The following is a 576,716-nucleotide window of genomic DNA, read 5'->3' on the forward strand; positions in this document are numbered from 1 at the left end:
AAGTTAATACACACAACGCCTTACAGGCACTTTCAGGCATAATGTGCAAATAGGTGTCACTCAAGCTTGCGCGCGTTAGGCTCAGAACTGCGATTCACGCTTGCACATAGCGGCTAAGACGAATCGCAACACTTTAATACACACAACGCCTTACAGGCACTTTTAGGCATGATGTGCTAATCGGGGTCACTCAAGCTCGCGCGGGTTAGGCCCAGAACTGCGATTCAAGTTTGCACATAGCGGCTAAAACGAATCGCAACAAGTTAATACACACAATGCCTTACAGGCACTTTTAGGCATGATGTGCAAATAGGGGTCACTCAAGCTTGCGCGGATTAGGCTCACAACAATACACACGAAGCCTTACAGGCACTTTTAGGCATGATGAGCAAATAGGTGTCACTCAAGCTCGCGCGGGTTAGGCTCAGAACTGCGATTCAAGTTTGCACATAGCGGCTAAAACGAATTAGGCTCAGAAATGCGATTCAAGTTTGCACATAGCGGCTAAAACGAATCGCAACAAGTTAATACACACAACGACTTACAGGCACTTTTAGGCATTTTGTGCAGACAGGGGTCAATCAAGCTTGCGCGCGTTAGACTCAGAAATGCGATTCAAGTTTGCACATAGCGGCTAAAGAATCGCAACAAGTTAATACACACAACGCCTTACAGGCACTTTTAGGCATGATGTGCTAATCGGGGTCACTCAAGCTTGCGCGGGTTAGGCTCACAACAATACACACAAAGCCTTACAGGCACTTTTAGGCATGATGTGTGCAAATAGGCGTCACTCAAGCTTGCGTGGGTTAGGCTCAGAACTGCGATTCAAGTTTGCACATAGCGGCTAAAACGAATCGCAACAAGTTAATACACACAACGCCTTACAGGCACTTTTAGGCATGATGTGCAAATAGGGGTCACTCAAGCTTGCGCGCGTTAGGCTCGGAAATGCGATTCAAGTTTGCACATAGCGGCTAAAACGAATCGCAACAAGTTAATACACACAACGCCTTACAGGCACTTTTAGGCATGATGTGCAAATAGGGGTCACTCAAGCTTGCGCGCGTTAGGCTCGGAAATGCGATTCAAGTTTGCACATAGCGGCTAAAGAATGGCAACAAGTTAATACACACAACGCCTTACAGGCACTTTTAGGCATGATGTGCAAATAGGTGTCACTCAAGCTTGCGCGGGTTAGGCTCAGAACTGCGGTTCAGGTTTGCACATAGCGGCTAAAAGGAATCGCAACAAGTTAATACACACAACGCCTTACAGGCACTTTTAGGCATGATGTGCAAATAGGGGTCACTCAAGCTTGCGCGGGTTAGGCTCAGAACTGCGATTCAAGTTTGCACATAGCGGCTAAAACGAATCGCAACAAGTTAATACACACAACGACTTACAGGCACTTTTAGGCATGATGCGCAAATAGGTGTCACTCAAGCTTGCGCGCGTTAGGCTCAGAACGAAAAAATATTCACAAAGCGGCTAAAACGAATCGCAACAAGTTAATACACACAACGCCTTACAGGCACTTTTAGGCATGATGTGCAAATAGGTGTCACTCAAGCTTGCGCGCGTTAGGCTCAGAACTGCAATTCAAGTTTGCACATAGCGGCTAAAACGAATCGCAACAAGTTAATACACAAAACGCCTTACAGGCACTTTTAGGCATGATGTGCAAATCGGTGTCACTCAAGCTTGCGCACGTTAGGCTCAGAAATGCGATTCAAGTTTGCACGTAGCGGCTAAAACGAATCGCAACAAGTTAATACACACAACGCCTTACAGGGACTTTCAGGCATAATGTGCAAATAGGTGTCACTCAAGCTTGCGCGCGTTAGGCTCAGAACTGCGATTCACGCTTGCACATAGCGGCTAAGACGAATCGCAACACTTTAATACACACAACGCCTTACAGGCACTTTTAGGCATGATGTGCTAATCGGGGTCACTCAAGCTTGCGCGGGTTAGGCTCACAACAACACACACAAAGCCTTACAGGCACTTTTAGGCATGATGTGCAAATAGGCGTCACTCAAGCTTGCGTGGGTTAGGCTCAGAACTGCGATTCAAGTTTGCACATAGCGGCTAAAACGAATCGCAACAAGTTAATACACACAACGCCTTAAAGGCACTTTTAGGCATGATGTGCAAATAGGGGTCACTCAAGCTTGCGCGCGTTAGGCTCGGAAATGCGATTCAAGTTTGCACATAGCGGCTAAAGAATGGCAACAAGTCAATACACACAACGCCTTACAGGCACTTTTAGGCATGACGTGCAAATAGGTGTCACTCAAGCTTGCGCGGGTTAGGCTCAGAACTGCGATTCAAGCTTGCACATAGCGGCTAAAAGTAATCGCAACAAGTTAATAAACACAACACCTTACAGGCACTTTTAGGCATGATGTATAAATAGGGGTCACTCAAGCTTGCGCGGGTTAGGCTCAGAACTGCAATTTAAGTTTGCACATAGCGGCTAATACGAATCGCAACAAGTTAATACACACAACGCCTTACAGGCACTTTTAGGCATGATGTGCAAATAGGTGTCACTCAAGCTCGCGCGGGTTAGGCCCAGAACTGCGATTCAAGTTTGCACATAGCGGCTAAAGAATGGCAACAAGTTAATACACACAACGCCTTACAGGCACTTTTAGGCATGATGTGCAAATAGGTGTCACTCAAGCTTGCGCGGGTTAGGCTCAGAACTGCGGTTCAGGTTTGCACATAGCGGCTAAAAGGAATCGCAACAAGTTAATACACACAACGCCTTACAGGCACTTTTAGGCATGATGTGCAAATAGGGGTCACTCAAGCTTGCGCGGGTTAGGCTCAGAACTGCGATTCAAGTTTGCACATAGCGGCTAAAACGAATCGCAACAAGTTAATACACACAACGACTTACAGGCACTTTTAGGCATGATGTGCAAATAGGTGTCACTCAAGCTTGCGCGCGTTAGGCTCAGAACGAAAAAATATTCACAAAGCGGCTAAAACGAATCGCAACAAGTTAATACACACAACGCCTTACAGGCACTTTTAGGCATGATGTGCAAATAGGTGTCACTCAAGCTTGCGCGCGTTAGGCTCAGAACTGCAATTCAAGTTTGCTCATAGTGGCTAAAACGAATCGCAACAAGTTAATACACAAAACGCCTTACAGGCACTTTTAGGCATGATGTGCAAATCGGTGTCACTCAAGCTTGCGCACGTTAGGCTCAGAAATGCGATTCAAGTTTGCACGTAGCGGCTAAAACGAATCGCAACAAGTTAATACACACAACGTCTTACAGGCACTTTCAGGCATAATGTGCAAATAGGTGTCACTCAAGCTTGCGCGCGTTAGGCTCAGAACTGCGATTCACGCTTGCACATAGCGGCTAAGACGAATCGCAACACTTTAATACACACAACGCCTTACAGGAACTTTTAGGCATGATGTGCTAATCGGGGTCACTCAAGCTTGCGCGTTTTAGGCTCACAACAATACACACAAAGCCTTACAGGCACTTTTAGGCATGATGTGCAAATAGGCGTCACTCAAGCTTGTGTGGGTTAGGCTCAGAACTGCGATTCAAGTTTGCACATAGCGGCTAAAACGAATCGCAACAAGTTAATACACACAACGCCTTACAGGCACTTTTAGGCATGATGTGCAAATAGGGGTCACTCAAGCTTGCGCGCGTTAGGCTCGGAAATGCGATTCAAGTTTGCACATAGCGGCTAAAGAATGGCAACAAGTCAATACACACAACGCCTTACAGGCACTTTTAGGCACGATGTGCAAATAGGTGTCACTCAAGCTTGCGCGCATTAGGCTCAGAACGAAAAAATATTCACGTAGCGGCTAAAACGAATCGCAACAAGTTAATACACACAACGCCTTACAGGCACTTTTAGGCATGATGTGCAAATAGGTGTCACTCAAGCTCGCGCGGGTTAGGCCCAGAACTGCGATTCAAGTTTGCACATAGCGGCTAAAACGAATCGCAACAAGTTAATACACACAACGCCTTACAGGCACTTTTAGGCATGATGTGCAAATCGGTGTCACTCAAGCTTGCGCGCGTTAGGCTCAGAAATGCGTTCAAGTTTGCACATAGCGGCTAAAACGAATCGCAACAAGTTAATACACAAAACGCCTTACAGGCACTTTTAGGCATGATGTGCAAATCGGTGTCACTCAAGCTTGCGCACGTTAGGCTCAGAAATGCGATTCAAGTTTGCACGTAGCGGCTAAAACGAATCGCAGCAAGTTAATACACACAACGCCTTACAGGCACTTTCAGGCATAATGTGCAAATAGGTGTCACTCAAGCTTGCGCGCGTTAGGCTCAGAACTGCGATTCACGCTTGCACATAGCGGCTAAGACGAATCGCAACACTTTAATACACACAACGCCTTACAGGAACTTTTAGGCATGATGTGCTAATCGGGGTCACTCAAGCTTGCGCGGGTTAGGCTCACAACAATACACACAAAGCCTTACAGGCACTTTTAGGCATGATGTGCAAATAGGCATCACTCAAGCTTGCGTGGGTTAGGCTCAGAACTGCGATTCAAGTTTGCACATAGCGGCTAAAACTAATCGCAACAAGTTAATACACACAACGCCTTACAGGCACTTTTAGGCATGATGTGCAAATAGGGGTCACTCAAGCTTGTGCGCGTTAGGCTCGGAAATGCGATTCAAGTTTGCACATAGCGGCTAAAGAATGGCAACAAGTCAATACACACAACGCCTTACAGGCACTTTTAGGCACGATGTGCAAATAGGTGTCACTCAAGCTTGCGCGCATTAGGCTCAGAACGAAAAAATATTCACGTAGCGGCTAAAACGAATCGCAACAAGTTAATACACACAACGCCTTACAGGCACTTTTAGGCATGATGTGCAAATAGGTGTCACTCAAGCTCGCGCGGGTTAGGCCCAGAACTGCGATTCAAGTTTGCACATAGCGGCTAAAACGAATTGCAACAAGTTAATACACACAACGCCTTACAGGCACTTTTAGGCATGATGTGCAAATCGGTGTCACTCAAGCTTGCGCGCGTTAGGCTCAGAAATGCGTTCAAGTTTGCACATAGCGGCTAAAACGAATCGCAACAAGTTAATACACAAAACGCCTTACAGGCACTTTTAGGCATGATGTGCAAATCGGTGTCACTCAAGCTTGCGCACGTTAGGCTCAGAAATGCGATTCAAGTTTGCACGTAGCGGCTAAAACGAATCGCAGCAAGTTAATACACACAACGCCTTACAGGCACTTTCAGGCATAATGTGCAAATAGGTGTCACTCAAGCTTGCGCGCGTTAGGCTCAGAACTGCGATTCACGCTTGCACATAGCGGCTAAGACGAATCGCAACACTTTAATACACACAACGCCTTACAGGAACTTTTAGGCATGATGTGCTAATCGGGGTCACTCAAGCTTGCGCGGGTTAGGCTCACAACAATACACACAAAGCCTTACAGGCACTTTTAGGCATGATGTGCAAATAGGCGTCACTCAAGCTTGCGTGGGTTAGGCTCAGAACTGCGATTCAAGTTTGCACATAGCGGCTAAAACGAATCGCAACAAGTTAATACACACAACGCCTTACAGGCACTTTTAGGCATGATGTGCAAATAGGGGTCACTCAAGCTTGCACGCGTTAGGCTCGGAAATGCGATTCAAGTTTGCACATAGCGGCTAAAGAATGGCAACAAGTCAATACACACAACGCCTTACAGGCACTTTTAGGCATGACGTGCAAATAGGTGTCACTCAAGCTTGCGCGGGTTAGGCTCAGAACTGCGATTCAAGCTTGCACATAGCGGCTAAAAGGAATCGCAACAAGTTAATACACACAAGGCCTTACAGGCACTTTTAGGCATGATGTGCAAATAGGGGTCACTCAAGCTTGCGCGGGTTAGGCTCAGAACTGCGATCTAAGTTTGCACATAGCGGCTAAAACGAATCGCAACAAGTTAATACACACAACGACTTACAGGCACTTTTAGGCACGATGTGCAAATAGGTGTCACTCAAGCTTGCGCGCGTTAGGCTCAGAACGAAAAAATATTCACGTAGCGGCTAAAACGAATCGCAACAAGTTAATACACACAACGCCTTACAGGCACTTTTAGGCATGATGTGCAAATAGGTGGAACTCAAGCTTGCGCGGGTTAGGCTCAGAACTGCGATTCAAGGTTGCACATAGCGGCTAAAACGAATCGCAACAAGTTAATACACACAACGCCTTACAGGCACTTTTAGGCATGATGTGCAAATAGGGGTCACTCAAGCTTGCGCGCGTTAGGCTCAGAACTGCAATTCAAGTTTGCACATAGCGGCTAAAACGAATCGCAACAAGATAATACACACAACGCCTTACAGGCACTTTTAGGCATGATGTGCAAATAGGGGTCACTCAAGCTTGCGCGCGTTAGGCTCGGAAATGCGATTCAAGTTTGCACTTAGCGGCTAAAGAATGGCAACAAGTTAATACACACAACGCCTTACAGGCACTTTTAGGCATGATGTGCAAATAGGTGTCACTCAAGCTTGCGCGGGTTAGGCTCAGAATTGCGATTCAAGCTTGCACATAGCGGCTAAAAGGAATCGCAACAAGTTAATACACACAACGCCTTACAGGCACTTTTAGGCATGATGTGCAAATAGGGGTCACTCAAGCTTGCGCGGGTTAGGCTCAGAACTGCGATTCAAGTTTGCACATAGCGGCTAAAACGAATCGCAACAAGTAAATACACACAACGACTTACAGGCACTTTTAGGCATGATGTGCAAATAGGTGTCACTCAAGCTTGCGCGCGTTAGGCTCAGAACGAAAAAATTTTCCCGTAGCGGCTAAAACGAATCGCAACAAGTTAATACACACAACGCCTTACAGGCACTTTTAGGCATGATGTGCAAATAGGTGTCACTCAAGCTCGCGCGGGTTAGGCCCAGAACTGCGTTTCAAGTTTGCACATAGCGGCTAAAACGAATCGCAACAAGTTAATACACACAATGCCTTACAGGCACTTTTAGGCATGATGTGCAAATAGGGGTCACTCAAGCTTGCGCGGATTAGGCTCACAACAATACACACGAAGCCTTACAGGCACTTTTAGGCATGATGAGCAAATAGGTGTCACTCAAGCTCGCGCGGGTTAGGCTGAGAACTGCGATTCAAGTTTGCACATAGCGGCTAAAACGAATTAGGCTCAGAAATGCGATTCAAGTTTGCACATAGCGGCTAAAACGAATCGCAACAAGTTAATACACACAACGACTTACAGGCACTTTTAGGCATTTTGTGCAGACAGGGGTCAATCAAGCTTGCGCGCGTTAGACTCAGAAATGCGATTCAAGTTTGCACATAGCGGCTAAAGAATCGCAACAAGTTAATACACACAACGCCTTACAGGCACTTTTAGGCATGATGTGCAAATAGGTGTCACTCAAGCTCGCGCGGGTTAGGCTCAGAACTGCGATTCAAGTTTGCACATAGCGGCTAAAACGAATCGCAACAAGTTAATACACAAAACGCCTTACAGGCACTTTTAGGCATGATGTGCAAATCGGTGTCACTCAAGCTTGCGCACGTTAGGCTCAGAAATGCGATTCAAGTTTGCACGTAGCGGCTAAAACGAATCGCAACAAGTTAATACACACAACGCCTTACAGGCACTTTCAGGCATAATGTGCAAATAGGTGTCACTCAAGCTTGCGCGCGTTAGGCTCAGAACTGCGATTCACGCTTGCACATAGCGGCTAAGACGAATCGCAACACTTTAATACACACAACGCCTTACAGGCACTTTTAGGCATGATGTGCTAATCGGGGTCACTCAAGCTTGCGCGGGTTAGGCTCACAACAATACACACAAAGCCTTACAGGCACTTTTAGGCATGATGTGCAAATAGGCGTCACTCAAGCTTGCGTGGGTTAGGCTCAGAACTGCAATTCAAGTTTGCACGTAGCGGCTAAAACGAATCGCAACAAGTTAATACACAAAACGCCTTACAGGCACTTTTAGGCATGATGTGCAAATCGGTGTCACTCAAGCTTGCGCACGTTAGGCTCAGAAATGCGATTCAAGTTTGCACGTAGCGGCTAAAACGAATCGCAACAAGTTAATACACACAACGCCTTACAGGCACTTTCAGGCATAATGTGCAAATAGGTGTCACTCAAGCTTGCGCGCGTTAGGCTCAGAACTGCGATTCACGCTTGCACATAGCGGCTAAGACGAATCGCAACACTTTAATACACACAACGCCTTACAGGCACTTTTAGGCATGATGTGCTAATCGGGGTCACTCAAGCTTGCGCGGGTTAGGCTCACAACAATACACACAAAGCCTTACAGGCACTTTTAGGCATGATGTGCAAATAGGCGTCACTCAAGCTTGCGTGGGTTAGGCTCAGAACTGCAATTCAAGTTTGCACGTAGCGGCTAAAACGAATCGCAACAAGTTAATACACACAACGCCTTACAGGCACTTTCAGGCATAATGTGCAAATAGGTGTCACTCAAGCTTGCGCGCGTTAGGCTCAGAACTGCGATTCACGCTTGCACATAGCGGCTAAGACGAATCGCAACACTTTAATACACACAACGCCTTACAGGAACTTTTAGGCATGATGTGCTAATCGGGGTCACTCAAGCTTGCGCGGGTTAGGCTCACAACAATACACACAAAGCCTTACAGGCACTTTTAGGCATGATGTGCAAATAGGGGTCACTCAAGCTTGCGTGGGTTAGGCTCAGAACTGCGATTCAAGTTTGCACATAGCGGCTAAAACGAATCGCAACAAGTAAATACACACAACGACTTACAGGCACTTTTAGGCATGATGTGCAAATAGGTGTCACTCAAGCTTGCGCGCGTTAGGCTCAGAACGAAAAAATATTCACGTAGCGGCTAAAACGAATCGCAACAAGTTAATACACACAACGCCTTACAGGCACTTTTAGGCATGATGTGCAAATAGGTGTCACTCAAGCTCGCGCGGGTTAGGACCAGAACTGCGTTTCAAGTTTGCACATAGCGGCTAAAACGAATCGCAACAAGTTAATACACACAATGCCTTACAGGCACTTTTAGGCATGATGTGCAAATAGGTGTCACTCAAGCTTGCGCGGGTTAGGCTCAGAACTGCGATTCAAGATTCCACATAGCGGCTAAAACGAATCGCAGAAGTTAATACACACAACGCCTTATAGGCACTATTAGGCATGATGTGCAAATAGGGGTCACTCAAGCTTGCACGGATTAGGCTCACAACAATACACACGAAGCCTTACAGGCACTCTTAGGCATGATGAGCAAATAGGTGTCACTCAAGCTCGCGCGGGTTAGGCTCAGAACTGCGATTCAAGTTTGCACATAGTGGCTAAAACGAATTAGGCTCAGAAATGCGATTCAAGTTTGCACATAGCGGCTAAAACGAATCGCAACAAGTTAATACACACAACGACTTACAGGCACTTTTAGGCATTTTGTGCAGACAGGGGTCAATCAAGCTTGCGCGCGTTAGACTCAGAAATGCGATTCAAGTTTGCAAATAGCGGCTAAAGAATCGCAACAAGTTAATACACACAACGCCTTACAGGCACTTTTAGGCATGATGTGCAAATAGGTGTCACTCAAGCTCGCGCGGGTTAGGCTCAGAACTGCGATTCAAGTTTGCACATAGCGGCTAAAACGAATCGCAACAAGTTAATACACAAAACGCCTTACAGGCACTTTTAGGCATGATGTGCAAATCGGTGTCACTCAAGCTTGCGCACGTTAGGCTCAGAAATGCGATTCAAGTTTGCACGTAGCGGCTAAAACGAATCGCAACAAGTTAATACACACAACGCCTTACAGGCACTTTCAGGCATAATGTGCAAATAGGTGTCACTCAAGCTTGCGCGCGTTAGGCTCAGAACTGCGATTCACGCTTGCACATAGCGGCTAAGACGAATCGCAACACTTTAATACACACAACGCCTTACAGGCACTTTTAGGCATGATGTGCTAATCGGGGTCACTCAAGCTTGCGCGGGTTAGGCTCACAACAATACACACAAAGCCTTACAGGCACTTTTAGGCATGATGTGCAAATAGGCGTCACTCAAGCTTGCGTGGGTTAGGCTCAGAACTGCAATTCAAGTTTGCTCATAGTGGCTAAAACGAATCGCAACAAGTTAATACACAAAACGCCTTACAGGCACTTTTAGGCATGATGTGCAAATCGGTGTTACTCAAGCTTGCGCACGTTAGGCTCAGAAATGCGATTCAAGTTTGCACGTAGCGGCTAAAACGAATCGCAACAAGTTAATACACACAACGCCTTACAGGCACTTTCAGGCATAATGTGCAAATAGGTGTCACTCAAGCTTGCGCGCGTTAGGCTCAGAACTGCGATTCACGCTTGCACATAGCGGCTAAGACGAATCGCAACACTTTAATACACACAACGCCTTACAGGAACTTTTAGGCATGATGTGCTAATCGGGGTCACTCAAGCTTGCGCGGGTTAGGCTCACAACAATACACACAAAGCCTTACAGGCACTTTTAGGCATGATGTGCAAATAGGCGTCACTCAAGCTTGCGTGGGTTAGGCTCAGAACTGCGATTCAAGTTTGCACATAGCGGCTAAAACGAATCGCAACAAGTTAATACACACAACGCCTTACAGGCACTTTTAGGCATGATGTGCAAATAGGGGTCACTCAAGCTTGCGCGCGTTAGGCTCGGAAATGCGATTCAAGTTTGCACATAGCGGCTAAAGAATGGCAACAAGTCAATACACACAACGCCTTACAGGCACTTTTAGGCATGACGTGCAAATAGGTGTCACTCAAGCTTGCGCGGGTTAGGCTCAGAACTGCGATTCAAGCTTGCACATAGCGGCTAAAAGGAATCGCAACAAGTTAATACACACAAGGCCTTACAGGCACTTTTAGGCATGATGTGCAAATAGGGGTCACTCAAGCTTGCGCGGGTTAGGCTCAGAACTGCGATTTAAGTTTGCACATAGCGGCTAAAACGAATCGCAACAAGTTAATACACACAACGACTTACAGGCACTTTTAGGCACGATGTGCAAATAGGTGTCACTCAAGCTTGCGCGCATTAGGCTCAGAACGAAAAAATATTCACGTAGCGGCTAAAACGAATCGCAACAAGTTAATACACACAACGCCTTACAGGCACTTTTAGGCATGATGTGCAAATAGGTGTCACTCAAGCTCGCGCGGGTTAGGCCCAGAATTGCGATTCAAGTTTGCACATAGCGGCTAAAACGAATCGCAACAAGTTAATACACACAACGACTTGCAGGCACTTTTAGGCACGATGTGCAAATAGGTGTCACTCAAGCTTGCGCGCGTTAGGCTCAGAACGAAAAAATATTCACGTAGCGGCTAAAACGAATCGCAACAAGTTAATACACACAACGCCTTACAGGCACTTTTAGGCATGATGTGCAAATAGGTGTAACTCAAGCTTGCGCGGGTTAGGCTCAGAACTGCGATTCAAGGTTGCACATAGCGGCTAAAACGAATCGCAACAAGTTAATACACACAACGCCTTACAGGCACTTTTAGGCATGATGTGCAAATAGGGGTCACTCAAGCTTGCGCGCGTTAGGCCCGGAAATGCTATTCAAGTTTGCACTTAGCGGCTAAAGAATGGCAACAAGTTAATACACACAACGCCTTACAGGCACTTTTAGGCATGATGTGCAAATAGGTGTCACTCAAGCTTGCGCGGGTTAGGCTCAGAACTGCGATTCAAGCTTGCACATAGCGGCTAAAAGGAATCGCAACAAGTTAATACACACAACGCCTTACAGGCACTTTTAGGCATGATGTGCAAATAGGGGTCACTCAAGCTTGCGCGGGTTAGGCTCAGAACTGCGATTCAAGTTTGCACATAGCGGCTAAAACGAATCGCAACAAGTAAATACACACAACGACTTACAGGCACTTTTAGGCATGATGTGCAAATAGGTGTAACTCAAGCTTGCGCGGGTTAGGCTCAGAACTGCGATTCAAGGTTGCACATAGCGGCTAAAACGAATCGCAACAAGTTAATACACACAACGCCTTACAGGCACTTTTAGGCATGATGTGCAAATAGGGGTCACTCAAGCTTGCGCGCGTTAGGCCCGGAAATGCTATTCAAGTTTGCACTTAGCGGCTAAAGAATGGCAACAAGTTAATACACACAACGCCTTACAGGCACTTTTAGGCATGATGTGCAAATAGGTGTCACTCAAGCTTGCGCGGGTTAGGCTCAGAACTGCGATTCAAGCTTGCACATAGCGGCTAAAAGGAATCGCAACAAGTTAATACACACAACGCCTTACAGGCACTTTTAGGCATGATGTGCAAATAGGGGTCACTCAAGCTTGCGCGGGTTAGGCTCAGAACTGCGATTCAAGTTTGCACATAGCGGCTAAAACGAATCGCAACAAGTAAATACACACAACGACTTACAGGCACTTTTAGGCATGATGTGCAAATAGGTGTCACTCAAGCTTGCGCGCGTTAGGCTCAGAACGAAAAAATATTCACGTAGCGGCTAAAACGAATCGCAACAAGTTAATACACACAACGCCTTACAGGCACTTTTAGGCATGATGTGCAAATAGGTGTCACTCAAGCTCGCACGGGTTAGGCCCAGAACTGCGATTCAAGTTTGCACATAGCGGCTAAAACGAATCGCAACAAGTTAATACACACAATGCCTTACAGGCACTTTTAGGCATGATGTGCAAATAGGGGTCACTCAAGCTTGCGCGGATTAGGCTCACAACAATACACACGAAGCCTTACAGGCACTTTTAGGCATGATGAGCAAATAGGTGTCACTCAAGCTCGCGCGGGTTAGGCTCAGAACTGCGATTCAAGTTTGCACATAGCGGCTAAAACGAATTAGGCTCAGAAATGCGATTCAAGTTTGCACATAGCGGCTAAAACGAATCGCAACAAGTTAATACACACAACGACTTACAGGCACTTTTAGGCATTTTGTGCAGACAGGGGTCAATCAAGCTTGCGCGCGTTAGACTCAGAAATGCGATTCAAGTTTGCACATAGCGGCTAAAGAATCGCAACAAGTTAATACACACAACGCCTTACAGGCACTTTTAGGCATGATGTGCAAATAGGTGTCACTCAAGCTCGCGCGGGTTAGGCTCAGAACTGCGATTCAAGTTTGCACATAGCGGCTAAAACGAATCGCAACAAGTTAATACACAAAACGCCTTACAGGCACTTTTAGGCATGATGTGCAAATCGGTGTCACTCAAGCTTGCGCACGTTAGGCTCAGAAATGCGATTCAAGTTTGCACGTAGCGGCTAAAACGAATCGCAACAAGTTAATACACACAACGCCTTACAGGCACTTTCAGGCATAATGTGCAAATAGGTGTCACTCAAGCTTGCGCGCGTTAGGCTCAGAACTGCGATTCACGCTTGCACATAGCGGCTAAGACGAATCGCAACACTTTAATACACACAACGCCTTACAGGCACTTTTAGGCATGATGTGCTAATCGGGGTCACTCAAGCTCGCGCGGGTTAGGCCCAGAACTGCGATTCAAGTTTGCACATAGCGGCTAAAACGAATCGCAACAAGTTAATACACACAATGCCTTACAGGCACTTTTAGGCATGATGTGCAAATAGGGGTCACTCAAGCTTGCGCGGATTAGGCTCACAACAATACACACGAAGCCTTGCAGGCACTTTTAGGCATGATGAGCAAATAGGTGTCACTCAAGCTCGCGCGGGTTAGGCTCAGAACTGCGATTCAAGTTTGCACATAGCGGCTAAAACGAATTAGGCTCAGAAATGCGATTCAAGTTTGCACATAGCGGCTAAAACGAATCGCAACAAGTTAATACACACAACGACTTACAGGCACTTTTAGGCATTTTGTGCAGACAGGGGTCAATCAAGCTTGCGCGCGTTAGACTCAGAAATGCGATTCAAGTTTGCACATAGCGGCTAAAGAATCGCAACAAGTTAATACACACAACGCCTTACAGGCACTTTTAGGCATGATGTGCTAATCGGGGTCACTCAAGCTTGCGCGGGTTAGGCTCACAACAATACACACAAAGCCTTACAGGCACTTTTAGGCATGATGTGTGCAAATAGGCGTCACTCAAGCTTGCGTGGGTTAGGCTCAGAACTGCGATTCAAGTTTGCACATAGCGGCTAAAACGAATCGCAACAAGTTAATACACACAACGCCTTACAGGCACTTTTAGGCATGATGTGCAAATAGGGGTCACTCAAGCTTGCGCGCGTTAGGCTCGGAAATGCGATTCAAGTTTGCACATAGCGGCTAAAACGAATCGCAACAAGTTAATACACACAACGCCTTACAGGCACTTTTAGGCATGATGTGCAAATAGGGGTCACTCAAGCTTGCGCGCGTTAGGCTCGGAAATGCGATTCAAGTTTGCACATAGCGGCTAAAGAATGGCAACAAGTTAATACACACAACGCCTTACAGGCACTTTTAGGCATGATGTGCAAATAGGTGTCACTCAAGCTTGCGCGGGTTAGGCTCAGAACTGCGGTTCAGGTTTGCACATAGCGGCTAAAAGGAATCGCAACAAGTTAATACACACAACGCCTTACAGGCACTTTTAGGCATGATGTGCAAATAGGGGTCACTCAAGCTTGCGCGGGTTAGGCTCAGAACTGCGATTCAAGTTTGCACATAGCGGCTAAAACGAATCGCAACAAGTTAATACACACAACGACTTACAGGCACTTTTAGGCATGATGTGCAAATAGGTGTCACTCAAGCTTGCGCGCGTTAGGCTCAGAACGAAAAAATATTCACAAAGCGGCTAAAACGAATCGCAACAAGTTAATACACACAACGCCTTACAGGCACTTTTAGGCATGATGTGCAAATAGGTGTCACTCAAGCTTGCGCGCGTTAGGCTCAGAACTGCAATTCAAGTTTGCACATAGCGGCTAAAACGAATCGCAACAAGTTAATACACAAAACGCCTTACAGGCACTTTTAGGCATGATGTGCAAATCGGTGTCACTCAAGCTTGCGCACGTTAGGCTCAGAAATGCGATTCAAGTTTGCACGTAGCGGCTAAAACGAATCGCAACAAGTTAATACACACAACGCCTTACAGGGACTTTCAGGCATAATGTGCAAATAGGTGTCACTCAAGCTTGCGCGCGTTAGGCTCAGAACTGCGATTCACGCTTGCACATAGCGGCTAAGACGAATCGCAACACTTTAATACACACAACGCCTTACAGGCACTTTTAGGCATGATGTGCTAATCGGGGTCACTCAAGCTTGCGCGGGTTAGGCTCACAACAACACACACAAAGCCTTACAGGCACTTTTAGGCATGATGTGCAAATAGGCGTCACTCAAGCTTGCGTGGGTTAGGCTCAGAACTGCGATTCAAGTTTGCACATAGCGGCTAAAACGAATCGCAACAAGTTAATACACACAACGCCTTAAAGGCACTTTTAGGCATGATGTGCAAATAGGGGTCACTCAAGCTTGCGCGCGTTAGGCTCGGAAATGCGATTCAAGTTTGCACATAGCGGCTAAAGAATGGCAACAAGTCAATACACACAACGCCTTACAGGCACTTTTAGGCATGACGTGCAAATAGGTGTCACTCAAGCTTGCGCGGGTTAGGCTCAGAACTGCGATTCAAGCTTGCACATAGCGGCTAAAAGTAATCGCAACAAGTTAATAAACACAACACCTTACAGGCACTTTTAGGCATGATGTATAAATAGGGGTCACTCAAGCTTGCGCGGGTTAGGCTCAGAACTGCAATTTAAGTTTGCACATAGCGGCTAATACGAATCGCAACAAGTTAATACACACAACGCCTTACAGGCACTTTTAGGCATGATGTGCAAATAGGTGTCACTCAAGCTCGCGCGGGTTAGGCCCAGAACTGCGATTCAAGTTTGCACATAGCGGCTAAAGAATGGCAACAAGTTAATACACACAACGCCTTACAGGCACTTTTAGGCATGATGTGCAAATAGGTGTCACTCAAGCTTGCGCGGGTTAGGCTCAGAACTGCGGTTCAGGTTTGCACATAGCGGCTAAAAGGAATCGCAACAAGTTAATACACACAACGCCTTACAGGCACTTTTAGGCATGATGTGCAAATAGGGGTCACTCAAGCTTGCGCGGGTTAGGCTCAGAACTGCGATTCAAGTTTGCACATAGCGGCTAAAACGAATCGCAACAAGTTAATACACACAACGACTTACAGGCACTTTTAGGCATGATGTGCAAATAGGTGTCACTCAAGCTTGCGCGCGTTAGGCTCAGAACGAAAAAATATTCACAAAGCGGCTAAAACGAATCGCAACAAGTTAATACACACAACGCCTTACAGGCACTTTTAGGCATGATGTGCAAATAGGTGTCACTCAAGCTTGCGCGCGTTAGGCTCAGAACTGCAATTCAAGTTTGCTCATAGTGGCTAAAACGAATCGCAACAAGTTAATACACAAAACGCCTTACAGGCACTTTTAGGCATGATGTGCAAATCGGTGTCACTCAAGCTTGCGCACGTTAGGCTCAGAAATGCGATTCAAGTTTGCACGTAGCGGCTAAAACGAATCGCAACAAGTTAATACACACAACGTCTTACAGGCACTTTCAGGCATAATGTGCAAATAGGTGTCACTCAAGCTTGCGCGCGTTAGGCTCAGAACTGCGATTCACGCTTGCACATAGCGGCTAAGACGAATCGCAACACTTTAATACACACAACGCCTTACAGGAACTTTTAGGCATGATGTGCTAATCGGGGTCACTCAAGCTTGCGCGTTTTAGGCTCACAACAATACACACAAAGCCTTACAGGCACTTTTAGGCATGATGTGCAAATAGGCGTCACTCAAGCTTGTGTGGGTTAGGCTCAGAACTGCGATTCAAGTTTGCACATAGCGGCTAAAACGAATCGCAACAAGTTAATACACACAACGCCTTACAGGCACTTTTAGGCATGATGTGCAAATAGGGGTCACTCAAGCTTGCGCGCGTTAGGCTCGGAAATGCGATTCAAGTTTGCACATAGCGGCTAAAGAATGGCAACAAGTCAATACACACAACGCCTTACAGGCACTTTTAGGCACGATGTGCAAATAGGTGTCACTCAAGCTTGCGCGCATTAGGCTCAGAACGAAAAAATATTCACGTAGCGGCTAAAACGAATCGCAACAAGTTAATACACACAACGCCTTACAGGCACTTTTAGGCATGATGTGCAAATAGGTGTCACTCAAGCTCGCGCGGGTTAGGCCCAGAATTGCGATTCAAGTTTGCACATAGCGGCTAAAACGAATCGCAACAAGTTAATACACACAACGCCTTACAGGCACTTTTAGGCATGATGTGCAAATCGGTGTCACTCAAGCTTGCGCGCGTTAGGCTCAGAAATGCGTTCAAGTTTGCACATAGCGGCTAAAACGAATCGCAACAAGTTAATACACAAAACGCCTTACAGGCACTTTTAGGCATAATGTGCAAATCGGTGTCACTCAAGCTTGCGCACGTTAGGCTCAGAAATGCGATTCAAGTTTGCACGTAGCGGCTAAAACGAATCGCAGCAAGTTAATACACACAACGCCTTACAGGCACTTTCAGGCATAATGTGCAAATAGGTGTCACTCAAGCTTGCGCGCGTTAGGCTCAGAACTGCGATTCACGCTTGCACATAGCGGCTAAGACGAATCGCAACACTTTAATACACACAACGCCTTACAGGAACTTTTAGGCATGATGTGCTAATCGGGGTCACTCAAGCTTGCGCGGGTTAGGCTCACAACAATACACACAAAGCCTTACAGGCACTTTTAGGCATGATGTGCAAATAGGCGTCACTCAAGCTTGCGTGGGTTAGGCTCAGAACTGCGATTCAAGTTTGCACATAGCGGCTAAAACGAATCGCAACAAGTTAATACACACAACGCCTTACAGGCACTTTTAGGCATGATGTGCAAATAGGGGTCACTCAAGCTTGCGCGCGTTAGGCTCGGAAATGCGATTCAAGTTTGCACATAGCGGCTAAAGAATGGCAACAAGTCAATACACACAACGCCTTACAGGCACTTTTAGGCACGATGTGCAAATAGGTGTCACTCAAGCTTGCGCGCATTAGGCTCAGAACGAAAAAATATTCACGTAGCGGCTAAAACGAATCGCAACAAGTTAATACACACAACGCCTTACAGGCACTTTTAGGCATGATGTGCAAATAGGTGTCACTCAAGCTCGCGCGGGTTAGGCCCAGAACTGCGATTCAAGTTTGCACATAGCGGCTAAAACGAATCGCAACAAGTTAATACACACAACGCCTTACAGGCACTTTTAGGCATGATGTGCAAATCGGTGTCACTCAAGCTTGCGCGCGTTAGGCTCAGAAATGCGTTCAAGTTTGCACATAGCGGCTAAAACGAATCGCAACAAGTTAATACACAAAACGCCTTACAGGCACTTTTAGGCATGATGTGCAAATCGGTGTCACTCAAGCTTGCGCACGTTAGGCTCAGAAATGCGATTCAAGTTTGCACGTAGCGGCTAAAACGAATCGCAGCAAGTTAATACACACAACGCCTTACAGGCACTTTCAGGCATAATGTGCAAATAGGTGTCACTCAAGCTTGCGCGCGTTAGGCTCAGAACTGCGATTCACGCTTGCACATAGCGGCTAAGACGAATCGCAACACTTTAATACACACAACGCCTTACAGGAACTTTTAGGCATGATGTGCTAATCGGGGTCACTCAAGCTTGCGCGGGTTAGGCTCACAACAATACACACAAAGCCTTACAGGCACTTTTAGGCATGATGTGCAAATAGGCGTCACTCAAGCTTGCGTGGGTTAGGCTCAGAACTGCGATTCAAGTTTGCACATAGCGGCTAAAACGAATCGCAACAAGTTAATACACACAACGCCTTACAGGCACTTTTAGGCATGATGTGCAAATAGGGGTCACTCAAGCTTGCGCGCGTTAGGCTCGGAAATGCGATTCAAGTTTGCACATAGCGGCTAAAGAATGGCAACAAGTCAATACACACAACGCCTTACAGGCACTTTTAGGCACGATGTGCAAATAGGTGTCACTCAAGCTTGCGCGCATTAGGCTCAGAACGAAAAAATATTCACGTAGCGGCTAAAACGAATCGCAACAAGTTAATACACACAACGCCTTACAGGCACTTTTAGGCATGATGTGCAAATAGGTGTCACTCAAGCTCGCGCGGGTTAGGCCCAGAACTGCGATTCAAGTTTGCACATAGCGGCTAAAACGAATCGCAACAAGTTAATACACACAACGCCTTACAGGCACTTTTAGGCATGATGTGCAAATAGGGGTCACTCAAGCTTGCGCGGGTTAGGCTCAGAACTGCGATTCAAGTTTGCACATAGCGGCTAAAACGAATCGCAACAAGTAAATACACACAACGACTTACAGGCACTTTTAGGCATGATGTGCAAATAGGTGTCACTCAAGCTTGCGCGCGTTAGGCTCAGAACGAAAAAATATTCACGTAGCGGCTAAAACGAATCGCAACAAGTTAATACACACAACGCCTTACAATCACTTTTAGGCATGATGTGCAAATAGGTGTCACTCAAGCTCGCACGGGTTAGGCCCAGAACTGCGATTCAAGTTTGCACATAGCGGCTAAAACGAATCGCAACAAGTTAATACACACAATGCCTTACAGGCACTTTTAGGCATGATGTGCAAATAGGGGTCACTCAAGCTTGCGCGGATTAGGCTCACAACAATACACACGAAGCCTTACAGGCACTTTTAGGCATGATGAGCAAATAGGTGTCACTCAAGCTCGCGCGGGTTAGGCTCAGAACTGCGATTCAAGTTTGCACATAGCGGCTAAAACGAATTAGGCTCAGAAATGCGATTCAAGTTTGCACATAGCGGCTAAAACGAATCGCAACAAGTTAATACACACAACGACTTACAGGCACTTTTAGGCATTTTGTGCAGACAGGGGTCAATCAAGCTTGCGCGCGTTAGACTCAGAAATGCGATTCAAGTTTGCACATAGCGGCTAAAGAATCGCAACAAGTTAATACACACAACGCCTTACAGGCACTTTTAGGCATGATGTGCAAATAGGTGTCACTCAAGCTCGCGCGGGTTAGGCTCAGAACTGCGATTCAAGTTTGCACATAGCGGCTAAAACGAATCGCAACAAGTTAATACACAAAACGCCTTACAGGCACTTTTAGGCATGATGTGCAAATCGGTGTCACTCAAGCTTGCGCACGTTAGGCTCAGAAATGCGATTCAAGTTTGCACGTAGCGGCTAAAACGAATCGCAACAAGTTAATACACACAACGCCTTACAGGCACTTTCAGGCATAATGTGCAAATAGGTGTCACTCAAGCTTGCGCGCGTTAGGCTCAGAACTGCGATTCACGCTTGCACATAGCGGCTAAGACGAATCGCAACACTTTAATACACACAACGCCTTACAGGCACTTTTAGGCATGATGTGCTAATCGGGGTCACTCAAGCTCGCGCGGGTTAGGCCCAGAACTGCGATTCAAGTTTGCACATAGCGGCTAAAACGAATCGCAACAAGTTAATACACACAATGCCTTACAGGCACTTTTAGGCATGATGTGCAAATAGGGGTCACTCAAGCTTGCGCGGATTAGGCTCACAACAATACACACGAAGCCTTGCAGGCACTTTTAGGCATGATGAGCAAATAGGTGTCACTCAAGCTCGCGCGGGTTAGGCTCAGAACTGCGATTCAAGTTTGCACATAGCGGCTAAAACGAATTAGGCTCAGAAATGCGATTCAAGTTTGCACATAGCGGCTAAAACGAATCGCAACAAGTTAATACACACAACGACTTACAGGCACTTTTAGGCATTTTGTGCAGACAGGGGTCAATCAAGCTTGCGCGCGTTAGACTCAGAAATGCGATTCAAGTTTGCACATAGCGGCTAAAGAATCGCAACAAGTTAATACACACAACGCCTTACAGGCACTTTTAGGCATGATGTGCTAATCGGGGTCACTCAAGCTTGCGCGGGTTAGGCTCACAACAATACACACAAAGCCTTACAGGCACTTTTAGGCATGATGTGTGCAAATAGGCGTCACTCAAGCTTGCGTGGGTTAGGCTCAGAACTGCGATTCAAGTTTGCACATAGCGGCTAAAACGAATCGCAACAAGTTAATACACACAACGCCTTACAGGCACTTTTAGGCATGATGTGCAAATAGGGGTCACTCAAGCTTGCGCGCGTTAGGCTCGGAAATGCGATTCAAGTTTGCACATAGCGGCTAAAACGAATCGCAACAAGTTAATACACACAACGCCTTACAGGCACTTTTAGGCATGATGTGCAAATAGGGGTCACTCAAGCTTGCGCGCGTTAGGCTCGGAAATGCGATTCAAGTTTGCACATAGCGGCTAAAGAATGGCAACAAGTTAATACACACAACGCCTTACAGGCACTTTTAGGCATGATGTGCAAATAGGTGTCACTCAAGCTTGCGCGGGTTAGGCTCAGAACTGCGGTTCAGGTTTGCACATAGCGGCTAAAAGGAATCGCAACAAGTTAATACACACAACGCCTTACAGGCACTTTTAGGCATGATGTGCAAATAGGGGTCACTCAAGCTTGCGCGGGTTAGGCTCAGAACTGCGATTCAAGTTTGCACATAGCGGCTAAAACGAATCGCAACAAGTTAATACACACAACGACTTACAGGCACTTTTAGGCATGATGTGCAAATAGGTGTCACTCAAGCTTGCGCGCGTTAGGCTCAGAACGAAAAAATATTCACAAAGCGGCTAAAACGAATCGCAACAAGTTAATACACACAACGCCTTACAGGCACTTTTAGGCATGATGTGCAAATAGGTGTCACTCAAGCTTGCGCGCGTTAGGCTCAGAACTGCAATTCAAGTTTGCACATAGCGGCTAAAACGAATCGCAACAAGTTAATACACAAAACGCCTTACAGGCACTTTTAGGCATGATGTGCAAATCGGTGTCACTCAAGCTTGCGCACGTTAGGCTCAGAAATGCGATTCAAGTTTGCACGTAGCGGCTAAAACGAATCGCAACAAGTTAATACACACAACGCCTTACAGGGACTTTCAGGCATAATGTGCAAATAGGTGTCACTCAAGCTTGCGCGCGTTAGGCTCAGAACTGCGATTCACGCTTGCACATAGCGGCTAAGACGAATCGCAACACTTTAATACACACAACGCCTTACAGGCACTTTTAGGCATGATGTGCTAATCGGGGTCACTCAAGCTTGCGCGGGTTAGGCTCACAACAACACACACAAAGCCTTACAGGCACTTTTAGGCATGATGTGCAAATAGGCGTCACTCAAGCTTGCGTGGGTTAGGCTCAGAACTGCGATTCAAGTTTGCACATAGCGGCTAAAACGAATCGCAACAAGTTAATACACACAACGCCTTAAAGGCACTTTTAGGCATGATGTGCAAATAGGGGTCACTCAAGCTTGCGCGCGTTAGGCTCGGAAATGCGATTCAAGTTTGCACATAGCGGCTAAAGAATGGCAACAAGTCAATACACACAACGCCTTACAGGCACTTTTAGGCATGACGTGCAAATAGGTGTCACTCAAGCTTGCGCGGGTTAGGCTCAGAACTGCGATTCAAGCTTGCACATAGCGGCTAAAAGTAATCGCAACAAGTTAATAAACACAACACCTTACAGGCACTTTTAGGCATGATGTATAAATAGGGGTCACTCAAGCTTGCGCGGGTTAGGCTCAGAACTGCAATTTAAGTTTGCACATAGCGGCTAATACGAATCGCAACAAGTTAATACACACAACGCCTTACAGGCACTTTTAGGCATGATGTGCAAATAGGTGTCACTCAAGCTCGCGCGGGTTAGGCCCAGAACTGCGATTCAAGTTTGCACATAGCGGCTAAAGAATGGCAACAAGTTAATACACACAACGCCTTACAGGCACTTTTAGGCATGATGTGCAAATAGGTGTCACTCAAGCTTGCGCGGGTTAGGCTCAGAACTGCGGTTCAGGTTTGCACATAGCGGCTAAAAGGAATCGCAACAAGTTAATACACACAACGCCTTACAGGCACTTTTAGGCATGATGTGCAAATAGGGGTCACTCAAGCTTGCGCGGGTTAGGCTCAGAACTGCGATTCAAGTTTGCACATAGCGGCTAAAACGAATCGCAACAAGTTAATACACACAACGACTTACAGGCACTTTTAGGCATGATGTGCAAATAGGTGTCACTCAAGCTTGCGCGCGTTAGGCTCAGAACGAAAAAATATTCACAAAGCGGCTAAAACGAATCGCAACAAGTTAATACACACAACGCCTTACAGGCACTTTTAGGCATGATGTGCAAATAGGTGTCACTCAAGCTTGCGCGCGTTAGGCTCAGAACTGCAATTCAAGTTGGCTCATAGTGGCTAAAACGAATCGCAACAAGTTAATACACAAAACGCCTTACAGGCACTTTTAGGCATGATGTGCAAATCGGTGTCACTCAAGCTTGCGCACGTTAGGCTCAGAAATGCGATTCAAGTTTGCACGTAGCGGCTAAAACGAATCGCAACAAGTTAATACACACAACGTCTTACAGGCACTTTCAGGCATAATGTGCAAATAGGTGTCACTCAAGCTTGCGCGCGTTAGGCTCAGAACTGCGATTCACGCTTGCACATAGCGGCTAAGACGAATCGCAACACTTTAATACACACAACGCCTTACAGGAACTTTTAGGCATGATGTGCTAATCGGGGTCACTCAAGCTTGCGCGTTTTAGGCTCACAACAATACACACAAAGCCTTACAGGCACTTTTAGGCATGATGTGCAAATAGGCGTCACTCAAGCTTGTGTGGGTTAGGCTCAGAACTGCGATTCAAGTTTGCACATAGCGGCTAAAACGAATCGCAACAAGTTAATACACACAACGCCTTACAGGCACTTTTAGGCATGATGTGCAAATAGGGGTCACTCAAGCTTGCGCGCGTTAGGCTCGGAAATGCGATTCAAGTTTGCACATAGCGGCTAAAGAATGGCAACAAGTCAATACACACAACGCCTTACAGGCACTTTTAGGCACGATGTGCAAATAGGTGTCACTCAAGCTTGCGCGCATTAGGCTCAGAACGAAAAAATATTCACGTAGCGGCTAAAACGAATCGCAACAAGTTAATACACACAACGCCTTACAGGCACTTTTAGGCATGATGTGCAAATAGGTGTCACTCAAGCTCGCGCGGGTTAGGCCCAGAATTGCGATTCAAGTTTGCACATAGCGGCTAAAACGAATCGCAACAAGTTAATACACACAACGCCTTACAGGCACTTTTAGGCATGATGTGCAAATCGGTGTCACTCAAGCTTGCGCGCGTTAGGCTCAGAAATGCGTTCAAGTTTGCACATAGCGGCTAAAACGAATCGCAACAAGTTAATACACAAAACGCCTTACAGGCACTTTTAGGCATGATGTGCAAATCGGTGTCACTCAAGCTTGCGCACGTTAGGCTCAGAAATGCGATTCAAGTTTGCACGTAGCGGCTAAAACGAATCGCAGCAAGTTAATACACACAACGCCTTACAGGCACTTTCAGGCATAATGTGCAAATAGGTGTCACTCAAGCTTGCGCGCGTTAGGCTCAGAACTGCGATTCACGCTTGCACATAGCGGCTAAGACGAATCGCAACACTTTAATACACACAACGCCTTACAGGAACTTTTAGGCATGATGTGCTAATCGGGGTCACTCAAGCTTGCGCGGGTTAGGCTCACAACAATACACACAAAGCCTTACAGGCACTTTTAGGCATGATGTGCAAATAGGCGTCACTCAAGCTTGCGTGGGTTAGGCTCAGAACTGCGATTCAAGTTTGCACATAGCGGCTAAAACGAATCGCAACAAGTTAATACACACAACGCCTTACAGGCACTTTTAGGCATGATGTGCAAATAGGGGTCACTCAAGCTTGCGCGCGTTAGGCTCGGAAATGCGATTCAAGTTTGCACATAGCGGCTAAAGAATGGCAACAAGTCAATACACACAACGCCTTACAGGCACTTTTAGGCATGATGTGCAAATAGGTGTCACTCAAGCTCGCGCGGGTTAGGCCCAGAACTGCGATTCAAGTTTGCACATAGCGGCTAAAACGAATCGCAACAAGTTAATACACACAACGCCTTACAGGCACTTTTAGGCATGATGTGCAAATCGGTGTCACTCAAGCTTGCGCGCGTTAGGCTCAGAAATGCGTTCAAGTTTGCACATAGCGGCTAAAACGAATCGCAACAAGTTAATACACAAAACGCCTTACAGGCACTTTTAGGCATGATGTGCAAATCGGTGTCACTCAAGCTTGCGCACGTTAGGCTCAGAAATGCGATTCAAGTTTGCACGTAGCGGCTAAAACGAATCGCAGCAAGTTAATACACACAACGCCTTACAGGCACTTTCAGGCATAATGTGCAAATAGGTGTCACTCAAGCTTGCGCGCGTTAGGCTCAGAACTGCGATTCACGCTTGCACATAGCGGCTAAGACGAATCGCAACACTTTAATACACACAACGCCTTACAGGAACTTTTAGGCATGATGTGCTAATCGGGGTCACTCAAGCTTGCGCGGGTTAGGCTCACAACAATACACACAAAGCCTTACAGGCACTTTTAGGCATGATGTGCAAATAGGCGTCACTCAAGCTTGCGTGGGTTAGGCTCAGAACTGCGATTCAAGTTTGCACATAGCGGCTAAAACGAATCGCAACAAGTTAATACACACAACGCCTTACAGGCACTTTTAGGCATGATGTGCAAATAGGGGTCACTCAAGCTTGCGCGCGTTAGGCTCGGAAATGCGATTCAAGTTTGCACATAGCGGCTAAAGAATGGCAACAAGTCAATACACACAACGCCTTACAGGCACTTTTAGGCACGATGTGCAAATAGGTGTCACTCAAGCTTGCGCGCATTAGGCTCAGAACGAAAAAATATTCACGTAGTGGCTAAAACGAATCGCAACAAGTTAATACACACAACGCCTTACAGGCACTTTTAGGCATGATGTGCAAATAGGTGTCACTCAAGCTCGCGCGGGTTAGGCCCAGAACTGCGATTCAAGTTTGCACATAGCGGCTAAAACGAATCGCAACAAGTTAATACACACAACGCCTTACAGGCACTTTTAGGCATGATGTGCAAATCGGTGTCACTCAAGCTTGCGCGCGTTAGGCTCAGAAATGCGTTCAAGTTTGCACATAGCGGCTAAAACGAATCGCAACAAGTTAATACACAAAACGCCTTACAGGCACTTTTAGGCATGATGTGCAAATCGAGGTCACTCAAGCTTGCGCACGTTAGGCTCAGAAATGCGATTCAAGTTTGCACGTAGCGGCTAAAACGAATCGCAGCAAGTTAATACACACAACGCCTTACAGGCACTTTCAGGCATAATGTGCAAATAGGTGTCACTCAAGCTTGCGCGCGTTAGGCTCAGAACTGCGATTCACGCTTGCACATAGCGGCTAAGACGAATCGCAACACTTTAATACACACAACGCCTTACAGGAACTTTTAGGCATGATGTGCTAATCGGGGTCACTCAAGCTTGCGCGGGTTAGGCTCACAACAATACACACAAAGCCTTACAGGCACTTTTAGGCATGATGTGCAAATAGGCGTCACTCAAGCTTGCGTGGGTTAGGCTCAGAACTGCGATTCAAGTTTGCACATAGCGGCTAAAACGAATCGCAACAAGTTAATACACACAACGCCTTACAGGCACTTTTAGGCATGATGTGCAAATAGGGGTCACTCAAGCTTGCACGCGTTAGGCTCGGAAATGCGATTCAAGTTTGCACATAGCGGCTAAAGAATGGCAACAAGTCAATACACACAACGCCTTACAGGCACTTTTAGGCATGACGTGCAAATAGGTGTCACTCAAGCTTGCGCGGGTTAGGCTCAGAACTGCGATTCAAGCTTGCACATAGCGGCTAAAAGGAATCGCAACAAGTTAATACACACAAGGCCTTACAGGCACTTTTAGGCATGATGTGCAAATAGGGGTCACTCAAGCTTGCGCGGGTTAGGCTCAGAACTGCGATCTAAGTTTGCACATAGCGGCTAAAACGAATCGCAACAAGTTAATACACACAACGACTTACAGGCACTTTTAGGCACGATGTGCAAATAGGTGTCACTCAAGCTTGCGCGCATTAGGCTCAGAACGAAAAAATATTCACGTAGCGGCTAAAACGAATTGCAACAAGTTAATACACACAACGCCTTACAGGCACTTTTAGGCATGATGTGCAAATAGGTGTCACTCAAGCTGCGCGGGTTAGGCCCAGAACTGCGATTCAAGTTTGCACATAGCGGCTAAAACGAATCGCAACAAGTTAATACACACGACTTGCAGGCACTTTTAGGCACGATGTGCAAATAGGTGTCACTCAAGCTTGCGCGCGTTAGGCTCAGAACGAAAAAATATTCACGTAGCGGCTAAAACGAATCGCAACAAGTTAATACACACAACGCCTTACAGGCACTTTTAGGCATGATGTGCAAATAGGTGGAACTCAAGCTTGCGCGGGTTAGGCTCAGAACTGCGATTCAAGGTTGCACATAGCGGCTAAAACGAATCGCAACAAGTTAATACACACAACGCCTTACAGGCACTTTTAGGCATGATGTGCAAATAGGGGTCACTCAAGCTTGCGCGCGTTAGGCTCAGAACTGCAATTCAAGTTTGCACATAGCGGCTAAAACGAATCGCAACAAGATAATACACACAACGCCTTACAGGCACTTTTAGGCATGATGTGCAAATAGGGGTCACTCAAGCTTGCGCGCGTTAGGCTCGGAAATGCGATTCAAGTTTGCACTTAGCGGCTAAAGAATGGCAACAAGTTAATACACACAACGCCTTACAGGCACTTTTAGGCATGATGTGCAAATAGGTGTCACTCAAGCTTGCGCGGGTTAGGCTCAGAACTGCGATTCAAGCTTGCACATAGCGGCTAAAAGGAATCGCAACAAGTTAATACACACAACGCCTTACAGGCACTTTTAGGCATGATGTGCAAATAGGGGTCACTCAAGCTTGCGCGGGTTAGGCTCAGAACTGCGATTCAAGTTTGCACATAGCGGCTAAAACGAATCGCAACAAGTAAATACACACAACGACTTACAGGCACTTTTAGGCATGATGTGCAAATAGGTGTCACTCAAGCTTGCGCGCGTTAGGCTCAGAACGAAAAAATTTTCCCGTAGCGGCTAAAACGAATCGCAACAAGTTAATACACACAACGCCTTACAGGCACTTTTAGGCATGATGTGCAAATAGGTGTCACTCAAGCTCGCGCGGGTTAGGCCCAGAACTGCGTTTCAAGTTTGCACATAGCGGCTAAAACGAATCGCAACAAGTTAATACACACAATGCCTTACAGGCACTTTTAGGCATGATGTGCAAATAGGGGTCACTCAAGCTTGCGCGGATTAGGCTCACAACAATACACACGAAGCCTTACAGGCACTTTTAGGCATGATGAGCAAATAGGTGTCACTCAAGCTCGCGCGGGTTAGGCTGAGAACTGCGATTCAAGTTTGCACATAGCGGCTAAAATGAATTAGGCTCAGAAATGCGATTCAAGTTTGCACATAGCGGCTAAAACGAATCGCAACAAGTTAATACACACAACGACTTACAGGCACTTTTAGGCATTTTGTGCAGACAGGGGTCAATCAAGCTTGCGCGCGTTAGACTCAGAAATGCGATTCAAGTTTGCACATAGCGGCTAAAGAATCGCAACAAGTTAATACACACAACGCCTTACAGGCACTTTTAGGCATGATGTGCAAATAGGTGTCACTCAAGCTTGCGCGGGTTAGGCTCAGAACTGCGATTCAAGTTTGCACATAGCGGCTAAAACGAATCGCAACAAGTTAATACACAAAACGCCTTACAGGCACTTTTAGGCATGATGTGCAAATAGGCGTCACTCAAGCTTGCGTGGGTTAGGCTCAGAACTGCAATTCAAGTTTGCACGTAGCGGCTAAAACGAATCGCAACAAGTTAATACACAAAACGCCTTACAGGCACTTTTAGGCATGATGTGCAAATCGGTGTCACTTAAGCTTGCGCACGTTAGGCTCAGAAATGCGATTCAAGTTTGCACGTAGCGGCTAAAACGAATCGCAACAAGTTAATACACACAACGCCTTACAGGCACTTTCAGGCATAATGTGCAAATAGGTGTCACTCAAGCTTGCGCGCGTTAGGCTCAGAACTGCGATTCACGCTTGCACATAGCGGCTAAGACGAATCACAACACTTTAATACACACAACGCCTTACAGGCACTTTTAGGCATGATGTGCTAATCGGGGTCACTCAAGCTTGCGCGGGTTAGGCTCACAACAATACACACAAAGCCTTACAGGCACTTTTAGGCATGATGTGCAAATAGGCGTCACTCAAGCTTGCGTGGGTTAGGCTCAGAACTGCAATTCAAGTTTGCACGTAGCGGCTAAAACGAATCGCAACAAGTTAATACACAAAACGCCTTACAGGCACTTTTAGGCATGATGTGCAAATCGGTGTCACTTAAGCTTGCGCACGTTAGGCTCAGAAATGCGATTCAAGTTTGCACGTAGCGGCTAAAACGAATCGCAACAAGTTAATACACACAACGCCTTACAGGCACTTTCAGGCATAATGTGCAAATAGGTGTCACTCAAGCTTGCGCGCGTTAGGCTCAGAACTGCGATTCACGCTTGCACATAGCGGCTAAGACGAATCGCAACACTTTAATACACACAACGCCTTACAGGCACTTTTAGGCATGATGTGCTAATCGGGGTCACTCAAGCTCTCGCGGGTTAGGCTCACAACAATACACACAAAGCCTTACAGGCACTTTTAGGCATGATGTGCAAATAGGCGTCACTCAAGCTTGCGTGGGTTAGGCTCAGAACTGCAATTCAAGTTTGCACGTAGCGGCTAAAACGAATCGCAACAAGTTAATACACACAACGCCTTACAGGCACTTTCAGGCATAATGTGCAAATAGGTGTCACTCAAGCTTGCGCGCGTTAGGCTCAGAACTGCGATTCACGCTTGCACATAGCGGCTAAGACGAATCGCAACACTTTAATACACACAACGCCTTACAGGAACTTTTAGGCATGATGTGCTAATCGGGGTCACTCAAGCTTGCGCGGGTTAGGCTCACAACAATACACACAAAGCCTTACAGGCACTTTTAGGCATGATGTGCAAATAGGCGTCACTCAAGCTTGCGTGGGTTAGGCTCAGAACTGCGATTCAAGTTTGCACATAGCGGCTAAAACGAATCGCAACAAGTTAATACACACAACGCCTTACAGGCACTTTTAGGCATGATGTGCAAATAGGGGTCACTCAAGCTTGCGCGCGTTAGGCTCGGAAATGCGATTCAAGTTTGCACATAGCGGCTAAAGAATGGCAACAAGTCAATACACACAACGCCTTACAGGCACTTTTAGGCATGACGTGCAAATAGGTGTCACTCAAGCTTGCGCGGGTTAGGCTCAGAACTGCGATTCAAGCTTGCACATAGCGGCTAAAAGGAATCGCAACAAGTTAATACACACAAGGCCTTACAGGCACTTTTAGGCATGATGTGCAAATAGGGGTCACTCAAGCTTGCGCGGGTTAGGCTTAGAACTGCGATTTAAGTTTGCACATAGCGGCTAAAACGAATCACAACAAGTTAATACACACAACGACTTACAGGCACTTTTAGGCACGATGTGCAAATAGGTGTCACTCAAGCTTGCGCGCATTAGGCTCAGAACGAAAAAATATTCACGTAGCGGCTAAAACGAATCGCAACAAGTTAATACACACAACGCCTTACAGGCACTTTTAGGCATGATGTGCAAATAGGTGTCACTCAAGCTCGCGCGGGTTAGGCCCAGAACTGCGATTCAAGTTTGCACATAGCGGCTAAAACGAATCGCAACAAGTTAATACACACAACGACTTGCAGGCACTTTTAGGCACGATGTGCAAATAGGTGTCACTCAAGCTTGCGCGCGTTAGGCTCAGAACGAAAAAATATTCACGTAGCGGCTAAAACGAATCGCAACAAGTTAATACACACAACGCCTTACAGGCACTTTTAGGCATGATGTGCAAATAGGTGTAACTCAAGCTTGCGCGGGTTAGGCTCAGAACTGCGATTCAAGGTTGCACATAGCGGCTAAAACGAATCGCAACAAGTTAATACACACAACGCCTTACAGGCACTTTTAGGCATGATGTGCAAATAGGGGTCACTCAAGCTTGCGCGCGTTAGGCTCAGAACTGCGATTCAAGTTTGCACATAGCGGCTAAAACGAATCGCAACAAGTTAATACACACAACGCCTTACAGGCACTTTTAGGCATGATGTGCAAATAGGGGTCACTCAAGCTTGCGCGCATTAGGCTCGGAAATGCGATTCAAGTTTGCACTTAGCGGCTAAAGAATGGCAACAAGTTAATACACACAACGCCTTACAGGCACTTTTAGGCATGATGTGCAAATAGGTGTCACTCAAGCTTGCGCGGGTTAGGCTCAGAACTGCGATTCAAGCTTGCACATAGCGGCTAAAAGGAATCGCAACAAGTTAATACACACAACGCCTTACAGGCACTTTTAGGCATGATGTGCAAATAGGGGTCACTCAAGCTTGCGCGGGTTAGGCTCAGAACTGCGATTCAAGTTTGCACATAGCGGCTAAAACGAATCGCAACAAGTAAATACACACAACGACTTACAGGCACTTTTAGGCATGATGTGCAAATAGGTGTCACTCAAGCTTGCGCGCGTTAGGCTCAGAACGAAAAAATATTCACGTAGCGGCTAAAACGAATCGCAACAAGTTAATACACACAACGCCTTACAGGCACTTTTAGGCATGATGTGCAAATAGGTGTCACTCAAGCTCGCGCGGGTTAGGCCCAGAACTGCGATTCAAGTTTGCACATAGCGGCTAAAACGAATCGCAACAAGTTAATACACACAATGCCTTACAGGCACTTTTAGGCATGATGTGCAAATAGGGGTCACTCAAGCTTGCGCGGATTAGGCTCACAACAATACACACGAAGCCTTACAGGCACTTTTAGGCATGATGAGCAAATAGGTGTCTCTCAAGCTCGCGCGGGTTAGGCTCAGAACTGCGATTCAAGTTTGCACATAGCGGCTAAAACGAATTAGGCTCAGAAATGCGATTCAAGTTTGCACATAGCGGCTAAAACGAATCGCAACAAGTTAATACACACAACGACTTACAGGCACTTTTAGGCATTTTGTGCAGACAGGGGTCAATCAAGCTTGCGCGCGTTAGACTCAGAAATGCGATTCAAGTTTGCACATAGCGGCTAAAGAATCGCAACAAGTTAATACACACAACGCCTTACAGGCACTTTTAGGCATGATGTGCAAATAGGTGTCACTCAAGCTCGCGCGGGTTAGGCTCAGAACTGCGATTCAAGTTTGCACATAGCGGCTAAAACGAATCGCAACAAGTTAATACACAAAACGCCTTACAGGCACTTTTAGGCATGATGTGCAAATCGGTGTCACTCAAGCTTGCGCACGTTAGGCTCAGAAATGCGATTCAAGTTTGCACGTAGCGGCTAAAACGAATTGCAACAAGTTAATACACACAACGCCTTACAGGCACTTTCAGGCATAATGTGCAAATAGGTGTCACTCAAGCTTGCGCGCGTTAGGCTCAGAACTGCGATTCACGCTTGCACATAGCGGCTAAGACGAATCGCAACACTTTAATACACACAACGCCTTACAGGCACTTTTAGGCATGATGTGCTAATCGGGGTCACTCAAGCTTGCGCGGGTTAGGCTCACAACAATACACACAAAGCCTTACAGGCACTTTTAGGCATGATGTGTGCAAATAGGCGTCACTCAAGCTTGCGTGGGTTAGGCTCAGAACTGCGATTCAAGTTTGCACATAGCGGCTAAAACGAATCGCAACAAGTTAATACACACAACGCCTTACAGGCACTTTTAGGCATGATGTGCAAATAGGGGTCACTCAAGCTTGCGCGCGTTAGGCTCGGAAATGCGATTCAAGTTTGCACATAGCGGCTAAAACGAATCGCAACAAGTTAATACACACAACGCCTTACAGGCACTTTTAGGCATGATGTGCAAATAGGGGTCACTCAAGCTTGCGCGCGTTTGGCTCGGAAATGCGATTCAAGTTTGCACATAGCGGCTAAAGAATGGCAACAAGTTAATACACACAACGCCTTACAGGCACTTTTAGGCATGATGTGCAAATAGGTGTCACTCAAGCTTGCGCGGGTTAGGCTCAGAACTGCGGTTCAGGTTTGCACATAGCGGCTAAAAGGAATCGCAACAAGTTAATACACACAACGCCTTACAGGCACTTTTAGGCATGATGTGCAAATAGGGGTCACTCAAGCTTGCGCGGGTTAGGCTCAGAACTGCGATTCAAGTTTGCACATAGCGGCTAAAACGAATCGCAACAAGTTAATACACACAACGACTTACAGGCACTTTTAGGCATGATGTGCAAATAGGGGTCACTCAAGCTTGCGCGGGTTAGGCTCAGAACTGCGATTCAAGTTTGCACATAGCGGCTAAAACGAATCGCAACAAGTAAATACACACAACGACTTACAGGCACTTTTAGGCATGATGTGCAAATAGGTGTCACTCAAGCTTGCGCGCGTTAGGCTCAGAACGAAAAAATATTCACGTAGCGGCTAAAACGAATCGCAACAAGTTAATACACACAACGCCTTACAGGCACTTTTAGGCATGATGTGCAAATAGGTGTCACTCAAGCTCGCGCGGGTTAGGCCCAGAACTGCGATTCAAGTTTGCACATAGCGGCTAAAACGAATCGCAACAAGTTAATACACACAGTGCCTTACAGGCACTTTTAGGCATGATGTGCAAATAGGGGTCACTCAAGCTTGCGCGGATTAGGCTCACAACAATACACACGAAGCCTTACAGGCACTTTTAGGCATGATGAGCAAATAGGTGTCTCTCAAGCTCGCGCGGGTTAGGCTCAGAACTGCGATTCAAGTTTGCACATAGCGGCTAAAACGAATTAGGCTCAGAAATGCGATTCAAGTTTGCACATAGCGGCTAAAACGAATCGCAACAAGTTAATACACACAACGACTTACAGGCACTTTTAGGCATTTTGTGCAGACAGGGGTCAATCAAGCTTGCGCGCGTTAGACTCAGAAATGCGATTCAAGTTTGCACATAGCGGCTAAAGAATCGCAACAAGTTAATACACACAACGCCTTACAGGCACTTTTAGGCATGATGTGCAAATAGGTGTCACTCAAGCTCGCGCGGGTTAGGCTCAGAACTGCGATTCAAGTTTGCACATAGCGGCTAAAACGAATCGCAACAAGTTAATACACAAAACGCCTTACAGGCACTTTTAGGCATGATGTGCAAATCGGTGTCACTCAAGCTTGCGCACGTTAGGCTCAGAAATGCGATTCAAGTTTGCACGTAGCGGCTAAAACGAATTGCAACAAGTTAATACACACAACGCCTTACAGGCACTTTCAGGCATAATGTGCAAATAGGTGTCACTCAAGCTTGCGCGCGTTAGGCTCAGAACTGCGATTCACGCTTGCACATAGCGGCTAAGACGAATCGCAACACTTTAATACACACAACGCCTTACAGGCACTTTTAGGCATGATGTGCTAATCGGGGTCACTCAAGCTTGCGCGGGTTAGGCTCACAACAATACACACAAAGCCTTACAGGCACTTTTAGGCATGATGTGTGCAAATAGGCGTCACTCAAGCTTGCGTGGGTTAGGCTCAGAACTGCGATTCAAGTTTGCACATAGCGGCTAAAACGAATCGCAACAAGTTAATACACACAACGCCTTACAGGCACTTTTAGGCATGATGTGCAAATAGGGGTCACTCAAGCTTGCGCGCGTTAGGCTCGGAAATGCGATTCAAGTTTGCACATAGCGGCTAAAACGAATCGCAACAAGTTAATACACACAACGCCTTACAGGCACTTTTAGGCATGATGTGCAAATAGGGGTCACTCAAGCTTGCGCGCGTTAGGCTCGGAAATGCGATTCAAGTTTGCACATAGCGGCTAAAGAATGGCAACAAGTTAATACACACAACGCCTTACAGGCACTTTTAGGCATGATGTGCAAATAGGTGTCACTCAAGCTTGCGCGGGTTGGGCTCAGAACTGCGGTTCAGGTTTGCACATAGCGGCTAAAAGGAATCGCAACAAGTTAATACACACAACGCCTTACAGGCACTTTTAGGCATGATGTGCAAATAGGGGTCACTCAAGCTTGCGCGGGTTAGGCTCAGAACTGCGATTCAAGTTTGCACATAGCGGCTAAAACGAATCGCAACAAGTTAATACACACAACGACTTACAGGCACTTTTAGGCATGATGTGCAAATAGGTGTCACTCAAGCTTGCGCGCGTTAGGCTCAGAACGAAAAAATATTCACAAAGCGGCTAAAACGAATCGCAACAAGTTAATACACACAACGCCTTACAGGCACTTTTAGGCATGATGTGCAAATAGGTGTCACTCAAGCTTGCGCGCGTTAGGCTCAGAACTGCAATTCAAGTTTGCACATAGCGGCTAAAACGAATCGCAACAAGTTAATACACACAACGCCTTACAGGGACTTTCAGGCATAATGTGCAAATAGGTGTCACTCAAGCTTGCGCGCGTTAGGCTCAGAACTGCGATTCACGCTTGCACATAGCGGCTAAGACGAATCGCAACACTTTAATACACACAACGCCTTACAGGCACTTTTAGGCATGATGTGCTAATCGGGGTCACTCAAGCTTGCGCGGGTTAGGCTCACAACAACACACACAAAGCCTTACAGGCACTTTTAGGCATGATGTGCAAATAGGCGTCACTCAAGCTTGCGTGGGTTAGGCTCAGAACTGCGATTCAAGTTTGCACATAGCGGCTAAAACGAATCGCAACAAGTTAATACACACAACGCCTTAAAGGCACTTTTAGGCATGATGTGCAAATAGGGGTCACTCAAGCTTGCGCGCGTTAGGCTCGGAAATGCGATTCAATTTGCACATAGCGGCTAAAGAATGGCAACAAGTCAATACACACAACGCCTTACAGGCACTTTTAGGCATGACGTGCAAATAGGTGTCACTCAAGCTTGCGCGGGTTAGGCTCAGAACTGCGATTCAAGCTTGCACATAGCGGCCAAAAAGGAATCGCAACAAGTTAATACACACAACGCCTTACAGGCACTTTTAGGCATGATGTATAAATAGGGGTCACTCAAGCTTGCGCGGGTTAGGCTCAGAACTGCAATTTAAGTTTGCACATAGCGGCTAAAACGAATCGCAACAAGTTAATACACACAACGACTTACAGGCACTTTTAGGCACGATGTGCAAATAGGTGTCACTCAAGCTTGCGCGCATTAGGCTCAGAACGAAAAAATATTCTCGTAGCGGCTAAAATGAATCGCAACAAGTTAATACACACAACGCCTTACAGGCACTTTTAGGCATGATGTGCAAATAGGTGTCACTCAAGCTCGCGCGGGTTAGGCCCAGAACTGCGATTCAAGTTTGCACATAGCGGCTAAAGAATGGCAACAAGTTAATACACACAACGCCTTACAGGCACTTTTAGGCATGATGTGCAAATAGGTGTCACTCAAGCTTGCGCGGGTTAGGCTCAGAACTGCGGTTCAGGTTCGCACATAGCGGCTAAAAGGAATCGCAACAAGTTAATACACACAACGCCTTACAGGCACTTTTAGGCATGATGTGCAAATAGGGGTCACTCAAGCTTGCGCGGGTTAGGCTCAGAACTGCGATTCAAGTTTGCACATAGCGGCTAAAACGAATCGCAACAAGTTAATACACACAACGACTTACAGGCACTTTTAGGCATGATGTGCAAATAGGTGTCACTCAAGCTTGCGCGCGTTAGGCTCAGAACGAAAAAATATTCACAAAGCGGCTAAAACGAATCGCAACAAGTTAATACACACAACGCCTTACAGGCACTTTTAGGCATGATGTGCAAATAGGTGTCACTCAAGCTTGCGCGCGTTAGGCTCAGAACTGCCATTCAAGTTTGCTCATAGTGGCTAAAACGAATCGCAACAAGTTAATACACAAAACGCCTTACAGGCACTTTTAGGCATGATGTGCAAATCGGTGTCACTCAAGCTTGCGCACGTTAGGCTCAGAAATGCGATTCAAGTTTGCACGTAGCGGCTAAAACGAATCGCAACACTTTAATACACACAACGCCTTACAGGAACTTTTAGGCATGATGTGCTAATCGGGGTCACTCAAGCTTGCGCGTTTTAGGCTCACAACAATACACACAAAGCCTTACAGGCACTTTTAGGCATGATGTGCAAATAGGCGTCACTCAAGCTTGTGTGGGTTAGGCTCAGAACTGCGATTCAAGTTTGCACATAGCGGCTAAAACGAATCGCAACAAGTTAATACACACAACGCCTTACAGGCACTTTTAGGCATGATGTGCAAATAGGGGTCACTCAAGCTTGCGCGCGTTAGGCTCGGAAATGCGATTCAAGTTTGCACATAGCGGCTAAAGAATGGCAACAAGTCAATACACACAACGCCTTACAGGCACTTTTAGGCACGATGTGCAAATAGGTGTCACTCAAGCTTGCGCGCATTAGGCTCAGAACGAAAAAATATTCACGTAGCGGCTAAAACGAATCGCAACAAGTTAATACACACAACGCCTTACAGGCACTTTTAGGCATGATGTGCAAATAGGTGTCACTCAAGCTCGCGCGGGTTAGGCCCAGAACTGCGATTCAAGTTTGCACATAGCGGCTAAAACGAATCGCAACAAGTTAATACACACAACGCCTTACAGGCACTTTTAGGCATGATGTGCAAATAGGGGTCACTCAAGCTTGCGCGCGTTAGGCTCGGAAATGCGATTCAAGTTTGCACATAGCGGCTAAAGAATGGCAACAAGTCAATACACACAACGCCTTACAGGCACTTTTAGGCACGATGTGCAAATAGGTGTCACTCAAGCTTGCGCGCATTAGGCTCAGAACGAAAAAATATTCACGTAGCGGCTAAAACGAATCGCAACAAGTTAATACACACAACGCCTTACAGGCACTTTTAGGCATGATGTGCAAATAGGTGTCACTCAAGCTCGCGCGGGTTAGGCCCAGAACTGCGATTCAAGTTTGCACATAGCGGCTAAAACGAATCGCAACAAGTTAATACACACAACGCCTTACAGGCACTTTTAGGCATGATGTGCAAATAGGTGTCACTCAAGCTTGCGCGGGTTAGGCTCACAACAATACACACAAAGCCTTACAGGCACTTTTAGGCATGATGTGCAAATAGGTGTCACTCAAGCTTGCCCGGGTTAGGCTCAGAACGAAAAAATTTGCACATAGCGGCTAAAACGAATCGCAACAAGTTAATACACACAACGCCTTACAGGCACTTTTAGGCATGATGTGCAAATAGGTGTCACTCAAGCTTGCGCGGGTTAGGCTCAGAACTGCAATTCAAGTTTGCACATAGCGGCTAAAACGAATCACAACAAGTTAATACACAAAACGCCTTACAGGCACTTTCAGGCATAATGTGCAAATAGGTGTCACTCAAGCTTGCCCGCGTTAGGCTCAGAACTGCGATTCACGCTTGCACATAGCGGCTAAGACGAATCGCAACACGTTAATACACACAACGCCTTAAGGCACTTTTAGGCATGATGTGCTAATCGGGGTCACTCAAGCTTGCGCGGGTTAGGCTCACAAAAATACACACAAAGTCTTACAGGCACTTTTAGGCATGATATGCAAATAGGGGTCACTCAAGCTTGCGCGGGTTAGGCTCAGAACTGCGATTCAAGGTTGCACATAGCGGCTAAAACGAATCGCAACAAGTTAATACACACAACGCCTTACAGGCACTTTTAGGCATGATGTGCAAATAGGGGTCACTCAAGCTTGCGCGCGTTAGGCTCAGAACTGCGATTCAAGTTTGCACATAGTGGCTAAAACGAATCGCAACAAGTTAATACACACAACGACTTACAGGCACTTTTAGGCATGATGTGCAAATAGGTGTCACTCAAGCTTGCGCGCGTTAGGCTCAGAACGAAAAAATATTCACGTAGCGGCTAAAACGAATCGCAACAAGTTAATACACACAACGCCTTACAGGCACTTTTAGGCATGATGTGCAAATAGGTGTAACTCAAGCTTGCGCGGGTTAGGCTCAGAACTGCGATTCAAGGTTGCACATAGCGGCTAAAACGAATCGCAACAAGTTAATACACACAACGCCTTACAGGCACTTTTAGGCATGATGTGCAAATAGGGGTCACTCAAGCTTGCGCGCGTTAGGCTCGGTAATGCAATTCAAGTTTGCACATAGCGGCTAAAGAATCACAACAAGTTAATACACACAATGCCTTACAGGCACTTTTGGCATGATGTGCAAATAGGTGTCACTCAAGCTTGCGCGGGTTAGGCTCAGAACTGCAATTCAAGTTTGCACATAGCGGCTAAAATGAATCGCAACAAGTTAATACACACAACGCCTTACAGGCACTTTTAGGCATGATGTGCAAATCGGTGTCACTCAAGCTTGCGCGCGTTAGGCTCAGAAATGCGTTCAAGTTTGCACGTAGCGGCTAAAACGAATCGCAACAAGTTAATACACACAACGCCTTACAGGCACTGTCAGGCACAATGTGGAAATAGGTGTCACTCAAGCTTGCGCGCGTTAGGCTCAGAACTGCGATTCACGCTTGCACATAGCGGCTAAGACGAATCGCAACACGTTAATACACACAACGCCTTACAGGCACTTTTAGGCATGATGTGCTAATCGGGGTCACTCAAGCTTGCGCGGGTTAGGCTCACAAAAATACACACAAAGCCTTACAGGCACTTTTAGGCATGATGTGAAAATAGGGGTCACTCAAGCCTGCGCGGGTTAGGCTCACAACAATACACACAAAGCCTTACAGGCACTTTTAGGCATGATGTGCAAATAGGCGTCACTCAAGCTTGCGTGGGTTAGGCTCAGAACTGCGATTCACGCTTGCACATAGCGGCTAAGACGAATCGCAACAAGTTAATACACACAACGCCTTACAGGCACTTTTAGGCATGATGTGCAAATAGGGGTCACTCAAGCTTGCGCGCGTTAGGCTCGGAAATGCGATTCAAGTTTGCACGTAGCGGCTAAAACGAATCGCAACAAGTTAATACACACAACGCCTTACAGGGACTTTCAGGCATAATGTGCAAATAGGTGTCACTCAAGCTTGCGCGCGTTAGGCTCAGAACTGCGATTCACGCTTGCACATAGCGGCTAAGACGAATCGCAACACTTTAATACACACAACGCCTTACAGGCACTTTTAGGCATGATGTGCTAATCGGGGTCACTCAAGCTTGCGCGGGTTAGGCTCACAACAACACACACAAAGCCTTACAGGCACTTTTAGGCATGATGTGCAAATAGGCGTCACTCAAGCTTGCGTGGGTTAGGCTCAGAACTGCGATTCAAGTTTGCACATAGCGGCTAAAACGAATCGCAACAAGTTAATACACACAACGCCTTAAAGGCACTTTTAGGCATGATGTGCAAATAGGGGTCACTCAAGCTTGCGCGCGTTAGGCTCGGAAATGCGATTCAAGTTTGCACATAGCGGCTAAAGAATGGCAACAAGTCAATACACACAACGCCTTACAGGCACTTTTAGGCATGATGTGCAAATAGGTGTCACTCAAGCTTGCGCGGGTTAGGCTCAGAACTGCGATTCAAGCTTGCACATAGCGGCTAAAAGGAATCGCAACAAGTTAATACACACAACGCCTTACAGGCACTTTTAGGCATGATGTATAAATAGGGGTCACTCAAGCTTGCGCGGGTTAGGCTCAGAACTGCAATTTAAGTTTGCACATAGCGGCTAAAACGAATCGCAACAAGTTAATACACACAACGACTTACAGGCACTTTTAGGCACGATGTGCAAATAGGTGTCACTCAAGCTTGCGCGCATTAGGCTCAGAACGAAAAAATATTCACGTAGCGGCTAAAACGAATCGCAACAAGTTAATACACACAACGCCTTACAGGCACTTTTAGGCATGATGTGCAAATAGGTGTCACTCAAGCTCGCGCGGGTTAGGCCCAGAACTGCGATTCAAGTTTGCACATAGCGGCTAAAGAATGGCAACAAGTTAATACACACAACGCCTTACAGGCACTTTTAGGCATGATGTGCAAATAGGTGTCACTCAAGCTTGCGCGGGTTAGGCTCAGAACTGCGGTTCAGGTTTGCACATAGCGGCTAAAAGGAATCGCAACAAGTTAATACACACAACGCCTTACAGGCACTTTTAGGCATGATGTGCAAATAGGGGTCACTCAAGCTTGCGCGGGTTAGGCTCAGAACTGCGATTCAAGTTTGCACATAGCGGCTAAAACGAATCGCAACAAGTTAATACACACAACGACTTACAGGCACTTTTAGGCATGATGTGCAAATAGGTGTCACTCAAGCTTGCGCGCGTTAGGCTCAGAACGAAAAAATATTCACAAAGCGGCTAAAACGAATCGCAACAAGTTAATACACACAACGCCTTACAGGCACTTTTAGGCATGATGTGCAAATAGGTGTCACTCAAGCTTGCGCGCGTTAGGCTCAGAACTGCAATTCAAGTTTGCTCATAGTGGCTAAAACGAATCGCAACAAGTTAATACACAAAACGCCTTACAGGCACTTTTAGGCATGATGTGCAAATCGGTGTCACTCAAGCTTGCGCACGTTAGGCTCAGAAATGCGATTCAAGTTTGCACGTAGCGGCTAAAACGAATCGCAACAAGTTAATACACACAACGCCTTACAGGCACTTTCAGGCATAATGTGCAAATAGGTGTCACTCAAGCTTGCGCGCGTTAGGCTCAGAACTGCGATTCACGCTTGCACATAGCGGCTAAGACGAATCGCAACACTTTAATACACACAACGCCTTACAGGAACTTTTAGGCATGATGTGCTAATCGGGGTCACTCAAGCTTGCGCGTTTTAGGCTCACAACAATACACACAAAGCCTTACAGGCACTTTTAGGCATGATGTGCAAATAGGCGTCACTCAAGCTTGTGTGGGTTAGGCTCAGAACTGCGATTCAAGTTTGCGCATAGCGGCTAAAACGAATCGCAACAAGTTAATACACACAACGCCTTACAGGCACTTTTAGGCATGATGTGCAAATAGGGGTCACTCAAGCTTGCGCGCGTTAGGCTCGGAAATGCGATTCAAGTTTGCACATAGCGGCTAAAGAATGGCAACAAGTCAATACACACAACGCCTTACAGGCACTTTTAGGCACGATGTGCAAATAGGTGTCACTCAAGCTTGCGCGCATTAGGCTCAGAACGAAAAAATATTCACGTAGCGGCTAAAACGAATCGCAACAAGTTAATACACACAACGCCTTACAGGCACTTTTAGGCATGATGTGCAAATAGGTGTCACTCAAGCTCGCGCGGGTTAGGCCCAGAACTGCGATTCAAGTTTGCACATAGCGGCTAAAACGAATCGCAACAAGTTAATACACACAACGCCTTACAGGCACTTTTAGGCATGATGTGCAAATCGGTGTCACTCAAGCTTGCGCGCGTTAGGCTCAGAAATGCGTTCAAGTTTGCACATAGCGGCTAAAACGAATCGCAACAAGTTAATACACACAACGCCTTACAGGCACTTTTAGGCATGATGTGCAAATAGGTGTCACTCAAGCTTGCGCGGGTTAGGCTCACAACAATACACACAAAGCCTTACAGGCACTTTTAGGCATGATGTGCAAATAGGTGTCACTCAAGCTTGCCCGGGTTAGGCTCAGAACGAAAAAATTTGCACATAGCGGCTAAAACGAATCGCAACAAGTTAATACACACAACGCCTTACAGGCACTTTTAGGCATGATGTGCAAATAGGTGTCACTCAAGCTTGCGCGGGTTAGGCTCAGAACTGCAATTCAAGTTTGCACATAGCGGCTAAAACGAATCACAACAAGTTAATACACAAAACGCCTTACAGGCACTTTCAGGCATAATGTGCAAATAGGTGTCACTCAAGCTTGCCCGCGTTTGGCTCAGAACTGCGATTCACGCTTGCACATAGCGGCTAAGACGAATCGCAACACGTTAATACACACAACGCCTTAAGGCACTTTTAGGCATGATGTGCTAATCGGGGTCACTCAAGCTTGCGCGGGTTAGGCTCACAAAAATACACACAAAGTCTTACAGGCACTTTTAGGCATGATGTGCAAATAGGGGTCACTCAAGCTTGCGCGGGTTAGGCTCAGAACTGCGATTCAAGGTTGCACATAGCGGCTAAAACGAATCGCAACAAGTTAATACACACAACGCCTTACAGGCACTTTTAGGCATGATGTGCAAATAGGGGTCACTCAAGCTTGCGCGCGTTAGGCTCAGAACTGCGATTCAAGTTTGCACATAGTGGCTAAAACGAATCGCAACAAGTTAATACACACAACGACTTACAGGCACTTTTAGGCATGATGTGCAAATAGGTGTCACTCAAGCTTGCGCGCGTTAGGCTCAGAACGAAAAAATATTCACGTAGCGGCTAAAACGAATCGCAACAAGTTAATACACACAACGCCTTACAGGCACTTTTAGGCATGATGTGCAAATAGGTGTAACTCAAGCTTGCGCGGGTTAGGCTCAGAACTGCGATTCAAGGTTGCACATAGCGGCTAAAACGAATCGCAACAAGTTAATACACACAACGCCTTACAGGCACTTTTAGGCATGATGTGCAAATAGGGGTCACTCAAGCTTGCGCGCGTTAGGCTCGGTAATGCGATTCAAGTTTGCACATAGCGGCTAAAGAATCACAACAAGTTAATACACACAATGCCTTACAGGCACTTTTGGCATGATGTGCAAATAGGTGTCACTCAAGCTTGCGCGGGTTAGGCTCAGAACTGCAGTTCAAGTTTGCACATAGCGGCTAAAATGAATCGCAACAAGTTAATACACACAACGCCTTACAGGCACTTTTAGGCATGATGTGCAAATCGGTGTCACTCAAGCTTGCGCGCGTTAGGCTCAGAAATGCGTTCAAGTTTGCACGTAGCGGCTAAAACGAATCGCAACAAGTTAATACACACAACGCCTTACAGGCACTGTCAGGCACAATGTGGAAATAGGTGTCACTCAAGCTTGCGCGCGTTAGGCTCAGAACTGCGATTCACGCTTGCACATAGCGGCTAAGACGAATCGCAACACGTTAATACACACAACGCCTTACAGGCACTTTTAGGCATGATGTGCTAATCGGGGTCACTCAAGCTTGCGCGGGTTAGGCTCACAAAAATACACACAAAGCCTTACAGGCACTTTTAGGCATGATGTGAAAATAGGGGTCACTCAAGCCTGCGCGGGTTAGGCTCACAACAATACACACAAAGCCTTACAGGCACTTTTAGGCATGATGTGCAAATAGGCGTCACTCAAGCTTGCGTGGGTTAGGCTCAGAACTGCGATTCACGCTTGCACATAGCGGCTAAGACGAATCGCAACAAGTTAATACACACAACGCCTTACAGGCACTTTTAGGCATGATGTGCAAATAGGGGTCACTCAAGCTTGCGCGCGTTAGGCTCGGAAATGCGATTCAAGTTTGCACATAGCGGCTAAAGAATGGCAACAAGTTAATACACACAACGCCTTACAGGCACTTTTAGGCATGATGTGCAAATAGGTGTCACTCAAGCTTGCGCGGGTTAGGCTCAGAACTGCGGTTCTGGTTTGCACATAGCGGCTAAAAGGAATCGCAACAAGTTAATACACACAACGCCTTACAGGCACTTTTAGGCATGATGTGCAAATAGGGGTCACTCAAGCTTGCGCGGGTTAGGCTCAGAACTGCGATTCAAGTTTGCACATAGCGGCTAAAAGGAATCGCAACAAGTTAATACACACAACGACTTACAGGCACTTTTAGGCATGATGTGCAAATAGGTGTCACTCAAGCTTGCGCGCGTTAGGCTCAGAACGAAAAAATATTCACAAAGCGGCTAAAACGAATCGCAACAAGTTAATACACACAACGCCTTACAGGCACTTTTAGGCATGATGTGCAAATAGGTGTCACTCAAGCTTGCGCGCGTTAGGCTCAGAACTGCAATTCAAGTTTGCACATAGCGGCTAAAACGAATCGCAACAAGTTAATACACAAAACGCCTTACAGGCACTTTTAGGCATGATGTGCAAATCGGTGTCACTCAAGCTTGCGCACGTTAGGCTCAGAAATGCGATTCAAGTTTGCACGTAGCGGCTAAAACGAATCGCAACAAGTTAATACACACAACGCCTTACAGGGACTTTCAGGCATAATGTGCAAATAGGTGTCACTCAAGCTTGCGCGCGTTAGGCTCAGAACTGCGATTCACGCTTGCACATAGCGGCTAAGACGAATCGCAACACTTTAATACACACAACGCCTTACAGGCACTTTTAGGCATGATGTGCTAATCGGGGTCACTCAAGCTTGCACGGGTTAGGCTCACAACAACACACACAAAGCCTTACAGGCACTTTTAGGCATGATGTGCAAATAGGCGTCACTCAAGCTTGCGTGGGTTAGGCTCAGAACTGCGATTCAAGTTTGCACATAGCGGCTAAAACGAATCGCAACAAGTTAATACACACAACGCCTTACAGGCACTTTTAGGCATGATGTGCAAATAGGGGTCACTCAAGCTTGCGCGCGTTAGGCTCGGAAATGCGATTCAAGTTTGCACATAGCGGCTAAAGAATGGCAACAAGTCAATACACACAACGCCTTACAGGCACTTTTAGGCATGACGTGCAAATAGGTGTCACTCAAGCTTGCGCGGGTTAGGCTCAGAACTGCGATTCAAGCTTGCACATAGCGGCTAAAAGGAATCGCAACAAGTTAATACACACAACGCCTTACAGGCACTTTTAGGCATGATGTGCAAATAGGGGTCACTCAAGCTTGCGCGCGTTAGGCTCGGAAATGCGATTCAAGTTTGCACGTAGCGGCTAAAACGAATCGCAACAAGTTAATACACACAACGCCTTACAGGGACTTTCAGGCATAATGTGCAAATAGGTGTCACTCAAGCTTGCGCGCGTTAGGCTCAGAACTGCGATTCACGCTTGCACATAGCGGCTAAGACGAATCGCAACACTTTAATACACACAACGCCTTACAGGCACTTTTAGGCATGATGTGCTAATCGGGGTCACTCAAGCTTGCGCGGGTTAGGCTCACAACAACACACACAAAGCCTTACAGGCACTTTTAGGCATGATGTGCAAATAGGCGTCACTCAAGCTTGCGTGGGTTAGGCTCAGAACTGCGATTCAAGTTTGCACATAGCGGCTAAAACGAATCGCAACAAGTTAATACACACAACGCCTTAAAGGCACTTTTAGGCATGATGTGCAAATAGGGGTCACTCAAGCTTGCGCGCGTTAGGCTCGGAAATGCGATTCAAGTTTGCACATAGCGGCTAAAGAATGGCAACAAGTCAATACACACAACGCCTTACAGGCACTTTTAGGCATGACGTGCAAATAGGTGTCACTCAAGCTTGCGCGGGTTAGGCTCAGAACTGCGATTCAAGCTTGCACATAGCGGCTAAAAGGAATCGCAACAAGTTAATACACACAACGCCTTACAGGCACTTTTAGGCATGATGTATAAATAGGGGTCACTCAAGCTTGCGCGGGTTAGGCTCAGAACTGCAATTTAAGTTTGCACATAGCGGCTAAAACGAATCGCAACAAGTTAATACACACAACGACTTACAGGCACTTTTAGGCACGATGTGCAAATAGGTGTCACTCAAGCTTGCGCGCATTAGGCTCAGAACGAAAAAATATTCACGTAGCGGCTAAAACGAATCGCAACAAGTTAATACACACAACGCCTTACAGGCACTTTTAGGCATGATGTGCAAATAGGTGTCACTCAAGCTCGCGCGGGTTAGGCCCAGAACTGCGATTCAAGTTTGCACATAGCGGCTAAAGAATGGCAACAAGTTAATACACACAACGCCTTACAGGCACTTTTAGGCATGATGTGCAAATAGGTGTCACTCAAGCTTGCGCGGGTTAGGCTCAGAACTGCGGTTCAGGTTTGCACATAGCGGCTAAAAGGAATCGCAACAAGTTAATACACACAATGCCTTACAGGCACTTTTAGGCATGATGTGCAAATAGGGGTCACTCAAGCTTGCGCGGGTTAGGCTCAGAACTGCGATTCAAGTTTGCACATAGCGGCTAAAACGAATCGCAACAAGTTAATACACACAACGACTTACAGGCACTTTTAGGCATGATGTGCAAATAGGTGTCACTCAAGCTTGCGCGCGTTAGGCTCAGAACGAAAAAATATTCACAAAGCGGCTAAAACGAATCGCAACAAGTTAATACACACAACGCCTTACAGGCACTTTTAGGCATGATGTGCAAATAGGTGTCACTCAAGCTTGCGCGCGTTAGGCTCAGAACTGCAATTCAAGTTTGCTCATAGTGGCTAAAACGAATCGCAACAAGTTAATACACAAAACGCCTTACAGGCACTTTTAGGCATGATGTGCAAATCGGTGTCACTCAAGCTTGCGCACGTTAGGCTCAGAAATGCGATTCAAGTTTGCACGTAGCGGCTAAAACGAATCGCAACAAGTTAATACACACAACGCCTTACAGGCACTTTCAGGCATAATGTGCAAATAGGTGTCACTCAAGCTTGCGCGCGTTAGGCTCAGAACTGCGATTCACGCTTGCACATAGCGGCTAAGACGAATCGCAACACTTTAATACACACAACGCCTTACAGGAACTTTTAGGCATGATGTGCTAATCGGGGTCACTCAAGCTTGCGCGTTTTAGGCTCACAACAATACACACAAAGCCTTACAGGCACTTTTAGGCATGATGTGCAAATAGGCGTCACTCAAGCTTGTGTGGGTTAGGCTCAGAACTGCGATTCAAGTTTGCGCATAGCGGCTAAAACGAATCGCAACAAGTTAATACACACAACGCCTTACAGGCACTTTTAGGCATGATGTGCAAATAGGGGTCACTCAAGCTTGCGCGCGTTAGGCTCGGAAATGCGATTCAAGTTTGCACATAGCGGCTAAAGAATGGCAACAAGTCAATACACACAACGCCTTACAGGCACTTTTAGGCACGATGTGCAAATAGGTGTCACTCAAGCTTGCGCGCATTAGGCTCAGAACGAAAAAATATTCACGTAGCGGCTAAAACGAATCGCAACAAGTTAATACACACAACGCCTTACAGGCACTTTTAGGCATGATGTGCAAATAGGTGTCACTCAAGCTCGCGCGGGTTAGGCCCAGAACTGCGATTCAAGTTTGCACATAGCGGCTAAAACGAATCGCAACAAGTTAATACACACAACGCCTTACAGGCACTTTTAGGCATGATGTGCAAATCGGTGTCACTCAAGCTTGCGCGCGTTAGGCTCAGAAATGCGTTCAAGTTTGCACATAGCGGCTAAAACGAATCGCAACAAGTTAATACACACAACGCCTTACAGGCACTTTTAGGCATGATGTGCAAATAGGTGTCACTCAAGCTTGCGCGGGTTAGGCTCACAACAATACACACAAAGCCTTACAGGCACTTTTAGGCATGATGTGCAAATAGGTGTCACTCAAGCTTGCCCGGGTTAGGCTCAGAACGAAAAAATTTGCACATAGCGGCTAAAACGAATCGCAACAAGTTAATACACACAACGCCTTACAGGCACTTTTAGGCATGATGTGCAAATAGGTGTCACTCAAGCTTGCGCGGGTTAGGCTCAGAACTGCAATTCAAGTTTGCACATAGCGGCTAAAACGAATCACAACAAGTTAATACACAAAACGCCTTACAGGCACTTTCAGGCATAATGTGCAAATAGGTGTCACTCAAGCTTGCCCGCGTTTGGCTCAGAACTGCGATTCACGCTTGCACATAGCGGCTAAGACGAATCGCAACACGTTAATACACACAACGCCTTAAGGCACTTTTAGGCATGATGTGCTAATCGGGGTCACTCAAGCTTGCGCGGGTTAGGCTCACAAAAATACACACAAAGTCTTACAGGCACTTTTAGGCATGATGTGCAAATAGGGGTCACTCAAGCTTGCGCGGGTTAGGCTCAGAACTGCGATTCAAGGTTGCACATAGCGGCTAAAACGAATCGCAACAAGTTAATACACACAACGCCTTACAGGCACTTTTAGGCATGATGTGCAAATAGGGGTCACTCAAGCTTGCGCGCGTTAGGCTCAGAACTGCGATTCAAGTTTGCACATAGTGGCTAAATCGAATCGCAACAAGTTAATACACACAACGACTTACAGGCACTTTTAGGCATGATGTGCAAATAGGTGTCACTCAAGCTTGCGCGCGTTATGCTCAGAACGAAAAAATATTCACGTAGCGGCTAAAACGAATCGCAACAAGTTAATACACACAACGCCTTACAGGCACTTTTAGGCATGATGTGCAAATAGGTGTAACTCAAGCTTGCGCGGGTTAGGCTCAGAACTGCGATTCAAGGTTGCACATAGCGGCTAAAACAAATCGCAACAAGTTAATACACACAACGCCTTACAGGCACTTTTAGGCATGATGTGCAAATAGGGGTCACTGAAGCTTGCGCGCGTTAGGCTCGGTAATGCGATTCAAGTTTGCACATAGCGGCTAAAGAATCACAACAAGTTAATACACACAATGCCTTACAGGCACTTTTGGCATGATGTGCAAATAGGTGTCACTCAAGCTTGCGCGGGTTAGGCTCAGAACTGCAATTCAAGTTTGCACATAGCGGCTAAAATGAATCGCAACAAGTTAATACACACAACGCCTTACAGGCACTTTTAGGCATGATGTGCAAATCGGTGTCACTCAAGCTTGCGCGCGTTAGGCTCAGAAATGCGTTCAAGTTTGCACGTAGCGGCTAAAACGAATCGCAACAAGTTAATACACACAACGCCTTACAGGCACTGTCAGGCACAATGTGGAAATAGGTGTCACTCAAGCTTGCGCGCGTTAGGCTCAGAACTGCGATTCACGCTTGCACATAGCGGCTAAGACGAATCGCAACACGTTAATACACACAACGCCTTACAGGCACTTTTAGGCATGATGTGCTAATCGGGGTCACTCAAGCTTGCGCGGGTTAGGCTCACAAAAATACACACAAAGCCTTACAGGCACTTTTAGGCATGATGTGAAAATAGGGGTCACTCAAGCCTGCGCGGGTTAGGCTCACAACAATACACACAAAGCCTTACAGGCACTTTTAGGCATGATGTGCAAATAGGCGTCACTCAAGCTTGCGTGGGTTAGGCTCAGAACTGCGATTCACGCTTGCACATAGCGGCTAAGACGAATCGCAACAAGTTAATACACACAACGCCTTACAGGCACTTTTAGGCATGATGTGCAAATAGGGGTCACTCAAGCTTGCGCGCGTTAGGCTCGGAAATGCGATTCAAGTTTGCACATAGCGGCTAAAGAATGGCAACAAGTTAATACACACAACGCCTTACAGGCACTTTTAGGCATGATGTGCAAATAGGTGTCACTCAAGCTTGCGCGGGTTAGGCTCAGAACTGCGGTTCAGGTTTGCACATAGCGGCTAAAAGGAATCGCAACAAGTTAATACACACAACGCCTTACAGGCACTTTTAGGCATGATGTGCAAATAGGGGTCACTCAAGCTTGCGCGGGTTAGGCTCAGAACTGCGATTCAAGTTTGCACATAGCGGCTAAAACGAATCGCAACAAGTTAATACACACAACGACTTACAGGCACTTTTAGGCATGATGTGCAAATAGGTGTCACTCAAGCTTGCGCGCGTTAGGCTCAGAACGAAAAAATATTCACAAAGCGGCTAAAACGAATCGCAACAAGTTAATACACACAACGCCTTACAGGCACTTTTAGGCATGATGTGCAAATAGGTGTCACTCAAGCTTGCGCGCGTTAGGCTCAGAACTGCAATTCAAGTTTGCACATAGCGGCTAAAACGAATCGCAACAAGTTAATACACAAAACGCCTTACAGGCACTTTTAGGCATGATGTGCAAATCGGTGTCACTCAAGCTTGCGCACGTTAGGCTCAGAAATGCGATTCAAGTTTGCACGTAGCGGCTAAAACGAATCGCAACAAGTTAATACACACAACGCCTTACAGGGACTTTCAGGCATAATGTGCAAATAGGTGTCACTCAAGCTTGCGCGCGTTAGGCTCAGAACTGCGATTCACGCTTGCACATAGCGGCTAAGACGAATCGCAACACTTTAATACACACAACGCCTTACAGGCACTTTTAGGCATGATGTGCTAATCGGGGTCACTCAAGCTTGCACGGGTTAGGCTCACAACAACACACACAAAGCCTTACAGGCACTTTTAGGCATGATGTGCAAATAGGCGTCACTCAAGCTTGCGTGGGTTAGGCTCAGAACTGCGATTCAAGTTTGCACATAGCGGCTAAAACGAATCGCAACAAGTTAATACACACAACGCCTTACAGGCACTTTTAGGCATGATGTGCAAATAGGGGTCACTCAAGCTTGCGCGCGTTAGGCTCGGAAATGCGATTCAAGTTTGCACATAGCGGCTAAAGAATGGCAACAAGTCAATACACACAACGCCTTACAGGCACTTTTAGGCATGACGTGCAAATAGGTGTCACTCAAGCTTGCGCGGGTTAGGCTCAGAACTGCGATTCAAGCTTGCACATAGCGGCTAAAAGGAATCGCAACAAGTTAATACACACAACGCCTTACAGGCACTTTTAGGCATGATGTGCAAATAGGGGTCACTCAAGCTTGCGCGCGTTAGGCTCGGAAATGCGATTCAAGTTTGCACGTAGCGGCTAAAACGAATCGCAACAAGTTAATACACACAACGCCTTACAGGGACTTTCAGGCATAATGTGCAAATAGGTGTCACTCAAGCTTGCGCGCGTTAGGCTCAGAACTGCGATTCACGCTTGCACATAGCGGCTAAGACGAATCGCAACACTTTAATACACACAACGCCTTACAGGCACTTTTAGGCATGATGTGCTAATCGGGGTCACTCAAGCTTGCGCGGGTTAGGCTCACAACAACACACACAAAGCCTTACAGGCACTTTTAGGCATGATGTGCAAATAGGCGTCACTCAAGCTTGCGTGGGTTAGGCTTAGAACTGCGATTCAAGTTTGCACATAGCGGCTAAAACGAATCGCAACAAGTTAATACACACAACGCCTTAAAGGCACTTTTAGGCATGATGTGCAAATAGGGGTCACTCAAGCTTGCGCGCGTTAGGCTCGGAAATGCGATTCAAGTTTGCACATAGCGGCTAAAGAATGGCAACAAGTCAATACACACAACGCCTTACAGGCACTTTTAGGCATGACGTGCAAATAGGTGTCACTCAAGCTTGCGCGGGTTAGGCTCAGAACTGCGATTCAAGCTTGCACATAGCGGCTAAAAGGAATCGCAACAAGTTAATACACACAACGCCTTACAGGCACTTTTAGGCATGATGTATAAATAGGGGTCACTCAAGCTTGCGCGGGTTAGGCTCAGAACTGCAATTTAAGTTTGCACATAGCGGCTAAAACGATTCGCAACAAGTTAATACACACAACGACTTACAGGCACTTTTAGGCACGATGTGCAAATAGGTGTCACTCAAGCTTGCGCGCATTAGGCTCAGAACGAAAAAATATTCACGTAGCGGCTAAAACGAATCGCAACAAGTTAATACACACAACGCCTTACAGGCACTTTTAGGCATGATGTGCAAATAGGTGTCACTCAAGCTCGCGCGGGTTAGGCCCAGAACTGCGATTCAAGTTTGCACATAGCGGCTAAAGAATGGCAACAAGTTAATACACACAACGCCTTACAGGCACTTTTAGGCATGATGTGCAAATAGGTGTCACTCAAGCTTGCGCGGGTTAGGCTCAGAACTGCGGTTCAGGTTTGCACATAGCGGCTAAAAGGAATCGCAACAAGTTAATACACACAACGCCTTACAGGCACTTTTAGGCATGATGTGCAAATAGGGGTCACTCAAGCTTGCGCGGGTTAGGCTCAGAACTGCGATTCAAGTTTGCACATAGCGGCTAAAACGAATCGCAACAAGTTAATACACACAACGACTTACAGGCACTTTTAGGCATGATGTGCAAATAGGTGTCACTCAAGCTTGCGCGCGTTAGGCTCAGAACGAAAAAATATTCACAAAGCGGCTAAAACGAATCGCAACAAGTTAATACACACAACGCCTTACAGGCACTTTTAGGCATGATGTGCAAATAGGTGTCACTCAAGCTTGCGCGCGTTAGGCTCAGAACTGCAATTCAAGTTTGCTCATAGTGGCTAAAACGAATCGCAACAAGTTAATACACAAAACGCCTTACAGGCACTTTTAGGCATGATGTGCAAATCGGTGTCACTCAAGCTTGCGCACGTTAGGCTCAGAAATGCGATTCAAGTTTGCACGTAGCGGCTAAAACGAATCGCAACAAGTTAATACACACAACGCCTTACAGGCACTTTCAGGCATAATGTGCAAATAGGTGTCACTCAAGCTTGCGCGCGTTAGGCTCAGAACTGCGATTCACGCTTGCACATAGCGGCTAAGACGAATCGCAACACTTTAATACACACAACGCCTTACAGGAACTTTTAGGCATGATGTGCTAATCGGGGTCACTCAAGCTTGCGCGTTTTAGGCTCTCAACAATACACACAAAGCCTTACAGGCACTTTTAGGCATGATGTGCAAATAGGCATCACTCAAGCTTGTGTGGGTTAGGCTCAGAACTGCGATTCAAGTTTGCGCATAGCGGCTAAAACGAATCGCAACAAGTTAATACACACAACGCCTTACAGGCACTTTTAGGCATGATGTGCAAATAGGGGTCACTCAAGCTTGCGCGCGTTAGGCTCGGAAATGCGATTCAAGTTTGCACATAGCGGCTAAAGAATGGCAACAAGTCAATACACACAACGCCTTACAGGCACTTTTAGGCACGATGTGCAAATAGGTGTCACTCAAGCTTGCGCGCATTAGGCTCAGAACGAAAAAATATTCACGTAGCGGCTAAAACGAATCGCAACAAGTTAATACACACAACGCCTTACAGGCACTTTTAGGCATGATGTGCAAATAGGTGTCACTCAAGCTCGCGCGGGTTAGGCCCAGAACTGCGATTCAAGTTTGCACATAGCGGCTAAAACGAATCGCAACAAGTTAATACACACAACGCCTTACAGGCACTTTTAGGCATGATGTGCAAATAGGTGTCACTCAAGCTTGCGCGGGTTAGGCTCACAACAATACACACAAAGCCTTACAGGCACTTTTAGGCATGATGTGCAAATAGGTGTCACTCAAGCTTGCCCGGGTTAGGCTCAGAACGAAAAAATTTGCACATAGCGGCTAAAACGAATCGCAACAAGTTAATACACACAACGCCTTACAGGCACTTTTAGGCATGATGTGCAAATAGGTGTCACTCAAGCTTGCGCGGGTTAGGCTCAGAACTGCAATTCAAGTTTGCACATAGCGGCTAAAACGAATCACAACAAGTTAATACACAAAACGCCTTACAGGCACTTTCAGGCATAATGTGCAAATAGGTGTCACTCAAGCTTGCCCGCGTTTGGCTCAGAACTGCGATTCACGCTTGCACATAGCGGCTAAGACGAATCGCAACACGTTAATACACACAACGCCTTAAGGCACTTTTAGGCATGATGTGCTAATCGGGGTCACTCAAGCTTGCGCGGGTTAGGCTCACAAAAATACACACAAAGTCTTACAGGCACTTTTAGGCATGATGTGCAAATAGGGGTCACTCAAGCTTGCGCGGGTTAGGCTCAGAACTGCGATTCAAGGTTGCACATAGCGGCTAAAACGAATCGCAACAAGTTAATACACACAACGCCTTACAGGCACTTTTAGGCATGATGTGCAAATAGGGGTCACTCAAGCTTGCGCGCGTTAGGCTCAGAACTGCGATTCAAGTTTGCACATAGTGGCTAAAACGAATCGCAACAAGTTAATACACACAACGACTTACAGGCACTTTTAGGCATGATGTGCAAATAGGTGTCACTCAAGCTTGCGCGCGTTAGGCTCAGAACGAAAAAATATTCACGTAGCGGCTAAAACGAATCGCAACAAGTTAATACACACAACGCCTTACAGGCACTTTTAGGCATGATGTGCAAATAGGTGTAACTCAAGCTTGCGCGGGTTAGGCTCAGAACTGCGATTCAAGGTTGCACATAGCGGCTAAAACAAATCGCAACAAGTTAATACACACAACGCCTTACAGGCACTTTTAGGCATGATGTGCAAATAGGGGTCACTGAAGCTTGCGCGCGTTAGGCTCGGTAATGCGATTCAAGTTTGCACATAGCGGCTAAAGAATCACAACAAGTTAATACACACAATGCCTTACAGGCACTTTTGGCATGATGTGCAAATAGGTGTCACTCAAGCTTGCGCGGGTTAGGCTCAGAACTGCAATTCAAGTTTGCACATAGCGGCTAAAATGAATCGCAACAAGTTAATACACACAACGCCTTACAGGCACTTTTAGGCATGATGTGCAAATCGGTGTCACTCAAGCTTGCGCGCGTTAGGCTCAGAAATGCGTTCAAGTTTGCACGTAGCGGCTAAAACGAATCGCAACAAGTTAATACACACAACGCCTTACAGGCACTGTCAGGCACAATGTGGAAATAGGTGTCACTCAAGCTTGCGCGCGTTAGGCTCAGAACTGCGATTCACGCTTGCACATAGCGGCTAAGACGAATCGCAACACGTTAATACACACAACGCCTTACAGGCACTTTTAGGCATGATGTGCTAATCGGGGTCACTCAAGCTTGCGCGGGTTAGGCTCACAAAAATACACACAAAGCCTTACAGGCACTTTTAGGCATGATGTGAAAATAGGGGTCACTCAAGCCTGCGCGGGTTAGGCTCACAACAATACACACAAAGCCTTACAGGCACTTTTAGGCATGATGTGCAAATAGGCGTCACTCAAGCTTGCGTGGGTTAGGCTCAGAACTGCGATTCACGCTTGCACATAGCGGCTAAGACGAATCGCAACAAGTTAATACACACAACGCCTTACAGGCACTTTTAGGCATGATGTGCAAATAGGGGTCACTCAAGCTTGCGCGCGTTAGGCTCGGAAATGCGATTCAAGTTTGCACATAGCGGCTAAAGAATGGCAACAAGTTAATACACACAACGCCTTACAGGCACTTTTAGGCATGATGTGCAAATAGGTGTCACTCAAGCTTGCGCGGGTTAGGCTCAGAACTGCGGTTCAGGTTTGCACATAGCGGCTAAAAGGAATCGCAACAAGTTAATACACACAACGCCTTACAGGCACTTTTAGGCATGATGTGCAAATAGGGGTCACTCAAGCTTGCGCGGGTTAGGCTCAGAACTGCGATTCAAGTTTGCACATAGCGGCTAAAACGAATCGCAACAAGTTAATACACACAACGACTTACAGGCACTTTTAGGCATGATGTGCAAATAGGTGTCACTCAAGCTTGCGCGCGTTAGGCTCAGAACGAAAAGATATTCACAAAGCGGCTAAAACGAATCGCAACAAGTTAATACACACAACGCCTTACAGGCACTTTTAGGCATGATGTGCAAATAGGTGTCACTCAAGCTTGCGCGCGTTAGGCTCAGAACTGCAATTCAAGTTTGCACATAGCGGCTAAAACGAATCGCAACAAGTTAATACACAAAACGCCTTACAGGCACTTTTAGGCATGATGTGCAAATCGGTGTCACTCAAGCTTGCGCACGTTAGGCTCAGAAATGCGATTCAAGTTTGCACGTAGCGGCTAAAACGAATCGCAACAAGTTAATACACACAACGCCTTACAGGGACTTTCAGGCATAATGTGCAAATAGGTGTCACTCAAGCTTGCGCGCGTTAGGCTCAGAACTGCGATTCACGCTTGCACATAGCGGCTAAGACGAATCGCAACACTTTAATACACACAACGCCTTACAGGCACTTTTAGGCATGATGTGCTAATCGGGGTCACTCAAGCTTGCACGGGTTAGGCTCACAACAACACACACAAAGCCTTACAGGCACTTTTAGGCATGATGTGCAAATAGGCGTCACTCAAGCTTGCGTGGGTTAGGCTCAGAACTGCGATTCAAGTTTGCACATAGCGGCTAAAACGAATCGCAACAAGTTAATACACACAACGCCTTACAGGCACTTTTAGTCATGATGTGCAAATAGGGGTCACTCAAGCTTGCGCGCGTTAGGCTCGGAAATGCGATTCAAGTTTGCACATAGCGGCTAAAGAATGGCAACAAGTCAATACACACAACGCCTTACAGGCACTTTTAGGCATGACGTGCAAATAGGTGTCACTCAAGCTTGCGCGGGTTAGGCTCAGAACTGCGATTCAAGCTTGCACATAGCGGCTAAAAGGAATCGCAACAAGTTAATACACACAACGCCTTACAGGCACTTTTAGGCATGATGTGCAAATAGGGGTCACTCAAGCTTGCGTGGGTTAGGCTCAGAACTGCAATTTAAGTTTGCACATAGCGGCTAAACTGAATCGCAACAAGTTAATACACACAACGACTTACAGGCACTTTTAGGCACGATGTGCAAATAGGTGTCACTCAAGCTTGCGCGCATTAGGCTCAGAACGAAAAAATATTCACGTAGCGGCTAAAACGAATCGCAACAAGTTAATACACACAACGCCTTACAGGCACTTTTAGGCATGATGTGCAAATAGGTGTCACTCAAGCTCGCGCGGGTTAGGCCCAGAACTGCGATTCAAGTTTGCACATAGCGGCTAAAACGAATCGCAACAAGTTAATACACACAACGCCTTACAGGCACTTTTAGGCATGATGTGCAAATAGGTGTCACTCAAGCTTGCGCGGGTTAGGCTCAGAACTGCGGTTCAGGTTTGCACATAGCGGCTAAAAGGAATCGCAACAAGTTAATACACACAACGCCTTACAGGCACTTTTAGGCATGATGTGCAAATAGGGGTCACTCAAGCTTGCGCGGGTTAGTCTCAGAACTGCGATTCAAGTTTGCACATAGCGGCTAAAACGAATCGCAACAAGTTAATACACACAACGACTTACAGGCACTTTTAGGCATGATGTGCAAATAGGTGTCACTCAAGCTTGCGCGCGTTAGGCTCAGAACGAAAAAATATTCACAAAGCGGCTAAAACGAATCGCAACAAGTTAATACACACAACGCCTTACAGGCACTTTTAGGCATGATGTGCAAATAGGTGTCACTCAAGCTTGCGCGCGTTAGGCTCAGAACTGCAATTCAAGTTTGCTCATAGTGGCTAAAACGAATCGCAACAAGTTAATACACAAAACGCCTTACAGGCACTTTTAGGCATGATGTGCAAATCGGTGTCACTCAAGCTTGCGCACGTTAGGCTCAGAAATGCGATTCAAGTTTGCACGTAGCGGCTAAAACGAATCGCAACAAGTTAATACACACAACGCCTTACAGGCACTTTCAGGCATAATGTGCAAATAGGTGTCACTCAAGCTTGCGCGCGTTAGGCTCAGAACTGCGATTCACGCTTGCACATAGCGGCTAAGACGAATCGCAACACTTTAATACACACAACGCCTTACAGGAACTTTTAGGCATGATGTGCTAATCGGGGTCACTCAAGCTTGCGCGGGTTAGGCTCACAACAATACACACAAAGCCTTACAGGCACTTTTAGGCATGATGTGCAAATAGGCGTCACTCAAGCTTGCGTGGGTTAGGCTCAGAACTGCGATTCAAGTTTGCACATAGCGGCTAAAACGAATCGCAACAAGTTAATACACACAACGCCTTACAGGCACTTTTAGGCATGATGTGCAAATAGGGGTCACTCAAGCTTGCGCGCGTTAGGCTCGGAAATGCGATTCAAGTTTGCACATAGCGGCTAAAGAATGGCAACAAGTCAATACACACAACGCCTTACAGGCACTTTTAGGCATGACGTGCAAATAGGTGTCACTCAAGCTTGCGCGGGTTAGGCTCAGAACTGCGATTCAAGCTTGCACATAGCGGCTAAAAGGAATCGCAACAAGTTAATACACACAAAGCCTTACAGGCACTTTTAGGCATGATGTGCAAATAGGGGTCACTCAAGCTTGCGCGGGTTAGGCTCAGAACTGCAATTTAAGTTTGCACATAGCGGCTAAAACGAATCGCAACAAGTTAATACACACAACGACTTACAGGCACTTTTAGGCACGATGTGCAAATAGGTGTCACTCAAGCTTGCGCGCATTAGGCTCAGAACGAAAAAATATTCACGTAGCGGCTAAAACGAATCGCAACAAGTTAATACACACAACGCCTTACAGGCACTTTTAGGCATGATGTGCAAATAGGTGTCACTCAAGCTCGCGCGGGTTAGGCCCAGAACTGCGATTCAAGTTTGCACATAGCGGCTAAAGAATGGCAACAAGTTAATACACACAACGCCTTACAGGCACTTTTAGGCATGATGTGCAAATAGGTGTCACTCAAGCTTGCGCGGGTTAGGCTCAGAACTGCGGTTCAGGTTTGCACATAGCGGCTAAAAGGAATCGCAACAAGTTAATACACACAACGCCTTACAGGCACTTTTAGGCATGATGTGCAAATAGGGGTCACTCAAGCTTGCGCGGGTTAGGCTCAGAACTGCGATTCAAGTTTGCACATAGCGGCTAAAACGAATCGCAACAAGTTAATACACACAACGACTTACAGGCACTTTTAGGCATGATGTGCAAATAGGTGTCACTCAAGCTTGCGCGCGTTAGGCTCAGAACGAAAAAATATTCACAAAGCGGCTAAAACGAATCGCAACAAGTTAATACACACAACGCCTTACAGGCACTTTTAGGCATGATGTGCAAATAGGTGTCACTCAAGCTTGCGCGCGTTAGGCTCAGAACTGCAATTCAAGTTTGCTCATAGTGGCTAAAACGAATCGCAACAAGTTAATACACAAAACGCCTTACAGGCATTTTTAGGCATGATGTGCAAATTGGTGTCACTCAAGCTTGCGCACGTTAGGCTCAGAAAAGCGATTCAAGTTTGCACGTAGCGGCTAAAACGAATCGCAACAAGTTAATACACACAACGCCTTACAGGCACTTTCAGGCATAATGTGCAAATAGGTGTCACTCAAGCTTGCGCGCGTTAGGCTCAGAACTGCGATTCACGCTTGCACATAGCGGCTAAGACGAATCGCAACACTTTAATACACACAACGCCTTACAGGAACTTTTAGGCATGATGTGCTAATCGGGGTCACTCAAGCTTGCGCGGGTTAGGCTCACAACAATACACACAAAGCCTTACAGGCACTTTTAGGCATGATGTGCAAATAGGCGTCACTCAAGCTTGCGTGGGTTAGGCTCAGAACTGCGATTCAAGTTTGCACATAGCGGCTAAAACGAATCGCAACAAGTTAATACACACAACGCCTTACAGGCACTTTTAGGCATGATGTGCAAATAGGGGTCACTCAAGCTTGCGCGCGTTAGGCTCGGAAATGCGATTCAAGTTTGCACATAGCGGCTAAAGAATGGCAACAAGTCAATACACACAACGCCTTACAGGCACTTTTAGGCATGACGTGCAAATAGGTGTCACTCAAGCTTGCGCGGGTTAGGCTCAGAACTGCGATTCAAGCTTGCACATAGCGGCTAAAAGGAATCGCAACAAGTTAATACACACAAGGCCTTACAGGCACTTTTAGGCATGATGTGCAAATAGGGGTCACTCAAGCTTGCGCGGGTTAGGCTCAGAACTGCGATTTAAGTTTGCACATAGCGGCTAAAACGAATCGCAACAAGTTAATACACACAACGACTTACAGGCACTTTTAGGCACGATGTGCAAATAGGTGTCACTCAAGCTTGCGCGCATTAGGCTCAGAACGAAAAAATATTCACGTAGCGGCTAAAACGAATCGCAACAAGTTAATACACACAACGCCTTACAGGCACTTTTAGGCATGATGTGCAAATAGGTGTCACTCAAGCTCGCGCGGGTTAGGCCCAGAACTGCGATTCAAGTTTGCACATAGCGGCTAAAACGAATCGCAACAAGTTAATACACACAACGACTTGCAGGCACTTTTAGGCACGATGTGCAAATAGGTGTCACTCAAGCTTGCGCGCGTTAGGCTCAGAACAAAAAAATATTCACGTAGTGGCTAAAACGAATCGCAACAAGTTAATACACACAACGCCTTACAGGCACTTTTAGGCATGATGTGCAAATAGGGGTCACTCAAGCTTGCGCGCGTTAGGCTCAGAACTGCAATTCAAGTTTGCACATAGCGGCTAAAACGAATCGCAACAAGTTAATACACACAACGCCTTACAGGCACTTTTAGGCATGATGTGCAAATAGGGGTCACTCAAGCTTGCGCGCGTTAGGCTCGGAAATGCGATTCAAGTTTGCACTTAGCGGCTAAAGAATGGCAACAAGTTAATACACACAACGCCTTAAAGGCACTTTTAGGCATGATGTGCAAATAGGTGTCACTCAAGCTTGCGCGGGTTAGGCTCAGAACTGCGATTCAAGCTTGCACATAGCGGCTAAAAGGAATCGCAACAAGTTAATACACACAACGCCTTACAGGCACTTTTAGGCATGATGTGCAAATAGGGGTCACTCAAGCTTGCGCGGGTTAGGCTCAGAACTGCGATTCAAGTTTGCACATAGCGGCTAAAACGAATCGCAACAAGTAAATACACACAACGACTTACAGGCACTTTTAGGCATGATGTGCAAATAGGTGTCACTCAAGCTTGCGCGCGTTAGGCTCAGAACGAAAAAATATTCACGTAGCGGCTAAAACGAATCGCAACAAGTTAATACACACAACGCCTTACAGGCACTTTTAGGCATGATGTGCAAATAGGTGTCACTCAAGCTCGCGCGGGTTAGGCCCAGAACTGCGATTCAAGTTTGCACATAGCGGCTAAAACGAATCACAACAAGTTAATACACACAATGCCTTACAGGCACTTTTAGGCATGATGTGCAAATAGGTGTCACTCAAGCTTGCGCGGGTTAGGCTCAGAACTGCGATTCAAGATTCCACATAGCGACTAAAACGAATCGCACAAGTTAATACACACAACGCCTTATAGGCACTTTTAGGCATGATGTGCAAATAGGGGTCACTCAAGCTTGCGCGGATTAGGCTCACAACAATACACACGAAGCCTTACAGGCACTTTTAGGCATGATGAGCAAATAGGTGTCACTCAAGCTCGCGCGGGTTAGGCTCAGAACTGCGATTCAAGTTTGCACATAGCGGCTAAAACGAATTAGGCTCAGAAATGCGATTCAAGTTTGCACATAGCGGCTAAAACGAATCGCAACAAGTTAATACACACAACGACTTACAGGCACTTTTAGGCATTTTGTGCAGACAGGGGTCAATCAAGCTTGCGCGCGTTAGACTCAGAAATACGATTCAAGTTTGCACATAGCGGCTAAAGAATCGCAACAAGTTAATACACACAACGCCTTACAGGCACTTTTAGGCATGATGTGCAAATAGGTGTCACTCAAGCTCGCGCGGGTTAGGCCCAGAACTGCGATTCAAGTTTGCACATAGCGGCTAAAACGAATCGCAACAAGTTAATACACACAACGACTTGCAGGCACTTTTAGGCACGATGTGCAAATAGGTGTCACTCAAGCTTGCGCGCGTTAGGCTCAGAACGAAAAAATATTCACGTAGTGGCTAAAACGAATCGCAACAAGTTAATACACACAACGCCTTACAGGCACTTTTAGGCATGATGTGCAAATAGGGGTCACTCAAGCTTGCGCGCGTTAGGCTCAGAACTGCAATTCAAGTTTGCACATAGCGGCTAAAACGAATCGCAACAAGTTAATACACACAACGCCTTACAGGCACTTTTAGGCATGATGTGCAAATAGGGGTCACTCAAGCTTGCGCGCGTTAGGCTCGGAAATGCGATTCAAGTTTGCACTTAGCGGCTAAAGAATGGCAACAAGTTAATACACACAACGCCTTAAAGGCACTTTTAGGCATGATGTGCAAATAGGTGTCACTCAAGCTTGCGCGGGTTAGGCTCAGAACTGCGATTCAAGCTTGCACATAGCGGCTAAAAGGAATCGCAACAAGTTAATACACACAACGCCTTACAGGCACTTTTAGGCATGATGTGCAAATAGGGGTCACTCAAGCTTGCGCGGGTTAGGCTCAGAACTGCGATTCAAGTTTGCACATAGCGGCTAAAACGAATCGCAACAAGTAAATACACACAACGACTTACAGGCACTTTTAGGCATGATGTGCAAATAGGTGTCACTCAAGCTTGCGCGCGTTAGGCTCAGAACGAAAAAATATTCACGTAGCGGCTAAAACGAATCGCAACAAGTTAATACACACAACGCCTTACAGGCACTTTTAGGCATGATGTGCAAATAGGTGTCACTCAAGCTCGCGCGGGTTAGGCCCAGAACTGCGATTCAAGTTTGCACATAGCGGCTAAAACGAATCACAACAAGTTAATACACACAATGCCTTACAGGCACTTTTAGGCATGATGTGCAAATAGGTGTCACTCAAGCTTGCGCGGGTTAGGCTCAGAACTGCGATTCAAGATTCCACATAGCGACTAAAACGAATCGCACAAGTTAATACACACAACGCCTTATAGGCACTTTTAGGCATGATGTGCAAATAGGGGTCACTCAAGCTTGCGCGGATTAGGCTCACAACAATACACACGAAGCCTTACAGGCACTTTTAGGCATGATGAGCAAATAGGTGTCACTCAAGCTCGCGCGGGTTAGGCTCAGAACTGCGATTCAAGTTTGCACATAGCGGCTAAAACGAATCGCAACAAGTTAATACACACAACGACTTACAGGCACTTTTAGGCATTTTGTGCAGACAGGGGTCAATCAAGCTTGCGCGCGTTAGACTCAGAAATACGATTCAAGTTTGCACATAGCGGCTAAAGAATCGCAACAAGTTAATACACACAACGCCTTACAGGCACTTTTAGGCATGATGTGCAAATAGGTGTCACTCAAGCTCGCGCGGGTTAGGCTCAGAACTGCGATTCAAGTTTGCACATAGCGGCTAAAACGAATCGCAACAAGTTAATACACAAAACGCCTTACAGGCACTTTTAGGCATGATGTGCAAATCGGTGTCACTCAAGCTTGCACACGTTAGGCTCAGAAATGCGATTCAAGTTTGCACGTAGCGGCTAAAACGAATCGCAACAAGTTAATACACACAACGCCTTACAGGCACTTTCAGGCATAATGTGCAAATAGGTGTCACTCAAGCTTGCGCGCGTTAGGCTCAGAACTGCGATTAAAGTTTGCACATAGCGGCTAAGACGAATCGCAACAAGTTAATACACACAACGCCTTACAGGCACTTTTAGGCATGATGTGCAAATAGGGGTCACTCAAGCTTGCGCGCGTTAGGCTGGGAAATGCGATTCAAGTTTGCACATAGCGGCTAAAGAATGGCAACAAGTTAATACACACAACGCCTTACAGGCACTTTTAGGCATGATGTGCAAATAGGTGTCACTCAAGCTTGCGCGGGTTAGGCTCAGAACTGCGGTTCAGGTTTGCACATAGCGGCTAAAAGGAATCGCAACAAGTTAATACACACAACGCCTTACAGGCACTTTTAGGCATGATGTGCAAATAGGGGTCACTCAAGCTTGCGCGGGTTAGGCTCAGAACTGCGATTCAAGTTTGCACATAGCGGCTAAAACGAATCGCAACAAGTTAATACACACAACGACTTACAGGCACTTTTAGGCATGATGTGCAAATAGGTGTCACTCAAGCTTGCGCGCGTTAGGCTCAGAACGAAAAAATATTCACAAAGCGGCTAAAACGATTCGCAACAAGTTAATACACACAACGCCTTACAGGCACTTTTAGGCATGATGTGCAAATAGGTGTCACTCAAGCTTGCGCACGTTAGGCTCAGAAATGCGATTCAAGTTTGCACGTAGCGGCTAAAACGAATCGCAACAAGTTAATACACACAACGCCTTACAGGGACTTTCAGGCATAATGTGCAAATAGGTGTCACTCAAGCTTGCGCGCGTTAGGCTCAGAACTGCGATTCACGCTTGCACATAGCGGCTAAAACGAATCGCAACAAGTTAATACACAAAACGCCTTACAGGCACTTTTAGGCATGATGTGCAAATCGGTGTCACTCAAGCTTGCGCACGTTAGGCTCAGAAATGCGATTCAAGTTTGCACGTAGCGGCTAAAACGAATCGCAACAAGTTAATACACACAACGCCTTACAGGGACTTTCAGGCATAATGTGCAAATAGGTGTCACTCAAGCTTGCGCGCGTTAGGCTCAGAACTGCGATTCACGCTTGCACATAGCGGCTAAGACGAATCGCAACACTTTAATACACACAACGCCTTACAGGCACTTTTAGGCATGATGTGCTAATTGGGGTCACTCAAGCTTGCGCGGGTTAGGCTCACAACACACACAAAGCCTTACAGGCACTTTTAGGCATGATGTGCAAATAGGCGTCACTCAAGCTTGCGTGGGTTAGGCTCGGAAATGCGATTCAAGTTTGCACATAGCGGCTAAAACGAATCGCAACAAGTTAATACACACAATGCCTTAAAGGCACTTTTAGGCATGATGTGCAAATAGGGGTCACTCAAGCTTGCGCGCGTTAGGCTCGGAAATGCGATTCAAGTTTGCACATAGCGGCTAAAGAATGGCAACAAGTCAATACACACAACGCCTTACAGGCACTTTTAGGCATGACGTGCAAATAGGTGTCACTCAAGCTTGCGCGGGTTAGGCTCAGAACTGCGATTCAAGCTTGCACATAGCGGCTAAAAGGAATCGCAACAAGTTAATACACACAACGCCTTACAGGCACTTTTAGGCATGATATGCAAATAGGGGTCACTCAAGCTTGCGTGGGTTAGGCTCAGAACTGCAATTTAAGTTTGCACATAGCGGCTAAACCGAATCGCAACAAGTTAATACACACAACGACTTACAGGCGCTTTTAGGCACGATGTGCAAATAGGTGTCACTCAAGCTTGCGCGCATTAGGCTCAGAACGAAAAAATATTCACGTAGCGGCTAAAATGAATCGCAACAAGTTAATACACACAACGCCTTACAGGCACTTTTAGGCATGATGTGCAAATAGGTGTCACTCAAGCTCGCGCGGGTTAGGTCCAGAACTGCGATTCAAGTTTGCACATAGCGGCTAAAGAATGGCAACAAGTTAATACACACAACGCCTTACAGGCACTTTTAGGCATGATGTGCAAATAGGTGTCACTCAAGCTTGCGCGGGTTAGGCTCAGAACTGCGGTTCAGGTTTGCACATAGCGGCTAAAAGGAATCGCAACAAGTTAATACACACAACGCCTTACAGGCACTTTTAGGCATGATGTGCAAATAGGGGTCACTCAAGCTTGCGCGGGTTAGGCTCAGAACTGCGATTCAAGTTTGCACATAGCGGCTAAAACGAATCGCAACAAGTTAATACACACAACGACTTACAGGCACTTTTAGGCATGATGTGCAAATAGGTGTCACTCAAGCTTGCGCGCGTTAGGCTCAGAACGAAAAAATATTCACAAAGCGGCTAAAACGAATCGCAACAAGTTAATACACACAATGCCTTACAGGCACTTTTAGGCATGATGTGCAAATAGGTGTCACTCAAGCTTGCGCGCGTTAGGCTCAGAACTGCAATTCAAGTTTGTTCATAGTGGCTAAAACGAATCGCAACAAGTTAATACACAAAACGCCTTACAGGCACTTTTAGGCATGATGTGCAAATCGGTGTCACTCAAGCTTGCGCACGTTAGGCTCAGAAATGCGATTCAAGTTTGCACGTAGCGGCTAAAACGAATCGCAACAAGTTAATACACACAACGCCTTACAGGCACTTTCAGGCATAATGTGCAAATAGGTGTCACTCAAGCTTGCGCGCGTTAGGCTCAGAACTGCGATTCACGCTTGCACATAGCGGCTAAGACGAATCGCAACACTTTAATACACACAACGCCTTACAGGAACTTTTAGGCATGATGTGCTAATCGGGGTCACTCAAGCTTGCGCGGGTTAGGCTCACAACAATACACACAAAGCCTTACAGGCACTTTTAGGCATGATGTGCAAATAGGCGTCACTCAAGCTTGCGTGGGTTAGGCTCAGAACTGCGATTCAAGTTTGCACATAGCGGCTAAAACGAATCGCAACAAGTTAATACACACAACGCCTTACAGGCACTTTTAGGCATGATGTGCAAATAGGGGTCACTCAAGCTTGCGCGCGTTAGGCTCGGAAATGCGATTCAAGTTTGCACATAGCGGCTAAAGAATGGCAACAAGTCAATACACACAACGCCTTACAGGCACTTTTAGGCATGACGTGCAAATAGGTGTCACTCAAGCTTGCGCGGGTTAGGCTCAGAACTGCGATTCAAGCTTGCACATAGCGGCTAAAAGGAATCGCAACAAGTTAATACACACAACGCCTTACAGGCACTTTTAGGCATGATGTGCAAATAGGGGTCACTCAAGCTTGCGCGGGTTAGGCTCAGAACTGCAATTTAAGTTTGCACATAGCGGCTAAAACGAATCGCAACAAGTTAATACACACAACGACTTACAGGCACTTTTAGGCACGATGTGCAAATAGGTGTCACTCAAGCTTGCGCGCATTAGGCTCAGAACGAAAAAATATTCACGTAGCGGCTAAAACGAATCGCAACAAGTTAATACACACAACGCCTTACAGGCACTTTTAGGCATGATGTGCAAATAGGTGTCACTCAAGCTCGCGCGGGTTAGGCCCAGAACTGCGATTCAAGTTTGCACATAGCGGCTAAAGAATGGCAACAAGTTAATACACACAACGCCTTACAGGCACTTTTAGGCATGATGTGCAAATAGGTGTCACTCAAGCTTGCGCGGGTTAGGCTCAGAACTGCGGTTCAGGTTTGCACATAGCGGCTAAAAGGAATCGCAACAAGTTAATACACACAACGCCTTACAGGCACTTTTAGGCATGATGTGCAAATAGGGGTCACTCAAGCTTGCGCGGGTTAGGCTCAGAACTGCGATTCAAGTTTGCACATAGCGGCTAAAACGAATTGCAACAAGTTAATACACACAACGACTTACAGGCACTTTTAGGCATGATGTGCAAATAGGTGTCACTCAAGCTTGCGCGCGTTAGGCTCAGAACGAAAAAATATTCACAAAGCGGCTAAAACGAATTGCAACAAGTTAATACACACAACGCCTTACAGGCACTTTTAGGCATGATGTGCAAATAGGTGTCACTCAAGCTTGCGCGCGTTAGGCTCAGAACTGCAATTCAAGTTTGCTCATAGTGGCTAAAACGAATCGCAACAAGTTAATACACAAAACGCCTTACAGGCATTTTTAGGCATGATGTGCAAATCGGTGTCACTCAAGCTTGCGCACGTTAGGCTCAGAAATGCGATTCAAGTTTGCACGTAGCGGCTAAAACGAATCGCAACAAGTTAATACACACAACGCCTTACAGGCACTTTCAGGCATAATGTGCAAATAGGTGTCACTCAACCTTGCGCGCGTTAGGCTCAGAACTGCGATTCACGCTTGCACATAGTGGCTAAGACGAATCGCAACACTTTAATACACACAACGCCTTACAGGAACTTTTAGGCATGATGTGCTAATCGGGGTCACTCAAGCTTGCGCGGGTTAGGCTCACAACAATACACACAAAGCCTTACAGGCACTTTTAGGCATGATGTGCAAATAGGCGTCACTCAAGCTTGCGTGGGTTAGGCTCAGAACTGCGATTCAAGTTTGCACATAGCGGCTAAAACGAATCGCAACAAGTTAATACACACAACGCCTTACAGGCACTTTTAGGCATGATGTGCAAATAGGGGTCACTCAAGCTTGCGCGCGTTAGGCTCGGAAATGCGATTCAAGTTTGCACATAGCGGCTAAAGAATGGCAACAAGTCAATACACACAACGCCTTACAGGCACTTTTAGGCATGACGTGCAAATAGGTGTCACTCAAGCTTGCGCGGGTTAGGCTCAGAACTGCGATTCAAGCTTGCACATAGCGGCTAAAACGAATCGCAACAAGTTAATACACACAACGACTTACAGGCACTTTTAGGCACGATGTGCAAATAGGTGTCACACAAGCTTGCGCGCATTAGGCTCAGAACGAAAAAATATTCACGTAGCGGCTAAAACGAATCGCAACAAGTTAATACACACAACGCCTTACAGGCACTTTTAGGCATGATGTGCAAATAGGTGTCACTCAAGCTCGCGCGGGTTAGGCCCAGAACTGCGATTCAAGTTTGCACATAGCGGCTAAAACGAATCGCAACAAGTTAATACACACAACGACTTGCAGGCACTTTTAGGCACGATGTGCAAATAGGTGTCACTCAAGCTTGCGCGCGTTAGGCTCAGAACGAAAAAATATTCACGTAGCGGCTAAAACGAATCGCAACAAGTTAATACACACAACGCCTTACAGGCACTTTTAGGCATGATGTGCAAATAGGGGTCACTCAAGCTTGCGCGCGTTAGGCTCAGAACTGCAATTCAAGTTTGCACATAGCGGCTAAAACGAATCGCAACAAGTTAATACACACAACGCCTTACAGGCACTTTTAGGCATGATGTGCAAATAGGGGTCACTCAAGCTTGCGCGCGTTAGGCTGGGAAATGCGATTCAAGTTTGCACATAGCGGCTAAAGAATGGCAACAAGTTAATACACACAACGCCTTACAGGCACTTTTAGGCATGATGTGCAAATAGGTGTCACTCAAGCTTGCGCGGGTTAGGCTCAGAACTGCGGTTCAGGTTTGCACATAGCGGCTAAAAGGAATCGCAACAAGTTAATACACACAACGCCTTACAGGCACTTTTAGGCATGATGTGCAAATAGGGGTCACTCAAGCTTGCGCGGGTTAGGCTCAGAACTGCGATTCAAGTTTGCACATAGCGGCTAAAACGAATCGCAACAAGTTAATACACACAACGACTTACAGGCACTTTTAGGCATGATGTGCAAATAGGTGTCACTCAAGCTTGCGCGCGTTAGGCTCAGAACGAAAAAATATTCACAAAGCGGCTAAAACGATTCGCAACAAGTTAATACACACAACGCCTTACAGGCACTTTTAGGCATGATGTGCAAATAGGTGTCACTCAAGCTTGCGCACGTTAGGCTCAGAAATGCGATTCAAGTTTGCACGTAGCGGCTAAAACGAATCGCAACAAGTTAATACACACAACGCCTTACAGGGACTTTCAGGCATAATGTGCAAATAGGTGTCACTCAAGCTTGCGCGCGTTAGGCTCAGAACTGCGATTCACGCTTGCACATAGCGGCTAAAACGAATCGCAACAAGTTAATACACAAAACGCCTTACAGGCACTTTTAGGCATGATGTGCAAATCGGTGTCACTCAAGCTTGCGCACGTTAGGCTCAGAAATGCGATTCAAGTTTGCACGTAGCGGCTAAAACGAATCGCAACAAGTTAATACACACAACGCCTTACAGGGACTTTCAGGCATAATGTGCAAATAGGTGTCACTCAAGCTTGCGCGCGTTAGGCTCAGAACTGCGATTCACGCTTGCACATAGCGGCTAAGACGAATCGCAACACTTTAATACACACAACGCCTTACAGGCACTTTTAGGCATGATGTGCTAATTGGGGTCACTCAAGCTTGCGCGGGTTAGGCTCACAACACACACAAAGCCTTACAGGCACTTTTAGGCATGATGTGCAAATAGGCGTCACTCAAGCTTGCGTGGGTTAGGCTCGGAAATGCGATTCAAGTTTGCACATAGCGGCTAAAACGAATCGCAACAAGTTAATACACACAATGCCTTAAAGGCACTTTTAGGCATGATGTGCAAATAGGGGTCACTCAAGCTTGCGCGCGTTAGGCTCGGAAATGCGATTCAAGTTTGCACATAGCGGCTAAAGAATGGCAACAAGTCAATACACACAACGCCTTACAGGCACTTTTAGGCATGACGTGCAAATAGGTGTCACTCAAGCTTGCGCGGGTTAGGCTCAGAACTGCGATTCAAGCTTGCACATAGCGGCTAAAAGGAATCGCAACAAGTTAATACACACAACGCCTTACAGGCACTTTTAGGCATGATGTGCAAATAGGGGTCACTCAAGCTTGCGTGGGTTAGGCTCAGAACTGCAATTTAAGTTTGCACATAGCGGCTAAACCGAATCGCAACAAGTTAATACACACAACGACTTACAGGCGCTTTTAGGCACGATGTGCAAATAGGTGTCACTCAAGCTTGCGCGCATTAGGCTCAGAACGAAAAAATATTCACGTAGCGGCTAAAATGAATCGCAACAAGTTAATACACACAACGCCTTACAGGCACTTTTAGGCATGATGTGCAAATAGGTGTCACTCAAGCTCGCGCGGGTTAGGTCCAGAACTGCGATTCAAGTTTGCACATAGCGGCTAAAGAATGGCAACAAGTTAATACACACAACGCCTTACAGGCACTTTTAGGCATGATGTGCAAATAGGTGTCACTCAAGCTTGCGCGGGTTAGGCTCAGAACTGCGGTTCAGGTTTGCACATAGCGGCTAAAAGGAATCGCAACAAGTTAATACACACAACGCCTTACAGGCACTTTTAGGCATGATGTGCAAATAGGGGTCACTCAAGCTTGCGCGGGTTAGGCTCAGAACTGCGATTCAAGTTTGCACATAGCGGCTAAAACGAATCGCAACAAGTTAATACACACAACGACTTACAGGCACTTTTAGGCATGATGTGCAAATAGGTGTCACTCAAGCTTGCGCGCGTTAGGCTCAGAACGAAAAAATATTCACAAAGCGGCTAAAACGAATCGCAACAAGTTAATACACACAATGCCTTACAGGCACTTTTAGGCATGATGTGCAAATAGGTGTCACTCAAGCTTGCGCGCGTTAGGCTCAGAACTGCAATTCAAGTTTGTTCATAGTGGCTAAAACGAATCGCAACAAGTTAATACACAAAACGCCTTACAGGCACTTTTAGGCATGATGTGCAAATCGGTGTCACTCAAGCTTGCGCACGTTAGGCTCAGAAATGCGATTCAAGTTTGCACGTAGCGGCTAAAACGAATCGCAACAAGTTAATACACACAACGCCTTACAGGCACTTTCAGGCATAATGTGCAAATAGGTGTCACTCAAGCTTGCGCGCGTTAGGCTCAGAACTGCGATTCACGCTTGCACATAGCGGCTAAGACGAATCGCAACACTTTAATACACACAACGCCTTACAGGAACTTTTAGGCATGATGTGCTAATCGGGGTCACTCAAGCTTGCGCGGGTTAGGCTCACAACAATACACACAAAGCCTTACAGGCACTTTTAGGCATGATGTGCAAATAGGCGTCACTCAAGCTTGCGTGGGTTAGGCTCAGAACTGCGATTCAAGTTTGCACATAGCGGCTAAAACGAATCGCAACAAGTTAATACACACAACGCCTTACAGGCACTTTTAGGCATGATGTGCAAATAGGGGTCACTCAAGCTTGCGCGCGTTAGGCTCGGAAATGCGATTCAAGTTTGCACATAGCGGCTAAAGAATGGCAACAAGTCAATACACACAACGCCTTACAGGCACTTTTAGGCATGACGTGCAAATAGGTGTCACTCAAGCTTGCGCGGGTTAGGCTCAGAACTGCGATTCAAGCTTGCACATAGCGGCTAAAAGGAATCGCAACAAGTTAATACACACAACGCCTTACAGGCACTTTTAGGCATGATGTGCAAATAGGGGTCACTCAAGCTTGCGCGGGTTAGGCTCAGAACTGCAATTTAAGTTTGCACATAGCGGCTAAAACGAATCGCAACAAGTTAATACACACAACGACTTACAGGCACTTTTAGGCACGATGTGCAAATAGGTGTCACTCAAGCTTGCGCGCATTAGGCTCAGAACGAAAAAATATTCACGTAGCGGCTAAAACGAATCGCAACAAGTTAATACACACAACGCCTTACAGGCACTTTTAGGCATGATGTGCAAATAGGTGTCACTCAAGCTCGCGCGGGTTAGGCCCAGAACTGCGATTCAAGTTTGCACATAGCGGCTAAAGAATGGCAACAAGTTAATACACACAACGCCTTACAGGCACTTTTAGGCATGATGTGCAAATAGGTGTCACTCAAGCTTGCGCGGGTTAGGCTCAGAACTGCGGTTCAGGTTTGCACATAGCGGCTAAAAGGAATCGCAACAAGTTAATACACACAACGCCTTACAGGCACTTTTAGGCATGATGTGCAAATAGGGGTCACTCAAGCTTGCGCGGGTTAGGCTCAGAACTGCGATTCAAGTTTGCACATAGCGGCTAAAACGAATTGCAACAAGTTAATACACACAACGACTTACAGGCACTTTTAGGCATGATGTGCAAATAGGTGTCACTCAAGCTTGCGCGCGTTAGGCTCAGAACGAAAAAATATTCACAAAGCGGCTAAAACGAATTGCAACAAGTTAATACACACAACGCCTTACAGGCACTTTTAGGCATGATGTGCAAATAGGTGTCACTCAAGCTTGCGCGCGTTAGGCTCAGAACTGCAATTCAAGTTTGCTCATAGTGGCTAAAACGAATCGCAACAAGTTAATACACAAAACGCCTTACAGGCATTTTTAGGCATGATGTGCAAATCGGTGTCACTCAAGCTTGCGCACGTTAGGCTCAGAAATGCGATTCAAGTTTGCACGTAGCGGCTAAAACGAATCGCAACAAGTTAATACACACAACGCCTTACAGGCACTTTCAGGCATAATGTGCAAATAGGTGTCACTCAACCTTGCGCGCGTTAGGCTCAGAACTGCGATTCACGCTTGCACATAGTGGCTAAGACGAATCGCAACACTTTAATACACACAACGCCTTACAGGAACTTTTAGGCATGATGTGCTAATCGGGGTCACTCAAGCTTGCGCGGGTTAGGCTCACAACAATACACACAAAGCCTTACAGGCACTTTTAGGCATGATGTGCAAATAGGCGTCACTCAAGCTTGCGTGGGTTAGGCTCAGAACTGCGATTCAAGTTTGCACATAGCGGCTAAAACGAATCGCAACAAGTTAATACACACAACGCCTTACAGGCACTTTTAGGCATGATGTGCAAATAGGGGTCACTCAAGCTTGCGCGCGTTAGGCTCGGAAATGCGATTCAAGTTTGCACATAGCGGCTAAAGAATGGCAACAAGTCAATACACACAACGCCTTACAGGCACTTTTAGGCATGACGTGCAAATAGGTGTCACTCAAGCTTGCGCGGGTTAGGCTCAGAACTGCGATTCAAGCTTGCACATAGCGGCTAAAACGAATCGCAACAAGTTAATACACACAACGACTTACAGGCACTTTTAGGCACGATGTGCAAATAGGTGTCACACAAGCTTGCGCGCATTAGGCTCAGAACGAAAAAATATTCACGTAGCGGCTAAAACGAATCGCAACAAGTTAATACACACAACGCCTTACAGGCACTTTTAGGCATGATGTGCAAATAGGTGTCACTCAAGCTCGCGCGGGTTAGGCCCAGAACTGCGATTCAAGTTTGCACATAGCGGCTAAAACGAATCGCAACAAGTTAATACACACAACGACTTGCAGGCACTTTTAGGCACGATGTGCAAATAGGTGTCACTCAAGCTTGCGCGCGTTAGGCTCAGAACGAAAAAATATTCACGTAGCGGCTAAAACGAATCGCAACAAGTTAATACACACAACGCCTTACAGGCACTTTTAGGCATGATGTGCAAATAGGGGTCACTCAAGCTTGCGCGCGTTAGGCTCAGAACTGCAATTCAAGTTTGCACATAGCGGCTAAAACGAATCGCAACAAGTTAATACACACAACGCCTTACAGGCACTTTTAGGCATGATGTGCAAATAGGGGTCACTCAAGCTTGCGCGCGTTAGGCTCGGAAATGCGATTCAAGTTTGCACATAGCGGCTAAGACGAATCGCAACAAGTTAATACACACAACGCCTTACAGGCACTTTTAGGCATGATGTGCAAATAGGGGTCACTCAAGCTTGCGCGCGTTAGGCTCGGAAATGCGATTCAAGTTTGCACATAGCGGCTAAAGAATGGCAACAAGTTAATACACACAACGCCTTACAGGCACTTTTAGGCATGATGTGCAAATAGGTGTCACTCAAGCTTGCGCGGGTTAGGCTCAGAACTGCGGTTCAGGTTTGCACATAGCGGCTAAAAGGAATCGCAACAAGTTAATACACACAACGCCTTACAGGCACTTTTAGGCATGATGTGCAAATAGGGGTCACTCAAGCTTGCGCGGGTTAGGCTCAGAACTGCGATTCAAGTTTGCACATAGCGGCTAAAACGAATCGCAACAAGTTAATACACACAACGACTTACAGGCACTTTTAGGCATGATGTGCAAATAGGTGTCACTCAAGCTTGCGTGCGTTAGGCTCAGATCGAAAAAATATTCACAAAGCGGCTAAAACGAATCGCAACAAGTTAATACACACAACGCCTTACAGGCACTTTTAGGCATGATGTGCAAATAGGTGTCACTCAAGCTTGCGCGCGTTAGGCTCAGAACTGCAATTCAAGTTTGCACATAGCGGCTAAAACGAATCGCAACAAGTTAATACACAAAACGCCTTACAGGCACTTTTAGGCATGATGTGCAAATCGGTGTCACTCAAGCTTGCACACGTTAGGCTCAGAAATGCGATTCAAGTTTGCACGTAGCGGCTAAAACGAATCGCAACAAGTTAATACACACAACGCCTTACAGGGACTTTCAGGCATAATGTGCAAATAGGTGTCACTCAAGCTTGCGCGCGTTAGGCTCAGAACTGCGATTCACGCTTGCACATAGCGGCTAAGACGAATCGCAACACTTTAATACACACAACGCCTTACAGGCACTTTTAGGCATGATGTGCTAATTGGGGTCACTCAAGCTTGCGCGGGTTAGGCTCACAACACACACAAAGCCTTACAGGCACTTTTAGGCATGATGTGCAAATAGGCGTCACTCAAGCTTGCGTGGGTTAGGCTCAGAACTGCGATTCAAGTTTGCACATAGCGGCTAAAACGAATCGCAACAAGTTAATACACACAACGCCTTACAGGCACTTTTAGGCATGATGTGCAAATAGGGGTCACTCAAGCTTGCGCGCGTTAGGCTCGGAAATGCGATTCAAGTTTGCACATAGCGGCTAAAGAATGGCAACAAGTCAATACACACAACGCCTTACAGGCACTTTTAGGCATGACGTGCAAATAGGTGTCACTCAAGCTTGCGCGGGTTAGGCTCAGAACTGCGATTCAAACTTGCACATAGCGGCTAAAAGGAATCGCAACAAGTTAATACACACAACGCCTTACAGGCACTTTTAGGCACGATGTGCAAATAGGTGTCACTCAAGCTTGCGCGCATTAGGCTCAGAACGAAAAAATATTCACGTAGCGGCTAAAACGAATCGCAACAAGTTAATACACACAACGACTTACAGGCACTTTTAGGCATGATGTGCAAATAGGGGTCACTCAAGCTTGCGCGCGTTAGGCTCGGAAATGCGATTCAAGTTTGCACATAGCGGCTAAGACGAATCGCAACAAGTTAATACACACAACGCCTTACAGGCACTTTTAGGCATGATGTGCAAATAGGGGTCACTCAAGCTTGCGCGCGTTAGGCTCGGAAATGCGATTCAAGTTTGCACATAGCGGCTAAAGAATGGCAACAAGTTAATACACACAACGCCTTACAGGCACTTTTAGGCATGATGTGCAAATAGGTGTCACTCAAGCTTGCGCGGGTTAGGCTCAGAACTGCGGTTCAGGTTTGCACATAGCGGCTAAAAGGAATCGCAACAAGTTAATACACACAACGCCTTACAGGCACTTTTAGGCATGATGTGCAAATAGGGGTCACTCAAGCTTGCGCGGGTTAGGCTCAGAACTGCGATTCAAGTTTGCACATAGCGGCTAAAACGAATCGCAACAAGTTAATACACACAACGACTTACAGGCACTTTTAGGCATGATGTGCAAATAGGTGTCACTCAAGCTTGCGCGCGTTAGGCTCAGAACGAAAAAATATTCACAAAGCGGCTAAAACGAATTGCAACAAGTTAATACACACAACGCCTTACAGGCACTTTTAGGCATGATGTGCAAATAGGTGTCACTCAAGCTTGCGCGCGTTAGGCTCAGAACTGCAATTCAAGTTTGCTCATAGTGGCTAAAACGAATCGCAACAAGTTAATACACAAAACGCCTTACAGGCATTTTTAGGCATGATGTGCAAATCGGTGTCACTCAAGCTTGCGCACGTTAGGCTCAGAAATGCGATTCAAGTTTGCACGTAGCGGCTAAAACGAATCGCAACAAGTTAATACACAAAACGCCTTACAGGCACTTTCAGGCATAATGTGCAAATAGGTGTCACTCAAGCTTGCGCGCGTTAGGCTCAGAACTGCGATTCACGCTTGCACATAGCGGCTAAGACGAATCGCAACACTTTAATACACACAACGCCTTACAGGAACTTTTAGGCATGATGTGCTAATCGGGGTCACTCAAGCTTGCGCGGGTTAGGCTCACAACAATACACACAAAGCCTTACAGGCACTTTTAGGCATGATGTGCAAATAGGCGTCACTCAAGCTTGCGTGGGTTAGGCTCAGAACTGCGATTCAAGTTTGCACATAGCGGCTAAAACGAATCGCAACAAGTTAATACACACAACGCCTTACAGGCACTTTTAGGCATGATGTGCAAATAGGGGTCACTCAAGCTTGCGCGCGTTAGGCTCGGAAATGCGATTCAAGTTTGCACATAGCGGCTAAAGAATGGCAACAAGTCAATACACACAACGCCTTACAGGCACTTTTAGGCATGACGTGCAAATAGGTGTCACTCAAGCTTGCGCGGGTTAGGCTCAGAACTGCGATTCAAGCTTGCACATAGCGGCTAAAAGGAATCGCAACAAGTTAATACACACAAGGCCTTACAGGCACTTTTAGGCATGATGTGCAAATAGGGGTCACTCAAGCTTGCGCGGGTTAGGCTCAGAACTGCGATTTAAGTTTGCACATAGCGGCTAAAACGAATCGCAACAAGTTAATACACACAACGACTTACAGGCACTTTTAGGCACGATGTGCAAATAGGTGTCACTCAAGCTTGCGCGCATTAGGCTCAGAACGAAAAAATATTCACGTAGCGGCTAAAACGAATCGCAACAAAGAATACACACAACGCCTTACAGGCACTTTTAGGCATGATGTGCAAATAGGTGTCACTCAAGCTCGCGCGGGTTAGGCCCAGAACTGCGATTCAAGTTTGCACATAGCGGCTAAAACGAATCGCAACAAGTTAATACACACAACGACTTGCAGGCACTTTTAGGCACGATGTGCAAATAGGTGTCACTCAAGCTTGCGCGCGTTAGGCTCAGAACGAAAAAATATTCACGTAGCGGCTAAAACGAATCGCAACAAGTTAATACACACAACGCCTTACAGGCACTTTTAGGCATGATGTGCAAATAGGGGTCACTCAAGCTTGCGCGCGTTAGGCTCAGAACTGCAATTCAAGTTTGCACATAGCGGCTAAAACGAATCGCAACAAGTTAATACACACAACGCCTTACAGGCACTTTTAGGCATGATGTGCAAATAGGGGTCACTCAAGCATGCGCGCGTTAGGCTCGGAAATGCGATTCAAGTTTGCACTTAGCGGCTAAAGAATGGCAACAAGTTAATACACACAACGCCTTAAAGGCACTTTTAGGCATGATGTGCAAATAGGTGTCACTCAAGCTTGCGCGGGTTAGGCTCAGAACTGCGATTCAAACTTGCACATAGCGGCTAAAAGGAATCGCAACAAGTTAATACACACAACGCCTTACAGGCACTTTTAGGCATGATGTGCAAATAGGTGTCACTCAAGCTTGCGCGCGTTAGGCTCAGAACGAAAAAATATTCACGTAGCGGCTAAAACGAATCGCAACAAGTTAATACACACAACGCCTTACAGGCACTTTTAGGCATGATGTGCAAATAGGTGTCACTCAAGCTCGCGCGGGTTAGGCCCAGAACTGCGATTCAAGTTTGCACATAGCGGCTAAAACGAATCGCAACAAGTTAATACACACAACGCCTTACAGGCACTTTTAGGCATGATGTGCAAATAGGGGTCACTCAAGCTTGCGCGCGTTAGGCTCGGAAATGCGATTCAAGTTTGCAATTAGCGGCTAAAGAATGGCAACAAGTTAATACACACAACGCCTTAAAGGCACTTTTAGGCATGATGTGCAAATAGGTGTCACTCAAGCTTGCGCGGGTTAGGCTCAGAACTGCGATTCAAGCTTGCACATAGCGGCTAAAAGGAATCGCAACAAGTTAATACACACAACGCCTTACAGGCACTTTTAGGCATGATGTGCAAATAGGGGTCACTCAAGCTTGCGCGGGTTAGGCTCAGAACTGCGATTCAAGTTTGCACATAAAGGCTAAAACGAATCGCAACAAGTAAATACACACAACGACTTACAGGCACTTTTAGGCATGATGTGCAAATAGGTGTCACTCAAGCTTGCGCGCGTTAGGCTCAGAACGAAAAAATATTCACGTAGCGGCTAAAACGAATCGCAACAAGTTAATACACACAACGCCTTACAGGCACTTTTAGGCATGATGTGCAAATAGGTGTCACTCAAGCTCGCGCGGGTTAGGCCCAGAACTGCGATTCAAGTTTGCACATAGCGGCTAAAACGAATCGCAACAAGTTAATACACACAATGCCTTACAGGCACTTTTAGGCATGATGTGCAAATAGGTGTCACTCAAGCTTGCGCGGGTTAGGCTCAGAACTGCGATTCAAGATTCCACATAGCGGCTAAAACGAATCGCACAAGTTAATACACACAACGCCTTATAGGCACTTTTAGGCATGATGTGCAAATAGGGGTCACTCAAGCTTGCGCGGATTAGGCTCACAACAATACACACGAAGCTTTACAGGCACTTTTAGGCATGATGAGCAAATAGGTGTCACTCAAGCTCGCGCGGGTTAGGCTCAGAACTGCGATTCATGTTTGCACATAGCGGCTAAAACGAATTAGGCTCAGAAATGCGATTCAAGTTTGCACATAGCGGCTAAAACGAATCGCAACAAGTTAATACACACAACGACTTACAGGCACTTTTAGGCATTTTGTGCAGACAGGGGTCAATCAAGCTTGCGCGCGTTAGACTCAGAAATACGATTCAAGTTTGCACATAGCGGCTAAAGAATCGCAACAAGTTAATACACACAACGCCTTACAGGCACTTTTAGGCATGATGTGCAAATAGGTGTCACTCAAGCTCGCGCGGGTTAGGCTCAGAACTGCGATTCAAGTTTGCACATAGCGGCTAAAACGAATCGCAACAAGTTAATACACAAAACGCCTTACAGGCACTTTTAGGCATGATGTGCAAATCGGTGTCACTCAAGCTTGCGCACGTTAGGCTCAGAAATGCGATTCAAGTTTGCACGTAGCGGCTAAAACGAATCGCAACAAGTTAATACACACAACGCCTTACAGGCACTTTCAGGCATAATGTGCAAATAGGTGTCACTCAAGCTTGCGCGCGTTAGGCTCAGAACTGCGATTCACGCTTGCACATAGCGGCTAAGACGAATCGCAACAAGTTAATACACACAACGCCTTACAGGCACTTTTAGGCATGATGTGCAAATAGGGGTCACTCAAGCTTGCGCGCGTTAGGCTCGGAAATGCGATTCAAGTTTGCACATAGCGGCTAAAGAATGGCAACAAGTTAATACACACAACGCCTTACAGGCACTTTTAGGCATGATGTGCAAATAGGTGTCACTCAAGCTTGCGCGGGTTAGGCTCAGAACTGCGGTTCAGGTTTGCACATAGCGGCTAAAAGGAATCGCAACAAGTTAATACACACAACGCCTTACAGGTACTTTTAGGCATGATGTGCAAGTAGGGGTCACTCAAGCTTGCGCGGGTTAGGCTCAGAACTGCGATTCAAGTTTGCACATAGCGGCTAAAACGAATCGCAACAAGTTAATACACACAACGACTTACAGGCACTTTTAGGCATGATGTGCAAATAGGTGTCACTCAAGCTTGCGCGCGTTAGGCTCAGAACGAAAAAATATTCACAAAGCGGCTAAAACGAATCGCAACAAGTTAATACACACAACGCCTTACAGGCACTTTTAGGCATGATGTGCAAATAGGTGTCACTCAAGCTTGCGCGCGTTAGGCTCAGAACTGCAATTCAAGTTTGCACATAGTGGTTAAAACGAATCGCAACAAGTTAATACACAAAACGCCTTACAGGCACTTTTAGGCATGATGTGCAAATCGGTGTCACTCAAGCTTGCGCACGTTAGGCTCAGAAATGCGATTCAAGTTTGCACGTAGCGGCTAAAACGAATCGCAACAAGTTAATACACACAACGCCTTACAGGGACTTTCAGGCATAATGTGCAAATAGGTGTCACTCAAGCTTGCGCGCGTTAGGCTCAGAACTGCGATTCACGCTTGCACATAGCGGCTACGACGAATCGCAACACTTTAATACACACAACGCCTTACAGGCACTTTTAGGCATGATGTGCTAATCGGGGTCACTCAAGCTTGCGCGGGTTAGGCTCACAACAACACACACAAAGCCTTACAGGCACTTTTAGGCATGATGTGCAAATAGGCATCACTCAAGCTTGCGTGGGTTAGGCTCAGAACTGCGATTCAAGTTTGCACATAGCGGCTAAAACGAATCGCAACAAGTTAATACACACAACGCCTTACAGGCACTTTCAGGCATGATGTGCAAATAGGGGTCACTCAAGCTTGCGCGCGTTAGGCTCGGAAATGCGATTCAAGTGTTCACATAGCGGCTAAAGAATGGCAACAAGTCAATACACACAACGCCTTACAGGCACTTTTAGGCATGACGTGCAAATAGGTGTCACTCAAGCTTGCGCGGGTTAGGCTCAGAACTGCGATTCAAGCTTGCACATAGCGGCTAAAAGGAATCGCAACAAGTTAATACACACAACGCCTTACAGGCACTTTTAGGCATGATGTGCAAATAGGGGTCACTCAAGCTTGCGCGGGTTAGGCTCAGAACTGCAATTTAAGTTTGCACATAGCGGCTAAAACGAATCGCAACAAGTTAATACACACAACGACTTACAGGCACTTTTAGGCACGATGTGCAAATAGGTGTCACTCAAGCTTGCGCGCATTAGGCTCAGAACGAAAAAATATTCACGTAGCGGCTAAAACGAATCGCAACAAGTTAATACACACAACGCCTTACAGGCACTTTTAGGCATGATGTGCAAATAGGTGTCACTCAAGCTCGCGCGGGTTAGGCCCAGAACTGCGATTCAAGTTTGCACATAGCGGCTAAAGAATGGCAACAAGTTAATACACACAACGCCTTACAGGCACTTTTAGGCATGATGTGCAAATAGGTGTCACTCAAGCTTGCGCGGGTTAGGCTCAGAACTGCGGTTCAGGTTTGCACATAGCGGCTAAAAGGAATCGCAACAAGTTAATACACACAACGCCTTACAGGCACTTTTAGGCATGATGTGCAAATAGGGGTCACTCAAGCTTGCGCGGGTTAGGCTCAGAACTGCGATTCAAGTTTGCACATAGCGGCTAAAACGAATCGCAACAAGTTAATACACACAACGCCTTACAGGCACTTTTAGGCATGATGTGCAAATAGGTGTCACTCAAGCTTGCGCGCGTTAGGCTCAGAACTGCAATTCAAGTTTGCTCATAGTGGCTAAAACGAATCGCAACAAGTTAATACACAAAACGCCTTACAGGCACTTTTAGGCATGATGTGCAAATCGGTGTCACTCAAGCTTGCGCACGTTAGGCTCAGAAATGCGATTCAAGTTTGCACGTAGCGGCTAAAACGAATCGCAACAAGTTAATACACACAACGCCTTACAGGCACTTTCAGGCATAATGTGCAAATAGGTGTCACTCAAGCTTGCGCGCGTTAGGCTCAGAACTGCGATTCACGCTTGCACATAGCGGCTAAGACGAATCGCAACACTTTAATACACACAACACCTTACAGGAACTTTTAGGCATGATGTGCTAATCGGGGTCACTCAAGCTTGCGCGGGTTAGGCTCACAACAATACACACAAAGCCTTACAGGCACTTTTAGGCATGATGTGCAAATAGGCGTCACTCAAGCTTGCGTGGGTTAGGCTCAGAACTGCGATTCAAGTTTGCACATAGCGGCTAAAACGAATCGCAACAAGTTAATACACACAACGCCTTACAGGCACTTTTAGGCATGATGTGCAAATAGGGGTCACTCAAGCTTGCGCGCGTTAGGCTCGGAAATGCGATTCAAGTTTGCACATAGCGGCTAAAGAATGGCAACAAGTCAATACACACAACGCCTTACAGGCACTTTTAGGCATGACGTGCAAATAGGTGTCACTCAAGCTTGCGCGGGTTAGGCTCAGAACTGCGATTCAAGCTTGCACATAGCGGCAAAAAGGAATCGAAACAAGTTAATACACACAACGCCTTACAGGCACTTTTAGGCATGATGTGCAAATAGGGGTCACTCAAGCTTGCGCGGGTTAGGCTCAGAACTGCAATTTAAGTTTGCACATAGCGGCTAAAACGAATCGCAACAAGTTAATACACACAACGACTTACAGGCACTTTTAGGCATGATGTGCAAATAGGCGTCACTCAAGCTTGCGCGCATTAGGCTCAGAACGAAAAAATATTCACATAGCGGCTAAAACGAATCGCAACAAGTTAATACACACAACGCCTTACAGGCACTTTTAGGCATGATGTGCAAATAGGTGTCACTCAAGCTCGCGCGGGTTAGGCCCAGAACTGCGATTCAAGTTTGCACATAGCAGCTAAAGAATGGCAACAAGTTAATACACACAACGCCTTACAGGCACTTTTAGGCATGATGTGCAAATAGGTGTCACTCAAGCTTGCGAGGGTTAGGCTCAGAACTGCGGTTCAGGTTTGCACATAGCGGCTAAAAGGAATCGCAACAAGTTAATACACACAACGCCTTACAGGCACTTTTAGGCATGATGTGCAAATAGGGGTCACTCAAGCTTGCGCGGGTTAGGCTCAGAACTGCGATTCAAGTTTGCACATAGCGGCTAAAACGAATCGCAACAAGTTAATACACACAACGACTTACAGGCACTTTTAGGCATGATGTGCAAATAGGTGTCACTCAAGCTTGCGCGCGTTAGGCTCAGAACGAAAAAATATTCACAAAGCGGCTAAAACGAATTGCAACAAGTTAATACACACAACGCCTTACAGGCACTTTTAGGCATGATGTGCAAATAGGTGTCACTCAAGCTTGCGCGCGTTAGGCTCAGAACTGCAATTCAAGTTTGCTCATAGTGGCTAAAACGAATCGCAACAAGTTAATACACAAAATGCCTTACAGGCACTTTTAGGCATGATGTGCAAATCGGTGTCACTCAAGCTTGCGCACGTTAGGCTCAGAAATGTGATTCAAGTTTGCACGTAGCGGCTAAAACGAATCGCAACAAGTTAATACACACAACGCCTTACAGGCACTTTCAGGCATAATGTGCAAATAGGTGTCACTCAAGCTTGCGCGCGTTAGGCTCAGAACTGCGATTCACGCTTGCACATAGCGGCTAAGACGAATCGCAACACTTTAATACACACAACGCCTTACAGGAACTTTTAGGCATGATGTGGTAATCGGGGTCACTCAAGCTTGCGCGGGTTAGGGTCACAACAATACACACAACGCCTTACAGGCACTTTTAGGCATGATGTGCAAATAGGGGTCACTCAAGCTTGCGCGGGTTAGGCTCAGAACTGCGATTCAAGTTTGCACATAGCGGCTAAAACGAATCGCAACAAGTTAATACACACAACGACTTACAGGCACTTTTAGGCATGATGTGCAAATAGGTGTCACTCAAGCTTGCGCGCGTTAGGCTCAGAACGAAAAAATATTCACAAAGCGGCTAAAACGAATTGCAACAAGTTAATACACACAACGCCTTACAGGCACTTTTAGGCATGATGTGCAAATAGGTGTCACTCAAGCTTGCGCGCGTTAGGCTCAGAACTGCAATTCAAGTTTGCTCATAGTGGCTAAAACGAATCGCAACAAGTTAATACACAAAATGCCTTACAGGCACTTTTAGGCATGATGTGCAAATCGGTGTCACTCAAGCTTGCGCACGTTAGGCTCAGAACTGCGATTCAAGTTTGCACATAGCGGCTAAAACGAATCGCAACAAGTTAATACACACAACGCCTTACAGGCACTTTTAGGCATGATGTGCAAATAGGGGTCACTCAAGCTTGCGCGCGTTAGGCTCGGAAATGTGATTCAAGTTTGCACATAGCGGCTAAAGAATGGCAACAAGTCAATACACACAACGCCTTACAGGCACTTTTAGGCATGACGTGCAAATAGGTGTCACTCAAGCTTGCGCGGGTTAGGCTCAGAACTGCGATTCAAGCTTGCACATAGCGGCTAAAAGGAATCGCAACAAGTTAATACACACAAGGCCTTACAGGCACTTTTAGGCATGATGTGCAAATAGGGGTCACTCAAGCTTGCGCGGGTTAGGCTCAGAACTGCGATTTAAGTTTGCACATAGCGGCTAAAACGAATCGCAACAAGTTAATACACACAACGACTTACAGGCACTTTTAGGCACGATGTGCAAATAGGTGTCACTCAAGCTTGCGCGCATTATGCTCAGAACGAAAAAATATTCACGTAGCGGCTAAAACGAATCGCAACAAGTTAATACACACAACGCCTTACAGGCACTTTTAGGCATGATGTGCAAATAGGTGTCACTCAAGCTCGCGCGGGTTAGGCCCAGAACTGCGATTCAAGTTTGCACATAGCGGCTAAAACGAATCACAACAAGTTAATACACACAACGACTTGCAGGCACTTTTAGGCACGATGCGCAAATAGGTGTCACTCAAGCTTGCGCGCGTTAGGCTCAGAACGAAAAAATATTCACGTAGCGGCTAAAACGAATCGCAACAAGTTAATACACACAACGCCTTACAGGCACTTTTAGGCATGATGTGCAAATAGGTGTAACTCAGGCTTGCGCGGGTTAGGCTCAGAACTGCGATTCAAGGTTGCACATAGCGGCTAAAACGAATCGCAACAAGTTAATACACACAACGCCTTACAGGCACTTTTAGGCATGATGTGCAAATAGGGGTCACTCAAGCTTGCGCGCGTTAGGCTCAGAACTGCAATTCAAGTTTGCACATAGCGGCTAAAACGAATCGCAACAAGTTAATACACACAACGCCTTACAGGCACTTTTAGGCATGATGTGCAAATAGGGGTCACTCAAGCTTGCGCGCGTTAGGCTCGGAAATGCGATTCAAGTTTGCACTTAGCGGCTAAAGAATGGCAACAAGTTAATACACACAACGCCTTACAGGCACTTTTAGGCATGATGTGCAAATAGGTGTCACTCAAGCTTGCGCGGGTTAGGCTCAGAACTGCGATTCAAGCTTGCACATAGCGGCTAAAAGGAATCGCAACAAGTTAATACACACAATGCCTTACAGGCACTTTTAGGCATGATGTGCAAATAGGGGTCACTCAAGCTTGCGCGGGTTAGGCTCAGAACTGCGATTCAAGTTTGCACATAGCGGCTAAAACGAATCGCAACAAGTTAATACACACAACGCCTTACAGGCACTTTTAGGCATGATGTGCAAATAGGGGTCACTCAAGCTTGCGCGCGTTAGGCTCGGAAATGCGATTCAAGTTTGCACATAGCGGCTAAAGAATGGCAACAAGTCAATACACACAACGCCTTACAGGCACTTTTAGGCATGACGTGCAAATAGGTGTCACTCAAGCTTGCGCGGGTTAGGCTCAGAACTGCGATTCAAGCTTGCACATAGCGGCAAAAAGGAATCGCAACAAGTTAATACACACAACGCCTTACAGGCACTTTTAGGCATGATGTGCAAATAGGGGTCACTCAAGCTTGCGCGGGTTAGGCTCAGAACTGCAATTTAAGTTTGCACATAGCGGCTAAAACGAATCGCAACAAGTTAATACACACAACGACTTACAGGCACTTTTAGGCATGATGTGCAAATAGGTGTCACTCAAGCTTGCGCGCATTAGGCTCAGAACGAAAAAATATTCACGTAGCGGCTAAAACGAATCGCAACAAGTTAATACACACAACGCCTTACAGGCACTTTTAGGCATGATGTGCAAATAGGTGTCACTCAAGCTCGCGCGGGTTAGGCCCAGAACTGCGATTCAAGTTTGCACATAGCGGCTAAAGAATGGCAACAAGTTAATACACACAACGCCTTACAGGCACTTTTAGGCATGATGTGCAAATAGGTGTCACTCAAGCTTGCGCGGGTTAGGCTCAGAACTGCGGTTCAGGTTTGCACATAGCGGCTAAAAGGAATCGCAACAAGTTAATACACACAACGCCTTACAGGCACTTTTAGGCATGATGTGCAAATAGGGGTCACTCAAGCTTGCGCGGGTTAGGCTCAGAACTGCGATTCAAGTTTGCACATAGCGGCTAAAACGAATCGCAACAAGTTAATACACACAACGCCTTACAGGCACTTTTAGGCATGATGTGCAAATAGGTGTCACTCAAGCTTGCGCGGGTTAGGCTCAGAACTGCGGTTCAGGTTTGCACATAGCGTCTAAAAGGAATCGCAACAAGTTAATACACACAACGCCTTACAGGCACTTTTAGGCATGATGTGCAAATAGGGGTCACTCAAGCTTGCGCGGGTTAGGCTCAGAACTGCGATTCAAGTTTGCACATAGCGGCTAAAACGAATCGCAACAAGTTAATACACACAACGCCTTACAGGCACTTTTAGGCATGATGTGCAAATAGGTGTCACTCAAGCTTGCGCGCGTTAGGCTCAGAACTGCAATTCAAGTTTGCTCATAGTGGCTAAAACGAATCGCAACAAGTTAATACACAAAACGCCTTACAGGCACTTTTAGGCATGATGTGCAAATCGGTGTCACTCAAGCTTGCGCACGTTAGGCTCAGAAATGCGATTCAAGTTTGCACGTAGCGGCTAAAACGAATCGCAACAAGTTAATACACACAACGCCTTACAGGCACTTTCAGGCATAATGTGCAAATAGGTGTCACTCAAGCTTGCGCGCGTTAGGCTCAGAACTGCGATTCACGCTTGCACATAGCGGCTAAGACGAATCGCAACACTTTAATACACACAACGCCTTACAGGAACTTTTAGGCATGATGTGCTAATCGGGGTCACTCAAGCTTGCGCGGGTTAGGCTCACAACAATACACACAAAGCCTTACAGGCACTTTTAGGCATGATGTGCAAATAGGCGTCACTCAAGCTTGCGTGGGTTAGGCTCAGAACTGCGATTCAAGTTTGCACATAGCGGCTAAAACGAATCGCAACAAGTTAATACACACAACGCCTTACAGGCACTTTTAGGCATGATGTGCAAATAGGGGTCACTCAAGCTTGCGCGCGTTAGGCTCGGAAATGCGATTCAAGTTTGCACATAGCGGCTAAAGAATGGCAACAAGTCAATACACACAACGCCTTACAGGCACTTTTAGGCATGACGTGCAAATAGGTGTCACTCAAGCTTGCGCGGGTTAGGCTCAGAACTGCGATTCAAGCTTGCACATAGCGGCTAAAAGGAATCGCAACAAGTTAATACACACAAGGCCTTACAGGCACTTTTAGGCATGATGTGCAAATAGGGGTCACTCAAGCTTGTGCGGGTTAGGCTCAGAACTGCGATTTAAGTTTGCACATAGCGGCTAAAACGAATCGCAACAAGTTAATACACACAACGACTTACAGGCACTTTTAGGCACGATGTGCAAATAGGTGTCACTCAAGCTTGCGCGCATTAGGCTCAGAACGAAAAAATATTCACGTAGCGGCTAAAACGAATCGCAACAAGTTAATACACACAACGCCTTACAGGCACTTTTAGGCATGATGTGCAAATAGGTGTCACTCAAGCTCGCGCGGGTTAGGCCCAGAACTGCGATTCAAGTTTGCACATAGCGGCTAAAACGAATCGCAACAAGTTAATACACACAACGACTTGCAGGCACTTTTAGGCACGATGTGCAAATAGGTGTCACTCAAGCTTGCGCGCGTTAGGCTCAGAACGAAAAAATATTCACGTAGCGGCTAAAACGAATCGCAACAAGTTAATACACACAACGCCTTACAGGCACTTTTAGGCATGATGTGCAAATAGGTGTAACTCAAGCTTGCGCGGGTTAGGCTCAGAACTGCGATTCAAGGTTGCACATAGCGGCTAAAACGAATCGCAACAAGTTAATACACACAACGCCTTACAGGCACTTTTAGGCATGATGTGCAAATAGGGGTCACTCAAGCTTGCGCGCGTTAGGCTCAGAACTGCAATTCAAGTTTGCACATAGCGGCTAAAACGAATCGCAACAAGTTAATACACACAACGCCTTACAGGCACTTTTAGGCATGATGTGCAAATAGGGGTCACTCAAGCTTGCGCGCGTTAGGCTCGGAAATGCGATTCAAGTTTGCACTTAGCGGCTAAAGAATGGCAACAAGTTAATACACACAACGCCTTACAGGCACTTTTAGGCATGATGTGCAAATAGGTGTCACTCAAGCTTGCGCGGGTTAGGCTCAGAACTGCGATTCAAGCTTGCACATAGCGGCTAAAAGGAATTGCAACAAGTTAATACACACAACGCCTTACAGGCACTTTTAGGCATGATGTGCAAATAGGGGTCACTCAAGCTTGCGCGGGTTAGGCTCAGAACTGCGATTCAAGTTTGCACATAGCGGCTAAAACGAATCGCAACAAGTAAATACACACAACGACTTACAGGCACTTTTAGGCATGATGTGCAAATAGGTGTCACTCAAGCTTGCGCGCGTTAGGCTCAGAACGAAAAAATATTCACGTAGCGGCTAAAACGAATCGCAACAAGTTAATACACACAACGCCTTACAGGCACTTTTAGGCATGATGTGCAAATAGGGGTCACTCAAGCTTGCGCGCGTTAGGCTCAGAACTGCAATTCAAGTTTGCACATAGCGGCTAAAACGAATCGCAACAAGTTAATACACACAACGCCTTACAGGCACTTTTAGGCATGATGTGCAAATAGGGGTCACTCAAGCTTGCGCGCGTTAGGCTCGGAAATGCGATTCAAGTTTGCACTTAGCGGCTAAAGAATGGCAACAAGTTAATACACACAACGCCTTACAGGCACTTTTAGGCATGATGTGCAAATAGGTGTCACTCAAGCTTGCGCGGGTTAGGCTCAGAACTGCGATTCAAGCTTGCACATAGCGGCTAAAAGGAATTGCAACAAGTTAATACACACAACGCCTTACAGGCACTTTTAGGCATGATGTGCAAATAGGGGTCACTCAAGCTTGCGCGGGTTAGGCTCAGAACTGCGATTCAAGTTTGCACATAGCGGCTAAAACGAATCGCAACAAGTAAATACACACAACGACTTACAGGCACTTTTAGGCATGATGTGCAAATAGGTGTCACTCAAGCTTGCGCGCGTTAGGCTCAGAACGAAAAAATATTCACGTAGCGGCTAAAACGAATCGCAACAAGTTAATACACACAACGCCTTACAGGCACTTTTAGGCATGATGTGCAAATAGGTGTCACTCAAGCTCGCGCGGGTTAGGCCCAGAACTGCGATTCAAGTTTGCACATAGCGGCTAAAACGAATCGCAACAAGTTAATACACACAATGCCTTACAGGCACTTTTATGCATGATGTGCAAATAGGTGTCACTCAAGCTTGCGCGGGTTAGGCTCAGAACTGCGATTCAAGATTCCACATAGCAGCTAAAACGAATCGCACAAGTTAATACACACAACGCCTTATAGGCACTTTTAGGCATGATGTGCAAATAGGGGTCACTCAAGCTTGCGCGGATTAGGCTCACAACAATACACACGAAGCCTTACAGGCACTTTTAGGCATGATGAGCAAATAGGTGTCACTCAAGCTCGCGCGGGTTAGGCTCAGAACTGCGATTCAAGTTTGCACATAGCGGCTAAAACGAATTAGGCTCAGAAATGCGATTCAAGTTTGCACATAGCGGCTAAAACGAATCGCAACAAGTTAATACACACAACGACTTACAGGCACTTTTAGGCATTTTGTGCAGACAGGGGTCAATCAAGCTTGCGCGCGTTAGACTCAGAAATGCGATTCAAGTTTGCACATAGCGGCTAAAGAATCGCAACAAGTTAATACACAAAACGCCTTACAGGCACTTTTAGGCATGATGTGCAAATCGGTGTCACTCAAGCTTGCGCACGTTAGGCTCAGAAATGCGATTCAAGTTTGCACGTAGCGGCTAAAACGAATCGCAACAAGTTAATACACACAACGCCTTACAGGCACTTTCAGGCATAATGTGCAAATAGGTGTCACTCAAGCTTGCGCGCGTTAGGCTCAGAACTGCGATTCACGCTTGCACATAGCGGCTAAGACGAATCGCAACACTTTAATACACACAACGCCTTACAGGCACTTTTAGGCATGATGTGCTAATCGGAGTCACTCAAGCTTGCGCGGGTTAGGCTCACAACAATACACACAAAGCCTTACAAGCACTTTTAGGCATGATGTGCAAATAGGCGTCACTCAAGCTTGCGTGGGTTAGGCTCAGAACTGCGATTCAAGTTTGCACATAGCGGCTAAAACGAATCGCAACAAGTTAATACACACAACGCCTTACAGGCACTTTTAGGCATGATGTGCAAATAGGGGTCACTCAAGCTTGCGTGCTTAGGCTCGGAAATGCGATTCAAGTTTGCACATAGCGGCTAAAACGAATCACAACAAGTTAATACACACAACGCCTTACAGGCACTTTTAGGCATGATGTGCAAATAGGGGTCACTCAAGCTTGCGCGCGTTAGGCTCGGAAATGCGATTCAAGTTTGCACATAGCGGCTAAAGAATGGCAACAAGTTAATACACACAACGCCTTACAGGCACTTTTAGGCATGATGTGCAAATAGGTGTCACTCAAGCTTGCGCGGGTTAGGCTCAGAACTGCGGTTCAGGTTTGCACATAGCGGCTAAAAGGAATCGCAACAAGTTAATACACACAACGCCTTACAGGCACTTTTAGGCATGATGTGCAAATAGGGGTCACTCAAGCTTGCGCGGGTTAGGCTCAGAACTGCGATTCAAGTTTGCACATAGCGGCTAAAACGAATCGCAACAAGTTAATACACACGACTTACAGGCACTTTTAGGCATGATGTGCAAATAGGGGTCACTCAAGCTTGCGCGCGTTAGGCTCGGAAATGCGATTCAAGTTTGCACTTAGCGGCTAAAGAATGGCAACAAGTTAATACACACAACGCCTTACAGGCACTTTTAGGCATGATGTGCAAATAGGTGTCACTCAAGCTTGCGCGGGTTAGGCTCAGAACTGCGATTCAAGCTTGCACATAGCGGCTAAAAGGAATCGCAACAAGTTAATACACACAACGCCTTACAGGCACTTTTAGGCATGATGTGCAAATAGGGGTCACTCAAGCTTGCGCGGGTTAGGCTCAGAACTGCGATTCAAGTTTGCACATAGCGGCTAAAACGAATCGCTACAAGTAAATACACACAACGACTTACAGGCACTTTTAGGCATCATGTGCAAATAGGTGTCACTCAAGCTTGCGCGCGTTAGGCTCAGAACGAAAAAATATTCACGTAGCGGCTAAAACGAATCGCAACAAGTTAATACACACAACGCCTTACAGGCACTTTTAGGCATGATGTGCAAATAGGTGTCACTCAAGCTCGCGCGGGTTAGGCCCAGAACTGCGATTCAAGTTTGCACATAGCGGCTAAAACGAATCGCAACAAGTTAATACACACAATGCCTTACAGGCACTTTTAGGCATGATGTGCAAATAGGTGTCACTCAAGCTTGCGCGGGTTAGGCTCAGAACTGCGATTCAAGATTCCACATAGCGGCTAAAACGAATCGCACAAGTTAATACACACAACGCCTTATAGGCACTTTTAGGCATGATGTGCAAATAGGGGTCACTCAAGCTTGCGCGGATTAGGCTCACAACAATACACACGAAGCCTTACAGGCACTTTTAGGCATGATGAGCAAATAGGTGTCACTCAAGCTCGCGCGGGTTAGGCTCAGAACTGCGATTGAAGTTTGCACATAGCGGCTAAAACGAATTAGGCTCAGAAATGCGATTCAAGTTTGCACATAGCGGCTAAAACGAATCGCAACAAGTTAATACACACAACGACTTACAGGCACTTTTAGGCATTTTGTGCAGACAGGGGTCAATCAAGCTTGCGCGCGTTAGACTCAGAAATGCGATTCAAGTTTGCACATAGCGGCTAAAGAATCGCAACAAGTTAATACACACAACGCCTTACAGGCCCTTTTAGGCATGATGTGCAAATAGGTGTCACTCAAGCTCGCGCGGGTTAGGCTCAGAACTGCGATTCAAGTTTGCACATAGCGGCTAAAACGAATCGCAACAAGTTAATACACAAAACGCCTTACAGGCACTTTTAGGCATGATGTGCAAATCGGTGTCACTCAAGCTTGCGCACGTTAGGCTCAGAAATGCGATTCAAGTTTGCACGTAGCGGCTAAAACGAATCGCAACAAGTTAATACACACAACGCCTTACAGGCACTTTCAGGCATAATGTGCAAATAGGTGTCACTCAAGCTTGCGCGCGTTAGGCTCAGAACTGCGATTCACGCTTGCACATAGCGGCTAAGACGAATCGCAACACTTTAATACACACAACGCCTTAGAGGCACTTTTAGGCATGATGTGCTAATCGGGGTCACTCAAGCTTGCGCGGGTTAGGCTCACAACAATACACACAAAGCCTTACAGGCACTTTTAGGCATGATGTGCAAATAGGCGTCACTCAAGCTTGCGTGGGTTAGGCTCAGAACTGCGATTCAAGTTTGCACATAGCGGCTAAAACGAATCGCAACAAGTTAATACACACAACGCCTTACAGGCACTTTTAGGCATGATGTGCAAATAGGGGTCACTCAAGCTTGCGTGCGTTAGGCTCGGAAATGCGATTCAAGTTTGCACATAGCGGCTAAAACGAATCGCAACAAGTTAATACACACAACGCCTTACAGGCACTTTTAGGCATGATGTGCAAATAGGGGTCACTCAAGCTTGCGCGCGTTAGGCTCGGAAATGCGATTCAAGTTTGCACATAGCGGCTAAAGAATGGCAACAAGTTAATACACACAACGCCTTACAGGCACTTTTAGGCATGATGTGCAAATAGGTGTCACTCAAGCTTGCGCGGGTTAGGCTCAGAACTGCGGTTCAGGTTTGCACATAGCGGCTAAAAGGAATCGCAACAAGTTAATACACACAACGCCTTACAGGCACTTTTAGGCATGATGTGCAAACAGGGGTCACTCAAGCTTGCACGGCTTAGGCTCAGAACTGCGATTCAAGTTTGCACATAGCGGCTAAAACGAATCGCAACAAGTTAATACACACAACGACTTACAGGCACTTTTAGGCATGATGTGCAAATAGGTGTCACTCAAGCTTGCGCGCGTTAGGCTCAGAACGAAAAAATATTCACAAAGCGGCTAAAACGAATCGCAACAAGTTAATACACACAACGCCTTACAGGCACTTTTAGGCATGATGTGCAAATAGGTGTCACTCAAGCTTGCGCGCGTTAGGCTCAGAACTGCAATTCAAGTTTGCACATAGCGGCTAAAACGAATCGCAACAAGTTAATACACAAAACGCCTTACAGGCACTTTTAGGCATGATGTGCAAATCGGTGTCACTCAAGCTTGCGCACGTTAGGCTCAGAAATGCGATTCAAGTTTGCACGTAGCGGCTAAAACGAATCGCAACAAGTTAATACACACAACGCCTTACAGGGACTTTCAGGCATAATGTGCAAATAGGTGTCACTCAAGCTTGCGCGCGTTAGGCTCAGAACTGCGATTCACGCTTGCACATAGTGGCTAAGACGAATCGCAACACTTTAATACACACGCCTTACAGGCACTTTTAGGCATGATGTGCTAATCGGGGTCACTCAAGCTTGCGCGGGTTAGGCTCACAACAACACACACAAAGCCTTACAGGCACTTTTAGGCATGATGTGCAAATAGGCGTCACTCAAGCTTGCGTGGGTTAGGCTCAGAACTGCGATTCAAGTTTGCACATAACGGCTAAAACGAATGGCAACAAGTCAATACACACTACGCCTTACAGGCACTTTTAGGCATGACGTGCAAATAGGTGTCACTCAAGCTTGCGCGGGTTAGGCTCAGAACTGCGATTCAAGCTTGCACATAGCGGCTAAAAGGAATCGCAACAAGTTAATACACACAACGCCTTACAGGCACTTTTAGGCATGATGTGCAAATAGGGGTCACTCAAGCTTGCGCGGGTTAGGCTCAGAACTGCAATTTAAGTTTGCACATAGCGGCTAAAACGAATCGCAACAAGTTAATACACACAACGACTTACAGGCACTTTTAGGCATGATGTGCAAATAGGTGTCACTCAAGCTTGCGCGCGTTAGGCTCAGAACGAAAAAATATTCACAAAGCGGCTAAAACGAATTGCAACAAGTTAATACACACAACGCCTTACAGGCACTTTTAGGCATGATGTGCAAATAGGTGTCACTCAAGCTTGCGCGCGTTAGGCTCAGAACTGCAATTCAAGTTTGCTCATAGTGGCTAAAACGAATCGCAACAAGTTAATACACAAAATGCCTTACAGGCACTTTTAGGCATGATGTGCAAATCGGTGTCACTCAAGCTTGCGCACGTTAGGCTCAGAAATGTGATTCAAGTTTGCACGTAGCGGCTAAAACGAATCGCAACAAGTTAATACACACAACGCCTTACAGGCACTTTCAGGCATAATGTGCAAATAGGTGTCACTCAAGCTTGCGCGCGTTAGGCTCAGAACTGCGATTCACGCTTGCACATAGCGGCTAAGACGAATCGCAACACTTTAATACACACAACGCCTTACAGGAACTTTTAGGCATGATGTGGTAATCGGGGTCACTCAAGCTTGCGCGGGTTAGGGTCACAACAATACACACAACGCCTTACAGGCACTTTTAGGCATGATGTGCAAATAGGGGTCACTCAAGCTTGCGCGGGTTAGGCTCAGAACTGCGATTCAAGTTTGCACATAGCGGCTAAAACGAATCGCAACAAGTTAATACACACAACGACTTACAGGCACTTTTAGGCATGATGTGCAAATAGGTGTCACTCAAGCTTGCGCGCGTTAGGCTCAGAACGAAAAAATATTCACAAAGCGGCTAAAACGAATTGCAACAAGTTAATACACACAACGCCTTACAGGCACTTTTAGGCATGATGTGCAAATAGGTGTCACTCAAGCTTGCGCGCGTTAGGCTCAGAACTGCAATTCAAGTTTGCTCATAGTGGCTGAAACGAATCGCAACAAGTTAATACACAAAATGCCTTACAGGCACTTTTAGGCATGATGTGCAAATCGGTGTCACTCAAGCTTGCGCACGTTAGGCTCAGAACTGCGATTCAAGTTTGCACATAGCGGCTAAAACGAATCGCAACAAGTTAATACACACAACGCCTTACAGGCACTTTTAGGCATGATGTGCAAATAGGGGTCACTCAAGCTTGCGCGCGTTAGGCTCGGAAATGTGATTCAAGTTTGCACATAGCGGCTAAAGAATGGCAACAAGTCAATACACACAACGCCTTACAGGCACTTTTAGGCATGACGTGCAAATAGGTGTCACTCAAGCTTGCGCGGGTTAGGCTCAGAACTGCGATTCAAGCTTGCACATAGCGGCTAAAAGGAATCGCAACAAGTTAATACACACAAGGCCTTACAGGCACTTTTAGGCATGATGTGCAAATAGGGGTCACTCAAGCTTGCGCGGGTTAGGCTCAGAACTGCGATTTAAGTTTGCACATAGCGGCTAAAACGAATCGCAACAAGTTAATACACACAACGACTTACAGGCACTTTTAGGCACGATGTGCAAATAGGTGTCACTCAAGCTTGCGCGCATTATGCTCAGAACGAAAAAATATTCACGTAGCGGCTAAAACGAATCGCAACAAGTTAATACACACAACGCCTTACAGGCACTTTTAGGCATGATGTGCAAATAGGTGTCACTCAAGCTCGCGCGGGTTAGGCCCAGAACTGCGATTCAAGTTTGCACATAGCGGCTAAAACGAATCACAACAAGTTAATACACACAACGACTTGCAGGCACTTTTAGGCACGATGCGCAAATAGGTGTCACTCAAGCTTGCGCGCGTTAGGCTCAGAACGAAAAAATATTCACGTAGCGGCTAAAACGAATCGCAACAAGTTAATACACACAACGCCTTACAGGCACTTTTAGGCATGATGTGCAAATAGGTGTAACTCAGGCTTGCGCGGGTTAGGCTCAGAACTGCGATTCAAGGTTGCACATAGCGGCTAAAACGAATCGCAACAAGTTAATACACACAACGCCTTACAGGCACTTTTAGGCATGATGTGCAAATAGGGGTCACTCAAGCTTGCGCGCGTTAGGCTCAGAACTGCAATTCAAGTTTGCACATAGCGGCTAAAACGAATCGCAACAAGTTAATACACACAACGCCTTACAGGCACTTTTAGGCATGATGTGCAAATAGGGGTCACTCAAGCTTGCGCGCGTTAGGCTCGGAAATGCGATTCAAGTTTGCACTTAGCGGCTAAAGAATGGCAACAAGTTAATACACACAACGCCTTACAGGCACTTTTAGGCATGATGTGCAAATAGGTGTCACTCAAGCTTGCGCGGGTTAGGCTCAGAACTGCGATTCAAGCTTGCACATAGCGGCTAAAAGGAATCGCAACAAGTTAATACACACAATGCCTTACAGGCACTTTTAGGCATGATGTGCAAATAGGGGTCACTCAAGCTTGCGCGGGTTAGGCTCAGAACTGCGATTCAAGTTTGCACATAGCGGCTAAAACGAATCGCAACAAGTTAATACACACAACGCCTTACAGGCACTTTTAGGCATGATGTGCAAATAGGGGTCACTCAAGCTTGCGCGCGTTAGGCTCGGAAATGCGATTCAAGTTTGCACATAGCGGCTAAAGAATGGCAACAAGTCAATACACACAACGCCTTACAGGCACTTTTAGGCATGACGTGCAAATAGGTGTCACTCAAGCTTGCGCGGGTTAGGCTCAGAACTGCGATTCAAGCTTGCACATAGCGGCAAAAAGGAATCGCAACAAGTTAATACACACAACGCCTTACAGGCACTTTTAGGCATGATGTGCAAATAGGGGTCACTCAAGCTTGCGCGGGTTAGGCTCAGAACTGCAATTTAAGTTTGCACATAGCGGCTAAAACGAATCGCAACAAGTTAATACACACAACGACTTACAGGCACTTTTAGGCATGATGTGCAAATAGGTGTCACTCAAGCTTGCGCGCATTAGGCTCAGAACGAAAAAATATTCACGTAGCGGCTAAAACGAATCGCAACAAGTTAATACACACAACGCCTTACAGGCACTTTTAGGCATGATGTGCAAATAGGTGTCACTCAAGCTCGCGCGGGTTAGGCCCAGAACTGCGATTCAAGTTTGCACATAGCGGCTAAAGAATGGCAACAAGTTAATACACACAACGCCTTACAGGCACTTTTAGGCATGATGTGCAAATAGGTGTCACTCAAGCTTGCGCGGGTTAGGCTCAGAACTGCGGTTCAGGTTTGCACATAGCGGCTAAAAGGAATCGCAACAAGTTAATACACACAACGCCTTACAGGCACTTTTAGGCATGATGTGCAAATAGGGGTCACTCAAGCTTGCGCGGGTTAGGCTCAGAACTGCGATTCAAGTTTGCACATAGCGGCTAAAACGAATCGCAACAAGTTAATACACACAACGCCTTACAGGCACTTTTAGGCATGATGTGCAAATAGGTGTCACTCAAGCTTGCGCGGGTTAGGCTCAGAACTGCGGTTCAGGTTTGCACATAGCGTCTAAAAGGAATCGCAACAAGTTAATACACACAACGCCTTACAGGCACTTTTAGGCATGATGTGCAAATAGGGGTCACTCAAGCTTGCGCGGGTTAGGCTCAGAACTGCGATTCAAGTTTGCACATAGCGGCTAAAACGAATCGCAACAAGTTAATACACACAACGCCTTACAGGCACTTTTAGGCATGATGTGCAAATAGGTGTCACTCAAGCTTGCGCGCGTTAGGCTCAGAACTGCAATTCAAGTTTGCTCATAGTGGCTAAAACGAATCGCAACAAGTTAATACACAAAACGCCTTACAGGCACTTTTAGGCATGATGTGCAAATCGGTGTCACTCAAGCTTGCGCACGTTAGGCTCAGAAATGCGATTCAAGTTTGCACGTAGCGGCTAAAACGAATCGCAACAAGTTAATACACACAACGCCTTACAGGCACTTTCAGGCATAATGTGCAAATAGGTGTCACTCAAGCTTGCGCGCGTTAGGCTCAGAACTGCGATTCACGCTTGCACATAGCGGCTAAGACGAATCGCAACACTTTAATACACACAACGCCTTACAGGAACTTTTAGGCATGATGTGCTAATCGGGGTCACTCAAGCTTGCGCGGGTTAGGCTCACAACAATACACACAAAGCCTTACAGGCACTTTTAGGCATGATGTGCAAATAGGCGTCACTCAAGCTTGCGTGGGTTAGGCTCAGAACTGCGATTCAAGTTTGCACATAGCGGCTAAAACGAATCGCAACAAGTTAATACACACAACGCCTTACAGGCACTTTTAGGCATGATGTGCAAATAGGGGTCACTCAAGCTTGCGCGCGTTAGGCTCGGAAATGCGATTCAAGTTTGCACATAGCGGCTAAAGAATGGCAACAAGTCAATACACACAACGCCTTACAGGCACTTTTAGGCATGACGTGCAAATAGGTGTCACTCAAGCTTGCGCGGGTTAGGCTCAGAACTGCGATTCAAGCTTGCACATAGCGGCTAAAAGGAATCGCAACAAGTTAATACACACAAGGCCTTACAGGCACTTTTAGGCATGATGTGCAAATAGGGGTCACTCAAGCTTGTGCGGGTTAGGCTCAGAACTGCGATTTAAGTTTGCACATAGCGGCTAAAACGAATCGCAACAAGTTAATACACACAACGACTTACAGGCACTTTTAGGCACGATGTGCAAATAGGTGTCACTCAAGCTTGCGCGCATTAGGCTCAGAACGAAAAAATATTCACGTAGCGGCTAAAACGAATCGCAACAAGTTAATACACACAACGCCTTACAGGCACTTTTAGGCATGATGTGCAAATAGGTGTCACTCAAGCTCGCGCGGGTTAGGCCCAGAACTGCGATTCAAGTTTGCACATAGCGGCTAAAACGAATCGCAACAAGTTAATACACACAACGACTTGCAGGCACTTTTAGGCACGATGTGCAAATAGGTGTCACTCAAGCTTGCGCGCGTTAGGCTCAGAACGAAAAAATATTCACGTAGCGGCTAAAACGAATCGCAACAAGTTAATACACACAACGCCTTACAGGCACTTTTAGGCATGATGTGCAAATAGGTGTAACTCAAGCTTGCGCGGGTTAGGCTCAGAACTGCGATTCAAGGTTGCACATAGCGGCTAAAACGAATCGCAACAAGTTAATACACACAACGCCTTACAGGCACTTTTAGGCATGATGTGCAAATAGGGGTCACTCAAGCTTGCGCGCGTTAGGCTCAGAACTGCAATTCAAGTTTGCACATAGCGGCTAAAACGAATCGCAACAAGTTAATACACACAACGCCTTACAGGCACTTTTAGGCATGATGTGCAAATAGGGGTCACTCAAGCTTGCGCGCGTTAGGCTCGGAAATGCGATTCAAGTTTGCACTTAGCGGCTAAAGAATGGCAACAAGTTAATACACACAACGCCTTACAGGCACTTTTAGGCATGATGTGCAAATAGGTGTCACTCAAGCTTGCGCGGGTTAGGCTCAGAACTGCGATTCAAGCTTGCACATAGCGGCTAAAAGGAATTGCAACAAGTTAATACACACAACGCCTTACAGGCACTTTTAGGCATGATGTGCAAATAGGGGTCACTCAAGCTTGCGCGGGTTAGGCTCAGAACTGCGATTCAAGTTTGCACATAGCGGCTAAAACGAATCGCAACAAGTAAATACACACAACGACTTACAGGCACTTTTAGGCATGATGTGCAAATAGGTGTCACTCAAGCTTGCGCGCGTTAGGCTCAGAACGAAAAAATATTCACGTAGCGGCTAAAACGAATCGCAACAAGTTAATACACACAACGCCTTACAGGCACTTTTAGGCATGATGTGCAAATAGGGGTCACTCAAGCTTGCGCGCGTTAGGCTCAGAACTGCAATTCAAGTTTGCACATAGCGGCTAAAACGAATCGCAACAAGTTAATACACACAACGCCTTACAGGCACTTTTAGGCATGATGTGCAAATAGGGGTCACTCAAGCTTGCGCGCGTTAGGCTCGGAAATGCGATTCAAGTTTGCACTTAGCGGCTAAAGAATGGCAACAAGTTAATACACACAACGCCTTACAGGCACTTTTAGGCATGATGTGCAAATAGGTGTCACTCAAGCTTGCGCGGGTTAGGCTCAGAACTGCGATTCAAGCTTGCACATAGCGGCTAAAAGGAATTGCAACAAGTTAATACACACAACGCCTTACAGGCACTTTTAGGCATGATGTGCAAATAGGGGTCACTCAAGCTTGCGCGGGTTAGGCTCAGAACTGCGATTCAAGTTTGCACATAGCGGCTAAAACGAATCGCAACAAGTAAATACACACAACGACTTACAGGCACTTTTAGGCATGATGTGCAAATAGGTGTCACTCAAGCTTGCGCGCGTTAGGCTCAGAACGAAAAAATATTCACGTAGCGGCTAAAACGAATCGCAACAAGTTAATACACACAACGCCTTACAGGCACTTTTAGGCATGATGTGCAAATAGGTGTCACTCAAGCTCGCGCGGGTTAGGCCCAGAACTGCGATTCAAGTTTGCACATAGCGGCTAAAACGAATCGCAACAAGTTAATACACACAATGCCTTACAGGCACTTTTATGCATGATGTGCAAATAGGTGTCACTCAAGCTTGCGCGGGTTAGGCTCAGAACTGCGATTCAAGATTCCACATAGCGGCTAAAACGAATCGCACAAGTTAATACACACAACGCCTTATAGGCACTTTTAGGCATGATGTGCAAATAGGGGTCACTCAAGCTTGCGCGGATTAGGCTCACAACAATACACACGAAGCCTTACAGGCACTTTTAGGCATGATGAGCAAATAGGTGTCACTCAAGCTCGCGCGGGTTAGGCTCAGAACTGCGATTCAAGTTTGCACATAGCGGCTAAAACGAATTAGGCTCAGAAATGCGATTCAAGTTTGCACATAGCGGCTAAAACGAATCGCAACAAGTTAATACACACAACGACTTACAGGCACTTTTAGGCATTTTGTGCAGACAGGGGTCAATCAAGCTTGCGCGCGTTAGACTCAGAAATGCGATTCAAGTTTGCACATAGCGGCTAAAGAATCGCAACAAGTTAATACACAAAACGCCTTACAGGCACTTTTAGGCATGATGTGCAAATCGGTGTCACTCAAGCTTGCGCACGTTAGGCTCAGAAATGCGATTCAAGTTTGCACGTAGCGGCTAAAACGAATCGCAACAAGTTAATACACACAACGCCTTACAGGCACTTTCAGGCATAATGTGCAAATAGGTGTCACTCAAGCTTGCGCGCGTTAGGCTCAGAACTGCGATTCACGCTTGCACATAGCGGCTAAGACGAATCGCAACACTTTAATACACACAACGCCTTACAGGCACTTTTAGGCATGATGTGCTAATCGGAGTCACTCAAGCTTGCGCGGGTTAGGCTCACAACAATACACACAAAGCCTTACAAGCACTTTTAGGCATGATGTGCAAATAGGCGTCACTCAAGCTTGCGTGGGTTAGGCTCAGAACTGCGATTCAAGTTTGCACATAGCGGCTAAAACGAATCGCAACAAGTTAATACACACAACGCCTTACAGGCACTTTTAGGCATGATGTGCAAATAGGGGTCACTCAAGCTTGCGTGCTTAGGCTCGGAAATGCGATTCAAGTTTGCACATAGCGGCTAAAACGAATCACAACAAGTTAATACACACAACGCCTTACAGGCACTTTTAGGCATGATGTGCAAATAGGGGTCACTCAAGCTTGCGCGCGTTAGGCTCGGAAATGCGATTCAAGTTTGCACATAGCGGCTAAAGAATGGCAACAAGTTAATACACACAACGCCTTACAGGCACTTTTAGGCATGATGTGCAAATAGGTGTCACTCAAGCTTGCGCGGGTTAGGCTCAGAACTGCGGTTCAGGTTTGCACATAGCGGCTAAAAGGAATCGCAACAAGTTAATACACACAACGCCTTACAGGCACTTTTAGGCATGATGTGCAAATAGGGGTCACTCAAGCTTGCGCGGGTTAGGCTCAGAACTGCGATTCAAGTTTGCACATAGCGGCTAAAACGAATCGCAACAAGTTAATACACACGACTTACAGGCACTTTTAGGCATGATGTGCAAATAGGGGTCACTCAAGCTTGCGCGCGTTAGGCTCGGAAATGCGATTCAAGTTTGCACTTAGCGGCTAAAGAATGGCAACAAGTTAATACACACAACGCCTTACAGGCACTTTTAGGCATGATGTGCAAATAGGTGTCACTCAAGCTTGCGCGGGTTAGGCTCAGAACTGCGATTCAAGCTTGCACATAGCGGCTAAAAGGAATCGCAACAAGTTAATACACACAACGCCTTACAGGCACTTTTAGGCATGATGTGCAAATAGGGGTCACTCAAGCTTGCGCGGGTTAGGCTCAGAACTGCGATTCAAGTTTGCACATAGCGGCTAAAACGAATCGCTACAAGTAAATACACACAACGACTTACAGGCACTTTTAGGCATCATGTGCAAATAGGTGTCACTCAAGCTTGCGCGCGTTAGGCTCAGAACGAAAAAATATTCACGTAGCGGCTAAAACGAATCGCAACAAGTTAATACACACAACGCCTTACAGGCACTTTTAGGCATGATGTGCAAATAGGTGTCACTCAAGCTCGCGCGGGTTAGGCCCAGAACTGCGATTCAAGTTTGCACATAGCGGCTAAAACGAATCGCAACAAGTTAATACACACAATGCCTTACAGGCACTTTTAGGCATGATGTGCAAATAGGTGTCACTCAAGCTTGCGCGGGTTAGGCTCAGAACTGCGATTCAAGATTCCACATAGCGGCTAAAACGAATCGCACAAGTTAATACACACAACGCCTTATAGGCACTTTTAGGCATGATGTGCAAATAGGGGTCACTCAAGCTTGCGCGGATTAGGCTCACAACAATACACACGAAGCCTTACAGGCACTTTTAGGCATGATGAGCAAATAGGTGTCACTCAAGCTCGCGCGGGTTAGGCTCAGAACTGCGATTGAAGTTTGCACATAGCGGCTAAAACGAATTAGGCTCAGAAATGCGATTCAAGTTTGCACATAGCGGCTAAAACGAATCGCAACAAGTTAATACACACAACGACTTACAGGCACTTTTAGGCATTTTGTGCAGACAGGGGTCAATCAAGCTTGCGCGCGTTAGACTCAGAAATGCGATTCAAGTTTGCACATAGCGGCTAAAGAATCGCAACAAGTTAATACACACAACGCCTTACAGGCCCTTTTAGGCATGATGTGCAAATAGGTGTCACTCAAGCTCGCGCGGGTTAGGCTCAGAACTGCGATTCAAGTTTGCACATAGCGGCTAAAACGAATCGCAACAAGTTAATACACAAAACGCCTTACAGGCACTTTTAGGCATGATGTGCAAATCGGTGTCACTCAAGCTTGCGCACGTTAGGCTCAGAAATGCGATTCAAGTTTGCACGTAGCGGCTAAAACGAATCGCAACAAGTTAATACACACAACGCCTTACAGGCACTTTCAGGCATAATGTGCAAATAGGTGTCACTCAAGCTTGCGCGCGTTAGGCTCAGAACTGCGATTCACGCTTGCACATAGCGGCTAAGACGAATCGCAACACTTTAATACACACAACGCCTTAGAGGCACTTTTAGGCATGATGTGCTAATCGGGGTCACTCAAGCTTGCGCGGGTTAGGCTCACATCAATACACACAAAGCCTTACAGGCACTTTTAGGCATGATGTGCAAATAGGCGTCACTCAAGCTTGCGTGGGTTAGGCTCAGAACTGCGATTCAAGTTTGCACATAGCGGCTAAAACGAATCGCAACAAGTTAATACACACAACGCCTTACAGGCACTTTTAGGCATGATGTGCAAATAGGGGTCACTCAAGCTTGCGTGCGTTAGGCTCGGAAATGCGATTCAAGTTTGCACATAGCGGCTAAAACGAATCGCAACAAGTTAATACACACAACGCCTTACAGGCACTTTTAGGCATGATGTGCAAATAGGGGTCACTCAAGCTTGCGCGCGTTAGGCTCAGAACTGCGATTCAAGTTTGCACATAGCGGCTAAAACGAATCGCAACAAGTTAATACACACAACGCCTTACAGGCACTTTTAGGCATGATGTGCAAATAGGGGTCACTCAAGCTTGCGTGCGTTAGGCTCGGAAATGCGATTCAAGTTTGCACATAGCGGCTAAAACGAATCGCAACAAGTTAATACACACAACGCCTTACAGGCACTTTTAGGCATGATGTGCAAATAGGGGTCACTCAAGCTTGCGCGCGTTAGGCTCGGAAATGCGATTCAAGTTTGCACATAGCGGCTAAAGAATGGCAACAAGTTAATACACACAACGCCTTACAGGCACTTTTAGGCATGATGTGCAAACAGGGGTCACTCAAGCTTGCACGGCTTAGGCTCAGAACTGCGATTCAAGTTTGCACATAGCGGCTAAAACGAATCGCAACAAGTTAATACACACAACGACTTACAGGCACTTTTAGGCATGATGTGCAAATAGGTGTCACTCAAGCTTGCGCGCGTTAGGCTCAGAACGAAAAAATATTCACAAAGCGGCTAAAACGAATCGCAACAAGTTAATACACACAACGCCTTACAGGCACTTTTAGGCATGATGTGCAAATAGGTGTCACTCAAGCTTGCGCGCGTTAGGCTCAGAACTGCAATTCAAGTTTGCACATAGCGGCTAAAACGAATCGCAACAAGTTAATACACAAAACGCCTTACAGGCACTTTTAGGCATGATGTGCAAATCGGTGTCACTCAAGCTTGCGCACGTTAGGCTCAGAAATGCGATTCAAGTTTGCACGTAGCGGCTAAAACGAATCGCAACAAGTTAATACACACAACGCCTTACAGGGACTTTCAGGCATAATGTGCAAATAGGTGTCACTCAAGCTTGCGCGCGTTAGGCTCAGAACTGCGATTCACGCTTGCACATAGTGGCTAAGACGAATCGCAACACTTTAATACACACGCCTTACAGGCACTTTTAGGCATGATGTGCTAATCGGGGTCACTCAAGCTTGCGCGGGTTAGGCTCACAACAACACACACAAAGCCTTACAGGCACTTTTAGGCATGATGTGCAAATAGGCGTCACTCAAGCTTGCGTGGGTTAGGCTCAGAACTGCGATTCAAGTTTGCACATAACGGCTAAAACGAATGGCAACAAGTCAATACACACAACGCCTTACAGGCACTTTTAGGCATGACGTGCAAATAGGTGTCACTCAAGCTTGCGCGGGTTAGGCTCAGAACTGCGATTCAAGCTTGCACATAGCGGCTAAAAGGAATCGCAACAAGTTAATACACACAACGCCTTACAGGCACTTTTAGGCATGATGTGCAAATAGGGGTCACTCAAGCTTGCGCGGGTTAGGCTCAGAACTGCAATTTAAGTTTGCACATAGCGGCTAAAACGAATCGCAACAAGTTAATACACACAACGACTTACAGGCACTTTTAGGCATGATGTGCAAATAGGTGTCACTCAAGCTTGCGCGCATTAGGCTCAGAACGAAAAAATATTCACGTAGCGGCTAAAACGAATCGCAACAAGTTAATACACACAACGCCTTACAGGCACTTTTAGGCATGATGTGCAAATAGGTGTCACTCAAGCTCGCGCGGGTTAGGCCCAGAACTGCGATTCAAGTTTGCACATAGTGGCTAAAGAATGGCAACAAGTTAATACACACAACGCCTTACAGGCACTTTTAGGCATGATGTGCAAATAGGTGTCACTCAAGCTTGCGCGGGTTAGGCTCAGAACTGCGGTTCAGGTTTGCACATAGCGGCTAAAAGGAATCGCAACAAGTTAATACACACAACGCCTTACAGGCACTTTTAGGCATGATGTGCAAATAGGTGTCACTCAAGCTTGCGCGGGTTAGGCTCAGAACTGCGATTTAAGTTTGCACATAGCGGCTAAAACGAATCGCAACAAGTTAATACACACAACGACTTACAGGCACTTTTAGGCACGATGTGCAAATAGGTGTCACTCAAGCTTGCGCGCATTAGGCTCAGAACGAAAAAATATTCACGTAGCGGCTAAAACGAATCGCAACAAGTTATTACACACAACGCCTTACAGGCACTTTTAGGCATGATGTGCAAATAGGTGTCACTCAAGCTCGCGCGGGTTAGGCCCAGAACTGCGATTCAAGTTTGCACATAGCGGCTAAAACGAATCGCAACAAGTTAATACACACAACGACTTGCAGGCACTTTTAGGCACGATGTGCAAATAGGTGTCACTCAAGCTTGCGCGCGTTAGGCTCAGAACGAAAAAATATTCACGTAGCGGCTAAAACGAATCGCAACAAGTTAATACACACAACGCCTTACAGGCACTTTTAGGCATGATGTGCAAATAGGGGTCACTCAAGCTTGCGCGCGTTAGGCTCAGAACTGCAATTCAAGTTTGCACATAGCGGCTAAAACGAATCGCAACAAGTTAATACACACAACGCCTTACAGGCACTTTTAGGCATGATGTGCAAATAGGGGTCACTCAAGCTTGCGCGCGTTAGGCTCGGAAATGCGATTCAAGTTTGCACATAGCGGCTAAAGAATGGCAACAAGTCAATACACACAACGCCTTACAGGCACTTTTAGGCATGACGTGCAAATAGGTGTCACTCAAGCTTGCGCGGGTTAGGCTCAATACTGCGATTCAAGCTTGCACATAGCGGCTAAAAGGAATCGCAACAAGTTAATACACACAACGCCTTACAGGCACTTTTAGGCATGATGTGCAAATAGGGGTCACTCAAGCTTGCGCGGGTTAGGCTCAGAACTGCGATTTAAGTTTGCACATAGCGGCTAAAACGAATCGCAACAAGTTAATACACACAACGACTTACAGGCACTTTTAGGCACGATGTGCAAATAGGTGTCACTCAAGCTTGCGCGCATTAGGCTCAGAACGAAAAAATATTCACGTAGCGGCTAAAACGAATCGCAACAAGTTATTACACACAACGCCTTACAGGCACTTTTAGGCATGATGTGCAAATAGGTGTCACTCAAGCTCGCGCGGGTTAGGCCCAGAACTGCGATTCAAGTTTGCACATAGCGGCTAAAACGAATCGCAACAAGTTAATACACACAAAGACTTGCAGGGACTTTTAGGCACGATGTGCAAATAGGTGTCACTCAAGCTTGCGCGCGTTAGGCTCAGAACGAAAAAATATTCACGTAGCGGCTAAAACGAATCGCAACAAGTTAATACACACAACGCCTTACAGGCACTTTTAGGCATGATGTGCAAATAGGGGTCACTCAAGCTTGCGCGCGTTAGGCTCAGAACTGCAATTCAAGTTTGCACATAGCGGCTAAAACGAATCGCAACAAGTTAATACACACAACGCCTTACAGGCACTTTTAGGCATGATGTGCAAATAGGGGTCACTCAAGCTTGCGCGCGTTAGGCTCGGAAATGCGATTCAAGTTTGCACTTAGCGGCTAAAGAATGGCAACAAGTTAATACACACAACGCCTTACAGGCACTTTTAGGCATGATGTGCAAATAGGTGTCACTCAAGCTTGCGCGGGTTAGGCTCAGAACTGCGATTCAAGCTTGCACATAGCGGCTAAAAGGAATCGCAACAAGTTAATACACACAACGCCTTACAGGCACTTTTAGGCATGATGTGCAAATAGGGGTCACTCAAGCTTGCGCGGGTTAGGCTCAGAACTGCGATTCAAGTTTGCACATAGCGGCTAAAACGAATCGCAACAAGTAAATACACACAACGACTTACAGGCACTTTTAGGCATGATGTGCAAATAGGTGTCACTCAAGCTTGCGCGCGTTAGGCTCAGAACGAAAAAATATTCACGTAGCGGCTAAAACGAATCGCAACAAGTTAATACACACAACGCCTTACAGGCACTTTTAGGCATGATGTGCAAATAGGTGTCACTCAAGCTCGCGCGGGTTAGGCTCAGAACTGCGATTCAAGATTCCACATAGCGGCTAAAACGAATCGCACAAGTTAATACACACAACGCCTTATAGGCACTTTTAGGCATGATGTGCAAATAGGGGTCACTCAAGCTTGCGCGGATTAGGCTCACAACAATACACACGAAGCCTTACAGGCACTTTTAGGCATGATGAGCAAATAGGTGTCACTCAAGCTCGCGCGGGTTAGGCTCAGAACTGCGATTCAAGTTTGCACATAGCGGCTAAAACGAATTAGGCTCAGAAATGCGATTCAAGTTTGCACATAGCGGCTAAAACGAATCGCAACAAGTTAATACACACAACGACTTACAGGCACTTTTAGGCATTTTGTGCAGACAGGGGTCAATCAAGCTTGCGCGCGTTAGACTCAGAAATGCGATTCAAGTTTGCACATAGCGGCTAAAGAATCGCAACAAGTTAATACACACAACGCCTTACAGGCACTTTTAGGCATGATGTGCAAATAGGTGTCACTCAAGCTCGCGCGGGTTAGGCCCAGAACTGCGATTCAAGTTTGCACATAGCGGCTAAAACGAATCGCAACAAGTTAATACACACAACGACTTGCAGGCACTTTTAGGCACGATGTGCAAATAGGTGTCACTCAAGCTTGCGCGCGTTAGGCTCAGAACGAAAAAATATTCACGTAGCGGCTAAAACGAATCGCAACAAGTTAATACACACAACGCCTTACAGGCACTTTTAGGCATGATGTGCAAATAGGTGTAACTCAAGCTTGCGCGGGTTAGGCTCAGAACTGCGATTCAAGGTTGCACATAGCGGCTAAAACGAATCGCAACAAGTTAATACACACAACGCCTTACAGGCACTTTTAGGCATGATGTGCAAATAGGGGTCACTCAAGCTTGCGCGCGTTAGGCTCAGAACTGCAATTCAAGTTTGCACATAGCGGCTAAAACGAATCGCAACAAGTTAATACACACAACGCCTTACAGGCACTTTTAGGCATGATGTGCAAATAGGGGTCACTCAAGCTTGCGCGCGTTAGGCTCGGAAATGCGATTTAAGTTTGCACTTAGCGGCTAAAGAATGGCAACAAGTTAATACACACAACGCCTTACAGGCACTTTTAGGCATGATGTGCAAATAGGTGTCACTCAAGCTTGCGCGGGTTAGGCTCAGAACTGCGATTCAAGCTTGCACATAGCGGCTAAAAGGAATTGCAACAAGTTAATACACACAACGCCTTACAGGCACTTTTAGGCATGATGTGCAAATAGGGGTCACTCAAGCTTGCGCGGGTTAGGCTCAGAACTGCGATTCAAGTTTGCACATAGCGGCTAAAACGAATCGCAACAAGTAAATACACACAACGACTTACAGGCTCTTTTAGGCATGATGTGCAAATAGGTGTCACTCAAGCTTGCGCGCGTTAGGCTCAGAACGAAAAAATATTCACGTAGCGGCTAAAACGAATCGCAACAAGTTAATACACACAACGCCTTACAGGCACTTTTAGGCATGATGTGCAAATAGGTGTCACTCAAGCTCGCGCGGGTTAGGCCCAGAACTGCGATTCAAGTTTGCACATAGCGGCTAAAACGAATCGCAACAAGTTAATACACACAATGCCTTACAGGCACTTTTAGGCATGATGTGCAAATAGGTGTCACTCAAGCTTGCGCGGGTTAGGCTCAGAACTGCGATTCAAGATTCCACATAGCGGCTAAAACGAATCGCACAAGTTAATACACACAACGCCTTATAGGCACTTTTAGGCATGATGTGCAAATAGGGGTCACTCAAGCTTGCGCGGATTAGGCTCACAACAATACACACGAAGCCTTACAGGCACTTTTAGGCATGATGAGCAAATAGGTGTCACTCAAGCTCGCGCGGGTTAGGCTCAGAACTGCGATTCAAGTTTGCACATAGCGGCTAAAACGAATTAGGCTCAGAAATGCGATTCAAGTTTGCACATAGCGGCTAAAACGAATCGCAACAAGTTAATACACACAACGACTTACAGGCACTTTTAGGCATTTTGTGCAGACAGGGGTCAATCAAGCTTGCGCGCGTTAGACTCAGAAATGCGATTCAAGTTTGCACATAGCGGCTAAAGAATCGCAACAAGTTAATACACACAACGCCTTACAGGCACTTTTAGGCATGATGTGCAAATAGGTGTCACTCAAGCTCGCGCGGGTTAGGCTCAGAACTGCGATTCAAGTTTGCACATAGCGGCTAAAACGAATCGCAACAAGTTAATACACAAAACGCCTTACAGGCACTTTTAGGCATGATGTGCAAATCGGTGTCACTCAAGCTTGCGCACGTTAGGCTCAGAAATGCGATTCAAGTTTGCACGTAGCGGCTAAAACGAATCGCAACAAGTTAATACACACAACGCCTTACAGGCACTTTCAGGCATAATGTGCAAATAGGTGTCACTCAAGCTTGCGCGCGTTAGGCTCAGAACTGCGATTCACGCTTGCACATAGCGGCTAAGACGAATCGCAACACTTTAATACACACAACGCCTTACAGGCACTTTTAGGCATGATGTGCTAATCGGGGTCACTCAAGCTTGCGCGGGTTAGGCTCACAACAATACACACAAAGCCTTACAAGCACTTTTAGGCATGATGTGCAAATAGGCGTCACTCAAGCTTGCGTGGGTTAGGCTCAGAACTGCGATTCAAGTTTGCACATAGCGGCTAAAACGAATCGCAACAAGTTAATACACACAACGCCTTACAGGCACTTTTAGGCATGATGTGCAAATAGGGGTCACTCAAGCTTGCGTGCGTTAGGCTCGGAAATGCGATTCAAGTTTGCACATAGCGGCTAAAACGAATCGCAACAAGTTAATACACACAACGCCTTACAGGCACTTTTAGGCATGATGTGCAAATAGGGGTCACTCAAGCTTGCGCGCGTTAGGCTCGGAAATGCGATTCAAGTTTGCACATAGCGGCTAAAGAATGGCAACAAGTTAATACACACAACGCCTTACAGGCACTTTTAGGCATGATGTGCAAATAGGTGTCACTCAAGCTTGCGCGGGTTAGGCTCAGAACTGCGGTTCAGGTTTGCACATAGCGGCTAAAAGGAATCGCAACAAGTTAATACACACAACGCCTTACAGGCACTTTTAGGCATGATGTGCAAATAGGGGTCACTCAAGCTTGCGCGGGTTAGGCTCAGAACTGCGATTCAAGTTTGCACATAGCGGCTAAAACGAATCGCAACAAGTTAATACACACGACTTACAGGCACTTTTAGGCATGATGTGCAAATAGGGGTCACTCAAGCTTGCGCGCGTTAGGCTCGGAAATGCGATTCAAGTTTGCACTTAGCGGCTAAAGAATGGCAACAAGTTAATACACACAACGCCTTACAGGCACTTTTAGGCATGATGTGCAAATAGGTGTCACTCAAGCTTGCGCGGGTTAGGCTCAGAACTGCGATTCAAGCTTGCACATAGCGGCTAAAAGGAATCGCAACAAGTTAATACACACAACGCCTTACAGGCACTTTTAGGCATGATGTGCAAATAGGGGTCACTCAAGCTTGCGCGGGTTAGGCTCAGAACTGCGATTCAAGTTTGCACATAGCGGCTAAAACGAATCGCTACAAGTAAATACACACAACGACTTACAGGCACTTTTAGGCATCATGTGCAAATAGGTGTCACTCAAGCTTGCGCGCGTTAGGCTCAGAACGAAAAAATATTCACGTAGCGGCTAAAACGAATCGCAACAAGTTAATACACACAACGCCTTACAGGCACTTTTAGGCATGATGTGCAAATAGGTGTCACTCAAGCTCGCGCGGGTTAGGCCCAGAACTGCGATTCAAGTTTGCACATAGCGGCTAAAACGAATCGCAACAAGTTAATACACACAATGCCTTACAGGCACTTTTAGGCATGATGTGCAAATAGGTGTCACTCAAGCTTGCGCGGGTTAGGCTCAGAACTGCGATTCAAGATTCCACATAGCGGCTAAAACGAATCGCACAAGTTAATACACACAACGCCTTATAGGCACTTTTAGGCATGATGTGCAAATAGGGGTCACTCAAGCTTGCGCGGATTAGGCTCACAACAATACACACGAAGCCTTACAGGCACTTTTAGGCATGATGAGCAAATAGGTGTCACTCAAGCTCGCGCGGGTTAGGCTCAGAACTGCGATTGAAGTTTGCACATAGCGGCTAAAACGAATTAGGCTCAGAAATGCGATTCAAGTTTGCACATAGCGGCTAAAACGAATCACAACAAGTTAATACACACAACGACTTACAGGCACTTTTAGGCATTTTGTGCAGACAGGGGTCAATCAAGCTTGCGCGCGTTAGACTCAGAAATGCGATTCAAGTTTGCACATAGCGGCTAAAGAATCGCAACAAGTTAATACACACAACGCCTTACAGGCCCTTTTAGGCATGATGTGCAAATAGGTGTCACTCAAGCTCGCGCGGGTTAGGCTCAGAACTGCGATTCAAGTTTGCACATAGCGGCTAAAACGAATCGCAACAAGTTAATACACAAAACGCCTTACAGGCACTTTTAGGCATGATGTGCAAATCGGTGTCACTCAAGCTTGCGCACGTTAGGCTCAGAAATGCGATTCAAGTTTGCACGTAGCGGCTAAAACGAATCGCAACAAGTTAATACACACAACGCCTTACAGGCACTTTCAGGCATAATGTGCAAATAGGTGTCACTCAAGCTTGCGCGCGTTAGGCTCAGAACTGCGATTCACGCTTGCACATAGCGGCTAAGACGAATCGCAACACTTTAATACACACAACGCCTTAGAGGCACTTTTAGGCATGATGTGCTAATCGGGGTCACTCAAGCTTGCGCGGGTTAGGCTCACAACAATACACACAAAGCCTTACAGGCACTTTTAGGCATGATGTGCAAATAGGCGTCACTCAAGCTTGCGTGGGTTAGGCTCAGAACTGCGATTCAAGTTTGCACATAGCGGCTAAAACGAATCGCAACAAGTTAATACACACAACGCCTTACAGGCACTTTTAGGCATGATGTGCAAATAGGGGTCACTCAAGCTTGCGTGCGTTAGGCTCGGAAATGCGATTCAAGTTTGCACATAGCGGCTAAAACGAATCGCAACAAGTTAATACACACAACGCCTTACAGGCACTTTTAGGCATGATGTGCAAATAGGGGTCACTCAAGCTTGCGCGCGTTAGGCTCGGAAATGCGATTCAAGTTTGCACATAGCGGCTAAAGAATGGCAACAAGTTAATACACACAACGCCTTACAGGCACTTTTAGGCATGATGTGCAAATAGGTGTCACTCAAGCTTGCGCGGGTTAGGCTCAGAACTGCGGTTCAGGTTTGCACATAGCGGCTAAAAGGAATCGCAACAAGTTAATACACACAACGCCTTACAGGCACTTTTAGGCATGATGTGCAAATAGGGGTCACTCAAGCTTGCACGGCTTAGGCTCAGAACTGCGATTCAAGTTTGCACATAGCGGCTAAAACGAATCGCAACAAGTTAATACACACAACGACTTACAGGCACTTTTAGGCATGATGTGCAAATAGGTGTCACTCAAGCTTGCGCGCGTTAGGCTCAGAACGAAAAAATATTCACAAAGCGGCTAAAACGAATCGCAACAAGTTAATACACACAACGCCTTACAGGCACTTTTAGGCATGATGTGCAAATAGGTGTCACTCAAGCTTGCGCGCGTTAGGCTCAGAACTGCAATTCAAGTTTGCACATAGCGGCTAAAACGAATCGCAACAAGTTAATACACAAAACGCCTTACAGGCACTTTTAGGCATGATGTGCAAATCGGTGTCACTCAAGCTTGCGCACGTTAGGCTCAGAAATGCGATTCAAGTTTGCACGTAGCGGCTAAAACGAATCGCAACAAGTTAATACACACAACGCCTTACAGGGACTTTCAGGCATAATGTGCAAATAGGTGTCACTCAAGCTTGCGCGCGTTAGGCTCAGAACTGCGATTCACGCTTGCACATAGCGGCTAAGACGAATCGCAACACTTTAATACACACGCCTTACAGGCACTTTTAGGCATGATGTGCTAATCGGGGTCACTCAAGCTTGCGCGGGTTAGGCTCACAACAACACACACAAAGCCTTACAGGCACTTTTAGGCATGATGTGCAAATAGGCGTCACTCAAGCTTGCGTGGGTTAGGCTCAGAACTGCGATTCAAGTTTGCACATAACGGCTAAAACGAATGGCAACAAGTCAATACACACAACGCCTTACAGGCACTTTTAGGCATGACGTGCAAATAGGTGTCACTCAAGCTTGCGCGGGTTAGGCTCAGAACTGCGATTCAAGCTTGCACATAGCGGCTAAAAGGAATCGCAACAAGTTAATACACACAACGCCTTACAGGCACTTTTAGGCATGATGTGCAAATAGGGGTCACTCAAGCTTGCGCGGGTTAGGCTCAGAACTGCAATTTAAGTTTGCACATAGCGGCTAAAACGAATCGCAACAAGTTAATACACACAACGACTTACAGGCACTTTTAGGCATGATGTGCAAATAGGTGTCACTCAAGCTTGCGCGCATTAGGCTCAGAACGAAAAAATATTCACGTAGCGGCTAAAACGAATCGCAACAAGTTAATACACACAACGCCTTACAGGCACTTTTAGGCATGATGTGCAAATAGGTGTCACTCAAGCTCGCGCGGGTTAGGCCCAGAACTGCGATTCAAGTTTGCACATAGTGGCTAAAGAATGGCAACAAGTTAATACACACAACGCCTTACAGGCACTTTTAGGCATGATGTGCAAATAGGTGTCACTCAAGCTTGCGCGGGTTAGGCTCAGAACTGCGGTTCAGGTTTGCACATAGCGGCTAAAAGGAATCGCAACAAGTTAATACACACAACGCCTTACAGGCACTTTTAGGCATGATGTGCAAATAGGTGTCACTCAAGCTTGCGCGGGTTAGGCTCAGAACTGCGATTTAAGTTTGCACATAGCGGCTAAAACGAATCGCAACAAGTTAATACACACAACGACTTACAGGCACTTTTAGGCACGATGTGCATATAGGTGTCACTCAAGCTTGCGCGCATTAGGCTCAGAACGAAAAAATATTCACGTAGCGGCTAAAACGAATCGCAACAAGTTATTACACACAACGCCTTACAGGCACTTTTAGGCATGATGTGCAAATAGGTGTCACTCAAGCTCGCGCGGGTTAGGCCCAGAACTGCGATTCAAGTTTGCACATAGCGGCTAAAACGAATCGCAACAAGTTAATACACACAACGACTTGCAGGCACTTTTAGGCACGATGTGCAAATAGGTGTCACTCAAGCTTGCGCGCGTTAGGCTCAGAACGAAAAAATATTCACGTAGCGGCTAAAACGAATCGCAACAAGTTAATACACACAACGCCTTACAGGCACTTTTAGGCATGATGTGCAAATAGGGGTCACTCAAGCTTGCGCGCGTTAGGCTCAGAACTGCAATTCAAGTTTGCACATAGCGGCTAAAACGAATCGCAACAAGTTAATACACACAACGCCTTACAGGCACTTTTAGGCATGATGTGCAAATAGGGGTCACTCAAGCTTGCGCGCGTTAGGCTCGGAAATGCGATTCAAGTTTGCACATAGCGGCTAAAGAATGGCAACAAGTCAATACACACAACGCCTTACAGGCACTTTTAGGCATGACGTGCAAATAGGTGTCACTCAAGCTTGCGCGGGTTAGGCTCAATACTGCGATTCAAGCTTGCACATAGCGGCTAAAAGGAATCGCAACAAGTTAATACACACAACGCCTTACAGGCACTTTTAGGCATGATGTGCAAATAGGGGTCACTCAAGCTTGCGCGGGTTAGGCTCAGAACTGCGATTTAAGTTTGCACATAGCGGCTAAAACGAATCGCAACAAGTTAATACACACGACTTACAGGCACTTTTAGGCACGATGTGCAAATAGGTGTCACTCAAGCTTGCGCGCATTAGGCTCAGAACGAAAAAATATTCACGTAGCGGCTAAAACGAATCGCAACAAGTTATTACACACAACGCCTTACAGGCACTTTTAGGCATGATGTGCAAATAGGTGTCACTCAAGCTCGCGCGGGTTAGGCCCAGAACTGCGATTCAAGTTTGCACATAGCGGCTAAAACGAATCGCAACAAGTTAATACACACAAAGACTTGCAGGCACTTTTAGGCACGATGTGCAAATAGGTGTCACTCAAGCTTGCGCGCGTTAGGCTCAGAACGAAAAAATATTCACGTAGCGGCTAAAACGAATCGCAACAAGTTAATACACACAACGCCTTACAGGCACTTTTAGGCATGATGTGCAAATAGGGGTCACTCAAGCTTGCGCGCATTAGGCTCAGAACTGCAATTCAAGTTTGCACATAGCGGCTAAAACGAATCGCAACAAGTTAATACACACAACGCCTTACAGGCACTTTTAGGCATGATGTGCAAATAGGGGTCACTCAAGCTTGCGCGCGTTAGGCTCGGAAATGCGATTCAAGTTTGCACTTAGCGGCTAAAGAATGGCAACAAGTTAATACACACAACGCCTTACAGGCACTTTTAGGCATGATGTGCAAATAGGTGTCACTCAAGCTTGCGCGGGTTAGGCTCAGAACTGCGATTCAAGCTTGCACATAGCGGCTAAAAGGAATCGCAACAAGTTAATACACACAACGCCTTACAGGCACTTTTAGGCATGATGTGCAAATAGGGGTCACTCAAGCTTGCGCGGGTTAGGCTCAGAACTGCGATTCAAGTTTGCACATAGCGGCTAAAACGAATCGCAACAAGTAAATACACACAACGACTTACAGGCACTTTTAGGCATGATGTGCAAATAGGTGTCACTCAAGCTTGCGCGCGTTAGGCTCAGAACGAAAAAATATTCACGTAGCGGCTAAAACGAATCGCAACAAGTTAATACACACAACGCCTTACAGGCACTTTTAGGCATGATGTGCAAATAGGTGTCACTCAAGCTCGCGCGGGTTAGGCTCAGAACTGCGATTCAAGATTCCACATAGCGGCTAAAACGAATCGCACAAGTTAATACACACAACGCCTTATAGGCACTTTTAGGCATGATGTGCAAATAGGGGTCACTCAAGCTTGCGCGGATTAGGCTCACAACAATACACACGAAGCCTTACAGGCACTTTTAGGCATGATGAGCAAATAGGTGTCACTCAAGCTCGCGCGGGTTAGGCTCAGAACTGCGATTCAAGTTTGCACGTAGCGGCTAAAACGAATCGCAACAAGTTAATACACACAACGACTTACAGGCACTTTTAGGCATTTTGTGCAGACAGGGGTCAATCAAGCTTGCGCGCGTTAGACTCAGAAATGCGATTCAAGTTTGCACATAGCGGCTAAAGAATCGCAACAAGTTAATACACACAACGCCTTACAGGCACTTTTAGGCATGATGTGCAAATAGGTGTCACTCAAGCTCGCGCGGGTTAGGCTCAGAACTGCGATTCAAGTTTGCACATAGCGGCTAAAACGAATCGCAACAAGTTAATACACAAAACGCCTTACAGGCACTTTTAGGCATGATGTGCAAATCGGTGTCACTCAAGCTTGCGCACGTTAGGCTCAGAAATGCGATTCAAGTTTGCACGTAGCGGCTAAAACGAATCGCAACAAGTTAATACACACAACGCCTTACAGGCACTTTCAGGCATAATGTGCAAATAGGTGTCACTCAAGCTTGCGCGCATTAGGCTCAGAACTGCGATTCACGCTTGCACATAGCGGCTAAAACGAATCGCAACAAGTTAATACACACAACGCCTTACAGGCACTTTTAGGCATGATGTGCAAATAGGGGTCACTCAAGCTTGCGCGCGTTAGGCTCGGAAATGCGATTCAAGTTTGCACATAGCGGCTAAAACGAATCGCAACAAGTTAATACACACAACGACTTACAGGCACTTTTAGGCACGATGTGCAAATAGGTGTCACTCAAGCTTGCGCGCATTAGGCTCAGAACGAAAAAATATTCACGTAGCGGCTAAAACGAATCGCAACAAGTTAATACACACAACGCCTTACAGGCACTTTTAGGCATGATGTGCAAATAGGTGTCACTCAAGCTCGCGCGGATTAGGCCCAGAACTGCGATTCAAGTTTGCACATAGCGGCTAAAACGAATCGCAACAAGTTAATACACACAATGACTTGCAGGCACTTTTAGGCACGATGTGCAAATAGGTGTCACTCAAGCTTGCGCGGGTTAGGCTCAAAACTGCGATTCAAGCTTGCACATAGCGGCTAAAAGGAATCGCAACAAGTTAATACACACAACGCCTTACAGGCACTTTTAGGCATGATGTGCAAATAGGGGTCACTCAAGCTTGCGCGGGTTAGGCTCAGAACTGCGATTTAAGTTTGCACATAGCGGCTAAAACGAATCGCAACAAGTTAATACACACAACGCCTTACAGGCACTTTTAGGCATGATGTGCAAATAGGGGTCACTCAAGCTTGCGTGGGTTAGGCTCAGAACTGCGATTCAAGTTTGCACATAGCGGCTAAAACGAATCGCAACAAGTTAATACACACAACGCCTTACAGGCACTTTTAGGCATGATGTGCAAATAGGGGTCACTCAAGCTTGTGCGCGTTAGGCTCGGAAATGCGATTCAAGTTTGCACATAGCGGCTAAAACGAATCGCAACAAGTTAATACACACAACGCCTTACAGGCACTTTTAGGCATGACGTGCAAATAGGTGTCACTCAAGCTTGCGCGGGTTAGGCTCAGAACTGCGATTCAAGCTTGCACATAGCGGCTAAAAGGAATCGCAACAAGTTAATACACACAACGCCTTACAGGCACTTTTAGGCATGATGTGCAAATAGGGGTCACTCAAGCTTGCGCGGGTTAGGCTCAGAACTGCGATTTAAGTTTGCACATAGCGGCTAAAACGAATCGCAACAAGTTAATACACACAACGACTTACAGGCACTTTTAGGCACGATGTGCAAATAGGTGTCACTCAAGCTTGCGCGCATTAGGCTCAGAACGAAAAAATATTCACGTAGCGGCTAAAACGAATCGCAACAAGTTAATACACACAACGCCTTACAGGCACTTTTAGGCATGATGTGCAAATAGGTGTCACTCAAGCTCGCGCGGGTTAGGCCCAGAACTGCGATTCAAGTTTGCACATAGCGGCTCAAGAATGGCAACAAGTCAATACACACAACGCCTTACAGGCACTTTTAGGCATGACGTGCAAATAGGTGTCACTCAAGCTTGCACGCGTTAGGCTCGGAAATGCTATTCAAGTTTGCACATAGCGGCTCAAGAATGGCAACAAGTCAATACACACAACGCCTTACAGGCACTTTTAGGCATGACGTGCAAATAGGTGTCACTCAAGCTTGCGCGCATTAGGCTCAGAACTGCAATTCAAGTTTGCACATAGCGGCTAAAACGAATCGCAACAAGTTAATACACACAACGGCTTACAGGCACTTTTAGGCATGATGTGCAAATAGGGGTCACTCAAGCTTGCGCGCGTTAGGCTCGGAAATGCGATTCAAGTTTGCACTTAGCGGCTAAAGAATGGCAACAAGTTAATACACACAACGCCTTACAGGCACTTTTAGGCATGATGTGCAAATAGGTGTCACTCAAGCTTGCACGGGTTAGGCTCAGAACTGCGATTCAAGCTTGCACATAGCGGCTAAAAGGAATCGCAACAAGTTAATACACACAACGACTTACAGGCACTTTTAGGCATGATGTGCAAATAGGGGTCACTCAAGCTTGCGCGGATTAGGCTCACAACAATACACACGAAGCCTTACAGGCACTTTTAGGCATGATGAGCAAATAGGGGTCACTCAAGCTTGCGCGGGTTAGGCTCAGAACTGCAATTTAAGTTTGCACATAGCGGCTAAAACGAATCGCAACAAGTTAATACACACAACGACTTACAGGCACTTTTAGGCACGATGTGCAAATAGGTGTCACTCAAGCTTGCGCGCATTAGGCTCAGAATGAAAAAATATTCACGTAGCGGCTAAAACGAATCGCAACAAGTTAATACACACAACGCCTTACAGGCACTTTTAGGCATGATGTGCAAATAGGTGTCACTCAAGCTCGCGCGGGTTAGGCCCAGAACTGCGATTCAAGTTTGCACATAGCGGCTAAAGAATGGCAACAAGTTAATACACACAACGCCTTACAGGCACTTTTAGGCATGATGTGCAAATAGGTGTCACTCAAGCTTGCGCGGGTTAGGCTCAGAACTGCGGTTCAGGTTTGCACATAGCGGCTAAAAGGAATCGCAACAAGTTAATACACACAACGCCTTACAGGCACTTTTAGGCACGATGTGCAAATAGGTGTCACTCAAGCTTGCGCGCATTAGGCTCAGAATGAAAAAATATTCACGTAGTGGCTAAAACGAATCGCAACAAGTTAATACACACAACGCCTTACAGGCACTTTTAGGCATGATGTGCAAATAGGTGTCACTCAAGCTTGCGCGCGTTAGGCTCAGAAATGCGATTCAAGTTTGCACGTAGCGGCTAAAACGAATCGCAACAAGTTAATACACACAACGCTTTACAGGCACTTTCAGGCATAATGTGCAAATAGGTGTCACTCAAGCTCGCGCGTTAGGCTCAGAACTGCGATTCACGCTTGCCTATAGCGGCTAAGACGAATCGCAACACTTTAATACACACAACGCCTTACAGGAACTTTTAGGCATGATGTGCTAATCGGGGTCACTCAAGCTTGCGCGGGTTAGGCTCACAACAATACACACAAAGCCTTACAGGCACTTTTAGGCATGATGTGCAAATAGGCGCCACTCAAGCTTGCGTGGGTTAGGCTCAGAACTGCGATTCAAGTTTGCACATAGCGGCTAAAACGAATCGCAACAAGTTAATACACACAACGCCTTACAGGCACTTTTAGGCATGATGTGCAAATAGGGGTCACTCAAGCTTGCGCGCGTTAGGCTCGGAAATGCGATTCAAGTTTGCACATAGCGGCTCAAGAATGGCAACAAGTCAATACACACAACGCCTTACAGGCACTTTTAGGCATGACGTGCAAATAGGTGTCACTCAAGCTTGCGCGGGTTAGGCTCAGAACTGCGATTCAAGCTTGCACATAGCGGCTAAAAGGAATCGCAACAAGTTAATACACACAACGCCTTACAGGCACTTTTAGGCATGATGTGCAAATAGGGGTCACTCAAGCTTGCGCGCATTAGGCTCAGAACGAAAAAATATTCACGTAGCGGCTAAAACGAATCGCAACAAGTTAATACACACAACGCCTTACAGGCACTTTTAGGCATGATGTGCAAATAGGTGTCACTCAAGCTCGCGCGGGTTAGGCCCAGAACTGCGATTCAAGTTTGCACATAGCGGCTAAAACGAATCGCAACAAGTTAATACACACAACGACTTGCAGGCACTTTTAGGCACGATGTGCAAATAGGTGTCACTCAAGCTTGCGCGCGTTAGGCTCAGAACGAAAAAATATTCACGTAGCGGCTAAAACGAATCGCAACAAGTTAATACACACAACGCCTTACAGGCACTTTTAGGCATGATGTGCAAATAGGGGTCACTCAAGCTTGCGCGCGTTAGGCTCAGAACTGCAATTCAAGTTTGCACATAGCGGCTAAAACGAATCGCAACAAGTTAATACACACAACGCCTTACAGGCACTTTTAGGCATGATGTGCAAATAGGGGTCACTCAAGCTTGCGCGCGTTAGGCTCGGAAATGCGATTCAAGTTTGCACTTAGCGGCTAAAGAATGGCAACAAGTTAATACACACAACGCCTTACAGGCACTTTTAGGCATGATGTGCAAATAGGTGTCACTCAAGCTTGCGCGGGTTAGGCTCAGAACTGCGATTCAAGCTTGCACATAGCGGCTAAAAGGAATCGCAACAAGTTAATACACACAACGCCTTACAGGCACTTTTAGGCATGATGTGCAAATAGGGGTCACTCAAGCTTGCGCGGGTTAGGCTCAGAACTGCGATTCAAGTTTGCACATAGCGGCTAAAACGAATCGCAACAAGTAAATACACACGACTTACAGGCACTTTTAGGCATGATGTGCAAATAGGTGTCACTCAAGCTTGCGCGCGTTAGGCTCAGAACGAAAAAATATTCACGTAGCGGCTAAAACGAATCGCAACAAGTTAATATACACAACGCCTTACAGGCACTTAGGCATGATGTGCAAATAGGTGTCACTCAAGCTCGCGCGGGTTAGGCCCAGAACTGCGATTCAAGTTTGCACATAGCGGCTAAAACGAATCGCAACAAGTTAATACACACAATGCCTTACAGGCACTTTTAGGCATGATGTGCAAATAGGTGTCACTCAAGCTTGCGCGGGTTAGGCTCAGAACTGCGATTCAAGATTCCACATAGCGGCTAAAACGAATCGCACAAGTTAATACACACAACGCCTTATAGGCACTTTTAGGCATGATGTGCAAATAGGGGTCACTCAAGCTTGCGCGGATTAGGCTCACAACAATACACACGAAGCCTTACAGGCACTTTTAGGCATGATGAGCAAATAGGTGTCACTCAAGCTCGCGCGGGTTAGGCTCAGAACTGCGATTCAAGTTTGCACATAGCGGTTAAAACGAATTAGGCTCAGAAATGCGATTCAAGTTTGCACATAGCGGCTAAAACGAATCGCAACAAGTTAATACACACAACGACTTACAGGCACTTTTAGGCATTTTGTGCAGACAGGGGTCAATCAAGCTTGCGCGCGTTAGACTCAGAAATGCGATTCAAGTTTGCACATAGCGGCTAAAGAATCGCAACAAGTTAATACACACAACGCCTTACAGGCACTTTTAGGCATGATGTGCAAATAGGTGTCACTCAAGCTCGCGTGGGTTAGGCTCAGAACTGCGATTCAAGTTTGCACATAGCGGCTAAAACGAATCGCAACAAGTTAATACACAAAACGCCTTACAGGCACTTTTAGGCATGATGTGCAAATCGGTGTCACTCAAGCTTGCGCACGTTAGGCTCAGAAATGCGATTCAAGTTTGCACGTAGCGGCTAAAACGAATCGCAACAAGTTAATACACACAACGCCTTACAGGCACTTTCAGGCATAATGTGCAAATAGGTGTCACTCAAGCTTGCGCGCATTAGGCTCAGAACTGCGATTCACGCTTGCACATAGCGGCTAAAACGAATCGCAACAAGTTAATACACACAACGCCTTACAGGCACTTTTAGGCATGATGTGCAAATAGGGGTCACTCAAGCTTGCGCGCGTTAGGCTCGGAAATGCGATTCAAGTTTGCACATAGCGGCTAAAATGATTCGCAACAAGTTAATACACACAACGACTTGCAGGCACTTTTAGGCACGATGTGCAAATAGGTGTCACTCAAGCTTGCGCGCGTTAGGCTCAGAACGAAAAAATATTCACGTAGCGGCTAAAACGAATCGCAACAAGTTAATACACACAACGCCTTACAGGCACTTTTAGGCATGATGTGCAAATAGGGGTCACTCAAGCTTGCGCGCGTTAGGCTCAGAACTGCAATTCAAGTTTGCACATAGCGGCTAAAACGAATCGCAACAAGTTAATACACACAACGCCTTACAGGCACTTTTAGGCATGATGTGCAAATAGGGGTCACTCAAGCTTGCGCGCGTTAGGCTCGGAAATGCGATTCAAGTTTGCACATAGCGGCTAAAGAATGGCAACAAGTCAATACACACAACGCCTTACAGGCACTTTTAGGCATGACGTGCAAATAGGTGTAACTCAAGCTTGCGCGGGTTAGGCTCAGAACTGCGATTCAAGCTTGCACATAGCGGCTAAAAGGAATCGCAACAAGTTAATACACACAACGCCTTACAGGCACTTTTAGGCATGATGTGCAAATAGGGGTCACTCAAGCTTGCGCGGGTTAGGCTCAGAACTGCGATTTAAGTTTGCACATAGCGGCTAAAACGAATCGCAACAAGTTAATACACACAACGAATTACAGGCACTTTTAGGCACGATGTGCAAATAGGTGTCACTCAAGCTTGCGCGCATTAGGCTCAGAAGGAAAAAATATTCACGTAGCGGCTAAAACGAATCGCAACAAGTTATTACACACAACGCCTTACAGGCACTTTTAGGCATGATGTGCAAATAGGTGTCACTCAAGCTCGCGCGGGTTAGGCCCAGAACTGCGATTCAAGTTTGCACATAGCGGCTAAAACGAATCGCAACAAGTTAATACACACAACGACTTGCAGGCACTTTTAGGCACGATGTGCAAATAGGTGTCACTCAAGCTTGCGCGCGTTAGGCTCAGAACGAAAAAATATTCACGTAGCGGCTAAAACGAATCGCAACAAGTTAATACACACAACGCCTTACAGGCACTTTTAGGCATGATGTGCAAATAGGGGTCACTCAAGCTTGCGCGCGTTAGGCTCAGAACTGCAATTCAAGTTTGCACATAGCGGCTAAAACGAATCGCAACAAGTTAATACACACAACGCCTTACAGGCACTTTTAGGCATGATGTGCAAATAGGGGTCACTCAAGCTTGCGCGCGTTAGGCTCGGAAATGCGATTCAAGTTTGCACTTAGCGGCTAAAGAATGGCAACAAGTTAATACACACAACGCCTTACAGGCACTTTTAGGCATGATGTGCAAATAGGTGTCACTCAAGCTTGCGCGGGTTAGGCTCAGAACTGCGATTCAAGCTTGCACATAGCGGCTAAAAGGAATCGCAACAAGTTAATACACACAATGCCTTACAGGCACTTTTAGGCATGATGTGCAAATAGGGGTCACTCAAGCTTGCGCGGGTTAGGCTCAGAACTGCGATTCAAGTTTGCACATAGCGGCTAAAACGAATCGCAACAAGTAAATACACACAACGACTTACAGGCACTTTTAGGCATGATGTGCAAATAGGTGTCACTCAAGCTTGCGCGCGTTAGGCTCAGAACGAAAAAATATTCACGTAGCGGCTAAAACGAATCGCAACAAGTTAATACACGCAACGCCTTACAGGCACCACTTTTAGGCATGATGTGCAAATAGGTGTCACTCAAGCTCGCGCGGGTTAGGCCCAGAACTGCGATTCAAGTTTGCACATAGCGGCTAAAACGAATCGCAACAAGTTAATACACACAATGCCTTACAGGCACTTTTAGGCATGATGTGCAAATAGGTGTCACTCAAGCTTGCGAGGGTTAGGCTCAGAACTGCGATTCAAGATTCCACATAGCGGCTAAAACGAATCGCACAATTTAATACACACAACGCCTTATAGGCACTTTTAGGCATGATGTGCAAATAGAGGTCACTCAAGCTTGCGCGGATTAGGCTCACAACAATACACACGAAGCCTTACAGGCACTTTTAGGCATGATGAGCAAATAGGTGTCACTCAAGCTCGCGCGGGTTAGGCTCAGAACTGCGATTCAAGTTTGCACATAGCGGCTAAAACGAATTAGGCTCAGAAATGCGATTCAAGTTTGCACATAGCGGCTAAAACGAATCGCAACAAGTTAATACACACAACGACTTACAGGCACTTTTAGGCATTTTGTGCAGACAGGGGTCAATCAAGCTTGCGCGCGTTAGACTCAGAAATGCGATTCAAGTTTGCACATAGCGGCTAAAGAATCGCAACAAGTTAATACACACAACGCCTTACAGGCACTTTTAGGCATGATGTGCAAATAGGTGTCACTCAAGCTCGCGCGGGTTAGGCTCAGAACTGCGATTCAAGTTTGCACATAGCGGCTAAAACGAATCGCAACAAGTTAATACACAAAACGCCTTACAGGCACTTTTAGGCATGATGTGCAAATCGGTGTCACTCAAGCTTGCGCACGTTAGGCTCAGAAATGCGATTCAAGTTTGCACGTAGCGGCTAAAACGAATCGCAACAAGTTAATACACACAACGCCTTACAGGCACTTTCAGGCATAATGTGCAAATAGGTGTCACTCAAGCTTGCGCGCATTAGGCTCAGAACTGCGATTCACGCTTGCACATAGCGGCTAAAACGAATGGCAACAAGTTAATACACACAACGCCTTACAGGCACTTTTAGGCATGATGTGCAAATAGGTGTCACTCAAGCTTGCGCGGGTTAGGCTCAGAACTGCGATTCAAGCTTGCACATAGCGGCTAAAAGGAATCGCAACAAGTTAATACACACAATGCCTTACAGGCACTTTTAGGCATGATGTGCAAATAGGGGTCACTCAAGCTTGCGCGGGTTAGGCTCAGAACTGCGATTCAAGTTTGCACATAGCGGCTAAAACGAATCGCAACAAGTAAATACACACAACGACTTACAGGCACTTTTAGGCATGATGTGCAAATAGGTGTCACTCAAGCTTGCGCGCGTTAGGCTCAGAACGAAAAAATATTCACATAGCGGCTAAAACGAATCGCAACAAGTTAATACACACAACGCCTTACAGGCACCACTTTTAGGCATGATGTGCAAATAGGTGTCACTCAAGCTCGCGCGGGTTAGGCCCAGAACTGCGATTCAAGTTTGCACATAGCGGCTAAAACGAATCGCAACAAGTTAATACACACAATGCCTTACAGGCACTTTTAGGCATGATGTGCAAATAGGTGTCACTCAAGCTTGCGAGGGTTAGGCTCAGAACTGCGATTCAAGATTCCACATAGCGGCTAAAACGAATCGCACAATTTAATACACACAACGCCTTATAGGCACTTTTAGGCATGATGTGCAAATAGAGGTCACTCAAGCTTGCGCGGATTAGGCTCACAACAATACACACGAAGCCTTACAGGCACTTTTAGGCATGATGAGCAAATAGGTGTCACTCAAGCTCGCGCGGGTTAGGCTCAGAACTGCGATTCAAGTTTGCACATAGCGGCTAAAACGAATTAGGCTCAGAAATGCGATTCAAGTTTGCACATAGCGGCTAAAACGAATCGCAACAAGTTAATACACACAACGACTTACAGGCACTTTTAGGCATTTTGTGCAGACAGGGGTCAATCAAGCTTGCGCGCGTTAGACTCAGAAATGCGATTCAAGTTTGCACATAGCGGCTAAAGAATCGCAACAAGTTAATACACACAACGCCTTACAGGCACTTTTAGGCATGATGTGCAAATAGGTGTCACTCAAGCTCGCGCGGGTTAGGCTCAGAAATGCGATTCAAGTTTGCACATAGCGGCTAAAACGAATCGCAACAAGTTAATACACAAAACACCTTACAGGCACTTTTAGGCATGATGTGCAAATCGGTGTCACTCAAGCTTGCGCACGTTAGGCTCAGAAATGCGATTCAAGTTTGCACGTAGCGGCTAAAACGAATCGCAACAAGTTAATACACACAATGCCTTACAGGCACTTTCAGGCATAATGTGCAAATAGGTGTCACTCAAGCTTGCGCGCATTAGGCTCAGAACTGCGATTCACGCTTGCACATAGCGGCTAAAACGAATCGCAACAAGTTAATACACACAACGCCTTACAGGCACTTTTAGGCATGATGTGCAAATAGGGGTCACTCAAGCTTGCGCGCGTTAGGCTCGGAAATGTGATTCAAGTTTGCACATAGCGGCTAAAACGAATCGCAACAAGTTAATACACACGACTTACAGGCACTTTTAGGCACGATGTGCAAATAGGTGTCACTCAAGCTTGCGCGCATTAGGCTCAGAACGAAAAAATATTCACGTAGCGGCTAAAACGAATCGCAACAAGTTAATACACACAACGCCTTACAGGCACTTTTAGGCATGATGTGCAAATAGGTGTCACTCAAGCTCGCGCGGGTTAGGCCCAGAACTGCGATTCAAGTTTGCACATAGCGGCTAAAACGAATCGCAACAAGTTAATACACACAACGCCTTACAGGCACTTTTAGGCATGATGTGCAAATAGGGGTCACTCAAGCTTGCGTGGGTTAGGCTCAGAACTGCGATTCAAGTTTGCACATAGCGGCTAAAACGAATCGCAAAAAGGTAATACACACAACGCCTTACAGGCACTTTTAGGCATGATGTGCAAATAGGGGTCACTCAAGCTTGCGCGCGTTAGGCTCGGAAATGCGATTCAAGTTTGCACATAGCGGCTAAAGAATGGCAACAAGTCAATACACACAACGCCTTACAGGCACTTTTAGGCATGACGTGCAAATAGGTGTCACTCAAGCTTGCGCGGGTTAGGCTCAGAACTGCGATTCAAGCTTGCACATAGCGGCTAAAAGGAATCGCAACAAGTTAATACACACAACGCCTTACAGGCACTTTTAGGCATGATGTGCAAATAGGGGTCACTCAAGCTTGCGCGGGTTAGGCTCAGAACTGCGATTTAAGTTTGCACATAGCGGCTAAAACGAATCGCAACAAGTTAATACACACAACGCCTTACAGGCACTTTTAGGCATGATGTGCAAATAGGTGTCACTCAAGCTCGCGCGGGTTAGGCCCAGAACTGCGATTCAAGTTTGCACATAGCGGCTAAAACGAATCGCAACAAGTTAATACACACAATGACTTGCAGGCACTTTTAGGCACGATGTGCAAATAGGTGTCACTCAAGCTTGCGCGCGTTAGGCTCAGAACGAAAAAATATTCACGTAGCGGCTAAAACGAATCGCAACAAGTTAATACACACAACGCCTTACAGGCACTTTTAGGCATGATGTGCAAATAGGTGTAACTCAAGCTTGCGCGGGTTAGGCTCAGAACTGCGATTCAAGGTTGCACATAGCGGCTAAAACGAATTGCAACAAGTTAATACACACAACGCCTTACAGGCACTTTTAGGCATGATGTGCAAATAGGGGTCACTCAAGCTTGCGCGCGTTAGGCTCAGAACTGCAATTCAAGTTTGCACTTAGCGGCTAAAACGAATCGCAACAAGTTAATACACACAACGGCTTACAGGCACTTTTAGGCATGATGTGCAAATAGGTGTCACTCAAGCTCGCGCGGGTTAGGCCCAGAACTGCGATTCAAGTTTGCACATAGCGGCTAAAGAATGGCAACAAGTTAATACACACAACGCCTTACAGGCACTTTTAGGCATGATGTGCAAATAGGTGTCACTCAAGCTTGCGCGGGTTAGGCTCAGAACTGCGGTTCAGGTTTGCACATAGCGGCTAAAAGGAATCGCAACAAGTTAATACACACAACGCCTTACAGGCACTTTTAGGCATGATGTGCAAATAGGGGTCACTCAAGCTTGCGCGGGTTAGGCTCAGAACTGCGATTCAAGTTTGCACATAGCGGCTAAAACGAATCGCAACAAGTAAATACACACAACGACTTACAGGCACTTTTAGGCATGATGTGCAAATAGGTGTCACTCAAGCTTGCGCGCGTTAGGCTCAGAACGAAAAAATATTCACGTAGCGGCTAAAACGAATCGCAACAAGTTAATACACACAACGCCTTACAGGCACTTTTAGGCATGATGTGCAAATAGGGGTCACTCAAGCTTGCGCGGATTAGGCTCACAACAATACACACGAAGCCTTACAGGCACTTTTAGGCATGATGAGCAAATAGGGGTCACTCAAGCTTGCGCGGGTTAGGCTCAGAACTGCAATTTAAGTTTGCACATAGCGGCTAAAACGAATCGCACAAGTTAATACACACAACGCCTTATAGGCACTTTTAGGCATGATGTGCAAATAGGGGTCACTCAAGCTTGCGCGGATTAGGCTCACAACAATACACACGAAGCCTTACAGGCACTTTTAGGCATGATGAGCAAATAGGGGTCACTCAAGCTTGCGCGGGTTAGGCTCAGAACTGCAATTTAAGTTTGCACATAGTGGCTAAAACGAATCGCAACAAGTTAATACACACAATGACTTACAGGCACTTTTAGGCACGATGTGCAAATAGGTGTCACTCAAGCTTGCGCGCATTAGGCTCAGAACGAAAAAATATTCACGTAGCGGCTAAAACGAATCGCAACAAGTTAATACACACAACGCCTTACAGGCACTTTTAGGCATGATGTGCAAATAGGTGTCACTCAAGCTCGCGCGGGTTAGGCCCAGAACTGCGATTCAAGTTTGCACATAGCGGCTAAAGAATGGCAACAAGTTAATACACACAACGCCTTACAGGCACTTTTAGGCATGATGTGCAAATAGGTGTCACTCAAGCTTGCGCGGGTTAGGCTCAGAACTGCGGTTCAGGTTTGCACATAGCGGCTAAAAGGAATCGCAACAAGTTAATACACACAACGCCTTACAGGCACTTTTAGGCATGATGTGCAAATAGGGGTCACTCAAGCTTGCGCGGGTTAGGCTCAGAACTGCGATTCAAGTTTGCACATAGCGGCTAAAACGAATCGCAACAAGTAAATACACACAACGACTTACAGGCACTTTTAGGCATGATGTGCAAATAGGTGTCACTCAAGCTTGCGCGCGTTAGGCTCAGAACGAAAAAATATTCACGTAGCGGCTAAAACGAATCGCAACAAGTTAATACACACAACGCCTTACAGGCACTTTTAGGCATGATGTGCAAATAGGGGTCACTCAAGCTTGCGCGGATTAGGCTCACAACAATACACACGAAGCCTTACAGGCACTTTTAGGCATGATGAGCAAATAGGGGTCACTCAAGCTTGCGCGGGTTAGGCTCAGAACTGCAATTTAAGTTTGCACATAGCGGCTAAAACGAATCGCACAAGTTAATACACACAACGCCTTATAGGCACTTTTAGGCATGATGTGCAAATAGGGGTCACTCAAGCTTGCGCGGATTAGGCTCACAACAATACACACGAAGCCTTACAGGCACTTTTAGGCATGATGAGCAAATAGGGGTCACTCAAGCTTGCGCGGGTTAGGCTCAGAACTGCAATTTAAGTTTGCACATAGCGGCTAAAACGAATCGCAACAAGTTAATACACACAACGACTTACAGGCACTTTTAGGCACGATGTGCAAATAGGTGTCACTCAAGCTTGCGCGCATTAGGCTCAGAACGAAAAAATATTCACGTAGCGGCTAAAACGAATCGCAACAAGTTAATACACACAACGCCTTACAGGCACTTTTAGGCATGATGTGCAAATAGGTGTCACTCAAGCTCGCGCGGGTTAGGCCCAGAACTGCGATTCAAGTTTGCACATAGCGGCTAAAGAATGGCAACAAGTTAATACACACAACGCCTTACAGGCACTTTTAGGCATGATGTGCAAATAGGTGTCACTCAAGCTTGCGCGGGTTAGGCTCAGAACTGCGGTTCAGGTTTGCACATAGCGGCTAAAAGGAATCGCAACAAGTTAATACACACAACGCCTTACAGGCACTTTTAGGCATGATGTGCAAATAGGGGTCACTCAAGCTTGCGCGGATTAGGCTCACAACAATACACACGAAGCCTTACAGGCACTTTTAGGCATGATGAGCAAATAGGGGTCACTCAAGCTTGCGCGGGTTAGGCTCAGAACTGCAATTTAAGTTTGCACATAGCGGCTAAAACGAATCGCACAAGTTAATACACACAACGCCTTATAGGCACTTTTAGGCATGATGTGCAAATAGGGGTCACTCAAGCTTGCGCGGATTAGGCTCACAACAATACACACGAAGCCTTACAGGCACTTTTAGGCATGATGAGCAAATAGGGGTCACTCAAGCTTGCGCGGGTTAGGCTCAGAACTGCAATTTAAGTTTGCACATAGCGGCTAAAACGAATCGCAACAAGTTAATACACACAACGACTTACAGGCACTTTTAGGCACGATGTGCAAATAGGTGTCACTCAAGCTTGCGCGCATTAGGCTCAGAACGAAAAAATATTCACGTAGCGGCTAAAACGAATCGCAACAAGTTAATACACACAACGCCTTACAGGCACTTTTAGGCATGATGTGCAAATAGGTGTCACTCAAGCTCGCGCGGGTTAGGCCCAGAACTGCGATTCAAGTTTGCACATAGCGGCTAAAGAATGGCAACAAGTTAATACACACAACGCCTTACAGGCACTTTTAGGCATGATGTGCAAATAGGTGTCACTCAAGCTTGCGCGGGTTAGGCTCAGAACTGCGGTTCAGGTTTGCACATAGCGGCTAAAAGGAATCGCACAAGTTAATACACACAACGCCTTATAGGCACTTTTAGGCATGATGTGCAAATAGGGGTCACTCAAGCTTGCGCGGATTAGGCTCACAACAATACACACGAAGCCTTACAGGCACTTTTAGGCATGATGAGCAAATAGGGGTCACTCAAGCTTGCGCGGGTTAGGCTCAGAACTGCAATTTAAGTTTGCACATAGCGGCTAAAACGAATCGCAACAAGTTAATACACACAACGACTTACAGGCACTTTTAGGCACGATGTGCAAATAGGTGTCACTCAAGCTTGCGCGCATTAGGCTCAGAACGAAAAAATATTCACGTAGCGGCTAAAACGAATCGCAACAAGTTAATACACACAACGCCTTACAGGCACTTTTAGGCATGATGTGCAAATAGGTGTCACTCAAGCTCGCGCGGGTTAGGCCCAGAACTGCGATTCAAGTTTGCACATAGCGGCTAAAGAATGGCAACAAGTTAATACACACAACGCCTTACAGGCACTTTTAGGCATGATGTGCAAATAGGTGTCACTCAAGCTTGCGCGGGTTAGGCTCAGAACTGCGGTTCAGGTTTGCACATAGCGGCTAAAAGGAATCGCAACAAGTTAATACACACAACGCCTTACAGGCACTTTTAGGCATGATGTGCAAATAGGGGTCACTCAAGCTTGCGCGGGTTAGGCTCAGAACTGCGATTCAAGTTTGCACATAGCGGCTAAAACGAATCGCAACAAGTAAATACACACAACGACTTACAGGCACTTTTAGGCATGATGTGCAAATAGGTGTCACTCAAGCTTGCGCGCGTTAGGCTCAGAACGAAAAAATATTCACGTAGCGGCTAAAACGAATCGCAACAAGTTAATACACACAACGCCTTACAGGCACTTTTAGGCATGATGTGCAAATAGGGGTCACTCAAGCTTGCGCGGATTAGGCTCACAACAATACACACGAAGCCTTACAGGCACTTTTAGGAATGATGAGCAAATAGGGGTCACTCAAGCTTGCGCGGGTTAGGCTCAGAACTGCAATTTAAGTTTGCACATAGCGGCTAAAACGAATCGCACAAGTTAATACACACAACGCCTTATAGGCACTTTTAGGCATGATGTGCAAATAGGGGTCACTCAAGCTTGCGCGGATTAGGCTCACAACAATACACACGAAGCCTTACAGGCACTTTTAGGCATGATGAGCAAATAGGGGTCACTCAAGCTTGCGCGGGTTAGGCTCAGAACTGCAATTTAAGTTTGCACATAGCGGCTAAAACGAATCGCAACAAGTTAATACACACAACGACTTACAGGCACTTTTAGGCACGATGTGCAAATAGGTGTCACTCAAGCTTGCGCGCATAGGCTCAGAACGAAAAAATATTCACGTAGCGGCTAAAACGAATCGCAACAAGTTAATACACACAACGCCTTACAGGCACTTTTAGGCATGATGTGCAAATAGGTGTCACTCAAGCTCGCGCGGGTTAGGCCCAGAACTGCGATTCAAGTTTGCACATAGCGGCTAAAGAATGGCAACAAGTTAATACACACAACGCCTTACAGGCACTTTTAGGCATGATGTGCAAATAGGTGTCACTCAAGCTTGCGCGGGTTAGGCTCAGAACTGCGGTTCAGGTTTGCACATAGTGGCTAAAAGGAATCGCAACAAGTTAATACACACAACGCCTTACAGGCACTTTTAGGCATGGTGTGCAAATAGGGGTCACTCAAGCTTGCGCGGGTTAGGCTCAGAACTGCGATTCAAGTTTGCACATAGCGGCTAAAACGAATCGCAACAAGTTAATACACACAACGACTTACAGGCACTTTTAGGCATGATGTGCAAATAGGTGTCACTCAAGCTTGCGCGCGTTAGGCTCAGAACGAAAAAATATTCACAAAGCGGCTAAAACGAATCGCAACAAGTTAATACACACAACGCCTTACAGGCACTTTTAGGCATGATGTGCAAATCGGTGTCACTCAAGCTTGCGCACGTTAGGCTCAGAAATGCGATTCAAGTTTGCACGTAGCGGCTAAAACGAATCGCAACAAGTTAATACACACAACGCCTTACAGGCACTTTCAGGCATAATGTGCAAATAGGTGTCACTCAAGCTCGCGCGTTAGGCTCAGAACTGCGATTCACGCTTGCCTATAGCGGCTAAGACGAATCGCAACACTTTAATACACACAACGCCTTACAGGAACTTTTAGGCATGATGTGCTAATCGGGGTCACTCAAGCTTGCGCGGGTTAGGCTCACAACAATACACACAAAGCCTTACAGGCACTTTTAGGCATGATGTGCAAATAGGCGTCACTCAAGCTTGCGTGGGTTAGGCTCAGAACTGCGATTCAAGTTTGCACATAGCGGCTAAAACGAATCGCAACAAGTTAATACACACAACGCCTTACAGGCACTTTTAGGCATGATGTGCAAATAGAGGTCACTCAAGCTTGCGCACGTTAGGCTCGGAAATGCGATTCAAGTTTGCACATAGCGGCTAAAGAATGGCAACAAGTCAATACACACAACGCCTTACAGGCACTTTTAGGCATGACGTGCAAATAGGTGTCACTCAAGCTTGCGCGGGTTAGGCTCAGAACTGCGATTCAAGCTTGCACATAGCGGCTAAAAGGAATCGCAACAAGTTAATACACACAACGCCTTACAGGCACTTTTAGGCATGATGTGCAAATAGGGGTCACTCAAGCTTGCGCGGGTTAGGCTCAGAACTGCGATTTAAGTTTGCACATAGCAGCTAAAACGAATCGCAACAAGTTAATACACACAACGACTTACAGGCACTTTTAGGCACAATGTGCAAATAGGTGTCACTCAAGCTTGCGCGCATTAGGCTCAGAACGAAAAAATATTCACGTAGCGGCTAAAACGAATCGCAACAAGTTAATACACACAACGCCTTACAGGCACTTTTAGGCATGATGTGCAAATAGGGGTCACTCAAGCTTGCGCGCGTTAGGCTCAGAACTGCAATTCAAGTTTGCACATAGCGGCTAAAACGAATCGCAACAAGTTAATACACACAACGCCTTACAGGCACTTTTAGGCATGATGTGCAAATAGGGGTCACTCAAGCTTGCGCGCGTTAGGCTCGGAAATGCGATTCAAGTTTGCACTTAGCGGCTAAAGAATGGCAACAAGTTAATACACACAACGCCTTACAGGCACTTTTAGGCATGATGTGCAAATAGGTGTCACTCAAGCTTGCGCGGGTTAGGCTCAGAACTGCGATTCAAGCTTGCACATAGCGGCTAAAAGGAATCGCAACAAGTTAATACACACAACGCCTTACAGGCACTTTTAGGCATGATGTGCAAATAGGGGTCACTCAAGCTTGCGCGGGTTAGGCTCAGAACTGCGATTTAAGTTTGCACATAGCAGCTAAAACGAATCGCAACAAGTTAATACACACAACGACTTACAGGCACTTTTAGGCACAATGTGCAAATAGGTGTCACTCAAGCTTGCGCGCATTAGGCTCAGAACGAAAAAATATTCACGTAGCGGCTAAAACGAATCGCAACAAGTTAATACACACAACGCCTTACAGGCACTTTTAGGCATGATGTGCAAATAGGGGTCACTCAAGCTTGCGCGCGTTAGGCTCAGAACTGCAATTCAAGTTTGCACATAGCGGCTAAAACGAATCGCAACAAGTTAATACACACAACGCCTTACAGGCACTTTTAGGCATGATGTGCAAATAGGGGTCACTCAAGCTTGCGCGCGTTAGGCTCGGAAATGCGATTCAAGTTTGCACTTAGCGGCTAAAGAATGGCAACAAGTTAATACACACAACGCCTTACAGGCACTTTTAGGCATGATGTGCAAATAGGTGTCACTCAAGCTTGCGCGGGTTAGGCTCAGAACTGCGATTCAAGCTTGCACATAGCGGCTAAAAGGAATCGCAACAAGTTAATACACACAACGCCTTACAGGCACTTTTAGGCATGATGTGCAAATAGGGGTCACTCAAGCTTGCGCGGGTTAGGCTCAGAACTGCGATTCAAGTTTGCACATAGCGGCTAAAACGAATCGCAACAAGTAAATACACACAACGACTTACAGGCACTTTTAGGCATGATGTGCAAATAGGTGTCACTCAAGCTTGCGCGCGTTAGGCTCAGAACGAAAAAATATTCACGTAGCGGCTAAAACGAATCGCAACAAGTTAATACACACAACGCCTTACAGGCACTTTTAGGCATGATGTGCAAATAGGTGTCACTCAAGCTCGCGCGGGTTAGGCCCAGAACTGCGATTCAAGTTTGCACATAGCGGCTAAAACGAATCGCAACAAGTTAATACACACAATGCCTTACAGGCACTTTTAGGCATGATGTGCAAATAGGTGTCACTCAAGCTTGCGCGGGTTAGGCTCAGAACTGCGATTCAAGATTCCACATAGCGGCTAAAACGAATCGCACAAGTTAATACACACAACGCCTTATAGGCACTTTTAGGCATGATGTGCAAATAGGGGTCACTCAAGCTTGCGCGGATTAGGCTCACAACAATACACACGAAGCCTTACAGGCACTTTTAGGCATGATGAGCAAATAGGTGTCACTCAAGCTCGCGCGGGTTAGGCTCAGAACTGCGATTCAAGTTTGCACATAGCGGTTAAAACGAATTAGGCTCAGAAATGCGATTCAAGTTTGCACATAGCGGCTAAAACGAATCGCAACAAGTTAATACACACAACGACTTACAGGCACTTTTAGGCATTTTGTGCAGACAGGGGTCAATCAAGCTTGCGCGCGTTAGACTCAGAAATGCGATTCAAGTTTGCACATAGTGGCTAAAGAATCGCAACAAGTTAATACACACAACGCCTTACAGGCACTTTTAGGCATGATGTGCAAATAGGTGTCACTCAAGCTCGCGCGGGTTAGGCTCAGAACTGCGATTCAAGTTTGCACATAGCGGCTAAAACGAATCGCAACAAGTTAATACACAAAACGCCTTACAGGCACTTTTAGGCAAGATGTGCAAATCGGTGTCACTCAAGCTTGCGCACGTTAGGCTAAGAAATGCGATTCAAGTTTGCACGTAGCGGCTAAAACGAATCGCAACAAGTTAATACACACAACACCTTACAGGCACTTTCAGGCATAATGTGCAAATAGGTGTCACTCAAGCTTGCGCGCATTAGGCTCAGAACTGCGATTCACGCTTGCACATAGCGGCTAAAACGAATCGCAACAAGTTAATACACACAACGCCTTACAGGCACTTTTAGGCATGATGTGCAAATAGGGGTCACTCAAGCTTGCGCGCGTTAGGCTCGGAAATGCGATTCAAGTTTGCACATAGCGGCTAAAACGAATCGCAACAAGTTAATACACACAACGACTTACAGGCACTTTTAGGCACGATGTGCAAATAGGTGTCACTCAAGCTTGCGCGCATTAGGCTCAGAACGAAAAAATATTCACGTAGCGGCTAAAACGAATCGCAACAAGTTAATACACACAACGCCTTACAGGCACTTTTAGGCATGATGTGCAAATAGGTGTCACTCAAGCTCGCGCGGGTTAGGCCCAGAACTGCGATTCAAGTTTGCACATAGCGGCTAAAACGAATCGCAACAAGTTAATACACACAATGACTTGCAGGCACTTTTAGGCACGATGTGCAAATAGGTGTCACTCAAGCTTGCGCGGGTTAGGCTCAGAACTGCGATTCAAGCTTGCACATAGCGGCTAAAAGGAATCGCAACAAGTTAATACACACAACGCCTTACAGGCACTTTTAGGCATGATGTGCAAATAGGGGTCACTCAAGCTTGCGCGGGTTAGGCTCAGAACTGCGATTTAAGTTTGCACATAGCGGCTAAAACGAATCGCAACAAGTTAATACACACAACGCCTTACAGGCACTTTTAGGCATGATGTGCAAATAGGGGTCACTCAAGCTTGCGTGGGTTAGGCTCAGAACTGCGATTCAAGTTTGCACATAGCGGCTAAAACGAATCGCAACAAGTTAATACACACAACGCCTTACAGGCACTTTTAGGCATGATGTGCAAATAGGGGTCACTCAAGCTTGCGCGCGTTAGGCTCGGAAATGCGATTCAAGTTTGCACATAGCGGCTAAAGAATGGCAACAAGTCAATACACACAACGCCTTACAGGCACTTTTAGGCATGACGTGCAAATAGGTGTCACTCAAGCTTGCGCGGGTTAGGCTCAGAACTGCGATTCAAGCTTGCACATAGCGGCTAAAAGGAATCGCAACAAGTTAATACACACAACGCCTTACAGGCACTTTTAGGCATGATGTGCAAATAGGGGTCACTCAAGCTTGCGCGGGTTAGGCTCAGAACTGCGATTTAAGTTTGCACATAGCGGCTAAAACGAATCGCAACAAGTTAATACACACAACGACTTACAGGCACTTTTAGGCATGATGTGCAAATAGGTGTCACTCAAGCTTGCGCGCATTAGGCTCAGAACGAAAAAATATTCACGTAGCGGCTAAAACGAATCGCAACAAGTTAATACACACAACGCCTTACAGGCACTTTTAGGCATGATGTGCAAATAGGTGTCACTCAAGCTCGCGCGGGTTAGGCCCAGAACTGCGATTCAAGTTTGCACATAGCGGCTAAAACGAATCGCAACAAGTTAATACACACAATGACTTGCAGGCACTTTTAGGCACGATGTGCAAATAGGTGTCACTCAAGCTTGCGCGCGTTAGGCTCAGAACGAAAAAATATTCACGTAGCGGCTAAAACGAATCGCAACAAGTTAATACACACAACGCCTTACAGGCACTTTTAGGCATGATGTGCAAATAGGTGTAACTCAAGCTTGCGCGGGTTAGGCTCAGAACTGCGATTCAAGGTTGCACATAGCGGCTAAAACGAATCGCAACAAGTTAATACACACAACGCCTTACAGGCACTTTTAGGCATGATGTGCAAATAGGGGTCACTCAAGCTTGCGCGCGTTAGGCTCAGAACTGCAATTCAAGTTTGCACATAGCGGCTAAAACGAATCGCAACAAGTTAATACACACAACGCCTTACAGGCACTTTTAGGCATGATGTGCAAATAGGGGTCACTCAAGCTTGCGCGCGTTAGGCTCGGAAATGCGATTCAAGTTTGCACATAGCGGCTAAAGAATGGCAACAAGTCAATACACACAACGCCTTACAGGCACTTTTAGGCATGATGTGCAAATAGGTGTCACTCAAGCTTGCACGGGTTAGGCTCAGAACTGCGATTCAAGCTTGCACATAGCGGCTAAAAGGAATCGCAACAAGTTAATACACACAACGCCTTACAGGCACTTTTAGGCATGATGTGCAAATAGGGGTCACTCAAGCTTGCGCGGGTTAGGCTCAGAACTGCGATTCAAGTTTGCACATAGCAGCTAAAACGAATCGCAACAAGTAAATACACACAACGACTTACAGGCACTTTTAGGCATGATGTGCAAATAGGTGTCACTCAAGCTTGCGCGCGTTAGGCTCAGAACGAAAAAATATTCACGTAGCGGCTAAAACGAATCGCAACAAGTTAATACACACAACGCCTTACAGGCACTTTTAGGCATGATGTGCAAATAGGTGTCACTCAAGCTCGCGCGGGTTAGGCCCAGAACTGCGATTGAAGTTTGCACATAGCGGCTAAAACGAATCGCAACAAGTTAATACACACAATGCCTTACAGGCACTTTTAGGCATGATGTGCAAATAGGTGTCACTCAAGCTTGCACGGGTTAGGCTCAGAACTGCGATTCAAGATTCCACATAGCGGCTAAAACGAATCGCACAAGTTAATACACACAACGCCTTATAGGCACTTTTAGGCATGATGTGCAAATAGGGGTCACTCAAGCTTGCGCGGATTAGGCTCACAACAATACACACGAAGCCTTACAGGCACTTTTAGGCATGATGAGCAAATAGGTGTCACTCAAGCTCGCGCGGGTTAGGCTCAGAACAGCGATTCAAGTTTGCACATAGCGGCTAAAACGAATTAGGCTCAGAAATGCGATTCAAGTTTGCACATAGCGGCTAAAACGAAACGCAACAAGTTAATACACACAACGCCTTATAGGCACTTTTAGGCATGATGTGCAGACAGGGGTCAATCAAGCTTGCACGCGTTAGACTCAGAAATGCGATTCAAGTTTGCACATAGCGGCTAAAGAATCGCAACAAGTTAATACACACAACGCCTTACAGGCACTTTTAGGCATGATGTGCAAATAGGTGTCACTCAAGCTCGCGCGGGTTAGGCTCAGAACTGCGATTCAAGTTTGCACATAGCGGCTAAAACGAATCGCAACAAGTTAATACACAAAACGCCTTACAGGCACTTTTAGGCATGATGTGCAAATCGGTGTCACTCAAGCTTGCGCACGTTAGGCTCAGAAATGCGATTCAAGTTTGCACGTAGCGGCTAAAACGAATCGCAACAAGTTAATACACACAACGCCTTACAGGCACTTTCAGGCATAATGTGCAAATAGGTGTCACTCAAGCTTGCGCGCATTAGGCTCAGAACTGCGATTCACGCTTGCACATAGCGGCTAAAACGAATCGCAACAAGTTAATACACACAACGCCTTACAGGCACTTCTAGGCATGATGTGCAAATAGGGGTCACTCAAGCTTGCGCGCGTTAGGCTCGGAAATGCGATTCAAGTTTGCACATAGCGGCTAAAACGAATCGCAACAAGTTAATACACACAACGACTTACAGGCACTTTTAGGCACGATGTGCAAATAGGTGTCACTCAAGCTTGCGCGCATTAGGCTCAGAACGAAAAAATATTCACGTAGCGGCTAAAACGAATCGCAACAAGTTAATACACACAACGCCTTACAGGCACTTTTAGGCATGATGTGCAAATAGGTGTCACTCAAGCTCGCGCGGGTTAGGCCCAGAACTGCGATTCAAGTTTGCACATAGCGGCTAAAACGAATCGCAACAAGTTAATACACACAATGACTTGCAGGCACTTTTAGGCACGATGTGCAAATAGGTGTCACTCAAGCTTGCGCGGGTTAGGCTCAGAACTGTGATTCAAGCTTGCACATAGCGGCTAAAAGGAATCGCAACAAGTTAATACACACAACGCCTTACAGGCACTTTTAGGCATGATGTGCAAATAGGGGTCACTCAAGCTTGCGCGGGTTAGGCTCAGAACTGCGATTTAAGTTTGCACATAGCGGCTAAAACGAATCGCAACAAGTTAATACACACAACGCCTTACAGGCACTTTTAGGCATGATGTGCAAATAGGGGTCACTCAAGCTTGCGTGGGTTAGGCTCAGAACTGCGATTCAAGTTTGCACATAGCGGCTAAAACGAATCGCAACAAGTTAATACACACAACGCCTTACAGGCACTTTTAGGCATGATGTGCAAATAGGGGTCACTCAAGCTTGCGCGCGTTAGGCTCGGAAATGCGATTCAAGTTTGCACATAGCGGCTAAAGAATGGCAACAAGTCAATACACACAACGCCTTACAGGCACTTTTAGGCATGACGTGCAAATAGGTGTCACTCAAGCTTGCGCGGGTTAGGCTCAGAACTGCGATTCAAGCTTGCACATAGCGGCTAAAAGGAATCGCAACAAGTTAATACACACAACGCCTTACAGGCACTTTTAGGCATGATGTGCAAATAGGGGTCACTCAAGCTTGCGCGGGTTAGGCTCAGAACTGCGATTTAAGTTTGCACATAGCGGCTAAAACGAATCGCAACAAGTTAATACACACAACGACTTACAGGCACTTTTAGGCATGATGTGCAAATAGGTGTCACTCAAGCTTGCGCGCATTAGGCTCAGAACGAAAAAATATTCACGTAGCGGCTAAAACGAATCGCAACAAGTTAATACACACAACGCCTTACAGGCACTTTTAGGCATGATGTGCAAATAGGTGTCACTCAAGCTCGCGCGGGTTAGGCCCAGAACTGCGATTCAAGTTTGCACATAGCGGCTAAAACGAATCGCAACAATTTAATACACACAATGACTTGCAGGCACTTTTAGGCACGATGTGCAAATAGGTGTCACTCAAGCTTGCGCGCGTTAGGCTCAGAACGAAAAAATATTCACGTAGCGGCTAAAACGAATCGCAACAAGTTAATACACACAACGCCTTACAGGCACTTTTAGGCATGATGTGCAAATAGGTGTAACTCAAGCTTGCGCGGGTTAGGCTCAGAACTGCGATTCAAGGTTGCACATAGCGGCTAAAACGAATCGCAACAAGTTAATACACACAACGCCTTACAGGCACTTTTAGGCATGATGTGCAAATAGGGGTCACTCAAGCTTGCGCGCGTTAGGCTCAGAACTGCAATTCAAGTTTGCACATAGCGGCTAAAACGAATCGCAACAAGTTAATACACACAACGCCTTACAGGCACTTTTAGGCATGATGTGCAAATAGGGGTCACTCAAGCTTGCGCGCGTTAGGCTCGGAAATGCGATTCAAGTTTGCACTTAGCGGCTAAAGAATGGCAACAAGTTAATACACACAACGCCTTACAGGCACTTTTAGGCATGATGTGCAAATAGGTGTCACTCAAGCTTGCACGGGTTAGGCTCAGAACTGCGATTCAAGCTTGCACATAGCGGCTAAAAGGAATCGCAACAAGTTAATACACACAACGCCTTACAGGCACTTTTAGGCATGATGTGCAAATAGGGGTCACTCAAGCTTGCGCGGGTTAGGCTCAGAACTGCGATTCAAGTTTGCACATAGCGGCTAAAACGAATCGCAACAAGTAAATACACACAACGACTTACAGGCACTTTTAGGCATGATGTGCAAATAGGTGTCACTCAAGCTTGCGCGCGTTAGGCTCAGAACGAAAAAATATTCACGTAGCGGCTAAAACGAATCGCAACAAGTTAATACACACAACGCCTTACAGGCACTTTTAGGCATGATGTGCAAATAGGTGTCACTCAAGCTCGCGCGGGTTAGGCCCAGAACTGCGATTCAAGTTTGCACATAGCGGCTAAAACGAATCGCAACAAGTTAATACACACAATGCCTTACAGGCACTTTTAGGCATGATGTGCAAATAGGTGTCACTCAAGCTTGCGCGGGTTAGGCTCAGAACTGCGATTCAAGATTCCACATAGCGGCTAAAACGAATCGCACAAGTTAATACACACAACGCCTTACAGGCACTTTTAGGCATGATGTGCAAATAGGTGTCACTCAAGCTCGCGCGGGTTAGGCCCAGAACTGCGATTCAAGTTTGCACATAGCGGCTAAAACGAATCGCAACAAGTTAATACACACAATGCCTTACAGGCACTTTTAGGCATGATGTGCAAATAGGTGTCACTCAAGCTTGCGCGGGTTAGGCTCAGAACTGCGATTCAAGTTTGCACATAGCGGCTAAAACGAATCGCAACAAGTTAATACACAAAACGCCTTACAGGCACTTTTAGGCATGATGTGCAAATCGGTGTCACTCAAGCTTGCGCACGTTAGGCTCAGAAATGCGATTCAAGTTTGCACGTAGCGGCTAAAACGAATCGCAACAAGTTAGTACACACAACGCCTTACAGGCACTTTCAGGCATAATGTGCAAATAGGTGTCACTCAAGCTTGCGCGCATTAGGCTCAGAACTGCGATTCACGCTTGCACATAGCGGCTAAAACGAATCGCAACAAGTTAATACACACAACGCCTTACAGGCACTTCTAGGCATGATGTGCAAATAGGGGTCACTCAAGCTTGCGCGCGTTAGGCCCAGAACTGCGATTCAAGTTTGCACATAGCGGCTAAAACGAATCGCAACAAGTTAATACACACAATGACTTGCAGGCACTTTTAGGCACGATGTGCAAATAGGTGTCACTCAAGCTTGCGCGGGTTAGGCTCAGAACTGTGATTCAAGCTTGCACATAGCGGCTAAAAGGAATCGCAACAAGTTAATACACACAACGCCTTACAGGCACTTTTAGGCATGATGTGCAAATAGGGGTCACTCAAGCTTGCGCGGGTTAGGCTCAGAACTGCGATTTAAGTTTGCACATAGCGGCTAAAACGAATCGCAACAAGTTAATACACACAACGCCTTACAGGCACTTTTAGGCATGATGTGCAAATAGGGGTCACTCAAGCTTGCGTGGGTTAGGCTCAGAACTGCAATTCAAGTTTGCACATAGCGGCTAAAACGAATCGCAACAAGTTAATACACACAACGCCTTACAGGCACTTTTAGGCATGATGTGCAAATAGGTGTCACTCAAGCTCGCGCGGGTTAGGCCCAGAACTGCGATTCAAGTTTGCACATAGCGGCTAAAACGAATCGCAACAAGTTAATACACACAATGACTTGCAGGCACTTTTAGGCACGATGTGCAAATAGGTGTCACTCAAGCTTGCGCGCGTTAGGCTCAGAACGAAAAAATATTCACGTAGCGGCTAAAACGAATCGCAACAAGTTAATACACACAACGCCTTACAGGCACTTTTAGGCATGATGTGCAAATAGGTGTAACTCAAGCTTGCGCGGGTTAGGCTCAGAACTGCGATTCAAGGTTGCACATAGCGGCTAAAACGAATTGCAACAAGTTAATACACACAACGCCTTACAGGCACTTTTAGGCATGATGTGCAAATAGGGGTCACTCAAGCTTGCGCGCGTTAGGCTCAGAACTGCAATTCAAGTTTGCACTTAGCGGCTAAAACGAATCGCAACAAGTTAATACACACAACGGCTTACAGGCACTTTTAGGCATGATGTGCAAATAGGTGTCACTCAAGCTCGCGCGGGTTAGGCCCAGAACTGCGATTCAAGTTTGCACATAGCGGCTAAAGAATGGCAACAAGTTAATACACACAACGCCTTACAGGCACTTTTAGGCATGATGTGCAAATAGGTGTCACTCAAGCTTGCGCGGGTTAGGCTCAGAACTGCGGTTCAGGTTTGCACATAGCGGCTAAAAGGAATCGCAACAAGTTAATACACACAACGCCTTACAGGCACTTTTAGGCATGATGTGCAAATAGGGGTCACTCAAGCTTGCGCGGGTTAGGCTCAGAACTGCGATTCAAGTTTGCACATAGCGGCTAAAACGAATCGCAACAAGTAAATACACACAACGACTTACAGGCACTTTTAGGCATGATGTGCAAATAGGTGTCACTCAAGCTTGCGCGCGTTAGGCTCAGAACGAAAAAATATTCACGTAGCGGCTAAAACGAATCGCAACAAGTTAATACACACAACGCCTTACAGGCACTTTTAGGCATGATGTGCAAATAGGGGTCACTCAAGCTTGCGCGGATTAGGCTCACAACAATACACACGAAGCCTTACAGGCACTTTTAGGCATGATGAGCAAATAGGGGTCACTCAAGCTTGCGCGGGTTAGGCTCAGAACTGCAATTTAAGTTTGCACATAGCGGCTAAAACGAATCGCACAAGTTAATACACACAACGCCTTATAGGCACTTTTAGGCATGATGTGCAAATAGGGGTCACTCAAGCTTGCGCGGATTAGGCTCACAACAATACACACGAAGCCTTACAGGCACTTTTAGGCATGATGAGCAAATAGGGGTCACTCAAGCTTGCGCGGGTTAGGCTCAGAACTGCAATTTAAGTTTGCACATAGTGGCTAAAACGAATCGCAACAAGTTAATACACACAATGACTTACAGGCACTTTTAGGCACGATGTGCAAATAGGTGTCACTCAAGCTTGCGCGCATTAGGCTCAGAACGAAAAAATATTCACGTAGCGGCTAAAACGAATCGCAACAAGTTAATACACACAACGCCTTACAGGCACTTTTAGGCATGATGTGCAAATAGGTGTCACTCAAGCTCGCGCGGGTTAGGCCCAGAACTGCGATTCAAGTTTGCACATAGCGGCTAAAGAATGGCAACAAGTTAATACACACAACGCCTTACAGGCACTTTTAGGCATGATGTGCAAATAGGTGTCACTCAAGCTTGCGCGGGTTAGGCTCAGAACTGCGGTTCAGGTTTGCACATAGCGGCTAAAAGGAATCGCAACAAGTTAATACACACAACGCCTTACAGGCACTTTTAGGCATGATGTGCAAATAGGGGTCACTCAAGCTTGCGCGGGTTAGGCTCAGAACTGCGATTCAAGTTTGCACATAGCGGCTAAAACGAATCGCAACAAGTAAATACACACAACGACTTACAGGCACTTTTAGGCATGATGTGCAAATAGGTGTCACTCAAGCTTGCGCGCGTTAGGCTCAGAACGAAAAAATATTCACGTAGCGGCTAAAACGAATCGCAACAAGTTAATACACACAACGCCTTACAGGCACTTTTAGGCATGATGTGCAAATAGGGGTCACTCAAGCTTGCGCGGATTAGGCTCACAACAATACACACGAAGCCTTACAGGCACTTTTAGGCATGATGAGCAAATAGGGGTCACTCAAGCTTGCGCGGGTTAGGCTCAGAACTGCAATTTAAGTTTGCACATAGCGGCTAAAACGAATCGCACAAGTTAATACACACAACGCCTTATAGGCACTTTTAGGCATGATGTGCAAATAGGGGTCACTCAAGCTTGCGCGGATTAGGCTCACAACAATACACACGAAGCCTTACAGGCACTTTTAGGCATGATGAGCAAATAGGGGTCACTCAAGCTTGCGCGGGTTAGGCTCAGAACTGCAATTTAAGTTTGCACATAGCGGCTAAAACGAATCGCAACAAGTTAATACACACAACGACTTACAGGCACTTTTAGGCACGATGTGCAAATAGGTGTCACTCAAGCTTGCGCGCATTAGGCTCAGAACGAAAAAATATTCACGTAGCGGCTAAAACGAATCGCAACAAGTTAATACACACAACGCCTTACAGGCACTTTTAGGCATGATGTGCAAATAGGTGTCACTCAAGCTCGCGCGGGTTAGGCCCAGAACTGCGATTCAAGTTTGCACATAGCGGCTAAAGAATGGCAACAAGTTAATACACACAACGCCTTACAGGCACTTTTAGGCATGATGTGCAAATAGGTGTCACTCAAGCTTGCGCGGGTTAGGCTCAGAACTGCGGTTCAGGTTTGCACATAGCGGCTAAAAGGAATCGCAACAAGTTAATACACACAACGCCTTACAGGCACTTTTAGGCATGATGTGCAAATAGGGGTCACTCAAGCTTGCGCGGATTAGGCTCACAACAATACACACGAAGCCTTACAGGCACTTTTAGGCATGATGAGCAAATAGGGGTCACTCAAGCTTGCGCGGGTTAGGCTCAGAACTGCAATTTAAGTTTGCACATAGCGGCTAAAACGAATCGCACAAGTTAATACACACAACGCCTTATAGGCACTTTTAGGCATGATGTGCAAATAGGGGTCACTCAAGCTTGCGCGGATTAGGCTCACAACAATACACACGAAGCCTTACAGGCACTTTTAGGCATGATGAGCAAATAGGGGTCACTCAAGCTTGCGCGGGTTAGGCTCAGAACTGCAATTTAAGTTTGCACATAGCGGCTAAAACGAATCGCAACAAGTTAATACACACAACGACTTACAGGCACTTTTAGGCACGATGTGCAAATAGGTGTCACTCAAGCTTGCGCGCATTAGGCTCAGAACGAAAAAATATTCACGTAGCGGCTAAAACGAATCGCAACAAGTTAATACACACAACGCCTTACAGGCACTTTTAGGCATGATGTGCAAATAGGTGTCACTCAAGCTCGCGCGGGTTAGGCCCAGAACTGCGATTCAAGTTTGCACATAGCGGCTAAAGAATGGCAACAAGTTAATACACACAACGCCTTACAGGCACTTTTAGGCATGATGTGCAAATAGGTGTCACTCAAGCTTGCGCGGGTTAGGCTCAGAACTGCGGTTCAGGTTTGCACATAGCGGCTAAAAGGAATCGCACAAGTTAATACACACAACGCCTTATAGGCACTTTTAGGCATGATGTGCAAATAGGGGTCACTCAAGCTTGCGCGGATTAGGCTCACAACAATACACACGAAGCCTTACAGGCACTTTTAGGCATGATGAGCAAATAGGGGTCACTCAAGCTTGCGCGGGTTAGGCTCAGAACTGCAATTTAAGTTTGCACATAGCGGCTAAAACGAATCGCAACAAGTTAATACACACAACGACTTACAGGCACTTTTAGGCACGATGTGCAAATAGGTGTCACTCAAGCTTGCGCGCATTAGGCTCAGAACGAAAAAATATTCACGTAGCGGCTAAAACGAATCGCAACAAGTTAATACACACAACGCCTTACAGGCACTTTTAGGCATGATGTGCAAATAGGTGTCACTCAAGCTCGCGCGGGTTAGGCCCAGAACTGCGATTCAAGTTTGCACATAGCGGCTAAAGAATGGCAACAAGTTAATACACACAACGCCTTACAGGCACTTTTAGGCATGATGTGCAAATAGGTGTCACTCAAGCTTGCGCGGGTTAGGCTCAGAACTGCGGTTCAGGTTTGCACATAGCGGCTAAAAGGAATCGCAACAAGTTAATACACACAACGCCTTACAGGCACTTTTAGGCATGATGTGCAAATAGGGGTCACTCAAGCTTGCGCGGGTTAGGCTCAGAACTGCGATTCAAGTTTGCACATAGCGGCTAAAACGAATCGCAACAAGTAAATACACACAACGACTTACAGGCACTTTTAGGCATGATGTGCAAATAGGTGTCACTCAAGCTTGCGCGCGTTAGGCTCAGAACGAAAAAATATTCACGTAGCGGCTAAAACGAATCGCAACAAGTTAATACACACAACGCCTTACAGGCACTTTTAGGCATGATGTGCAAATAGGGGTCACTCAAGCTTGCGCGGATTAGGCTCACAACAATACACACGAAGCCTTACAGGCACTTTTAGGAATGATGAGCAAATAGGGGTCACTCAAGCTTGCGCGGGTTAGGCTCAGAACTGCAATTTAAGTTTGCACATAGCGGCTAAAACGAATCGCACAAGTTAATACACACAACGCCTTATAGGCACTTTTAGGCATGATGTGCAAATAGGGGTCACTCAAGCTTGCGCGGATTAGGCTCACAACAATACACACGAAGCCTTACAGGCACTTTTAGGCATGATGAGCAAATAGGGGTCACTCAAGCTTGCGCGGGTTAGGCTCAGAACTGCAATTTAAGTTTGCACATAGCGGCTAAAACGAATCGCAACAAGTTAATACACACAACGACTTACAGGCACTTTTAGGCACGATGTGCAAATAGGTGTCACTCAAGCTTGCGCGCATAGGCTCAGAACGAAAAAATATTCACGTAGCGGCTAAAACGAATCGCAACAAGTTAATACACACAACGCCTTACAGGCACTTTTAGGCATGATGTGCAAATAGGTGTCACTCAAGCTCGCGCGGGTTAGGCCCAGAACTGCGATTCAAGTTTGCACATAGCGGCTAAAGAATGGCAACAAGTTAATACACACAACGCCTTACAGGCACTTTTAGGCATGATGTGCAAATAGGTGTCACTCAAGCTTGCGCGGGTTAGGCTCAGAACTGCGGTTCAGGTTTGCACATAGTGGCTAAAAGGAATCGCAACAAGTTAATACACACAACGCCTTACAGGCACTTTTAGGCATGGTGTGCAAATAGGGGTCACTCAAGCTTGCGCGGGTTAGGCTCAGAACTGCGATTCAAGTTTGCACATAGCGGCTAAAACGAATCGCAACAAGTTAATACACACAACGACTTACAGGCACTTTTAGGCATGATGTGCAAATAGGTGTCACTCAAGCTTGCGCGCGTTAGGCTCAGAACGAAAAAATATTCACAAAGCGGCTAAAACGAATCGCAACAAGTTAATACACACAACGCCTTACAGGCACTTTTAGGCATGATGTGCAAATCGGTGTCACTCAAGCTTGCGCACGTTAGGCTCAGAAATGCGATTCAAGTTTGCACGTAGCGGCTAAAACGAATCGCAACAAGTTAATACACACAACGCCTTACAGGCACTTTCAGGCATAATGTGCAAATAGGTGTCACTCAAGCTCGCGCGTTAGGCTCAGAACTGCGATTCACGCTTGCCTATAGCGGCTAAGACGAATCGCAACACTTTAATACACACAACGCCTTACAGGAACTTTTAGGCATGATGTGCTAATCGGGGTCACTCAAGCTTGCGCGGGTTAGGCTCACAACAATACACACAAAGCCTTACAGGCACTTTTAGGCATGATGTGCAAATAGGCGTCACTCAAGCTTGCGTGGGTTAGGCTCAGAACTGCGATTCAAGTTTGCACATAGCGGCTAAAACGAATCGCAACAAGTTAATACACACAACGCCTTACAGGCACTTTTAGGCATGATGTGCAAATAGAGGTCACTCAAGCTTGCGCACGTTAGGCTCGGAAATGCGATTCAAGTTTGCACATAGCGGCTAAAGAATGGCAACAAGTCAATACACACAACGCCTTACAGGCACTTTTAGGCATGACGTGCAAATAGGTGTCACTCAAGCTTGCGCGGGTTAGGCTCAGAACTGCGATTCAAGCTTGCACATAGCGGCTAAAAGGAATCGCAACAAGTTAATACACACAACGCCTTACAGGCACTTTTAGGCATGATGTGCAAATAGGGGTCACTCAAGCTTGCGCGGGTTAGGCTCAGAACTGCGATTTAAGTTTGCACATAGCAGCTAAAACGAATCGCAACAAGTTAATACACACAACGACTTACAGGCACTTTTAGGCACAATGTGCAAATAGGTGTCACTCAAGCTTGCGCGCATTAGGCTCAGAACGAAAAAATATTCACGTAGCGGCTAAAACGAATCGCAACAAGTTAATACACACAACGCCTTACAGGCACTTTTAGGCATGATGTGCAAATAGGGGTCACTCAAGCTTGCGCGCGTTAGGCTCAGAACTGCAATTCAAGTTTGCACATAGCGGCTAAAACGAATCGCAACAAGTTAATACACACAACGCCTTACAGGCACTTTTAGGCATGATGTGCAAATAGGGGTCACTCAAGCTTGCGCGCGTTAGGCTCGGAAATGCGATTCAAGTTTGCACTTAGCGGCTAAAGAATGGCAACAAGTTAATACACACAACGCCTTACAGGCACTTTTAGGCATGATGTGCAAATAGGTGTCACTCAAGCTTGCGCGGGTTAGGCTCAGAACTGCGATTCAAGCTTGCACATAGCGGCTAAAAGGAATCGCAACAAGTTAATACACACAACGCCTTACAGGCACTTTTAGGCATGATGTGCAAATAGGGGTCACTCAAGCTTGCGCGGGTTAGGCTCAGAACTGCGATTTAAGTTTGCACATAGCAGCTAAAACGAATCGCAACAAGTTAATACACACAACGACTTACAGGCACTTTTAGGCACAATGTGCAAATAGGTGTCACTCAAGCTTGCGCGCATTAGGCTCAGAACGAAAAAATATTCACGTAGCGGCTAAAACGAATCGCAACAAGTTAATACACACAACGCCTTACAGGCACTTTTAGGCATGATGTGCAAATAGGGGTCACTCAAGCTTGCGCGCGTTAGGCTCAGAACTGCAATTCAAGTTTGCACATAGCGGCTAAAACGAATCGCAACAAGTTAATACACACAACGCCTTACAGGCACTTTTAGGCATGATGTGCAAATAGGGGTCACTCAAGCTTGCGCGCGTTAGGCTCGGAAATGCGATTCAAGTTTGCACTTAGCGGCTAAAGAATGGCAACAAGTTAATACACACAACGCCTTACAGGCACTTTTAGGCATGATGTGCAAATAGGTGTCACTCAAGCTTGCGCGGGTTAGGCTCAGAACTGCGATTCAAGCTTGCACATAGCGGCTAAAAGGAATCGCAACAAGTTAATACACACAACGCCTTACAGGCACTTTTAGGCATGATGTGCAAATAGGGGTCACTCAAGCTTGCGCGGGTTAGGCTCAGAACTGCGATTCAAGTTTGCACATAGCGGCTAAAACGAATCGCAACAAGTAAATACACACAACGACTTACAGGCACTTTTAGGCATGATGTGCAAATAGGTGTCACTCAAGCTTGCGCGCGTTAGGCTCAGAACGAAAAAATATTCACGTAGCGGCTAAAACGAATCGCAACAAGTTAATACACACAACGCCTTACAGGCACTTTTAGGCATGATGTGCAAATAGGTGTCACTCAAGCTCGCGCGGGTTAGGCCCAGAACTGCGATTCAAGTTTGCACATAGCGGCTAAAACGAATCGCAACAAGTTAATACACACAATGCCTTACAGGCACTTTTAGGCATGATGTGCAAATAGGTGTCACTCAAGCTTGCGCGGGTTAGGCTCAGAACTGCGATTCAAGATTCCACATAGCGGCTAAAACGAATCGCACAAGTTAATACACACAACGCCTTATAGGCACTTTTAGGCATGATGTGCAAATAGGGGTCACTCAAGCTTGCGCGGATTAGGCTCACAACAATACACACGAAGCCTTACAGGCACTTTTAGGCATGATGAGCAAATAGGTGTCACTCAAGCTCGCGCGGGTTAGGCTCAGAACTGCGATTCAAGTTTGCACATAGCGGTTAAAACGAATTAGGCTCAGAAATGCGATTCAAGTTTGCACATAGCGGCTAAAACGAATCGCAACAAGTTAATACACACAACGACTTACAGGCACTTTTAGGCATTTTGTGCAGACAGGGGTCAATCAAGCTTGCGCGCGTTAGACTCAGAAATGCGATTCAAGTTTGCACATAGTGGCTAAAGAATCGCAACAAGTTAATACACACAACGCCTTACAGGCACTTTTAGGCATGATGTGCAAATAGGTGTCACTCAAGCTCGCGCGGGTTAGGCTCAGAACTGCGATTCAAGTTTGCACATAGCGGCTAAAACGAATCGCAACAAGTTAATACACAAAACGCCTTACAGGCACTTTTAGGCAAGATGTGCAAATCGGTGTCACTCAAGCTTGCGCACGTTAGGCTAAGAAATGCGATTCAAGTTTGCACGTAGCGGCTAAAACGAATCGCAACAAGTTAATACACACAACACCTTACAGGCACTTTCAGGCATAATGTGCAAATAGGTGTCACTCAAGCTTGCGCGCATTAGGCTCAGAACTGCGATTCACGCTTGCACATAGCGGCTAAAACGAATCGCAACAAGTTAATACACACAACGCCTTACAGGCACTTTTAGGCATGATGTGCAAATAGGGGTCACTCAAGCTTGCGCGCGTTAGGCTCGGAAATGCGATTCAAGTTTGCACATAGCGGCTAAAACGAATCGCAACAAGTTAATACACACAACGACTTACAGGCACTTTTAGGCACGATGTGCAAATAGGTGTCACTCAAGCTTGCGCGCATTAGGCTCAGAACGAAAAAATATTCACGTAGCGGCTAAAACGAATCGCAACAAGTTAATACACACAACGCCTTACAGGCACTTTTAGGCATGATGTGCAAATAGGTGTCACTCAAGCTCGCGCGGGTTAGGCCCAGAACTGCGATTCAAGTTTGCACATAGCGGCTAAAACGAATCGCAACAAGTTAATACACACAATGACTTGCAGGCACTTTTAGGCACGATGTGCAAATAGGTGTCACTCAAGCTTGCGCGGGTTAGGCTCAGAACTGCGATTCAAGCTTGCACATAGCGGCTAAAAGGAATCGCAACAAGTTAATACACACAACGCCTTACAGGCACTTTTAGGCATGATGTGCAAATAGGGGTCACTCAAGCTTGCGCGGGTTAGGCTCAGAACTGCGATTTAAGTTTGCACATAGCGGCTAAAACGAATCGCAACAAGTTAATACACACAACGCCTTACAGGCACTTTTAGGCATGATGTGCAAATAGGGGTCACTCAAGCTTGCGTGGGTTAGGCTCAGAACTGCGATTCAAGTTTGCACATAGCGGCTAAAACGAATCGCAACAAGTTAATACACACAACGCCTTACAGGCACTTTTAGGCATGATGTGCAAATAGGGGTCACTCAAGCTTGCGCGCGTTAGGCTCGGAAATGCGATTCAAGTTTGCACATAGCGGCTAAAGAATGGCAACAAGTCAATACACACAACGCCTTACAGGCACTTTTAGGCATGACGTGCAAATAGGTGTCACTCAAGCTTGCGCGGGTTAGGCTCAGAACTGCGATTCAAGCTTGCACATAGCGGCTAAAAGGAATCGCAACAAGTTAATACACACAACGCCTTACAGGCACTTTTAGGCATGATGTGCAAATAGGGGTCACTCAAGCTTGCGCGGGTTAGGCTCAGAACTGCGATTTAAGTTTGCACATAGCGGCTAAAACGAATCGCAACAAGTTAATACACACAACGACTTACAGGCACTTTTAGGCATGATGTGCAAATAGGTGTCACTCAAGCTTGCGCGCATTAGGCTCAGAACGAAAAAATATTCACGTAGCGGCTAAAACGAATCGCAACAAGTTAATACACACAACGCCTTACAGGCACTTTTAGGCATGATGTGCAAATAGGTGTCACTCAAGCTCGCGCGGGTTAGGCCCAGAACTGCGATTCAAGTTTGCACATAGCGGCTAAAACGAATCGCAACAAGTTAATACACACAATGACTTGCAGGCACTTTTAGGCACGATGTGCAAATAGGTGTCACTCAAGCTTGCGCGCGTTAGGCTCAGAACGAAAAAATATTCACGTAGCGGCTAAAACGAATCGCAACAAGTTAATACACACAACGCCTTACAGGCACTTTTAGGCATGATGTGCAAATAGGTGTAACTCAAGCTTGCGCGGGTTAGGCTCAGAACTGCGATTCAAGGTTGCACATAGCGGCTAAAACGAATCGCAACAAGTTAATACACACAACGCCTTACAGGCACTTTTAGGCATGATGTGCAAATAGGGGTCACTCAAGCTTGCGCGCGTTAGGCTCAGAACTGCAATTCAAGTTTGCACATAGCGGCTAAAACGAATCGCAACAAGTTAATACACACAACGCCTTACAGGCACTTTTAGGCATGATGTGCAAATAGGGGTCACTCAAGCTTGCGCGCGTTAGGCTCGGAAATGCGATTCAAGTTTGCACATAGCGGCTAAAGAATGGCAACAAGTCAATACACACAACGCCTTACAGGCACTTTTAGGCATGATGTGCAAATAGGTGTCACTCAAGCTTGCACGGGTTAGGCTCAGAACTGCGATTCAAGCTTGCACATAGCGGCTAAAAGGAATCGCAACAAGTTAATACACACAACGCCTTACAGGCACTTTTAGGCATGATGTGCAAATAGGGGTCACTCAAGCTTGCGCGGGTTAGGCTCAGAACTGCGATTCAAGTTTGCACATAGCAGCTAAAACGAATCGCAACAAGTAAATACACACAACGACTTACAGGCACTTTTAGGCATGATGTGCAAATAGGTGTCACTCAAGCTTGCGCGCGTTAGGCTCAGAACGAAAAAATATTCACGTAGCGGCTAAAACGAATCGCAACAAGTTAATACACACAACGCCTTACAGGCACTTTTAGGCATGATGTGCAAATAGGTGTCACTCAAGCTCGCGCGGGTTAGGCCCAGAACTGCGATTGAAGTTTGCACATAGCGGCTAAAACGAATCGCAACAAGTTAATACACACAATGCCTTACAGGCACTTTTAGGCATGATGTGCAAATAGGTGTCACTCAAGCTTGCACGGGTTAGGCTCAGAACTGCGATTCAAGATTCCACATAGCGGCTAAAACGAATCGCACAAGTTAATACACACAACGCCTTATAGGCACTTTTAGGCATGATGTGCAAATAGGGGTCACTCAAGCTTGCGCGGATTAGGCTCACAACAATACACACGAAGCCTTACAGGCACTTTTAGGCATGATGAGCAAATAGGTGTCACTCAAGCTCGCGCGGGTTAGGCTCAGAACAGCGATTCAAGTTTGCACATAGCGGCTAAAACGAATTAGGCTCAGAAATGCGATTCAAGTTTGCACATAGCGGCTAAAACGAAACGCAACAAGTTAATACACACAACGCCTTATAGGCACTTTTAGGCATGATGTGCAGACAGGGGTCAATCAAGCTTGCACGCGTTAGACTCAGAAATGCGATTCAAGTTTGCACATAGCGGCTAAAGAATCGCAACAAGTTAATACACACAACGCCTTACAGGCACTTTTAGGCATGATGTGCAAATAGGTGTCACTCAAGCTCGCGCGGGTTAGGCTCAGAACTGCGATTCAAGTTTGCACATAGCGGCTAAAACGAATCGCAACAAGTTAATACACAAAACGCCTTACAGGCACTTTTAGGCATGATGTGCAAATCGGTGTCACTCAAGCTTGCGCACGTTAGGCTCAGAAATGCGATTCAAGTTTGCACGTAGCGGCTAAAACGAATCGCAACAAGTTAATACACACAACGCCTTACAGGCACTTTCAGGCATAATGTGCAAATAGGTGTCACTCAAGCTTGCGCGCATTAGGCTCAGAACTGCGATTCACGCTTGCACATAGCGGCTAAAACGAATCGCAACAAGTTAATACACACAACGCCTTACAGGCACTTCTAGGCATGATGTGCAAATAGGGGTCACTCAAGCTTGCGCGCGTTAGGCTCGGAAATGCGATTCAAGTTTGCACATAGCGGCTAAAACGAATCGCAACAAGTTAATACACACAACGACTTACAGGCACTTTTAGGCACGATGTGCAAATAGGTGTCACTCAAGCTTGCGCGCATTAGGCTCAGAACGAAAAAATATTCACGTAGCGGCTAAAACGAATCGCAACAAGTTAATACACACAACGCCTTACAGGCACTTTTAGGCATGATGTGCAAATAGGTGTCACTCAAGCTCGCGCGGGTTAGGCCCAGAACTGCGATTCAAGTTTGCACATAGCGGCTAAAACGAATCGCAACAAGTTAATACACACAATGACTTGCAGGCACTTTTAGGCACGATGTGCAAATAGGTGTCACTCAAGCTTGCGCGGGTTAGGCTCAGAACTGTGATTCAAGCTTGCACATAGCGGCTAAAAGGAATCGCAACAAGTTAATACACACAACGCCTTACAGGCACTTTTAGGCATGATGTGCAAATAGGGGTCACTCAAGCTTGCGCGGGTTAGGCTCAGAACTGCGATTTAAGTTTGCACATAGCGGCTAAAACGAATCGCAACAAGTTAATACACACAACGCCTTACAGGCACTTTTAGGCATGATGTGCAAATAGGGGTCACTCAAGCTTGCGTGGGTTAGGCTCAGAACTGCGATTCAAGTTTGCACATAGCGGCTAAAACGAATCGCAACAAGTTAATACACACAACGCCTTACAGGCACTTTTAGGCATGATGTGCAAATAGGGGTCACTCAAGCTTGCGCGCGTTAGGCTCGGAAATGCGATTCAAGTTTGCACATAGCGGCTAAAGAATGGCAACAAGTCAATACACACAACGCCTTACAGGCACTTTTAGGCATGACGTGCAAATAGGTGTCACTCAAGCTTGCGCGGGTTAGGCTCAGAACTGCGATTCAAGCTTGCACATAGCGGCTAAAAGGAATCGCAACAAGTTAATACACACAACGCCTTACAGGCACTTTTAGGCATGATGTGCAAATAGGGGTCACTCAAGCTTGCGCGGGTTAGGCTCAGAACTGCGATTTAAGTTTGCACATAGCGGCTAAAACGAATCGCAACAAGTTAATACACACAACGACTTACAGGCACTTTTAGGCATGATGTGCAAATAGGTGTCACTCAAGCTTGCGCGCATTAGGCTCAGAACGAAAAAATATTCACGTAGCGGCTAAAACGAATCGCAACAAGTTAATACACACAACGCCTTACAGGCACTTTTAGGCATGATGTGCAAATAGGTGTCACTCAAGCTCGCGCGGGTTAGGCCCAGAACTGCGATTCAAGTTTGCACATAGCGGCTAAAACGAATCGCAACAATTTAATACACACAATGACTTGCAGGCACTTTTAGGCACGATGTGCAAATAGGTGTCACTCAAGCTTGCGCGCGTTAGGCTCAGAACGAAAAAATATTCACGTAGCGGCTAAAACGAATCGCAACAAGTTAATACACACAACGCCTTACAGGCACTTTTAGGCATGATGTGCAAATAGGTGTAACTCAAGCTTGCGCGGGTTAGGCTCAGAACTGCGATTCAAGGTTGCACATAGCGGCTAAAACGAATCGCAACAAGTTAATACACACAACGCCTTACAGGCACTTTTAGGCATGATGTGCAAATAGGGGTCACTCAAGCTTGCGCGCGTTAGGCTCAGAACTGCAATTCAAGTTTGCACATAGCGGCTAAAACGAATCGCAACAAGTTAATACACACAACGCCTTACAGGCACTTTTAGGCATGATGTGCAAATAGGGGTCACTCAAGCTTGCGCGCGTTAGGCTCGGAAATGCGATTCAAGTTTGCACTTAGCGGCTAAAGAATGGCAACAAGTTAATACACACAACGCCTTACAGGCACTTTTAGGCATGATGTGCAAATAGGTGTCACTCAAGCTTGCACGGGTTAGGCTCAGAACTGCGATTCAAGCTTGCACATAGCGGCTAAAAGGAATCGCAACAAGTTAATACACACAACGCCTTACAGGCACTTTTAGGCATGATGTGCAAATAGGGGTCACTCAAGCTTGCGCGGGTTAGGCTCAGAACTGCGATTCAAGTTTGCACATAGCGGCTAAAACGAATCGCAACAAGTAAATACACACAACGACTTACAGGCACTTTTAGGCATGATGTGCAAATAGGTGTCACTCAAGCTTGCGCGCGTTAGGCTCAGAACGAAAAAATATTCACGTAGCGGCTAAAACGAATCGCAACAAGTTAATACACACAACGCCTTACAGGCACTTTTAGGCATGATGTGCAAATAGGTGTCACTCAAGCTCGCGCGGGTTAGGCCCAGAACTGCGATTCAAGTTTGCACATAGCGGCTAAAACGAATCGCAACAAGTTAATACACACAATGCCTTACAGGCACTTTTAGGCATGATGTGCAAATAGGTGTCACTCAAGCTTGCGCGGGTTAGGCTCAGAACTGCGATTCAAGATTCCACATAGCGGCTAAAACGAATCGCACAAGTTAATACACACAACGCCTTACAGGCACTTTTAGGCATGATGTGCAAATAGGTGTCACTCAAGCTCGCGCGGGTTAGGCCCAGAACTGCGATTCAAGTTTGCACATAGCGGCTAAAACGAATCGCAACAAGTTAATACACACAATGCCTTACAGGCACTTTTAGGCATGATGTGCAAATAGGTGTCACTCAAGCTTGCGCGGGTTAGGCTCAGAACTGCGATTCAAGTTTGCACATAGCGGCTAAAACGAATCGCAACAAGTTAATACACAAAACGCCTTACAGGCACTTTTAGGCATGATGTGCAAATCGGTGTCACTCAAGCTTGCGCACATTAGGCTCAGAAATGCGATTCAAGTTTGCACGTAGCGGCTAAAACGAATCGCAACAAGTTAATACACACAACGCCTTACAGGCACTTTCAGGCATAATGTGCAAATAGGTGTCACTCAAGCTTGCGCGCATTAGGCTCAGAACTGCGATTCACGCTTGCACATAGCGGCTAAAACGAATCGCAACAAGTTAATACACACAACGCCTTACAGGCACTTCTAGGCATGATGTGCAAATAGGGGTCACTCAAGCTTGCGCGCGTTAGGCTCGGAAATGCGATTCAAGTTTGCACATAGCGGCTAAAACGAATCGCAACAAGTTAATACACACAACGACTTACAGGCACTTTTAGGCACGATGTGCAAATAGGTGTCACTCAAGCTTGCGCGCATTAGGCTCAGAACGAAAAAATATTCACGTAGCGGCTAAAACGAATCGCAACAAGTTAATACACACAACGCCTTACAGGCACGTTTAGGCATGATGTGCAAATAGGTGTCACTCAAGCTCGCGCGGGTTAGGCCCAGAACTGCGATTCAAGTTTGCACATAGCGGCTAAAACGAATCGCAACAAGTTAATACACACAATGACTTGCAGGCACTTTTAGGCACGATGTGCAAATAGGTGTCACTCAAGCTTGCGCGGGTTAGGCTCAGAACTGTGATTCAAGCTTGCACATAGCGGCTAAAAGGAATCGCAACAAGTTAATACACACAACGCCTTACAGGCACTTTTAGGCATGATGTGCAAATAGGGGTCACTCAAGCTTGCGCGGGTTAGGCTCAGAACTGCGATTTAAGTTTGCACATAGCGGCTAAAACGAATCGCAACAAGTTAATACACACAACGCCTTACAGGCACTTTTAGGCATGATGTGCAAATAGGGGTCACTCAAGCTTGCGTGGGTTAGGCTCAGAACTGCGATTCAAGTTTGCACATAGCGGCTAAAACGAATCGCAACAAGTTAATACACACAACGCCTTACAGGCACTTTTAGGCATGATGTGCAAATAGGGGTCACTCAAGCTTGCGCGCGTTAGGCTCGGAAATGCGATTCAAGTTTGCACATAGCGGCTAAAGAATGGCAACAAGTCAATACACACAACGCCTTACAGGCACTTTTAGGCATGACGTGCAAATAGGTGTCACTCAAGCTTGCGCGGGTTAGGCTCAGAACTGCGATTCAAGCTTGCACATAGCGGCTAAAAGGAATCGCAACAAGTTAATACACACAACGCCTTACAGGCACTTTTAGGCATGATGTGCAAATAGGGGTCACTCAAGCTTGCGCGGGTTAGGCTCAGAACTGCGATTTAAGTTTGCACATAGCGGCTAAAACGAATCGCAACAAGTTAATACACACAACGACTTACAGGCACTTTTAGGCATGATGTGCAAATAGGTGTCACTCAAGCTTGCGCGCATTAGGCTCAGAACGAAAAAATATTCACGTAGCGGCTAAAACGAATCGCAACAAGTTAATACACACAACGCCTTACAGGCACTTTTAGGCATGATGTGCAAATAGGTGTCACTCAAGCTCGCGCGGGTTAGGCCCAGAACTGCGATTCAAGTTTGCACATAGCGGCTAAAACGAATCGCAACAATTTAATACACACAATGACTTGCAGGCACTTTTAGGCACGATGTGCAAATAGGTGTCACTCAAGCTTGCGCGCGTTAGGCTCAGAACGAAAAAATATTCACGTAGCGGCTAAAACGAATCGCAACAAGTTAATACACACAACGCCTTACAGGCACTTTTAGGCATGATGTGCAAATAGGTGTAACTCAAGCTTGCGCGGGTTAGGCTCAGAACTGCGATTCAAGGTTGCACATAGCGGCTAAAACGAATCGCAACAAGTTAATACACACAACGCCTTACAGGCACTTTTAGGCATGATGTGCAAATAGGGGTCACTCAAGCTTGCGCGCGTTAGGCTCAGAACTGCAATTCAAGTTTGCACATAGCGGCTAAAACGAATCGCAACAAGTTAATACACACAACGCCTTACAGGCACTTTTAGGCATGATGTGCAAATAGGGGTCACTCAAGCTTGCGCGCGTTAGGCTCGGAAATGCGATTCAAGTTTGCACTTAGCGGCTAAAGAATGGCAACAAGTTAATACACACAACGCCTTACAGGCACTTTTAGGCATGATGTGCAAATAGGTGTCACTCAAGCTTGCACGGGTTAGGCTCAGAACTGCGATTCAAGCTTGCACATAGCGGCTAAAAGGAATCGCAACAAGTTAATACACACAACGCCTTACAGGCACTTTTAGGCATGATGTGCAAATAGGGGTCACTCAAGCTTGCGCGGGTTAGGCTCAGAACTGCGATTCAAGTTTGCACATAGCGGCTAAAACGAATCGCAACAAGTAAATACACACAACGACTTACAGGCACTTTTAGGCATGATGTGCAAATAGGTGTCACTCAAGCTTGCGCGCGTTAGGCTCAGAACGAAAAAATATTCACGTAGCGGCTAAAACGAATCGCAACAAGTTAATACACACAACGCCTTACAGGCACTTTTAGGCATGATGTGCAAATAGGTGTCACTCAAGCTCGCGCGGGTTAGGCCCAGAACTGCGATTCAAGTTTGCACATAGCGGCTAAAACGAATCGCAACAAGTTAATACACACAATGCCTTACAGGCACTTTTAGGCATGATGTGCAAATAGGTGTCACTCAAGCTTGCGCGGGTTAGGCTCAGAACTGCGATTCAAGATTCCACATAGCGGCTAAAACGAATCGCACAAGTTAATACACACAACACCTTATAGGCACTTTTAGGCATGATGTGCAAATAGGGGTCACTCAAGCTTGCGCGGATTAGGCTCACAACAATACACACGAAGCCTTACAGGCACTTTTAGGCATGATGAGCAAATAGGTGTCACTCAAGCTCGCGCGGGTTAGGCTCAGAACTGCGATTCAAGTTTGCACATAGCGGCTAAAACGAATTAGGCTCAGAAATGCGATTCAAGTTTGCACATAGCGGCTAAAACGAATCGCAACAAGTTAATACACACAACGACTTACAGGCACTTTTAGGCATTTTGTGCAGACAGGGGTCAATCAAGCTTGCGCGCGTTAGACTCAGAAATGCGATTCAAGTTTGCACATAGCGGCTAAAGAATCGCAACAAGTTAATACACACAACGCCTTACAGGCACTTTTAGGCATGATGTGCAAATAGGTGTCACTCAAGCTCGCGCGGGTTAGGCTCAGAACTGCGATTCAAGTTTGCACATAGCGGCTAAAACGAATCGCAACAAGTTAATACACAAAACGCCTTACAGGCACTTTTAGGCATGATGTGCAAATCGGTGTCACTCAAGCTTGCGCACGTTAGGCTCAGAAATGCGATTCAAGTTTGCACGTAGCGGCTAAAACGAATCGCAACAAGTAATACACACAACACCTTACAGGCACTTTCAGGCATAATGTGCAAATAGGTGTCACTCAAGCTTGCGCGCATTAGGCTCAGAACTGCGATTCACGCTTGCACATAGCGGCTAAAACGAATCGCAACAAGGTAATACACACAACGCCTTACAGGCACTTTTAGGCATGATGTGCAAATAGGGGTCACTCAAGCTTGCGCGCGTTAGGCTCGGAAATGCGATTCAAGTTTGCACATAGCGGCTAAAACGAATCGCAACAAGTTAATACACACAACGACTCACAGGCACTTTTAGGCACGATGTGCAAATAGGTGTCACTCAAGCTTGCGCGCATTAGGCTCAGAACGAAAAAATATTCACGTAGCGGCTAAAACGAATCGCAACAAGTTAATACACACAACGCCTTACAGGCACTTTTAGGCATGATGTGCAAATAGGTGTCACTCAAGCTCGCGCGGGTTAGGCCCAGAACTGCGATTCAAGTTTGCACATAGCGGCTAAAACGAATCGCAACAAGTTAATACACACAATGACTTGCAGGCACTTTTAGGCACGATGTGCAAATAGGTGTCACTCAAGCTTGCGCGGGTTAGGCTCAGAACTGCGATTCAAGCTTGCACATAGCGGCTAAAAGGAATCGCAACAAGTTAATACACACAACGCCTTACAGGCACTTTTAGGCATGATGTGCAAATAGGGGTCACTCAAGCTTGCGCGGGTTAGGCTCAGAACTGCGATTTAAGTTTGCACATAGCGGCTAAAACGAATCGCAACAAGTTAATACACACAACGCCTTACAGGCACTTTTAGGCATGATGTGCAAATAGGGGTCACTCAAGCTTGCATGGGTTAGGCTCAGAACTGCGATTCAAGTTTGCACATAGCGGCTAAAACGAATCGCAACAAGTTAATACACACAACGCCTTACAGGCACTTTTAGGCATGATGTGCAAATAGGGGTCACTCAAGCTTGCGCGCGTTAGGCTCGGAAATGCGATTCAAGTTTGCACATAGCGGCTAAAGAATGGCAACAAGTCAATACACACAACGCCTTACAGGCACTTTTAGGCATGACGTGCAAATAGGTGTCACTCAAGCTTGCGCGGGTTAGGCTCAGAACTGCGATTCAAGCTTGCACATAGCGGCTAAAAGGAATCGCAACAAGTTAATACACACAACGCCTTACAGGCACTTTTAGGCATGATGTGCAAATAGGGGTCACTCAAGCTTGCGCGGGTTAGGCTCAGAACTGCGATTTAAGTTTGCACATAGCGGCTAAAACGAATCGCAACAAGTTAATACGCACAACGACTTACAGGCACTTTTAGGCACGATGTGCAAATAGGTGTCACTCAAGCTTGCGCGCATTAGGCTCAGAACGAAAAAATATTCACGTAGCGGCTAAAACGAATCGCAACAAGTTAATACACACAACGCCTTACAGGCACTTTTAGGCATGATGTGCAAATAGGTGTCACTCAAGCTCGCGCGGGTTAGGCCCAGAACTGCGATTCAAGTTTGCACATAGCGGCTAAAACGAATCGCAACAAGTTAATACACACAATGACTTGCAGGCACTTTTAGGCACGATGTGCAAATAGGTGTCACTCAAGCTTGCGCGCGTTAGGCTCAGAACGAAAAAATATTCACGTAGCGGCTAAAACGAATCGCAACAAGTTAATACACACAACGCCTTACAGGCACTTTTAGGCATGATGTGCAAATAGGTGTAACTCAAGCTTGCGCGGGTTCGGCTCAGAACTGCGATTCAAGGTTGCACATAGCGGCTAAAACGAATCGCAACAAGTTAATACACACAACGCCTTACAGGCACTTTTAGGCATGATGTGCAAATAGGGGTCACTCAAGCTTGCGCGCGTTAGGCTCAGAACTGCAATTCAAGTTTGCACATAGCGGCTAAAACGAATCGCAACAGGTTAATACACACAACGCCTTACAGGCACTTTTAGGCATGATGTGCAAATAGGGGTCACTCAAGCTTGCGCGCATTAGGCTCGGAAATGCGATTCAAGTTTGCACTTAGCGGCTAAAGAATGGCAACAAGTTAATACACACAATGCCTTACAGGCACTTTTAGGCATGATGTGCAAATAGGTGTCACTCAAGCTTGCACGGGTTAGGCTCAGAACTGCGATTCAAGCTTGCACATAGCGGCTAAAAGGAATCGCAACAAGTTAATACACACAACGCCTTACAGGCACTTTTAGGCATGATGTGCAAATAGGGGTCACTCAAGCTTGCGCGGGTTAGGCTCAGAACTGCGATTCAAGTTTGCACATAGCAGCTAAAACGAATCGCAACAAGTAAATACACACAACGACTTACAGGCACTTTTAGGCATGATGTGCAAATAGGTGTCACTCAAGCTTGCGTGCGTTAGGCTCAGAACGAAAAAATATTCACGTAGCGGCTAAAACGAATCCCAACAAGTTAATACACACAACGCCTTACAGGCACTTTTAGGCATGATGTGCAAATAGGTGTCACTCAAGCTCGCGCGGGTTAGGCCCAGAACTGCGATTCAAGTTTGCACATAGCGGCTAAAACGAATCGCAACAAGTTAATACACACAATGCCTTACAGGCACTTTTAGGCATGATGTGCAAATAGGTGTCACTCAAGCTTGCGCGGGTTAGGCTCAGAACTGCGATTCAAGATTCCACATAGCGGCTAAAACGAATCGCACAAGTTAATACACACAACGCCTTATAGGCACTTTTAGGCATGATGTGCAAATAGGGGTCACTCAAGCTTGCGCGGATTAGGCTCACAACAATACACACGAAGCCTTACAGGCACTTTTAGGCATGATGAGCAAATAGGTGTCACTCAAGCTCGCGCGGGTTAGGCTCAGAACTGCGATTCAAGTTTGCACATAGCGGCTAAAACGAATTAGGCTCAGAAATGCGATTCAAGTTTGCACATAGCGGCTAAAACGAAACGCAACAAGTTAATACACACAACGACTTACAGGCACTTTTAGGCATTTTGTGCAGACAGGGGTCAATCAAGCTTGCGCGCGTTAGACTCAGAAATGCGATTCAAGTTTGCACATAGCGGCTAAAGAATCGCAAGAAGTTAATACACACAACGCCTTACAGGCACTTTTAGGCATGATGTGCAAATAGGTGTCACTCAAGCTCGCGCGGGTTAGGCTCAGAACTGCGATTCAAGTTTGCACATAGCGGCTAAAATGAATCGCAACAAGTTAATACACACAACGACTTACAGGCACTTTTAGGCATTTTGTGCAGACAGGGGTCAATCAAGCTTGCGCGCGTTAGACTCAGAAATGCGATTCAAGTTTGCACATAGCGGCTAAAGAATCGCAACAAGTTAATACACACAACGCCTTACAGGCACTTTTAGGCATGATGTGCAAATAGGTGTCACTCAAGCTTGCGCGCGTTAGGCTCAGAGCTGCGATTCAAGATTGCACATAGCGGCTAAAACGAATCGCAACAAGTTAATACACACAACGCCTTACCGGCACTTTTAGGCATGATATGCAAGTAGGTGTCACTGAAGCTTGCCCGGGTTAGGCTCAGAACGAAAAAATATTCACATAGCGGCTAAAACGAATCGCAACAAGTTAATACACACAATGCCTTACAGGCACTTTTAGGCATGATGTGCAAATAGGTGTCACTCAAGCTTGCGCGGGTTAGGCTCAGAAATGCAAATCAAGTTTGAACATAGCGGCTAAAACGAATCGCAACAAGTTAATACACACAACGCCTTACAGGCACTTTTAGGCATGATGTGCAAATAGGTGTCACTCAAGCTTGCACGGGTTAGGCTCAGAACTGCGATTCAAGATTGCACATAGCGGCTAAAACGAATCGCAACAAGTTAATACACACAACGCCTTACAGGCACTCTTAGACATGATGTGCAAATAGGGGTCACTCAAGCTTGCGCGGGTTAGGCTCAAAACTGCGATTCAAGGTTGCACATTGCGGCTAAAACGAATTGCAACAAGTTAATACACACAACGCCTTACAGGCACTTTTAGGCATGATGTGCAAATAGGGGTCACTCAAGCTTGCGCGCGTTAGGCTCAGAACTGCGATTCAAGTTTGCACATAGCGGCTAAAACGAATCGCAACAAGTTAATACACACGACTTACAGGCACTTTTAGGCATGATGTGCAAATAGGTGTCACTCAAGCTTGCGCGCGTTAGGCTCAGAACGAAAAAATATTCACGTAGCGGCTAAAACGAATCGCAACAAGTTAATACACACAACGCCTTACAGGCACTTTTAGGCATGATGTGCAAATAGGTGTCACTCAAGCTCGCGCGGGTTAGGCCCAGAACTGCGATTCAAGTTTGCACATAGTGGCTAAAACGAATCGCAACAAGTTAATACACACAACGACTTACAGGCACTTTTAGGCATGATGTGCAAATAGGTGTCACTCAAGCTTGCGCGCGTTAGGCTCAGAACGAAAAAATATTCACGTAGCGGCTAAAACAAATCGCAACAAGTTAATACACACAACGCCTTACAGGCACTTTTAGGCATGATGTGCAAATAGGTGTAACTCAAGCTTGCGCGGGTTAGGCTCAGAACTGCGATTCAAGGTTGCACATAGCGGCTAAAACGAATCGCAACAAGTTAATACACACAACGCCTTACAGGCACTTTTAGGCATGATGTGCAAATAGGGGTCACTCAAGCTTGCTAGTGTTAAGCTCAGAAAAGCGATTCAAATTTGCACATAGCGGCTAAAACGAATCGCAACAAGTTAATACACACAACGCCTTACAGGCACTTTTAGGCATGATGTGCAAATAGGGGTCACTCAAGCTTGCGCGCGTTAGGCTCGGAAATGCGATTCAAGTTTGCACATAGCGGCTAAAGAATCACAACAAGTTAATACACACAATGCCTTACAGGCACTTTTGGCATGATGTGCAAATAGGTGTCACTCAAGCTTGCGCGGGTTAGGCTCAGAACTGCAATTCAAGTTTGCACATAGCGGCTAAAACGAATCGCAACAAGTTCATACACACAACGCCTTACAGGCACTTTTAGGCATGATGTGCAAATCGGTGTCACTCAAGCTTGCGCGCGTTAGGCTCAGAAATGTGTTCAAGTTTGCACGTAGCGGCTAAAACGAATCGCAACAAGTTAATACACACAACGCCTTACAGGCACTTTCAGGCATAATGTGCAAATAGGTGTCACTCAAGCTTGCGCGCATTAGGCTCAGAACTGCGATTCACGCTTGCACATAGCGGCTAAAACGAATCGCAACAAGTTAATACACACAACGCCTTACAGGCACTTCTAGGCATGATGTGCAAATAGGGGTCACTCAAGCTTGCGCGCGTTAGGCTCGGAAATGCGATTCAAGTTTGCACATAGCGGCTAAAACGAATCGCAACAAGTTAATACACACAACGACTTACAGGCACTTTTAGGCACGATGTGCAAATAGGTGTCACTCAAGCTTGCGCGCATTAGGCTCAGAACGAAAAAATATTCACGTAGCGGCTAAAACGAATCGCAACAAGTTAATACACACAACGCCTTACAGGCACTTTTAGGCATGATGTGCAAATAGGTGTCACTCAAGCTCGCGCGGGTTAGGCCCAGAACTGCGATTCAAGTTTGCACATAGCGGCTAAAACGAATCGCAACAAGTTAATACACACAATGACTTGCAGGCACTTTTAGGCACGATGTGCAAATAGGTGTCACTCAAGCTTGCGCGGGTTAGGCTCAGAACTGTGATTCAAGCTTGCACATAGCGGCTAAAAGGAATCGCAACAAGTTAATACACACAACGCCTTACAGGCACTTTTAGGCATGATGTGCAAATAGGGGTCACTCAAGCTTGCGCGGGTTAGGCTCAGAACTGCGATTTAAGTTTGCACATAGCGGCTAAAACGAATCGCAACAAGTTAATACACACAACGCCTTACAGGCACTTTTAGGCATGATGTGCAAATAGGGGTCACTCAAGCTTGCGTGGGTTAGGCTCAGAACTGCGATTCAAGTTTGCACATAGCGGCTAAAACGAATCGCAACAAGTTAATACACACAACGCCTTACAGGCACTTTTAGGCATGATGTGCAAATAGGGGTCACTCAAGCTTGCGCGCGTTAGGCTCGGAAATGCGATTCAAGTTTGCACATAGCGGCTAAAGAATGGCAACAAGTCAATACACACAACGCCTTACAGGCACTTTTAGGCATGACGTGCAAATAGGTGTCACTCAAGCTTGCGCGGGTTAGGCTCAGAACTGCGATTCAAGCTTGCACATAGCGGCTAAAAGGAATCGCAACAAGTTAATACACACAACGCCTTACAGGCACTTTTAGGCATGATGTGCAAATAGGGGTCACTCAAGCTTGCGCGGGTTAGGCTCAGAACTGCGATTTAAGTTTGCACATAGCGGCTAAAACGAATCGCAACAAGTTAATACACACAACGACTTACAGGCACTTTTAGGCATGATGTGCAAATAGGTGTCACTCAAGCTTGCGCGCATTAGGCTCAGAACGAAAAAATATTCACGTAGCGGCTAAAACGAATCGCAACAAGTTAATACACACAACGCCTTACAGGCACTTTTAGGCATGATGTGCAAATAGGTGTCACTCAAGCTCGCGCGGGTTAGGCCCAGAACTGCGATTCAAGTTTGCACATAGCGGCTAAAACGAATCGCAACAATTTAATACACACAATGACTTGCAGGCACTTTTAGGCACGATGTGCAAATAGGTGTCACTCAAGCTTGCGCGCGTTAGGCTCAGAACGAAAAAATATTCACGTAGCGGCTAAAACGAATCGCAACAAGTTAATACACACAACGCCTTACAGGCACTTTTAGGCATGATGTGCAAATAGGTGTAACTCAAGCTTGCGCGGGTTAGGCTCAGAACTGCGATTCAAGGTTGCACATAGCGGCTAAAACGAATCGCAACAAGTTAATACACACAACGCCTTACAGGCACTTTTAGGCATGATGTGCAAATAGGGGTCACTCAAGCTTGCGCGCGTTAGGCTCAGAACTGCAATTCAAGTTTGCACATAGCGGCTAAAACGAATCGCAACAAGTTAATACACACAACGCCTTACAGGCACTTTTAGGCATGATGTGCAAATAGGGGTCACTCAAGCTTGCGCGCGTTAGGCTCGGAAATGCGATTCAAGTTTGCACTTAGCGGCTAAAGAATGGCAACAAGTTAATACACACAACGCCTTACAGGCACTTTTAGGCATGATGTGCAAATAGGTGTCACTCAAGCTTGCACGGGTTAGGCTCAGAACTGCGATTCAAGCTTGCACATAGCGGCTAAAAGGAATCGCAACAAGTTAATACACACAACGCCTTACAGGCACTTTTAGGCATGATGTGCAAATAGGGGTCACTCAAGCTTGCGCGGGTTAGGCTCAGAACTGCGATTCAAGTTTGCACATAGCGGCTAAAACGAATCGCAACAAGTAAATACACACAACGACTTACAGGCACTTTTAGGCATGATGTGCAAATAGGTGTCACTCAAGCTTGCGCGCGTTAGGCTCAGAACGAAAAAATATTCACGTAGCGGCTAAAACGAATCGCAACAAGTTAATACACACAACGCCTTACAGGCACTTTTAGGCATGATGTGCAAATAGGTGTCACTCAAGCTCGCGCGGGTTAGGCCCAGAACTGCGATTCAAGTTTGCACATAGCGGCTAAAACGAATCGCAACAAGTTAATACACACAATGCCTTACAGGCACTTTTAGGCATGATGTGCAAATAGGTGTCACTCAAGCTTGCGCGGGTTAGGCTCAGAACTGCGATTCAAGATTCCACATAGCGGCTAAAACGAATCGCACAAGTTAATACACACAACACCTTATAGGCACTTTTAGGCATGATGTGCAAATAGGGGTCACTCAAGCTTGCGCGGATTAGGCTCACAACAATACACACGAAGCCTTACAGGCACTTTTAGGCATGATGAGCAAATAGGTGTCACTCAAGCTCGCGCGGGTTAGGCTCAGAACTGCGATTCAAGTTTGCACATAGCGGCTAAAACGAATTAGGCTCAGAAATGCGATTCAAGTTTGCACATAGCGGCTAAAACGAATCGCAACAAGTTAATACACACAACGACTTACAGGCACTTTTAGGCATTTTGTGCAGACAGGGGTCAATCAAGCTTGCGCGCGTTAGACTCAGAAATGCGATTCAAGTTTGCACATAGCGGCTAAAGAATCGCAACAAGTTAATACACACAACGCCTTACAGGCACTTTTAGGCATGATGTGCAAATAGGTGTCACTCAAGCTCGCGCGGGTTAGGCTCAGAACTGCGATTCAAGTTTGCACATAGCGGCTAAAACGAATCGCAACAAGTTAATACACAAAACGCCTTACAGGCACTTTTAGGCATGATGTGCAAATCGGTGTCACTCAAGCTTGCGCACGTTAGGCTCAGAAATGCGATTCAAGTTTGCACGTAGCGGCTAAAACGAATCGCAACAAGTAATACACACAACACCTTACAGGCACTTTCAGGCATAATGTGCAAATAGGTGTCACTCAAGCTTGCGCGCATTAGGCTCAGAACTGCGATTCACGCTTGCACATAGCGGCTAAAACGAATCGCAACAAGGTAATACACACAACGCCTTACAGGCACTTTTAGGCATGATGTGCAAATAGGGGTCACTCAAGCTTGCGCGCGTTAGGCTCGGAAATGCGATTCAAGTTTGCACATAGCGGCTAAAACGAATCGCAACAAGTTAATACACACAACGACTCACAGGCACTTTTAGGCACGATGTGCAAATAGGTGTCACTCAAGCTTGCGCGCATTAGGCTCAGAACGAAAAAATATTCACGTAGCGGCTAAAACGAATCGCAACAAGTTAATACACACAACGCCTTACAGGCACTTTTAGGCATGATGTGCAAATAGGTGTCACTCAAGCTCGCGCGGGTTAGGCCCAGAACTGCGATTCAAGTTTGCACATAGCGGCTAAAACGAATCGCAACAAGTTAATACACACAATGACTTGCAGGCACTTTTAGGCACGATGTGCAAATAGGTGTCACTCAAGCTTGCGCGGGTTAGGCTCAGAACTGCGATTCAAGCTTGCACATAGCGGCTAAAAGGAATCGCAACAAGTTAATACACACAACGCCTTACAGGCACTTTTAGGCATGATGTGCAAATAGGGGTCACTCAAGCTTGCGCGGGTTAGGCTCAGAACTGCGATTTAAGTTTGCACATAGCGGCTAAAACGAATCGCAACAAGTTAATACACACAACGCCTTACAGGCACTTTTAGGCATGATGTGCAAATAGGGGTCACTCAAGCTTGCATGGGTTAGGCTCAGAACTGCGATTCAAGTTTGCACATAGCGGCTAAAACGAATCGCAACAAGTTAATACACACAACGCCTTACAGGCACTTTTAGGCATGATGTGCAAATAGGGGTCACTCAAGCTTGCGCGCGTTAGGCTCGGAAATGCGATTCAAGTTTGCACATAGCGGCTAAAGAATGGCAACAAGTCAATACACACAACGCCTTACAGGCACTTTTAGGCATGACGTGCAAATAGGTGTCACTCAAGCTTGCGCGGGTTAGGCTCAGAACTGCGATTCAAGCTTGCACATAGCGGCTAAAAGGAATCGCAACAAGTTAATACACACAACGCCTTACAGGCACTTTTAGGCATGATGTGCAAATAGGGGTCACTCAAGCTTGCGCGGGTTAGGCTCAGAACTGCGATTTAAGTTTGCACATAGCGGCTAAAACGAATCGCAACAAGTTAATACGCACAACGACTTACAGGCACTTTTAGGCACGATGTGCAAATAGGTGTCACTCAAGCTTGCGCGCATTAGGCTCAGAACGAAAAAATATTCACGTAGCGGCTAAAACGAATCGCAACAAGTTAATACACACAACGCCTTACAGGCACTTTTAGGCATGATGTGCAAATAGGTGTCACTCAAGCTCGCGCGGGTTAGGCCCAGAACTGCGATTCAAGTTTGCACATAGCGGCTAAAACGAATCGCAACAAGTTAATACACACAATGACTTGCAGGCACTTTTAGGCACGATGTGCAAATAGGTGTCACTCAAGCTTGCGCGCGTTAGGCTCAGAACGAAAAAATATTCACGTAGCGGCTAAAACGAATCGCAACAAGTTAATACACACAACGCCTTACAGGCACTTTTAGGCATGATGTGCAAATAGGTGTAACTCAAGCTTGCGCGGGTTCGGCTCAGAACTGCGATTCAAGGTTGCACATAGCGGCTAAAACGAATCGCAACAAGTTAATACACACAACGCCTTACAGGCACTTTTAGGCATGATGTGCAAATAGGGGTCACTCAAGCTTGCGCGCGTTAGGCTCAGAACTGCAATTCAAGTTTGCACATAGCGGCTAAAACGAATCGCAACAGGTTAATACACACAACGCCTTACAGGCACTTTTAGGCATGATGTGCAAATAGGGGTCACTCAAGCTTGCGCGCATTAGGCTCGGAAATGCGATTCAAGTTTGCACTTAGCGGCTAAAGAATGGCAACAAGTTAATACACACAATGCCTTACAGGCACTTTTAGGCATGATGTGCAAATAGGTGTCACTCAAGCTTGCACGGGTTAGGCTCAGAACTGCGATTCAAGCTTGCACATAGCGGCTAAAAGGAATCGCAACAAGTTAATACACACAACGCCTTACAGGCACTTTTAGGCATGATGTGCAAATAGGGGTCACTCAAGCTTGCGCGGGTTAGGCTCAGAACTGCGATTCAAGTTTGCACATAGCAGCTAAAACGAATCGCAACAAGTAAATACACACAACGACTTACAGGCACTTTTAGGCATGATGTGCAAATAGGTGTCACTCAAGCTTGCGTGCGTTAGGCTCAGAACGAAAAAATATTCACGTAGCGGCTAAAACGAATCCCAACAAGTTAATACACACAACGCCTTACAGGCACTTTTAGGCATGATGTGCAAATAGGTGTCACTCAAGCTCGCGCGGGTTAGGCCCAGAACTGCGATTCAAGTTTGCACATAGCGGCTAAAACGAATCGCAACAAGTTAATACACACAATGCCTTACAGGCACTTTTAGGCATGATGTGCAAATAGGTGTCACTCAAGCTTGCGCGGGTTAGGCTCAGAACTGCGATTCAAGATTCCACATAGCGGCTAAAACGAATCGCACAAGTTAATACACACAACGCCTTATAGGCACTTTTAGGCATGATGTGCAAATAGGGGTCACTCAAGCTTGCGCGGATTAGGCTCACAACAATACACACGAAGCCTTACAGGCACTTTTAGGCATGATGAGCAAATAGGTGTCACTCAAGCTCGCGCGGGTTAGGCTCAGAACTGCGATTCAAGTTTGCACATAGCGGCTAAAACGAATTAGGCTCAGAAATGCGATTCAAGTTTGCACATAGCGGCTAAAACGAAACGCAACAAGTTAATACACACAACGACTTACAGGCACTTTTAGGCATTTTGTGCAGACAGGGGTCAATCAAGCTTGCGCGCGTTAGACTCAGAAATGCGATTCAAGTTTGCACATAGCGGCTAAAGAATCGCAAGAAGTTAATACACACAACGCCTTACAGGCACTTTTAGGCATGATGTGCAAATAGGTGTCACTCAAGCTCGCGCGGGTTAGGCTCAGAACTGCGATTCAAGTTTGCACATAGCGGCTAAAATGAATCGCAACAAGTTAATACACACAACGACTTACAGGCACTTTTAGGCATTTTGTGCAGACAGGGGTCAATCAAGCTTGCGCGCGTTAGACTCAGAAATGCGATTCAGGTTTGCACATAGCGGCTAAAGAATCGCAACAAGTTAATACACACAACGCCTTACAGGCACTTTTAGGCATGATGTGCAAATAGGTGTCACTCAAGCTTGCGCGCGTTAGGCTCAGAGCTGCGATTCAAGATTGCACATAGCGGCTAAAACGAATCGCAACAAGTTAATACACACAACGCCTTACCGGCACTTTTAGGCATGATATGCAAGTAGGTGTCACTGAAGCTTGCCCGGGTTAGGCTCAGAACGAAAAAATATTCACATAGCGGCTAAAACGAATCGCAACAAGTTAATACACACAATGCCTTACAGGCACTTTTAGGCATGATGTGCAAATAGATGTCACTCAAGCTTGCGCGGGTTAGGCTCAGAAATGCAAATCAAGTTTGAACATAGCGGCTAAAACGAATCGCAACAAGTTAATACACACAACGCCTTACAGGCACTTTTAGGCATGATGTGCAAATAGGTGTCACTCAAGCTTGCACGGGTTAGGCTCAGAACTGCGATTCAAGATTGCACATAGCGGCTAAAACGAATCGCAACAAGTTAATACACACAACGCCTTACAGGCACTCTTAGACATGATGTGCAAATAGGGGTCACTCAAGCTTGCGCGGGTTAGGCTCAAAACTGCGATTCAAGGTTGCACATTGCGGCTAAAACGAATTGCAACAAGTTAATACACACAACGCCTTACAGGCACTTTTAGGCATGATGTGCAAATAGGGGTCACTCAAGCTTGCGCGCGTTAGGCTCAGAACTGCGATTCAAGTTTGCACATAGCGGCTAAAACGAATCGCAACAAGTTAATACACACGACTTACAGGCACTTTTAGGCATGATGTGCAAATAGGTGTCACTCAAGCTTGCGCGCGTTAGGCTCAGAACGAAAAAATATTCACGTAGCGGCTAAAACGAATCGCAACAAGTTAATACACACAACGCCTTACAGGCACTTTTAGGCATGATGTGCAAATAGGTGTCACTCAAGCTCGCGCGGGTTAGGCCCAGAACTGCGATTCAAGTTTGCACATAGTGGCTAAAACGAATCGCAACAAGTTAATACACACAACGACTTACAGGCACTTTTAGGCATGATGTGCAAATAGGTGTCACTCAAGCTTGCGCGCGTTAGGCTCAGAACGAAAAAATATTCACGTAGCGGCTAAAACAAATCGCAACAAGTTAATACACACAACGCCTTACAGGCACTTTTAGGCATGATGTGCAAATAGGTGTAACTCAAGCTTGCGCGGGTTAGGCTCAGAACTGCGATTCAAGGTTGCACATAGCGGCTAAAACGAATCGCAACAAGTTAATACACACAACGCCTTACAGGCACTTTTAGGCATGATGTGCAAATAGGGGTCACTCAAGCTTGCTAGTGTTAAGCTCAGAAAAGCGATTCAAATTTGCACATAGCGGCTAAAACGAATCGCAACAAGTTAATACACACAACGCCTTACAGGCACTTTTAGGCATGATGTGCAAATAGGGGTCACTCAAGCTTGCGCGCGTTAGGCTCGGAAATGCGATTCAAGTTTGCACATAGCGGCTAAAGAATCACAACAAGTTAATACACACAATGCCTTACAGGCACTTTTGGCATGATGTGCAAATAGGTGTCACTCAAGCTTGCGCGGGTTAGGCTCAGAACTGCAATTCAAGTTTGCACATAGCGGCTAAAACGAATCGCAACAAGTTCATACACACAACGCCTTACAGGCACTTTTAGGCATGATGTGCAAATCGGTGTCACTCAAGCTTGCGCGCGTTAGGCTCAGAAATGTGTTCAAGTTTGCACGTAGCGGCTAAAACGAATCGCAACAAGTTAATACACACAACGCCTTACAGGCACTGTCAGGCACAATGTGGAAATAGGTGTCACTCAAGCTTGCGCGCGTTAGGCTCAGAACTGCGATTCACGCTTGCACATAGCGGCTAAGACGAATCGCAACACGTTAATACACACAACGCCTTACAGGCACTTTTAGGCATGATGTGCTAATCGGGGTCACTCAAGCTTGCGCGGGTTAGGCTCACAAAAATACACACAAAGCCTTACAGGCACTTTTAGGCATGATGTGAAAATAGGGGTCACTCAAGCCTGCGCGGGTTAGGCTCACAACAATACACACAAAGCCTTACAGGCACTTTTAGGCATGATGTGCAAATAGGCGTCACTCAAGCTTGCGTGGGTTAGGCTCAGAACTGCGATTAAAGTTTGCACATAGCGGCTAAAACGAATCGCAACAAGTTAATACACACAACGCCTTACAGGCACTTTTAGGCATGATGTGCAAATAGGGGTCACTCAAGCTTGCGCGCGTTAGGCTCGGAAATGCGATTCAAGTTTGCACATAGCGGCTAAAGAATGGCAACAAGTTAATACACACAACGCCTTACAGGCACTTTTAGGCATGATGTGCAAATAGGTGTCACTCAAGCTTGCGCGGGTTAGGCTCAGAACTGCGGTTCAGGTTTGCACATAGCGGCTAAAAGGAATCGCAACAAGTTAATACACACAACGCCTTACAGGCACTTTTAGGCATGATGTGCAAATAGGGGTCACTCAAGCTTGCGCGGGTTAGGCTCAGAACTGCGATTCAAGTTTGCACATAGCAGCTAAAACGAATCGCAACAAGTTAATACACACAACGACTTACAGGCACTTTTAGGCATGATGTGCAAATAGGTGTCACTCAAGCTTGCGCGCGTTAGGCTCAGAACGAAAAAATATTCACAAAGCGGCTAAAACGAATCGCAACAAGTTAATACACAAAACGCCTTACAGGCACTTTTAGGCATGATGTGCAAATTGGTGTCACTCAAGCTTGCGCACGTTAGGCTCAGAAATGCGATTCAAGTTTGCACGTAGCGGCTAAAACGAATCGCAACAAGTTAATACACACAACGCCTTACAGGGACTTTCAGGCATAATGTGCAAATAGGTGTCACTCAAGCTTGCGCGCGTTAGACTCAGAACTGCGATTCACGCTTGCACATAGCGGCTAAGACGAATCGCAACACTTTAATACACACAACGCCTTACAGGCACTTTTAGGCATGATGTGCTAATCGGGGTCACTCAAGCTTGCGCGGGTTAGGCTCCCAACAACACACACAAAGCCTTACAGGCACTTTTAGGCATGATGTGCAAATAGGCGTCACTCAAGCTTGCGTGGGTTAGGCTCAGAACTGCGATTCAAGTTTGCACATAGCGGCTAAAACGAATCGCAACAAGTTAATACACACAACGCCTTACAGGCACTTTTAGGCATTATGTGCAGACAGGGGTCAATCAAGCTTGCGCGCGTTAGACTCAGAAATGCGATTCAAGTTTGCACATAGCGGCTAAAGAATCGCAACATGTTAATACACACAACGCCTTACAGGCACTTTTAGGCATGATGTGCAAATAGGTGTCACTCAAGCTTGCGCGCGTTAGGCTCAGAGCTGCGATTCAAGATTGCACATAGCGGCTAAAACGAATCGCAACAAGGTAATACACACAACGCCTTACCGGCACTTTTAGGCATGATATGCAAGTAGGTGTCACTGAAGCTTGCCCGGGTTAGGCTCAGAACGAAAAAATATTCACATAGCGGCTAAAACGAATCGCAACAAGTTAATACACGCAATGCCTTACAGGCACTTTTAGGCATGATGTGCAAATAGGTGTCACTCAAGCTTGCGCGGGTTAGGCTCAGAACTGCGATTCAAGGTTGCACATAGCGGCTAAAACGAATCGCAACATGTTAATACACACACCTTACAGGCACTTTTCGGCATGATGTGCAAATAGGGGTCACTCAAGCTTGTGCGCGTTAGGCTCAGAAATGCGATTCAAGTTTGAACATAGCGGCTAAAACGAATCGCAACAAGTTAATACACACAACGCCTTACAGGCACTTTTAGGCATGATGTGCAAATAGGTGTCACTCAAGCTTGCACGGGTTAGGCTCAGAACTGCGATTCAAGATTGCACATAGCGGCTAAAACGAATCGCAACAAGTTAATACACACAACGCCTTACAGGCACTCTTAGACATGATGTGCAAATAGGGGTCACTCAAGCTTGCGCGGGTTAGGCTCAAAACTGCGATTCAAGGTTGCACATTGCGGCTAAAACGAATCGCAACAAGTTAATACACACAACGCCTTACAGGCACTTTTAGGCATGATGTGCAAATAGGGGTCACTCAAGCTTGCGCGCGTTAGGCTCAGAACTGCGATTCAAGTTTGCACATAGCGGCTAAAACGAATCGCAACAAGTTAATACACACGACTTACAGGCACTTTTAGGCATGATGTGCAAATAGGTGTCACTCAAGCTTGCGCGCGTTAGGCTCAGAACGAAAAAATATTCACGTAGCGGCTAAAACGAATCGCAACAAGTTAATACACACAACGCCTTACAGGCACTTTTAGGCATGATGTGCAAATAGGTGTCACTCAAGCTCGCGCGGGTTAGGCCCAGAACTGCGATTCAAGTTTGCACATAGTGGCTAAAACGAATCGCAACAAGTTAATACACACAACAACTTACAGGCACTTTTAGGCATGATGTGCAAATAGGGGTCACTCAAGCTTGCTAGCGTTAGGCTCAGAAATGCGATTCAAATTTGCACATAGCGGCTAAAACGAATCGCAACAAGTTAATACACACAACGCCTTACAGGCACTTTTAGGCATGATGTGCAAATAGGGGTCACTCAAGCTTGCGCGCGTTAGGCTCGGAAATGCGATTCAAGTTTGCACATAGCGGCTAAAGAATCACAACAAGTTAATACACACAATGCCTTACAGGCACTTTTGGCATGATGTGCAAATAGGTGTCACTCAAGCTTGCGCGGGTTAGGCTCAGAACTGCAATTCAAGTTTGCACATAGCAGCTAAAACGAATCGCAACAAGTTAATACACACAACGCCTTACAGGCACTTTTAGGCATGATGTGCAAATCGGTGTCACTCAAGCTTGCGCGCGTCAGGCTCAGAAATGCGTTCAAGTTTGCACGTAGCGGCTAAAACGAATCGCAACAAGTTAATACACACAACGCCTTACAGGCACTGTCAGGCACAATGTGGAAATAGGTGTCACTCAAGCTTGCGCGCGTTAGGCTCAGAACTGCGATTCACGCTTGCACATAGCGGCTAAGACGAATCGCAACACGTTAATACACACAACGCCTTACAGGCACTTTTAGGCATGATGTGCTAATCGGGGTCACTCAAGCTTGCGCGGGTTAGGCTCACAAAAATACACACAAAGCCTTACAGGCACTTTTAGGCATGATGTGAAAATAGGGGTCACTCAAGCCTGCGCGGGTTAGGCTCACAACAATACACACAAAGCCTTACAGGCACTTTTAGGCATGATGTGCAAATAGGCGTCACTCAAGCTTGCGTGGGTTAGGCTCAGAACTGCGATTAAAGTTTGCACATAGCGGCTAAAACGAATCGCAACAAGTTAATACACACAACGCCTTACAGGCACTTTTAGGCATGATGTGCAAATAGGAGTCACTCAAGCTTGCGCGCGTTAGGCTCGGAAATGCGATTCAAGTTTGCACATAGCGGCTAAAGAATGGCAACAAGTTAATACACACAACGCCTTACAGGCACTTTTAGGCATGATGTGCAAATAGGTGTCACTCAAGCTTGCGCGGGTTAGGCTCAGAACTGCGGTTCAGGTTTGCACATAGCGGCTAAAAGGAATCGCAACAAGTTAATACACACAACGCCTTACAGGCACTTTTAGGCATGATGTGCAAATAGGGGTCACTCAAGCTTGCGCGGGTTAGGCTCAGAACTGCGATTCAAGTTTGCACATAGCGGCTAAAACGAATCGCAACAAGTTAATACACACAACGACTTACAGGCACTTTTAGGCATGATGTGCAAATAGGTGTCACTCAAGCTTGCGCGCGTTAGGCTCAGAACGAAAAAATATTCACAAAGCGGCTAAAACGAATCGCAACAAGTTAATACACAAAACGCCTTACAGGCACTTTTAGGCATGATGTGCAAATCGGTGTCACTCAAGCTTGCGCACGTTAGGCTCAGAAATGCGATTCAAGTTTGCACGTAGCGGCTAAAACGAATCGCAACAAGTTAATACACACAACGCCTTACAGGGACTTTCAGGCATAATGTGCAAATAGGTGTCACTCAAGCTTGCGCGCGTTAGGCTCAGAACTGCGATTCACGCTTGCACATAGCGGCTAAGACGAATCGCAACACTTTAATACACACAACGCCTTACAGGCACTTTTAGGCATGATGTGCTAATCGGGGTCACTCAAGCTTGCGCGGGTTAGGCTCCCAACAACACACACAAAGCCTTACAGGCACTTTTAGGCATGATGTGCAAATAGGCGTCACTCAAGCTTGCGTGGGCTAGGCTCAGAACTGCGATTCAAGTTTGCACATAGCGGCTAAAACGAATCGCAACAAGTTAATACACACAACGCCTTACAGGCACTTTTAGGCATGATGTGCAAATAGGGGTCACTCAAGCTTGCGCGCGTTAGGCTCGGAAATGCGATTCAAGTTTGCACATAGCGGCTAAAGAATGGCAACAAGTCAATACACACAACTCCTTACAGGCACTTTTAGGCATGACGTGCAAATAGGTGTCAATCAAGCTTGCGCGGGTTAGGCTCAGAACTGCGATTCAAGCTTGCACATAGCGGCTAAAAGGAATCGCAACAAGTTAATACACACAACGCCTTACAGGCACTTTTAGGCATGATGTGCAAATAGGGGTCACTCAAGCTTGCGCGGGTTAGGCTCAGAACTGCAATTTAAGTTTGCACATAGCGGCTAAAACGAATCGCAACAAGTTAATACACACAACGACTTACAGGCACTTTTAGGCACGATGTGCAAATAGGTGTCACTCAAGCTTGCGCGCATTAGGCTCAGAACGAAAAAATATTCACGTAGCGGCTAAAACGAATCGCAACAAGTTAATACACACAACGCCTTACAGGCACTTTTAGGCATGATGTGCAAATAGGTGTCACTCAAGCTCGCGCGGGTTAGGCCCAGAACTGCGATTCAAGTTTGCACATAGCGGCTAAAGAATGGCAACAAGTTAATACACACAACGCCTTACAGGCACTTTTAGGCATGATGTGCAAATAGGTGTCACTCAAGCTTGCGCGGGTTAGGCTCAGAACTGCGGTTCAGGTTTGCACATAGCGGCTAAAAGGAATCGCAACAAGTTAATACACACAATGCCTTACAGGCACTTTTAGGCATGATGTGCAAATAGGGGTCACTCAAGCTTGCGCGGGTTAGGCTCAGAACTGCGATTCAAGTTTGCACATAGCGGCTAAAACAAATCGCAACAAGTTAATACACACAACGACTTACAGGCACTTTTAGGCATGATGTGCAAATAGGTGTCACTCAAGCTTGCGCGCGTTAGGCTCAGAACGAAAAAATATTCACAAAGCGGCTAAAACGAATCGCAACAAGTTAATACACACAACACCTTACAGGCACTTTTAGGCATGATGTGCAAATAGGTGTCACTCAAGCTTGCGCGCGTTAGGCTCAGAACTGCAATTCAAGTTTGCTCATAGTGGCTAAAACGAATCGCAACAAGTTAATACACAAAACGCCTTACAGGCACTTTTAGGCATGATGTGCAAATCGGTGTCACTTAAGCTTGCGCACGTTAGGCTCAGAAATGCGATTCAAGTTTGCACGTAGCGGCTAAAACGAATCGCAATAAGTTAATACACACAACGCCTTACAGGCACTTTCAGGCATAATGTGCAAATAGGTGTCACTCAAGCTTGCGCGCGTTAGGCTCAGAACTGCGATTCACGCTTGCACATAGCGGCTAAGACGAATCGCAACACTTTAATACACACAACGCCTTACAGGAACTTTTAGGCATGATGTGCTAATCGGGGTCACTCAAGCTTGCGCGGGTTAGGCTCACAACAATACACACAAAGCCTTACAGGCACTTTTAGGCATGATGTGCAAATAGGCGTCACTCAAGCTTGCGTGGGTTAGGCTCAGAACTGCGATTCAAGTTTGCACATAGCGGCTAAAACGAATCGCAACAAGTTAATACACACAACGCCTTACAGGCACTTTTAGGCATGATGTGCAAATAGGGGTCACTCAAGCTTGCGCGCGTTAGGCTCGGAAATGCGATTCAAGTTTGCACATAGCGGCTAAAGAATGGCAACAAGTCAATACACACAACGCCTTACAGGCACTTTTAGGCATGACGTGCAAATAGGTGTCACTCAAGCTTGCGCGGGTTAGGCTCAGAACTGCGATTCAAGCTTGCACATAGCGGATAAAAGGAATCGCAACAAGTTAATACACACAACGCCTTACAGGCACTTTTCGGCATGATGTGCAAATAGGGGTCACTCAAGCTTGCGCGGGTTAGGCTCAGAACTGCGATTTAAGTTTGCACATAGCGGCTAAAACGAATCGCAACAAGTTAATACACACAACGACTTACAGGCACTTTTAGGCACGATGTGCAAATAGGTGTCACTCAAGCTTGCGCGCATTAGGCTCAGAACGAAAAAATATTCACGTAGCGGCTAAAACGAATCGCAACAAGTTAATACACACAACGCCTTACAGGCACTTTTAGGCATGATGTGCAAATAGGGGTCACTCAAGCTTGCGCGGGTTAGGCTCAGAACTGCGATTTAAGTTTGCACATAGCGGCTAAAACGAATCGCAACAAGTTAATACACACAACGACTTGCAGGCACTTTTAGGCACGATGTGCAAATAGGTGTCACTCAAGCTTGCGCGCGTTAGGCTCAGAACGAAAAAATATTCACGTAGCGGCTAAAACGAATCGCAACAAGTTAATACACACAACGCCTTACAGGCACTTTTAGGCATGATGTGCAAATAGGTGTAACTCAAGCTTGCGCGGGTTAGGCTCAGAACTGCGATTCAAGGTTGCACATAGCGGCTAAAACGAATCGCAACAAGTTAATACACACAACGACTTGCAGGCACTTTTAGGCACGATGTGCAAATAGGTGTCACTCAAGCTTGCGCGCGTTAGGCTCAGAACGAAAAAATATTCACGTAGCGGCTAAAACGAATCGCAACAAGTTAATACACACAACGCCTTACAGGCACTTTTAGGCATGATGTGCAAATAGGGGTCACTCAAGCTTGCGCGCGTTAGGCTCGGAAATGCGATTCAAGTTTGCACTTAGCGGCTAAAGAATGGCAACAAGTTAATACACACAACGCCTTACAGGCATTTTTAGGCATGATGTGCAAATAGGTGTCACTCAAGCTTGCGCGGGTTAGGCTCAGAACTGCGATTCAAGCTTGCACATAGCGGCTAAAAGGAATCGCAACAAGTTAATACACACAACGCCTTACAGGCACTTTTAGGCATGATGTGCAAATAGGGGTCACTCAAGCTTGCGCGGGTTAGGCTCAGAACGAAAAAATATTCACGTAGCGGCTAAAACGAATCGCAACAAGTTAATACACACAACGCCTTACAGGCACTTTTAGGCATGATGTGCAAATAGGTGTCACTCAAGCTCGCGCGGGTTAGGCCCAGAACTGCGATTCAAGTTTGCACATAGCGGCTAAAACGAATCGCAACAAGTTAATACACACAATGCCTTACAGGCACTTTTAGGCATGATGTGCAAATAGGTGTCACTCAAGCTTGCGCGGGTTAGGCTCAGAACTGCGATTCAAGATTCCACATAGCGGCTAAAACGAATCGCACAAGTTAATACACACAACGCCTTATAGGCACTTTTAGGCATGATGTGCAAATAGGGGTCACTCAAGCTTGCGCGGATTAGGCTCACAACAATACACACGAAGCCTTACAGGCACTTTTAGGCATGATGAGCAAATAGGTGTCACTCAAGCTCGCGCGGGTTAGGCTCAGAACTGCGATTCAAGTTTGCACATAGCGGCTAAAACGAATTAGGCTCAGAAATGCGATTCAAGTTTGCACATAGCGGCTAAAACGAATCGCAACAAGTTAATACACACAACAACTTACAGGCACTTTTAGGCATTTTGTGCAGACAGGGGTCAATCAAGCTTGCGCGCGTTAGACTCAGAAATGCGATTCAAGTTTGCACATAGCGGCTAAAGAATCGCAACAAGTTAATACACACAACGCCTTACAGGCACTTTTAGGCATGATGTGCAAATAGGTGTCACTCAAGCTCGCGCGGGTTAGGCTCAGAACTGCGATTCAAGTTTGCACATAGCGGCTAAAACGAATCACAACAAGTTAATACACAAAACGCCTTACAGGCACTTTTAGGCATGATGTGCAAATCGGTGTAACTCAAGCTTGCGCACGTTAGGCTCAGAAATGCGATTCAAGTTTGCACATAGCGGCTAAAACGAATCGCAACAAGTTAATACACACAATGCCTTACAGGCACTTTCAGGCATAATGTGCAAATAGGTGTCACTCAAGCTTGCGCGCGTTAGGCTCAGAACTGCGATTCACGCTTGCACATAGCGGCTAAGACGAATCGCAACACTTTAATACACACAACGCCTTACAGGCACTTTTAGGCATGATGTGCTAATCGGGGTCACTCAAGCTTGCGCGGGTTAGGCTCACAACAATACACACAAAGCCTTACAGGCACTTTTAGGCATGATGTGCAAATAGGCGTCACTCAAGCTTGCGTGGGTTAGGCTCAGAACTGCGATTCAAGTTTGCACATAGCGGCTAAAACGAATCGCAACAAGTTAATACACACAACGCCTTACAGGCACTTTTAGGCATGATGTGCAAATAGGGGTCACTCAAGCTTTTGCGCGTTAGGCTCGGAAATGCGATTCAAGTTTGCAATAGCGGCTAAAGAATGGCAACAAGTCAATCCACACAATGCCTTACAGGCACTTTTAGGCATGACGTGCAAATAGGTGTCACTCAAGCTTGCGCGGGTTAGGCTCAGAACTGCGATTCAAGCTTGCACATAGCGGCTAAAAGGAATCGCAACAAGTTAATACACACAACGCCTTACAGGCACTTTTAGGCATGATGTGCAAATAGGGGTCACTCAAGCTTGCGCGGGTTAGGCTCAGAACTGCGATTTAAGTTTGCACATAGCGGCTAAAACGAATCGCAACAAGTTAATACACACAACGACTTACAGGCACTTTTAGGCACGATGTGCAAATAGGTGTCACTCAAGCTTGCGCGCATTAGGCTCAGAACGAAAAAATATTCACGTAGCGGCTAAAACGAATCGCAACAAGTTAATACACACAACGCCTTACAGGCACTTTTAGGCATGATGTGCAAATAGGTGTCACTCAAGCTCGCGCGGGTTAGGCCCAGAACTGCGATTCAAGTTTGCACATAGCGGCTAAAACGAATCGCAACAAGTTAATACACACAACGACTTGCAGGCACTTTTAGGCACGATGTGCAAATAGGTGTCACTCAAGCTTGCGCGCGTTAGGCTCAGAACGAAAAAATATTCACGTAGCGGCTAAAACGAATCGCAACAAGTTAATACACACAACGCCTTACAGGCACTTTTAGGCATGAAGTGCAAATAGGTGTAACTCAAGCTTGCGCGGGTTAGGCTCAGAACTGCGATTCAAGGTTGCACATAGCGGCTAAAACGAATCGCAACAAGTTAATACACACAACGCCTTACAGGCACTTTTAGGCATGATGTGCAAATAGGGGTCACTCAAGCTTGCGCGCGTTAGGCTCAGAACTGCAATTCAAGTTTGCACATAGCGGCTAAAACGAATCGCAACAAGTTAATACACACAACGCCTTACAGGCACTTTTAGGCATGATGTGCAAATAGGGGTCACTCAAGCTTGCGCGCGTTAGGCTCGGAAATGCGATTCAAGTTTGCACTTAGCGGCTAAAGAATGGCAACAAGTTAATACACACAACGCCTTACAGGCACTTTTAGGCATGATGTGCAAATAGGTGTCACTCAAGCTTGCGCGGGTTAGGCTCAGAACTGCGATTCAAGCTTGCACATAGCGGCTAAAAGGAATCGCAACAAGTTAATACACACAACGCCTTACAGGCACTTTTAGGCATGATGTGCAAATAGGGGTCACTCAAGCTTGCGCGGGTTAGGCTCAGAACTGCGATTCAAGTTTGCACATAGCGGCTAAAACGAATCGCAACAAGTAAATACACACAACGACTTACAGGCACTTTTAGGCATGATGTGCAAATAGGTGTCACTCAAGCTTGCGCGCGTTAGGCTCAGAAATGCGATTCAAGTTTGAACACAGCGGCTAAAACGAATCGCAACAAGTTAATACACACAACGCCTTACAGGCACTTTTAGGCATGATGTGCAAATAGGTGTCACTCAAGCTTGCACGGGTTAGGCTCAGAACTGCGATTCAAGATTGCACATAGCGGCTAAAACGAATCGCAACAAGTTAATACACACAACGCCTTACAGGCACTCTTAGACATGATGTGCAAATAGGGGTCACTCAAGCTTGCGCGGGTTAGGCTCAAAACTGCGATTCAAGGTTGCACATTGCGGCTAAAACGAATCGCAACAAGTTAATACACACAACGCCTTACAGGCACTTTTAGGCATGATGTGCAAATAGGGGTCACTCAAGCTTGCGCGCGTTAGGCTCAGAACTGCGATTCAAGTTTGCACATAGCGGCTAAAACGAATCGCAACAAGTTAATACACACGACTTACAGGCACTTTTAGGCATGATGTGCAAATAGGTGTCACTCAAGCTTGCGCGCGTTAGGCTCAGAACGAAAAAATATTCACGTAGCGGCTAAAACGAATCGCAACAAGTTAATACACACAACGCCTTACAGGCACTTTTAGGCATGATGTGCAAATAGGTGTCACTGAAGCTCGCGCGGGTTAGGCCCAGAACTGTGATTCAAGTTTGCACATAGTGGCTAAAACGAATCGCAACAAGTTAATACACACAACGACTTACAGGCACTTTTAGGCATGATGTGCAAATAGGTGTCACTCAAGCTTGCGCGCGTTAGGCTCAGAACGAAAAAATATTCACGTAGCGGCTAAAACGAATCGCAACAAGTTAATACACACAACGCCTTACAGGCACTTTTAGGCATGATGTGCAAATAGGTGTAACTCAAGCTTGCGCGGGTTAGGCTCAGAACTGCGATTCAAGGTTGCACATAGCGGCTAAAACGAATCGCAACAAGTTAATACACACAACGCCTTACAGGCACTTTTAGGCATGATGTGCAAATAGGGGTCACTCAAGCTTGCTAGCGTTAGGCTCAGAAATGCGATTCAAATTTGCACATAGCGGCTAAAATGAATCGCAACAAGTTAATACACACAACGCTTTACAGGCACTATTAGGCATGATGTGCAAATAGGGGTCACTCAAGCTTGCGCGCGTTAGGCTCGGAAATGCGATTCAAGTTTGCACATAGCGGCTAAAGAATCACAACAAGTTAATACACACAATGCCTTACAGGCACTTTTGGCATGATGTGCAAATAGGTGTCACTCAAGCTTGCGCTGGTTAGGCTCAGAACTGCAATTCAAGTTTGCACATAGTGGCTAAGACGAATCGCAACACGTTAATACACACAACGCCTTACAGGCACTTTTAGGCATGATGTGCTAATCGGGGTCACTCAAGCTTGCGCGGGTTAGGCTCACAAAAATACACACAAAGCCTTACAGGCACTTTTAGGCATGATGTGAAAATAGGGGTCACTCAAGCCTGCGCGGGTTAGGCTCACAACAATACACACAAAGCCTTACAGGCACTTTTAGGCATGATGTGCAAATAGGCGTCACTCAAGCTTGCGTGGGTTAGGCTCAGAACTGCGATTAAAGTTTGCACATAGCGGCTAAAACGAATCGCAACAAGTTAATACACACAACGCCTTACAGGCACTTTTAGGCATGATGTGCAAATAGGTGTCACTCAAGCTTGCGCGGGTTAGGCTCAGAACTGCGGTTCAGGTTTGCACATAGCGGCTAAAAGGAATCGCAACAAGTTAATACACACAACGCCTTACAGGCACTTTTAGGCATGATGTGCAAATAGGGGTCACTCAAGCTTGCGCGGGTTAGGCTCAGAACTGCGATTCAAGTTTGCACATAGCGGCTAAAACGAATCGCAACAAGTTAATACACACGACTTACAGGCACTTTTAGGCATGATGTGCAAATAGGTGTCACTCAAGCTTGCGCGCGTTAGGCTCAGAACGAAAAAATATTCACAAAGCGGCTAAAACGAATCGCAACAAGTTAATACACAAAACGCCTTACAGGCACTTTTAGGCATGATGTGCAAATCGGTGTCACTCAAGCTTGCGCACGTTAGGCTCAGAAATGCGATTCAAGTTTGCACGTAGCGGCTAAAACGAATCGCAACAAGTTAATACACACAACGCCTTACAGGGACTTTCAGGCATAATGTGCAAATAGGTGTCACTCAAGCTTGCGCGCGTTAGGCTCAGAACTGCGATTCACGCTTGCACATAGCGGCTAAGACGAATCGCAACACTTTAATACACACAACGCCTTACAGGCACTTTTAGGCATGATGTGCTAATCGGGGTCACTCAAGCTTGCGCGGGTTAGGCTCCCAACAACACACACAAAGCCTTACAGGCACTTTTAGGCATGATGTGCAAATAGGCGTCACTCAAGCTTGCGTGGGCTAGGCTCAGAACTGCGATTCAAGTTTGCACATAGCGGCTAAAACGAATCGCAACAAGTTAATACACACAACGCCTTACAGGCACTTTTAGGCATGATGTGCAAATAGGGGTCACTCAAGCTTGCGCGCGTTAGGCTCGGAAATGCGATTCAAGTTTGCACATAGCGGCTAAAGAATGGCAACAAGTCAATACACACAACTCCTTACAGGCACTTTTAGGCATGACGTGCAAATAGGTGTCAATCAAGCTTGCGCGGGTTAGGCTCAGAACTGCGATTCAAGCTTGCACATAGCGGCTAAAAGGAATCGCAACAAGTTAATACACACAACGCCTTACAGGCACTTTTAGGCATGATGTGCAAATAGGGGTCACTCAAGCTTGCGCGGGTTAGGCTCAGAACTGCAATTTAAGTTTGCACATAGCGGCTAAAACGAATCGCAACAAGTTAATACACACAACGACTTACAGGCACTTTTAGGCACGATGTGCAAATAGGTGTCACTCAAGCTTGCGCGCATTAGGCTCAGAACGAAAAAATATTCACGTAGCGGCTAAAACGAATCGCAACAAGTTAATACACACAACGCCTTACAGGCACTTTTAGGCATGATGTGCAAATAGGTGTCACTCAAGCTCGCGCGGGTTAGGCCCAGAACTGCGATTCAAGTTTGCACATAGCGGCTAAAGAATGGCAACAAGTTAATACACACAACGCCTTACAGGCACTTTTAGGCATGATGTGCAAATAGGTGTCACTCAAGCTTGCGCGGGTTAGGCTCAGAACTGCGGTTCAGGTTTGCACATAGCGGCTAAAAGGAATCGCAACAAGTTAATACACACAATGCCTTACAGGCACTTTTAGGCATGATGTGCAAATAGGGGTCACTCAAGCTTGCGCGGGTTAGGCTCAGAACTGCGATTCAAGTTTGCACATAGCGGCTAAAACAAATCGCAACAAGTTAATACACACAACGACTTACAGGCACTTTTAGGCATGATGTGCAAATAGGTGTCACTCAAGCTTGCGCGCGTTAGGCTCAGAACGAAAAAATATTCACAAAGCGGCTAAAACGAATCGCAACAAGTTAATACACACAACACCTTACAGGCACTTTTAGGCATGATGTGCAAATAGGCGTCACTCAAGCTTGCGCGCGTTAGGCTCAGAACTGCAATTCAAGTTTGCTCATAGTGGCTAAAACGAATCGCAACAAGTTAATACACAAAACGCCTTACAGGCACTTTTAGGCATGATGTGCAAATCGGTGTCACTTAAGCTTGCGCACGTTAGGCTCAGAAATGCGATTCAAGTTTGCACGTAGCGGCTAAAACGAATCGCAATAAGTTAATACACACAACGCCTTACAGGCACTTTCAGGCATAATGTGCAAATAGGTGTCACTCAAGCTTGCGCGCGTTAGGCTCAGAACTGCGATTCACGCTTGCACATAGCGGCTAAGACGAATCGCAACACTTTAATACACACAACGCCTTACAGGAACTTTTAGGCATGATGTGCTAATCGGGGTCACTCAAGCTTGCGCGGGTTAGGCTCACAACAATACACACAAAGCCTTACAGGCACTTTTAGGCATGATGTGCAAATAGGCGTCACTCAAGCTTGCGTGGGTTAGGCTCAGAACTGCGATTCAAGTTTGCACATAGCGGCTAAAACGAATCGCAACAAGTTAATACACACAACGCCTTACAGGCACTTTTAGGCATGATGTGCAAACAGGGGTCACTCAAGCTTGCGCGCGTTAGGCTCGGAAATGCGATTCAAGTTTGCACATAGCGGCTAAAGAATGGCAACAAGTCAATACACACAACGCCTTACAGGCACTTTTAGGCATGACGTGCAAATAGGTGTCACTCAAGCTTGCGCGGGTTAGGCTCAGAACTGCGATTCAAGCTTGCACATAGCGGATAAAAGGAATCGCAACAAGTTAATACACACAACGCCTTACAGGCACTTTTCGGCATGATGTGCAAATAGGGGTCACTCAAGCTTGCGCGGGTTAGGCTCAGAACTGCGATTTAAGTTTGCACATAGCGGCTAAAACGAATCGCAACAAGTTAATACACACAACGACTTACAGGCACTTTTAGGCACGATGTGCAAATAGGTGTCACTCAAGCTTGCGCGCATTAGGCTCAGAACGAAAAAATATTCACGTAGCGGCTAAAACGAATCGCAACAAGTTAATACACACAACGCCTTACAGGCACTTTTAGGCATGATGTGCAAATAGGGGTCACTCAAGCTTGCGCGGGTTAGGCTCAGAACTGCGATTTAAGTTTGCACATAGCGGCTAAAACGAATCGCAACAAGTTAATACACACAACGACTTGCAGGCACTTTTAGGCACGATGTGCAAATAGGTGTCACTCAAGCTTGCGCGCGTTAGGCTCAGAACGAAAAAATATTCACGTAGCGGCTAAAACGAATCGCAACAAGTTAATACACACAACGCCTTACAGGCACTTTTAGGCATGATGTGCAAATAGGTGTAACTCAAGCTTGCGCGGGTTAGGCTCAGAACTGCGATTCAAGGTTGCACATAGCGGCTAAAACGAATCGCAACAAGTTAATACACACAACGACTTGCAGGCACTTTTAGGCACGATGTGCAAATAGGTGTCACTCAAGCTTGCGCGCGTTAGGCTCAGAACGAAAAAATATTCACGTAGCGGCTAAAACGAATCGCAACAAGTTAATACACACAACGCCTTACAGGCACTTTTAGGCATGATGTGCAAATAGGGGTCACTCAAGCTTGCGCGCGTTAGGCTCGGAAATGCGATTCAAGTTTGCACTTAGCGGCTAAAGAATGGCAACAAGTTAATACACACAACGCCTTACAGGCATTTTTAGGCATGATGTGCAAATAGGTGTCACTCAAGCTTGCGCGGGTTAGGCTCAGAACTGCGATTCAAGCTTGCACATAGCGGCTAAAAGGAATCGCAACAAGTTAATACACACAACGCCTTACAGGCACTTTTAGGCATGATGTGCAAATAGGGGTCACTCAAGCTTGCGCGGGTTAGGCTCAGAACGAAAAAATATTCACGTAGCGGCTAAAACGAATCGCAACAAGTTAATACACACAACGCCTTACAGGCACTTTTAGGCATGATGTGCAAATAGGTGTCACTCAAGCTCGCGCGGGTTAGGCCCAGAACTGCGATTCAAGTTTGCACATAGCGGCTAAAACGAATCGCAACAAGTTAATACACACAATGCCTTACAGGCACTTTTAGGCATGATGTGCAAATAGGTGTCACTCAAGCTTGCGCGGGTTAGGCTCAGAACTGCGATTCAAGATTCCACATAGCGGCTAAAACGAATCGCACAAGTTAATACACACAACGCCTTATAGGCACTTTTAGGCATGATGTGCAAATAGGGGTCACTCAAGCTTGCGCGGATTAGGCTCACAACAATACACACGAAGCCTTACAGGCACTTTTAGGCATGATGAGCAAATAGGTGTCACTCAAGCTCGCGCGGGTTAGGCTCAGAACTGCGATTCAAGTTTGCACATAGCGGCTAAAACGAATTAGGCTCAGAAATGCGATTCAAGTTTGCACATAGCGGCTAAAACGAATCGCAACAAGTTAATACACACAACAACTTACAGGCACTTTTAGGCATTTTGTGCAGACAGGGGTCAATCAAGCTTGCGCGCGTTAGACTCAGAAATGCGATTCAAGTTTGCACATAGCGGCTAAAGAATCGCAACAAGTTAATACACACAACGCCTTACAGGCACTTTTAGGCATGATGTGCAAATAGGTGTCACTCAAGCTCGCGCGGGTTAGGCTCAGAACTGCGATTCAAGTTTGCACATAGCGGCTAAAACGAATCACAACAAGTTAATACACAAAACGCCTTACAGGCACTTTTAGGCATGATGTGCAAATCGGTGTAACTCAAGCTTGCGCACGTTAGGCTCAGAAATGCGATTCAAGTTTGCACATAGCGGCTAAAACGAATCGCAACAAGTTAATACACACAATGCCTTACAGGCACTTTCAGGCATAATGTGCAAATAGGTGTCACTCAAGCTTGCGCGCGTTAGGCTCAGAACTGCGATTCACGCTTGCACATAGCGGCTAAGACGAATCGCAACACTTTAATACACACAACGCCTTACAGGCACTTTTAGGCATGATGTGCTAATCGGGGTCACTCAAGCTTGCGCGGGTTAGGCTCACAACAATACACACAAAGCCTTACAGGCACTTTTAGGCATGATGTGCAAATAGGCGTCACTCAAGCTTGCGTGGGTTAGGCTCAGAACTGCGATTCAAGTTTGCACATAGCGGCTAAAACGAATCGCAACAAGTTAATACACACAACGCCTTACAGGCACTTTTAGGCATGATGTGCAAATAGGGGTCACTCAAGCTTTTGCGCGTTAGGCTCGGAAATGCGATTCAAGTTTGCAATAGCGGCTAAAGAATGGCAACAAGTCAATCCACACAATGCCTTACAGGCACTTTTAGGCATGACGTGCAAATAGGTGTCACTCAAGCTTGCGCGGGTTAGGCTCAGAACTGCGATTCAAGCTTGCACATAGCGGCTAAAAGGAATCGCAACAAGTTAATACACACAACGCCTTACAGGCACTTTTAGGCATGATGTGCAAATAGGGGTCACTCAAGCTTGCGCGGGTTAGGCTCAGAACTGCGATTTAAGTTTGCACATAGCGGCTAAAACGAATCGCAACAAGTTAATACACACAACGACTTACAGGCACTTTTAGGCACGATGTGCAAATAGGTGTCACTCAAGCTTGCGCGCATTAGGCTCAGAACGAAAAAATATTCACGTAGCGGCTAAAACGAATCGCAACAAGTTAATACACACAACGCCTTACAGGCACTTTTAGGCATGATGTGCAAATAGGTGTCACTCAAGCTCGCGCGGGTTAGGCCCAGAACTGCGATTCAAGTTTGCACATAGCGGCTAAAACGAATCGCAACAAGTTAATACACACAACGACTTGCAGGCACTTTTAGGCACGATGTGCAAATAGGTGTCACTCAAGCTTGCGCGCGTTAGGCTCAGAACGAAAAAATATTCACGTAGCGGCTAAAACGAATCGCAACAAGTTAATACACACAACGCCTTACAGGCACTTTTAGGCATGAAGTGCAAATAGGTGTAACTCAAGCTTGCGCGGGTTAGGCTCAGAACTGCGATTCAAGGTTGCACATAGCGGCTAAAACGAATCGCAACAAGTTAATACACACAACGCCTTACAGGCACTTTTAGGCATGATGTGCAAATAGGGGTCACTCAAGCTTGCGCGCGTTAGGCTCAGAACTGCAATTCAAGTTTGCACATAGCGGCTAAAACGAATCGCAACAAGTTAATACACACAACGCCTTACAGGCACTTTTAGGCATGATGTGCAAATAGGGGTCACTCAAGCTTGCGCGCGTTAGGCTCGGAAATGCGATTCAAGTTTGCACTTAGCGGCTAAAGAATGGCAACAAGTTAATACACACAACGCCTTACAGGCACTTTTAGGCATGATGTGCAAATAGGTGTCACTCAAGCTTGCGCGGGTTAGGCTCAGAACTGCGATTCAAGCTTGCACATAGCGGCTAAAAGGAATCGCAACAAGTTAATACACACAACGCCTTACAGGCACTTTTAGGCATGATGTGCAAATAGGGGTCACTCAAGCTTGCGCGGGTTAGGCTCAGAACTGCGATTCAAGTTTGCACATAGCGGCTAAAACGAATCGCAACAAGTAAATACACACAACGACTTACAGGCACTTTTAGGCATGATGTGCAAATAGGTGTCACTCAAGCTTGCGCGCGTTAGGCTCAGAAATGCGATTCAAGTTTGAACACAGCGGCTAAAACGAATCGCAACAAGTTAATACACACAATGCCTTACAGGCACTTTTAGGCATGATGTGCAAATAGGTGTCACTCAAGCTTGCACGGGTTAGGCTCAGAACTGCGATTCAAGATTGCACATAGCGGCTAAAACGAATCGCAACAAGTTAATACACACAACGCCTTACAGGCACTCTTAGACATGATGTGCAAATAGGGGTCACTCAAGCTTGCGCGGGTTAGGCTCAAAACTGCGATTCAAGGTTGCACATTGCGGCTAAAACGAATCGCAACAAGTTAATACACACAACGCCTTACAGGCACTTTTAGGCATGATGTGCAAATAGGGGTCACTCAAGCTTGCGCGCGTTAGGCTCAGAACTGCGATTCAAGTTTGCACATAGCGGCTAAAACGAATCGCAACAAGTTAATACACACGACTTACAGGCACTTTTAGGCATGATGTGCAAATAGGTGTCACTCAAGCTTGCGCGCGTTAGGCTCAGAACGAAAAAATATTCACGTAGCGGCTAAAACGAATCGCAACAAGTTAATACACACAACGCCTTACAGGCACTTTTAGGCATGATGTGCAAATAGGTGTCACTGAAGCTCGCGCGGGTTAGGCCCAGAACTGTGATTCAAGTTTGCACATAGTGGCTAAAACGAATCGCAACAAGTTAATACACACAACGACTTACAGGCACTTTTAGGCATGATGTGCAAATAGGTGTCACTCAAGCTTGCGCGCGTTAGGCTCAGAACGAAAAAATATTCACGTAGCGGCTAAAACGAGTCGCAACAAGTTAATACACACAATGCCTTACAGGCACTTTTAGGCATGATGTGCAAATAGGTGTAACTCAAGCTTGCGCGGGTTAGGCTCAGAACTGCGATTCAAGGTTGCACATAGCGGCTAAAACGAATCGCAACAAGTTAATACACACAACGCCTTACAGGCACTTTTAGGCATGATGTGCAAATAGGGGTCACTCAAGCTTGCTAGCGTTAGGCTCAGAAATGCGATTCAAATTTGCACATAGCGGCTAAAATGAATCGCAACAAGTTAATACACACAACGCTTTACAGGCACTATTAGGCATGATGTGCAAATAGGGGTCACTCAAGCTTGCGCGCGTTAGGCTCGGAAATGCGATTCAAGTTTGCACATAGCGGCTAAAGAATCACAACAAGTTAATACACACAATGCCTTACAGGCACTTTTGGCATGATGTGCAAATAGGTGTCACTCAAGCTTGCGCTGGTTAGGCTCAGAACTGCAATTCAAGTTTGCACATAGTGGCTAAGACGAATCGCAACACGTTAATACACACAACGCCTTACAGGCACTTTTAGGCATGATGTGCTAATCGGGGTCACTCAAGCTTGCGCGGGTTAGGCTCACAAAAATACACACAAAGCCTTACAGGCACTTTTAGGCATGATGTGAAAATAGGGGTCACTCAAGCCTGCGCGGGTTAGGCTCACAACAATACACACAAAGCCTTACAGGCACTTTTAGGCATGATGTGCAAATAGGCGTCACTCAAGCTTGCGTGGGTTAGGCTCAGAACTGCGATTAAAGTTTGCACATAGCGGCTAAAACGAATCGCAACAAGTTAATACACACAACGCCTTACAGGCACTTTTAGGCATGATGTGCAAATAGGTGTCACTCAAGCTTGCGCGGGTTAGGCTCAGAACTGCGGTTCAGGTTTGCACATAGCGGCTAAAAGGAATCGCAACAAGTTAATACACACAACGCCTTACAGGCACTTTTAGGCATGATGTGCAAATAGGGGTCACTCAAGCTTGCGCGGGTTAGGCTCAGAACTGCGATTCAAGTTTGCACATAGCGGCTAAAACGAATCGCAACAAGTTAATACACACGACTTACAGGCACTTTTAGGCATGATGTGCAAATAGGTGTCACTCAAGCTTGCGCGCGTTAGGCTCAGAACGAAAAAATATTCACAAAGCGGCTAAAACGAATCGCAACAAGTTAATACACAAAACGCCTTACAGGCACTTTTAGGCATGATGTGCAAATCGGTGTCACTCAAGCTTGCGCACGTTAGGCTCAGAAATGCGATTCAAGTTTGCACGTAGCGGCTAAAACGAATCGCAACAAGTTAATACACACAACGCCTTACAGGGACTTTCAGGCATAATGTGCAAATAGGTGTCACTCAAGCTTGCGCGCGTTAGGCTCAGAACTGCGATTCACGCTTGCACATAGCGGCTAAGACGAATCGCAACACTTTAATACACACAACGCCTTACAGGCACTTTTAGGCATGATGTGCTAATCGGGGTCACTCAAGCTTGCGCGGGTTAGGCTCCCAACAACACACACAAAGCCTTACAGGCACTTTTAGGCATGATGTGCAAATAGGCGTCACTCAAGCTTGCGTGGGTTAGGCTCAGAACTGCGATTCAAGTTTGCACATAGCGGCTAAAACGAATCGCAACAAGTTAATACACACAACGCCTTACAGGCACTTTTAGGCATGATGTGCAAATAGGGGTCACTCAAGCTTGCGCGCGTTAGGCTCGGAAATGCGATTCAAGTTTGCACATAGCGGCTAAAGAATGGCAACAAGTCAATACACACAACTCCTTACAGGCACTTTTAGGCATGACGTGCAAATAGGTGTCAATCAAGCTTGCGCGGGTTAGGCTCAGAACTGTGATTCAAGCTTGCACATAGCAGCTAAAAGGAATCGCAACAAGTTAATACACACAACGCCTTACAGGCACTTTTAGGCATGATGTGCAAATAGGGGTCACTCAAGCTTGCGCGGGTTAGGCTCAGAACTGCAATTTAAGTTTGCACATAGCGGCTAAAACGAATCGCAACAAGTTAATACACACAACGACTTACAGGCACTTTTAGGCACGATGTGCAAATAGGTGTCACTCAAGCTTGCGCGCATTAGGCTCAGAAGGAAAAAATATTCACGTAGCGGCTAAAACGAATCGCAACAAGTTAATACACACAACGCCTTACAGGCACTTTTAGGCATGATGTGCAAATAGGTGTCACTCAAGCTCGCGCGGGTTAGGCCCAGAACTGCGATTCAAGTTTGCACATAGCGGCTAAAGAATGGCAACAAGTTAATACACACAACGCCTTACAGGCACTTTTAGGCATGATGTGCAAATAGGTGTCACTCAAGCTTGCGCGGGTTAGGCTCAGAACTGCGGTTCAGGTTTGCACATAGCGGCTAAAAGGAATCGCAACAAGTTAATACACACAATGCCTTACAGGCACTTTTAGGCATGATGTGCAAATAGGGGTCACTCAAGCTTGCGCGGGTTAGGCTCAGAACTGCGATTCAAGTTTGCACATAGCGGCTAAAACGAATCGCAACAAGTTAATACACACAACGACTTACAGGCACTTTTAGGCATGATGTGCAAATAGGTGTCACTCAAGCTTGCGCGCGTTAGGCTCAGAACGAAAAAATATTCACAAAGCGGCTAAAACGAATCGCAACAAGTTAATACACACAACGCCTTACAGGCACTTTTAGGCATGATGTGCAAATAGGTGTCACTCAAGCTTGCGCGCGTTAGGCTCAGAACTGCAATTCAAGTTTGCTCATAGTGGCTAAAACGAATCGCAACAAGTTAATACACAAAACGCCTTACAGGCACTTTTAGGCATGATGTGCAAATCGGTGTCACTTAAGCTTGCGCACGTTAGGCTCAGAAATGCGATTCAAGTTTGCACGTAGCGGCTAAAACGAATCGCAATAAGTTAATACACACAACGCCTTACAGGCACTTTCAGGCATAATGTGCAAATAGGTGTCACTCAAGCTTGCGCGCGTTAGGCTCAGAACTGCGATTCACGCTTGCACATAGCGGCTAAGACGAATCGCAACACTTTAATACACACAACGCCTTACAGGAACTTTTAGGCATGATGTGCTAATCGGGGTCACTCAAGCTTGCGCGGGTTAGGCTCACAACAATACACACAAAGCCTTACAGGCACTTTTAGGCATGATGTGCAAATAGGCGTCACTCAAGCTTGCGTGGGTTAGGCTCAGAACTGCGATTCAAGTTTGCACATAGCGGCTAAAACGAATCGCAACAAGTTAATACACACAACGCCTTACAGGCACTTTTAGGCATGATGTGCAAATAGGGGTCACTCAAGCTTGCGTGCGTTAGGCTCGGAAATGCGATTCAAGTTTGCACATAGCGGCTAAAGAATGGCAACAAGTCAATACACACAACGCCTTACAGGCACTTTTAGGCATGACGTGCAAATAGGTGTCACTCAAGCTTGCGCGGGTTAGGCTCAGAACTGCGATTTAAGTTTGCACATAGCGGCTAAAACGAATCGCAAGAAGTTAATACACACAACGACTTACAGGCACTTTTAGGCACGATGTGCAAATAGGTGTCACTCAAGCTTGCGCGCATTAGGCTCAGAACGAAAAAATATTCACGTAGCGGCTAAAACGAATCGCAACAAGTTAATACACACAACGCCTTACAGGCACTTTTAGGCATGATGTGCAAATAGGTGTCACTCAAGCTCGCGCGGGTTAGGCCCAGAACTGCGATTCAAGTTTGCACATAGCGGCTAAAACGAATCGCAACAAGTTAATACACACAACGACTTGCAGGCACTTTTAGGCACGATGTGCAAATAGGTGTCACTCAAGCTTGCGCGCGTTAGGCTCAGAACGAAAAAATATTCACGTAGCGGCTAAAAAGAATCGCAACAAGTTAATACACACAACGCCTTACAGGCACTTTTAGGCATGATGTGCAAATAGGTGTAACTCAAGCTTGCGCGGGTTAGGCTCAGAACTGCGATTCAAGGTTGCACATAGCGGCTAAAACGAATCGCAACAAGTTAATACACACAACGCCTTACAGGCACTTTTAGGCATGATGTGCAAATAGGGGTCACTCAAGCTTGCGCGCGTTAGGCTCAGAACTGCAATTCAAGTTTGCACATAGCGGCTAAAACGAATCGCAACAAGTTAATACACACAACGCCTTACAGGCACTTTTAGGCATGATGTGCAAATAGGGGTCACTCAAGCTTGCGCGCGTTAGGCTCGGAAATGCGATTCAAGTTTGCACTTAGCGGCTAAAGAATGGCAACAAGTTAATACACACAACGCCTTACAGGCATTTTTAGGCATGATGTGCAAATAGGTGTCACTCAAGCTTGCGCGGGTTAGGCTCAGAACTGCGATTCAAGCTTGCACATAGCGGCTAAAAGGAATCGCAACAAGTTAATACACACAACGCCTTACAGGCACTTTTAGGCATGATGTGCAAATAGGGGTCACTCAAGCTTGCGCGGGTTAGGCTCAGAACTGCGATTCAAGTTTGCACATAGCGGCTAAAACGAATCGCAACAAGTAAATACACACAACGACTTACGGGCACTTTTAGGCATGATGTGCAAATAGGTGTCACTCAAGCTTGCGCGCGTTAGGCTCAGAACGAAAAAATATTCACGTAGCGGCTAAAACGAATCGCAACAAGTTAATACACACAACGCCTTACAGGCACTTTTAGGCATGATGTGCAAATAGGTGTCACTCAAGCTCGCGCGGGTTAGGCCCAGAACTGCGATTCAAGTTTGCACATAGCGGCTAAAACGAATCGCAACAAGTTAATACACACAATGCCTTACAGGCACTTTTAGGCATGATGTGCAAATAGGTGTCACTCAAGCTTGCGCGGGTTAGGCTCAGAACTGCGATTCAAGATTCCACATAGCGGCTAAAACGAATCGCACAAGTTAATACACACAACGCCTTATAGGCACTTTTAGGCATGATGTGCAAATAGGGGTCACTCAAGCTTGCGCGGATTAGGCTCACAACAATACACACGAAGCCTTACAGGCACTTTTAGGCATGATGAGCAAATAGGTGTCACTCAAGCTCGCGCGGGTTAGGCTCAGAACTGCGATTCAAGTTTGCACATAGCGGCTAAAACGAATTAGGCTCAGAAATGCGATTCAAGTTTGCACATAGCGGCTAAAACGAATCGCAACAAGTTAATACACACAACAACTTACAGGCACTTTTAGGCATTTTGTGCAGACAGGGGTCAATCAAGCTTGCGCGCGTTAGACTCAGAAATGCGATTCAAGTTTGCACATAGCGGCTAAAGAATCGCAACAAGTTAATACACACAACGCCTTACAGGCACTTTTAGGCATGATGTGCAAATAGGTGTCACTCAAGCTCGCGCGGGTTAGGCTCAGAACTGCGATTCAAGTTTGCACATAGCGGCTAAAACGAATCACAACAAGTTAATACACAAAACGCCTTACAGGCACTTTTAGGCATGATGTGCAAATCGGTGTCACTCAAGCTTGCGCACGTTAGGCTCAGAAATGCGATTCAAGTTTGCACATAGCGGCTAAAACGAATCGCAACAAGTTAATACACACAACGCCTTACAGGCACTTTCAGTCATAATGTGCAAATAGGTGTCACTCAAGCTTTTGCGCGTTAGGCTCGGAAATGCGATTCAAGTTTGCAATAGCGGCTAAAGAATGGCAACAAGTCAATCCACACAACGCCTTACAGGCACTTTTAGGCATGACGTGCAAATAGGTGTCACTCAAGCTTGCGCGGGTTAGGCTCAGAACTGCGATTCAAGCTTGCACATAGCGGCTAAAAGGAATCGCAACAAGTTAATACACACAACGCCTTACAGGCACTTTTAGGCATGATGTGCAAGTAGGGGTCACTCAAGCTTGCGCGGGTTAGGCTCAGAACTGCGATTTAAGTTTGCACATAGCGGCTAAAACGAATCGCAACAAGTTAATACACACAACGACTTACAGGCACTTTTAGGCACGATGTGCAAATAGGTGTCACTCAAGCTTGCGCGCATTAGGCTCAGAACGAAAAAATATTCACGTAGCGGCTAAAACGAATCGCAACAAGTTAATACACACAACGCCTTACAGGCACTTTTAGGCATGATGTGCAAATAGGTGTCACTCAAGCTCGCGCGGGTTAGGCCCAGAACTGCGATTCAAGTTTGCACATAGCGGCTAAAACGAATCGCAACAAGTTAATACACACAACGACTTGCAGGCACTTTTAGGCACGATGTGCAAATAGGTGTCACTCAAGCTTGCGCGCGTTAGGCTCAGAACGAAAAAATATTCACGTAGCGGCTAAAACGAATCGCAACAAGTTAATACACACAACGCCTTACAGGCACTTTTAGGCATGATGTGCAAATAGGTGTAACTCAAGCTAGCGCGGGTTAGGCTCAGAACTGCGATTCAAGGTTGCACATAGCGGCTAAAACGAATCGCAACAAGTTAATACACACAACGCCTTACAGGCACTTTTAGGCATGATGTGCAAATAGGGGTCACTCAAGCTTGCGCGCGTTAGGCTCAGAACTGCAATTCAAGTTTGCACATAGCGGCTAAAACGAATCGCAACAAGTTAATACACACAACGCCTTACAGGCACTTTTAGGCATGATGTGCAAATAGGGGTCACTCAAGCTTGCGCGCGTTAGGCTCGGAAATGCGATTCAAGTTTGCACTTAGCGGCTAAAGAATGGCAACAAGTTAATACACACAACGCCTTACAGGCACTTTTAGGCATGATGTGCAAATAGGTGTCACTCAAGCTTGCGCGGGTTAGGCTCAGAACTGCGATTCAAGCTTGCACATAGCGGCTAAAAGGAATCGCAACAAGTTAATACACACAACGCCTTACAGGCACTTTTAGGCATGATGTGCAAATAGGGGTCACTCAAGCTTGCGCGGGTTAGGCTCAGAACTGCGATTCAAGTTTGCACATAGCGGCTAAAACGAATCGCAACAAGTAAATACACACAACGACTTACAGGCACTTTTAGGCATGATGTGCAAATAGGTGTCACTCAAGCTTGCGCGCGTTAGGCTCAGAACGAAAAAATATTCACGTAGCGGCTAAAACGAATCGCAACAAGTTAATACACACAACGCCTTACAGGCACTTTTAGGCATGATGTGCAAATAGGTGTCACTCAAGCTCGCGCGGGTTAGGCCCAGAACTGCGATTCAAGTTTGCACATAGCGGCTAAAACGAATCGCAACAAGTTAATACACACAATGCCTTACAGGCACTTTTAGGCATGATGTGCAAATAGGTGTCACTCAAGCTTGCGCGGGTTAGGCTCAGAACTGCGATTCAAGATTCCACATAGCGGCTAAAACGAATCGCACAAGTTAATACACACAACGCCTTATAGGCACTTTTAGGCATTATGTGCAAATAGGGGTCACTCAAGCTTGCGCGGATTAGGCTCACAACAATACACACGAAGCCTTACAGGCACTTTTAGGCATGATGAGCAAATAGGTGTCACTCAAGCTCGCGCGGGTTAGGCTCAGAACTGCTATTCAAGTTTGCACATAGCGGCTAAAACGAATTAGGCTCAGAAATGCGATTCAAGTTTGCACATAGCGGCTAAAACGAATCGCAACAAGTTAATACACACAAAGACTTACAGGCACTTTTAGGCATTTTGTGCAGACAGGGGTCAATCAAGCTTGCGCGCGTTAGACTCAGAAATGCGATTCAAGTTTGCACATAGCGGCTAAAGAATCGCAACAAGTTAATACACACAACGCTTTACAGGCACTTTTAGGCATGATGTGCAAATAGGTGTCACTCAAGCTCGCGCGGGTTAGGCTCAGAACTGCGATTCACGTTTGCACATAGCGGCTAAAACGAATCGCAACAAGTTAATACACAAAACGCCTTACAGGCACTTTTAGGCATGATGTGCAAATCGGTGTCACTCAAGCTTGCGCACGTTAGGCTCAGAAATGCGATTCAAGTTTGCACGTAGCGGCTAAAACGAATCGCAACAAGTTAATACACACAACGCCTTACAGGCACTTTCAGGCATAATGTGCAAATAGGTGTCACTCAAGCTTGCGCGCGTTAGGCTCAGAACTGCGATTCACGCTTGCACATAGCGGCTAAGACGAATCGCAACACTTTAATACACACAACGCCTTACAGGCACTTTTAGGCATGATGTGCTAATCGGGGTCACTCAAGCTTGCGCGGGTTAGGCTCACAACAATACACACAAAGCCTTACAGGCACTTTTAGGCATGATGTGCAAATAGGCGTCACTCAAGCTTGCGTGGGTTAGGCTCAGAACTGCGATTCAAGTTTGCACATAGCGGCTAAAACGAATCGCAACAAGTTAATACACACAACGCCTTACAGGCACTTTTAGGCATGATGTGCAAATAGGGGTCACTCAAGCTTGCGCGCGTTAGGCTCGGAAATGCGATTCAAGTTTGCACATAGCGGCTAAAGAATGGCAACAAGTCAATACACACAACGCCTTACAGGCACTTTTAGGCATGACGTGCAAATAGGTGTCACTCAAGCTTGCGCGGGTTAGGCTCAGAACTGCGATTCAAGCTTGCACATAGCGGCTAAAAGGAATCGCAACAAGTTAATACACACAACGCCTTACAGGCACTTTTAGGCATGATGTGCAAATAGGGGTCACTCAAGCTTGCGCGGGTTAGGCTCAGAACTGCGATTCAAGTTTGCACATAGCGGCTAAAACGAATCGCAACAAGTAAATACACACAACGACTTACAGGCACTTTTAGGCATGATGTGCAAATAGGTGTCACTCAAGCTTGCGCGCGTTAGGCTCAGAACGAAAAAATATTCACGTAGCGGCTAAAACGAATCGCAACAAGTTAATACACACAACGCCTTACAGGCACTTTTAGGCATGATGTGCAAATAGGTGTCACTCAAGCTCGCGCGGGTTAGGCCCAGAACTGCGATTCAAGTTTGCACATAGCGGCTAAAACGAATCGCAACAAGTTAATACACACAATGCCTTACATGCACTTTTAGGCATGATGTGCAAATAGGTGTCACTCAAGCTTGCGCGGGTTAGGCTCAGAACTGCGATTCAAGATTCCACATAGCGGCTAAAACGAATCGCACAAGTTAATACACACAACGCCTTATAGGCACTTTTAGGCATTATGTGCAAATAGGGGTCACTCAAGTTTGCGCGGATTAGGCTCACAACAATACACACAAAGCCTTACAGGCACTTTTAGGCATGATGAGCAAATAGGTGTCACTCAAGCTCGCGCGGGTTAGGCTCAGAACTGCTATTCAAGTTTGCACATAGTGGCTAAAACGAATTAGGCTCAGAAATGCGATTCAAGTTTGCACATAGCGGCTAAAACGAATCGCAACAAGTTAATACACACAAAGACTTACAGGCACTTTTAGGCATTTTGTGCAGACAGGGGTCAATCAAGCTTGCGCGCGTTAGACTCAGAAATGCGATTCAAGTTTGCACATAGCGGCTAAAGAATCGCAACAAGTTAATACACACAACGCTTTACAGGCACTTTTAGGCATGATGTGCAAATAGGTGTCACTCAAGCTCGCGCGGGTTAGGCTCAGAACTGCGATTCACGTTTGCACATAGCGGCTAAAACGAATCGCAACAAGTTAATACACAAAACGCCTTACAGGCACTTTTAGGCATGATGTGCAAATCGGTGTCACTCAAGCTTGCGCACGTTAGGCTCAGAAATGCGATTCAAGTTTGCACGTAGCGGCTAAAACGAATCGCAACAAGTTAATACACACAACGCCTTACAGGCACTTTCAGGCATAATGTGCAAATAGGTGTCACTCAAGCTTGCGCGCGTTAGGCTCAGAACTGCGATTCACGCTTGCACATAGCGGCTAAGACGAATCGCAACACTTTAATACACACAACGCCTTACAGGCACTTTTAGGCATGATGTGCTAATCGGGGTCACTCAAGCTTGCGCGGGTTAGGCTCACAATACACACAAAGCCTTACAGGCACTTTTAGGCATGATGTGCAAATAGGCGTCACTCAAGCTTGCGTGGGTTAGGCTCAGAACTGCGATTCAAGTTTGCACATAGCGGCTAAAACGAATCGCAACAAGTTAATACACACAACGCCTTACAGGCACTTTTAGGCATGATGTGCAAATAGGGGTCACTCAAGCTTGCGCGCGTTAGGCTCGGAAATGCGATTCAAGTTTGCACATAGCGGCTAAAGAATGGCAACAAGTCAATACACACAACGCCTTACAGGCACTTTTAGGCATGACGCGCAAATAGGTGTCACTCAAGCTTGCGCGGGTTAGGCTCAGAACTGCGATTCAAGCTTGCACATAGCGGCTAAAAGGAATCGCAACAAGTTAATACACACAACGCCTTACAGGCACTTTTAGGCATGATGTGCAAATAGGGGTCACTCAAGCTTGCGCGGGTTAGGCTCAGAACTGCGATTTAAGTTTGCACATAGCGGCTAAAACGAATCGCAACAAGTTAATACACACAACGACTTACAGGCACTTTTAGGCACGATGTGCAAATAGGTGTCACTCAAGCTTGCGCGCATTAGGCTCAGAACGAAAAAATATTCACGTAGCGGCTAAAACGAATCGCAACAAGTTAATACACACAACGCCTTACAGGCACTTTTAGGCATTTTGTGCAAATAGGTGTCACTCAAGCTCGCGCGGGTTAGGCCCAGAACTGCGATTCAAGTTTGCACATAGCGGCTAAAACGAATCGCAACAAGTTAATACACACAACAACTTGCAGGCACTTTTAGGCACGATGTGCAAATAGGTGTCACTCAAGCTTGCGCGCGTTAGGCTCAGAACGAAAAAATATTCACGTAGCGGCTAAAACGAATCGCAACAAGTTAATACACACAACGCCTTACAGGCACTTTTAGGCATGATGTGCAAATAGGTGTAACTCAAGCTTGCGCGGGTTAGGCTCAGAACTGCGATTCAAGGTTGCACATAGCGGCTAAAACTAATCGCAACAAGTTAATACACACAACGACTTACAGGCACTTTTAGGCACGATGTGCAAATAGGTGTCACTCAAGCTTGCGCGCATTAGGCTCAGAACGAAAAAATATTCACGTAGCGGCTAAAACGAATCGCAACAAGTTAATACACACAACGCCTTACAGGCACTTTTAGGCATTTTGTGCAAATAGGTGTCACTCAAGCTCGCGCGGGTTAGGCCCAGAACTGCGATTCAAGTTTGCACATAGCGGCTAAAACGAATCGCAACAAGTTAATACACACAACAACTTGCAGGCACTTTTAGGCACGATGTGCAAATAGGTGTCACTCAAGCTTGCGCGCGTTAGGCTCAGAACGAAAAAATATTCACGTAGCGGCTAAAACGAATCGCAACAAGTTAATACACACAATGCCTTACAGGCACTTTTAGGCATGATGTGCAAATAGGGGTCACTCAAGCTTGCGCGCGTTAGGCTCGGAAATGCGATTCAAGTTTGCACTTAGCGGCTAAAGAATGGCAACAAGTTAATACACACAACGCCTTACAGGCACTTTTAGGCATGATGTGCAAATAGGTGTCACTCAAGCTTGCACAGGTTAGGCTCAGAACTGCGATTCAAGCTTGCACATAGCGGCTAAAAGGAATCGCAACAAGTTAATACACACAACGCCTTACAGGCACTTTTAGGCATGATGTGCAAATAGGGGTCACTCAAGCTTGCGCGGGTTAGGCTCAGAACTGCGATTCAAGTTTGCACATAGCGGCTAAAACGAATCGCAACAAGTAAATACACACAACGACTTACAGGCACTTTTAGGCATGATGTGCAAATAGGTGTCACTCAAGCTTGCGCGCGTTAGGCTCAGAACGAAAAAATATTCACGTAGCGGCTAAAACGAATCGCAACAAGTTAATACACACAACGCCTTACAGGCACTTTTAGGCATGATGTGCAAATAGGTGTCACTCAAGCTCGCGCGGGTTAGGCCCAGAACTGCGATTCAAGTTTGCACATAGCGGCTAAAACGAATCGCAACAAGTTAATACAAACAATGCCTTACAGGCACTTTTAGGCATGATGTGCAAATAGGTGTCACTCAAGCTTGCGCGGGTTAGGCTCAGAACTGCGATTCAAGATTCCACATAGCGGCTAAAACGAATCGCACAAGTTAATACACACAACGCCTTATAGGCACTTTTAGGCATGATGTGCAAATAGGTGTCACTCAAGCTCGCGCGGGTTAGGCTCAGAACTGCGATTCAAGTTTGCACATAGCGGCTAAAACGAATTAGGCTCAGAAATGCGATTCAAGTTTGCACATAGCGGCTAAAACGAAACGCAACAAGTTAATACACACAACGACTTACAGGCACTTTTAGGCATTTTGTGCAGACAGGGGTCAATCAAGCTTGCGCGCGTTAGACTCAGAAATGCGATTCAAGTTTGCACATAGCGGCTAAAGAATCGCAACAAGTTAATACACACAACGCCTTACAGGCACTTTTAGGCATGATGTGCAAATAGGTGTCACTCAAGCTCGCGCGGGTTAGGCTCAGAACTGCGATTCAAGTTTGCACATAGCGGCTAAAATGAATCGCAACAAGTTAATACACACAACGACTTACAGGCACTTTTAGGCATTTTGTGCAGACAGGGGTCAATCAAGCTTGCGCGCGTTGGACTCAGAAATGCGATTCAAGTTTGCACATAGCGGCTAAAGAATCGCAACAAGTTAATACACACAACGCCTTACAGGCACTTTTAGGCATGATGTGCAAATAGGTGTCACTCAAGCTTGCGCGCGTTAGGCTCAGAGCTGCGATTCAAGATTGCACATAGCGGCTAAAACGAATCGCAACAAGTTAATACACACAACGCCTTACCGGCACTTTTAGGCATGATATGCAAGTAGGTGTCACTGAAGCTTGCCCGGGTTAGGCTCAGAACGAAAAAATATTCACATAGCGGCTAAAACGAATCGCAACAAGTTAATACACACAACGCCTTACAGGCACTTTTAGGCATGATGTGCAAATAGGTGTCACTCAAGCTTGCGCGGGTTAGGCTCAGAACTGCGATTCAAGGTTGCACATAGCGGCTAAAACGAATCGCAACAGGTTAATACACACACCTTACAGGCACTTTTAGGCATGATGTGCAAATAGGGGTCACTCAAGCTTGTGCGCGTTAGGCTCAGAAATGCGATTCAAGTTTGCACATAGCGGCTAAAACGAATCGCAACAAGTTAATACACACAACGCCTTACAGGCACTTTTAGGCATGATGTGCAAATAGGTGTCACTCAAGCTTGCACGGGTTAGGCTCAGAACTGCGATTCAAGATTGCACATAGCGGCTAAAACGAATCGCAACAAGTTAATACACACAACGCCTTACAGGCACTCTTAGACATGATGTGCAAATAGGGGTCACTCAAGCTTGCGCGGGTTAGGCTCAAAACTGCGATTCAAGGTTGCACATTGTGGCTAAAACGAATCGCAACAAGTTAATACACACAACGCCTTACAGGCACTTTTAGGCATGATGTGCAAATAGGGGTCACTCAAGCTTGCGCGCGTTAGGCTCAGAAATGCGATTCAAGTTTGCACATAGCGGCTAAAACGAATCGCAACAAGTTAATACACACAACGACTTGCAGGCACTTTTAGGCATGATGTGCAAATAGGGGTCACTCAAGCTTGCGCGCGTTAGGCTCAGAAATGCGATTCAAGTTTGCACATAGCAGCTAAAGAATCGCAACAAATTAATACTCACAACGCCTTACAGGCACTTTTAGGCATGATGTGCAAATTGGTGTCACTCAAGTTTGCGCGGGTTAGGCTCAGAACTGCGATTCAAGATTGCACATAGCGGCTAAAACGAATTGCAACAAGTTAATACACACAACGCCTTACAGGCACTTTTATGCATGATGTGCAAATAGGGTTCACTCAAGCTTGCGCGGGTTAGGCTCACAACAATACACACAAAGCCTTACAGGCACTTTTAGGCATGATGTGCAAATAGGTGTCACTCAAGCTTGCCCGGGTTAGGCTCAGAACGAAAAAATTTGCACATAGCGGCTAAAACGAATCGCAACAAGTTAATACACACAACGCCTTACAGGCACTTTTAGGCATGATGTGCAAATAGGTGTCGCTAAAGCTTGCGCGGGTTAGGCTCAGAACTGCGATTCAAGGTTGCACATAGCGGCTAAAACGAATCGCAACAAGTTAATACACACAACGACTTGCAGGCACTTTTAGGCATGATGTGCAAATAGGGGTCACTCAAGCTTGCGCGCGTTAGGCTCAGAAATGCGATTCAAGTTTGCACATAGCGGCTAAAGAATCGCAACAAATTAATACTCACAACGCCTTACAGGCACTTTTAGGCATGATGTGCAAATTGGTGTCACTCAAGTTTGCGCGGGTTAGGCTCAGAACTGCGATTCAAGATTGCACTTAGCGGCTAAAACGAATTGCAACAAGTTAATACACACAACGCCTTACAGGCACTTTTATGCATGATGTGCAAATAGGGTTCACTCAAGCTTGCGCGGGTTAGGCTCACAACAATACACACAAAGCCTTACAGGCACTTTTAGGCATGATGTGCAAATAGGTGTCACTCAAGCTTGCCCGGGTTAGGCTCAGAACGAAAAAATTTGCACATAGCGGCTAAAACGAATCGCAACAAGTTAATACACACAACGCCTTACAGGCACTTTTAGGCATGATGTGCAAATAGGTGTCACTAAAGCTTGCGCGGGTTAGGCTCAGAAATGCGATTCAAGTTTGCACATAGCGGCTAAAACGAATCGCAACAAGTTAATACACACAACGACTTGCAGGCACTTTTAGGCATGATGTGCAAATAGGGGTCACTCAAGCTTGCGCGCGTTAGGCTCAGAAATGCGATTCAAGTTTGCACATAGCGGCTAAAGAATCGCAACAAATTAATACTCACAACACCTTACAGGCACTTTTAGGCATGATGTGCAAATAGGGGTCACTCAAGCTTGCGCGCGTTAGGCTCAGAAATGCGATTCAAGTTTGCACATAGCGGCTAAAATGAATCGCAACAAGTTAATACACACAACGCCTTACAGGCACTTTTAGGCATGATGTGCAAATAGGTGTCACTCAAGCTTGCGCGGGTTAGGCTCAGAACTGCGATTCAAGATTGCACATAGCGGCTAAAACGAATCGCAACAAGTTAATACACGCAACGCCTTACAGGCACTCTTAGACATGATGTGCAAATAGGGGTCACTCAAGCTTGCGCGGGTTAGGCTCAAAACTGCGATTCAAGGTTGCACATAGCGGCTAAAATGAATCGCAACAAGTTAATACACACAACGCCTTACAGGCACTTTTAGGCATGATGTGCAAATAGGGGTCACTCAAGCTTGCGCACATTAGGCTCAGAAATGCGATTCAAGTTTGCACATAGCGCCTAAAGAATCGCAACAAGTTAATACACACAACGCCTTACAGGCACTTTTAGGCATGATGTGCAAATAGGTGTCACTCAAGCTTGCGCGGGTTAGGCTCAGAACTGCGATTCAAGTTTGCACATAGTGGCTAAAACGAATCGCAACAAGTTAATACACACAACGACTTGCAGGCACTTTTAGGCATGGTGTGCAAATAGGGGTCACTCAAGCTTGCGCGGGTTAGGCTCACAACAATACACACAAAGCCTTACAGGCACTTTTAGGCATGATGTGCAAATAGGTGTCACTCAAGCTTGCCCGGGTTAGGCTCAGAACGAAAAAATTTGCACATAGCGGCTAAAACGAATCGCAACAAGTTAATACACACAACGCCTTACAGGCACTTTTAGGCATGATGTGCAAATAGGTGTCACTCAAGCTTGCGCGGGTTAGGCTCAGAACTGGAATTCAAGTTTGCACATAGCGGCTAAAACGAATCACAACAAGTTAATACACAAAACGCCTTACAGGCACTTTCAGGCATAATGTGCAAATAGGTGTCACTCAAGCTTGCGCGCGTTAGGCTCAGAACTGCGATTCACGCTTGCACATAGCGGCTAAGACGAATCGCAACACGTTAATACACACAACGCCTTAAGGCACTTTTAGGCATGATGTGCTAATCGGGGTCACTCAAGCTTGCGCGGGTTAGGCTCACAAAAATACACACAAAGTCTTACAGGCACTTTTAGGCATGATGTGCAAATAGGGGTCACTCAAGCTTGCGCGGGTTAGGCTCAGAACTGCGATTCAAGGTTGCACATAGCGGCTAAAACGAATCGCAACAAGTTAATACACACAACACCTTACAGGCACTTTTACGCATGATGTGCAAATAGGGGTCACTCAAGCTTGCGCGCGTTAGGCTCGGAAATGCGATTCAAGTTTGCACATAGCGGCTAAAGAATGGCAACAAGTTAATACACACAACGCCTTACAGGCACTTTTAGGCATGATGTGCAAATAGGTGTCACTCAAGCTTGCGCGGGTTAGACTCAGAACTGCGATTCAAGTTTGCACATAGCGGCTAAAACGAATCGCAACAAGTTAATACACACGACTTACAGGCACTTTTAGGCATGATGTGCAAATAGGTGTCACTCAAGCTTGCGCGCGTTAGGCTCAGAACGAAAAAATGTTCACGTAGCGGCTAAAACGAATTGCAACAAGTTAATACACACAATGCCTTACAGGCACTTTTAGGCATGATGTGCAAATAGGTGTCACTCAAGCTCGCGCGGGTTAGGCCCAGAACTGCGATTCAAGTTTGCACATAGCGGCTAAAACGAATCGCAACAAGTTAATACACACAACGACTTACAGGCACTTTTAGGCATGATGTGCAAATAGGTGTCACTCAAGCTTGCGCGCGTTAGGCTCAGAACGAAAAAATATTCACGTAGCGGCTAAAACGAATCGCAACAAGTTAATACACACAACGCCTTACAGGCACTTTTAGTCATGATGTGCAAATAGGTGTCACTCAAGCTCGCGCGGGTTAGGCCCAGAACTGCGATTCAAGTTTGCACATAGCGGCTAAAACGAATCGCAACAAGTTAATACACACAATGCCTTACAGGCACTTTTAGGCATGATGTGCAAATAGGTGTCACTCAAGCTTGCGCGGGTTAGGCTCAGAACTGCGATTCAAGATTCCACATAGCGGCTAAAACGAATCGCACAAGTTAATACACACAACGCCTTATAGGCACTTTTAGGCATGATGTGCAAATAGGTGTCACTCAAGCTCGCGCGGGTTAGGCTCAGAACTGCGATTCAAGTTTGCACATAGCGGCTAAAACGAATTAGGCTCAGAAATGCGATTCAGTTTGCACATAGCGGCTAAAGAATCGCAACAAGTAATACACACAACGCCTTACAGGCACTTTTAGGCATGATGTGCAAATAGGTGTCACTCAAGCTCGCGCGGGTTAGGCTCAGAACTGCGATTCAAGTTTGCACATAGCGGCTAAAATGAATCGCAACAAGTTAATACACACAACGACTTACAGGCACTTTTAGGCATTTTGTGCAGACAGGGGTCAATCAAGCTTGCGCGCGTTAGACTCAGAAATGCGATTCAAGTTTGCACATAGCGGCTAAAGAATCGCAACAAGTTAATACACACAACGCCTTACAGGCACTTTTAGGCATGATGTGCAAATAGGTGTCACTCAAGCTTGCGCGCGTTAGGCTCAGAGCTGCGATTCAAGATTGCACATAGCGGCTAAAACGAATCGCAACAAGTTAATACACACAACGCCTTACCGGCACTTTTAGGCATGATATGCAAGTAGGTGTCACTGAAGCTTGCCCGGGTTAGGCTCAGAACGAAAAAATATTCACATAGCGGCTAAAACGAATCGCAACAAGTTAATACACACAACGCCTTACAGGCACTTTTAGGCATGATGTGCAAATAGGTGTCACTCAAGCTTGCGCGGGTTAGGCTCAGAACTGCGATTCAAGGTTGCACATAGCGGCTAAAACGAATCGCAACATGTTAATACACACACCTTACAGGCACTTTTAGGCATGATGTGCAAATAGGGGTCACTCAAGCTTGTGCGCGTTAGGCTCAGAAATGCGATTCAAGTTTGCACATAGCGGCTAAAACGAATCGCAACAAGTTAATACACACAACGCCTTACAGGCACTTTTAGGCATGATGTGCAAATAGGTGTCACTCAAGCTTGCACGGGTTAGGCTCAGTACTGCGATTCAAGATTGCACATAGCGGCTAAAACGAATTGCAACAAGTTAATACACACAACGCCTTACAGGCACTTTTAGGCATGATGTGCAAATAGGGGTCACTCAAGCTTGCGCGCGTTAGGCTCAGAAATGCGATTCAAGTTTGCACATAGCGGCTAAAACGAATCGCAACAAGTTAATACACACAACGACTTGCAGGCACTTTTAGGCATGATGTGCAAATAGGGGTCACTCAAGCTTGCGCGCGTTAGGCTCAGAAATGCGATTCAAGTTCGCACATAGCGGCTAAAGAATCGCAACAAATTAATACTCACAACGCCTTACAGGCACTTTTAGGCATGATGTGCAAATTGGTGTCACTCAAGTTTGCGCGGGTTAGGCTCAGAACTGCGATTCAAGATTGCACATAGCGGCTAAAACGAATTGCAACAAGTTAATACACACAACGCCTTACAGGCACTTTTATGCATGATGTGCAAATAGGGTTCACTCAAGCTTGCGCAGGTTAGGCTCACAACAATACACACAAAGCCTTACAGGCACTTTTAGGCATGATGTGCAAATAGGTGTCACTCAAGCTTGCCCGGGTTAGGCTCAGAACGAAAAAATTTGCACATAGCGGCTAAAACGAATCGCAACAAGTTAATACACACAACGCCTTACAGGCACTTTTAGGCATGATGTGCAAATAGGTATCACTAAAGCTTGCGCGGGTTAGGCTCAGAACTGCGATTCAAGGTTGCACATAGCGGCTAAAACGAATCGCAACAAGTTAATACACACAACGACTTGCAGGCACTTTTAGGCATGATGTGCAAATAGGGGTCACTCAAGCTTGCGCGCGTTAGGCTCAGAAATGCGATTCAAGTTTGCACATAGCGGCTAAAGAATCGCAACAAATTAATACTCAAAACGCCTTACAGGCACTTTTAGGCATGATGTGCAAATTGGTGTCAAGTTTGCGCGGGTTAGGCTCAGAACTGCGATTCAAGATTGCACATAGCGGCTAAAACGAATTGCAACAAGTTAATACACACAACGCCTTACAGGCACTTTTATGCATGATGTGCAAATAGGGTTCACTCAAGCTTGCACGGGTTAGGCTCACAACAATACACACAAAGCCTTACAGGCACTTTTAGGCATGATGTGCAAATAGGTGTCACTCAAGCTTGCCCGGGTTAGGCTCAGAACGAAAAAATTTGCACATAGCGGCTAAAACGAATCGCAACAAGTTAATACACACAACGCCTTACAGGCACTTTTAGGCATGATGTGCAAATAGGTGTCACTAAAGCTTGCGCGGGTTAGGCTCAGAAATGCGATTCAAGTTTGCACATAGCGGCTAAAACGAATCGCAACAAGTTAATACACACAACGACTTGCAGGCACTTTTAGGCATGATGTGCAAATAGGGGTCACTCAAGCTTGCGCGCGTTAGGCTCAGAAATGCGATTCAAGTTTGCACATAGCGGCTAAAGAATCGCAACAAATTAATACTCACAACACCTTACAGGCACTTTTAGGCATGATGTGCAAATAGGGGTCACTCAAGCTTGCGTGCGTTAGGCTCAGAAATGCGATTCAAGTTTGCACATAGCGGCTAAAACGAATCGCAACAAGTTAATACACACAACGCCTTACAGGCACTTTTAGGCATGATGTGCAAATAGGTGTCACTCAAGCTTGCGCGGGTTAGGCTCAGAACCGCGATTCAAGATTGCACATAGCAGCTAAAACGAATCGCAACAAGTTGATACACGCAACGCCTTACAGGCACTCTTAGACATGATGTGCAAATAGGGGTCACTCAAGCTTGCGCGGGTTAGGCTCAAAACTGCGATTCAAGGTTGCACATAGCGGCTAAAACGAATCGCAACAAGTTAATACACACAACGCCTTACAGGCACTTTTAGGCATGATGTGCAAATAGGGGTCACTCAAGCTTGCGCACATTAGGCTCAGAAATGCGATTCAAGTTTGCACATAGCGCCTAAAGAATCGCAACAAGTTAATACACACAATGCCTTACAGGCACTTTTAGGCATGATGTGCAAATAGGTGTCACTCAAGCTTGCGCGGGTTAGGCTCAGAACTGCGATTCAAGTTTGCACATAGTGGCTAAAACGAATCGCAACAAGTTAATACACACAACGACTTGCAGGCACTTTTAGGCATGGTGTGCAAATAGGGGTCACTCAAGCTTGCGCGGGTTAGGCTCACAACAATACACACAAAGCCTTACAGGCACTTTTAGGCATGATGTGCAAATAGGTGTCACTCAAGCTTGCCCGGGTTAGGCTCAGAACGAAAAAATTTGCACATAGCGGCTAAAACGAATCGCAACAAGTTAATACACACAACGCCTTACAGGCACTTTTAGGCATGATGTGCAAATAGGTGTCACTCAAGCTTACGCGGGTTAGGCTCAGAACTGGAATTCAAGTTTGCACATAGCGGCTAAAACGAATCACAACAAGTTAATACACAAAACGCCTTACAGGCACTTTCAGGCATAATGTGCAAATAGGTGTCACTCAAGCTTGCGCGCGTTAGGCTCAGAACTGCGATTCACGCTTGCACATAGCGGCTAAGACGAATCGCAACACGTTAATACACACAACGCCTTAAGGCACTTTTAGGCATGATGTGCTAATCGGGGTCACTCAAGCTTGCGCGGGTTAGGCTCACAAAAATACACACAAAGTCTTACAGGCACTCTTAGGCATGATGTGCAAATAGGGGTCACTCAAGCTTGCGCGGGTTAGGCTCAGAACTGCGATTCAAGGTTGCACATAGCGGCTAAAACGAATCGCAACAAGTTAATACACACAACGCCTTACAGGCACTTTTACGCATGATGTGCAAATAGGGGTCACTCAAGCTTGCGCGCGTTAGGCTCGGAAATGCGATTCAAGTTTGCACATAGCGGCTAAAGAATGGCAACAAGTTAATACACACAACGCCTTACAGGCACTTTTAGGCATGATGTGCAAATAGGTGTCACTCAAGCTTGCGCGGGTTAGACTCAGAACTGCGATTCAAGTTTGCACATAGCGGCTAAAACGAATCGCAACAAGTTAATACACACGACTTACAGGCACTTTTAGGCATGATGTGCAAATAGGTGTCACTCAAGCTTGCGCGCGTTAGGCTCAGAACGAAAAAATGTTCACGTAGCGGCTAAAACGAATCGCAACAAGTTAATACACACAATGCCTTACAGGCACTTTTAGGCATGATGTGCAAATAGGTGTCACTCAAGCTCGCGCGGGTTAGGCCCAGAACTGCGATTCAAGTTTGCACATAGCGGCTAAAACGAATCGCAACAAGTTAATACACACAACGACTTACAGGCACTTTTAAGCATGATGTGCAAATAGGTGTCACTCAAGCTTGCGCGCGTTAGGCTCAGAACGAAAAAATATTCACGTAGCGGCTAAAACGAATCGCAACAAGTTAATACACACAACGCCTTACAGGCACTTTTAGGCATGATGTGCAAATAGGTGTAACTCAAGCTTGTGCGGGTTAGGCTCAGAACTGCGATTCAAGGTTGCACATAGCGGCTAAAACGAATCGCAACAAGTTAATACACACAACGCCTTACAGGCACTTTTAGGCATGATGTGCAAATAGGGGTCACTCAAGCTTGCGCGCGTTAGGCTCAGAAATGCGATTCAAATTTGCACATAGCGGCTAAAACGAATCGCAACAAGTTAATACACACAACGCCTTACAGGCACTTTTAGGCATGATGTGCAAATAGGGGTCACTCAAGCTTGCGCGCGTTAGGCTCGGAAATGCGATTCAAGTTTGCACATAGCGGCTAAAGAATCACAACAAGTTAATACACACAATGCCTTACAGGCACTTTTGGCATGATGTGCAAATAGGTGTAACTCAAGCTTGCGCGGGTTAGGCTCAGAACTGCAATTCAAGTTTGCACATAGCGGCTAAAACGAATCGCAACAAGTTAATACACACAACGCCTTACAGGCACTTTTAGGCATGATGTGCAAATCGGTGTCACTCATGCTTGCGCGCGTTAGGCTCAGAAATGCGATTCAAGTTTGCACGTAGCGGCTAAAACGAATCGCAACAAGTTAATACACACAACGCCTTACAGGCACTGTCAGGCACAATGTGGAAATAGGTGTCACTCAAGCTTGCGCGCGTTAGGCTCAGAACTGCGATTCACGCTTGCACATAGCGGCTAAGACGAATCGCAACACGTTAATACACACAACGCCTTACAGGCACTTTTAGGCATGATGTGCAAATAGGGGTCACTCAAGCTTGCGCGGGTTAGGCTCACAACAATACACACAAAGCCTTACAGGCACTTTTAGGCATGATGTGCAAATAGGCGTCACTCAAGCTTGCGTGGGTTAGGCTCAGAACTGCGATTCAAGTTTGCACATAGCGGCTAAAACGAATCGCAACAAGTTAATACACACAACGCCTTACAGGCACTTTTAGGCATGATGTGCAAATAGGGGTCACTCAAGCTTGCGCGCGTTAGGCTCGGAAATGCGATTCAAGTTTGCACATAGCGGCTAAAGAATGGCAACAAGTTAATACACACAACGCCTTACAGGCACTTTTAGGCATGATGTGCAAATAGGTGTCACTAAAGTTTGCGCGGGTTAGGCTCAGAACTGCGGTTCAGGTTTGCACATAGCGGCTAAAAGGAGTCACAACAAGTTAATACACACAACGCCTTACAGGCACTTTTAGGCATGATGTGCAAATAGGGGTCACTCAAGCTTGCGCGGGTTAGGCTCAGAACTGCGATTCAAGTTTGCACATAGCGGCTAAAACGAATCGCAACAAGTTAATACACACAACGCCTTACAGGCACTTCTAGGCATGATGTGCAAATAGGGGTCACTCAAGCTTGCGCGCGTTAGGCTCGGAAATGCGATTCAAGTTTGCACATAGCGGCTAAAGAATGGCAACAAGTCAATACACACAACGCCTTACAGGCACTTTTAGGCATGACGTGCAAATAGGTGTCACTCAAGCTTGCGCGGGTTAGGCTCAGAACTGCGATTCAAGCTTGCACATAGCGGCTAAAAGGAATCGCAACAAGTTAATACACACAACGCCTTACAGGCACTTTTAGGCATGATGTGCAAATAGGGGTCACTCAAGCTTGCGCGGGTTAGGCTCAGAACTGCGATTTAAGTTTGCCCATAGCGGCTAAAACGAATCGCAACAAGTTAATACACACAACAACTTACAGGCACTTTTAGGCACGATGTGCAAATAGGTGTCACTCAAGCTTGCGCGCGTTAGGCTCAGAACGAAAAAATATTCACGTAGCGGCTAAAACGAATCGCAACAAGTTAATACACACAACGACTTACAGGCACTTTTAGGCACGATGTGCAAATAGGTGTCACTCAAGCTTGCGCGCATTAGGCTCAGAACGAAAAAATATTCACGTAGCGGCTAAAACGAATCGCAACAAGTTAATACACACAACGCCTTACAGGCACTTTTAGGCATGATGTGCAAATAGGTGTCACTCAAGCTCGCGCGGGTTAGGCCCAGAACTGCGATTCAAGTTTGCACATAGCGGCTAAAACGAATCGCAACAAGTTAATACACACAACGACTTACAGGCACTTTTAGGCACGATGTGCAAATAGGTGTCACTCAAGCTTGCGCGCGTTAGGCTCAGAACGAAAAAATATTCACGTAGCGGCTAAAACGAATCGCAACAAGTTAATACACACAACGCCTTACAGGCACTTTTAGGCATGATGTGCAAATAGGTGTAACTCAAGCTTGCGCGGGTTAGGCTCAGAACTGCGATTCAAGGTTGCACATAGCGGCTAAAACGAATCGCAACAAGTTAATACACACAACGCCTTACAGGCACTTTTAGGCATGATGTGCAAATAGGGGTCACTCAAGCTTGCGCGCGTTAGGCTCAGAACTGCAATTCAAGTTTGCACATAGCGGCTAAAACGAATCGCAACAAGTTAATACACACAACGCCTTACAGGCACTTTTAGGCATGATGTGCAAATAGGGGTCACTCAAGCTTGCGCGGGTTAGGCTCAGAACTGCGATTCAAGTTTGCACATAGTGGCTAAAACGAATCGCAACAAGTTAATACACACAACGACTTGCGGGCACTTTTAGGCATGGTGTGCAAATAGGGGTCACTCAAGCTTGCGCGGGTTAGGCTCACAACAATACACACAAAGCCTTACAGGCACTTTTAGGCATGATGTGCAAATAGGTGTCACTCAAGCTTGCCCGGGTTAGGCTCAGAACGAAAAAATTTGCACATAGCGGCTGAAACGAATCGCAACAAGTTAATACACACAACGCCTTACAGGCACTTTTAGGCATGATGTGCAAATAGGTGTCACTCAAGCTTGCGCGGGTTAGGCTCAGAACTGCGATTCAAGGTTGCACATAGCGGCTAAAACGAATCGCAACAAGTTAATACACACAACGCCTTACAGGCACTTTTACGCATGATGTGCAAATAGGGGTCACTCAAGCTTGCGCGCGTTAGGCTCGGAAATGCGATTCAAGTTTGCACATAGCGGCTAAAGAATGGCAACAAGTTAATACACACAACGCCTTACAGGCACTTTTAGGCATGATGTGCAAATAGGTGTCACTCAAGCTTGCGCGGGTTAGACTCAGAACTGCGATTCAAGTTTGCACATAGCGGCTAAAACAAATCGCAACAAGTTAATACACACGACTTACAGGCACTTTTAGGCATGATGTGCAAATAGGTGTCACTCAAGCTTGCGCGCGTTAGGCTCAGAACGAAAAAATGTTCACGTAGCGGCTAAAACGAATCGCAACAAGTTAATACACACAATGCCTTACAGGCACTTTTAGGCATGATGTGCAAATAGGTGTCACTCAAGCTCGCGCGGGTTAGGCCCAGAACTGCGATTCAAGTTTGCACATAGCGGCTAAAACGAATCGCAACAAGTTAATACACACAACGACTTACAGGCACTTTTAGGCATGATGTGCAAATAGGTGTCACTCAAGCTTGCGCGCGTTAGGCTCAGAACGAAAAAATATTCACGTAGCGGCTAAAACGAATCGCAACAAGTTAATACACACAACGCCTTACAGGCACTTTTAGGCATGATGTGCAAATAGGGGTCACTCAAGCTTGCGCGCGTTAGGCTCAGAAATGCGATTCAAATTTGCACATAGCAGCTAAAACGAATCGCAACAAGTTAATACACACAACGCCTTACAGGCACTTTTAGGCATGATGTGCAAATAGGGGTCACTCAAGCTTGCGCGCGTTAGGCTCGGAAATGCGATTCAAGTTTGCACATAGCGGCTAAAGAATCACAACAAGTTAATACACACAATGCCTTACAGGCACTTTTGGCATGATGTGCAAATAGGTGTCACTCAAGCTTGCGTGGGTTAGGCTCAGAACTGCAATTCAAGTTTGCACATAGCGGCTAAAACGAATCGCAACAAGTTAATACACACAACGCCTTACAGGCACTGTCAGGCACAATGTGGAAATAGGTGTCACTCAAGCTTGCGCGCGTTAGGCTCAGAACTGCGATTCACGCTTGCACATAGCGGCTAAGACAAATCGCAACACGTTAATACACACAACGCCTTACAGGCACTTTTAGGCATGATGTGAAAATAGGGGTCACTAGAGCTTGCGCGGGTTAGGCTCACAACAATACACACAAAGCCTTACAGGCACTTTTAGGCATGATGTGCAAATAGGCGTCACTCAAGCTTGCGTGGGTTAGGCTCAGAACTGCGATTCAAGTTTGCACATAGCGGCTAAAACGAATCGCAACAAGTTAATACACACAACGCCTTACAGGCACTTTTAGGCATGATGTGCAAATAGGGGTCACTCAAGCTTGCGCGCGTTAGGCTCGGAAATGCGATTCAAGTTTGCACATAGCGGCTAAAGAATGGCAACAAGTTAATACACACAACGCCTTACAGGCACTTTTAGGCATGATGTGCAAATAGGTGTCACTCAAGCTTGCGCGGGTTAGGCTCAGAACTGCGGTTCAGGTTTGCACATAGCGGCTAAAAGGAATCGCAACAAGTTAATACACACAACGCCTTACAGGCACTTTTAGGCATGATGTGCAAATAGGGGTCACTCAAGCTTGCGCGGGTTAGGCTCAGAACTGCGATTCAAGTTTGCACATAGTGGCTAAAACGAATCGCAACAAGTTAATACACACAACGCCTTACAGGCACTTTTAGGCATGATGTGCAAATAGGGGTCACTCAAGCTTGCGCGCGTTAGGCTCGGAAATGCGATTCAAGTTTGCACATAGCGGCTAAAGAATGGCAACAAGTCAATACACACAACGCCTTACAGGCACTTTTAGGCATGACGTGCAAATAGGTGTCACTCAAGCTTGCGCGGGTTAGGCTCAGAACTGCGATTCAAGCTTGCACATAGCGGCTAAAAGGAATCGCAACAAGTTAATACACACAACGCCTTACAGGCACTTTTAGGCATGATGTGCAAATAGGGGTCACTCAAGCTTGCGCGGGTTAGGCTCAGAACTGCGATTTAAGTTTGCACATAGCGGCTAAAACGAATCGCAACAAGTTAATACACACAACGCCATACAGGCACTTTTAGGCATGATGTGCAAATAGGGGTCACTCAAGCTTGCGCGCGTTAGGCTCGGAAATGCGATTCAAGTTTGCACATAGCGGCTAAAGAATGGCAACAAGTTAATACACACAACGCCTTACAGGCACTTTTAGGCATGATGTGCAAATAGGTGTCACTCAAGCTTGCGCGGGTTAGACTCAGAACTGCGATTCAAGTTTGCACATAGCGGCTAAAACGAATCGCAACAAGTTAATACACACGACTTACAGGCACTTTTAGGCATGATGTGCAAATAGGTGTCACTCAAGCTTGCGCGCGTTAGGCTCAGAACGAAAAAATATTCACGTAGCGGCTAAAACGAATCGCAACAAGTTAATACACACAATGCCTTACAGGCACTTTTAGGCATGATGTGCAAATAGGTGTCACTCAAGCTCGCGCGGGTTAGGCCCAGAACTGCGATTCAAGTTTGCACATAGCGGCTAAAACGAATCGCAACAAGTTAATACACACAACGACTTACAGGCACTTTTAGGCATGATGTGCAAATAGGTGTCACTCAAGCTTGCGCGCGTTAGGCTCAGAACGAAAAAATATTCACGTAGCGGCTAAAACGAATCGCAACAAGTTAATACACACAACGCCTTACAGGCACTTTTAGGCATGATGTGCAAATAGGGGTCACTCAAGCTTGCGCGCGTTAGGCTCGGAAATGCGATTCAAGTTTGCACATAGCGGCTAAAGAATGGCAACAAGTCAATACACACAACGCCTTACAGGCACTTTTAGGCATGACGTGCAAATAGGTGTCACTCAAGCTTGCGCGGGTTAGGCTCAGAACTGCGATTCAAGCTTGCACATAGCGGCTAAAAGGAATCGCAACAAGTTAATACACACAACGTCTTACAGGCACTTTTAGGCATGATGTGCAAATAGGGGTCACTCAAGCTTGCGCGGGTTAGGCTCAGAACTGCGATTTAAGTTTGCACATAGCGGCTAAAACGAATCGCAACAAGTTAATACACACAACGACTTACAGGCACTTTTAGGCACGATGTGCAAATAGGTGTCACTCAAGCTTGCGCGCGTTAGGCTCAGAACGAAAAAATATTCACGTAGCGGCTAAAACGAATCGCAACAAGTTAATACACACAACGACTTACAGGCACTTTTAGGCACGATGTGCAAATAGGTGTCACTCAAGCTTGCGCGCATTAGGCTCAGAACGAAAAAATATTCACGTAGCGGCTAAAACGAATCGCAACAAGTTAATACACACAACGCCTTACAGGCACTTTTAGGCACGATGTGCAAATAGGTGTCACTCAAGCTCGCGCGGGTTAGGCCCAGAACTGCGATTCAAGTTTGCACATAGCGGCTAAAACGAATCGCAACAAGTTAATACACACAACGACTTACAGGCACTTTTAGGCACGATGTGCAAATAGGTGTCACTCAAGCTTGCGCGCGTTAGGCTCAGAACGAAAAAATATTCACGTAGCGGCTAAAACGAATCGCAACAAGTTAATACACACAACGCCTTACAGGCACTTTTAGGCATGATGTGCAAATAGGTGTAACTCAAGCTTGCGCGGGTTAGGCTCAGAACTGCGATTGAAGGTTGCACATAGCGGCTAAAACGAATCGCAACAAGTTAATACACACAACGCCTTACAGGCACTTTTAGGCATGATGTGCAAATAGGGGTCACTCAAGCTTGCGCGCGTTAGGCTCAGAACTGCAATTCAAGTTTGCACATAGCGGCTAAAACGAATCGCAACAAGTTAATACACACAACGCCTTACAGGCACTTTTAGGCATGATGTGCAAATAGGTGTCACTCAAGCTTGCCCGGGTTAGGCTCAGAACGAAAAAATTTGCACATAGCGGCTAAAACGAATCGCAACAAGTTAATACACACAACGCCTTACAGGCACTTTTAGGCATGATGTGCAAATAGGTGTCACTCAAGCTTGCGCGGGTTAGGCTCAGAACTGCAATTCAAGTTTGCACATAGCGGCTAAAACGAATCACAACAAGTTAATACACAAAACGCCTTACAGGCACTTTCAGGCATAATGTGCAAATAGGTGTCACTCAAGCTTGCGCGCGTTAGGCTCAGAACTGCGATTCACGCTTGCACATAGCGGCTAAGACGAATCGCAACACGTTAATACACATAACGCCTTAAGGCACTTTTAGGCATGATGCGCAAATAGGGGTCACTCAAGCTTGCGCGGGTTAGGCTCAGAACTGCGATTCAAGGTTGCACATAGCGGCTAAAACGAATCGCAACAAGTTAATACACACAACGCCTTACAGGCACTTTTAGGCATGATGTGCAAATAGGCGTCACTCAAGCTTGCGTGGGTTAGGCTCAGAACTGCGATTCAAGTTTGCACATAGCGGCTAAAACGAATCGCAACAAGTTAATACACACAACGCCTTACAGGCACTTTTAGGCATGATGTGCAAATAGGGGTCACTCAAGCTTGCGCGCGTTAGGCTCGGAAATGCGATTCAAGTTTGCACATAGCGGCTAAAGAATGGCAACAAGTTAATACACACAACGCCTTACAGGCACTTTTAGGCATGATGTGCAAATAGGTGTCACTCAAGCTTGCGCGGGTTAGACTCAGAACTGCGATTCAAGTTTGCACATAGCGGCTAAAACGAATCGCAACAAGTTAATACACACGACTTACAGGCACTTTTAGGCATGATGTGCAAATAGGTGTCACTCAAGCTTGCGCGCGTTAGGCTCAGAACGAAAAAATATTCACGTAGCGGCTAAAACGAATCGCAACAAGTTAATACACACAATGCCTTACAGGCACTTTTAGGCATGATGTGCAAATAGGTGTCACTCAAGCTCGCGCGGGTTAGGCCCAGAACTGCGATTCAAGTTTGTACATAGCGGCTAAAACGAATCGCAACAAGTTAATACACACAACGCCTTACAGGCACTTTTAGGCATGATGTGCAAATCGGTGTCACTCAAGCTTGCGCGCGTTAGGCTCAGAAATGCGATTCAAGTTTGCACGTAGCGGCTAAAACGAATCGCAACAAGTTAATACACACAACGCCTTACAGGCACTGTCAGGCACAATGTGGAAATAGGTGTCACTCAAGCTTGCGCGCGTTAGGCTCAGAACTGCGATTCACGCTTGCACATAGCGGCTAAGACGAATCGCAACACGTTAATACACACAACGCCTTACAGGCACTTTTAGGCATGATGTTCAAATAGGGGTCACTCAAGCTTGCGCGGGTTAGGCTCACAACAATACACACAAAGCCTTACAGGCACTTTTAGGCATGATGTGCAAATAGGCGTCACTCAAGCTTGCGTGGGTTAGGCTCAGAACTGCGATTCAAGTTTGCACATAGCGGCTAAAATGAATCGCAACAAGTTAATACACACAACGCCTTACAGGCACTTTTAGGCATGATGTGCAAATAGGGGTCACTCAAGCTTGCACGCGTTAGGCTCGGAAATGCGATTCAAGTTTGCACATAGCGGCTAAAGAATGGCAACAAGTCAATACACACAACGCCTTACAGGCACTTTTAGGCATGACGTGCAAATAGGTGTCACTCAAGCTTGCGCGGGTTAGGCTCAGAAATGCGATTCAAGCTTGCACATAGCGGCTAAAAGGAATCGCAACAAGTTAATACACACAACGCCTTACAGGCACTTTTAGGCATGATGTGCAAATAGGGGTCACTCAAGCTTGCGCGGGTTAGGCTCAGAACTGCGATTTAAGTTTGCCCATAGCGGCTAAAACGAATCGCAACAAGTTAATACACACAACGACTTACAGGCACTTTTAGGCACGATGTGCAAATAGGTGTCACTCAAGCTTGCGCGCGTTAGGCTCAGAACGAAAAAATATTCACGTAGCGGCTAAAACGAATCACAACAAGTTAATACACACAACGACTTACAGGCACTTTTAGGCACAATGTGCAAATAGGTGTCACTCAAGCTTGCGCGCATTAGGCTCAGAACGAAAAAATATTCACGTAGCGGCTAAAACGAATCGCAACAAGTTAATACACACAACGCCTTACAGGCACTTTTAGGCATGATGTGCAAATAGGTGTCACTCAAGCTCGCGCGGGTTAGGCCCAGAACTGCGATTCAAGTTTGCACATAGCGGCTAAAACGAATCGCAACAAGTTAATACACACAACGACTTACAGGCACTTTTAGGCACGATGTGCAAATAGGTGTCACTCAAGCTTGCGCGCGTTAGGCTCAGAACGAAAAAATATTCACGTAGCGGCTAAAACGAATCGCAACAAGTTAATACACACAACGCCTTACAGGCACTTTTAGGCATGATGTGCAAATAGGTGTAACTCAAGCTTGCGCGGGTTAGGCTCAGAACTGCGATTCAAGGTTGCACATAGCGGCTAAAACGAATCGCAACAAGTTAATACACACAACGCCTTACAGGCACTTTTAGGCATGATGTGCAAATAGGGGTCACTCAAGCTTGCGCGCGTTAGGCTCAGAACTGCAATTCAAGTTTGCACATAGCGGCTAAAACGAATCGCAACAAGTTAATACACACAACGCCTTACAGGCACTTTTAGGCATGATGTGCAAATAGGGGTCACTCAAGCTTGCGTGCGTTAGGCTCGGAAATGCGATTCAAGTTTGCACTTAGCGGCTAAAGAATGGCAACAAGTTAATACACACAACGCCTTACAGGCACTTTTAGGCATGATGTGCAAATAGGTGTCACTCAAGCTTGCGCGGGTTAGGCTCAGAACTGCGATTCAAGCTTGCACATAGCGGCTAAAAGGAATCGCAACAAGTTAATACACACAACGCCTTACAGGCACTTTTAGGCATGATGTGCAAATAGGGGTCACTCAAGCTTGCGCGGGTTAGGCTCAGAACTGCGATTCAAGTTTGCACATAGCGGCTAAAACGAATCGCAACAAGAAAATACACACAACGACTTACAGGCACTTTTAGGCATGATGTGCAAATAGGTGTCACTCAAGCTTGCGCGCGTTTGGCTCAGAACGAAAAAATATTCACGTAGCGGCTAAAACGAATCGCAACAAGTTAATACACAAAACGCCTTACAGGCACTTTTAGGCATGATGTGCAAATAGGTGTCACTCAAGCTCGCGCGGGTTAGGCCCAGAACTGCGATTCAAGTTTGCACATAGCGGCTAAAACGAATCGCAACAAGTTAATACACACAACGACTTACAGGCACTTTTAGGCATGATGTGCAAATAGGTGTCACTCAAGCTTGCGCGTGTTAGGCTCAGAACGAAAAAATATTCACGTAGCGGCTAAAACGAATCGCAACAAGTTAATACACACAACGCCTTACAGGCGCTTTTAGGCATGATGTGCAAATAGGTGTAACTCAAGCTTGCGCGGGTTAGGCTCAGAACTGTGATTCAAGGTTGCACATAGCGGCTAAAACGAATCGCAACAAGTTAATACACACAACGCCTTACAGGCACTTTTAGACATGGTGTGCAAATAGGGGTCACTCAAGCTTGCGTGGGTTAGGCTCACAACAATACACACAGTCTTACAGGCACTTTTAGGCATGATGTGCAAATAGGTGTCACTCAAGCTTGCGCGCATTAGGCTCAGAACTGCGATTCAAGATTGCACATAGCGGCTAAAACGAATCGCAACAAGTTAATACACGCAATGTCTTACCGGCACTTTAAGGCATGATATGCATGTAGGTGTCACTGAAGCTTGCCCGGGTTAGGCTCAGAACGAAAAAATATTCACATAGCGGCTAAAACGAATCGCAACAAGTTAATACACACAACGCCTTACAGGCACTTTTAGGCATGATGTGCAAATAGGTGTCACTCAAGCTTGCGCGGGTTAGGCTCAGAACTGCGATTCAAGGTTGCACATAGCGGCTAAAACGCATCGCAACAAGTCAATACACACAACGCCTTACAGGCACTTTTAGGCATGATGTGAAAATAGGGGTCACTCAAGCTTGCACCCGTTAGGCTCAGAAATGCGATTCAAGTTTCCACATACCGGCTAAAGAATCACAACAAGTTAATACACACAACGCCTTACAGGCACTTTTAGGCATGATGTGCAAATAGGTGTCACTCAAGCTTGCGCGGCTTAGGCTCAGAACTGCGATTCAAGTTTGCACATAGCGGCTAAAAGGAATCGCAACAAGCTAATACACACAACGCCTTACAGGCACTTTTAGGCATGATGTGCAAATAGGTGTCACTCAAGCTTGCGCGGTTTAGGCTCAGAACTGCAATTCAAGTTTGCACATAGCGGCTAAAACGAATCGCAACAAGTTAATACACAAAACGCCTTACAGGCACTTTTAGGCATGATGTGCAAATCGGTGTCACTCAAGCTTGCGCGCGTTAGCCTTAGAAATGCGATTCAAGTTTGCACGTAGCGGCTAAAACGAATCGCAACAAGTTAATACACACAACGCCTTACCGGCACTTTAAGGCATGATATGCATGTAGGTGTCACTGAAGCTTGCCCAAGGTTAGGCTCAGAACGAAAAAATATTCACATAGCGGCTAAAACGAATCGCAACAAGTTAATACACACAACGCCTTACAGGCACTTTTAGGCATGATGTGCAAATAGGTGTCACTCAAGCTTGCGCGGGTTAGGCTCAGAACTGCGATTCAAGGTTGCACATAGCGGCTAAAACGCATCGCAACAAGTTAATACACACAACGCCTCACCGGCACTTTAAGGCATGATATGCATGTAGGTGTCACTGAAGCTTGCCCAAGGTTAGGCTCAGAACGAAAAAATATTCACATAGCGGCTAAAACAAACCGCAACAAGTTAATACACACAACGCCTTACAGGCACTTTTAGGCATGATGTGCAAATAGGTGTCACTCAAGCTTGCGCGGGTTAGGCTCAGAACTGCGATTCAAGGTTGCACATAGCGGCTAAAACGCATCGCGACAAGTTAATACACACAACGCCTTACAGGCACTTTTAGGCATGATGTGAAAATAGGGGTCACTCAAGCTTCCGCGCGTTAGGCTCAGAAATGCGATTCAAGTTTGCACAGAGCGGCTAAAACGAATCGCAACAAGTTATTACACACAACGCCTTACAGGCACTTTTAGGCATGATGTGCAAATAGGTGTCACTCAAGCTTGCGCGGGTTAGGCTCAGAACTGCGATTCAAGATTGCACATAGCGGCTAAAACAAATCGCAACAAGTTAATATGCACAACGCCTTACAGGCACTCTTAGACATGATGTGCAGTTAGGGGTCACTCAAGCTTGCGCGGGTTAGGCTCACCACAATACACACAAAGCCTTACAGGCACTTTTAGGCATGATGTGCAAATAGGTGTCACTCAAGCTTGCGCGGGTTTGGCTCAGAACTGCGATTCAAGGTTGCACATAGCGGCTAAAACGAATCGCAACAAGTTAATACACACAACGCCTTACAGGCACTTTTAGGCATGATGTGAAAATAGGGGTCACTCAAGCTTGCGCCCATTAGGCTCAGAAATGCGATTCAAGTTTCCACATAGCGGCTAAAGAATCACAACAAGTTAATACACACAACGCCTTACAGGCACTTTTAGGCAGGATGTGCAAATAGGGGTCACTCAAGCTTGCGCGCGTTAGGCTCAGAAATGCGATTCAAGTTTGCACATAGCGGCTAAAACGAATCGCAACAAGTTAATACACACAACGACTTACAGGCACTTTTAGGCATTTTGTGCAGACAGGGGTCAATCAAGCATGCGCGCGTTAGACTCATAAATGCGATTCAAGTTTGCACATAGCGCCTAAAGAATCGCAACAAGTTTATACACACAACGCCTTACAGGCACTTTTAGGCATGATGTGCAAATAGGTGTCACTCAAGCTTGTGCGCGTTAGGCTCAGAGCTGCGATTCAAGATTGCACATAGCGGCTAAAACGAATCGCAACATGTTAATACACACAACGCCGTACCGGCACTTTTAGGCATGATATGCAAGTAGGTGTCACTGAAGCTTGCCCGGGTTAGGCTCAGAACGAAAAAATATTCACATAGCGGCTAAAACGAATCGCAACAAGTTAATACACACAACGCCTTACAGGCACTTTTAGGCATGATGTGCAAATAGGTGTCACTCAAGCTTGCGCGGGTTAGGCTCAGAACTGCGATTCAAGGTTGCACATAGCGGCTAAAACGAATCGCAACAAGTTAATACACACAACGCCTTACAGGCACTTTTAGGCATGATGTGCAAATAGGGGTCACTCAAGCTTGCGCGCGTTAGGCTCAGAAATGCGATTCAAGTTTGCACATAGCAGCTAAAACGAATCGCAACAAGTTAATACACACAACGCCTTACAGGCACTTTTAGGTATGATGTGCAAATAGGTGTCACTCAAGCTTGCGCGCATTAGGCTCAGAACTGCGATTCAAGATTGCACATAGCGGCTAAAACGAATCGCAACAAGTTAATACACACAATGCCTTACCGGCACTTTAAGGCATGATATGCATGTAGGTGTCACTGAAGCTTGCCCGGGTTAGGCTCAGAACGAAAAAATATTCACATAGCGGCTAAAACGAATCGCAACAAGTTAATACACACAATGCCTTACAGGCACTTTTAGGCATGATGTGAAAATAGGGGTCACTCAAGCTTGCACCCGTTAGGCTCAGAAATGCGATTCAAGTTTCCACATAGCGGCTAAAGAATCGCAACAAGTTAATACACACAACGCCTTACAGGCACTTTTAGGCATGATGTGCAAATAGGTGTCACTCAAGCTTGCGCGGCTTAGGCTCAGAACTGCGATTCAAGTTTGCACATAGCGGCTAAAAGGAATCGCAACAAGTTAATACACACAACGCCTTTCAGGCACTTTTAGGCATGATGTGCAAATAGGTGTCACTCAAGCTTGCGCGGTTTAGGCTCAGAACTGCAATTCAAGTTTGCACATAGCGGCTAAAACGAATCGCAACAAGTTAATACACAAAACGCCTTACAGGCACTTTTAGGCATGATGTGCAAATCGGTGTCACTCAAGCTTGCGCGCGTTAGCCTAAGAAATGCGATTCAAGTTTGCACGTAGCGGCTAAAACGAATCGCAACAAGTTAATACACACAACGCCTTACCGGCACTTTAAGGCATGATATGCATGTAGGTGTCACTGAAGCTTGCCCAAGGTTAGGCTCAGAACGAAAAAATATTCACATAGCGGCTAAAACGAATCGCAACAAGTTAATACACACAACGCCTTACAGGCACTTTTAGGCATGATGTGCAAATAGGTGTCACTCAAGCTTGCGCGGGTTAGGCTCAGAACTGCGATTCAAGGTTGCACATAGCGGCTAAAACGCATCGCAACAAGTTAATACACACAACGCCTTACCGGCACTTTAAGGCATGATATGCATGTAGGTGTCACTGAAGCTTGCCCAAGGTTAGGCTCAGAACGAAAAAATATTCACATAGCGGCTAAAACAAACCGCAACAAGTTAATACACACAACGCCTTACAGGCACTTTTAGGCATGATGTGCAAATAGGTGTCACTCAAGCTTGCGCGGGTTAGGCTCAGAACTGCGATTCAAGGTTGCACAGAGCGGCTAAAACGCATCGCAACAAGTTAATACACACAACGCCTTACAGGCACTTTTAGGCATGATGTGAAAATAGGGGTCACTCAAGCTTCCGCGCGTTAGGCTCAGAAATGCGATTCAAGTTTGCACAGAGCGGCTAAAACGAATCGCAACAAGTTATTACACACAACGCCTTACAGGCACTTTTAGGCATGATGTGCAAATAGGTGTCACTCAAGCTTGCGCGGGTTAGGCTCAGAACTGCGATTCAAGATTGCACATAGCGGCTAAAACAAATCGCAACAAGTTAATATGCACAACGCCTTACAGGCACTCTTAGACATGATGTGCAGTTAGGGGTCACTAAAGCTTGCGCGGGTTAGGCTCACCACAATACACACAAAGCCTTACAGGCACTTTTAGGCATGATGTGCAAATAGGTGTCACTCAAGCTTGCGCGGGTTTGGCTCAGAACTGCGATTCAAGGTTGCACATAGCGGCTAAAACGAATCGCAACAAGTTAATACACACAACGCCTTACAGGCACTTTTAGGCATGATGTGAAAATAGGGGTCACTCAAGCTTGCGCCCGTTAGGCTCAGAAATGCGATTCAAGTTTCCACATAGTGGCTAAAGAATCACAACAAGTTAATACACACAACGCCTTACAGGCACTTTTAGGCATGATGTGCAAATAGGGGTCACTCAAGCTTGCGCGCGTTAGGCTCAGAAATGCGATTCAAGTTTGCACATAGCGGCTAAAACGAATCGCAACAAGTTAATACACACAACGACTTACAGGCACTTTTAGGCATTTTGTGCAGACAGGGGTCAATCAAGCTTGCGCGCGTTAGACTCAGAAATGCGATTCAAGTTTGCACATAGCGCCTAAAGAATCGCAACAAGTTTATACACACAACGCCTTACAGGCACTTTTAGGCATGATGTGCAAATAGGTGTCACTCAAGCTTGTGCGCGTTAGGCTCAGAGCTGCGATTCAAGATTGCACATAGCGGCTAAAACGAATCGCAACAAGTTAATACACACAACGCCGTACCGGCACTTTTAGGCATGATATGCAAGTAGGTGTCACTGAAGCTTGCCCGGGTTAGGCTCAGAACGAAAAAATATTCACATAGCGGCTAAAACGAATCGCAACAAGTTAATACACACAACGCCTTACAGGCACTTTTAGGCATGATGTGCAAATAGGTGTCACTCAAGCTTGCGCGGGTTAGGCTCAGAACTGCGATAAAAGGTTGCACATAGCGGCTAAAACGAATCGCAACAAGTTAATACACAAAACGCCTTACAGGCACTTTTAGGCATGATGTGCAAATAGGGGTCACTCAAGCTTGCGCGCGATAGGCTCAGAAATGCGATTCAAGTTTGCACATAGCAGCTAAAACGAATCGCAACAAGTTAATACACACAACGCCTTACAGGCACTTTTAGGCATGATGTGCAAATAGGTGTCACTCAAGCTTGCGCGGGTTAGGCTCAGAACTGCAATTCAAGATTGCACATAGCGGCTAAAACGAATCGCAACAAGTTAATACACACAACGCCTTACAGGCACTCTTAGACATGATGTGCAAATAGGGGTCACTCAAGCTTGCTCGGGTTAGGCTCAGAACTGCGATTCAAGGCTGCACATAGCGGCTAAAACGAATTGCAACAAGTTAATACACACAACGCCTTACAGGCACTTTTAGGCATGATGTGCAAATAGGGGTCACTCAAGCTTGCGCGCGTTAGGCTCAGAAATGCGATTCAAGTTTGCACATAGCGCCTAAAGAATCGCAACAAGTTAATACACACAACGCCTTAGAGGCACTTTTAGGCATGATGTGCAAATAGGTGTCACTCAAGCTTGCGCGGGTTAGGCTCAGAACTGCGATTCAAGTTTGCACATAGCAGCTAAAACGAATCGCAACAAGTTAATACACACAACGACTTGCAGGCACTTTTAGGCATGATGTGCAAATAGGGGTCACTCAAGCTTGCCCGGGTTAGGCTCAGAACGAAAAAATTTGCACATAGCGGCTAAAACGAATCGCAACAAGTTAATACACACAACGCCTTACAGGCACTTTTAGGCATGATGTGCAAATAGGTGTCACTCAAGCTTGCGCGGGTTAGGCTCAGAACTGCGATTCAAGGTTGCACATAGCGGCTAAAACGCATCGCAACAAGTTAATACACACAACGCCTTACAGGCACTTTTAGGCATGATGTGAAAATAGGGGTCACTCAAGCTTCCGCGCGTTAGGCTCAGAAATGCGATTCAAGTTTGCACAGAGCGGCTAAAACGAATCGCAACAAGTTATTACACACAACGCCTTACAGGCACTTTTAGGCATGATGTGCAAATAGGTGTCACTCAAGCTTGCGCGGGTTAGGCTCAGAACTGCGATTCAAGATTGCACATAGCGGCTAAAACAAATCGCAACAAGTTAATACACACAACGCCGTACCGGCACTTTTAGGCATGATATGCGAGTAGGTGTCACTGAAGCTTGCCCGGGTTAGGCTCAGAACGAAAAAATATTCACATAGCGGCTAAAACGAATCGCAACAAGTTAATACACACAACGCCTTACAGGCACTTTTAGGCATGATGTGCAAATAGGTGTCACTCAAGCTTGCGCGGGTTAGGCTCAGAACTGCGATTCAAGATTGCACATAGCGGCTAAAACAAATCGCAACAAGTTAATACACACAACGCCGTACCGGCACTTTTAGGCATGATATGCAAGTAGGTGTCACTGAAGCTTGCCCGGGTTAGGCTCAGAACGAAAAAATATTCACATAGCGGCTAAAACGAATCGCAACAAGTTAATACACACAACGCCTTACAGGCACTTTTAGGCATGATGTGCAAATAGGTGTCACTCAAGCTTGCGCGGGTTAGGCTCAGAACTGCGATTCAAGGTTGCACATAGCGGCTAAAACGAATCGCAACAAGTTAATACACACAACGCCTTACAGGCACTTTTAGGCATGATGTGCAAATAGGGGTCACTCAAGCTTGCGCGCGTTAGGCTCAGAAATGCGATTCAAGTTTGCACATAGCAGCTAAAATGAATCGCAACAAGTTAATACACACAACGCCTTACAGGCACTTTTAGGTATGATGTGCAAATAGGTGTCACTCAAGCTTGCGCGCATTAGGCTCAGAACTGCGATTCAAGATTGCACATAGCGGCTAAAACGAATCGCAACAAGTTAATACACACAATGCCTTACCGGCACTTTAAGGCATGATATGCATGTAGGTGTCACTGAAGCTTGCCCGGGTTAGGCTCAGAACGAAAAAATATTCACATAGCGGCTAAAACGAATCGCAACAAGTTAATACACACAACGCCTTACAGGCACTTTTAGGCATGATGTGCAAATAGGTGTCACTCAAGCTTGCGCGGGTTAGGCTCAGAACTGCGATTCAAGGTTGCACATAGCGGCTAAAACGCATCGCAACAAGTCAATACACACAACGCCTTACAGGCACTTTTAGGCATGATGTGAAAATAGGGGTCACTCAAGCTTGCACCCGTTAGGCTCAGAAATGCGATTCAAGTTTCCACATAGCGGCTAAAGAATCGCAACAAGTTAATACACACAACGCCTTACAGGCACTTTTAGGCATGATGTGCAAATAGGTGTCACTCAAGCTTGCGCGGCTTAGGCTCAGAACTGCGATTCAAGTTTGCACATAGCGGCTAAAAGGAATCGCAACAAGTTAATACACACAACGCCTTTCAGGCACTTTTAGGCATGATGTGCAAATAGGTGTCACTCAAGCTTGCGCGGTTTAGGCTCAGAACTGCAATTCAAGTTTGCACATAGCGGCTAAAACGAATCGCAACAAGTTAATACACAAAACGCCTTACAGGCACTTTTAGGCATGATGTGCAAATCGGTGTCACTCAAGCTTGCGCGCGTTAGCCTTAGAAATGCGATTCAAGTTTGCACGTAGCGGCTAAAACGAATCGCAACAAGTTAATACACACAACGCCTTACCGGCACTTTAAGGCATGATATGCATGTAGGTGTCACTGAAGCTTGCCCAAGGTTAGGCTCAGAACGAAAAAATATTCACATAGCGGCTAAAACGAATCGCAACAAGTTAATACACACAACGCCTTACAGGCACTTTTAGGCATGATGTGCAAATAGGTGTCACTCAAGCTTGCGCGGGTTAGGCTCAGAACTGCGATTCAAGGTTGCACATAGCGGCTAAAACGCATCGCAACAAGTTAATACACACAACGCCTTACCGGCACTTTAAGGCATGATATGCATGTAGGTGTCACTGAAGCTTGCCCAAGGTTAGGCTCAGAACGAAAAAATATTCACATAGCGGCTAAAACAAACCGCAACAAGTTAATACACACAACGCCTTACAGGCACTTTTAGGCATGATGTGCAAATAGGTGTCACTCAAGCTTGCGCGGGTTAGGCTCAGAACTGCGATTCAAGGTTGCACAGAGCGGCTAAAACGCATCGCAACAAGTTAATACACACAACGCCTTACAGGCACTTTTAGGCATGATGTGAAAATAGGGGTCACTCAAGCTTCCGCGCGTTAGGCTCAGAAATGCGATTCAAGTTTGCACAGAGCGGCTAAAACGAATCGCAACAAGTTATTACACACAACGCCTTACAGGCACTTTTAGGCATGATGTGCAAATAGGTGTCACTCAAGCTTGCGCGGGTTAGGCTCAGAACTGCGATTCAAGATTGCACATAGCGGCTAAAACAAATCGCAACAAGTTAATATGCACAACGCCTTACAGGCACTCTTAGACATGATGTGCAGTTAGGGGTCACTCAAGCTTGCGCGGGTTAGGCTCACCACAATACACACAAAGCCTTACAGGCACTTTTAGGCATGATGTGCAAATAGGTGTCACTCAAGCTTGCGCGGGTTTGGCTCAGAACTGCGATTCAAGGTTGCACATAGCGGCTAAAACGAATCGCAACAAGTTAATACACACAACGCCTTACAGGCACTTTTAGGCATGATGTGAAAATAGGGGTCACTCAAGCTTGCGCCCGTTAGGCTCAGAAATGCGATTCAAGTTTCCACATAGTGGCTAAAGAATCACAACAAGTTAATACACACAACGCCTTACAGGCACTTTTAGGCATGATGTGCAAATAGGGGTCACTCAAGCTTGCGCGCGTTAGGCTCAGAAATGCGATTCAAGTTTGCACATAGCGGCTAAAACGAATCGCAACAAGTTAATACACACAACGCCTTACAGGCACTTTTAGGCATGATGTGCAAATAGGGGTCACTCAAGCTTGCGCGCGTTAGGCTCAGAAATGCGATTCAAGTTTGCACATAGCGCCTAAAGAATCGCAACAAGTTAATACACACAACGCCTTAGAGGCACTTTTAGGCATGATGTGCAAATAGGTGTCACTCAAGCTTGCGCGGGTTAGGCTCAGAACTGCGATTCAAGTTTGCACATAGCAGCTAAAACGAATCGCAACAAGTTAATACACACAACGACTTGCAGGCACTTTTAGGCATGATGTGCAAATAGGGGTCACTCAAGCTTGCCCGGGTTAGGCTCAGAACGAAAAAATTTGCACATAGCGGCTAAAACGAATCGCAACAAGTTAATACACACAACGCCTTACAGGCACTTTTAGGCATGATGTGCAAATAGGTGTCACTCAAGCTTGCGCGGGTTAGGCTCAGAACTGCGATTCAAGGTTGCACATAGCGGCTAAAACGCATCGCAACAAGTTAATACACACAACGCCTTACAGGCACTTTTAGGCATGATGTGAAAATAGGGGTCACGCAAACTTCCGCGCGTTAGGCTCAGAAATGCGATTCAAGTTTGCACAGAGCGGCTAAAACGAATCGCAACAAGTTATTACACACAACGCCTTACAGGCACTTTTAGGCATGATGTGCAAATAGGTGTCACTCAAGCTTGCGCGGGTTAGGCTCAGAACTGCCATTCAAGATTGCACATAGCGGGTAAAACAAATCGCAACAAGTTAATATGCACAACGCCTTACAGGCACTCTTAGACATGATGTGCAGTTAGGGGTCACTCAAGCTTGCGCGGGTTAGGCTCACCACAATACACACAAAGCCTTACAGGCACTTTTAGGCATGATGTGCAAATAGGTGTCACTCAAGCTTGCGCGGGTTTGGCTCAGAACTGCGATTCAAGGTTGCACATAGCGGCTAAAACCAATCACAACAAGTTAATACACACAACGCCTTACAGGCACTTTTAGGCATGATGTGAAAATAGGGGTCACTCAAGCTTGCGCCCGTTAGGCTCAGAAATGCGATTCAAGTTTCCACATAGTGGCTAAAGAATCACAACAAGTTAATACACACAACGCCTTACAGGCACTTTTAGGCATGATGTGCAAATAGGGGTCACTCAAGCTTGCGCGCGTTAGGCTCAGAAATGCGATTCAAGTTTGCACATAGCGGCTAAAACGAATCGCAACAAGTTAATACACACAACGACTTACAGGCACTTTTAGGCATTTTGTGCAGACAGGGGTCAATCAAGCTTGCGCGCGTTAGACTCAGAAATGCGATTCAAGTTTGCACATAGCGCCTAAAGAATCGCAACAAGTTTATACACACAACGCCTTACAGGCACTTTTAGGCATGATGTGCAAATAGGTGTCACTCAAGCTTGTGCGCGTTAGGCTCAGAGCTGCGATTCAAGATTGCACATAGCGGCTAAAACGAATCGCAACAAGTTAATACACACAACGCCGTACCGGCACTTTTAGGCATGATATGCAAGTAGGTGTCACTGAAGCTTGCCCGGGTGAGGCTCAGAACGAAAAAATATTCACATAGCGGCTAAAACGAATCGCAACAAGTTAATACACACGCCTTACAGGCACTTTTAGGCATGATGTGCAAATAGGTGTCACTCAAGCTTGCGCGGGTTAGGCTCAGAACTGCGATTCAAGGTTGCACATAGCGGCTAAAACGAATCGCAACAAGTTAATACACACAACGCCTTACAGGCACTTTTAGGCATGATGTGCAAATAGGGGTCACTCAAGCTTGCGCGCGTTAGGCTCAGAAATGCGATTCAAGTTTGCACATAGCAGCTAAAACGAATCGCAACAAGTTAATACACACAACGCCTTACAGGCACTTTTAGGCATGATGTGCAAATAGGTGTCACTCAAGCTTGCGCGGGTTAGGCTCAGAACTGCAATTCAAGATTGCACATTGCGGCTAAAACGAATCGCAACAAGTTAATACACACAACGCCTTACAGGCACTCTTAGACATGATGTGCAAATAGGGGTCACTCAAGCTTGCTCGGGTTAGGCTCAGAACTGCGATTCAAGGCTGCACATAGCGGCTAAAACGAATTGCAACAAGTTAATACACACAACGCCTTACAGGCACTTTTAGGCATGATGTGCAAATAGGGGTCACTCAAGCTTGCGCGCGTTAGGCTCAGAAATGCGATTCAAGTTTGCACATAGCGCCTAAAGAATCGCAACAAGTTAATACACACAACGCCTTAGAGGCACTTTTAGGCATGATGTGCAAATAGGTGTCACTCAAGCTTGCGCGGGTTAGGCTCAGAACTGCGATTCAAGTTTGCACATAGCAGCTAAAACGAATCGCAACAAGTTAATACACACAACGACTTGCAGGCACTTTTAGGCATGATGTGCAAATAGGGGTCACTCAAGCTTGCCCGGGTTAGGCTCAGAACGAAAAAATTTGCACATAGCGGCTAAAACGAATCGCAACAAGTTAATACACACAACGCCTTACAGGCACTTTCAGGCATGATGTGCAAATTGGTGTCACTCAAGCTTGCGCGGGTTAGGCTCAGAACTGCAATTCAAGTTTGCACCTAGCGGCTAAAACGAATCGCAACAAGTTAATACACAAAACGCCTTACAGGCACTTTTAGGCATGATGTGCAAATAGGGGTCACTCAAGCTTGCGCGGGTTAGGCTCACAACAATACACACAAAGCCTTACAGGCACTTTTAGGCATGATGTGCAAATAGGTGTCACTCAAGCTTGCCCGGGTTAGGCTCAGAACGAAAAAATTTGCACATAGCGGCTAAAACGAATCGCAACAAGTTAATACACACAACGCCTTACAGGCACTTTTAGGCATGATGTGCAAATAGGTGTCACTCAAGCTTGCGCGGGTTAGGCTCAGAACTGCAATTCAAGTTTGCACATAGCGGCTAAAACGAATCGCAACAAGTTCATACACAAAACGCCTTACAGGCACTTTTAGGCATGATGTGCTAATCGGGATCACTCAAGCTTGCGCGGGTTAGGCTCACAAAAATACACACAAAGCCTTACAGGCACTTTTAGGCATGATGTGCAAATAGGGGTCACTCAAGCTTGCGCGGGTTAGGCTCACAACAATACACACAAAGCCTTACAGGCACTTTTAGGCATGATGTGCAAATAGGCGTCACTCAAGCTTGCGTGGGTTAGGCTCAGAACTGCGATTCAAGTTTGCACATAGCGGCTAAAACGAATCGCAACAAGTTAATACACACAACGCCTTACAGGTACTTTTAGGCATGATGTGCAAATAGGGGTCACTCAAGCTTGCGCGCGTTAGGCTCGGAAATGCGATTCAAGTTTGCACATAGCGGCTAAAGAATAGTAACAAGTTAATACACACAACGCCTTACAGGCACTTTTAGGCATGTTGTGCAAATAGGTGTCACTCAAGCTTGCGCGGGTTAGGCTCAGAACTGCGATTCAAGTTTGCACATAGCGGCTAAAACGAATCGCAATAAGTTAATACACACAACGACTTACAGGTACTTTTAGGCACGATGTGCAAATAGGTGTCACTCAAGCTTGCGCGCGTTAGGCTCAGAACGAAAAAATATTCACGTAGCGGCTAAAACGAATCGCAACAAGTTAATACACACAACGCCTTAAAGGCACTTTTAGGCATGATGTGCAAATAGGTGTCACTCAAGCTCGCGCGGGTTAGGCCCAGAACTGCGATTCAAGGTTGCACATAGCGGCTAAAACGAATCGCAACAAGTTAATACACACAACGCCTTACAGGCACTTTTAGGCATGATGTGCAAATAGGGGTCACTCAAGCTTGCGCGGGTTAGGCTCACAATAATAAACACAAAGCCTTACAGGCACTTTTAGGCATGATGTGCAAATAGGTGTCACTCAAGCTTGCCCGGGTTAGGCTCAGAACGAAAAAATTTGCACATAGCGGCTAAAACGAATCGCAACAAGTTAATACACACAATGCCTTACAGGCACTTTTAGGCATTATGTGCAAATAGGTGTCACTCAAGCTTGCGCGGGTTAGGCTCAGAACTGCAATTCAAGTTTGCACATAGCGGCTAAAACGAATCGCAACAAGTTAATACACAAAACGCCTTACAGGCACTTTTAGGCATGATGTGCAAATCGGTGTCACTCAAGCTTGCGCGCGTTAGGCTCAGAAATGCGATTCAAGTTTGCACGTAGCGCCTAAAACGAATCGCAACAAGTTAATACACACAACGCCTTACAGGCACTTTCAGGCATAATGTGCAAATAGGTGTCACTCAAGCTTGCGCGCGTTAGGCTCAGAACTGCGATTCACGCTTGCACATAGCGGCTAAGACGAATCGCAACACGTTAATACACACAACGCCACAGGCACTTTTAGACATGATGTGCTAATCGGGGTCACTCAAGCTTGCGCGGGTTAGGCTCACAAAAATACACACAAAGCCTTACAGGCACTTTTAGGCATGATGTGCAAATAGGGGTCACTCAAGCTTGCGCGGGTTAGGCTCACAACAATACACACAAAGCCTTACAGGCACTTTTAGGCATGATGTGCAAATAGGCGTCACTCAAGCTTGCGTGGGTTAGGCTCAGAACTGCGATTCAAGTTTGCACATAGCGGCTAAAACGAATCGCAACAAGTTAATACACACAACGCCTTACAGGCACTTTTAGGCATGATGTGCAAATAGGGGTCACTCAAGCTTGCGCGCGTTAGGCTCGGAAATGCGATTCAAGTTTGCACATAGCGGCTAAAGAATGGCAACAAGTTAATACACACAACGCCTTACAGGCACTTTTAGGCATGATGTGCAAATAGGTGTCACTCAAGCTTGCGCGGGTTAGGCTCAGAACTGCGATTCAAGCTTGCACATAGCGGCTAAAAGGAATCGCAACAAGTAATACACACAATGCCTTACAGGCACTTTTAGGCATGATGTGCAAATAGGCGTCACTCAAGCTTGCGCGGGTTAGGCTCAGAACTGCGATTCAAGTTTGCACATAGCAGCTAAAACGAATCGCAACAAGTTAATACACACAACGACTTACAGGCACTTTTAGGCATGATGTGCAAATAGGGGTCACTCAAGCTTGCGCGGGTTAGGCTCACAACAATACACACAAAGCCTTACAGGCACTTTTAGGCATGATGTGCAAATAGGCGTCACTCAAGCTTGCGTGGGTTAGGCTCAGAACTGCGATTCAAGTTTGCACATAGCGGCTAAAACGAATCGCAACAAGTTAATACACACAACGCCTTACAGGTACTTTTAGGCATGATGTGCAAATAGGGGTCACTCAAGCTTGCGCGCGTTAGGCTCGGAAATGCGATTCAAGTTTGCACATAGCGGCTAAAGAATAGTAACAAGTTAATACACACAACGCCTTACAGGCACTTTTAGGCATGTTGTGCAAATAGGTGTCACTCAAGCTTGCGCGGGTTAGGCTCAGAACTGCGATTCAAGTTTGCACATAGCGGCTAAAACGAATCGCAATAAGTTAATACACACAACGACTTACAGGTACTTTTAGGCACGATGTGCAAATAGGTGTCACTCAAGCTTGCGCGCGTTAGGCTCAGAACGAAAAAATATTCACGTAGCGGCTAAAACGAATCGCAACAAGTTAATACACACAACGCCTTAAAGGCACTTTTAGGCATGATGTGCAAATAGGTGTCACTCAAGCTCGCGCGGGTTAGGCCCAGAACTGCGATTCAAGGTTGCACATAACGGCTAAAACGAATCGCAACAAGTTAATACACACAACGCCTTACAGGCACTTTTAGGCATGATGTGCAAATAGGGGTCACTCAAGCTTGCGCGGGTTAGGCTCACAATAATAAACACAAAGCCTTACAGGCACTTTTAGGCATGATGTGCAAATAGGTGTCACTCAAGCTTGCCCGGGTTAGGCTCAGAACGAAAAAATTTGCACATAGCGGCTAAAACGAATCGCAACAAGTTAATACACACAATGCCTTACAGGCACTTTTAGGCATGATGTGCAAATAGGTGTCACTCAAGCTTGCGCGGGTTAGGCTCAGAACTGCAATTCAAGTTTGCACATAGCTGCTAAAACGAATCGCAACAAGTTAATACACAAAACGCCTTACAGGCACTTTTAGGCATGATGTGCAAATCGGTGTCACTCAAGCTTGCGCGCGTTAGGCTCAGAAATGCGATTCAAGTTTGCACGTAGCGCCTAAAACGAATCGCAACAAGTTAATACACACAACGCCTTACAGGCACTTTCAGGCATAATGTGCAAATAGGTGTCACTCAAGCTTGCGCGCGTTAGGCTCAGAACTGCGATTCACGCTTGCACATAGCGGCTAAGACGAATCGCAACACGTTAATACACACAACGCCTTACAGGCACTTTTAGACATGATGTGCTAATCGGGGTCACTCAAGCTTGCGCGGGTTAGGCTCACAAAAATACACACAAAGCCTTACAGGCACTTTTAGGCATGATGTGCAAATAGGGGTCACTCAAGCTTGCGCGGGTTAGGCTCACAACAATACACACAAAGCCTTACAGGCACTTTTAGGCATGATGTGCAAATAGGCGTCACTCAAGCTTGCGTGGGTTAGGCTCAGAACTGCGATTCAAGTTTGCACATAGCGGCTAAAACGAATCGCAACAAGTTAATACACACAACGCCTTACAGGCACTTTTAGGCATGATGTGCAAATAGGGGTCACTCAAGCTTGCGCGCGTTAGGCTCGGAAATGCGATTCAAGTTTGCACATAGCGGCTAAAGAATGGCAACAAGTTAATACACACAACGCCTTACAGGCACTTTTAGGCATGATGTGCAAATAGGTGTCACTCAAGCTTGCGCGGGTTAGGCTCAGAACTGCGATTCAAGCTTGCACATAGCGGCTAAAAGGAATCGCAACAAGTAATACACACAATGCCTTACAGGCACTTTTAGGCATGATGTGCAAATAGGCGTCACTCAAGCTTGCGCGCGTTAGGCTCAGAACGAAAAAATATTCACGTAGCGGCTAAAACGAATCGCAACAAGTTAATACACACAACGCCTTACAGGCACTTTTAGGCATGATGTGCAAATAAGTGTCACTCAAGCTCGCGCGGGTTAGGCCCAGAACTGCGATTCAAGGTTGTACATAGCGGCTAAAACGAATCGCAACAAGTTAATACACACAACGCCTTACAGGCACTTTTAGGCATGATGTGCAAATAGGGGTCACTCAAGCTTGCGCGCGTTAGGCTCGGAAATGCGATTCAAGTTTGCACATAGCGGCTAAAGAATCGCAACAAGTTAATACACACAACGCCTTACAGGCACTTTTAGGCATGATGTGCAAATAGGTGTCACTCAAGCTTGCGCGGGTTAGGTTCAGAACTGCAATTCAAGTTTGCACATAGCGGCTAAAACGAATCGCAACAAGTTAATACACACAGCGCCTTACAGGCACTTTTAGGCATGATGTGCAAATCGGTGTCACTCAAGCTTGCGCGCGTTAGGCTCAGAAATGCGATTCAAGTTTGCACGTAGCGGCTAAAACGAATCGCAACAAGTTAATACACACAATGCCTTACAGGCACTTTCAGGCATAATGTGTAAATAGGTGTCACTCAAGCTTGCGCGCGTTAGGCTCAGAACTGCGATTCACGCTTGCACATAGCGGCTAAGACGAATCGCAACACGTTAATACACACAACGCCTTACAGGCACTTTTAGGCATGATGTGCTAATCGGGGTCACTCAAGCTTGCGCGGGTTAGGCTCACAAAAATACACACAAAGCCTTACAGGCACTTTTAGGCATGATGTGCAAATAGGGGTCACTCAAGCTTGCGCGGGTTAGGCTCACAACAATACACACAAAGCCTTACAGGCACTTTTAGGCATGATGTGCAAATAGGTGTCACTCAAGCTTGCGCGGGTTAGGCTCAGAAATGCGATTCAAGTTTGCATGTAGCGGCTAAAACGAATCGCAACAAGTTAATACACACAATGCCTTACAGGCACTTTTAGGCATGATGTGCAAATAGGTGTCAATCAAGCTTGCGCGGGTTAGGCTCAGAACTGCAATTCAAGTTTGCACATAGCGGCTAAAACGAATCGCAACAAGTTAATACACAAAACGCCTTACAGGCACTTTTAGGCATGATGTGCAAATCGGTGTCACTCAAGCTTGCGCGCGTTAGGCTCAGAAATGCGATTCAAGTTTGCACGTAGCGGCTAAAACGAATCGCAACAAGTTAATACACACAACGCCTTACAGGCACTTTCAGGCATAATGTGCAAATAGGTGTCACTCAAGCTTGCGCGCGTTAGGCTCAGAACTGCGATTCCCGCTTGCACATAGCGGCTAAGACGAATCGCAACACGTTAATACACACAACGCCTTACAGGCACTTTTAGGCATGATGTGCTAATCGGGGTCACTCAAGCTTGCGCGGGTTAGGCTCACAAAAATACACACAAAGCCTTACAGGCACTTTTAGGCATGATGTGCAAATAGGGGTCACTCAAGCTTGTGCGGGTTAGGCTCACAACAATACACACAAAGCCTTACAGGCACTTTTAGGCATGATGTGCAAATAGGCGTCACTCAAGCTTGCGTGGGTTAGGCTCAGAACTGCGATTCAAGTTTGCACATAGCGGCTAAAACGAATCGCAACAAGTTAATACACACAACGCCTTACAGGCACTTTTAGGCATGATGTGCAAATAGGGGTCACTCAAGCTTGCGCGCGTTAGGCTCGGAAATGCGATTCAAGTTTGCACATAGCGGCTAAAGAATGGCAACAAGTTAATACACACAACGCCTTACAGGCACTTTTAGGCATGATGTGCAAATAGGTGTCACTCAAGCTTGCGCGGGTTAGGCTCAGAACTGCGATTCAAGCTTGCACATAGCGGCTAAAAGGAATCGCAACAAGTTAATACACACAATGCCTTACAGGCACTTTTAGGCATGATGTGCAAATAGGCGTCACTCAAGCTTGCGCGGGTTAGGCTCAGAACTGCGATTCAAGTTTGCACATAGCAGCTAAAACGAATCGCAACAAGTTAATACACACAACGACTTACAGGCACTTTTAGGCATGATGTGCAAATAGGTGTCACTCAAGCTTGCGCGCGTTAGGCTCAGAACGAAAAAATATTCACGTAGCGGCTAAAACGAATCGCAACAAGTTAATACACACAACGCCTTACAGGCACTTTTAGGCATGATGTGCAAATAGGTGTCACTCAAGCTCGCGCGGGTTAGGCCCAGAACTGCGATTCAAGGTTGTACATAGCGGCTAAAACGAATCGCAACAAGTTAATACACACAACGCCTTACAGGCACTTTTAGGCATGATGTGCAAATAGGGGTCACTCAAGCTTGCGCGCGTTAGGCTCGGAAATGCGATTCAAGTTTGCACATAGCGGCTAAAGAATCGCAACAAGTTAATACACACAACGCCTTACAGGCACTTTTAGGCATGATGTGCAAATAGGTGTCACTCAAGCTTGCGCGGGTTAGGCTCAGAACTGCAATTCAAGTTTGCACATAGCGGCTAAAACGAATCGCAACAAGTTAATACACACAACGCCTTACAGGCACTTTTAGGCATGATGTGCAAATCGGTGTCACTCAAGCTTGCGCGCGTTAGGCTCAGAAATGCGATTCAAGTTTGCACGTAGCGGCTAAAACGAATCGCAACAAGTTAATACACACAACGCCTTACAGGCACTTTCAGGCATAATGTGCAAATAGGTGTCACTCAAGCTTGCGCGCGTTAGGCTCAGAACTGCGATTCACGCTTGCACATAGCGGCTAAGACGAATCGCAACACGTTAATACACACAACGCCTTACAGGCACTTTTAGGCATGATGTGCTAATCGGGGTCACTCAAGCTTGCGCGGGTTAGGCTCACAAAAATACACACAAAGCCTTACAGGCACTTTTAGGCATGATGTGCAAATAGGGGTCACTCAAGCTTGCACGGGTTAGGCTCACAACAATACACACAAAGCCTTACAGGCACTTTTAGGCATGATGTGCAAATAGGTGTCACTCAAGCTTGCGCGGGTTAGGCTCAGAAATGCGATTCAAGTTTGCATGTAGCGGCTAAAACGAATCGCAACAAGTTAATACACACAATGCCTTACAGGCACTTTTAGGCATGATGTGCAAATAGGTGTCAATCAAGCTTGCGCGGGTTAGGCTCAGAACTGCAATTCAAGTTTGCACATAGCGGCTAAAACGAATCGCAACAAGTTAATACACAAAACGCCTTACAGGCACTTTTAGGCATGATGTGCAAATCGGTGTCACTCAAGCTTGCGCGCGTTAGGCTCAGAAATGCGATTCAAGTTTGCACGTAGCGGCTAAAACGAATCGCAACAAGTTAATACACACAACGCCTTACAGGCACTTTCAGGCATAATGTGCAAATAGGTGTCACTCAAGCTTGCGCACGTTAGGCTCAGAACTGCGATTCCCGCTTGCACATAGCGGCTAAGACGAATCGCAACACGTTAATACACACAACGCCTTACAGGCACTTTTAGGCATGATGTGCTAATCGGGGTCACTCAAGCTTGCGCGGGTTAGGCTCACAAAAATACACACAAAGCCTTACAGGCACTTTTAGGCATGATGTGCAAATAGGGGTCACTCAAGCTTGTGCGGGTTAGGCTCACAACAATACACACAAAGCCTTACAGGCACTTTTAGGCATGATGTGCAAATAGGCGTCACTCAAGCTTGCGTGGGTTAGGCTCAGAACTGCGATTCAAGTTTGCACATAGCGGCTAAAACGAATCGCAACAAGTTAATACACACAACGCCTTACAGGCACTTTTAGGCATGATGTGCAAATAGGGGTCACTCAAGCTTGCGCGCGTTAGGCTCGGAAATGCGATTCAAGTTTGCACATAGCGGCTAAAGAATGGCAACAAGTTAATACACACAACGCCTTACAGGCACTTTTAGGCATGATGTGCAAATAGGTGTCACTCAAGCTTGCGCGGGTTAGGCTCAGAACTGCGATTCAAGCTTGCACATAGCGGCTAAAAGGAATCGCAACAAGTTAATACACACAATGCCTTACAGGCACTTTTAGGCATGATGTGCAAATAGGCGTCACTCAAGCTTGCGCGGGTTAGGCTCAGAACTGCGATTCAAGTTTGCACATAGCAGCTAAAACGAATCGCAACAAGTTAATACACACAACGACTTACAGGCACTTTTAGGCATGATGTGCAAATAGGTGTCACTCAAGCTTGCGCGCATTAGGCTCAGAACGAAAAAATATTCACGTAGCGGCTAAAACGAATCGCAACAAGTTAATACACACAACGCCTTACAGGCACTTTTAGGCATGATGTGCAAATAGGGGTCACTCAAGCTTGCGCGCGTTAGGCTCGGAAATGCGATTCAAGTTTGCACATAGCGGCTAAAGAATCGCAACAAGTTAATACACGCAACGCCTTACAGGCACTTTTAGGCATGATGTGCAAATAGGTGTCACTCAAGCTTGCGCGGGTTAGGCTCAGAACTGCAATTCAAGTTTGCACATAGCGGCTAAAACGAATCGCAACAAGTTAATACACACAACGCCTTACAGGCACTTTTAGGCATGATGTGCAAATCGGTGTCACTCAAGCTTGCGCGCGTTAGGCTCAGAAATGCGATTCAAGTTTGCACGTAGCGGCTAAAACGAATCGCAACAAGTTAATACACACAACACCTTACAGGCACTTTCAGGCATAATGTGCAAATAGGTGTCACTCAAGCTTGCGCGCGTTAGGCTCAGAACTGCGATTCACGCTTGCACATAGCGGCTAAGACGAATCGCAACACGTTAATACACACAACGCCTTACAGGCACTTTTAGGCATGATGTGCTAATCGGGGTCACTCAAGCTTGCGCGGGTTAGGCTCACAAAAATACACACAAAGCCTTACAGGCACTTTTAGGCATGATGTGCAAATAGGGGTCACTCAAGCTAGCGCGGGTTAGGCTCACAACAATACACACAAAGCCTTACAGGCACTTTTAGGCATGATGTGCAAATAGGTGTCACTCAAGCTTGCGCGGGTTAGGCTCAGAAATGCGATTCAAGTTTGCACGTAGCGGCTAAAACGAATCGCAACAAGTTAATACACACAATGCCTTACAGGCACTTTTAGGCATGATGTGCAAATAGGTGTCACTCAAGCTTGCGCGGGTTAGGCTCAGAACTGCAATTCAAGTTTGCACATAGCGGCTAAAACGAATCGCAACAAGTTAATACACAAAACGCCTTACAGGCACTTTTAGGCATGATGTGCAAATCGGTGTCACTCAAGCTTGCGCGCGTTAGGCTCAGAAATGTGATTCAAGTTTGCACGTAGCGGCTAAAACGAATCGCAACAAGTTAATACACACAACGCCTTACAGGCACTTTCAGGCATAATGTGCAAATAGGTGTCACTCAAGCTTGCGCGCGTTAGGCTCAGAACTGCGATTCATGCTTGCACATAGTGGCTAAGACGAATCGCAACACGTTAATACACACAACGCCTTACACGCACTTTTAGGCATGATGTGCTAATCGGGGTCACTCAAGCTTGCACGGGTTAGGCTCACAAAAATACACACAAAGCCTTACAGGCACTTTTAGGCATGATGTGCAAATAGGGGTCACTCAAGCTTGTGCGGGTTAGGCTCACAACAATACACACAAAGCCTTACAGGCACTTTTAGGCATGATGTGCAAATAGGCGTCACTCAAGCTTGCGTGGGTTAGGCTCAGAACTGCGATTCAAGTTTGCACATAGCGGCTAAAACGAATCGCAACAAGTTAATACACACAACGCCTTACAGGCACTTTTAGGCATGATGTGCAAATAGGGGTCACTCAAGCTTGCGCGCGTTAGGCTCGGAAATGCGATTCAAGTTTGCACATAGCGGCTAAAGAATGGCAACAAGTTAATACACACAACGCCTTACAGGCACTTTTAGGCATGATGTGCAAATAGGTGTCACTCAAGCTTGCGCGGGTTAGGCTCAGAACTGTGATTCAAGCTTGCACATAGCGGCTAAAAGGAATCGCAACAAGTTAATACACACAATGCCTTACAGGCACTTTTAGGCATGATGTGGAAATAGGCGTCACTCAAGCTTGCGCGGGTTAGGCTCAGAACTGCGATTCAAGTTTGCACATAGCAGCTAAAACGAATCGCAACAAGTTAATACACACAACGACTTACAGGCACTTTTAGGCATGATGTGCAAATAGGTGTCACTCAAGCTTGCGCGCGTTAGGCTCAGAACGAAAAATTATTCCCGTAGCGGCTAAAACGAATCGCAACAAGTTAATACACACAACGCCTTACAGGCACTTTTAGGCATGATGTGCAAATAGGTGTCACTCAAGCTCGCGCGGGTTAGGCCCAGAACTGCGATTCAAGGTTGCACATAGCGGCTAAAACGAATCGCAACAAGTTAATACACACAACGCCTTACAGGCACTTTTAGGCATGATGTGCAAATCGGTGTCACTCAAGCTTGCGCGCGTTAGGCTCAGAAATGCGATTCAAGTTTGCACGTAGCGGCTAAAACGAATCGCAACAAGTTAATACACACAACGCCTTACAGGCACTTTCAGGCATAATGTGCAAATAGGTGTCACTCAAGCTTGCGCGCGTTAGGCTCAGAACTGCGATTCACGCTTGCACATAGCGGCTAAGACGAATCGCAACACGTTAATACACACAACGCCTTACAGGCACTTTTAGGCATGATGTGCTAATCGGGGTCACTCAAGCTTGCGCGGGTTAGGCTCACAAAAATACACACAAAGCCTTACAGGCACTTTTAGGCATGATGTGCAAATAGGGGTCACTCAAGCTTGCGCGGGTTAGGCTCACAACAATACACACAAAGCCTTACAGGCACTTTTAGGCATGATGTGCAAATAGGGGTCACTCAAGCTTGCGCGCGTTAGGCTCGGAAATGCGATTCAAGTTTGCACATAGCGGCTAAAGAATCGCAACAAGTTAATACACACAACGCCTTACAGGCACTTTTAGGCATGATGTGCAAATAGGTGTCACTCAAGCTTGCGCGGGTTAGGCTCAGAACTGCAATTCAAGTTTGCACATAGCGGCTAAAACGAATCGCAACAAGTTAATACACACAACGCCTTACAGGCACTTTTAGGCATGATGTGCAAATCGGTGTCACTCAAGCTTGCGCGCGTTAGGCTCAGAAATGCGATTCAAGTTTGCACGTAGCGGCTAAAACGAATCGCAACAAGTTAATACACACAACGCCTTACAGGCACTTTCAGGCATAATGTGCAAATAGGTGTCACTCAAGCTTGCGCGCGTTAGGCTCAGAACTGCGATTCACGCTTGCACATAGCGGCTAAGACGAATCGCAACACGTTAATACACACAACGCCTTACAGGCACTTTTAGGCATGATGTGCTAATCGGGGTCACTCAAGCTTGCGCGGGTTAGGCTCACAAAAATACACACAAAGCCTTACAGGCACTTTTAGGCATGATGTGCAAATAGGGGTCACTCAAGCTTGCGCGGGTTAGGCTCACAACAATACACACAAAGCCTTACAGGCACTTTTAGGCATGATGTGCAAATAGGTGTCACTCAAGCTTGCGCGGGTTAGGCTCAGAAATGCGATTCAAGTTTGCACGTAGCGGCTAAAACGAATCGCAACAAGTTAATACACACAACGCCTTACAGGCACTTTCAGGCATAATGTGCAAATAGGTGTCACTCAAGCTTGCGTGGGTTAGGCTCAGAACTGTGATTCAAGTTTGCACATAGCGGCTAAAACGAATCGCAACAAGTTAATACACACAACGCCTTACAGGCACTTTTAGGCATGATGCGCAAATAGGTGTCATTCAAGCTTGCGCGGGTTAGGCTCAGAACTGCGATTCAAGTTTGCACATAGCGGCTAAAAGGAATCGCACAAGTTAATACACACAATGCCTTACAGGCACTTTTAGGCATGATGTGCAAATAGGTGTCACTCAAGCTTGCCCGGGTTAGGCTGAGAACAAAAAAATTTGCACAGCTGCTAAAACGAATTGCAACAAGTTAATACACACAACGCCTTACAGGCACTTTTAGGCATGATGTGCAAATAGGTGTCACTCAAGCTTGCGCGGGTTAGGCTCAGAACTGCGATTCAAGATTCCACATAGCGGCTAAAACGAATCGCACAAGTTAATACACACAACGCCTTTAGGCACTTTTAGGCATGATGTGCAAATAGGGGTCACTCAAGCTTGCGCGGATTAGGCTCACAACAATACACACGAAGCCTTACAGGCACTTTTAGGCATGATGTGCAAATAGGTGTCACTCAAGCTCGCGCGGGTTAGGCTCAGAACTGCGATTCAAGTTTGCACATAGCGGCTAAAACGAATCGCAACAAGTTAATACACACAACGACTTACAGGCACTTTTAGGCATTTTGTGCACACAGTGGTCAATCAAGCTTGCGCGCGTTAGACTCAGAAATGCGATTTAAGTTTGCACATAGCGGCTAAAGAATCGCAACAAGTTAATACACACAACGCCTTACAGGCACTTTTAGGCATGATGTGCAAATAGGTGTCACTCAAGCTCGCGCGGGTTAGGCTCAGAACTGCGATTCAAGTTTGCACATAGCGGCTAAAACGAATCGCAACAAGTTAATACACACGACTTACAGGCACTTTTAGGCATTTTGTGCAGACAGGGGTCAATCAAGCTTGCGCGCGTTAGACACAGAAATGCGATTCAAGTTTGCACATAGCGGCTAAAGAATCGCAACAAGTTAATACACACAACGCCTTACAGGCACTTTTAGGCATGATGTGCAAATAGGTGTCACTCAAGCTTGCGCGCGTTAGGCTCAGAGCTGCGATTCAAGATTGCACATAGCGGCTAAAACGAATCGCAACAAGTTAATACACACAACGCCTTACCGGCACTTTTAGGCATGATATGCAAGTAGGTGTCACTGAAGCTTGCCCGGGTTAGGCTCAGAACGAAAAAATATTCACATAGCGGCTAAAACGAATCGCAACAAGTTAATACACACAACGCCTTACAGGCACTTTTAGGCATGATGTGCAAATAGGGGTCACTCAAGCTTGCGCGCGTTAGGCTCAGAAATGCGATTCAAGTTTGCACATAGCGGCTAAAACGAATCGCAACAAGTTAATACACACAACGCCTTACAGGCACTTTTAGGCATGATGTGCAAATAGGTGTCACTCAAGCTTGCGCGGGTTAGGCTCAGAACTGCGATTCAAGATTGCACATAGCGGCTAAAACGAATCGCAACAAGTTTATATACACAACGCCTTACAGGCACTCTTAGACATGATGTGCAAATAGGGGTCACTCAAGCTTGCGCGGGTTAGGCTCAAAACTGCGATTCAAGGTTGCACATTGCGGGTAAAACGAATCGCAACAATACACGCAACGCCTTACAGGCACTTTTAGGCATGATGTGCAAATAGGGGTCACTCAAGCTTGCGCGCGTTAGGTTCAGAAATGCGATTCAAGTTTGCACATAGCGGCTAAAACGAATCGCAACAAGTTAATACACACAACGACTTGCAGGCACTTTTAGGCATGATGTGCAAATAGGGGTCACTCAAGCTTGCGCGCGTTAGGCTCAGAACTGCGATTCAAGATTGCACATAGCGGCTAAAACGAATTGCAACAAGTTAATACACACAACGCCTTACAGGCACTTTTATGCATGATGTGCAAATAGGGTTCACTCAAGCTTGCGCGGGTTAGGCTCACAACAATACACACAAAGGCTTACAGGCACTTTTAGGCATGATGTGCAAATAGGTGTCACTCAAGCTTGCGCGGGTTAGGCTCAGAAATGCGATTCAAGTTTGCACGTAGTGGCTAAAACGAATCGCAACAAGTTAATACACACAACGCCTTACAGGCACTTTCAGGCATAATGTGCAAATAGGTGTCACTCAAGCTTGCGTGGGTTAGGCTCAGAACTGCGATTCAAGTTTGCACATAGCGGCTAAAACGAATCGCAACAAGTTAATACACACAACGCCTTACAGGCACTTTTAGGCATGATGTGCAAATAGGGGTCACTCAAGCTTGCGCGCGTTAGGCTCGGAAATGCGATTCAAGTTTGCACATAGCGGCTAAAGAATGGCAACAAGTTAATACACACAACGCCTTACAGGCACTTTTAGGCATGATGTGCAAATAGGTGTCATTCAAGCTTGCGCGGGTTAGGCTCAGAACTGCGATTCAAGTTTGCACATAGCGGCTAAAAGGAATCGCACAAGTTAACACACACAATGCCTTACAGGCACTTTTAGGCATGATGTGCAAATAGGTGTCACTCAAGCTTGCCCGGGTTAGGCTCAGAACAAAAAAATTTGCACAGCTGCTAAAACGAATCGCAACAAGTTAATACACACAACGCCTTACAGGCACTTTTAGGCATGATGTGCAAATAGGTGTCACTCAAGCTTGCGCGGGTTAGGCTCAGAACTGCGATTCAAGATTCCACATAGCGGCTAAAACGAATCGCACAAGTTAATACACACAACGCCTTATAGGCACTTTTAGGCATGATGTGCAAATAGGGGTCACTCAAGCTTGCGCGGATTAGGCTCACAACAATACACACGAAGCCTTACAGGCACTTTTAGGCATGATGTGCAAATAGGTGTCACTCAAGCTCGCGCGGGTTAGGCTCAGAACTGCGATTCAAGTTTGCACATAGCGGCTAAAACGAATCGCAACAAGTTAATACACACAACGACTTACAGGCACTTTTAGGCATTTTGTGCAGACAGGGGTCAATCAAGCTTGCGCGCGTTAGACTCAGAAATGCGATTCAAGTTTGCACATAGCGGCTAAAGAATCGCAACAAGTTAATACACACAACGCCTTACAGGCACTTTTAGGCATGATGTGCAAATAGGTGTCACTCAAGCTCGCGCGGGTTAGGCTCAGAACTGCGATTCAAGTTTGCACATAGCGGCTAAAACGAATCGCAACAAGTTAATACACGCAACGACTTACAGGCACTTTTAGGCATTTTGTGCAGACAGGGGTCAATCAAGCTTGCGCGCGTTAGACTCAGAAATGCGATTCAAGTTTGCACATAGCGGCTAAAGAATCGCAACAAGTTAATACACACAACGCCTTACAGGCACTTTTAGGCATGATGTGCAAATAGGTGTCACTCAAGCTTGCGCGCGTTAGGCTCAGAGCTGCGATTCAAGATTGCACATAGCGGCTAAAACGAATCGCAACAAGTTAATACACACAACGCCTTACCGGCACTTTTAGGCATGATATGCAAGTAGGTGTCACTGAAGCTTGCCCGGGTTAGGCTCAGAACGAAAAAATATTCACATAGCGGCTAAAACGAATCGCAACAAGTTAATACACACAACGCCTTACAGGCACTTTTAGGCATGATGTGCAAATAGGTGTCACTCAAGCTTGCGCGGGTTAGGCTCAGAACTGCGATTCAAGGTTGCACATAGCGGCTAAAACGAATCGCAACATGTTAATACATGCAACGCCTTACAGGCACTTTTAGGCATGATGTGCAAATAGGGGTCACTCAAGCTTGCGCGCGTTAGGTTCAGAAATGCGATTCAAGTTCGCACATAGCGGCTAAAACGAATCGCAACAAGTTAATATACACAACGACTTGCAGGCACTTTTAGGCATGATGTGCAAATAGGGGTCACTCAAGCTTGCGCGCGTTAGGCTCAGAACTGCGATTCAAGATTGCACATAGCGGCTAAAACGAATCGCAACAAGTTTATACACACAACGCCTTACAGGCACTCTTAGACATGATGTGCAAATAGGGGTCACTCAAGCTTGCGCGGGTTAGGCTCAAAACTGCGATTCAATGTTGCACATTGCGGCTAAAACGAATCGCAACAAGTTAATACACGCAACGCCTTACAGGCACTTTTAGGCATGATGTGCAAATAGGGGTCACTCAAGCTTGCGCGAGTTAGGCTCAGAAATGCGATTCAAGTTTGCACATAGCGGCTAAAACGAATCGCAACAAGTTAATACACACAACGACTTGCAGGCACTTTTAGGCATGATGTGCAAATAGGGGTCACTCAAGCTTGCGCGCGTTAGGCTCAGAAATGCGATTCAAGTTTGCACATAGCGGCTAAAGAATCGCAACAAATTAATACTCACAACGCCTTACAGGCACTTTTAGGTATGATGTGCAAATTGGTGTCACTCAAGTTTGCGCGGGTTAGGCTCAGAACTGCGATTCAAGATTGCACATAGCGGCTAAAACGAATTGCAACAAGTTAATACACACAACGCCTTACAGGCACTTTTATGCATGATGTGCAAATAGGGTTCACTCAAGCTTGCGCGGGTTAGGCTCACAACAATACACACAAAGCCTTACAGGCACTTTTAGGCATGATGTGCAAATAGGTGTAACTCAAGCTTGCGCGGGTTAGGCTCAGAACTGTGGTTCAAGGTTGCACATAGCGGCTAAAACGAATCGCAACAAGTTAATACACACAACGCCTTACAGGCACTTTTAGGCATGGTGTGCAAATAGGGGTCACTCAAGCTTGCGTGGGTTAGGCTCACAACAATACACACAGTCTTACAGGCACTTTTAGGCATGATGTGCAAATAGGTGTCACTCAAGCTTGTGCGCATTAGGCTCAGAACTGCGATTCAAGATTGCACATAGCGGCTAAAACGAATCGCAACAAGTTAATACACACAATGCCTTACCGGCACTTTAAGGCATGATATGCATGTAGGTGTCACTGAAGCTTGCCCGGGTTAGGCTCAGAACGAAAAAATATTCACATAGCGGCTAAAACGAATCGCAACAAGTTAATACACACAACGCCTTACAGGCACTTTTAGGCATGATGTGCAAATAGGTGTCACTCAAGCTTGCGCGGGTTAGGCTCAGAACTGCGATTCAAGGTTGCACATAGCGGCTAAAACGCATCGCAACAAGTCAATACACACAACGCCTTACAGGCACTTTTAGGCATGATGTGAAAATAGGGGTCACTCAAGCTTGCACCCGTTAGGCTCAGAAATGCGATTCAAGTTTCCACATAGCGGCTAAAGAATCGCAACAAGTTAATACACACAACGCCTTACAGGCACTTTTAGGCATGATGTGCAAATAGGTGTCACTCAAGCTTGCGCGGCTTAGGCTCAGAACTGCGATTCAAGTTTGCACATAGCGGCTAAAAGGAATCGCAACAAGTTAATACACACAACGCCTTACAGGTACTTTTAGGCATGATGTGCAAATAGGTGTCACTCAAGCTTGCGCGGTTTAGGCTCAGAACTGCAATTCAAGTTTGCACATAGCGGCTAAAACGAATCGCAACAAGTTAATACACAAAACGCCTTACAGGCACTTTTAGGCATGATGTGCAAATCGGTGTCACTCAAGCTTGCGCGCGTTAGGCTCAGAACTGCGATTCACGCTTGCGCATAGCGGCTAAGACGAATCGCAACACGTTAATACACACAACGCCTTACAGGCACTTTTAGGCATGATGTGCTAATCGGGGTCACTCAAGCTTGCGCGGGTTAGGCTCACAAAAATACACACAAAGCCTTACAGGTACTTTTAGGCATGATGTGCAAATAGGGGTCACTCAAGCTTGCGCGGGTTAGGCTCACAACAATACACACAAAGCCTTACAGGCACTTTTAGGCATGATGTGCAAATAGGCGTCACTCAAGCTTGCGTGGGTTAGGCTCAGAACTGCGATTCAAGTTTGCACATAGCGGCTAAAACGAATCGCAACAAGTTAATACACACAACGCCTTACAGGCACCTTTAGGCATGATGTGCAAATAGGGGTCACTCAAGCTTGCGCGCGTTAGGCTCGGAAATGCGATTCAAGTTTGCACATAGCGGCTAAAGAATGGCAACAAGTTAATACACACAATGCCTTACAGGCACTTTTAGGCATGATGTGCAAATAGGTGTCACACAAGCTTGCGCGGGTTAGGCTCAGAACTGCGATTCAAGTTTGCACATAGCGGCTAAAACTAATCGCAACAAGTTAATACACACAACGACTTACAGGCACTTTTAGGCATGATGTGCAAATAGGTGTCACTCAAGCTTGCGCGCGTTAGGCTCAGAACGAAAAAATATTCACGTAGCGGCTAAAACGAATCGCAACAAGTTAATACACACAACGCCTACAGGCACTTTTAGGCATGATGTGCAAATAGGTATCACTCAAGCTCGCGCGGGTTAGGCCCAGAACTGCGATTCAAGTTTGCACATAGCGGCTAAAACGAATCGCAACAAGTTAATACACACAACGACTTACAGGCACTTTTAGGCATGATGTGCAAATAGGTGTCACTCAAGCTTGCGCGGGTTATTCTCAGAACTGCGATTCAAGGTGGCACATAGCGGCTAAAACGCATCGCAACAAGTTAATACACACAACGACTTGCAGGCACTTTTAGGCATGATGTGCAAATAGGGGTCACTCAAGCTTGCGCGCGTTAGGCTCAGAAATGCGATTCAAGTTTGCACATAGCGCCTAAAGAATCGCAACAAGTTAATACACACAACACCTTAAAGGCACTTTTAGGCATGATGTGCAAATAGGTGTCACTCAAGTTTGCGCGGGTTAAGCTCAGGACTGCGATTCAAGATTGCACATAGCGGCTAAAACGAATTGCAACAAGTTAATACACACAATGCCTTACAGGCACTTTTAGGCATGATGTGCAAATAGGGGTCACTCAAGCTTGCGCGCGTTAGGCTCAGAAATGCGATTCAAGTTTCCACATAGCGGCTAAAGAATCACAACAAGTTAATATGCACAACGCCTTACAGGCACTCTTAGACATGATGTGCAGTTAGGGGTCACTCAAGCTTGCGCGGGTTAGGCTCACCACAATACACACAAAGCCTTAAAGGCACTTTTAGGCATGATGTGCAAATAGGTGTCACTCAAGCTTGCGCGGGTTTGGCTCAGAACTGCGATTCAAGGTTGCACATAGCGGCTAAAACGAATCGCAACAAGTTAATACACACAACGCCTTACAGGCACTTTTAGGCATGATGTGAAAATAGGGGTCACTCAAGCTTGCGCCCGTTAGGCTCAGAAATGCGATTCAAGTTTCCACATAGCGGCTAAAGAATCACAACAAGTTAATACACACAACGCCTTACAGGCACTTTTAGGCATGATGTGCAAATAGGTGTCACTCAAGCTTGCGCGGGTTAGGCTCAGAACTGCGATTCAAGTTTGCACATAGCGGCTAAAAGGAAACGCAACAAGTTAATACACACAACGCCTTACAGGCACTTTTATGCATGATGTGCAAATAGGGGTCACTCAAGCTTGCGCGCGTTAGGCTCAGAAATGCGATTCAAGTTTGCACATAGCGGCTAAAACGAATCGCAACAAGTTAATACACACAACGCCGTACCGGCACTTTTAGGCATGATATGCAAGTAGGTGTCACTGAAGCTTGCCCGGGTTAGGCTCAGAACGAAAAAATATTCACATAGCGGCTAAAACGAATCGCAACAAGTTAATACACACAACGCCTTACAGGCACTTTTAGGCATGATGTGCAAATAGGTGTCACTCAAGCTTGCGCGGGTTAGGCTCAGAACTGCGATTCAAGGTTGCACATAGCGGCTAAAACGAATCGCAACAAGTTAATACACACAACGCCTTACAGGCACTTTTAGGCATGATGTGCAAATAGGGGTCACTCAAGCTTGCGCGCGTTAGGCTCAGAAATGCGATTCAAGTTTGCACATAGCAGCTAAAACGAATCGCAACAAGTTAATACACACAACGCCTTACAGGCACTTTTAGGCATAATGTGCAAATAGGTGTCACTCAAGCTTGCGCGGGTTAGGCTCAGAACTGCAATTCAAGATTGCACATAGCGGCTAAAACGAATCGCAACAAGTTAATACACACAACGCCTTACAGGCACTCTTAGACATGATGTGCAAATAGGGGTCACTCAAGCTTGCTCGGGTTAGGCTCAGAACTGCGATTCAAGGTTGCACATAGCGGCTAAAACGAATCCAAACAAGTTAATACACACAACGCCTTACAGGAGCTTTTAGGCATGATGTGCAAATAGGGGTCACTCAAGCTTGCGCGCGTTAGGCTCAGAAATGCGATTCAAGTTTGCACATAGCGCCTAAAGAATCGCAACAAGTTAATACACACAACGCCTTACAGGCACTTTTAGGCATGATGTGCAAATAGGTGTCACTCAAGCTTGCGCGGGTTAGGCTCAGAACTGCGATTCAAGTTTGCACATAGCAGCTAAAACGAATCGCAAGAAGTTAATACACACAACGACTTGCAGGCACTTTTAGGCATGATGTGCAAATAGGTGTCACTCAAGCTTGCGCGGGTTAGGCTCAGAACTGCAATTCAAGTTTGCACATAGCGGCTAAAACGAATCGCAACAAGTTAATACACAAAACGCCTTACAGGCACTTTTAGGCATGATGTGCAAATAGGGGTTACTCAAGCTTGCGCGGGTTAGGCTCACAACAATACACACAAAGCCTTACAGGCACTTTTAGGCATGATGTGCAAATAGGTGTCACTCAAGCTTGCCCGGGTTAGGCTCAGAACGAAAAAATTTGCACATAGCGGCTAAAACGAATCGCAACAAGTTAATACACACAACGCCTTACAGGCACTTTTAGGCATGATGTGCAAATAGGTGTCACTCAAGTTTGCGCGGGTTAAGCTCAGGACTGCGATTCAAGATTGCACATAGCGGCTAAAACGAATCGCAACAAGTTAATACACAAAACGCCTTACAGGCACTTTTAGGCATGATGTGCAAATAGGGGTTACTCAAGCTTGCGCGGGTTAGGCTCACAACAATACACACAAAGCCTTACAGGCACTTTTAGGCATGATGTGCAAATAGGTGTCACTCAAGCTTGCCCGGGTTAGGCTCAGAACGAAAAAATTTGCACATAGCGGCTAAAACGAATCGCAACAAGTTAATACACACAACGCCTTACAGGCACTTTTAGGCATGATGTGCAAATAGGTGTCACTCAAGTTTGCGCGGGTTAAGCTCAGGACTGCGATTCAAGATTGCACATAGCGGCTAAAACGAATTGCAACAAGTTAATACACACAATGCCTTACAGGCACTTTTAGGCATGATGTGCAAATAGGGGTCACTCAAGCTTGCGCGCGTTAGGCTCAGAAATGCGATTCAAGTTTCCACATAGCGGCTAAAGAATCACAACAAGTTAATATGCACAACGCCTTACAGGCACTCTTAGACATGATGTGCAGTTAGGGGTCACTCAAGCTTGCGCGGGTTAGGCTCACCACAATACACACAAAGCCTTACAGGCACTTTTAGGCATGATGTGCAAATAGGTGTCACTCAAGCTTGCGCGGGTTTGGCTCAGAACTGCGATTCAAGGTTGCACATAGCGGCTAAAACGAATCGCAACAAGTTAATACACACAACGCCTTACAGGCACTTTTAGGCATGATGTGAAAATAGGGGTCACTCAAGCTTGCGCCCGTTAGGCTCAGAAATGCGATTCAAGTTTCCACATAGCGGCTAAAGAATCACAACAAGTTAATACACACAACGCCTTACAGGCACTTTTAGGCATGATGTGCAAATAGGTGTCACTCAAGCTTGCGCGGGTTAGGCTCAGAACTGCGATTCAAGTTTGCACATAGCGGCTAAAAGGAAACGCAACAAGTTAATACACACAACGCCTTACAGGCACTTTTATGCATGATGTGCAAATAGGGGTCACTCAAGCTTGCGCGCGTTAGGCTCAGAAATGCGATTCAAGTTTGCACATAGCGGCTAAAACGAATCGCAACAAGTTAATACACACAACGCCGTACCGGCACTTTTAGGCATGATATGCAAGTAGGTGTCACTGAAGCTTGCCCGGGTTAGGCTCAGAACGAAAAAATATTCACATAGCGGCTAAAACGAATCGCAACAAGTTAATACACACAACGCCTTACAGGCACTTTTAGGCATGATGTGCAAATAGGTGTCACTCAAGCTTGCGCGGGTTAGGCTCAGAACTGCGATTCAAGGTTGCACATAGCGGCTAAAACGAATCGCAACAAGTTAATACACACAACGCCTTACAGGCACTTTTAGGCATGATGTGCAAATAGGGGTCACTCAAGCTTGCGCGCGTTAGGCTCAGAAATGCGATTCAAGTTTGCACATAGCAGCTAAAACGAATCGCAACAAGTTAATACACACAACGCCTTACAGGCACTTTTAGGCATAATGTGCAAATAGGTGTCACTCAAGCTTGCGCGGGTTAGGCTCAGAACTGCAATTCAAGATTGCACATAGCGGCTAAAACGAATCGCAACAAGTTAATACACACAACGCCTTACAGGCACTCTTAGACATGATGTGCAAATAGGGGTCACTCAAGCTTGCTCGGGTTAGGCTCAGAACTGCGATTCAAGGTTGCACATAGCGGCTAAAACGAATCGCAACAAGTTAATACACACAACGCCTTCAGGAGCTTTTAGGCATGATGTGCAAATAGGGGTCACTCAAGCTTGCGCGCGTTAGGCTCAGAAATGCGATTCAAGTTTGCACATAGCGCCTAAAGAATCGCAACAAGTTAATACACACAACGCCTTACAGGCACTTTTAGGCATGATGTGCAAATAGGTGTCACTCAAGCTTGCGCGGGTTAGGCTCAGAACTGCGATTCAAGTTTGCACATAGCAGCTAAAACGAATCGCAAGAAGTTAATACACACAACGACTTGCAGGCACTTTTAGGCATGATGTGCAAATAGGTGTCACTCAAGCTTGCGCGGGTTAGGCTCAGAACTGCAATTCAAGTTTGCACATAGCGGCTAAAACGAATCGCAACAAGTTAATACACAAAACGCCTTACAGGCACTTTTAGGCATGATGTGCAAATAGGGGTTACTCAAGCTTGCGCGGGTTAGGCTCACAACAATACACACAAAGCCTTACAGGCACTTTTAGGCATGATGTGCAAATAGGTGTCACTCAAGCTTGCCCGGGTTAGGCTCAGAACGAAAAAATTTGCACATAGCGGCTAAAACGAATCGCAACAAGTTAATACACACAACGCCTTACAGGCACTTTTAGGCATGATGTGCAAATAGGTGTCACTCAAGCTTGCGCGCGTTAGGCTCAGAACTGCGATTCACGCTTGCACATAGCGGCTAAGACGAATCGCAACACGTTAATACACACAATGCCTTACAGGCACTTTTAGGCATGATGTGCTAATCGGGGTCACTCAAGCTTGCGCAGGTTAGGCTCACAAAAATACACACAAAGCCTTACAGGCACTTTTAGGCATGATGTGCAAATAGGGGTCACTCAAGCTTGCGCGGGTTAGGCTCACAACAATACACACAAAGCCTTACAGGCACTTTTAGGCATGATGTGCAAATAGGCGTCACTCAAGCTTGCGTGGGTTAGGCTCAGAACTGCGATTCAAGTTTGCACATAGTGGCTAAAACGAATCGCAAAAAGTTAATACACACAACGCCTTACAGGTACTTTTAGGCATGATGTGCAAATAGGGGTCACTCAAGCTTGCGCGCGTTAGGCTCGGAAATGCGATTCAAGTTTGCACATAGCGGCCAAAGAATGGCAACAAGTTAATACACACAACGCCTTACAGGCACTTTTAGGCATGATGTGCAAATAGGTGTCACTCAAGCTTGCGCGGGTTAGGCTCAGAACTGCGATTCAAGCTTGCACATAGCAGCTTAAAGGAATCGCAACAAGTTAATACACACAACGCCTTACAGGCACTTTTAGGCATGATGTGCAAATAGGGGTCACTCAAGCTTGCGCGGGTTAGGCCCAGAACTGCGATTCAAGGTTGCACATAGCGGCTAAAACGAATCGCAACAAGTTAATACACACAACGCCTTACAGGCACTTTTAGGCATGATGTGCAAATAGGTGTCACTCAAGTTTGCGCGGGTTAGGCTCAGAACTGCGATTCAAGATTGCCCATAGCGGCTAAAACGAATTGCAACAAGTTAATACACACAACGCCTTACAGGCACTTTTAGGCATGATGTGCAAATAGGGGTCACTCAAGCTTGCGCGGGTTAGGCTCACAATAATACACACAAAGCCTTACAGGCACTTTTAGGCATGATGTGCAAATAGGTGTCACTCAAGCTTGCCCGGGCTAGGCTCAGAACGAAAAAATTTGCACATAACGGCTAAAACGAATCGCAACAAGTTAATACACACAATGCCTTACAGGCACTTTTAGGCATGATGTGCAAATAGGTGTCACTCAAGCTTGCGCGGGTTAGGCTCAGAACTGCAATTCAAGTTTGCACATAGCGGCTAAAACGAATCGCAACAAGTTAATACACAAAACGCCTTACAGGCACTTTTAGGCATGATGTGCAAATCGGTGTCACTCAAGCTTGCGCTCGTTAGGCTCAGAAATGCGATTCAAGTTTGCACGTAGCGGCTAAAACGAATCGCAACAAGTTAATACACACAACGCCTTACAGGCACTTTCAGGCATAATGTGCAAATAGGTGTCACTCAAACTTGCGAGCGTTAGGCTCAGAACTGCGATTCACGCTTGCACATAGCGGCTAAGACGAATCGCAACACGTTAATACACACAAAGCCTTACAGGCACTTTTAGGCATGATGTGCAAATAGGGGTCACTCAAGCTTGCGCGGGATAGGCTCACAACAATACACACAAAGCCTTACAGGCACTTTTAGGCATGATGTGCAAATAGGCGTCACTCAAGCTTGCGTGGGCTAGGCTCAGAACTGCGATTCAAGTTTGCACATAGCGGCTAAAACGAATCGCAAAGAGTTAATACACACAACGCCTTACAGGCACTTTTAGGCATGATGGGCAAATAGGGGTCACTCAAGCTTGCGCGCGTTAGGCTCGGCAATGCGATTCAAGTTTGCACATAGCGGCTAAAGAATGGCAACAAGTTAATACACACAACGCCTTACAGGCACTTTTAGGCATGATGTGCAAATAGGTGTCACTCAAGCTTGCGCGGGTTAGGCTCAGAACTGCGATTTAAGCTTGCACATAGCGGCTAAAAGGAATCGCAACAAGTTAATACACACAATGCCTTACAGGCACTTTTAGGCATGATGTGCAAATAGGCGTCACTCAAGCTTGCGCGGGTTAGGCTCAGAACTGCGATTCAAGTTTGCACATAGCGGCTAAAACGAATCGCAACAAGTTAATACACACAACGACTTACAGGCACTTTTAGGCACGATGTGCAAATAGGTGTCACTCAAGCTTGCGCGCGTTATGCTCAGAACGAAAAAATATTCACGTAGCGGCTAAAACGAATCGCAACAAGTTAATACACACAACGCCTTACAGGCACTTTTAGGCATGATGTGCAAATAGGTGTCACTCAAGCTCGCGCGGGTTAGGCCCAGAACTGCGATTCAAGGTTGCACATAGCGGCTAAAACGAATCGCAACAAGTAAATACACACAACGCCTTACAGGCACTTTTAGGCATGATGTGCAAATAGGGGTCACTCAAGCTTGCGCGCGTTAGGCTCGGAAATGCGATTCAAGTTTGCACATAGCGGCTAAAGAATCGCAACAAGTTAATACACACAACGCCTTACAGGCACTTTTAGGCATGATGTGCAAATAGGTGTCACTCAAGCTTGCGCGGGTTAGGCTCAGAACTGCAATTCAAGTTTGCACATAGCGGCTAAAACGAATCGCAACAAGTTAATACACACAACGCCTTACAGGCACTTTTAGGCATGATGTGCAAATCGGTGTCACTCAAGCTTGCGCGCGTTAGGCTCAGAAATGCGATTAAAGTTTGCACGTAGCGGCTAAAACGAATCGCAACAAGTTAATACACACAACGCCTTACAGGCACTTTCAGGCATAATGTGCAAATAGGTGTCACTCAAGCTTGCGCGCGTTAGGCTCAGAACTGCGATTCATGCTTGCACATAGCGGCTAAGACGAATCGCAACACGTTAATACACACAACGCCTTACAGGCACTTTTAGGCATGATGTGCTAATCGGGGTCACTCAAGTTTGCGCGGGTTAGGCTCACAAAAATACACACAAAGCCTTACAGGCACTTTTAGGCATGATGTGCAAATAGGGGTCACTCAAGCTTGCGCGGGTTAGGCTCACAACAATACACACAAAGCCTTACAGGCACTTTTAGGCATGATGTGCAAATAGGCGTCACTCAAGCTAGCGTGGGTTAGGCTCAGAACTGCGATTCAAGTTTGCACATAGCGGCTAAAACGAATCGCAACCAGTTAATACACACAACGCCTTACAGGCACTTTTAGGCATGATGTGCAAATAGGGGTCACTCAAGCTTGCGCGCGTTAGGCTCGGAAATGCGATTCAAGTTTGCACATAGCGGCTAAAGAATGGCAACAAGTTAATACACACAACGCCTTACAGGCACTTTTAGGCATGATGTGCAAATAGGTGTCATTCAAGCTTGCGCGGGTTGGGCTCAGAACTGCGATTCAAGTTTGCACGTAGTGGCTAAAAGGAATCGCACAAGATAATACACACAACACCTTACAGGCACTTTTAGGCATGATGTGCAAATAGGTGTCACTCAAGCTTGCCCGGGTTAGGCTCAGAACAAAAAAATTTGCACAGCTGCTAAAACGAATCGCAACAAGTTAATACACACAACGCCTTACAGGCACTTTTAGGCGTGATGTGCAAATAGGTGTCACTCAAGCTTGCGCGGGTTAGGCTCAGAACTGCGATTCAAGATTCCACATAGCGGCTAAAACGAATCGCACAAGTTAATACACACAACGCCTTATAGGCACTTTTAGGCATGATGTGCAAATAGGGGTCACTCAAGCTTGCGCGGATTAGGCTCACAACAATACACACGAAGCCTTACAGGCACATTTAGGCATGATGTGCAAATAGGTGTCACTCAAGCTTGCGCGCGTTAGGCTCAGAACTGCGATTCACGCTTGCACATAGCGGCTAAGACGAATCACAACACGTTAATACACACAACGCCTTACAGGCACTTTTAGGCATGATGTGCTAATCGGGGTCACTCAAGCTAGCGCGGGTTAGGCTCACAAAAATACACACAAAGCCTTACAGGCACTTTTAGGCATGATGTGCAAATAGGGGTCACTCAAGCTTGCGCGGGTTAGGCTCACAACAATACACACAAAGCCTTACAGGCACTTTTAGGCATGATGTGCAAATAGGCGTCACTCAAGCTTGCGTGGGTTAGGCTCAGAACTGCGATTCAAGTTTGCACATAGCGGCTAAAACGAATCGCAACAAGTTAATACACACAACGCCTTACAGGTACTTTTAGGCATGATGTGCAAATAGGGGTCACTCAAGCTTGCGCGCGTTAGGCTCGGAAATGCGATTCAAGTTTGCACATAGCGGCTAAACAATGGCAACAAGTTAATACACACAACGCCTTACAGGCACTTTTAGGCATGATGTGCAAATAGGTGTCACTCAAGCTGGCGCGGGTTAGGCTCAGAACTGCGATTCAAGCTTGCACATAGCGGCTTAAAGGAATCGCAACAAGTTAATACACACAACGCCTTACAGGCACTTTTAGGCATGATGTGCAAATAGGGGTCACTCAAGCTTGCGCGGGTTAGGCTCAGAACTGCGATTCAAGTTTGCACATAGCGGCTAAAACGAATCGCAATAAGTTAATACACACAACGACTTACAGGTACTTTTAGGCACGATGTGCAAATAGGTGTCACTCAAGCTTGCGCGCGTTAGGCTCAGAACGAAAAAATATTCACGTAGCGGCTAAAACGAATCGCAACAAGTTAATACACACAACGCCTTAAAGGCACTTTTAGGCATGATGTGCAAATAGGTGTCACTCAAGCTCGCGCGGGTTAGGCCCAGAACTGCGATTCAAGGTTGCACATAGCGGCTAAAACGAATCGCAACAAGTTAATACACACAACGCCTTACAGGCACTTTTAGGCATGATGTGCAAATAGGGGTCACTCAAGCTTGTGTGCGTTAGGCTCAGAAATGCGATTCAAGTTTGCACATAGCGCCTAAAGAATCGCAACAAGTTAATACACACAACGCCTTACAGGCACTTTTAGGCATGATGTGCAAATAGGTGTCACTCAAGTTTGCGCGGGTTAGGCTCAGAACTGCGATTCAAGATTGCCCATAGCGGCTAAAACGAATTGCAACAAGTTAATACACACAACGCCTTACAGGCACTTTTAGGCATGATGTGCAAATAGGGGTCACTCAAGCTTGCGCGGGTTAGGCTCACAATAATACACACAAAGCCTTACAGGCACTTTTAGGCATGATGTGCAAATAGGTGTCACTCAAGCTTGCCCGGGTTAGGCTCAGAATGAAAAAATTTGCACATAGCGGCTAAAACGAATCGCAACAAGTTAATACACACAATGCCTTACAGGCACTTTTAGGCATGATGTGCAAATAGGTGTCACTCAAGCTTGCGCGGGTTAGGCTCAGAACTGCAATTCTAGTTTGCACATAGCGGCTAAAACGAATCGCAACAAGTTAATACACAAAACGCCTTACAGGCACTTTTAGGCATGATGTGCAAATCGGTGTCACTCAAGCTTGCGCTCGTTAGGCTCAGAAATGCGATTCAAGTTTGCACGTAGCGGCTAAAACGAATCGCAACAAGTTAATACACACAACGCCTTACAGGCACTTTCAGGCATAATGTGCAAATAGGTGTCACTCAAGCTTGCGCGCGTTAGGCTCAGAAATGCGATTCACGCTTGCACATAGCGGCTAAGACGAATCGCAACACGTTAATACACACAACGCCTTACAGGCACTTTTAGGCATGATGTGCTAATCGGGGTCACTCAAGCTTGCGCGGGTTAGGCTCACAAAAATACACACAAAGCCTTACAGGCACTTTTAGGCATGATGTGCAAATAGGGGTCACTCAAGCTTGCGCGGGTTAGGCTCACAACAATACACACAAAGCCTTACAGGCACTTTTAGGCATGATGTGCAAATAGGCGTCACTCAAGCTTGCGTGGGTTAGGCTCAGAACTGCGATTCAAGTTTGCACATAGCGGCTAAAACGAATCGCAACAAGTTAATACACACAACGCCTTACAGGCACTTTTAGGCATGATGTGCAAATAGGGGTCACTCAAGCTTGCGCGCGTTAGGCTCGGAAATGCGATTCAAGTTTGCACATAGCGGCTAAAGAATGGCAACAAGTTAATACACACAACGCCTTACAGGCACTTTTAGGCATGATGTGCAAATAGGTGTCACTCAAGTTTGCGCGGGTTAGGCTCAGAACTGCGATTCAAGATTGCCCATAGCGGCTAAAACGAATTGCAACAAGTTAATACACACAACGCCTTACAGGCACTTTTAGGCATGATGTGCAAATAGGGGTCACTCAAGCTTGCGCGGGTTAGGCTCACAATAATACACACAAAGCCTTACAGGCACTTTTAGGCATGATGTGCAAATAGGTGTCACTCAAGCTTGCCCGGGTTAGGGTCAGAACGAAAAAATTTGCACATAACGGCTAAAACGAATCGCAACAAGTTAATACACACAATGCCTTACAGGCACTTTTAGGCATGATGTGCAAATAGGTGTCACTCAAGCTTGCGCGGGTTAGGCTCAGAACTGCAATTCAAGTTTGCACATAGCGGCTAAAACGAATCGCAACAAGTTAATACACAAAACGCCTTACAGGCACTTTTAGGCATGATGTGCAAATCGGTGTCACTCAAGCTTGTGCTCGTTAGGCTCAGAAATGCGATTCAAGTTTGCACGTAGCGGCTAAAACGAATCGCAACAAGTTAATACACACAACGCCTTACAGGCACTTTCAGGCATAATGTGCAAATAGGTGTCACTCAAACTTGCGAGTGTTAGGCTCAGAACTGCGATTCACGCTTGCACATAGCGGCTAAGACGAATCGCAACACGTTAATACACACAAAGCCTTACAGGCACTTTTAGGCATGATGTGCAAATAGGGGTCACTCAAGCTTGCGCGGGTTAGGCTCACAACAATACACACAAAGCCTTACAGGCACTTTTAGGCATGATGTGCAAATAGGCGTCACTCAAGCTTGCGTGGGTTAGGCTCAGAACTGCGATTCAAGTTTGCACATAGCGGCTAAAACGAATCGCAACAAGTTAATACACACAACGCCTTACAGGCACTTTTAGGCATGATGGGCAAATAGGGGTCACTCAAGCTTGCGCGCGTTAGGCTCGGAAATGCGATTCAAGTTTGCACATAGCGGCTAAAGAATGGCAACAAGTTAATACACACAACGCCTTACAGGCACTTTTAGGCATGATGTGCAAATAGGTGTCACTCAAGCTTGCGCGGGTTAGGCTCAGAACTGCGATTTAAGCTTGCACATAGCGGCTAAAAGGAATCGCAACAAGTTAATACACACAATGCCTTACAGGCACTTTTAGGCATGATGTGCAAATAGGCGTCACTCAAGCTTGCGCGGGTTAGGCTCAGAACTGCGATTCAAGTTTGCACATAGCGGCTAAAACGAATCGCAACAAGTTTATACACACAACGACTTACAGGCACTTTTAGGCACGATGTGCAAATAGGTGTCACTCAAGCTTGCGCGCGTTATGCTCAGAACGAAAAAATATTCACGTAGCGGCTAAAACGAATCGCAACAAGTTAATACACACAACGCCTTACAGGCACTTTTAGGCATGATGTGCAAATAGGTGTCACTCAAGCTCGCGCGGGTTAGGCCCAGAACTGCGATTCAAGGTTGCACATAGCGGCTAAAACGAATCGCAACAAGTTAATGCACACAACGCCTTACAGGCACTTTTAGGCATGATGTGCAAATAGGGGTCACTCAAGCTTGCGCGCGTTAGGCTCGGAAATGCGATTCAAGTTTGCACATAGCGGCTAAAGAATCGCAACAAGTTAATACACACAACGCCTTACAGGCACTTTTAGGCATGATGTGCAAATAGGTGTCACTCAAGCTTGCGCGGGTTAGGCTCAGAACTGCAATTCAAGTTTGCACATAGCGGCTACAACGAATCGCAACAAGTTAATACACACAACGCCTTACAGGCACTTTTAGGCATGATGTGCAAATCGGTGTCACTCAAGCTTGCGCGCGTTAGGCTCAGAAATGCGATTAAAGTTTGCACGTAGCGGCTAAAACGAATCGCAACAAGTTAATACACACAACGCCTTACAGGCACTTTCAGGCATAATGTGCAAATAGGTGTCACTCAAGCTTGCGCGCGTTAGGCTCAGAACTGCGATTCATGCTTGCACATAGCGGCTAAGACGAATCGCAACACGTTAATACACACAACGCCTTACAGGCACTTTTAGGCATGATGTGCTAATCGGGGTCACTCAAGCTTGCGCGGGTTAGGCTCACAAAAATACACACAAAGCCTTACAGGCACTTTTAGGCATGATGTGCAAATAGGGGTCACTCAAGCTTGCGCGGGTTAGGCTCACAACAATACACACAAAGCCTTACAGGCACTTTTAGGCATGATGTGCAAATAGGCGTCACTCAAGCTAGCGTGGGTTAGGCTCAGAACTGCGATTCAAGTTTGCACATAGCGGCTAAAACGAATCGCAACCAGTTAATACACACAACGCCTTACAGGCACTTTTAGGCATGATGTGCAAATAGGGGTCACTCAAGCTTGCGCGCGTTAGGCTCGGAAATGCGATTCAAGTTTGCACATAGCGGCTAAAGAATGGCAACAAGTTAATACACACAACGCCTTACAGGCACTTTTAGGCATGATGTGCAAATAGGTGTCATTCAAGCTTGCGCGGGTTGGGCTCAGAACTGCGATTCAAGTTTGCACGTAGCGGCTAAAAGGAATCGCACAAGATAATACACACAACACCTTACAGGCACTTTTAGGCATGATGTGCAAATAGGTGTCACTCAAGCTTGCCCGGGTTAGGCTCAGAACAAAAAAATTTGCACAGCTGCTAAAACGAATCGCAACAAGTTAATACACACAATGCCTTACAGGCACTTTTAGGCGTGATGTGCAAATAGGTGTCACTCAAGCTTGCGCGGGTTAGGCTCAGAACTGCGATTCAAGATTCCACATAGCGGCTAAAACGAATCGCACAAGTTAATACACACAACGCCTTATAGGCACTTTTAGGCATGATGTGCAAATAGGGGTCACTCAAGCTTGCGCGGATTAGGCTCACAACAATACACACGAAGCCTTACAGGCACATTTAGGCATGATGTGCAAATAGGTGTCACTCAAGCTTGCGCGCGTTAGGCTCAGAACTGCGATTCACGCTTGCACATAGCGGCTAAGACGAATCACAACACGTTAATACACACAACGCCTTACAGGCACTTTTAGGCATGATCTGCTAATCGGGGTCACTCAAGCTTGCGCGGGTTAGGCTCACAACAATACACACAAAGCCTTACAGGCACTTTTAGGCATGATGTGCAAATAGGCGTCACTCAAGCTTGCGTGGGTTAGGCTCAGAACTGCGATTCAAGTTTGCACATAGCGGCTAAAACGAATCGCAACAAGTTAATACACACAACGCCTTACAGGTACTTTTAGGCATGATGTGCAAATAGGGGTCACTCAAGCTTGCGCGCGTTAGGCTCGGAAATGCGATTCAAGTTTGCACATAGCGGCTAAACAATGGCAACAAGTTAATACACACAACGCCTTACAGGCACTTTTAGGCATGATGTGCAAATAGGTGTCACTCAAGCTTGCGCGGGTTAGGCTCAGAACTGCGATTCAAGCTTGCACATAGCGGCTTAAAGGAATCGCAACAAGTTAATACACACAACGCCTTACAGGCACTTTTAGGCATGATGTGCAAATAGGGGTCACTCAAGCTTGCGCGGGTTAGGCTCAGAACTGCGATTCAAGTTTGCACATAGCGGCTAAAACGAATCGCAATAAGTTAATACACACAACGACTTACAGGTACTTTTAGGCACGATGTGCAAATAGGTGTCACTCAAGCTTGCGCGCGTTAGGCTCAGAACGAAAAAATATTCACGTAGCGGCTAAAACGAATCGCAACAAGTTAATACACACAACGCCTTAAAGGCACTTTTAGGCATGATGTGCAAATAGATGTCACTCAAGCTCGCGCGGGTTAGGCCCAGAACTGCGATTCAAGGTTGCACATAGCGGCTAAAACGAATCGCAACAAGTTAATACACACAACGCCTTACAGGCACTTTTAGGCATGATGTGCAAATAGGGGTCACTCAAGCTTGTGTGCGTTAGGCTCAGAAATGCGATTCAAGTTTGCACATAGCGCCTAAAGAATCGCAACAAGTTAATACACACAACGCCTTACAGGCACTTTTAGGCATGATGTGCAAATAGGTGTCACTCAAGTTTGCGCGGGTTAGGCTCAGAACTGCGATTCAAGATTGCCCATAGCGGCTAAAACGAATTGCAACAAGTTAATACACACAACGCCTTACAGGCACTTTTAGGCATGATGTGCAAATAGGGGTCACTCAAGCTTGCGCGGGTTAGGCTCACAATAATACACACAAAGCCTTACAGGCACTTTTAGGCATGATGTGCAAATAGGTGTCACTCAAGCTTGCCCGGGTTAGGCTCAGAATGAAAAAATTTGCACATAGCGGCTAAAACGAATCGCAACAAGTTAATACACACAATGCCTTACAGGCACTTTTAGGCATGATGTGCAAATAGGTGTCACTCAAGCTTGCGCGGGTTAGGCTCAGAACTGCAATTCTAGTTTGCACATAGCGGCTAAAACGAATCGCAACAAGTTAATACACAAAACGCCTTACAGGCACTTTTAGGCATGATGTGCAAATCGGTGTCACTCAAGCTTGCGCTCGTTAGGCTCAGAAATGCGATTCAAGTTTGCACGTAGCGGCTAAAACGAATCGCAACAAGTTAATACACACAACGCCTTACAGGCACTTTCAGGCATAATGTGCAAATAGGTGTCACTCAAGCTTGCGCGCGTTAGGCTCAGAACTGCGATTCACGCTTGCACATAGCGGCTAAGACGAATTGCAACACGTTAATACACACAACGCCTTACAGGCACTTTTAGGCATGATGTGCTAATCGGGGTCACTCAAGCTTGCGCGGGTTAGGCTCACAAAAATACACACAAAGCCTTACAGGCACTTTTAGGCATGATGTGCAAATAGGGGTCACTCAAGCTTGCGCGGGTTAGGCTCACAACAATACACACAAAGCCTTACAGGCACTTTTAGGCATGATGTGCAAATAGGCGTCACTCAAGCTTGCGTGGGTTAGGCTCAGAACTGCGATTCAAGTTTGCACATAGCGGCTAAAACGAATCGCAACAAGTTAATACACACAACGCCTTACAGGCACTTTTAGGCATGATGTGCAAATAGGGGTCACTCAAGCTTGCGCGCGTTAGGCTCGGAAATGCGATTCAAGTTTGCACATAGCGGCTAAAGAATGGCAACAAGTTAATACACACAACGCCTTACAGGCACTTTTAGGCATGATGTGCAAATAGGTGTCACTCAAGCTTGCGCGGGTTAGGCTCAGAACTGCGATTCAAGCTTGCACATAGCGGCTAAAAGGAATTGCAACAAGTTAATACACACAACGCCTTACAGGCACTTTTAGGCATGATGTGCAAATAGGCGTCACTCAAGCTTGCGCGGGTTAGGCTCAGAACTGCGATTCAAGGTTGCACATAGCGGCTAAAACGAATCGCAACAAGTTAATACACACAACGCCTTACAGGCACTTTTAGGCATGATGTGCAAATAGGTGTCACTCAAGCTTGCGCGGGTTAGGCTCAGAACTGCGATTCAAGCTTGCACATAGCGGCTAAAAGGAATCGCAACAAGTTAATACACACAACGACTTACAGGCACTTTTAGGCACGATGTGCAAATAGGTGTCACTCAAGCTTGCGCGCATTATGCTCAGAACGAAAAAATATTCACGTAGCGGCTAAAACGAATCGCAACAAGTTAATACACACAACGCCTTACAGGCACTTTTAGGCATGATGTGCAAATAGGTGTCACTCAAGCTCGCGCGGGTTAGGTCCAGAACTGCGATTCAAGGTTGCACATAGTGGCTAAAACGAATCGCAACAAGTTAATACACACAACGCCTTACAGGCACTTTTAGGCATGATGTGCAAATCGGTGTCACTCAAGCTTGCGCGCGTTAGGCTCAGAAATGCGATTAAAGTTTGCACGTAGCGGCTAAAACGAATCGAAACAAGTTAATACACACAACGCCTTACAGGCACTTTCAGGCATAATGTGCAAATAGGTGTCACTCAAGCTTGCGCGCGTTAGGCTCAGAACTGCGATTCACGCTTGCACATAGCGGCTAAGACGAATCGCAACACGTTAATGCACACAACGCCTTACAGGCACTTTTAGGCATGATGTGCTAATCGGGGTCACTCAAGCTTGCGCGGGTTAGGCTCACAAAAATACACACAAAGCCTTACAGGCACTTTTAGGCAGGATGTGCAAATAGGGGTCACTCAAGCTTGCGCGGGTTAGGCTCACAACAATACACACAAAGCCTTACAGGCACTTTTAGGCATGATGTGCAAATAGGCGTCACTCAAGCTTGCGTGGGTTAGGCTCAGAACTGCGATTCAAGTTTGCACATAGCGGCTAAAACGAATCGCAACCAGTTAATACACACAACGCCTTACAGGCACTTTTAGACATGATGTGCAAATAGGGGTCACTCAAGCTTGCGCGCGTTAGGCTCGGAAATGCGATTCAAGTTTGCACATAGCGGCTAAAGAATGGCAACAAGTTAATACACACAACGCCTTACAGGCACTTTTAGGCATGATGTGCAAATAGGTGTCATTCAAGCTTGCGCGGGTTAGGCTCAGAACTGCGATTCAAGTTTGCACGTAGCGGCTAAAAGAATAGCACAAGTTAATACACACAACACCTTACAGGCACTTTTAGGCATGATGTGCAAATAGGTGTCACTCAAGCTTGCCCGGGTTAGGCTCAGAACAAAAAAATTTGCACAGCTGCTAAAACGAATCGCAACAAGTTAATACACACAACGCCTTACAGGCACTTTTAGGCATGATGTGCAAATAGGTGTCACTCAAGCTTGCGCGGGTTAGGCTCAGAACTGCGATTCAAGATTCCACATAGCGGCTAAAACGAATCGCACAAGTTAATACACACAACGCCTTATAGGCACTTTTAGGCATGATGTGCAAATAGGGGTCACTCAAGCTTGCGCGGATTAGGCTCACAACAATACACACGAAGCCTTACAGGCACATTTAGGCATGATGTGCAAATAGGTGTCATTCAAGCTTGCGCGGGTTAGGCTCAGAACTGCGATTCAAGTTTGCACATAGCGGCTAAAAGGAATCGCACAAGTTAATACACACAACGCCTTACAGGCACTTTTAGGCATGATGTGCAAATAGGTGTCACTCAAGCTTGCCCGGGTTAGGCTCAGAACAAAAAAATTTGCACAGCTGCTAAAACGAATCGCAACAAGTTAATACACACAACGCCTTACAGGCACTTTTAGGCATGATGTGCAAATAGGTGTCACTCAAGCTTGCGCGGGTTAGGCTCAGAACTGCGATTCAAGATTCCACATAGCGGCTAAAACGAATCGCACAAGTTAATACACACAACGCCTTATAGGCACTTTTAGGCATGATGTGCAAATAGGGGTCACTCAAGCTTGCGCGGATTAGGCTCACAACAATACACACGAAGCCTTACAGGCACATTTAGGCATGATGTGCAAATAGGTGTCACTCAAGCTCGCGCGGGTTAGGCTCAGAACTGCGATTCAAGTTTGCACATAGCGGCTAAAACGAATCGCAACAAGTTAATACACACAACGACTTACAGGCACTTTTAGGCATTTTGTGCAGACAGGGGTCAATCAAGCTTGCGCGCGTTAGACTCAGAAATGCGATTCAAGTTCGCACATAGCGGCTAAAGAATCGCAACAAGTTAATACACACAACGCCTTACAGGCACTTTTAGGCATGATGTGCAAATAGGTGTCACTCAAGCTCGCGCGGGTTAGGCTCAGAACTGCGATTCAAGTTTGCACATAGCGGCTAAAACGAATCGCAACAAGTTAATACACACAACGACTTACAGGCACTTTTAGGCATTTTGTGCAGACAGGGGTCAATCAAGCTTGCGCGCGTTAGACTCAGAAATGCGATTCAAGTTTGCACATAGCGGCTAAAGAATCGCAACAAGTTAATACACACAACGCCTTACAGGCACTTTTAGGCATGATGTGCAAATAGGTGTCACTCAAGCTTGCGCGCGTTAGGCTCAGAGCTGCGATTCAAGATTGCACATAGCGGCTAAAACGAATCGCAACAAGTTAATACACACAACGCCTTACCGGCACTTTTAGGCATGATATGCAAGTAGGTGTCACTGAAGCTTGCCCGGGTTAGGCTCAGAACGAAAAAATATTCACATAGCGGCTAAAACGAATCGCAACAAGTTAATACACACAACGCCTTACAGGCACTTTTAGGCATGATGTGCAAATAGGTGTCACTCAAGCTTGCGCGGGTTAGGCTCAGAACTGCGATTCAAGGTTGCACATAGCGGCTAAAACGAATCGCAACATGTTAATACACACAACACCTTACAGGCACTTTTAGGCATGATGTGCAAATAGGGGTCACTCAAGCTTGCGCGCGTTAGGCTCAGAAATGCGATTCAAGTTTGCACATAGCGGCTAAAACGAATCGCAACAAGTTAATACACACAACGCCTTACAGGCACTTTTAGGCATGATGTGCAAATAGGTGTCACTCAAGCTTGCGCGGGTTAGGCTCAGAACTGCGATTCAAGATTGCACATAGCGGCTAAAACGAATCGCAACAAGTTAATACACACAACGCCTTACAGGCACTCTTAGACATGATGTGCAAATAGGGGTCACTCAAGCTTGCGCGGGTTAGGCTCAAAACTGCGATTCAAGGTTGCACATTGCGGCTAAAACGAATCGCAACAAGTTAATACACACAACGCCTTACAGGCACTTTTAGGCATGATGTGCAAATAGGGGTCACTCAAGCTTGCGCGCGTTAGGCTCAGAAATGCGATTCAAGTTTGCACATAGCGGCTAAAACGAATCGCAACAAGTTAATACACACAACGACTTGCAGGCACTTTTAGGCATGATGTGCAAATAGGGGTCACTCAAGCTTGCGCGCGTTAGGCTCAGAAATGCGATTCAAGTTTGCACATAGCGGCTAAAGAATCGCAACAAATTAATACTCACAACGCCTTACAGGCACTTTTAGGCATGATGTGCAAATAGGTGTCACTCAAGCTCGCGCGGGTTAGGCTCAGAACTGCGATTCAAGTTTGCACATAGCGGCTAAAACGAATCGCAACAAGTTAATACACACAACGACTTACAGGCACTTTTAGGCATTTTGTGCAGACAGGGGTCAATCAAGCTTGCGCGCGTTAGACTCAGAAATGCGATTCAAGTTTGCACATAGCGGCTAAAGAATCGCAACAAGAAACGCACACCCGGCTTTTCCAGGGGTGTGCGTTTGGGAGAAGCTCCGTAAACCCCGCTGCGCGCCCCTTCTCCGCAGTGGGCCCAAACCCAGTTTCGAACCTCGCAGCCTGCATAGGTGGTTCTGTTTGTCTTTCAAAGGTACTTCCTTTGACCCCTCACCTGAAGTGCTCCCTTAGAGCCTCAGCTGCAGCAGTCCTAAAAAAAAAAGGGCCACATAATGGGCTGTTGCCGCGCAAGGCGGACTTATTGTTGTCCGATGGCGGAACGAATCACTGCCACATCGGCGCAACTATTTGGGCCGTGACCCCTTTTCCCAAGCATTTCACCCCATAAGAGCCGAGCACCAGGCCGGGGGAAAGCTTGTACCCATTTAAAAACCGGTGGGTACCCGGCGGCACCAGGGATCGAACCCGGTACCTCCCGAATGCGAGGCGGATGCTCTACCACAAGGCCACCGCTTCGGTAAAAAAAAGGGCCACATAATGGGCTGTTGCCGCTCAAGGCGGACTTATTGTTGTCCGATGGCGGAACGAATCACTGCCACATCGGCGCAACTATTTGGGCCGTGACCCCTTTTCCCAAGCATTTCACCCCAGAAGAGCCGAGCACCAGGCCGGGGGAAAGCTTGTACCCATTTAAAAACCGGTGGGTACCCGGCGGCACCAGGGATCGAACCCGGTACCTCCCGAATGCGAGGCGGATGCTCAACCACAAGGCCACCGCTTCGGTACACACACACAACGCCTTACAGGCACTTTTAGGCATGATGTGCAAATAGGTGTCACTCAAGCTTGCGCGCGTTAGGCTCAGAGCTGCGATTCAAGATTGCACATAGCGGCTAAAACGAATCGCAACAAGTTAATACACACAACGCCTTACCGGCACTTTTAGGCATGATATGCAAGTAGGTGTCACTGAAGCTTGCCCGGGTTAGGCTCAGAACGAAAAAATATTCACATAGCGGCTAAAACGAATCGCAACAAGTTAATACACACAACGCCTTACAGGCACTTTTAGGCATGATGTGCAAATAGGTGTCACTCAAGCTTGCGCGGGTTAGGCTCAGAACTGCGATTCAAGATTGCACATAGCGGCTAAAACGAATCGCAACAAGTTAATACACACAACGCCTTACAGGCACCTTTAGGCATGATGTGCAAATAGGGGTCACTCAAGCTTGCGCGCGTTAGGCTCGGAAATGCGATTCAAGTTTGCACATAGCGGCTAAAGAATGGCAACAAGTTAATACACACAACGCCTTACAGGCACTTTTAGGCATGATGTGCAAATAGGTGTCACTCAACCTTGCGCGGGTTAGGCTCAGAACTGCGATTCAAGTTTGCACATAGCGGCTAAAACTAATCGCAACAAGTTAATACACACAACGACTTACAGGTACTTTTAGGCATGATGTGCAAATAGGTGTCACTCAAGCTTGCGCGCGTTAGGCTCAGAACGAAAAAATATTCACGTAGCGGCTAAAACGAATCGCAACAAGTTAATACACACAACGCCTTACAGGCACTTTTAGGCATGATGTGCAAATAGGTATCACTCAAGCTCGCGCGGGTTAGGCCCAGAACTGCGATTCAAGTTTGCACATAGCGGCTAAAACGAATCGCAACAAGTTAATACACACAATGACTTACAGGCACTTTTAGGCATGATGTGCAAATAGGTGTCACTCAAGCTTGCGCGCGTTAGGCTCAGAGCGAAAAAATATTCACGTAGCGGCTAAAACGAATCGCAACAAGTTAATACACACAACGCCTTACAGGCACTTTTAGGCATGATGTGCAAAAAGTGTAACTCAAGCTTGTGCGGGTTAGGCTCAGAACTGCGATTCAAGGTTGCACATAGCGGCTAAAACGAATCGCAACAAGTTAATACACACAACGCCTTACAGGCACTTTTAGGCATGGTGTGCAAATAGGGGTCACTCAAGCTTGCGTGGGTTAGGCTCACAACAATACACACAGTCTTACAGGCACTTTTAGGCATGATGTGCAAATAGGTGTCACTCAAGCTTGCGCGCATTAGGCTCAGAACTGCGATTCAAGATTGCACATAGCGGCTAAAACGAATCGCAACAAGTTAATACACACAACGCCTTACAGGCACCTTTAGGCATGATGTGCAAATAGGGGTCACTCAAGCTTGCGCGCGTTAGGCTCGGAAATGCGATTCAAGTTTGCACATAGCGGCTAAAGAATGGCAACAAGTTAATACACACAACGCCTTACAGGCACTTTTAGGCATGATGTGCAAATAGGTGTCACTCAACCTTGCGCGGGTTAGGCTCAGAACTGCGATTCAAGTTTGCACATAGCGGCTAAAACTAATCGCAACAAGTTAATACACACAACGACTTACAGGTACTTTTAGGCATGATGTGCAAATAGGTGTCACTCAAGCTTGCGCGCGTTAGGCTCAGAACGAAAAAATATTCACGTAGCGGCTAAAACGAATCGCAACAAGTTAATACACACAACGCCTTACAGGCACTTTTAGGCATGATGTGCAAATAGGTATCACTCAAGCTCGCGCGGGTTAGGCCCAGAACTGCGATTCAAGTTTGCACATAGCGGCTAAAACGAATCGCAACAAGTTAATACACACAATGACTTACAGGCACTTTTAGGCATGATGTGCAAATAGGTGTCACTCAAGCTTGCGCGCGTTAGGCTCAGAGCGAAAAAATATTCACGTAGCGGCTAAAACGAATCGCAACAAGTTAATACACACAACGCCTTACAGGCACTTTTAGGCATGATGTGCAAAAAGTGTAACTCAAGCTTGTGCGGGTTAGGCTCAGAACTGCGATTCAAGGTTGCACATAGCGGCTAAAACGAATCGCAACAAGTTAATACACACAACGCCTTACAGGCACTTTTAGGCATGGTGTGCAAATAGGGGTCACTCAAGCTTGCGTGGGTTAGGCTCACAACAATACACACAGTCTTACAGGCACTTTTAGGCATGATGTGCAAATAGGTGTCACTCAAGCTTGCGCGCATTAGGCTCAGAACTGCGATTCAAGATTGCACATAGCGGCTAAAACGAATCGCAACAAGTTAATACACACAACGCCTTACAGGCACCTTTAGGCATGATGTGCAAATAGGGGTCACTCAAGCTTGCGCGCGTTAGGCTCGGAAATGCGATTCAAGTTTGCACATAGCGGCTAAAGAATGGCAACAAGTTAATACACACAACGCCTTACAGGCACTTTTAGGCATGATGTGCAAATAGGTGTCACTCAAGCTTGCGCGGGTTAGGCTCAGAACTGCGATTCAAGTTTGCACATAGCGGCTAAAACTAATCGCAACAAGTTAATACACACAACGACTTACAGGTACTTTTAGGCATGATGTGCAAATAGGTGTCACTCAAGCTTGCGCGCGTTAGGCTCAGAACGAAAAAATATTCACGTAGCGGCTAAAACGAATCGCAACAAGTTAATACACACAAAGCCTTACAGGCACTTTTAGGCATGATGTGCAAATAAGTGTCACTCAAGCTTGCGCGGGTTAGGCTCAGAACTGCGATTCAAGATTGCACATAGCGGCTAAAACAAATCGCAACAAGTTAATATGCACAACGCCTTACAGGCACTCTTAGACATGATGTGCAGTTAGGGGTCACTCAAGCTTGCGCGGGTTAGTCTCACCACAATACACACAATGCCTTACAGGCACTTTTAGGCATGATGTGCAAATAGGTGTCACTCAAGCTTGCGCGGGTTTGGCTCAGAACTGCGATTCAAGGTTGCACATAGCGGCTAAAACGAATCGCAACAAGTTAATACACACAACGCCTTACAGGCACTTTTAGGCATGATGTGAAAATAGGGGTCACTCAAGCTTGCGCCCGTTAGGCTCAGAAATGCGATTCAAGTTTCCACATAGCGGCTAAAGAATCACAACAAGTTAATACACACAACGCCTTACAGGCACTTTTAGGCATGATGTGCAAATAGGTGTCACTCAAGCTTGCGCGGGTTAGGCTCAGAACTGCGATTCAAGTTTGCACATAGCGGCTAAAAGGAATCGCAACAAGTTAATACACACAACGCCTTACAGGCACTTTTATGCATGATGTGCAAATAGGGGTCACTCAAGCTTGCGCGCGTTAGGCTCAGAAATGCGATTCAAGTTTGCACATAGCGGCTAAAACGAATCGCAACAAGTTAATACACGCAACGCCTTACAGGCACTTTCAGGCATAATGTGCAAATAGGTGTCACTCAAGCTTGCGCGCGTTAGGCTCAGAACTGCGATTCACGCTTGCACATAGCGGCTAAGACGAATCGCAACACGTTAATACACACAATGCCTTACAGGCACTGTTAGGCATGATGTGCTAATCGGGGTCACTCAAGCTTGCGCGGGTTAGGCTCACAAAAATACACACAAAGCCTTACAGGCACTTTTAGGCATGATGTGCAAATAGGGGTCACTCAAGCTTGCGCGGGTTAGGCTCACAACAATACACACAAAGCCTTACAGGCACTTTTAGGCATGATGTGCAAATAGGCATCACTCAAGCTTGCGTGGGTTAGGCTCAGAACTGCGATTCAAGTTTGCACATAGCGGCTAAAACGAATCGCAACAAGTTAATACACACAACGCCTTACAGGTACTTTTAGGCATGATGTGCAAATAGGGGTCACTCAAGCTTGCGCGCGTTAGGCTCGGAAATGCGATTCAAGTTTGCACATAGCGGCTAAAGAATGGCAACAAGTTAATACACACAACGCCTTACAGGCACTTTTAGGCATGATGTGCAAATAGGTGTCACTCAAGCTTGCGCGGGTTAGGCTCAGAACTGCGATTCAAGCTTGCACATAGCGGCTTAAAGGAATCGCAACAAGTTAATAGACACAACGCCTTACAGGCACTTTTAGGCATGATGTGCAAATAGGGGTCACTCAAGCTTGCGCGGGTTAGGCTCAGAACTGCGATTCAAGTTTGCACATAGCGGCTAAAACGAATCGCAATAAGTTAATACACACAACGACTTACAGGTACTTTTAGGCACGATGTGCAAATAGGTGTCACTCAAGCTTGCGCGCGTTAGGCTCAGAACGAAAAAATATTCACGTAGCGGCTAAAACGAATCGCAACAAGTTAATACACACAACGCCTTAAAGGCACTTTTAGGCATGATGTGCAAATAGGTGTCACTCAAGCTCGCGCGGGTTAGGCCCAGAACTGCGATTCAAGGTTGCACATAGCGGCTAAAACGAATCGCAACAAGTTAATACACACAACGCCTTACAGGCACTTTTAGGCATGATGTGCAAATAGGGGTCACTCAAGCTTGCCCGGGTTAGGCTCAGAACGAAAAAATTTGCACATAGCGGCTAAAACGAATCGCAACAAGTTAATACACACAATGCCTTACAGGCACTTTTAGGCATGATGTGCAAATAGGTGTCACTCATGCTTGCGCGGGTTAGGCTCAGAACTGCAATTCAAGTTTGCACATAGCGGCTAAAACGAATCGCAACAAGTTAATACACAAAACGCCTTACAGGCACTTTTAGGCATGATGTGCAAATCGGTGTCACTCAAGCTTGCGCGCGTTAGGCTCAGAAATGCGATTCAAGTTTGCACGTAGCGGCTAAAACGAATCGCAACAAGTTAATACACACAACGCCTTACAGGCACTTTCAGGCATAATGTGCAAATAGGTGTCACTCAAGCTTGCGCGCGTTAGGCTCAGAACTGCGATTCACGCTTGCACATAGCGGCTAAGACGAATCGCAACACGTTAATACACACAACGCCTTACAGGCACTTTTAGGCATGATGTGCTAATCGGGGTCACTCAAGCTTGCGCGGGTTAGGCTCACAAAAATACACCCAAAGCCTTACAGGCACTTTTAGGCATGATGTGCAAATAGGGGTCACTCAAGCTTGCGCGGGTTATTCTCACAACAATACACACAAAGCCTTACAGGCACTTTTAGGCATGATGTGCAAATAGGCGTCACTCAAGCTTGCGTGGGTTAGGCTCAGAACTGCGATTCAAGTTTGCACAGAGCGGCTAAAAGGAATCGCAACAAGTTAATACACACAACGCCTTACAGGCACTTTTAGGCATGATGTGCAAATAGGCGTCACTCAAGCTTGCGCGGGTTAGGCTCAGAACTGCGATTCAAGTTTGCACATAGCGGCTAAAACGAATCGCAACAAGTTAATACACACAACGACTTACAGGCACTTTTAGGCACGATGTGCAAATAGGTGTCACTCAAGCTTGCGCGCGTTATGCTCAGAACGAAAAAATATTCACGTAGCGGCTAAAACGAATCGCAACAAGTTAATACACACAACGCCTTACAGGCACTTTTAGGCATGATGTGCAAATAGGTGTCACTCAAGCTCGCGCGGGTTAGGCCCAGAACTGCGATTCAAGGTTGCACATAGCGGCTAAAACGAATCGCAACAAGTTAATACACACAACGCCTTACAGGCACTTTTAGGCATGATGTGCAAATAGGGGTCACTCAAGCTTGCGCGCGTTAGGCTCGGAAATGCGATTCAAGTTTGCACATAGCGGCTAAAGAATCGCAACAAGTTAATACACACAACGCCTTACAGGCACTTTTAGGCATGATGTGCAAATAGGGGTCACTCAAGCTTGCGCGCGTTAGGCTCGGAAATGCGATTCAAGTTTGCACATAGCGGCTAAAGAATCGCAACAAGTTAATACACACAACGCCTTACAGGCACTTTTAGGCATGATGTGCAAATCGGTGTCACTCAAGCTTGCGAGCGTTAGGCTCAGAAATGCGATTAAAGTTTGCACGTAGCGGCTAAAACGAATTGCAACAAGTTAATACACACAACGCCTTACAGGCACTTTCAGGCATAATGTGCAAATAGGTGTCACTCAAGCTTGCGCGCGTTAGGCTCAGAACTGCGATTCACGCTTGCACATAGCGGCTAAGACGAATCGCAACACGTTAATACACACAACGCCTTACAGGCACTTTTAGGCATGATGTGCTAATCGGGGTCACTCAAGCTTGCGCGGGTTAGGCTCACAAAAATACACACAAAGCCTTACAGGCACTTTTAGGCATGATGTGCAAATAGGGGTCACTCAAGCTTGCGCGGGTTAGGCTCACAACAATACACACAAAGCCTTACAGGCACTTTTAGGCATGATGTGCAAATAGGCGTCACTCAAGCTTGCGTGGGTTAGGCTCAGAACTGCGATTCAAGTTTGCACATAGCGGCTAAAACAAATCGCAACCAGTTAATACACACAACGCCTTACAGGCACTTTTAGGCATGATGTGCAAATAGGGGTCACTCAAGCTTGCGCGCGTTAGGCTCGGAAATGCGATTCAAGTTTGCACATAGCGGCTAAAGAATGGCAACAAGTTAATACACACAACGCCTTACAGGCACTTTTAGGCATGATGTGCAAATAGGTGTCATTCAAGCTTGCGCGGGTTAGGCTCAGAACTGCGATTCAAGTTTGCACATAGCGGCTAAAAGGAATCGCACAAGTTAATACACACAACACCTTACAGGCACTTTTAGGCATGATGTGCAAATAGGTGTCACTCAAGCTTGCCCGGGTTAGGCTCAGAACAAAAAAATTTGCACAGCTGCTAAAACGAATCGCAACAAGTTAATACACACAACGCCTTACAGGCACTTTTAGGCATGATGTGCAAATAGGTGTCACTCAAGCTTGCGCGGGTTAGGCTCAGAACTGCGATTCAAGATTCCACATAGCGGCTAAAACGAATCGCACAAGTTAATACACACAACGCCTTATAGGCACTTTTAGGCATGATGTGCAAATAGGGGTCACTCAAGCTTGCGCGGATTAGGCTCACAACAATACACAAGAAGCCTTACAGGCACATTTAGGCATGATGTGCAAATAGGTGTCATTCAAGCTTGCGCGGGTTATTCTCAGAACTGCGATTCAAGTTTGCACATAGCGGCTAAAAGGAATCGCACAAGTTAATACACACAACGCCTTACAGGCACTTTTAGGCATGATGTGCAAATAGGTGTCACTCAAGCTTGCCCGGGTTAGGCTCAGAACAAAAAAAATTGCACAGCTGCTAAAACGAATCGCAACAAGTTAATACACACAACGCCTTACAGGCACTTTTAGGCATGATGTGCAAATAGGTGTCACTCAAGCTTGCGCGGGTTAGGCTCAGAACTGCGATTCAAGATTCCACATAGCGGCTAAAACGAATCGCTCAAGTTAATACACACAACGCCTTATAGGCACTTTTAGGCATGATGTGCAAATAGGGGTCACTCAAGCTTGCGCGGATTAGGCTCACAACAATACACACGAAGCCTTACAGGCACTTTTAGGCATGATGTGCAAATAGGTGTCACTCAAGCTCGCGCGGGTTAGGCTCAGAACTGCGATTCAAGTTTGCACACAGCGGCTAAAACGAATCGCAACAAGTTAATACACACAACGACTTACAGGCACTTTTAGGCATTTTGTGCAGACAGGGGTCAATCAAGCTTGCGCGCGTTAGACTCAGAAATGCGATTCAAGTTTGCACATAGCGGCTAAAGAATCGCCACAAGTTAATACACACAACGCCTTACAGGCACTTTTAGGCATGATGTGCAAATAGGTGTCACTCAAGCTCGCGCGGGTTAGGCTCAGAACTGCGATTCAAGTTTGCACATAGCGGCTAAAACGAATCGCAACAAGTTAATACACACAACGACTTACAGGCACTTTTAGGCATTTTGTGCAGACAGGGGTCAATCAAGCTTGCGCGCGTTAGACTCAGAAATGCGATTCAAGTTTGCACATAGCGGCTAAAGAATCGCAACAAGTTAATACACACAACGCCTTACAGGCACTTTTAGGCATGATGTGCAAATAGGTGTCACTCAAGCTTGCGCGCGTTAGGCTCAGAGCTGCGATTCAAGATTGCACATAGCGGCTAAAACGAATCGCAACAAGTTAATACACACAACGCCTTACCGGCACTTTTAGGCATGATATGCAAGTAGGTGTCACTGAAGCTTGCCCGGGTTAGGCTCAGAACGAAAAAATCTTCACATAGCGGCTAAAACGAATCGCAACAAGTTAATACACACAACGCCTTACAGGCACTTTTAGGCATGATGTGCAAATAGGTGTCACTCAAGCTTGCGCGGGTTAGGCTCAGAACTGCGATTCAAGGTTGCACATAGCGGCTAAAACGAATCGCAACATGTTAATACACACAACACCTTACAGGCACTTTTAGGCATGATGTGCAAATAGGGGTCACTCAAGCTTGGGCGCGTTAGGCTCAGAAATGCGATTCAAGTTTGCACATAGCGGCTAAAACGAATCGCAACAAGTTAATACAAACAACGCCTTACAGGCACTTTTAGGCATGATGTGCAAATAGGTGTCACTCAAGCTTCCGCGGGTTAGGCTCAGAACTGCGATTCAAGATTGCACATAGCGGCTAAAACGAATCGCAACAAGTTAATACACACAACGCCTTACAGGCACTCTTAGACATGATGTGCAAATAGGGGTCACTCAAGCTTGCGCGGGTTAGGCTCAAAACTGCGATTCAAGGTTGCACATTGCGGCTAAAACGAATCGCAACAAGTTAATACACACAACGCCTTACAGGCACTTTTAGGCATGATGTGCAAATAGGGGTCACTCAAGCTTGCGCGCGTTAGGCTCAGAAATGCGATTCAAGTTTGCACTTAGCGGCTAAAACGAATCGCAACAAGTTAATACACACAACGACTTGCAGGCACTTTTAGGCATGATGTGCAAATAGGGGTCAATCAAGCTTGCGCGCGTTAGGCTCAGAAATGCGATTCAAGTTTGCACATAGCGGCTAAAACGAATCACAACAAGTTAATACACACAACGCCGTACCGGCACTTTTAGGCATGATATGCAAGTAGGTGTCACTGAAGCTTGCCCGGGTTAGGCTCAGAACCAAAAAATATTCACATAGCGGCTAAAACGAATCGCAACAAGTTAATACACACAATGCCTTACAGGCACTTTTAGGCATGATGTGCAAATAGGTGTCACTCAAGCTTGCGCGGGTTAGGCTCAGAACTGCGATTCAAGGTTGCACATAGCGGCTAAAACGAATCGCAACAAGTTAATACACACAACGCCTTACAGGCACTTTTAGGCATGATGTGCAAATAGGGGTCACTCAAGCTTGCGCGCGTTAGGCTCAGAAATGCGATTCAAGTTTGCACATAGCAGCTAAAATGATTCGCAACAAGTTAATACACACAACGCCTTACAGGCACTTTTAGGCATGATGTGCAAATAGGGGTCACTCAAGCTTGCGCGCGTTAGGCTCAGAAATGCGATTCAAGTTTGCACATAGCGCCTAAAGAATCGCAACAAGTTAATACACACAACGCCTTACAGGCACTTTTAGGCATGATGTGCAAATAGGTGTCACTCAAGCTTGCGCGGATTAGGCTCAGAACTGCGATTCAAGTTTGCACATAGCAGCTAAAACGAATCGCAACAAGTTAATACACACAACGACTTGCAGGCACTTTTAGGCATGATGTGCAAATAGGGGTCACTCAAGCTTGCCCGGGTTAGGCTCAGAACGAAAAAATTTGCACATAGCGGCTAAAACGAATCGCAACAAGTTAATACACACAACGCCTTACAGGCACTTTTAGACATGATGTGCAAATAGGGGTCACTCAAGCTTGCTCGGGTTAGGCTCAGAACTGCGATTCAAGGTTGCACATAGCGGCTAAAATGAATCGCAACAAGTTAATACACACAACGCCTTACAGGCACTTTTAGGCATGATGTGCAAATAGGGGTCACTCAAGCTTGCGCGCGTTAGGCTCAGAAATGCGATTCAAGTTTGCACATAGCGCCTAAAGAATCGCAACAAGTTAATACACACAACGCCTTACAGGCACTTTTAGGCATGATGTGCAAATAGGTGTCACTCAAGCTTGCGCGGGTTAGGCTCAGAACTGCGATTCAAGTTTGCACATAGCAGCTAAAACGAATCGCAACAAGTTAATACACACAACGACTTGCAGGCACTTTTAGGCATGATGTGCAAATAGGGGTCACTCAAGCTTGCCCGGGTTAGGCTCAGAACGAAAAAATTTGCACATAGCGGCTAAAACGAATCGCAACAAGTTAATACACACAACGCCTTACAGGCACTTTTAGACATGATGTGCAAATAGGGGTCACTCAAGCTTGCTCGGGTTAGGCTCAGAACTGCGATTCAAGGTTGCACATAGCGGCTAAAATGAATCGCAACAAGTTAATACACACAACGCCTTACAGGCACTTTTAGGCATGATGTGCAAATAGGGGTCACTCAAGCTTGCGCGCGTTAGGCTCAGAAATGCGATTCAAGTTTGCACATAGCGCCTAAAGAATCGCAACAAGTTAATACACACAACGCCTTACAGGCACTTTTAGGCATGATGTGCAAATAGGTGTCACTCAAGCTTGCGCGGGTTAGGCTCAGAACTGCGATTCAAGTTTGCACATAGCAGCTAAAACGAATCGCAACAAGTTAATACACACAACGACTTGCAGGCACTTTTAGGCATGATGTGCAAATAGGGGTCACTCAAGCTTGCCCGGGTTAGGCTCAGAACGAAAAAATTTGCACATAGCGGCTAAAACGAATCGCAACAAGTTAATACACACAACGCCTTACAGGCACTTTTAGGCATGATGTGCAAATAGGTGTCACTCAAGCTTGCGCGGGTTAGGCTCAGAACTGCAATTCAAGTTTGCACATAGCGGCTAAAACGAATCGCAACAAGTTAATACACAAAACGCCTTACAGGCACTTTTAGGCATGATGTGCAAATAGGGGTCACTCAAGCTTGCGCGGGTTAGGCTCACAACAATACACACAAAGCCTTACAGGTACTTTTAGGCATGATGTGCAAATAGGGGTCACTCAAGCTTGCGCGGGTTAGGCTCACAACAATACACACAAAGCCTTACAGGCACTTTTAGGCATGATGTGCAAATAGGCGTCACTCAAGCTTGCGTGGGTTAGGCTCAGAACTGCGATTCAAGTTTGCACATAGCGGCTAAAACGAATCGCAACAAGTTAATACACACAACACCTTACAGGCACCTTTAGGCATGATGTGCAAATAGGGGTCACTCAAGCTTGCGCGCGTTAGGCTCGGAAATGCGATTCAAGTTTGCACATAGCGGCTAAAGAATGGCAACAAGTTAATACACACAACGCCTTACAGGCACTTTTAGGCATGATGTGCAAATAGGTGTCACTCAAGCTTGCGCGGGTTAGGCTCAGAACTGCGATTCAAGTTTGCACATAGCGGCTAAAACTAATCGCAACAAGTTAATACACACAACGACTTACAGGCACTTTTAGGCATGATGTGCAAATAGGTGTCACTCAAGCTTGCGCGCGTTAGGCTCAGAACGAAAAAATATTCACGTAGCGGCTAAAACGAATCGCAACAAGTTAATACACACAATGCCTTACAGGCACTTTTAGGCATGATGTGCAAATAGGTATCACTCAAGCTCGCGCGGGTTAGGCCCAGAACTGCGATTCAAGTTTGCACATAGCGGCTAAAACGAATCGCAACAAGTTAATACACACAACGACTTACAGGCACTTTTAGGCATGATGTGCAAATAGGTGTCACTCAAGCTTGCGCGCGTTAGGCTCAGAGCGAAAAAATATTCACGTAGCGGCTAAAACGAATCGCAACAAGTTAATACACACAACGCCTTACAGGCACTTTTAGGCATGATGTGCAAATAGGTGTAACTCAAGCTTGCGCGGGTTAGGCTCAGAACTGCGATTCAAGGTTGCACATAGCGGCTAAAACGAATCGCAACAAGTTAATACACACAACGCCTTACAGGCACTTTTAGGCATGGTGTGCAAATAGGGGTCACTCAAGCTTGCGTGGGTTAGGCTCACAACAATACACACAGTCTTACAGGCACTTTTAGGCATGATGTGCAAATAGGTGTCACTCAAGCTTGCGCGCATTAGGCTCAGAACTGCGATTCAAGATTGCACATAGCGGCTAAAACGAATCGCAACAAGTTAATACACACAACGCCTTACCGGCACTTTAAGGCATGATATGCATGAAGTGTCAATGAAGCTTGCCCAAGGTTAGGCTCAGAACGAAAAAATATTCACATAGCGGCTAAAACGAATCGCAACAAGTTAATATGCACAATGCCTTACAGGCACTCTTAGACATGATGTGCAGTTAGGGGTCACTCAAGCTTGCGCGGGATAGGCTCACCACAATACACACAAAGCCATACAGGCACTTTTAGGCATGATGTGCAAATAGGTGTCACTCAAGCTTGCGCGGGTTTGGCTCAGAACTGCGATTCAAGGTTGCACATAGCGGCTAAAACGAATCGCAACAAGTTAATACACACAACGCCTTACAGGCACTTTTAGGCATGATGTGAAAATAGGGGTCACTCAAGCTTGCGCACGTTAGGCTCAGAAATGCGATTCAAGTTTCCACATAGCGGCTAAAGAATCACAACAAGTTAATACACACAACGCCTTACAGGCACTTTTAGGCATGATGTGCAAATAGGTGTCACTCAAGCTTGCGCGGGTTAGGCTCAGAACTGCGATTCAAGTTTGCACATAGCGGCTAAAAGGAATCGCAACAAGTTAATACACACAACGCCTTACAGGCACTTTTATGCATGATGTGCAAATAGGGGTCACTCAAGCTTGCGCGCGTTAGGCTCAGAAATGCGATTCAAGTTTGCACATAGCGGCTAAAACGAATCGCAACAAGTTAATACACACAACGCCGTACCGGCACTTTTAGGCATGATATGCAAGTAGGTGTCACTGAAGCTTGCCCGGGTTAGGCTCAGAACGAAAAAATATTCACATAGCGGCTAAAACGAATCGCAACAAGTTAATACACACAATGCCTTACAGGCACTTTTAGGCATGATGTGCAAATAGGTGTCACTCAAGCTTGCGCGGGTTAGGCTCAGAACTGCGATTCAAGGTTGCACATAGCGGCTAAAACGAATCGCAACAAGTTAATACACACAACGCCTTACAGGCACTTTTAGGCATGATGTGCAAATAGGGGTCACTCAAGCTTGCGCGCGTTAGGCTCAGAAATGCGATTCAAGTTTGCACATAGCAGCTAAAATTAATCGCAACAAGTTAATACACACAACGCCTTACAGGCACTTTTAGGCATGATGTGCAAATAGGTGTCACTCAAGCTTGCACGGGTTAGGCTCAGAACTGCAATTCAAGATTGCACATAGCGGCTAAAATGAATCGCAACAAGTTAATACACACAACGCCTTACAGGCACTCTTAGACATGATGTGCAAATAGGGGTCACTCAAGCTTGCTCGGGTTAGGCTCAGAACTGCGATTCAAGGTTGCACATAGCGGCTAAAATGAATCGCAACAAGTTAATACACACAACGCCTTACAGGCACTTTTAGGCATGATGTGCAAATAGGGGTCACTCAAGCTTGCGCGCGTTAGGCTCAGAAATGCGATTCAAGTTTGCACATAGCGCCTAAAGAATCGCAACAAGTTAATACACACAACGCCTTACAGGCACTTTTAGGCATGATGTGCAAATAGGTGTCACTCAAGCTTGCGCGGGTTAGGCTCAGAACTGCGATTCAAGTTTGCACATAGCAGCTAAAACGAATCGCAACAAGTTAATACACACAACACCTTACAGGCACTTTTAGGCATGATGTGCAAATAGGTGTCACTCAAGCTTGCCCGGGTTAGGCTCAGAACAAAAAAATTTGCACAGCTGCTAAAACGAATCGCAACAAGTTAATACACACAACGCCTTACAGGCACTTTTAGGCATGATGTGCAAATAGGTGTCACTCAAGCTTGCGCGGGTTAGGCTCAGAACTGCGATTCAAGATTCCACATAGCGGCTAAAACGAATCGCACAAGTTAATACACACAACGCCTTATAGGCACTTTTAGGCATGATGTGCAAATAGGGGTCACTCAAGCTTGCGCGGATTAGGCTCACAACAATACACAAGAAGCCTTACAGGCACATTTAGGCATGATGTGCAAATAGGTGTCATTCAAGCTTGCGCGGGTTAGGCTCAGAACTGCGATTCAAGTTTGCACATAGCGGCTAAAAGGAATCGCACAAGTTAATACACACAACGCCTTACAGGCACTTTTAGGCATGATGTGCAAATAGGTGTCACTCAAGCTTGCCCGGGTTAGGCTCAGAACAAAAAAAAATTGCACAGCTGCTAAAACGAATCGCAACAAGTTAATACACACAACGCCTTACAGGCACTTTTAGGCATGATGTGCAAATAGGTGTCACTCAAGCTTGCGCGGGTTAGGCTCAGAACTGCGATTCAAGATTCCACATAGCGGCTAAAACGAATCGCTCAAGTTAATACACACAACGCCTTATAGGCACTTTTAGGCATGATGTGCAAATAGGGGTCACTCAAGCTTGCGCGGATTAGGCTCACAACAATACACACGAAGCCTTACAGGCACTTTTAGGCATGATGTGCAAATAGGTGTCACTCAAGCTCGCGCGGGTTAGGCTCAGAACTGCGATTCAAGTTTGCACACAGCGGCTAAAACGAATCGCAACAAGTTAATACACACAACGACTTACAGGCACTTTTAGGCATTTTGTGCAGACAGGGGTCAATCAAGCTTGCGCGCGTTAGACTCAGAAATGCGATTCAAGTTTGCACATAGCGGCTAAAGAATCGCAACAAGTTAATACACACAACGCCTTACAGGCACTTTTAGGCATGATGTGCAAATAGGTGTCACTCAAGCTCGCGCGGGTTAGGCTCAGAACTGCGATTCAAGTTTGCACATAGCGGCTAAAACGAATCGCAACAAGTTAATACACACAACGACTTACAGGCACTTTTAGGCATTTTGTGCAGACAGGGGTCAATCAAGCTTGCGCGCGTTAGACTCAGAAATGCGATTCAAGTTTGCACATAGCGGCTAAAGAATCGCAACAAGTTAATACACACAACGCCTTACAGGCACTTTTAGGCATGATGTGCAAATAGGTGTCACTCAAGCTTGCGCGCGTTAGGCTCAGAGCTGCGATTCAAGATTGCACATAGCGGCTAAAACGAATCGCAACAAGTTAATACACACAACGCCTTACCGGCACTTTTAGGCATGATATGCAAGTAGGTGTCACTGAAGCTTGCCCGGGTTAGGCTCAGAACGAAAAAATCTTCACATAGCGGCTAAAACGAATCGCAACAAGTTAATACACACAACGCCTTACAGGCACTTTTAGGCATGATGTGCAAATAGGTGTCACTCAAGCTTGCGCGGGTTAGGCTCAGAACTGCGATTCAAGGTTGCACATAGCGGCTAAAACGAATCGCAACATGTTAATACACACAACACCTTACAGGCACTTTTAGGCATGATGTGCAAATAGGGGTCACTCAAGCTTGCGCGCGTTAGGCTCAGAAATGCGATTCAAGTTTGCACATAGCGGCTAAAACGAATCGCAACAAGTTAATACAAACAACGCCTTACAGGCACTTTTAGGCATGATGTGCAAATAGGTGTCACTCAAGCTTCCGCGGGTTAGGCTCAGAACTGCGATTCAAGATTGCACATAGCGGCTAAAACGAATCGCAACAAGTTAATACACACAACGCCTTACAGGCACTCTTAGACATGATGTGCAAATAGGGGTCACTCAAGCTTGCGTGGGTTAGGCTCAAAACTGCGATTCAAGGTTGCACATTGCGGCTAAAACGAATCGCAACAAGTTAATACACACAACGCCTTACAGGCACTTTTAGGCATGATGTGCAAATAGGGGTCACTCAAGCTTGCGCGCGTTAGGCTCAGAAATGCGATTCAAGTTTGCACTTAGCGGCTAAAACGAATCGCAACAAGTTAATACACACAACGACTTGCAGGCACTTTTAGGCATGATGTGCAAATAGGGGTCAATCAAGCTTGCGCGCGTTAGGCTCAGAAATGCGATTCAAGTTTGCACATAGCGGCTAAAACGAATCACAACAAGTTAATACACACAACGCCGTACCGGCACTTTTAGGCATGATATGCAAGTAGGTGTCACTGAAGCTTGCCCGGGTTAGGCTCAGAACCAAAAAATATTCACATAGCGGCTAAAACGAATCGCAACAAGTTAATACACACAATGCCTTACAGGCACTTTTAGGCATGATGTGCAAATAGGTGTCACTCAAGCTTGCGCGGGTTAGGCTCAGAACTGCGATTCAAGGTTGCACATAGTGGCTAAAACGAATCGCAACAAGTTAATACACACAACGCCTTACAGGCACTTTTAGGCATGATGTGCAAATAGGGGTCACTCAAGCTTGCGCGCGTTAGGCTCAGAAATGCGATTCAAGTTTGCACATAGCAGCTAAAATGATTCGCAACAAGTTAATACACACAACGCCTTACAGGCACTTTTAGGCATGATGTGCAAATAGGGGTCACTCAAGCTTGCGCGCGTTAGGCTCAGAAATGCGATTCAAGTTTGCACATAGCGCCTAAAGAATCGCAACAAGTTAATACACACAATGGCTTACAGGCACTTTTAGGCATGATGTGCAAATAGGTGTCACTCAAGCTTGCGCGGGTTAGGCTCAGAACTGCGATTCAAGTTTGCACATAGCAGCTAAAACGAATCGCAACAAGTTAATACACACAACGACTTGCAGGCACTTTTAGGCATGATGTGCAAATAGGGGTCACTCAAGCTTGCCCGGGTTAGGCTCAGAACGAAAAAATTTGCACATAGCGGCTAAAACGAATCGCAACAAGTTAATACACACAACGCCTTACAGGCACTTTTAGACATGATGTGCAAATAGGGGTCACTCAAGCTTGCTCGGGTTAGGCTCAGAACTGCGATTCAAGGTTGCACATAGCGGCTAAAATGAATCGCAACAAGTTAATACACACAACGCCTTACAGGCACTTTTAGGCATGATGTGCAAATAGGGGTCACTCAAGCTTGCGCGCGTTAGGCTCAGAAATGCGATTCAAGTTTGCACATAGCGCCTAAAGAATCGCAACAAGTTAATACACACAACGCCTTACAGGCACTTTTAGGCATGATGTGCAAATAGGTGTCACTCAAGCTTGCGCGGGTTAGGCTCAGAACTGCGATTCAAGTTTGCACATAGCAGCTAAAACGAATCGCAACAAGTTAATACACACAACGACTTGCAGGCACTTTTAGGCATGATGTGCAAATAGGGGTCACTCAAGCTTGCCCGGGTTAGGCTCAGAACGAAAAAATTTGCACATAGCGGCTAAAACGAATCGCAACAAGTTAATACACACAACGCCTTACAGGCACTTTTAGACATGATGTGCAAATAGGGGTCACTCAAGCTTGCTCGGGTTAGGCTCAGAACTGCGATTCAAGGTTGCACATAGCGGCTAAAATGAATCGCAACAAGTTAATACACACAACGCCTTACAGGCACTTTTAGGCATGATGTGCAAATAGGGGTCACTCAAGCTTGCGCGCGTTAGGCTCAGAAATGCGATTCAAGTTTGCACATAGCGCCTAAAGAATCGCAACAAGTTAATACACACAACGCCTTACAGGCACTTTTAGGCATGATGTGCAAATAGGTGTCACTCAAGCTTGCGCGGGTTAGGCTCAGAACTGCGATTCAAGTTTGCACATAGCAGCTAAAACGAATCGCAACAAGTTAATACACACAACGACTTGCAGGCACTTTTAGGCATGATGTGCAAATAGGGGTCACTCAAGCTTGCCCGGGTTAGGCTCAGAACGAAAAAATTTGCACATAGCGGCTAAAACGAATCGCAACAAGTTAATACACACAACGCCTTACAGGCACTTTTAGGCATGATGTGCAAATAGGTGTCACTCAAGCTTGCGCGGGTTAGGCTCAGAACTGCAATTCAAGTTTGCACATAGCGGCTAAAACGAATCGCAACAAGTTAATACACAAAACGCCTTACAGGCACTTTTAGGCATGATGTGCAAATAGGGGTCACTCAAGCTTGCGCGGGTTAGGCTCACAACAATACACACAAAGCCTTACAGGTACTTTTAGGCATGATGTGCAAATAGGGGTCACTCAAGCTTGCGCGGGTTAGGCTCACAACAATACACACAAAGCCTTACAGGCACTTTTAGGCATGATGTGCAAATAGGCGTCACTCAAGCTTGCGTGGGTTAGGCTCAGAACTGCGATTCAAGTTTGCACATAGCGGCTAAAACGAATCGCAACAAGTTAATACACACAACACCTTACAGGCACCTTTAGGCATGATGTGCAAATAGGGGTCACTCAAGCTTGCGCGCGTTAGGCTCGGAAATGCGATTCAAGTTTGCACATAGCGGCTAAAGAATGGCAACAAGTTAATACACACAACGCCTTACAGGCACTTTTAGGCATGATGTGCAAATAGGTGTCACTCAAGCTTGCGCGGGTTAGGCTCAGAACTGCGATTCAAGTTTGCACATAGCGGCTAAAACTAATCGCAACAAGTTAATACACACAACGACTTACAGGCACTTTTAGGCATGATGTGCAAATAGGTGTCACTCAAGCTTGCGCGCGTTAGGCTCAGAACGAAAAAATATTCACGTAGCGGCTAAAACGAATCGCAACAAGTTAATACACACAATGCCTTACAGGCACTTTTAGGCATGATGTGCAAATAGGTATCACTCAAGCTCGCGCGGGTTAGGCCCAGAACTGCGATTCAAGTTTGCACATAGCGGCTAAAACGAATCGCAACAAGTTAATACACACAACGACTTACAGGCACTTTTAGGCATGATGTGCAAATAGGTGTCACTCAAGCTTGCGCGCGTTAGGCTCAGAGCGAAAAAATATTCACGTAGCGGCTAAAACGAATCGCAACAAGTTAATACACACAACGCCTTACAGGCACTTTTAGGCATGATGTGCAAATAGGTGTAACTCAAGCTTGCGCGGGTTAGGCTCAGAACTGCGATTCAAGGTTGCACATAGCGGCTAAAACGAATCGAAACAAGTTAATACACACAACGCCTTACAGGCACTTTTAGGCATGGTGTGCAAATAGGGGTCACTCAAGCTTGCGTGGGTTAGGCTCACAACAATACACACAGTCTTACAGGCACTTTTAGGCATGATGTGCAAATAGGTGTCACTCAAGCTTGCGCGCATTAGGCTCAGAACTGCGATTCAAGATTGCACATAGCGGCTAAAACGAATCGCAACAAGTTAATACACACAACGCCTTACCGGCACTTTAAGGCATGATATGCATGAAGTGTCAATGAAGCTTGCCCAAGGTTAGGCTCAGAACGAAAAAATATTCACATAGCGGCTAAAACGAATCGCAACAAGTTAATATGCACAACGCCTTACAGGCACTCTTAGACATGATGTGCAGTTAGGGGTCACTCAAGCTTGCGCGGGATAGGCTCACCACAATACACACAAAGCCATACAGGCACTTTTAGGCATGATGTGCAAATAGGTGTCACTCAAGCTTGCGCGGGTTTGGCTCAGAACTGCGATTCAAGGTTGCACATAGCGGCTAAAACGAATCGCAACAAGTTAATACACACAACGCCTTACAGGCACTTTTAGGCATGATGTGAAAATAGGGGTCACTCAAGCTTGCGCACGTTAGGCTCAGAAATGCGATTCAAGTTTCCACATAGCGGCTAAAGAATCACAACAAGTTAATACACACAACGCCTTACAGGCACTTTTAGGCATGATGTGCAAATAGGTGTCACTCAAGCTTGCGCGGGTTAGGCTCAGAACTGCGATTCAAGTTTGCACATAGCGGCTAAAAGGAATCGCAACAAGTTAATACACACAACGCCTTACAGGCACTTTTATGCATGATGTGCAAATAGGGGTCACTCAAGCTTGCGCGCGTTAGGCTCAGAAATGCGATTCAAGTTTGCACATAGCGGCTAAAACGAATCGCAACAAGTTAATACACACAACGCCGTACCGGCACTTTTAGGCATGATATGCAAGTAGGTGTCACTGAAGCTTGCCCGGGTTAGGCTCAGAACGAAAAAATATTCACATAGCGGCTAAAACGAATCGCAACAAGTTAATACACACAATGCCTTACAGGCACTTTTAGGCATGATGTGCAAATAGGTGTCACTCAAGCTTGCGCGGGTTAGGCTCAGAACTGCGATTCAAGTTTGCACATAGCGCCTAAAACGAATCGCAACAAGTTAATACACACAACGCCTTACAGGCACTTTTAGGCATGATGTGCAAATAGGGGTCACTCAAGCTTGCGCGCATTAGGCTCGGAAATGCGATTCAAGTTTGCACAGAGCGGCTAAAGAATGGCAACAAGTTAATACACACAACGCCTTACAGGCACTTTTAGGCATGATGTGCAAATAGGTGTCACTCAAGCTTGCGCGGGTTAGGCTCAGAACTGCGATTCAAGCTTGCACATAGCGGCTAAAAGGAATCGCAACAAGTTAATACACACAACGCCTTACAGGCACTTTTAGGCATGATGTGCAAATAGGGGTCACTCAAGCTTGCGCGGGTTAGGCTCAGAACTGCGATTTAAGTTTGCACATAGTGGCTAAAACGAATCGCAACAAGTTAATACACACAACGACTTACAGGCACTTTTAGGCATGATGTGCAAATAGGGGTCACTCAAGCTTGCGCGCGTTAGGCTCAGAAATGCGATTCAAGTTTGCACATAGCGCCTAAAGAATCGCAACAAGTTAATACACACAACGCCTTACAGGCACTTTTAGGCATGATGTGCAAATAGGTGTCACTCAAGCTTGCGCGGGTTAGGCTCAGAACTGCGATTCAAGTTTGCACATAGCAGCTAAAACGAATCGCAACAAGTTAATACACACAACGACTTGCAGGCACTTTTAGGCATGATGTGCAAATAGGGGTCACTCAAGCTTGCCCGGGTTAGGCTCAGAACGAAAAAATTTGCACATAGCGGCTAAAACGAATCGCAACAAGTTAATACACAAAACGCCTTACAGGCACTTTTAGGCATGATGTGCAAATAGGGGTCACTCAAGCTTGCGCGGGTTAGGCTCAGAACTGCGATTCAAGGTTGCACATAGCGGCTAAAGAATCGCAACAAGTTAATACACACAACGCCTTACAGGCACTTTTAGGCATGATGTGCAAATAGGTGTCACTCAAGCTTGCGCGGGTTAGGCTCAGAACTGCAATTCAAGTTTGCACATAGCGGCTAAAACGAATCGCAACAAGTTAATACACACAACGCCTTACAGGCACTTTTAGGCATGATGTGCAAATAGGGGTCACTCAAGCTTGCGCGCGTTAGGCTCGGAAATGCGATTCAAGTTTGCACATAGCGGCTAAAGAATCGCAACAAGTTAATACACACAACGCCTTACAGGCACTTTTAGGCATGATGTGCAAATAGGTGTCACTCAAGCTTGCGCGGGTTAGGCTCAGAACTGCAATTCAAGTTTGCACATAGCGGCTAAAACGAATCGCAACAAGTTAATACACACAACGCCTTACAGGCACTTTTAGGCATGATGTGCAAATCGGTGTCACTCAAGCTTGCGCGCGTTAGGCTCAGAAATGCGATTCAAGTTTGCACGTAGCGGCTAAAACGAATCGCAACAAGTTAATACACACAACGCCTTACAGGCACTTTTAGGCATGATGTGCTAATCGGGGTCACTCAAGCTTGCGCGGGTTAGGCTCACAAAAATACACACAAAGCCTTACAGGCACTTTTAGGCATGATGTGCAAATAGGGGTCACTCAAGCTTGCGCGGGATAGGCCCAGAACTGCGATTCAAGTTTGCACATAGCGGCTAAAACGAATCGCAACAAGTTAATACACACAACGACTTACAGGCACTTTTAGGCATGATGTGCAAATAGGTGTCACTCAAGCTTGCGCGCGTTAGGCTCAGAACGAAAAAATATTCACGTAGCGGCTAAAACGAATCGCAACAAGTTAATACACACAACGCCTTACAGGCACTTTTAGGCATGATGTGCAAATAGGTGTAACTCAAACTTGCGCGGGTTAGGCTCAGAAATGCGATTCAAATTTGCACATAGCGGCTAAAACGAATCGCAACAAGTTAATACACACAACGCCTTACAGGCACTTTTAGGCATGATGTGCAAATAGGTGTAACTCAAACTTGCGCGGGTTAGGCTCAGAAATGCGATTCAGATTTGCACATAGCGGCTAAAACGAATCGCAACAAGTTAATACACACAACGCCTTACAGGCACTTTTAGGCATGATGTGCTAATCGGGGTCACTCAAGCTTGCGCGGGTTAGGCTCACAAAAATACACACAAAGCCTTACAGGCACTTTTAGGCATGATGTGCAAATAGGGGTCACTCAAGCTCGCGCGGGATAGGCCCAGAACTGCGATTCAAGTTTGCACATAGCGGCTAAAACGAATCGCAACAAGTTAATACACACAACGACTTACAGGCACTTTTAGGCATGATGTGCAAATAGGTGTCACTCAAGCTTGCGCGCGTTAGGCTCAGAACGAAAAAATATTCATGTAGCGGCTAAAACGAATCGCAACAAGTTAATACACACAACGCCTTACAGGCACTTTTAGGCATGATGTGCAAATAGGTGTAACTCAAACTTGCATGGGTTAGGCTCAGAAATGCGATTCAAATTTGCACATAGCGGCTAAAATGAATCGCAACAAGTTAATACACACAACGCCTTACAGGCACTTTTAGGCATGATGTGCAAATAGGGGTCACTCAAGCTTGCGCGCGTTAGGCTCGAAAATGCGATTCAAGTTTGCACATAGCGGCTAAAGAATCGCAACAAGTTAATACACACAACGCCTTACAGGCACTTTTAGGCATGATGTGCAAATAGGTGTCACTCAAGCTTGCGCGGGTTAGGCTCAGAACTGCAATTCAAGTTTGCACATAGCGGCTAAAACGAATCGCAACACGTTAATACACACAACGCCTTACAGGCACTTTTTGGCATGATGTGCTAATCGGGGTCACTCAAGCTTGCCCGGGTTAAGCTCACAAAAATACACACAAAGCCTTACAGGCACTTTTAGGCATGATGTGCAAATAGGCGTCACTCAAGCTTGCGTGGGTTAGGCTCAGAACTGCGATTCAAGTTTGCACATAGCGGCTAAAACGAATCGCAACAAGTTAATACACACAACGCCTTACAGGCACTTTTAGGCATGATGTGCAAATAGGGGTCACTCAAGCTTGCGCGCATTAGGCTCGGAAATGCGATTCAAGTTTGCACATAGCGGCTAAAGAATGGCAACAAGTTAATACACACAACGCCTTACAGGCACTTTTAGGCATGATGTGCAAATAGGTGTCACTCAAGCTTGCGCGGGTTAGGCTCAGAACTGCGATTCAAGCTTGCACATAGCGGCTAAAAGGAATCGCAACAAGTTAATACACACAACGCCTTACAGTCACTTTTAGGCATGATGTGCAAATAGGGGTCACTCAAGCTTGCGCGGGTTAGGCTCAGAACTGCGATTTAAGTTTGCACATAGCGGCTAAAACGAATCGCAACAAGTTAATACACACAACGACTTACAGGCACTTTTAGGCACGATGTGCAAATAGGTGTCACTCAAGCTTGCGCGCATTAGGCTCAGAACGAAAAAATATTCACGTAGCGGCTAAAACGAATCGCAACAAGTTAATACACACAATGCCTTAGAGGCAATTTTAGGCATGATGTGCAAATAGGTGTCACTCAAGCTCGCGTGGGTTAGGCCCAGAACTGCGATTCAAGTTTGCACATAGCGGCTAAAACGAATCGCAACAAGTTAATACACACAACGACTTACAGGCACTTTTAGGCACGATGTGCAACTAGGTGTCACTCAAGCTTGCGCGCGTTAGGCTCAGAACGAAAAAATATTCACGTAGCGGCTAAAACGAATCGCAACAAGTTAATACACACAACGCCTTGCAGGCACTTTTAGGCATGATGTGCAAATTGGTGTAACTCAAGCTTGCGCGGGTTAGGCTCAGAACTGCGATTCAAGGTTGCACATAGCGGCTAAAACGAATCGCAACAAGTTAATACACACAACGCCTTACAGGCACTTTTAGGCATGATGTGCAAATAGGGGTCACTCAAGCTTGCGCGCGTTAGGCTCAGAAATGCGGTTCAAATTTGCACATAGCGGCTAAAACGAATTGCAACAAGTTAATACACACAACGCCTTACAGGCACTTTTAGGCATGATGTGCAAATAGGGGTCACTCAAGCTTGCGCGCGTTAGGCTCGGAAATGCGATTCAAGTTTGCACATAGCGGCTAAAGAATCGCAACAAGTTAATACACACAACGCCTTACAGGCACTTTTAGGCAGGATGTGCAAATAGGTGTCACTCAAGCTTGCGCGGGTTAGGCTCAGAACTGCAATTCAAGTTTGCACATAGCGGCTAAAACGAATCGCAACAAGTTAATACACACAACGCCTTACAGGCACTTTTAGGCATGATGTGCAAATCGGTGTCACTCAAGCTTGTGCGCGTTAGGCTCAGAAATGCGATTCAAGTTTGCACGTAGCGGCTAAAACGAATCGCAACAAGTTAATACACACAACGCCTTACAGGCACTTTTAGGCATGATGTGCTAATCGGGGTCACTCAAGCTTGCGCGGGTTAGGCTCACAAAAATACACACAAAGCCTTACAGGCACTTTTAGGCATGATGTGCAAATAGGGGTCACTCAAGCTTGCGCGGGTTAGGCTCACAACAATACACACAAAGCCTTACAGGCACTTTTAGGCATGATGTGCAAATACGCGTCACTCAATCTTGCGTGGGTTAGGCTCAGAACTGCGATTCAAGTTTGCACATAGCGGCTAAAACGAATCGCAACAAGTTAATACACACAACGCCTTACAGGCACTTTTAGGCATGATGTGCAAATAGGTGTCACTCAAGCTTGCGCGGGTTAGGCTCAGAACTGCGATTCAAGCTTGCACATAGCGGCTAAAAGGAATCGCAACAAGTTAATACACACAACGCCTTACGGGCACTTTTAGGCATGATGTGCAAATAGGGGTCACTCAAGCTTGCGCGGGTTAGGCTCAGAACTGCGATTTAAGTTTGCACATAGCGGCTAAAACGAATCGCAACAAGTTAATACACACAACGCCTTACAGGCACTTTTAGGCATGATGTGCAAATAGGTGTCACTCAAGCTCGCGCGGGTTAGGCCCAGAACTGCGATTCAAGTTTGCACATAGCGGCTAAAACGAATCGCAACAAGTTAATACACACAACGACTTACAGGCACTTTTAGGCACGATGTGCAAATGGTGTCACTCAAGCTTGCGCGCGTTAGGCTCAGAACGAAAAAATATTCACGTAGCGGCTAAAACGAATCGCAACAAGTTAATACACACAACGCCTTACAGGCACTTTTAGGCATGATGTGCAAATAGGTGTAACTCAAGCTTGCGCGGGTTAGGCTCAGAACTGCGATTCAAGGTTGCACATAGCGGCTAAAAGAAATCGCAACAAGTTAATACCCACAACGCCTTACAGGCACTTTTAGGCATGATGTGCAAATAGGGGTCACTCAAGCTTGCGCGCGTTAGGCTCAGAAATGCAATTCAAATTTGCACATAGCGGCTAAAACGAATCGCAACAAGTTAATACACATAACGCCTTACAGGCACTTTTAGGCATGATGTGCAAATAGGGGTCACTCAAGCTTGCGCGCGTTAGGCTCGGAAATGCGATCCAAGTTTGCACATAGCGGCTAAAGAATCGCAACAAGTTAATACACACAACGCCTTACAGGCACTTTTAGGCATGATGTGCAAATAGGTGTCACTCAAGCTTGCGCGGGTTAGGCTCAGAACTGCAATTCAAGTTTGCACATAGCGGCTAAAACGAATCGCAACAAGTTAATACACACAACGCCTTACAGGCACTTTTAGGCATGATGTGCAAATCGGTGTCACTCAAGCTTGCGCGCGTTAGGCTCAGAAATGCGATTCAAGTTTGCACGTAGCGGCTAAAACGAATCGCAACAAGTTAATACACACAACGCCTTACAGGCACTTTTAGGCATGATGTGCTAATCGGGGTCACTCAAGCTTGCGCGGGTTAGGCTCACAAAAATACACACAAAGCCTTACAGGCACTTTTAGGCATGATGTGCAAATAGGGGTCACTCAAGCTCGCGCGGGATAGGCCCAAAACTGCGATTCAAGTTTGCACATAGCGGCTAAAACGAATCGCAACAAGTTAATACACACGACTTACAGGCACTTTTAGGCATGATGTGCAAATAGGTGTCACTCAAGCTTGCGCGCGTTAAGCTCAGAACGAAAAAATATTCACGTAGCGGCTAAAACGAATCGCAACAAGTTAATACACACAACGCCTTACAGGCACTTTTAGGCATGATGTGCAAATAGGTGTAACTCAAACTTGCGCGGGTTAGGCTCAGAAATGCGATTCAAATTTGCACATAGCGGCTAAAACGAATCGCAACAAGTTAATACACACAACGCCTTACAGGCACTTTTAGGCATGATGTGCAAATAGGGGTCACTCAAGCTTGCGCGCGTTAGGCTCGAAAATGCGATTCAAGTTTGCACATAGCGGCTAAAGAATCGCAACAAGTTAATACACACAACGCCTTACAGGCACTTTTAGGCATGATGTGCAAATAGGTGTCACTCAAGCTTGCGCGGGTTAGGCTCAGAACTGCAATTCAAGTTTGCACATAGCGGCTAAAACGAATCGCAACACGTTAATACACACAACGCCTTACAGGCACTTTTAGGCATGATGTGCTAATCGGGGTCACTCAAGCTTGCCCGGGTTAAGCTCACAAAAATACACACAAAGCCTTACAGGCACTTTTAGGCATGATGTGCAAATAGGCGTCACTCAAGCTTGCGTGGGTTAGGCTCAGAACTGCGATTCAAGTTTGCACATAGCGGCTAAAACGAATCGCAACAAGTTAATACACACAACGCCTTACAGGCACTTTTAGGCATGATGTGCAAATAGGGGTCACTCAAGCTTGCGCGCATTAGGCTCGGAAATGCGATTCAAGTTTGCACATAGCGGCTAAAGAATGGCAACAAGTTAATACACACAACGCCTTACAGGCACTTTTAGGCATGATGTGCAAATAGGTGTCACTCAAGCTTGCGCGGGTTAGGCTCAGAACTGCGATTCAAGCTTGCACATAGCGGCTAAAAGGAATCGCAACAAGTTAATACACACAACGCCTTACAGTCACTTTTAGGCATGATGTGCAAATAGGGGTCACTCAAGCTTGCGCGGGTTAGGCTCAGAACTGCGATTTAGGTTTGCACATAGCGGCTAAAACGAATCGCAACAAGTTAATACACACAACGACTTACAGGCACTTTTAGGCACGATGTGCAAATAGGTGTCACTCAAGCTTGCGCGCATTAGGCTCAGAACGAAAAAATATTCACGTAGCGGCTAAAACGAATCGCAACAAGTTAATACACACAATGCCTTACAGGCACTTTTAGGCATGATGTGCAAATAGGTGTCACTCAAGCTCGCGTGGGTTAGGCCCAGAACTGCGATTCAAGTTTGCACATAGCGGCTAAAACGAATCGCAACAAGTTAATACACACAACGACTTACAGGCACTTTTAGGCACGATGTGCAAATAGGTGTAACTCAAGCTTGCGCGGGTTAGGCTCAGAACTGCGATTCAAGGTTGCACATAGCGGCTAAAACGAATTGCAACAAGTTAATACACACAACGCCTTACAGGCACTTTTAGGCATGATGTGCAAATAGGGGTCACTCAAGCTTGCGCGCGTTAGGCTCAGAAATGCGATTCAAATTTGCACATAGCGGCTAAAACGAATCGCAACAAGTTAATACACACAACGCCTTACAGGCACTTTTAGGCATGATGTGCAAATAGGGGTCACTCAAGCTTGCGCGCGTTAGGCTCGGAAATGCGATTCAAGTTTGCACATAGCGGCTAAAACGAATCGCAACAAGTTAATACACACAACGCCTTACAGGCACTTTTAGGCATGATGTGCTAATCGGGGTCACTCAAGCTTGCGCGGGTTAGGCTCACAAAAATACACACAAAGCCTTACAGGCACTTTTAGGCATGATGTGCAAATAGGGGTCACTCAAGCTTGCGCGGGTTAGGCTCACAACAATACACACAAAGCCTTACAGGCACTTTTAGGCATGATGTGCAAATAGGCGTCACTCAAGCTTGCGTGGGTTAGGCTCAGAACTGCGATTCAAGTTTGCACATAGCGGCTAAAACGAATCGCAACATGTTAATACACACAACGCCTTACAGGCACTTTTAGGCATGATGTGCAAATAGGTGTCACTCAAGCTTGCGCGGGTTAGGCTCAGAACTGCGATTCAAGCTTGCACATAGCGGCTAAAAGGAATCGCAACAAGTTAATACACACAACGCCTTACGGGCACTTTTAGGCATGATGTGCAAATAGGGGTCACTCAAGCTTGCGCGGGTTAGGCTCAGAACTGCGATTTAAGTTTGCACATAGCGGCTAAAACGAATCGCAACAAGTTAATACACACAATGACTTACAGGCACTTTTAGGCATGATGTGCAAATAGGTGTCACTCAAGCTTGCGCGCGTTAGGCTCAGAACGAAAAAATATTCACGTAGCGGCTAAAACGAATCGCAACAAGTTAATACACACAACGCCTTACAGGCACTTTTAGGCATGATGTGCAAATAGGTGTAACTCAAGCTTGCGCGCGTTAGGCTCAGAAATGCGATTCAAATTTGCACATAGCGGCTAAAACGAATCGCAACAAGTTAATACACACAACGCCTTACAGGCACTTTTAGGCATGATGTGCAAATAGGGGTCACTCAAGCTTGCGCGCGTTAGGCTCGGAAATGCGATTCTAGTTTGCACATAGCGGCTAAAGAATCGCAACAAGTTAATACACACAACGCCTTACAGGCACTTTTCGGCATGATGTGCAAATAGGTGTCACTCAAGCTTGCGCGGGTTAGGCTCAGAACTGCAATTCAAGTTTGCACATAGCGGCTAAAACGAATCGCAACAAGTTAATACACACAACGCCTTACAGGCACTTTTAGGCATGATGTGCAAATCGGTGTCAATCAAGCTTGCGCGCGTTAGGCTCAGAAATGCGATTCAAGTTTGCACGTAGCGGCTAAAACGAATCGCAACAAGTTAATACACACAACGCCTTACAGGCACTTTTAGGCATGATGTGCTAATCGGGGTCACTCAAGCTTGCGCGGGTTAGGCTCACAAAAATACACACAAAGCCTTACAGGCACTTTTAGGCATGATGTGCAAATAGGGGTCACTCAAGCTCGCGCGGGATAGGCCCAGAACTGCGATTCAAGTTTGCACATAGCGGCTAAAACGAATCGCAACAAGTTAATACACACAACGACATTCAGGCACTTTTAGGCATGATGTGCAAATAGGTGTAACTCAAACTTGCGCGGGTTAGGCTCAGAAATGCGATTCAAATTTGCACATAGCGGCTAAAATGAATCGCAACAAGTTAATACACACAACGCCTTACAGGCACTTTTAGGCATGATGTGCAAATAGGGGTCACTCAAGCTTGCGCGCGTTAGGCTCGAAAATGCGATTCAAGTTTGCACATAGCGGCTAAAGAATCGCAACAAGTTAATACACACAACGCCTTACAGGCACTTTTAGGCATGATGTGCAAATAGGTGTCACTCAAGCTTGCGCGGGTTAGGCTCAGAACTGCAATTCAAGTTTGCACATAGCGGCTAAAACGAATCGCAACACGTTAATACACACAACGCCTTACAGGCACTTTTTGGCATGATGTGCTAATCGGGGTCACTCAAGCTTGCCCGGGTTAAGCTCACAAAAATACACACAAAGCCTTACAGGCACTTTTAGGCATGATGTGCAAATAGGCGTCACTCAAGCTTGCGTGGGTTAGGCTCAGAACTGCGATTCAAGTTTGCACATAGCGGCTAAAACGAATCGCAACAAGTTAATACACACAACGCCTTACAGGCACTTTTAGGCATGATGTGCAAATAGGGGTCACTCAAGCTTGCGCGCATTAGGCTCGGAAATGCGATTCAAGTTTGCACATAGCGGCTAAAGAATGGCAACAAGTTAATACACACAACGCCTTACAGGCACTTTTAGGCATGATGTGCAAATAGGTGTCACTCAAGCTTGCGCGGGTTAGGCTCAGAACTGCGATTCAAGCTTGCACATAGCGGCTAAAAGGAATCGCAACAAGTTAATACACACAACGCCTTACAGTCACTTTTAGGCATGATGTGCAAATAGGGGTCACTCAAGCTTGCGCGGGTTAGGCTCAGAACTGCGATTTAAGTTTGCACATAGCGGCTAAAACGAATCGCAACAAGTTAATACACACAACGACTTACAGGCACTTTTAGGCACGATGTGCAAATAGGTGTCACTCAAGCTTGCGCGCATTAGGCTCAGGACGAAAAAATATTCACGTAGCGGCTAAAACGAATCGCAACAAGTTAATACACACAATGCCTTACAGGCACTTTTAGGCATGATGTGCAAATAGGTGTCACTCAAGCTCGCGTGGGTTAGGCCCAGAACTGCGATTCAAGTTTGCACATAGCGGCTAAAACGAATCGCAACAAGTTAATACACACAACGACTTACAGGCACTTTTAGGCACGATGTGCAAATAGGTGTCACTCAAGCTTGCGCGCGTTAGGCTCAGAACGAAAAAATATTCACGTAGCGGCTAAAACGAATCGCAACAAGTTAATACACACAACGCCTTGCAGGCACTTTTAGGCATGATGTGCAAATTGGTGTAACTCAAGCTTGCGCGGGTTAGGCTCAGAACTGCGATTCAAGGTTGCACATAGCGGCTAAAACGAATCGCAACAAGTTAATACACACAACGCCTTACAGGCACTTTTAGGCATGATGTGCAAATAGGGGTCACTCAAGCTTGCGCGCGTTAGGCTCAGAAATGCGATTCAAATTTGCACATAGCGGCTAAAACGAATCGCAACAAGTTAATACACACAACGCCTTACAGGCACTTTTAGGCATGATGTGCAAATAGGGGTCACTCAAGCTTGCGCGCGTTAGGCTCGGAAATGCGATTCAAGTTTGCACATAGCGGCTAAAGAATCGCAACAAGTTAATACACACAACGCCTTACAGGCACTTTTAGGCAGGATGTGCAAATAGGTGTCACTCAAGCTTGCGCGGGTTAGGCTCAGAACTGCAATTCAAGTTTGCACATAGCGGCTAAAACGAATCGCAACAAGTTAATACACACAACGCCTTACAGGCACTTTTAGGCATGATGTGCAAATCGGTGTCACTCAAGCTTGTGCGCGTTAGGCTCAGAAATGCGATTCAAGTTTGCACGTAGCGGCTAAAACGAATCGCAACAAGTTAATACACACAACGCCTTACAGGCACTTTTAGGCATGATGTGCTAATCGGGGTCACTCAAGCTTGCGCGGGTTAGGCTCACAAAAATACACACAAAGCCTTACAGGCACTTTTAGGCATGATGTGCAAATAGGGGTCACTCAAGCTTGCGCGGGTTAGGCTCACAACAATACACACAAAGCCTTACAGGCACTTTTAGGCATGATGTGCAAATAGGCGTCACTCAAGCTTGCGTGGGTTAGGCTCAGAACTGCGATTCAAGTTTGCACATAGCGGCTAAAACGAATCGCAACAAGTTAATACACACAACGCCTTACAGGCACTTTTAGGCATGATGTGCAAATAGGTGTCACTCAAGCTTGCGCGGGTTAGGCTCAGAACTGCGATTCAAGCTTGCACATAGCGGCTAAAAGGAATCGCAACAAGTTAATACACACAACGCCTTACGGGCACTTTTAGGCATGATGTGCAAATAGGGGTCACTCAAGCTTGCGCGGGTTAGGCTCTGAACTGCGATTTAAGTTTGCACATAGCGGCTAAAACGAATCGCAACAAGTTAATACACACAACGCCTTACAGGCACTTTTAGGCATGATGTGCAAATAGGTGTCACTCAAGCTCGCGCGGGTTAGGCCCAGAACTGCGATTCAAGTTTGCACATAGCGGCTAAAACGAATCGCAACAAGTTAATACACACAACGACTTACAGGCACTTTTAGGCACGATGTGCAAATGGTGTCACTCAAGCTTGCGCGCGTTAGGCTCAGAACGAAAAAATATTCACGTAGCGGCTAAAACGAATCGCAACAAGTTAATACACACAACGCCTTACAGGCACTTTTAGGCATGATGTGCAAATAGGTGTAACTCAAGCTTGCGCGGGTTAGGCTCAGAACTGCGATTCAAGGTTGCACATAGCGGCTAAAAGAAATCGCAACAAGTTAATACCCACAACGCCTTACAGGCACTTTTAGGCATGATGTGCAAATAGGGGTCACTCAAGCTTGCGCGCGTTAGGCTCAGAAATGCGATTCAAATTTGCACATAGCGGCTAAAACGAATCGCAACAAGTTAATACACACAACGCCTTACAGGCACTTTTAGGCATGATGTGCAAATAGGGGTCACTCAAGCTTGCGCGCGTTAGGCTCGGAAATGCGATTCAAGTTTGCACATAGCGGCTAAAGAATCGCAACAAGTTAATACACACAACGCCTTACAGGCACTTTTAGGCATGATGTGCAAATAGGTGTCACTCAAGCTTGCGCGGGTTAGGCTCAGAACTGCAATTCAAGTTTGCACATAGCGGCTAAAACGAATCGCAAGAAGTTAATACACACAACGCCTTACAGGCACTTTTAGGCATGATGTGCAAATCGGTGTCACTCAAGCTTGCGCGCGTTAGGCTCAGAAATGCGATTCAAGTTTGCACGTAGCGGCTAAAACGAATCGCAACAAGTTAATACACACAACGCCTTACAGGCACTTTTAGGCATGATGTGCTAATCGGGGTCACTCAAGCTTGCGCGGGTTAGGCTCACAAAAATACACACAAAGCCTTACAGGCACTTTTAGGCATGATGTGCAAATAGGGGTCACTCAAGCTCGCGCGGGATAGGCCCAAAACTGCGATTCAAGTTTGCACATAGCGGCTAAAACGAATCGCAACAAGTTAATACACACAACGACTTACAGGCACTTTTAGGCATGATGTGCAAATAGGTGTCACTCAAGCTTGCGCACGTTAGGCTCAGAACGAAAAAATATTCACGTAGCGGCTAAAACGAATCGCAACAAGTTAATACACACAATGCCTTACAGGCACTTTTAGGCATGATGTGCAAATAGGTGTAACTCAAACTTGCGCGGGTTAGGCTCAGAAATGCGATTCAAATTTGCACATAGCGGCTAAAACGAATCGCAACAAGTTAATACACACAACGCCTTACAGGCACTTTTAGGCATGATGTGCAAATAGGGGTCACTCAAGCTTGCGCGCGTTAGGCTCGAAAATGCGATTCAAGTTTGCACATAGCGGCTAAAGAATCGCAACAAGTTAATACACACAACGCCTTACAGGCACTTTTAGGCATGATGTGCAAATAGGTGTCACTCAAGCTTGCGCGGGTTAGGCTCAGAACTGCAATTCAAGTTTGCACATAGCGGCTAAAACGAATCGCAACACGTTAATACACACGCCTTACAGGCACTTTTAGGCATGATGTGCTAATCGGGGTCACTCAAGCTTGCCCGGGTTAAGCTCACAAAAATACACACAAAGCCTTACAGGCACTTTTAGGCATGATGTGCAAATAGGCGTCACTCAAGCTTGCGTGGGTTAGGCTCAGAACTGCGATTCAAGTTTGCACATAGCGGCTAAAACGAATCGCAACAAGTTAATACACACAACGCCTTACAGGCACTTTTAGGCATGATGTGCAAATAGGGGTCACTCAAGCTTGCGCGCATTAGGCTCGGAAATGCGATTCAAGTTTGCACATAGCGGCTAAAGAATGGCAACAAGTTAATACACACAACGCCTTACAGGCACTTTTAGGCATGATGTGCAAATAGGTGTCACTCAAGCTTGCGCGGGTTAGGCTCAGAACTGCGATTCAAGCTTGCACATAGCGGCTAAAAGGAATCGCAACAAGTTAATACACACAACGCCTTACAGTCACTTTTAGGCATGATGTGCAAATAGGGGTCACTCAAGCTTGCGCGGGTTAGGCTCAGAACTGCGATTTAAGTTTGCACATAGCGGCTAAAACGAATCGCAACAAGTTAATACACACAACGACTTACAGGCACTTTTAGGCACGATGTGCAAATAGGTGTCACTCAAGCTTGCACGCATTAGGCTCAGAACGAAAAAATATTCACGTAGCGGCTAAAACGAATCGCAACAAGTTAATACACACAACGCCTTACAGGCACTTTTAGGCATGATGTGCAAATTGCTGTAACTCAAGCTTGCGCGGGTTAGGCTCAGAACTGCGATTCAAGGTTGCACATAGCGGCTAAAACGAATTGCAACAAGTTAATACACACAACGCCTTACAGGCACTTTTAGGCATGATGTGCAAATAGGGGTCACTCAAGCTTGCGCGCGTTAGGCTCAGAAATGCGATTCAAGTTTGCACATAGCGGCTAAAACGAATCGCAACAAGTTAATACACACAACGACTTACAGGCACTTTTAGGCATGATGTGCAAATAGGTGTCACTCAAGCTTGCGCACGTTAGGCTCAGAACGAAAAAATATTCACGTAGCGGCTAAAACGAATCGCAACAAGTTAATACACACAACGCCTTACAGGCACTTTTAGGCATGATGTGCAAATAGGTGTAACTCAAACTTGCGCGGGTTAGGCTCAGAAATGCGATTCAAATTTGCACATAGCGGCTAAAACGAATCGCAACAAGTTAATACACACAACGCCTTACAGGCACTTTTAGGCATGATGTGCAAATAGGGGTCACTCAAGCTTGCGCGCGTTAGGCTCGAAAATGCGATTCAAGTTTGCACATAGCGGCTAAAGAATCGCAACAAGTTAATACACACAACGCCTTACAGGCACTTTTAGGCATGATGTGCAAATAGGTGTCACTCAAGCTTGCGCGGGTTAGGCTCAGAACTGCAATTCAAGTTTGCACATAGCGGCTAAAACGAATCGCAACACGTTAATACACACAACGCCTTACAGGCACTTTTAGGCATGATGTGCTAATCGGGGTCACTCAAGCTTGCCCGGGTTAAGCTCACAAAAATACACACAAAGCCTTACAGGCACTTTTAGGCATGATGTGCAAATAGGCGTCACTCAAGCTTGCGTGGGTTAGGCTCAGAACTGCGATTCAAGTTTGCACATAGCGGCTAAAACGAATCGCAACAAGTTAATACACACAACGCCTTACAGGCACTTTTAGGCATGATGTGCAAATAGGGGTCACTCAAGCTTGCGCGCATTAGGCTCGGAAATGCGATTCAAGTTTGCACATAGCGGCTAAAGAATGGCAACAAGTTAATACACACAACGCCTTACAGGCACTTTTAGGCATGATGTGCAAATAGGTGTCACTCAAGCTTGCGCGGGTTAGGCTCAGAACTGCGATTCAAGCTTGCACATAGCGGCTAAAAGGAATCGCAACAAGTTAATACACACAACGCCTTACAGTCACTTTTAGGCATGATGTGCAAATAGGGGTCACTCAAGCTTGCGCGGGTTAGGCTCAGAACTGCGATTTAAGTTTGCACATAGCGGCTAAAACGAATCGCAACAAGTTAATACACACAACGACTTACAGGCACTTTTAGGCACGATGTGCAAATAGGTGTCACTCAAGCTTGCACGCATTAGGCTCAGAACGAAAAAATATTCACGTAGCGGCTAAAACGAATCGCAACAAGTTAATACACACAATGCCTTACAGGCACTTTTAGGCATGATGTGCAAATAGGTGTCACTCAAGCTCGCGTGGGTTAGGCCCAGAACTGCGATTCAAGTTTGCACATAGCGGCTAAAACGAATCACAACAAGTTAATACACACAACGACTTACAGGCACTTTTAGGCACGATGTGCAAATAGGTGTCACTCAAGCTTGCGCGCGTTAGGCTCAGAACGAAAAAATATTCACGTAGCGGCTAAAACGAATCGCAACAAGTTAATACACACAACGCCTTACAGGCACTTTTAGGCATGATGTGCAAATTGCTGTAACTCAAGCTTGCGCGGGTTAGGCTCAGAACTGCGATTCAAGGTTGCACATAGCGGCTAAAACGAATTGCAACAAGTTAATACACACAACGCCTTACAGGCACTTTTAGGCATGATGTGCAAATAGGGGTCACTCAAGCTTGCGCGCGTTAGGCTCAGAAATGCGATTCAAATTTGCACATAGCGGCTCAAACGAATCGCAACAAGTTAATACACACAACGCCTTACAGGCACTTTTAGGCATGATGTGCAAATAGGGGTCACTCAAGCTTGCGCGCGTTAGGCTCGGAAATGCGATTCAAGTTTGCACATAGCGGCTAAAGAATCGCAACAAGTTAATACACACAATGCCTTACAGGCACTTTTAGGCATGATGTGCAAATAGGTGTCACTCAAGCTTGCGCGGGTTAGGCTCAGAACTGCAATTCAAGTTTGCACATAGCGGCTAAAACGAATCGCAACAAGTTAATACACACAACGCCTTACAGGCACTTTTAGGCATGATGTGCAAATCGGTGTCACTCAAGCTTGCCCGCGTTAGGCTCAGAAATGCGATTCAAGTTGCACGTAGCGGCTAAAACGAATCGCAACAAGTTAATACACACAACGCCTTACAGGCACTTTTAGGCATGATGTGCTAATCGGGGTCACTCAAGCTTGCGCGGGTTAGGCTCACAAAAATACACACAAAGCCTTACAGGCACTTTTAGGCATGATGTGCAAATAGGGGTCACTCAAGCTTGCGCGGGTTAGGCTCACAACAATACACACAAAGCCTTACAGGCACTTTTAGGCATGATGTGCAAATAGGCGTCACTCAAGCTTGCGTGGGTTAGGCTCAGAACTGCGATTCAAGTTTGCACATAGCGGCTAAAACGAATCGCAACATGTTAATACACACAACGCCTTACAGGCACTTTTAGGCATGATGTGCAAATAGGTGTCACTCAAGCTTGCGCGGGTTAGGCTCAGAACTGCGATTCAAGCTTGCACATAGCGGCTAAAAGGAATCGCAACAAGTTAATACACACAACGCCTTACGGGCACTTTTAGGCATGATGTGCAAATAGGGGTCACTCAAGCTTGCGCGGGTTAGGCTCAGAACTGCGATTTAAGTTTGCACATAGCGGCTAAAACGAATCGCAACAAGTTAATACACACAATGACTTAAAGGCACTTTTAGGCACGATGTGCAAATAGGTGTCACTCAAGCTTGCGCGCGTTAGGCTCAGAACGAAAAAATATTCACGTAGCGGCTAAAACGAATCGCAACAAGTTAATACACACAACGCCTTACAGGCACTTTTAGGCATGATGTGCAAATAGGTGTAACTCAAGCTTGCGCGCGTTAGGCTCAGAAATGCGATTCAAATTTGCACATAGCGGCTAAAACGAATCGCAACAAGTTAATACACACAACGCCTTACAGGCACTTTTAGGCATGATGTGCAAATAGGGGTCACTCAAGCTTGCGCGCGTTAGGCTCGGAAATGCGATTCAAGTTTGCACATAGCGGCTAAAGAATCGCAACAAGTTAATACACACAACGCCTTACAGGCACTTTTAGGCATGATGTGCAAATAGGTGTCACTCAAGCTTGCGCGGGTTAGGCTCAGAACTGCAATTCAAGTTTGCACATAGCGGCTAAAACGAATCGCAACAAGTTAATACACACAACGACTTACAGGCACTTTTAGGCACGATGTGCAAATAGGTGTCACTCAAGCTTGCACGCATTAGGCTCAGAACGAAAAAATATTCACGTAGCGGCTAAAACGAATCGCAACAAGTTAATACACACAATGCCTTACAGGCACTTTTAGGCATGATGTGCAAATAGGTGTCACTCAAGCTCGCGTGGGTTAGGCCCAGAACTGCGATTCAAGTTTGCACATAGCGGCTAAAACGAATCACAACAAGTTAATACACACAACGACTTACAGGCACTTTTAGGCACGATGTGCAAATAGGTGTCACTCAAGCTTGCGCGCGTTAGGCTCAGAACGAAAAAATATTCACGTAGCGGCTAAAACGAATCGCAACAAGTTAATACACACAACGCCTTACAGGCACTTTTAGGCATGATGTGCAAATTGCTGTAACTCAAGCTTGCGCGGGTTAGGCTCAGAACTGCGATTCAAGGTTGCACATAGCGGCTAAAACGAATTGCAACAAGTTAATACACACAACGCCTTACAGGCACTTTTAGGCATGATGTGCAAATAGGGGTCACTCAAGCTTGCGCGCGTTAGGCTCAGAAATGCGATTCAAATTTGCACATAGCGGCTCAAACGAATCGCAACAAGTTAATACACACAACGCCTTACAGGCACTTTTAGGCATGATGTGCAAATAGGGGTCACTCAAGCTTGCGCGCGTTAGGCTCGGAAATGCGATTCAAGTTTGCACATAGCGGCTAAAGAATCGCAACAAGTTAATACACACAATGCCTTACAGGCACTTTTAGGCATGATGTGCAAATAGGTGTCACTCAAGCTTGCGCGGGTTAGGCTCAGAACTGCAATTCAAGTTTGCACATAGCGGCTAAAACGAATCGCAACAAGTTAATACACACAACGCCTTACAGGCACTTTTAGGCATGATGTGCAAATCGGTGTCACTCAAGCTTGCCCGCGTTAGGCTCAGAAATGCGATTCAAGTTGCACGTAGCGGCTAAAACGAATCGCAACAAGTTAATACACACAACGCCTTACAGGCACTTTTAGGCATGATGTGCTAATCGGGGTCACTCAAGCTTGCGCGGGTTAGGCTCACAAAAATACACACAAAGCCTTACAGGCACTTTTAGGCATGATGTGCAAATAGGGGTCACTCAAGCTTGCGCGGGTTAGGCTCACAACAATACACACAAAGCCTTACAGGCACTTTTAGGCATGATGTGCAAATAGGCGTCACTCAAGCTTGCGTGGGTTAGGCTCAGAACTGCGATTCAAGTTTGCACATAGCGGCTAAAACGAATCGCAACATGTTAATACACACAACGCCTTACAGGCACTTTTAGGCATGATGTGCAAATAGGTGTCACTCAAGCTTGCGCGGGTTAGGCTCAGAACTGCGATTCAAGCTTGCACATAGCGGCTAAAAGGAATCGCAACAAGTTAATACACACAACGCCTTACGGGCACTTTTAGGCATGATGTGCAAATAGGGGTCACTCAAGCTTGCGCGGGTTAGGCTCAGAACTGCGATTTAAGTTTGCACATAGCGGCTAAAACGAATCGCAACAAGTTAATACACACAATGACTTAAAGGCACTTTTAGGCACGATGTGCAAATAGGTGTCACTCAAGCTTGCGCGCGTTAGGCTCAGAACGAAAAAATATTCACGTAGCGGCTAAAACGAATCGCAACAAGTTAATACACACAACGCCTTACAGGCACTTTTAGGCATGATGTGCAAATAGGTGTAACTCAAGCTTGCGCGCGTTAGGCTCAGAAATGCGATTCAAATTTGCACATAGCGGCTAAAACGAATCGCAACAAGTTAATACACACAACGCCTTACAGGCACTTTTAGGCATGATGTGCAAATAGGGGTCACTCAAGCTTGCGCGCGTTAGGCTCGGAAATGCGATTCAAGTTTGCACATAGCGGCTAAAGAATCGCAACAAGTTAATACACACAACGCCTTACAGGCACTTTTAGGCATGATGTGCAAATAGGTGTCACTCAAGCTTGCGCGGGTTAGGCTCAGAACTGCAATTCAAGTTTGCACATAGCGGCTAAAACGAATCGCAACAAGTTAATACACACAACGCCTTACAGGCACTTTTAGGCATGATGTGCAAATCGGTGTCACTCAAGCTTGCGCGCGTTAGGCTCAGAAATGCGATTCAAGTTTGCACGTAGCGGCTAAAACGAATCGCAACAAGTTAATACACACAACGCCTTACAGGCACTTTTAGGCATGATGTGCAAATAGGGGTCACTCAAACTTGCGCGCGTTAGGCTCAGAAATGCGATTCAAATTTGCACATAGCGGCTAAAACGAATCGCAACAAGTTAATACACACAACGCCTTACAGGCACTTTTAGGCATGATGTGCAAATAGGGGTCACTCAAGCTTGCGCGCGTTAGGCTCGGAAATGCGATTCAAGTTTGCACATAGCGGCTAAAGAATCGCAACAAGTTAATACACACAACGCCTTACAGGCACTTTTAGGCATGATGTGCAAATAGGTGTCACTCAAGCTTGCGCGGGTTAGGCTCAGAACTGCAATTCAAGTTTGCACATAGCGGCTAAAACGAATCGCAAGAAGTTAATACACACAACGCCTTACAGGCACTTTTAGGCATGATGTGCAAATCGGTGTCACTCAAGCTTGCGCGCGTTAGGCTCAGAAATGCGATTCAAGTTTGCACGTAGCGGCTAAAACGAATCGCAACAAGTTAATACACACAACGCCTTACAGGCACTTTTAGGCATGATGTGCTAATCGGGGTCACTCAAGCTTGCGCGGGTTAGGCTCACAAAAATACACACAAAGCCTTACAGGCACTTTTAGGCATGATGTGCAAATAGGGGTCACTCAAGCTCGCGCGGGATAGGCCCAAAACTGCGATTCAAGTTTGCACACAGCGGCTAAAACGAATCGCAACAAGTTAATACACACAACGACTTACAGGCACTTTTAGGCATGATGTGCAAATAGGTGTCACTCAAGCTTGCGCGCGTTAGGCTCAGAACGAAAAAATATTCACGTAGCGGCTAAAACGAATCGCAACAAGTTAATACACACAACGCCTTACAGGCACTTTTAGGCATGATGTGCAAATAGGTGTAACTCAAACTTGCGCGGGTTAGGCTCAGAAATGCGATTCAAATTTGCACATAGCGGCTAAAACGAATCGCAACAAGTTGATACACACAACGCCTTACAGGCACTTTTAGGCATGATGTGCAAATAGGGGTCACTCAAGCTTGCGCGCGTTAGGCTCGAAAATGCGATTCAAGTTTGCACATAGCGGCTAAAGAATCGCAACAAGTTAATACACACGCCTTACAGGCACTTTTAGGCATGATGTGCAAATAGGTGTCACTCAAGCTTGCGCGGGTTAGGCTCAGAACTGCAATTCAAGTTTGCACATAGCGGCTAAAACGAATCGCAACACGTTAATACACACAACGCCTTACAGGCACTTTTAGGCATGATGTGCTAATCGGGGTCACTCAAGCTTGCCCGGGTTAAGCTCACAAAAATACACACAAAGCCTTACAGGCACTTTTAGGCATGATGTGCAAATAGGCGTCACTCAAGCTTGCGTGGGTTAGGCTCAGAACTGCGATTCAAGTTTGCACATAGCGGCTAAAACGAATCGCAACAAGTTAATACACACAACGCCTTACAGGCACTTTTAGGCATGATGTGCAAATAGGGGTCACTCAAGCTTGCGCGCATTAGGCTCGGAAATGCGATTCAAGTTTGCACATAGCGGCTAAAGAATGGCAACAAGTTAATACACACAACGCCTTACAGGCACTTTTAGGCATGATGTGCAAATAGGTGTCACTCAAGCTTGCGCGGGTTAGGCTCAGAACTGCGATTCAAGCTTGCACATAGCGGCTAAAAGGAATCGCAACAAGTTAATACACACAACGCCTTACAGTCACTTTTAGGCATGATGTGCAAATAGGGGTCACTCAAGCTTGCGCGGGTTAGGCTCAGAACTGCGATTTAAGTTTGCACATAGCGGCTAAAACGAATCACAACAAGTTAATACACACAACGACTTACAGGCACTTTTAGGCACGATGTGCAAATAGGTGTCACTCAAGCTTGCACGCATTAGGCTCAGAACGAAAAAATATTCACGTAGCGGCTAAAACGAATCGCAACAAGTTAATACACACAATGCCTTACAGGCACTTTTAGGCATGATGTGCAAATAGGTGTCACTCAAGCTCGCGTGGGTTAGGCCCAGAACTGCGATTCAAGTTTGCACATAGCGGCTAAAACGAATCGCAACAAGTTAATACACACAACGCCTTACAGGCACTTTTAGGCATGATGTGCAAATAGGGGTCACTCAAGCTTGCGCGCATTAGGCTCGGAAATGCGATTCAAGTTTGCACATAGCGGCTAAAACGAATCGCAACAAGTTAATACACACAACGACTTACAGGCACTTTTAGGCACGATGTGCAAATAGGTGTCACTCAAGCTTGCGCGCGTTAGGCTCAGAACGAAAAAATATTCACGTAGCGGCTAAAACGAATCGCAACAAGTTAATACACACAACGCCTTGCAGGCACTTTTAGGCATGATGTGCAAATTGGTGTAACTCAAGCTTGCGCGGGTTAGGCTCAGAACTGCGATTCAAGGTTGCACATAGCGGCTAAAACGAATCGCAACAAGTTAATACACACAACGCCTTACAGGCACTTTTAGGCATGATGTGCAAATAGGGGTCACTCAAGCTTGCGCGCGTTAGGCTCAGAAATGCGATTCAAATTTGCACATAGCGGCTAAAACGAATCGCAACAAGTTAATACACACAACGCCTTACAGGCACTTTTAGGCATGATGTGCAAATAGGGGTCACTCAAGCTTGCGCGCGTTAGGCTCGGAAATGCGATTCAAGTTTGCACATAGCGGCTAAAGAATCGCAACAAGTTAATACACACAACGCCTTACAGGCACTTTTAGGCAGGATGTGCAAATAGGTGTCACTCAAGCTTGCGCGGGTTAGGCTCAGAACTGCAATTCAAGTTTGCACATAGCGGCTAAAACGAATCGCAACAAGTTAATACACACAACGCCTTACAGGCACTTTTAGGCATGATGTGCAAATCGGTGTCACTCAAGCTTGTGCGCGTTAGGCTCAGAAATGCGATTCAAGTTTGCACGTAGCGGCTAAAACGAATCGCAACAAGTTAATACACACAACGCCTTACAGGCACTTTTAGGCATGATGTGCTAATCGGGGTCACTCAAGCTTGCGCGGGTTAGGCTCACAAAAATACACACAAAGCCTTACAGGCACTTTTAGGCATGATGTGCAAATAGGGGTCACTCAAGCTTGCGCGGGTTAGGCTCACAACAATACACACAAAGCCTTACAGGCACTTTTAGGCATGATGTGCAAATAGGCGTCACTCAAGCTTGCGTGGGTTAGGCTCAGAACTGCGATTCAAGTTTGCACATAGCGGCTAAAACGAATCGCAACAAGTTAATACACACAACGCCTTACAGGCACTTTTAGGCATGATGTGCAAATAGGTGTCACTCAAGCTTGCGCGGGTTAGGCTCAGAACTGCGATTCAAGCTTGCACATAGCGGCTAAAAGGAATCGCAACAAGTTAATACACACAACGCCTTACGGGCACTTTTAGGCATGATGTGCAAATAGGGGTCACTCAAGCTTGCGCGGGTTAGGCTCTGAACTGCGATTTAAGTTTGCACATAGCGGCTAAAACGAATCGCAACAAGTTAATACACACAACGCCTTACAGGCACTTTTAGGCATGATGTGCAAATAGGTGTCACTCAAGCTCGCGCGGGTTAGGCCCAGAACTGCGATTCAAGTTTGCACATAGCGGCTAAAACGAATCGCAACAAGTTAATACACACAACGACTTACAGGCACTTTTAGGCACGATGTGCAAATGGTGTCACTCAAGCTTGCGCGCGTTAGGCTCAGAACGAAAAAATATTCACGTAGCGGCTAAAACGAATCGCAACAAGTTAATACACACAACGCCTTACAGGCACTTTTAGGCATGATGTGCAAATAGGTGTAACTCAAGCTTGCGCGGGTTAGGCTCAGAACTGCGATTCAAGGTTGCACATAGCGGCTAAAAGAAATCGCAACAAGTTAATACCCACAACGCCTTACAGGCACTTTTAGGCATGATGTGCAAATAGGGGTCACTCAAGCTTGCGCGCGTTAGGCTCAGAAATGCGATTCAAATTTGCACATAGCGGCTAAAACGAATCGCAACAAGTTAATACACACAACGCCTTACAGGCACTTTTAGGCATGATGTGCAAATAGGGGTCACTCAAGCTTGCGCGCGTTAGGCTCGGAAATGCGATTCAAGTTTGCACATAGCGGCTAAAGAATCGCAACAAGTTAATACACACAACGCCTTACAGGCACTTTTAGGCATGATGTGCAAATAGGTGTCACTCAAGCTTGCGCGGGTTAGGCTCAGAACTGCAATTCAAGTTTGCACATAGCGGCTAAAACGAATCGCAAGAAGTTAATACACACAACGCCTTACAGGCACTTTTAGGCATGATGTGCAAATCGGTGTCACTCAAGCTTGCGCGCGTTAGGCTCAGAAATGCGATTCAAGTTTGCACGTAGCGGCTAAAACGAATCGCAACAAGTTAATACACACAACGCCTTACAGGCACTTTTAGGCATGATGTGCTAATCGGGGTCACTCAAGCTTGCGCGGGTTAGGCTCACAAAAATACACACAAAGCCTTACAGGCACTTTTAGGCATGATGTGCAAATAGGGGTCACTCAAGCTCGCGCGGGATAGGCCCAAAACTGCGATTCAAGTTTGCACATAGCGGCTAAAACGAATCGCAACAAGTTAATACACACAACGACTTACAGGCACTTTTAGGCATGATGTGCAAATAGGTGTCACTCAAGCTTGCGCACGTTAGGCTCAGAACGAAAAAATATTCACGTAGCGGCTAAAACGAATCGCAACAAGTTAATACACACAATGCCTTACAGGCACTTTTAGGCATGATGTGCAAATAGGTGTAACTCAAACTTGCGCGGGTTAGGCTCAGAAATGCGATTCAAATTTGCACATAGCGGCTAAAACGAATCGCAACAAGTTAATACACACAACGCCTTACAGGCACTTTTAGGCATGATGTGCAAATAGGGGTCACTCAAGCTTGCGCGCGTTAGGCTCGAAAATGCGATTCAAGTTTGCACATAGCGGCTAAAGAATCGCAACAAGTTAATACACACAACGCCTTACAGGCACTTTTAGGCATGATGTGCAAATAGGTGTCACTCAAGCTTGCGCGGGTTAGGCTCAGAACTGCAATTCAAGTTTGCACATAGCGGCTAAAACGAATCGCAACACGTTAATACACACGCCTTACAGGCACTTTTAGGCATGATGTGCTAATCGGGGTCACTCAAGCTTGCCCGGGTTAAGCTCACAAAAATACACACAAAGCCTTACAGGCACTTTTAGGCATGATGTGCAAATAGGCGTCACTCAAGCTTGCGTGGGTTAGGCTCAGAACTGCGATTCAAGTTTGCACATAGCGGCTAAAACGAATCGCAACAAGTTAATACACACAACGCCTTACAGGCACTTTTAGGCATGATGTGCAAATAGGGGTCACTCAAGCTTGCGCGCATTAGGCTCGGAAATGCGATTCAAGTTTGCACATAGCGGCTAAAGAATGGCAACAAGTTAATACACACAACGCCTTACAGGCACTTTTAGGCATGATGTGCAAATAGGTGTCACTCAAGCTTGCGCGGGTTAGGCTCAGAACTGCGATTCAAGCTTGCACATAGCGGCTAAAAGGAATCGCAACAAGTTAATACACACAACGCCTTACAGTCACTTTTAGGCATGATGTGCAAATAGGGGTCACTCAAGCTTGCGCGGGTTAGGCTCAGAACTGCGATTTAAGTTTGCACATAGCGGCTAAAACGAATCGCAACAAGTTAATACACACAACGACTTACAGGCACTTTTAGGCACGATGTGCAAATAGGTGTCACTCAAGCTTGCACGCATTAGGCTCAGAACGAAAAAATATTCACGTAGCGGCTAAAACGAATCGCAACAAGTTAATACACACAACGCCTTACAGGCACTTTTAGGCATGATGTGCAAATTGCTGTAACTCAAGCTTGCGCGGGTTAGGCTCAGAACTGCGATTCAAGGTTGCACATAGCGGCTAAAACGAATTGCAACAAGTTAATACACACAACGCCTTACAGGCACTTTTAGGCATGATGTGCAAATAGGGGTCACTCAAGCTTGCGCGCGTTAGGCTCAGAAATGCGATTCAAGTTTGCACATAGCGGCTAAAACGAATCGCAACAAGTTAATACACACAACGACTTACAGGCACTTTTAGGCATGATGTGCAAATAGGTGTCACTCAAGCTTGCGCACGTTAGGCTCAGAACGAAAAAATATTCACGTAGCGGCTAAAACGAATCGCAACAAGTTAATACACACAACGCCTTACAGGCACTTTTAGGCATGATGTGCAAATAGGTGTAACTCAAACTTGCGCGGGTTAGGCTCAGAAATGCGATTCAAATTTGCACATAGCGGCTAAAACGAATCGCAACAAGTTAATACACACAACGCCTTACAGGCACTTTTAGGCATGATGTGCAAATAGGGGTCACTCAAGCTTGCGCGCGTTAGGCTCGAAAATGCGATTCAAGTTTGCACATAGCGGCTAAAGAATCGCAACAAGTTAATACACACAACGCCTTACAGGCACTTTTAGGCATGATGTGCAAATAGGTGTCACTCAAGCTTGCGCGGGTTAGGCTCAGAACTGCAATTCAAGTTTGCACATAGCGGCTAAAACGAATCGCAACACGTTAATACACACAACGCCTTACAGGCACTTTTAGGCATGATGTGCTAATCGGGGTCACTCAAGCTTGCCCGGGTTAAGCTCACAAAAATACACACAAAGCCTTACAGGCACTTTTAGGCATGATGTGCAAATAGGCGTCACTCAAGCTTGCGTGGGTTAGGCTCAGAACTGCGATTCAAGTTTGCACATAGCGGCTAAAACGAATCGCAACAAGTTAATACACACAACGCCTTACAGGCACTTTTAGGCATGATGTGCAAATAGGGGTCACTCAAGCTTGCGCGCATTAGGCTCGGAAATGCGATTCAAGTTTGCACATAGCGGCTAAAGAATGGCAACAAGTTAATACACACAACGCCTTACAGGCACTTTTAGGCATGATGTGCAAATAGGTGTCACTCAAGCTTGCGCGGGTTAGGCTCAGAACTGCGATTCAAGCTTGCACATAGCGGCTAAAAGGAATCGCAACAAGTTAATACACACAACGCCTTACAGTCACTTTTAGGCATGATGTGCAAATAGGGGTCACTCAAGCTTGCGCGGGTTAGGCTCAGAACTGCGATTTAAGTTTGCACATAGCGGCTAAAACGAATCGCAACAAGTTAATACACACAACGACTTACAGGCACTTTTAGGCACGATGTGCAAATAGGTGTCACTCAAGCTTGCACGCATTAGGCTCAGAACGAAAAAATATTCACGTAGCGGCTAAAACGAATCGCAACAAGTTAATACACACAATGCCTTACAGGCACTTTTAGGCATGATGTGCAAATAGGTGTCACTCAAGCTCGCGTGGGTTAGGCCCAGAACTGCGATTCAAGTTTGCACATAGCGGCTAAAACGAATCACAACAAGTTAATACACACAACGACTTACAGGCACTTTTAGGCACGATGTGCAAATAGGTGTCACTCAAGCTTGCGCGCGTTAGGCTCAGAACGAAAAAATATTCACGTAGCGGCTAAAACGAATCGCAACAAGTTAATACACACAACGCCTTACAGGCACTTTTAGGCATGATGTGCAAATTGCTGTAACTCAAGCTTGCGCGGGTTAGGCTCAGAACTGCGATTCAAGGTTGCACATAGCGGCTAAAACGAATTGCAACAAGTTAATACACACAACGCCTTACAGGCACTTTTAGGCATGATGTGCAAATAGGGGTCACTCAAGCTTGCGCGCGTTAGGCTCAGAAATGCGATTCAAATTTGCACATAGCGGCTCAAACGAATCGCAACAAGTTAATACACACAACGCCTTACAGGCACTTTTAGGCATGATGTGCAAATAGGGGTCACTCAAGCTTGCGCGCGTTAGGCTCGGAAATGCGATTCAAGTTTGCACATAGCGGCTAAAGAATCGCAACAAGTTAATACACACAATGCCTTACAGGCACTTTTAGGCATGATGTGCAAATAGGTGTCACTCAAGCTTGCGCGGGTTAGGCTCAGAACTGCAATTCAAGTTTGCACATAGCGGCTAAAACGAATCGCAACAAGTTAATACACACAACGCCTTACAGGCACTTTTAGGCATGATGTGCAAATCGGTGTCACTCAAGCTTGCCCGCGTTAGGCTCAGAAATGCGATTCAAGTTGCACGTAGCGGCTAAAACGAATCGCAACAAGTTAATACACACAACGCCTTACAGGCACTTTTAGGCATGATGTGCTAATCGGGGTCACTCAAGCTTGCGCGGGTTAGGCTCACAAAAATACACACAAAGCCTTACAGGCACTTTTAGGCATGATGTGCAAATAGGGGTCACTCAAGCTTGCGCGGGTTAGGCTCACAACAATACACACAAAGCCTTACAGGCACTTTTAGGCATGATGTGCAAATAGGCGTCACTCAAGCTTGCGTGGGTTAGGCTCAGAACTGCGATTCAAGTTTGCACATAGCGGCTAAAACGAATCGCAACATGTTAATACACACAACGCCTTACAGGCACTTTTAGGCATGATGTGCAAATAGGTGTCACTCAAGCTTGCGCGGGTTAGGCTCAGAACTGCGATTCAAGCTTGCACATAGCGGCTAAAAGGAATCGCAACAAGTTAATACACACAACGCCTTACGGGCACTTTTAGGCATGATGTGCAAATAGGGGTCACTCAAGCTTGCGCGGGTTAGGCTCAGAACTGCGATTTAAGTTTGCACATAGCGGCTAAAACGAATCGCAACAAGTTAATACACACAATGACTTAAAGGCACTTTTAGGCACGATGTGCAAATAGGTGTCACTCAAGCTTGCGCGCGTTAGGCTCAGAACGAAAAAATATTCACGTAGCGGCTAAAACGAATCGCAACAAGTTAATACACACAACGCCTTACAGGCACTTTTAGGCATGATGTGCAAATAGGTGTAACTCAAGCTTGCGCGCGTTAGGCTCAGAAATGCGATTCAAATTTGCACATAGCGGCTAAAACGAATCGCAACAAGTTAATACACACAACGCCTTACAGGCACTTTTAGGCATGATGTGCAAATAGGGGTCACTCAAGCTTGCGCGCGTTAGGCTCGGAAATGCGATTCAAGTTTGCACATAGCGGCTAAAGAATCGCAACAAGTTAATACACACAACGCCTTACAGGCACTTTTAGGCATGATGTGCAAATAGGTGTCACTCAAGCTTGCGCGGGTTAGGCTCAGAACTGCAATTCAAGTTTGCACATAGCGGCTAAAACGAATCGCAACAAGTTAATACACACAACGCCTTACAGGCACTTTTAGGCATGATGTGCAAATCGGTGTCACTCAAGCTTGCGCGCGTTAGGCTCAGAAATGCGATTCAAGTTTGCACGTAGCGGCTAAAACGAATCGCAACAAGTTAATACACACAACGCCTTACAGGCACTTTTAGGCATGATGTGCAAATAGGGGTCACTCAAACTTGCGCGCGTTAGGCTCAGAAATGCGATTCAAATTTGCACATAGCGGCTAAAACGAATCGCAACAAGTTAATACACACAACGCCTTACAGGCACTTTTAGGCATGATGTGCAAATAGGGGTCACTCAAGCTTGCGCGCGTTAGGCTCGGAAATGCGATTCAAGTTTGCACATAGCGGCTAAAGAATCGCAACAAGTTAATACACACAACGCCTTACAGGCACTTTTAGGCATGATGTGCAAATAGGTGTCACTCAAGCTTGCGCGGGTTAGGCTCAGAACTGCAATTCAAGTTTGCACATAGCGGCTAAAACGAATCGCAAGAAGTTAATACACACAACGCCTTACAGGCACTTTTAGGCATGATGTGCAAATCGGTGTCACTCAAGCTTGCGCGCGTTAGGCTCAGAAATGCGATTCAAGTTTGCACGTAGCGGCTAAAACGAATCGCAACAAGTTAATACACACAACGCCTTACAGGCACTTTTAGGCATGATGTGCTAATCGGGGTCACTCAAGCTTGCGCGGGTTAGGCTCACAAAAATACACACAAAGCCTTACAGGCACTTTTAGGCATGATGTGCAAATAGGGGTCACTCAAGCTCGCGCGGGATAGGCCCAAAACTGCGATTCAAGTTTGCACACAGCGGCTAAAACGAATCGCAACAAGTTAATACACACAACGACTTACAGGCACTTTTAGGCATGATGTGCAAATAGGTGTCACTCAAGCTTGCGCGCGTTAGGCTCAGAACGAAAAAATATTCACGTAGCGGCTAAAACGAATCGCAACAAGTTAATACACACAACGCCTTACAGGCACTTTTAGGCATGATGTGCAAATAGGTGTAACTCAAACTTGCGCGGGTTAGGCTCAGAAATGCGATTCAAATTTGCACATAGCGGCTAAAACGAATCGCAACAAGTTGATACACACAACGCCTTACAGGCACTTTTAGGCATGATGTGCAAATAGGGGTCACTCAAGCTTGCGCGCGTTAGGCTCGAAAATGCGATTCAAGTTTGCACATAGCGGCTAAAGAATCGCAACAAGTTAATACACACAACGCCTTACAGGCACTTTTAGGCATGATGTGCAAATAGGTGTCACTCAAGCTTGCGCGGGTTAGGCTCAGAACTGCAATTCAAGTTTGCACATAGCGGCTAAAACGAATCGCAACACGTTAATACACACAACGCCTTACAGGCACTTTTAGGCATGATGTGCTAATCGGGGTCACTCAAGCTTGCCCGGGTTAAGCTCACAAAAATACACACAAAGCCTTACAGGCACTTTTAGGCATGATGTGCAAATAGGCGTCACTCAAGCTTGCGTGGGTTAGGCTCAGAACTGCGATTCAAGTTTGCACATAGCGGCTAAAACGAATCGCAACAAGTTAATACACACAACGCCTTACAGGCACTTTTAGGCATGATGTGCAAATAGGGGTCACTCAAGCTTGCGCGCATTAGGCTCGGAAATGCGATTCAAGTTTGCACATAGCGGCTAAAGAATGGCAACAAGTTAATACACACAACGCCTTACAGGCACTTTTAGGCATGATGTGCAAATAGGTGTCACTCAAGCTTGCGCGGGTTAGGCTCAGAACTGCGATTCAAGCTTGCACATAGCGGCTAAAAGGAATCGCAACAAGTTAATACACACAACGCCTTACAGTCACTTTTAGGCATGATGTGCAAATAGGGGTCACTCAAGCTTGCGCGGGTTAGGCTCAGAACTGCGATTTAAGTTTGCACATAGCGGCTAAAACGAATCGCAACAAGTTAATACACACAACGACTTACAGGCACTTTTAGGCACGATGTGCAAATAGGTGTCACTCAAGCTTGCACGCATTAGGCTCAGAACGAAAAAATATTCACGTAGCGGCTAAAACGAATCGCAACAAGTTAATACACACAATGCCTTACAGGCACTTTTAGGCATGATGTGCAAATAGGTGTCACTCAAGCTCGCGTGGGTTAGGCCCAGAACTGCGATTCAAGTTTGCACATAGCGGCTAAAACGAATCGCAACAAGTTAATACACACAACGACTTACAGGCACTTTTAGGCACGATGTGCAAATAGGTGTCACTCAAGCTTGCGCGCGTTAGGCTCAGAACGAAAAAATATTCACGTAGCGGCTAAAACGAATCGCAACAAGTTAATACACACAACGCCTTACAGGCACTTTTAGGCATGATGTGCAAATTGCTGTAACTCAAGCTTGCGCGGGTTAGGCTCAGAACTGCGATTCAAGGTTGCACATAGCGGCTAAAACGAATTGCAACAAGTTAATACACACAACGCCTTACAGGCACTTTTAGGCATGATGTGCAAATAGGGGTCACTCAAGCTTGCGCGCGTTAGGCTCAGAAATGCGATTCAAATTTGCACATAGCGGCTCAAACGAATTGCAACAAGTTAATACACACAACGCCTTACAGGCACTTTTAGGCATGATGTGCAAATAGGGGTCACTCAAGCTTGCGCGCGTTAGGCTCGGAAATGCGATTCAAGTTTGCACATAGCGGCTAAAGAATCGCAACAAGTTAATACACACAATGCCTTACAGGCACTTTTAGGCATGATGTGCAAATGGGTGTCACTCAAGCTTGTGCGGGTTAGGCTCAGAACTGCAATTCAAGTTTGCACATAGCGGCTAAAACGAATCGCAACAAGTTAATACACACAACGCCTTACAGGCACTTTTAGGCATGATGTGCAAATCGGTGTCACTCAAGCTTGCCCGCGTTAGGCTCAGAAATGCGATTCAAGTTTGCACGTAGCGGCTAAAACGAATCGCAACAAGTTAATACACACAACGCCTTACAGGCACTTTTAGGCATGATGTGCTAATCGGGGTCACTCAAGCTTGCGCGGATAGGCTCACAAAAATACACACAAAGCCTTACAGGCACTTTTAGGCATGATGTGCAAATAGGGGTCACTCAAGCTTGCGCGGGTTAGGCTCACAACAATACACACAAAGCCTTACAGGCACTTTTAGGCATGATGTGCAAATAGGCGTCACTCAAGCTTGCGTGGGTTAGGCTCAGAACTGCGATTCAAGTTTGCACATAGCGGCTAAAACGAATCGCAACATGTTAATACACACAACGCCTTACAGGCACTTTTAGGCATGATGTGCAAATAGGTGTCACTCAAGCTTGCGCGGGTTAGGCTCAGAACTGCGATTCAAGCTTGCACATAGCGGCTAAAAGGAATCGCAACAAGTTAATACACACAACGCCTTACGGGCACTTTTAGGCATGATGTGCAAATAGGGGTCACTCAAGCTTGCGCGGGTTAGGCTCAGAACTGCGATTTAAGTTTGCACATAGCGGCTAAAACGAATCGCAACAAGTTAATACACACAATGACTTAAAGGCACTTTTAGGCACGATGTGCAAATAGGTGTCACTCAAGCTTGCGCGCGTTAGGCTCAGAACGAAAAAATATTCACGTAGCGGCTAAAACGAATCGCAACAAGTTAATACACACAACGCCTTACAGGCACTTTTAGGCATGATGTGCAAATAGGTGTAACTCAAGCTTGCGCGCGTTAGGCTCAGAAATGCGATTCAAATTTGCACATAGCGGCTAAAACGAATCGCAACAAGTTAATACACACAACGCCTTACAGGCACTTTTAGGCATGATGTGCTAATCGGGGTCACTCAAGCTTGCGCGGGTTAGGCTCACAAAAATACACACAAAGCCTTACAGGCACTTTTAGGCATGATGTGCAAATAGGGGTCACTCAAGCTCGCGCGGGATAGGCCCAGGACTGCGATTCAAGTTTGCACATAGCGGCTAAAACGAATCGCAACAAGTTAATACACACAACGACTTACAGGCACTTTTAGGCATGATGTGCAAATAGGTGTCACTCAAGCTTGCGCGCGTTAGGCTCAGAACGAAAAAATATTCACGTAGCGGCTAAAACGAATCGCAACAAGTTAATACACACAACGCCTTACAGGCACTTTTAGGCATGATGTGCAAATAGGTGTAACTCAAACTTGCGCGGGTTAGGCTCAGAAATGCGATTCAAATTTGCACATAGCGGCTAAAACGAATCGCAACAAGTTAATACACACAACGCCTTACAGGCACTTTTAGGCATGATGTGCAAATAGGGGTCACTCAAGCTTGCGCGCATTAGGCTCGGAAATGCGATTCAAGTTTGCACATAGCGGCTAAAGAATGGCAACAAGTTAATACACACAACGCCTTACAGGCACTTTTAGGCATGATGTGCAAATAGGTGTCACTCAAGCTTGCGCGGGTTAGGCTCAGAACTGCGATTCAAGCTTGCACATAGCGGCTAAAAGGAATCGCAACAAGTTAATACACACAACGCCTTACAGGCACTTTTAGGCATGATGTGCAAATAGGGGTCACTCAAGCTCGCGCGGGTTAGGCCCAGAACTGCGATTCAAGTTTGCACATAGCGGCTAAAACGAATCGCAACAAGTTAATACACACAATGACTTACAGGCACTTTTAGGCACGATGTGCAAATAGGTGTCACTCAAGCTTGCGCGCGTTAGGCTCAGAACGAAAAAATATTCACGTAGCGGCTAAAACGAATCGCAACAAGTTAATACACACAACGCCTTACAGGCACTTTTAGGCATGATGTGCAAATAGGGGTCACTCAAGCTTGCGCGCGTTAGGCTCAGAAATGCGATTCAAATTTGCACATAGCGGCTAAAACGAATCACAACAAGTTAATACACACAACGCCTTACAGGCACTTTTAGGCATGATGTGCAAATCGGTGTCACTCAAGCTTGCCCGCGTTAGGCTCAGAAATGCGATTCAAGTTGCACGTAGCGGCTAAAACGAATCGCAACAAGTTAATACACACAACGCCTTACAGGCACTTTTAGGCATGATGTGCTAATCGGGGTCACTCAAGCTTGCGCGGGTTAGGCTCACAAAAATACACACAAAGCCTTACAGGCACTTTTAGGCATGATGTGCAAATAGGGGTCACTCAAGCTTGCGCGGGTTAGGCTCACAACAATACACACAAAGCCTTACAGGCACTTTTAGGCATGATGTGCAAATAGGCGTCACTCAAGCTTGCGTGGGTTAGGCTCAGAACTGCGATTCAAGTTTGCACATAGCGGCTAAAACGAATCGCAACATGTTAATACACACAACGCCTTACAGGCACTTTTAGGCATGATGTGCAAATAGGTGTCACTCAAGCTTGCGCGGGTTAGGCTCAGAACTGCGATTCAAGCTTGCACATAGCGGCTAAAAGGAATCGCAACAAGTTAATACACACAACGCCTTACGGGCACTTTTAGGCATGATGTGCAAATAGGGGTCACTCAAGCTTGCGCGGGTTAGGCTCAGAACTGCGATTTAAGTTTGCACATAGCGGCTAAAACGAATCGCAACAAGTTAATACACACAATGACTTAAAGGCACTTTTAGGCACGATGTGCAAATAGGTGTCACTCAAGCTTGCGCGCGTTAGGCTCAGAACGAAAAAATATTCACGTAGCGGCTAAAACGAATCGCAACAAGTTAATACACACAACGCCTTACAGGCACTTTTAGGCATGATGTGCAAATAGGTGTAACTCAAGCTTGCGCGCGTTAGGCTCAGAAATGCGATTCAAATTTGCACATAGCGGCTAAAACGAATCGCAACAAGTTAATACACACAACGCCTTACAGGCACTTTTAGGCATGATGTGCAAATAGGGGTCACTCAAGCTTGCGCGCGTTAGGCTCGGAAATGCGATTCAAGTTTGCACATAGCGGCTAAAGAATCGCAACAAGTTAATACACACAACGCCTTACAGGCACTTTTAGGCATGATGTGCAAATAGGTGTCACTCAAGCTTGCGCGGGTTAGGCTCAGAACTGCAATTCAAGTTTGCACATAGCGGCTAAAACGAATCGCAACAAGTTAATACACACAACGCCTTACAGGCACTTTTAGGCATGATGTGCAAATCGGTGTCACTCAAGCTTGCGCGCGTTAGGCTCAGAAATGCGATTCAAGTTTGCACGTAGCGGCTAAAACGAATCGCAACAAGTTAATACACACAACGCCTTACAGGCACTTTTAGGCATGATGTGCAAATAGGGGTCACTCAAGCTTGCGCGCGTTAGGCTCAGAAATGCGATTCAAATTTGCACATAGCGGCTAAAACGAATCGCAACAAGTTAATACACACAACGCCTTACAGGCACTTTTAGGCATGATGTGCAAATAGGGGTCACTCAAGCTTGCGCGCGTTAGGCTCGGAAATGCGATTCAAGTTTGCACATAGCGGCTAAAGAATCGCAACAAGTTAATACACACAACGCCTTACAGGCACTTTTAGGCATGATGTGCAAATAGGTGTCACTCAAGCTTGCGCGGGTTAGGCTCAGAACTGCAATTCAAGTTTGCACATAGCGGCTAAAACGAATCGCAAGAAGTTAATACACACAACGCCTTACAGGCACTTTTAGGCATGATGTGCTAATCGGGGTCACTCAAGCTTGCGCGGGTTAGGCTCACAAAAATACACACAAAGCCTTACAGGCACTTTTAGGCATGATGTGCAAATAGGGGTCACTCAAGCTCGCGCGGGATAGGCCCAAAACTGCGATTCAAGTTTGCACACAGCGGCTAAAACGAATCGCAACAAGTTAATACACACAACGACTTACAGGCACTTTTAGGCATGATGTGCAAATAGGTGTCACTCAAGCTTGCGCGCGTTAGGCTCAGAACGAAAAAATATTCACGTAGCGGCTAAAACGAATCGCAACAAGTTAATACACACAACGCCTTACAGGCACTTTTAGGCATGATGTGCAAATAGGTGTAACTCAAACTTGCGCGGGTTAGGCTCAGAAATGCGATTCAAATTTGCACATAGCGGCTAAAACGAATCGCAACAAGTTAATACACACAACGCCTTACAGGCACTTTTAGGCATGATGTGCAAATAGGGGTCACTCAAGCTTGCGCGCGTTAGGCTCGAAAATGCGATTCAAGTTTGCACATAGCGGCTAAAGAATCGCAACAAGTTAATACACACAACGCCTTACAGGCACTTTTAGGCATGATGTGCAAATAGGTGTCACTCAAGCTTGCGCGGGTTAGGCTCAGAACTGCAATTCAAGTTTGCACATAGCGGCTAAAACGAATCGCAACACGTTAATACACACAACGCCTTACAGGCACTTTTAGGCATGATGTGCTAATCGGGGTCACTCAAGCTTGCCCGGGTTAAGCTCACAAAAATACACACAAAGCCTTACAGGCACTTTTAGGCATGATGTGCAAATAGGCGTCACTCAAGCTTGCGTGGGTTAGGCTCAGAACTGCGATTCAAGTTTGCACATAGCGGCTAAAACGAATCGCAACAAGTTAATACACACAACGCCTTACAGGCACTTTTAGGCATGATGTGCAAATAGGGGTCACTCAAGCTTGCGCGCATTAGGCTCGGAAATGCGATTCAAGTTTGCACATAGCGGCTAAAGAATGGCAACAAGTTAATACACACAACGCCTTACAGGCACTTTTAGGCATGATGTGCAAATAGGTGTCACTCAAGCTTGCGCGGGTTAGGCTCAGAACTGCGATTCAAGCTTGCACATAGCGGCTAAAACGAATCGCAACAAGTTAATACACACAACGACTTACAGGCACTTTTAGGCACGATGTGCAAATAGGTGTCACTCAAGCTTGCACGCATTAGGCTCAGAACGAAAAAATATTCACGTAGCGGCTAAAACGAATCGCAACAAGTTAATACACACAATGCCTTACAGGCACTTTTAGGCATGATGTGCAAATAGGTGTCACTCAAGCTCGCGTGGGTTAGGCCCAGAACTGCGATTCAAGTTTGCACATAGCGGCTAAAACGAATCGCAACAAGTTAATACACACAACGACTTACAGGCACTTTTAGGCACGATGTGCAAATAGGTGTCACTCAAGCTTGCGCGCGTTAGGCTCAGAACGAAAAAATATTCACGTAGCGGCTAAAACGAATCGCAACAAGTTAATACACACAACGCCTTACAGGCACTTTTAGGCATGATGTGCAAATTGCTGTAACTCAAGCTTGCGCGGGTTAGGCTCAGAACTGCGATTCAAGGTTGCACATAGCGGCTAAAACGAATTGCAACAAGTTAATACACACAACGCCTTACAGGCACTTTTAGGCATGATGTGCAAATAGGGGTCACTCAAGCTTGCGCGCGTTAGGCTCAGAAATGCGATTCAAATTTGCACATAGCGGCTCAAACGAATCGCAACAAGTTAATACACACAACGCCTTACAGGCACTTTTAGGCATGATGTGCAAATAGGGGTCACTCAAGCTTGCGCGCGTTAGGCTCGGAAATGCGATTCAAGTTTGCACATAGCGGCTAAAGAATCGCAACAAGTTAATACACACAATGCCTTACAGGCACTTTTAGGCATGATGTGCAAATGGGTGTCACTCAAGCTTGCGCGGGTTAGGCTCAGAACTGCAATTCAAGTTTGCACATAGCGGCTAAAACGAATCGCAACAAGTTAATACACACAACGCCTTACAGGCACTTTTAGGCATGATGTGCAAATCGGTGTCACTCAAGCTTGCCCGCGTTAGGCTCAGAAATGCGATTCAAGTTTGCACGTAGCGGCTAAAACGAATCGCAACAAGTTAATACACACAACGCCTTACAGGCACTTTTAGGCATGATGTGCTAATCGGGGTCACTCAAGCTTGCGCGGGTTAGGCTCACAAAAATACACACAAAGCCTTACAGGCACTTTTAGGCATGATGTGCAAATAGGGGTCACTCAAGCTTGCGCGGGTTAGGCTCACAACAATACACACAAAGCCTTACAGGCACTTTTAGGCATGATGTGCAAATAGGCGTCACTCAAGCTTGCGTGGGTTAGGCTCAGAACTGCGATTCAAGTTTGCACATAGCGGCTAAAACGAATCGCAACATGTTAATACACACAACGCCTTACAGGCACTTTTAGGCATGATGTGCAAATAGGTGTCACTCAAGCTTGCGCGGGTTAGGCTCAGAACTGCGATTCAAGCTTGCACATAGCGGCTAAAAGGAATCGCAACAAGTTAATACACACAACGCCTTACGGGCACTTTTAGGCATGATGTGCAAATAGGGGTCACTCAAGCTTGCGCGGGTTAGGCTCAGAACTGCGATTTAAGTTTGCACATAGCGGCTAAAACGAATCGCAACAAGTTAATACACACAATGACTTAAAGGCACTTTTAGGCACGATGTGCAAATAGGTGTCACTCAAGCTTGCGCGCGTTAGGCTCAGAACGAAAAAATATTCACGTAGCGGCTAAAACGAATCGCAACAAGTTAATACACACAACGCCTTACAGGCACTTTTAGGCATGATGTGCAAATAGGTGTAACTCAAGCTTGCGCGCGTTAGGCTCAGAAATGCGATTCAAATTTGCACATAGCGGCTAAAACGAATCGCAACAAGTTAATACACACAACGCCTTACAGGCACTTTTAGGCATGATGTGCTAATCGGGGTCACTCAAGCTTGCGCGGGTTAGGCTCACAAAAATACACACAAAGCCTTACAGGCACTTTTAGGCATGATGTGCAAATAGGGGTCACTCAAGCTCGCGCGGGATAGGCCCAGGACTGCGATTCAAGTTTGCACATAGCGGCTAAAACGAATCGCAACAAGTTAATACACACAACGACTTACAGGCACTTTTAGGCATGATGTGCAAATAGGTGTCACTCAAGCTTGCGCGCGTTAGGCTCAGAACGAAAAAATATTCACGTAGCGGCTAAAACGAATCGCAACAAGTTAATACACACAACGCCTTACAGGCACTTTTAGGCATGATGTGCAAATAGGTGTAACTCAAACTTGCGCGGGTTAGGCTCAGAAATGCGATTCAAATTTGCACATAGCGGCTAAAACGAATCGCAACAAGTTAATACACACAACGCCTTACAGGCACTTTTAGGCATGATGTGCAAATAGGGGTCACTCAAGCTTGCGCGCATTAGGCTCGGAAATGCGATTCAAGTTTGCACATAGCGGCTAAAGAATGGCAACAAGTTAATACACACAACGCCTTACAGGCACTTTTAGGCATGATGTGCAAATAGGTGTCACTCAAGCTTGCGCGGGTTAGGCTCAGAACTGCGATTCAAGCTTGCACATAGCGGCTAAAAGGAATCGCAACAAGTTAATACACACAACGCCTTACAGGCACTTTTAGGCATGATGTGCAAATAGGGGTCACTCAAGCTCGCGCGGGTTAGGCCCAGAACTGCGATTCAAGTTTGCACATAGCGGCTAAAACGAATCGCAACAAGTTAATACACACAATGACTTACAGGCACTTTTAGGCACGATGTGCAAATAGGTGTCACTCAAGCTTGCGCGCGTTAGGCTCAGAACGAAAAAATATTCACGTAGCGGCTAAAACGAATCGCAACAAGTTAATACACACAACGCCTTACAGGCACTTTTAGGCATGATGTGCAAATAGGGGTCACTCAAGCTTGCGCGCGTTAGGCTCAGAAATGCGATTCAAATTTGCACATAGCGGCTAAAACGAATCACAACAAGTTAATACACACAACGCCTTACAGGCACTTTTAGGCATGATGTGCAAATAGGGGTCACTCAAGCTTGCGCGCGTTAGGCTCGGAAATGCGATTCAAGTTTGCACATAGCGGCTAAAGAATCGCAACAAGTTAATACACACAACGCCTTACAGGCACTTTTAGGCATGATGTGCAAATAGGTGTCACTCAAGCTTGCGCGGGTTAGGCTCAGAACTGCAATTCAAGTTTGCACATAGCGGCTAAAACGAATCGCAACAAGTTAATACACACAACGCCTTACAGGCACTTTTAGGCATGATGTGCAAATCGGTGTCACTCAAGCTTGCGCGCGTTAGGCTCAGAAATGCGATTCAAGTTTGCACGTAGCGGCTAAAACGAATCGCAACAAGTTAATACACACAACGCCTTCCAGGCACTTTTAGGCATGATGTGCTAATCGGGGTCACACAAGCTTGCGCGCGTTAGGCTCGGAAATGCGATTCAAGTTTGCACATAGCGGCTAAAGAATCGCAACAAGTTAATACACACAATGCCTTACAGGCACTTTTAGGCATGATGTGCAAATGGGTGTCACTCAAGCTTGCGCGGGTTAGGCTCAGAACTGCAATTCAAGTTTGCACATAGCGGCTAAAACGAATCGCAACAAGTTAATACACACAACGCCTTACAGGCACTTTTAGGCATGATGTGCAAATCGGTGTCACTCAAGCTTGCCCGCGTTAGGCTCAGAAATGCGATTCAAGTTTGCACGTAGCGGCTAAAACGAATCGCAACAAGTTAATACACACAACGCCTTACAGGCACTTTTAGGCATGATGTGCTAATCGGGGTCACTCAAGCTTGCGCGGGTTAGGCTCACAAAAATACACACAAAGCCTTACAGGCACTTTTAGGCATGATGTGCAAATAGGGGTCACTCAAGCTTGCGCGGGTTAGGCTCACAACAATACACACAAAGCCTTACAGGCACTTTTAGGCATGATGTGCAAATAGGCGTCACTCAAGCTTGCGTGGGTTAGGCTCAGAACTGCGATTCAAGTTTGCACATAGCGGCTAAAACGAATCGCAACATGTTAATACACACAACGCCTTACAGGCACTTTTAGGCATGATGTGCAAATAGGTGTCACTCAAGCTTGCGCGGGTTAGGCTCAGAACTGCGATTCAAGCTTGCACATAGCGGCTAAAAGGAATCGCAACAAGTTAATACACACAACGCCTTACGGGCACTTTTAGGCATGATGTGCAAATAGGGGTCACTCAAGCTTGCGCGGGTTAGGCTCAGAACTGCGATTTAAGTTTGCACATAGCGGCTAAAACGAATCGCAACAAGTTAATACACACAATGACTTAAAGGCACTTTTAGGCACGATGTGCAAATAGGTGTCACTCAAGCTTGCGCGCGTTAGGCTCAGAACGAAAAAATATTCACGTAGCGGCTAAAACGAATCGCAACAAGTTAATACACACAACGCCTTACAGGCACTTTTAGGCATGATGTGCAAATAGGTGTAACTCAAGCTTGCGCGCGTTAGGCTCAGAAATGCGATTCAAATTTGCACATAGCGGCTAAAACGAATCGCAACAAGTTAATACACACAACGCCTTACAGGCACTTTTAGGCATGATGTGCTAATCGGGGTCACTCAAGCTTGCGCGGGGTAGGCTCACAAAAATACACACAAAGCCTTACAGGCACTTTTAGGCATGATGTGCAAATAGGGGTCACTCAAGCTCGCGCGGGATAGGCCCAGGACTGCGATTCAAGTTTGCACATAGCGGCTAAAACGAATCGCAACAAGTTAATACACACAACGACTTACAGGCACTTTTAGGCATGATGTGCAAATAGGTGTCACTCAAGCTTGCGCGCGTTAGGCTCAGAACGAAAAAATATTCACGTAGCGGCTAAAACGAATCGCAACAAGTTAATACACACAACGCCTTACAGGCACTTTTAGGCATGATGTGCAAATAGGTGTAACTCAAACTTGCGCGGGTTAGGCTCAGAAATGCGATTCAAATTTGCACATAGCGGCTAAAACGAATCGCAACAAGTTAATACACACAACGCCTTACAGGCACTTTTAGGCATGATGTGCAAATAGGGGTCACTCAAGCTTGCGCGCATTAGGCTCGGAAATGCGATTCAAGTTTGCACATAGCGGCTAAAGAATGGCAACAAGTTAATACACACAACGCCTTACAGGCACTTTTAGGCATGATGTGCAAATAGGTGTCACTCAAGCTTGCGCGGGTTAGGCTCAGAACTGCGATTCAAGCTTGCACATAGCGGCTAAAAGGAATCGCAACAAGTTAATACACACAATGCCTTACAGGCACTTTTAGGCATGATGTGCAAATAGGGGTCACTCAAGCTCGCGCGGGTTAGGCCCAGAACTGCGATTCAAGTTTGCACATAGCGGCTAAAACGAATCGCAACAAGTTAATACACACAATGACTTACAGGCACTTTTAGGCACGATGTGCAAATAGGTGTCACTCAAGCTTGCGCGCGTTAGGCTCAGAACGAAAAAATATTCACGTAGCGGCTAAAACGAATCGCAACAAGTTAATACACACAACGCCTTACAGGCACTTTTAGGCATGATGTGCAAATAGGGGTCACTCAAGCTTGCGCGCGTTAGGCTCAGAAATGCGATTCAAATTTGCACATAGCGGCTAAAACGAATCACAACAAGTTAATACACACAACGCCTTACAGGCACTTTTAGGCATGATGTGCAAATAGGGGTCACTCAAGCTTGCGCGCGTTAGGCTCGGAAATGCGATTCAAGTTTGCACATAGCGGCTAAAGAATCGCAACAAGTTAATACACACAACGCCTTACAGGCACTTTTAGGCATGATGTGCAAATAGGTGTCACTCAAGCTTGCGCGGGTTAGGCTCAGAACTGCAATTCAAGTTTGCACATAGCGGCTAAAACGAATCGCAACAAGTTAATACACACAACGCCTTACAGGCACTTTTAGGCATGATGTGCAAATCGGTGTCACTCAAGCTTGCGCGCGTTAGGCTCAGAAATGCGATTCAAGTTTGCACGTAGCGGCTAAAACGAATCGCAACAAGTTAATACACACAACGCCTTCCAGGCACTTTTAGGCATGATGTGCTAATCGGGGTCACACAAGCTTGCGCGGGTTAGGCTCACAAAAATACACACAAAGCCTTACAGGCACTTTTAGGCATGATGTGCAAATAGGGGTCACTCAAGCTTGCGCGGGTTAGGCTCACAACAATACACACAAAGCCTTACAGGCACTTTTAGGCATGATGTGCAAATAGGCGTCACTCAAGCTTGCGTGGGTTAGGCTCAGAACTGCGATTCAAGTTTGCACATAGCGGCTAAAACGAATCGCAACAAGTTAATACACACAACGACTTACAGGCACTTTTAGGCACGATGTGCAAATAGGTGTCACTCAAGCTTGCGCGCGTTAGGCTCAGAACGAAAAACAATTCACGTAGCGGCTAAAACGAATCGCAACAAGTTAATACACACAACGCTTTACAGGCACTTCTAGGCATGATGTGCAAATAGGTGTAACTCAAGCTTGCGCGGGTTAGGCTCAGAACTGCGATTCAAGGTTGCACATAGCGGCTAAAACGAATCGCAACAAGTTAATACACACAACGCCTTACAGGCACTTTTAGGCATGATGTGCAAATAGGGGTCACTCAAGCTTGCGCGCGTTAGGCTCAGAACTGCAATTCAAGTTTGCACATAGCGGCTAAAACGAATCGCAACAAGTTAATACACACAACGCCTTACAGGCACTTTTAGGCACGATGTGCAAATAGGTGTCACTCAAGCTTGCGCGCATTAGGCTCAGAACGAAAAAATATTCACGTAGCGGCTAAAACGAATCGCAACAAGTTAATACACAATGCCTTACAGGCACTTTTAGGCATGATGTGCAAATAGGTGTCACTCAAGCTCGCGCGGGTTAGGCTCAGAACTGCGATTCAAGTTTGCACATAGCGGCTAAAACGAATCGCAACAAGTTAATACACACAACGACTTACAGGCACTTTTAGGCACGATGTGCAAATAGGTGTCACTCAAACTTGCGCGCGTTAGGCTCAGAACGAAAAAATATTCACGTAGCGGCTAAAACGAATCGCAACAAGTTAATACACACAACGCCTTACAGGCACTTTTAGGCATGATGTGCAAATAGGTGTAACTCAAGCTTGCGCGGGTTAGGCTCAGAACTGCAATTCAAGGTTGCACATAGCGGCTAAAACGAATCGCAACAAGTTAATACACACAACGCCTTACAGGCACTTTTAGGCATGATGTGCAAATCGGTGTCACTCAAGCTTGCACGCGTTAGGCTCAGAAATGCGATTCAAGTTTGCACGTAGCGGCTAAAACGAATCGCAACAAGTTAATACACACAACGCCTTACAGGCACTTTTAGGCATGATGTGCTAATCGGGGTCACTCAAGCTTGCGCGGGTTAGGCTCACAAAAATACACACAAAGCCTTACAGGCACTTTTAGGCATGATGTGCAAATAGGGGTCACTCAAGCTTGCGCGGGTTAGGCTCACAACAATACACACAAAGCCTTACAGGCACTTTTAGGCATGATGTGCAAATAGGCGTCACTCAAGCTTGCGTGGGTTAGGCTCAGAACTGCGATTCAAGTTTGCACATAGCGGCTAAAACGAATCGCAACAAGTTAATACACACAACGACTTACAGGCACTTTTAGGCACGATGTGCAAATAGGTGTCACTCAAGCTTGCGCGCGTTAGGCTCAGAACGAAAAAATATTCACGTAGCGGCTAAAACGAATCGCAACAAGTTAATACACACAACGCCTTACAGGCACTTCTAGGCATGATGTGCAAATAGGTGTAACTCAAGCTTGCGCGGGTTAGGCTCAGAACTGCGATTCAAGGTTGCACATAGCGGCTAAAACGAATCGCAACAAGTTAATACACACAACGCCTTACAGGCACTTTTAGGCATGATGTGCAAATAGGGGTCACTCAAGCTTGCGCGCGTTAGGCTCAGAACTGCAATTCAAGTTTGCACATAGCGGCTAAAACGAATCGCAACAAGTTAATACACACAACGCCTTACAGGCACTTTTAGGCACGATGTGCAAATAGGTGTCACTCAAGCTTGCGCGCGTTAGGCTCAGAACGAAAAAATATTCACGTAGCGGCTAAAACGAATCGCAACAAGTTAATACACAACGCCTTACAGGCACTTTTAGGCATGATGTGCAAATAGGTGTCACTCAAGCTCGCGCGGGTTAGGCTCAGAACTGCGATTCAAGTTTGCACATAGCGGCTAAAACGAATCGCAACAAGTTATTACACACAACGACTTACAGGCACTTTTAGGCACGATGTGCAAATAGGTGTCACTCAAGCTTGCGCGCGTTAGGCTCAGAACGAAAAAATATTCACGTAGCGGCTAAAACGAATCGCAACAAGTTAATACACACAACGCCTTACAGGCACTTTTAGGCATGATGTGCAAATAGGTGTAACTCAAGCTTGCGCGGGTTAGGCTCAGAACTGCAATTCAAGGTTGCACATAGCGGCTAAAACGAATCGCAACAAGTTAATACACACAACGCCTTACAGGCACTTTTAGGCATGATGTGCAAATAGGGGTCACTCAAGCTTGCGCGCGTTAGGCTCAGAACTGCAATTCAAGTTTGCACATAGCGGCTAAAACGAATCGCAACAAGTTAATACACACAACGCCTTACAGGCACTTTTAGGCATGATGTGCTAATTGGGGTCACTCAAGCTTGCGCGGGTTAGGCTCACAAAAATACACACAACGCCTTACAGGCACTTTTAGGCATGATGTGCAAATAGGCGTCACTCAAGCTTGTGTGGGTTAGGCTCAGAACTGCGATTCAAGTTTGCACATAGCGGCTAAAACGAATCGCAACAAGTTAATACACACAACGCCTTACAGGCACTTTTAGGCATGATGTGCAAATAGAGGTCACTCAAGCTTGCGCGCGTTAGGCTCGGAAATGCGATTCAAGCTTGCACATAGCGGCTAAAAGGAATCGCAACAAGTTAATACACACAACGCCTTACAGGCACTTTTAGGCATGATGTGCAAATAGGGGTCACTCAAGCTTGCGCGGGTTAGGCTCAGAACTGCGATTCAAGTTTGCACATAGCGGCTAAAACGAATTGCAACAAGTTAATACACACAACGACTTACAGGCACTTTTAGGCATGATGTGCAAATAGCTGTCACTCAAGCTTGCGCGCGTTAGGCTCAGAATGAAAAAATATTCACGTAGCGGCTAAAACGAATCGCAACAAGTTAATACACACAACGCCTTACAGGCACTTTTAGGCATGATGTGCAAATAGGTGTAACTCAAACTTGCGCGGGTTAGGCTCAGAAATGCGATTCAAATTTGCACATAGCGGCTAAAACGAATCGCAACAAGTTAATACACACAACGCCTTACAGGCACTTTTAGGCATGATGTGCAAATAGGGGTCACTCAAGCTTGCGCGCGTTAGGCTCGGAAATGCGATTCAAGTTTGCACACAGCGGCTAAAGAATCGCAACAAGTTAATACACACAACGCCTTACAGGCACTTTTAGGCATGATGTGCAAATAGGTGTCACTCAAGCTTGCGCGGGTTAGGCTCAGAACTGCAATTCAAGTTTGCACATAGCGGCTAAAACGAATCGCAACACGTTAATACACACAACGCCTTACAGGCACTTTTAGGCATGATGTGCTAATCGGGGTCACTCAAGCTTGCGCGGGTTAGGCTCACAAAAATACACACAAAGCCTTACAGGCACTTTTAGGCATGATGTGCAAATAGGCGTCACTCAAGCTTGCGTGGGTTAGGCTCAGAACTGCGATTCAAGTTTGCACATAGCGGCTAAAACGAATCGCAACAAGTTAATACACACAACGCCTTACAGGCACTTTTAGGCATGATGTGCAAATAGGTGTCACTCAAGCTTGCGCGGGTTAGGCTCAGAACTGCGATTCAAGCTTGCACATAGCGGCTAAAAGGAATCGCAACAAGTTAATACACACAATGCCTTACAGGCACTTTTAGGCATGATGTGCAAATAGGGGTCACTCAAGCTTGCGCGGGTTAGGCTCAGAACTGCGATTTAAGTTTGCACATAGCGGCTAAAACGAATCGCAACAAGCTAATACACACAACGACTTACAGGCACTTTTAGCCACGATGTGCAAATAGGTGTCACTCAAGCTTGCGCGCATTAGGCTCAGAACGAAAAAATATTCACGTAGCGGCTAAAACGAATCGCAACAAGTTAATACACACAATGCCTTACAGGCACTTTTAGGCATGATGTGCAAATAGGTGTCACTCAAGCTCGCGCGGGTTAGGCCCAGAACTGCGATTCAAGTTTGCACATAGCGGCTAAAACGAATCGCAACAAGTTAATACACACAACGACTTACAGGCACTTTTAGGCACGATGTGCAAATAGGTGTCACTCAAGCTTGCGCGCGTTAAGCTCAGAACGAAAAAATATTCACGTAGCGGCTAAAACGAATCGCAACAAGTTAATACACACAACGCCTTACAGGCACTTTTAGGCATGATGTGCAAATAGGGGTCACTCAAGCTTGCGCGGGTTAGGCTCAGAACTGCGATTTAAGTTTGCACATAGTGGCTAAAACGAATCGCAACAAGTTAATACACACAACGACTTACAGGCACTTTTAGGCACGATGTGCAAATAGGTGTCACTCAAGCTTGCGCGCATTAGGCTCAGAACGAAAAAATATTCACGTAGCGGCTAAAACGAATCGCAACAAGTTAATACACACAACGACTTACAGGCACTTTTAGGCACGATGTGCAAATAGGTGTCACTCAAGCTTGCGCGCATTAGGCTCAGAACGAAAAAATATTCACGTAGCGGCTAAAACGAATCGCAACAAGTTAATACACACAATGCCTTACAGGCACTTTTAGGCATGATGTGCAAATAGGTGTCACTCAAGCTTGCGCGGGTTAGGCTCAGAACTGCAATTCAAGTTTGCACATAGTGGCTAAAACGAATCGCAACAAGTTAATACACACAACGACTTACAGGCACTTTTAGGCACGATGTGCAAATAGGTGTCACTCAAGCTTGCGCGCATTAGGCTCAGAACGAAAAAATATTCACGTAGCGGCTAAAACGAATCGCAACAAGTTAATACACACAACGCCTTACAGGCACTTTTAGGCATGATGTGCAAATAGGGGTCACTCAAGCTTGCGCGCGTTAGGCTCAGAACTGCAATTCAAGTTTGCACATAGCGGCTAAAACGAATCGCAACAAGTTAATACACACAACGCCTTACAGGCACTTTTAGGCATGATGTGCTAATTGGGGTCACTCAAGCTCGTGCGGGTTAGGCCCAGAACTGCGATTCAAGTTTGCACATAGCGGCTAAAACGAATCGCAACAAGTTAATACACACAACGACTTACAGGCACTTTTAGGCACGATGTGCAAATAGGTGTCACTCAAGCTTGCACGCGTTAGGCTCAGAACGAAAAAATATTCACGTAGCGGCTAAAACGAATCGCAACAAGTTAATACACACAACGCCTTACAGGCACTTTTAGGCATGATGTGCAAATAGGGGTCACTCAAGCTTGCGCGCGTTAGGCTCAGAACTGCAATTCAAGTTTGCACATAGCGGCTAAAACGAATCGCAACAAGTTAATACACACAACGCCTTACAGGCACTTTTAGGCATGATGTGCAAATCGGTGTCACTCAATCTTGCGCGCGTTAGGCTCAGAAATGCGATTCAAGTTTGCACGTAGCAGCTAAAACGAATCGCAACAAGTTAATACACACAACGCCTTACAGGCACTTTTAGGCATGATGTGCTAATTGGGGTCACTCAAGCTTGCGCGGGTTAGGCTCACAAAAATACACACAACGCCTTACAGGCACTTTTAGGCATGATGTGCAAATAGGCGTCACTCAAGCTTGCGTGGGTTAGGCTCAGAACTGCGATTCAAGTTTGCACATAGCGGCTAAAACGAATCGCAACAAGTTAATACACACAACGCCTTACAGGCACTTTTAGGTATGATGTGCAAATAGGGGTCACTCAAGCTTGCGCGCGTTAGGCTCGGAAATGCGATTCAAGCTTGCACATAGCAGCTAAAAGGAATCGCAACAAGTTAATACACACAACGCCTTACAGGCACTTTTAGGCATGATGTGCAAATAGGGATCACTCAAGCTTGCGCGGGTTAGGCTCAGAACTGCGATTCAAGTTTGCACATAGCGGCTAAAACGAATCGCAACAAGTTAATACACACAACGACTTACAGGCACTTTTAGGCATGATGTGCAAATAGGTGTAACTCAAACTTGCGCGGGTTAGGCTCAGAAATGCGATTCAAATTTGCACATAGCGGCTAAAACGAATCGCAACAAGTTAATACACACAACGCCTTACAGGCACTTTTAGGCATGATGTGCAAATAGGGGTCACTCAAGCTTGCGCGCGTTAGGCTCGGAAATGCGATTCAAGTTTGCACATAGCGGCTAAAGAATCGCAACAAGTTAATACACACAACGCCTTACAGGCACTTTTGGGCATGATGTGCAAATAGGTGTCACTCAAGCTTGCGCGGGTTAGGCTCAGAACTGCAATTCAAGTTTGCACATAGCGGCTAAAACGAATCGCAACACGTTAATACACACAACGCCTTACAGGCACTTTTAGGCATGATGTGCTAATCGGGGTCACTCAAGCTTGCGCGGGTTAGGCTCACAAAAATACACACAAAGCCTTACAGGCACTTTTAGGCATGATGTGCAAATAGGCGTCACTCAAGCTTGCGTGGGTTAGGCTCAGAACTGCGATTCAAGTTTGCACATAGCGGCTAAAACGAATCGCAACAAGTTAATACACACAACGCCTTACAGGCACTTTTAGGCATGATGTGCAAATAGGGGTCACTCAAGCTTGCGCGCATTAGGCTCGGAAATGCGATTCAAGTTTGCACATAGCGGCTAAAGAATGGCAACAAGTTAATACACACAACGCCTTACAGGCACTTTTAGGCATGATGTGCAAATAGGTGTCACTCAAGCTTGCGCGGGTTAGGCTCAGAACTGCGATTCAAGCTTGCACATAGCGGCTAAGAGGAATCGCAACAAGTTAATACACACAACGACTTACAGGCACTTTTAGCACGATGTGCAAATAGGTGTCACTCAAGCTTGCGCGCGTTAGGCTCAGAACGAAAAAATATTCACGTAGCGGCTAAAACGAATCGCAACAAGTTAATACACACAACGCCTTACACGCACTTTTAGGCATGATGTGTAACTCAAGCTTGCGCGGGTTAGGCTCAGAACTGCAATTCAAGGTTGCACATAGCGGCTAAAACGAATCGCAACAAGTTAATACACACAACGCCTTACAGGCACTTTTAGGCATGATGTGCAAATAGGGGTCACTAAAGCTTGCGCGCGTTAGGCTCAGAACTGCAATTCAAGTTTGCACATAGCGACTAAAACGAATCGCAACAAGTTAATACACACAACGCCTTACAGGCACTTTTAGGCATGATGTGCTAATTGGGGTCACTCAAGCTTGCGCGGGTTAGGCTCACAAAAATACACACAACGCCTTACAGGCACTTTTAGGCATGATGTGCAAATAGGCGTCACTCAAGCTTGTGTGGGTTAGGCTCAGAACTGCGATTCAAGTTTGCACATAGCGGCTAAAACGAATCGCAACAAGTTAATACACACACGCCTTACAGGCACTTTTAGGCATGATGTGCAAATAGGGGTCACTCAAGCTTGCGCGCGTTAGGCTCGGAAATGCGATTCAAGCTTGCACATAGCGGCTAAAAGGAATCGCAACAAGTTAATACACACAATGCCTTACAGGCACTTTTAGGCATGATGTGCAAATAGGGGTCACTCAAGCTTGCGCGGGTTAGGCTCAGAACTGCGATTCAAGTTTGCACATAGCGGCTAAAACGAATCGCAACAAGTTAATACACACAACGCCTTACAGGCACTTTTAGGCATGATGTGCAAATAGGTGTAACTCAAACTTGCGCGGGTTAGGCTCAGAAATGCGATTCAAATTTGCACATAGCAGCTAAAACGAATCGCAACAAGTTAATACACACAACGCCTTACAGGCACTTTTAGGCATGATGTGCAAATAGGGGTCACTCAAGCTTGCGCGCGTTAGGCTCGGAAATGCGATTCAAGTTTGCACATAGCGGCTAAAGAATCGCAACAAGTTAATACACACAACGCCTTACAGGCACTTTTAGGCATGATGTGCAAATAGGTGTCACTCAAGCTTGCGCGGGTTAGGCTCAGAACTGCAATTCAAGTTTGCACATAGCGGCTAAAACGAATCGCAACACGTTAATACACACAACGCCTTACAGGCACTTTTAGGCATGATGTGCTAATCGGGGTCACTCAAGCTTGCGCGGGTTAGGCTCACCAAAATACACACAAAGCCTTACAGGCACTTTTAGGCATGATGTGCAAATAGGCGTCACTCAAGCTTGCGTGGGTTAGGCTCAGAACTGCGATTCAAGTTTGCACATAGCGGCTAAAACGAATCGCAACAAGTTAATACACACAACGCCTTACAGGCACTTTTAGGCATGATGTGCAAATAGGGGTCACTCAAGCTTGCGCGCATTAGGCTCGGAAATGCGAATCAAGTTTGCACATAGCGGCTAAAGAATGGCAACAAGTTAATACACACAACGCCTTACAGGCACTTTTAGGCATGATGTGCAAATAGGTGTCACTCAAGCTTGCGCGGGTTAGGCTCAGAACTGCGATTCAAGCTTGCACATAGCGGCTAAAAGGAATCGCAACAAGTTAATACACACAACGCCTTACAGGCACTTTTAGGCATGATGTGCAAATAGGGGTCACTCAAGCTTGCGCGGGTTAGGCTCAGAACTGCGATTTAAGTTTGCACATAGCGGCTAAAACGAATCGCAACAAGTTAATACACACAACGACTTACAGGCACTTTTAGGCACGATGTGCAAATAGGTGTCACTCAAGCTTGCGCGCATTAGCCTCAGAACGAAAAAATATTCACGTAGCGGCTAAAACGAATCGCAACAAGTTAATACACACAATGCCTTACAGGCACTTTTAGGCATGATGTGCAAATAGGTGTCACTCAAGCTCGCGCGGGTTAGGCCCAGAACTGCGATTCAAGTTTGCACATAGCGGCTAAAACGAATCGCAACAAGTTAATACACACAACGACTTACAGGCACTTTTAGGCACGATGTGCAAATAGGTGTCACTCAAGCTTGCGCGCGTTAAGCTCAGAACGAAAAAATATTCACGTAGCGGCTAAAACGAATCGCAACAAGTTAATACACACAATGCCTTACAGGCACTTTTAGGCATGATGTTCAAATAGGGGTCACTCAAGCTTGCGCGGGTTAGGCTCAGAACTGCGATTTAAGTTTGCACATAGCGGCTAAAACGAATCGCAACAAGTTAATACACACAACGACTTACAGGCACTTTTAGGCACGATGTGCAAATAGGTGTCACTCAAGCTTGCGCGCATTAGGCTCAGAACGAAAAAATATTCACGTAGCGGCTAAAACGAATCGCAACAAGTTAATACACACAATGCCTTACAGGCACTTTTAGGCATGATGTGCAAATAGGTGTCACTCAAGCTCGCGCGGGTTAGGCCCAGAACTGCGATTCAAGTTTGCACATAGCGGCTAAAACGAATCGCAACAAGTTAATACACACAACGCCTTACAGGCACTTTTAGGCATGATGTGCAAATAGGTGTAACTCAAGCTTGCGCGGGTTAGGCTCAGAACTGCGATTCAAGGTTGCACATAGCGGCTAAAACGAATCGCAACAAGTTAATACACACAACGTCTTACAGGCACTTTTAGGCATGATGTGCAAATAGGGGTCACTCAAGCTTGCGGGGGTCAGGCTCAGAACTGCGATTTAAGTTTACACATAGCGGCTAAAACAAATCGCAACAAGTTAATACACACAACGACTTACAGGCACTTTTAGGCACGATGTGCAAATAGGTGTCACTCAAGCTTGCGCGCATTAGGCTCAGAACGAAAAAATATTCACGTAGCGGCTAAAACAAATCGCAACAAGTTAATACACACAATGCCTTACAGGCACTTTTAGGCATGATGTGCAAATAGGTGTCACTCAAGCTTGCGCGGGTTAGGCTCAGAACTGCAATTCAAGTTTGCACATAGCGGCTAAAACGAATCGCAACAAGTTAATACACACAACGCCTTACAGGCACTTTTAGGCATTTTGTGCAAATCGGTGTCACTCAAGCTTGCGCGCGTTAGGCTCAGAAATGCGATTCAAGTTTGCACGTAGCGGCTAAAACGAATCGCAACAAGTTAATACACACAACGCCTTACAGGCACTTTTAGGCATGATGTGCTAATCGGGGTCACTCAAGCTTGCGCGGGTTAGGCTCACAAAAATACACACAAAGCCTTACAGGCACTTTTAGGCATGATGTGCAAATAGGGGTCACTCAAGCTTGCGCGGGTTAGGCTCACAACAATACACACAAAGCCTTACAGGCATTTTTAGGCATGATGTGCAAATAGGCGTCACTCAAGCTTGCGTGGGTTAGGCTCAGAACTGCGATTCAAGTTTGCACATAGCGGCTAAAACGAATCGCAACAAGTTAATACACACAACGACTTACAGGCACTTTTAGGCACGATGTGCAAATAGGTGTCACTCAAGCTTGCGCGCGTTAGGCTCAGAACGAAAAAATATTCACGTAGCGGCTAAAACGAATCGCAACAAGTTAATACACACAACGCCTTACAGGCACTTCTAGGCATGATGTGCAAATAGGTGTAACTCAAGCTTGCGCGGGTTAGGCTCAGAACTGCGATTCAAGGTTGCACATAGCGGCTAAAACGAATCGCAACAAGTTAATACACACAACGCCTTACAGGCACTTTTAGGCATGATGTGCAAATAGGGGTCACTCAAGCTTGCGCACGTTAGGCTCAGAACTGCAATTCAAGTTTGCACATAGCGGCTAAAACGAATTGCAACAAGTTAATACACACAATGCCTTACAGGCACTTTTAGGCACGATGTGCAAATAGGTGTCACTCAAGCTTGCGCGCATTAGGCTCAGAACGAAAAAATATTCACGTAGCGGCTAAAACGAATTGCAACAAGTTAATACACACAACGCCTTACAGGCACTTTTAGGCATGATGTGCAAATAGGTGTCACTCAAGCTCGCGCGGGTTAGGCCCAGAACTGCGATTCAAGTTTGCACATAGCGGCTAAAACGAATCGCAACAAGTTAATACACACAACCACTTACAGGCACTTTTAGGCACGATGTGCAAACAGGTGTCACTCAAGCTTGCGCGCGTTAGGCTCAGAACGAAAAAATATTCACGTAGCGGCAAAAACGAATCGCAACAAGTTAATACACACAACGCCTTACAGGCACTTTTAGGCATGATGTGCAAATAGGTGTAACTCAAGCTTGCGCGGGTTAGGCTCAGAACTGCAATTCAAGGTTGCACATAGCGGCTAAAACGAATCGCAACAAGTTAATACACACAACGCCTTACAGGCACTTTTAGGCATGATGTGCAAATAGGCGTCACTCAAGCTTGCGCGCGTTAGGCTCAGAAATGCGATTCAAGTTTGCACGTAGCGGCTAAAACGAATCGCAACAAGTTAATACACACAACGCCTTACAGGCACTTTTAGGCATGATGTGCTAATTGGGGTCACTCAAGCTTGCGCGGGTTAGGCTCACAAAAATACACACAACGCCTTACAGGCACTTTTAGGCATGATGTGCAAATAGGCGTCACTCAAGCTTGCGTGGGTTAGGCTCAGAACTGTGATTCAAGTTTGCACATAGCGGCTAAAACGAATCGCAACAAGTTAATACACACAATGCCTTACAGGCACTTTTAGGCATGATGTGCAAATAGGGGTCACTCAAGCTTGCGCGCGTTAGGCTCGGAAATGCGATTCAAGCTTGCACATAGCGGCTAAAAGGAATCGCAACAAGTTAATACACACAACGACTTACAGGCACTTTTAGGCATGATGTGCAAATAGGTGTCACTCAAGCTTGCGCGCGTTAGGCTCAGAACGAAAAAATATTCACGTAGCGGCTAAAACGAATCGCAACAAGTTAATACACACAACGCCTTACAGGCACTTTTAGGCATGATGTGCAAATAGGTGTAACTCAAACTTGCGCGGGTTAGGCTCAGAAATGCGATTCAAGTTTGCACATAGCGGCTAAAACGAATCGCAACAAGTTAATACACACGCCTTACAGGCACTTTTAGGCATGATGTGCAAATAGGGGTCACTCAAGCTTGCGCGCGTTAGGCTCGGAAATGCGATTCAAGTTTGCACATAGCGGCTAAAGAATCGCAACAAGTTAATACACACAACGCCTTACAGGCACTTTTAGGCATGATGTGCAAATAGGTGTCACTCAAGCTCGCGCGGGTTAGGCTCAGAACTGCAATTCAAGTTTGCACATAGCGGCTAAAACGAATCGCAACACGTTAATACACACAACGCCTTACAGGCACTTTTAGGCATGATGTGCTAATCGGGGTCACTCAAGCTTGCGCGGGTTAGGCTCACAAAAATACACACAAAGCCTTACAGGCACTTTTAGGCATGATGTGCAAATAGGCGTCACTCAAGCTTGCGTGGGTTAGGCTCAGAACTGCGATTCAAGTTTGCACATAGCGGCTAAAACGAATCGCAACAAGTTAATACACACAACGCCTTACAGGCACTTTTAGGCATGATGTGCAAATAGGGGTCACTCAAGCTTGCGCGCATTAGGCTCGGAAATGCGATTCAAGTTTGCACATAGCGGCTAAAGAATGGCAACAAGTTAATACACACAACGCCTTACAGGCACTTTTAGGCATGATGTGCAAATAGGTGTCACTCAAGCTTGCGCGGGTTAGGCTCAGAACTGCGATTCAAGCTTGCACATAGCGGCTAAAGAATGGCAACAAGTTAATACACACAACGACTTACAGGCACTTTTAGGCACGATGTGCAAATAGGTGTCACTCAAGCTTGCGCGCGTTAGGCTCAGAACGAAAAAATATTCACGTAGCGGCTAAAACGAATCGCAACAAGTTAATACACACAACGCCTTACAGGCACTTTTAGGCATGATGTGCAAATAGGTGTAACTCAAGCTTGCGCGGGTTAGGCTCAGAACTGCAATTCAAGGTTGCACATAGCGGCTAAAACGAATCGCAACAAGTTAATACACACAACGCCTTACAGGCACTTTTAGGCATGATGTGCAAATAGGGGTCACTCAAGCTTGCGCGCGTTAGGCTCAGAACTGCAATTCAAGTTTGCACATAGCGGCTAAAACGAATCGCAACAAGTTAATACACACAACGCCTTACAGGCACTTTTAGGCATGATGTGCTAATTGGGGTCACTCAAGCTTGCGCGGGTTAGGCTCACAAAAATACACACAACGCCTTACAGGCACTTTTAGGCATGATGTGCAAATAGGCGTCACTCAAGCTTGTGTGGGTTAGGCTCAGAACTGCGATTCAAGTTTGCACATAGCGGCTAAAACGAATCGCAACAAGTTAATACACACAACGCCTTACAGGCACTTTTAGGCATGATGTGCAAATAGGGGTCACTCAAGCTTGCGCGCGTTAGGCTCGGAAATGCGATTCAAGCTTGCACATAGCGGCTAAAAGGAATCGCAACAAGTTAATACACACAACGCCTTACAGGCACTTTTAGGCATGATGTGCAAATAGGGGTCACTCAAGCTTGCGCGGGTTAGGCTCAGAACTGCGATTCAAGTTTGCACATAGCGGCTAAAACGAATCGCAACAAGTTAATACACACAACGCCTTACAGGCACTTTTAGGCATGATGTGCAAATAGGTGTAACTCAAACTTGCGCGGGTTAGGCTCAGAAATGTGATTCAAATTTGCACATAGCGGCTAAAACGAATCGCAACAAGTTAATACACACAACGCCTTACAGGCACTTTTAGGCATGATGTGCAAATAGGGGTCACTCAAGCTTGCGCGCATTAGGCTCGGAAATGCGATTCAAGTTTGCACATAGCGGCTAAAGAATGGCAACAAGTTAATACACACAACGCCTTACAGGCACTTTTAGGCATGATGTGCAAATAGGTGTCACTCAAGCTTGCGCGGGTTAGGCTCAGAACTGCGATTCAAGCTTGCACATAGCGGCTAAAAGGAATCGCAACAAGTTAATACACACAACGCTTTACAGGCACTTTTAGGCATGATGTGCAAATAGGGGTCACTCAAGCTTGCGCGGGTTAGGCTCAGAACTGCGATTTAAGTTTGCACATAGCGGCTAAAACGAATCGCAACAAGTTAATACACACAACGACTTACAGGCACTTTAAGGCACGATGTGCAAATAGGTGTCACTCAAGCTTGCGCGCATTAGCCTCAGAACGAAAAAATATTCACGTAGCGGCTAAAACGAATCGCAACAAGTTAATACACACAATGCCTTACAGGCACTTTTAGGCATGATGTGCAAATAGGTGTCACTCAAGCTCGCGCGGGTTAGGCCCAGAACTGCGATTCAAGTTTGCACACAGCGGCTAAAACGAATCGCAACAAGTTAATACACACAACGACTTACAGGCACTTTTAGGCACGATGTGCAAATAGGTGTCACTCAAGCTTGCGCGCGTTAAGCTCAGAACGAAAAAATATTCACGTAGCGGCTAAAACGAATCGCAACAAGTTAATACACACAACGCCTTACAGGCACTTACAGGCATGATGTGCAAATAGGGGTCACTCAAGCTTGCGCGGGTTAGGCTCAGAACTGCGATTTAAGTTTGCACATAGCGGCTAAAACGAATCGCAACAAGTTAATACACGCAACGACTTACAGGCACTTTTAGGCACGATGTGCAAATAGGTGTCACTCAAGCTTGCGCGCATTAGGCTCAGAACGAAAAAATATTCACGTAGCGGCTAAAACGAATCGCAACAAGTTAATACACACAATGCCTTACAGGCACTTTTAGGCATGATGTGCAAATAGGTGTCACTCAAGCTCGCGCGGGTTAGTTCCAGAACTGCGATTCAAGTTTGCACATAGCGGCTAAAACGAATCGCAACAAGTTAATACACACAACGCCTTACAGGCACTTTTAGGCATGATGTGCAAATAGGTGTAACTCAAGCTTGCGCGGGTTAGGCTCAGAACTGCGATTCAAGGTTGCACATAGCGGCTAAAACGAATCGCAACAAGTTAATACACACAACGCCTTACAGGCACTTTTAGGCATGATGTGCAAATAGGGGTCACTCAAGCTTGCGCGGGTTAGGCTCAGAACTGCGATTTAAGTTTGCACATAGCGGCTAAAACGAATCGCAACAAGTTAATACACACAACGACTTACAGGCACTTTTAGGCACGATGTGCAAATAGGTGTCACTCAAGCTTGCGCGCATTAGGCTCAGAACGAAAAAATATTCACGTAGCGGCTAAAACAAATCGCAACAAGTTAATACACACAATGCCTTACAGGCACTTTTAGGCATGATGTGCAAATAGGTGTCACTCAGGCTTGCGCGGGTTAGGCTCAGAACTGCAATTCAAGTTTGCACATAGCGGCTAAAACGAATCGCAACAAGTTAATACACACAACGCCTTACAGGCACTTTTAGGCATGATGTGCAAATCGGTGTCACTCAAGCTTGCGCGCGTTAGGCTCAGAAATGCGATTCAAGTTTGCACGTAGCGGCTAAAACGAATCGCAACAAGTTAATACACACAACGCCTTACAGGCACTTTTAGGCATGATGTGCTAATCGGGGTCACTCAAGCTTGCGCGGGTTAGGCTCACAAAAATACACACAAAGCCTTACAGGCACTTTTAGGCATGATGTGCAAATAGGGGTCACTCAAGCTTGCGCGGGTTAGGCTCACAACAATACACACAAAGCCTTACAGGCACTTTTAGGCATGATGTGCAAATAGGCGTCACTCAAGCTTGCGTGGGTTAGGCTCAGAACTGCAATTCAAGTTTGCACATAGCGGCTAAAACGAATCGCAACAAGTTAATACACACAACGACTTACAGGCACTTTTAGGCACGATGTGCAAATAGGTGTCACTCAAGCTTGCGCGCGTTAGGCTCAGAACGAAAAAATATTCACGTAGCGGCTAAAACGAATCGCAACAATTTAATACACACAACGCCTTACAGGCACTTCTAGGCATGATGTGCAAATAGGTGTAACTCAAGCTTGCGCGGGTTAGGCTCAGAACTGCGATTCAAGGTTGCACATAGCGGCTAAAACGAATCGCAACAAGTTAATACACACAACGCCTTACAGGCACTTTTAGGCATGATGTGCAAATAGGGGTCACTCAAGCTTGCGCACGTTAGGCTCAGAACTGCAATTCAAGTTTGCACATAGCGGCTAAAACGAATCGCAACAAGTTAATACACACAACGCCTTACAGGCACTTTTAGGCACGATGTGCAAATAGGTGTCACTCAAGCTTGCGCGCATTAGGCTCAGAACGAAAAAATATTCACGTAGCGGCTAAAACGAATTGCAACAAGTTAATACACACAACGCCTTACAGGCACTTTTAGGCATGATGTGCAAATAGGTGTCACTCAAGCTCGCGCGGGTTAGGCCCAGAACTGCGATTCAAGTTTGCACATAGCGGCTAAAACGAATCGCAACAAGTTAATACACACAACGCCTTACAGGCACTTTTAGGCATGATGTGCAAATAGGTGTAACTCAAGCTTGCGCGGGTTAGGCTCAGAACTGCAATTCAAGGTTGCACATAGCGGCTAAAACGAATCGCAACAAGTTAATACACACAACGCCTTACAGGCACTTTTAGGCATGATGTGCAAATAGGCGTCACTCAAGCTTGCACGCGTTAGGCTCAGAAATGCGATTCAAGTTTGCACGTAGCGGCTAAAACGAATCGCAACAAGTTAATACACACAACGCCTTACAGGCACTTTTAGGCATGATGTGCTAATTGGGGTCACTCAAGCTTGCGCGGGTTAGGCTCACAAAAATACACACAACGCCTTACAGGCACTTTTAGGCATGATGTGCAAATAGGCGTCACTCAAGCTTGCGTGGGTTAGGCTCAGAACTGCGATTCAAGTTTGCACATAGCGGCTAAAACGAATCGCAACAAGTTAATACACACAACGCCTTACAGGCACTTTTAGGCATGATGTGCAAATAGGGGTCACTCAAGCTTGCGCGCGTTAGGCTCGGAAATGCGATTCAAGCTTGCACATAGCGGCTAAAAGGAATCGCAACAAGTTAATACACACAACGACTTACAGGCACTTTTAGGCACGATGTGCAAATAGGTGTCACTCAAGCTTGCGCGCATTAGGCTCAGAACGAAAAAATATTCACGTAGCGGCTAAAACGAATCGCAACAAGTTAATACACACAATGCCTTACAGGCACTTTTAGGCATGATGTGCAAATAGGTGTCACTCAAGCTCGCGCGGGTTAGGCCCAGAACTGCGATTCAAGTTTGCACATAGCGGCTAAAACGAATCGCAACAAGTTAATACACACAACGCCTTACAGGCACTTTTAGGCATGATGTGCAAATAGGTGTAACTCAAGCTTGCGCGGGTTAGGCTCAGAACTGCGATTCAAGGTTGCACATAGCGGCTAAAACGAATCGCAACAAGTTAATACACACAACGCCTTACAGGCACTTTTAGGCATGATGTGCAAATAGGGGTCACTCAAGCTTGCGCGGGTTAGGCTCAGAACTGCGATTTAAGTTTGCACACAGCGGCTAAAACGAATCGCAACAAGTTGATACACACAACGACTTACAGGCACTTTTAGGCACGATGTGCAAATATGTGTCACTCAAGCTTGCGCGCATTAGGCTCAGAACGAAAAAATATTCCCGTAGCGGCTAAAACGAATCGCAACAAGTTAATACACACAATGCCTTACAGGCACTTTTAGGCATGATGTGCAAATAGGTGTCACTCAAGCTTGCGCGGGTTAGGCTCAGAACTGCAATTCAAGTTTGCACATAGCGGCTAAAACGAATCGCAACAAGTTAATACACACAACGCCTTACAGGCACTTTTAGGCATGATGTGCAAATCGGTGTCACTCAAGCTTGCGTGTGTTAGGCTCAGAAATGCGATTCAAGTTTGCACGTAGCGGCTAAAACGAATCGCAACAAGTTAATACACACAACGCCTTACAGGCACTTTTAGGCATGATGTGCTAATCGGGGTCACTCAAGCTTGCGCGGGTTAGGCTCACAAAAATACACACAAAGCCTTACAGGCACTTTTAGGCATGATGTGCAAATAGGGGTCACTCAAGCTTGCGCGGGTTAGGCTCACAACAATACACACAAAGCCTTACAGGCACTTTTAGGCATGATGTGCAAATAGGCGTCACTCAAGCTTGCGTGGGTTAGGCTCAGAACTGCGATTCAAGTTTGCACATAGCGGCTAAAACGAATCGCAACAAGTTAATACACACAACGACTTACAGGCACTTTTAGGCACGATGTGCAAATAGGTGTCACTCAAGCTTGCGCGCGTTAGGCTCAGAACGAAAAAATATTCACGTAGCGGCTAAAACGAATCGCAACAAGTTAATACACACAACGCCTTACAGGCACTTCTAGGCATGATGTGCAAATAGGTGTAACTCAAGCTTGCGCGGGTTAGGCTCAGAACTGCAATTCAAGTTTGCACATAGCGGCTAAAACGAATCGCAACAAGTTAATACACACAACGCCTTACAGGCACTTTTAGGCATGATGTGCAAATAGGGGTCACTCAAGCTTGCGCGCGTTAGGCTCAGAACTGCAATTCAAGTTTGCACATAGCGGCTAAAACGAATCGCAACAAGTTAATACACACAACGCCTTACAGGCACTTTTAGGCACGATGTGCAAATAGGTGTCACTCAAGCTTGCGCGCATTAGGCTCAGAACGAAAAAATATTCACGTAGCGGCTAAAACGAATCGCAACAAGTTAATACACACAACGCCTTACAGGCACTTTTAGGCATGATGTGCAAATAGGTGTCACTCAAGCTCGCGTGGGTTAGGCCCAGAACTGCGATTCAAGTTTGCACATAGCGGCTAAAACGAATCGCAACAAGTTAATACACACAACAACTTACAGGCACTTTTAGGCACGATGTGCAAATAGGTGTCACTCAAGCTTGCGCGCGTTAGGCTCAGAACGAAAAAATATTCACGTAGCGGCTAAAACGAATCGCAACAAGTTAATACACACAACGCCTTACAGGCACTTTTAGGCATGATGTGCAAATAGGTGTAACTCAAGCTTGCGCGGGTTAGGCTCAGAACTGCAATTCAAGGTTGCACATAGCGGCTAAAACGAATCGCAACAAGGTAATACACACAACGCCTTACAGGCACTTTTAGGCATGATGTGCAAATAGGGGTCACTCAAGCTTGCGCGCGTTAGGCTCAGAACTGCAATTCAAGTTTGCACATAGCGGCTAAAACGAATCGCAACAAGTTAATACACACAATGCCTTACAGGCACTTTTAGGCATGATGTGCAAATCGGTGTCACTCAAGCTTGCGCGCGTTAGGCTCAGAAATGCGATTCAAGTTTGCACGTAGCGGCTAAAACGAATCGCAACAAGTTAATACACACAACGCCTTACAGGCACTTTTAGGCATGATGTGCTAATTGGGGTCACTCAAGCTTGCGCGGGTTAGGCTCACAAAAATACACACAACGCCTTACAGGCACTTTTAGGCATGATGTGCAAATAGGCGTCACTCAAGCTTGCGTGGGTTAGGCTCAGAACTGCGATTCAAGTTTGCACATAGCGGCTAAAACGAATCGCAACAAGTTAATACACACAACGCCTTACAGGCACTTTTAGGCATGATGTGCAAATAGGGGTCACTCAAGCTTGCGCGCGTTAGGCTCGGAAATGCGATTCAAGCTTGCACATAGCGGCTAAAAGGAATCGCAACAAGTTAATACACACAACGCCTTACAGGCACTTTTAGGCATGATGTGCAAATAGGGGTCACTCAAGCTTGCACGGGTTAGGCTCAGAACTGGGATTCAAGTTTGCACATAGCGGCTAAAACGAATCGCAACAAGTTAATACACACAACGACTTACAGGCACTTTTAGGCATGATGTGCAAATAGGTGTCACTCAAGCTTGCGCGCGTTAGGCTCAGAACGAAAAAATATTCACATAGCGGCTAAAACGAATCGCAACAAGTTAATACACACAACGCCTTACAGGCACTTTTAGGCATGATGTGCAAATAGGTGTAACTCAAACTTGCGCGGGTTAGGCTCAGAAATGCGATTCAAATTTGCACATAGCGGCTAAAACGAATCGCAACAAGTTAATACACACAACGCCTTACAGGCACTTTTAGGCATGATGTGCAAATAGGGGTCACTCAAGCTTGCGCGCGTTAGGCTCGGAAATGCGATTCAAGTTTGCACATAGCGGCTAAAGAATCGCAACAAGTTAATACACACAACGCCTTACAGGCACTTTTAGGCATGATGTGCAAATAGGTGTCACTCAAGCTTGCGCGGGTTAGGCTCAGAACTGCAATTCAAGTTTGCACATAGCGGCTAAAACGAATCGCAACACGTTAATACACACAACGCCTTACAGGCACTTTTAGGCATGATGTGCTAATCGGGGTCACTCAAGCTTGCGCGGGTTAGGCTCACAAAAATACACACAAAGCCTTACAGGCACTTTTAGGCATGATGTGCAAATAGGCGTCACTCAAGCTTGCGTGGGTTAGGCTCAGAACTGCGATTCAAGTTTGCACATAGCGGCTAAAACGAATCGCAACAAGTTAATACACACAACGCCTTACAGGCACTTTTAGGCATGATGTGCAAATAGGGGTCACTCAAGCTTGCGCGCATTAGGCTCGGAAATGCGATTCAAGTTTGCACATAGCGGCTAAAGAAAGGCAACAAGTTAATACACACAACGCCTTACAGGCACTTTTAGGCATGATGTGCAAATAGGTGTCACTCAAGCTTGCGCGGGTTAGGCTCAGAACTGCGATTCAAGCTTGCACATAGCGGCTAAAAGGAATCGCAACAAGTTAATACACACAACGCCTTACAGGCACTTTTAGGCACGATGTGCAAATAGGTGTCACTCAAGCTTGCGCGCGTTAGGCTCAGAACGAAAAAATATTCACGTAGCGGCTAAAACGAATCGCAACAAGTTAATACACACAACGCCTTACAGGCACTTTTAGGCGAGATGTGCAAATAGGGGTCACTCAAGCTTGCGCGGGTTAGGCTCAGAACTGCGATTTAAGTTTGCACATAGCGGCTAAAACGAATCGCAACAAGTTAATACACACAACGCCTTACAGGCACTTTTAGGCATGATGTGCAAATAGGGGTCACTCAAGCTTGCGCGCGTTAGGCTCGGAAATGCGATTCAAGTTTGCACATAGCGGCTAAAGAATCGCAACAAGTTAATACACACAACGCCTTACAGGCACTTTTAGGCATGATGTGCAAATAGGTGTCACTCAAGCTTGCGCGGGTTAGGCTCAGAACTGCGATTCAAGCTTGCACATAGCGGCTAAAAGGAATCGCAACAAGTTAATACACACAACGCCTTACAGGCACTTTTAGGCACGATGTGCAAATAGGTGTCACTCAAGCTTGCGCGCGTTAGGCTCAGAACGAAAAAATATTCACGTAGCGGCTAAAACGAATCGCAACAAGTTAATACACACAACGCCTTACAGGCACTTTTAGGCATGATGTGCAAATAGGGGTCACTCAAGCTTGCGCGGGTTAGGCTCAGAACTGCAATTCAAGTTTGCACATAGCGGCTAAAACGAATCGCAACACGTTAATACACACAACGCCTTACAGGCACTTTTAGGCATGATGTGCTAATCGGGGTCACTCAAGCTTGCGCGGGTTAGGCTCACAAAAATACACACAAAGCCTTACAGGCACTTTTAGGCATGATGTGCAAATAGGCGTCACTCAAGCTTGCGCGGGTTAGGCTCACAAAAATACACACAAAGCCTTACAGGCACTTTTAGGCATGATGTGCAAATAGGTGTCACTCAAGCTTGCGCGCGTTAGGCTCAGAACGAAAAAATATTCATGTAGCGGCTAAAACGAATCGCAACAAGTTAATACACACAACGCCTTACAGGCACTTTTAGGCATGATGTGCAAATAGGTGTCACTCAAGCTCGCGCGGGTTAGGCCCAGAACTGCGATTCAAGTTTGCACATAGCAGCTAAAACGAATCGCAACAAGTTAATACACACAACGCCTTACAGGCACTTTTAGGCATGATGTGCAAATAGGGGTCACTCAAGCTTGCGCGCGTTAGGCTCAGAACTGCAATTCAAGTTTGCACATAGCGGCTAAAACGAATCGCAACAAGTTAATACACACAACGCCTTACAGGCACTTTTAGGCATGATGTGCAAATCGGTGTCACTCAAGCTTGCGCGCGTTAGGCTCAGAAATGCGATTCAAGTTTGCACGTAGCGGCTAAAACGAATCGCAACAAGTTAATACACACAACGCCTTACAGGCACTTTTAGGCATGATGTGCAAATAGGCGTCACTCAAGCTTGCGTGGGTTAGGCTCAGAACTGCGATTCAAGTTTGCACATAGCGGCTAAAACGAATCGCAACAAGTTAATACACACAACGCCTTACAGGCACTTTTAGGCATGATGTGCAGATAGGGGTCACTCAATCTTGCGCGCGTTAGGCTCGGAAATGCGATTCAAGCTTGCACATAGCGGCTAAAAGGAATCGCAACAAGTTAATACACACAACGCCTTACAGGCACTTTTAGGCATGATGTGCAAATCGGTGTCACTCAAGCTTGCGCGCGTTAGGCTCAGAAATGCGATTCAAGTTTGCACGTAGCGGCTAAAACGAATCGCAACAAGTTAATACACACAACGCCTTACAGGCACTTTTAGGCATGATGTGCAAATAGGCGTCACTCAAGCTTGCGTGGGTTAGGCTCAGAACTGCGATTCAAGTTTGCACATAGCGGCTAAAACGAATCGCAACAAGTTAATACACACAACGCCTTACAGGCACTTTTAGGCATGATGTGCAGATAGGGGTCACTCAATCTTGCGCGCGTTAGGCTCGGAAATGCGATTCAAGCTTGCACATAGCGGCTAAAAGGAATCGCAACAAGTTAATACACACAACGCCTTACAGGCACTTTTAGGCATGATGTGCAAGTAGGGGTCACTCAAGCTTGCGCGGGTTAGGCTCAGAACTGCGATTCAAGTTTGCACATAGCGGCTAAAACGAATCGCAACAAGTTAATACACACAACGACTTACAGGCACTTTTAGGCATGATGTGCAAATAGGTGTCACTCAAGCTTGCGCGCGTTAGGCTCAGAACGAAAAAATATTCACGTAGCGGCTAAAACGAATTGCAACAAGTTAATACACACAACGCCTTACAGGCACTTTTAGGCATGATTTGCAAATAGGTGTAACTCAAACTTGCGCGGGTTAGGCTCAGAAATGCGATTCAAATTTGCACATAGCGGCTAAAACGAATCGCAACAAGTTGATACACACAACGCCTTACAGGCACTTTTAGGCATGATGTGCAAATAGGGGTCACTCAAGCTTGCGCGCGTTAGGCTCGGAAATGCGATTCAAGTTTGGACATAGCGGCTAAAGAATCGCAACAAGTTAATACACACAACGCCTTACACGCACTTTTAGGCATGATGTGCAAATAGGTGTCACTCAAGCTTGCGCGGGTTAGGCTCAGAACTGCAATTCAAGTTTGCACATAGCGGCTAAAACGAATCGCAACACGTTAATACACACAACGCCTTACAGGCACTTTTAGGCGTGATGTGCTAATCGGGGTCACTCAAGCTTGCGCGGGTTAGGCTCACAAAAATACACACAAAGCCTTACAGGCACTTTTAGGCATGATGTGCAAATAGGCGTCACTCAAGCTTGCGTGGGTTAGGCTCAGAACTGCGATTCAAGTTTGCACATAGCGGCTAAAACGAATCGCAACAAGTTAATACACACAACGCCTTACAGGCACTTTTAGGCATGATGTGCAAATAGGGGTCACTCAAGCTCGCGCGGGTTAGGCCCAGAACTGCGATTCAAGTTTGCACATAGCGGCTAAAACGAATCGCAACAAGTTAATACACACAACGACTTACAGGCACTTTTAGGCACGATGTGCAAATAGGTGTCACTCAAGCTTGCGCGCGTTAGGCTCAGAACGAAAAAATATTCACGTAGCGGCTAAAACGAATCGCAACAAGTTAATACACACAACGCCTTACAGGCACTTTTAGGCATGATGTGCAAATAGGTGTCACTCAAGCTCGCGCGGGTTAGGCCCAGAACTGCGATTCAAGTTTGCACATAGCGGCTAAAACGAATCGCAACAAGTTAATACACACAACGACTTACAGGCACATTTAGGCACGATGTGCAAATAGGTGTCACTCAAGCTTGCGCGCGTTAGGCTCAGAACGAAAAAATATTCACGTAGCGGCTAAAATGAATCGCAACAAGTTAATACACACAACGCCTTACAGGCACTTCTAGGCATGATGTGCAAATAGGTGTAACTCAAGCTTGCGCGGGTTAGGCTCAGAACTGCGATTCAAGGTGGCACATAGCGGCTAAAACGAATCGCAACAAGTTAATACACACAACGCCTTACAGGCACTTTTAGGCATGATGTGCAAATAGGGGTCACTCAAGCTTGCGCGCGTTAGGCTCAGAACTGCAATTCAAGTTTGCACATAGCAGCTAAAACGAATCGCAACAAGTTAATACACACAACGCCTTACAGGCACTTTTAGGCACGATGTGCAAATAGGTGTCACTCAAGCTTGCGCGCATTAGGCTCAGAACGAAAAAATATTCATGTAGCGGCTAAAACGAATCGCAACAAGTTAATACACACAACGCCTTACAGGCACTTTTAGGCATGATGTGCAAATAGGTGTCACTCAAGCTCGCGCGGGTTAGGCCCAGAACTGCGATTCAAGTTTGCACATAGCAGCTAAAACGAATCGCAACAAGTTAATACACACAACGCCTTACAGGCACTTTTAGGCACGATGTGCAAATAGGTGTCACTCAAGCTTGCGCGCATTAGGCTCAGAACGAAAAAATATTCATGTAGCGGCTAAAACGAATCGCAACAAGTTAATACACACAACGCCTTACAGGCACTTTTAGGCATGATGTGCAAATAGGTGTCACTCAAGCTCGCGCGGGTTAGGCCCAGAACTGCGATTCAAGTTTGCACATAGCGGCTAAAACGAATCGCAACAAGTTAATACACACAACGCCTTACAGGCACTTTTAGGCATGATGTGCAAATAGGGGTCACTCAAGCTTGCGCGCGTTAGGCTCAGAACTGCAATTCAAGTTTGCACATAGCGGCTAAAACGAATCGCAACAAGTTAATACACACAACGCCTTACAGGCACTTTTAGGCATGATGTGCAAATCGGTGTCACTCAAGCTTGCGCGCGTTAGGCTCAGAAATGCGATTCAAGTTTGCACGTAGCGGCTAAAACGAATCGCAACAAGTTAATACACACAACGCCTTACAGGCACTTTTAGGCATGATGTGCAAATAGGCGTCACTCAAGCTTGCGTGGGTTAGGCTCAGAACTGCGATTCAAGTTTGCACATAGCGGCTAAAACGAATCGCAACAAGTTAATACACACAACGCCTTACAGGCACTTTTAGGCATGATGTGCAGATAGGGGTCACTCAATCTTGCGCGCGTTAGGCTCGGAAATGCGATTCAAGCTTGCACATAGCGGCTAAAAGGAATCGCAACAAGTTAATACACACAACGCCTTACAGGCACTTTTAGGCATGATGTGCAAATAGGGGTCACTCAAGCTTGCGCGGGTTAGGCTCAGAACTGCGATTCAAGTTTGCACATAGCGGCTAAAACGAATCGCAACAAGTTAATACACACAACGACTTACAGGCACTTTTAGGCATGATGTGCAAATAGGTGTCACTCAAGCTTGCGCGCGTTAGGCTCAGAACGAAAAAATATTCACGTAGCGGCTAAAACGAATTGCAACAAGTTAATACACACAACGCCTTACAGGCACTTTTAGGCATGATTTGCAAATAGGTGTAACTCAAACTTGCGCGGGTTAGGCTCAGAAATGCGATTCAAATTTGCACATAGCGGCTAAAACGAATCGCAACAAGTTAATACACACAACGCCTTACAGGCACTTTTAGGCATGATGTGCAAATAGGGGTCACTCAAGCTTGCGCTCGTTAGGCTCGGAAAAGCGATTCAAGTTTGGACATAGCGGCTAAAGAATCGCAACAAGTTAATACACACAACGCCTTACACGCACTTTTAGGCATGATGTGCAAATAGGTGTCACTCAAGCTTGCGCGGGTTAGGCTCAGAACTGCAATTCAAGTTTGCACATAGCGGGTAAAACGAATCGCAACACGTTAATACACACAACGCCTTACAGGCACTTTTAGGCATGATGTGCTAATCGGGGTCACTCAAGCTTGCGCGGGTTAGGCTCACAAAAATACACACAAAGCCTTACAGGCACTTTTAGGCATGATGTGCAAATAGGCGTCACTCAAGCTTGCGTGGGTTAGGCTCAGAACTGCGATTCAAGTTTGCACATAGCGGCTAAAACGAATCGCAACAAGTTAATACACACAACGCCTTACAGGCACTTTTAGGCATGATGTGCAAATAGGGGTCACTCAAGCTCGCGCGGGTTAGGCCCAGAACTGCGATTCAAGTTTGCACATAGCGGCTAAAACGAATCGCAACAAGTTAATACACACAACGACTTACAGGCACTTTTAGGCACGATGTGCAAATAGGTGTCACTCAAGCTTGCGCGCGTTAGGCTCAGAACGAAAAAATATTCACGTAGCGGCTAAAACGAATCGCAACAAGTTAATACACACAACGCCTTACAGGCACTTTTAGGCATGATGTGCAAATAGGTGTCACTCAAGCTCGCGCGGGTTAGGCCCAGAACTGCGATTCAAGTTTGCACATAGCGGCTAAAACGAATCGCAACAAGTTAATACACACAACGACTTACAGGCACTTTTAGGCACGATGTGCAAATAGGTGTCACTCAAGCTTGCGCGCGTTAGGCTCAGAACGAAAAAATATTCACGTAGCGGCTAAAATGAATCGCAACAAGTTAATACACACAACGCCTTACAGGCACTTCTAGGCATGATGTGCAAATAGGTGTCACTCAAGCTCGCGCGGGTTAGGCCCAGAACTGCGATTCAAGTTTGCACATAGCGGCTAAAACGAATCGCAACAAGTTAATACACACAACGCCTTACAGGCACTTTTAGGCATGATGTGCAAATAGGGGTCACTCAAGCTTGCGCGCGTTAGGCTCAGAACTGCAATTCAAGTTTGCACATAGCAGCTAAAACGAATCGCAACAAGTTAATACACACAACGCCTTACAGGCACTTTTAGGCACGATGTGCAAATAGGTGTCACTCAAGCTTGCGCGCATTAGGCTCAGAACGAAAAAATATTCATGTAGCGGCTAAAACGAATCGCAACAAGTTAATACACACAACGCCTTACAGGCACTTTTAGGCATGATGTGCAAATAGGTGTCACTCAAGCTCGCGCGGGTTAGGCCCAGAACTGCGATTCAAGTTTGCACATAGCGGCTAAAACGAATCGCAACAAGTTAATACACACAACGCCTTACAGGCACTTTTAGGCATGATGTGCAAATAGGGGTCACTCAAGCTTGCGCGCGTTAGGCTCAGAACTGCAATTCAAGTTTGCACATAGCGGCTAAAACGAATCGCAACAAGTTAATACACACAACGCCTTACAGGCACTTTTAGGCATGATGTGCAAATCGGTGTCACTCAAGCTTGCGCGCGTTAGGCTCAGAAATGCGATTCAAGTTTGCACGTAGCGGCTAAAACGAATCGCAACAAGTTAATACACACAACGCCTTACAGGCACTTTTAGGCATGATGTGCAAATAGGCGTCACTCAAGCTTGCGTGGGTTAGGCTCAGAACTGCGATTCAAGTTTGCACATAGCGGCTAAAACGAATCGCAACAAGTTAATACACACAACGCCTTACAGGCACTTTTAGGCATGATGCGCAGATAGGGGTCACTCAATCTTGCGCGCGTTAGGCTCGGAAATGCGATTCAAGCTTGCACATAGCGGCTAAAAGGAATCGCAACAAGTTAATACACACAACGCCTTACAGGCACTTTTAGGCATGATGTGCAAATAGGGGTCACTCAAGCTTGCGCGGGTTAGGCTCAGAACTGCGATTCAAGTTTGCACATAGCGGCTAAAACGAATCGCAACAAGTTAATACACACAACGACTTACAGGCACTTTTAGGCATGATGTGCAAATAGGTGTCACTCAAGCTTGCGCGCGTTAGGCTCAGAACGAAAAAATATTCACGTAGCGGCTAAAACGAATTGCAACAAGTTAATACACACAACGCCTTACAGGCACTTTTAGGCATGATTTGCAAATAGGTGTAACTCAAACTTGCGCGGGTTAGGCTCAGAAATGCGATTCAAATTTGCACATAGCGGCTAAAACGAATCGCAACAAGTTAATACACACAACGCCTTACAGGCACTTTTAGGCATGATGTGCAAATAGGGGTCACTCAAGCTTGCGCGCGTTAGGCTCGGAAATGCGATTCAAGTTTGGACATAGCGGCTAAAGAATCGCAACAAGTTAATACACACAACGCCTTACACGCACTTTTAGGCATGATGTGCAAATAGGTGTCACTCAAGCTTGCGCGGGTTAGGCTCAGAACTGCAATTCAAGTTTGCACATAGCGGCTAAAACGAATCGCAACACGTTAATACACACAACGCCTTACAGGCACTTTTAGGCATGATGTGCTAATCGGGGTCACTCAAGCTTGCGCGGGTTAGGCTCACAAAAATACACACAAAGCCTTACAGGCACTTTTAGGCATGATGTGCAAATAGGCGTCACTCAAGCTTGCGTGGGTGAGGCTCAGAACTGCGATTCAAGTTTGCACATAGCGGCTAAAACGAATCGCAACAAGTTAATACACACAACGCCTTACAGGCACTTTTAGGCATGATGTGCAAATAGGGGTCACTCAAGCTTGCGCGCATTAGGCTCGGAAATGCGATTCAAGTTTGCACATAGCGGCTAAAGAATGGCAACAAGTTAATACACACAACGCCTTACAGGCACTTTTAGGCATGATGTGCAAATAGGTGTCACTCAAGCTTGCGCGGGTTAGGCTCAGAACTGCGATTCAAGCTTGCACATAGCGGCTAAAAGGAATCGCAACAAGTTAATACACACAACGCCTTACAGGCACTTTTAGGCATGATGTGCAAATAGGGGTCACTCAAGCTTGCGCGGGTTAGGCTCAGAACTGCGATTTAAGTTTGCACATAGCGGCTAAAACGAATCGCAACAAGTTAATACACACAACGACTTACAGGCACTTTTAGGCACGATGTGCAAATAGGTGTCACTCAAGCTTGCGCGCATTAGGCTCAGAACGAAAAAATATTCACGTAGCGGCTAAAACGAATCGCAACAAGTTAATACACACAACGCCTTGCAGGCACTTTTAGGCATGATGTGCAAATAGGTGTCACTCAACCTCGCGCGGAAAAGGCCCAGAACTGCGATTCAAGTTTGCACATAGCGGCTAAAACGAATCGCAACAAGTTAATACACACGACTTACAGGCACTTTTAGGCACGATGTGCAAATAGGTGTCACTCAAGCTTGCGCGCGTTAGGCTCAGAACGAAAAAATATTCACGTAGCGGCTAAAACGAATCGCAACAAGTTAATACACACAATGCCTTACAGGCACTTTTAGGCATGATGTGCAAATAGGTGTAACTCAAGCTTGCACGTGTTAGGCTCAGAACTGCGATTCAAGGTTGCACATAGCGGCTAAAACGAATCGCAACAAGTTAATACACACAACGCCTTACAGGCACTTTTAGGCATTATGTGCAAATAGGGGTCACTCAAGCTTGCGCGCGTTAGGCTCAGAAATGCGATTCAAATTTGCACATAGCGGCTAAAACGAATTGCAACAAGTTAATACACACAACGCCTTACAGGCACTTTTAGGCATGATGTGCAAATAGGGGTCACTCAAGCTTGCGCGCGTTAGGCTCGGAAATGCGATTCAAGTTTGCACATAGCGGCTAAAGAATCGCAACAAGTTAATACACACAACGTCTTACAGGCACTTTTAGGCAAGATGTGCAAATAGGTGTCACTCAAGCTTGCGCGGGTTAGGCTCAGAACTGCAATTCAAGTTTGCACATAGCGGCTAAAACGAATCGCAACAAGTTAATACACACAACGCCTTACAGGCACTTTTAGGCATGATGTGCAAATCGGTGTCACTCAAGCTTGCGCGCGTTAGGCTCAGAAATGCGATTCAAGTTTGCACGTAGCGGCTAAAACGAATCGCAACAAGTTAATACACACAACGCCTTACAGGCACTTTTAGGCATGATGTGCTAATCGGGGTCACTCAAGCTCGCGCGGGATAGGCCCAGAACTGCGATTCAAGTTTGCACATAGCGGCTAAAACGAATCGCAACAAGTTAATACACACAACGACTTACAGGCACTTTTAGGCATGATGTGCAAATAGGTGTCACTCAAGCTTGCGCGCGTTAGGCTCAGAACGAAACAATATTCACGTAGCGGCTAAAACGAATCGCAACAAGTTAATACACACAACGCCTTACAGGCACTTTTAGGCATGATGTGCAAATAGGTGTAACTCAAACTTGCGCGGGTTAGGCTCAGAAATGCGATTCAAATTTGCACATAGCGGCTAAAACGAATCGCAACAAGTTAATACACACAACGCCTTACAGGCACTTTTAGGCATGATGTGCAGATAGGGGTCACTCAAGCTTGCACGCGTTAGGCTCGGAAATGCGATTCAAGCTTGCACATAGCGGCTAAAAGGAATCGCAACAAGTTAATATACACAAAGCCTTACAGGCACTTTTAGGCATGATGTGCAAATAGGCGTCACTCAAGCTTGCGTGGGTTAGGCTCAGAACTGCGATTCAAGTTTGCACATAGCGGCTAAAACGAATCGCAACAAGTTAATACACACAACGACTTACAGGCACTTTTAGGCACGATGTGCAAATAGGTGTCACTCAAGCTTGCGCGCGTTAGGCTCAGAACGAAAAAATATTCACGTAGCGGCTAAAACGAATCGCAACAAGTTAATACACACAACGCCTTACAGGCACTTCTAGGCATGATGTGCAAATGGGTGTAACTCAAGCTTGCGCGGGTTAGGCTCAGAACTGCGATTCAAGGTTGCACATAGCGGCTAAAACGAATCGCAACAAGTTAATACACACAACGCCTTACAGGCACTTTTAGGCATGATGTGCAAATAGGGGTCACTCAAGCTTGCGCGCGTTAGGCTCAGAACTGCAATTCAAGTTTGCACATAGCGGCTAAAACGAATCGCAACAAGTTAATACACACAACGCCTTACAGGCACTTTTAGGCACGATGTGCAAATAGGTGTCACTCAAGCTTGCGCGCATTAGGCTCAGAACGAAAAAATATTCACGTAGCGGCTAAAACGAATCGCAACAAGTTAATACACACAACGCCTTACAGGCACTTTTAGGCATGATGTGCAAATAGGTGTCACTCAAGCTCGCGCGGGTTAGGCCCAGAACTGCGATTCAAGTTTGCACATAGCGGCTAAAACGAATCGCAACAAGTTAATACACACAACGACTTACAGGCACTTTTAGGCACGATGTGCAAATAGGTGTCACTCAAGCTTGCGCGTGTTAGGCTCAGAACGAAAAAATATTCACGTAGCGGCTAAAACGAATCGCAACAAGTTAATACACACAACGCCTTACAGGCACTTCTAGGCATGATGTGCAAATAGGTGTAACTCAAGCTTGCGCGGGTTAGGCTCAGAACTGCGATTCAAGGTGGCACATAGCGGCTAAAACGAATCGCAACAAGTTAATACACACAACGCCTTACAGGCACTTTTAGGCATGATGTGCAAATAGGGGTCACTCAAGCTTGCGCGCGTTAGGCTCAGAACTGCAATTCAAGTTTGCACATAGCAGCTAAAACGAATCGCAACAAGTTAATACACACAACGCCTTACAGGCACTTTTAGGCACGATGTGCAAATAGGTGTCACTCAAGCTTGCGCGCATTAGGCTCAGAACGAAAAAATATTCATGTAGCGGCTAAAACGAATCGCAACAAGTTAATACACACAACGCCTTACAGGCACTTTTAGGCATGATGTGCAAATAGGTGTCACTCAAGCTCGCGCGGGTTAGGCCCAGAACTGCGATTCAAGTTTGCACATAGCGGCTAAAACGAATCGCAACAAGTTAATACACACAACGACTTACAGGCACTTTTAGGCACGATGTGCAAATAGGTGTCACTCAAGCTTGCGCGCGTTAGGCTCAGAACGAAAAAATATTCACGTAGCGGCTAAAACGAATCGCAACAAGTTAATACACACAACGCCTTACAGGCACTTTTAGGCATGATGTGCAAATAGGCGTAACTCAAGCTTGCGCGCGTTAGGCTCAGAACTGCAATTCAAGTTTGCACATAGCGGCTAAAACGAATCGCAACAAGTTAATACACACAACGCCTTACAGGCACTTTTAGGCATGATGTGCAAATAGGCGTCACTCAAGCTTGCGTGGGTTAGGCTCAGAACTGCGATTCAAGTTTGCACATAGCGGCTAAAACGAATCGCAACAAGTTAATACACACAACGCCTTACAGGCACTTTTAGGCATGATGTGCAGATAGGGGTCACTCAATCTTGCGCGCGTTAGGCTCGGAAATGCGATTCAAGCTTGCACATAGCGGCTAAAAGGAATCGCAACAAGTTAATACACACAACGCCTTACAGGCACTTTTAGGCATGATGTGCAAATAGGGGTCACTCAAGCTTGCGCGGGTTAGGCTCAGAACTGCGATTCAAGTTTGCACATAGCGGCTAAAACGAATCGCAACAAGTTAATACACACAACGACTTACAGGCACTTTTAGGCATGATGTGCAAATAGGTGTCACTCAAGCTTGCGCGCGTTAGGCTCAGAACGAAAAAATATTCACGTAGCGGCTAAAACGAATCGCAACAAGTTAATACACACAACGCCTTACAGGCACTTTTAGGCATGATTTGCAAATAGGTGTAACTCAAACTTGCGCGGGTTAGGCTCAGAAATGCGATTCAAATTTGCACATAGCGGCTAAAACGAATCGCAACACGTTAATACACACAACGCCTTACAGGCACTTTTAGGCATGATGTGCTAATCGGGGTCACTCATGCTTGCGCGGGTTAGGCTCACAAAAATACACACAAAGCCTTACAGGCACTTTTAGGCATGATGTGCAAATAGGCGTCACTCAAGCTTGCGTGGGTTAGGCTCAGAACTGCGATTCAAGTTTGCACATAGCGGCTAAAACGAATCGCAACAAGTTAATACACACAACGCCTTACAGGCACTTTTAGGCATGATGTGCAAATAGGGGTCACTCAAGCTCGCGCGCAATAGGCTCGGAAATGCGATTCAAGTTTGCACATAGCGGCTAAAGAATGGCAACAAGTTAATACACACAACGCCTTACAGGCACTTTTAGGCATGATGTGCAAATAGGTGTCACTCAAGCTTGCGCGGGTTAGGCTCAGAACTGCGATTCAAGCTTGCACATAGCGGCTAAAAGGAATCGCAACAAGTTAATACACACAACGCCTTACAGGCACTTTTAGGCATGATGTGCAAATAGGGGTCACTCAAGCTTGCGCGGGTTAGGCTCAGAACTGCGATTTAAGTTTGCACATAGCGGCTAAAACGAATCGCAACAAGTTAATACACACAACGACTTACAGGCACTTTTAGGCACGATGTGCAAATAGGTGTCACTCAAGCTTGCGCGCATTAGGCTCAGAACGAAAAAATATTCACGTAGCGGCTAAAACGAATCGCAACAAGTTAATACACACAACGCCTTACAGGCACTTTTAGGCATGATGTGCAAATAGGTGTCACTCAAGCTCGCGCGGGTTAGGCCCAGAACTGCGATTCAAGTTTGCACATAGCGGCTAAAACGAATCGCAACAAGTTAATACACACGACTTACAGGCACTTTTAGGCACGATGTGCAAATAGGTGTCACTCAAGCTTGCGCGCGTTAGGCTCGGAAATGCGATTCAAATTTGCACATAGCGGCTAAAACGAATCGCAACAAGTTAATACACACAACGCCTTACAGGCACTTTTAGGCATGATGTGCAAATAGGGGTCACTCAAGCTTGCGCGCGTTAGGCTCGGAAATGCGATTCAAGTTTGCACATAGCGGCTAAAGAATCGCAACAAGTTAATACACACAACGCCTTACAGGCACTTTTAGGCATGATGTGCAAATAGGTGTCACTCAAGCTTGCGCGGGTTAGGCTCAGAACTGCAATTCAAGTTTGCACATAGCGGCTAAAACGAATCGCAACAAGTTAATACACACAATGCCTTACAGGCACTTTTAGGCATGATGTGCAAATCGGTGTCACTCAAGCTTGCGCGCGTTAGGCTCAGAAATGCGATTCAAGTTTGCACGTAGCGGCTAAAACGAATCGCAACAAGTTAATACACACAACGCCTTACAGGCACTTTTAGGCATGATGTGCTAATCGGGGTCACTCAAGCTTGCGCGGGTTAGGCTCACAAAAATACACACAAAGCCTTACAGGCACTTTTAGGCATGATGTGCAAATAGGGGTCACACAAGCTCGCGCGGGATAGGCCCAGAACTGCGATTCAAGTTTGCACATAGCGGCTAAAACGAATCGCAACAAGTTAATACACACAACGACTTACAGGCACTTTTAGGCATGATGTGCAAATAGGTGTCACTCAAGCTTGCGCGCGTTAGGCTCAGAACGAAACAATATTCACGTAGCGGCTAAAACGAATCGCAACAAGTTAATACACACAACGCCTTACAGGCACTTTTAGGCATGATGTGCAAATAGGTGTAACTCAAACTTGCGCGGGTTAGGCTCAGAAATGCGATTCAAATTTGCACATAGCGGCTAAAATGAATCGCAACAAGTTAATACACACAACGCCTTACAGGCACTTTTAGGCATGATGTGCAGATAGGGGTCACTCAAGCTTGCGCGCGTTAGGCTCGGAAATGCGATTCAAGCTTGCACATAGCGGCTAAAAGGAATCGCAACAAGTTAATACACACAACGCCTTACAGGCACTTTTAGGCATGATTTGCAAATAGGTGTAACTCAAACTTGCGCGGGTTAGGCTCAGAAATGCGATTCAAATTTGCACATAGCGGCTAAAACGAATCGCAACAAGTTAATACACACAACGCCTTACAGGCACTTTTAGGCATGATGTGCTAATCGGGGTCACTCAAGCTTGCGCGGGTTAGGCTCACAAAAATACACACAAAGCCTTACAGGCACTTTTAGGCATGATGTGCAAATAGGCGTCACTCAAGCTTGCGTGGGTTAGGCTCAGAACTGCGATTCAAGTTTGCACATAGCGGCTAAAACGAATCGCAACAAGTTAATACACACAACGCCTTACAGGCACTTTTAGGCATGATGTGCAAATAGGGGTCACTCAAGCTTGCGCGCATTAGGCTCGGAAATGCGATTCAAGTTTGCACATAGCGGCTAAAGAATGGCAACAAGTTAATACACACAACGCCTTACAGGCACTTTTAGGCATGATGTGCAAATAGGTGTCACTCAAGCTTGCGCGGGTTAGGCTCAGAACTGCGATTCAAGCTTGCACATAGCGGCTAAAAGGAATCGCAACAAGTTAATACACACAACGCCTTACAGGCACTTTTAGGCATGATGTGCAAATAGGTGTCACTCAAGCTTTCGCGCGTTAGGCTCAGAACGAAACAATATTCACGTAGCGGCTAAAACGAATCGCAACAAGTTAATACACACAACGCCTTACAGGCACTTTTAGGCATGATGTGCTAATCGGGGTCACTCAAGCTTGCGCGGGTTAGGCTCACAAAAATACACACAAAGCCTTACAGGCACTTTTAGGCATGATGTGCAAATAGGGGTCACTCAAGCTCGCGCGGGATAGGCCCAGAACTGCGATTCAAGTTTGCACATAGCGGCTAAAACGAATCGCAACAAGTTAATACACACAACGACTTACAGGCACTTTTAGGCATGATGTGCAAATAGGTGTCACTCAAGCTTGCGCGCGTTAGGCTCAGAACGAAACAATATTCACGTAGCGGCTAAAACGAATCGCAACAAGTTAATACACACAACGCCTTACAGGCACTTTTAGGCATGATGTGCAAATAGGGGTCACTCAAGCTTGCGCGCATTAGGCTCGGAAATGCGATTCAAGTTTGCACATAGCGGCTAAAGAATGGCAACAAGTTAATACACACAACGCCTTACAGGCACTTTTAGGCATGATGTGCAAATAGGTGTCACTCAAGCTTGCGCGGGTTAGGCTCAGAACTGCGATTTAAGTTTGCACATAGCGGCTAAAACGAATCGCAACAAGTTAATACACACGACTTACAGGCACGTTTAGGCACGATGTGCAAATAGGTGTCACTCAAGCTTGCGCGCATTAGGCTCAGAACGAAAAAATATTCACGTAGCGGCTAAAACGAATCGCAACAAGTTAATACACACAACGCCTTACAGGCACTTTTAGGCATGATGTGCAAATAGGTGTCACTCAAGCTCGCGCGGAAAAGGCCCAGAACTGCGATTCAAGTTTGCACATAGCGGCTAAAACGAATCGCAACAAGTTAATACACACAACGCCTTACAGGCACTTTTAAGCATGATGTGCAAATAGGGGTCACTCAAGCTTGCGCGCGTTAGGCTCAGAAATGCGATTCAAATTTGCACATAGCGGCTAAAACGAATCGCAACAAGTTAATACACACAACGCCTTACAGGCACTTTTAGGCATGATGTGCAAATAGGGGTCACTCAAGCTCGCGCGGGATAGGCCCAGAACTGCGATTCAAGTTTGCACATAGCGGCTAAAACGAATCGCAACAAGTTAATACACACAACGACTTACAGGCACTTTTAGGCATGATGTGCAAATAGGTGTCACTCAAGCTTGCGCGCGTTAGGCTCAGAACGAAACAATATTCACGTAGCGGCTAAAACGAATTGCAACAAGTTAATACACACAATGCCTTACAGGCACTTTTAGGCATGATGTGCAGATAGGGGTCACTCAAGCTTGCGCGCGTTAGGCTCGGAAATGCGATTCAAGCTTGCACATAGCGGCTAAAAGGAATCGCAACAAGTTAATACACACAACGCCTTACAGGCACTTTTAGGCATGATTTGCAAATAGGTGTAACTCAAACTTGCGCGGGTTAGGCTCAGAAATGCGATTCAAATTTGCACATAGCGGCTAAAACGAATCGCAACAAGTTAATACACACAACGCCTTACAGGCACTTTTAGGCATGATGTGCAAATAGGGGTCACTCAAGCTTGCGCGCGTTAGGCTCGGAAATGCGATTCAAGTTTGGACATAGCGGCTAAAGAATCGCAACAAGTTAATACACACAACGCCTTACACGCACTTTTAGGCATGATGTGCAAATAGGTGTCACTCAAGCTTGCGCGGGTTAGGCTCAGAACTGCAATTCAAGTTTGCACATAGCGGCTAAAACGAATCGCAACACGTTAATACACACAACGCCTTACAGGCACTTTTAGGCATGATGTGCTAATCGGGGTCACTCAAGCTTGCGCGGGTTAGGCTCACAAAAATACACACAAAGCCTTACAGGCACTTTTAGGCATGATGTGCAAATAGGCGTCACTCAAGCTTGCGTGGGTTAGGCTCAGAACTGCGATTCAAGTTTGCACATAGCGGCTAAAACGAATCGCAACAAGTTAATACACACAACGCCTTACAGGCACTTTTAGGCATGATGTGCAAATAGGGGTCACTCAAGCTTGCGCGCATTAGGCTCGGAAATGCGATTCAAGTTTGCACATAGCGGCTAAAGAATGGCAACAAGTTAATACACACAACGCCTTACAGGCACTTTTAGGCATGATGTGCAAATAGGTGTCACTCAAGCTTGCGCGGGTTAGGCTCAGAACTGCGATTCAAGCTTGCACATAGCGGCTAAAAGGAATCGCAACAAGTTAATACACACAACGCCTTACAGGCACTTTTAGGCATGATGTGCAAATAGGGGTCACTCAAGCTTGCGCGGGTTAGGCTCAGAACTGCGATTTAAGTTTGCACATAGCGGCTAAAACGAATCGCAACAAGTTAATACACACAACGACTTACAGGCACTTTTAGGCACGATGTGCAAATAGGTGTCACTCAAGCTTGCGCGCATTAGGCTCAGAACGAAAAAATATTCACGTAGCGGCTAAAACGAATCGCAACAAGTTAATACACACAACGCCTTAGAGGCACTTTTAGGCATGATGTGCAAATAGGTGTCACTCAAGCTCGCGCGGAAAAGGCCCAGAACTGCGATTCAAGTTTGCACATAGCGGCTAAAACGAATCGCAACAAGTTAATACACACGACTTACAGGCACTTTTAGGCACGATGTGCAAATAGGTGTCACTCAAGCTTGCGCGCGTTAGGCTCAGAACGAAAAAATATTCACGTAGCGGCTAAAACGAATCGCAACAAGTTAATACACACAACGCCTTACAGGCACTTCTAGGCATGATGTGCAAATAGGTGTAACTCAAGCTTGCGCGTGTTAGGCTCAGAACTGCGATTCAAGGTTGCACATAGCGGCTAAAACGAATCGCAACAAGTTAATACACACAACGCCTTACAGGCACTTTTAGGCATGATGTGCAAATAGGGGTCACTCAAGCTTGCGCGCGTTAGGCTCAGAAATGCGATTCAAATTTGCACATAGCGGCTAAAACGAATCGCAACAAGTTAATACACACAATGCCTTACAGGCACTTTTAGGCATGATGTGCAAATAGGGGTCACTCAAGCTTGCGCGCGTTAGGCTCGGAAATGCGATTCAAGTTTGCACATAGCGGCTAAAGAATCGCAACAAGTTAATACACACAACGCCTTACAGGCACTTTTAGGCATGATGTGCAAATAGGTGTCACTCAAGCTTGCGCGGGTTAGGCTCAGAACTGCAATTCAAGTTTGCACATAGCGGCTAAAACGAATCGCAACAAGTTAATACACACAACGCCTTACAGGCACTTTTAGGCATGATGTGCAAATCGGTGTCACTCAAGCTTGCGCGCGTTAGGCTCAGAAATGCGATTCAAGTTTGCACGTAGCGGCTAAAACGAATCGCAACAAGTTAATACACACAACGCCTTACAGGCACTTTTAGGCATGATGTGCTAATCGGGGTCACTCAAGCTTGCGCGGGTTAGGCTCACAAAAATACACACAAAGCCTTACAGGCACTTTTAGGCATGATGTGCAAATAGGGGTCACTCAAGCTCGCGCGGGATAGGCCCAGAACTGCGATTCAAGTTTGCACATAGCGGCTAAAACGAATCGCAACACGTTAATACACACAACGCCTTACAGGCACTTTTAGGCATGATGTGCTAATCGGGGTCACTCAAGCTTGCGCGGGTTAGGCTCACAAAAATACACACAAAGCCTTACAGGCACTTTTAGGCATGATGTGCAAATAGGCGTCACTCAAGCTTGCGTGGGTTAGGCTCAGAACTGCGATTCAAGTTTGCACATAGCGGCTAAAACGAATCGCAACAAGTTAATACACACAACGCCTTACAGGCACTTTTAGGCATGATGTGCAAATAGGGGTCACTCAAGCTTGCGCGCATTAGGCTCGGAAATGCGATTCAAGTTTGCACATAGCGGCTAAAGAATGGCAACAAGTTAATACACACAACGCCTTACAGGCACTTTTAGGCATGATGTGCAAATAGGTGTCACTCAAGCTTGCGCGGGTTAGGCTCAGAACTGCGATTCAAGCTTGCACATAGCGGCTAAAAGGAATCGCAACAAGTTAATACACACAACGCCTTACAGGCACTTTTAGGCATGATGTGCAAATAGGGGTCACTCAAGCTTGCGCGGGTTAGGCTCAGAACTGCGATTTAAGTTTGCACATAGCGGCTAAAACGAATCGCAACAAGTTAATACACACAACGACTTACAGGCACTTTTAGGCACGATGTGCAAATAGGTGTCACTCAAGCTTGCGCGCATTAGGCTCAGAACGAAAAAATATTCACGTAGCGGCTAAAACGAATCGCAACAAGTTAATACACACAACGCCTTAGAGGCACTTTTAGGCATGATGTGCAAATAGGTGTCACTCAAGCTCGCGCGGAAAAGGCCCAGAACTGCGATTCAAGTTTGCACATAGCGGCTAAAACGAATCGCAACAAGTTAATACACACGACTTACAGGCACTTTTAGGCACGATGTGCAAATAGGTGTCACTCAAGCTTGCGCGCGTTAGGCTCAGAACGAAAAAATATTCACGTAGCGGCTAAAACGAATCGCAACAAGTTAATACACACAACGCCTTACAGGCACTTCTAGGCATGATGTGCAAATAGGTGTAACTCAAGCTTGCGCGTGTTAGGCTCAGAACTGCGATTCAAGGTTGCACATAGCGGCTAAAACGAATCGCAACAAGTTAATACACACAACGCCTTACAGGCACTTTTAGGCATGATGTGCAAATAGGGGTCACTCAAGCTTGCGCGCGTTAGGCTCAGAAATGCGATTCAAATTTGCACATAGCGGCTAAAACGAATCGCAACAAGTTAATACACACAACGCCTTACAGGCACTTTTAGGCATGATGTGCAAATAGGGGTCACTCAAGCTTGCGCGCGTTAGGCTCGGAAATGCGATTCAAGTTTGCACATAGCGGCTAAAGAATCGCAACAAGTTAATACACACAACGCCTTACAGGCACTTTTAGGCATGATGTGCAAATAGGTGTCACTCAAGCTTGCGCGGGTTAGGCTCAGAACTGCAATTCAAGTTTGCACATAGCGGCTAAAACGAATCGCAACAAGTTAATACACACAACGCCTTACAGGCACTTTTAGGCATGATGTGCAAATCGGTGTCACTCAAGCTTGCGCGCGTTAGGCTCAGAAATGCGATTCAAGTTTGCACGTAGCGGCTAAAACGAATCGCAACAAGTTAATACACACAACGCCTTACAGGCACTTTTAGGCATGATGTGCTAATCGGGGTCACTCAAGCTTGCGCGGGTTAGGCTCACAAAAATACACACAAAGCCTTACAGGCACTTTTAGGCATGATGTGCAAATAGGGGTCACTCAAGCTCGCGCGGGATAGGCCCAGAACTGCGATTCAAGTTTGCACATAGCGGCTAAAACGAATCGCAACAAGTTAATACACACAACGACTTACAGGCACTTTTAGGCATGATGTGCAAATAGGTGTCACTCAAGCTTGCGCGCGTTAGGCTCAGAACGAAACAATATTCACGTAGCGGCTAAAACGAATCGCAACAAGTTAATACACACAACGCCTTACAGGCACTTTTAGGCATGATGTGCAAATAGGTGTAACTCAAACTTGCGCGGGTTAGGCTCAGAAATGCGATTCAAATTTGCACATAGCGGCTAAAACGAATCGCAACAAGTTAATACACACAACGCCTTACAGGCACTTTTAGGCATGATGTGCAGATAGGGGTCACTCAAGCTTGCGCGCGTTAGGCTCGGAAATGCGATTCAAGCTTGCACATAGCGGCTAAAAGGAATCGCAACAAGTTAATACACACAAAGCCTTGCAGGCACTTTTAGGCATGATGTGCAAATAGGCGTCACTCAAGCTTGCGTGGGTTAGGCTCAGAACTGCGATTCAAGTTTGCACATAGCGGCTAAAACGAATCGCAACAAGTTAATACACACAACGACTTACAGGCACTTTTAGGCACGATGTGCAAATAGGTGTCACTCAGGCTTGCGCGCGTTAGGCTCAGAACGAAAAAATATTCACGTAGCGGCTAAAACGAATCGCAACAAGTTAATACACACAACGCCTTACAGGCACTTCTAGGCATGATGTGCAAATGGGTGTAACTCAAGCTTGCGCGGGTTAGGCTCAGAACTGCGATTCAAGGTTGCACATAGCGGCTAAAACGAATCGCAACAAGTTAATACACACAACGCCTTACAGGCACTTTTAGGCATGATGTGCAAATAGGGGTCACTCAAGCTTGCGCGCGTTAGGCTCAGAACTGCAATTCAAGTTTGCACATAGCGGCTAAAACGAATCGCAACAAGTTAATACACACAACGCCTTACAGGCACTTTTAGGCATGATGTGCAAATAGGTGTCACTCAAGCTCGCGCGGGTTAGGCCCAGAACTGCGATTCAAGTTTGCACATAGCGGCTAAAACGAATTGCAACAAGTTAATACACACAACGACTTACAGGCACTTTTAGGCACGATGTGCAAATAGGTGTCACTCAAGCTTGCGCGCGTTAGGCTCAGAACGAAAAAATATTCACGTAGCGGCTAAAACGAATCGCAACAAGTTAATACACACAACGCCTTACAGGCACTTCTAGGCATGATGTGCAAATAGGTGTAACTCAAGCTTGCGCGGGTTAGGCTCAGAACTGCAATTCAAGGTGGCACATAGCGGCTAAAACGAATCGCAACAAGTTAATACACACAACGCCTTACAGGCACTTTTAGGCATGATGTGCAAATAGGGGTCACTCAAGCTTGCGCGCGTTAGGCTCAGAACTGCAATTCAAGTTTGCACATAGCAGCTAAAACGAATCGCAACAAGTTAATACACACAACGCCTTACAGGCACTTTTAGGCACGATGTGCAAATAGGTGTCACTCAAGCTTGCGCGCATTAGGCTCAGAACGAAAAAATATTCATGTAGCGGCTAAAACGAATCGCAACAAGTTAATACACACAATGCCTTACAGGCACTTTTAGGCATGATGTGCAAATAGGTGTCACTCAAGCTCGCGCGGGTTAGGCCCAGAACTGCGATTCAAGTTTGCACATAGCGGCTAAAACGAATCGCAACAAGTTAATACACACAACGACTTACAGGCACTTTTAGGCACGATGTGCAAATAGGTGTCACTCAAGCTTGCGCGCGTTAGGCTCAGAACGAAAAAATATTCACGTAGCGGCTAAAACGAATCGCAACAAGTTAATACACACAACGCCTTACAGGCACTTTTAGGCATGATGTGCAAATAGGTGTAACTCAAGCTTGCGCGGGTTAGGCTCAGAACTGCAATTCAAGGTTGCACATAGCGGCTAAAACGAATCGCAACAAGTTAATACACACAACGCCTTACAGGCACTTTTAGGCATGATGTGCAAATAGGGGTCACTCAAGCTTGCGCGCGTTAGGCTCAGAACTGCAATTCAAGTTTGCACATAGCGGCTAAAACGAATCGCAACAAGTTAATACACACAACGCCTTACAGGCACTTTTAGGCATGATGTGCAAATCGGTGTCACTCAAGCTTGCGCGCGTTAGGCTCAGAAATGCGATTCAAGTTTGCACGTAGCAGCTAAAACGAATCGCAACAAGTTAATACACACAACGCCTTACAGGCACTTTTAGGCATGATGTGCTAATTGGGGTCACTCAAGCTTGCGCGGGTTAGGCTCACAAAAATACACACAACGCCTTACAGGCACTTTTAGGCATGATGTGCAAATAGGCGTCACTCAAGCTTGCGTGGGTTAGGCTCAGAACTGCGATTCAAGTTTGCACATAGCGGCTAAAACGAATCGCAACAAGTTAATACACACAACGCCTTACAGGCACTTTTAGGCATGATGTGCAAATAGGGGTCACTCAAGCTTGCGCGCATTAGGCTCGGAAATGCGATTCAAGTTTGCACATAGCGGCTAAAACGAATCGCAACAAGTTAATACACACAACGACTTACAGGCACTTTTAGGCACGATGTGCAAATAGGTGTCACTCAAGCTTGCGCGCGTTAGGCTCAGAACGAAAAAATATTCACGTAGCGGCTAAAACGAATCGCAACAAGTTAATACACACAACGCCTTACAGGCACTTTTAGGCATGATTTGCAAATAGGTGTAACTCAAACTTGCGCGGGTTAGGCTCAGAAATGCGATTCAAATTTGCACATAGCGGCTAAAACGAATCGCGACAAGTTAATACACACAACGCCTTACAGGCACTTTTAGGCATGATGTGCAAATAGGGGTCACTCAAGCTTGCGCGCGTTAGGCTCGGAAATGCGATTCAAGTTTGGACATAGCGGCTAAAGAATCGCAACAAGTTAATACACACAACGCCTTACAGGCACTTTTAGGCATGATGTGCAAATAGGTGTCACTCAAGCTTGCGCGGGTTAGGCTCAGAACTGCAATTCAAGTTTGCACATAGCGGCTAAAACGAATCGCAACACGTTAATACACACAACGCCTTACAGGCACTTTTAGGCATGATGTGCTAATCGGGGTCACTCAAGCTTGCGCGGGTTAGGCTCACAAAAATACACACAAAGCCTTACAGGCACTTTTAGGCATGATGTGCAAATAGGCGTCACTCAAGCTTGCGTGGGTTAGGCTCAGAACTGCGATTCAAGTTTGCACATAGCGGCTAAAACGAATCGCAACAAGTTAATACACACAACGCCTTACAGGCACTTTTAGGCATGATGTGCAAATAGGGGTCACTCAAGCTTGCGCGCATTAGGCTCGGAAATGCGATTCAAGTTTGCACATAGCGGCTAAAGAATGGCAACAAGTTAATACACACAATGCCTTACAGGCACTTTTAGGCATGATGTGCAAATAGGTGTCACTCAAGCTTGCGCGGGTTAGGCTCAGAACTGCGATTCAAGCTTGCACATAGCGGCTAAAAGGAATCGCAACAAGTTAATACACACAACGCCTTACAGGCACTTTTAGGCATGATGTGCAAATAGGGGTCACTCAAGCTTGCGCGGGTTAGGCTCAGAACTGCGATTTAAGTTTGCACATAGCGGCTAAAACGAATCGCAACAAGTTAATACACACAACGCCTTACAGGCACTTTTAGGCATGATGTGCAAATAGGGGTCACTAGAGCTTGCGCGCGTTAGGCTCAGAAATGCGATTCAAATTTGCACATAGCAGCTAAAACGAATCGCAACAAGTTAATACACACAACGCCTTACAGGCACTTTTAGGCATGATGTGCAAATAGGGGTCACTCAAGCTTGCGCGCGTTAGGCTCGGAAATGCGATTCAAGTTTGCACATAGCGGCTAAAGAATCGCAACAAGTTAATACACACAACGCCTTACAGGCACTTTTAGGCATGATGTGCAAATAGGTGTCACTCAAGCTTGCGCGGGTTAGGCTCAGAACTGCAATTCAAGTTTGCACATAGCGGCTAAAACGAATCGCAACAAGTTAATACACACAACGCCTTACAGGCACTTTTAGGCATGATGTGCAAATCGGTGTTACTCAAGCTTGCGCGCGTTAGGCTCAGAAATGCGATTCAAGTTTGCACGTAGCGGCTAAAACGAATCGCAACAAGTTAATACACACAACGCCTTACAGGCACTTTTAGGCATGATGTGCTAATCGGGGTCACTCAAGCTTGCGCGGGTTAGGCTCACAAAAATACACACAAAGCCTTACAGGCACTTTTAGGCATGATGTGCAAATAGGGGTCACTCAAGCTCGCGCGGGATAGGCCCAGAACTGCGATTCAAGTTTGCACATAGCGGCTAAAACGAATCGCAACAAGTTAATACACACAACGACTTACAGGCACTTTTAGGCATGATGTGCAAATAGGTGTCACTCAAGCTTGCGCGCGTTAGGCTCAGAACGAAACAATATTCACGTAGCGGCTAAAACGAATCGCAACAAGTTAATACACACAACGCCTTACAGGCACTTTTAGGCATGATGTGCAAATAGGTGTAACTCAAACTTGCGCGGGTTAGGCTCAGAAATGCGATTCAAATTTGCACATAGCGGCTAAAACGAATCGCAACAAGTTAATACACACAACGCCTTACAGGCACTTTTATTCATGATGTGCAGATAGGGGTCACTCAAGCTTGCGCGCGTTAGGCTCGGAAATGCGATTCAAGCTTGCACATAGCGGCTAAAAGGAATCGCAACAAGTTAATACACACAACGCCTTACAGGCACTTTTAGGCATGATGTGCAAATAGGGGTCACTCAAGCTTGCGCGGGTTAGGCTCAGAACTGCGATTCAAGTTTGCACATAGCGGCTAAAACGAATCGCAACAAGTTAATACACACAACGACTTACAGGCACTTTTAGGCATGATGTGCAAATAGGTGTCACTCAAGCTTGCGCGCGTTAGGCTCAGAACGAAAAAATATTCACGTAGCGGCTAAAACGAATCGCAACAAGTTAATACACACAACGCCTTACAGGCACTTTTAGGCATGATTTGCAAATAGGTGTAACTCAAACTTGCGCGGGTTAGGCTCAGAAATGCGATTCAAATTTGCACATAGCGGCTAAAACGAATCGCAACAAGTTAATACACACAACGCCTTACAGGCACTTTTAGGCATGATGTGCAAATAGGGGTCACCCAAGCTTGCGCGCGTTAGGCTCGGAAATGCGATTCAAGTTTGGACATAGCGGCTAAAGAATCGCAACAAGTTAATACACACAACGCCTTACAGGCACTTTTAGGCATGATGTGCAAATAGGTGTCACTCAAGCTTGCGCGGGTTAGGCTCAGAACTGCAATTCAAGTTTGCACATAGCGGCTAAAACGAATCGCAACACGTTAATACACACAACGCCTTACAGGCACTTTTAGGCATGATGTGCTAATCGGGGTCACTCAAGCTTGCGCGGGTTAGGCTCACAAAAATACACACAAAGCCTTACAGGCACTTTTAGGCATGATGTGCAAATAGGCGTCACTCAAGCTTGCGTGGGTTAGGCTCAGAACTGCGATTCAAGTTTGCACATAGCGGCTAAAACGAATCGCAACAAGTTAATACACACAACGCCTTACAGGCACTTTTAGGCATGATGTGCAAATAGGGGTCACTCAAGCTTGCGCGCATTAGGCTCGGAAATGCGATTCAAGTTTGCACATAGCGGCTAAAGAATGGCAACAAGTTAATACACACAACGCCTTACAGGCACTTTTAGGCATGATGTGCAAATAGGTGTCACTCAAGCTTGCGCGGGTTAGGCTCAGAACTGCGATTCAAGCTTGCACATAGCGGCTAAAAGGAATCGCAACAAGTTAATACACACAACGCCTTACAGGCACTTTTAGGCATGATGTGCAAATAGGGGTCACTCAAGCTTGCGCGGGTTAGGCTCAGAACTGCGATTTAAGTTTGCACATAGCGGCTAAAACAAATCGCAACAAGTTAATACACAAAACGACTTACTGGCACTTTTAGGCACGATGTGCAAATAGGTGTCACTCAAGCTTGCGCGCATTAGGCTCAGAACGAAAAAATATTCACGTAGCGGCTAAAACGAATCGCAACAAGTTAATACACACGACTTACAGGCACTTTTAGGCACGATGTGCAAATAGGTGTCACTCAAGCTTGCGCGCGTTAGGCTCAGAACGAAAAAATATTCACGTAGCGGCTAAAACGAATCGCAACAAGTTAATACACACAACGCCTTACAGGCACTTTTAGGCATGATGTGCAAATAGGTGTAACTCAAGCTTGCGCGGGTTAGGCTCAGAACTGCGATTCAAGGTTGCACATAGCGGCTAAAACGAATCGCAACAAGTTAATACACACAACGCCTTACAGGCACTTTTAGGCATGATGTGCAAATAGGGGTCACTCAAGCTTGCGCGCGTTAGGCTCAGAAATGCGATTCAAATTTGCACATAGCGGCTAAAACGAATCGCAACAAGTTAATACACACAACGCCTTACAGGCACTTTTAGGCATGATGTGCAAATAGGGGTCACTCAAGCTTGCGCGCGTTAGGCTCGGAAATGCGATTCAAGTTTGCACATAGCGACTAAAGATTCGCAACAAGTTAATACACACAACGCCTTACAGGCACTTTTAGGCATGATGTGCAAATAGGTGTCACTTAAGCTTGCGCGGGTTAGGCTCAGAACTGCAATTCAAGTTTGCACATAGCGGCTAAAACGAATCGCAACAAGTTAATACACACAACGCCTTACAGGCACTTTTAGGCATGATGTGCAAATCGGTGTCACTCAAGCTTGCGCGCGTTAGGCTCAGAAATGCGATTCAAGTTTGCACGTAGCGGCTAAAACGAATCGCAACAAGTTAATACACACAACGCCTTACAGGCACTTTTAGGCATGATGTGCTAATCGGGGTCACTCAAGCTTGCGCGGGTTAGGCTCACAAAAATACACACAAAGCCTTACAGGCACTTTTAGGCATGATGTGCAAATAGGGGTCACTCAAGCTCGCGCGGGATAGGCCCAGAACTGCGATTCAAGTTTGCACATAGCGGCTAAAACGAATCGCAACAAGTTAATACACACAACGACTTACAGGCACTTTTAGGCATGATGTGCAAATAGGTGTCACTCAAGCTTGCGCGCGTTAGGCTCAGAACGAAACAATATTCACGTAGCGGCTAAAACGAATCGCAACAAGTTAATACACACAACGCCTTACAGGCACTTTTAGGCATGATGTGCAAATAGGGGTCACTCAAGCTTGCGCGCATTAGGCTCGGAAATGCGATTCAAGTTTGCACATAGCGGCTAAAGAATGGCAACAAGTTAATACACACAACGCCTTACAGGCACTTTTAGGCATGATGTGCAAATAGGTGTCACTCAAGCTTGCGCGGGTTAGGCTCAGAACTGCGATTTAAGTTTGCACATAGCGGCTAAAACGAATCGCAACAAGTTAATACACACGACTTACAGGCACGTTTAGGCACGATGTGCAAATAGGTGTCACTCAAGCTTGCGCGCATTAGGCTCAGAACGAAAAAATATTCACGTAGCGGCTAAAACGAATCGCAACAAGTTAATACACACAACGCCTTACAGGCACTTTTAGGCATGATGTGCAAATAGGTGTCACTCAAGCTCGCGCGGAAAAGGCCCAGAACTGCGATTCAAGTTTGCACATAGCGGCTAAAACGAATCGCAACAAGTTAATACACACAACGCCTTACAGGCACTTTTAAGCATGATGTGCAAATAGGGGTCACTCAAGCTTGCGCGCGTTAGGCTCAGAAATGCGATTCAAATTTGCACATAGCGGCTAAAACGAATCGCAACAAGTTAATACACACAACGCCTTACAGGCACTTTTAGGCATGATGTGCAAATAGGGGTCACTCAAGCTCGCGCGGGATAGGCCCAGAACTGCGATTCAAGTTTGCACATAGCGGCTAAAACGAATCGCAACAAGTTAATACACACAACGACTTACAGGCACTTTTAGGCATGATGTGCAAATAGGTGTCACTCAAGCTTGCGCGCGTTAGGCTCAGAACGAAACAATATTCACGTAGCGGCTAAAACGAATTGCAACAAGTTAATACACACAATGCCTTACAGGCACTTTTAGGCATGATGTGCAGATAGGGGTCACTCAAGCTTGCGCGCGTTAGGCTCGGAAATGCGATTCAAGCTTGCACATAGCGGCTAAAAGGAATCGCAACAAGTTAATACACACAACGCCTTACAGGCACTTTTAGGCATGATTTGCAAATAGGTGTAACTCAAACTTGCGCGGGTTAGGCTCAGAAATGCGATTCAAATTTGCACATAGCGGCTAAAACGAATCGCAACAAGTTAATACACACAACGCCTTACAGGCACTTTTAGGCATGATGTGCAAATAGGGGTCACTCAAGCTTGCGCGCGTTAGGCTCGGAAATGCGATTCAAGTTTGGACATAGCGGCTAAAGAATCGCAACAAGTTAATACACACAACGCCTTACACGCACTTTTAGGCATGATGTGCAAATAGGTGTCACTCAAGCTTGCGCGGGTTAGGCTCAGAACTGCAATTCAAGTTTGCACATAGCGGCTAAAACGAATCGCAACACGTTAATACACACAACGCCTTACAGGCACTTTTAGGCATGATGTGCTAATCGGGGTCACTCAAGCTTGCGCGGGTTAGGCTCACAAAAATACACACAAAGCCTTACAGGCACTTTTAGGCATGATGTGCAAATAGGCGTCACTCAAGCTTGCGTGGGTTAGGCTCAGAACTGCGATTCAAGTTTGCACATAGCGGCTAAAACGAATCGCAACAAGTTAATACACACAACGCCTTACAGGCACTTTTAGGCATGATGTGCAAATAGGGGTCACTCAAGCTTGCGCGCATTAGGCTCGGAAATGCGATTCAAGTTTGCACATAGCGGCTAAAGAATGGCAACAAGTTAATACACACAACGCCTTACAGGCACTTTTAGGCATGATGTGCAAATAGGTGTCACTCAAGCTTGCGCGGGTTAGGCTCAGAACTGCGATTCAAGCTTGCACATAGCGGCTAAAAGGAATCGCAACAAGTTAATACACACAACGCCTTACAGGCACTTTTAGGCATGATGTGCAAATAGGGGTCACTCAAGCTTGCGCGGGTTAGGCTCAGAACTGCAATTCAAGTTTGCACATAGCGGCTAAAACGAATCGCAACAAGTTAATACACACAACGCCTTACAGGCACTTTTAGGCATGATGTGCAAATCGGTGTCACTCAAGCTTGCGCGCGTTAGGCTCAGAAATGCGATTCAAGTTTGCACGTAGCGGCTAAAACGAATCGCAACAAGTTAATACACACAACGCCTTACAGGCACTTTTAGGCATGATGTGCTAATCGGGGTCACTCAAGCTTGCGCGGGTTAGGCTCACAAAAATACACACAAAGCCTTACAGGCACTTTTAGGCATGATGTGCAAATAGGGGTCACTCAAGCTCGCGCGGGATAGGCCCAGAACTGCGATTCAAGTTTGCACATAGCGGCTAAAACGAATCGCAACAAGTTAATACACACAACGACTTACAGGCACTTTTAGGCATGATGTGCAAATAGGTGTCACTCAAGCTTGCGCGCGTTAGGCTCAGAACGAAACAATATTCACGTAGCGGCTAAAACGAATCGCAACAAGTTAATACACACAACGCCTTACAGGCACTTTTAGGCATGATGTGCAAATAGGTGTAACTCAAACTTGCGCGGGTTAGGCTCAGAAATGCGATTCAAATTTGCACATAGCGGCTAAAACGAATCGCAACAAGTTAATACACACAACGCCTTACAGGCACTTTTAGGCATGATGTGCAGATAGGGGTCACTCAAGCTTGCGCGCGTTAGGCTCGGAAATGCGATTCAAGCTTGCACATAGCGGCTAAAAGGAATCGCAACAAGTTAATACATACAAAGCCTTGCAGGCACTTTTAGGCATGATGTGCAAATAGGCGTCACTCAAGCTTGCGTGGGTTAGGCTCAGAACTGCGATTCAAGTTTGCACATAGCGGCTAAAACGAATCGCAACAAGTTAATACACACAACGACTTACAGGCACTTTTAGGCACGATGTGCAAATAGGTGTCACTCAGGCTTGCGCGCGTTAGGCTCAGAACGAAAAAATATTCACGTAGCGGCTAAAACGAATCGCAACAAGTTAATACACACAACGCCTTACAGGCACTTCTAGGCATGATGTGCAAATGGGTGTAACTCAAGCTTGCGCGGGTTAGGCTCAGAACTGCGATTCAAGGTTGCACATAGCGGCTAAAACGAATCGCAACAAGTTAATACACACAACGCCTTACAGGCACTTTTAGGCATGATGTGCAAATAGGGGTCACTCAAGCTTGCGCGCGTTAGGCTCAGAACTGCAATTCAAGTTTGCACATAGCGGCTAAAACGAATCGCAACAAGTTAATACACACAACGCCTTACAGGCACTTTTAGGCATGATGTGCAAATAGGTGTCACTCAAGCTCGCGCGGGTTAGGCCCAGAACTGCGATTCAAGTTTGCACATAGCGGCTAAAACGAATTGCAACAAGTTAATACACACAACGACTTACAGGCACTTTTAGGCACGATGTGCAAATAGGTGTCACTCAAGCTTGCGCGCGTTAGGCTCAGAACGAAAAAATATTCACGTAGCGGCTAAAACGAATCGCAACAAGTTAATACACACAACGCCTTACAGGCACTTCTAGGCATGATGTGCAAATAGGTGTAACTCAAGCTTGCGCGGGTTAGGCTCAGAACTGCAATTCAAGGTGGCACATAGCGGCTAAAACGAATCGCAACAAGTTAATACACACAACGCCTTACAGGCACTTTTAGGCATGATGTGCAAATAGGGGTCACTCAAGCTTGCGCGCGTTAGGCTCAGAACTGCAATTCAAGTTTGCACATAGCAGCTAAAACGAATCGCAACAAGTTAATACACACAACGCCTTACAGGCACTTTTAGGCACGATGTGCAAATAGGTGTCACTCAAGCTTGCGCGCATTAGGCTCAGAACGAAAAAATATTCATGTAGCGGCTAAAACGAATCGCAACAAGTTAATACACACAATGCCTTACAGGCACTTTTAGGCATGATGTGCAAATAGGTGTCACTCAAGCTCGCGCGGGTTAGGCCCAGAACTGCGATTCAAGTTTGCACATAGCGGCTAAAACGAATCGCAACAAGTTAATACACACAACGACTTACAGGCACTTTTAGGCACGATGTGCAAATAGGTGTCACTCAAGCTTGCGCGCGTTAGGCTCAGAACGAAAAAATATTCACGTAGCGGCTAAAACGAATCGCAACAAGTTAATACACACAACGCCTTACAGGCACTTTTAGGCATGATGTGCAAATAGGTGTAACTCAAGCTTGCGCGGGTTAGGCTCAGAACTGCAATTCAAGGTTGCACATAGCGGCTAAAACGAATCGCAACAAGTTAATACACACAACGCCTTACAGGCACTTTTAGGCATGATGTGCAAATAGGGGTCACTCAAGCTTGCGCGCGTTAGGCTCAGAACTGCAATTCAAGTTTGCACATAGCGGCTAAAACGAATCGCAACAAGTTAATACACACAACGCCTTACAGGCACTTTTAGGCATGATGTGCAAATCGGTGTCACTCAAGCTTGCGCGCGTTAGGCTCAGAAATGCGATTCAAGTTTGCACGTAGCAGCTAAAACGAATCGCAACAAGTTAATACACACAACGCCTTACAGGCACTTTTAGGCATGATGTGCTAATTGGGGTCACTCAAGCTTGCGCGGGTTAGGCTCACAAAAATACACACAACGCCTTACAGGCACTTTTAGGCATGATGTGCAAATAGGCGTCACTCAAGCTTGCGTGGGTTAGGCTCAGAACTGCGATTCAAGTTTGCACATAGCGGCTAAAACGAATCGCAACAAGTTAATACACACAACGCCTTACAGGCACTTTTAGGCATGATGTGCAAATAGGGGTCACTCAAGCTTGCGCGCATTAGGCTCGGAAATGCGATTCAAGTTTGCACATAGCGGCTAAAACGAATCGCAACAAGTTAATACACACAACGACTTACAGGCACTTTTAGGCACGATGTGCAAATAGGTGTCACTCAAGCTTGCGCGCGTTAGGCTCAGAACGAAAAAATATTCACGTAGCGGCTAAAACGAATCGCAACAAGTTAATACACACAACGCCTTACAGGCACTTTTAGGCATGATTTGCAAATAGGTGTAACTCAAACTTGCGCGGGTTAGGCTCAGAAATGCGATTCAAATTTGCACATAGCGGCTAAAACGAATCGCGACAAGTTAATACACACAACGCCTTACAGGCACTTTTAGGCATGATGTGCAAATAGGGGTCACTCAAGCTTGCGCGCGTTAGGCTCGGAAATGCGATTCAAGTTTGGACATAGCGGCTAAAGAATCGCAACAAGTTAATACACACAACGCCTTACAGGCACTTTTAGGCATGATGTGCAAATAGGTGTCACTCAAGCTTGCGCGGGTTAGGCTCAGAACTGCAATTCAAGTTTGCACATAGCGGCTAAAACGAATCGCAACACGTTAATACACACAACGCCTTACAGGCACTTTTAGGCATGATGTGCTAATCGGGGTCACTCAAGCTTGCGCGGGTTAGGCTCACAAAAATACACACAAAGCCTTACAGGCACTTTTAGGCATGATGTGCAAATAGGCGTCACTCAAGCTTGCGTGGGTTAGGCTCAGAACTGCGATTCAAGTTTGCACATAGCGGCTAAAACGAATCGCAACAAGTTAATACACACAACGCCTTACAGGCACTTTTAGGCATGATGTGCAAATAGGGGTCACTCAAGCTTGCGCGCATTAGGCTCGGAAATGCGATTCAAGTTTGCACATAGCGGCTAAAGAATGGCAACAAGTTAATACACACAATGCCTTACAGGCACTTTTAGGCATGATGTGCAAATAGGTGTCACTCAAGCTTGCGCGGGTTAGGCTCAGAACTGCGATTCAAGCTTGCACATAGCGGCTAAAAGGAATCGCAACAAGTTAATACACACAACGCCTTACAGGCACTTTTAGGCATGATGTGCAAATAGGGGTCACTCAAGCTTGCGCGGGTTAGGCTCAGAACTGCGATTTAAGTTTGCACATAGCGGCTAAAACGAATCGCAACAAGTTAATACACACAACGACTTACAGGCACTTTTAGGCACGATGTGCAAATAGGTGTCACTCAAGCTTGCGCGCATTAGGCTCAGAACGAAAAAATATTCACGTAGCGGCTAAAACGAATCGCAACAAGTTAATACACACAACGCCTTACAGGCACTTTTAGGCATGATGTGCAAATAGGGGACACTAGAGCTTGCGCGCGTTAGGCTCAGAAATGCGATTCAAATTTGCACATAGCAGCTAAAACGAATCGCAACAAGTTAATACACACAACGCCTTACAGGCACTTTTAGGCATGATGTGCAAATAGGGGTCACTCAAGCTTGCGCGCGTTAGGCTCGGAAATGCGATTCAAGTTTGCACATAGCGGCTAAAGAATCGCAACAAGTTAATACACACAACGCCTTACAGGCACTTTTAGGCATGATGTGCAAATAGGTGTCACTCAAGCTTGCGCGGGTTAGGCTCAGAACTGCAATTCAAGTTTGCACATAGCGGCTAAAACGAATCGCAACAAGTTAATACACACAACGCCTTACAGGCACTTTTAGGCATGATGTGCAAATCGGTGTTACTCAAGCTTGCGCGCGTTAGGCTCAGAAATGCGATTCAAGTTTGCACGTAGCGGCTAAAACGAATCGCAACAAGTTAATACACACAACGCCTTACAGGCACTTTTAGGCATGATGTGCTAATCGGGGTCACTCAAGCTTGCGCGGGTTAGGCTCACAAAAATACACACAAAGCCTTACAGGCACTTTTAGGCATGATGTGCAAATAGGGGTCACTCAAGCTCGCGCGGGATAGGCCCAGAACTGCGATTCAAGTTTGCACATAGCGGCTAAAACGAATCGCAACAAGTTAATACACACAACGACTTACAGGCACTTTTAGGCATGATGTGCAAATAGGTGTCACTCAAGCTTGCGCGCGTTAGGCTCAGAACGAAACAATATTCACGTAGCGGCTAAAACGAATCGCAACAAGTTAATACACACAACGCCTTACAGGCACTTTTAGGCATGATGTGCAAATAGGTGTAACTCAAACTTGCGCGGGTTAGGCTCAGAAATGCGATTCAAATTTGCACATAGCGGCTAAAACGAATCGCAACAAGTTAATACACACAACGCCTTACAGGCACTTTTATTCATGATGTGCAGATAGGGGTCACTCAAGCTTGCGCGCGTTAGGCTCGGAAATGCGATTCAAGCTTGCACATAGCGGCTAAAAGGAATCGCAACAAGTTAATACACACAACGCCTTACAGGCACTTTTAGGCATGATGTGCAAATAGGGGTCACTCAAGCTTGTGCGGGTTAGGCTCAGAACTGCGATTCAAGTTTGCACATAGCGGCTAAAACGAATCGCAACAAGTTAATACACACAACGACTTACAGGCACTTTTAGGCATGATGTGCAAATAGGTGTCACTCAAGCTTGCGCGCGTTAGGCTCAGAACGAAAAAATATTCACGTAGCGGCTAAAACGAATCGCAACAAGTTAATACACACAACGCCTTACAGGCACTTTTAGGCATGATTTGCAAATAGGTGTAACTCAAACTTGCGCGGGTTAGGCTCAGAAATGCGATTCAAATTTGCACATAGCGGCTAAAACGAATCGCAACAAGTTAATACACACAACGCCTTACAGGCACTTTTAGGCATGATGTGCAAATAGGGGTCACCCAAGCTTGCGCGCGTTAGGCTCGGAAATGCGATTCAAGTTTGGACATAGCGGCTAAAGAATCGCAACAAGTTAATACACACAACGCCTTACAGGCACTTTTAGGCATGATGTGCAAATAGGTGTCACTCAAGCTTGCGCGGGTTAGGCTCAGAACTGCAATTCAAGTTTGCACATAGCGGCTAAAACGAATCGCAACACGTTAATACACACAACGCCTTACAGGCACTTTTAGGCATGATGTGCTAATCGGGGTCACTCAAGCTTGCGCGGGTTAGGCTCACAAAAATACACACAAAGCCTTACAGGCACTTTTAGGCATGATGTGCAAATAGGCGTCACTCAAGCTTGCGTGGGTTAGGCTCAGAACTGCGATTCAAGTTTGCACATAGCGGCTAAAACGAATCGCAACAAGTTAATACACACAACGCCTTACAGGCACTTTTAGGCATGATGTGCAAATAGGGGTCACTCAAGCTTGCGCGCATTAGGCTCGGAAATGCGATTCAAGTTTGCACATAGCGGCTAAAGAATGGCAACAAGTTAATACACACAACGCCTTACAGGCACTTTTAGGCATGATGTGCAAATAGGTGTCACTCAAGCTTGCGCGGGTTAGGCTCAGAACTGCGATTCAAGCTTGCACATAGCGGCTAAAAGGAATCGCAACAAGTTAATACACACAACGCCTTACAGGCACTTTTAGGCATGATGTGCAAATAGGGGTCACTCAAGCTTGCGCGGGTTAGGCTCAGAACTGCGATTTAAGTTTGCACATAGCGGCTAAAACAAATCGCAACAAGTTAATACACAAAACGACTTACTGGCACTTTTAGGCACGATGTGCAAATAGGTGTCACTCAAGCTTGCGCGCATTAGGCTCAGAACGAAAAAATATTCACGTAGCGGCTAAAACGAATCGCAACAAGTTAATACACACAACGCCTTACAGGCACTTTTAGGCATGATGTGCAAATAGGTGTCACTCAAGCTCGCGCGGGTTAGGCCCAGAACTGCGATTCAAGTTTGCACATAGCGGCTGAAACGAATCGCAACAAGTTAATACACACGACTTACAGGCACTTTTAGGCACGATGTGCAAATAGGTGTCACTCAAGCTTGCGCGCGTTAGGCTCAGAACGAAAAAATATTCACGTAGCGGCTAAAACGAATCGCAACAAGTTAATACACACAACGCCTTACAGGCACTTTTAGGCATGATGTGCAAATAGGTGTAACTCAAGCTTGCGCGGGTTAGGCTCAGAACTGCGATTCAAGGTTGCACATAGCGGCTAAAACGAATCGCAACAAGTTAATACACACAACGCCTTACAGGCACTTTTAGGCATGATGTGCAAATAGGGGTCACTCAAGCTTGCGCGCGTTAGGCTCAGAAATGCGATTCAAATTTGCACATAGCGGCTAAAACGAATCGCAACAAGTTAATACACACAACGCCTTACAGGCACTTTTAGGCATGATGTGCAAATAGGGGTCACTCAAGCTTGCGCGCGTTAGGCTCGGAAATGCGATTCAAGTTTGCACATAGCGGCTAAAGATTCGCAACAAGTTAATACACACAACGCCTTACAGGCACTTTTAGGCATGATGTGCAAATAGGTGTCACTTAAGCTTGCGCGGGTTAGGCTCAGAACTGCAATTCAAGTTTGCACATAGCGGCTAAAACGAATCGCAACAAGTTAATACACACAACGCCTTACAGGCACTTTTAGGCATGATGTGCAAATCGGTGTCACTCAAGCTTGCGCGCGTTAGGCTCAGAAATGCGATTCAAGTTTGCACGTAGCGGCTAAAACGAATCGCAACAAGTTAATACACACAACGCCTTACAGGCACTTTTAGGCATGATGTGCTAATCGGGGTCACTCAAGCTTGCGCGGGTTAGGCTCACAAAAATACACACAAAGCCTTACAGGCACTTTTAGGCATGATGTGCAAATAGGGGTCACTCAAGCTCGCGCGGGATAGGCCCAGAACTGCGATTCAAGTTTGCACATAGCGGCTAAAACGAATCGCAACAAGTTAATACACACAACGACTTACAGGCACTTTTAGGCATGATGTGCAAATAGGTGTCACTCAAGCTTGCGCGCGTTAGGCTCAGAACGAAACAATATTCACGTAGCGGCTAAAACGAATCGCAACAAGTTAATACACACAACGCCTTACAGGCACTTTTAGGCATGATGTGCAAATAGGGGTCACTCAAGCTTGCGCGCATTAGGCTCGGAAATGCGATTCAAGTTTGCACATAGCGGCTAAAGAATGGCAACAAGTTAATACACACAACGCCTTACAGGCACTTTTAGGCATGATGTGCAAATAGGTGTCACTCAAGCTTGCGCGGGTTAGGCTCAGAACTGCGATTTAAGTTTGCACATAGCGGCTAAAACGAATCGCAACAAGTTAATACACACGACTTACAGGCACGTTTAGGCACGATGTGCAAATAGGTGTCACTCAAGCTTGCGCGCATTAGGCTCAGAACGAAAAAATATTCACGTAGCGGCTAAAACGAATCGCAACAAGTTAATACACACAACGCCTTACAGGCACTTTTAGGCATGATGTGCAAATAGGTGTCACTCAAGCTCGCGCGGAAAAGGCCCAGAACTGCGATTCAAGTTTGCACATAGCGGCTAAAACGAATCGCAACAAGTTAATACACACAACGCCTTACAGGCACTTTTAAGCATGATGTGCAAATAGGGGTCACTCAAGCTTGCGCGCGTTAGGCTCAGAAATGCGATTCAAATTTGCACATAGCGGCTAAAACGAATCGCAACAAGTTAATACACACAACGCCTTACAGGCACTTTTAGGCATGATGTGCAAATAGGGGTCACTCAAGCTCGCGCGGGATAGGCCCAGAACTGCGATTCAAGTTTGCACATAGCGGCTAAAACGAATCGCAACAAGTTAATACACACAACGACTTACAGGCACTTTTAGGCATGATGTGCAAATAGGTGTCACTCAAGCTTGCGCGCGTTAGGCTCAGAACGAAACAATATTCACGTAGCGGCTAAAACGAATTGCAACAAGTTAATACACACAATGCCTTACAGGCACTTTTAGGCATGATGTGCAGATAGGGGTCACTCAAGCTTGCGCGCGTTAGGCTCGGAAATGCGATTCAAGCTTGCACATAGCGGCTAAAAGGAATCGCAACAAGTTAATACACACAACGCCTTACAGGCACTTTTAGGCATGATTTGCAAATAGGTGTAACTCAAACTTGCGCGGGTTAGGCTCAGAAATGCGATTCAAATTTGCACATAGCGGCTAAAACGAATCGCAACAAGTTAATACACACAACGCCTTACAGGCACTTTTAGGCATGATGTGCAAATAGGGGTCACTCAAGCTTGCGCGCGTTAGGCTCGGAAATGCGATTCAAGTTTGGACATAGCGGCTAAAGAATCGCAACAAGTTAATACACACAACGCCTTACACGCACTTTTAGGCATGATGTGCAAATAGGTGTCACTCAAGCTTGCGCGGGTTAGGCTCAGAACTGCAATTCAAGTTTGCACATAGCGGCTAAAACGAATCGCAACACGTTAATACACACAACGCCTTACAGGCACTTTTAGGCATGATGTGCTAATCGGGGTCACTCAAGCTTGCGCGGGTTAGGCTCACAAAAATACACACAAAGCCTTACAGGCACTTTTAGGCATGATGTGCAAATAGGCGTCACTCAAGCTTGCGTGGGTTAGGCTCAGAACTGCGATTCAAGTTTGCACATAGCGGCTAAAACGAATCGCAACAAGTTAATACACACAACGCCTTACAGGCACTTTTAGGCATGATGTGCAAATAGGGGTCACTCAAGCTTGCGCGCATTAGGCTCGGAAATGCGATTCAAGTTTGCACATAGCGGCTAAAGAATGGCAACAAGTTAATACACACAACGCCTTACAGGCACTTTTAGGCATGATGTGCAAATAGGTGTCACTCAAGCTTGCGCGGGTTAGGCTCAGAACTGCGATTCAAGCTTGCACATAGCGGCTAAAAGGAATCGCAACAAGTTAATACACACAACGCCTTACAGGCACTTTTAGGCATGATGTGCAAATAGGGGTCACTCAAGCTTGCGCGGGTTAGGCTCAGAACTGCGATTTAAGTTTGCACATAGCGGCTAAAACGAATCGCAACAAGTTAATACACACAACGACTTACAGGCACTTTTAGGCACGATGTGCAAATAGGTGTCACTCAAGCTTGCGCGCATTAGGCTCAGAACGAAAAAATATTCACGTAGCGGCTAAAACGAATCGCAACAAGTTAATACACACAACGCCTTAGAGGCACTTTTAGGCATGATGTGCAAATAGGTGTCACTCAAGCTCGCGCGGAAAAGGCCCAGAACTGCGATTCAAGTTTGCACATAGCGGCTAAAACGAATCGCAACAAGTTAATACACACGACTTACAGGCACTTTTAGGCACGATGTGCAAATAGGTGTCACTCAAGCTTGCGCGCGTTAGGCTCAGAACGAAAAAATATTCACGTAGCGGCTAAAACGAATCGCAACAAGTTAATACACACAACGCCTTACAGGCACTTCTAGGCATGATGTGCAAATAGGTGTAACTCAAGCTTGCGCGTGTTAGGCTCAGAACTGCGATTCAAGGTTGCACATAGCGGCTAAAACGAATCGCAACAAGTTAATACACACAACGCCTTACAGGCACTTTTAGGCATGATGTGCAAATAGGGGTCACTCAAGCTTGCGCGCGTTAGGCTCAGAAATGCGATTCAAATTTGCACATAGCGGCTAAAACGAATCGCAACAAGTTAATACACACAACGCCTTACAGGCACTTTTAGGCATGATGTGCAAATAGGGGTCACTCAAGCTTGCGCGCGTTAGGCTCGGAAATGCGATTCAAGTTTGCACATAGCGGCTAAAGAATCGCAACAAGTTAATACACACAACGCCTTACAGGCACTTTTAGGCATGATGTGCAAATAGGTGTCACTCAAGCTTGCGCGGGTTAGGCTCAGAACTGCAATTCAAGTTTGCACATAGCGGCTAAAACGAATCGCAACAAGTTAATACACACAACGCCTTACAGGCACTTTTAGGCATGATGTGCAAATCGGTGTCACTCAAGCTTGCGCGCGTTAGGCTCAGAAATGCGATTCAAGTTTGCACGTAGCGGCTAAAACGAATCGCAACAAGTTAATACACACAACGCCTTACAGGCACTTTTAGGCATGATGTGCTAATCGGGGTCACTCAAGCTTGCGCGGGTTAGGCTCACAAAAATACACACAAAGCCTTACAGGCACTTTTAGGCATGATGTGCAAATAGGGGTCACTCAAGCTCGCGCGGGATAGGCCCAGAACTGCGATTCAAGTTTGCACATAGCGGCTAAAACGAATCGCAACAAGTTAATACACACAACGACTTACAGGCACTTTTAGGCATGATGTGCAAATAGGTGTCACTCAAGCTTGCGCGCGTTAGGCTCAGAACGAAACAATATTCACGTAGCGGCTAAAACGAATCGCAACAAGTTAATACACACAACGCCTTACAGGCACTTTTAGGCATGATGTGCAAATAGGTGTAACTCAAACTTGCGCGGGTTAGGCTCAGAAATGCGATTCAAATTTGCACATAGCGGCTAAAACGAATCGCAACAAGTTAATACACACAACGCCTTACAGGCACTTTTAGGCATGATGTGCAGATAGGGGTCACTCAAGCTTGCGCGCGTTAGGCTCGGAAATGCGATTCAAGCTTGCACATAGCGGCTAAAAGGAATCGCAACAAGTTAATACACACAAAGCCTTGCAGGCACTTTTAGGCATGATGTGCAAATAGGCGTCACTCAAGCTTGCGTGGGTTAGGCTCAGAACTGCGATTCAAGTTTGCACATAGCGGCTAAAACGAATCGCAACAAGTTAATACACACAACGACTTACAGGCACTTTTAGGCACGATGTGCAAATAGGTGTCACTCAGGCTTGCGCGCGTTAGGCTCAGAACGAAAAAATATTCACGTAGCGGCTAAAACGAATCGCAACAAGTTAATACACACAACGCCTTACAGGCACTTCTAGGCATGATGTGCAAATGGGTGTAACTCAAGCTTGCGCGGGTTAGGCTCAGAACTGCGATTCAAGGTTGCACATAGCGGCTAAAACGAATCGCAACAAGTTAATACACACAACGCCTTACAGGCACTTTTAGGCATGATGTGCAAATAGGGGTCACTCAAGCTTGCGCGCGTTAGGCTCAGAACTGCAATTCAAGTTTGCACATAGCGGCTAAAACGAATCGCAACAAGTTAATACACACAACGCCTTACAGGCACTTTTAGGCATGATGTGCAAATAGGTGTCACTCAAGCTCGCGCGGGTTAGGCCCAGAACTGCGATTCAAGTTTGCACATAGCGGCTAAAACGAATTGCAACAAGTTAATACACACAACGACTTACAGGCACTTTTAGGCACGATGTGCAAATAGGTGTCACTCAAGCTTGCGCGCGTTAGGCTCAGAACGAAAAAATATTCACGTAGCGGCTAAAACGAATCGCAACAAGTTAATACACACAACGCCTTACAGGCACTTCTAGGCATGATGTGCAAATAGGTGTAACTCAAGCTTGCGCGGGTTAGGCTCAGAACTGCAATTCAAGGTGGCACATAGCGGCTAAAACGAATCGCAACAAGTTAATACACACAACGCCTTACAGGCACTTTTAGGCATGATGTGCAAATAGGGGTCACTCAAGCTTGCGCGCGTTAGGCTCAGAACTGCAATTCAAGTTTGCACATAGCAGCTAAAACGAATCGCAACAAGTTAATACACACAACGCCTTACAGGCACTTTTAGGCACGATGTGCAAATAGGTGTCACTCAAGCTTGCGCGCATTAGGCTCAGAACGAAAAAATATTCATGTAGCGGCTAAAACGAATCGCAACAAGTTAATACACACAATGCCTTACAGGCACTTTTAGGCATGATGTGCAAATAGGTGTCACTCAAGCTCGCGCGGGTTAGGCCCAGAACTGCGATTCAAGTTTGCACATAGCGGCTAAAACGAATCGCAACAAGTTAATACACACAACGACTTACAGGCACTTTTAGGCACGATGTGCAAATAGGTGTCACTCAAGCTTGCGCGCGTTAGGCTCAGAACGAAAAAATATTCACGTAGCGGCTAAAACGAATCGCAACAAGTTAATACACACAACGCCTTACAGGCACTTTTAGGCATGATGTGCAAATAGGTGTAACTCAAGCTTGCGCGGGTTAGGCTCAGAACTGCAATTCAAGGTTGCACATAGCGGCTAAAACGAATCGCAACAAGTTAATACACACAACGCCTTACAGGCACTTTTAGGCATGATGTGCAAATAGGGGTCACTCAAGCTTGCGCGCGTTAGGCTCAGAACTGCAATTCAAGTTTGCACATAGCGGCTAAAACGAATCGCAACAAGTTAATACACACAACGCCTTACAGGCACTTTTAGGCATGATGTGCAAATCGGTGTCACTCAAGCTTGCGCGCGTTAGGCTCAGAAATGCGATTCAAGTTTGCACGTAGCAGCTAAAACGAATCGCAACAAGTTAATACACACAACGCCTTACAGGCACTTTTAGGCATGATGTGCTAATTGGGGTCACTCAAGCTTGCGCGGGTTAGGCTCACAAAAATACACACAACGCCTTACAGGCACTTTTAGGCATGATGTGCAAATAGGCGTCACTCAAGCTTGCGTGGGTTAGGCTCAGAACTGCGATTCAAGTTTGCACATAGCGGCTAAAACGAATCGCAACAAGTTAATACACACAACGCCTTACAGGCACTTTTAGGCATGATGTGCAAATAGGGGTCACTCAAGCTTGCGCGCATTAGGCTCGGAAATGCGATTCAAGTTTGCACATAGCGGCTAAAACGAATCGCAACAAGTTAATACACACAACGACTTACAGGCACTTTTAGGCACGATGTGCAAATAGGTGTCACTCAAGCTTGCGCGCGTTAGGCTCAGAACGAAAAAATATTCACGTAGCGGCTAAAACGAATCGCAACAAGTTAATACACACAACGCCTTACAGGCACTTTTAGGCATGATTTGCAAATAGGTGTAACTCAAACTTGCGCGGGTTAGGCTCAGAAATGCGATTCAAATTTGCACATAGCGGCTAAAACGAATCGCGACAAGTTAATACACACAACGCCTTACAGGCACTTTTAGGCATGATGTGCAAATAGGGGTCACTCAAGCTTGCGCGCGTTAGGCTCGGAAATGCGATTCAAGTTTGGACATAGCGGCTAAAGAATCGCAACAAGTTAATACACACAACGCCTTACAGGCACTTTTAGGCATGATGTGCAAATAGGTGTCACTCAAGCTTGCGCGGGTTAGGCTCAGAACTGCAATTCAAGTTTGCACATAGCGGCTAAAACGAATCGCAACACGTTAATACACACAACGCCTTACAGGCACTTTTAGGCATGATGTGCTAATCGGGGTCACTCAAGCTTGCGCGGGTTAGGCTCACAAAAATACACACAAAGCCTTACAGGCACTTTTAGGCATGATGTGCAAATAGGCGTCACTCAAGCTTGCGTGGGTTAGGCTCAGAACTGCGATTCAAGTTTGCACATAGCGGCTAAAACGAATCGCAACAAGTTAATACACACAACGCCTTACAGGCACTTTTAGGCATGATGTGCAAATAGGGGTCACTCAAGCTTGCGCGCATTAGGCTCGGAAATGCGATTCAAGTTTGCACATAGCGGCTAAAGAATGGCAACAAGTTAATACACACAATGCCTTACAGGCACTTTTAGGCATGATGTGCAAATAGGTGTCACTCAAGCTTGCGCGGGTTAGGCTCAGAACTGCGATTCAAGCTTGCACATAGCGGCTAAAAGGAATCGCAACAAGTTAATACACACAACGCCTTACAGGCACTTTTAGGCATGATGTGCAAATAGGGGTCACTCAAGCTTGCGCGGGTTAGGCTCAGAACTGCGATTTAAGTTTGCACATAGCGGCTAAAACGAATCGCAACAAGTTAATACACACAACGACTTACAGGCACTTTTAGGCACGATGTGCAAATAGGTGTCACTCAAGCTTGCGCGCATTAGGCTCAGAACGAAAAAATATTCACGTAGCGGCTAAAACGAATCGCAACAAGTTAATACACACAACGCCTTACAGGCACTTTTAGGCATGATGTGCAAATAGGGGTCACTAGAGCTTGCGCGCGTTAGGCTCAGAAATGCGATTCAAATTTGCACATAGCAGCTAAAACGAATCGCAACAAGTTAATACACACAACGCCTTACAGGCACTTTTAGGCATGATGTGCAAATAGGGGTCACTCAAGCTTGCGCGCGTTAGGCTCGGAAATGCGATTCAAGTTTGCACATAGCGGCTAAAGAATCGCAACAAGTTAATACACACAACGCCTTACAGGCACTTTTAGGCATGATGTGCAAATCGGTGTCACTCAAGCTTGCGCGGGTTAGGCTCAGAACTGCAATTCAAGTTTGCACATAGCGGCTAAAACGAATCGCAACAAGTTAATACACACAACGCCTTACAGGCACTTTTAGGCATGATGTGCAAATCGGTGTTACTCAAGCTTGCGCGCGTTAGGCTCAGAAATGCGATTCAAGTTTGCACGTAGCGGCTAAAACGAATCGCAACAAGTTAATACACACAACGCCTTACAGGCACTTTTAGGCATGATGTGCTAATCGGGGTCACTCAAGCTTGCGCGGGTTAGGCTCACAAAAATACACACAAAGCCTTACAGGCACTTTTAGGCATGATGTGCAAATAGGGGTCACTCAAGCTCGCGCGGGATAGGCCCAGAACTGCGATTCAAGTTTGCACATAGCGGCTAAAACGAATCGCAACAAGTTAATACACACAACGACTTACAGGCACTTTTAGGCATGATGTGCAAATAGGTGTCACTCAAGCTTGCGCGCGTTAGGCTCAGAACGAAACAATATTCACGTAGCGGCTAAAACGAATCGCAACAAGTTAATACACACAACGCCTTACAGGCACTTTTAGGCATGATGTGCAAATAGGTGTAACTCAAACTTGCGCGGGTTAGGCTCAGAAATGCGATTCAAATTTGCACATAGCGGCTAAAACGAATCGCAACAAGTTAATACACACAACGCCTTACAGGCACTTTTATTCATGATGTGCAGATAGGGGTCACTCAAGCTTGCGCGCGTTAGGCTCGGAAATGCGATTCAAGCTTGCACATAGCGGCTAAAAGGAATCGCAACAAGTTAATACACACAACGCCTTACAGGCACTTTTAGGCATGATGTGCAAATAGGGGTCACTCAAGCTTGCGCGGGTTAGGCTCAGAACTGCGATTCAAGTTTGCACATAGCGGCTAAAACGAATCGCAACAAGTTAATACACACAACGACTTACAGGCACTTTTAGGCATGATGTGCAAATAGGTGTCACTCAAGCTTGCGCGCGTTAGGCTCAGAACGAAAAAATATTCACGTAGCGGCTAAAACGAATCGCAACAAGTTAATACACACAACGCCTTACAGGCACTTTTAGGCATGATTTGCAAATAGGTGTAACTCAAACTTGCGCGGGTTAGGCTCAGAAATGCGATTCAAATTTGCACATAGCGGCTAAAACGAATCGCAACAAGTTAATACACACAACGCCTTACAGGCACTTTTAGGCATGATGTGCAAATAGGGGTCACCCAAGCTTGCGCGCGTTAGGCTCGGAAATGCGATTCAAGTTTGGACATAGCGGCTAAAGAATCGCAACAAGTTAATACACACAACGCCTTACAGGCACTTTTAGGCATGATGAGCAAATAGGTGTCACTCAAGCTTGCGCGGGTTAGGCTCAGAACTGCAATTCAAGTTTGCACATAGCGGCTAAAACGAATCGCAACACGTTAATACACACAACGCCTTACAGGCACTTTTAGGCATGATGTGCTAATCGGGGTCACTCAAGCTTGCGCGGGTTAGGCTCACAAAAATACACACAAAGCCTTACAGGCACTTTTAGGCATGATGTGCAAATAGGCGTCACTCAAGCTTGCGTGGGTTAGGCTCAGAACTGCGATTCAAGTTTGCACATAGCGGCTAAAACGAATCGCAACAAGTTAATACACACAACGCCTTACAGGCACTTTTAGGCATGATGTGCAAATAGGGGTCACTCAAGCTTGCGCGCATTAGGCTCGGAAATGCGATTCAAGTTTGCACATAGCGGCTAAAGAATGGCAACAAGTTAATACACACAACGCCTTACAGGCACTTTTAGGCATGATGTGCAAATAGGTGTCACTCAAGCTTGCGCGGGTTAGGCTCAGAACTGCGATTCAAGCTTGCACATAGCGGCTAAAAGGAATCGCAACAAGTTAATACACACAACGCCTTACAGGCACTTTTAGGCATGATGTGCAAATAGGGGTCACTCAAGCTTGCGCGGGTTAGGCTCAGAACTGCGATTTAAGTTTGCACATAGCGGCTAAAACAAATCGCAACAAGTTAATACACAAAACGACTTACTGGCACTTTTAGGCACGATGTGCAAATAGGTGTCACTCAAGCTTGCGCGCATTAGGCTCAGAACGAAAAAATATTCACGTAGCGGCTAAAACGAATCGCAACAAGTTAATACACACAACGCCTTACAGGCACTTTTAGGCATGATGTGCAAATAGGTGTCACTCAAGCTCGCGCGGGTTAGGCCCAGAACTGCGATTCAAGTTTGCACATAGCGGCTGAAACGAATCGCAACAAGTTAATACACACGACTTACAGGCACTTTTAGGCACGATGTGCAAATAGGTGTCACTCAAGCTTGCGCGCGTTAGGCTCAGAACGAAAAAATATTCACGTAGCGGCTAAAACGAATCGCAACAAGTTAATACACACAACGCCTTACAGGCACTTTTAGGCATGATGTGCAAATAGGTGTAACTCAAGCTTGCGCGGGTTAGGCTCAGAACTGCGATTCAAGGTTGCACATAGCGGCTAAAACGAATCGCAACAAGTTAATACACACAACGCCTTACAGGCACTTTTAGGCATGATGTGCAAATAGGGGTCACTCAAGCTTGCGCGCGTTAGGCTCAGAAATGCGATTCAAATTTGCACATAGCGGCTAAAACGAATCGCAACAAGATAATACACACAACGCCTTACAGGCACTTTTAGGCATGATGTGCAAATAGGGGTCACTCAAGCTTGCGCGCGTTAGGCTCGGAAATGCGATTCAAGTTTGCACATAGCGGCTAAAGATTCGCAACAAGTTAATACACACAACGCCTTACAGGCACTTTTAGGCATGATGTGCAAATAGGTGTCACTTAAGCTTGCGCGGGTTAGGCTCAGAACTGCAATTCAAGTTTGCACATAGCGGCTAAAACGAATCGCAACAAGTTAATACACACAACGCCTTACAGGCACTTTTAGGCATGATGTGCAAATCGGTGTCACTCAAGCTTGCGCGCGTTAGGCTCAGAAATGCGATTCAAGTTTGCACGTAGCGGCTAAAACGAATCGCAACAAGTTAATACACACAACGCCTTACAGGCACTTTTAGGCATGATGTGCTAATCGGGGTCACTCAAGCTTGCGCGGGTTAGGCTCACAAAAATACACACAAAGCCTTACAGGCACTTTTAGGCATGATGTGCAAATAGGGGTCACTCAAGCTCGCGCGGGATAGGCCCAGAACTGCGATTCAAGTTTGCACATAGCGGCTAAAACGAATCGCAACAAGTTAATACACACAACGACTTACAGGCACTTTTAGGCATGATGTGCAAATAGGTGTCACTCAAGCTTGCGCGCGTTAGGCTCAGAACGAAACAATATTCACGTAGCGGCTAAAACGAATCGCAACAAGTTAATACACACAACGCCTTACAGGCACTTTTAGGCATGATGTGCAAATAGGTGTAACTCAAACTTGCGCGGGTTAGGCTCAGAAATGCGATTCAAATTTGCACATCGCGGCTAAAACGAATCGCAACAAGTTAATACACACAACGCCTTACAGGCACTTTTAGGCATGATGTGCAAATAGGGGTCACTCAAGCTTGCGCGCGTTAGGCTCGAAAATGCGATTCAAGTTTGCACATAGCGGCTAAAGAATCGCAACAAGTTAATACACACAACGCCTTACAGGCACTTTTAGGCAATATGTGCAAATAGGTGTCACTCAAGCTTGCGCGGGTTAGGCTCAGAACTGCAATTCAAGTTTGCACATAGCAGCTAAAACGAATCGCAACACGTTAATACACACAACGCCTTACAGGCACTTTTAGGCATGATGTGCTAATCGGGGTCACTCAAGCTTGCCCGGGTTAGGCTCACAAAAATACACACAAAGCCTTACAGGCACTTTTAGGCATGATGTGCAAATAGGCGTCACTCAAGCTTGCGTGGGTTAGGCTCAGAAATGCGATTCAAGTTTGCACATAGCGGCTAAAACGAATCGCAACAAGTTAATACACACAACGCCTTACAGGCACTTTTAGGCATGATGTGCAAATAGGGGTCACTCAAGCTTGCGCGCATTAGGCTCGGAAATGCGATTCAAGTTTGCACACAGCGGCTAAAGAATGGCAACAAGTTAATACACACAACGCCTTACAGGCACTTTTAGGCATGATGTGCAAATAGGTGTCACTCAAGCTTGCGCGGGTTAGGCTCAGAACTGCGATTCAAGCTTGCACATAGCGGCTAAAAGGAATCGCAACAAGTTAATACACACAACGCCTTACAGGCACTTTTAGGCATGATGTGCAAATAGGGGTCACTCAAGCTTGCGCGGGTTAGGCTCAGAACTGCGATTTAAGTTTGCACATAGCGGCTAAAACGAATCGCAACAAGTTAATACACACAACGACTTACAGGCACTTTTAGGCACGATGTGCAAATAGGTGTCACTCAAGCTTGCGCGCATTAGGCTCAGAACGAAAAAATATTCACGTAGCGGCTAAAACGAATCGCAACAAGTTAATACACACAACACCTTACAGGCACTTTTAGGCATGATGTGCAAATAGGTGTAACTCAAGCTTGCGCGGGTTAGGCTCAGAAATGCGATTCAAATTTGCACATAGCGGCTAAAACGAATCGCAACAAGTTAATACACACAACGCCTTACAGGCACTTTTAGGCATGATGTGCAAATAGGGGTCACCCAAGCTTGCGCGCGTTAGGCTCGGAAATGCGATTCAAGTTTGGACATAGCGGCTAAAGAATCGCAACAAGTTAATACACACAACGCCTTACAGGCACTTTTAGGCATGATGAGCAAATAGGTGTCACTCAAGCTTGCGCGGGTTAGGCTCAGAACTGCAATTCAAGTTTGCACATAGCGGCTAAAACGAATCGCAACACGTTAATACACACAACGCCTTACAGGCACTTTTAGGCATGATGTGCTAATCGGGGTCACTCAAGCTTGCGCGGGTTAGGCTCACAAAAATACACACAAAGCCTTACAGGCACTTTTAGGCATGATGTGCAAATAGGCGTCACTCAAGCTTGCGTGGGTTAGGCTCAGAACTGCGATTCAAGTTTGCACATAGCGGCTAAAACGAATCGCAACAAGTTAATACACACAACGCCTTACAGGCACTTTTAGGCATGATGTGCAAATAGGGGTCACTCAAGCTTGCGCGCATTAGGCTCGGAAATGCGATTCAAGTTTGCACATAGCGGCTAAAGAATGGCAACAAGTTAATACACACAACGCCTTACAGGCACTTTTAGGCATGATGTGCAAATAGGTGTCACTCAAGCTTGCGCGGGTTAGGCTCAGAACTGCGATTCAAGCTTGCACATAGCGGCTAAAAGGAATCGCAACAAGTTAATACACACAACGCCTTACAGGCACTTTTAGGCATGATGTGCAAATAGGGGTCACTCAAGCTTGCGCGGGTTAGGCTCAGAACTGCGATTTAAGTTTGCACATAGCGGCTAAAACAAATCGCAACAAGTTAATACACAAAACGACTTACTGGCACTTTTAGGCACGATGTGCAAATAGGTGTCACTCAAGCTTGCGCGCATTAGGCTCAGAACGAAAAAATATTCACGTAGCGGCTAAAACGAATCGCAACAAGTTAATACACACAACGCCTTACAGGCACTTTTAGGCATGATGTGCAAATAGGTGTCACTCAAGCTCGCGCGGGTTAGGCCCAGAACTGCGATTCAAGTTTGCACATAGCGGCTGAAACGAATCGCAACAAGTTAATACACACGACTTACAGGCACTTTTAGGCACGATGTGCAAATAGGTGTCACTCAAGCTTGCGCGCGTTAGGCTCAGAACGAAAAAATATTCACGTAGCGGCTAAAACGAATCGCAACAAGTTAATACACACAACGCCTTACAGGCACTTTTAGGCATGATGTGCAAATAGGTGTAACTCAAGCTTGCGCGGGTTAGGCTCAGAACTGCGATTCAAGGTTGCACATAGCGGCTAAAACGAATCGCAACAAGTTAATACACACAACGCCTTACAGGCACTTTTAGGCATGATGTGCAAATAGGGGTCACTCAAGCTTGCGCGCGTTAGGCTCAGAAATGCGATTCAAATTTGCACATAGCGGCTAAAACGAATCGCAACAAGATAATACACACAACGCCTTACAGGCACTTTTAGGCATGATGTGCAAATAGGGGTCACTCAAGCTTGCGCGCGTTAGGCTCGGAAATGCGATTCAAGTTTGCACATAGCGGCTAAAGATTCGCAACAAGTTAATACACACAACGCCTTACAGGCACTTTTAGGCATGATGTGCAAATAGGTGTCACTTAAGCTTGCGCGGGTTAGGCTCAGAACTGCAATTCAAGTTTGCACATAGCGGCTAAAACGAATCGCAACAAGTTAATACACACAACGCCTTACAGGCACTTTTAGGCATGATGTGCAAATCGGTGTCACTCAAGCTTGCGCGCGTTAGGCTCAGAAATGCGATTCAAGTTTGCACGTAGCGGCTAAAACGAATCGCAACAAGTTAATACACACAACGCCTTACAGGCACTTTTAGGCATGATGTGCTAATCGGGGTCACTCAAGCTTGCGCGGGTTAGGCTCACAAAAATACACACAAAGCCTTACAGGCACTTTTAGGCATGATGTGCAAATAGGGGTCACTCAAGCTCGCGCGGGATAGGCCCAGAACTGCGATTCAAGTTTGCACATAGCGGCTAAAACGAATCGCAACAAGTTAATACACACAACGACTTACAGGCACTTTTAGGCATGATGTGCAAATAGGTGTCACTCAAGCTTGCGCGCGTTAGGCTCAGAACGAAACAATATTCACGTAGCGGCTAAAACGAATCGCAACAAGTTAATACACACAACGCCTTACAGGCACTTTTAGGCATGATGTGCAAATAGGTGTAACTCAAACTTGCGCGGGTTAGGCTCAGAAATGCGATTCAAATTTGCACATCGCGGCTAAAACGAATCGCAACAAGTTAATACACACAACGCCTTACAGGCACTTTTAGGCATGATGTGCAAATAGGGGTCACTCAAGCTTGCGCGCGTTAGGCTCGAAAATGCGATTCAAGTTTGCACATAGCGGCTAAAGAATCGCAACAAGTTAATACACACAACGCCTTACAGGCACTTTTAGGCAATATGTGCAAATAGGTGTCACTCAAGCTTGCGCGGGTTAGGCTCAGAACTGCAATTCAAGTTTGCACATAGCAGCTAAAACGAATCGCAACACGTTAATACACACAACGCCTTACAGGCACTTTTAGGCATGATGTGCTAATCGGGGTCACTCAAGCTTGCCCGGGTTAGGCTCACAAAAATACACACAAAGCCTTACAGGCACTTTTAGGCATGATGTGCAAATAGGCGTCACTCAAGCTTGCGTGGGTTAGGCTCAGAAATGCGATTCAAGTTTGCACATAGCGGCTAAAACGAATCGCAACAAGTTAATACACACAACGCCTTACAGGCACTTTTAGGCATGATGTGCAAATAGGGGTCACTCAAGCTTGCGCGCATTAGGCTCGGAAATGCGATTCAAGTTTGCACACAGCGGCTAAAGAATGGCAACAAGTTAATACACACAACGCCTTACAGGCACTTTTAGGCATGATGTGCAAATAGGTGTCACTCAAGCTTGCGCGGGTTAGGCTCAGAACTGCGATTCAAGCTTGCACATAGCGGCTAAAAGGAATCGCAACAAGTTAATACACACAACGCCTTACAGGCACTTTTAGGCATGATGTGCAAATAGGGGTCACTCAAGCTTGCGCGGGTTAGGCTCAGAACTGCGATTTAAGTTTGCACATAGCGGCTAAAACGAATCGCAACAAGTTAATACACACAACGACTTACAGGCACTTTTAGGCACGATGTGCAAATAGGTGTCACTCAAGCTTGCGCGCATTAGGCTCAGAACGAAAAAATATTCACGTAGCGGCTAAAACGAATCGCAACAAGTTAATACACACAACACCTTACAGGCACTTTTAGGCATGATGTGCAAATAGGTGTAACTCAAGCTTGCGCGGGTTAGGCTCAGAAATGCGATTCAAATTTGCACATAGCGGCTAAAACGAATCGCAACAAGTTAATACACACAACGCCTTACAGGCACTTTTAGGCATGATGTGCAAATAGGGGTCACTCAAGCTTGCGCGCGTTAGGCTCGGAAATGCGATTCAAGTTTGCACATAGCGGCTAAAGAATCGCAACAAGTTAATACACACAACGCCTTACAGGCACTTTTAGGCATGATGTGCAAATAGGTGTCACTCAAGCTTGCGCGGGTTAGGCTCAGAACTGCAATTCAAGTTTGCACATAGCGGCTAAAACGAATCGCAACAAGTTAATACACACAACGCCTTACAAGCACTTTTAGGCATGATGTGCAAATCGGAGTCACTCAAGCTTGCGCGCGTTAGGCTCAGAACGAAAAAATATTCACGTAGCGGCTAAAACGAATCGCAACAAGTTAATACACACAACGCCTTACAGGCACTTTTAGGCATGATGTGCAAATAGGTGTAACTCAAGCTTGCGCGGGTTAGGCTCAGAACTGCGATTCAAGGTTGCACATAGCGGCTAAAACGAATCGCAACAAGTTAATACACACAACGCCTTACAGGCACTTTTAGGCATGATGTGCAAATAGGGGTCACTCAAGCTTGCGCGCGTTAGGCTCAGAAATGCGTTTCAAATTTGCACATAGCGGCTAAAACGAATCGCAACAAGTTAATACACACAACGCCTTACAGGCACTTTTAGGCATGATGTGCAAATAGGGGTCACTCAAGCTTGCGCGCGTTAGGCTCGGAAATGCGATTCAAGTTTGCACATAGCGGCTAAAGAATCGCAACAAGTTAATACACACAACGCCTTACAGGCACTTTTAGGCATGATGTGCAAATAGGTGTCACTCAAGCTTGCGCGGGTTAGGCTCAGAACTGCAATTCAAGTTTGCACATAGCGGCTAAAACGAATCGCAACAAGTTAATACACACAACGCCTTACAGGCACTTTTAGGCATGATGTGCAAATCGGTGTCACTCAAGCTTGCGCGCGTTAGGCTCAGAAATGCGATTCAAGTTTGCACGTAGCGGCTAAAACGAATCGCAACAAGTTAATACACACAACGCCTTACAGGCACTTTTAGGCATGATGTGCTAATCGGGGTCACTCAAGCTTGCGCGGGTTAGGCTCACAAAAATACACACAAAGCCTTACAGGCACTTTTAGGCATGATGTGCAAATAGGGGTCACTCAAGCTTGCGCGGGTTAGGCTCACAACAATACACACAAAGCCTTACAGGCACTTTTAGGCATGATGTGCAAATAGGCGTCACTCAAGCTTGCGTGGGTTAGGCTCAGAACTGCGATTCAAGTTTGCACATAGCGGCTAAAACGAATCGCAACAAGTTAATACACACAACGACTTACAGGCACTTTTAGGCACGATGTGCAAATAGGTGTCACTCAAGCTTGCGCGCATTAGGCTCAGAACGAAAAAATATTCACGTAGCGGCTAAAACGAGTCGCAACAAGTTAATACACACAACGCCTTACAGGCACTTTTAGGCATGATGTGCAAATAGGGGTCACTCAAGCTTGCGCGCATTAGGCTCGGAAATGCGATTCAAGTTTGCACATAGCGGCTAAAGAATGGCAACAAGTTAATACACACAACGCCTTACAGGCACTTTTAGGCATGATGTGCAAATAGGTGTCACTCAAGCTTGCGCGGGTTAGGCTCAGAACTGCGATTCAAGCTTGCACATAGCGGCTAAAAGGAATCGCAACAAGTTAATACACACAACGCCTTACAGGCACTTTTAGGCATGATGTGCAAATAGGGGTCACTCAAGCTTGCGCGGGTTAGGCTCAGAACTGCGATTTCAGTTTGCACATAGCGGCTAAAACGAATCGCAACAAGTTAATACACACAACGACTTACAGGCACTTTTAGGCACGATGTGCAAATAGGTGTCACTCAAGCTTGCTCGCATTAGGCTCAGAACGAAAAAATATTCACGTAGCGGCTAAAACGAATCGCAACAAGTTAATACACACAATGCCTTACAGGCACTTTTAGGCATGATGTGCAAATAGGTGTCACTCAAGCTCGCGCGGGTTAGGCCCAGAACTGCGATTCAAGTTTGCACATAGCGGCTAAAACGAATCGCAACAAGTTAATACACACAACGACTTACAGGCACTTTTAGGCACGATGTGCAAATAGGTGTCACTCAAGCTTGCGCGCGTTAGGCTCAGAACGAAAAAATATTCACGTAGCGGCTAAAACGAATCGCAACAAGTTAATACACACAACGCCTTACAGGCACTTTTAGGCATGATGTGCAAATAGGTGTAACTCAAGCTTGCGCGGGTTAGGCTCAGAACTGCGATTCAAGGTTGCACATAGCGGCTAAAACGAATCGCAACAAGTTAATACACACAACGCCTTACAGGCACTTTTAGGCATGATGTGCAAATAGGGGTCACTCAAGCTTGCGCGCGTTAGGCTCAGAAATGCGATTCAAATTTGCACATAGCAGCTAAAACGAATCGCAACAAGTTAATACACACAACGCCTTACAGGCACTTTTAGGCATGATGTGCAAATAGGGGTCACTCAAGCTTGCGCGCGTTAGGCTCGGAAATGCGATTCAAGTTTGCACATAGCGGCTAAAGAATCGCAACAAGTTAATACACACAACGCCTTACAGGCACTTTTAGGCATGATGTGCAAATAGGTGTCACTCAAGCTTGCGCGGGTTAGGCTCAGAACTGCAATTCAAGTTTGCACATAGCGGCTAAAACGAATCGCAACAAGTTAATACACACAACGCCTTACAGGCACTTTTAGGCATGATGTGCAAATCGGTGTCACTCACGCTTGCGCGCGTTAGGCTCAGAAATGCGATTCAAGTTTGCACGTAGCGGCTAAAACGAATCGCAACAAGTTAATACACACAACGCCTTACAGGCACTTTTAGGCATGATGTGCTAATCGGGGTCACTCAAGCTTGCGCGGGTTAGGCTCACAAAAATACACAAAAAGCCTTACAGGCACTTTTAGGCATGATGTGCAAATAGGGGTCACTCAAGCTTGCGCGGGTTAGGCTCACAACAATACACACAAAGCCTTACAGGCACTTTTAGGCATGATGTGCAAATAGGCGTCACTCAAGCTTGCGTGGGTTAGGCTCAGAACTGCGATTCAAGTTTGCACATAGCGGCTAAAACGAATCGCAACAAGTTAATACACACAACGACTTACAGGCACTTTTAGGCACGATGTGCAAATAGGTGTCACTCAAGCTTGCGCGCATTAGGCTCAGAACGAAAAAATATTCACGTAGCGGCTAAAACGAATCGCAACAAGTTAATACACACAATGCCTTACAGGCACTTTTAGGCATGATGTGCAAATAGGTGTCACTCAAGCTCGCGCGGGTTAGGCCCAGAACTGCGATTCAAGTTTGCACATAGCGGCTAAAACGAATCGCAACAAGTTAATACACACAATGCCTTACAGGCACTTTTAGGCATGATGTGCAAATAGGGGTCACTCAAGCTGGCGCGCATTAGGCTCGGAAATGCGATTCAAGTTTGCACATAGCGGCTAAAGAATGGCAACAAGTTAATACACACAACGCCTTACAGGCACTTTTAGGCATGATGTGCAAATAGGTGTCACTCAAGCTTGCGCGGGTTAGGCTCAGAACTGCGATTCAAGCTTGCACATAGCGGCTAAAAGGAATCGCAACAAGTTAATACACACAACGCCTTACAGGCACTTTTAGGCATGATGTGCAAATAGGGGTCACTCAAGCTTGCGCGGGTTAGGCTCAGAACTGCGATTTCAGTTTGCACATAGCAGCTAAAACGAATCGCAACAAGTTAATACACACAACGACTTACAGGCACTTTTAGCACGATGTGCAAATAGGTGTCACTCAAGCTTGCGCGCATTAGGCTCAGAACGAAAAAATATTCACGTAGCGGCTAAAACGAATCGCAACAAGTTAATACACACAATGCCTTACAGGCACTTTTAGGCATGATGTGCAAATAGGTGTCACTCAAGCTCGCGCGGGTTAGGCCCAGAACTGCGATTCAAGTTTGCACATAGCGGCTAAAACGAATCGCAACAAGTTAATACACACAACGACTTACAGGCACTTTTAGGCACGATGTGCAAATAGGTGTCACTCAAGCTTGCGCGCGTTAGGCTCAGAACGAAAAAATATTCACGTAGCGGCTAAAACGAATCGCAACAAGTTAATACACACAACGCCTTACAGGCACTTTTAGGCATGATGTGCAAATAGGTGTAACTCAAGCTTGCGCGGGTTAGGCTCAGAACTGCGATTCAAGGTTGCACATAGCGGCTAAAACGAATCGCAACAAGTTAATACACACAACGCCTTACAGGCACTTTTAGGCATGATGTGCAAATAGGGGTCACTCAAGCTTGCGCGCGTTAGGCTCAGAAATGCGATTCAAATTTGCACATAGCGGCTAAAACGAATCGCAACAAGTTAATACACACAATGCCTTACAGGCACTTTTAGGCATGATGTGCAAATAGGTGTCACTCAAGCTTGCGCGGGTTAGGCTCAGAACTGCAATTCAAGTTTGCACATAGCGGCTAAAACGAATCGCAACAAGTTAATACACACAACGCCTTACAGGCACTTTTAGGCATGATGTGCAAATCGGTGTCACTCAAGCTTGCGCGCGTTAGGCTCAGAAATGCGATTCAAGTTTGCACGTAGCGGCTAAAACGAATCGCAACAAGTTAATACACACAACGCCTTACAGGCACTTTTAGGCATGATGTGCTAATCGGGGTCACTCAAGCTTGCGCGGGTTAGGCTCACAAAAATACACACAAAGCCTTACAGGCACTTTTAGGCATGATGTGCAAATAGGGGTCACTCAAGCTTGCGCGGGTTAGGCTCACAACAATACACACAAAGCCTTACAGGCACTTTTAGGCATGATGTGCAAATAGGCGTCACTCAAGCTTGCGTGGGTTAGGCTCAGAACTGCGATTCAAGTTTGCACATAGCGGCTAAAACGAATCGCAACAAGTTAATACACACAACGACTTACAGGCACTTTTAGGCACGATGTGCAAATAGGTGTCACTCAAGCTTGCGCGCATTAGGCTCAGAACGAAAAAATATTCACGTAGCGGCTAAAACGAGTCGCAACAAGTTAATACACACAACGCCTTACAGGCACTTTTAGGCATGATGTGCAAATAGGGGTCACTCAAGCTTGCGCGCATTAGGCTCGGAAATGCGATTCAAGTTTGCACATAGCGGCTAAAGAATGGCAACAAGTTAATACACACAACGCCTTACAGGCACTTTTAGGCATGATGTGCAAATAGGTGTCACTCAAGCTTGCGCGGGTTAGGCTCAGAACTGCGATTCAAGCTTGCACATAGCGGCTAAAAGGAATCGCAACAAGTTAATACACACAACGCCTTACAGGCACTTTTAGGCATGATGTGCAAATAGGGGTCACTCAAGCTTGCGCGGGTTAGGCTCAGAACTGCGATTTCAGTTTGCACATAGCGGCTAAAACGAATCGCAACAAGTTAATACACACAACGACTTACAGGCACTTTTAGGCACGATGTGCAAATAGGTGTCACTCAAGCTTGCTCGCATTAGGCTCAGAACGAAAAAATATTCACGTAGCGGCTAAAACGAATCGCAACAAGTTAATACACACAATGCCTTACAGGCACTTTTAGGCATGATGTGCAAATAGGTGTCACTCAAGCTCGCGCGGGTTAGGCCCAGAACTGCGATTCAAGTTTGCACATAGCGGCTAAAACGAATCGCAACAAGTTAATACACACAACGACTTACAGGCACTTTTAGGCACGATGTGCAAATAGGTGTCACTCAAGCTTGCGCGCGTTAGGCTCAGAACGAAAAAATATTCACGTAGCGGCTAAAACGAATCGCAACAAGTTAATACACACAACGCCTTACAGGCACTTTTAGGCATGATGTGCAAATAGGTGTAACTCAAGCTTGCGCGGGTTAGGCTCAGAACTGCGATTCAAGGTTGCACATAGCGGCTAAAACGAATCGCAACAAGTTAATACACACAACGCCTTACAGGCACTTTTAGGCATGATGTGCAAATAGGGGTCACTCAAGCTTGCGCGCGTTAGGCTCAGAAATGCGATTCAAATTTGCACATAGCAGCTAAAACGAATCGCAACAAGTTAATACACACAACGCCTTACAGGCACTTTTTAGGCATGATGTGCAAATAGGGGTCACTCTAGCTTGCGCGCGTTAGGCTCGGAAATGCGATTCAAGTTTGCACATAGCGGCTAAAGAATCGCAACAAGTTAATACACACAACGCCTTACAGGCACTTTTAGGCATGATGTGCAAATAGGTGTCACTCAAGCTTGCGCGGGTTAGGCTCAGAACTGCAATTCAAGTTTGCACATAGCGGCTAAAACGAATCGCAACAAGTTAATACACACAACGCCTTACAGGCACTTTTAGGCATGATGTGCAAATCGGTGTCACTCACGCTTGCGCGCGTTAGGCTCAGAAATGCGATTCAAGTTTGCACGTAGCGGCTAAAACGAATCGCAACAAGTTAATACACACAACGCCTTACAGGCACTTTTAGGCATGATGTGCTAATCGGGGTCACTCAAGCTTGCGCGGGTTAGGCTCACAAAAATACACAAAAAGCCTTACAGGCACTTTTAGGCATGATGTGCAAATAGGGGTCACTCAAGCTTGCGCGGGTTAGGCTCACAACAATACACACAAAGCCTTACAGGCACTTTTAGGCATGATGTGCAAATAGGCGTCACTCAAGCTTGCGTGGGTTAGGCTCAGAACTGCGATTCAAGTTTGCACATAGCGGCTAAAACGAATCGCAACAAGTTAATACACACAACGACTTACAGGCACTTTTAGGCACGATGTGCAAATAGGTGTCACTCAAGCTTGCGCGCATTAGGCTCAGAACGAAAAAATATTCACGTAGCGGCTAAAACGAATCGCAACAAGTTAATACACACAATGCCTTACAGGCACTTTTAGGCATGATGTGCAAATAGGTGTCACTCAAGCTCGCGCGGGTTAGGCCCAGAACTGCGATTCAAGTTTGCACATAGCGGCTAAAACGAATCGCAACAAGTTAATACACACAATGCCTTACAGGCACTTTTAGGCATGATGTGCAAATAGGGGTCACTCAAGCTGGCGCGCATTAGGCTCGGAAATGCGATTCAAGTTTGCACATAGCGGCTAAAGAATGGCAACAAGTTAATACACACAACGCCTTACAGGCACTTTTAGGCATGATGTGCAAATAGGTGTCACTCAAGCTTGCGCGGGTTAGGCTCAGAACTGCGATTCAAGCTTGCACATAGCGGCTAAAAGGAATCGCAACAAGTTAATACACACAACGCCTTACAGGCACTTTAGGCATGATGTGCAAATAGGGGTCACTCAAGCTTGCGCGGGTTAGGCTCAGAACTGCGATTTCAGTTTGCACATAGCGGCTAAAACGAATCGCAACAAGTTAATACACACAACGACTTACAGGCACTTTTAGCACGATGTGCAAATAGGTGTCACTCAAGCTTGCGCGCATTAGGCTCAGAACGAAAAAATATTCACGTAGCGGCTAAAACGAATCGCAACAAGTTAATACACACAATGCCTTACAGGCACTTTTAGGCATGATGTGCAAATAGGTGTCACTCAAGCTCGCGCGGGTTAGGCCCAGAACTGCGATTCAAGTTTGCACATAGCGGCTAAAACGAATCGCAACAAGTTAATACACACAACGACTTACAGGCACTTTTAGGCACGATGTGCAAATAGGTGTCACTCAAGCTTGCGCGCGTTAGGCTCAGAACGAAAAAATATTCACGTAGCGGCTAAAACGAATCGCAACAAGTTAATACACACAACGCCTTACAGGCACTTTTAGGCATGATGTGCAAATAGGTGTAACTCAAGCTTGCGCGGGTTAGGCTCAGAACTGCGATTCAAGGTTGCACATAGCGGCTAAAACGAATCGCAACAAGTTAATACACACAACGCCTTACAGGCACTTTTAGGCATGATGTGCAAATAGGGGTCACTCAAGCTTGCGCGCGTTAGGCTCAGAAATGCGATTCAAATTTGCACATAGCGGCTAAAACGAATCGCAACAAGTTAATACACACAATGCCTTACAGGCACTTTTAGGCATGATGTGCAAATAGGGGTCACTCAAGCTTGCGCGCGTTAGGCTCGGAAATGCGATTCAAGTTTGCACATAGCGGCTAAAGAATCGCAACAAGTTAATACACACAACGCCTTACAGGCACTTTTAGGCATGATGTGCAAATAGGTGTCACTCAAGCTTGCGCGGGTTAGGCTCAGAACTGCAATTCAAGTTTGCACATAGCGGCTAAAACGAATCGCAACAAGTTAATACACACAACGCCTTACAGGCACTTTTAGGCATGATGTGCAAATAGGGGTCACTCAAGCTTGCGCGCGTTAGGCTCGGAAATGCGATTCAAGTTTGCACATAGCGGCTAAAGAATCGCAACAAGCTAATACACACAACGCCTTACAGGCACTTTTAGGAATGATGTGCAAATAGGTGTCACTCAAGCTTGCGCGGGTTAGGCTCAGAACTGCAATTCAAGTTTGCACATAGCGGCTAAAACGAATCGCAACAAGTTAATACTGTTACGACCAAGCATCCGCAATTGCGCGCTCTATTGTTCGCCTGTGGGCATGGATAAGTTTTGTGAATATGTGGTGATGGTCCAATGGCTCTAAGTGAGCCTGTTTCCAGGAATCCTGTTTTGTAAGCATGTTTTGCTTTGTGGACAACCTGCAAATGCCAAATTGACCCTGTCAAGAGAACGTCTGGAAAAACACAAAGAAACGTCCCCCTGCGGGAAATAGCAGGAAGTGCTTTCTTTCTTTTGTTCACCCTTCCAGTCGAGAAGTGCTATCCTCCAGTGATGAATGCCTCCTATCCAAAGGAGACGACAGAGTGACATGTCCGCTGACGTGCAGGACAAGAAAGGAGCATGACTCATACGGCCATTAAGTGATTTCCCGGGAATGCAGGAAAGATTTGCAATTGTCGAAAAGGGACAATGTTGGGAGCCCTATGCGGCGCCACGTGCACTCGGGTTTCTGAGAAGTAAAACCCCTTGTCAGAACCAGCCTGTGGTTTCTTTGCTGAAGAATAGAAATGTACCTCCCCTCCTCGCCGTTCCCAAGCTTTTCCCGCCAACAAGTGATCATGCCCAACGAATGAATGCCGGACCAGTCAGTGCTTCAGACCATCAGTGCAGTGATGTGTTCGATTGGATGCCGATATCTGAGGGGCGTGCCCTGGATTTGGTTGGTCAGCATCTTCAGAGAGGGGCTGGACATAGGGGGTTTTAAGGACAGTGCAGAGCCCGAAAAAAGCGCTCTGAGCCCTGGGTAAACGGCTCATCCAGTCGCTTCTCGCTATGAACTCTTAACGCTTGCCATTTTGCTGATGTACCCTTCTTTTTCGTGTAAATATTGTAAATAAGTTTTCTCAAAGTGCCATTAAACCTGCTTGTACATATTTCGCCAACTTCGAAGATTCAATCCTACTTCAACCCCGAGTCTCTGCACGCTACCAAGTGAAGGCCGGGACGACCTAGCCCCAGCGTCACAACAACTGGTGACCAGCGTTGGGATCTGAATCTACAAGCCACAACATCTGGTGATTGGAGGTGGATCTGAAGCTACAAGCCACAACATCTGGTGATCGGAGGTGGCATCTCAAGCAACAAGCAGGCGCAACAATCGGCCAACAAGAGAGCAGCTCGGAACATCGATCGCATATGTGGGTGAGTGCTTGGCTTTTCTTCTGATGTGGACCAGGTTCTAGAACAGGGTTAGATTTTAGAACTGGTAAAAAGTGTTGAAACGCCTTTAGGTTTGGTAGTTTGCACAGTTGTTTTGGAAGTAGCCGACACTCGGAGCGATCATGGACCTACAAAAGCTGCAGAAACCGGACCTGTTGCTATTGTGTGAGGAATTGGGAATTGATACAAGTGGTTTGGCACGAAAACCCTTGATTATAAAGGCAATCACTGATCTGGGAACCGATGATGAGGAGCTCAGTGAAGCATGGAACCTCATCGGTCAAAAAAAGGAACAGCTCAGACAGCAGAAAGAGCGTGAAATTGAAAGAGAAGCAAAAAAGCTGGAGCTAGAAATTGAGCTCCGGAAATTAGAACTAGAGTTGAGCAAGAGGTCGGGCGATTGTCCCCAGCTAGCGGTACCTCGTCTCAACAAGGAGGCAGATTTCAAGATGTCAAAGTACATGCAGCCATATGTGATATCAGGGGATATCGGTCTGTATTTGGCTAACTTTGAGCGAACCTGCGAAAAACTGTCCTTCCAGCGAGACACGTGGTCTCAGAGATTATTGACGGTTCTGCCCTGCGAGGCAGCGGAGGTTGTCGCCCGGCTAAGCAGGGAGGACGCGGACAACTACGAGAAGGTCAAAGCTTGCCTTCTGAGAAAGTATAGGCTTAGCGCCGAGGCGTTCAGACAACGTTTTCGGAACGCTACTAAGTCCAGGGACGAGAGTTACCCTGAATTCCTGTACAATTTAAGAGTTAATTTGGGCGAGTGGCTAAAGAGCACTGATTCCTACAGTGATAGGGACGCTGTAGTCGAGCGAATTCTTTTGGAGCAGTTTTATAGCTGCCTCCCAGAAAAAGAAAGAAATTGGTTACAGGACCGAGGCGACATTAAGTCGGCAACTGAAGCTGCCGAAGTCATTGAGGAGTACGCTTCGCGCCGACAATTCAGCAACCCAGCAGTGGATAGGCTCCGCAATCCCAAGTTGAGTGTAAATAACCGTCAGAAAAGGCACTTTGCTAGATTTGCAAACGAAGAAAGGAAGGCTTCTTCAGGCAAACGCCCTAGAAAGGACGGCAGTGAGAAAAGTGGGGAAGTGACCAACGCGCAGAACACAAAGAACAAGCTTGGGGCTAGGAAGCCGCTCACATGCTTTAGGTGTAATGAGCAGGGTCACATTGCCGTCAACTGCCGGAAAGAAAAGTTTGTTTTCTCGTATGTCAGTGACTGCGATGAAAATATGCAGCTTTTGGAACCTTACATGCATGACCTAGTAGTCAACGGGAAGCCTTGCAAGGTACTGCGCGATTCGGCCGCAACGATGGATGTTGTCCATCCGGTGTATGTGTCGCCTTCCGACTATACAGGACAGTGTGCGTGGATCCGCCAGGTAGTGGAGGAACAGAGTGTGTGCTTGCCCATCGCGAACGTGGTCATCGAGGGCCCTTTCGGCAAGTTGACAACCGAGGCTGCCGTTTCAGGAAAGCTTCCTAAGTGCTATCCGTATTTGTTCTCCAACAAATCGGATATGCTACTGCGAAAGAGGGGCATCCTTTTCGGAGACAGAGTTGTGCCAGCCTTAACACGTTCAAAGGCGCGAGAACTAGCTACACTGCTAATTCCAGAAAAATCCACCGCGGAGGAAACGACAGCTAAAACAGTGGTCGATGCGGAAGACAGTGGGTCAGAAAACTTTGAGAGCAAGGCATCTCAAATAAGTCAACTTGAAAGTGAGCTTGATGAGACGCGGAATGAGGACGTCCTTGGGAGTAACCTCTTGCCGCCAGCGTCTAGTAATCTAACGAGACTTTTAAGTGAAAACCGAGAGGACTTAGCTATGGAGCAAACCGTGGTAAATCTAACGTTAAACCTTCCCGAGGAGATGGGGGATAACTTGATTTGCCTCAGCGGAAAAGGAAGCAACGCTCAGGAGCTTCTCAGAAAGACAGAGCAGAGAGGAGAACTAAAGAAATCCCAGCTGTCCGATCTGGGCGAAATAATAACAGAGTTTGAGGCCTGCTTCGTGGACAGGCCAGGCAGGACTGATTTGACTGAGCACGATATTGAGCTGACTTCAGACGTGCCAGTGCGATCAAGGTGCTACCGATTTTCTCCAAGGCAAAGAGAAATTCTGGATAGGGAAGTAACTCGCATGCTGGAATTGGGAGTAATAAAACCCTCGGAAAGCGATTATGCTTCGCCTATGATCTTAGTAGAAGCTCCAGGTAAAGACCCTAGGCCTGTGGTAGACTACCGAAAGCTAAATTCTCTCACCAGGGATCAAGTGTATCCTATTCCGAATATTGAGGAGAGAGTAGAACAGGTCAGTAGAGCGGCATATGTGACTACGCTGGACCTTACTCGAGGATACTGGCAAGTACCGCTCACTGAACGCGCCAGCAGATACGCGGCTTTCGTCACTCCGACGGGCAGCTACCAGCCAACAATGATGAGTTTCGGGCTCAAAAATGCTCCATTTTGTTTTTCCCGACTCATGGATAGGGTTTTAAAGGGGTGTGAAACTTTCGCGGTGCCTTATTTAGATGACATTGCGGTTTTTTCCGACTCATGGGCGGACCATATGGTACATCTAAGAGCTGTACTGAGCCTTTTGCGTCAAGCTGGACTAACCGTAAAGGCCGAGAAATGTTGCCTGGCAAGGGCGACCGTGGACTACTTGGGTCACAATGTAGGTCAGGGTTTCAGGAAACCCAGCGAGATTAAGATTTCTGCGGTAGCAGACTATCCGCGGCCGAGCACGAAGACGGAAATTCGAGCATTCCTAGGTCTGACTGGGTACTACAATCACTACATCCCTAACTATTCAGCTTTGGCTAGCCCTCTGACCGACGATCTCCGCAAGACAGAACCGACAAATGTAGTCTGGGACGAACAAAAGGAAGCCTCCTTCGTAAACCTGAAGGCTGTGCTGATTAGCCGTCCGGTATTGCGAGCTCCAGACTATGACCGAGAATTCACGGTCCAGTGTGATGCCAGTGATCGAGGGCTAGGTGCTGTTCTCTGCCAGAGAGATGACGACGGTAATGAGCACCCCGTGCTCTACTTGAGCAGAAAGCTGAGTTCTAGAGAGAGGGCTTATTGCGCGTCAGAGAAAGAGTGCGCTTGCATTGTATGGGCCATTCAAAAATTGCAGTGCTATCTTGGAGGGGCCAAATTCACCGTAGAGGCGGACCATTGTCCCCTGGCTTGGCTGCAAACTGCGACATCGAAGAACAGTCGCCTTCTTAGGTGGAGCTTGATTTTACAGCAGTACAATTTTGAAATAAGATACAAAAAGGGGAAGTTAAATGGGAATGCGGACGCGCTTAGCCGCTCTTTCTAAGCGGTCCGAGATGTTCCTCACCATGTATCCAAATTGATAATCAGGTTTTTTTTTTTTTTTTTTTTTTTTTCGTGCGCTTGTATATGTGTGACTATGTAAAGCAGCACGTTTGGTTTTCTAGGAATACGTGGGTCCTGAACGTCTTGAGAGTGGGCTTTTCTCGAACAACAAAGGCAGTTTTCTTTTAACCTGGTCTCTTCAGACGGGAGCCGAGTGCTTGCTTCGACATGTGGTTGAGTTTCAGACAGCTCGAGCAATTTGGCCTACAACAATCAAGACAACGCGACAAGCAACAGCGAGCTTCAAGCGTTCACGTGCAGGCCATTAAGTCGTCTCTTCATGCAGCAGCTGGGACTGCTGCCCTCCGAGACTCTTCTGGCGGGGGAGGAGGCTGTTACGACCAAGCATCCGCAATTGCGCGCTCTATTGTTCGCCTGTGGGCATGGATAAGTTTTGTGAATATGTGGTGATGGTCCAATGGCTCTAAGTGAGCCTGTTTCCAGGAATCCTGTTTTGTAAGCATGTTTTGCTTTGTGGACAACCTGCAAATGCCAAATTGACCCTGTCAAGAGAACGTCTGGAAAAACACAAAGAAACGTCCCCCTGCGGGAAATAGCAGGAAGTGCTTTCTTTCTTTTGTTCACCCTTCCAGTCGAGAAGTGCTATCCTCCAGTGATGAATGCCTCCTATCCAAAGGAGACGACAGAGTGACATGTCCGCTGACGTGCAGGACAAGAAAGGAGCATGACTCATACGGCCATTAAGTGATTTCCCGGGAATGCAGGAAAGATTTGCAATTGTCGAAAAGGGACAATGTTGGGAGCCCTATGCGGCGCCACGTGCACTCGGGTTTCTGAGAAGTAAAACCCCTTGTCAGAACCAGCCTGTGGTTTCTTTGCTGAAGAATAGAAATGTACCTCCCCTCCTCGCCGTTCCCAAGCTTTTCCCGCCAACAAGTGATCACGCCCAACGAATGAATGCCGGACCAGTCAGTGCTTCAGACCATCAGTGCAGTGATGTGTTCGATTGGATGCCGATATCTGAGGGGCGTGCCCTGGATTTGGTTGGTCAGCATCTTCAGAGAGGGGCTGGACATAGGGGGTTTTAAGGACAGTGCAGAGCCCGAAAAAAGCGCTCTGAGCCCTGGGTAAACGGCTCATCCAGTCGCTTCTCGCTATGAACTCTTAACGCTTGCCATTTTGCTGATGTACCCTTCTTTTTCGTGTAAATATTGTAAATAAGTTTTCTCAAAGTGCCATTAAACCTGCTTGTACATATTTCGCCAACTTCGAAGATTCAATCCTACTTCAACCCCGAGTCTCTGCACGCTACCAAGTGAAGGCCGGGACGACCTAGCCCCAGCGTCACAACAATACACACAACGCCTTACAGGCACTTTTAGGCATGATGTGCAAATCGGTGTCACTCAAGCTTGCGCGCGTTAGGCTCAGAAATGCGATTCAAGTTTGCACGTAGCGGCTAAAACGAATCGCAACAAGTTAATACACACAACGCCTTACAGGCACTTTTAGGCATGATGTGCTAATCGGGGTCACTCAAGCTTGCGCGGGTTAGGCTCACAAAAATACACACAAAGCCTTACAGGCACTTTTAGGCATGATGTGCAAATAGGGGTCACTCAAGCTTGCGCGGGTTAGGCTCACAACAATACACACAAAGCCTTACAGGCACTTTTAGGCATGATGTGCAAATAGGCGTCACTCAAGCTTGCGTGGGTTAGGCTCAGAACTGCGATTCAAGTTTGCACATAGCGGCTAAAACGAATCGCAACAAGTTAATACACACAACGACTTACAGGCACTTTTAGGCACGATGTGCAAATAGGTGTCACTCAAGCTTGCGCGCATTAGGCTCAGAACGAAAAAATATTCACGTAGCGGCTAAAACGAATCGCAACAAGTTAATACACACAATGCCTTACAGGCACTTTTAGGCATGATGTGCAAATAGGTGTCACTCAAGCTCGCGCGGGTTAGGCCCAGAACTGCGATTCAAGTTTGCACATAGCGGCTAAAACGAATCGCAACAAGTTAATACACACAACGCCTTACAGGCATTTTAGGCATGATGTGCAAATAGGGGTCACTCAAGCTTGCGCGCATTAGGCTCGGAAATGCGATTCAAGTTTGCACATAGCGGCTAAAGAATGGCAACAAGTTAATACACACAACGCCTTACAGGCACTTTTAGGCATGATGTGCAAATAGGTGTCACTCAAGCTTGCGCGGGTTAGGCTCAGAACTGCGATTCAAGCTTGCACATAGCGGCTAAAAGGAATCGCAACAAGTTAATACACACAACGCCTTACAGGCACTTTTAGGCATGATGTGCAAATAGGGGTCACTCAAGCTTGCGCGGGTTAGGCTCAGAACTGCAATTTCAGTTTGCACATAGCGGCTAAAAGGAATCGCAACAAGTTAATACACACAACGCCTTACAGGCACTTTTAGGCATGATGTGCAAATAGGGGTCACTCAAGCTTGCGCGGGTTAGGCTCAGAACTGCAATTTCAGTTTGCACATAGCGGCTAAAACGAATCGCAACAAGTTAATACACACAACGACTTACAGGCACTTTTAGGCACGATGTGCAAATAGGTGTCACTCAAGCTTGCGCGCATTAGGCTCAGAACGAAAAAATATTCACGTAGCGGCTAAAACGAATCGCAACAAGTTAATACACACAATGCCTTACAGGCACTTTTAGGCATGATGTGCAAATAGGTGTAACTCAAGCTTGCGCGGGTTAGGCTCAGAACTGCGATTCAAGGTTGCACATCGCGGCTAAAACGAATCGCAACAAGTTAATACACACAACGCCTTACAGGCACTTTTAGGCATGATGTGCAAATAGGGGTCACTCAAGCTTGCGCGCGTTAGGCTCAGAAATGCGATTCAAATTTGCACATAGTGGCTAAAACGAATCGCAACAAGTTAATACACACAACGCCTTACAGGCACTTTTAGGCATGATGTGCAAATAGGGGTCACTCAAGCTTGCGCGCGTTAGGCTCGGAAATGCGATTCAAGTTTGCACATAGCGGCTAAAGAATCGCAACAAGTTAATACACACAACGCCTTACAGGCACTTTTAGGCATGATGTGCAAATAGGTGTCACTCAAGCTTGCGCGGGTTAGGCTCAGAACTGCAATTCAAGTTTGCACATAGCGGCTAAAACGAATCGCAACAAGTTAATACACACAACGCCTTACAGGCACTTTTAGGCATGATGCGCAAATAGGTGTCACTCAAGCTTGCGCGCATTAGGCTCAGAACGAAAAAATATTCACGTAGCGGCTAAAACGAATCGCAACAAGTTAATACACACAACGCCTTACAGGCACTTTTAGGCACGATGTGCAAATAGGTGTCACTCAAGCTTGCGCGCATTAGGCTCAGAACGAAAAAATATTCACGTAGCGGCTAAAACGAATCGCAACAAGTTAATACACACAATGCCTTACAGGCACTTTTAGGCATGATGTGCAAATAGGTGTCACTCAAGCTCGCGCGGGTTAGGCCCAGAACTGCGATTCAAGTTTGCACATAGCGGCTAAAACGAATCGCAACAAGTTAATACACACAACGACTTACAGGCACTTTTAGGCACGATGTGCAAATAGGTGTCACTCAAGCTTGCGCGCGTTAGGCTCAGAACGAAAAAATATTCACGTAGCGGCTAAAACGAATCGCAACAAGTTAATACACACAACGCCTTACAGGCACTTTTAGGCATGATGTGCAAATAGGTGTAACTCAAGCTTGCGCGGGTTAGGCTCAGAACTGCGATTCAAGGTTGCACATAGCGGCTAAAACGAATCGCAACAAGTTAATACACACAACGCCTTACAGGCACTTTTAGGCATGATGTGCAAATAGGGGTCACTCAAGCTTGCGCGCGTTAGGCTCAGAAATGCGATTCAAATTTGCACATAGCGGCTAAAACGAATCGCAACAAGTTAATACACACAACGCCTTACAGGCACTTTTAGGCATGATGTGCAAATAGGGGTCACTCAAGCTTGCGCGCGTTAGGCTCGGAAATGCGATTCAAGTTTGCACATTGCGGCTAAAGAATCGCAACAAGTTAATACACACAACGCCTTACAGGCACTTTTAGGCATGATGTGCAAATAGGTGTCACTCAAGCTTGCGCGGGTTAGGCTCAGAACTGCAATTCAAGTTTGCACATAGCGGCTAAAACGAATCGCAACAAGTTAATACACACAACGCCTTACAGGCACTTTAAGGCATGATGCGCAAATCGGTGTCACTCAAGCTTGCGCGCGTTAGGCTCAGAAGTGCGATTCAAGTTTGCACGTAGCGGCTAAAACGAATCGCAACAAGTTAATACACACAACGCCTTACAGGCACTTTTAGGCATGATGTGCTAATCGGGGTCACTCAAGCTTGCGCAGGTTAGGCTCACAAAAATACACACAAAGCCTTACAGGCACTTTTAGGCATGATGTGCAAATAGGGGTCACTCAAGCTTGCGCGGGTTAGGCTCACAACAATACACACAAAGCCTTACAGGCACTTTTAGGCATGATGTGCAAATAGGCGTCACTCAAGCTTGCGTGGGTTAGGCTCAGAACTGCGATTCAAGTTTGCACATAGCGGCTAAAACGAATCGCAACAAGTTAATACACACAACGACTTACAGGCACTTTTAGGCACGATGTGCAAATAGGTGTCACTCAAGCTTGCGCGCATTAGGCTCAGAACGAAAAAATATTCACGTAGCGGCTAAAACGAATCGCAACAAGTTAATACACACAACGCCTTACAGGCACTTCTAGGCATGATGTGCAAATAGGTGTAACTCAAGCTTGCGCGGGTTTGGCTCAGAACTGCGATTCAAGGTTGCACATAGCGGCTAAAACGAATCGCAACAAGTTAATACACACAATGCCTTACAGGCACTTTTAGGCATGATGTGCAAATAGGGGTCACTCAAGCTTGCGCGGGTTAGGCTCAGAACTGCGATTCAAGTTTGCACATAGCGGCTAAAACGAATCGCAACAAGTTAATACACACAACGACTTACAGGCACTTTTAGGCACGATGTGCAAATAGGTGTCACTCAAGCTTGCGCGCATTAGGCTCAGAACGAAAAAATATTCACGTAGCGGCTAAAACGAATCGCAACAAGTTAATACACACAATGCCTTACAGGCACTTTTAGGCATGATGTGCAAATAGGTGTCACTCAAGCTCGCGCGGGTTAGGCCCAGAACTGCGATTCAAGTTTGCACATAGCGGCTAAAACGAATCGCAACAAGTTAATACACACAACGCCTTACAGGCATTTTAGGCATGATGTGCAAATAGGGGTCACTCAAGCTTGCGCGCATTAGGCTCGGAAATGCGATTCAAGTTTGCACATAGCGGCTAAAGAATGGCAACAAGTTAATACACACAACGCCTTACAGGCACTTTTAGGCATGATGTGCAAATAGGTGTCACTCAAGCTTGCGCGGGTTAGGCTCAGAACTGCGATTCAAGGTTGCACATAGCGGCTAAAACGAATCGCAACAAGTTAATACACACAACGCCTTACAGGCACTTTTAGGCATGATGTGCAAATAGGGGTCACTCAAGCTTGCGCGCGTTAGGCTCAGAAATGCGATTCAAATTTGCACATAGCGGCTAAAACGAATCGCAACAAGTTAATACACACAACGCCTTACAGGCACTTTTAGGCATGATGTGCAAATAGGGGTCACTCAAGCTTGCGCGCGTTAGGCTCGGAAATGCGATTCAAGTTTGCACATAGCGGCTAAAGAATCGCAACAAGTTAATACACACAACGCCTTACAGGCACTTTTAGGCATGATGTGCAAATAGGTGTCACTCAAGCTTGCGCGGGTTAGGCTCAGAACTGCAATTCAAGTTTGCACATAGCGGCTAAAACGAATCGCAACAAGTTAATACACACAACGCCTTACAGGCACTTTTAGGCATGATGTGCAAATCGGTGTCACTCAAGCTTGCGCGCGTTAGGCTCAGAAATGCGATTCAAGTTTGCACGTAGCGGCTAAAACGAATCGCAACAAGTTAATACACACAACGCCTTACAGGCACTTTTAGGCATGATGTGCTAATCGGGGTCACTCAAGCTTGTGCGGGTTAGGCTCACAAAAATACACACAAAGCCTTACAGGCACTTTTAGGCATGATGTGCAAATAGGGGTCACTCAAGCTTGCGCGGGTTAGGCTCACAACAATACACACAAAGCCTTACAGGCACTTTTAGGCATGATGTGCAAATAGGCGTCACTCAAGCTTGCATGGGTTAGGCTCAGAACTGCGATTCAAGTTTGCACATAGCGGCTAAAACGAATCGCAACAAGTTAATACACACAACGACTTACAGGCACTTTTAGGCACGATGTGCAAATAGGTGTCACTCAAGCTTGCGCGCATTAGGCTCAGAACGAAAAAATATTCACGTAGCGGCTAAAACGAATCGCAACAAGTTAATACACACAATGCCTTACAGGCACTTTTAGGCATGATGTGCAAATAGGTGTCACTCAAGCTCGCGCGGGTTAGGCCCAGAACTGCGATTCAAGTTTGCAAAGCGGCTAAAACGAATCGCAACAAGTTAATACACACAACGCCTTACAGGCACTTTTAGGCATGATGTGCAAATAGGGGTCACTCAAGCTTGCACGCATTAGGCTCGGAAATGCGATTCAAGTTTGCACATAGCGGCTAAAGAATGGCAACAAGTTAATACACACAACGCCTTACAGGCACTTTTAGGCATGATGTGCAAATAGGTGTCACTCAAGCTTGCGCGGGTTAGGCTCAGAACTGCGATTCAAGCTTGCACATAGCGGCTAAAAGGAATCGCAACAAGTTAATACACACAACGCCTTACAGGCACTTTTAGGCATGATGTGCAAATAGGGGTCACTCAAGCTTGCGCGGGTTAGGCTCAGAACTGCGATTTCAGTTTGCACATAGCGGCTAAAACGAATCGCAACAAGTTAATACACACAACGACTTACAGGCACTTTTAGGCACGATGTGCAAATAGGTGTCACTCAAGCTTGCGCGCATTAGGCTCAGAACGAAAAAATATTCACGTAGCGGCTAAAACAAATCGCAACAAGTTAATACACACAATGCCTTATAGGCACTTTTAGGCATGATGTGCAAATAGGTGTCACTCAAGCTCGCGCGGGTTAGGCCCAGAACTGCGATTCAAGTTTGTACATAGCGGCTAAAACGAATCGCAACAAGTTAATAAACACAACGACTTACAGGCACTTTTAGGCACGATGTGCAAATAGGTGTCACTCAAGCTTGCGCGCGTTAGGCTCAGAACGAAAAAATATTCACGTAGCGGCTAAAACGAATCGCAACAAGTTAATACACACAACGCCTTACAGGCACTTTTAGGCATGATGTGCAAATAGGTGTAACTCAAGCTTGCGCGGGTTAGGCTCAGAACTGCGATTCAAGGTTGCACATAGCGGCTAAAACGAATCGCAACAACTTAATACACACAACGCCTTACAGGCACTTTTAGGCATGATGTGCAAATAGGGGTCACTCAAGCTTGCGCGCGTTAGGCTCAGAAATGCGATTCAAATTTGCACATAGCGGCTAAAACGAATCGCAACAAGTTAATACACACAACGCCTTACAGGCACTTTTAGGCATGATGTGCAAATAGGGGTCACTCAAGCTTGCGCGCGTTAGGCTCGGAAATGCGATTCAAGTTTGCACATAGCGGCTAAAGAATCGCAACAAGTTAATACACACAACGCCTTACAGGCACTTTTAGGCATGATGTGCAAATAGGTGTCACTCAAGCTTGCGCGGGTTAGGCTCAGAACTGCAATTCAAGTTTGCACATAGCGGCTAAAACGAATCGCAACAAGTTAATACACACAACGCCTTACAGGCACTTCTAGGCATGATGTGCAAATAGGTGTAACTCAAGCTTGCGTGGGTTAGGCTCAGAACTGCGATTCAAGGTTGCACATAGCGGCTAAAACGAATCGCAACAAGTTAATACACACAACGCCTTACAGGCACTTTTAGGCATGATGTGCAAATAGGGGTCACTCAAGCTTGCGCGCGTTAGGCTCAGAACTGCAATTCAAGTTTGCACATAGCGGCTAAAACGAATCGCAACAAGTTAATACACACAACGCCTTACAGGCACTTTTAGGCACGATGTGCAAATAGGTGTCACTCAAGCTTGCGCGCGTTAGGCTCAGAACGAAAAAATATTCACGTAGCGGCTAAAACGAATCGCAACAAGTTAATACACACAACGCCTTACAGGCACTTTTAGGCATGATGTGCAAATAGGTGTAACTCAAGCTTGCGCGGGTTAGGCTCAGAACTGCAATTCAAGGTTGCACATAGCGGCTAAAACGAATCGCAACAAGTTAATACACACAACGCCTTACAGGCACTTTTAGGCATGATGTGCAAATAGGGGTCACTCAAGCTTGCGCGCGTTAGGCTCAGAACTGCAATTCAAGTTTGCACATAGCGGCTAAAACGAATCGCAACAAGTTAATACACACAACGCCTTACAGGCACTTTTAGGCATGATGTGCAAATCGGTGTCACTCAAGCTTGCGCGCGTTAGGCTCAAAAATGCGATTCAAGTTTGCACGTAGCGGCTAAAACGAATCGCAACAAGTTAATACACACAACGCCTTACAGGCACTTTTAGGCATGATGTGCTAATTGGGGTCACTCAAGCTTGCGCGGGTTAGGCTCACAAAAATACACACAAAGCCTTACAGGCACTTTTAGGCATGATGTGCAAATAGGGGTCACTCAAGCTTGCGCGGGTTAGGCTCACAACAATACACACAAAGCCTTACAGGCACTTTTAGGCATGATGAGCAAATAGGCGTCACTCAAGCTTGCGTGGGTTAGGCTCAGAACTGCGATTCAAGTTTGCACATAGCGGCTAAAACGAATCGCAACAAGTTAATACACACAACGCCTTACAGGCACTTTTAGGCATGATGTGCAAATAGGGGTCACTCAAGCTTGCGCGCGTTAGGCTCGGAAATGCGATTCAAGTTTGCACATAGCGGCTAAAGAATGGCAACAAGTTAATACACACAACGCCTTACAGGCACTTTTAGGCATGATGTGCAAATAGGTGTCACTCAAGCTTGCGCGGGTTAGGCTCAGAACTGCGATTCAAGTTTGCACATAGCGGCTAAAAGGAATCGCACAAGTTAATACACACAACGCCTTACAGGCACTTTTAGGCATGATGTGCAAATAGGTGTCACTCAAGCTTGCCCGGGTTAGGCTCAGAACGAAAAAATTTGCACAGCTGCTAAAACGAATCGCAACAAGTTAATACACACAACGCCTTACAGGCACTTTTAGGCATGATGTGCAAATAGGTGTCACTCAAGCTTGCGCGGGTTAGGCTCAGAACGGCGATTCAAGATTCCACATAGCGGCTAAAACGAATCGCACAAGTTAATACACACAACGCCTTATAGGCACTTTTAGGCATGATGTGCAAATAGGGGTCACTCAAGCTTGCGCGAATTAGGCTCACAACAATACACACAAAGCCTTACAGGCACTTTTAGGCATGATGTGCAAATAGGTGTCACTCAAGCTTGCGCGGGTTAGGCTCAGAACTGCGATTCAAGTTTGCAGAAAGCGGCTAAAACGAATCGCAACAAGTTAATACACACAACGCCTTACAGGCACTTTTAGGCATGTAGTGCAAATAGGGGTCACTCAATATTGCGCGCGTTAGGCTCAGAAATGCGATTCAAGTTTGCACACAGCGGCTAAAGAATCACAACAAGTTAATACACACAACGCCTTACAGGCACTTTTAGGCATGATGTGCAAATAGGTGTCACTCAAGCTCGCGCGGGTTAGGCTCAGAACTGCGATTCAAGATTGCACATAGCGGCTAAAACGAATCGCAACAAGTTAATACACACAACGACTTACAGGCACTTTTAGGCATTTTGTGCAGACAGGGGTCAATCAAGTTTGCGCGCGTTAGACTCAGAAATGCGATTCAAGTTTGCACATAGCGGCTAAAGAATCGCAACAAGTTAATACACACAATGCCTTACAGGCACTTTTAGGCATGATGTGCAAATAGGGGTCACTCAAGCTTGCGCGCGTTAGGCTCAGAAATGCGATTCAAATTTGCACATAGCGGCTAAAACGAATCGCAACAAGTTAATACACACAACGCCTTACAGGCACTTTTAGGCATGATGTGCAAATAGGGGTCACTCAAGCTTGCGCGCGTTAGGCTCGGAAATGCGATTCAAGTTTGCACATAGCGGCTAAAGAATCGCAACAAGTTAATACACACAACGCCTTACAGGCACTTTTAGGCATGATGTGCAAATAGGTGTCACTGAAGCTTGCGCGGGTTAGGCTCAGAACTGCAATTCAAGTTTGCACATAGCGGCTAAAACGAATCGCAACAAGTTAATACACACAACGCCTTACAGGCACTTTTAGGCATGATGTGCAAATCGGAGTCACTCAAGCTTGCGCGCGTTAGGCTCAGAACGAAAAAATATTCACGTAGCGGCTAAAACGAATCGCAACAAGTTAATACACACAACGCCTTACAGGCACTTTTAGGCATGATGTGCAAATAGGTGTAACTCAAGCTTGCGCGGGTTAGGCTCAGAACTGCGATTCAAGGTTGCACATAGCGGCTAAAACGAATCGCAACAAGTTAATACACACAACGCCTTACAGGCTCTTTTAGGCATGATGTGCAAATAGGGGTCACTCAAGCTTGCGCGCGTTAGGCTCAGAAATGCGTTTCAAATTTGCACATAGCGGCTAAAACGAATCGCAACAAGTTAATACACACAACGCCTTACAGGCACTTTTAGGCATGATGTGCAAATAGGGGTCACTCAAGCTTGCGCGCGTTAGGCTCGGAAATGCGATTCAAGTTTGCACATAGCGGCTAAAGAATCGCAACAAGTTAATACACACAACGCCTTACAGGCACTTTTAGGCATGATGTGCAAATAGGTGTCACTCAAGCTTGCGCGGGTTAGGCTCAGAACTGCAATTCAAGTTTGCACATAGCGGCTAAAACGAATCGCAACAAGTTAATACACACAACGCCTTACAGGCACTTTTAGGCATGATGTGCAAATCGGTGTCACTCAAGCTTGCGCGCGTTAGGCTCAGAAATGCGATTCAAGTTTGCACGTAGCGGCTAAAACGAATCGCAACAAGTTAATACACACAACGCCTTACAGGCACTTTTAGGCATGATGTGCTAATCGGGGTCACTCAAGCTTGCGCGGGTTAGGCTCACAAAAATACACACAAAGCCTTACAGGCACTTTTAGGCATGATGTGCAAATAGGGGTCACTCAAGCTTGCGCGGGTTAGGCTCACAACAATACACACAAAGCCTTACAGGCACTTTTAGGCATGATGTGCAAATAGGCGTCACTCAAGCTTGCGTGGGTTAGGCTCAGAACTGCGATTCAAGTTTGCACATAGCGGCTAAAACGAATCGCAACAAGTTAATACACACAACGACTTACAGGCACTTTTAGGCACGATGTGCAAATAGGTGTCACTCAAGCTTGCGCGCATTAGGCTCAGAACGAAAAAATATTCACGTAGCGGCTAAAACGAGTCGCAACAAGTTAATACACACAACGCCTTACAGGCACTTTTAGGCATGATGTGCAAATAGGGGTCACTCAAGCTTGCGCGCATTAGGCTCGGAAATGCGATTCAAGTTTGCACATAGCGGCTAAAGAATGGCAACAAGTTAATACACACAACGCCTTACAGGCACTTTTAGGCATGATGTGCAAATAGGTGTCACTCAAGCTTGCGCGGGTTAGGCTCAGAACTGCGATTCAAGCTTGCACATAGCGGCTAAAAGGAATCGCAACAAGTTAATACACACAACGCCTTACAGGCACTTTTAGGCATGATGTGCAAATAGGGGTCACTCAAGCTTGCGCGGGTTAGGCTCAGAACTGCGATTTCAGTTTGCACATAGCGGCTAAAACGAATCGCAACAAGTTAATACACACAACGACTTACAGGCACTTTTAGGCATGATGTGCAAATAGGTGTCACTCAAGCTTGCTCGCATTAGGCTCAGAACGAAAAAATATTCACGTAGCGGCTAAAACGAATCGCAACAAGTTAATACACACAATGCCTTACAGGCACTTTTAGGCATGATGTGCAAATAGGTGTCACTCAAGCTCGCGCGGGTTAGGCCCAGAACTGCGATTCAAGTTTGCACATAGCGGCTAAAACGAATCGCAACAAGTTAATACACACAACGACTTACAGGCACTTTTAGGCACGATGTGCAAATAGGTGTCACTCAAGCTTGCGCGCGTTAGGCTCAGAACGAAAAAATATTCACGTAGCGGCTAAAACGAATCGCAACAAGTTAATACACACAACGCCTTACAGGCACTTTTAGGCATGATGTGCAAATAGGTGTAACTCAAGCTTGCGCGGGTTAGGCTCAGAACTGCGATTCAAGGTTGCACATAGCGGCTAAAACGAATCGCAACAAGTTAATACACACAACGCCTTACAGGCACTTTTAGGCATGATGTGCAAATAGGGGTCACTCAAGCTTGCGCGCGTTAGGCTCAGAAATGCGATTCAAATTTGCACATAGCGGCTAAAACGAATCGCAACAAGTTAATACACACAACGCCTTACAGGCACTTTTAGGCATGATGTGCAAATAGGGGTCACTCAAGCTTGCGCGCGTTAGGCTCGGAAATGCGATTCAAGTTTGCACATAGCGGCTAAAGAATCGCAACAAGTTAATACACACAACGCCTTACAGGCACTTTTAGGCATGATGTGCAAATAGGTGTCACTCAAGCTTGCGCGGGTTAGGCTCAGAACTGCAATTCAAGTTTGCACATAGCGGCTAAAACGAATCGCAACAAGTTAATACACACAACGCCTTACAGGCACTTTTAGGCATGATGTGCAAATCGGTGTCACTCACGCTTGCGCGCATTAGGCTCAGAAATGCGATTCAAGTTTGCACGTAGCGGCTAAAACGAATCGCAACAAGTTAATACACACAACGCCTTACAGGCACTTTTAGGCATGATGTGCTAATCGGGGTCACTCAAGCTTGCGCGGGTTAGGCTCACAAAAATACACAAAAAGCCTTACAGGCACTTTTAGGCATGATGTGCAAATAGGGGTCACTCAAGCTTGCGCGGGTTAGGCTCACAACAATACACACAAAGCCTTACAGGCACTTTTAGGCATGATGTGCAAATAGGCGTCACTCAAGCTTGCGTGGGTTAGGCTCAGAACTGCGATTCAAGTTTGCACATAGCGGCTAAAACGAATCGCAACAAGTTAATACACACAACGACTTACAGGCACTTTTAGGCACGATGTGCAAATAGGTGTCACTCAAGCTTGCGCGCATTAGGCTCAGAACGAAAAAATATTCACGTAGCGGCTAAAACGAATCGCAACAAGTTAATACACACAATGCCTTACAGGCACTTTTAGGCATGATGTGCAAATAGGGGTCACTCAAGCTTGCGCGCATTAGGCTCGGAAATGCGATTCAAGTTTGCACATAGCGGCTAAAGAATGGCAACAAGTTAATACACACAACGCCTTACAGGCACTTTTAGGCATGATGTGCAAATAGGTGTCACTCAAGCTTGCGCGGGTTAGGCTCAGAACTGCGATTCAAGCTTGCACATAGCGGCTAAAAGGAATCGCAACAAGTTAATACACACAACGCCTTACAGGCACTTTTAGGCATGATGTGCAAATAGGGGTCACTCAAGCTTGCGCGGTTTAGGCTCAGAATTGCGATTTCAGTTTGCACATAGCGGCTAAAACGAATCGCAACAAGTTAATACACACAACGACTTACAGGCACTTTTAGGCACGATGTGCAAATAGGTGTCACTCAAGCTTGCGCGCATTAGGCTCAGAACGAAAAAATATTCACGTAGCAGCTAAAACGAATCGCAACAAGTTAATACACACAATGCCTTACAGGCACTTTTAGGCATGATGTGCAAATAGGTGTCACTCAAGCTCGCGCGGGTTAGGCCCAGAACTGCGATTCAAGTTTGCACATAGCGGCTAAAACGAATCGCAACAAGTTAATACACACAACGACTTACAGGCACTTTTAGGCACGATGTGCAAATAGGTGTCACTCAAGCTTGCGCGCGTTAGGCTCAGAACGAAAAAATATTCACGTAGCGGCTAAAACGAATCGCAACAAGTTAATACACACAACGCCTTACAGGCACTTTTAGGCATGATGTGCAAATAGGTGTAACTCAAGCTTGCGCAGGTTAGGCTCAGAACTGCGATTCAAGGTTGCACATAGCGGCTAAAACGAATCGCAACAAGTTAATACACACAACGCCTTACAGGCACTTTTAGGCATGATGTGCAAATAGGGGTCACTCAAGCTTGCGCGCGTTAGGCTCAGAAATGCGATTCAAATTTGCACATAGCGGCTAAAACGAATCGCAACAAGTTAATACACACAATGCCTTACAGGCACTTTTAGGCATGATGTGCAAATAGGGGTCACTCAAGCTTGCGCGCGTTAGGCTCGGAAATGCGATTCAAGTTTGCACATAGCGGCTAAAGAATCGCAACAAGTTAATACACACAACGCCTTACAGGCACTTTTAGGCATGATGTGCAAATAGGTGTCACTCAAGCTTGCGCGGGTTAGGCTCAGAACTGCAATTCAAGTTTGCACATAGCGGCTAAAACGAATCGCAACAAGTTAATACACACAACGCCTTACAGGCACTTTTAGGCATGATGTGCAAATAGGGGTCACTCAAGCTTGCGCGCGTTAGGCTCAGAAATGCGATTCAAATTTGCACATAGCGGCTAAAACGAATCGCAACAAGTTAATACACACAATGCCTTACAGGCACTTTTAGGCATGATGTGCAAATAGGGGTCACTCAAGCTTGCGCGCGTTAGGCTCGGAAATGCGATTCAAGTTTGCACATAGCGGCTAAAGAATCGCAACAAGTTAATACACACAACGCCTTACAGGCACTTTTAGGCATGATGTGCAAATAGGTGTCACTCAAGCTTGCGCGGGTTAGGCTCAGAACTGCAATTCAAGTTTGCACATAGCGGCTAAAACGAATCGCAACAAGTTAATACACACAACGCCTTACAGGCACTTTTAGGCATGATGTGCAAATAGGGGTCACTCAAGCTTGCGCGCGTTAGGCTCGGAAATGCGATTCAAGTTTGCACATAGCGGCTAAAGAATCGCAACAAGTTAATACACACAACGCCTTACAGGCACTTTTAGGAATGATGTGCAAATAGGTGTCACTCAAGCTTGCGCGGGTTAGGCTCAGAACTGCAATTCAAGTTTGCACATAGCGGCTAAAACGAATCGCAACAAGTTAATACACACAACGCCTTACAGGCACTTTTAGGCATGATGTGCAAATCGGTGTCACTCAAGCTTGCGCGCGTTAGGCTCAGAAATGCGATTCAAGTTTGCACGTAGCGGCTAAAACGAATCGCAACAAGTTAATACACACAACGCCTTACAGGCACTTTTAGGCATGATGTGCTAATCGGGGTCACTCAAGCTTGCGCGGGTTAGGCTCACAAAAATACACACAAAGCCTTACAGGCACTTTTAGGCATGATGTGCAAATAGGCGTCACTCAAGCTTGCGTGGGTTAGGCTCAGAACTGCGATTCAAGTTTGCACATAGCGGCTAAAACGAATCGCAACAAGTTAATACACACAACGACTTACAGGCACTTTTAGGCACGATGTGCAGATAGGTGTCACTCAAGCTTGCGCGCATTAGGCTCAGAACGAAAAAATATTCACGTAGCGGCTAAAACGAATCGCAACAAGTTAATACACACAATGCCTTACAGGCACTTTTAGGCATGATGTGCAAATAGGTGTCACTCAAGCTCGCGCGGGTTAGGCCCAGAACTGCGATTCAAGTTTGCACATAGCGGCTAAAACGAATCGCAACAAGTTAATACACACAACGCCTTACAGGCATTTTAGGCATGATGTGCAAATAGGGGTCACTCAAGCTTGCGCGCATTAGGCTCGGAAATGCGATTCAAGTTTGCACATAGCGGCTAAAGAATGGCAACAAGTTAATACACACAACGCCTTACAGGCACTTTTAGGCATGATGTGCAAATAGGTGTCACTCAAGCTTGCGCGGGTTAGGCTCAGAACTGCGATTCAAGCTTGCACATAGCGGCTAAAAGGAATCGCAACAAGTTAATACACACAACGCCTTACAGGCACTTTTAGGCATGATATGCAAATAGGGGTCACTCAAGCTTGCGCGGGTTAGGCTCAGAACTGCGATTTCAGTTTGCACATAGCGGCTAAAACGAATCGCAACAAGTTAATACACACAACGACTTACAGGCACTTTTAGGCACGATGTGCAAATAGGTGTCACTCAAGCTTGCGCGCATTAGGCTCAGAACGAAAAAATATTCACGTAGCGGCTAAAACGAATCGCAACAAGTTAATACACACAATGCCTTATAGGCACTTTTAGGCATGATGTGCAAATAGGTGTCACTCAAGCTCGCGCGGGTTAGGCCCAGAACTGCGATTCAAGTTTGCACATAGCGGCTAAAACGAATCGCAACAAGTTAATAAACACAACGACTTACAGGCACTTTTAGGCATGATGTGCAAATAGGGGTCACTCAAGCTTGCGCGGGTTAGGCTCACAACAATACACACAAAGCCTTACAGGCACTTTTAGGCATGATGTGCAAATAGGCGTCACTCAAGCTTGCGTGGGTTAGGCTCAGAACTGCGATTCAAGTTTGCACATAGCGGCTAAAACGAATCGCAACAAGTTAATACACACAACGACTTACAGGCACTTTTAGGCACGATGTGCAAATAGGTGTCACTCAAGCTTGCGCGCATTAGGCTCAGAACGAAAAAATATTCACGTAGCGGCTAAAACGAATCGCAACAAGTTAATACACACAACGCCTTACAGGCACTTCTAGGCATGATGTGCAAATAGGTGTAACTCAAGCTTGCGCGGGTTTGGCTCAGAACTGCGATTCAAGGTTGCACATAGCGGCTAAAACGAATCGCAACAAGTTAATACACACAATGCCTTACAGGCACTTTTAGGCATGATGTGCAAATAGGGGTCACTCAAGCTTGCGCGGGTTAGGCTCAGAACTGCGATTTCAGTTTGCACATAGCGGCTAAAACGAATCGCAACAAGTTAATACACACAACAACTTACAGGCACTTTTAGGCACGATGTGCAAATAGGTGTCACTCAAGCTTGCGCGCATTAGGCTCAGAACGAAAAAATATTCACGTAGCGGCTAAAACGAATCGCAACAAGTTAATACACACAATGCCTTACAGGCACTTTTAGGCATGATGTGCAAATAGGTGTCACTCAAGCTCGCGCGGGTTAGGCCCAGAACTGCGATTCAAGTTTGCACATAGCGGCTAAAACGAATCGCAACAAGTTAATACACACAACGACTTACAGGCACTTTTAGGCACGATGTGCAAATAGGTGTCACTCAAGCTTGCGCGCGTTAGGCTCAGAACGAAAAAATATTCACGTAGCGGCTAAAACGAATCGCAAAAAGTTAATACACACAACGCCTTACAGGCACTTTTAGGCATGATGTGCAAATAGGTGTAACTCAAGCTTGCGCGGGTTAGGCTCAGAACTGCGATTCAAGGTTGCACATAGCGGCTAAAACGAATCGCAACAAGTTAATACACACAACGCCTTACAGGCACTTTTAGGCATGATGTGCAAATAGGGGTCACTCAAGCTTGCGCGCGTTAGGCTCAGAAATGCGATTCAAATTTGCACATAGCGGCTAAAACGAATCGCAACAAGTTAATACACACAACGCCTTACAGGCACTTTTAGGCATGATGTGCAAATAGGGGTCACTCAAGCTTGCGCGCGTTAGGCTCGGAAATGCGATTCAAGTTTGCACATAGCGGCTAAAGAATCGCAACAAGTTAATACACACAACGCCTTACAGGCACTTTTAGGCATGATGTGCAAATAGGTGTCACTCAAGCTTGCGCGGGTTAGGCTCAGAACTGCAATTCAAGTTTGCACATAGCGGCTAAAACGAATCGCAACAAGTTAATACACACAACGCCTTACAGGCACTTTTAGGCATGATGTGCAAATCGGTGTCACTCAAGCTTGCGCGCGTTAGGCTCAGAAATGCGATTCAAGTTTGCACGTAGCGGCTAAAACGAATCGCAACAAGTTAATACACACAACGCCTTACAGGCACTTTTAGGCATGATGTGCTAATCGGGGTCACTCAAGCTTGTGCGGGTTAGGCTCACAAAAATACACACAAAGCCTTACAGGCACTTTTAGGCATGATGTGCAAATAGGGGTCACTCAAGCTTGCGCGGGTTAGGCTCACAACAATACACACAAAGCCTTACAGGCACTTTTAGGCATGATGTGCAAATAGGCGTCACTCAAGCTTGCATGGGTTAGGCTCAGAACTGCGATTCAAGTTTGCACATAGCGGCTAAAACGAATCGCAACAAGTTAATACACACAACGACTTACAGGCACTTTTAGGCACGATGTGCAAATAGGTGTCACTCAAGCTTGCGCGCATTAGGCTCAGAACGAAAAAATATTCACGTAGCGGCTAAAACGAATCGCAACAAGTTAATACACACAATGCCTTACAGGCACTTTTAGGCATGATGTGCAAATAGGTGTCACTCAAGCTCGCGCGGGTTAGGCCCAGAACTGCGATTCAAGTTTGCAAAGCGGCTAAAACGAATCGCAACAAGTTAATACACACAACGCCTTACAGGCACTTTTAGGCATGATGTGCAAATAGGGGTCACTCAAGCTTGCGCGCATTAGGCTCGGAAATGCGATTCAAGTTTGCACATAGCGGCTAAAGAATGGCAACAAGTTAATACACACAACGCCTTACAGGCACTTTTAGGCATGATGTGCAAATAGGTGTCACTCAAGCTTGCGCGGGTTAGGCTCAGAACTGCGATTCAAGCTTGCACATAGCGGCTAAAAGGAATCGCAACAAGTTAATACACACAACGCCTTACAGGCACTTTTAGGCATGATGTGCAAATAGGGGTCACTCAAGCTTGCGCGGGTTAGGCTCAGAACTGCGATTTCAGTTTGCACATAGCGGCTAAAACGAATCGCAACAAGTTAATACACACAACGACTTACAGGCACTTTTAGGCACGATGTGCAAATAGGTGTCACTCAAGCTTGCGCGCATTAGGCTCAGAACGAAAAAATATTCACGTAGCGGCTAAAACGAATCGCAACAAGTTAATACACACAATGCCTTATAGGCACTTTTAGGCATGATGTGCAAATAGGTGTCACTCAAGCTCGCGCGGGTTAGGCCCAGAACTGCGATTCAAGTTTGCACATAGCGGCTAAAACGAATCGCAACAAGTTAATAAACACAACGACTTACAGGCACTTTTAGGCACGATGTGCAAATAGGTGTCACTCAAGCTTGCGCGCGTTAGGCTCAGAACGAAAAAATATTCACGTAGCGGCTAAAACGAATCGCAACAAGTTAATACACACAACGCCTTACAGGCACTTTTAGGCATGATGTGCAAATAGGTGTAACTCAAGCTTGCGCGGGTTAGGCTCAGAACTGCGATTCAAGGTTGCACATAGCGGCTAAAACGAATCGCAACAACTTAATACACACAACGCCTTACAGGCACTTTTAGGCATGATGTGCAAATATTGGTCACTCAAGCTTGCGCGCGTAGGCTCAGAAATGCGATTCAAATTTGCACATAGCGGCTAAAACGAATCGCAACAAGTTAATACACACAACGCCTTACAGGCACTTTTAGGCATGATGTGCAAATAGGGGTCACTCAAGCTTGCGCGCGTTAGGCTCGGAAATGCGATTCAAGTTTGCACATAGCGGCTAAAGAATCGCAACAAGTTAATACACACAACGCCTTACAGGCACTTTTAGGCATGATGTGCAAATAGGTGTCACTCAAGCTTGCGCGGGTTAGGCTCAGAACTGCAATTCAAGTTTGCACATAGCGGCTAAAGCGAATCGCAACAAGTTAATACACACAACGCCTTACAGGCACTTTTAGGCATGATGTGCAAATCGGTGTCACTCAAGCTTGCGTGCGTTAGGCTCAGAAATGCGATTCAAGTTTGCACGTAGCGGCTAAAACGAATCGCAACAAGTTAATACACACAACGCCTTACAGGCACTTTTAGGCATGATGTGCTAATCGGGGTCACTCAAGCTTGCGCGGGTTAGGCTCACAAAAATACACACAAAGCCTTACAGGCACTTTTAGGCATGATGTGCAAATAGGGGTCACTCAAGCTTGCGCGGGTTAGGCTCACAACAATACACACAAAGCCTTACAGGCACTTTTAGGCATGATGTGCAAATAGGCGTCACTCAAGCTTGCGTGGGTTAGGCTCAGAACTGCGATTCAAGTTTGCACATAGCGGCTAAAACGAATCGCAACAAGTTAATACACACAACGACTTACAGGCACTTTTAGTCACGATGTGCAAATAGGTGTCACTCAAGCTTGCGCGCGTTAGGCTCAGAACGAAAAAATATTCACGTAGCGGCTAAAACGAATCGCAACAAGTTAATACACACAATGCCTTACAGGCACTTCTAGGCATGATGTGCAAATAGGTGTAACTCAAGCTTGCGTGGGTTAGGCTCAGAACTGCGATTCAAGGTTGCACATAGCGGCTAAAACGAATCGCAACAAGTTAATACACACAACGCCTTACAGGCACTTTTAGGCATGATGTGCAAATAGGGGTCACTCAAGCTTGCGCACGTTAGGCTCAGAACTGCAATTCAAGTTTGCACATAGCGGCTAAAACGAATCGCAACAAGTTAATACACACAACGCCTTACAGGCACTTTTAGGCACGATGTGCAAATAGGTGTCACTCAAGCTTGCGCGCATTAGGCTCAGAACGAAAAAATATTCACGTAGCGGCTAAAACGAATCGCAACAAGTTAATACACACAACGCCTTACAGGCACTTTTAGGCATGATGTGCAAATAGGTGTAACTCAAGCTTGCGCGGGTTAGGCTCAGAACTGCAATTCAAGGTTGCACATAGCGGCTAAAACGAATCGCAACAAGTTAATACACACAACGCCTTACAGGCACTTTTAGGCATGATGTGCAAATAGGGGTCACTCAAGCTTGCGCGCGTTAGGCTTAGAACTGCAATTCAAGTTTGCACATAGCGGCTAAAACGAATCGCAACAAGTTAATACACACAACGCCTTACAGGCACTTTTAGGCATGATGTGCAAATCGGTGTCACTCAAGCTTGCGCGCGTTAGGCTCAAAAATGCGATTCAAGTTTGCACGTAGCGGCTAAAACGAATCGCAACAAGTTAATACACACAACGCCTTACAGGCACTTTTAGGCATGATGTGCTAATTGGGGTCACTCAAGCTTGCGCGGGTTAGGCTCACAAAAATACACACAAAGCCTTACAGGCACTTTTAGGCATGATGTGCAAATAGGGGTCACTCAAGCTTGCGCGGGTTAGGCTCACAACAATACACACAAAGCCTTACAGGCACTTTTAGGCATGATGTGCAAATAGGCGTCACTCAAGCTTGCATGGGTTAGGCTCAGAACTGCGATTCAAGTTTGCACATAGCGGCTAAAACGAATCGCAACAAGTTAATACACACAACGACTTACAGGCACTTTTAGGCACGATGTGCAAATAGGTGTCACTCAAGCTTGCGCGCATTAGGCTCAGAACGAAAAAATATTCACGTAGCGGCTAAAACGAATCGCAACAAGTTAATACACACAATGCCTTACAGGCACTTTTAGGCATGATGTGCAAATAGGTGTCACTCAAGCTCGCGCGGGTTAGGCCCAGAACTGCGATTCAAGTTTGCAAAGCGGCTAAAACGAATCGCAACAAGTTAATACACACAACGCCTTACAGGCACTTTTAGGCATGATGTGCAAATAGGGGTCACTCAAGCTTGCGCGCATTAGGCTCGGAAATGCGATTCAAGTTTGCACATAGCGGCTAAAGAATGGCAACAAGTTAATACACACAACGCCTTACAGGCACTTTTAGGCATGATGTGCAAATAGGTGTCACTCAAGCTTGCGCGGGTTAGGCTCAGAACTGCGATTCAAGCTTGCACATAGCGGCTAAAAGGAATCGCAACAAGTTAATACACACAACGCCTTACAGGCACTTTTAGGCATGATGTGCAAATAGGGGTCACTCAAGCTTGCGCGGGTTAGGCTCAGAACTGCGATTTCAGTTTGCACATAGCGGCTAAAACGAATCGCAACAAGTTAATACACACAACGACTTACAGGCACTTTTAGGCACGATGTGCAAATAGGTGTCACTCAAGCTTGCGCGCATTAGGCTCAGAACGAAAAAATATTCACGTAGCGGCTAAAACGAATCGCAACAAGTTAATACACACAATGCCTTATAGGCACTTTTAGGCATGATGTGCAAATAGGTGTCACTCAAGCTCGCGCGGGTTAGGCCCAGAACTGCGATTCAAGTTTGCACATAGCGGCTAAAACGAATCGCAACAAGTTAATAAACACAACGACTTACAGGCACTTTTAGGCACGATGTGCAAATAGGTGTCACTCAAGCTTGCGCGCGTTAGGCTCAGAACGAAAAAATATTCACGTAGCGGCTAAAACGAATCGCAACAAGTTAATACACACAACGCCTTACAGGCACTTTTAGGCATGATGTGCAAATAGGTGTAACTCAAGCTTGCGCGGGTTAGGCTCAGAACTGCGATTCAAGGTTGCACATAGCGGCTAAAACGAATCGCAACAACTTAATACACACAACGCCTTACAGGCACTTTTAGGCATGATGTGCAAATAGGGGTCACTCAAGCTTGCGCGCGTTAGGCTCAGAAATGCGATTCAAATTTGCACATAGCGGCTAAAACGAATCGCAACAAGTTAATACACACAACGCCTTACAGGCACTTTTAGGCATGATGTGCAAATAGGGGTCACTCAAGCTTGCGCGCGTTAGGCTCGGAAATGCGATTCAAGTTTGCACATAGCGGCTAAAGAATCGCAACAAGTTAATACACACAACGCCTTACAGGCACTTTTAGGCATCATGTGCAAATAGGTGTCACTCAAGCTTGCGCGGGTTAGGCTCAGAACTGCAATTCAAGTTTGCACATAGCGGCTAAAACGAATCGCAACAAGTTAATACACACAACGCCTTACAGGCACTTTTAGGCATGATGTGCAAATCGGTGTCACTCAAGCTTGCGTGCGTTAGGCTCAGAAATGCGATTCAAGTTTGCACGTAGCGGCTAAAACGAATCGCAACAAGTTAATACACACAACGCCTTACAGGCACTTTTAGGCATGATGTGCTAATCGGGGTCACTCAAGCTTGCGCGGGTTAGGCTCACAAAAATACACACAAAGCCTTACAGGCACTTTTAGGCATGATGTGCAAATAGGGGTCACTCAAGCTTGCGCGGGTTAGGCTCACAACAATACACACAAAGCCTTACAGGCACTTTTAGGCATGATGTGCAAATAGGCGTCACTCAAGCTTGCGTGGGTTAGGCTCAGAACTGCGATTCAAGTTTGCACATAGCGGCTAAAACGAATCGCAACAAGTTAATACACACAACGACTTACAGGCACTTTTAGTCACGATGTGCAAATAGGTGTCACTCAAGCTTGCGCGCGTTAGGCTCAGAACGAAAAAATATTCACGTAGCGGCTAAAACGAATCGCAACAAGTTAATACACACAACGCCTTACAGGCACTTCTAGGCATGATGTGCAAATAGGTGTAACTCAAGCTTGCGTGGGTTAGGCTCAGAACTGCGATTCAAGGTTGCACATAGCGGCTAAAACGAATCGCAACAAGTTAATACACACAACGCCTTACAGGCACTTTTAGGCATGATGTGCAAATAGGGGTCACTCAAGCTTGCGCGCGTTAGGCTCAGAACTGCAATTCAAGTTTGCACATAGCGGCTAAAACGAATCGCAACAAGTTAATACACACAACGCCTTACAGGCACTTTTAGGCACGATGTGCAAATAGGTGTCACTCAAGCTTGCGCGCGTTAGGCTCAGAACGAAAAAATATTCACGTAGCGGCTAAAACGAATCGCAACAAGTTAATACACACAACGCCTTACAGGCACTTTTAGGCATGATGTGCAAATAGGTGTAACTCAAGCTTGCGCGGGTTAGGCTCAGAACTGCAATTCAAGGTTGCACATAGCGGCTAAAACGAATCGCAACAAGTTAATACACACAACGCCTTACAGGCACTTTTAGGCATGATGTGCAAATAGGGGTCACTCAAGCTTGCGCGCGTTAGGCTCAGAACTGCAATTCAAGTTTGCACATAGCGGCTAAAACGAATCGCAACAAGTTAATACACACAACGCCTTACAGGCACTTTTAGGCATGATGTGCAAATCGGTGTCACTCAAGCTTGCGCGCGTTAGGCTCAAAAATGCGATTCAAGTTTGCACGTAGCGGCTAAAACGAATCGCAACAAGTTAATACACACAACGCCTTACAGGCACTTTTAGGCATGATGTGCTAATTGGGGTCACTCAAGCTTGCGCGGGTTAGGCTCACAAAAATACACACAAAGCCTTACAGGCACTTTTAGGCATGATGTGCAAATAGGGGTCACTCAAGCTTGCGCGGGTTAGGCTCACAACAATACACACAAAGCCTTACAGGCACTTTTAGGCATGATGAGCAAATAGGCGTCACTCAAGCTTGCGTGGGTTAGGCTCAGAACTGCGATTCAAGTTTGCACATAGCGGCTAAAACGAATCGCAACAAGTTAATACACACAACGCCTTACAGGCACTTTTAGGCATGATGTGCAAATAGGGGTCACTCAAGCTTGCGCGCGTTAGGCTCGGAAATGCGATTCAAGTTTGCACATAGCGGCTAAAGAATGGCAACAAGTTAATACACACAACGCCTTACAGGCACTTTTAGGCATGATGTGCAAATAGGTGTCACTCAAGCTTGCGCGGGTTAGGCTCAGAACTGCGATTCAAGTTTGCACATAGCGGCTAAAAGGAATCGCACAAGTTAATACACACAACGCCTTACAGGCACTTTTAGGCATGATGTGCAAATAGGTGTCACTCAAGCTTGCCCGGGTTAGGCTCAGAACGAAAAAATTTGCACAGCTGCTAAAACGAATTGCAACAAGTTAATACACACAACGCCTTACAGGCACTTTTAGGCATGATGTGCAAATAGGTGTCACTCAAGCTTGCGCGGGTTAGGCTCAGAACTGCGATTCAAGATTCCACATAGCGGCTAAAACGAATCGCACAAGTTAATACACACAACGCCTTATAGGCACATTTAGGCATGATGTGCAAATAGGGGTCACTCAAGCTTGCGCGGATAAGGCTCACAACAATACACACAAAGCCTTACAGGCACTTTTAGGCATGATGTGCAAATAGGTGTCACTCAAGCTTGCGCGGGTTAGGCTCAGAACTGCGATTCAAGTTTGCAGAAAGCGGCTAAAACGAATCGCAACAAGTTAATACACACAACGCCTTACAGGCACTTTTAGGCATGTAGTGCAAATAGGGGTCACTCAAGATTGCGCGCGTTAGGCTCAGAAATGCGATTCAAGTTTGCACACAGCGGCTAAAGAATCACAACAAGTTAATACACACAACGCCTTACAGGCACTTTTAGGCATGATGTGCAAATAGGTGTCACTCAAGCTCGCGCGGGTTAGGCTCAGAACTGCGATTCAAGATTGCACATAGCGGCTAAAACGAATCGCAACAAGTTAATACACACAACGACTTACAGGCACTTTTAGGCATTTTGTGCAGACAGGGGTCAATCAAGTTTGCGCGCGTTAGACTCAGAAATGCGATTCAAGTTTGCACATAGCGGCTAAAGAATCGCAACAAGTTAATACACACAACGCCTTACAGGCACTTTTAGGCATGATGTGCAAATAGGTGTCACTCAAGCTTGCGCGCGTTAGGCTCAGAGCTGCGATTCAAGATTGCACATAGCGGCTAAAACGAATCGCAACAATTTAATACACACGCCTTACCGGCACTTTTAGGCATGATATGCAAGTAGGTGTCACTGAAGCTTGGCCGGGTTAGGCTCAGAACGAAAAAATATTCACATAGCGGCTAAAACGAATCGCAACAAGTTAATACACACAACGCCTTACAGGCACTTTTAGGCATGATGTGCAAATAGGTGTCACTCAAGCTTGCGCGGGTTAGGCTCAGAACTGCGATTCAAGGTTGCACATAGCGGCTAAAACGAATCGCAACATGTTAATACACACAACACCTTACAGGCACTTTTAGGCATGATGTGCAAATAGGGGTCACTCAAGCTTGTGCGCGTTAGGCTCAGAAATGCGATTCAAGTTTGCACATAGCGGCTAAAACGAATCGCAACAAGTTAATACGCACAACGCCTTACAGGCACTTTTAGGCATGATGTACAAATAGGGGTCACTCAAGCTTGCGCGCGTTAGGCTCAGAAATGCGATTCAAGTTTGCACATAGCGCCTAAAGAATCGCAACAAGTTAATACACACAACGCCTTACAGGCACTTTTAGGCATGATGTGCAAATAGGTGTCACTCAAGCTTGCGCGGGTTAGGCTCAGAACATAGCGGCTAAAACGAATCGCAACAAGTTAATACACACAACGACTTGCAGGCACTTTTAGGCATGATGTGCAAATAGGGGTCACTCAAGCTTGCGCGCGTTAGGCTCAGAAATGCGATTCAAGTTTGCACATAGCGGCTAAAGAATCGCAACAAGTTAATACACACAACGCCTTACAGGCACTTTTAGGCATGATGTGCAAATAGGTGTCACTCAAGTTTGCGCCGGTTAGGCTCAGAACTGCGATTCAAGATTGCACATAGCGGCTAAAACGAATTGCAACAAGTTAATACACACAATGCCTTACAGGCACTTTTAGGCATGATGTGCAAATAGGGGTCACTCAAGCTTGCGCGGGTTAGGCTCACAACAATACACACAAAGCCTTACAGGCACTTTTAGGCATGATGTGCAAATAGGTGTCACTCAAGCTTGCCCGGGTTAGGCTCAGAACCAAAAAATTTGCACGTAGCGGCTAAAACGAATCGCAAGAAGTTAATACACACAACGCCTTACAGGCACTTTTAGGCATGATGTGCAAATAAGTGTCACTCAAGCTTGCGCGGGTTAGGCTCAGAACTGCGATTCAAGGTTGCACATAGTGGCTAAAACGAATCGCAACATGTTAATACACACAACACCTTACAGGCACTTTTAGGCATGATGTGCAAATAGGGGTCACTCAAGCTTGCGCGCGTTAGGCTCAGAAATGCGATTCAAGTTTGCACATAGCGGCTAAAACGAATCGCAACAAGTTAACACGCACAACGCCTTACAGGCACTTTTAGGCATGATGTGCAAATAGGTGTCACTCAAACTTGCGCGGGTTAGGCTCAGAACTGCGATTCAAGATTGCACATAGCGGCTAAAACGAATCGCAACAAGTTAATACACACAACGCCTTACAGGCACTCTTAGACATGATGTGCAAATAGGGGTCACTCAAGCTTGCGCGGGTTAGGCTCAAAACTGCGATTCAAGGTTGCACATAGCGGCTAAATTGAATCGCAACAAGTTAATACACACACTGCCTTACAGGCACTTTTAGGCATGATGTGCAAATAGGGGTCACTCAAGCTTGCGCGCGTTAGGCTCAGAAATGCGATTCAAGTTTGCACATAGCGCCTAAAGAATCGCAACAAGTTAATACACACAACGCGTTATAGGCACTTTTAGGCATGATGCGCAAATAGGTGTCACTCAAGCTTGCGCGGGTTAGGCTCAGAACTGCGATTCAAGTTTGCACATAGCGGCTAAAACGAATCGCAACAAGTTAATACACACAACGACTTGCAGGCACTTTTAGGCATGATGTGCAAATAGGGGTCACTCAAGCTTGCGCGCGTTAGGCTCAGAAATGCGATTCAAGTTTGCACATAGCGGCTAAAGAATCGCAACAAGTTAATACACACAACGCCTTACAGGCACTTTTAGGCATGATGTGCAAATAGGTGTCACTCAAGCTTGCGCGGGTTAGGCTCAGAACTGCAATTCAAGTTTGCACATAGCGGCTAAAACGAATCGCAACAAGTTAATACACAAAACGCCTTACAGGCACTTTTAGGCATGATGTGCAAATCGGTGTCACTCAAGCTTGCGCGCGTTAGGCTCAGAAATGCGATTCAAGTTTGCACGTAGCGGCTAAAACGAATCGCAACAAGTTAATACACAAAACGCCTTACAGGCACTTTTAGGCATGATGTGCAAATCGGTGTCACTCAAGCTTGCGCGCGTTAGGCTCAGAAATGCGATTCAAGTTTGCACGTAGCGGCTAAAACGAATCGCAACAAGTTAATACACACAACGCCTTACAGGCACTTTCAGGCATAATGTGCAAATAGGTGTCACTCAAGCTTGTGTGCGTTAGGCTCAGAACTGCGATTCACGCTTGCACATAGCGGCTAAGACGAATCGCAACACGTTAATACACACAACGCCTTAAGGCACTTTTAGGCATGATGTGCTAATCGGGGTCACTCAAGCTTGCGCGGGTTAGGCTCACAAAAATACACACAAAGTCTTACAGGCACTTTTAGGCATGATGTGCAAATAGGGGTCACTCAAGCTTGCGCGGGTTAGGCTCACAACAATACACACAAAGCCTTACAGGCACTTTTAGGCATGATGTGCAAATAGGCGTCACTAAAGCTTGCGTGTGTTAGGCTCAGAACTGCGATTCAGTTTGCACATAGTGGCTAAAACGAATCGCAACAAGTTAATACACACAACGCCTTACAGGCACTTTTAGGCATGATGTGCAAATAGGTGTCACTCAAGCTTGCGCGGGTTAGGCTCAGAACTGCGATTCAAGTTTGCACATAGCGGCTAAAAGGAATCGCACAAGTTAATACACACAATGCCTTACAGGCACTTTTAGGCATGATGTGCAAATAGGTGTCACTCAAGCTTGCCCGGGTTAGGCTCAGAACGAAAAAATTTGCACAGCTGCTAAAACGAATCGCAACAAGTTAATACACACAACGCCTTACAGGCACTTTTAGGCATGATGTGCAAATAGGTGTCACTCAAGCTTGCCCGGGTTAGGCTCAGAACAATACACACAAAGCCTTACAGGCACTTTTAGGCATGATGTGCAAATAGGTGTCACTCAAGCTTGCCCGGGTTAGGCTCAGAACGAAAAAATTTGCACATAGCGGCTAAAACGAATCGCAACAAGTTAATACACACAACGCCTTACAGGCACTTTTAGGCATGATGTGCAAATAGGTGTCACTCAAGCTTGCGCGGGTTAGGCTCAGAACTGCAATTCAAGTTTGCACATAGCGGCTAAAACGAATCGCAACAAGTTAATACACAAAACGCCTTACAGGCACTCTTAGGCATGATGTGCAAATCGGTGTCACTCAAGCTTGCGCGCGTTAGGCTCAGAAATGCGATTCAAGTTTGCACGTAGCGGCTAAAACGAATCACAACAAGTTAATACACACAACGCCTTACAGGCACTTTCAGGCATAATGTGCAAATAGTTGTCACTCAAGCTTGTGTGCGTTAGGCTCAGAACTGCGATTCACGCTTGCACATAGCGGCTAAGACGAATCGCAACACGTTAATACACACAACGCCTTAAGGCACTTTTAGGCATGATGTGCTAATCGGGGTCACTCAAGCTTGCGCGGGTTAGGCTCACAAAAATACACACAAAGTCTTACAGGCACTTTTAGGCATGATGTGCAAATAGGGGTCACTCAAGCTTGCGCGGGTTAGGCTCACAACAATACACACAAAGCCTTACAGGCACTTTTAGGCATGATGTGCAAATAGGCGTCACTAAAGCTTGCGTGTGTTAGGCTCAGAACTGCGATTCAAGTTTGCACATAGCGGCTAAAACGAATCGCAACAAGTTAATACACACAATGCCTTACAGGCACTTTTAGGCATGATGTGCAAATAGGGGTCACTCAAGCTTGCGCGCGTTAGGCTCGGAAATGCGATTCAAGTTTGCACATAGCGGCTAAAGAATGGCAACAAGTTAATACACACAACGCCTTACAGGCACTTTTAGTCACGATGTGCAAATAGGTGTCACTCAAGCTTGCGCGCATTAGGCTCAGAACGAAAAAATATTCACGTAGCGGCTAAAACGAATCGCAACAAGTTAATACACACAACGCCTTACAGGCACTTTTAGGCATGATGTGCAAATAGGTGTCACTCAAGCTTGCGCGGGTTAGGCCCAGAACTGCGATTCAAGTTTGCACATAGCGGCTAAAACGAATCGCAACAAGTTAATACACACAACGACTTACAGGCACTTTTAGGCACGATGTGCAAATAGGTGTCACTCAAGCTTGCGCGCGTTAGGCTCAGAACGAAAAAATATTCACGTAGCGGCTAAAACGAATCGCAACAAGTTAATACACACAACGCCTTACAGGCACTTTTAGGCATGATGTGCAAATAGGTGTAACTCAAGCTTGCGCGCGTTAGGCTCAGAAATGCGATTCAAGTTTGCACGTAGCGGCTAAAACGAATCGCAACAAGTTATTACACACAACGCCTTACAGGCACTTTTAGGCATGATATGCTAATCGGGGTCACTCAAGCTTGCACGGGTTAGGCTCACAAAAATACACACAAAGCCTTACAGGCACTTTTAGGCATGATGTGCAAATAGGGGTCACTCAAGCTTGCGCGGGTTAGGCTCACAACAATACACACAAAGCCTTACAGGCACTTTTAGGCATGATGTGCAAATAGGCGTCACTCAAGCTTGCGTGGGTTAGGCTCAGAACTGCGATTCAAGTTTGCACATAGCGGCTAAAACGAATCGCAACAAGTTAATACACACAACGACTTACAGGCACTTTTAGGCACGATGTGCAAATAGGTGTCACTCAAGCTTGCGCGCGTTAGGCTCAGAACGAAAAAATATTCACGTAGCGGCTAAAACGAATCGCAACAAGTTAATACACACAACGCCTTACAGGCACTTCTAGGCATGATGTGCAAATAGGTGTAACTCAAGCTTGCGCGGGTTAGGCTCAGAACTGCGATTCAAGGTTGCACATAGCGGCTAAAACGAATCGCAACAAGTTAATACACACAACGCCTTACAGGCACTTTTAGGCATGATGTGCAAATAGGGGTCACTCAAGCTTGCGCGCGTTAGGCTCAGAACTGCAATTCAAGTTTGCACATAGCGGCTAAAACGAATCGCAACAAGTTAATACACACAACGCCTTACAGGCACTTTTAGGCACGATGTGCAAATAGGTGTCACTCAAGCTTGCGCGCATTAGGCTCAGAACGAAAAAATATTCACGTAGCGGCTAAAACGAATCGCAACAAGTTAATACACACAACGCCTTACAGGCACTTTTAGGCATGATGTGCAAATAGGTGTCACTCAAGCTCGCGCGGGTTAGGCCCAGAACTGCGATTCAAGTTTGCACATAGCGGCTAAAACGAATCGCAACAAGTTAATACACACAACGCCTTACAGGCACTTTTAGGCATGATGTGCAAATAGGTGTCACTCAAGCTTGCGCGGGTTAGGCTCAGAACTGCGATTCAAGATTCCACATAGCGGCTAAAACGAATCGCACAAGTTAATACACACAACGCCTTATAGGCACTTTTAGGCATGATGTGCAAATAGGGGTCACTCAAGCTTGCGCGGATTAGGCTCACAACAATACACACAAAGCCTTACAGGCACTTTTAGGCATGATGTGCAAATAGGTGTCACTCAAGCTTGCGCGGGTTAGGCTCAGAACTGCGATTCAAGTTTGCAGAAAGCGGCTAAAACGAATCGCAACAAGTTAATACACACAACGCCTTACAGGCACTTTTAGGCATGTAGTGCAAATAGGGGTCACTCAAGATTGCGCGCGTTAGGCTCAGAAATGCGATTCAAGTTTGCACACAGCGGCTAAAGAATCACAACAAGTTAATACACACAAAGCCTTACAGGCACTTTTAGGCATGATGTGCAAATAGGTGTCACTCAAGCTTGCGCGGGTTAGGCTCAGAACTGCGATTCAAGTTTGCAGAAAGCGGCTAAAACGAATCGCAACAAGTTAATACACACAACGCCTTACAGGCACTTTTAGGCATGTAGTGCAAATAGGGGTCAATCAAGTTTGCGCGCGTTAGACTCAGAAATGCGATTCAAGTTTGCACATAGCGGCTAAAGAATCGCAACAAGTTAATACACACAACGCCTTACAGGCACTTTTAGGCATGATGTGCAAATAGGTGTCACTCAAGCTTGCGCGCGTTAGGCTCAGAGCTGCGATTCAAGATTGCACATAGCGGCTAAAACGAATCGCAACAATTTAATACACACGCCTTACCGGCACTTTTAGGCATGATATGCAAGTAGGTGTCACTGAAGCTTGGCCGGGTTAGGCTCAGAACGAAAAAATATTCACATAGCGGCTAAAACGAATCGCAACAAGTTAATACACACAACGCCTTACAGGCACTTTTAGGCATGATGTGCAAATAGGTGTCACTCAAGCTTGCGCGGGTTAGGCTCAGAACTGCGATTCAAGGTTGCACATAGCGGCTAAAACGAATCGCAACATGTTAATACACACAACACCTTACAGGCACTTTTAGGCATGATGTGCAAATAGGGGTCACTCAAGCTTGTGCGCGTTAGGCTCAGAAATGCGATTCAAGTTTGCACATAGCGGCTAAAACGAATCGCAACAAGTTAATACGCACAACGCCTTACAGGCACTTTTAGGCATGATGTACAAATAGGGGTCACTCAAGCTTGCGCGCGTTAGGCTCAGAAATGCGATTCAAGTTTGCACATAGCGCCTAAAGAATCGCAACAAGTTAATACACACAACGCCTTACAGGCACTTTTAGGCATGATGTGCAAATAGGTGTCACTCAAGCTTGCGCGGGTTAGGCTCAGAACTGCGATTCAAGTTTGCACATAGCGGCTAAAACGAATCGCAACAAGTTAATACACACAACGACTTGCAGGCACTTTTAGGCATGATGTGCAAATAGGGGTCACTCAAGCTTGCGCGCGTTAGGCTCAGAAATGCGATTCAAGTTTGCACATAGCGGCTAAAGAATCGCAACAAGTTAATACACACAACGCCTTACAGGCACTTTTAGGCATGATGTGCAAATAGGTGTCACTCAAGTTTGCGCGGGTTAGGCTCAGAACTGCGATTCAAGATTGCACATAGCGGCTAAAACGAATTGCAACAAGTTAATACACACAACGCCTTACAGGCACTTTTAGGCATGATGTGCAAATAGGGGTCACTCAAGCTTGCGCGGGTTAGGCTCACAACAATACACACAAAGCCTTACAGGCACTTTTAGGCATGATGTGCAAATAGGTGTCACTCAAGCTTGCCCGGGTTAGGCTCAGAACCAAAAAATTTGCACGTAGCGGCTAAAACGAATCGCAAGAAGTTAATACACACAACGCCTTACAGGCACTTTTAGGCATGATGTGCAAATAAGTGTCACTCAAGCTTGCGCGGGTTAGGCTCAGAACTGCGATTCAAGGTTGCACATAGCGGCTAAAACGAATCGCAACATGTTAATACACACAACACCTTACAGGCACTTTTAGGCATGATGTGCAAATAGGGGTCACTCAAGCTTGCGCGCGTTAGGCTCAGAAATGCGATTCAAGTTTGCACATAGCGGCTAAAACGAATCGCAACAAGTTAACACGCACAACGCCTTACAGGCACTTTTAGGCATGATGTGCAAATAGGTGTCACTCAAACTTGCGCGGGTTAGGCTCAGAACTGCGATTCAAGATTGCACATAGCGGCTAAAACGAATCGCAACAAGTTAATACACACAACGCCTTACAGGCACTCTTAGACATGATGTGCAAATAGGGGTCACTCAAGCTTGCGCGGGTTAGGCTCAAAACTGCGATTCAAGGTTGCACATAGCGGCTAAATTGAATCGCAACAAGTTAATACACACACTGCCTTACAGGCACTTTTAGGCATGATGTGCAAATAGGGGTCACTCAAGCTTGCGCGCGTTAGGCTCAGAAATGCGATTCAAGTTTGCACATAGCGCCTAAAGAATCGCAACAAGTTAATACACACAACGCGTTATAGGCACTTTTAGGCATGATGCGCAAATAGGTGTCACTCAAGCTTGCGCGGGTTAGGCTCAGAACTGCGATTCAAGTTTGCACATAGCGGCTAAAACGAATCGCAACAAGTTAATACACACAACGACTTGCAGGCACTTTTGGGCATGATGTGCAAATAGGGGTCACTCAAGCTTGCGCGCTTTAGGCTCAGAAATGCGATTCAAGTTTGCACATAGCGGCTAAAGAATCGCAACAAGTTAATACACACAACGCCTTACAGGAACTTTTAGGCATGATGAGCAAATAGGTGTCACTCAAGTTTGCGCGGGTTAGGCTCAGAACTGCGATTGAAGATTGCACAAAGCGGCTAAAACGAATTGCAACAAGTTAATACACACAACGCCTTACAGGCACTTTTAGGCATGATGTGCAAATAGGTGTCACTCAAGCTTGCCCGGGTTAGGCTCAGAACAATACACACAAAGCCTTACAGGCACTTCTAGGCATGATGTGCAAATAGGTGTCACTCAAGCTTGCCCGGGTTAGGCTCAGAACGAAAAAATTTGCACATAGCGGCTAAAACGAATCGCAACAAGTTAATACACACAACGCCTTACAGGCACTTTCAGGCATAATGTGCAAATAGGTGTCACTCAAGCTTGTGTGCGTTAGGCTCAGAACTGCGATTCACGCTTGCACATAGCGGCTAAGACGAATCGCAACACGTTAATACACACAACGCCTTAAGGCACTTTTAGGCATGATGTGCTAATCGGGGTCACTCAAGCTTGCGCGGGTTAGGCTCACAAAAATACACACAAAGTCTTACAGGCACTTTTAGGCATGATGTGCAAATAGGGGTCACTCAAGCTTGCGCGGATTAGGCTCACAACAATACACACAAAGCCTTACAGGCACTTTTAGGCATGATGTGCAAATAGGTGTCACTCAAGCTTGCGCGGGTTAGGCTAAGAACTGCGATTCAAGTTTGCAGAAAGCGGCTAAAACGAATCGCAACAAGTTAATACACACAACGCCTTACAGGCACTATTAGGCATGTAGTGCAAATAGGGGTCACTCAAGATTGCGCGCGTTAGGCTCAGAAATGCGATTCAAGTTTGCACACAGCGGCTAAAGAATCACAACAAGTTAATACACACAACGCCTTACAGGCACTTTTAGGCATGATGTGCAAATAGGTGTCACTCAAGCTCGCGCGGGTTAGGCTCAGAACTGCGATTCAAGATTGCACATAGCGGCTAAAACGAATCGCAACAAGTTAATACACACAACGACTTACAGGCACTTTTAGGCATTTTGTGCAGACAGGGGTCAATCAAGTTTGCGCGCGTTAGACTCAGAAATGCGATTCAAGTTTGCACATAGCGGCTAAAGAATCGCAACAAGTTAATACACACAACGCCTTACAGGCACTTTTAGGCATGATGTGCAAATAGGTGTCACTCAAGCTTGCGCGCGTTAGGCTCAGAGCTGCGATTCAAGATTGCACATAGCGGCTAAAACGAATCGCAACAATTTAATACACACGCCTTACCGGCACTTTTAGGCATGATATGCAAGTAGGTGTCACTGAAGCTTGGCCGGGTTAGGCTCAGAACGAAAAAATATTCACATAGCGGCTAAAACGAATCGCAACAAGTTAATACACACAACGCCTTACAGGCACTTTTAGGCATGATGTGCAAATAGGTGTCACTCAAGCTTGCGCGGGTTAGGCTCAGAACTGCGATTCAAGGTTGCACATAGCGGCTAAAACGAATCGCAACATGTTAATACACACAACACCTTACAGGCACTTTTAGGCATGATGTGCAAATAGGGGTCACTCAAGCTTGTGCGCGTTAGGCTCAGAAATGCGATTCAAGTTTGCACATAGCGGCTAAAACGAATCGCAACAAGTTAATACGCACAACGCCTTACAGGCACTTTTAGGCATGATGTACAAATAGGGGTCACTCAAGCTTGCGCGCGTTAGGCTCAGAAATGCGATTCAAGTTTGCACATAGCGCCTAAAGAATCGCAACAAGTTAATACACACAACGCCTTACAGGCACTTTTAGGCATGATGTGCAAATAGGTGTCACTCAAGCTTGCGCGGGTTAGGCTCAGAACATAGCGGCTAAAACGAATCGCAACAAGTTAATACACACAACGACATGCAGGCACTTTTAGGCATGATGTGCAAATAGGGGTCACTCAAGCTTGCGCGCGTTAGGCTCAGAAATGCGATTCAAGTTTGCACATAGCGGCTAAAGAATCGCAACAAGTTAATACACACAACGCCTTACAGGCACTTTTAGGCATGATGTGCAAATAGGTGTCACTCAAGTTTGTGCCGGTTAGGCTCAGAACTGCGATTCAAGATTGCACATAGCGGCTAAAACGAATTGCAACAAGTTAATACACACAATGCCTTACAGGCACTTTTAGGCATGATGTGCAAATAGGGGTCACTCAAGCTTGCGCGGGTTAGGCTCACAACAATACACACAAAGCCTTACAGGCACTTTTAGGCATGATGTGCAAATAGGTGTCACTCAAGCTTGCCCGGGTTAGGCTCAGAACCAAAAAATTTGCACGTAGCGGCTAAAACGAATCGCAAGAAGTTAATACACACAACGCCTTACAGGCACTTTTAGGCATGATGTGCAAATAAGTGTCACTCAAGCTTGCGCGGGTTAGGCTCAGAACTGCGATTCAAGGTTGCACATAGCGGCTAAAACGAATCGCAACATGTTAATACACACAACACCTTACAGGCACTTTTAGGCATGATGTGCAAATAGAGGTCACTCAAGCTTGCGCGCGTTAGGCTCAGAAATGCGATTCAAGTTTGCACATAGCGGCTAAAACGAATCGCAACAAGTTAACACGCACAACGCCTTACAGGCACTTTTAGGCATGATGTGCAAATAGGTGTCACTCAAACTTGCGCGGGTTAGGCTCAGAACTGCGATTCAAGATTGCACATAGCGGCTAAAACGAATCGCAACAAGTTAATACACACAACGCCTTACAGGCACTCTTAGACATGATGTGCAAATAGGGGTCACTCAAGCTTGCGCGGGTTAGGCTCAAAACTGCGATTCAAGGTTGCACATAGCGGCTAAATTGAATCGCAACAAGTTAATACACACACTGCCTTACAGGCACTTTTAGGCATGATGTGCAAATAGGGGTCACTCAAGCTTGCGCGCGTTAGGCTCAGAAATGCGATTCAAGTTTGCACATAGCGCCTAAAGAATCGCAACAAGTTAATACACACAACGCGTTATAGGCACTTTTAGGCATGATGCGCAAATAGGTGTCACTCAAGCTTGCGCGGGTTAGGCTCAGAACTGCGATTCAAGTTTGCACATAGCGGCTAAAACGAATCGCAACAAGTTAATACACACAATGACTTGCAGGCACTTTTAGGCATGATGTGCAAATAGGGGTCACTCAAGCTTGCGCGCGTTAGGCTCAGAAATGCGATTCAAGTTTGCACATAGCGGCTAAAGAATCGCAACAAGTTAATACACACAACGCCTTACAGGAACTTTTAGGCATGATGAGCAAATAGGTGTCACTCAAGTTTGCGCGGGTTAGGCTCAGAACTGCGATTGAAGATTGCACATAGCGGCTAAAACGAATTGCAACAAGTTAATACACACAACGCCTTACAGGCACTTTTAGGCATGATGTGCAAATAGGTGTCACTCAAGCTTGCCCGGGTTAGGCTCAGAACAATACACACAAAGCCTTACAGGCACTTTTAGGCATGATGTGCAAATAGGTGTCACTCAAGCTTGCCCGGGTTAGGCTCAGAACGAAAAAATTTGCACATAGCGGCTAAAACGAATCGCAACAAGTTAATACACACAACGCCTTACAGGCACTTTTAGGCATGATGTGCAAATAGGTGTCACTCAAGCTTGCGCGGGTTAGGCTCAGAACTGCAATTCAAGTTTGCACATAGCGGCTAAAACGAATCGCAACAAGTTAATACACAAAACGCCTTACAGGCACTTTTAGGCATGATGTGCAAATCGGTGTCACTCAAGCTTGCGCGCGTTAGGCTCAGAAATGCGATTCAAGTTTGCACGTAGCGGCTAAAACGAATCGCAACAAGTTAATACACACAACGCCTTACAGGCACTTTCAGGCATAATGTGCAAATAGGTGTCACTCAAGCTTGTGTGCGTTAGGCTCAGAACTGCGATTCACGCTTGCACATAGCGGCTAAGACGAATCGCAACACGTTAATACACACAACGCCTTAAGGCACTTTTAGGCATGATGTGCTAATCGGGGTCACTCAAGCTTGCGCGGGTTAGGCTCACAAAAATACACACAAAGTCTTACAGGCACTTTTAGGCATGATGTGCAAATAGGGGTCACTCAAGCTTGCGCGGGTTAGGCTCACAACAATACACACAAAGCCTTACAGGCACTTTTAGGCATGATGTGCAAATAGGCGTCACTAAAGCTTGCGTGTGTTAGGCTCAGAACTGCGATTCAGTTTGCACATAGTGGCTAAAACGAATCGCAACAAGTTAATACACACAATGCCTTACAGGCACTTTTAGGCATGATGTGCAAATAGGGGTCACTCAAGCTTGCGCGCGTTAGGCTCGGAAATGCGATTCAAGTTTGCACATAGCGGCTAAAGAATGGCAACAAGTTAATACACACAACGCCTTACAGGCACTTTTAGGCATGATGTGCAAATAGGTGTCACTCAAGCTTGCGCGGGTTAGGCTCAGAACTGCGATTCAAGTTTGCACATAGCGGCTAAAAGGAATCGCACAAGTTAATACACACAATGCCTTACAGGCACTTTTAGGCATGATGTGCAAATAGGTGTCACTCAAGCTTGCCCGGGTTAGGCTCAGAACGAAAAAATTTGCACAGCTGCTAAAACGAATCGCAACAAGTTAATACACACAACGCCTTACAGGCACTTTTAGGCATGATGTGCAAATAGGTGTCACTCAAGCTTGCCCGGGTTAGGCTCAGAACAATACACACAAAGCCTTACAGGCACTTTTAGGCATGATGTGCAAATAGGTGTCACTCAAGCTTGCCCGGGTTAGGCTCAGAACGAAAAAATTTGCACATAGCGGCTAAAACGAATCGCAACAAGTTAATACACACAACGCCTTACAGGCACTTTTAGGCATGATGTGCAAATAGGTGTCACTCAAGCTTGCGCGGGTTAGGCTCAGAACTGCAATTCAAGTTTGCACATAGCGGCTAAAACGAATCGCAACAAGTTAATACACAAAACGCCTTACAGGCACTTTTAGGCATGATGTGCAAATCGGTGTCACTCAAGCTTGCGCGCGTTAGGCTCAGAAATGCGATTCAAGTTTGCACGTAGCGGCTAAAACGAATCACAACAAGTTAATACACACAACGCCTTACAGGCACTTTCAGGCATAATGTGCAAATAGTTGTCACTCAAGCTTGTGTGCGTTAGGCTCAGAACTGCGATTCACGCTTGCACATAGCGGCTAAGACGAATCGCAACACGTTAATACACACAATGCCTTAAGGCACTTTTAGGCATGATGTGCTAATCGGGGTCACTCAAGCTTGCGCGGGTTAGGCTCACAAAAATACACACAAAGTCTTACAGGCACTTTTAGGCATGATGTGCAAATAGGGGTCACTCAAGCTTGCGCGGGTTAGGCTCACAACAATACACACAAAGCCTTACAGGCACTTTTAGGCATGATGTGCAAATAGGCGTCACTAAAGCTTGCGTGTGTTAGGCTCAGAACTGCGATTCAAGTTTGCACATAGCGGCTAAAACGAATCGCAACAAGTTAATACACACAATGCCTTACAGGCACTTTTAGGCATGATGTGCAAATAGGGGTCACTCAAGCTTGCGCGCGTTAGGCTCGGAAATGCGATTCAAGTTTGCACATAGCGGCTAAAGAATGGCAACAAGTTAATACACACAACGCCTTACAGGCACTTTTAGTCACGATGTGCAAATAGGTGTCACTCAAGCTTGCGCGCATTAGGCTCAGAACGAAAAAATATTCACGTAGCGGCTAAAACGAATCGCAACAAGTTAATACACACAACGCCTTACAGGCACTTTTAGGCATGATGTGCAAATAGGTGTCACTCAAGCTTGCGCGGGTTAGGCCCAGAACTGCGATTCAAGTTTGCACATAGCGGCTAAAACGAATCGCAACAAGTTAATACACACAACGACTTACAGGCACTTTTAGGCACGATGTGCAAATAGGTGTCACTCAAGCTTGCGCGCGTTAGGCTCAGAACGAAAAAATATTCACGTAGCGGCTAAAACGAATCGCAACAAGTTAATACACACAACGCCTTACAGGCACTTTTAGGCATGATGTGCAAATAGGTGTAACTCAAGCTTGCGCGCGTTAGGCTCAGAAATGCGATTCAAGTTTGCACGTAGCGGCTAAAACGAATCGCAACAAGTTATTACACACAACGCCTTACAGGCACTTTTAGGCATGATATGCTAATCGGGGTCACTCAAGCTTGCACAGGTTAGGCTCACAAAAATACACACAAAGCCTTACAGGCACTTTTAGGCATGATGTGCAAATAGGGGTCACTCAAGCTTGCGCGGGTTAGGCTCACAACAATACACACAAAGCCTTACAGGCACTTTTAGGCATGATGTGCAAATAGGCGTCACTCAAGCTTGCGTGGGTTAGGCTCAGAACTGCGATTCAAGTTTGCACATAGCGGCTAAAACGAATCGCAACAAGTTAATACACACAACGACTTACAGGCACTTTTAGGCACGATGTGCAAATAGGTGTCACTCAAGCTTGCGCGCGTTAGGCTCAGAACGAAAAAATATTCACGTAGCGGCTAAAACGAATCGCAACAAGTTAATACACACAACGCCTTACAGGCACTTCTAGGCATGATGTGCAAATAGGTGTAACTCAAGCTTGCGCGGGTTAGGCTCAGAACTGCGATTCAAGGTTGCACATAGTGGCTAAAACGAATCGCAACAAGTTAATACACACAACGCCTTACAGGCACTTTTAGGCATGATGTGCAAATAGGGGTCACTCAAGCTTGCGCGCGTTAGGCTCAGAACTGCAATTCAAGTTTGCACATAGCGGCTAAAACGAATCGCAACAAGTTAATACACACAACGCCTTACAGGCACTTTTAGGCACGATGTGCAAATAGGTGTCACTCAAGCTTGTGCGCATTAGGCTCAGAACGAAAAAATATTCACGTAGCGGCTAAAACGAATCGCAACAAGTTAATACACACAACGCCTTACAGGCACTTTTAGGCATGATGTGCAAATAGGTGTCACTCAAGCTCGCGCGGGTTAGGCCCAGAACTGCGATTCAAGTTTGCACATAGCGGCTAAAACGAATCGCAACAAGTTAATACACACAACGCCTTACAGGCACTTTTAGGCATGATGTGCAAATAGGTGTCACTCAAGCTTGCGCGGGTTAGGCTCAGAACTGCGATTCAAGATTCCCCATAGCGGCTAAAACGAATCGCACAAGTTAATACACACAACGCCTTATAGGCACTTTTAGGCATGATGTGCAAATAGGGGTCACTCAAGCTTGCGCGGATTAGGCTCACAACAATACACACAAAGCCTTACAGGCACTTTTAGGCATGATGTGCAAATAGGTGTCACTCAAGCTTGCGCGGGTTAGGCTCAGAACTGCGATTCAAGTTTGCAGAAAGCGGCTAAAACGAATCGCAACAAGTTAATACACACAACGCCTTACAGGCACTTTTAGGCATGTAGTGCAAATAGGGGTCACTCAAGATTGCGTGCGTTAGGCTCAGAAATGCGATTCAAGTTTGCACACAGCGGCTAAAGAATCACAACAAGTTAATACACACAATGCCTTACAGGCACTTTTAGGCATGATGTGCAAATAGGTGTCACTCAAGCTCGCGCGGGTTAGGCTCAGAACTGCGATTCAAGATTGCACATAGCGGCTAAAACGAATCGCAACAAGTTAATACACACAACGACTTACAGGCACTTTTAGGCATTTTGTGCAGACAGGGGTCAATCAAGTTTGCGCGCGTTAGACTCAGAAATGCGATTCAAGTTTGCACATAGCGGCTAAAGAATCGCAACAAGTTAATACACACAACGCCTTACAGGCACTTTTAGGCATGATGTGCAAATAGGTGTCACTCAAGCTTGCGCGCGTTAGGCTCAGAGCTGCGATTCAAGATTGCACATAGCGGCTAAAACGAATCGCAACAATTTAATACACACGCCTTACCGGCACTTTTAGGCATGATATGCAAGTAGGTGTCACTGAAGCTTGGCCGGGTTAGGCTCAGAACGAAAAAATATTCACATAGCGGCTAAAACGAATCGCAACAAGTTAATACACACAACGCCTTACAGGCACTTTTAGGCATGATGTGCAAATAGGTGTCACTCAAGCTTGCGCGGGTTAGGCTCAGAACTGCGATTCAAGGTTGCACATAGCGGCTAAAACGAATCGCAACATGTTAATACACACAACACCTTACAGGCACTTTTAGGCATGATGTGCAAATAGGGGTCACTCAAGCTTGTGCGCGTTAGGCTCAGAAATGCGATTCAAGTTTGCACATAGCGGCTAAAACGAATCGCAACAAGTTAATACGCACAACGCCTTACAGGCACTTTTAGGCATGATGTACAAATAGGGGTCACTCAAGCTTGCGCGCGTTAGGCTCAGAAATGCGATTCAAGTTTGCACATAGCGCCTAAAGAATCGCAACAAGTTAATACACACAACGCCTTACAGGCACTTTTAGGCATGATGTGCAAATAGGTGTCACTCAAGCTTGCGCGGGTTAGGCTCAGAACTGCGATTCAAGTTTGCACATAGCGGCAAAAACGAATCGCAACAAGTTAATACACACAACGACTTGCAGGCACTTTTAGGCATGATGTGCAAATAGGGGTCACTCAAGCTTGCGCGCGTTAGGCTCAGAAATGCGATTCAAGTTTGCACATAGCGGCTAAAGAATCGCAACAAGTTAATACACACAACGCCTTACAGGCACTTTTAGGCATGATGTGCAAATAGGTGTCACTCAAGTTTGCGCGGGTTAGGCTCAGAACTGCGATTCAAGATTGCACATAGCGGCTAAAACGAATTGCAACAAGTTAATACACACAACGCCTTACAGGCACTTTTAGGCATGATGTGCAAATAGGGGTCACTCAAGCTTGCGCGGGTTAGGCTCACAACAATACACACAAAGCCTTACAGGCACTTTTAGGCATGATGTGCAAATAGGTGTCACTCAAGCTTGCCCGGGTTAGGCTCAGAACCAAAAAATTTGCACGTAGCGGCTAAAACGAATCGCAAGAAGTTAATACACACAACGCCTTACAGGCACTTTTAGGCATGATGTGCAAATAAGTGTCACTCAAGCTTGCGCGGGTTAGGCTCAGAACTGCGATTCAAGGTTGCACATAGCGGCTAAAACGAATCGCAACATGTTAATACACACAACACCTTACATGCACTTTTAGGCATGATGTGCAAATAGGGGTCACTCAAGCTTGCGCGCGTTAGGCTCAGAAATGCGATTCAAGTTTGCACATAGCGGCTAAAACGAATCGCAACAAGTTAACACGCACAACGCCTTACAGGCACTTTTAGGCATGATGTGCAAATAGGTGTCACTCAAACTTGCGCGGGTTAGGCTCAGAACTGCGATTCAAGATTGCACATAGCGGCTAAAACGAATCGCAACAAGTTAATACACACAACGCCTTACAGGCACTCTTAGACATGATGTGCAAATAGGGGTCACTCAAGCTTGCGCGGGTTAGGCTCAAAACTGCGATTCAAGGTTGCACATAGCGGCTAAATTGAATCGCAACAAGTTAATACACACACTGCCTTACAGGCACTTTTAGGCATGATGTGCAAATAGGGGTCACTCAAGCTTGCGCGCGTTAGGCTCAGAAATGCGATTCAAGTTTGCACATAGCGCCTAAAGAATCGCAACAAGTTAATACACACAACGCGTTATAGGCACTTTTAGGCATGACGCGCAAATAGGTGTCACTCAAGCTTGCGCGGGTTAGCTCAGAACTGCGATTCAAGTTTGCACATAGCGGCTAAAACGAATCGCAACAAGTTAATACACACAACGACTTGCAGGCACTTTTAGGCATGATGTGCAAATAGGGGTCACTCAAGCTTGCGCGCGTTAGGCTCAGAAATGCGATTCAAGTTTGCACATAGCGGCTAAAGAATCGCAACAAGTTAATACACACAACGCCTTACAGGAACTTTTAGGCATGATGAGCAAATAGGTGTCACTCAAGTTTGCGCGGGTTAGGCTCAGAACTGCGATTGAAGATTGCACATAGCGGCTAAAACGAATTGCAACAAGTTAATACACACAACGCCTTACAGGCACTTTTAGGCATGATGTGCAAATAGGTGTCACTCAAGCTTGCCCGGGTTAGGCTCAGAACAATACACACAAAGCCTTACAGGCACTTTTAGGCATGATGTGCAAATAGGTGTCACTCAAGCTTGCCCGAGTTAGGCTCAGAACGAAAAAATTTGCACATAGCGGCTAAAACGAATCGCAACAAGTTAATACACACAACGCCTTACAGGCACTTTTAGGCATGATGTGCAAATAGGTGTCACTCAAGCTTGCGCGGGTTAGGCTCAGAACTGCAATTCAAGTTTGCACATAGCGGCTAAAACGAATCGCAACAAGTTAATACACAAAACGCCTTACAGGCACTTTTAGGCATGATGTGCAAATCGGTGTCACTCAAGCTTGCGCGCGTTAGGCTCAGAAATGCGATTCAAGTTTGCACGTAGCGGCTAAAACGAATCGCAACAAGTTAATACACACAACGCCTTACAGGCACTTTCAGGCATAATGTGCAAATAGGTGTCACTCAAGCTTGTGTGCGTTAGGCTCAGAACTGCGATTCACGCTTGCACATAGCGGCTAAGACGAATCGCAACACGTTAATACACACAACGCCTTAAGGCACTTTTAGGCATGATGTGCTAATCGGGGTCACTCAAGCTTGCGCGGGTTAGGCTCACAAAAATACACACAAAGTCTTACAGGCACTTTTAGGCATGATGTGCAAATAGGGGTCACTCAAGCTTGCGCGGGTTAGGCTCACAACAATACACACAAAGCCTTACAGGCACTTTTAGGCATGATGTGCAAATAGGCGTCACTAAAGCTTGCGTGTGTTAGGCTCAGAACTGCGATTCAGTTTGCACATAGTGGCTAAAACGAATCGCAACAAGTTAATACACACAATGCCTTACAGGCACTTTTAGGCATGATGTGCAAATAGGGGTCACTCAAGCTTGCGCGCGTTAGGCTCGGAAATGCGATTCAAGCTTGCACATAGCGGCTAAAGAATGGCAACAAGTTAATACACACAACGCCTTACAGGCACTTTTAGGCATGATGTGCAAATAGGTGTCACTCAAGCTTGCGCGGGTTAGGCTCAGAACTGCGATTCAAGTTTGCACATAGCGGCTAAAAGGAATCGCACAAGTTAATACACACAATGCCTTACAGGCACTTTTAGGCATGATGTGCAAATAGGTGTCACTCAAGCTTGCCCGGGTTAGGCTCAGAACGAAAAAATTTGCACAGCTGCTAAAACGAATCGCAACAAGTTAATACACACAACGCCTTACAGGCACTTTTAGGCATGATGTGCAAATAGGTGTCACTCAAGCTTGCCCGGGTTAGGCTCAGAACAATACACACAAAGCCTTACAGGCACTTTTAGGCATGATGTGCAAATAGGTGTCACTCAAGCTTGCCCGGGTTAGGCTCAGAACGAAAAAATTTGCACATAGCGGCTAAACCGAATCGCAACAAGTTAATACACACAACGCCTTACAGGCACTTTTAGGCATGATGTGCAAATAGGTGTCACTCAAGCTTGCGCGGGTTAGGCTCAGAACTGCAATTCAAGTTTGCACATAGCGGCTAAAACGAATCGCAACAAGTTAATACACAAAACGCCTTACAGGCACTTTTAGGCATGATGTGCAAATCGGTGTCACTCAAGCTTGCGCGCGTTAGGCTCAGAAATGCGATTCAAGTTTGCACGTAGCGGCTAAAACGAATCACAACAAGTTAATACACACAACGCCTTACAGGCACTTTCAGGCATAATGTGCAAATAGTTGTCACTCAAGCTTGTGTGCGTTAGGCTCAGAACTGCGATTCACGCTTGCACATAGCGGCTAAGACGAATCGCAACACGTTAATACACACAACGCCTTAAGGCACTTTTAGGCATGATGTGCTAATCGGGGTCACTCAAGCTTGCGCGGGTTAGGCTCACAAAAATACACACAAAGTCTTACAGGCACTTTTAGGCATGATGTGCAAATAGGGGTCACTCAAGCTTGCGCGGGTTAGGCTCACAACAATACACACAAAGCCTTACAGGCACTTTTAGGCATGATGTGCAAATAGGCGTCACTAAAGCTTGCGTGTGTTAGGCTCAGAACTGCGATTCAAGTTTGCACATAGCGGCTAAAACGAATCGCAACAAGTTAATACACACAATGCCTTACAGGCACTTTTAGGCATGATGTGCAAATAGGGGTCACTCAAGCTTGCGCGCGTTAGGCTCGGAAATGCGATTCAAGTTTGCACATAGCGGCTAAAGAATGGCAACAAGTTAATACACACAACGCCTTACAGGCACTTTTAGTCACGATGTGCAAATAGGTGTCACTCAAGCTTGCGCGCATTAGGCTCAGAACGAAAAAATATTCACGTAGCGGCTAAAACGAATCGCAACAAGTTAATACACACAACGCCTTACAGGCACTTTTAGGCATGATGTGCAAATAGGTGTCACTCAAGCTTGCGCGGGTTAGGCCCAGAACTGCGATTCAAGTTTGCACATAGCGGCTAAAACGAATCGCAACAAGTTAATACACACAACGACTTACAGGCACTTTTAGGCACGATGTGCAAATAGGTGTCACTCAAGCTTGCGCGCGTTAGGCTCAGAACGAAAAAATATTCACGTAGCGGCTAAAACGAATCGCAACAAGTTAATACACACAACGCCTTACAGGCACTTTTAGGCATGATGTGCAAATAGGTGTAACTCAAGCTTGCGCGCGTTAGGCTCAGAAATGCGATTCAAGTTTGCACGTAGCGGCTAAAACGAATCGCAACAAGTTATTACACACAACGCCTTACAGGCACTTTTAGGCATGATATGCTAATCGGGGTCACTCAAGCTTGCACGGGTTAGGCTCACAAAAATACACACAAAGCCTTACAGGCACTTTTAGGCATGATGTGCAAATAGGGGTCACTCAAGCTTGCGCGGGTTAGGCTCACAACAATACACACAAAGCCTTACAGGCACTTTTAGGCATGATGTGCAAATAGGCGTCACTCAAGCTTGCGTGGGTTAGGCTCAGAACTGCGATTCAAGTTTGCACATAGCGGCTAAAACGAATCGCAACAAGTTAATACACACAACGACTTACAGGCACTTTTAGGCACGATGTGCAAATAGGTGTCACTCAAGCTTGCGCGCGTTAGGCTCAGAACGAAAAAATATTCACGTAGCGGCTAAAACGAATCGCAACAAGTTAATACACACAACGCCTTACAGGCACTTCTAGGCATGATGTGCAAATAGGTGTAACTCAAGCTTGCGCGGGTTAGGCTCAGAACTGCGATTCAAGGTTGCACATAGCGGCTAAAACGAATCGCAACAAGTTAATACACACAACGCCTTACAGGCACTTTTAGGCATGATGTGCAAATAGGGGTCACTCAAGCTTGCGCGCGTTAGGCTCAGAACTGCAATTCAAGTTTGCACATAGCGGCTAAAACGAATCGCAACAAGTTAATACACACAACGCCTTACAGGCACTTTTAGGCATGATGTGCAAATAGGTGTCACTCAAGCTTGCGCGCATTAGGCTCAGAACGAAAAAATATTCACGTAGCGGCTAAAACGAATCGCAACAAGTTAATACACACAACGCCTTACAGGCACTTTTAGGCATGATGTGCAAATAGGTGTCACTCAAGCTCGCGCGGGTTAGGCCCAGAACTGCGATTCAAGTTTGCACATAGCGGCTAAAACGAATCGCAACAAGTTAATACACACAACGCCTTACAGGCACTTTTAGGCATGATGTGCAAATAGGTGTCACTCAAGCTTGCGCGGGTTAGGCTCAGAACTGCGATTCAAGATTCCACATAGCGGCTAAAACGAATCGCACAAGTTAATACACACAACGCCTTATAGGCACTTTTAGGCATGATGTGCAAATAGCGGTCACTCAAGCTTGCGCGGATTAGGCTCACAACAATACACACAAAGCCTTACAGGCACTTTTAGGCATGATGTGCAAATAGGTGTCACTCAAGCTTGCGCGGGTTAGGCTCAGAACTGCGATTCAAGTTTGCAAAAAGCGGCTAAAACGAATCGCAACAAGTTAATACAGACAATGCCTTACAGGCACTTTTAGGCATGTAGTGCAAATAGGGGTCACTCAAGATTGCGCGCGTTAGGCTCAGAAATGCGATTCAAGTTTGCACACAGCGGCTAAAGAATCACAACAAGTTAATACACACAACGCCTTACAGGCACTTTTAGGCATGATGTGCAAATAGGTGTCACTCAAGCTCGCGCGGGTTAGGCTCAGAACTGCGATTCAAGATTGCACATAGCGGCTAAAACGAATCGCAACAAGTTAATACACACAACGACTTACAGGCACTTTTAGGCATTTTGTGCAGACAGGGGTCAATCAAGTTTGCGCGCGTTAGACTCAGAAATGCGATTCAAGTTTGCACATAGCGGCTAAAGAATCGCAACAAGTTAATACACACAACGCCTTACAGGCACTTTTAGGCATGATGTGCAAATAGGTGTCACTCAAGCTTGCGCGCGTTAGGCTCAGAGCTGCGATTCAAGTTTGCACATAGCGGCTAAAGAATCGCAACAAGTTAATACACACAACGCCTTACAGGCACTTTTAGGCATGATGTGCAAATAGGTGTCACTCAAGCTTGCGCGCGTTAGGCTCAGAGCTGCGATTCAAGATTGCACATAGCGGCTAAAACGAATCGCAACAATTTAATACACACGCCTTACCGGCACTTTTAGGCATGATATGCAAGTAGGTGTCACTGAAGCTTGGCCGGGTTAGGCTCAGAACGAAAAAATATTCACATAGCGGCTAAAACGAATCGCAACAAGTTAATACACACAACGCCTTACAGGCACTTTTAGGCATGATGTGCAAATAGGTGTCACTCAAGCTTGCGCGGGTTAGGCTCAGAACTGCGATTCAAGGTTGCACATAGCGGCTAAAACGAATCGCAACATGTTAATACACACAACACCTTACAGGCACTTTTAGGCATGATGTGCAAATAGGGGTCACTCAAGCTTGTGCGCGTTAGGCTCAGAAATGCGATTCAAGTTTGCACATAGCGGCTAAAACGAATCGCAACAAGTTAATACGCACAACGCCTTACAGGCACTTTTAGGCATGATGTACAAATAGGGGTCACTCAAGCTTGCGCGCGTTAGGCTCAGAAATGCGATTCAAGTTTGCACATAGCGCCTAAAGAATCGCAACAAGTTAATACACACAACGCCTTACAGGCACTTTTAGGCATGATGTGCAAATAGGTGTCACTCAAGCTTGCGCGGGTTAGGCTCAGAACTGCGATTCAAGTTTGCACATAGCGGCTAAAACGAATCGCAACAAGTTAATACACACAACGACTTGCAGGCACTTTTAGGCATGATGTGCAAATAGGGGTCACTCAAGCTTGCGCGCGTTAGGCTCAGAAATGCGATTCAAGTTTGCACATAGTGGCTAAAGAATCGCAACAAGTTAATACACACAACGCCTTACAGGCACTTTTAGGCATGATGTGCAAATAGGTGTCACTCAAGTTTGCGCGGGTTAGGCTCAGAACTGCGATTCAAGATTGCACATAGCGGCTAAAACGAATTGCAACAAGTTAATACACACAACGCCTTACAGGCACTTTTAGGCATGATGTGCAAATAGGGGTCACTCAAGCTTGCGCGGGTTAGGCTCACAACAATACACACAAAGCCTTACAGGCACTTTTAGGCATGATGTGCAAATAGGTGTCACTCAAGCTTGCCCGGGTTAGGCTCAGAACCAAAAAATTTGCACGTAGCGGCTAAAACGAATCGCAAGAAGTTAATACACACAACGCCTTACAGGCACTTTTAGGCATGATGTGCAAATAAGTGTCACTCAAGCTTGCGCGGGTTAGGCTCAGAACTGCGATTCAAGGTTGCACATAGCGGCTAAAACGAATCGCAACATGTTAATACACACAACACCTTACAGGCACTTTTAGGCATGATGTGCAAATAGGGGTCACTCAAGCTTGCGCGCGTTAGGCTCAGAAATGCGATTCAAGTTTGCACATAGCGGCTAAAACGAATCGCAACAAGTTAACACGCACAACGCCTTACAGGCACTTTTAGGCATGATGTGCAAATAGGTGTCACTCAAACTTGCGCGGGTTAGGCTCAGAACTGCGATTCAAGATTGCACATAGCGGCTAAAACGAATCGCAACAAGTTAATACACACAACGCCTTACAGGCACTCTTAGACATGATGTGCAAATAGGGGTCACTCAAGCTTGCGCGGGTTAGGCTCAAAACTGCGATTCAAGGTTGCACATAGCGGCTAAATTGAATCGCAACAAGTTAATACACACACTGCCTTACAGGCACTTTTAGGCATGATGTGCAAATAGGGGTCACTCAAGCTTGCGCGCGTTAGGCTCAGAAATGCGATTCAAGTTTGCACATAGCGCCTAAAGAATCGCAACAAGTTAATACACACAACGCGTTATAGGCACTTTTAGGCATGATGCGCAAATAGGTGTCACTCAAGCTTGCGCGGGTTAGGCTCAGAACTGCGATTCAAGTTTGCACATAGCGGCTAAAACGAATCGCAACAAGTTAATACACACAACGACTTGCAGGCACTTTTAGGCATGATGTGCAAATAGGGGTCACTCAAGCTTGCGCGCGTTAGGCTCAGAAATGCGATTCAAGTTTGCACATAGCGGCTAAAGAATCGCAACAAGTTAATACACACAACGCCTTACAGGAACTTTTAGGCATGATGAGCAAATAGGTGTCACTCAAGTTTGCGCGGGTTAGGCTCAGAACTGCGATTGAAGATTGCACATAGCGGCTAAAACGAATTGCAACAAGTTAATACACACAACGCCTTACAGGCACTTTTAGGCATGATGTGCAAATAGGTGTCACTCAAGCTTGCCCGGGTTAGGCTCAGAACAATACACACAAAGCCTTACAGGCACTTTTAGGCATGATGTGCAAATAGGTGTCACTCAAGCTTGCCCGGGTTAGGCTCAGAACGAAAAAATTTGCACATAGCGGCTAAAACGAATCGCAACAAGTTAATACACACAACGCCTTACAGGCACTTTTAGGCATGATGTGCAAATAGGTGTCACTCAAGCTTGCGCGGGTTAGGCTCAGAACTGCAATTCAAGTTTGCACATAGCGGCTAAAACGAATCGCAACAAGTTAATACACAAAACGCCTTACAGGCACTTTTAGGCATGATGTGCAAATCGGTGTCACTCAAGCTAGCGCGCGTTAGGCTCAGAAATGCGATTCAAGTTTGCACGTAGCGGCTAAAACGAATCGCAACAAGTTAATACACACAACGCCTTACAGGCACTTTCAGGCATAATGTGCAAATAGGTGTCACTCAAGCTTGTGTGCGTTAGGCTCAGAACTGCGATTCACGCTTGCACATAGCGGCTAAGACGAATCGCAACACGTTAATACACACAACGCCTTAAGGCACTTTTAGGCATGATGTGCTAATCGGGGTCACTCAAGCTTGCGCGGGTTAGGCTCACAAAAATACACACAAAGTCTTACAGGCACTTTTAGGCATGATGTGCAAATAGGGGTCACTCAAGCTTGCGCGGGTTAGGCTCACAACAATACACACAAAGCCTTACAGGCACTTTTAGGCATGATGTGCAAATTGGCGTCACTAAAGCTTGCGTGTGTTAAGCTCAGAACTGCGATTCAAGTTTGCACATAGTGGCTAAAACGAATCGCAACAAGTTAATACACACAATGCCTTACAGGCACTTTTAGGCATGATGTGCAAATAGGGGTCACTCAAGCTTGCGCGCGTTAGGCTCGGAAATGCGATTCAAGTTTGCACATAGCGGCTAAAGAATGGCAACAAGTTAATACACACAACGCCTTACAGGCACTTTTAGGCATGATGTGCAAATAGGTGTCACTCAAGCTTGCGCGGGTTAGGCTCAGAACTGCGATTCAAGTTTGCACATAGCGGCTAAAAGGAATCGCACAAGTTAATACACACAATGCCTTACAGGCACTTTTAGGCATGATGTGCAAATAGGTGTCACTCAAGCTTGCCCGGGTTAGGCTCAGAACGAAAAAATTTGCACAGCTGCTAAAACGAATCGCAACAAGTTAATACACACAACGCCTTACAGGCACTTTTAGGCATGATGTGCAAATAGGTGTCACTCAAGCTTGCCCGGGTTAGGCTCAGAACAATACACACAAAGCCTTACAGGCACTTTTAGGCATGATGTGCAAATAGGTGCCACTCAAGCTTGCCCGGGTTAGGCTCAGAACGAAAAAATTTGCACATAGCGGCTAAAACGAATCGCAACAAGTTAATACACACAACGCCTTACAGGCACTTTTAGGCATTTTGTGCAGACAGGGGTCAATCAAGTTTGCGCGCGTTAGACTCAGAAATGCGATTCAAGTTTGCACATAGCGGCTAAAGAATCGCAACAAGTTAATACACACAACGCCTTACAGGCACTTTTAGGCATGATGTGCAAATAGGTGTCACTCAAGCTTGCGCGCGTTAGGCTCAGAGCTGCGATTCAAGATTGCACATAGCGGCTAAAACGAATCGCAACAATTTAATACACACGCCTTACCGGCACTTTTAGGCATGATATGCAAGTAGGTGTCACTGAAGCTTGGCCGGGTTAGGCTCAGAACGAAAAAATATTCACATAGCGGCTAAAACGAATCGCAACAAGTTAATACACACAACGCCTTACAGGCACTTTTAGGCATGATGTGCAAATAGGTGTCACTCAAGCTTGCGCGGGTTAGGCTCAGAACTGCGATTCAAGGTTGCACATAGCGGCTAAAACGAATCGCAACATGTTAATACACACAACACCTTACAGGCACTTTTAGGCATGATGTGCAAATAGGTGTCACTCAAGCTTGCGCGGGTTAGGCTCAGAACTGCGATTCAAGTTTGCACATAGCGGCTAAAACGAATCGCAACAAGTTAATACACACACTGCCTTACAGGCACTTTTAGGCATGATGTGCAAATAGGGGTCACTCAAGCTTGCGCGCGTTAGGCTCAGAAATGCGATTCAAGTTTGCACATAGCGCCTAAAGAATCGCAACAAGTTAATACACACAACGCGTTATAGGCACTTTTAGGCATGATGCGCAAATAGGTGTCACTCAAGCTTGCGCGGGTTAGGCTCAGAACTGCGATTCAAGTTTGCACATAGCGGCTAAAACGAATCGCAACAAGTTAATACACACAACGACTTGCAGGCACTTTTAGGCATGATGTGCAAATAGGGGTCACTCAAGCTTGCGCGCGTTAGGCTCAGAAATGCGATTCAAGTTTGCACATAGCGGCTAAAGAATCGCAACAAGTTAATACACACAACGCCTTACAGGAACTTTTAGGCATGATGAGCAAATAGGTGTCACTCAAGTTTGCGCGGGTTAGGCTCAGAACTGCGATTGAAGATTGCACATAGCGGCTAAAACGAATTGCAACAAGTTAATACACACAACGCCTTACAGGCACTTTTAGGCATGATGTGCAAATAGGTGTCACTCAAGCTTGCCCGGGTTAGGCTCAGAACAATACACACAAAGCCTTACAGGCACTTTTAGGCATGATGTGCAAATAGGTGTCACTCAAGCTTGCCCGGGTTAGGCTCAGAACGAAAAAATTTGCACATAGCGGCTAAAACGAATCGCAACAAGTTAATACACACAACGCCTTACAGGCACTTTTAGGCATGATGTGCAAATAGGTGTCACTCAAGCTTGCGCGGGTTAGGCTCAGAACTGCAATTCAAGTTTGCACATAGCGGCTAAAACGAATCGCAACAAGTTAATACACAAAACGCCTTACAGGCACTTTTAGGCATGATGTGCAAATCGGTGTCACTCAAGCTAGCGCGCGTTAGGCTCAGAAATGCGATTCAAGTTTGCACGTAGCGGCTAAAACGAATCGCAACAAGTTAATACACACAACGCCTTACAGGCACTTTCAGGCATAATGTGCAAATAGGTGTCACTCAAGCTTGTGTGCGTTAGGCTCAGAACTGCGATTCACGCTTGCACATAGCGGCTAAGACGAATCGCAACACGTTAATACACACAACGCCTTAAGGCACTTTTAGGCATGATGTGCTAATCGGGGTCACTCAAGCTTGCGCGGGTTAGGCTCACAAAAATACACACAAAGTCTTACAGGCACTTTTAGGCATGATGTGCAAATAGGGGTCACTCAAGCTTGCGCGGGTTAGGCTCACAACAATACACACAAAGCCTTACAGGCACTTTTAGGCATGATGTGCAAATAGGCGTCACTAAAGCTTGCGTGTGTTAGGCTCAGAACTGCGATTCAAGTTTGCACATAGTGGCTAAAACGAATCGCAACAAGTTAATACACACAATGCCTTACAGGCACTTTTAGGCATGATGTGCAAATAGGGGTCACTCAAGCTTGCGCGCGTTAGGCTCGGAAATGCGATTCAAGTTTGCACATAGCGGCTAAAGAATGGCAACAAGTTAATACACACAACGCCTTACAGGCACTTTTAGGCATGATGTGCAAATAGGTGTCACTCAAGCTTGCGCGGGTTAGGCTCAGAACTGCGATTCAAGTTTGCACATAGCGGCTAAAAGGAATCGCACAAGTTAATACACACAATGCCTTACAGGCACTTTTAGGCATGATGTGCAAATAGGTGTCACTCAAGCTTGCCCGGGTTAGGCTCAGAACGAAAAAATTTGCACAGCTGCTAAAACGAATCGCAACAAGTTAATACACACAACGCCTTACAGGCACTTTTAGGCATGATGTGCAAATAGGTGTCACTCAAGCTTGCCCGGGTTAGGCTCAGAACAATACACACAAAGCCTTACAGGCACTTTTAGGCATGATGTGCAAATAGGTGCCACTCAAGCTTGCCCGGGTTAGGCTCAGAACGAAAAAATTTGCACATAGCGGCTAAAACGAATCGCAACAAGTTAATACACACAACGCCTTACAGGCACTTTTAGGCATGATGTGCAAATAGGTGTCACTCAAGCTTGCGCGGGTTAGGCTCAGAACTGCAATTCAAGTTTGCACATAGCGGCTAAAACGAATCGCAACAAGTTAATACACAAAACGCCTTACAGGCACTTTTAGGCATGATGTGCAAATCGGTGTCACTCAAGCTTGCGCGCGTTAGGCTCAGAAATGCGATTCAAGTTTGCACGTAGCGGCTAAAACGAATCGCAACAAGTTAATACACACAACGCCTTACAGGCACTTTCAGGCATAATGTGCAAATAGGTGTTACTCAAGCTTGTGTGCGTTAGGCTCAGAACTGCGATTCACGCTTGCACATAGCGGCTAAGACGAATCGCAACACGTTAATACACACAACGCCTTAAGGCACTTTTAGGCATGATGTGCTAATCGGGGTCACTCAAGCTTGCGCGGGTTAGGCTCACAAAAATACACACAAAGTCTTACAGGCACTTTTAGGCATGATGTGCAAATAGGGGTCACTCAAGCTTGCGCGGGTTAGGCTCACAACAATACACACAAAGCCTTACAGGCACTTTTAGGCATGATGTGCAAATAGGCGTCACTAAAGCTTGCGTGTGTTAGGCTCAGAACTGCGATTCAAGTTTGCACATAGCGGCTAAAACGAATCGCAACAAGTTAATACACACAATGCCTTACAGGCACTTTTAGGCATGATGTGCAAATAGGGGTCACTCAAGCTTGCGCGCGTTAGGCTCGGAAATGCGATTCAAGTTTGCGCATAGCGGCTAAAGAATGGCAACAAGTTAATACACACAACGCCTTACAGGCACTTTTAGTCACGATGTGCAAATAGGTGTCACTCAAGCTTGCGCGCATTAGGCTCAGAACGAAAAAATATTCACGTAGCGGCTAAAACGAATCGCAACAAGTTAATACACACAACGCCTTACAGGCACTTTTAGGCATGATGTGCAAATAGGTGTCACTCAAGCTTGCGCGGGTTAGGCCCAGAACTGCGATTCAAGTTTGCACATAGCGGCTAAAACGAATCGCAACAAGTTAATACACACAACGACTTACAGGCACTTTTAGGCACGATGTGCAAATAGGTGTCACTCAAGCTTGCGCGCGTTAGGCTCAGAACGAAAAAATATTCACGTAGCGGCTAAAACGAATCGCAACAAGTTAATACACACAACGCCTTACAGGCACTTTTAGGCATGATGTGCAAATAGGTGTAACTCAAGCTTGCGCGCGTTAGGCTCAGAAATGCGATTCAAGTTTGCACGTAGCGGCTAAAACGAATCGCAACAAGTTATTACACACAACGCCTTACAGGCACTTTTAGGCATGATATGCTAATCGGGGTCACTCAAGCTTGCACGGGTTAGGCTCACAAAAATACACACCAAGCCTTACAGGCACTTTTAGGCATGATGTGCAAATAGGGGTCACTCAAGCTTGCGCGGGTTAGGCTCACAACAATACACACAAAGCCTTACAGGCACTTTTAGGCATGATGTGCAAATAGGCGTCACTCAAGCTTGCGTGGGTTAGGCTCAGAACTGCGATTCAAGTTTGCACATAGCGGCTAAAACGAATCGCAACAAGTTAATACACACAACGACTTACAGGCACTTTTAGGCACGATGTGCAAATAGGTGTCACTCAAGCTTGCGCGCGTTAGGCTCAGAACGAAAAAATATTCACGTAGCGGCTAAAACGAATCGCAACAAGTTAATACACACAACGCCTTACAGGCACTTCTAGGCATGATGTGCAAATAGGTGTAACTCAAGCTTGCGCGCGTTAGGCTCAGAACTGCAATTCAAGTTTGCACATAGCGGCTAAAACGAATCGCAACAAGTTAATACACACAACGCCTTACAGGCACTTTTAGGCACGATGTGCAAATAGGTGTCACTCAAGCTTGCGCGCATTAGGCTCAGAACGAAAAAATATTCACGTAGCGGCTAAAACAAATCGCAACAAGTTAATACACACAACGCCTTACAGGCACTTTTAGGCATGATGTGCAAATAGGTGTCACTCAAGCTCGCGCGGGTTAGGCCCAGAACTGCGATTCAAGTTTGCACATAGCGGCTAAAACGAATCGCAACAAGTTGATACACACAACGACTTACAGGCACTTTTAGGCACGATGTGCAAATAGGTGTCACTCAAGCTTGCACACATTAGGCTCAGAACGAAAAAATATTCACGTAGCGGCTAAAACGAATCGCAACAAGTTAATACACACAACGCCTTACAGGCACTTTTAGGCATGATGTGCAAATAGGTGTCACTCAAGCTTGCGCGGGTTAGGCTCAGAACTGCGATTCAAGATTCCACATAGCGGCTAAAACGAATCGCACAAGTTAATACACACAACGCCTTATAGGCACTTTTAGGCATGATGTGCAAATAGGGGTCACTCAAGCTTGCGCGGATTAGGCTCACAACAATACACACAAAGCCTTACAGGCACTTTTAGGCATGATGTGCAAATAGGTGTCACTCAAGCTTGCGCGGGTTAGGCTCAGAACTGCGATTCAAGTTTGCAGAAAGCGGCTAAAACGAATCGCAACAAGTTAATACACACAACGCCTTACAGGCACTTTTAGGCATGTAGTGCAAATAGGGGTCACTCAAGATTGCGCGCGTTAGGCTCAGAAATGCGATTCAAGTTTGCACACAGCGGCTAAAGAATCACAACAAGTTAATACACACAACGCCTTACAGGCACTTTTAGGCATGATGTGCAAATAGGTGTCACTCAAGCTCGCGCGGGTTAGGCTCAGAACTGCGATTCAAGATTGCACATAGCGGCTAAAACGAATCGCAACAAGTTAATACACACAACGACTTACAGGCACTTTTAGGCATTTTGTGCAGACAGGGGTCAATCAAGTTTGCGCGCGTTAGACTCAGAAATGCGATTCAAGTTTGCACATAGCGGCTAAAGAATCGCAACAAGTTAATACACACAACGCCTTACAGGCACTTTTAGGCATGATGTGCAAATAGGTGTCACTCAAGCTTGCGCGCGTTAGGCTCAGAGCTGCGATTCAAGATTGCACATAGCGGCTAAAACGAATCGCAACAATTTAATACACACGCCTTACCGGCACTTTTAGGCATGATATGCAAGTAGGTGTCACTGAAGCTTGGCCGGGTTAGGCTCAGAACGAAAAAATATTCACATAGCGGCTAAAACGAATCGCAACAAGTTAATACACACAACGCCTTACAGGCACTTTTAGGCATGATGTGCAAATAGGTGTCACTCAAGCTTGCGCGGGTTAGGCTCAGAACTGCGATTCAAGGTTGCACATAGCGGCTAAAACGAATCGCAACATGTTAATACACACAACACCTTACAGGCACTTTTAGGCATGATGTGCAAATAGGTGTCACTCAAGCTTGCGCGGGTTAGGGTCAGAACTGCGATTCAAGTTTGCACATAGCGGCTAAAACGAATCGCAACAAGTTAATACACACAACGACTTGCAGGCACTTTTAGGCATGATGTGCAAATAGGGGTCACTCAAGCTTGCGCGGGTTAGGCTCAGAACTGCGATTCAAGATTGCACATAGCGGCTAAAACGAATTGCAACAAGTTAATACACACAACGCCTTACAGGCACTTTTAGGCATGATGTGCAAATAGGGGTCACTCAAGCTTGCGCGGGTTAGGCTCACAACAATACACACAAAGCCTTACAGGCACTTTTAGGCATGATGTGCAAATAGGCGTCACTAAAGCTTGCGTGTGTTAGGCTCAGAACTGCGATTCAAGTTTGCACATAGTGGCTAAAACGAATCGCAACAAGTTAATACACACAATGCCTTACAGGCACTTTTAGGCATGATGTGCAAATAGGGGTCACTCAAGCTTGCGCGCGTTAGGCTCGGAAATGCGATTCAAGTTTGCACATAGCGGCTAAAGAATGGCAACAAGTTAATACACACAACGCCTTACAGGCACTTTTAGGCATGATGTGCAAATAGGTGTCACTCAAGCTTGCGCGGGTTAGGCTCAGAACTGCGATTCAAGTTTGCACATAGCGGCTAAAAGTAATCGCACAAGTTAATACACACAATGCCTTACAGGCACTTTTAGGCATGATGTGCAAATAGGTGTCACTCAAGCTTGCCCGGGTTAGGCTCAGAACGAAAAAATTTGCACAGCTGCTAAAACGAATCGCAACAAGTTAATACACACAACGCCTTACAGGCACTTTTAGGCATGATGTGCAAATAGGTGTCACTCAAGCTTGCCCGGGTTAGGCTCAGAACAATACACACAAAGCCTTACAGGCACTTTTAGGCATGATGTGCAAATAGGTGCCACTCAAGCTTGCCCGGGTTAGGCTCAGAACGAAAAAATTTGCACATAGCGGCTAAAACGAATCGCAACAAGTTAATACACACAACGCCTTACAGGCACTTTTAGGCATGATGTGCAAATAGGTGTCACTCAAGCTTGCGCGGGTTAGGCTCAGAACTGCAATTCAAGTTTGCACATAGCGGCTAAAACGAATCGCAACAAGTTAATACACAAAACGCCTTACAGGCACTTTTAGGCATGATGTGCAAATCGGTGTCACTCAAGCTTGCGCGCGTTAGGCTCAGAAATGCGATTCAAGTTTGCACGTAGCGGCTAAAACGAATCGCAACAAGTTAATACACACAACGCCTTACAGGCACTTTCAGGCATAATGTGCAAATAGGTGTCACTCAAGCTTGTGTGCGTTAGGCTCAGAACTGCGATTCACGCTTGCACATAGCGGCTAAGACGAATCGCAACACGTTAATACACACAACGCCTTAAGGCACTTTTAGGCATGATGTGCTAATCGGGGTCACTCAAGCTTGCGCGGGTTAGGCTCACAAAAATACACACAAAGTCTTACAGGCACTTTTAGGCATGATGTGCAAATAGGGGTCACTCAAGCTTGCGCGGGTTAGGCTCACAACAATACACACAAAGCCTTACAGGCACTTTTAGGCATGATGTGCAAATAGGCGTCACTAAAGCTTGCGTGTGTTAGGCTCAGAACTGCGATTCAAGTTTGCACATAGCGGCTAAAACGAATCGCAACAAGTTAATACACACAATGCCTTACAGGCACTTTTAGGCATGATGTGCAAATAGGGGTCACTCAAGCTTGCGCGCGTTAGGCTCGGAAATGCGATTCAAGTTTGCGCATAGCGGCTAAAGAATGGCAACAAGTTAATACACACAACGCCTTACAGGCACTTTTAGTCACGATGTGCAAATAGGTGTCACTCAAGCTTGCGCGCATTAGGCTCAGAACGAAAAAATATTCACGTAGCGGCTAAAACGAATCGCAACAAGTTAATACACACAACGCCTTACAGGCACTTTTAGGCATGATGTGCAAATAGGTGTCACTCAAGCTTGCGCGGGTTAGGCCCAGAACTGCGATTCAAGTTTGCACATAGCGGCTAAAACGAATCGCAACAAGTTAATACACACAACGACTTACAGGCACTTTTAGGCACGATGTGCAAATAGGTGTCACTCAAGCTTGCGCGCGTTAGGCTCAGAACGAAAAAATATTCACGTAGCGGCTAAAACGAATCGCAACAAGTTAATACACACAACGCCTTACAGGCACTTTTAGGCATGATGTGCAAATAGGTGTAACTCAAGCTTGCGCGCGTTAGGCTCAGAAATGCGATTCAAGTTTGCACGTAGCGGCTAAAACGAATCGCAACAAGTTATTACACACAACGCCTTACAGGCACTTTTAGGCATGATATGCTAATCGGGGTCACTCAAGCTTGCATGGGTTAGGCTCACAAAAATACACACCAAGCCTTACAGGCACTTTTAGGCATGATGTGCAAATAGGGGTCACTCAAGCTTGCGCGGGTTAGGCTCACAACAATACACACAAAGCCTTACAGGCACTTTTAGGCATGATGTGCAAATAGGCGTCACTCAAGCTTGCGTGGGTTAGGCTCAGAACTGCGATTCAAGTTTGCACATAGCGGCTAAAACGAATCGCAACAAGTTAATACACACAACGACTTACAGGCACTTTTAGGCACGATGTGCAAATAGGTGTCACTCAAGCTTGCGCGCGTTAGGCTCAGAACGAAAAAATATTCACGTAGCGGCTAAAACGAATCGCAACAAGTTAATACACACAACGCCTTACAGGCACTTCTAGGCATGATGTGCAAATAGGTGTAACTCAAGCTTGCGCGCGTTAGGCTCAGAACTGCAATTCAAGTTTGCACATAGCGGCTAAAACGAATCGCAACAAGTTAATACACACAACGCCTTACAGGCACTTTTAGGCACGATGTGCAAATAGGTGTCACTCAAGCTTGCGCGCATTAGGCTCAGAACGAAAAAATATTCACGTAGCGGCTAAAACGAATCGCAACAAGTTAATACACACAACGCCTTACAGGCACTTTTAGGCATGATGTGCAAATAGGTGTCACTCAAGCTCGCGCGGGTTAGGCCCAGAACTGCGATTCAAGTTTGCACATAGCGGCTAAAACGAATCGCAACAAGTTGATACACACAACGACTTACAGGCACTTTTAGGCACGATGTGCAAATAGGTGTCACTCTAGCTTGCGCACATTAGGCTCAGAACGAAAAAATATTCACGTAGCGGCTAAAACGAATCGCAACAAGTTAATACACACAACGCCTTACAGGCACTTTTAGGCATGATGTGCAAATAGGTGTCACTCAAGCTTGCGCGGGTTAGGCTCAGAACTGCGATTCAAGATTCCACATAGCGGCTAAAACGAATCGCACAAGTTAATACACACAACGCCTTATAGGCACTTTTAGGCATGATGTGCAAATAGGGGTCACTCAAGCTTGCGCGGATTAGGCTCACAACAATACACACAAAGCCTTACAGGCACTTTTAGGCATGATGTGCAAATAGGTGTCACTCAAGCTTGCGCGGGTTAGGCTCAGAACTGCGATTCAAGTTTGCAGAAAGCGGCTAAAACGAATCGCAACAAGTTAATACACACAACGCCTTACAGGCACTTTTAGGCATGTAGTGCAAATAGGGGTCACTCAAGATTGCGCGCGTTAGGCTCAGAAATGCGATTCAAGTTTGCACACAGCGGCTAAAGAATCACAACAAGTTAATACACACAACGCCTTACAGGCACTTTTAGGCATGATGTGCAAATAGGTGTCACTCAAGCTCGCGCGGGTTAGGCTCAGAACTGCGATTCAAGATTGCACATAGCGGCTAAAACGAATCGCAACAAGTTAATACACACAACGACTTACAGGCACTTTTAGGCATTTTGTGCAGACAGGGGTCAATCAAGTTTGCGCGCGTTAGACTCAGAAATGCGATTCAAGTTTGCACATAGCGGCTAAAGAATCGCAACAAGTTAATACACACAACGCCTTACAGGCACTTTTAGGCATGATGTGCAAATAGGTGTCACTCAAGCTTGTGCGCGTTAGGCTCAGAGCTGCGATTCAAGATTGCACATAGCGGCTAAAACGAATCGCAACAATTTAATACACACGCCTTACCGGCACTTTTAGGCATGATATGCAAGTAGGTGTCACTGAAGCTTGGCCGGGTTAGGCTCAGAACGAAAAAATATTCACATAGCGGCTAAAACGAATCGCAACAAGTTAATACACACAACGCCTTACAGGCACTTTTAGGCATGATGTGCAAATAGGTGTCACTCAAGCTTGCGCGGGTTAGGCTCAGAACTGCGATTCAAGGTTGCACATAGCGGCTAAAACGAATCGCAACATGTTAATACACACAACACCTTACAGGCACTTTTAGGCATGATGTGCAAATAGGTGTCACTCAAGCTTGCGCGGGTTAGGGTCAGAACTGCGATTCAAGTTTGCACATAGCGGCTAAAACGAATCGCAACAAGTTAATACACACAACGACTTGCAGGCACTTTTAGGCATGATGTGCAAATAGGGGTCACTCAAGCTTGCGCGGGTTAGGCTCAGAACTGCGATTCAAGATTGCACATAGCGGCTAAAACGAATTGCAACAAGTTAATACACACAACGCCTTACAGGCACTTTTAGGCATGATGTGCAAATAGGGGTCACTCAAGCTTGCGCGGGTTAGGCTCACAACAATACACACAAAGCCTTACAGGCACTTTTAGGCATGATGTGCAAATAGGTGTCACTCAAGCTTGCGCGGGTTAGGCTCAGAACTGCGATTCAAGGTTGCACATAGCGGCTAAAACGAATCGCAACATGTTAATACACACAACACCTTACAGGCACTTTTAGGCATGATGTGCAAATAGGGGTCACTCAAGCTTGCGCGCGTTAGGCTCAGAAATGCGATTCAAGTTTGCACATAGCGGCTAAAACGAATCGCAACAAGTTAACACGCACAACGCCTTACAGGCACTTTTAGGCATGATGTGCAAATAGGTGTCACTCAAACTTGCGCGGGTTAGGCTCAGAACTGCGATTCAAGATTGCACATAGCGGCTAAAACGAATCGAGACAAGTTAATACACACAACGCCTTACAGGCACTCTTAGACATGATGTGCAAATAGGGGTCACTCAAGCTTGCCCGGGTTAGGCTCAGAACAATACACACAAAGCCTTACAGGCACTTTTAGGCATGATGTGCAAATAGGTGTCACTCAAGCTTGCCCGGGTTAGGCTCAGAACGAAAAAATTTGCACATAGCGGCTAAAACGAATCGCAACAAGTTAATACACACAACGCCTTACAGGCACTTTTAGGCATGATGTGCAAATAGGTGTCACTCAAGCTTGCGCGGGTTAGACTCAGAACTGCGATTCAAGGTTGCACATAGCGGCTAAAACGAATCGCAACATGTTAATACACACAACACCTTACAGGCACTTTTAGGCATGATGTGCAAATAGGGGTCACTCAAGCTTGTGCGCGTTAGGCTCAGAAATGCGATTCAAGTTTGCACATAGCGGCTAAAACGAATCGCAACAAGTTAATACGCACAACGCCTTACAGGCACTTTTAGGCATGATGTACAAATAGGGGTCACTCAAGCTTGCGCGCGTTAGGCTCAGAAATGCGATTCAAGTTTGCACATAGCGCCTAAAGAATCGCAACAAGTTAATACACACAACGCCTTACAGGCACTTTTAGGCATGATGTGCAAATAGGTGTCACTCAAGCTTGCGCGGGTTAGGCTCAGAACTGCGATTCAAGTTTGCACATAGCGGCTAAAACGAATCGCAACAAGTTAATACACACAACGACTTGCAGGCACTTTTAGGCATGATGTGCAAATAGGGGTCACTCAAGCTTGCGCGGGTTAGGCTCAGAACTGCGATTCAAGATTGCACATAGCGGCTAAAACGAATTGCAACAAGTTAATACACACAACGCCTTACAGGCACTTTTAGGCATGATGTGCAAATAGGGGTCACTCAAGCTTGCGCGGGTTAGGCTCACAACAATACACACAAAGCCTTACAGGCACTTTTAGGCATGATGTGCAAATAGGTGTCACTCAAGCTTGCCCGGGTTAGGCTCAGAACCAAAAAATTTGCACGTAGCGGCTAAAACGAATCGCAAGAAGTTAATACACACAACGCCTTACAGGCACTTTTAGGCATGATGTGCAAATAAGTGTCACTCAAGCTTGCGTGGGTTAGGCTCAGAACTGCGATTCAAGGTTGCACATAGCGGCTAAAACGAATCGCAACATGTTAATACACACAACACCTTACAGGCACTTTTAGGCATGATGTGCAAATAGGGGTCACTCAAGCTTGCGCGCGTTAGGCTCAGAAATGCGATTCAAGTTTGCACATAGCGGCTAAAACGAATCGCAACAAGTTAACACGCACAACGCCTTACAGGCACTTTTAGGCATGATGTGCAAATAGGTGTCACTCAAACTTGCGCGGGTTAGGCTCAGAACTGCGATTCAAGATTGCACATAGCGGCTAAAACGAATCGCAACAAGTTAATACACACAACGCCTTACAGGCACTCTTAGACATGATGTGCAAATAGGGGTCACTCAAGCTTGCGCGGGTTAGGCTCAAAACTGCGATTCAAGGTTGCACATAGCGGCTAAATTGAATCGCAACAAGTTAATACACACACTGCCTTACAGGCACTTTTAGGCATGATGTGCAAATAGGGGTCACTCAAGCTTGCGCGCGTTAGGCTCAGAAATGCGATTCAAGTTTGCACATAGCGCCTAAAGAATCGCAACAAGTTAATACACACAACGCGTTATAGGCACTTTTAGGCATGATGCGCAAATAGGTGTCACTCAAGCTTGCGCGGGTTAGGCTCAGAACTGCGATTCAAGTTTGCACATAGCGGCTAAAACGAATCGCAACAAGTTAATACACACAACGACTTGCAGGCACTTTTAGGCATGATGTGCAAATAGGGGTCACTCAAGCTTGCGCGCGTTAGGCTCAGAAATGCGATTCAAGTTTGCACATAGCGGCTAAAGAATCGCAACAAGTTAATACACACAACGCCTTACAGGAACTTTTAGGCATGATGAGCAAATAGGTGTCACTCAAGTTTGCGCGGGTTAGGCTCAGAACTGCGATTGAAGATTGCACATAGCGGCTAAAACGAATTGCAACAAGTTAATACACACAACGCCTTACAGGCACTTTTAGGCATGATGTGCAAATCGGTGTCACTCAAGCTTGCGCGCGTTAGGCTCAGAAATGCGATTCAAGTTTGCACGTAGCGGCTAAAACGAATCGCAACAAGTTAATACACACAACGCCTTACAGGCACTTTCAGGCATAATGTGCAAATAGGTGTCACTCAAGCTTGTGTGCGTTAGGCTCAGAACTGCGATTCATGCTTGCACATAGCGGCTAAGACGAATCGCAACACGTTAATACACACAACGCCTTAAGGCACTTTTAGGCATGATGTGCTAATCGGGGTCACTCAAGCTTGCGCGGGTAAGGCTCACAAAAATACACACAAAGTCTTACAGGCACTTTTAGGCATGATGTGCAAATAGGGGTCACTCAAGCTTGCGCGGGTTAGGCTCACAACAATACACACAAAGCCTTACAGGCACTTTTAGGCATGATGTGCAAATAGGCGTCACTAAAGCTTGCGTGTGTTAGGCTCAGAACTGCGATTCAAGTTTGCACATAGTGGCTAAAACGAATCGCAACAAGTTAATACACACAATGCCTTACAGGCACTTTTAGGCATGATGTGCAAATAGGGGTCACTCAAGCTTGCGCGCGTTAGGCTCGGAAATGCGATTCAAGTTTGCACATAGCGGCTAAAGAATGGCAACAAGTTAATACACACAACGCCTTACAGGCACTTTTAGGCATGATGTGCAAATAGGTGTCACTCAAGCTTGCGCGGGTTAGGCTCAGAACTGCGATTCAAGTTTGCACATAGCGGCTAAAAAGAATCGCACAAGTTAATACACACAATGCCTTACAGGCACTTTTAGGCATGATGTGCAAATAGGTGTCACTCAAGCTTGCCCGGGTTAGGCTCAGAACGAAAAAATTTGCACAGCTGCTAAAACGAATCGCAACAAGTTAATACACACAACGCCTTACAGGCACTTTTAGGCATGATGTGCAAATAGGTGTCACTCAAGCTTGCCCGGGTTAGGCTCAGAACAATACACACAAAGCCTTACAGGCACTTTTAGGCATGATGTGCAAATAGGTGTCACTCAAGCTTGCCCGGGTTAGGCTCAGAACGAAAAAATTTGCACATAGCGGCTAAAACGAATCGCAACAAGTTAATACACACAACGCCTTACAGGCACTTTTAGGCATGATGTGCAAATAGGTGTCACTCAAGCTTGCGCGGGTTAGGCTCAGAACTGCAATTCAAGTTTGCACATAGTGGCTGAAACGAATCGCAACAAGTTAATACGCAAAACGCCTTACAGGCACTTTTAGGCATGATGTGCAAATCGGTGTCACTCAAGCTTGCGCGCGTTAGGCTCAGAAATGCGATTCAAGTTTGCACGTAGCGGCTAAAACGAATCGCAACAAGTTAATACACACAACGCCTTACAGGCACTTTCAGGCATAATGTGCAAATAGGTGTCACTCAAGCTTGTGTGCGTTAGGCTCAGAACTGCGATTCACGCTTGCACATAGCGGCTAAGACGAATCGCAACACGTTAATACACACAACGCCTTAAAGCACTTTTAGGCATGATGTGCTAATCGGGGTCACTCAAGCTTGCGCGGGTTAGGCTCACAAAAATACACACAAAGTCTTACAGGCACTTTTAGGCATGATGTGCAAATAGGGGTCACTCAAGCTTGCGCGGGTTAGGCTCACAACAATACACACAAAGCCTTACAGGCACTTTTAGGCATGATGTGCAAATAGGCGTCACTAAAGCTTGCGTGTGTTAGGCTCAGAACTGCGATTCAAGTTTGCACATAGCGGCTAAAACGAATCGCAACAAGTTAATACACACAATGCCCTACAGGCACTTTTAGGCATGATGTGCAAATAGGGGTCACTCAAGCTTGCGCGCGTTAGGCTCGGAAATGCGATTCAAGTTTGCACATAGCAGCTAAAGAATGGCAACAAGTTAATACACACAACGCCTTACAGGCACTTTTAGTCACGATGTGCAAATAGGTGTCACTCAAGCTTGCGCGCATTAGGCTCAGAACGAAAAAATATTCACGTAGCGGCTAAAACGAATCGCAACAAGTTAATACACACAACGCCTTACAGGCACTTTTAGGCATGATGTGCAAATAGGTGTCACTCAAGCTCGCGCGGGTTAGGCCCAGAACTGCGATTCAAGTTTGCACATAGCGGCTAAAACGAATCGCAACAAGTTAATACACACAACGACTTACAGGCACTTTTAGGCACGATGTGCAAATAGGTGTCACTCAAGCTTGCGCGCGTTAGGCTCAGAACGAAAAAATATTCACGTAGCGGCTAAAACGAATCGCAACAAGTTAATACACACAACGCCTTACAGGCACTTTTAGGCATGATGTGCAAATAGGGGTCACTCAAGCTTGCGCGGGTTAGGCTCACAACAATACACACAAAGCCTTACAGGCACTTTTAGGCATGATGTGCAAATAGGTGTCACTCAAGCTTGCGCGGGTTAGGCTCAGAACTGCGATTCAAGGTTGCACATAGCGGCTAAAACGAATCGCAACATGTTAATACACACAACACCTTACAGGCACTTTTAGGCATGATGTGCAAATAGGGGTCACTCAAGCTTGCGCGCGTTAGGCTCAGAAATGCGATTCAAGTTTGCACATAGCGGCTAAAACGAATCGCAACAAGTTAACACGCACAACGCCTTACAGGCACTTTTAGGCATGATGTGCAAATAGGTGTCACTCAAACTTGCGCGGGTTAGGCTCAGAACTGCGATTCAAGATTGCACATAGCGGCTAAAACGAATCGAGACAAGTTAATACACACAACGCCTTACAGGCACTCTTAGACATGATGTGCAAATAGGGGTCACTCAAGCTTGCCCGGGTTAGGCTCAGAACAATACACACAAAGCCTTACAGGCACTTTTAGGCATGATGTGCAAATAGGTGTCACTCAAGCTTGCCCGGGTTAGGCTCAGAACGAAAAAATTTGCACATAGCGGCTAAAACGAATCGCAACAAGTTAATACACACAACGCCTTACAGGCACTTTTAGGCATGATGTGCAAATAGGTGTCACTCAAGCTTGCGCGAGTTAGACTCAGAACTGCGATTCAAGGTTGCACATAGCGGCTAAAACGAATCGCAACATGTTAATACACACAACACCTTACAGGCACTTTTAGGCATGATGTGCAAATAGGGGTCACTCAAGCTTGTGCGCGTTAGGCTCAGAAATGCGATTCAAGTTTGCACATAGCGGCTAAAACGAATCGCAACAAGTTAATACGCACAACGCCTTACAGGCACTTTTAGGCATGATGTACAAATAGGGGTCACTCAAGCTTGCGCGCGTTAGGCTCAGAAATGCGATTCAAGTTTGCACATAGCGCCTAAAGAATCGCAACAAGTTAATACACACAACGCCTTACAGGCACTTTTAGGCATGATGTGCAAATAGGTGTCACTCAAGCTTGCGCGGGTTAGGCTCAGAACTGCGATTCAAGTTTGCACATAGCGGCTAAAACGAATCGCAACAAGTTAATACACACAACGACTTGCAGGCACTTTTAGGCATGATGTGCAAATAGGGGTCACTCAAGCTTGCGCGGGTTAGGCTCAGAACTGCGATTCAAGATTGCACATAGCGGCTAAAACGAATTGCAACAAGTTAATACACACAACGCCTTACAGGCACTTTTAGGCATGATGTGCAAATAGGGGTCACTCAAGCTTGCGCGGGTTAGGCTCACAACAATACACACAAAGCCTTACAGGCACTTTTAGGCATGATGTGCAAATAGGTGTCACTCAAGCTTGCCCGGGTTAGGCTCAGAACCAAAAAATTTGCACGTAGCGGCTAAAACGAATCGCAAGAAGTTAATACACACAACGCCTTACAGGCACTTTTAGGCATGATGTGCAAATAAGTGTCACTCAAGCTTGCGTGGGTTAGGCTCAGAACTGCGATTCAAGGTTGCACATAGCGGCTAAAACGAATCGCAACATGTTAATACACACAACACCTTACAGGCACTTTTAGGCATGATGTGCAAATAGGGGTCACTCAAGCTTGCGCGCGTTAGGCTCAGAAATGCGATTCAAGTTTGCACATAGCGGCTAAAACGAATCGCAACAAGTTAACACGCACAACGCCTTACAGGCACTTTTAGGCATGATGTGCAAATAGGTGTCACTCAAACTTGCGCGGGTTAGGCTCAGAACTGCGATTCAAGATTGCACATAGCGGCTAAAACGAATCGCAACAAGTTAATACACACAACGCCTTACAGGCACTCTTAGACATGATGTGCAAATAGGGGTCACTCAAGCTTGCGCGGGTTAGGCTCAAAACTGCGATTCAAGGTTGCACATAGCGGCTAAATTGAATCGCAACAAGTTAATACACACACTGCCTTACAGGCACTTTTAGGCATGATGTGCAAATAGGGGTCACTCAAGCTTGCGCGCGTTAGGCTCAGAAATGCGATTCAAGTTTGCACATAGCGCCTAAAGAATCGCAACAAGTTAATACACACAACGCGTTATAGGCACTTTTAGGCATGATGCGCAAATAGGTGTCACTCAAGCTTGCGCGGGTTAGGCTCAGAACTGCGATTCAAGTTTGCACATAGCGGCTAAAACGAATCGCAACAAGTTAATACACACAACGACTTGCAGGCACTTTTAGGCATGATGTGCAAATAGGGGTCACTCAAGCTTGCGCGCGTTAGGCTCAGAAATGCGATTCAAGTTTGCACATAGCGGCTAAAGAATCGCAACAAGTTAATACACACAACGCCTTACAGGAACTTTTAGGCATGATGAGCAAATAGGTGTCACTCAAGTTTGCGCGGGTTAGGCTCAGAACTGCGATTGAAGATTGCACATAGCGGCTAAAACGAATTGCAACAAGTTAATACACACAACGCCTTACAGGCACTTTTAGGCATGATGTGCAAATCGGTGTCACTCAAGCTTGCGCGCGTTAGGCTCAGAAATGCGATTCAAGTTTGCACGTAGCGGCTAAAACGAATCGCAACAAGTTAATACACACAACGCCTTACAGGCACTTTCAGGCATAATGTGCAAATAGGTGTCACTCAAGCTTGTGTGCGTTAGGCTCAGAACTGCGATTCATGCTTGCACATAGCGGCTAAGACGAATCGCAACACGTTAATACACACAACGCCTTAAGGCACTTTTAGGCATGATGTGCTAATCGGGGTCACTCAAGCTTGCGCGGGTAAGGCTCACAAAAATACACACAAAGTCTTACAGGCACTTTTAGGCATGATGTGCAAATAGGGGTCACTCAAGCTTGCGCGGGTTAGGCTCACAACAATACACACAAAGCCTTACAGGCACTTTTAGGCATGATGTGCAAATAGGCGTCACTAAAGCTTGCGTGTGTTAGGCTCAGAACTGCGATTCAAGTTTGCACATAGTGGCTAAAACGAATCGCAACAAGTTAATACACACAATGCCTTACAGGCACTTTTAGGCATGATGTGCAAATAGGGGTCACTCAAGCTTGCGCGCGTTAGGCTCGGAAATGCGATTCAAGTTTGCACATAGCGGCTAAAGAATGGCAACAAGTTAATACACACAACGCCTTACAGGCACTTTTAGGCATGATGTGCAAATAGGTGTCACTCAAGCTTGCGCGGGTTAGGCTCAGAACTGCGATTCAAGTTTGCACATAGCGGCTAAAAAGAATCGCACAAGTTAATACACACAATGCCTTACAGGCACTTTTAGGCATGATGTGCAAATAGGTGTCACTCAAGCTTGCCCGGGTTAGGCTCAGAACGAAAAAATTTGCACAGCTGCTAAAACGAATCGCAACAAGTTAATACACACAACGCCTTACAGGCACTTTTAGGCATGATGTGCAAATAGGTGTCACTCAAGCTTGCCCGGGTTAGGCTCAGAACAATACACACAAAGCCTTACAGGCACTTTTAGGCATGATGTGCAAATAGGTGTCACTCAAGCTTGCCCGGGTTAGGCTCAGAACGAAAAAATTTGCACATAGCGGCTAAAACGAATCGCAACAAGTTAATACACACAACGCCTTACAGGCACTTTTAGGCATGATGTGCAAATAGGTGTCACTCAAGCTTGCGCGGGTTAGGCTCAGAACTGCAATTCAAGTTTGCACATAGTGGCTGAAACGAATCGCAACAAGTTAATACGCAAAACGCCTTACAGGCACTTTTAGGCATGATGTGCAAATCGGTGTCACTCAAGCTTGCGCGCGTTAGGCTCAGAAATGCGATTCAAGTTTGCACGTAGCGGCTAAAACGAATCGCAACAAGTTAATACACACAACGCCTTACAGGCACTTTCAGGCATAATGTGCAAATAGGTGTCACTCAAGCTTGTGTGCGTTAGGCTCAGAACTGCGATTCACGCTTGCACATAGCGGCTAAGACGAATCGCAACACGTTAATACACACAACGCCTTAAAGCACTTTTAGGCATGATGTGCTAATCGGGGTCACTCAAGCTTGCGCGGGTTAGGCTCACAAAAATACACACAAAGTCTTACAGGCACTTTTAGGCATGATGTGCAAATAGGGGTCACTCAAGCTTGCGCGGGTTAGGCTCACAACAATACACACAAAGCCTTACAGGCACTTTTAGGCATGATGTGCAAATAGGCGTCACTAAAGCTTGCGTGTGTTAGGCTCAGAACTGCGATTCAAGTTTGCACATAGCGGCTAAAACGAATCGCAACAAGTTAATACACACAATGCCCTACAGGCACTTTTAGGCATGATGTGCAAATAGGGGTCACTCAAGCTTGCGCGCGTTAGGCTCGGAAATGCGATTCAAGTTTGCACATAGCAGCTAAAGAATGGCAACAAGTTAATACACACAACGCCTTACAGGCACTTTTAGTCACGATGTGCAAATAGGTGTCACTCAAGCTTGCGCGCATTAGGCTCAGAACGAAAAAATATTCACGTAGCGGCTAAAACGAATCGCAACAAGTTAATACACACAACGCCTTACAGGCACTTTTAGGCATGATGTGCAAATAGGTGTCACTCAAGCTCGCGCGGGTTAGGCCCAGAACTGCGATTCAAGTTTGCACATAGCGGCTAAAACGAATCGCAACAAGTTAATACACACAACGACTTACAGGCACTTTTAGGCACGATGTGCAAATAGGTGTCACTCAAGCTTGCGCGCGTTAGGCTCAGAACGAAAAAATATTCACGTAGCGGCTAAAACGAATCGCAACAAGTTAATACACACAACGCCTTACAGGCACTTTTAGGCATGATGTGCAAATAGGTGTAACTCAAGCTTGCGCGCGTTAGGCTCAGAAATGCGATTCAAGTTTGCACGTAGCGGCTAAAACGAATCGCAACAAGTTATTACACACAACGCCTTACAGGCACTTTTAGGCATGATATGCTAATCGGGGTCACTCAAGCTTGCACGGGTTAGGCTCACAAAAATACACACAAAGGCTTACAGGCACTTTTAGGCATGATTTGCAAATAGGGGTCACTCAAGCTTGCGCGGGTTAGGCTCACAACAATACACACAAAGCCTTACAGGCACTTTTAGGCATGATGTGCAAATAGGCATCACTCAAGCTTGCGTGGGTTAGGCTCAGAACTGCGATTCAAGTTTGCACATAGCGGCTAAAACGAATCGCAACAAGTTAATACACACAACGACTTACAGGCACTTTTAGGCACGATGTGCAAATAGGTGTCACTCAAGCTTGCGCGCGTTAGGCTCAGAACGAAAAAATATTCACGTAGCGGCTAAAACGAATCGCAACAAGTTAATACACACAATGCCTTACAGGCACTTCTAGGCATGATGTGCAAATAGGTGTAACTCAAGCTTGCGCGGGTTAGGCTCAGAACTGCGATTCAAGGTTGCACATAGCGGCTAAAACGAATCGCAACAAGTTAATACACACAACGCCTTACAGGCACTTTTAGGCATGATGTGCAAATAGGGGTCACTCAAGCTTGCGCGCGTTAGGCTCAGAACTGCAATTCAAGTTTGCACATAGCGGCTAAAACGAATCGCAACAAGTTAATACACACAACGCCTTACAGGCACTTTTAGGCACGATGTGCAAATAGGTGTCACTCAAGCTTGCGCGCATTAGGCTCAGAACGAAAAAATATTCACGTAGCGGCTAAAACGAATCGCAACAAGTTAATACACACAACGCCTTACAGGCACTTTTAGGCATGATGTGCAAATAGGTGTCACTCAAGCTCGCGCGGGTTAGGCCCAGAACTGCGATTCAAGTTTGCACATAGTGGCTAAAACGAATCGCAACAAGTTAATACACACAACGACTTACAGGCACTTTTAGGCACGATGTGCAAATAGGTGTCACTCAAGCTTGCGCACGTTAGGCTCAGAACGAAAAAATATTCACGTAGCGGCTAAAACGAATCGCAACAAGTTAATACACACAACGCCTTACAGGCACTTTTAGGCATGATGTGCAAATAGGTGTAACTCAAGCTTGCGCGGGTTAGGCTCAGAACTGCAATTCAAGGTTGCACATAGCGGCTAAAACGAATCGCAACAAGTTAATACACACAACGCCTTACAGGCACTTTTAGGCATGATGTGCAAATAGGGGTCACTTAAGCTTGCGCGCGTTAGGCTCAGAACTGCAATTCAAGTTTGCACATAGCGGCTAAAACGAATCGCAACAAGTTAATACACACAACGCCTTACAGGCACTTTTAGGCATGATGTGCAAATCGGTGTCACTCAAGCTTGCGCGCGTTAGGCTCAAAAATGCGATTCAAGTTTGCACGTAGCGGCTAAAACGAATCGCAACAAGTTAATACACACAACGCCTTACAGGCACTTTTAGGCATGATGTGCTAATTGGGGTCACTCAAGCTTGCGCGGGTTAGGCTCACAAAAATACACACAAAGCCTTACAAGCACTTTTAGGCATGATGTGCAAATAGGGGTCACTCAAGCTTGCGCGGGTTAGGCTCACAACAATACACACAAAGCCTTACAGGCACTTTTAGGCATGATGTGCAAATAGGCGTCACTCAAGCTTGCGTGGGTTAGGCTCAGAACTGCGATTCAAGTTTGCACATAGCGGCTAAAACGAATCGCAACAAGTTAATACACACAACGCCTTACAGGCACTTTTAGGCATGATGTGCAAATAGGGGTCACTCAAGCTTGCGCGCGTTAGGCTCGGAAATGCGATTCAAGTTTGCACATAGCGGCTAAAGAATGGCAACAAGTTAATACACACAACGCCTTACAGGCACTTTTAGGCATGATGTGCAAATAGGTGTCACTCAAGCTTGCGCGGGTTAGGCTCAGAACTGCGATTCAAGTTTGCACATAGCGGCTAAAGAATGGCAACAAGTTAATACACACAACGCCTTACAGGCACTTTTAGGCATGATGTGCAAATAGGTGTCACTCAAGCTTGCGCGGGTTAGGCTCAGAACTGCGATTCAAGATTCCACATAGCGGCTAAAACGAATCGCACAAGTTAATACACACAACGCCTTATAGGCACTTTTAGGCATGATGTGCAAATAGGGGTCACTCAAGCTTGCGCGGATTAGGCTCACAACAATACACACAAAGCCTTACAGGCACTTTTAGGCATGATGTGCAAATAGGTGTCACTCAAGCTTGCGCGGGTTAGGCTCAGAACTGCGATTCAAGTTTGCAGAAAGCGGCTAAAACGAATCGCAACAAGTTAATACACACAACGCCTTACAGGCACTTTTAGGCATGTAGTGCAAATAGGGGTCACTCAAGATTGCGCGCGTTAAACTCAGAAATGCGATTCAAGTTTGCACATAGCGGCTAAAGAATCGCAACAAGTTAATACACACAACACCTTACAGGCACTTTTAGGCATGATGTGCAAATAGGTGTCACTCAAGCTTGCGCGCGTTAGGCTCAGAGCTGCGATTCAAGATTGCACATAGCGGCTAAAACGAATCGCAACAAGTTAATACACACGCCTTACCGGCACTTTTAGGCATGATATGCAAGTAGGTGTCACTGAAGCTTGGCCGGGTTAGGCTCAGAACGAAAAAATATTCACATAGCAGCTAAAACGAATCGCAACAAGTTAATACACACAACGCCTTGCAGGCACTTTTAGGCATGATGTGCAAATAGGTGTCACTCAAGCTTGCGCGGATTAGGCTCAGAAATGCGATTCAAGTTTGCACATAGCGCCTAAAGAATCGCAACAAGTTAATACACACAACGCCTTACAGGCACTTTTAGGCATGATGTGCAAATAGGTGTCACTCAAGCTTGCGCGGGTTAGGCTCAGAACTGCGATTCAAGTTTGCACATAGCGGCTAAAACGAATCGCAACAAGTTAATACACACAACGACTTGCAGGCACTTTTAGGCATGATGTGCAAATAGGGGTCACTCAAGCTTGCGCGCGTTAGGCTCAGAAATGCGATTCAAGTTTGCACATAGCGGCTAAAGAATCGCAACAAGTTAATACACACAACGCCTTACAGGCACTTTTAGGCATGATGTGCAAATAGGTGTCACTCAAGTTTGCGCGGGTTAGGCTCAGAACTGCGATTCAAGATTGCACATAGCGGCTAAAACGAATTGCAACAAGTTAATACACACAACGCCTTACAGGCACTTTTAGGCATGATGTGCAAATAGGGGTCACTCAAGCTTGCGCGGGTTAGGCTCACAACAATACACACAAAGCCTTACAGGCACTTTTAGGCATGATGTGCAAATAGGTGTCACTCAAGCTTGCCCGGGTTAGGCTCAGAACCAAAACATTTGCACGTAGCGGCTAAAACGAATCGCAAGAAGTTAATACACACAACGCCTTACAGGCACTTTTAGGCATGATGTGCAAATAAGTGTCACTCAAGCTTGCGCGGGTTAGGCTCAGAACTGCGATTCAAGGTTGCACATAGCGGCTAAAACGAATCGCAACATGTTAATACACACAACACCTTACAGGCACTTTTAGGCATGATGTGCAAATAGGGGTCACTCAAGCTTGCGCGCGTTAGGCTCAGAAATGCGATTCAAGTTTGCACATAGCGGCTAAAACGAATCGCAACAAGTTACCACGCACAACGCCTTACAGGCACTTTTAGGCATGATGTGCAAATAGGTGTCACTCAAACTTGCGCGGGTTAGGCTCAGAACTGCGATTCAAGATTGCACATAGCGGCTAAAACGAATCGCAACAAGTTAATACACACAACGCCTTACAGGCACTCTTAGACATGATGTGCAAATAGGGGTCACTCAAGCTTGCGCGGGTTAGGCTCAAAACTGCGATTCAAGGTTGCACATAGCGGCTAAATTGAATCGCAACAAGTTAATACACACACTGCCTTACAGGCACTTTTAGGCATGATGTGCAAATAGGGGTCACTCAAGCTTGCGCGCGTTAGGCTCAGAAATGCGATTCAAGTTTGCACATAGCGCCTAAAGAATCGCAACAAGTTAATACACACAACGCGTTATAGGCACTTTTAGGCATGATGCTCAAATAGGTGTCACTCAAGCTTGCGCGGGTTAGGCTCAGAACTGCGATTCAAGTTTGCACATAGCGGCTAAAACGAATCGCAACAAGTTAATACACACAACGACTTGCAGGCACTTTTAGGCATGATGTGCAAATAGGGGTCACTCAAGCTTGCGCGCGTTAGGCTCGGAAATGCGATTCAAGTTTGCACATAGCGGCTAAAGAATCGCAACAAGTTAATACACACAACGCCTTACAGGAACTTTTAGGCATGATGAGCAAATAGGTGTCACTCAAGTTTGCGCGGGTTAGGCTCAGAACTGCGATTCAAGATTGCACATAGCGGCTAAAACGAATTGCAACAAGTTAATACACACAACGCCTTACAGGCACTTTTAGGCATGATGTGCAAATAGGTGTCACTCAAGCTTGCCCGGGTTAGGCTCAGAACAATACACACAAAGCCTTACAGGCACTTTTAGGCATGATGTGCAAATAGGTGTCACTCAAGCTTGCCCGGGTTAGGCTCAGAACGAAAAAATTTGCACATAGCGGCTAAAACGAATCGCAACAAGTTAATACACACAATGCCTTACAGGCACTTTTAGGCATGATGTGCAAATAGGTGTCACTCAAGCTTGCGCGGGTTAGGCTCAGAACTGCAATTCAAGTTTGCACATAGCGGCTAAAACGAATCGCAACAAGTTAATACACAAAACGCCTTACAGGCACTTTTAGGCATGATGTGCAAATCGGTGTCACTCAAGCTTGCGCGCGTTAGGCTCGGAAATGCGATTCAAGTTTGCACGTAGCGGCTAAAACGAATCGCAACAAGTTAATACACACAACGCCTTACAGGCACTTTCAGGCATAATGTGCAAATAGGTGTCACTCAAGCTTGTGTGCGTTAGGCTCAGAACTGCGATTCACGCTTGCACATAGCGGCTAAGACGAATCGCAACACGTTAATACACACAACGCCTTAAGGCACTTTTAGGCATGATGTGCTAATCGGGGTCACTCAAGCTTGCGCGGGTTAGGCTCACAAAAATACACACAAAGTCTTACAGGCACTTTTAGGCATGATGTGCAAATAGGGGTCACTCAAGCTTGCGCGGGTTAGGCTCACAACAATACACACAAAGCCTTACAGGCACTTTTAGGCATGATGTGCAAATAGGCGTCACTAAAGCTTGCATGTGTTAGGCTCAGAACTGCGATTCAAGTTTGCACATAGCGGCTAAAACGAATCGCAACAAGTTAATACACACAATGCCTTACAGGCACTTTTAGGCATGATGTGCAAATAGGGGTCACTCAAGCTTGCGCGCGTTAGGCTCGGAAATGCGATTCAAGTTTGCACATAGCGGCTAAAGAATGGCAACAAGTGAATACACACAACGCCTTACAGGCACTTTTAGGCATGATGTGCAAATAGGTGTCACTCAAGCTTGCGCGGGTTAGGCTCAGAACTGCAATTCAAGTTTGCACATAGCGGCTAAAAGGAATCGCACAAGTTAATACACACAATGCCTTACAGGCACTTTTAGGCATGATGTGCAAATAGGTGTCACTCAAGCTTGCCCGGGTTAGGCTCAGAACAATACACACAAAGCCTTACAGGCACTTTTAGGCATGATGTGCAAATAGGTGTCACTCAAGCTTGCCCGGGTTAGGCTCAGAACGAAAAAATTTGCACATAGCGGCTAAAACGAATCGCAACAAGTTAATACACACAACGCCTTACAGGCACTTTTAGGCATGATGTGCAAATAGGTGTCACTCAAGCTTGCGCGGGTTAGGCTCAAAACTGCGATTCAAGTTTGCACATAGCGGCTAAAAGGAATCGCACAAGTTAATACACACAATGCCGTACAGGCACTTTTAGGCATGATGTGCAAATAGGTGTCACTCAAGCTTGCCCGGGTTAGGCTCAGAACGAAAAAATTTGCACAGCTGCTAAAACGAATCGCAACAAGTTAATACACACAACGCCTTACAGGCACTTTTAGGCATGATGTGCAAATAGGTGTCACTCAAGCTTGCCCGGGTTAGGCTCAGAACAATACACACAAAGCCTTACAGGCACTTTTAGGCATGATGTGCAAATAGGTGTCACTCAAGCTTGCCTGGGTTAGGCTCAGAACGAAAAAATTTGCACATAGCGGCTAAAACGAATCGCAACAAGTTAATACACACAACGCCTTACAGGCACTTTTAGGCATGATGTGCAAATAAGTGTCACTCAAGCTTGCGCGGGTTAGGCTCAGAACTGCAATTCAAGTTTGCACATAGCGGCTAAAACGAATCGCAACAAGTTAATACACAAAACGCCTTACAGGCACTTTTAGGCATGATGTGCAAATCGGTGTCACTCAAGCTTGCGCGCATTAGGCTCAGAAATGCGATTCAAGTTTGCACGTAGCGGCTAAAACGAATCGCAACAAGTTAATACACACAACGCCTTACAGGCACTTTCAGGCATAATGTGCAAATAGGTGTCACTCAAGCTTGTGTGCGTTAGGCTCAGAACTGCGATTCACGCTTGCACATAGCGGCTAGGACGAATCGCAACACGTTAATACACACAACGCCTTAAGGCACTTTTAGGCATGATGTGCTAATCGGGGTCACTCAAGCTTGCGCGGGTTAGGCTCACAAAAATACACACAAAGTCTTACAGGCACTTTTAGGCATGATGTGCAAATAGGGGTCACTCAAGCTTGCGCGGGTTAGGCTCACAACAATACACACAAAGCCTTACAGGCACTTTTAGGCATGATGTGCAAATAGGCGTCACTAAAGCTTGCGTGTGTTAGGCTCAGAACTGCGATTCAAGTTTGCACATAGCGGCTAAAACGAATCGCAACAAGTTAATACACACAATGCCTTACAGGCACTTTTAGGCATGATGTGCAAATAGGGGTCACTCAAGCTTGCGCGCGTTAGGCTCGGAAATGCGATTCAAGTTTGCACATAGCGGCTAAAGAATGGCAACAAGTTAATACACACAACGCCTTACAGGCACTTTTAGTCACGATGTGCAAATAGGTGTCACTCAAGCTTGCGCGCATTAGGCTCAGAACGAAAAAATATTCACGTAGCGGCTAAAACGAATCGCAACAAGTTACCACGCACAACGCCTTACAGGCACTTTTAGGCATGATGTGCAAATAGGTGTCACTCAAACTTGCGCGGGTTAGGCTCAGAACTGCGATTCAAGATTGCACATAGCAGCTAAAACGAATCGCAACAAGTTAATACACACAACGCCTTACAGGCACTCTTAGACATGATGTGCAAATAGGGGTCACTCAAGCTTGCGCGGGTTAGGCTCAAAACTGCGATTCAAGGTTGCACATAGCGGCTAAATTGAATCGCAACAAGTTAATACACACACTGCCTTACAGGCACTTTTAGGCATGATGTGCAAATAGGGGTCACTCAAGCTTGCGCGCGTTAGGCTCAGAAATGCGATTCAAGTTTGCACATAGCGCCTAAAGAATCGCAACAAGTTAATACACACAACGCGTTATAGGCACTTTTAGGCATGATGCGCAAATAGGTGTCACTCAAGCTTGCGCGGGTTAGGCTCAGAACTGCGATTCAAGTTTGCACATAGCGGCTAAAACGAATCGCAACAAGTTAATACACACAACGACTTGCATGCACTTTTAGGCATGATGTGCAAATAGGGGTCACTCAAGCTTGCGCGCGTTAGGCTCAGAAATGCGATTCAAGTTTGCACATAGCGGCTAAAGAATCGCAACAAGTTAATACACACAACGCCTTACAGGAACTTTTAGGCATGATGAGCAAATAGGTGTCACTCAAGTTTGCGCGGGTTAGGCTCAGAACTGCGATTCAAGATTGCACATAGCGGCTAAAACGAATTGCAACAAGTTAATACACACAACGCCTTACAGGCACTTTTAGGCATGATGTGCAAATAGGTATCACTCAAGCTTGCCCGGGTTAGGCTCAGAACAATACACACAAAGCCTTACAGGCACTTTTAGGCATGATGTGCAAATAGGTGTCACTCAAGCTTGCCCGGGTTAGGCTCAGAACGAAAAAATTTGCACATAGCGGCTAAAACGAATCGCAACAAGTTAATACACACAACGCCTTACAGGCACTTTTAGGCATGATGTGCAAATAGGTGTCACTCAAGCTTGCGCGGGTTAGGCTCAGAACTGCAATTCAAGTTTGCACATAGCGGCTAAAACGAATCGCAACAAGTTAATACACAAAACGCCTTACAGGCACTTTTAGGCATGATGTGCAAATCGGTGTCACTCAAGCTTGCGCGCGTTAGGCTCGGAAATGCGATTCAAGTTTGCACGTAGCGGCTAAAACGAATCGCAACAAGTTAATACACACAACGCCTTACAGGCACTTTCAGGCATAATGTGCAAATAGGTGTCACTCAAGCTTGTGTGCGTTAGGCTCAGAACTGCGATTCACGCTTGCACATAGCGGCTAAGACGAATCGCAACACGTTAATACACACAACGCCTTAAGGCACTTTTAGGCATGATGTGCTAATCGGGGTCACTCAAGCTTGCGCGGGTTAGGCTCCAAAAATACACACAAAGTCTTACAGGCACTTTTAGGCATGATGTGCAAATAGGGGTCACTCAAGCTTGCGCGGGTTAGGCTCACAACAATACACACAAAGCCTTACAGGCACTTTTAGGCATGATGTGCAAATAGGCGTCACTAAAGCTTGCGTGTGTTAGGCTCAGAACTGCGATTCAAGTTTGCACATAGCGGCTAAAACGAATCGCAACAAGTTAATACACACAATGCCTTACAGGCACTTTTAGGCATGATGTGCAAATAGGGGTCACTCAAGCTTGCGCGCGTTAGGCTCGGAAATGCGATTCAAGTTTGCACATAGCGGCTAAAGAATGGCAACAAGTGAATACACACAACGCCTTACAGGCACTTTTAGGCATGATGTGCAAATAGGTGTCACTCAAGCTTGCGCGGGTTAGGCTCAGAACTGCAATTCAAGTTTGCACATAGCGGCTAAAAGGAATCGCACAAGTTAATACACACAATGCCTTACAGGCACTTTTAGGCATGATGTGCAAATAGGTGTCACTCAAGCTTGCCCGGGTTAGGCTCAGAACAATACACACAAAGCCTTACAGGCACTTTTAGGCATGATGTGCAAATAGGTGTCACTCAAGCTTGCCCGGGTTAGGCTCAGAACGAAAAAATTTGCACATAGCGGCTAAAACGAATCGCAACAAGTTAATACACACAACGCCTTACAGGCACTTTTAGGCATGATGTGCAAATAGGTGTCACTCAAGCTTGCGCGGGTTAGGCTCAGAACTGCGATTCAAGTTTGCACATAGCGGCTAAAAGGAATCGCACAAGTTAATACACACAATGCCGTACAGGCACTTTTAGGCATGATGTGCAAATAGGTGTCACTCAAGCTTGCCCGGGTTAGGCTCAGAACGAAAAAATTTGCACAGCTGCTAAAACGAATCGCAACAAGTTAATACACACAACGCCTTACAGGCACTTTTAGGCATGATGTGCAAATAGGTGTCACTCAAGCTTGCCCGGGTTAGGCTCAGAACAATACACACAAAGCCTTACAGGCACTTTTAGGCATGATGTGCAAATAGGTGTCACTCAAGCTTGCCTGGGTTAGGCTCAGAACGAAAAAATTTGCACATAGCGGCTAAAACGAATCGCAACAAGTTAATACACACAACGCCTTACAGGCACTTTTAGGCATGATGTGCAAATAAGTGTCACTCAAGCTTGCGCGGGTTAGGCTCAGAACTGCAATTCAAGTTTGCACATAGCGGCTAAAACGAATCGCAACAAGTTAATACACAAAACGCCTTACAGGCACTTTTAGGCATGATGTGCAAATCGGTGTCACTCAAGCTTGCGCGCATTAGGCTCAGAAATGCGATTCAAGTTTGCACGTAGCGGCTAAAACGAATCGCAACAAGTTAATACACACAACGCCTTACAGGCACTTTCAGGCATAATGTGCAAATAGGTGTCACTCAAGCTTGTGTGCGTTAGGCTCAGAACTGCGATTCACGCTTGCACATAGCGGCTAAGACGAATCGCAACACGTTAATACACACAACGCCTTAAGGCACTTTTAGGCATGATGTGCTAATCGGGGTCACTCAAGCTTGCGCGGGTTAGGCTCACAAAAATACACACAAAGTCTTACAGGCACTTTTAGGCATGATGTGCAAATAGGGGTCACTCAAGCTTGCGCGGGTTAGGCTCACAACAATACACACAAAGCCTTACAGGCACTTTTAGGCATGATGTGCAAATAGGCGTCACTAAAGCTTGCGTGTGTTAGGCTCAGAACTGCGATTCAAGTTTGCACATAGCGGCTAAAACGAATCGCAACAAGTTAATACACACAATGCCTTACAGGCACTTTTAGGCATGATGTGCAAATAGGGGTCACTCAAGCTTGCGCGCGTTAGGCTCGGAAATGCGATTCAAGTTTGCACATAGCGGCTAAAGAATGGCAACAAGTTAATACACACAACGCCTTACAGGCACTTTTAGTCACGATGTGCAAATAGGTGTCACTCAAGCTTGCGCGCATTAGGCTCAGAACGAAAAAATATTCACGTAGCGGCTAAAACGAATCGCAACAAGTTAATACACACAACGCCTTACAGGCACTTTTAGGCATGATGTGCAAATAGGTGTCACTCAAGCTCGCGCGGGTTAGGCCCAGAACTGCAATTCAAGTTTGCACATAGCGGCTAAAACGAATCGCAACAAGTTAATACACACAACGACTTACAGGCACTTTTAGGCACGATGTGCAAATAGGTGTCACTCAAGCTTGCGCGCGTTAGGCTCAGAACGAAAAAATATTCACGTAGCGGCTAAAACGAATCGCAACCAGTTAATACACACAACGCCTTACAGGCACTTTTAGGCATGATGTGCAAATAGGTGTAACTCAAGCTTGCGCGGGTTAGGCTCAGAACTGCAATTCAAGGTTGCACATAGCGGCTAAAACGAATCGCAACAAGTTAATACACACAACGCCTTACAGGCACTTTTAGGCATGATGTGCAAATAGGGGTCACTCAAGCTTGCGCGCGTTAGGCTCAGAACTGCAATTCAAGTTTGCACATAGCGGCTAAAACGAATCGCAACAAGTTAATACACACAACGCCTTACAGGCACTTCTAGGCATGATGTGCAAATCGGTGTCACTCAAGCTTGCGCGCGTTAGGCTCAAAAATGCGATTCAAGTTTGCACGTAGCGGCTAAAACGAATCGTAACAAGTTAATACACACAACGCCTTACAGGCACTTTTAGTCATGATGTGCTAATTGGGGTCACTCAAGCTTGCGCGGGTTAGGCTCACAAAAATACACACAAAGCCTTACAGGCACTTTTAGGCATGATGTGCAAATAGGGGTCACTCAAGCTTGCGCGGGTTAGGCTCACAACAATACACACAAAGCCTTACAGGCACTTTTAGGCATGATGTGCAAATAGGCGTCACTCAAGCTTGCGTGGGTTAGGCTCAGAACTGCGATTCAAGTTTGCACATAGCGGCTAAAACGAATCGCAACAAGTTAATACACACAACGCCTTACAGGCACTTTTAGGCATGATGTGCAAATAGGGGTCACTCAAGCTTGCGCGCGTTAGGCTCGGAAATGCGATTCAAGTTTGCACATAGCGGCTAAAGAATGGCAACAAGTTAATACACACAACACCTTACAGGCACTTTTAGGCATGATGTGCAAATAGGTGTCACTCAAGCTTGCGCGCGTTAGGCTCAGAACTGCGATTCAAGTTTGCACATAGCGGCTAAAAGGAATCGCACAAGTTAATACACACAACGCCTTACAGGCACTTTTAGGCATGATGTGCAAATAGGTGTCACTCAAGCTTGCCCGGGTTAGGCTCAGAACGAAAAAATTTGCACAGCTGCTAAAACGAATCGCAACAAGTTAATACACACAACGCCTTACAGGCACTTTTAGGCATGATGTGCAAATAGGTGTCACTCAAGCTTGCGCGGGTTAGGCTCAGAACTGCGATTCAAGATTCCACATAGCGGCTAAAACGAATCGCACAAGTTAATACACACAACGCCTTATAGGCACTTTTAGGCATGATGTGCAAATAGGGGTCACTCAAGCTTGCGCGGATTAGGCTCACAACAATACACACAAAGCCTTACAGGCACTTTTAGGCATTATGTGCAAATAGGTGTCACTCAAGCTTGCGCGGGTTAGGCTCAGAACTGCGATTCAAGTTTGCAGAAAGCGGCTAAAACGAATCGCAACAATACACACAGCGCCTTACAGGCACTTTTAGGCATGTAGTGCAAATAGGGGTCACTCAAGATTGCGCCCGTTAGGCTCAGAAATGCGATTCAAGTTTGCACACAGCGGCTAAAGAATCACAACAAGTTAATACACACAACGCCTTACAGGCACTTTTAGGCATGATGTGCAAATAGGTGTCACTCAAGCTCGCGCGGGTTAGGCTCAGAACTGCGATTCAAGATTGCACATAGCGGCTAAAACGAATCGCAACAAGTTAATACACACAACGACTTACAGGCACTTTTAGGCATTTTGTGCAGACAGGGGTCAATCAAGTTTGCGCGCGTTAGACTCAGAAATGCGATTCAAGTTTGCACATAGCGGCTAAAGAATCGCAACAAGTTATTACACACAACGCCTTACAGGCACTTTTAGGCATGATGTGCAAATAGGTGTCACTCAAGCTTGCGCGCGTTAGGCTCAGAGCTGCGATTCAAGATTGCACATAGCGGCTAAAACGAATCGCAACAAGTTAATACACACGCCTTACCGGCACTTTTAGGCATGATATGCAAGTAGGTGTCACTGAAGCTTGGCCGGGTTAGGCTCAGAACGAAAAAATATTCACATAGCGGCTAAAACGAATCGCAACAAGTTAATACACACAACGCCTTACAGGCACTTTTAGGCATGATGTGCAAATAGGTGTCACTCAAGCTTGCGCGGGTTAGGCTCAGAACTGCGATTCAAGGTTGCACATAGCGGCTAAAACGAATTGCAACATGTTAATACACACAACACCTTACAGGCACTTTTAGGCATGATATGCAAATAGGGGTCACTCAAGCTTGTGCGCGTTAGGCTCAGAAATGCGATTCAAGTTTGCACATAGCGGCTAAAACGAATCGCAACAAGTTAATACGCACAACGCCTTACAGGCACTTTTAGGCATGATGTGCAAATAGGGGTCACTCAAGCTTGCGCGCGTTAGGCTCAGAACTGCAATTCAAGTTTGCACATAGCGGCTAAAACGAATCGCAACAAGTTAATACACACAACGCCTTACAGGCACTTTTAGGCATGATGTGCAAATCGGTGTCACTCAAGCTTGCGCGCGTTAGGCTCAAAAATGCGATTCAAGTTTGCACGTAGCGGCTAAAACGAATCGTAACAAGTTAATACACACAACGCCTTACAGGCACTTTTAGTCATGATGTGCTAATTGGGGTCACTCAAGCTTGCGCGGGTTAGGCTCACAAAAATACACACAAAGCCTTACAGGCACTTTTAGGCATGATGTGCAAATAGGGGTCACTCAAGCTTGCGCGGGTTAGGCTCACAACAATACACACAAAGCCTTACAGGCACTTTTAGGCATGATGTGCAAATAGGCGTCACTCAAGCTTGCGTGGGTTAGGCTCAGAACTGCGATTCAAGTTTGCACATAGCGGCTAAAACGAATCGCAACAAGTTAATACACACAACGCCTTACAGGCACTTTTAGGCATGATGTGCAAATAGGGGTCACTCAAGCTTGCGCGCGTTAGGCTCGGAAATGCGATTCAAGTTTGCACATAGCGGCTAAAGAATGGCAACAAGTTAATACACACAACACCTTACAGGCACTTTTAGGCATGATGTGCAAATAGGTGTCACTCAAGCTTGCGCGGGTTAGGCTCAGAACTGCGATTCAAGTTTGCACATAGCGGCTAAAAGGAATCGCACAAGTTAATACACACAACGCCTTACAGGCACTTTTAGGCATGATGTGCAAATAGGTGTCACTCAAGCTTGCCCGGGTTAGGCTCAGAACGAAAAAATTTGCACAGCTGCTAAAACGAATCGCAACAAGTTAATACACACAACGCCTTACAGGCACTTTTAGGCATGATGTGCAAATAGGTGTCACTCAAGCTTGCGCGGGTTAGGCTCAGAACTGCGATTCAAGATTCCACATAGCGGCTAAAACGAATCGCACAAGTTAATACACACAACGCCTTATAGGCACTTTTAGGCATGATGTGCAAATAGGGGTCACTCAAGCTTGCGCGGATTAGGCTCACAACAATACACACAAAGCCTTACAGGCACTTTTAGGCATTATGTGCAAATAGGTGTCACTCAAGCTTGCGCGGGTTAGGCTCAGAACTGCGATTCAAGTTTGCAGAAAGCGGCTAAAACGAATCGCAACAAGTTAATACACACAACGCCTTACAGGCACTTTTAGGCATGTAGTGCAAATAGGGGTCACTCAAGATTGCGCGCGTTAGGCTCAGAAATGCGATTCAAGTTTGCACACAGCGGCTAAAGAATCACAACAAGTTAATACACACAACGCTTTACAGGCACTTTTAGGCATGATGTGCAAATAGGTGTCACTCAAGCTCGCGCGGGTTAGGCTCAGAACTGCGATTCAAGATTGCACATAGCGGCTAAAACGAATCGCAACAAGTTAATACACACAACGACTTACAGGCACTTTTAGGCATTTTGTGCAGACAGGGGTCAATCAAGTTTGCGCGCGTTAGACTCAGAAATGCGATTCAAGTTTGCACATAGCGGCTAAAGAATCGCAACAAGTTAATACACACAACGCCTTACAGGCACTTTTAGGCATGATGTGCAAATAGGTGTCACTCAAGCTTGCGCGCATTAGGCTCAGAGCTGCGATTCAAGATTGCACATAGCGGCTAAAACGAATCGCAACAAGTTAATACACACGCCTTACCGGCACTTTTAGGCATGATATGCAAGTAGGTGTCACTGAAGCTTGGCCGGGTTAGGCTCAGAACGAAAAAATATTCACATAGCGGCTAAAACGAATCGCAACAAGTTAATACACACAACGCCTTACAGGCACTTTTAGGCATGATGTGCAAATAGGTGTCACTCAAGCTTGCGCGGGTTAGGCTCAGAACTGCGATTCAAGGTTGCACATAGCGGCTAAAACGAATCGCAACATGTTAATACACACAACACCTTACAGGCACTTTTAGGCATGATGTGCAAATAGGGGTCACTCAAGCTTGTGCGCGTTAGGCTCAGAAATGCGATTCAAGTTTGCACATAGCGGCTAAAACGAATTGCAACAAGTTAATACGCACAACGCCTTACAGGCACTTTTAGGCATGATGTGCAAATGTGTCACTCAAGCTTGCGCGCGTTAGGCTCAGAAATGCGATTCAAGTTTGCACATAGCGCCTAAAGAATCACAACAAGTTAATACACACAACGCCTTACAGGCACTTTTAGGCATGATGTGCAAATAGGTGTCACTCAAGCTTGCGCGGGTTAGGCTCAGAACTGCGATTCAAGTTTGCACATAGCGGCTAAAACGAATCGCAACAAGTTAATACACACAACGACTTGCAGGCACTTTTAGGCATGATGTGCAAATAGGGGTCACTCAAGCTTGCGCGCGTTAGGCTCAGAAATGCGATTCAAGTTTGCACATAGCGGCTAAAGAATCGCAACAATTTAATACACACAACGCCTTACAGGCACTTTTAGGCATGATGTGCAAATAGGTGTCACTCAAGTTTGCGCGGGTTAGGCTCAGAACTGCGATTCAAGATTGCACATAGCGGCTAAAACGAATTGCAACAAGTTAATACACACAACGCCTTACAGGCACTTTTAGGCATGATGTGCAAATAGGGGTCACTCAAGCTTGCGCGGGTTAGGCTCACAGCAATACACACAAAGCCTTACAGGCACTTTTAGGCATGATGTGCAAATAGGTGTCACTCAAGCTTGCCCGGGTTAGGCTCAGAACCAAAAAATTTGCGTGTAGCGGCTAAAACGAATCGCAAGAAGTTAATACACACAACGCCTTACAGGCACTTTTAGGCATGATGTGCAAATAAGTGTCACTCAAGCTTGCGCGGGTTAGGCTCAGAACTGCGATTCAAGGTTGCACATAGCGGCTAAAACGAATCGCAACATGTTAATACACACAACACCTTACAGGCACTTTTAGGCATGATGGGCAAATAGGGGTCACTCAAGCTTGCGCGCGTTAGGCTCAGAAATGCGATTCAAGTTTGCACATAGCGGCTAAAACGAATCGCAACAAGTTAACACGCACAACGCCTTACAGGCACTTTTAGGCATGATGCGCAAATAGGTGTCACTCAAACTTGCGCGGGTTAGGCTCAGAACTGCGATTCAAGATTGCACATAGCGGCTAAAACGAATCGCAACAAGTTAATACACACAACGCCTTACAGGCACTCTTAGACATGATGTGCAAATAGGGGTCACTCAAGCTTGCGCGCGTTAGGCTCAGAAATGCGATTCAAGTTTGCACATAGCGGCTAAAGAATCGCAACAAGTTAATACACACAACGCCTTACAGGAACTTTTAGGCATGATGAGCAAATAGGTGTCACTCAAGTTTGCGCGGGTTAGGCTCAGAACTGCGATTCAAGATTGCACATAGCGGCTAAAACGAATTGCAACAAGTTAATACACACAACGCCTTACAGGCACTTTTAGGCATGATGTGCAAATAGGTATCACTCAAGCTTGCCCGGGTTAGGCTCAGAACAATACACACAAAGCCTTACAGGCACTTTTAGGCATGATGTGCAAATAGGTGTCACTCAAGCTTGCCCGGGTTAGGCTCAGAACGAAAAAATTTGCGCATAGCGGCTAAAACGAATCGCAACAAGTTAATACACACAACGCCTTACAGGCACTTTTAGGCATGATGTGCAAATAGGTGTCACTCAAGCTTGCGCGGGTTAGGCTCAGAACTGCAATTCAAGTTTGCACATAGCGGCTAAAACGAATCGCAACAAGTTAATACACAAAACGCCTTACAGGCACTTTTAGGCATGATGTGCAAATCGGTGTCACTCAAGCTTGCGCGCGTTAGGCTCGGAAATGCGATTCAAGTTTGCACGTAGCGGCTAAAACGAATCGCAACAAGTTAATACACACAACGCCTTACAGGCACTTTCAGGCATAATGTGCAAATAGGTGTCACTCAAGCTTGTGTGCGTTAGGCTCAGAACTGCGATTCACGCTTGCACATAGCGGCTAAGACGAATCGCAACACGTTAATACACACAACGCCTTAAGGCACTTTTAGGCATGATGTGCTAATCGGGGTCACTCAAGCTTGCGCGGGTTAGGCTCACAAAAATACACACAAAGTCTTACAGGCACTTTTAGGCATGATGTGCAAATAGGGGTCACTCAAGCTTGCGCGGGTTAGGCTCACAACAATACACACAAAGCCTTACAGGCACTTTTAGGCATGATGTGCAAATAGGCGTCACTAAAGCTTGCGTGTGTTAGGCTCAGAACTGCGATTCAAGTTTGCACATAGCGGCTAAAACGAATCGCAACAAGTTAATACACACAATGCCTTACAGGCACTTTTAGGCATGATGTGCAAATAGGGGTCACTCAAGCTTGCGCGCGTTAGGCTCGGAAATGCGATTCAAGTTTGCACATAGCGGCTAAAGAATGGCAACAAGTGAATACACACAACGCCTTACAGGCACTTTTAGGCATGATGTGCAAATAGGTGTCACTCAAGCTTGCGCGGGTTAGGCTCAGAACTGCAATTCAAGTTTGCACATAGCGGCTAAAAGGAATCGCACAAGTTAATACACACAATGCCTTACAGGCACTTTTAGGCATGATGTGCAAATAGGTGTCACTCAAGCTTGCCCGGGTTAGGCTCAGAACAATACACACAAAGCCTTACAGGCACTTTTAGGCATGATGTGCAAATAGGTGTCACTCAAGCTTGCCCGGGTTAGGCTCAGAACGAAAAAATTTGCACATAGCGGCTAAAACGAATCGCAACAAGTTAATACACACAACGCCTTACAGGCACTTTTAGGCATGATGTGCAAATAGGTGTCACTCAAGCTTGCGCGGGTTAGGCTCAGAACTGCGATTCAAGTTTGCACATAGCGGCTAAAAGGAATCGCACAAGTTAATACACACAATGCCGTACAGGCACTTTTAGGCATGATGTGCAAATAGGTGTCACTCAAGCTTGCCCGGGTTAGGCTCAGAACGAAAAAATTTGCACAGCTGCTAAAACGAATCGCAACAAGTTAATACACACAACGCCTTACAGGCACTTTTAGGCATGATGTGCAAATAGGTGTCACTCAAGCTTGCCCGGGTTAGGCTCAGAACAATACACACAAAGCCTTACAGGCACTTTTAGGCATGATGTGCAAATAGGTGTCACTCAAGCTTGCCTGGGTTAGGCTCAGAACGAAAAAATTTGCACATAGCGGCTAAAACGAATCGCAACAAGTTAATACACACAACGCCTTACAGGCACTTTTAGGCATGATGTGCAAATAAGTGTCACTCAAGCTTGCGCGGGTTAGGCTCAGAACTGCAATTCAAGTTTGCACATAGCGGCTAAAACGAATCGCAACAAGTTAATACACAAAACGCCTTACAGGCACTTTTAGGCATGATGTGCAAATCGGTGTCACTCAAGCTTGCGCGCATTAGGCTCAGAAATGCGATTCAAGTTTGCACGTAGCGGCTAAAACGAATCGCAACAAGTTAATACACACAACGCCTTACAGGCACTTTCAGGCATAATGTGCAAATAGGTGTCACTCAAGCTTGTGTGCGTTAGGCTCAGAACTGCGATTCACGCTTGCACATAGCGGCTAAGACGAATCGCAACACGTTAATACACACAACGCCTTAAGGCACTTTTAGGCATGATGTGCTAATCGGGGTCACTCAAGCTTGCGCGGGTTAGGCTCACAAAAATACACACAAAGTCTTACAGGCACTTTTAGGCATGATGTGCAAATAGGGGTCACTCAAGCTTGCGCGGGTTAGGCTCACAACAATACACACAAAGCCTTACAGGCACTTTTAGGCATGATGTGCAAATAGGCGTCACTAAAGCTTGCGTGTGTTAGGCTCAGAACTGCGATTCAAGTTTGCACATAGCGGCTAAAACGAATCGCAACAAGTTAATACACACAATGCCTTACAGGCACTTTTAGGCATGATGTGCAAATAGGGGTCACTCAAGCTTGCGCGCGTTAGGCTCGGAAATGCGATTCAAGTTTGCACATAGCGGCTAAAGAATGGCAACAAGTTAATACACACAACGCCTTACAGGCACTTTTAGTCACGATGTGCAAATAGGTGTCACTCAAGCTTGCGCGCATTAGGCTCAGAACGAAAAAATATTCACGTAGCGGCTAAAACGAATCGCAACAAGTTAATACACACAACGCCTTACAGGCACTTTTAGGCATGATGTGCAAATAGGTGTCACTCAAGCTCGCGCGGGTTAGGCCCAGAACTGCAATTCAAGTTTGCACATAGCGGCTAAAACGAATCGCAACAAGTTAATACACACAACGACTTACAGGCACTTTTAGGCACGATGTGCAAATAGGTGTCACTCAAGCTTGCGCGCGTTAGGCTCAGAACGAAAAAATATTCACGTAGCGGCTAAAACGAATCGCAACCAGTTAATACACACAACGCCTTACAGGCACTTTTAGGCATGATGTGCAAATAGGTGTAACTCAAGCTTGCGCGGGTTAGGCTCAGAACTGCAATTCAAGGTTGCACATAGCGGCTAAAACGAATCGCAACAAGTTAATACACACAACGCCTTACAGGCACTTTTAGGCATGATGTGCAAATAGGGGTCACTCAAGCTTGCGCGCGTTAGGCTCAGAACTGCAATTCAAGTTTGCACATAGCGGCTAAAACGAATCGCAACAAGTTAATACACACAACGCCTTACAGGCACTTTTAGGCATGATGTGCAAATCGGTGTCACTCAAGCTTGCGCGCGTTAGGCTCAAAAATGCGATTCAAGTTTGCACGTAGCGGCTAAAACGAATCGTAACAAGTTAATACACACAACGCCTTACAGGCACTTTTAGTCATGATGTGCTAATTGGGGTCACTCAAGCTTGCGCGGGTTAGGCTCACAAAAATACACACAAAGCCTTACAGGCACTTTTAGGCATGATGTGCAAATAGGGGTCACTCAAGCTTGCGCGGGTTAGGCTCACAACAATACACACAAAGCCTTACAGGCACTTTTAGGCATGATGTGCAAATAGGCGTCACTCAAGCTTGCGTGGGTAGGCTCAGAACTGCGATTCAAGTTTGCACATAGCGGCTAAAACGAATCGCAACAAGTTAATACACACAACGCCTTACAGGCACTTTTAGGCATGATGTGCAAATAGGGGTCACTCAAGCTTGCGCGCGTTAGGCTCGGAAATGCGATTCAAGTTTGCACATAGCGGCTAAAGAATGGCAACAAGTTAATACACACAACACCTTACAGGCACTTTTAGGCATGATGTGCAAATAGGTGTCACTCAAGCTTGCGCGGGTTAGGCTCAGAACTGCGATTCAAGTTTGCACATAGCGGCTAAAAGGAATCGCACAAGTTAATACACACAACGCCTTACAGGCACTTTTAGGCATGATGTGCAAATAGGTGTCACTCAAGCTTGCCCGGGTTAGGCTCAGAACGAAAAAATTTGCACAGCTGCTAAAACGAATCGCAACAAGTTAATACACACAACGCCTTACAGGCACTTTTAGGCATGATGTGCAAATAGGTGTCACTCAAGCTTGCGCGGGTTAGGCTCAGAACTGCGATTCAAGATTCCACATAGCGGCTAAAACGAATCGCACAAGTTAATACACACAACGCCTTATAGGCACTTTTAGGCATGATGTGCAAATAGGGGTCACTCAAGCTTGCGCGGATTAGGCTCACAACAATACACACAAAGCCTTACAGGCACTTTTAGGCATTATGTGCAAATAGGTGTCACTCAAGCTTGCGCGGGTTAGGCTCAGAACTGCGATTCAAGTTTGCAGAAAGCGGCTAAAACGAATCGCAACAAGTTAATACGCACAACGCCTTACAGGCACTTTTAGGCATGTAGTGCAAATAGGGGTCACTCAAGATTGCGCGCGTTAGGCTCAGAAATGCGATTCAAGTTTGCACACAGCGGCTAAAGAATCACAACAAGTTAATACACACAACGCCTTACAGGCACTTTTAGGCATGATGTGCAAATAGGTGTCACTCAAGCTCGCGCGGGTTAGGCTCAGAACTGCGATTCAAGATTGCACATAGCGGCTAAAACGAATCGCAACAAGTTAATACACACAACGACTTACAGGCACTTTTAGGCATTTTGTGCAGACAGGGGTCAATCAAGTTTGCGCGCGTTAGACTCGGAAATGCGATTCAAGTTTGCACATAGCGGCTAAAGAATCGCAACAAGTTAATACACACAACGCCTTACAGGCACTTTTAGGCATGATGTGCAAATAGGTGTCACTCAAGCTTGCGCGCGTTAGGCTCAGAGCTGCGATTCAAGATTGCACATAGCGGCTAAAACGAATCGCAACAAGTTAATACACACGCCTTACCGGCACTTTTAGGCATGATATGCAAGTAGGTGTCACTGAAGCTTGGCCGGGTTAGGCTCAGAACGAAAAAATATTCACATAGCGGCTAAAACGAATCGCAACAAGTTAATACACACAACGCCTTACAGGCACTTTTAGGCATGATGTGCAAATAGGTGTCACTCAAGCTTGCGCGGGTTAGGCTCAGAACTGCGATTCAAGGTTGCACATAGCGGCTAAAACGAATTGCAACATGTTAATACACACAACACCTTACAGGCACTTTTAGGCATGATGTGCAAATAGGGGTCACTCAAGCTTGTGCGCGTTAGGCTCAGAAATGCGATTCAAGTTTGCACATAGCGGCTAAAACGAATCGCAACAAGTTAATACGCACAACGCCTTACAGGCACTTTTAGGCATGATGTGCAAATAGGGGTCACTCAAGCTTGCGCGCGTTAGGCTCAGAACTGCAATTCAAGTTTGCACATAGCGGCTAAAACGAATCGCAACAAGTTAATACACACAACGCCTTACAGGCACTTTTAGGCATGATGTGCAAATCGGTGTCACTCAAGCTTGCGCGCGTTAGGCTCAAAAATGCGATTCAAGTTTGCATGTAGCGGCTAAAACGAATCGTAACAAGTTAATACACACAACGCCTTACAGGCACTTTTAGTCATGATGTGCTAATTGGGGTCACTCAAGCTTGCGCAGGTTAGGCTCACAAAAATACACACAAAGCCTTACAGGCACTTTTAGGCATGATGTGCAAATAGGGGTCACTCAAGCTTGCGCGGGTTAGGCTCACAACAATACACACAAAGCCTTACAGGCACTTTTAGGCATGATGTGCAAATAGGCGTCACTCAAGCTTGCGTGGGTTAGGCTCAGAACTGCGATTCAAGTTTGCACATAGCGGCTAAAACGAATCGCAACAAGTTAATACACACAACGCCTTACAGGCACTTTTAGGCATGATGTGCAAATAGGGGTCACTCAAGCTTGCGCGCATTAGGCTCGGAAATGCGATTCAAGTTTGCACATAGCGGCTAAAGAATGGCAACAAGTTAATACACACAACACCTTACAGGCACTTTTAGGCATGATGTGCAAATAGGTGTCACTCAAGCTTGCGCGGGTTAGGCTCAGAACTGCGATTCAAGTTTGCACATAGCGGCTAAAAGGAATCGCACAAGTTAATACACACAACGCCTTACAGGCACTTTTAGGCATGATGTGCAAATAGGTGTCACTCAAGCTTGCCCGGGTTAGGCTCAGAACGAAAAAATTTGCACAGCTGCTAAAACGAATTGCAACAAGTTAATACACACAACGCCTTACAGGCACTTTTAGGCATGATGTGCAAATAGGTGTCACTCAAGCTTGCGCGGGTTAGGCTCAGAACTGCGATTCAAGATTCCACATAGCGGCTAAAACGAATCGCACAAGTTAATACACACAACGCCTTATAGGCACTTTTAGGCATGATGTGCAAATAGGGGTCACTCAAGCTTGCGCGGATTAGGCTCACAACAATACACACAAAGCCTTACAGGCACTTTTAGGCATTATGTGCAAATAGGTGTCACTCAAGCTTGCGCGGGTTAGGCTCAGAACTGCGATTCAAGTTTGCAGAAAGCGGCTAAAACGAATCGCAACAAGTTAATACACACAACGCCTTACAGGCACTTTTAGGCATGTAGTGCAAATAGGGGTCACTCAAGATTGCGCGCGTTAGGCTCAGAAATGCGATTCAAGTTTGCACACAGCGGCTAAAGAATCACAACAAGTTAATACACACAATGCCTTACAGGCACTTTTAGGCATGATGTGCAAATAGGTGTCACTCAAGCTCGCGCGGGTTAGGCTCAGAACTGCGATTCAAGATTGCACATAGCGGCTAAAACGAATCGCAACAAGTTAATACACACAACGACTTACAGGCACTTTTAGGCATTTTGTGCAGACAGGGGTCAATCAAGTTTGCGCGCGTTAGACTCAGAAATGCGATTCAAGTTTGCACATAGCGGCTAAAGAATCGCAACAAGTTAATACACACAACGCCTTACAGGCACTTTTAGGCATGATGTGCAAATAGGTGTCACTCAAGCTTGCGCGCATTAGGCTCAGAGCTGCGATTCAAGATTGCACATAGCGGCTAAAACGAATCGCAACAAGTTAATACACACGCCTTACCGGCACTTTTAGGCATGATATGCAAGTAGGTGTCACTGAAGCTTGGCCGGGTTAGGCTCAGAACGAAAAAATATTCACATAGCGGCTAAAACGAATCGCAACAAGTTAATACACACAACGCCTTACAGGCACTTTTAGGCATGATGTGCAAATAGGTGTCACTCAAGCTTGCGCGGGTTAGGCTCAGAACTGCGATTCAAGGTTGCACATAGCGGCTAAAACGAATCGCAACATGTTAATACACACAACACCTTACAGGCACTTTTAGGCATGATGTGCAAATAGGGGTCACTCAAGCTTGTGCGCGTTAGGCTCAGAAATGCGATTCAAGTTTGCACATAGCGGCTAAAACGAATCGCAACAAGTTAATACGCACAACGCCTTACAGGCACTTTTAGGCATGATGTGCAAATGTGTCACTCAAGCTTGCGCGCGTTAGGCTCAGAAATGCGATTCAAGTTTGCACATAGCGCCTAAAGAATCACAACAAGTTAATACACACAACGCCTTACAGGCACTTTTAGGCATGATGTGCAAATAGGTGTCACTCAAGCTTGCGCGGGTTAGGCTCAGAACTGCGATTCAAGTTTGCACATAGCGGCTAAAACGAATCGCAACAAGTTAATACACACAACGACTTGCAGGCACTTTTAGGCATGATGTGCAAATAGGGGTCACTCAAGCTTGCGCGCGTTAGGCTCAGAAATGCGATTCAAGTTTGCACATAGCGGCTAAAGAATCGCAACAATTTAATACACACAACGCCTTACAGGCACTTTTAGGCATGATGTGCAAATAGGTGTCACTCAAGTTTGCGCGGGTTAGGCTCAGAACTGCGATTCAAGATTGCACATAGCGGCTAAAACGAATTGCAACAAGTTAATACACACAACGCCTTACAGGCACTTTTAGGCATGATGTGCAAATAGGGGTCACTCAAGCTTGCGCGGGTTAGGCTCACAACAATACACACAAAGCCTTACAGGCACTTTTAGGCATGATGTGCAAATAGGTGTCACTCAAGCTTGCCCGGGTTAGGCTCAGAACCAAAAAATTTGCACGTAGCGGCTAAAACGAATCGCGAGAAGTTAATACACACAACGCCTTACAGGCACTTTTAGGCATGATGTGCAAATAAGTGTCACTCAAGCTTGCGCGGGTTAGGCTCAGAACTGCGATTCAAGGTTGCACATAGCGGCTAAAACGAATCGCAACATGTTAATACACACAACACCTTACAGGCACTTTTAGGCATGATGGGCAAATAGGGGTCACTCAAGCTTGCGCGCGTTAGGCTCAGAAATGCGATTCAAGTTTGCACATAGCGGCTAAAACGAATCGCAACAAGTTAACACGCACAACGCCTTACAGGCACTTTTAGGCATGATGCGCAAATAGGTGTCACTCAAACTTGCGCGGGTTAGGCTCAGAACTGCGATTCAAGATTGCACATAGCGGCTAAAACGAATCGCAACAAGTTAATACACACAACGCCTTACAGGCACTCTTAGACATGATGTGCAAATAGGGGTCACTCAAGCTTGCGCGGGTTAGGCTCAAAACTGCGATTCAAGGTTGCACATAGCGGCTAAATTGAATCGCAACAAGTTAATACACACACTGCCTTACAGGCACTTTTAGGCATGATGTGCAAATAGGGGTCACTCAAGCTTGCGCGCGTTAGGCTCAGAAATGCGATTCAAGTTTGCACATAGCGCCTAAAGAATCGCAACAAGTTAATACACACAACGCGTTATAGGCACTTTTAGGCATGATGCGCAAATAGGTGTCACTCAAGCTTGCGCGGGTTAGGCTCAGAACTGCGATTCAAGTTTGCACATAGCGGCTAAAACGAATCGCAACAAGTTAATACACACAACGACTTGCAGGCACTTTTAGGCATGATGTGCAAATAGGGGTCACTCAAGCTTGCGCGCGTTAGGCTCCGAAATGCGATTCAAGTTTGCACATAGCGGCTAAAGAATCGCAACAAGTTAATACACACAACGCCTTACAGGAACTTTTAGGCATGATGAGCAAATAGGTGTCACTCAAGTTTGCGCGGGTTAGGCTCAGAACTGCGATTCAAGATTGCACATAGCGGCTAAAACGAATTGCAACAAGTTAATACACACAACGCCTTACAGGCACTTTTAGGCATGATGTGCAAATAGGTGTCACTCAAGCTTGCCCGCGTTAGGCTCAGAACAATACACACAAAGCCTTACAGGCACTTTTAGGCATGATGTGCAAATAGGTGTCACTCAAGCTTGCCCGGGTTAGGCTCAGAACGAAAAAATTTGCACATAGCGGCTAAAACGAATCGCAACAAGTTAATACACACAACGCCTTACAGGAACTTTTAGGCATGATGAGCAAATAGGTGTCACTCAAGTTTGCGCGGGTTAGGCTCAGAACTGCGATTCAAGATTGCACATAGCGGCTAAAACGAATTGCAACAAGTTAATACACACAACGCCTTACAGGCACTTTTAGGCATGATGTGCAAATAGGTGTCACTCAAGCTTGCCCGCGTTAGGCTCAGAACAATACACACAAAGCCTTACAGGCACTTTTAGGCATGATGTGCAAATAGGTGTCACTCAAGCTTGCCCGGGTTAGGCTCAGAACGAAAAAATTTGCACATAGCGGCTAAAACGAATCGCAACAAGTTAATACACACAACGCCTTACAGGCACTTTTAGGCATGATGTGCAAATAGGTGTCACTCAAGCTTGCGCGGGTTAGGCTCAGAACTGCAATTCAAGTTTGCACATAGCGGCTAAAACGAATCGCAACAAGTTAATACACAAAACGCCTTACAGGCACTTTTAGGCATGATGTGCAAATCGGTGTCACTCAAGCTTGCGCGCGTTAGGCTCAGAAATGCGATTCAAGTTTGCACGTAGCGGCTAAAACGAATCTCAACAAGTTAATACACACAACGCCTTACAGGCACTTTCAGGCATAATGTGCAAATAGGTGTCACTCAAGCTTGTGTGCGTTAGGCTCAGAACTGCGATTCACGCTTGCACATAGCGGCTAAGACGAATCGCAACACGTTAATACACACAACGCCTTAAGGCACTTTTAGGCATGATGTGCTAATCGGGGTCACTCAAGCTTGCGCGGGTTAGGCTCACAAAAATACACACAAAGCCTTACAGGCACTTTTAGGCATGATGTGCAAATAGGCGTCACTAAAGCTTGTGTGCGTTAGGCTCAGAACTGCGATTCACGCTTGCACATAGCGGCTAAAACGAATCGCAACATGTTAATACACACAACACCTTACAGGCACTTTTAGGCATGATGTGCAAATAGGGGTCACTCAAGCTTGCGCGCGTTAGGCTCAGAAATGCGATTCAAGTTTGCACATAGCGGCTAAAACGAATCGCAACAAGTTAACACGCACAACGCCTTACAGGCACTTTTAGGCATGATGTGCAAATAGGTGTCACTCAAGCTTGCGCGCGTTAGGCTCAGAAATGCGATTCAAGTTTGCACATAGCGCCTACAGAATCGCAACAAGTTAATACACACAACGCGTTATAGGCACTTTTAGGCATGATGCACAAATAGGTGTCACTCAAGCTTGCGCGGGTTAGGCTCAGAACTGCGATTCAAGTTTGCACATAGCGGCTAAAGAATCGCAACAAGTTAATACACACAACGCGTTATAGGCACTTTTAGGCATGATGCGCAAATAGGTGTCACTCAAGCTTGCGCGGGTTAGGCTCAGAACTGCGATTCAAGTTTGCACATAGCGGCTAAAACGAATCGCAACAAGTTAATACACACAACGACTTGCAGGCACTTTTAGGCATGATGTGCAAATAGGGGTCACTCAAGCTTGCGCGCGTTAGGCTCAGAAATGCGATTCAAGTTTGCACATAGCGGCTAAAGAATCGCAACAAGTTAATACACACAACGCCTTACAGGAACTTTTAGGCATGATGAGCAAATAGGTGTCACTCAAGTTTGCGCGGGTTAGGCTCAGAACTGCGATTCAAGATTGCACATAGCGGCTAAAACGAATTGCAACAAGTTAATACACACAACGCCTTACAGGCACTTTTAGGCATGATGTGCAAATAGGTGTCACTCAAGCTTGCCCGGGTTAGGCTCAGAACAATACACACAAAGCCTTACAGGCACTTTTAGGCATTATGTGCAAATAGGTGTCACTCAAGCTTGCCCGGGTTAGGCTCAGAACGAAAAAATTTGCACATAGCGGCTAAAACGAATCGCAACAAGTTAATACACACAACGCCTTACAGGCACTTTTAGGCATGATGTGCAAATAGGTGTCACTCAAGCTTGCGCGGGTTAGGCTCAGAACTGCAATTCAAGTTTGCACATAGTGGCTAAAACGAATCGCAACAAGTTAATACACAAAACGCCTTACAGGCACTTTTAGGCATGATGTGCAAATCGGTGTCACTCAAGCTTGCGCGCGTTAGGCTCAGAAATGCGATTCAAGTTTGCACGTAGCGGCTAAAACGAATCGCAACAAGTTAATACACACAACGCCTTACAGGCACTTTCAGGCATAATGTGCAAATAGGTGTCACTCAAGCTTGTGTGCGTTAGGCTCAGAACTGCGATTCACGCTTGCACATAGCGGCTAAGACGAATCGCAACACGTTAATACACACAACGCCTTAAGGCACTTTTAGGCATGATGTGCAAATAGGTGTCACTCAAGCTTGCGCGGGTTAGGCTCAGAACTGCGATTCAAGATTCCACATAGCGGCTAAAACGAATCGCACAAGTTAATACACACAACGCCTTATAGGCACTTTTAGGCATGATGTGCAAATAGGGGTCACTCAAGCTTGCGCGGATTAGGCTCACAACAATACACACAAAGCCTTACAGGCACTTTTAGGCATGATGTGCAAATAGCTGTCACTCAAGCTTGCGCGGGTTAGGCTCAGAACTGCGATTCAAGTTTGCACAAAGCTGCTAAAGAATCGCAACAAGTTAATACACACAACGCCTTACAGGCACTTTTAGGCATGATGTGCAAATAGGTGTCACTCAAGCTTGCGCGCATTAGGCTCAGAGCTGCGATTCAAGATTGCACATAGTGGCTAAAACGAATCACAACAAGTTAATACACAGAACGCCTTACCAGCACTTTTAGGCATGATATGCAAGTAGGTGTCACTGAAGCTTGCCCGGGTTAGGCTCAGAACGAAAAAATATTCACATAGCGGCTAAAACGAATCGCAACAAGTTAATACATAAAAACGCCTTACAGGCACTTTTAGGCATGATGTGCAAATAAGTGTCACTCAAGCTTGCGCGGGTTAGGCTCAGAACTGCGATTCAAGGTTGCACATAGCGGCTAAAACGAATCGCAACATGTTAATACACACAACACCTTACAGGCACTTTTAGGCATGATGTGCAAATAGGGGTCACTCAAGCTTGCGCGCGTTAGGCTCAGAAATGCGATTCAAGTTTGCACATAGCAGCTAAAACGAATCGCAACAAGTTAACACGCACAACGCCTTACAGGCACTTTTAGGCATGATGTGCAAATAGGTGTCACTCAAACTTGCGCGGGTTAGGCTCAGAACTGCGATTCAAGATTGCACATAGCGGCTAAAACGAATCGCAACAAGTTAATACACACAACGCCTTACAGGCACTCTTAGACATGATGTGCAAATAGGGGTCACTCAAGCTTGCGCGGGTTAGGCTCAAAACTGCGATTCAAGGTTGCACATAGCGGCTAAATTGAATCGCAACAAGTTAATACACACACTGCCTTACAGGCACTTTTAGGCATGATGTGCAAATAGGGGTCACTCAAGCTTGCGCGCGTTAGGCTCAGAAATGCGATTCAAGTTTGCACATAGCGCCTACAGAATCGCAACAAGTTAATACACACAACACGTTATAGGCACTTTTAGGCATGATGCGCAAATAGGTGTCACTCAAGCTTGCGCGGGTTAGGCTCAGAACTGCGATTCAAGTTTGCACATAGCGGCTAAAGAATCGCAACAAGTTAATACACACAACGCGTTATAGGCACTTTTAGGCATGATGCGCAAATAGGTGTCACTCAAGCTTGCGCGGGTTAGGCTCAGAACTGCGATTCAAGTTTGCACATAGCGGCTAAAACGAATCGCAACAAGTTAATACACACAACGACTTGCAGGCACTTTTAGGCATGATGTGCAAATAGGGGTCACTCAAGCTTGCGCGCGTTAGGCTCAGAAATGCGATTCAAGTTTGCACATAGCGGCTAAAGAATCGCAACAAGTTAATACACACAACGCCTTACAGGAACTTTTAGGCATGATGAGCAAATAGGTGTCACTCAAGTTTGCGCGGGTTAGGCTCAGAACTGCGATTCAAGATTGCACATAGCGGCTAAAACGAATTGCAACAAGTTAATACACACAACGCTTTACAGGCACTTTTAGGCATGATGTGCAAATAGGTGTCACTCAAGCTTGCCCGGGTTAGGCTCAGAACAATACACACAAAGCCTTACAGGCACTTTTAGGCATGATGGGCAAATAGGTGTCACTCAAGCTTGCCCGGGTTAGGCTCAGAACGAAAAAATTTGCACATAGCGGCTAAAACGAATCGCAACAAGTTAATACACACAACGCCTTACAGGCACTTTTAGGCATGATGTGCAAATAGGTGTCACTCAAGCTTGCGCGGGTTAGGCTCAGAACTGCAATTCAAGTTTGCACATAGCGGCTAAAACGAATCGCAACAAGTTAATACACAAAACGCCTTACAGGCACTTTTAGGCATGATGTGCAAATCGGTGTCACTCAAGCTTGCGCGCGTTAGGCTCAGAAATGCGATTCAAGTTTGCACGTAGCGGCTAAAACGAATCGCAACAAGTTAATACACACAACGCCTTACAGGCACTTTCAGGCATAATGTGCAAATAGGTGTCACTCAAGCTTGCCCGGGTTAGGCTCAGAACAATACACACAAAGCCTTACAGGCACTTTTAGGCATGATGTGCAAATAGGTGTCACTCAAGCTTGCCCGGGTTAGGCTCAGAACGAAAAAATTTGCACATAGCGGCTAAAACGAATCGCAACAAGTTAATACACACAACGCCTTACAGGCACTTTTAGGCATGATGTGCAAATAGGTGTCACTCAAGCTTGCGCGGGTTAGGCTCAGAACTGCAATTCAAGTTTGCACATAGCGGCTAAAACGAATCGCAACAAGTTAATACACAAAACGCCTTACAGGCACTTTTAGGCATGATGTGCAAATCGGTGTCACTCAAGCTTGCGCGCGTTAGGCTCAGAAATGCGATTCAAGTTTGCACGTAGCGGCTAAAACGAATCGCAACAAGTTAATACACACAACGCCTTACAGGCACTTTCAGGCATAATGTGCAAATAGGTGTCACTCAAGCTTGTGTGCGTTAGGCTCAGAACTGCGATTCACGCTTGCACATAGCGGCTAAGACGAATCGCAACACGTTAATACACACAACGCCTTAAGGCACTTTTAGGCATGATGTGCAAATAGGTGTCACTCAAGCTTGCGCGGGTTAGGCTCAGAACTGCGATTCAAGATTCCACATAGCGGCTAAAACGAATCGCACAAGTTAATACACACAACGCCTTATAGGCACTTTTAGGCATGATGTGCAAATAGGGGTCACTCAAGCTTGCGCGGATTAGGCTCACAACAATACACACAAAGCCTTACAGGCACTTTTAGGCATGATGTGCAAATAGCTGTCACTCAAGCTTGCGCGGGTTAGGCTCAGAACTGCGATTCAAGTTTGCACAAAGCGGCTAAAGAATCGCAACAAGTTAATACACACAACGCCTTACAGGCACTTTTAGGCATGATGTGCAAATAGGTGTCACTCAAGCTTGCGCGCATTAGGCTCAGAGCTGCGATTCAAGATTGCACATAGTGGCTAAAACGAATCGCAACAAGTTAATACACACAACGCCTTACCAGCACTTTTAGGCATGATATGCAAGTAGGTGTCACTGAAGCTTGCCCGGGTTAGGCTCAGAACGAAAAAATATTCACATAGCGGCTAAAACGAATCGCAACAAGTTAATACATAAAAACGCCTTACAGGCACTTTTAGGCATGATGTGCAAATAAGTGTCACTCAAGCTTGCGCGGGTTAGGCTCAGAACTGCGATTCAAGGTTGCACATAGTGGCTAAAACGAATCGCAACATGTTAATACACACAACACCTTACAGGCACTTTTAGGCATGATGTGCAAATAGGGGTCACTCAAGCTTGCGCGCGTTAGGCTCAGAAATGCGATTCAAGTTTGCACATAGCAGCTAAAACGAATCGCAACAAGTTAACACGCACAACGCCTTACAGGCACTTTTAGGCATGATGTGCAAATAGGTGTCACTCAAACTTGCGCGGGTTAGGCTCAGAACTGCGATTCAAGATTGCACATAGCGGCTAAAACGAATCGCAACAAGTTAATACACACAACGCCTTACAGGCACTCTTAGACATGATGTGCAAATAGGGGTCACTCAAGCTTGCGCGGGTTAGGCTCAAAACTGCGATTCAAGGTTGCACATAGCGGCTAAATTGAATCGCAACAAGTTAATACACACACTGCCTTACAGGCACTTTTAGGCATGATGTGCAAATAGGGGTCAATCAAGCTTGCGCGCGTTAGGCTCAGAAATGCGATTCAAGTTTGCACATAGCGCCTACAGAATCGCAACAAGTTAATACACACAACACGTTATAGGCACTTTTAGGCATGATGCGCAAATAGGTGTCACTCAAGCTTGCGCGGGTTAGGCTCAGAACTGCGATTCAAGTTTGCACATAGCGGCTAAAGAATCGCAACAAGTTAATACACACAACGCGTTATAGGCACTTTTAGGCATGATGCGCAAATAGGTGTCACTCAAGCTTGCGCGGGTTAGGCTCAGAACTGCGATTCAAGTTTGCACATAGCGGCTAAAACGAATCGCAACAAGTTAATACACACAACGACTTGCAGGCACTTTTAGGCATGATGTGCAAATAGGGGTCACTCAAGCTTGCGCGCGTTAGGCTCAGAAATGCGATTCAAGTTTGCACATAGCGGCTAAAGAATCGCAACAAGTTAATACACACAACGCCTTACAGGAACTTTTAGGCATGATGAGCAAATAGGTGTCACTCAAGTTTGCGCGGGTTAGGCTCAGAACTGCGATTCAAGATTGCACATAGCGGCTAAAACGAATTGCAACAAGTTAATACACACAACGCCTTACAGGCACTTTTAGGCATGATGTGCAAATAGGTGTCACTCAAGCTTGCCCGGGTTAGGCTCAGAACAATACACACAAAGCCTTACAGGCACTTTTAGGCATGATGTGCAAATAGGTGTCACTCAAGCTTGCCCGGGTTAGGCTCAGAACGAAAAAATTTGCACATAGCGGCTAAAACGAATCGCAACAAGTTAATACACACAACGCCTTACAGGCACTTTTAGGCATGATGTGCAAATAGGTGTCACTCAAGCTTGCGCGGGTTAGGCTCAGAACTGCAATTCAAGTTTGCACATAGCGGCTAAAACGAATCGCAACAAGTTAATACACAAAACGCCTTACAGGCACTTTTAGGCATGATGTGCAAATCGGTGTCACTCAAGCTTGCGCGCGTTAGGCTCAGAAATGCGATTCAAGTTTGCACGTAGCGGCTAAAACGAATCGCAACAAGTTAATACACACAACGCCTTACAGGCACTTTCAGGCATAATGTGCAAATAGGTGTCACTCAAGCTTGTGTGCGTTAGGCTCAGAACTGCGATTCACGCTTGCACATAGCTGCTAAGATGAATCGCAACACGTTAATACACACAACGCCTTAAGGCACTTTTAGGCATGATGTGCTAATCGGGGTCACTCAAGCTTGCGCGGGTTAGGCTCACAAAAATACACACAAAGTCTTACAGGCACTTTTAGGCATGATGTGCAAATAGGGGTCACTCAAGCTTGCGCGGGTTAGGCTCACAACAATACACACAAAGCCTTACAGGCACTTTTAGGCATGATGTGCAAATAGGCGTCACTAAAGCTTGCGTGTGTTAGGCTCAGAACTGCGATTCAAGTTTGCACATAGCGGCTAAAACGAATCGCAACAAGTTAATACACACAATGCCTTACAGGCACTTTTAGGCATGATGTGCAAATAGGGGTCACTCAAGCTTGCGCGCGTTAGGCTCGGAAATGCGATTCAAGTTTGCACATAGCGGCTAAAGAATGGCAACAAGTTAATACACACAACGCCTTACAGGCACTTTTAGGCATGATGTGCAAATAGGTGTCACTCAAGCTTGCGCGGGTTAGGCTCAGAACTGCGATTCAAGTTTGCACATAGCGGCTAAAAGGAATCGCACAAGTTAATACACACAATGCCTTACAGGCACTTTTAGGCATGATGTGCAAATAGGTGTCACTCAAGCTTGCCCGGGTTAGGCTCAGAACGAAAAAATTTGCACAGCTGCTAAAACGAATCGCAACAAGTTAATACACACAATGCCTTACAGGCACTTTTAGGCATGATGTGCAAATAGGTGTCACTCAAGCTTGCGCGGGTTAGGCTCAGAACTGCGATTCAAGATTCCACATAGCGGCTAAAACGAATCGCACAAGTTAATACACACAACGCCTTATAGGCACTTTTAGGCATGATGTGCAAATAGGGGTCACTCAAGCTTGCGCGGATTAGGCTCACAACAATACACACAAAGCCTTACAGGCACTTTTAGGCATGATGTGCAAATAGCTGTCACTCAAGCTTGCGCGGGTTAGGCTCAGAACTGCGATTCAAGTTTGCACAAAGCGGCTAAAGAATCGCAACAAGTTAATACACACAACGCCTTACAGGCACTTTTAGGCATGATGTGCAAATAGGTGTCACTCAAGCTTGCGCGCATTAGGCTCAGAGCTGCGATTCAAGATTGCACATAGTGGCTAAAACGAATCGCAACAAGTTAATACACACAACGCCTTACCAGCACTTTTAGGCATGATATGCAAGTAGGTGTCACTGAAGCTTGCCCGGGTTAGGCTCAGAACGAAAAAATATTCACATAGCGGCTAAAACGAATCGCAACAAGTTAATACACAAAAACGCCTTACAGGCACTTTTAGGCATGATGTGCAAATAAGTGTCACTCAAGCTTGCGCGGGTTAGGCTCAGAACTGCGATTCAAGGTTGCACATAGCGGCTAAAACGAATCGCAACATGTTAATACACACAACACCTTACAGGCACTTTTAGGCATGATGTGCAAATAGGGGTCACTCAAGCTTGCGCGCGTTAGGCTCAGAAATGCGATTCAAGTTTGCACATAGCGGCTAAAACGAATCGCAACAAGTTAACACGCACAACGCCTTACAGGCACTTTTAGGCATGATGTGCAAATAGGTGTCACTCAAACTTGCGCGGGTTAGGCTCAGAACTGCGATTCAAGATTGCACATAGCGGCTAAAACGAATCGCAACAAGTTAATACACACAACGCCTTACAGGCACTCTTAGACATGATGTGCAAATAGGGGTCACTCAAGCTTGCGCGGGTTAGGCTCAAAACTGCGATTCAAGGTTGCACATAGCGGCTAAATTGAATCGCAACAAGTTAATACACACACTGCCTTACAGGCACTATTAGGCATGATGTGCAAATAGGGGTCACTCAAGCTTGCGCGCGTTAGGCTCAGAAATGCGATTCAAGTTTGCACATAGCGCCTACAGAATCGCAACAAGTTAATACACACAACGCGTTATAGGCACTTTTAGGCATGATGCGCAAATAGGTGTCACTCAAGCTTGCGCGGGTTAGGCTCAGAACTGCGATTCAAGTTTGCACGTAGCGGCTAAAACGAAGCGCAACAAGTTAATACACACAACGACTTGCAGGCACTTTTAGGCATGATGTGCAAATAGGGGTCACTCAAGCTTGCGCGCGTTAGGCTCAGAAATGTGATTCAAGTTTGCACATAGCGGCTAAAGAATCGCAACAAGTTAATACACACAACGCCTTACAGGAACTTTTAGGCATGATGAGCAAATAGGTGTCACTCAAGTTTGCGCGGGTTAGGCTCAGAACTGCGATTCAAGATTGCACATAGGGCTAAAACGAATTGCAACAAGTTAATACACACAACGCCTTACAGGCACTTTTAGGCATGATGTGCAAATAGGTGTCACTCAAGCTTGCCCGGGTTAGGCTCAGAACAATACACACAAAGCCTTACAGGCACTTTTAGGCATGATGTGCAAATAGGTGTCACTCAAGCTTGCCCGGGTTAGGCTCAGAACGAAAAAATTTGCACATAGCGGCTAAAACGAATCGCAACAAGTTAATACACAAAACGCCTTACAGGCACTTTTAGGCATGATGTGCAAATCGGTGTCACTCAAGCTTGCGCGCGTTAGGCTCAGAAATGCGATTCAAGTTTGCACGTAGCAGCTAAAACGAATCGCAACAAGTTAATACACACAACGCCTTACAGGCACTTTCAGGCATAATGTGCAAATAGGTGTCACTCAAGCTTGTGTGCGTTAGGCTCAGAACTGCGATTCACGCTTGCACATAGCGGCTAAGACGAATCGCAACACGTTAATACACACAACGCCTTAAGGCACTTTTAGGCATGATGTGCTAATCGGGGTCACTCAAGCTTGCGCGGGTTAGGCTCACAAAAATACACACAAAGTCTTACAGGCACTTTTAGGCATGATGTGCAAATAGGGGTCACTCAAGCTTGCGCGGGTTAGGCTCACAACAATACACACAAAGCCTTACAGGCACTTTTAGATAGATAGATGGATTTATTGAAAGGAAAAGGCAGAGAGGTTGGCCCGAATAATTCAAATCTGGCCTGCTACTCTGCACTGGGGAAGGGGAAGGAGAGAAGAAAGAAGGTCATGATGGGTGACGATGTGGGAGAAGGCATATGAAATATATATACAGACACAGCAGCTTGCTTTACAAACGTGAATCAAGTCCGCTGGCGCTCAAATAACGGCAAAGAGCGCGCACTGCCTGGACGCCCTTCCCCTTGTCCTGCCAAGCGCCCAGCAGCAGTTCCTCCGACAGAGGCCTCTTGTCTAAACGCTTCAAGGAAGCAGCTAGCACATTTCTTTCGTTCGCATACTCTGGGCACACCAATAATACATGGTCCACAGTCTCTGGGATGCCACAAGTTAAACATTCCGGTGAGTCCAGCTGTCCAATTAAATGTAAGTATTTGCGCGTGAAAGCCACGTTTAAACGAAGTCGATGTATCAAGCATGTGTGATGACGCGGAATATCACGCGGAACATAAAATTTAAATGTTCGATCAAGCCTTCTTAGACGGATGTGTCGGGCGTCTGGTTGAGCCCAGTAAGCTGCTGTAGCAATATTCATATAACTCTTTAGAAGACACGTCGTATCCGCTCTTGAAAAAGGCACAGCTGTTTGGAAGCCATTGATGAGTGCGCTTTTCGCTTCAACATCGGCCTGCTCATTCCCATGGAGGCCGCAGTGGGCAGGAATCCATTGAAACATTATCGTGTGGCCTTGCAGCTGGGCAGATGTGATGAGATCGATAATGTTTAGTGCCAGGGACTGATAGGCAGTGTGGCGTAAGAAGTTTTCCAAAATTTGTAATGCAGTCTTCGAGTCCGTGAATATACACCATTTTTGAGGTGGTTCCCCACATATATAGCGAATAGATTCTCGAATGGCTACAAGTTCGGCAGCGGTTGATGTAGAGGTGTGTTCCAAAAGGAAATGCAGAGTCGTTTTCCGAGCTGGTATGACCACAGCTGCAGCGGATGCCTGTGCTGACACAGATCCATCAGTGTATATGTGAATATAACTGGGATATTCTGACCAGATGTGTGCCAGAGTAAGTTGTTTGAGTCCACTAATTGGTACCATTGATTTCTTTAGTATTCCGGGAACACGAAGGTGCACAAAAGGTTTATCCATCGTCCATGGTGGTTGGGTGGGATGATATGGGAGGGCATATCCTGTCGGTACTTGCGACTGATGGCAGCGGAGTGCAGTTGTAAAACTGCAGTCCGGCCTCTCATCCAGAATCTTGCTTAGTGGGTGAAAACGGTGTCTTGTAAGTGCTCGTAAATATACACGAAGTGGTTCGTGTGACAAGTATATGGACATTGGACGAGCGTGTGCCTCTTCAATTGTGCCTTTGTTAGAGGTGCATCTGGGCAGTCCAAGGCATATTTTCAGTGCCTGCGCTTGCACGCTCTCTAAAGTCCGCAAGCAGGAAATGCTCATACTAGAGAGTACTGGGAGACTGTACCGGATGTAGCCAACAAACAGAGCCTCGTAAAGGCGTATTAAGGAGCGCTCAGTTGGACCCCATTTGATGCCAGCTATGTAACGAAGTACATGGCAAAAATTAATTAGCCTCTTCTTCACCATAGCAATATGTTTCGACCAGGATAGTCGGTGGTCAATAATTACTCCCAAGAATCTGTGCCTGGAGACGTATGGTATTACGACTCCATGAAGGGTAATCGGGTAGCGGCTGACACATTTTCCCGTAAACGCGATCACTGCACACTTTTCTGCCGCTAAAAATAAACCTTGACGCCGTAAGTACATCGATGTTAATGACACAGCTCGTTGCAGTCTCGCACGTAGTTGTGGGCGCGTCGAACCAGAGGCCCAGATGCAGATGTCGTCAGCATATGCACTTATGTGGATGTTAGTTGGCAGTTCACTCACCAGGCCAATTAGCGCAACGTTAAATAAAGTTGGGCTGAGAACTCCTCCCTGTGGAACTCCACGACCGACCTGAAAGTGGGTAGTATCTCCTTCAGGCGTAGTCATGTAAACAGAACGGCCGCTGAGATAGCTTACAATCCACAAGTACAGCCGGCCACCAACTCCCACGTCGTCAAGTCCATCAAGAATAGCTTCATGGAGGACGTTGTCGTAAGCTCCCTTTATATCTAAAAATGCAGCAGCTACTAGTCGACGGTGACGCTTTTCGTGTTCTACTGTCGCCACAAGGTCGATGACGCTGTCAATGGAAGAGCGTCCGCGGCGAAATCCAGTCATCATATTCGGATAAAGATCATTACTCTCTAGATACCACTCAAGTCTTGCCAGCACCATGCGCTCCATAACTTTTCCAACACAGCTTGCTAGGGCAACTGGCCGGTATGAGGTAAGTTCGAGAGGAGGCTTTCCAGGCTTTAAAAGAGCAACCAGGCGGCTAATTTTCCAGTGTTCAGGAACAGTACTAGAAGCCCATATATCATTGAAATAATTAAGTAGTGCAGTTCTACCATCCTTGCCTAGGTTCGATAAGGTTGAATAAGTAATCCCGTCAGGACCAGGTGCAGATGAATGCCGACAAGAAGCAAGAGCGGCGTTTAATTCAGCTATTGTAAAGGGCACGTCGTATTGATCATTCGGCGAAGGTGGTGCAAAAACCTCTGAAATTGGTAACTGTGCCTGGTTTGTGCCCACAACCATTTTACAAAAATCTTCAGCTACGTCAACTTCATTGCGGCGTTGGTAAAGGGCCAGGGCACGAAAAGGGTGCCTTTCTCGCGGAGGTGTGCGCAAGCTTCTCGCAACATGCCAGATACGCGACAGGGGCTTACGGGGATCCAGTGATGAGCAGAACTGTCTCCAACGTTGTCGTCCTAACCTCTCCAGGTGACGCAAAACTTGACGTTTAGCTCGGCGAGAAAGTGCGAGATCTTGCGCGGATTTCGTTCTTCTGTACTTCCTTTCAGCCCGCCGACGGATCGCGCGAAGCCGCTCGAATTCCACGTCGATGCTGGACACTGACACCGGCACACTAACATAGCGAGTGTTCTCACTGAGAGAGGAAGTAATGAGTCCCTCTATTTGAGATGGTGACTGGAGGTCCACGCTGGAAGTCTCCACCGCTGCCCTAAAGGCGGGCCAGTCTGTGTATTGCACACGAGGTGAAGTGGCAGGTGCAAACCACTTGATGCATATGTACGTTGGTATATGATCACTCCCATGTGTTTCCACATCACTACACCAAGAAACGGAGGGATGGAGGTTTCTGGAAACAAACGCCACATCCAAGCAGCTGCTGTAGGTTGTTCCGCGTAGAAACGTCGGTGAGCCGTCGTTTATATTGACGAGATCTTGCGTATGCATAAAGTCTGCCAGGTCTCTTCCTCTATTGCTCATTATTGCACTACCCCACTGAGGGTGGTGAGCATTAAAGTCCCCCACAATAATACGAGGAGCTGCACAACACTGGATTGTTGAAAATAGATATGATTTGTCCAAGCCATCCCTCGGTGGAATATAAGCGCCAATTACAGAACATACTCGTCCTTTCAGGGTTAACGTCAAACAAATGTAGTGGTTCGTGTTGTGGGGCTGCAGAGCATGGCGGACGTGCGCAATGTCTTGGCGTACACATACCAGCACTTTGCTTGTTTCGTTTGCTTCTCTAGACCATAGCAGAACATATCCAGAAAGGCGGAAAGCAGCCGGCATGTTGGGCTCACAGATCACAATCACAGGAAAGCGGTACTTCTGTACCCGCTGTCGGAAGTCACTCAGCCGACCACGCAGGCCTCGGGCATTCCATTGCATCACAACACTGCGGCGCAAGTGCATCGTCACAGAGGTGGGGTTAGTTTGTTGCGCCATTGTGAATTATTGCAATGCCGCCAAGAGCGGCTCAAATGCGTCCAAAAACTGAACAGCAAACTTTGCTGTTTGCGTGTTGATGCTGGAGAGCAGCACCCGCATTGAACGAACCAGCTGTTTCAGCATTTCTTTTACCTGCTGGCTGTCGGGGTTGTCGGAATTTTCAGTACGTGTGGCAACCAAACTGGGATTAGGCCTGGCGTTGGCCATTGATGGTAGAGCTGGCCACTCAGCATCAGAGGCGGTAGGTAATACAACAGCCTCTGTCTGATCCTTGGCATATGACACTGTCTGCGACATTACAGCAAGAGTACTCTTAGCGGGATTAGACTCAATCTGTTGTGGCACCTGAGCTGACGTTAACTCTGAAGTTGACTTATCCAGGCTAGGCTTGCCTTCCGATTCCTTGTGCCGGCGTCGGGAACGGTGCTTGCGACGACGAATAGACGCGGCCGCTTCTTGATGAGTCGAGTTATCTTTCACCATCTTTTTTAGTATACGTTTTTCATCCCGAATTTTAGGACAGTCCTTAGCCGTCGATTCATGGGCACCCGAGCAGTTAGAACACCTGACAGTCTCCGTCTCGCATGCGTCATGAGGATGCGTACCGCCGCATCGACGGCAGGATACCTCGTTTCGACAAACGGCGCTCACATGTCCGATCTTGTGGCATTTGTGGCACTGAACAGGTCTTGGAACATACATCCGAACTGGGTGCCTCACATAGCCCACTTTAACGTGGGATGGGAGGGATTCAGTTTCAAAGACTAATTTAACGCACTTTGAGCGGCCGAATCGATGAACATCCACAATGCGCGCCGTAGATTTGATCAGCGTGCAGAGATCGCTTTCACTTATCTCGGGGTCAACGTCGCTGATTATACCTGCAGTAGTCTTTTTCCCATGTGCAAGGAAGGAACGGACCGGCATGTTGCCTAGCGCACCAATTCCTTTCAGCTTGTCCACTGTTGCCTGGGATTTGACATCCACGGTCAGGACATTCTTCCAGGGATTAATTCTGACTTCGTCAACTTCACCGGGAACCAGCTGGTCGAAAAACTGCGTCAGGTGCTGTCTGTTTATCACATTCAGATTCGCCGTTGCCGTTGTTGGTACGAAGGCCACGGAGAAGATCCCTTGCTTTTCAGCGTTCTTCTTTGGTGTCTCACTCATTACTGATGTTCGGCGCAGCTTTCTTTTCAGGCGGCGCGACTGGACAGGCGTGTAGCTGTTGTCGGAATCCATCTCTGTCACGGTGGAGTCATCTGCCGAGTCTGGAAGCTCCACGTCCGCGACGTCAAGGTGACCCGTCGAGTACGCTGTAGCCTGTTCGATGGTGGCGGGTGGGCGCAGGGGTCGTGCGCCCGCCATCCCGAAGGATGTCGAGATCACAAATAGCTCACAGCGATATAAAATCCAGAAAAGTGGAAGAGCGCTAGCTTCAGACGTTCGGAAACCTCCACTTCTTCTTCTTCCATGCCTACAGGCACTTTTAGGCATAATGTGCAAATAGGCGTCACTAAAGCTTGCGTGTGTTAGGCTCAGAACTGCGATTCAAGTTTGCACATAGCGGCTAAAACGAATCGCAACAAGTTAATACACACAATGCCTTACAGGCACTTTTAGGCATGATGTGCAAATAGGGGTCACTCAAGCTTGCGCGCGTTAGGCTCGGAAATGCGATTCAAGTTTGCACATAGCGGCTAAAGAATGGCAACAAGTTAATACACACAACGCCTTACAGGCACTTTTAGGCATGATGTGCAAATAGGTGTCACTCAAGCTTGCGCGGGTTAGGCTCAGAACTGCGATTCAAGTTTGCACATAGCGGCTAAAAGGAATCGCACAAGTTAATACACACAATGCCTTACAGGCACTTTTAGGCATGATGTGCAAATAGGTGTCACTCAAGCTTGCCCGGGTTAGGCTCAGAACGAAAAAATTTGCACAGCTGCTAAAACGAATCGCAACAAGTAATACACACAACGCCTTACAGGCACTTTTAGGCATGATGTGCAAATAGGTGTCACTCAAGCTTGCCCGGGTTAGGCTCAGAACAATACACACAAAGCCTTACAGGCACTTTTAGGCATGATGTGCAAATAGGTGTCACTCAAGCTTGCCCGGGTTAGGCTCAGAACGAAAAAATTTGCACATAGCGGCTAAAACGAATCGCAACAAGTTAATACACACAACGCCTTACAGGCACTTTTAGGCATGATGTGCAAATAGGTGTCACTCAAGCTTGCGCGGGTTAGGCTCAGAACTGCAATTCAAGTTTGCACATAGCGGCTAAAACGAATCGCAACAAGTTAATACACAAAACGCCTTACAGGCACTTTTAGGCATGATGTGCAAATCGGTGTCACTCAAGCTTGCGCGCGTTAGGCTCAGAAATGCGATTCAAGTTTGCACGTAGCGGCTAAAACGAATCGCAACAAGTTAATACACACAACGCCTTACAGGCACTTTCAGGCATAATGTGCAAATAGGTGTCACTCAAGCTTGTGTGCGTTAGGCTCAGAACTGCGATTCACGCTTGCACATAGCGGCTAAGACGAATCGCAACACGTTAATACACACAACGCCTTAAGGCACTTTTAGGCATGATGTGCTAATCGGGGTCACTCAAGCTTGCGCGGGTTAGGCTCACAAAAATACACACAAAGTCTTACAGGCACTTTTAGGCATGATGTGCAAATAGGGGTCACTCAAGCTTGCGCGGGTTAGGCTCACAAAAATACACACAAAGCCTTACAGGCACTTTTAGGCATGATGTGCAAATAGGCGTCACTAAAGCTTGCGTGTGTTAGGCTCAGAACTGCGATTCAAGTTTGCACATAGCGGCTAAAACGAATCGCAACAAGTTAATACACACAATGCCTTACAGGCACTTTTAGGCATGATGTGCAAATAGGGGTCACTCAAGCTTGCGCGCGTTAGGCTCGGAAATGCGATTCAAGTTTGCACATAGGGGCTAAAGAATGGCAACAAGTTAATACACACAACGCCTTACAGGCACTTTTAGGCACGATGTGCAAATAGGTGTCACTCAAGCTTGCGCGCATTAGGCTCAGAACGAAAAAATATTCACGTAGCGGCTAAAACGAATAGCAACAAGTTAATACACACAACGCCTTACAGGCACTTTTAGGCATGATGTGCAAATAGGTGTCACTCAAGCTCGCGCGGGTTAGGCCCAGAACTGCGATTCAAGTTTGCACATAGCGGCTAAAACGAATCGCAACAAGTTAATACACACAACGACTTACAGGCACTTTTAGGCACGATGTGCAAATAGGTGTCACTCAAGCTTGCGCGCGTTAGGCTCAGAACGAAAAAATATTCACGTAGCGGCTAAAACGAATCGCAACAAGTTAATACACACAACGCCTTACAGGCACTTTTAGGCATGATGTGCAAATAGGTGTAACTCAAGCTTGCGCGGTTAGGCTCAGAACTGCAATTCAAGGTTGCACATAGCGGCTAAAACGAATCGCAACAAGTTAATACACACAACACCTTACAGGCACTTTTAGGCATGATGTGCAAATAGGGGTCACTCAAGCTTGCGCGCGTTAGGCTCAGAACTGCAATTCAAGTTTGCACATAGCGGCTAAAACGAATCGCAACAAGTTAATACACACAACGCCTTACAGGCACTTTTAGGCATGATGTGCAAATCGGTGTCACTCAAGCTTGCGCGCGTTAGGCTCAAAAGTGCGATTCAAGTTTGCACGTAGCGGCTAAAACGAATTGTAACAAGTTAATACACACAACGCCTTACAGGCACTTTTAGGCATGATGTGCTAATTGGGGTCACTCAAGCTTGCGCGGGTTAGGCTCACAAAAATACACACAAAGCCTTACAGGCACTTTTAGGCATGATGTGCAATAAGGGGTCACTCAAGCTTGCGCGGGTTAGGCTCACAACAATACACACAAAGCCTTACAGGCACTTTTAGGCATGATGTGCAAATAGGCGTCACTCAAGCTTGCGTGGGTTAGGCTCAGAACTGCGATTCAAGTTTGCACATAGCGGCTAAAACGAATCACAACAAGTTAATACACACAACGCCTTACAGGCACTTTTAGGCATAATGTGCAAATAGGGGTCACTCAAGCTTGCGCGCGTTAGGCTCGGAAATGCGATTCAAGTTTGCACATAGCGGCTAAAGAATGGCAACAAGTTAATACACACAACGCCTTACAGGCACTTTTAGGCATGATGTGCAAATAGGGGTCACTCAAGCTTGCCCGGGTTAGGCTCAGAACAATACACACAAAGCCTTACAGGCACTTTTAGGCATGATGTGCAAATAGGTGTCACTCAAGCTTGCCCGGGTTAGGCTCAGAACGAAAAAATTTGCACATAGCGGCTAAAACGAATCGCAACAAGTTAATACACACAACGCCTTACAGGCACTTTTAGGCATGATGTGCAAATAGGTGTCACTCAAGCTTGCGCGGGTTAGGCTCAGAACTGCAATTCAAGTTTGCACATAGCGGCTAAAACGAATCGCAACAAGTTAATACACAAAACGCCTTACAGGCACTTTTAGGCATGATGTGCAAATCGGTGTCACTCAAGCTTGCGCGCGTTAGGCTCAGAAATGCGATTCAAGTTTGCACGTAGCGGCTAAAACGAATCGCAACAAGCTAATACACACAACGCCTTACAGGCACTTTCAGGCATAATGTGCAAATAGGTGTCACTCAAGCTTGTGTGCGTTAGGCTCAGAACTGCGATTCACGCTTGCACATAGCGGCTAAGACGAATCGCAACACGTTAATACACACAACGCCTTAAGGCACTTTTAGGCATGATGTGCTAATCGGGGTCACTCAAGCTTGCGCGGGTTAGGCTCACAAAAATACACACAAAGTCTTACAGGCACTTTTAGGCATGATGTGCAAATAGGGGTCACTCAAGCTTGCGCGGGTTAGGCTCACAACAATACACACAAAGCCTTACAGGCACTTTTAGGCATGATGTGCAAATAGGCGTCACTAAAGCTTGCGTGTGTTAGGCTCAGAACTGCGATTCAAGTTTGCACATAGCGGCTAAAACGAATCGCAACAAGTTAATACACACAACGCCTTACAGGCACTCTTAGACATGATGTGCAAATAGGGGTCACTCAAGCTTGCGCGGGTTAGGCTCAAAACTGCGATTCAAGGTTGCACATAGCGGCTAAATTGAATCGCAACAAGTTAATACACACACTGCCTTACAGGCACTTTTAGGCATGATGTGCAAATAGGGGTCACTCAAGCTTGCGCGCGTTAGGCTCAGAAATGCGATTCAAGTTTGCACATAGCGCCTACAGAATCGCAACAAGTTAATACACACAACACGTTATAGGCACTTTTAGGCATGATGCGCAAATAGGTGTCACTCAAGCTTGCGCGGGTTAGGCTCAGAACTGCGATTCAAGTTTGCACATAGCGGCTAAAGAATCGCAACAAGTTAATACACACAACGCGTTATAGGCACTTTTAGGCATGATGCGCAAATAGGTGTCACTCAAGCTTGCGCGGGTTAGGCTCAGAACTGCGATTCAAGTTTGCACATAGCGGCTAAAACGAATCGCAACAAGTTAATACACACAACGACTTGCAGGCACTTTTAGGCATGATGTGCAAATAGGGGTCACTCAAGCTTGCGCGCGTTAGGCTCAGAAATGCGATTCAAGTTTGCACATAGCGGCTAAAGAATCGCAACAAGTTAATACACACAACGCCTTACAGGAACTTTTAGGCATGATGAGCAAATAGGTGTCACTCAAGTTTGCGCGGGTTAGGCTCAGAACTGCGATTCAAGATTGCACATAGCGGCTAAAACGAATTGCAACAAGTTAATACACACAACGCCTTACAGGCACTTTTAGGCATGATGTGCAAATAGGTGTCACTCAAGCTTGCCCGGGTTAGGCTCAGAACAATACACACAAAGCCTTACAGGCACTTTTAGGCATGATGTGCAAATAGGTGTCACTCAAGCTTGCCCGGGTTAGGCTCAGAACGAAAAAATTTGCACATAGCGGCTAAAACGAATCGCAACAAGTTAATACACACAACGCCTTACAGGCACTTTTAGGCATGATGTGCAAATAGGTGTCACTCAAGCTTGCGCGGGTTAGGCTCAGAACTGCAATTCAAGTTTGCACATAGCGGCTAAAACGAATCGCAACAAGTTAATACACAAAACGCCTTACAGGCACTTTTAGGCATGATGTGCAAATCGGTGTCACTCAAGCTTGTGCGCGTTAGGCTCAGAAATGCGATTCAAGTTTGCACGTAGCGGCTAAAACGAATCGCAACAAGTTAATACACACAACGCCTTACAGGCACTTTCAGGCATAATGTGCAAATAGGTGTCACTCAAGCATGCCCGGGTTAGGCTCAGAACAATACACACAAAGCCTTACAGGCACTTTTAGGCATGATGTGCAAATAGGTGTCACTCAAGCTTGCCCGGGTTAGGCTCAGAACGAAAAAATTTGCACATAGCGGCTAAAACGAATCGCAACAAGTTAATACACACAACGCCTTACAGGCACTTTTAGGCATGATGTGCAAATAGGTGTCACTCAAGCTTGCGCGGGTTAGGCTCAGAACTGCAATTCAAGTTTGCACATAGCGGCTAAAACGAATCGCAACAAGTTAATACACAAAACGCCTTACAGGCACTTTTAGGCATGATGTGCAAATCGGTGTCACTCAAGCTTGCGCGCGTTAGGCTCAGAAATGCGATTCAAGTTTGCACGTAGCGGCTAAAACGAATCGCAACAAGTTAATACACACAACGCCTTACAGGCACTTTCAGGCATAATGTGCAAATAGGTGTCACTCAAGCTTGTGTGCGTTAGGCTCAGAACTGCGATTCACGCTTGCACATAGCGGCTAAGACGAATCGCAACACGTTAATACACACAACGCCTTAAGGCACTTTTAGGCATGATGTGCAAATAGGTGTCACTCAAGCTTGCGCGGGTTAGGCTCAGAACTGCGATTCAAGATTCCACATAGCGGCTAAAACGAATCGCACAAGTTAATACACACAACGCCTTATAGGCACTTTTAGGCATGATGTGCAAATAGGGGTCACTCAAGCTTGCGCGGATTAGGCTCACAACAATACACACAAAGCCTTACAGGCACTTTTAGGCATGATGTGCAAATAGCTGTCACTCGAGCTTGCGCGGGTTAGGCTCAGAACTGCGATTCAAGTTTGCACAAAGCGGCTAAAGAATCGCAACAAGTTAATACACACAACGCCTTACAGGCACTTTTAGGCATGATGTGCAAATAGGTGTCACTCAAGCTTGCGCGCATTAGGCTCAGAGCTGCGATTCAAGATTGCACATAGTGGCTAAAACGAATCGCAACAAGTTAATACACACAACGCCTTACCAGCACTTTTAGGCATGATATGCAAGTAGGTGTCACTGAAGCTTGCCCGGGTTAGGCTCAGAACGAAAAAATATTCACATAGCGGCTAAAACGAATCGCAACAAGTTAATACATAAAAACGCCTTACAGGCACTTTTAGGCATGATGTGCAAATAAGTGTCACTCAAGCTTGCGCGGGTTAGGCTCAGAACTGCGATTCAAGGTTGCACATAGTGGCTAAAACGAATCGCAACATGTTAATACACACAACACCTTACAGGCACTTTTAGGCATGATGTGCAAATAGGGGTCACTCAAGCTTGCGCGCGTTAGGCTCAGAAATGCGATTCAAGTTTGCACATAGCAGCTAAAACGAATCGCAACAAGTTAACACGCACAACGCCTTACAGGCACTTTTAGGCATGATGTGCAAATAGGTGTCACTCAAACTTGCGCGGGTTAGGCTCAGAACTGCGATTCAAGATTGCACATAGCGGCTAAAACGAATCGCAACAAGTTAATACACACAACGCCTTACAGGCACTCTTAGACATGATGTGCAAATAGGGGTCACTCAAGCTTGCGCGGGTTAGGCTCAAAACTGCGATTCAAGGTTGCACATAGCGGCTAAATTGAATCGCAACAAGTTAATACACACACTGCCTTACAGGCACTTTTAGGCATGATGTGCAAATAGGGGTCACTCAAGCTTGCGCGCGTTAGGCTCAGAAATGCGATTCAAGTTTGCACATAGCGCCTACAGAATCGCAACAAGTTAATACACACAACACGTTATAGGCACTTTTAGGCATGATGCGCAAATAGGTGTCACTCAAGCTTGCGCGGGTTAGGCTCAGAACTGCGATTCAAGTTTGCACATAGCGGCTAAAGAATCGCAACAAGTTAATACACACAACGCGTTATAGGCACTTTTAGGCATGATGCCCAAATAGGTGTCACTCAAGCTTGCGCGGGTTAGGCTCAGAACTGCGATTCAAGTTTGCACATAGCGGCTAAAACGAATCGCAACAAGTTAATACACACAACGACTTGCAGGCACTTTTAGGCATGATGTGCAAATAGGGGTCACTCAAGCTTGCGCGCGTTAGGCTCAGAAATGCGATTCAAGTTTGCACATAGCGGCTAAAGAATCGCAACAAGTTAATACACACAACGCCTTACAGGAACTTTTAGGCATGATGAGCAAATAGGTGTCACTCAAGTTTGCGCGGGTTAGGCTCAGAACTGCGATTCAAGATTGCACATAGCGGCTAAAACGAATTGCAACAAGTTAATACACACAACGCCTTACAGGCACTTTTAGGCATGATGTGCAAATAGGTGTCACTCAAGCTTGCCCGGGTTAGGCTCAGAACAATACACACAAAGCCTTACAGGCACTTTTAGGCATGATGTGCAAATAGGTGTCACTCAAGCTTGCCCGGGTTAGGCTCAGAACGAAAAAATTTGCACGTAGCGGCTAAAACGAATCGCAACAAGTTAATACACACAACGCCTTACAGGCACTTTTAGGCATGATGTGCAAATAGGTGTCACTCAAGCTTGCGCGGGTTAGGCTCAGAACTGCAATTCAAGTTTGCACATAGCAGCTAAAACGAATCGCAACAAGTTAATACACAAAACGCCTTACAGGCACTTTTAGGCATGATGTGCAAATCGGTGTCACTCAAGCTTGCGCGCGTTAGGCTCAGAAATGCGATTCAAGTTTGCACGTAGCGGCTAAAACGAATCGCAACAAGTTAATACACACAACGCCTTACAGGCACTTTCAGGCATAATGTGCAAATAGGTGTCACTCAAGCTTGTGTGCGTTAGGCTCAGAACTGCGATTCACGCTTGCACATAGCTGCTAAGACGAATCGCAACACGTTAATACACACAACGCCTTAAGGCACTTTTAGGCATGATGTGCTAATCGGGGTCACTCAAGCTTGCGCGGGTTAGGCTCACAAAAATACACACAAAGTCTTACAGGCACTTTTAGGCATGATGTGCAAATAGGGGTCACTCAAGCTTGCGCGGGTTAGGCTCACAACAATACACACAAAGCCTTACAGGCACTTTTAGGCATGATGTGCAAATAGGCGTCACTAAAGCTTGCGTGTGTTAGGCTCAGAACTGCGATTCAAGTTTGCACATAGCGGCTAAAACGAATCGCAACAAGTTAATACACACAATGCCTTACAGGCACTTTTAGGCATGATGTGCAAATAGGTGTCACTCAAGCTTGCGCGGGTTAGGCTCAGAACTGCGATTCAAGTTTGCACATAGCGGCTAAAAGGAATCGCACAAGTTAATACACACAATGCCTTACAGGCACTTTTAGGCATGATGTGCAAATAGGTGTCACTCAAGCTTGCCCGGGTTAGGCTCAGAACGAAAAAATTTGCACAGCTGCTAAAACGAATCGCAACAAGTTAATACACACAATGCCTTACAGGCACTTTTAGGCATGATGTGCAAATAGGTGTCACTCAAGCTTGCGCGGGTTAGGCTCAGAACTGCGATTCAAGATTCCACATAGCGGCTAAAACGAATCGCACAAGTTAATACACACAACGCCTTATAGGCACTTTTAGGCATGATGTGCAAATAGGGGTCACTCAAGCTTGCGCGGATTAGGCTCACAACAATACACACAAAGCCTTACAGGCACTTTTAGGCATGATGTGCAAATAGCTGTCACTCAAGCTTGCGCGGGTTAGGCTCAGAACTGCGATTCAAGTTTGCACAAAGCGGCTAAAGAATCGCAACAAGTTAATACACACACTGCCTTACAGGCACCTTTAGGCATGATGTGCAAATAGGGGTCACTCAAGCTTGCGCGCGTTAGGCTCAGAAATGCGATTCAAGTTTGCACATAGCGCCTACAGAATCGCAACAAGTTAATACACACAACGCGTTATAGGCACTTTTAGGCATGATGCGCAAATAGGTGTCACTCAAGCTTGCGCGGGTTAGGCTCAGAACTGCGATTCAAGTTTGCACGTAGCGGCTAAAACGAAGCGCAACAAGTTAATACACACAACGACTTGCAGGCACTTTTAGGCATGATGTGCAAATAGGGGTCACTCAAGCTTGCGCGCGTTAGGCTCAGAAATGTGATTCAAGTTTGCACATAGCGGCTAAAGAATCGCAACAAGTTAATACACACAACGCCTTACAGGAACTTTTAGGCATAATGAGCAAATAGGTGTCACTCAAGTTTGCGCGGGTTAGGCTCAGAACTGCGATTCAAGATTGCACATAGGGCTAAAACGAATTGCAACAAGTTAATACACACAACGCCTTACAGGCACTTTTAGGCATGATGTGCAAATAGGTGTCACTCAAGCTTGCCCGGGTTAGGCTCAGAACAATACACACAAAGCCTTACAGGCACTTTTAGGCATGATGTGCAAATAGGTGTCACTCAAGCTTGCCCGGGTTAGGCTCAGAACGAAAAAATTTGCACATAGCGGCTAAAACGAATCGCAACAAGTTAATACACAAAACGCCTTACAGGCACTTTTAGGCATGATGTGCAAATCGGTGTCACTCAAGCTTGCGCGCGTTAGGCTCAGAAATGCGATTCAAGTTTGCACGTAGCAGCTAAAACGAATCGCAACAAGTTAATACACACAACGCCTTACAGGCACTTTCAGGCATAATGTGCAAATAGGTGTCACTCAAGCTTGTGTGCGTTAGGCTCAGAACTGCGATTCACGCTTGCACATAGCGGCTAAGACGAATCGCAACACGTTAATACACACAACGCCTTAAGGCACTTTTAGGCATGATGTGCTAATCGGGGTCACTCAAGCTTGCGCGGGTTAGGCTCACAAAAATACACACAAAGTCTTACAGGCACTTTTAGGCATGATGTGCAAATAGGGGTCACTCAAGCTTGCGCGGGTTAGGCTCACAACAATACACACAAAGCCTTACAGGCACTTTTAGATAGATAGATGGATTTATTGAAAGGAAAAGGCAGAGAGGTTGGCCCGAATAATTCAAATCTGGCCTGCTACTCTGCACTGGGGAAGGGGAAGGAGAGAAGAAAGAAGGTCATGATGGGTGACGATGTGGGAGAAGGCATATGAAATATATATACAGACACAGCAGCTTGCTTTACAAACGTGAATCAAGTCCGCTGGCGCTCAAATAACGGCAAAGAGCGCGCACTGCCTGGACGCCCTTCCCCTTGTCCTGCCAAGCGCCCAGCAGCAGTTCCTCCGACAGAGGCCTCTTGTCTAAACGCTTCAAGGAAGCAGCTAGCACATTTCTTTCGTTCGCATACTCTGGGCACACCAATAATACATGGTCCACAGTCTCTGGGATGCCACAAGTTAAACATTCCGGTGAGTCCAGCTGTCCAATTAAATGTAAGTATTTGCGCGTGAAAGCCACGTTTAAACGAAGTCGATGTATCAAGCATGTGTGATGACGCGGAATATCACGCGGAACATAAAATTTAAATGTTCGATCAAGCCTTCTTAGACGGATGTGTCGGGCGTCTGGTTGAGCCCAGTAAGCTGCTGTAGCAATATTCATATAACTCTTTAGAAGACACGTCGTATCCGCTCTTGAAAAAGGCACAGCTGTTTGGAAGCCATTGATGAGTGCGCTTTTCGCTTCAACATCGGCCTGCTCATTCCCATGGAGGCCGCAGTGGGCAGGAATCCATTGAAACATTATCGTGTGGCCTTGCAGCTGGGCAGATGTGATGAGATCGATAATGTTTAGTGCCAGGGACTGATAGGCAGTGTGGCGTAAGAAGTTTTCCAAAATTTGTAATGCAGTCTTCGAGTCCGTGAATATACACCATTTTTGAGGTGGTTCCCCACATATATAGCGAATAGATTCTCGAATGGCTACAAGTTCGGCAGCGGTTGATGTAGAGGTGTGTTCCAAAAGGAAATGCAGAGTCGTTTTCCGAGCTGGTATGACCACAGCTGCAGCGGATGCCTGTGCTGACACAGATCCATCAGTGTATATGTGAATATAACTGGGATATTCTGACCAGATGTGTGCCAGAGTAAGTTGTTTGAGTCCACTAATTGGTACCATTGATTTCTTTAGTATTCCGGGAACACGAAGGTGCACAAAAGGTTTATCCATCGTCCATGGTGGTTGGGTGGGATGATATGGGAGGGCATATCCTGTCGGTACTTGCGACTGATGGCAGCGGAGTGCAGTTGTAAAACTGCAGTCCGGCCTCTCATCCAGAATCTTGCTTAGTGGGTGAAAACGGTGTCTTGTAAGTGCTCGTAAATATACACGAAGTGGTTCGTGTGACAAGTATATGGACATTGGACGAGCGTGTGCCTCTTCAATTGTGCCTTTGTTAGAGGTGCATCTGGGCAGTCCAAGGCATATTTTCAGTGCCTGCGCTTGCACGCTCTCTAAAGTCCGCAAGCAGGAAATGCTCATACTAGAGAGTACTGGGAGACTGTACCGGATGTAGCCAACAAACAGAGCCTCGTAAAGGCGTATTAAGGAGCGCTCAGTTGGACCCCATTTGATGCCAGCTATGTAACGAAGTACATGGCAAAAATTAATTAGCCTCTTCTTCACCATAGCAATATGTTTCGACCAGGATAGTCGGTGGTCAATAATTACTCCCAAGAATCTGTGCCTGGAGACGTATGGTATTACGACTCCATGAAGGGTAATCGGGTAGCGGCTGACACATTTTCCCGTAAACGCGATCACTGCACACTTTTCTGCCGCTAAAAATAAACCTTGACGCCGTAAGTACATCGATGTTAATGACACAGCTCGTTGCAGTCTCGCACGTAGTTGTGGGCGCGTCGAACCAGAGGCCCAGATGCAGATGTCGTCAGCATATGCACTTATGTGGATGTTAGTTGGCAGTTCACTCACCAGGCCAATTAGCGCAACGTTAAATAAAGTTGGGCTGAGAACTCCTCCCTGTGGAACTCCACGACCGACCTGAAAGTGGGTAGTATCTCCTTCAGGCGTAGTCATGTAAACAGAACGGCCGCTGAGATAGCTTACAATCCACAAGTACAGCCGGCCACCAACTCCCACGTCGTCAAGTCCATCAAGAATAGCTTCATGGAGGACGTTGTCGTAAGCTCCCTTTATATCTAAAAATGCAGCAGCTACTAGTCGACGGTGACGCTTTTCGTGTTCTACTGTCGCCACAAGGTCGATGACGCTGTCAATGGAAGAGCGTCCGCGGCGAAATCCAGTCATCATATTCGGATAAAGATCATTACTCTCTAGATACCACTCAAGTCTTGCCAGCACCATGCGCTCCATAACTTTTCCAACACAGCTTGCTAGGGCAACTGGCCGGTATGAGGTAAGTTCGAGAGGAGGCTTTCCAGGCTTTAAAAGAGCAACCAGGCGGCTAATTTTCCAGTGTTCAGGAACAGTACTAGAAGCCCATATATCATTGAAATAATTAAGTAGTGCAGTTCTACCATCCTTGCCTAGGTTCGATAAGGTTGAATAAGTAATCCCGTCAGGACCAGGTGCAGATGAATGCCGACAAGAAGCAAGAGCGGCGTTTAATTCAGCTATTGTAAAGGGCACGTCGTATTGATCATTCGGCGAAGGTGGTGCAAAAACCTCTGAAATTGGTAACTGTGCCTGGTTTGTGCCCACAACCATTTTACAAAAATCTTCAGCTACGTCAACTTCATTGCGGCGTTGGTAAAGGGCCAGGGCACGAAAAGGGTGCCTTTCTCGCGGAGGTGTGCGCAAGCTTCTCGCAACATGCCAGATACGCGACAGGGGCTTACGGGGATCCAGTGATGAGCAGAACTGTCTCCAACGTTGTCGTCCTAACCTCTCCAGGTGACGCAAAACTTGACGTTTAGCTCGGCGAGAAAGTGCGAGATCTTGCGCGGATTTCGTTCTTCTGTACTTCCTTTCAGCCCGCCGACGGATCGCGCGAAGCCGCTCGAATTCCACGTCGATGCTGGACACTGACACCGGCACACTAACATAGCGAGTGTTCTCACTGAGAGAGGAAGTAATGAGTCCCTCTATTTGAGATGGTGACTGGAGGTCCACGCTGGAAGTCTCCACCGCTGCCCTAAAGGCGGGCCAGTCTGTGTATTGCACACGAGGTGAAGTGGCAGGTGCAAACCACTTGATGCATATGTACGTTGGTATATGATCACTCCCATGTGTTTCCACATCACTACACCAAGAAACGGAGGGATGGAGGTTTCTGGAAACAAACGCCACATCCAAGCAGCTGCTGTAGGTTGTTCCGCGTAGAAACGTCGGTGAGCCGTCGTTTATATTGACGAGATCTTGCGTATGCATAAAGTCTGCCAGGTCTCTTCCTCTATTGCTCATTATTGCACTACCCCACTGAGGGTGGTGAGCATTAAAGTCCCCCACAATAATACGAGGAGCTGCACAACACTGGATTGTTGAAAATAGATATGATTTGTCCAAGCCATCCCTCGGTGGAATATAAGCGCCAATTACAGAACATACTCGTCCTTTCAGGGTTAACGTCAAACAAATGTAGTGGTTCGTGTTGTGGGGCTGCAGAGCATGGCGGACGTGCGCAATGTCTTGGCGTACACATACCAGCACTTTGCTTGTTTCGTTTGCTTCTCTAGACCATAGCAGAACATATCCAGAAAGGCGGAAAGCAGCCGGCATGTTGGGCTCACAGATCACAATCACAGGAAAGCGGTACTTCTGTACCCGCTGTCGGAAGTCACTCAGCCGACCACGCAGGCCTCGGGCATTCCATTGCATCACAACACTGCGGCGCAAGTGCATCGTCACAGAGGTGGGGTTAGTTTGTTGCGCCATTGTGAATTATTGCAATGCCGCCAAGAGCGGCTCAAATGCGTCCAAAAACTGAACAGCAAACTTTGCTGTTTGCGTGTTGATGCTGGAGAGCAGCACCCGCATTGAACGAACCAGCTGTTTCAGCATTTCTTTTACCTGCTGGCTGTCGGGGTTGTCGGAATTTTCAGTACGTGTGGCAACCAAACTGGGATTAGGCCTGGCGTTGGCCATTGATGGTAGAGCTGGCCACTCAGCATCAGAGGCGGTAGGTAATACAACAGCCTCTGTCTGATCCTTGGCATATGACACTGTCTGCGACATTACAGCAAGAGTACTCTTAGCGGGATTAGACTCAATCTGTTGTGGCACCTGAGCTGACGTTAACTCTGAAGTTGACTTATCCAGGCTAGGCTTGCCTTCCGATTCCTTGTGCCGGCGTCGGGAACGGTGCTTGCGACGACGAATAGACGCGGCCGCTTCTTGATGAGTCGAGTTATCTTTCACCATCTTTTTTAGTATACGTTTTTCATCCCGAATTTTAGGACAGTCCTTAGCCGTCGATTCATGGGCACCCGAGCAGTTAGAACACCTGACAGTCTCCGTCTCGCATGCGTCATGAGGATGCGTACCGCCGCATCGACGGCAGGATACCTCGTTTCGACAAACGGCGCTCACATGTCCGATCTTGTGGCATTTGTGGCACTGAACAGGTCTTGGAACATACATCCGAACTGGGTGCCTCACATAGCCCACTTTAACGTGGGATGGGAGGGATTCAGTTTCAAAGACTAATTTAACGCACTTTGAGCGGCCGAATCGATGAACATCCACAATGCGCGCCGTAGATTTGATCAGCGTGCAGAGATCGCTTTCACTTATCTCGGGGTCAACGTCGCTGATTATACCTGCAGTAGTCTTTTTCCCATGTGCAAGGAAGGAACGGACCGGCATGTTGCCTAGCGCACCAATTCCTTTCAGCTTGTCCACTGTTGCCTGGGATTTGACATCCACGGTCAGGACATTCTTCCAGGGATTAATTCTGACTTCGTCAACTTCACCGGGAACCAGCTGGTCGAAAAACTGCGTCAGGTGCTGTCTGTTTATCACATTCAGATTCGCCGTTGCCGTTGTTGGTACGAAGGCCACGGAGAAGATCCCTTGCTTTTCAGCGTTCTTCTTTGGTGTCTCACTCATTACTGATGTTCGGCGCAGCTTTCTTTTCAGGCGGCGCGACTGGACAGGCGTGTAGCTGTTGTCGGAATCCATCTCTGTCACGGTGGAGTCATCTGCCGAGTCTGGAAGCTCCACGTCCGCGACGTCAAGGTGACCCGTCGAGTACGCTGTAGCCTGTTCGATGGTGGCGGGTGGGCGCAGGGGTCGTGCGCCCGCCATCCCGAAGGATGTCGAGATCACAAATAGCTCACAGCGATATAAAATCCAGAAAAGTGGAAGAGCGCTAGCTTCAGACGTTCGGAAACCTCCACTTCTTCTTCCATGCCTACAGGCACTTTTAGGCATAATGTGCAAATAGGCGTCACTAAAGCTTGCGTGTGTTAGGCTCAGAACTGCGATTCAAGTTTGCACATAGCGGCTAAAACGAATCGCAACAAGTTAATACACACAATGCCTTACAGGCACTTTTAGGCATGATGTGCAAATAGGGGTCACTCAAGCTTGCGCGCGTTAGGCTCGGAAATGCGATTCAAGTTTGCACATAGCGGCTAAAGAATGGCAACAAGTTAATACACACAACGCCTTACAGGCACTTTTAGGCATGATGTGCAAATAGGTGTCACTCAAGCTTGCGCGGGTTAGGCTCAGAACTGCGATTCAAGTTTGCACATAGCGGCTAAAAGGAATCGCACAAGTTAATACACACAATGCCTTACAGGCACTTTTAGGCATGATGTGCAAATAGGTGTCACTCAAGCTTGCCCGGGTTAGGCTCAGAACGAAAAAATTTGCACAGCTGCTAAAACGAATCGCAACAAGTAATACACACAACGCCTTACAGGCACTTTTAGGCATGATGTGCAAATAGGTGTCACTCAAGCTTGCCCGGGTTAGGCTCAGAACAATACACACAAAGCCTTACAGGCACTTTTAGGCATGATGTGCAAATAGGTGTCACTCAAGCTTGCCCGGGTTAGGCTCAGAACGAAAAAATTTGCACATAGCGGCTAAAACGAATCGCAACAAGTTAATACACACAACGCCTTACAGGCACTTTTAGGCATGATGTGCAAATAGGTGTCACTCAAGCTTGCGCGGGTTAGGCTCAGAACTGCAATTCAAGTTTGCACATAGCGGCTAAAACGAATCGCAACAAGTTAATACACAAAACGCCTTACAGGCACTTTTAGGCATGATGTGCAAATCGGTGTCACTCAAGCTTGCGCGCGTTAGGCTCAGAAATGCGATTCAAGTTTGCACGTAGCGGCTAAAACGAATCGCAACAAGTTAATACACACAACGCCTTACAGGCACTTTCAGGCATAATGTGCAAATAGGTGTCACTCAAGCTTGTGTGCGTTAGGCTCAGAACTGCGATTCACGCTTGCACATAGCGGCTAAGACGAATCGCAACACGTTAATACACACAACGCCTTAAGGCACTTTTAGGCATGATGTGCTAATCGGGGTCACTCAAGCTTGCGCGGGTTAGGCTCACAAAAATACACACAAAGTCTTACAGGCACTTTTAGGCATGATGTGCAAATAGGGGTCACTCAAGCTTGCGCGGGTTAGGCTCACAAAAATACACACAAAGCCTTACAGGCACTTTTAGGCATGATGTGCAAATAGGCGTCACTAAAGCTTGCGTGTGTTAGGCTCAGAACTGCGATTCAAGTTTGCACATAGGGGCTAAAGAATGGCAACAAGTTAATACACACAACGCCTTACAGGCACTTTTAGGCACGATGTGCAAATAGGTGTCACTCAAGCTTGCGCGCATTAGGCTCAGAACGAAAAAATATTCACGTAGCGGCTAAAACGAATCGCAACAAGTTAATACACACAACGCCTTACAGGCACTTTTAGGCATGATGTGCAAATAGGTGTCACTCAAGCTCGCGCGGGTTAGGCCCAGAACTGCGATTCAAGTTTGCACATAGCGGCGAAAACGAATCGCAACAAGTTAATACACACAACGACTTACAGGCACTTTTAGGCACGATGTGCAAATAGGTGTCACTCAAGCTTGCGCGCGTTAGGCTCAGAACGAAAAAATATTCACGTAGCGGCTAAAACGAATCGCAACAAGTTAATACACACAACGCCTTACAGGCACTTTTAGGCATGATGTGCAAATAGGTGTAACTCAAGCTTGCGCGGGTTAGGCTCAGAACTGCAATTCAAGGTTGCACATAGCGGCTAAAACGAATCGCAACAAGTTAATACACACAACACCTTACAGGCACTTTTAGGCATGATGTGCAAATAGGGGTCACTCAAGCTTGCGCGCGTTAGGCTCAGAACTGCAATTCAAGTTTGCACATAGCGGCTAAAACGAATCGCAACAAGTTAATACACACAACGCCTTACAGGCACTTTTAGGCATGATGTGCAAATCGGTGTCACTCAAGCTTGCGCGCGTTAGGCTCAAAAGTGCGATTCAAGTTTGCACGTAGCGGCTAAAACGAATTGTAACAAGTTAATACACACAACGCCTTACAGGCACTTTTAGGCATGATGTGCTAATTGGGGTCACTCAAGCTTGCGCGGGTTAGGCTCACAAAAATACACACAAAGCCTTACAGGCACTTTTAGGCATGATGTGCAATAAGGGGTCACTCAAGCTTGCGCGGGTTAGGCTCAAAACAATACACACAAAGCCTTACAGGCACTTTTAGGCATGATGTGCAAATAGGCGTCACTCAAGCTTGCGTGGGTTAGGCTCAGAACTGCGATTCAAGTTTGCACATAGCGGCTAAAACGAATCGCAACAAGTTAATACACACAACGCCTTACAGGCACTTTTAGGCATAATGTGCAAATAGGGGTCACTCAAGCTTGCGCGCGTTAGGCTCGGAAATGCGATTCAAGTTTGCACATAGCGGCTAAAGAATGGCAACAAGTTAATACACACAACGCCTTACAGGCACTTTTAGGCATGATGTGCAAATAGGGGTCACTCAAGCTTGCCCGGGTTAGGCTCAGAACAATACACACAAAGCCTTACAGGCACTTTTAGGCATGATGTGCAAATAGGTGTCACTCAAGCTTGCCCGGGTTAGGCTCAGAACGAAAAAATTTGCACATAGCGGCTAAAACGAATCGCAACAAGTTAATACACACAACGCCTTACAGGCACTTTTAGGCATGATGTGCAAATAGGTGTCACTCAAGCTTGCGCGGGTTAGGCTCAGAACTGCAATTCAAGTTTGCACATAGCGGCTAAAACGAATCGCAACAAGTTAATACACAAAACGCCTTACAGGCACTTTTAGGCATGATGTGCAAATCGGTGTCACTCAAGCTTGCGCGCGTTAGGCTCAGAAATGCGATTCAAGTTTGCACGTAGCGGCTAAAACGAATCGCAACAAGCTAATACACACAACGCCTTACAGGCACTTTCAGGCATAATGTGCAAATAGGTGTCACTCAAGCTTGTGTGCGTTAGGCTCAGAGCTGCGATTCACGCTTGCACATAGCGGCTAAGACGAATCGCAACACGTTAATACACACAACGCCTTACAGGAACTTTTAGGCATAATGAGCAAATAGGTGTCACTCAAGTTTGCGCGGGTTAGGCTCAAAACTGCGATTCAAGGTTGCACATAGCGGCTAAATTGAATCGCAACAAGTTAATACACACACTGCCTTACAGGCACCTTTAGGCATGATGTGCAAATAGGGGTCACTCAAGCTTGCGCGCGTTAGGCTCAGAAATGCGATTCAAGTTTGCACATAGCGCCTACAGAATCGCAACAAGTTAATACACACAACGCGTTATAGGCACTTTTAGGCATGATGCGCAAATAGGTGTCACTCAAGCTTGCGCGGGTTAGGCTCAGAACTGCGATTCAAGTTTGCACGTAGCGGCTAAAACGAAGCGCAACAAGTTAATACACACAACGACTTGCAGGCACTTTTAGGCATGATGTGCAAATAGGGGTCACTCAAGCTTGCGCGCGTTAGGCTCAGAAATGTGATTCAAGTTTGCACATAGCGGCTAAAGAATCGCAACAAGTTAATACACACAACGCCTTACAGGAACTTTTAGGCATAATGAGCAAATAGGTGTCACTCAAGTTTGCGCGGGTTAGGCTCAGAACTGCGATTCAAGATTGCACATAGGGCTAAAACGAATTGCAACAAGTTAATACACACAACGCCTTACAGGCACTTTTAGGCATGATGTGCAAATAGGTGTCACTCAAGCTTGCCCGGGTTAGGCTCAGAACAATACACACAAAGCCTTACAGGCACTTTTAGGCATGATGTGCAAATAGGTGTCACTCAAGCTTGCCCGGGTTAGGCTCAGAACGAAAAAATTTGCACATAGCGGCTAAAACGAATCGCAACAAGTTAATACACAAAACGCCTTACAGGCACTTTTAGGCATGATGTGCAAATCGGTGTCACTCAAGCTTGCGCGCGTTAGGCTCAGAAATGCGATTCAAGTTTGCACGTAGCAGCTAAAACGAATCGCAACAAGTTAATACACACAACGCCTTACAGGCACTTTCAGGCATAATGTGCAAATAGGTGTCACTCAAGCTTGTGTGCGTTAGGCTCAGAACTGCGATTCACGCTTGCACATAGCGGCTAAGACGAATCGCAACACGTTAATACACACAACGCCTTAAGGCACTTTTAGGCATGATGTGCTAATCGGGGTCACTCAAGCTTGCGCGGGTTAGGCTCACAAAAATACACACAAAGTCTTACAGGCACTTTTAGGCATGATGTGCAAATAGGGGTCACTCAAGCTTGCGCGGGTTAGGCTCACAACAATACACACAAAGCCTTACAGGCACTTTTAGATAGATAGATGGATTTATTGAAAGGAAAAGGCAGAGAGGTTGGCCCGAATAATTCAAATCTGGCCTGCTACTCTGCACTGGGGAAGGGGAAGGAGAGAAGAAAGAAGGTCATGATGGGTGACGATGTGGGAGAAGGCATATGAAATATATATACAGACACAGCAGCTTGCTTTACAAACGTGAATCAAGTCCGCTGGCGCTCAAATAACGGCAAAGAGCGCGCACTGCCTGGACGCCCTTCCCCTTGTCCTGCCAAGCGCCCAGCAGCAGTTCCTCCGACAGAGGCCTCTTGTCTAAACGCTTCAAGGAAGCAGCTAGCACATTTCTTTCGTTCGCATACTCTGGGCACACCAATAATACATGGTCCACAGTCTCTGGGATGCCACAAGTTAAACATTCCGGTGAGTCCAGCTGTCCAATTAAATGTAAGTATTTGCGCGTGAAAGCCACGTTTAAACGAAGTCGATGTATCAAGCATGTGTGATGACGCGGAATATCACGCGGAACATAAAATTTAAATGTTCGATCAAGCCTTCTTAGACGGATGTGTCGGGCGTCTGGTTGAGCCCAGTAAGCTGCTGTAGCAATATTCATATAACTCTTTAGAAGACACGTCGTATCCGCTCTTGAAAAAGGCACAGCTGTTTGGAAGCCATTGATGAGTGCGCTTTTCGCTTCAACATCGGCCTGCTCATTCCCATGGAGGCCGCAGTGGGCAGGAATCCATTGAAACATTATCGTGTGGCCTTGCAGCTGGGCAGATGTGATGAGATCGATAATGTTTAGTGCCAGGGACTGATAGGCAGTGTGGCGTAAGAAGTTTTCCAAAATTTGTAATGCAGTCTTCGAGTCCGTGAATATACACCATTTTTGAGGTGGTTCCCCACATATATAGCGAATAGATTCTCGAATGGCTACAAGTTCGGCAGCGGTTGATGTAGAGGTGTGTTCCAAAAGGAAATGCAGAGTCGTTTTCCGAGCTGGTATGACCACAGCTGCAGCGGATGCCTGTGCTGACACAGATCCATCAGTGTATATGTGAATATAACTGGGATATTCTGACCAGATGTGTGCCAGAGTAAGTTGTTTGAGTCCACTAATTGGTACCATTGATTTCTTTAGTATTCCGGGAACACGAAGGTGCACAAAAGGTTTATCCATCGTCCATGGTGGTTGGGTGGGATGATATGGGAGGGCATATCCTGTCGGTACTTGCGACTGATGGCAGCGGAGTGCAGTTGTAAAACTGCAGTCCGGCCTCTCATCCAGAATCTTGCTTAGTGGGTGAAAACGGTGTCTTGTAAGTGCTCGTAAATATACACGAAGTGGTTCGTGTGACAAGTATATGGACATTGGACGAGCGTGTGCCTCTTCAATTGTGCCTTTGTTAGAGGTGCATCTGGGCAGTCCAAGGCATATTTTCAGTGCCTGCGCTTGCACGCTCTCTAAAGTCCGCAAGCAGGAAATGCTCATACTAGAGAGTACTGGGAGACTGTACCGGATGTAGCCAACAAACAGAGCCTCGTAAAGGCGTATTAAGGAGCGCTCAGTTGGACCCCATTTGATGCCAGCTATGTAACGAAGTACATGGCAAAAATTAATTAGCCTCTTCTTCACCATAGCAATATGTTTCGACCAGGATAGTCGGTGGTCAATAATTACTCCCAAGAATCTGTGCCTGGAGACGTATGGTATTACGACTCCATGAAGGGTAATCGGGTAGCGGCTGACACATTTTCCCGTAAACGCGATCACTGCACACTTTTCTGCCGCTAAAAATAAACCTTGACGCCGTAAGTACATCGATGTTAATGACACAGCTCGTTGCAGTCTCGCACGTAGTTGTGGGCGCGTCGAACCAGAGGCCCAGATGCAGATGTCGTCAGCATATGCACTTATGTGGATGTTAGTTGGCAGTTCACTCACCAGGCCAATTAGCGCAACGTTAAATAAAGTTGGGCTGAGAACTCCTCCCTGTGGAACTCCACGACCGACCTGAAAGTGGGTAGTATCTCCTTCAGGCGTAGTCATGTAAACAGAACGGCCGCTGAGATAGCTTACAATCCACAAGTACAGCCGGCCACCAACTCCCACGTCGTCAAGTCCATCAAGAATAGCTTCATGGAGGACGTTGTCGTAAGCTCCCTTTATATCTAAAAATGCAGCAGCTACTAGTCGACGGTGACGCTTTTCGTGTTCTACTGTCGCCACAAGGTCGATGACGCTGTCAATGGAAGAGCGTCCGCGGCGAAATCCAGTCATCATATTCGGATAAAGATCATTACTCTCTAGATACCACTCAAGTCTTGCCAGCACCATGCGCTCCATAACTTTTCCAACACAGCTTGCTAGGGCAACTGGCCGGTATGAGGTAAGTTCGAGAGGAGGCTTTCCAGGCTTTAAAAGAGCAACCAGGCGGCTAATTTTCCAGTGTTCAGGAACAGTACTAGAAGCCCATATATCATTGAAATAATTAAGTAGTGCAGTTCTACCATCCTTGCCTAGGTTCGATAAGGTTGAATAAGTAATCCCGTCAGGACCAGGTGCAGATGAATGCCGACAAGAAGCAAGAGCGGCGTTTAATTCAGCTATTGTAAAGGGCACGTCGTATTGATCATTCGGCGAAGGTGGTGCAAAAACCTCTGAAATTGGTAACTGTGCCTGGTTTGTGCCCACAACCATTTTACAAAAATCTTCAGCTACGTCAACTTCATTGCGGCGTTGGTAAAGGGCCAGGGCACGAAAAGGGTGCCTTTCTCGCGGAGGTGTGCGCAAGCTTCTCGCAACATGCCAGATACGCGACAGGGGCTTACGGGGATCCAGTGATGAGCAGAACTGTCTCCAACGTTGTCGTCCTAACCTCTCCAGGTGACGCAAAACTTGACGTTTAGCTCGGCGAGAAAGTGCGAGATCTTGCGCGGATTTCGTTCTTCTGTACTTCCTTTCAGCCCGCCGACGGATCGCGCGAAGCCGCTCGAATTCCACGTCGATGCTGGACACTGACACCGGCACACTAACATAGCGAGTGTTCTCACTGAGAGAGGAAGTAATGAGTCCCTCTATTTGAGATGGTGACTGGAGGTCCACGCTGGAAGTCTCCACCGCTGCCCTAAAGGCGGGCCAGTCTGTGTATTGCACACGAGGTGAAGTGGCAGGTGCAAACCACTTGATGCATATGTACGTTGGTATATGATCACTCCCATGTGTTTCCACATCACTACACCAAGAAACGGAGGGATGGAGGTTTCTGGAAACAAACGCCACATCCAAGCAGCTGCTGTAGGTTGTTCCGCGTAGAAACGTCGGTGAGCCGTCGTTTATATTGACGAGATCTTGCGTATGCATAAAGTCTGCCAGGTCTCTTCCTCTATTGCTCATTATTGCACTACCCCACTGAGGGTGGTGAGCATTAAAGTCCCCCACAATAATACGAGGAGCTGCACAACACTGGATTGTTGAAAATAGATATGATTTGTCCAAGCCATCCCTCGGTGGAATATAAGCGCCAATTACAGAACATACTCGTCCTTTCAGGGTTAACGTCAAACAAATGTAGTGGTTCGTGTTGTGGGGCTGCAGAGCATGGCGGACGTGCGCAATGTCTTGGCGTACACATACCAGCACTTTGCTTGTTTCGTTTGCTTCTCTAGACCATAGCAGAACATATCCAGAAAGGCGGAAAGCAGCCGGCATGTTGGGCTCACAGATCACAATCACAGGAAAGCGGTACTTCTGTACCCGCTGTCGGAAGTCACTCAGCCGACCACGCAGGCCTCGGGCATTCCATTGCATCACAACACTGCGGCGCAAGTGCATCGTCACAGAGGTGGGGTTAGTTTGTTGCGCCATTGTGAATTATTGCAATGCCGCCAAGAGCGGCTCAAATGCGTCCAAAAACTGAACAGCAAACTTTGCTGTTTGCGTGTTGATGCTGGAGAGCAGCACCCGCATTGAACGAACCAGCTGTTTCAGCATTTCTTTTACCTGCTGGCTGTCGGGGTTGTCGGAATTTTCAGTACGTGTGGCAACCAAACTGGGATTAGGCCTGGCGTTGGCCATTGATGGTAGAGCTGGCCACTCAGCATCAGAGGCGGTAGGTAATACAACAGCCTCTGTCTGATCCTTGGCATATGACACTGTCTGCGACATTACAGCAAGAGTACTCTTAGCGGGATTAGACTCAATCTGTTGTGGCACCTGAGCTGACGTTAACTCTGAAGTTGACTTATCCAGGCTAGGCTTGCCTTCCGATTCCTTGTGCCGGCGTCGGGAACGGTGCTTGCGACGACGAATAGACGCGGCCGCTTCTTGATGAGTCGAGTTATCTTTCACCATCTTTTTTAGTATACGTTTTTCATCCCGAATTTTAGGACAGTCCTTAGCCGTCGATTCATGGGCACCCGAGCAGTTAGAACACCTGACAGTCTCCGTCTCGCATGCGTCATGAGGATGCGTACCGCCGCATCGACGGCAGGATACCTCGTTTCGACAAACGGCGCTCACATGTCCGATCTTGTGGCATTTGTGGCACTGAACAGGTCTTGGAACATACATCCGAACTGGGTGCCTCACATAGCCCACTTTAACGTGGGATGGGAGGGATTCAGTTTCAAAGACTAATTTAACGCACTTTGAGCGGCCGAATCGATGAACATCCACAATGCGCGCCGTAGATTTGATCAGCGTGCAGAGATCGCTTTCACTTATCTCGGGGTCAACGTCGCTGATTATACCTGCAGTAGTCTTTTTCCCATGTGCAAGGAAGGAACGGACCGGCATGTTGCCTAGCGCACCAATTCCTTTCAGCTTGTCCACTGTTGCCTGGGATTTGACATCCACGGTCAGGACATTCTTCCAGGGATTAATTCTGACTTCGTCAACTTCACCGGGAACCAGCTGGTCGAAAAACTGCGTCAGGTGCTGTCTGTTTATCACATTCAGATTCGCCGTTGCCGTTGTTGGTACGAAGGCCACGGAGAAGATCCCTTGCTTTTCAGCGTTCTTCTTTGGTGTCTCACTCATTACTGATGTTCGGCGCAGCTTTCTTTTCAGGCGGCGCGACTGGACAGGCGTGTAGCTGTTGTCGGAATCCATCTCTGTCACGGTGGAGTCATCTGCCGAGTCTGGAAGCTCCACGTCCGCGACGTCAAGGTGACCCGTCGAGTACGCTGTAGCCTGTTCGATGGTGGCGGGTGGGCGCAGGGGTCGTGCGCCCGCCATCCCGAAGGATGTCGAGATCACAAATAGCTCACAGCGATATAAAATCCAGAAAAGTGGAAGAGCGCTAGCTTCAGACGTTCGGAAACCTCCACTTCTTCTTCCATGCCTACAGGCACTTTTAGGCATAATGTGCAAATAGGCGTCACTAAAGCTTGCGTGTGTTAGGCTCAGAACTGCGATTCAAGTTTGCACATAGCGGCTAAAACGAATCGCAACAAGTTAATACACACAATGCCTTACAGGCACTTTTAGGCATGATGTGCAAATAGGGGTCAATCAAGCTTGCGCGCGTTAGGCTCGGAAATGCGATTCAAGTTTGCACATAGCGGCTAAAGAATGGCAACAAGTTAATACACACAACGCCTTACAGGCACTTTTAGGCATGATGTGCAAATAGGTGTCACTCAAGCTTGCGCGGGTTAGGCTCAGAACTGCGATTCAAGTTTGCACATAGCGGCTAAAAGGAATCGCACAAGTTAATACACACAATGCCTTACAGGCACTTTTAGGCATGATGTGCAAATAGGTGTCACTCAAGCTTGCCCGGGTTAGGCTCAGAACGAAAAAATTTGCACAGCTGCTAAAACGAATCGCAACAAGTAATACACACAACGCCTTACAGGCACTTTTAGGCATGATGTGCAAATAGGTGTCACTCAAGCTTGCCCGGGTTAGGCTCAGAACAATACACACAAAGCCTTACAGGCACTTTTAGGCATGATGTGCAAATAGGTGTCACTCAAGCTTGCCCGGGTTAGGCTCAGAACGAAAAAATTTGCACATAGCGGCTAAAACGAATCGCAACAAGTTAATACACACAACGCCTTACAGGCACTTTTAGGCATGATGTGCAAATAGGTGTCACTCAAGCTTGCGCGGGTTAGGCTCAGAACTGCAATTCAAGTTTGCACATAGCGGCTAAAACGAATCGCAACAAGTTAATACACAAAACGCCTTACAGGCACTTTTAGGCATGATGTGCAAATCGGTGTCACTCAAGCTTGCGCGCGTTAGGCTCAGAAATGCGATTCAAGTTTGCACGTAGCGGCTAAAACGAATCGCAACAAGTTAATACACACAACGCCTTACAGGCACTTTCAGGCATAATGTGCAAATAGGTGTCACTCAAGCTTGTGTGCGTTAGGCTCAGAACTGCGATTCACGCTTGCACATAGCGGCTAAGACGAATCGCAACACGTTAATACACACAACGCCTTAAGGCACTTTTAGGCATGATGTGCTAATCGGGGTCACTCAAGCTTGCGCGGGTTAGGCTCACAAAAATACACACAAAGTCTTACAGGCACTTTTAGGCATGATGTGCAAATAGGGGTCACTCAAGCTTGCGCGGGTTAGGCTCACAAAAATACACACAAAGCCTTACAGGCACTTTTAGGCATGATGTGCAAATAGGCGTCACTAAAGCTTGCGTGTGTTAGGCTCAGAACTGCGATTCAAGTTTGCACATAGGGGCTAAAGAATGGCAACAAGTTAATACACACAACGCCTTACAGGCACTTTTAGGCACGATGTGCAAATAGGTGTCACTCAAGCTTGCGCGCATTAGGCTCAGAACGAAAAAATATTCACGTAGCGGCTAAAACGAATCGCAACAAGTTAATACACACAACGCCTTACAGGCACTTTTAGGCATGATGTGCAAATAGGTGTCACTCAAGCTCGCGCGGGTTAGGCCCAGAACTGCGATTCAAGTTTGCACATAGCGGCGAAAACGAATCGCAACAAGTTAATACACACAACGACTTACAGGCACTTTTAGGCACGATGTGCAAATAGGTGTCACTCAAGCTTGCGCGCGTTAGGCTCAGAACGAAAAAATATTCACGTAGCGGCTAAAACGAATCGCAACAAGTTAATACACACAACGCCTTACAGGCACTTTTAGGCATGATGTGCAAATAGGTGTAACTCAAGCTTGCGCGGGTTAGGCTCAGAACTGCAATTCAAGGTTGCACATAGCGGCTAAAACGAATCGCAACAAGTTAATACACACAACACCTTACAGGCACTTTTAGGCATGATGTGCAAATAGGGGTCACTCAAGCTTGCGCGCGTTAGGCTCAGAACTGCAATTCAAGTTTGCACATAGCGGCTAAAACGAATCGCAACAAGTTAATACACACAACGCCTTACAGGCACTTTTAGGCATGATGTGCAAATCGGTGTCACTCAAGCTTGCGCGCGTTAGGCTCAAAAGTGCGATTCAAGTTTGCACGTAGCGGCTAAAACGAATTGTAACAAGTTAATACACACAACGCCTTACAGGCACTTTTAGGCATGATGTGCTAATTGGGGTCACTCAAGCTTGCGCGGGTTAGGCTCACAAAAATACACACAAAGCCTTACAGGCACTTTTAGGCATGATGTGCAATAAGGGGTCACTCAAGCTTGCGCGGGTTAGGCTCAAAACAATACACACAAAGCCTTACAGGCACTTTTAGGCATGATGTGCAAATAGGCGTCACTCAAGCTTGCGTGGGTTAGGCTCAGAACTGCGATTCAAGTTTGCACATAGCGGCTAAAACGAATCGCAACAAG

Source organism: Amblyomma maculatum, chromosome 1 (assembly GCF_055883805.1).
Source record: "Amblyomma maculatum isolate TAMU_Amacu chromosome 1, ASM5588380v1, whole genome shotgun sequence".
NCBI lineage: Eukaryota > Metazoa > Arthropoda > Arachnida > Ixodida > Ixodidae > Amblyomma > Amblyomma maculatum.